The sequence below is a fragment of the Aphelocoma coerulescens genome, chromosome 24, assembly GCF_041296385.1.
Source record: "Aphelocoma coerulescens isolate FSJ_1873_10779 chromosome 24, UR_Acoe_1.0, whole genome shotgun sequence".
NCBI classification, from domain to species: Eukaryota; Metazoa; Chordata; class Aves; order Passeriformes; family Corvidae; genus Aphelocoma; species Aphelocoma coerulescens.
Genome location: NC_091037.1, coordinates 6,400,669 through 6,962,342, shown reverse-complemented (window position 1 = coordinate 6,962,342; position 561,674 = coordinate 6,400,669). Strand labels below are relative to the sequence as shown.

Here is a 561,674-nt window from a genome sequence, read left to right as displayed (position 1 = left end):
CCAAATACTAATAATTTCTAGTTTATCAACTAGATCCTAGGTTTAGGCCCTTCTAACCATAGACCAGGAACTTTGCAGTTCCCCGTTGTGATCTGTAGTTTCCATCTCGTGCAGTTCCATCCTTTGCTGGGATAAGGTTTATGAAAACTGGTGTATGTGTCTGTGCTAGTGCCTGTGTGCATAGAAGTGATTCTTTTGAAGGGTTATGTAAAGATATATTTTCCAGAAGACAGAACAAATACAAGGAATCTGGTTGAGTTACTTAAGGCCTGATCATGCAAGGAGTGGAGCACTCTGAATTTTAAATGCAGATTAGAGCACTTGCATCCCCAGCTCTGTGGAAGGTTGCAGGGGTGTATCTGTGTGTATATGTGTTTAAGCATCAATTGATCTATGGACATCATAATATATGCTTATTCCCCCGCCGAAGTAAAATGGTAGTTATGAAAAAGAAAGGGAGATGGAAGACAGTCCTTTTGCAATTGGTAAGTGAATATTGATTTAACACCTTTGCTAAGCAGCTACGTTTTTTAGGTGCTTTTTAGCCTTCCCAGTCAACAAGGAGCTGGCAAATGGGTCTGTCATCCAGCTGTATTTTCAGGAAGTATGGAAAAGGTCTCGTTAGACTTTTTAACAGAAATGAGGGTGTTATTTATCATAACCAGTAGAATATTGATGTTTAAATATGCTGATCCATGAGATTTTAAAAAATAGAAAACCTGGTCAAATTTTGCCCTTGTTGTTGTCCACTGAGAGTGTACCAGGTAGTATGTTGAGGAAAAACTTAGCCAAAAGCAGTTTTGAGGGAAACTATTAAAATGCAGATAAATGAAGATGTCTTCTGACCCCAAGAATCTGCATTCATGTAGCGAAGGATTCATTACTCACAATGCAATGCTTTCTGAAGTATATTTTTGTATCATCATTTCCCTTTTTAAATTCAGCTCTTAAATCCCAAAAGGGAATTAACTACCAGCCATTTGCATTTAAAAGGGAAAACTCAAGCCTCAATAGAGTGCTCTACTTAAGACTCCTTTTCTATAACTTAGCCAATGAGCTACATCTTGGTGGAGACCTTGGGGAGTCAACCAAGTGACTGGGACAAGGCAGGAAAGCCTAGAGCTGGAGGAAGCCTTGTAATTTGCTTCCAAAAACGTTGAATACTCTGATATCAGTGTGAAGCTCTCCTGCAAAATGGTGTTTTTCATTATTGTGGGGCAAAATGTCCTTAATGTTGGGGGAGAAAAGAGATCTTCAAGCCTTGGCAAGCTGCAATGGCAAAAGACACAGGCTCTTCTCTCTTCCCATGAGGGAATATGGTAAAATAAAAGGAGCAACTTCAAATTCAGCCCTTTGCAAGACATGGGTAAAAACTATTGGAAAGTTACAGGACAGGGGTTTTGTTAAAGATCTCTCTGGAGCTGACTCATCTTCTGAGGAAATGTGATTCAGAGAGAGGCTGTTCTCCCCCTCAGGCCACAGGTTTGGTGTGGAAGTTGTAGGTGGTCCCCTCCTTCCCTTGGAGACACTGGGATTCAGCTTCTACTCCCATGTCCTAGTTCCTTTCAGCTGTGTCCTGCTCTTTGCCTTTATTCAACTGACACTGACTTCAAATACATGTTTTACTTTATTTCTTATTGCCAAGAGAACCTGTACCCAACCTTCTTGCTGCCTTAGGAGTTTAAAAGCTGCCAAAGCACTGCTACATCTCACTTCCTTGTGGCCCTTCAAAGAACTCTGTGTCAAAGGTTATAAAAACCCTGGAACACAAAATGAAGCCTCTCTCTTGAATGAGTTAGTAAGTCAATAGTGCTGTAGAGCCCTGGGTGTATTTGGGGCACTGAAATAAAAAACTTGTAGAGCAAGGTCTGCAAATATGAATGTCTATGCCTGGGAATTCCAGTATCCCACTGATTTCCCCACGACTCTCAGTTGAAGACCAGGCTGCTACTCAGACAAGACCCTAGAGAGCCTTCCTGAGGTTGGGTCTGGTGATAGTGCCAGAGGGCAAAGCTGCAGGTCCTGTGCCTCCAGGTGTGCATTTCCAGCACCTAAAGTCTCTATTCTTGTGTTGAAATAAGAAGGATGACTGGGTGTTTGGGAGCTGTGAGGCCCCAGTGATGATTGTAACAGGAAATGTCTTAATATTTGTTTAAATAGAATGATGCAAACTGCAGCCTTCTGTGCTGATACCAAATTAGAGCAAGGAGGGGATTTCTGGAGTTACTCTGCTTTTAAGTACAACAGAGAAAAAGGCACTTAAAGGTACCGTGCAGCTGGTGGAAAACTACAGTTCCCAGTAACTCATCAGACAGGATGTGTCTCCTGGACATTTTAAATTCCTTATTGCCTGTTCCCGTGTCATAAGTTCCTTCCTCACACACCCTGTTCTTGCAAACTGAGTAACTGCTCAAACAAGTGATTGGGGGTGAAATAAAAGGTGACTTAGGTGTGCCATGAAACAGCTTGTTAGCACAGGCAATTCCATGATGCCTGATGGAAGAGGTGCTGAATCAGACCTGATTGTGGAGGGAGGGATCAATTTTTTGCTGTTGAATTACACTTATCTTCAAAGCTGCAAATGATTCCACATTTATTCAGCAGGACAAGTCCTGAAGTTTTTATATTCCATGTTGTTCACTGCTGTGCCATTTGTTAAGATGATTTGGCTTTTAATCTACCAATGAATACTGAATGAAGAATTAAATAGTGAATCAGATCTCTTCTTTTGCTTGCCAGTAACACAAGCCATTTTTATTTTCAATTCCAGGTTTCTTTTACAGTAGAGGCAAAAATAAATTATGAGTGAAAAGAAGTTAAAATTGTTCCTGTCAAGCAAGTCTCCTGCATCAATGCTTAATCCTTCCATTATGTCTGATGTCGTTAATCATTCTACTGTAATATTTGACACACACATTTGTGGGACAAATTAGGATCTAATGTAAAAGCTGCAATAATACTGACTTATGTGGAACTGCAGCTAATTATAACATATTTGAATTTTCATCTTTTATAAAAGACCTCTATAAAATGAACCTTTCACACTGCTGAAAAGAGAATGAGACAGGCAAGCAGAGGAGGGGCAAGAGAAGAAACATCCAAGGACAACAGGAGAAATCTCAGCACCATAATGAGACAATGTCAGTTGTTGGTGGATTCTTTTCAATTGTGGGCTTCTTCTCTTTAAGCTTTCAGATGGCTTCTCTATCACAGCTGTGGGGCTCAGCTTATTTAAGTTGGAATGGTTTGATTGCCTTGATACACAAACAACTGATTCTGCCATCTTCAGAGATTAAATGTCACTTCAGTCTTCACAGGTGGACTAGAAGAGATAAAGAAGACAGGATGCCATTGCAGGAAGATATGTCTCACAGAGCAAATGGATGAGAGTTCACTAAATATTTTCTGCAAAGCAGCCTCTCTTTCCCCTCTCCCCACCGTGTCTTCACTATGTCTTTACCTGTAGACCTCTAGACCCTCAGTCTTTTGAGTTCCCTGTGTCAGGTTCAATACTTGTGTTTACTTCCTTGGAGAAGCATCAGGCTCTGCCTTGAGATCCTGCCAGTGCTCAAAGCCTCAGATCCATCTGGAGAGAGAAAATGAACAGCAAAATTCCCAGTTTGTGTATTAGCTAAAAAGGTGGTTAGGCTGTTATATTTGCATTTGGGATCCTCAGTCTGAGTGTGGGCTCATTACTCATTACTGAATTATATATCAGATGTAATTTATTTTCCTGGGAAGTGAATCCTACATATGTGCAACTCTATTCCAAAATGGATTCCTTGTGTCTCTCAGATGTTGCTTTTGCCTTGGATAGTCTTCAGAAAAACAAATTTTCCAGTTAAGTTCACCATTGGTTTTGCCCCCCATCTAGAAATAAAAGGAGATCATAGATATAGCACATTTTCTGGATGCTGAGATTCATATGCCGAGTGTTGAAGGAGAAGCAGCTTTCTTTAGCAGCCACTCTCTTGTGCTACCCTTAAATATTCTGGATTGATGCATTTTCCATTTTCCAGTGCAATTGCACCTTTCTCTGCTGGTGCTTCATCGAAGCTGTAATATCTCCAAACCTGACAGAAGGGTTATTTTGAAGTTTTCAGTTACAGGAGTTTTAATGCCAGGCTTGTTTCCTTAACAGTCTGTTACATGCTGTAGGCAAGGATTGTGCTGTTTGAGATGAACATGGCACAAGCTGCTGTGCAGGTCTGCCCACTTCAAACACCTCAGTGGAAGCTAGAGGAGTGGCACTGTCTCAGGCATGCACCAGAGCAGTGGGAAAACAGCCATCAAGAGTTAAGGGCTTATTGGTATAATGAAGGGTAGATTTTCTCCCTTCCCTACCAATCCCTTTTAAAGATGTCTCTGAGCAGAAACAGAAAGGCTTGCTGTCCACCACTATCACTTCCTTTTCACAGATTCCTGGGCTGCTTTTCCTCACATCTGCAGTTGTTCCTTTTACCCCGTTTTTATGGTGTGGCCCCACTTGCAATGCATCTGTTCTTAGTTTTGCTCCATCCTTTCAGTCTTCTAAACTTCACTGTATTCTGCTAGAAATCACCTTTTTGTTTTTAAGCTCCTGTCTGCCTCTCAAGGCTTCTGCATTTTTTGTCACCCTCTTTCTGTGGAGCATTTTAGTTCTCACTGTATATCTTAAGCCCAGTTTCTTCAGCAGTTTCCTTCATCTCACTGCTGCTGGATTTCTTATGTCTTGTCCCCAGTGTGTTGTCATTTTGAGTCACAGACAGAAGGCTAAGCTGCAAGGCTGCAGGAACCCTGGACTTCCACACAGAAGTGCTGCAGCCAAATACAGATGTCCATTTCCAGACCAGGTTGGCAACCTTCTGATGTTATTTATGGGTCTGGAGAAATATTATTTCCCACAGGCACTTAAGTAGCTCGATGTTGGATCAAGTTTGAGTTGGCTAATAACAGTTTTGCATTGCTTTCTGCCCCTTACAGAGCCTTGGTGACAGGTAGAGGTCTTGTCCAAAGGGCAGGATGTCTCCAGATGAGTTGGGGCAGTTAGTTGGACATCATTTGTGCAAGTTGTGCACTATATTTTTCCTAGAAGCACTGCTTAGTATTTCTTATATTGCTGAATTGTGTTCAGCAGTAATAATATTGGAGTATGACTATGATACTCCAATAATAAGCAATAGGGAATTCATTACTTAATCCCACAACATTCTGTAGCTGTTTCTAATTTCAGTTTGCATTCTACCTCCTAAAACCCAGCCTGACTCAACTCTACCTATGCAAGCTCTAGCTGTCCCACAGAACTAGTATGAATGATGTGGTCCCCTATTTAAACTTCAGTCAAGTTTAGCTGTATAGGATTACAATTCACTGGCTAGACTAATTTTAGGCTCTAATTTCAGGAGTTTAAGAGAGTGGTGGGAATAGTCAAAGATTTCCTCACTTCTCTGAACTCATTCTCCAGGTAAGGGCAGGATCTCAATGCATCAGTTTGCTGAAGTTGCTGCTCCCGGAGATTTTGATGGTACCACATGCATACCTTGATGACTTCTGTTTGCTGCTTTTATCTATCTATTATTACTATTTAATAGTAATAATAGATAATATTATCTATCTAATATTACTCTTTCAGAGCACATTTTTGCAATCATAAATATGTGCTTTCTGTTTACACAATCACGGTCTTGCAAGTGATAAGGGCAGAGATGTTCACTTGAAACATTTCTTACAGCATAAACAGTGGCAGCTGAAGGTGAGGATGAGATTCTCAGTGCTTCAGTAGCACAGATGTCCTGGAAAAGGGCACTAAAAGCTCCAGAAGTTGGGTAAAATGGGATCCTTGGAAGTAAATGTAAGCTGTCACCTCCCTAACAGGGTTAACAGCAGGAGAGGTGTCCTAGGAAATGCTGCAGCCTTGCAGCATTGATTCAAACTGGTGCTGTTGTCACAGGCAACAGACAAGTACTAGTGCTCACCTAAAACTGAGCTGTACACTGAATTAACCACGGCCATCGTGAGTGTCACCATGCCTGCAGTGACCTGCTGCTCCTGTGTAGGCAGTAGGCACCTGACAACAGCCATCCCCAAAGCCTTTCCATGCTGAAAGCCTTTGGTTTTTTTCCAACTGATGGAATTCTATTTGCATCTTGCTGGAGACTCTGATCTCAAACTCTCTCCCTGCCACCCTGCAGTCATATGAACTTAGTTGCATGTAGAGCCCCTGATAATCACCAAGGAATGACCAAGATCTGGGAGATTAAACCTTTTTTTCTGGGGACTTTTTGTCCTGGGAGGACTGATCTCTGTATGAAGGGAAATGTGTTATTCTTCAAAGTTTGATTTCTCACTTGCTTTTTAGGTAGTGAGCTGAGCACTGATGGCCTTGCTCTTGAAGAGGAATATCCTGTGTTGCAGTGTTGCTGCAGAACTTCAGCCCTTACACCCTGGTGTATCTGCAGTGCAGGACTGGTAGCAGGAGAGAACGCAGCTGAGCTGTACCTCGTGCTTATCTGAGAGACTTCCCCAAGAGTCACCTGATTGCAAGTTTTCAGAAAAACAAGGATAACACTGTTGGAGTCAGTGCTGTGAACATAAATTAATACTTACCATGCACTACGTAAATATAAAAGTAAATTAATTTATGTAGCACTTTAAATACTATATAAATTCAACCTCCAATGAAAGCCCATCCCCAAAGATTTATAAAGAACTTGCACATTTTGGACTGGGGAGGAAGAAAAATCCCTCCTTTTTAAGTAAAGGGAAGAGCCTAACTCAGAATGTCTTGTTATTTACTCATGCATTCATGTTGCACAATAAAATACTTACATTAAAATGTGTCAGTTTTCAAAAGCAACTTGTTACTCCATTTTTCAACTGAACTTGGCCAGGCTAAAAAGAAAATTATATATGTCAGAGGACTGCAGTAAAAGAGATTTAAGGTTTTCAAATAGTGTAAGAAAGAGACTATAATAAGTGACCAGTGGACCAGTCAGCAATTTTAATTAAAGCTGGGCTGCTTATTGATCTATCATACAGCTTTACCCCATCTGCAACATTTCAGCAATGTTCCTATTTCAGAAAATAGCACTTGTAAGAGCCAGTAAAGAATATGGAAGTTTAGAATGGAAATGTTTTATAACTGTGACATTTTGTACTAAGATCTTTTCCCATCCCATTTAAGCACCTCACATATCTTGACACAAATATGAAAGCAAATACATGGTATCTATAGGATATTCTATCCTTGCCTGGTGGAAGGTGTCCCTGCCTAGGGCAGTGGCATGGAATGATGTGAGCTTTTCCAACCCAAACCATTCTGTGATTCCATGATACTGCTTTTCTAACTTAATGCCAATGGGTTCACTGCATGTCAGTGCTTAAAAAAAAATCCAAGAAGTCTAAAATATATTGGTATTTTAAAAGATCTCATGTTCTTGAAACCAGTGGCATCTTTAGTGGTTGCATCTTCAAGGTGGGCATTTCTCATCCCTGAACTGATGCAAGTACTTTTCCATTGGAAAAACCAAGGAAAGTACTAAAAAGGGGCTAATAAATGCTCTGCACAGATGTGGAAGGTCTGTGGTATCAGCAACTGCACGTGGTAAATCTGCTTTCTTCCTGAAGGGTTTGCTTATTTTAAAATTCTAATTATTTAAAATTTTTAAGTAACATGGTGAAATTTAAACACCCTCAATGCAAATTTGACGCAAAAACCTGGTTTTAAAGCCAGAAATGTGTCCTGAAATAGCAGCACCAAGAGTGGCAGAACATCTGCCCTCGAAGGAACTGCTGCTGTGCTCTGGTTGACAAGAAACACAAACTGGAGGTGGTGATGGTGATGTGTCTGTTGTTTAATTAAATATTTAATTAAATACATGCATGTTGTTTAAAGTTTATGGAGAGCTGTGCTGTGTTTACAGAGCAGCATGTGTGGCAGCACATGTGATGTCTTCTCTTCCAGGTAGTGCCTGGCGAGCACCCGGTGTTGGCAGCAGGATGAAGTCATCAATGATTATCATTCTTTTCATTCAATAGCTGTATTTTAAGAAAAAAGAAAATAAAAAAGGACACGTGTTGAGTAATATTGCGAAACCCGCACAGCCGGGAACTTGCTGCTTGCACATGGGTCAAGGGCTTTGAGAAACCAGGGATAGATGTAGAGATGTTTTCTTTGAGTGGGAAACATTTTAGACGAGGAAAACGTCTCATTTGGCTTTTATTACCCCAGAGCGTTCCTGCTCACCGCAGTGGTGTGGTGAAGCGTTTAGCCCACAGACGGCCATACAGCCCATGGTCGTTTCAGGTCCCCGCTATGCGGAGTTTCACCGGGGGGCGATTCTGTAGCAGCCGGGGGTGACAGAGGTGACAAAGAGCGCCCACACCCCGGCCCGGCCTTTGCCCCCTCACGGCTCCCGTCAGCCCCGGCAGCCATTTCCCGCCGGGGGGCGGCCCCACCCACCGTGCGCCTCGTCCCATTGGCTGAGAGCGGCGCGGGGGCGCGGCTACACGCCGCCCTCCGATTGGCGCGCGGGGCTGTCAGTCTCGGCGGGGGGCGTGGCCTGGCGAGGCGGGTCCCCGCGGGGGCGTTGCGGCCGCAGTTGCGCTCGGGCGGCGGCGGCTGATGGCGGTGGCCATGGGCTCTGCGCTTCTGCTGCTCCTGGCGCTCCTCGGGCCCGCGGCCGCGCTCGCCGGATACATCGAGGTGTGTGGGGGGTGCGGGGGCGGGCGGCGGGGGCTTCCCCGGGGGTACCCGATGCGCAGGTGGGAGGTAAGCGGGGTTCGGGTTGTCTCGGCTGGTGTGGAACCACCTGGAGCTTGTCCAGCCTCGCCGAGACCTTCCCGGGGTGGTGAGTTCGTGTTTTAAACGTGTTTTCGGGAAAGCCGCAACCCTCAGGCCGCGCACCTGGACGGGAGCTCCGTCTCACCGGGATGCTTGGGGCTGTGTTTTTGGGGACGTGACCTCGGCATTCTTGGCACGGGAGCAGGAGCGGCCAGCTTCAGAGGGGTCCAGAAGCTTAGAAGACTGTTAGAGGGCAATTCCCTAGATAAAAATCTCGGTTAAACGAATCTACTTGGTTGCTGATGGATCCAAAATAAATCTTGGGTTGGAACTGGTACCTTGGCTTTCGGGGAGGATGCTTCAGCCGAATGTAAAGGCTGTGCATTTCATCTAGAAATGGCTTAAATGCCCATAGGGGTCTGTGTGTGTATATATATATATATGTATATGCGCACATATGCGAGTATATATTACTTTTGTATACACGAAATATGTACTGTGTTTGCATATATGAAAGTAACTGGACAGAGGAAATTCCAGCTTTATCCTAAATCCAAAAGGTCAGTGTAATCTAGCTCTCCAAACAACAAGATGGGTAGGAGAAAATCTTGCGGGTCTAAAGACTCGACACTATAACCTGTCTTATTAGAGGGAAGCAGCAAAACAAGGAGCAAAGTACGTGCTGAGCTTCAGACATGGCATGTAAATAGAGTTTAATAATCTACGCCTGAATGTTGTTTCGAAATGCAAAACAGCTGCATCTCTCTTGTGAAGGTTCTGGGTTATTTAGGGCTGGATAAAGAACAGGCTTGTGGCTGCTTATGAATGGTTTGATTTGAGAGTTTACAGTAAATTTTAATAAGCTTGGTTAAGCAGAACATCTACCTCAGTGTGATGCATAAAGCTCTAAGCTGGTGGTAATTCCTAACTGGCAGTAAATGTAGTTCTTGGATATTTTTAATGTGTTATATGGAATTGGTTAGTCCATGATTTTTGCTTGTTTGGTTGCTGTTGAGGAATAGTATTCCACATACTTTGTACCAATCCTTCTGTTAAATTTCTGTAAATCAATGGAACATGGTTGATAACCATTTGTGGAACAACTTATGCATCGGTTACCTTGCAGGAAGGATGGTGGAGCTGCTCTGAGGGCATGGAGCTAATGCCCAGATCAGATTCCTTGGCATTGCCTTGGTGGCAGGGGACTGTCCTGGCTGCTGGTGCTACATCCAATCTCTTGCACCTGTTTGGCAACTCCTCCAGCTGTAGGTCACTTCCTCTCTTACATCCGAGACAAATTTGGCTGCTATGCACATCCCTTCTGGAATCTACTGCTTAGGGACATGGGCCATGAAAAATCAGCTTGGAAAACAAATCTAGCTGTCATTTTTTTCCAAAGCCTGGTGTCTGTGTGATGAAGCAGATCCCAGGTTTTGCCCATCCCAGGACTGGCACAGAGGGAGAGCAGCCGTGTCACACCTTGACGCTCCAGGAGGGGCCAGCAGCCCAGCAGCAGGAGAAGGGGGCACTGACCTTTTAGAAAAGGATTAAATTGAAAACATTCCTGCAATTCAATTTGCATCCTCTAAAGGCACGATAGCCACCTTCATCTCCTGGCATAAAATATCAACTGTGGCATTTTAATCATTCTTTTTGCTGCATCCTCTCCCATTGTCTTGTCGGTGGGGGGACTGCAGCTCTCAAGTCTTTATTGCTGCCAGATTTGCTCAAGAATAGCTCTCAATGTAGAGCTTAGGAAGTAAATGGTTACTGTGCAGGGATTTATACTGTGGTCGTTACTGGATTTTATCAGATAATGTGATGAAAAATATGCAAGCAATTGATTTTTTTTTCAATAATCAAGATGATATTTGAAAGTTACAGAAAATGCGTAAAAATGTCTGCAGTTATTAGTTCAGTTGGATTGGCACGTTTGCATTGGGTAGATTTTCTGTCTCTTGATTATCTTCGCTCCCATTCCCTGTCCCTGGAACACCCGATAATCTTCTTATCAACTACAATCTGTTTTTCTTTCTGTCCTGCACAGAGCAAGGGGAGTGGCAGTTTATTTTTTTCTCTTAAATTGGTGGTATCTGAACTCTTGACTAGGGCATTCCCAAGGGCTGGTGCTGGTGACAGTTGGTCTCCCTTTCACATCATAGTGTGGGGATGGCTGATAACCTCTGAGTTTCTCTTCCAAATGAATATGAATGGAAGAGTTTAGAGAAATCATGGATCCCAGCAGTTAATGTGTTTCTTTCCATAGCAGTATGTGTCTGAATTTTGCTTATTTTGCTTGTGAAGTCCCCAGGAACCTCAAACAGGTCACTGATGCCAACTGGAAAAAGAAAATAAATCTATGCTAATTTGATCTGTATTCCAGTGATAAACTACTTCTGCTGCGCCCTCAAGGCCTTTAAAGGTGCAAAGTTTTTTTATCACTTGACCTTTTTGTGTAATCAAATCTGAGGCAATGGAGACTTGATACTGCTTTTTTTTAAATCATGTTTGGTATTTTTCCAAAGCTCTCTTGAATGCTTACATCTGTTACCTGCCTGCTTGAAACCACCAGGATTTGGGGGAGGGGAAAAAAAGCGTGCATTTTGCAGCAGAATTTCATGTTATTATTTTTGTCTTGTATTGCTTAAATTCTCCCTAACAAAAATATCAGTCTTGTGCCATTTCTGCAGACCTTGGGGACTTCTAATTGCCTGCTGCATCGAACAAAGAACTCCACCTAGGGAAATTTCCACTTCGGTGTTTGAGTGCTGAGCAGAAACAGCTCAGGAAAATTCCAGTCTTGAGCCTGTGGCCTTTAGTTTCCTCTCAGTTCCTAAAACTTTGCTTCCCAGTGTTATGAAACACACCTTCCTATGAAGGTGATTATATGCAGTGCCTCTTCTAAGCTTCAATAAAAGCTTCTCTGAAGCAAAGATATGGAAATAAAGCAAATCTGATACTGCGGAGAGGCTCTGGAATTTGTGCTGTGTTGTAGGATGGCACATGAAGGTAAGTGCTCCTTTTTGGAGGAGGCCTTCAGCTCTCCTTGTTTCACCTGTGGAATAAATATCACCTCCTTAAATGTTATTTAGGCATTAATAGCTCTCCCAGGGATTGAATGACTTTTTTGTTAATGTGATTGTTGCATCACCTGCAAGTTATTCAAAAGCTGTTCCGTAGGTGGCTTTAGCTGTATTGTAATTATACACTGCTGTTCCTCCAGCACCTGGGAGTGCAGGGAAGGATTACTGCAGTTCCCTGTGCTCTGTACCAGTTGTGCTTCTCTCTAGATGTGCCTTGTAAAACTTCTGCCTTTGCTTTTCCCTGCATGTGTGTCTTTTGGAGGCGTATGGACTCAATCTTGGAAGTATAAGTCACTTTGACTGCAGCATCTGCTTCTACACATGTACTTAAACCAAAGCCTTGTTCCTCAGCTGAAAATAGAAAGAAATACACCATCTCAAACTATTTCTTGTTAGAAGGCAAAGCCTTTCCCTTTCTTTCTACACTTGGGCATTTCACTCTCTGCTCATTAACTCCTCAGGCTTTCTAAATTGCTGCAATCCCTCAGACTCTTGCTCTCTTGCTTCTTCTGTGCAGTAAAACTTGGTGTCATTGATTTTAAGTTCAGGCAGTCAGCACCTCTGAAACATGGTGTTAATTTAAGATGATGCTTGCTCTTGATTGGAAGGCTTTGAATACTCTCAATGGCCTGGAAACCCTTCTGGTGAGGCTCCTAATTCAGAACTGTACTTGAACTTGCAAGATTGCCCCTTTTTTTTCCCCTGAAGTGTTGTCTGCACCCACAATGGACATGTTCTGCTCTCTCTACTTGCAGTGAGTTTGTCACAGGGAAATGGCATCTCCTACCACAGGTTTTGCTTGCTGCATATCTTAAATGGAGTACTTAGGGCTTGGTGACTATGCATTAACTATATTAATTTTGTAGTTTGCTTTTGGATATTTTCCTTTTCAGCTTTTTGCTGTAGGTGCCAGTAAGTCTCAGGTTTGTGGGGAGAAATGGGCTGACAACATTGTGCAAACTAACAACTTTTCCATATGTAGATATATACTTATTGTATGCTTACTAGTGTGAGTTATAAAGCAGTACGAAGGAAGATGTGAAATTGTCAGGTTTCTCTTTATTGTGAATTAACCAAAATTACTTATTTTTTCTGGTTTGGGAGGACTGATGACTCCTCCTCAGATACAATAGGATAAAAGTAGCCTGTTAATACTGTTACTTATATAGGGCAGGTGGTCATTCATATACACACACACATTTCATGTGGAGATCTAGCTTGTGAATGACACTTTTTTTTTTAACTTGTTCAGCACTAGATTTACTACTTTCACCTCCATCTGCCTTCTCAGTTGGAGTTAAATATATATTTGTGACTAAGTGTTCTTTAAGCTATACTACCTTACGTGAGAACATGGAAAACCCAGGAAAACCCATGTACCAAAGAATACAGAAGTGAAACCCACCTTTTAGCCTGACTTTCAAATGTCTGTAAGTTCTAGTGCTTGCTCTAAAGGATTGGTGTTTAAAATGTAAAATTTTGTCTTTATGTGCATTTTTAGGAGTTTTAAGTTCCAACCTGAGATGAATGATCAAAACACCAATGTTCTGCAAGTGATGTTAAACTAATCTCTCTAGCAGCCAAACACGGCCTGCTTGGCTTTATGTAATCAGGTGTCCACCTGATCAGGAGCATATTTGGCTAAGCTGCTTACCAGCTCTTCATTTGGAGGTATTGCAGGGATGTTTTGTATACAGCCAGTGGGGAAAAGGAGGTACTCCTTATTCTTGAAAGATAAACCTGTATATGGAGTAGATTGAGTTCTAACTCCTTGTTGTCATGTTTGCCTGCCGTGATGATGCTCTCGTACAAATGAATGTATTGCAGACCTTCATTTTGGTTTATATCTTCAGTAGCCTCCTAGTCACTCTTAACTAGTGTGCACAGTCAAACGTTGCTGCTCTCCGTGGCATTTGGTGATTTATTTCACTTTCCATTTCGCTGGTGACAATGGGAAGTCAAATCACATGTTGGTTCTCTGTTTCCTGAGGTAGAACTGCTGGGTGAGGCATGGTCCAGAAAGCCTTTTGTTCTCTACAGGCAGACCTGGTTCATGTATGTATGTATGTATTCATCTGATTTAGAGATCTTTTCTGGCAAGACTGGCCCAGTAGTTTGTGAGGACTGGTGCAGCTGGGCTATGCTGATGTTGGTGTGTTTACTGCAAGGACAGTGGCTTCACTTGAGCTGGTTTTTTCCTGATGATTTGTTTCTCAAGATGACTGTGTTGGGCTGTGCAGTAACATCTGTTAGCCGTGGTTTGAAGGAATTCTTAGTGCTCAACCTGCAGATCAGTGGCTGCTTACAGAGTTTAGTCTAATCCTCTTTGCCAGTGCTTTCCTGGGGGATTCCTCCTCTGGACCTTCAAAAGTCTCACCAGTTATTTCTAGTGCCAGGACTTCCTGCACAGGTGAGCTGTGGGGTAGGATGCTGTGGCTGGACAAGGCCTTCAGCTGATGAAGCAGGGTCTGAAGTTGTTATTCTATGCAGTGTGTGACCTTCAGAGAAACTTTATGGAAGAGACAAGTCATTAATTGCTTGGCTTAGATGGCTTCACTGCTTCAAGACGAACGGAAAATCATTAGCAAACGATGACTTGGAGCTCAAGTTTTTCAAGTTACCAAGTATGAAGGGCATCAAAATTGCCAGCCTAACTTAGATGCAGCCTGAAAAAAACCCAGTGAAACCCACAGAAGGTGGGAGCTGAGCCTTGGTTCAGCTCCCTTCCTGTTGTGCTGGAGAAGCTTTGGGGTGAGGCACTGAGTCATTGGTGTGTTGCAGCTGTTGGCAGTGTCGCTGACCCACGGTATCATGCTGAGGTGCAGCAGATGATAAACATGCCTCAGCACTCAGATCCCAGGCTCTGGCTCTGTGACAGGGATGCATTTAGGTAATTTCATACAGTAAGCTTCTCTCTAACAAAATTACAGCAGTGCAAAGTGTATTTTGATCCAGGTCAAGGACAGGGACAGGCAGACACGCACGGGCACACTGAGCTGGCTGGGGCTGTACTTCACTTGACTCTAACAGCAGGTTGATACTCGGTGAAGTTTCCATTTAAGAGTAGCTAATTATCATCTCCTTACAGATGACTTCGTGTTTAAATAAAAGCAGTGTTTAACCTTGAAAGTTCCTGTTCTCATTTAGGTCTCTTTTCCTCCAACAAACATTTTCTTGGTTATGTTACATTTTCAAATGTGAGATGTTCTGAGGTGTGGGTCAGGGGGGTGGGTTGGTTTCTTTCAATTCTTGCATTAGTGAGAATTTTATTATTCTGTTAACTCTCTACTATAGCAGGGCTTGCATTTTCTTATGAAGATGTTGTGCTTCTTTAACCCATCACCACAAAGCTCTAAATGCAGTCAGTGAGGACAACTCAAAAATCTTGCCAAGATGAAACAGAGGTTTAGCAAACTATTTGGTATTTTCTAGGAGTTGCCTTATGCTAACTTCAGTACTGAGATGCTTAAATCAAAAGCCGAACATTTGCATTTTTAATCTTTGGGCTTTTCTTTAAAGGCTCTTATGTTATTTTTAGCTCCAGCTCCCTGCCAAAAGCTTTGTTCCTTTTCTTTTGGATTTTGGGTTGATGAATCCCACTAGTTATGATGTCATTGCATAGTGTGAAATGACAGCAACAAAAAGAAAAATCTTACCCATACCATCTGTTACAATAAATATTATGCACTCCTGTTAGATTCCAAGTGGATTTGGATAGCATGTTCACAACAGAAGCTGGTCTCTGCTTAGACGTGTGGTATCCTCTAGCATAAAGCTTTTAATCACCAAATTCTCTATATGGTTTTGGATTTGACGTGACACATTGCCAGGTCTAAGTGTAGTTGGGTTTTATATTGGTGTTTGATCTTCTCTCATTCATATCAGGCCTAGTAACTTGCCAAAAATGGAGGAATTTGCAAAAATTAGGCTAATTCACTAATACCAAGCATTGGTTGACTTCTTACACTGGTCATCTTACAGTAATTGTGGCCTGAAACAGAGAGGGGCAGATTTGCTTTAATCTCCTAAGTATTTCTCTCAAAAGATTAAATGCAGAACGTTGATTCCAACCTCTGATTGGTGTTCCCAGAGAGTGTATTGGCATTTGAATGTGAGTCTTTCCCTGCATAATTTATCAAAGCCCTCACTGAAGAAATTGAATTTGATAGCTGTTTCGTTTTACGCCGCAAGATCACAAACACGTTTAGAAACCCTGAAGAATGAAATGGTGTCAGGATCCAAGCAGAGCACGGAGCCTGCCTTAGCAGCCTCGGTCAAAGATGAATTCTGAAATGTAGGGTACAGCAGTGCTCGTGCATGGACTGAAATGTGCTGCCTGCCAGGAAAAAAGGAGACTGAGAAATTGTTGAGGGTGCATGTTATTGTGGAAACCGGTTATTACTCTTGAATGGAGCAGGATGCTTGCAGCTCCCATTTGGACTTGGGGTAAGATTTAAGTGCCTCTAAGTAGTTTGAGTTGTAGGGTTTCAATAACCACTTCATTTCCAGAGGCTTTAAGTAGAGCCTCAGCCTCAGTGCTGGAAATGTCAGGCAGTGGAGAAGGTTTTCCCTTGGCAACCAGGCAAAAAAATTGATATTTTGCATTTGCAGTATATTGATGTATTAGAGCTCAGCCTTTGGGCATGGATGGACATGGTGCTGTGGCTTACCTGGGCAAGAGCCAGATCCCAGGAAAGGCTGAGGGAATTCTTGAAGGGGTCACAGAATGAAGTTGTGGTGCTCCTGTGGGTGTGTGAAGCTTGGGCTTGGGACAGAGCATCGTGTCACAGCAAGAGACACTCACTGGGGAAACAAGGGAAAAAAACCCACGTTCCTGCCCCCGTCACTCCTGATAAATGCTGTCTTGTTCAAATTGCATCAATACTTGCCCTGCAACAAAGCCAGCCAGTATGTGGATGTCCTGTTTAGGGCACAGCTGCTTTCTCGGAAACAATTTCCCAATAACAGAGGCAGAGATGAATGGCCTGCCAGAGCAAAGGCTGGATGCAGTGGAAGGTTTGCACTGCTGTATCCCTGCCTTGTCCACAGCTGGCTTTGTGGGCTTGATCACAGCTTGTCACCTGTTCCGTCCCTCTCCTTCTGCCTACGTGCTCATGCACTTTTTGTCTTTTTTTTCACGGTATGCACATTTGAGTTTGTGAATAAATACTTGTACTAATCACAAGAGCTGAAATCTATTACCTGTGTTTGAATCCATAGTGCTGTGTTTTATGCATAGTGTTTTTAATCAATCCTTCATTTTAAATCCTTGCATCTTGCTTCAGAATATATCTTTGTTTCTCAGGTTAAGAGATAAAGAAATAAACCAGCTGATCACCTTGACATCCTTTTGCCTTCTCTCCCTGCACAACAGGTCCTTCCCTTTGCATCCTGGCTGCCAGGAGGAGGAACTAGAAGAGCTGGATTCCTCCTGTAGTAGGGCTTTTAAATGACAGGAAATCTTCTTTCAAATTTGCTTAAATGTAAAATCCACAGTACAGACAAAAGCTATTTTGAAGTTGAGGCTGAAATTCCTGGGTTTGGATGGATTTGTTGCGCTCAATTATACTGAGCAAGCTTTTGCAACTTGCTTCACATGGGAATTAGCGTGATGAGGAGAATACTTTTCAAAGTATGACTGTATGGAGGCTTTCCACAGAGCATCTACAGCATGTTAATTCCCTCTTTCACTGCAGGGCCCTGAGCAGAATGCAGCATTGTAGTCCTTTTGTAATAGATGCTGATGGATTTCAGGAGCAGTGCTGTTCTGACATGGCCACTGTCATACTTGTACTAGTGTGTGTGCAAACTGGTAAGCTGGGTGCTCAAAGGAAGAATACTATGGAGACACCAAGGAAAATTTTGGGCTGCAAGCTTCATGTGTGCTGTAGCAGAGACATGAGGAGCACTGCTTTCCAAGACCCTAAATGGCCTTTTGCTCCAGGCAAAAGCAAAGATGACTTTACTTCAACTGCTTTGCTGTCCTTGGTTTCAATTTGGCTTTTTGAGCTTTATGTCACTGTCTTTAAGATTTTTGCAAAAATTTGAATAATTGTTCCTCATTATGCAAGTGGCTGATAGCTTTCCTCATAATTTTCTGTTCTTTTATTTATTAGGCTGTGATTCTTACATTTTTTTTGATCTTATAACTGGGGGCATGACAAACATTTAGCCACAGCTGGCAGCAGCATTAGCTAAGATGGGCTTAATGTGCTAAACTTTCAGCAGCTCTTCCCCTCACGTGGACTTGGAGATGCATTGCGACTAGCAGTCCTTTGTCTTTTTTTTAAGAGGATGCTGCTGACCTACTCTAAGCTGTTTCTCAGGCCATAAAAGAGGGCTGATCTTTACTGTTTATAACAGCATGCTTTAAATACACCAGATCAAGCAAAGCAGAGATTTCTTTTTGTTTTGTAGTATTTGCTTTGGAATGACTTCTGTGCTTTGGAGTGGCTCTTCAGATAGATCTCTGAGCAGCATCCATCTCACAGTCTGTATCTACAGCATGTCCAGGATGACGCTCTTCACTAATGAAGAGGATTAAAATAGTCATTAAGCTGCAAAACACACAATATGTCCTGTAAAATACAAAATAAAGATACACATAGATAAAAGATAAAAATACAGACGAACTGAACATGCTGGAGTGGTACAGTCTGTTGGAATGCATCAGTGTGGGAACATCTTTAACTTGAGCCAGATTTGAAATGCTCATATCACAGAAAGATGAAACCAGGGCTTAGTTTGCATATGGAGACACTTGGCCTGCTGCTGTCTGTAGACACTTTCTTGCTTTCATTTTTCTCCACTGTGTTTGAGTGGATAGTTGGTCCCTTCTGCCCCACCTCAGATGAGGTCAGTGTCACCTGAGTGACACTTAAAATGGTGTCACTACTTGTTAGGATGCTTCTTGCAGTGACTTAACTTTGGGAACAGCCCAAAGCAGAGGACTGTTCTTATTTATTCCCACCTCTCTGGGTTAACACTCACATCCTTTAACTGACAGGTATAACTGTAGAAATACAGACAGCCTCTAAAGCAGTTGTGTGACTCTGACTGAATAGTTGCTCCATTTGCCTTTGCTGTCCAGGCTGTAGAGTTGCCACACGGCCTTGACACCCACAAATCCATTCATTTTGTGCTGGTTACCAAACCTGTTCTCCTCCTCCAGCAGGTACTGCTATGAGATACACAGGTTCTCAGTGCAATATTCTCAGAATGTTCCCAGCCTCATAACACAAATCCATGTAGTACTGGTCCCACTGCTGTCCAGGCTGGCTGGGAATTGTGCCGGGAGGGGCAGCCTCCAAGATCATTCAAATGTGGTCTGGTAAGGAACTCATTTGGGCTCTCAAAGGTTTTCTTTTTTTTTTTTTTTTGGTAAGATGTCCAAAGTAGGGATATGAGAATGAGGTGTGTTTCTGGCTGTCTTATGCTGTTGCATCATCAGGCTATAATTTCAGCATAGCTTTTTGGGGTGCTGCTCTCTTATGATTTGAGACATCTGAATAGATTGTATAGAGCTAATCCACATCACCGATTTGCCAGATTCTGGCAGAGTTAATATTTGCAGCTGATAGCTGGGTTTCGGAATTAAAATCACCATAGTGGGCCATGTCTGAAGTCAACCAGTGAAACGTAAAACCACCATTCCCCAGGGTTAGAACTTTATGCAACATTTTCATCCTTTGACTTTGAGAAAGAGCTATTGAAATGACTCAGCCCATGGCTAGGAAAATGGTGAGTGGCCAATTGCATCAATAGGCAGATCAATCTACCCTCCAACCACTGTCCCAGTGATGGGATTTGCATGTTAAGTCAGCATTTCCATTGCCATCCTTGTCTGCTTGTAGGGTTAAGGAAAGCAAAACTTGTTTGCAAGGCAGACCGTTTATTTCTTTTTCATTCAAGCGTGTCTCCCAAGAGCATCTGAGCAGGCAAGAAAAAGCATCTCTAAGTAAAAGTCAATAGTCACTTCTTTCCCTGCCTGATAGCCTTTTCCAAGCAGGTAAATAAAGAATTGTTTGGAATGCTTGTGTTCAAAATAACATATCTTGACGGTTTTCTTTACAGTTCCTCCAGCTGGTCTCTTTATAAACAAACAAACAAAAAAAAAGCTGCTATGATGGACAGCCAGGGCAAAGGGTTTAAAAAAAAATTTAAAAATACTAGTACATTTCAGAGACCTTCAAGGGGAATTTCATTTGAGGTGATGGAAGTTCTCAGTGTATAGTGCCTCTTTAAGGCCTGACTGGATTGTTGAAAACTGTTCTGCCTGCTCTTTTTCAAAGAACGATTTCCCTTGCTGTTGCAGAACGTGCAGTTTTTGCTTCCACCTTTGTAATAAAGCTTTCAGCACCTGATGGCTTTGTACTTCGAAGCCCTCAGTGAAGTGTCAGATTACTTAAAGCTCATCAAGGACCCGACCATCAGGTGGGTGCAGCTGCAGTGTGTAAATTCTTCCACTAACCCTATGGTCAGTTGTATTTCAGCTAAAGCAGACGGAAAAGATCCATGTTCTCTCCCCTACCTTGAAATTTTTCAGAAAATGCATAAGGAAACATCAAGGAAATTATTATCAGTGTGCACAGGATCATTCTTCCCACTGAAACCTGGGAAAGACTATTAACAAGTTTAAATCTCATTTTATCAAAGATAAAAATCACCTCTCCCATTTTGTTTTATTTCCATGCAGTGCTATGCAATCTGATACACCTCAATAGAGCGAAGAGCTATAAAATTCAGCATAAGAAATTCAGGTTTTCAACATGCAAAGCCAGGTAAATGTTCTGCAGTGATAGCCCTGAAATACTTCCTTCTGTGGAGGTAGTTTTACTTTCAGGATCAGCAAAATCAGTGAAGGGCATCTCAGCACAGCCAGCTTGAGTCTGTTCTATAAATTACCACTTAATTTTCTAATAGCATTAAGCTGCTGTTCTAAGTAGAGCTCTGCTGCTTCCCGTGAAGGAACTGGTTAATGCATCCATTAGGGCTTGTGTGCAGGCCTGGCTGTGGGGTGGTGCTGTAACTGTTAAACCCCAGCTGATGAATTAATGCTTTGGAAATAAAATGCTGCTAAATTACTAAGGACTGCTTTTAAAGAGTGGAAAAAAGGGAAATACATTAGGCCATTGCTGATGTCCTTTACTTTCTGTGACTCTGCTGCTGACAAATTTTGGAGGGTGCTTCAAAAGGCTTTTTGTCATTTGACTTCTCTTGTATCAGACTGCTCAATCCAGGTGTTTTGAGTTCCAGGGAATGTATGGAAGTCCACTTTTCATCCTTTGCTTTGGAAGAAGGTAAATTGTGAGATTTGAGCCTGAATTCTGCTGATAGCCCCAGGATCTTTTGAGGACTGGTTGGCTATGTATGATAAGCTTAAAAATAAACAAATAAAGCTTTTGCCCTCAGACTCTTGGAAGTAAGAAATGTTGCTCCAAGCCTTCTTCCTGCACTCCAGCCTCTTCCCTACTTAACCAGAGTAGTGCTTGGCATTTTTTATCCTGCCCTTGTTTGTGGGCTTGCACTCTCACCTTCAGTTTGCCAGCTGTAGTGGAAGCCTTTCACCACTTTTATTGCTGTTTAGTGGGATCAGAAATAGCTAAAGTCAGGAAAATTAAAGACTGTTTTGGTGAAAATTTGAGATGGTTTTGCTCAGTTAATTCTCTTGCATTTATTTTTTTGCCATGAGTGGTAGGAACTTTTCCTGATGGGCAGCTAATGGTAAACTAAACTTTCTTGGGGCAGTGTTCACATTGAAGTTTTCTTTAAGGAGAATGATGTTGTTTACTGTAGCTGAAGAAACTTACAGTGTCAGTATAGGAATCTCATTAAAGCACTGATTTTTGCACACCTAGACATTAAAGGTTCTCAAAAGATTTTGTTTTGAGCAGCCATGTAAGCTGCTGCCTGAAAGATGCTCCTTAACAACTCTGAATAAATAACAGGGGGAGGGGTATGGGAAGATGGTTTTGGTTTAAAATCCCAATTTCCATTATTTTCCTTATAGATTTAGTAAGAGCCAGAGTTGCTACCTGTTCTCAATAACAGGTACTAACTGCTGACTGTTTTAATAGACTTGAAATTTGTAGAAGTAACCTGGGCTTTTGGGTGGACTTAAAAAGTTTAAAGTATAAAAGTATTCTCAGTTTTTATGCTGGAAAAAAGAAGGCTATTTCATAATTTTTTTGGTAACTTGTTAGTTTTGGTCTGGATCAGCATAAGCTTGGCAGAGCTCAGAGAGCAGCAGCAAGGACAAAAGCAGCCCTGTATTTTAGCTGTGGTTTCCAGGTTTCAAAAGGTAGTCATTAGGATGGTTTGGAAACCCAAGACTTAAAAACCTCATGGTTTCCTCTGCAGATTTGAAGTTTCATCTGAATTGTTTGGAGGGGACAGAATTACCAATTAATTGGGTTGGGTTTTGGGGTTTTTGTATAGAAGATTGTGAATTTAGGGGTGGAAAGCAATAAGCATGACCCACAGACCTCCAGTGTGGTCAGAGCATTCCTGTGTGCTGTCAGGAAGTTGCCATGTAGCCTAATTGCAGGACTTGAAAATCCCAAGTGTTTTATCGTGTTCCAAAACACGTGCAGTCTGTGCACATAAATAACCAATCTGTGATACTGAACAACATCTGTAAGGGGATGGATACTTGAACCAAACTCAGGCTGCATTGCTAACTGCATTCCTACTTGTTATCCTTCTTTTATCTTGCTTTTTCCCCCCCTAGGTATTTGTCCTTGCCACTTCATATTCTCTGTGAAAATGTGCCCTTCAGTTTCCTGCTTGCCTTTTGGATCATGGTGTTTTAGAGAAAAACACAATCTCTGCAGCCTTTTTATCTGGAGTCAGCTGGGTGGTCAGACACGTGGATGGAGTGAGGAACCACAGGTTCCTTCCTGCAGTGGCTCTTTTGTGCAGCTCCCAGTGAGCTTTGCAAGATCAGTGAAACAAATGTTCATGCTGTTTTGAGGAAGGAATTTTGGTTTGTTCCCTCCTGGAATGCTAAATCACTTTGACTCAGTAGTAAGGGGTTTATTTTTCTGTCTACCTGGTGTTAACAGATTATTCTGTCTCCTTTCTGCCAGTTTTGGCCAGTAGGAAGGCTAGTGGAGAGAACTTGTGTGGGTGTGTGACTTGTGATGAGTTTTAGTCCAGGAGTTATTTTTGCCTTGAACAAATTGCTTTGAAGTGATGAAAGATTTTCTAAAAGTACTTTGCTGTGTATTATGGAATCTGTATCCTGGTAACTACAGTGATCTTATTCCCTAATTCTTGTATAGCTAAAGTGCCTTAAGATGGCACAAACTCTCCTATCAAACTATGGAGAAGTCACTTTACAAAATAGCATCTCTCAGTATTCCTCCACGTGTGCTGCTCTCAGTGATGCCTTTGTGCTATCAGCAGTGATGGTTCATATTAACAATCAGCTCAGAAGTGAAAGATCTGAGAGTTAAACTTTTCAAACACTATTAAGCCATAGCTGCTGTCCTTAGGTTTTGTTTGGATTGCCCTTCTGGTTGTCCAGGAAGGCAAAATTGCTGCATGGCCATTTTTTTCAGCAGAATATTAGTGAATGTGAAAACATTAACTTGCTCTCAAGTTTTCACTTGCTGACTGGCTAACAGGACATCTTGGGTCTCTGTGCCTCAGATGCCCAAATAATTAATGTGGGAAAGCAGTAATTAGTTGGGCCTTGCAAGACAGTGATGACACAGATTGGAGCGAGGAGATGAGGATTAAAGCGAGCTGAGCCCACTGCTGGGTGACCTTAGGCAAGTCACTTGACTTTGTGCCTCAGTTTAGCCCAGTGATAAATAGGTCTGGCTCCCTGTGCTGGGATAGGACTTCGGATGGTGCCATAAAAAGGGAACTTTATATAGCACCATGGCAGTGTTCTGCTGCGAGGGGAAGGAAGTGGCTGTGAGTGTGTCTGTCTGACACAGCTTGGAAATTGTCCCTGATGTCCTTGGGACATGTGGAAGGCGACCTGGATGATTAAACCTATTTGGACCTACCTGTGCATTGTGTGAGGATTATCAGTGTTTGTACTTTCTTCTTCTCTTGCCCTTATTTTTAGGGCGGCTTTGTCTTAAACTGTTCCAGTCCCAGCCATTACATCCAAGCTGTACTTTTGAAAGCTTGAGGCCCTGCAATTAATCTTTTTCAAAGGGCATAGCTCTGGGTACAGTAACATTTGTTCAGGGAATGTTCCACTGGAGTTATTATGAACTTTGTCTCTCCAGGGATAGAAAAGAGGATGCCAAAGGCAACCACGTTACACAAGCAACTTCAGGAAGCTGAGGCAGTGCTGAGTCGTGGCTTTACCGGATTTGATCACCTCTCCCCCAGCTCAGCTGTGCACCAGCACTGCCTGCAGTGTGGCACTCCCTATGGAAATGTGGCAGTTTCCAGTGCAAATGTCTCACAGGCAGGCTGTGTGCCCATTGACTCATGTATGCCCAGTTTATGGAGCATGGATAAACTAGAGGAGGAGGGGGAAATAATCTGGTACCTCCAAAGTACAAATTCCAAGGGCAAAAAGGCTGCCCATGAGTCACAGGTACTTGGAAATCTCCCTTTTTCCTTGTAGAAAGGCAGTGGAATGTGCAAGGCAGTAAGGAATGCTTCAGGCTGCAGCAGGTCTTTGTAATCCTGCGGTTGCTGTCGGCAGTATGGGAGTTCGTGGATTGTTGTCCCTGAACTTCCGAGCATTCAAGGCTTCATGTCAGCCATAAACACAGGCATCTAAATATAAACTGCACCCCAGCTACCACTGCAGCTTCTGCCTTGGCTCCCAGTTCTCTGCTGGTGCAGACTCCTCCACCACAAAAGTCAATAAAGGACAAGCAGATGAGAACTCCACCCCTTCCAGCAAGTTAAAGCAAGCCAAAGACTGCTTTAGTGAGATTTCTGCCATTTAAATTCAAAAGCAAACACAGGCTGGTATTATCAGCTCACACCAGATCTGCCTGCAGACAATAATTCTTCCTGTCTTGGACCCCTGCCCATGTGCATTATTGTAATTATCAGCAATTTAAAAAAAAATAAAGCAATAAAGCTAGGATGAGCTGCTAGTCTGTAGATTTACTGCCTGCTGTGTCAGGCATTCATTAGCCTTCCTGGGTTCAAGCCACCTATCTGCTGAATAAAACCAGGAAAAGAAGCTAAGTAAAACAAAGCATGAAACACCATTTGAAGCATGAATTGAGAGCTCTGCTCATGTTTACAAGTTATAAATCCAAAACCAGGGGAGTTCTAAGTATTCTATCCAGAAGTTCTTGTGTGTAAAGAACTCTGCCAACATCCCTTACTTTTTAGTTGAAGTGTTGGCCTCCTGCATACTGACTTATCATTAATTCCCAGGTGAGATTCATGGCAATGAATGTGTGGCACGTTGTGCCCCAGGAAGGCTGGGCTTTGCAATGCCAGCCCAGCTGTTCTCATTCCAACAGCTTCAGTTTGTGACTGCAGCTCTTCTTAATTTTTGTTTTGCCACGGCCTGGCCTCTCCATGTGGAAGGAAGAAGGCCCATGGATGTCAGCTGGAGGCAGTGATAATATGGAGTGTGCAGTTGAAGCAGTTGAATCCCTGCACAAGCATTCATATCAATGTTTCAGTGCAGAAAGGGCAAAACATTAGAATCCTCACGCATTCAAAAGCAGCAGCCATGGAGGGTTGTGTTCTTCAGAAGGCTGGTAAGGTAACAGGGCTCATTTTTGTATCAAAGGAACTGTTAGAATTCCTCAGTGGTCTTGACAGCGTTCAGTTTATATCCTCCATATTTGTGGGTATTGCACTGACACAGGGAGATTTGCAGAGTTGCTCCAGATAGAGTAGGAAATGTAATTTAAAAAAACAAACCCAGAAAAAGCTCTTCCTTTCCTTTAATTAAGGTGGGCAGTGTGATTTATCTGGATAAGGACAGTGCTGAGCAGCCTGTTCTGAAGTCCCTCAGGTTGTGGTTCATGTCCACCCTGATTTAAAACCAGTATTGGTTCTGAGGGGCTTCGCTTAATTAAGAACAAACAGTGCAATAATCTTTTCAAGTGCTTCGTGGCTTTTTTTTGTCAGTGTAGCAGCATCTGGTTGTGGAGTACATGTAACTCAGGAACAGGTAATCTGATCTGATCTGATCTGACCTGTAGAGGATCCTGCAAAAGGCCCTGCCTTGTCACCTAAGGCAGGGTATGCCCTCAGCAGCCCGTAAACTCTTCTCTGGTCACCAAGTCAATGCAGTTCTCCATTGGAGCTTTCTTCAGCACCTTAAAATTCTAGAGGCTGGAGTTTCACTCTTAAAACAGCTTAATCTTCCATGGTTTTATGTGGAGAGCTACTCGTGTTGCTGCAGGGGAAGCCTGATGAAAAGCATGGGCAGTGTGGGTTCTCCTCACAGGCTCTCCAAGCTTCTCAAGCTCCCTTCCACTCTGGTTTTGCTGGAATAAAGGCTCATTCTGGCTAATCTGATCAGATGGACAAGGCTACGGTCGTGTTTGACCCCACCAAAAATGCAGAATTCAGTTAAATATGACATTTTGCAGATACCTTTGTGCTATTAAGGAAAGCTCTCAGGAACTAATTTGTGTGAATTATAATGATCAGCTTTTCTTTACAAGAGATAAGCTCCAGTCACCCTTCAATCCTCAAGTCCCCAGCAGCATGCCAGATGGTTTTCCAGAATAGCATTCCATAGGGAGCTGAATGGACAGCGTGTGAAATAAGTTATGTTGTGATGAGGTTTAACATATCATGGCAATAGAAGGCAAAGGATATGGATGTGGTTTTCATGTTTAGATCTTTATAAACCAGAACTGCAATGTACTGCTTGTGTTTCAAGGGTAGATGTAAAATACTCTTTATTTTACTAAAGTCTCTAGCCTTGTGTCCCTCCTTTGGGATCAGGGATACTTGCAGGAGGAACAGATATGACCCTTTTTAGCACCTGGAGCCCAGGCCTCCAGGTGGGTAATGCTCACACATTAAACCCTGTGTCACAAGCTGAAGAGGCCAGTAGTAAATAAAAGCCAGGATACTTGGGCAGACACTTCCATCAGAGAAAAGGAATATTTAGAGTCTTGAATTCCAGTGTTTCAAGACCATAAATCAGGCACCGCATGGCAGGGTGAGGAATTTAACTGACATTAACTGGCCAGAGATTTATGTGTTTATGGAATCAAAAACTTCTTTGGTCTTGGAAAGCAAACTGGATTACAGAACTATACCAAAAGGCAGAGCCCAGTTTCTCCTGAAACATCTTGTAAATGCAAGTGCCAGTGAGGAAAAAAGTAATGGTTTACGGAACAGTCTTTTCCTAAATAACATTTGTCTTGCTCTCATGTTATGGATATGTATTAATAGGATAATAGCTACTTTTTAATGTTCAACAAGGATGTATACAACTGGATGAACTCTATTCCATCATGTGTGTGTTGCCCCTCCTGATCTGTCAGGCTGCTTATTTAAAGGATTGAATAGTTGCTCCCCAGCACTAAAAGAAGCCGCTGCTTCCATTTATGGCTGGGAAATTCCCAGAGAAAAATGTGCTGTCAGTTTGTTCATCCCTTTGCAATGTGGAATGGGTGAATTCTCTGAGGTACTAAAGAGCTTAACTAAGGACATGGCTTTATCCCAAGCTTTGTGCTGGTTTACATGTTCTGAAGCTTTCCTTTTGCAGAGTGGTGTTTGAGTGTAGCCTGAGGGATCTGCTTCCAGTTCTGATACACCGAAGGCAATTTTGGGAAGCATCAGAAAGTTTCTTGGTCCCAAAAGGCTCTTGTAGGTGACCTTTTTCCCTGTTTAAGTATCAGTGTTAAAGATGTAGCCTCCATGAAGTTTGGAGGTGCTGTATTCTCTCATTACAGCTAAAATGAGATCAAAGTACTAGATTAAATAACTGATATGATTGAGGGCTGGAGTGGATTGCCAGTGAAGGAAAATTGAAGCCCATTGCTCAAAAATCTTGCCTCGCAGGTCCTGGGGTTAAAAAATCAACTTGTGTATCTCAAAGTTCATTAACTCACCCAACAGCACAATTCAAGAGAAGATTTCTGCTGGTTGATTAAAAGTGATGAAATCAAGCAAGTAATTAGTCTCGTTTGTTCAGCTGTGAATTGGGGCTTAGCATGTTCTGGTAGCTACGGCAACAGCACTCGACTGATATGCAAACTATGTGAGCAATCCAAGGAGGAGGAATGATACCTTTGCAGGGATCGAGCCAGAGAGGCAGCAAAAACAAACACTGGCTCGAATCAGTATGTAAATAGGGGGTGGTCATGATTTCAGGAGGTTGGTATGTGTTTGAACAGGAGTTTTGCTCATGCAAGGGCTGTGATGAATGGATTACTTAGGGATGTTTCTGCCTCTCGATGGAGCCTGCACCTCTCCTGCCTCACGAAGCTCCCTTATTGTGCTGCAGACTTGTTAAGTTTGCTTTGAAGGAGCCAGATTCCAGGCATCAGCAGAGCCATCATAGCACATGCATTTATTCTCTTTTGGTGTCCTGTATTTTTAAAAGGGTTTAAAATGCTTCCTGGGTTCTTGATCTTGTGTTTCTTTACGTTTTTTTCTGGGCGTGGAACTTGGATGTGGTTGTGGTGTTGTCATCAAACAAAATTGTTTTAGGGATTGTTTCCTTTAGCATGTCAGGTCCTGTGCTCTCTGGAAAGTGGTTGTTGGTACCAAAGTGGTGTTTGTTTGGAGAGATAAAAAGAGCCTCTTAAAAAGTTTGTGTGTGTTTAGTGTTGTGAAGGATCATTCTATGTTTGCCTCTTTCTTCTGAAAAGACAGCAGGGAGCAGGGTTGTGCAAGGCCTACCTATCACAGGTTCTGCTGTGTGCACTTGTAAGATGTTTATTAAAGGCTTGATTTCTGAAAGAACCGAGTTACTGCACCATATTCCCAGCCTCAGTCTATTCCTCAGAGTTCCTCCTCTACCTGCACTATGTGACTCTTTTTTCCTTAGGACAGAGTGCAACAAACATACCTGCACTAAACTTGAAAATATATGTGAACTTGGCAGCATTTTGATACTGGGACATTGATGCTGCTATCTGTTACACATAGTTTGGTATTTCCTTGCTTTGTGGTCTGTGTTAAAACATGCTGTCATAAGCATCTGTTGATTAGAAGGGTCAGAGTAAATAGAAACCACTTGTATAAGACTATTTCTCTTAAGTGATGCACGGGTGAATAGTACTTAAAACTCAAGGGGTCATTTTTCTGCAGTTAATACTTGAATTTATGCTTTTGTGCCTCAGGTTGGTTTTCTCCCCCAAGCACTAATCTTGTGTTCAGCACTAAACAATCCTTGACTTTCTGAGTGTTGAAATGTCTTATCTCCAGGCAGTGAGATAAGGGGAGGGGGAGAAATGAGCTAATTATAATGGAGTTATTCTTTTTCCTAATATCCAGTAACTAGGAGCTGCACAAAGAAGTTGTCCAGTTGAATTCTACTCTTTATTCCTTTATTTGCTTTAGGCATACAAATATTGGTATGAATTGATGGGGGTCTGCAGGCAGTAGGGAATGAACAGTGACCACAGTAATTTATGCATTTTTCAATGCACAAAAAGTTAAATATGAAGGCAGGACTGGTAGCCTGGGGTTGTGTTGCCTGCCAGTGAAAAGCAGCTTAGGGCCAGCAGACTCTGCATTGCTGTTTCCATCTGGAGTAGCTGAAATGGATTTAATTCTCCTGAACACCTTAAAGAGCATTTGATTTAGTAATTTATCTGCTTTTTTGCCTTATGCCTCTTTCTCTTGTACAACAGGTAGTAGTTATTTAAGGAGAGCATGTTCAGCTCCCACCATCCACTTGGTCTTCTCAGGGAAAAAAAAAAAAAAAGTCTGCAATTTAATGTACTCCTCTTTTTCCTCTTTCGGTCAGCCAGCAAGATTTCAGAAAGGGGCCCTGACCTTATTTTCATTGATCAGTCTGCAATTTGACCCAAATGTGGGCCTGGGCTGTCAGGTTTTTATCTGCTGGTGCAGTCTTGGAAGTGTGCAGAATACACATCTGAAACAGCTCCCCATAGGAGTGCACTGAATGGGACACAACAGGCTTTGAGGAGCTGGTTGCCACAGCTATTTTTTCTGATTCAGCAGAAATCATCTTTATTTGTATGTTTGAGCAAAAATCTTGGGTATTTCTATCCCAATTATTCAGTGATATTGGGATAAACACACAGCTTTAAACTCTGAGCAGGATTCTTGCAGTGGGAGGCAGTTATTTTATTAGTAGTAGTGATACCTGCTTGTGTGTAACCTCACAGAGGTCCTTCTGCCAAAAGTTATTAGTACTATTTAGTAAGTTTTTCAGACATCTGTTTTGCCCCCATGTAGGTGCAGCCTTTTAGTGGGAAGTATTCTTGGTTTTGGTAAGCTGTTGTTTCAGTTATAAAAACAGAGTTGGGGAAAACAAATGCCTTGCTGCTGAAAACTTGGGGTTGGCTCAGCATCTCAAGGAATGTTGTTACAAAATAGTTTGCAAGACTCCATTGATATTCTGGATCAAGCAGGAGCTGTCTGAGAAGATGCCAGAGGGTTTCTGGTTCTGTGAGCTGTTGAGCCTTTGATCAGATAATGAATCAAGGTGTTTTGGTTTGGTTTGTCTTCACAGGCCCTTGCAGCCAATGCTGGGACGGGGTTTGCGGTGGCAGAGCCTCAAATTGCCATGTTCTGTGGGAAGCTAAATATGCATGTGAACATCCAGACTGGGAAATGGGAACCTGACACTTCTGGGACCAAGAGCTGCTTTGGAAGAAAGGAGGAGATTCTGCAATATTGCCAGGAGGTGAGATTTTCTGTGTAATCCTGACTCTTCACTGCTGTGAAGGAATTGGATTCCAATTTAGCTGCTCAGTAGCAAATTAACCCTGCAGGAGATGAGCTTGCTTTTGCCCATGTCCAATTCCCTGTACTGTCCTGCTGAGTTATTGCCCAGGAAGAGCAGGGAGGACACTGCAGTGGGATTTAGGAGCTACCTCAGATCACCTCACACTGCCACAGAAGGTCCTTGGTCTGTATGTCAGAGGTATCTATCTTCATGTATGTTTGCAGGGCTTTACCCAAATGTTCTGCCCCTGAGCTGGTTAACCAGCATCTGCTCCCTGTTGTGTAAAATGGAACCTGACACCTATTCTAGGTAGAATGTGGCTGTGCTATTCTCAGTGATGTGTTCAGATCAGCCAGAATATTAGAAAAATATTTTAATCAAATTTTGACGGTATTTTTAAGCTCTTTATACTTTATTACAAAAGATGTAATCGTCTTCTACTGTGTTTCAGATACTCTATAACATATTGGCCTTGTCCAGTGTCTTTAATTGCTCCTATGAGGTGACAGGCACATAAAATACCACAAGGAATGTATTTTTTTTTAATGGGAAAGCAACAGAATGTACCATGTCTGGACTGGAAAACTTTTTAAACTGTTTTACAAGACTGATATAACTGGGGCTGCATTTTTTTCACGTAGTAGAAGCCTAAATATAAGCCAGTGTCTGGACTTGAGAGCTTGAGCAGGGCATAAGGATCAAATTAATACATCATAAATGGACCAGGCACGAGGAAACCTGAGGAGGTGGGTGCATAACCTGACAAGTGTTGAGAGAGTCTGAAGACATTACTAAACCCTGTTTGTTGGTGATTGCTGTTCCAGGGGGTATTGTGTTGCTCCAGAAAGAATTAAACAGCTACATCTCCTCCAAACCTGAATACCCAGATGCTCCTCCTCCACTGCTGTGCAAATCCAGACCCCTTAGCTTAGTGCCAGTGAGGACTCTTGCCCTGACCTGGCTTTCTCCTGCCTCAAAGCAGTGGCATATCCGTTTCTGAAGCCCTGTGTGACAGACAGCTGGAGCTTTCTTTATGTCTCCAGCTGTCCTGAGTTTGATCCAGAGGAGAGCGTGTGTCCATGTGCAAACTTCAACTTGTTCCTGTGTAGAGAATCAGCCTCACTACTCTACTACACTACTAAGGTAGGGGCTGCTCTGCACATTCTCTGTCCTTTCTGGAGAGAAACCTCTCTGTCTGTGCTGTTCCCCAGATGTACCCAGACCTTCAGATCACCAACGTGGTGGAAGCCAACCAGCCTGTCAGCATTGACAGCTGGTGCAAGCGTGGGAAGAAGCAATGCAAGGACCACACTCACATCGTCGTGCCCTACAAGTGCCTGGGTGAGTGTGTGCTGGGTGTGCTGTGCATTCCTGTGGGAGAAGCAAGGAATTGCCTCCTGGGTTCATACAGAGAGAACAACTTAGTTTGTAAGACTTCTCTTGTATCAGGTTGTCATTTCCACATTCAACTTGCACTGAAACATTTTTCTTTCCACAAGATGGAACTCTGCCTTTCTGGAGCAGATCAACAGCTTGGTAACAGCTGTGGTGGAATAATGGTGCCTGGCATGAAAAACAAATCCCCATTCTCTCTGCAACTGCCATAAAAACCTGAAGGCTATTGTATCTGAATATCACAAAGACATTGGGGTTTAATATTTTGATCCTATTTTTGTGAAGCTTTAATATTTTGTTGCCTTGGAGACTTAAATGCTCAGTGTGCTCAGGCTTCCTGCTTGGTCTTGGCAAGAGATCTCTATTCTATTTCAATGACTATATTTAAACGTTGCTGTTTCAAAGAGGCCCTGCTTCTTGCAGCTGTATCCCTTGTCCCCATTTTGAACTGTGAAAGAATATGAGATAAACTGTGATGGATTTCATGGTGCTTTCCAGAATCTCCCCACCCACTGGAATCAGGCAGCATGTTTTAACTGGTTAACTTGGGACTTCTGACTTGTGGGTTGTGGCTGACACTGCGCTGCCCCATGCTGCCCCAGCTTAGTTTCAGCTGGCTGACTTTCTTTTCAGTTATCCACTGGAAAAGACTTGTAGGAAGTCTTGGAAGAGTCTGATTGCTGGGAGCATTCAGTAGGAACCAGTTTTCATAATTTCTGTCCGTATCCCAAGTTACCATGCGATTTGACAAGGAGAACTCCAGCAAAGAAGCAGAACCATGTGGGTGTTTTGTCCTTTATGTAATACCTTCCACTAGACAATCATAAAGCACTTCATTAAACATAAAAGTTACTGTGGACACATCCTGGGAGAAAGGTGCTTGTCTTTATAGATGTGGAAATTCAGGTTTGGGAAGCAACCAAGCCCAACTGATCATAAGAACTTCTGATGGAAATAAGGATGAAAGCAAGATCCCTGGATTTATAAGGAGTTGTCTTTTTTACAAATCCTTCCCCAGGCCTAATCTCCAGCTGAAAAATAAACTGATTTTACTGACACTGCCCTAAAATTGGATACTCATTAAACCATTTATTCAGGTTTTTTGTCAGTGTATTTCTCACTGTTCATGACTTGCAGGCCCCCAGCCTGTGAGGCTGCTTTGGTTTTCAGATCTGAGTTGCAAGTCTGGAGTCCAGATATCTATACAATCTCTTTGTCTTTAGCACTACACAAATTGCTTGTTGTAAATGATGTTTCTCTGGGATTGTAGTCAAACTGTGGGATTTTGTTCCCATTCTTGGTTGTGTTTTCCTTGTGTCTTGGTTCTAAAGATGGGTGTCTGCTAAGGAAGGCAGGAGCCTCCCCTGGAATGGAAAATACGGCCCCCTCCCCTCCGAATTATTATAATTTTGAAATTAGTGGGCTTTCAGGCAAAGATATGAGAAAAGAAATAGCAGTTCTTTACTAGAGTGTGTATGTATAGCGAGGCAAACGACAACAGTGGTGACACCAACAAACGAGAGCAGCACACCCAGTGAGCGGTCGGTCTCTTCGTGCTATTGAAGCGCTTTCCCCTCGGGTGCAGTTCCGCTCCCGGCCAGCAGGGGCGCCGCTGGCTCCCGGCCGGGCAGGGCGGGTGCGATGGTTCCCCCGCGGCTGCAGGGGGCGCTGTGGCGCGGCGCCGCCCGCCTCGCTCTGTCTCTGTGGTAGAGGTAGCGCAGCCCGCGGGGGATGGAGAAGGCGCTGCTGTTACAAACTCCCGCGGGAGCCGCGCCCAGTGCCCCGTCTGACAGCAAAAGCAGCTGTAGCAGGAGCCTCAGGAGAAGGAAGCTGGAACGGCAGGGTGGACTCACCCAGAGGTAGCAAGCAAGAGGCAGCAGAAACTCCGCAGCTGGGAGGGGCAGGCCCTGCTGGCAAGCAGGGGTGAAGGGTGCAGTGTAGCACAAACCTGGGAACAGCAGAGGTACGGTGGGTGTTGGGCAGCAGCCCCCGGTGGGAAACTGAGGGCGCCGCAGGGTCCTGGCAGGGCACGCACCAGCTCTGAGCTTCCCGACAGTAGAGCAGTAAAAGAAGCCAAGCCAGGAGGCTCAGTCACAGTGCTGAAGCAAAAAAAAACCAAAAACCCAAAAAACGAAAAAGAAGCAGGCAAAACCCACAGGAACAACAGGATCCTTGGTCAGAGATACTGGCCGTGTGTGTCCAGTCGAACAGCATGCCCGAAAAAAGAAGGAGCTGTCCCCAGAAATCCCAGCCTGGCTCCCACCATTGCAACACTCCCAGAGCCAGGGAGGATGGGGGGGAGCAGCCCCCAGAAACAAGACAAAAGAAAACAGAACAAAATCCCCCAAAATTATATGGGATAATAAAGTATCCCCAAGACACCTTGATACATTAATGCACAGCATACCTTGTGGTAGGATCCTGTCACCATACCCTTTTTAATCTTCTCTGCCTCTCCCCCACAAAGGAAAGCACCTTTGTATTTTAAAGGTGAAGAGAAGAACCCATGAATCTTCTGACTTCAGCCCCCAGAACCACAGTCTCTTGGTTTTAAAAGTTTGCTCAGTTTTACTTTTCTTATCAGAAGCATTGAAACCTTTCCTGATAGAGTAGGATGAAAGATTATTCACTCAAAATTCTAACTGGCCAGTTTTGAGATAAGAAAATGGGGAAAATACCATCTCTGTTAGTTTAAAATGTAAGTAATTACAAAGGGATGGTTAAGGTCATTTGATTTCATTATCTTCAATTATCAGGTAATCTAACTCTAAACTATTTAACTTCTCTATACTGTATAGAAGTGTCCATAAACTTTTAGTATCAACACTAAGGAGTTGCAAAAAAATTGGTCATGCAAACAATATTTAAAATATGTTTTGAAAAATAGTGTGAAGGATTGGTTGGACAAAGAATTCTGCTTCGTGGAGACTGTGAGAAAAAGTCTTGACTTAAAAGCTTTTCTCCAGTTTTAACAAATGATGCCTAAAGCTGCTGGTCATGTGTGCAGGGAATGCTGCTTTGAAATGCTTGTGCTGAAGATCTTTTCCTGGTCTTCTTAGAGTATCTAGCTCTCTCCTTATTTTAAAATCACTGGGTGCAGCATTTGAATCTGCAAGAAAGAAAGGAAAAACCTCAGCTTGGAATCTCCTGTTTGGATTCCAGTGGCAGTGTTTGCTGGGACTTCTGGGGTAAGAGCAGGCAGTGATGCTGATTTAGTTCTGATCCTTATTTCACATGTGTTGGTACCAAACTGAATGATGGTGGAAATTTATGGTAAATAGCTTTTAACTCCAACTAGAGTCTGTACAGTAGAGTGATTCTCTCTCTCCCATCTTCCTCAAAAGCAAAAGTCTGGGTTTGGCACAAAGATTGGGCCAAAGCTTCCTTGTGCTGGTGAGCTTGTGGTTATCTAGATATTGGAATGCAGTGTATTTGCTGACTCTGGTTGTACTCTGATATTTAGGCTGTATAGTTTTTATTTTCCAGCCCTCTGTGTTTTGGTTAGGGCAGTGAATGTGCTGCAGCTGATCTTGAATTAAACCATCTGGAAACAAAACAAAACCAAACAAGACTTGCTCAGATACTGAAAACATAGATAACACCCTCAGCATATAAAAATTTCCAGGCTGTTACAGCAGCAGACAGCATGAAGGAACTTTGGTATGATGCAGCTCATTTGGAAGTAGGTGATTAAGTGGTTTGAAACTTCCGAGTGCAAACACAATCTTCTCAAAGATTTGAGTGAAATCTCTTCAGTCAATCCTTTCATGGAAGAACAATTGTTTATTAACTTGCACTGTAAACTCTGCCTTCAGTTCAGCTTTAGGGGTCAGCAGGATCACCCTGTGCTCCTGGTTTTACCTTGGAATCTCCGAGGCTCTGTTTTTCTTTAGATTCTCAGAGATAATTTTCACAGCTGGTGTGACTTGTCTCCTTTAAGAATATACCAAACCCTCAAGGCACATGCACAGAGTGCTCTTTGGGGGAGTTCTGATGGAGGCTTCATTTGCTGTTGGAAGCTGGGCGAGTGTGAACTGTGGCCATTGTGTTTTGCAGTGGGTGAGTTTGTGAGTGATGTCCTGCTGGTTCCCGAGAAATGCCGGTTCTTCCACAAGGAGCGCATGGATGTGTGTGAGAGCCACCAGCACTGGCACACCGTGGCAAAGGAGGTAATGGAGCCACTGGCACAGGAGCTTCTTTATTCTGGATCTGTCCACTTGGATGCTTGTAGTGTTGGAGCATAGCAGTGTTTCACTCTGGGTTGCTATTCCCATGTTCCAGTCAATGAACTGAGGCAGACAGCGAGGAAATAAAAATTTAAAAGTACTCAAGTGACTTAAAAACCTGTGTAGCAGTTGAATTATTCTTTGTGAAAAGCTGTCCTGAATAGCTTATCCATATCATAGAGCTAGGAATTGAAATCAGGGCTCTGGGATGCTGCTTTAACCGGTGGTTCATCCCTCTTTCTTTCCTCTTTCCAGGGAGATACTGAGGGCAGAGGATAGTCCCTATTTTTCTTGCACATTTTGTTTTTATGTACCTGCTGCTGCTGAGGATTTGGCTGGGAGGGCTTGCCTGGGAGCAATCTGGGTTTCATTGGGACTGATTAGTGGAGGTTTTACATAAGAGATGGATTATATTCTCAAAATAAATCTAGCCCGTGGTTTTGGGGGGGTTTTGTGTTTTTTTATCTGACTAGCTAAACTGTTGCGAAAGCTTTGCACTCCCATTTGAAGCAGGGGTAATAAAAACAAGATCCTGACAGAATGTTCATGTTTTCCATTTTGTAGAAGCAACAATTGTAGAAACAGCAACACAAGAACCAGTTGTTAACCAGATGAGGTTAAGGATGCTCCACTTAAAATTCCTACTTTAAAATCCTGTGAGCAGAAATCTGTCTAAATAAAGCTGTACTAGAGGAATTGTTTTTTAATTGAGGGTAAACTTGTTAATGTCTAGAAAATTGAAAAATCATTTGCTTTAAATGTAGTTGGAGAACTTTTCCAGCAATATTTGGCTCATTTAAAATCCGTGCTGTAACAAAGCAAAGCACAAAAGCGTTCTGATGGGCATAATAAAGCTTTTCTTCATTCTTTTCTGGGCACCTCAAAGCCAAGTATTTCCTTAGCTTAAGAGAAGTCAATAGACATAATGTCCAAGCATAGTTTACGTTTGGCTTTTTGTTGAATTATCTGCTTGATTTTCATCTACAGAATGGTAAAATAATCCTGACACAAAGTCCATCTGAGCAATTGTTCACTTGCTCTAATGTAAAGTTTAATAGATGAAGTTTAATGAAATGGCCAGCCCAGAAAAGCAAACACCCTTTCTGGTTCTTTCAAGTGTTCTCTGTTGAGTTGGCACAAAATGTTTAGGTTTTTTTTCCTGGACTTTGCCAGGCTGACAAACCAGCAGTTGTTGGGGCCGGGGTGTGAAACGTTAACACCAGGAAGAACTGGGTGGTTCTGAATCTGGGACTTCTGTGAGGATTTTTTTACACTGCAAGTTTCAAATCCACTTTCCTTCGATGTTCAGATTTAGGTCATATGTTGCTGTTGTTTTTGCTGTAAAATTTAAACCGTTCTTGGGATCTCTGATAGGCAAACTTGAGCTTTATCCAAAGGCAGAGCATGATGCTGAGCTGACATGAATGGGCTCCCCTTTCAGGCCTGTCTGACAGAAGGGATGATCCTGCACAGCTACGGGATGCTGCTGCCCTGCGGAGTGGATCAGTTCCACGGAACAGAATATGTGTGCTGTCCTCAGACTAAGGTTGTGGATGAAGCTCTGTCCAAAGAGGAAGAGGATGAAGACGAGGATGAAGACTATGATCTTTACAAGAGGTAGAGTTCTTACTGGTGTAGATGTTGACACCTTTGTACATGAAGCTGCTGCTTGGGAATGTTTCACAAGGCAACTCCCTTGTGGTGGAGGATTGAGCGAACTTCTGTGCTTTTGGGTTTCCTAAAGGAGTGTCCTGAGCCTGAAGAGGACAAATGGCTTTGCAGTGCCCCTTTTACTGGAGGGGCTAAACACCCACTCTCCCTTCATCCCTGCAGAGAGTTGGGGTCATTCAGCCTGGAGAAGAGAAGGCTTTAGGGAGACCTTAGAGCCCCTTCCAATTCCTAAACAGGCTCTGAGAGAGCTAGAGAGGGTCTTTGGACAAGGGCCTGTAGGGACAGGACAGGGGGGAATGGCAGGGATAGATGGATATTGGGAAAAAAAATCTTCCCTGTGAGGGTGGTGAGGCCCTGGCACAGGTTGCCCAGAGAAGCTGTGGCTGCCCCATTCCTTGAAGAGTCCAACGCCAGGCTGGACAGGACTTGGAGCAGCCTGGGACAGTGGAAGGTATCCTTGTCCAGGGGAGGGGGGTCAAACAAGATGGGCTTTAAGGTCTCTTCTAACCCAAACCATTCTGGGATTCTACATTAGGAACCTGCCCCGAGGTTAGATTTTCGCTTACTGAAAAATGAAAAGGGGCTGCATGAAGCCAGGGCCGTGGAGAAGCTCTGCCTGCAGCAGCAGGAGTGTCTGTAATGAGGGATGTCCCATTGCTGGGGGTGATGGGCTAATCAAGAGTTGGTACACTTATTTTTCCCATTTCTGGTGTTTCTAGAACAGAGGGAAAGAGAATCTTTATTCTGGTACGTCCAAATGATTAGCCTTAACTTTACCCCCTAATTTATCTGTGTCCCTCCAGTGAGTTCCCTACAGAGGCAGGTGTAGAAGACTTCACAGGAACAGCTGTGGAGGAAGATGAAGATGAGGATGATGAAGGGGAAGAGGAGGAGGATGTGGTTGAAGACCGTGATTACTACTATGACAGCTACAAGGTTGATGACTACATTGAGGAGACCCCCACAGAGCCCAGCAGTGACAAAGCTATGGCTGAAAAAGAAGTGAGCAGCGACATGAAATGTAAGACACATCCCAGTCCACAGGCCTCCTGCTCCCTTGGAATCATTCCTGTTGGCTGTCAGTTAGCGATGGGGTTTTGATCGAGTCAATAAATGCCACTTGGAAGTTTTATTTGCCAGATAAGTTAGCAAACAGAGGAAAGCTGATGATGCTTATGTTTCAAGTGTTGAAATTAACTCTCTAGAGCACGGGCCATATGTTTCCAGATAAGCAGCAGTTCTGCTGGTGGGAAGCCCAGTGTTTGGCATGTTGAACAAGCACCTCCATGAAGGTGCAGTGATGAGTCACAAAAGCCGTATCTACAAATTTTGGAAATTGTTAAAGGGACATTTGGGGTACACTGTAAATTTAAAATTTGGTGGTATATTCCAGCTTAAAATGAGGAAGCTAAAAGTGTTGGGCCATACTCTGCAGAGGTGCCATGTGGTCATTTAAGGATGAGGAACATCCTTGGTGCTGCCTTTGCATAAATATTTCTCGCCCACAAAAGAAAGTCAGCCAGCACAACTGACCTAACTTTATTATATGTTAAGATACACTTTCTGCAGTAGTAGAATCTACTGTGCTGGTGGCAGCTTTTGTTGAGTGGTAGGTGCCCTTGCAGAGGGCTCATGGTGTGGTGCCTCAGCATTATGTGATGTCCTACACTTTGAATGTAGACGTGTCTGCAGAAAAGGGAGGAGCGGAGAGGGAATGAAATTCAATTAGCTACAGATCACTGAATCATTGCCAGCAGTTCTTGCATCTTTTTGGTAAAATGCCAGCATGCTGCAGATAATTTTCCTTGCTGAAACGAGGCTTAGCTGATATGTGTACCCGGCTCTTACAGATCTGCAGGTGTTGTAAGAGGCTTGGAGGAATATGATTGGGGTGTCTGTTTTGGGGGTATACAGTCTTTTTTCCCTGGAGTACCACGAACAGTTGCTAATATATACACTATATCTGCTCTCTTGCCTCAAAACAGCCCAGCTGCTATTGCTGGCTCACCATGAAGCATTCCCTGTGCCATAGCTGCATGGAGTTTTAATATTTGGTGCACAGATGTTTCAAACCTTAAAACCTCAGTGTCTGAGGCTGGCATGGAGGTCACTGCCTTGGTTTAGCCTGCTTTTTCACTTACTCCTACACCTCCCCTGTAAGATGTGGAGTGTCTGTCCAGGCAGAGTGCAGTGAACAGGACATCCTTGGATGCTTTAAGCAGCCCTAATGGACTGGCTTTCCGTGCTATTGGTTTTATAGAGTGGAGGCTCTCCCACTGGGGCACCCAGGGCATAATGCTGTGGCATCAGCAGAACAGATTCCTGCTTTCCCAGCCTCTGGCTCTGGAGAAATCTCTTGCAGATGAGAGCTCCATGTAGAGACAGAGTGAGCTGCTTGGCTAGCTCCAAAGCACCACGTGCAGGCATCTCCCTGACCAGCTTGTGATGGATGCTTTGGAGTGTTAAACCCCCCAAAACTGACAGAAGCCCTTGGGTCAGTGCAGCAGCGATGCTGAGGCTGGTGCCTCAGAGGAAGGGGTGAAGTAGAGCCACCTCTGCATCATGTAAATCACTCGGCAAGGCCTGTGCTCCTCACCAGCTCATGTTCTAACCCATCTCCACACAGCTGTCTGCTCCCAGGAGGCCATGACAGGGCCCTGCCGGGCTGTGATGCCTCGTTGGTACTTCGATGCTAACAAGAGAAAATGCATTCGCTTTATATATGGAGGCTGCGGAGGCAACAGGAACAATTTTGAGTCAGAGGAGTATTGTATGGCTGTGTGTAAAAAGATGAGTAAGTCCTGCCTCCCACTGGCCTTTTGCAGCTGGCCACTGTCTGTCTGGCGTGTGGTGTCTCCTCCTCCTTGCCTTGGGCAATAGAGGACCTGTCTGTAGCTTATCCCTTTGGTTCTGGTGTCTGTCCCTTTGCAGCAGTCTCCTCCTGTCTCCACTTCCCTAGGTCTGTAGGGTGGTTGTTCCTGGGGAAAGTGGCTCTCATGATACGCTGTCTGTGCTCCCTGGTGACTTGCAGTTCTTGCTGAGGGCTCAGCTGTCCTCTTCCAGATCTACAGCAAGGACCAGGGGCTGTCTCTGACCTCTTGCCTAACTGGCCTTTTAATCAGAATATATGTAAGGAAGCCCTTGCTTTCCCCAATCGTGTTACCATGCATATGTTGGACAGTAGGTTCTGAAAAGCAGACTGCTGTTCTCCTCATAGTAGACATTTTCTTGCTATTTTAATTTTAGAAAATATCAAACAAGTAGTATAGAATTCAGATTCCCATTTCCAGCTTGGTATGAAATACGAATCACAACTCAATCCCTGTGTTTTTGAGTGCTTAAGGTTTTTGGCACCAATTTCAACTGGCTTTTATGTCAGATGATAAAACTACCAAAACCATTTTAGCCTCCTTATTAATCTTATTGTTGAACTCCAGCACTTCCACTTCAGCTACCATTAAAGCCTTTTGAAAGGCTTTTTGTGTTATCTGGGGCTTGGCAGCCTGACTATACAGCCATAATCCTGTTTACAAAATGTGCTTCATGCAAGTGCTTTAGATTGGGCTATTCTAACTGAGGCAGTGAAAGAAAAGATGTGGATGTCAGGAGCTTTTTGTACAAAAGTTTGTCCTGTTACAGAAGGATTTGGGGCTGGGAAGAGAGTTCTCTGTGTCCAAGCCTGGTTCAGAAATGCCAGGAGCAGACCAAGAATATGGGACTGATATGACATTGTCCCTTGCAACAATAGTGCCTGTGTTGTATGTTGTCATTATTTTCCCCTACTTAGAGGGAAGGTTGGTGGATGCAATGCATGCTAAACTCTTACCCAGTGTTCATGCTGAAGTGCCAGGTAATTTTTTTATGAAGCATGCTGTCTTTAATGATGTGTTGGAGGTTTTTTCCACCCAAATAACTAATATGGATGAGAGGTTGCCTTAACTGTCCCTTTGGGCCCTCCCTCAGGCAAAGGGCAACAACAGAGAGCATCATGTTTGCCACAGATCTTTCAGAAAGGCTCTGGGATGTGTAGTTTCTAAAACTGTAGCAAAGGAACGTGTTCAGCACTTCCTGAACTGCAGTGTATAGAATACAGAGCCCCTGATGTGGATTCTGCAGATGCTTGAAGTTTATCAGTTCTGAAATTTTGTTTTTCCCCGTGTCGAATTTGGATGTCTTGAAGTTCCAAACCGTCCAGTGTATTGGACGAGTCACTTTGTCACACTCAGCCTCCTTCTGTCACTGTCTCGTCTAATATCATTGCCTGCAAGTCCTGCATGGTGCATCTGGTAGGAAAGGTAGGTTTGAAGTGTAAAATGCTGGTTTTGTGCAGATTTATTGTCAGGCTCCCTAATCATATTAATGATGTCTGGAGCCAGCTTGTCAGCGAACAGCTAATGCACAGAATGTCACTTAAACCATCCAAAGCCAATGTGGAAGGGAAGGGAAAAGGAGTTCTTTATCCTGCCATGCCAGGCACTGTGTTTCTGGAGCTGAGTGCTACAGTGCTGGGAGGTGTGGTCATTGCTGCCATTTGGGCTGATGGAGCTGATGTTGGACAGAAAATTGGCACCGTAAAGATTCCAAAACGGACTCTGGAAGGTGGCGGTTCAGTAGGCTCAGCTCGCCAGGCTATTAATGAGGCAGGCATGGAGATTCCTCTCCCTGCCCTCTGCAATCCAGGATCGTGGGTTTCTGATGCTCTGCTTACCTTTCTCTCTTCATGCAGTGCCAACTGATGATGTGGATGTCTACTTTGAAACCCCAGCTGATGACAACGAGCATGCCCGCTTCCAGAAGGCCAAGGAGCAGCTGGAGGTCAGGCACCACAACCGCATGGACCGGGTGAGTCTTCAGGCTTTGTGCTGGGTGGTTGTTCACGTGTGGCTTGCTGCCCCTGTTTTACTGGAAAAATTGGTGGTGAAGTGACTTGCTTTCCAATTTCCAGCCTTCTCTGTGTTTGTTTCAGTATGACCACACCATGGCAGTCAGTTTTTTATTTCTCCAGTGTTGGGAGAGAGGAATTAGATTAGATGCTGGTAAGAAATTCTTTACTCAGAGGGTCCTGAAGTCCTGGCACAAGTTGCCCAGAGAGGCTGTGGATTCCCCATACCTGAAAGTGTCTAAGGCCAGGTTGGACAGGGCTTGGAGCCATCGGGTCTAGTAGAAGGCATCCCCTGCCCATGGCAGGGAGTGGAACAAGATGAGCTTTAAGGTCCCTTCCAGCCCAAACCCTTCTGGGATTCTGCGAAGCTTGGCTTGTTGCTCAGAGGGATTAAGTGCTAGGTTTAAACCCCACAACAGCTCTTTTGTGCCTTAAAAAAGCCAGGCTGTGCTAGGATCTGCCTGTGAAGGCAAATCAGCTCATAAAGATGAGATACAAATTTGTGTCTTGTTCGTGTGTTCTGTCCTTTTTCTGTCCAGGTGAAAAAAGAATGGGAGGAGGCAGAGCACCAGGCTGTAAATCTCCCCAAGGCAGAAAGGCAGACTCTGATCCAGGTAAGAATGGAAGGACCTAAAGAGGAAAGTTACTGAGAGAAATTGCAATATTCAGAGCCAAAAGACAGCTGAGATGCAAGAACAGCCTTCCTGCTCTGTCAACAGCTGCTTTTTAGAGGGGGTTTGATTCAACTGCTTGCTTTGTTGTTAAAACTGGAGATGATCTGATACTATGCCAGGTCCTTTCCTAGACACACCAGTAGAAAGTGATCTCGCCCCTCAAGCGTAGCGACAGCAGAGCCATATTGTAATTCCAGACCTTTGGCCTGTTTTGCACTGACCGCTGGCCTCAGAGCCTGGTTCAGAGTCAGCCCTGGCTCTCTGGATGCACATTTCCTGCTCGGGCAGACTTAGTGAGAACTGCTTAGACAGCAGATAAAGCTGGTGTGCTGCCAAAATGCCAATCTTGTGCCTTACGAGGAGAGTTCAGTTGGACTGTGAAGTTAATCAGGGATATTCACAGTGTGGGATCATTAGGGGAAGGCTCTTCTGGCATTGACAACTCTGTGAATTTCTCTCAAACCAATATCCAAATAAGTGACTGACTCCAGCTTTTAAGCCCACTTTGGATTTTATCCTGGAACACAGTTTTCTCTCTGCATTTTTTTAATATAAATCACTGTTTGGAACTATGTGCAAATCCAAGAATTTGTCATTATCTCTGTTGAAACACAACACTTACTGGACTATTCTGGTTTGTTTGGAGATGAGGGTTATGACCTTTCTAAAAGAATAGAGATTTGATCTGAAGGCATGCGGATGGAAAATTCCCTGTGCAATACCTTTGTAAACTTCTGCAAATTCAAATTAATGGCTCCAGGCTGAAGGGATCAATCCTGTTTTCATATTGCAGGGTCGAGGGCAAGAGTTAATATTGTGTCAGTTGTTCAGCACAGCCTGGATCTCCCAACCCCAACACGGGCTTTATGTGCAAGGTCATTTTTCCCTCTTCAGACCTTTGAAATGGCTTCTGAGGGAAGTTTAGAAGGCAAATTGTCACCACTGAATTTGCAGAGATGAAATCTGCATCAGCATTTCTCCATGCCGTTCTCTCCTAACTATAAATGGGCTGCATATGGAGTTTGACAGTCTTTGTTAGTTCTAAAGGGTTACAGGAGTTGTTGGTCACATGGTGCATTTCACACAGATTACTTTCTTTGCTCTAGCACTTCCAGGCCATGGTGAAATCTCTGGAGAAAGAAGCAGCGAGTGAGAAGCAGCAGCTGGTGGAGACTCACCTGGCTCGTGTGGAAGCCATGCTGAACGATCGCCGTCGCATCGCCCTGGAGAACTACCTGGCTGCCTTGCAGGCTGACCCACCACGTGTGAGTTTCTTCCCAACACTTTTGTCCAGTAGGATAGCACTGGGTAAGATGGCAGGTGGGAATGTCTTGGTGAGAAGGTTGCCTGTGACTGGGAGTTGGTTCCTAGGAAAGCTTCTGCATTGTGGAAGTTGGTGCTGCAGACTTAGCAGTGGGTCTGTAATTGACTCTGTCTCCTTCCTGCCTGGGGAAAAAAAATCTGCTTTGTTTGGTGTCCATAAGGCACAGTTCATAAGGTGTGGTGTTCTGAGTCATACAGACTTAAAATTAAGTGTTCTGAGTCAAACAGGCTTAATTAAAAGAAAAAAAATATCTGGGGGTGAGTGCAGGTGACAGATCTGTCCAGCACCAAAGTAGGCTCCTGAAGTGCTGTTTTCTGCTGCGGGTTTGGGTTGACTCCAGTGGTTTGACCTGTTCCTGCTGCCCCCCTGCAGCCCCACCGCATCCTGCAGGCCCTGAAGCGCTATGTCCGTGCCGAGAACAAGGACCGCCTGCACACCATCCGCCACTACCAGCACGTCCTGGCTGTGGATCCGGAGAAGGCCGCGCAGATGAAATCCCAGGTATGAGGGGCTTTCTGTCAAGGGAGCCATTGTTTCCCAGCCCTGGCTGTTGGAGGCTCTGGAAGCTGTGTGCTGCTGGGTACTACAGCACCTTCATCCTTGTGGAGCTCTCTGTCTCTCCTGTGCTTGCTTCCTGCCACCAGATACACTCCATGCAGGGTTTCCCTTGGTGCCTGACTCAATGTATTAAGAATTGAAACTCTGATTTATACATTGTTAGTCACACTAAGAAGTTGAGAGGTTTAGAACTAGGTCAGTATCAGTTCTGTGTTTCCTTTTATCAAGCACTCCTGAGATTATTTGCTGGGGACTTGGTTATCTTGAACAGACTTCACTGCACTGCTTCCAAGCGTCTATGTGTTTCTTTCTGTAGGCTTGTTCTTCATAGTGCCTGTGTTTGGGGTTTGTGGGAATTCTCTTGTGCCTCTGCAGGGTTACTGCCTTGTTTCCAAAGTATAATTTGTAACCCTTTCCAAGCACTTGATCATTGTCATTTGCTTTATTAGAAGGTCTGTTTTTGATGAGTTTATGTTGTGCCATTTCACTGTATTTTACTTCTGAACAGCCAGAAAATCCTTTTCTTTCTGCTGGGTAGTGCATGTGAATGTGCTACTTCAGACCTGGCCATTGTACTTGTAAGAGGACTTGCACATACTCCACAAATTTTTGGAATTATGTCCTGATACTTGTTTTCACTGGTTTTAAAATGGGGAAAGATGTGCTGAAAGGCCCAACTGATGGAAAATTCAAATCAAGAATGGCATGTGAACATTGTTTGGAAGGGTGTGCCCTTTCTCAGGTTCAGAGAGAACTCACTGTCCAGTTGCAGCTTTAGGAATGTTTTCCTCGTTCCAGTTTGTGGTTGCTGTGCTGCTTTGGGGTGTCTTTGAATTCTGCAATGCAGGAAAGATAAGCAAGAAGAAGAAAGAATGGAGAGCTGTAGGGAGACAGTGCAGTGGAGTGCATCCAGTGCTGCCAAGAGGAAGAAATAGGCACTGAGAAAAAAAATGCATAAAAAACTATATACCAGGAGGTGGAAATGTCCTGGGTTAAGGGTAGGACAGGTATTAAAAAATGCCCTAGGGTATATCACCGTGTCCTGCAGCCGTAGGGAGGAGGAGGAGAGAAGATCCAGCAGGCAGGAATTGTGCAGCAAGATTGATTGATTTAATTATTTTACAAACTCTTTTATAGACTTTTTTCTTCATAGTCTAATTGAACAAAGGATCAGCCCCCCCTTGGGGTGATTGGCTAAAATCCTAAAACATCCATTGTCAAAATATTTTTCTACTGTACCATAAACAAGACTTCAAGGTTGCAGGTGGCTTGGTTGTTTACATAACTCTGCTGCCTCTTCGGTGAGAGAGAAAAGTCTCTCATGGACTTAGAAAATAGCAAGAAAATCCTTGCTAGCAGCATTTTTGTATCCACAGACAGGGACTGGAGCCTGTTGCTGTCACCTCTGGTGAGGGGCAGAGTGGTGGCGCAGTGATTTTCCAGAAGCAAACATCACACTGGGAGGTGGCAGATTCCATGGGTTCCACCTTGTTTCTGGGTGCTGGCAGTGAACCTTCACCTCATGTCTCCTGGTCTCCCACTGCCTGTAGGATTCTTGTTAAGTTGCACGTCCCCAGGAGGAGTGGTGGCAGGTGTGGTGGTTATGATGGTGCTTGGCTCTCCATGTGGAATTCATGTTTTCAGACACATCTAGCACAGCCTGGCCCAGTGCTTTGTTCTGCTGCTGCCACAGCCCAGGAGGGAGTGTGTGAACTGTGTTCTTAAGTTAAACCTGAAACAGTCCTTAATTCATTCTGTAGGCTGCAGTGTCAAGAAATCAACATGTGAGGGATGTGGGTGGTACTGTTCAATTTCCATTCCCTTTACTTTTCAGATGTACTTTAGGCTCCTCAGTTGATTCCCTTGATTGACAAGCTGCCACATGCAAAATTAAATTGTTTTCATCCTTGCTCTTAGAGGTCAGGCACACATCAGACTGTGAAACAGGTCCATCTGACTCTTTAGCTTTTTGCAATGTTTGGCCATCCATATAAATATTTTCCTCGCTCTCCATGATCCCTGATTGTTCAGCACCCTCTTCAGGTCAGGCCTGACTTCACCACTGGATTTAATGTGCTTGGGAGGAGTGATTTGAGCTTGCCCAGAGCCTGAATGTATTTCTCAAAGGAAGGGAGAACACTATTACTGCAGCAAATATTACCACAGGCCTGGGTCCTAGGGTGTATCACTGTGTCCTGCAGCTGTAGGGAGGAGAAGGAGAGAAGATCCAGCAGGCAGGAATTGTGCAGCAAGATTGATTGATTTAATTATTTTACAAACTCTTTCATAGACTTTTTTCTTCATAGTCTAATTGGACAAAGGATCAGCCCCCCCTTGGGGTGATTGGCTAAAATCCTAAAACATCCGTTGTCAAAATATTTTTCTACTGTACCATAAACCAGACTTTTCAAGGTTGCAGGTGGCTTGGTTGTTTACATAACTCTGCTACTTCTTCTGTGAGAGAGAAAAGTCTCTCAAGGACTTAGAAAATAGCAAGAAAATCCTTGCTAGCAGCATTTTTGTATCTACAGAACACTGCTGCCAGTGAGTGGGTGTAGGACAAATGTAATGCCACAGTTGGTTTGAAAGGCACCTTTGTTCTGAAACCAGAGCTGATAAAATACCCTGTCTGCTCCTTTTGCCTGTATCTTTTCTAGCAGTCAGGAATGATAATCCATTTAATAAAGCACTCACTTGTAGCTGCTGCAGGAGATGAATTATGACTATGTATGGGAAATACCAGCTTTGGTGGCATTTTAGTGTTTCCAGTGGAGAGCTGGTTACAGTGAAAGTCAGCTGAATCCTCTCTCACTCCCAACGTTTCCCAAACTCCTGATACACTGTGTACAGACAGCCAGTTCCAGTGAAGCATCAGTCAGTCCATTGGACTGGATGGATCTGTGTCCCCTATTGCTCTATTGCCATGGCAGATCCCCCAGTAATAGACATTTTATTGAGCAAGGAAAGAACTGGTACTGTGAAGTGACTGACAGTCTGTGCTCACTCCAACACACTCTTGTACATCTGCAGGTGATGACACATCTTCATGTGATTGAGGAGCGGATGAATCAAAGCTTGTCTCTGCTCTACAAGGTGCCATATGTGGCTGAAGAAATCCAGGATGAGATTGGTGAGTGTGTGTGCCAGCCCCTATGCTGCTGTGTTAAGACTCCAAGTTTTTATATCCACTGAGCTCCCAAAAGATTGCTGTCTCCTTTGAGGGGGTGCCCTCGACAACAAGTGCTTGGGCTCAGGGAAGGTACTCTCTGGATGTTACAAAACAACCAGTCAGAATAGCTTGTTCCCAAGAATTTTAACTGTCCATTTAAAAAAAATCAACAGTGTTCAGAATAGCAAAGCTGTCTCTCTAAGGGAGATTAAAAAGATCTGTAAAAAACCCCAGATGCTTTCTCCCTTTATAGTTTAATCCCGTCTTGCCAAAACCTCTTGCCACATCAAACCTCTTGGCCCTTATTTGAATGTATTTCTAACCAATGCCTTTACTGAGAATTCCAGATGAGATATGCAAAATAAAATAACCTGGCATCCCTGAGCAGTGCTCCCCTGCAGTCCTGCCTCAGCCTGGTTCAAACCATCTGCCCCTCTCTGTCCCTGCCAGGTTTCATGTGGTTTGTGTAATAATTCCTCTTATTCCTTTCAGATGAGCTGCTTCAGGAGCAGCGTGCAGACATGGATCAGTTCACATCCTCCATTTCTGAGTCCCAGGTGGATGTCAGAGTGAGCTCTGAGGAGAGTGAAGAAATTCCCTTGGATGGCAAACCTTTCCGCCCGTTCCAGGTGAAAACCTTCCCAGCCTTGCCTGAAAGTGAAGGTATGTGGAACTGAACATGGGGTTCACTGGTGGTTTTCCTTAGACAGTAGGCTGAGCTGGAGCAGAGAAAGCTCCATCCCTTTGGGTGATGTAGAGTAAAGCAGTTGCCCTGACAGGACCCCTCACTCACTGGAGAAGCAGTGCTGCGAGTAATGTCTGCTGTGCTGCTCTCTTGATTTTCTAATTCTTCTCTTTGCAAAATTGTCCTCTTTTTTCATTTTGCAGCGAGTGTTAAGTTTTTACAGCGTGTCTTGACTCTGGAATTAATTTTCAGTCTTTAACAAAAACATTCTTGTGTAATGTTAAATCTTTGTGTTGTGACCTCCTGAAGGGCTGCAGGAATTCCCTTTTTTTTTTTTAATACATATATCTATTTTTTTTGTATCATTGGGTGTTGACAGCTGGTGTGTGCGTGTGTATTTATTTTAAAAATGCTTGAACAGAGTCCTGAGCTTAAAGCTGTAGTCTAAAAGCTTTTCCCAGGGTCTGAGTCAGAAATCATGCACAAGGCTTTTTTCCTTTCTCTCTTAATCTCCTTTCTCTGCTATTTTTGTTTTTGTTTTCCCTCCTGCTAGATCCTCAGCCGGATTTGTACCATCCAATGAAAAAAGGTTGGTTCTAAGCTGCTCCCTCACAGTGCTTTCAATCACTCTCCTACCTCCTCAGTGTGTTTGATAGCTTCATTTTAGTTCCATACTCACCTTGATTTTCATTTCTGTGCTTTCGCTTAGGTCAGTAATGTTCACTTTTGCTTGTTTAGGCCTAGTGTCAAAGAAGCCGACTAGTCTGAGCATCTAATTGTGTGTGTGTTCCTCCCTGGTGGGCTCACTAGGGTCTTGGAGTGCCTGGAGTGGCTCTTAGCCCTTGGGAAGGGTGGCCTTGGCCAGTGTCTGCAGTGGTGCTCTGCATCTCTCCATGTGTGACACTTCTCAGATTAAACCCTGCAGTGCTCGTGGGGAATAGTCCAGAGGCTCTTCTGCCTCTTGTGGAACCTGTCCTTGATGCCCCATGATGCCACTGAACTAGGAATGAGTGTTCTTCAGGACACAGGCTGTTTCCCATCTAAATGTCCTTACGGAGTGCAGCTAGTACGGGACAGATAAATCAGGAGATTCCTCCTCCGTGTTTGTGCTTTCCTTGGCATCACCTTCCCACATGTAGCATCTCTCCATAGCAGCAAAGTGTGTGTGGTTTTCCTTTTCTCCCTTAGCTCAGGATTAATTCTGCAGTAGCTCAGTGCCTGGCTAAAAAGGGGCTTTAAGAGAAGCACAGAAATATTAGCATTAAGTAATGTCTCTGTTATTGATAGGGAATCAAGGAAAGATGAGTAGAAATGGGAGGCTCTTGCAGAGTAGTGCTACGTGAGCTGTGTGTGGAGTAAACCCAGTGCTTTAATCTGCCTTTGGTTCCAAATATACTGTGTAGATCTCAAAGGAGAGCAAAAGATTTTGCTAATAACCATTTCATGTGAGCACACGTAGTTTTGTAACACGGTGAAGGCTAAATAGCTTGAAACTATACTCATTATCTGTGTTTCTCTACAAATGTAAGTCACCTTCATCCCTCTTGTGGAACAGTATAGCCAATTCAGTGTGCTGACTGCTCTGGCAAGAATTGGGACAGACTTTAGTTTGATTTTTATTTATTAAATTTTTGAACAACTGCTTTGTTGACTTGAAGATGATAAATTTGTGCTAGTTCTTCCTGTCTGGGTAAATGAAAGAGTCTCTGATGACCTGGGGACGACGATTGTCCTACATGTGTTCCTTCTCTCCCTTCCCTTTACATTGAATTGCTCGAGGGCTTCAAAGGAGTTTTGGATTGGGGGGGGTGGATTTTGTGCAGGTGTGTGCTTTTGTTTTTGTTTTTTTCCCCTGGGAGGTATATAATTTAAACTGTGCCTTTGAGCTACATAGAACTGGGTCTGTTACTTAGTACAGCACCCTGAGACAAATAGCAGAGCTCAGTGCAGCAGCTGAACTCTCAGCCCTGGAGACTGCTGGGCTGGCTCCTAAGGCTGGAGTAGAGCAACCACAGGCCAAAAGCTGACCCAGTAGTTCTGTACAAACTATTTGTGGCTGGTCTCTCCCGAAAATCCCAATCATTGACTTCCATAATAACATGACCTGCTTCGACAGTTGTGAGAAGTCAGACTGGCAGTCTTGGCTGTGCTTGGAATCTGATTACTGCCTCCAAAGAAAAACGTGATGCACTAAAACCTGAGATGCTTCATAGTGAAATGTTACTTCTGTGGCATTTTCAGGCAATAAAAGCTTGTCACTGTAAAAACTTGCCTTGGAGCCAAGTAGCCTTTCCTTGCATCTCATCAAAGACCATGCTGCCAATTCCAGCAGTTGACATGTCTTGGGAGCCTTGCAAGCTCAGCAGTTTGTGCAGAGGGGGTGGTTTGCAGTCACCAGCAAAGCCTGAAGTGCTATAGTAGAACTTGCCCCACATCATTGGAAAGATCCCACTGCAGGTTTGAGGCTTCACTGTCCTGCTTTTGTACTGGTGCATCACAGGTTGTTACATTGTCCCTGCCACCAGTGGAACACTGGTGTTCTAACATGCCGGTCAGGGCAGTTTGCATCAGACTCTCTTACTGATCTGATCTATTTATAAACACTTTGGATCAAAACAGTTTATGCAGAGCCTTCTGTTAATTGATATTCTTCTCCTGAGCCAGTGCTGGCTCCAGCCTGGAAATGGTGTAGTAATGTTCTGGTACAAAGACTGGTGTAGTTCTCTGCTTCTCCCTTGCCCTGGGATTTATTGTTTCTGGGCTTGTGCCAGATACAGGACAGCAGCTCATTACAGAGCCACGCTGGGTGACCTTGGAATTCTCATTCCTGAGGCACTTGCTGATGTGCCTGATTCCACCAAAATGGGTGATGCTGACAGCATTCCCTGTGTGCTGGCTTTTGGCAGATGGATGTGTGTCCACTTCATGCAGGGTCACAGAGGGGTGTTGGTGACCCAGGGTGACACCTGCAGACGTCACTGCACTCAGTGTGTGTTATGCCTTGTCTGGGGCCATCTAACAGAAGCACTTAACAGTGCAGTTTGTCTGGATTGACACCTCAGCCTGATTTTGGTGATGAGTCCTGTCTGGTCCTCTCATTGCCACCTCATTTCCCCTCATTAACAGCCCTCCTAATCATTTGTCACTGTAGCTTGTGAGCTGCCTTCTGACACAGCAGCATGAGGACAGGTCAATACTCAGCAGTCTGTGCAGTTAAACACACAAGCCATGGCAGCTCTACACAGAGTAGGTGACCCTTCCAAAATGTTCTTAAGGACTGATGGGCTCTCCTTGCTCTTCTGGTGCAGGTTCTGGCATGACTGAGCTGGATGGGCTGATCGGCGCTGAAGAAAAAGTGATTAACAGCAAGAACAAGGTGGATGAAAATGTGGTGAGCTCTCCACATTTATTTTGTGAAGCTAAACCTGCTCTGGACACTAATTAATAGCAGTGGCTTGTTTCCATGTCTTGTTCCTGCTCACAAAATGTCAGTGTGTTCATTATCCATATGGTGTGGGGGAGTCGGTTTGGTGACTATTGTAGGCTCTTAATACTGATTAGCATCAGAAGGGTGGGAGGGGGAGGGAAGGAGAGAGCTTCAGATCTTTGGCAGTCTGAGTCTGAGAATTCTCTGATTTAGGAATGTTTTTCCCAAGCAGAGACCCTTTGATGTCCTTTTACTTTCACTAGGTAGCTCACTGTCTGAACACACCGAGTGCTGGTGTGTTCCATCTGTGTTCCCACTTTCTTTTCATGGCAGGAGAGGCTTCACCTTCCTCTGAAAGTGAGCAACCCAGCAGGAATTGTCTCTACCCACAGTGTTAACAATTCTCTAGGTTCTAGTGACAGCCACTTGGCCTCAGTTCCATGGGTTTAAAAAAATTAAAAAGTGAGGTTTTGAGTTTCCTTTCAATACTGTTTTAAAGCCACAGGTTAGATCTTATGTGACAGAAATGCTGGGTCCAAAGTTAGGACCTATTTTTTAGTTGTTTTTTTCTTTGGGGCTTTAGTTTGAGGTAGTCTGGAGGTTATTAGTTGTAATACTATTTCTGGTGGCTGTATAAGAGCTGAGAACATTCCATGCTGTTGAGAGCAGGGGAGAGATGGTAAGTGGTCATGAGCGTTTGCTAGTGTTCATTAAAGGTCTCTTGTCTGTCTTTCTCTTCCTTCTCCTCCCTGTTTTGTGTGGATCCCTCCATAAAATGCTTTTGTGGCCATTTTTAGGTAATTGATGAAACCCTTGATGTGAAGGAGATGATTTTCAACGCAGAGCGTGTCGGAGGGCTGGTGGATGAGCCGGTACGTTTGTGGCTGCTGAATCCAGGGACTGGCAAATTCCTAAAGCTGGATTTTGATTCCCATTTTTACTGAATTCAGGGTTTGGTGCCTGGATGCTGCTCTTGGGGCTCATGCAGAGTGAAACACAGTACAGCCCTTCTGCATAAAGATGTAAACAGTGAACAAATGTTAGATACTAACCTGACTCCTACTGCAAAAGTGTTTTGTGGGATAGGGATGTGGGCCAGTGCCTGTCCAGAGGTACTAAGTGGGGAAAGAATTTTGTGTTCGTTATCCTTTCAATGGAATATTTAGAGGTGAAATATTTAGGGGTGGAATACTTAGGGGTGAAATATATACACTGTCTAGTGTATAATCAGTCATAGCTCGATACCACAAGATGGTCAAAGACCTTACTAGTGGCCATGGTTTAGGTTTGTTGTTCAGCAGTGCATCTCCCTCGTTGCTCTTCCTCAGCTTGCTCTGTTTTCTTCCCTCCAGGATAACGACAATTCCCTCCGTGATGACTTCAGCTTCAGCAGCAGTGCCCTTATTGGGCTCTTGGTGATTGCAGTTGCCATAGCTACTGTTATAGTCATCAGCTTGGTGATGCTGAGGAAGAGGCAGTATGGGACCATCAGCCATGGAATTGTGGAGGTGAGAAAAAGCTCCACAACCAAGGATGAAAATAGTCAGTGTTGAATCACATGTTGTGTGTGGGGGTAGAGGATGGCAGGAGCTTCCAGGCCATGGACAGTTCTGCTCCTGGCTCGGTAGGAATTAACCCTGTCCCTGCTGACACCATCACCACTCGTTCCCGGTGTGCCGTGCTGGCACCTGCCACTCCATAGCTGCATTTGCTTATCACTAGGATTCAATTAGGCTTCCCTGGCTGGCTCAGGGTAGGATTTAGCAGTAAATGAGCTTTTCAGGCGATATCTTTAGCAGGGCAGTCAGTCAGTCAATCCATAGCAATTCGTCCCCCTGGCTAATTGAAGATTAAGATGTTGTCATTGGCCAAATGCTAAAGAGCAGCTCCTTCTTCCTTGCACATTTCTAATGACAACTGAATGGAGCCCAGAGAAAGCTGCTTTTCCCTTTGCCCCACCCATGCAGGGGATCGTAACAACCTCTTTAATGAGAGCAGTGGGTCCCTGATTTGCAGTGCTGGCTGAGCAATGACAGATTTGTGAGAACATCCCCACAGGGGATTGGGTGGGCAGGAGGCATCAGCTCCTGAACAAGCAACTTCAGTAAACAAATTACCTTTTGCAGTTTACCTTTTTTCCCTGTTTACTGCTCACCATGGTATTCACTCAGTGCTTGTCTGTTGCCTCTTGTTCTGTGGAATCAATCCTGGAAGTTTCTCCTTGACCAGTTCTGTGTGTTTTTTCCAAAGGTTGACCCGATGCTCACCCCCGAGGAGCGGCATCTGAGCAAGATGCAAAACCATGGCTATGAGAATCCCACTTACAAATACCTGGAGCAGATGCAGATATAAAAGAGATGAAGATAGAGTAGCCCTGATAGGAAAAGGTGCGGGGTGAAGGGCCAAAGTGGTCCAGTGTTTTGGATCAACTACTGACCAACAGTTGCTTCAAGAGGACTTCATCTTACATTCAGAACTCCTGGATCATTAAGACTATAATTACTACTGTAGAGTTGCAATTTCCATTCTTTTAAATGGGTGAAGAAATGATAATATAACAATATGATATATAAATCTCCTTAAATGGGAAAAATGGATCTATTGCAGATATTTGACTGAGATGTAGTTTTCTTTTTTTTTTTAATAATCTGAAAAATACCAGTTCTGTTGTACTGTTGTCTGATACAAGCTCTATATATATAAAAATGGAAAATGTTGATTTTTTTTTTTCTGATAGACCACCTGTATATTGAGGGTCGTTTGTACCAACCCACCTTGAAAAAAGGAGACAGTTGTGGCTCTTCAGTCATTTTGGCTTTTATATATAAAACAGTATTCTTTTTTTCCTTTTTTTTTTTAAAGTGAATTTCACTGGGAGTTGCAAAGAGATTAATTTAGGGATAGGAGCTGTTACAGCATAAGCAAGGAAGCAATTTGGAATGGTAACTAACAAAATTCCTTATAATGAGAAAAAAAAAGAGAAAAAGAGAAAAAAAAAAAAAAAGAAAAAACCCATCCTCATATGCCAGTGGTGTGCACCCTGCTGCTTAGCAGCTCGGACTCTAGGAATCAAGACTCCCTGGAGGCAAGGAGTTAAAAGGCTTCTAGCATCTCTGTTTATAGTTATTCTAGTGGAATGTTAGAACATGGTTTGTGCATACTGGGGTCTGCACATTCCCCTTCCAGATTCAGTTCTGCTCTAGAGTTGGAAGTTCTGGTATTGAATTGAAATCCTCTGTTCTCAGCCAGTTTCCTTCAGTACTCACCTGGCATTAACAGCCCCCTCTTGCTACTACTTTCTAATTTCCCCAGCTCTCCTGCCTCACCAACATGGTAAGTAATTAAGAGCCGCAGGTTTTTGAGCCTCTGCATCTCTCTGGGTGATGTTGGGCCAGAAATGACAAACCACTGCAATAACTGGGACCTTGGGAGCTGACAAACACAGAGCTCTCTTAGCTGGGGAGGGAAGAGAGTGACACGTTGGGAAAGGGATGCTGCCTGCTTTAAGGGAAATGGGATGCATAGGCCCCAAGAAGACCAAAAGGGGCATTGTTCCACTCACCATCATGTCTTTGTAATGCTTGTATAGTTGGTGTTAATGCTCACGGCTTTTTTAAATCTGGAGGTTCTGGTAACCTGTGGTGTATTTTTTCTATTTTTCCTGTGACTTTATTTTTTCTTCCCCTTTCCGTGTTTCTTCCCACTATGCACAGATTTACCTGCAAACTCCTTAGTGTGGTCTGTGGGGAATGTACAAAGTTTAAACACATCAATAAACACTTTAACTTCCAGATAGTTTCTTCTCTTTGTTCATGGGCTCGCTTTAATTCCCCCTCTTCCCATCATATCCTGCCAAACCCACAAGACCTTTCCCTGGCAGTGAGAAGGACTGTACAGGTATTGATGTATAACCATGCCTGGAGTCTTTTGTGGTATTTCCAGATCCTGATGACCTTTGTGGAGAGGAGGAGGCAGGCTGCTAAACCAAGGGCCTGGATCCTGAATAGCATTAAAGCAGCTGCTGGAACGCAGGTCGGGGAGAGCTGGGGCTGCTGCTCTCTCTGGCTGCTCGTGGAAGATCCTGTGCATGGTTCTCCCCAGGATGCAGGTGGCTGCTGGCACAGCCTGAGGGAGCGAGCAGAGCCAAGGCTCTCTGCAGTGACAAGCTGTTCCTGTCCCTGGCCATCCTCCTGCACTTCCTTGGGAGCCACAGGGGCGGGCCTGGTTTGCAGCCTGTGCTGGCTGCGTGCTCAGAGCCTGTGACATCCACAGGCCTCAGGCCTGGGGCTGGGCAGGAGGACAGCAGGAAATCTTAAAATTCCTAGATACGAGGATGTGGAAAAAGACCTCACAGTGACACAGTTTCTGTGGGTGCTTCTTGTGGATGGCCAGATCTGAAATGAATAAAGTCATAGAGCCCAGGGCAGGAATCAGCTAATTATGGCTAGCATTCACTGTATTGCTGCTGCTGTTTTATGAGGGGAAATAACTTTGGTTTAAGTCTCTCTTCCAGAACACCTAAAACTAACAGCCTGTAAAGCTCAAAGCTGTTTCTGCTCCTGTGTGTCATTCCTCTCTATTCTTCTTTGAGGTGTGACCTCAAGCACAGATTCCTCCTCTCTCATGACCAGAGTCATTGCCACTTGAATGCCATTTTAGAGGTCAATAGACAGAATTAATTTTCCTCCATATTGATTTGTGCAGTTCCCAATAGGTCTGGAGGAAGAGAGGGAGAGGAGGAAACAAGAAGGTTTAGCAATTTTGAACAGGAAGCACTTGCATGTCCTGTTTCTCCTTAAACATGGGCTCCTTGGTCCCACTGGAATTTCCATATTCTGGTTAAATTATTCAGACACTGAGGAAAGACCAGATGCTGTCCTAGAAAATGCCGTCTGTTGGCTTGTCACAACTACTTGGGAAAGAGTTTGGATTTTAAACTAAATTTATTTTAAATTATGCCAAAGCATATCTGCAGCCCAAAGCAATTCTTGGACTGCAGCCTCAGGTAGGGTGACCTGCAAGAGAAACAAATTACAGAGGCTGCAGATTGAATTCAAGAATTGAATTTGGGTACTAGATTTTTCCTTTGATAAATTCTATTAGTCCTGCAAAATAAATACATCAGGCTGGAATCAAAGTCTATTAATTCCATGCTTTGGCACAGACTGCCAAGCACTCGGGATCGATTCTTTAGGATGGATTTTGACCACAGCTGTTGGAGTGAAAGCTCCTCTGGACTCAGGCCCAGAGGGAAGCCAAAGCACAGGGGCTGAATTAAAACCTTTGGACAAGCTGAGATACATGAAGCCACACCAAAGTGAAATAGAAATATAGATTTTTAACCTTTAGTAGAAATATATGCTAAGTGCCTTAAACATTAAAAAACTGTAGCAGAGGCCTTGGACACAGTTCTTTGCTGCAGCAGTGTTACCTTTTCACAGAATTCTTTACTTTAGACAAAATATAGATAGAACTGTACTGTTCAGCTTTTTTAGATAGAGTGTTCACATAAACAATAAGAGCTGATAGAAACTGCATCTGCAAATCTGTGTAATACCTGTGTAGCACTGGTGTAAGGCTTATGACTGTTAGAATTAGACCAGGATAGGTTAAGAAAAGGAAAACTAGAATCGTGTGTTAATCTTATTGGTCAATTAGCAAATATAATCCACACTTCTGCAAGAAAAAATATAGAGTATAGAGCATATATAGAGCATATAAAAAAAAGAAGAAGCTGTTTTTGCCTGTTGTTGCTGCTTGCCTTTATCATATAACCCCCTTTGAACTCTGCCTTCAAGAAAGCTGTGAGACTGAAATAAAGAACTCAGCAGAACAGCAGCCTCCTCTGCTCTCTCACCCTGGTTCAAGAAAGAAGGGTACCCCATCAAAAGCTCAACACACAGCTTCTGAAAAGTCATGTTGAAACGTAGCTGCTTGAAGATGGATGCTAAGGCAGGTCCCAGGTGTTCCTGGTATCAGCTGTGCAAGCAAAGGGGCTGATCCCAGAAGGGTGTGGGGTAGTTTAGGGAAATATCAGCAGTTTCATGGCAATACGGCACTTAAACGATTCAGAGCACAGTGGAGAAGTTGGTTGGGGGAAGACTTGCAGGGTGTTGTAGAGACTTGCATTCCAAAACAAAAACTGATTTTAAAGAAAAAGTTCTTTAAGTGGAGCAGTGTAGCTCTCTGGTGAGGAAACAGGATGTTTGAGAAGGGTCTTTGGGAGTGCTGAGCAGAGGAAATGCTGTGTCGGTTTGTCTCCCTTCTGAAGCTGTTTGTAGCCCTTCTGCAAGGGCACAGTGATGGATGTCAAGCCCCTTCTGTGCACAGGAGCAAGTGGATGGAACGTGGGTGGATTGATTTTACCAGCCCTACTTGTCTCTGATGTGCAGAGCAACATTTGTGTCAAGTGTGGTTTTGATCATTCAGCCCCAGCCAACAGAAGAGATGAAAGGTGCTCATGAGGACCTCAAGGAGGTGGTGATGCACTGCCCAGAGCCTTTCCCTCTGTTACCCCATCAAAAGGTGACATTCACCTGATGGAGCACATAAACCCTCCTAATCCTTTGACCTGGGGTGTTTCAGGTAGGTGTTTGAGAGCTGCAGGTGTCCTTTGGTCCAGCCTGAGTGTGGTGCTTAAAGTTGGTGTTACCACACGAATTTGGGTGGTGTCCAGAGCAGGTGCTACTCAGTCAGTGGCATCAGTGGCTCTGTTGTGGTGACAAAGGCTGCCAGAGGTGCACAGTGAGGGGCAAGAGTGACGAGCCAGAAAAAGACAGTTTTTTATAGGGCAGAGTAAGGTAGGGAAAGCGAGGGTGAGTGGAGCCATTCCTGCTTTCAGGTCTCTGTGGGACCACATGCAGATCACCTGGCTGTGATCCTCAGCAGCAGCATGGGATGGAAGCTTCAGGGAGCTGTAAGGCAGCAGGCTCACAAGCTGTTTCTCCAGTGCAGGAGTCAGAGCATCCTTAATCTTCTGGGTGCCTCTCTGTAAATTCACATTTTTATCCCAGCAGGCACTGGTAGCTTTGCTGCAGAGGTGGGGAGAAGATTCTGCTGAGCACAGCACCTGAGAGAAACAAGGGTTTAATTCATGTATATGTGGTTCTGCAGGAGTGAATGGGTTAAAAATGTGAGCATTTTGCTGTATTTACCAGTGACCTGTGTGGAGACTGTGCTTTGTAGCAGGAGCACTTAACCCCTGGCCTGGAGGCTCTCTGTGTGTCCTGCCAGGATGGGTTAATGTAGAATTTTATTTCCAGCAGCACTGTGCTCCTGAGAGCAATTTGAGAACAGGCTGTGGGCTGAACAAGCTGGTTGTTAAATACAATCAGTCTCTGGATGGCATCAGGGAGGTTCCCTGGGCCCTCTGTGGTGCTTGGAGCGTGGAGCTGAAGGTGGTGGGAGGGGCTGGACCTGAGGGAAGTGTTCCCATCTCCCCAGAATCTTGCCACGATGTGTGTCAGTGGGAGGGGGTAAAGACCCTTAAGGGGAGGAGATGATGGGACAGAGTCTGTGGAACTTAATAATCTTCCAGAATTTCTGGGTCTGACTGGAACACCTTGGGGATATCCCAGTTTTCTGAAGGCTTCCTCATCCTCCCATGTTAGAGCTTCATGGAGCTCTGGGTCCCACAGCCTGGCTGTGCTGTGGGAAGGTAGGAACCTTAGCCAGTGTTCCATTTCCATGCCTTAGACTTCCCCAGATGATCCCTGGATGTGAGAGCAGAAGGAGCAAGGGGAGTCAGTTTAGCTGTGAATGATCCTCCTGGCATCCTCAACATCCTTACAGTCTCCACAGCAACACAGGCTGGTCCAAATCCATCCTCTGGGCCTGGGCTGGAGGCCACTCTGGAGGCAGGAACTTCTCAGGAGCGTCTCACCTGCTTTCATGTGAGAGCAGGGATTTTCTTCCTCCTCCTCACCTGCTCCCTGGGAACATTCCCTGGCAGGGAGCACATCTATTCCCTCCTCTGAGTCCCTGCCTGTGCACCAGGGGCTTTTCTCTGCCCGACTGTGCAGCAGCAAGTGAAACACCTGAGACTTTGAGTGTGTTTACTCTTGGCTTTGACCTTTCTGCTCATCCCATGTGTGTGTGGCTGTGAAAAATCTCTCCCTGTAAAACATACTGCTCTGACAGCAAAGAAGCTGAGGGTGCTTCCAGTTCTGGTGCTCCAGACAGCATCAGTGAGGGGTGAGGGAGATGCAGATGCCTGACTTGGATTTAATATCCCTTATGGATGATATTGTAGCAGCTGTGTGGTGTACCTGCAAGGTCTCTGAGAGGAAGGGCCCTGCCTATGGCAAGCTCAAAAAAGAGGGAAACTCTGGTCTCTTGGATGGTGCCAGGGTGGATTTATTCTTTTTAGCTGAAAGCACAGGCACTTCAGAGAAAAAACCTGCAGGGAGAAAGTGCTGTAAAGGCTTCTGAGCAGAGGGATTGGCTCTCTCACCTGCTCTCTGGGTGGCTGCTGGGATGGGGACTTGGCACAGACCTTCCACTCTGGAGCTGGGCTTGGTGCTTCCAGGGTGTGTTTGTGAACATCTGGGAAAGAGGGCCAGTTCTTAGAGCATCTTGGTTGAAAAGAGGCCTTTCAGATTGGGCTTTTAGTGTTGCTGCCTGGGTTTGCAGGGGGTGTGTGTGAAGGGGAGGGCAGGGGCTATTCTATGTGCTGACCAGGGCCTCAGCTTCCTGCAGTGGAGAACAGAGCAGGGCCTCTCCAAATGCAAGGTGAGGAATAATTGTTTTCTCCAGTGTGGTGGTTCAGCAGGGCATAATCCTACAGCTGGTGCAGGCTCATGGAGAAATGAAGGCCAGAAGGGACTTCTGGAAGGCATCACACTGACCTCCCAGCTTGGGTCAGAGCAGGTCCCTGGGTGGGCGATGTAATGCTGCCTTTTTCAGCAGCAGCTCTTCTGCTTGTATCCATGGGTTTGGGGGCAGGAAAAACTATGTGAATTGTTATCTGAGGTCAAGAATGTCTAAAGGTGGATCCCTACTCCACCTTAACAGCAGGCCACAGGAAAATACGCTTTTCTCCTCCTCTGGGCAAACTTATTTGTGTGTAGCCCTTTTTCTGGGGCTCAGCCCTTGCTGGGCCATCTTCTGGTGTCACTTTTTCGGCTGTAACAGGATTATCTGCTTTGGATTTTGTGTTGTCTGTGAAGATGCAGTTAACGGACATGAGTTTTCAGCAGGGATGAGGAAAGAAACACTCCTTGACTGGTTATACACATATATGTGAGTATTTGGATGCTGGAAAAGAAATAAAGTGCAGGCAAAGTAATGATCCAGCCGTTCTCTGCTGGGATGGATTCCCCATAGTCTGAGGTTTTTTGAGGGCTGAATTTTGGGTTTATCCCTTGCTGGTGACACAAGTAAGTTACTAAAGCTCACTTCAGGTACTGAGAAGCAAGTAGACTGGGACTATCCCAAGGCTTGGTCACAGATCCAGCCTTCAGCTATTCCAGTTGCTTAATTAATAATCCTTTCTCTGCTCATAATTCTGGGAATGTTGTTTGTTTTGCCTTTTCCTAATTGCTTTCTCCTTGCTTTGAAGAGTGAACACCAAAACCGTCTTTTTGGGTTGAACTTGAAGCGTCCATTGTTTTTCAATGTGATGCATCAAGAACTACAAGCCCCAGCTGAGAAAAGTCCTTGTAATTTAATTTCAGGCCTAAAAACTCAGAGAATACTTGAATTTCCAATGGCCCAAAATGAACTGTGGAACTGAATGTTGAATCATTTTTTGCTCTGAATCACACTCTGAGTTTAGATGGTGCATTTATTCCTGTGCTGTCAGTTCATATTTTTCCAAGGGTAGTTGAGGATGTTCAAGTGTTCTTTACTTTTACAGACTATACATATATGTAAATATATATTTATTTATATATATATTAACTATATATAACTTGGGATGTGTCCATCCACCACAACACTTTACTGGTATATTTGGAATATCTTGCTGAAAAAAGGAGCTTCAGCATGGAAATTGGTGATTTTTTCTTATGAAGGGCTTAGAATTTGGCTCACTTGAAAGAATTTTTGATGTTCCGTGTTTTTGGATGCCTAATTGTTGGGGTTTTAGTTCTCCTCCTGTTTTCTTTTTCTCTTAAAGGAATTCTCCTCATACATGTTGCCAGGGGGAAAAATTGCTGGGTGCTTAAAAAAAACAAAAGACCTGGCCATTGTAGAGGGGTGCATCTCTTTCACCTGGGTGTGTGGGCAGTCAGTCCTCAGGGTTTGGACAGAGGGGGAGGCTGCTTTCTTCAGCTGCCTTCCTTCTACCAGAGAGACCCTGGGATCCCAAGCCCGCCTTCCCTGCCCCAGTGGCAGCCAGGCTGCAGCCACCCCGCCCCTGTGGTTGCTTCGAGCCTTCGCTGCTCTGTAGCCCGGCTCTCCCTGCCTGCCCAGACCTCCGGGGGTTCCCACCGCAGCTCCGGAGTTCGATACAGCTCGTCTGCCACCTGGGATTTGTGCTCATCCCTGCTGTTCCCGAGGGTCCGGCCGGACACCGGGATCGGCTGCCCAGGGGGTTTGTGAAGCCTTTGTCCCATCCCTTCCCGGGATCCCAGGCCGCCAGTGCAGCTGCTCCCCGAGCTCGCTCCGGAGCGCCCCCTGCAGCCCAGGGGGAACCATCGCACCTGCCCTGCTCACCGGGAGCCGCCAGCGCCCCTGCTGGCTGCGAGCGGAACTGCACCCGAGGGGAAAGGGCCCGACAGCCGAGAAGGCTGGGACTGGGTTTGTGATTGTTTGCTGTTACTGCCAGAGTTATTGCTGTTTGTTTGGCTGGTTATACACATAGAGATATATATTAGTAAAGAACTGTTATTCCTGTTCCTCACATCTTTGCCTGAAAGCCCCTTGATTTCAAAATTATAATAACTTGGAGGGAAGGGGGTTGCAATTGTTTTTTTCTTCCCTTCCAAGGGAGACTCCTGCCTTCCTTGGCAGACACCTGTCTTTCAAACCAAGACACTAATAAACCAGAGGATCACAGTTCCAGGTAGTTGGTGTGTTACATCTTTTACTGGGGGGGAATTTAAAAAAAAATGTATAAACTCTAGGGGAGGGGGGGGGCTGCAATTTTCATTTTTACAGTAGTAAACAACAGTGGTTTGGAGTTTGGCTGGGGTGGGACAAGTCTGGGGCAGCTGATGGTTTGGACTTTTTATTTTTGTCTTAAAAGTATATTTAAAAAATAAAAAGTAGAAGTGAAAATGAAAATAAAAATAAGTGCAAATGAAAGCAAAACTAAAAAGGTGAAAATTAAAGCAAATAACAGTAAGTGAAAATAAAAGTAAGCAAAGCTTAAAGCAAAACTTTAAGCAAAATTAACTTTTGCTTTACTTTTAATTTTAAAAAATAAATGTAAAAATAAAGTATTTTAAGGCTGTTGTGTTTTGCTTGTACAAAGATCCCAAGCACTTGGTCTAAATCATCTTCAATTGTGAAGCTTCTCGCCTTCCAATTAAACACAAAACATAGAATAAATGTTCTCTGCCCAAACAAGAACAGGTATTTCTTTGACCACAAACCAGCTTTATGGTCATGTTTACACATCCAGTGCTGCCTGAGAGGCTCCAGCTCTGCTGTTAAAGCTGGTCTAAAATATAAAACTGGTTTCTACAGAAGTTCAATCAAGTAATCCATGTGCTCAAGTGATAATTAATCAATTGATTAAATCAATTAATTAAACTGTACGGCTGTGCCTCCAGGAGTTAAGATGGGAAGTGCATCTCCAGTCCTTATTTTGCCATTTAAATCTAAATTTTACCTGGAATTTGCTACAGAGCACCAGGAAACTTAAACTGTACACAGACATCTACACGGTAACTTCGTTTTCCTTCAGTCAATAATTAAAACCAGCAGCTGAGTGTTTTCCATGCTTCATTGAATCCCTAGGAAAGACAAGGATTTTGGGCCAACTCCTCTGTTCTGCTCCCACCTTCCAAAGGCTTCCGTAACAAAAATGTTTTGACACAACATTAAGTTAAAGAAGACCTACAGCACAACACAAAAACTTCTTAAACCTAAAAAACTCTCTCTCTTTTAAACCCTGAGAGTTTTTTCTTTTAAATCAATCTAAAACTCTCTTTAAAACCCAGCAAACTCACACTTATGGCCCTGTGTAGAACATTACACATTCTAAGACAAATACTTTGAATATCAAGATAAACTAAATCAATTTCACATTTATTTAAGAATAAAACCTTCTCTTTCTGTGACACTGCTGAGGCCCAAGGTGTAGTTAAGACTCAGCCCCCACCTGAGCTGTGACACAGCTTGGCCAGGTAGAATTTTTTTCTGATAAATTGCAGAATTTAGGTGGGTTTTGTCCATTGTGTTGCAGATAGAGTCTCCCAGTGAGGAAGAAACAAAGGAAGAAACAAGAGCTGCACCATGTCCATCAGATGCCAGCAGCCCACAGAGGGAAAAGAGAACCACCTACACCCAGCACAAAAGGACATTTTTCCCACCCCTTCATGGCAGTGGCAGCACTCACCAGGTGATGGAGCAGCTGGTGGAGCACTGGTAGCACATTGTAAGACAGCACATCAGGTCAGCAGAACAGATGTATCACAAATATGCTGCAAATCAAGTAAAAATTATGTTCTTTGATAGGCTCAACACCTCTCTCCTACACTCACATGAATGCAGGAACTACATACTTTACTTTCCAACAGTATAACCCTGAGAAATTAGGGGCAATTACAGTCACCAGTAGAGAAAGATGAACAAGAGGCAACTGCTGTTCTTTCAGCATCCCAGCACCAGCTCTGGAGAGCAGCTTTTCCAGGTTTTGCTGCACTGTTGATGGCTTAAGTTGGGTTTCCAAGTAGTGCTGGCAGCTCATTGTTCAAATCCAGGTAACTCATCTTTTAATCCAGGTAACTCAGGCCCCCACCACAATATCACCATAACTGGTGATCCCAATATAATTATAATAATATTCCCATCACACACAAGCCAACCAGAGGAAAGTATTGGATAATGATATTAAGCATTAGAAAAACCTTTCTTTATCTTTATCTTTATACCCAACTTTCAACTGAGGCAAGAGGGCAGAGAGAAGCCTGGCTGCTGTTGCAGTTGGAGACTCCAAAGATGAGCTCAGGTTTGCTGAGGTGTCCTGAGGAAAAAAAGGTTCACCAGATTTTAGCAGCTGCACCAAAGATGTTTCCAAGTTGCTTTCTGGAAATCAGTAAGATGTGTAATCACCATCTCATCAGACTCCACTGTGCTGAGAAGGATGCTCTTTGTGAACTCAAAACACCTCACAGAACCAGCAGAAACTGGGCATGATGAGGCATCCTAACGCCAGCCTTAGCACTCACACAGTGCATGAACCACCTCATGGCCTGCAGGGAAAAGAAATATTATTAAGGTTAATAAACAGGGAAATTTGTTTGGTGGAACACATTGGCACACCTGGATTTTTAAATTTTATTTCCCCCCACAAAATACAGTCACTGGTATCTATTTTCAAAGCAGTGCTGGGAAAAGAAACACCTACCTGACATTCATGGACACGTCAGGAAAGAGATGAGTGATGTGAGCACTACGAGACTCCACAGATGATACCTCTAGGGGTAAATTGTATCTTTTTCAATACTGCCATTCTAAGATTCATCATATCTGAGCATCTCATTATACACAGGCATTCAGCAAACTGTTTGCTGGTCTGAAGTCTCACAAAGTACATGGAAATGAATTAACAATTAACAATGAATTTATCACCCCTGTTACACTGTTAAACTCTTGCTGGAACCCAGAGCATCCTGCAAGCAGGAGCAGCCTCCTCTCCACAAAACACTTCATGATCACCACCCAGGCACATCCAAGAACCTCCAGCCTCCCAAAAAAACGACTCCAGCCAGAGTTGGAAAACTTCCCCCTCCTTGGTAGCACTTCTCCAGTTCTGTTCCCTTCTCTGGACAACCTCCAGCACCACCATGCCTTTGTAGTGAGGGACCCAAACTTGAACACACTATTCAAGATGCAGCCTCACCACAACCTTGAATGAGATCCAAGTTGTGCATCCTCACAGAGGAAAAAACCATGTACTGCTGACTGTTGTTTCTTAAATCACTTGAGTTAATAGGCAAGAAATGCATTAAAAAAAAAAGGTATGAAAAATTATAAGTTCTGGAAGAGATGAGTGACCTAGAAAATCCAATTGTCCTCTGAACAGCAATTGCATTAAGTTTGGAAGTTAAGTCTAATAATTAAGCTGAAAGAGTAGATTTTAGTGGTGCTTAAAGTGCTAATTTCAACTCCTCTTCAAACCATGAATCTCCAGCAAGTGTCTCAGCAGTAACAAAGGTTTTGCATACGGATGCGAGTACAGAGGGTCTGTAAAGCACCTCAGCTCATCCAGCAGCAATTTTCCAGATGGTCTCAAGCATTTCTCTTCCCTCCAGTTGAGACAAGAGGGTTCCCAAATCACACCCAGCCATCCTCCAAAGGCTTCCATGGCCAGTTCCTTCAGGGTAAAAGCCAGTTCCTGACATTTACCAGCAGCAGAGGATTTGTGGAAATGGGAAAACTTTTACATCCCCCTTTTCATGACATTCTCCCAGCCCTTACTATGAGACAACTTGTGAATTCAACCTGGAAGCACTAGGGTCCCTACTCCTTCCAAACACTTCAGCACGTGTGTTCTGGATACCTCAATCAATTCTCCAAGTTAAGTTGTGCAGCAGAGAATATTTCTCATCAAAACCACCGGTCTTAGTGTTTCTGTGTGCCAATAGACAAGAAAAAAGGTAAAATGCAGGGAAGAATTACCTTAGATCCTGGCTTGTGCAGCATCATTTGAAGCTTAACAACGTGTGGAACAACAAAGAGACACAGCATCACTTTCTGGCCAAGGTATTTTCAGGGAATCACAGCCCACAGTCCATGGAAAAAGAAAATCATCCACATCTCTGCATCTCCCTGGGGATCAACAGCGCAGACATGCCACAGGAGCTACACAAGGAATCGAATGTTCTGTCAGAAAATAAAAGGAACAGCATCTCTCAGGTCTGTGTATGATAAATAATGAGGTCTCCAGTAATTAAACTCACCCAGGCACAGATCCTAACCCACCTTGGAGAGGCAGGGACTCCAATGGAACAAGGTGTCCAGCTCTCACCTATTTCAGGGCCCCCTGTGTCCACAGCACAGGACCAGCAACAGTTTTGGGTGGACACTGGGGACTTTACCAATCACTTGCACCTTGCCTAGTCATGGAATCCCAGAATGGTTTGGGTTGAAAGGGATTTTAAAGATCATCTCATTTCAACCCCCTGCCATGGGCTGACTCTCTACTCAATGAGCTTTATTCCTTTCCAGCTTCACTGGGAGAGAAGATGTTCCAGGAAATATCAATCCCACACCCAGACTAGCTGGGAACTGTTCAACAAACACAGCCACAGCCTCAGCAACCTCATGTCTCCTTTCTACTCTGTTGACACAACGAACATTAGTCATATCTCAAATATGGGGCAGCTCTATCACCCAATGTGGTAACAGCTAATTTTGGGTGCCCAGGTCAAAGAAACCCTCTTGGTCTTGGAGTGTGATCCCACTGAACCTGTCGAAACACTCAGCAGGATGATTACTATTTGCTTTCCCATTTATTCAAAGAAAGAAGAAACATCACCAGCAAAACCGACATTTTATGCAGCAAAATCCTCAGTAAGAGATTCAGCACTGCAAAGATAACGTTAGAGCAGAAAAAAAAAACCAGGGAAAAAAGTTACATTAGTTGATCAAAGGGGAAAGAGATTGTTTTCCCCCCTCTTTTCAATCTGAGCTCAGTACACCAGGTTGTAACCTCTACACTGAGCTTCCCATTAGTGGCAGCCAGTCTGTAACAACTTGACACAATGACCCCACTTCTAGTCCCAGGAGGATTATTAACAATGGGAGCACATCACCCCAATGGAGCACAATACAAGCTCTCACTCCAGTACTGGAGATCCACATCAGCCCGACTTAAAGGCAACCAGATCCTGGAGAAATCATTGCTCAGGAGGGCAGCCTGCTTTAGAATCCCAATTAACCATCCTCTGTGTGTGGGTGCCAAATGAGGGAGCCCAAAACACTGCACTTGGTTTTTTCTGCTCCTCAAGGTTTTTTCTGGACAGCTGCCAGCAACACAAAGCATTGGTCTTCTTCCAGCCCTGCTCCAAAAGGAGAAAATATAAAAATAAAATACAAAAATAAAATTTAAAAATGCCAAATAAAAAATTAAATAGGTAATACTCACTGTTCCAGGGAGCTCACAGCGGGCTGGGAATTGCAACTGGTTTGAGCCAGGGGGGATTTTTCTTTCCTCCCAGCCTGTGCAGCCCAGTAGGCATGCCTTCAGACTAAACTGGCTCTTGCATTTCTTAGGGGAATACAGCAAAGGTGTTGGAAGATAAAATCAATGCTGTTTGTGCTCCCCTATTCACCCAGCCCAGCCCTCAACCAAAGACATGGCACAAACATTTTATATGTTGATGATGAACTTTTGGATGATGATTAGTGATGTTCTTTCACTAATCCTCCTAATGCTATCTTTTAAATTTGGTCTTGTTCTCAATGGCAGGAAGGATCTCCCCACACTGTTCAGCTGCAAACAAAAGGAGACACCAACAGCAAGGCAGACTCCCCTAATGGGAAGGTTTTGTTTGGAAGTGACCAGCTCCAAGGGGAAAATAGAGGTGCTGGAGAAAAGCTGAGACCACTGCAGGGCTCTCAGAGACTTACCAAGGCCATCCATACACCCACCCCCAGCCAGCTGAAACCATAATTTTGCTTCAAGGGTCTTTCTCCGAGCTGAGCCCCCTGCCCAGCAAATATCCCACCTCCTAGGACCACCACACCCCTGGCTCACATGCCTAACTCAGCTTCTGATGAAAAACAAGGAGAGCAGCTACCCTCCATCATTTCTGTCCACTGGACACCCACCCTTCCCTGGGCAGATTTGTCTGCGTTAAATCACACACAGTCCCACCCCTCAGATATTTCATCTGCAACCCAAACCATTTTGAAGCCAACGTTGCCTTAGCCTGCAGCATTGAGTTCAAGAGATCCACAGAGGAGGTGTGTTAAAGCACTTTATTGGTGATCACAGATACCCTGTACATTCAGCTGTGTACAAAACCCTCTCCATTAACACCAGAGTGAGCGACAGCCACCAGGAGCTTTGAACGCTGGCTTGGCTCCCTTCTGAGGAAGCAGAAGGGAAAATAATTTTTAAAAAATAGTCAGATTTGCCACACCAGTTGGACCCCACCAGCAAACCAGTCCTGCAGTCTGCAGCCTGGGCTGCAGCTCAGAGCATTAAAAACGTGTGGCTACCAAAGGGATGCACAAAGAAAGGCTTTGCATCCCCTGCCACGCTCTGCTCAGGGTCCTGCCTCCTACTTCTGAAGCTCCACTGTCAAGTGCTGCTGGAGTTTATCAAGACTAATTAAAAACCTCATCTCAAGTGCTCTAAAACAGCAGGGAAGAGATTTCCATGCCCGCCATAGCCTCATTTGTCATCTGAGCTGCCCTCCGGCAGCAAGGCACCACTGGAGCTCTTCTTCCCTCTGCGAAGGCACAAGCCACAGTCCAGCTCCACGTCGATGTCCCCAAATTTCAGCTGGCAGGACTCATTGCAGCTGCAGGAGAGACAATGACACTGGTCAGGGATTTGTGGGTAGTGAGAGCCACTGGCTCACCCCACCCTGCTTGGAAAGGCTGCTCTGTGGTGGCATGGAGCCCACCCTCTCCAACCAAGCCATGCTTGGATATGCAGGGACACCCACACTCCTTGTCCCATGACACACTGCTGCATGGATTTCCCACCCCACTGCTGGCTCTAAGCATTGCTCTTGGCCACCCCAGCCCACGCCCTGTACCAGGACCCCTCATACCAGCGGGTCATGGCAGCGTTGGTGGCCATCACCACGAGAGCACCCACGTAGTGCCAGCAGAAGCACATGGTGAGGAACAAGAGGTTGCTGGGGTCGCTCTGATCCCAGCCTGGTCCTCCCCACGGAGGGGACAGCACAAACCCAATCTGGTCACAGATGAAAAAGAAGTCAGGCTTTAGCACATCCCTCCTGTTTTCAGCCCACCTCCTGCAGCTGACTGTGGACTAGAGGCACTATAACCCCAAGTAACACCTGGGGCGCTGCCCTTGGCTTCCCCAAGGAACCTTTGCCCCCTCAGACTGACACAAGGGTGTCAGGAGGAGGTGGATTCTCTTCAGACAATCCTTAGGGCTTGCAGTGCAGCATCCTGAAGAAAGACGACGTCCCAAAGGTGACATTGCCAGTCTGTACATTTCCCCCTAGACCAAAAGCTGGGTGATTATGTGAGAGATTTCCAGATGTTTCCAGTTACTTGGAACAAACAGAGGAAGAAAACGGACCTAATGAAATTTAAAAAAATTCATGATTGTGGTTTCCTTCCCTTGGGAGCTCCGATTTCCACTTTCCATTCATTTCCAGATCTGTCCATGCTGCTACACTACACATGCACTTCTTCACAATGGCAGTTCTGGCACTGAGCCTCATTTCCTCTTCTTATTTACAAAGATATTTGAACAGCCTACAAGTTTAACCCCAACAGATGTGCCTAAAAGGGCAGAGCAGCCCCACTCCACTCGCCTTCCTGGGTGCAAAGCTCTGAGGAGAACGCTGGATGCACACTGACCTGCCAAAGCCAAGAGCCCTGGAGAAGGAAGGAGCTGGTCCTGAAGGTCTCCAGGATGATATGGTCTCGGAGGAACACCTCTAGGAGGGCACAGAAGACTCCAGCAAAGATAGCCATGGCCAGCAGGGAGTGGAGGTGGTGGTCCAGCACAGCATCACCGTAGTCACGGAAACAGAAGAGCAAACCTGCCAAGATCCACCCTGCATTAGCAAAGGACACTCTGGGATTTTTCTCTTAAAAAATCATCTGAAAACTCAGACTATGCTCCAGGCCTTGCCACGATCTACCTTGGGGGAAGAACCAGAGAGCCACCAGCTGCAGTCACCACCTTCCCTCAGCAATGACCAGGCAGCCCCAGCACTGGCTCTGCTCTGCCCCGAGGAACCCCTGTGCCTGTGGGGATCCCTATGCCCCTGTACCTGTGGGGATCCCTGTGCCCCAGCCAGGGCTGCAGGAGGAGCACAGGGATGTGCACCTTGAGCTCAAAAGATGGTGGGGAGCTTTGTATCAGGGTCTGTCCCTCTACATCCAACCAAGGTGGGGAGATGACACCTTTTTGTAACTCCAGAGTGAGTGAGTTGCTGGTCACCAGGAGAAGCACAGATCCCTCAAGCATCCCCTGTGGCAGCCAGCTGTGGCTGGATCCATATTTAGGAGCAGCAAGGAGGGGGTGACAGCGTCACACAGCCAGTGCCATGGTGCATCCACACCCCCTCCAGCTCTGCCTTTGTGGCCCCTAGACTGCCCAGGAGCTGTCACACCCATGAGCACGGCAGCAATTCCTTACTCCATGTCCCCTCCTCCCCCAGTGCCAGGTGCAATTCACCTTCCACGAGCAGAGCCAGGGACAGCGAGAGCCGGTCCAAGCCCGGCGGCAGCTTGAGTGAGGAGTGTGAGATCAGGTCTGTGATGCCAGAGAGGAGGAAGAAGAGGTAGATGGTGGAGTAGTGCCAGGGGGTGAGGTCAGTCCAGCTGTGCGTCTTGGGGCTGTACAGCTGCAGGTGGGGACCCGTGGGGACAAACTGCTCCACCAGTATCCCTGGGCAAAGAGAGAAAAAGTCACTTTTCCGTATACACGGGGAAATGACAAACCTGAGGGAGTGCTCCTTTGCAGGGGTGAAGCCATAGTGGTGTTTGCCCAGGAGAACGACAGCAAGGTCCCATCCCAGGGCGTGCCACAAGCATGTCCCCAAGCCCTGCTGTGCCAGAGGTTTCCCACTACAAACAGCCCCAGCGTTGTGGGGACAGAGGCTGCTGTGCTCGTAGATATTGGGGCAGGGGCTCATCATCGTAATCTCTTACCTACTAGAGCAAAGAAAGCTTTGACTGCCCCTTCGAAGAGCTCTGCGCGCCCACGGCCCCGCTGGCCCTCGGTGTCACCTCTCCTCCTGAGGTACTTCAGGGGGTACCGCACGGACCACCACAGGCCAAAGGCGAAGAAGAAAGTGCCCCGGAGGGCACTGCCCAGAAAACTTGTTGGCATCGGGCTCGTTCTCCGGACCTGCAAGGACAAACAGCGCCTGATGGCCAACCTAAAGCATCCCCAAGGGAGTTGTTGGGCTGCTCAGCATCCCCAGGGATCCACATCCTGACAGAGCAGGTGCACATGGCTCAGCTCAAACAGGGAGTACCAGAGATGGACATCAGCACGGGGAAGCTGCCACTGTGCACCACAGTGTGTGTGTATTTGTATTCCTGTGGCTGCACATAAAATCGTCAGGGCTTCGTGCCACACAACAGTACACTGGTGCCCAAGAATGAGTAACAGCTATTAGGAGAAGAAACACAACAAAGTTTTTACCAATAAAAGCAACATGACAGTTATTTCCTTAGACCATGAACTTGCTCCAAAGGAGGCAATTACCAGGGTGTGAATTCAGTGCTGGATTAGGACCTCCAGCCAGTGAAGGCTTTTCTGGGCTGTGCAGGAGGAGGCAACCCAGGAACCATTAACATTTGGAAAAAGAGCCTCATGCATATTCCACACAACCTTTGTGTGGCACACAAGTGGTGATTTGACACAAGAGATTTCCTCTCCATATGAAGAACTCGAAGACTAAAGGCATAAAAAAAGCCTAGACTAAGTCAGATCAATGCCAGAGTACCAACCAAGAAGGATGGAGATGAGCAAAGGTACACCAGATTTATATCCTGTGAAGTATTTCAGCCCATACCAAAATTCCTGAGAAAAATCCCAGTGTAGCAAGCACAGAAAGGAATAAATAATGATCTAAGAGTTTCTAGCATTGTTTTACCTTGGGATGGTCTTGTTCCCTCCAGAAAGACCTCTTTCCTTGCTCTCTGTAAGCTTCTACCAGCTAAGGAGGACCCACTTTTCTCCTCCTCATGGGCTTTCCAGTCCTTTTCTGCAGCTCAGATGTGCACAGAGGAAGGCATTACTCATCCCAAAGCTTCCACACCGACCTGCCCTTGCATCACAAATCACATCCTCGCTGTGTTTATAAATACCAAAGCAAATTACAGAGGCTGGATGAACAACTCCAGCACGTTCTCCGAGTCCTCCCACACTAGAAAGTAATTAGGCACTGCAAAACAAGGGTAGGATGTGGTGTGGCAAGTGCCTGAGGTGAGGGAGAGATCTGCAAGACGTTCCAGGTCGGGTTTTGGCTGCAGAGCCGGCCTGGGTCAGACTGGCTCAGCTCCGTGTGGTAAACACAGGACTGGAATGTAGAAACCATTGTCATCCTTTGCATCTCTGGGACACAGGCAATCTGGGAAAGGCTCAAATCTGTGCTAAGGCTTCCTTTCAGGATGCAAGTTACTAAACAGCCTTTCAGGTAGGTGAGAAATGCCCCACCCAGGAGCTGGGGATCAGGGATGGCTCTCTGCTCTATTTTGGGTGCCTACATTAGGGTGAGATGGCTGATTCCCCAGGAGAACCTATGTCTTTCCTGATTATAGCCTGGACATCCCAGCCAGGACGCTTATTTTCCCTGCACAGACATCTACATCCGAAGTGACTAACAACAAAGCCCATTTAAGCACAGCACAACTGCGTGATAGATAACCAAATTTTACCATTGTCCTACTTGTGACTGCAAGGGCAACAGCCTGAAGCTGGAGTGCACCCTGATCGAGAGACATGTCAGGAACATTAATTTGACATGATTAACTGGTGGAGAGAAGGAGATCAGAGACATCCCAGAGCCCAGAAACAACAAACGTGTCCCACCTGCAGCTCCAGAGGCTGCTCCAAGCCATGCCAGCATCCGGGATTAACCCGGGGATCTGTCACCCCACACCCACCTGCCATCTCCCCCTTCACCTGAGTTACCAGCAGACCCAACCTGCTGTTTCAGAGCTGGAATCTCCTACCCTGACCATCCCCCTCCCCAGCAGAGCAGCCTTGCTTTTCCTTGCAGTGCCAGGGACCCTTTTGCTTTGCAACCCCTCAGCAGCCCAATCCAGCAAGGCTTTGGGGAGTTGTCACAAGTCTCCTTTGCTTCCCAGCAACTGGAAACAGCCCTTCAGCAGCCACCATGGATCCCAGAATGGTTTGGGCTGGAAGGGACCTTAAAGCTCATCTCATTCCGACTCCTTGCTGTGGGCAGGGACACGTTCCACTGGATCAGGTTGCTCCAAGCCCCATCCAACATGGCTTTGAACAATTCCAGGAATCCTGCCATGTCCTGGGGCATCTTTCTTGTAGCAGAGATGTCCCAAACCACCATCAGACAAGCAGAAGCTTGCATGTAACTCACTAACTAAAAAAAACCCCAAAAAACAAAACAACCCTCCTTCTTTTATGAAACAGCCACTATTCTGCAGCAAAACCAGACGTTTCCAAGCAACAGTCCACTTGCACAGCTCACGTATTGGAGGCACAGGAAAACAACCCCCCACATTCACAGAGCCCCTCGACCAGCCCAATGAGCCCAGCCCTGACACCCTGACCCCACTGGCTTCCCCCACTCCAGCTTTGGAGCCCACGCTCCCATGAAAGCTCATTTAGCTCCAAGTTAGTGGCGGCCAGGAAAGAGCAGAGACACCAGGTTATTTATTCCTCCTGGGAGCTGGTCTGTCTGTCAGAGCACTTGAAATATGGCTGCAGTCAGAAGTTATTACCTGAGCTGCCTTTCTCCTTCCACAGCTTCCAGGCTGTGAAGCTCCTGCTTAATCGCCATAGGGGAGCTGCCTGCTGTCCTGACAGAGCCTTGCCTGACTGCCTGCAGCCTCCTCAGGCTTGGCTTGGGAAGGACAGCACTCCTGCCCAGCTCCCAGGCTCTCCCCTGGAGCCATTGCAGCTCCAGACCCATCACCATCCATGATTTTGACCTCACTTGGTCTCATGGGGGGATTGCTGCTGTCCCTCTGGACACACCAGCATTCCCTACAAGCACCCATGGGTGCAACCATCAGCATTCCAGGACAGCCAACTTGTGTGCAGAGGGCAAGCTCAGCACCTGGCCACAGGCATTTGGAGGGTCTTTGTGAATCCTCCTTCACCCTTGGACACTGCCAGGGATGGGGCAGCCACAGCTGCTCTGGGCACCCTGTGCCAGGGCCTCACCACACTCACAGGGAGGAATTTCCTCCTAATATCCCATGTAACCCTTCCCTCTGGCAGTGGGAAGCCATTCCCCCTTGTCCTGACACTCCAGGAGTCCCTCTCCAGCTCCCTTGGGGCTCCTCTAGGCACTGCAAGGGGCTCTGAGGGCTCCCCAGAGCCTTCTCCTCTCCAGGCTGAACAACTCCCATCCTCTGCTATGATGCGGCTCCAAATCACAATAACCCCCCTAAAAAAGGGCTAAAGCCAGAGATTTCTGGCACCATCAGCACCACTTCCACCAGCCTCACCCACAGCTGTCATCATGCTGAACCTTTGTCTCTCAGAGAGGTTCTCCCCACGTGCCTTCTTCCCAAGTTCCAGCAGCCGTGTCCATTCCATGGCACAGCTGCTCACCAGTGTGTGGATGGAAAAATTTACCTGTGACTCCTGCCGGTCCTTCTCCCTCTCCAGATGTGTCAGCAAGGAGGTTATTACTCAGAAGAGGCAGATAAAGGGAGAAGCCACCATGGGGAGGTGCCCCTCAGACAGGATGTTTGGAGCTGAACATCCTGAGGGCCAGTTCGAAGCACCCTGAGTCAACCACCTTTCACAACCTGGGCCACCTCCTGTCTGCTATTAAAAAAACAGCAACAGCTCTCCTGGAGTTTGCCACAAAAATCAGCACAAGCAGCCAATTTCTGTTCCCATGGCAACCACGTTTATTCAGTTGTTACATGGGGCTGGGGGTGACTGGGGAAAGAGCCAAGGAGAGATAAGGCCGCAGCGAGGCCTGACAGGGCTCTGCTGGAAGTCTCTGAGCTGGGTTGCCAGGGACATGATAACCCTTTTAGGGGGTCCAATCTTATAAAAGTTGCCTGAGGGCAGGAGATTTTGGGCCAGAAGCTCACAAATCAGAGCAGAGTCTTTGTGAGCTCCACCTCCCAGCCCACAGCAGCTGAGAAGTGGGGGGCCATGGCCCTCTCTCCCCCAAAAGATGGGCAGGCAAGACACAGCAGCCTATTTCCACTCATTTCTTCCTCTCTAAAACACAACGCTGCCCTTCACCAAGCAACCACAGACAGAAGCCACCTCGAAGCTGCTGCCCATCCCACCGATGGCTGCAAAGATGAACAATGCAAGTGCTTCAGGCAAATAAATACCTCAGGCCACCGGAGTGTCCCCATGTCCTTCCACAGCACTGAGCTGATGGTGCAGAAACACCCAGCATCACCCCAGAGCACTGCCCAGGCCCCTGACCCCAGGGCAGCCACATTCCCAATCCAGCAGTTCTCCTAGGAAGTTGTGTATTTATCTCACTCGTGCTGCCAAACCCACCCCGAGCAAGGCTGCAGGACCAGCTCTGCCTGGAGCCACACGTGTGAGCCAAGGCTGGAGCAGCACTGGAAGCAAAGCAGCCTCCCCAGGGTGATGGGCTGTGGTCCAGCACAGCCAGAAAAGCCACCAAGCCATAGCCAGGAGCCTTTTATTCCTATTATCTTCATATCAAGTGGGAGGAAGGAAGGAAAACAAGAGGCTGTGCTGTACATCCAGCACTGCTCACTTCCAACGGTGCCTGAGAAGCAGGATGAGTGGAACAGGGGTGAGCACACCTGCAAAAGGGTCCTGAGGAGCCCACAGTAGCAAAGGGGCTTCCACTAATGCAGTTTCACCCAAGCTTAAGCTTAGGAACTTGGTACAACATTAGATCCAAGCATAGGGAGAAATACAACCCTCACAGGAGTTCTTCCTTACAGACCCAACCCTGAAAATAATGAGGACAAAACCCTTACCTTTCTTGCTGGAAAAAAAACAGCAGCACCATCCACCAAAGGGGACCTCTTCCAGCTCAGTTTTCCTTTCTGCAACCACCCGTCCCTACAAACCACTACCCCAAAGGGCAAGAAGCTGCTTCCCAAACAAGAGGAGCCAAGTCCTTGGAGAAAGTGGGGAAAAAATGAGGTGGGAGTGCAGCAGCTGGAGAGTGATGGGAGGAAACGAGGCCCAGCTGGAAAGTATCCACTCAGAGGATCAATGTACTTTTTTCCATAAAGGGCCAGCAAAGAGTAAAGGCCAGAGACAAAGCTTCTATGAAAAGGGCAACTTAAGTTACAGACAGTGAAAGAAGTTTTCAGTGCCTTAAATAATTTAGAAAAAGAGGTTTCTTTTGAACCATCCCCATGGGAAAAACGAGGAGTTAACTCTGATGAGTGGTTGGGAACAGCCCAGTGAGGGGGACCCAGGAAAAGATGGCAAATGCCCCCAAATCTCCTAGCAGGTCACCGACACTCCGTGCATGGTAAAATCACTGTGGGCACAAATGGATGCAATTCCATTCACATTCCTTAGGGAATATACCTATTCTTACTCCCAGGAAAAGCCTGGGGGTGGCAGAGCTGTGTCCGACCCTCTCCAGCTCCTCTAATGTCCTCAAGCTAAACCCTGAACTGAACTGGATTTCTTTTTTCTTTTTCTTTTTTCTTTTTCTTTTTTCTTTTTCTTTTTTCTTTTTACTTTTTTCTTTTTTCTTTTTCTTTTTTCTTTTTCTTTTCTTTTTTCTTTTTCTTTTTCTTCTCTCAGCTGTAACTGCAACATCTTTGCCCTGAAGGTTCATCATCAGCCTCAGTGCTAATGAAAAAATGTGGTAATGTTTGTCTCCTTCCTGGGGGTGGTGGGAGGCACAATCTAATTAAAGGTTTGCCAGCAGCTCGAGTGCTGCAGATGGATGGTTGTTTGGGAAGTGCAAAGTATTATTACTATTATTATGATGAATGCTAACACCAGCTTTCATAAACAGGCAACAGGAGGTAAAGCAGGTGGTAAAAGCAGAGGCAGGGCTTGTTCTGCTGCTGCACCTTCATTTCAGCCTCACGCAGAAGTGGCTGGGAGGGGTGGCAGCGGGAGATCCTATCCCTGCCCCAGGAATGAGTGGCTTGTGGACGGGCTGTGCTGGCTCCTGATGAAGGGTTTGTCTTTCCAGCTGCAGGAAGTGCAGCTGCCAGGACCTTTGGCTGCTCTGGGGGTGTTGTCTGGGCTCCTTTGTAAGAAAAGGGGAGGATCAGCAGCTCCTTCTGGCCGTGGATGAGCAGGACGCCTGAGTGACAAAATCGAACATCAGGCTACAATTACACACGGAAAAACATCCCTGAGACACCACCCAGGGCATCCTGGTCTTTTTAAAATCAGTGTGGATGTGGATACAAACACAGCCCCAGCCCACCCCGGCTGCATGGCCAATGGGTCCAGTGCAGAGACACTTGAACTCAATTTATAGAATCATAGAATAGTTTAGGTTGGAAAAAACCTTCAAGATCATCAAGTCCAAACATTATATGCTGAAAAAACATGATCCAGAGCATCTTTGATGCTAATGTTGTGTTAAAAGCAAGTCTTCATCTAGGCCTGTCCTAAAATATCCATCACTCAAGAAATAAATGTGAGGATGGCTTATGGTTGCACCTCTGTATAATAAACCATCTCTGTACCACTGGTCCAGACACCTTCATACCTTCTTTTGGTACCTAAACTATTTACAAACTGGTTTTAGTTAAAATGAAAATGATGAATTCTCACGCAGAAATGAACCCCAACTGTATTTCCTTCCTTAATCACAGGCTGGATCTCTCCTCCTTTGCTGACCTTCATACCTTGGAAAAGAACGTGCTCCAGAGCTGGAAAACAAATTAGTGAGTGCTCTGCTGACAGGCCTAGAATGTTTGTAGGAGCAGGGAGTTAATGAGGCAAACAGAAACTATTCCAGACTCTGGGTGCTGTGGAGGGAAAAGGTGTTTTGTGGCCATACAGTGACAGGGGCCAAAGAAAGGAGGGGGGAAAGGAGACAACAACTTGATTAAGAGCTGTGAAGAGTTAAATAAACACGATCCCACTTCCAAAAGCAAGGAGTGCTTTTAAAAACCAAAGTCAGCTCTCATTTGTGTGCCCTGGAATGGAAAAAACCTCCGGCTTTTGGGGGTGGGAAGGAGGAAGATGACGGCATCCAGCTTGGATCCGTTCCTGGTCCAGCTGCAGCTGCTGCCCTCCCCTGGCTGTTCGGTGAAAATAGGGATGCTTGGGCTGCTTCCTAAAAGCAAATAATTCAGAGAAGACCAGAAATAATCCAGACCATCACAAAAGGCCTTTTTGCTCTTCAACGAGCCCATCCCTGTCCTGCAGCATTCCCGTTCGCCCGGTTTGTGCCCTTCCTCCCGGGGGGCTCTCTGCCATTAGCATGTGGCATCTGCAGGATGGGTTGTGTCTCCCCACAGCAGCCAGAGGAATTTGTGGTGTTTGGAAAAACTGTTCTGCCTCGGCAGAAAAAAAAATACCTACAAAATACTCCTCATGTTCAGTGGTTACGACTCATGAGACCTAATCGTGAGTTTATGGGATGGATGTACGGAGATGCAGCTCTGCTGCTTCATTCTCATCACGCCCAGTCTCTTTGCACCTCCCAGTATCCAGCCCTGCAAAATAAACCGGCTTAGCAGTGGAGGTACAGGAAAGCTGGCATCAAGGGAAGCTAGTTAGTCTTCGCAGCACTGTTAATAAGCAATACAATCCAGGCTATAGTCTCTGCAGTCTGTGACAGGCTCTTTGCACAAGGGAAAAGGGGTTAAAACACAAACTTTGATTTCCCTTGGACCTGCCAGGAGCTGCTTTTCTGTGCAGTCATGAACATGAGCACAAAAATCTCCTGCCATACATCCCCCACTACACAGGAGGGAGAAGATCTCAGTGCAGAGCGTCTTTCCAGCCCTGGGGTTTGAGACATGAACAATTGTAATTTACTTCGTGCTGGTGGTTATTTTATTTATTTTTATATATATATATATAAAAATATAATTTTTTTTAATCCCCTTACTCACCACTAGCATATTTTCCTCCTGTCTAGGAGGTGACATTTCCAGTCACTTTTTGCAAGAAATTAGCTAGCAAAGGCAGCCTAAAAACAAACCATGTGCTTGTTTCATCTTGCTTTCCAAGCTGAGGGGGTTTATTTTCAATGGAAAACTGGGACATTTCATGAATCCCTGCTGCTTAGCTATGTATCTTACAGTCCTTCAGGCTTTGCAGGTCTGAGGGATGGATTTTTCTAAGCTATTATTACACACTCTATAATTTATCAGTCTTAAATTTAAGGATATCAGCTCAGCAAAGATTTTTATTTCACATTTATTCACTCAGCCTTTAAGTGAACATGAAAACGATTAACAAAACCCCTCTTTAGTTCAAAACTTCAGTAATAATATTGTATTGTGTGCAACCAAGCCCTGGCACTGCAAAAATTGCCATAATCTCACATTCAACACTCTCTTACTCCTTCTCCTTGGGGTGATGCCTTGCTCCAGAGATGCATGACCTCAGCCTGGAGATGTCCCTGACTTCAGTCACAGCAGGTCAAAGCCTTGAGGCTCTTGGAAAAGTCAGCTGGCCAAAGGATGCCCTCCATCCCTGTGGGATCACACAGGGGAGCCCATAGGATGAAGCAATCTTGTCATGTTGAATTTCCATGCTTCCTTTTGCTGCTAAAAATCACTTCAAGCTGTGCCCGCGTCCAAGCCAGAGATACTCAGGTATGGATGGAGGGCAGCCACCCCTGCGTGCTCAGCCTTCCTCCCAGCAGCACCGAGGGGCACTTCTCACTCTTCCAAAACATAAATATTTCATTAGATTTCTTTCTTCTGGAAAAAGGACTGTTCGTGTGTTTGGAGCAGGAGTTTGCACCCTCTTCACTCTTCATCAGATCCATTCAAGAAGGCAGCCTGGGAGCTGCTGTCACAGTTCTGCTGCCGGACCCCCAGGCTGATGTAGGGCTCTCCACTGCCTCTTCTGAACCTATGGAGACAGCTGTAACACAGGAGCAATAAATCATTATTAGAAAAATCCCCAGCCTAATGCCACTCACCAGAACCCTCATTCTAGAGGTCCTAAAATGCTGTTGATGGGGGATTGAGTGGTCTTTGTTCTGCATAAAATCTATTTGATGCCATGGACTGAACTCTCCATTCTGTAGCTCACACAGCATCCCTCAGAGCATCCCTAAAAGTGGGATAATCCTCCCACCCCCTTGGAAAAGCCAAACTGGGGGCTGGTAATGTTTTGGGTTCTGTACCTCTAATAATTCAGTGACCCTCAACTGCTCTTAAGTCCTTGTGAGGCAGGGGACAAAGTGTCAGGGGGTCCTGGTAACACTTTGATGTCTCTATCAAACTGAAGTTTGACTTCAGCACTCAGTGCAGAGGAAAACAAGCAGTGTGACTTCCAGGAGCACCTCTAGGGACTCAGCTGTTTGACTTCTCCCCATTAAATGCCCGTGTCTCTCACTGACACTGTTTTGCATTCTGTGCACTCAACAAATACTGTGCCCTGAAACCTGCAGCAGCTCGGGACTGCTTATTCAGCTGTGACTTTGTACTGCAGCAAGGGCTGGGCTACATCTGTGTCACTGCAGGGCACCCCGCCCTGCCTGCCCACCCCAGCCCTGCCCCAGTTCCTGTCCCAGCCCCGTCCCAGCCGTACCAGTAAGTGAGGGTGTAGTTCACAGCCAGGATGGCCACAGCGGCTGCCCAGTGCCAGAAGAAGCACATTGTGAGGAACATGATGTTGCTGTGGTTGTTCTCATCCCACATTGGACCTCCCCATGGCTGGAACAGCACAACACCAATCTGGGTGGAACAAGAAGTTTATAATGTTGGGAAAAAAGTTATAGAATCCCAGAATGGTTTAAACCACCTGTGCCAGAGAGTCACCACCCTCACAGTGAATTACCTTTATTCATGTTGTAACCAAGGAACTTGAGCCCTGACCAGGACAGAGGTTTTTGCTGAGAGAGTGAAGTCCATCCTTGCAATGAGAGGCCACACAAAGCCAATCTGTGCCCAAGATATTTCTTTTTCTGTTCAATATCCAGACACAATTGTCCCTCAGCATTCCAAACTCCAAGCATTCTTTAAAAACTCCAGATTTAGTATTTTACAAGCTCAGCCCAGTTTTTAACCTCTGAATAAAGGCTGGTTTGAGCTAGTGCAGCCTTGAAAAAGAGAAGGGAAAGAGGTTTGCTTTGGGGGTGGTTTTTTTGTTTGGTTTTTTGTTTGGTTTTGGTTGGTTGGTTTTTGTTTCTTTTTTTTGTTAGTTTGGGGTTTTCTTTGAAAGCTTAGTTTTAAGAGCAATTATCTCCAACTGATTTCTTTGCTTCTCCAACTCCTACCAAAGCAAGCAGCTGGCTGTATTTTAACTCAGCTGTTTTATTGCTGGTGAGGTTTGTATCTTTCCACTAAACCAGAGGGAGGGCTGCAGGGTGCATTAGACACATTAAGCAATTAGTACTTGGTCGTTACATACTGCAAAATGTTGCTCACTTGCTTTCACTCTTCCCCCTGGAGGAGCAATAAGCCAAGACAAACGGCTCTTGCAGCAGGAGCAGCCATCAGAGATGACCTGTGATAAGTAAATTTTCATTCTGGGTTATGAGCTATTTATGAAGTGAGCCTGGCAAAATAATCCTTGGGAGATGTGTGATTGATACATGACGCATGACTCCTTCTCCTCTTCTCCCTTTGCTTTGTTGCTCTGGGGAGGCAGAACTGACCTGCCAGAACCACGTTCCCTGGACGATGGTGATGCTGGCTCGGAACATCTCCAGGACAATGTTGTCACGCAGGAAAACCTCCAGCAGGATGCTGCCAGCCCCAGCAAAGATGGTGATGAGCAGCAGGGAGTGGATGTGCTGGTCCAACATGGGGCGGTGAAGGACGTGGTAATAGAAGAGACAACCTGCCAAAGCACAAGCCCTGCTCAGAGCAGCATTCACAACGACAGCCATGGCCACTGAGTCGAGCAATCACCTGCCTGGATGGCAAACTGAGACAGGCCACCACAAAAAGAAGGGACTCCACACAGAAACATCCCCTAGGCCTCCTGGCATCCCAGCATCCTGGAAGGATGAGATACCCAGCCTTGGGGCAGAAGGATCTGAGCAATGCAGGGACCAAGGACAGGGTAGTTTTCTTCCCATGTCTGTGCCATCACCTCTTCAGACAACCCCTCCCTTCTAGCCAGGCTTCTGCCGTGTCCTTCTTTCTTATTGCTGAACTTCACCCCATTTTGGGAGCTGTAAATGATAGATTTCCTTACATGCCAAACTGTGCATGTGGAGCTGCCCCTGCTGCTGCCTCAAAAACTGCTGTGATCGGGAAAGGGAAAGTAACAGGAGCTGTGCCTTCATTAAGGAGGTTGCCATATAAACATGACCTTCTTTTCCCATGGCAGGGGGTTGGAACTAGATGATCTTTAAGCTTCCTTCCAAGCCATGTCTTTCTATGAGTCTATGATCCAAGAGGGGTCTGGAATCCCGGCTGGCGACTTGCAAGGCAGCCTGAGGACAGAATGATATTCGTGATGTGCTGAAGCCAGAATAAATCACTTCAAATTGCCACGTGCCACACAAGCAGATGAGGCTGATGCTGCCTGCAGTGCAATTAATGGCTCTCGGGGGAAACGTGGGGCAGAACAGCCTGTGGATGGCAGAGGAATGCAGAGTCCACTGGCTGTTTATCATTACAAGGAACCTCATTCTGCTGCTTTGCCCCAGAGATCCCAAACCTGAATCTATCCGTGACTGTATTTCCCATCTCATTCCATCCCAGCCTGCCGTAATACATCCCCTACAATGTGTCTTATCCCCAGAGGCATCTGGAGCAATATCTCAGTCAGGCAAATTTTAGTCCTTCTCTGACTTGGTCCCCAATATCCCTCCCCAAATTAAGCCCCACCTTCGACCAACCTTCAACGAACACGGCCACGGCCAACATGAGGCGATCCAGACCCCGCGGCACCGCCTGGGAGATGTAGGTGAGGACATCCACCACCCCGGAGAGGCCGTAGAAGAGGTACATGGTGGTGTGCTGCCAGTTCATCAGCTTCACCCAGTCACGCCTCTCCCCGCTGTACAGGTGCAAGTGGGGGCCATCTGGGACAAACTGCTCCGCCAGCATCCCTGCAGGACACCCAAGAGCAGGGAGTTTCTGGGAGTTTATTTGCAATGGCTGAGACCACTCCTTGCTGCTGGGGGTTCTGAAGCAGGAGCTGGTCAGTTTGCATTTGGGAGAAAAGACTGGATGGAAAAATCAGGCCTGTGTTTAATGGCAGCTCAGCTTTGGGAAGGGGTATGAGACTTGCTTTTCCACATCAAACTATACCAGGGATCAAGGCAAGATGGACATCAAGGATGCATCCAGGCTGCCCAGGCGAGTGCTGGGATCACTATACTTGGAAGTGTTCAAAAACATGTAGATGTGGTGTCAGGTTCATGGTTTAGTGGGGGACCTGGCAGTGGTTAATGGTTGGATTTAATGATCTCAGAGGTCTTTTCCAGCCTTAAAGATTCTCTGGTCCTTCCACATCTAGACCAGTTTCTCTGGAGTCAGGGCTCCTGTACAGTCATCACTGCAGGCTAGGTGAATACTGGCATAGCAAGTGAAATATAACCCTTACCTACTAGAGAAAAGAAGATTTTGATTCCCCCTTCAATGGCATCCACACGCTGGAAACAAGAAGTCCTGTAGGATTTCTTATTTACTTTCTGGCTGAGATATTGCAGTGGGTATTTCACAGACCACCAGAGCCCAAAGAGCAGGAAGAAGCTGCCTGGAAGTGCGTGACCCTTAAAATTCGCCATCCTGTCAACCTTCTCTGACTACAAGGCAAAGAAAAACAATGTCATTATTTAATTTACACAAGTTATTTGGCATAACACTGGAAAAAAAATAGGATTTCCCTTTCAGGGAGAACTGGAGAAGGCTTGACCAAGGACATGGGAATAGGAAGGAGCATTGGGAACACCTGGGACCTCTCTGAGGTCCTTGCCCCAAGATTAGGAAATGTCAAAAAAAGCTACAGTTGTTTCAAAAAGGCCCCAAATCTGCTGCAATTTCTGACACATCCTAGCCTGAACCTTTAATTCCAAGGATCCCTCCCAGCAGTGGGTTCTGCTTTTCTTGCTTTCCTGCAAGTATGAGCATAAGGACCTGCAGCAGACCAGGGCAGGGTGGGCTTTTGGGGACCAGGTAGGAGAGATAATACATAGGGAAAACAGGAATGTCTAGGGGTAAACACCAGTGTGTTTCTTTAGCTCCTTGAACAGCCATGGAAGTGGTGTGCAAAGTCCAAAATTTTTTAAAATCTCTGGAATTATTTCAGGCCATGGAAGAGGTGAAAAATACCCTGCATCTATTCCACAAAGCAAAGCATTTTGTTAAAAATATACCTTCAAAAATACCCCAAAAGCTGCCAGAAACAAAACATTGTGGGTTCGGGCAAACAAACCAAGTCGTTCCCTGCATCCTGATCTGCTCACACTCCTTCTTCCCTCTCCTGAGCATCCCTAAACCAGGATTTGCACCAAGCTGCTGGAGCCTCTGTGCTGGAGTGCACACATGCACGGTTTGCAGGATGCTGGGGGACCCATTTCCTGGGAGAATTACAGCAATTAAACCCAGCCAGCTCCTGTGTGCTGTTTGCTTAATTAGGTTGAGAACTGATCAGCTCTTTCATGTGGGCTCGACCATATGTTTGAGGGCTGCCTTGATGTGAAGGGGTGGCAGGCTGGGCAATTAGGAATGTTTTAATTGATAACAAAGGCTGTGCTGCTGGTGCCCAGGACTTCCTTCTCTGTTTAGTAACTTCTCTGTGCCAACTGAACGCTGTGCCCACACTTAATGCTGGGCAGAAACCATCTCCCTTGTGGAGTGGATGCTGTCCCTCCACATAGCAGGAGTTGCATGGTTTGGAGCTGGATCTGACCTCCCCATCCCAGATGCCCTGATTATCCTGAAACCACCTTCCCCAGCAGCATTTTGGGCTTCAGTCCCCACTTGCTGAAAATATAAACCAAAAATGTTCTTATTCTGCTGTTGCACAAGGGATGATTTGCATGTGGGGTTAAACATGAGTTGTTGCTGTCAGCCTTGGAGAGAGGGAGTTGTTTCTTTGGCTTTATTAATATCTGATTTCAGGTTGGTTTGTCCCAGGGACACTTTGTTTCATCCCTTGAAGTCCACGGCTGGTGCAGATACCATCTCCCAGAGGAATCTGTCCCCGAGCAGGAAAATCCACTGGGTTAGAACTAATCTCCTAAATCCCTGCAACCAACCTGCCTGATCTGAGCTGGTTTAACCAAACAGCTAATCCAGCAGCTCGAGCTGAGCAAACATTGGCTCCATGTGCAAACATCACCCCGGTGCCTGCAGCCACACATGGCAGCACATGGGGCCGATGTCCCTGCAGTGCCACCAGGCTGGTCTCCATTCCTGCCTTCACCAAGCATCTCTGAGCTACTCCAGTGGGGTCATGAAGATGAGTTTGGGGGGGTTTAATCCAAGAGTGGAAAAGCTGTGCATGGCAAGGGTATGGTAGGGGCTGGCAGCTTTGCAGGTCGCTGTTAGCACTGCAAGGTTCTGCCTTATTTCATGACTTAAAAGGAAAGATTTATTGACAGTGGGTGCATTGGGTAATTAAACAGAAAATCAAAGCAAGATGCTGTTTACCAGCAGGGCTGGCACAGTCCAGTGGGTTAATACAATCATCTCTGTAGTCCTTTGAAAGGGGCAATTGGGGAATGGGAGCATCCACCTGTTTCCCTGTGATTCAGGGAGCAGCATTCCCAAGCCATGGAGAGGGCTGAAAAATCTCTATTTTCTGGGTGAGTAGAGAATCTCATCATAGACATGAAATGGGGATAATGGCTTTAAATGGAAAGAGGGGAAATTTGGATTACGTACAAGGAAGAATGGGATAACATCAGGGTAATAACTGGAAGCAGAACCAAACCCATGCAAGAATACCACAGCAAGAAGGATTGCAGCCATATCATGCCATATTGATGCTATAATTATAACACAACCACAGCAATATACAGTCAAATATGTAACTGATGGCTGATATCAAGTGGGGCCTGCTGGTTTCCCACCTGAGATCGATGCAGTCACACTGGGAGGACCTGAAGATTATACTGATCAATCCCAATAGAAAGATCAGCTAAAGGGGGTATGCACAGCCACTTTACAGTGCTTATGTGATCTGGCCTGAGCTCAGGGGGTGATGGGGACTCTTTTGGGGTTCCTGGTCTCCATTCCTGCCTGATAGCAAGGAGCATATGGCACATGACTGTCGCTGTTGTACCAAGACAGCGCAAAGAATGACACGGATTCAGGATCGAGTTCAAAGTCCAGAGAAGGGCTCTATTTAATGTTATAATTCAGCTTTTATAGCTATATTTGCAAGGGTGGCATAACACCATTGGGTGCTTGACCCTCTGCCTCCCAGAGGGATTGGCTGAACGGCATAACATCCATTTTCAAAATATTTTTCCCGGTGTGGAAACAAAGTCACAAACAGCTTGTGCACCTGTGAGATAGTTTACAAAAACACAGAGTGCTTTCCCAGCTGGTTAGAGTGAGAAAGGAGACTTTCACAGGCGGCTGTGAAAATAGGAAAATTTCTCTGCCACCTTCTCTTAGCATCTACACGTGACCAGCAAAACTATTTCTCCTGCTTCTCTTCCTCCTCTGAAAACATGCAATGGGTAAGCACAGGGGAAAAAACCAACCACAGTTATGTTTGTGCCCTGGGGCATACAGCTCTTGTTTATCCCTATAGCTCCAAAGGAAGTGAGACATGCTCACAGCCAGCAGGGAAGAGAACAAGCTGAACGTCCAGTGGGTGCTGGTGGCCACAGCCGCCATCCCAGGACATCCCTGCTGAGCCTGACTTTGTCCCTTCCCCCACCACCCAGCCTGCACGTTTGGCAACACCTCCGTGTCTCTGCTGGCTTGTCATTAGTGCTCTTTGCCCCCTGTTTATTATGGTGCTCTACGCTGTGTCTGCTTAATGATTTACTGTTTCATCTGCTCTTATCACCTCCCAGAGGAGCTGGTTTTTCTTGGTTTATAGCTAATGCACCCACCACCTGGGGAGGCATCTGGAGGATGGTAAGGAGCCAAATTAGGCTTTCACCTCCTCCTCTCACACTACCCTGGCAGCCACAAATTCTATTTTCAGCTAAAACCTGGGACATTTTACTATTCCAAATGTCTCATTTGCTTTCCTGAGGTTTTTTGTTTTGTTGTTTTTTTTTTTCAAGTCCGCTGATAATGTATCAGTCAGGGCATCACTTCCGTTTTCCCCAGCTTGGAAATTACAGTCTAAAGTTCACCAGTGGGAAGAGGCCACAGCCATCACCCCTACAATTAACTTTGCCCTTCAACCTCTGTGGATCAGGCAGTTCAGACACACCAGAGCTGGTTTGCTCACCGTGGGACCTGTGCTCGACTCTCAGAGCATCTGTGGGTGACAGGGATGGTCCCCAGGGAATGGCTGACTCAGGGAAGAGGAGAAATGTCTTGGCTTGCAAAAAAACCACCCAGGCTAAGCTCAGGCTGAGCTGAGGAATGCCACTGAGATGTGTATCTGGGAATGAAGCTATTTCCAGCCTTCCAGAGGGGCTCTCATATTGAATCTTCAACTGCAGGAGCACATCAAACCCAGACCTACAGACCAGCAGCAGCTGAGGTGCTGTGCTCAAAAAACCATCCTCAGTCAGCCCCTTCCCCATCCTGCACATCCTCTGTGCCTATCCCTGAATACAACACAACCACACAGCCCAAATCTGGCACCTGATGGGGATGGCAGTGGTCTAGACACAGGGGTGAGATATCTCTGCCTCTGAGCACAGAGAGATGGCAGGACACACCCAAAAGGTATCAGGAGAGGCATCACTGACAGTGATAAGCTCTCCTGCAGCCTGCGTTGCCTCACTCATTACCAGCATTGTCTTATTTGTCTGCAGAGGCACTTCTAATCATAGCAGCACTTCCATTAGCTCCCGCAGGAGCTGGATCCCTAATGCATTAATGTCAGGCTAAAACCCCACTCTGAACCCTTTCATCCCATTATTGTCAGGTTCTCTTTTCCCTCTGTCTCTGTCTGCACCAGGGAGTGTTAACAGTGACACTGAGCAATCATCTTCCTCATACTGGTGAGCTCAGCTGTGTCTGCAAAAGCAGGAAGGCAACTTTTCTGCCTCTAAAGGATCCTCAAGGGGTTTGGACTTAAGTTAAAAAATTATCATCATCATTGGAAACTAGGCTCAGTTGCCAGGAAGTATCTGAAGGACCATCAGGTACTGCAGGAGCTCGTACAGCAGCTACAGACAGAGAACACAAACCGAGATAATCCATCCTCCTGGAATGGGAAAGTTCAACTTGAAAGTTCAAACAGGGATGAAAGCTTTAAATTCAGGATACTGGACTAGAGGTCTATTTAATAGACACAATGGATCCACCTGGAAAGAGACGCTGAGGGAGAGAGAGATGTAGAAGCTAGTGATGGAATTATACTGCTCTCTGCTTCCTCTTCCTTATGCTGCCTCCTTTTGCCTCCTGTTTTATAAGCCCCTGGTTTGAATCCTCCGTCCCTGTCCTTGCTCTGAGCCCTACCATCAGGGAAGCAGCAAGAAACTACATCCCAGCAAAGAGAGCTGAGAAATAAAATAAATTAGCCAAAGCCTAATTACAGGGGCTCAGAACGGGCACTAGACCAGGTTGCTCCAAGCCCCGTCCAACCTGGCCTTGAACTCTTCCAGGGGTGGGAAAGCCACAACTTTGCTGGATTCCACAACTTCCCTGGGCATTTTCCAAAAAGGAGAAGAATGTTTGTCCTCAATTTGTCCCAATAGCCCCAGATTGTGGTACAGGTTAAGCACTGTGTGTCTTCAACACCCCTCAAGGAAAGCTATCCAAGACAAAGAATTAAAACCAATTTCATTGCAATATATACCCAAAAAACCACATAACCCTCAGCCTGCTGAGTATCACAGCTTGTTCCTGGGTACCACAGAGCTGTGGTCCCCAGCATCCCCCTCCTGGAGCACCTGGAGCCTTGGCCATTGCACCCTGCACTTCCAAGGTGAGGGGTCAGTAGTTTTCAGTGACGAGCTGGTAGGAAGAATGGAAGAAAGAAGGAAAAAACCCTTCCCCTGAAGGAAAGGTGGCAGCAAGGGATGTGGCACGAGATGAGCTTTAAGGTCCCTTCCAACCCAAACCGTTCTGGGGTTCTATGATTCCAGTCTCTGCAGCTTTAGGCACTAGAAGGGACTTTTCCAGGCATTTCTGTGGGCAGAGGAAGGTGGGGAGGGAGTTTTTGGTTCAGTGCACGCAGCAGTAATTTCGGTTTAGCTGTGAGGTAGAGGGTTTGCATTTAATTTGGCTGGGAGTGGAGCAGGGAGCCAGCAAGGGCCCTTGCAGAGTGGCCAGGGGGTTTTGGGGCCCTGCTGCCCCCAGGCTGCCCTGCTCTCACCTCTGCCTGCTTTTGGGCCCCCCATATCTTGTTTATTTTTCAACTTCCTCCTTGGAAAAAAGTTGCTGTGGGTTTGCTGGGCTGTCCCATCGCCTCCCAGCCCAGCAGGGACAGCATCCAACCCCCCCTGAGCCCCTCCACGGGGACCCCAGAGCAGGGGGACACCCCGGTGGGCTGAGGACACCTAAATCTCTCCCAGATTTGCTTTCCTAAGGGGAGCTTCCCTCCCTATGGAGTTTGGATGCCAAACTGAGGGGTCCCTAAAGGGCAGGCAGGGGGTTCCTTCCCATCCCATGGTGTGGGGTGACCTCCTCCCTCCCCTTCCCAGCAGAACCCCCTTCCCGTGCCAGCCCTGGCAGCAGAGCCTTACCTGTGCTGGTGATCCCGGTGCTGCTCCCAGGTGATCTGTGCTCCTCCCCTGCCTGTGGCACCTGCCTCACCGGCCTCCTCCCTGCCTCCCGAACCGCAGCTGGGAGGGAAAGGTGACCCCGGACACAGAAACCCCCACTCCTGGGCACACCAGGTGCTTTAATTTGCAGTTTTCTTCCACAAAAGTCATCTGTGATTTGCTGAATTCTGGCTGTCTCAAGGCTTTTCCCCCCTAAATCTTAATTTTCTCGGATTTTGTGCAATGATTAAATTTCCTTCTATCAGAGCTCCCCATTACCCTCCTCATGCAGGGTGGGACACAAGGGAGCTGTGGGATACAGGGGAGCTGTGTGGGCATTACCCCAGCACCCCTCATCCCCGAAACACTGCATTAATTATTAACTGGATTAATTCCTCCAAAGCACTTCATTTTCCATGCTTCCCAGGTTTGATGGATGCCCCTCCTAGCATCCCCACTCATAACCCATATTTCAACTCCAAATGCAATTTTCTGGCCAGGCCTCCTATAAAACTGAGTTTATCCTTAATAGTACTTTCCACTTTCATCTCCAGTCCTGCAAGTGCTTCACAAATGTTAAATAATTAACCCTCATGACACCCTCGGGAGGGAGGGAAGCATTATTATGGCTATTTGTAAAGGAAGCTCTGACAGGGCCTTCTGTGCTCCAGCCCTGGGTTTTACTCACTTTTAGGGAGCAGTGCAGCTACTTACAGCACTGAGAGCAACTACACCTGCCACAGGGAATTTGTAGTAAGAAAGCCAGATTTTAATGTTTTAAATATATCCACCCTGATTTATAAATGACTTGAGGGTTAGAAAAGCTGTCTGGCAATCCCCTTTTTCTTTTATTATTATATTATCATATTGATTTATTGACATAAAATCTATTCCCTCTCCTGGTCCCACAATGTTGTTTAAACAGATGGGTTCTTAAATAATAAATATTTATCAATTAATCCATCCTTTCTCACCTCCCAGAGAGGTAAGTGCTGCTGGAAGGGAGGAAGCATCTCACAGTCATCCTCTCCTTTATCAGTGGTGGTGCTGGATGCCTAAATCCTCCGGGTTTTTCAGGTGGGATGATTCACATTTTCCAGAGGCAAAAGCCAAGCTGCAGGTATTTCTTCTCTCTTCATGAAATTGTTTCACAAATGTCCCAGAAGCCTGATGACATTTGTGTCCCACAAGCCCTGGAATAAATCACCCTGCTCCAGGCACATAGAAAGATTTACCCCCAGAAAAATACCCCCAAAACTGAGGCTGAGGAATAAATGGAAGGAAAACAACTGGTGAGATGGAGGGCCTGGGAAAAATGAAGAATTATTTAAGCTGGGGAGTTGCTACAAGTTTATGAAGAAAACCCCAAGGGATGTCCAAAAATGCAAATGAGACCCCAAAAAATGCCATGGAAAAGTCTTGGTCATGGGTCATGAAACTGCTGTATCTGTTACATAAGAAAGGCTGAGTTCAGCTAAAAACCAAACCTTCAGTTAAACCTGACTCTGAACTGGGAATTTGTTCCCACCCAAAGCTCTGCCGAGTCATGTTGGTGTTTCTTGGCTACCAGGAAATTTGCACCTTCAAATATTTGCAGAACTCACGGGGTGTGTAAGGGGGGTGGATCTTACTCTAAGGAAACAAATAACCTCTCTGGGTGTATTTATTGTAGTAAAGACCATCCCTGAGCTGGGGCTATGCAGAGCCCTAGCAGAATGTCTCATTTCCACATGGTCCTGAACAATCATTTCCTGATAGGACACACCAAAACCTGACATCATCTCCAACTTATATCCATAGCTTCCTAGAGCTCAGCCACCCTTAAAACCCTCACAATTCCTTAGACAGCCTTGAAACAATATGTAAAGGCTGTAAATTCATCAAAGCTGTGTCCAGTTCAGGCTCTCACCATCCACAGGCACTGGGCTGCCACTGGAGGTGGGAATTCTGCTCAGCACAGCACATCCAGCCTAAAAAACCAGTCCTGGTCAGCAACTTTTCTAAATCTTACTGCCTTCCCATGAAATCAGTCCTGAAAAAAATTTCAGAATTCCTATTCTAGGAATTTTTGAGGCCTCAAGAAAGCTCTTTTTTGTCCTGCCCATCTCTAATTTTCCACCTCCTGATGTCTATTTTCTCCCTGCTTATCTCACGCAGAGCTGCAGCTCCTAAACATATCCACAGGAGATCTGGCAGCACTAACACCCTGGCAGTCTGTTCACATCAACATGCAAAGCTGGGAATGACCAAGAAAACAGGAGTTTGCTGCTCTGGGAGTCATCTCAGTATGCTCTGTAGTTAGAGAGTACCTGCAGTCTCCATGGATGCTTTGGGCTCCAGGCTGGAGCGTGCTGTGGGAGTGATGCTCAGAGAGAGCTCAGAACGAACGGCTCAGAGAAATGGGGGAAGCAATGGAGTGTCAGAGCCAGGAAATGATTTCCCTCATTTTCCTGTGCTGGCAGAGGGGACGGGTGAAGGAGTCATTTGCCACGTGGTCACACATCCGGAAAGAGAAGCTGCACAGGCTGCCTGCAATTTTAAGAGGCAGGAAAATGGGAAAGCAAGCTGGCACGATGGCCAGACACAGATATTTGTCTGGCCCATCGCTGGAATATCGATGTCTTTTCCAACCAAAGTGATGATGTCTCGTTTCCCTCCTCCTTCCCCTGCACCCACAAAACCTGCCTGTGTAATGCAGGCGATGGATCTGCAGGAAAAAGATGCTCCTGTTTCTAAGTGAGCCACCTCCTGGTACCCAGGGAATGATCCCTCGCAGCATCCTCCCAGCTCAGTGCTGTTTGTCACTTGAGTGCTCGCCCATCGCGTGCAACCCAGATCTCCAGTGATGCTGAAGTACCTTGGAACAGGGGAAGGGGCAGAGACCTGCAGCTGCTCCCCAAAGCACCATCACCTAAATTTATTCCTCTCCGTGGGCCACTTCAGTCCCCACATACAGTGAGATGGGGAGTTCAAAGTGCCCTGGGGAGGCACAAACTGGGAAATAACAAAGCACATGGCAAGGGACCCACCAGACTCTGCCCAAAACGTGACCTGATTCTTGCAAATGCCCTGTTCCCATGCAAAGAGGTCTAGGAAGGAGTTTGCCAGATGGCAAAAGGAGAAGATGAATAAATTCAATATGGCACATCTGCAGCTGCAGAGAGCAAACAGCATCCGTGCACAGCCAGGAGGAAAAGGGACTGCTTTGGTGCAGAGCTGGGCAAGGAAAGGTGACATAAGCAAAGAAAACCCCCAAAGGTTTCTGTTACAGCCCCTGTGAACAGATCTGGGACCCCAGCTGGGTAAGAACAGGCGAGAATTAAATAAAAGCAGGGAGGGCTCAGCCCTGACGTGATTCCAACTGCATCAGTCCCAGCTGGAGGCCAGCACTGTAGCATGGACATGGCAAAAGCATTAATAAGGGACAGAAGATCATTAAAAGGAAATTTGTGTAGCCAGACAGTAGAAAGAAAAGAAAATAAGTGGAAGAGAAAGAGAGAGAGAAGGCAGAGTGTGAGAAAACATTGACAGGCAACAGAGAGGTGGTGAAGGTTAAAGATGAAAACAGCAGCACCTGAAAGGAAACACAAAGTGGCCAGACTCCGTGGGAAATTTTGACAGGATAAAACAAGAACTCCCAGTTGACAAGGAGTTAAAAAATGTAAGTGGGAAGGCAAGGAAATGCTCCCCTAAAACACCTCACAGGGAGAGCGACCTCTCCGGGAGAGGTGCAGGGGAGCTGCGCAGCCCTCAAGGCTTCGCCATCAACATTGTCCCTGGCAGCCAGGAAAGATCAAAGCTTCACATCCTGGAGGTTTGATTTGGGGATTCCCCCCCTCCATCCAGCTGCCATTCAGCAGTGATGGAGCAAGGGCACATCTCGGTGGCAGAGGGAGGAATGTCACCTCCCCAGCCGGGCTCACCCTTGGTACCCATACCCAGATCACCCAATAAAGCAAGAGGAATTTGGGGGGAGGAATTCATTAATCTTCGACACCTGGAGCTGGAAGAAATGTCTCTGAGTGATGGTGGGATTACTGGAGACATGAAGCTGTGAGGGACCAGAAGATTCAAATGTGGTGGGTAGTTTCATCTGAAAAGAGAGAAAATCAATTAATCACCTTGACATGTTAACACTGAGCCCTTTGCTTTTGAAATTAGAATTGAGAAGTGTCATTCATACTGATATTTAATTTTTTTCTTCCTTGTATTCATCATCTTTACAATCTTCCCCACTCTTATACTCCTCTCTGGCACTCCTGCTCCAACTACCTTTCCCAAGCAAACATTTATAATTTCTGCTACCTTTCATTTAATTTTCAATCCTGAAAGTTGAATTACCATAAAAAGTTACCATGAAAAACCATACCTAGGGTCAGGGAAGAAGAGCGAGTTCAAATCCTGGCATTTATTGACCTTTAAGCAATGGAAATACAGCTCTGATATGCTGCAAACCAGCATCTCCCACACTCTGCAGAAGCAACTTTGGATGCCAAAGCATTCCAGCGTTCCCTGTAAATCCATCCCCACAGAGGAGGATGCTTTGTGAAGCAGGTGCTGAAGCTTTTTGGGAGCAGCCTTCACACCTGAGAGCTTGCACTGGGGATTTGTGTGGTTAAACGGCGGAAGAGGGGGGGCAGCTGAGGGCTGGAGGGGTTCCTTGTGGATGTAGAGATGTGGGATGCGGGATGCGGGATGTGGGATGTGGGATGCTGCCCCCGCCTCGGGGACCAGCTCAGACATGTCCCGGATGTGCAGAACGGAAACCCAGGAATATTTGGGAACACTAGGTGGTGCTGAGGGCTCACGGAAAGGATCCCACGCTGTCACAAAGGGATGCTCCGGGGTGCGAGGGAGAAGGCCTGGGGGGCCAGGGGCTGACAACCCCATTTTGGGGTTGGTTGGGAGCCCAGCTCCAGGGGTGAGAAGCTCCTTGTGTCACTTTGTCATATTCCTCCCTCTCCAAAGGCACTTGGCAGCAGCTGGACTGCCGCACAGGTTTCAGGAAGACCAGCTCTATCCCAGCCCCTTCCCCTGCTTTCCCGGGGTTATTCCAGCCCGCACATCCCTGTTTTGCCAATGGTAAAACGGAGGCCCAAGGAGGTGCATTACCCAAGGCAATTCCCAACCCACCTGGCAGCATCTCTTTTCCAGAAAGGAGGTAGAATTGCCTTTTGGGGAGCCCTGAAACAAATGTAAAGGGTTCAAACCGTCCTTTAAAAAATAAGAATTGTGACAAAATGCCAGCTCTCACCACGGATCTCTTTGCTGCTGCAGATTGTACTGCACGGATGAGTTTTCTAGCACCCGGTGAGAAACAAGGGGGCTGCTAATTAGGGTGAAACCCACTTAGGGCTGCCGCCTTCTCCCCCTTCACCCCCATTCCTCCTCCTCCGCGGGCTCCGGTTACGCCGCGGGTCCATAAACAGCGTCTGAAATAATTGTGCAGTTGTCACCGCCGGGCAGGGGAGGGGGGACTATTTTAAAACGCCCGGCTTAGCCCAAAGGGCCGAGGGGATTGTGGCACGCCCCAGCTGTCCCCGCCGAGCGCGGGCGGGGACTTCAAAGTGCCAGGCAGGATGTGTCAGCGCCAGCCTGTCCTGGCCCACTCGGCCGGGGAAAGGAGCCAGGCTGGCCCGGGACGGGCTAATGGTGTTTTGACATGTTTCAAGAGCAATTGCTGGGGCTCGGGAGATGTGGGGAGCAGCTGGAAGAGACCTGGAGGTGATGGAGGGAGAATGGGTGGGAGGTGGGAGGAGGGGGGTTGGGAGGGGGATGCAGACGTGGTGGGATTGTTCATCTCCTTTGACTTTAGAAACTGGGGGGGAGGAAGCAAAGCAGGGAATGCTGCAGTGCCTCTGTTCTGGTGCTGCAAGTCCCAAACGGGGCAAACAGGGACATACGGGCTTCAAACTGAAAGAGAGAAGGTTAGATTGGCTATTAGAAAGAAATCCTTCCCTGGGAGGGTGGGCAGGCCCTGGCACAGGGTGCCCAGAGCAGCTGTGGCTGCCCCTGAATCCCTGGCAGTGCCCAAGGCCAGGCTGGATGGGGCTTGGAGCAGCCTGGGACAGTGGGAGGTGTCCCTGCCCGTGGCAGGGGGTGGCACTGGATGGGCTTTAAGGTCCCTTCCGACCCAAACCATTCATTTTAGGATTCTATGAACCCAAAGGGAAGCACATCTCATCAAAACATTTCTCCTTGTCCTGTACCACTTCTGACAGTGACACAGATGACATTTCTGCTCACTGGGGCAGAGCTCAGAGTCTGGAAGAAGAGAGAAACACTAACAACTCATAATTCCATGGGATAATCAAGCTTTGGCCATACCTTGGCCATCCAGGCAGGGCTTCCCCATAGCTCCAGGAGAAGAGAGAAAACTTTGATGCTGCCTCTAATGTAAGAGCCGATGATTAAAATATTATCAGTGCCCAACATGCCATTCCCTCTGGTTAGCAAAGGGCTGGATGGCTGAGAAGACAAGGATGGTGTTGTCTTTTTGGCCTCTTCTTGTTCTACTGCTCTGCCTTCATGTGAGCGGGACTGTCCTCCCAGGGTCAGCATGGTCACTGAGAGCTGAATCACAGAACCATAGAATGGTTTGGGTTGGAAGGGGCCTGAATGATCATCTAATTCCCCTCCCCTGCCCTGGACAGAGACACCTCCCACTAGACCAGGTTGCTCAAGGCCACATCCAAACTTGGGCACTTCCAGGGATGGGGCATCAGCCTGCTGAAAAGGGGATGCTCAGCTGGGACAACTCTTCCAGATCTATCACCCAGCTCCCTGTTTGCCATCACTTCTCTGCAAGCCACCAAAGCCCATTGCCTGCACACTTCCCACATCCAGCTTTCCAGAGATGGTCAGCAGCAGATCCACTCCAGTGATCTTCCTCTTTACTGTGTGGCACCACTGCCTTGGCCATCACGGGGAATTTACCCTCCCAGTCAATCTCCCCAAGAGCTGAACAGCCTCATGTAGAACAGTTCCTCTTGTCCGTGTGCCTCTTGTGCCTGCAAGTGCTCCATGCACGGGCAGATGTGCGGGGTGCCTTCAGCCTTGCACCCATCAGGAACAGCTTCCCAAAGCCATCTCTCATCCGTCCATAAATAATCAACTATTTCAGATCTCATCTAAAGACCATCAAGGGTTCTCCTGCATGTCTTGTACACCCAGAATTTCTGGATTAATGCTATGTCCTATCCTAACCATTTGGTTACATAGGCGGAAGTTTAGCAAACTGAAATGGGGCTTTGCCTGAAGCCAGGACAAACCCCTTAGGAACTTCATGACATCTCAGAGAGGCTGAAGACTCAGATCTCCTGCAATGTGGACTCTGAGGATTCCCAGAGCCAGGCAAGAGCCGTCTTTCAGCAGCTGTGATCCATTTATTAGGCGGGTTTGAACACCTCTGACGAGGGGATGGAGGCAGAGGGGGCAGACAAAGGTGGGAAAAAAATTGTGTTAATTACCAGTCCATTTGTATGACGTGAAGCTGCCCCGGTCCGTCATCTCATCCCCCTGAGCTGTGGTTTGCCAGGTTTAAGCTTTCATTCCGGGATCCCAGCGGGACCCGCGTTTCTCCGCATCGCCACAGGGACGGCAGCTGCAGCCGATGGCTCCCGTTAGAAGGGACCGCCGGCGCTCCAGAAACCACTTCGGCAGCATTTGCCGCAACAGCCTCTGCTAATCTCTCTTTCATTTGTAATTATTTTCTCACTCCGGCGCTCCGACACCGGAGCCGCCCTCCCAACCCGCCCCTGCAGCCGCGGGAGCATCGCCGGCCGCGCTCGGGGATGTCAGGGCGAGATAAAAAGGGATGCGGGGGCGGCAGTGGAGACGCTCCTGCGAGCAGGACGGAGGGCTTCAAACGGGCTGGGGCTCCTCCGGAGGCGATTGAAGTGGGCCGAGGGATGGAGCCGACAGCTTTGAGGCAGCCTGGGCCAGCACGGCCAAGAATAATTGAACAAATAGTTCATCTGGTGACCCAACAGCTGTAGGTAACAGGCGATTTCCAAAGGATTAGGGGGGAGCTGTGAAAGGGAGGTCCCACGGGAAGCCTAAAACCCTCATCTTGAATTCAACCAGCCAAGAACACATGCTGGAGCCTTTGACTTACTTTTTAAGCAACTTTTCTTCCTTCACCCCACCTCCTTTTTATCCAAACTATTCCACAAACCAGGACGTTTAAGTTGTTGAAGCACAAGGCAGGAAAAATGGGGTCCATGGCAATGAGATGAATTAATAAGTGGTAGTTGATTCCTAAATGGGGTTTTCCTATTTTATTTTGATCTAATCCTGGCAGTACATTATAATTTTGCCCAGAATTTCCACTTTGAGTGTTCACAGCAGCCACCAGCAAAGCGAGGAAAGATTAGAGATGACTTGTCAAGCAAAGCTGAGCCCTGACATGAAGCTGGGTTGTGCTTTACCTCACAGCCACTTCACATTGCAGCCTCCTCTTCCTCTGCGATGGCACCAGCACCCAAAACAAACACTCTACACCCAGCTGTTGCTTCCCCCAGGGTAAGTCAGAGCAGGTTTAATCCCTAACCCTTCTGCTTTTGATTGCATGTGAATAGATACAGTGAGAGATGAAGATAAGGCACGTTGGGAGTGGGCTGCAGCTCAGCTATGGAAACTGCTTCTGTGTCCTGTCCCACGGAGTGCTCCAACCTCAACCTGAAGGATCATGTCTGGGAGAGATCATTCCAACTGTACCTCAAGTTACCCTCTCTGAAGACAGAGGCTGCATTGGCTCTGAACCAGGCCCTCCTAAACCTGTCTGAAAGACTGCTGGTTCTGACTTGGACCAAGATTATGGATTTTTCAGGCACAGTTTGCAAGGTCAGGAGCCTTCAGTAGCCAGGTCTCACATTGTTCAGAGGTCAAGTGACACAGAGATGTCACTGTAGAATCGGGGATTGCCCAGGGAAAGCCTCCAGCACACCTTGTGCCCATTCTCAATCCACCTGCAGACCACCTCAGAACATCTGAATCCACTACAAACCCATCTCAATCCACCAGCAGACACCCAGAGGAGTGAAATCCACTGAGCATCACCATGGCCAGACAGACCCAGGATGTGCTGCTGGCTTAACCTCCCTCTCTCTCCCTTTGCTGCAGAGTCAGCAGCAAAACCAACCAGTTTTGATTAAACAACTCATTTTCAAACAGCAATGAGACGAAACCCCATTTCCCAGCCAGAGGCAGGCTCTAGTCACCCACATGGCACAGCAGACCCTCCAAACCCAATGCCAAAATCATATACAGGTATTCACCCCAAAACAAACCAAAGCTGAGGTTCTCCCCATTTCCCTGCTTTGCCTAAACCACACCATATTTGTAACAGTGAGGTCACTGCAGGCTCCCTCCGAGCCCTGATCTGCAGGAGATGAGGACAGAGCTGTGGGAAGTGCTCAGTGGCATCTCCTCATCCTTTCCCACCACTCCAGATCCCTCCTCAGACTTCATTTGGACCAAGAGAGGGGGACAAGAGTTAATGACCTAATCACTATTTTTAGAAAACTAGTCCTCTGTTGGGTATGTGCTTGGCAATCCACAGAGCTGCATCACCAGCAAGGAAACCTTTGGGGATTGGCTTTGCCTAACTCCAGTCACTCGGCAAGAAAATAAAACTTTCAAGCCCTCGCCTTGCTGGTATAAAACTATTTTTTACTGCCTTTTCACCAGAGCATTATTCAGGCTAGTTTTAAATTCATAGGCAGTGAGAGCTCCCCATAAAATTACAGCAATTTCAAATTTATTTTTATTGTACAGGGAAAAAATATGACAAATTCTGGAGGAGAGATTTGCTGGGGGTTATTAAACCCAGAGCTCTGCAGGCAAAGTTTGGTTCAGGGAGGTTATAAAACACTGACTGCTGAAAACTGCACAATTTACCAGAAAAAAAATTGTTCTGTGCCATATTTTACAAGGATGCACAGCCCAAAATTGTCCATTTTCTCGGTGTTCAGTGAATCTGCAGTTTCTGCTGGCTCTCAGCTTGTAAGTAGAAGGGGTGAGTGTGGAGGGGCTAAAGATCCTCAGAGCCTTGGATGAGTCACCCAGCATTAAACCCATTCTTGTCAACTTCTACGTTTGGTGGATAGGGGTGATTTCTAGAGAAAGCCAAGTTCAAGGCAGTTCTAGCAGACTTCAGTACATAAACCACAGTTCAAGTGGAAAAAGGGGGTAAAAAACCCCACTTTTAAATTATAGGCTGACAAGAGCTTAATGATAAGTCTCATTTGTTGGATTTTTTTTTTTTTTTAAGTACCATTCAGTCATTCCACTCACTGGAGAGACCTTAAATTGAATCTCAGCCCTAGAAAATGCATTACTTACTGCTGAGTTGATGTCACTGCCAAAGAATTTTCTCTTGGCTTAAGCTGTCTGCAGCAACACGCCAGTGGCACGTTCAAGATCTTTCCCTGTTTATGGAGTGAAATTCCTTGTGTTGGTTCCTCACTTTTTCCCCTTTCCCCACATTTTTATTGAATTCCTTTTTGAGGGTGGGATGTGCTGCTAGAGCTGAGGGGATTGAAGGAAGCAGTGGTTCCTTGCAAATTTCTGTGGTTGATACAAATGGGAAGTGTTCATGTGCCATGGAATGGTTTGGGTTGGAAGGGACCATGGGCAGGGACACCTTCCACTATCCCAGGCTGCTCCAAGCCCCGTCTAACCCGGCCTTGGGCACTTCCAGGGATCCAGGGGCAGCCACAGCTGCTCTGGGCACCCTGTGCTAGGGCCTCCCCACCCTCCCAGGGAAGGATTTCTTTCTAATAGCCAACCTAAACTTAGGTTTTTTGGTTTAAAACCATTCCCTCTTGTCCTGTCAATCCAGGCCCTTGTCAAAAGGCCAGGCAGATTGAAATAATTTGAAGGCTTCACTTTGAAGCACCCTCATCTTTGCTTGTGCTTCAGTAGAAATGAAGCATCCTCATTACTTCATAAGCCCAAATCTTAATTTCTTTGTTTCTCACTGTGGATTTTTCCTGTCTCCCCATTCTGGTACCCAAACCCCAGCAGTGTCCCTTCTTACCATCCCCCTTCATCTTCTGCCAAAAGGCAGCCAGGACACTACTCACTACTAGTTTTCCCTTGACCCTTGAGACTCATTATCCACTTCTCTTCTTGACAGTGCTTTCAGATCAGGACTTTTCCACATTTCCACCCCAGTTATTCCTTTCTGCAGCTGTAATTGCTTTGCTTTTTTCCCCCTTTTGCACCAAGTGAGCAAAGAATGGCTTTTTACCATTTGAATGCAGAACCATTTCAATCTTTTGAGCATTGGCTTCATCCGAACATCAGTTTTGTTTAAAAAAAAAAGGGGATGAAAAAAAATTCAGCAGGTGTTTGTCAGGAACTTTGTGCCACCAAAATTGACAGAGAGGAAAACTTACTACAATCCCACAGTTTGCCTCCAGGGGATGACAGAAGTACATGAACCCAGTGTGGGGACCAGAACCTTTCTGATTAATAAAGTTAATTAACTTCAATAAAAGGAGAAAAGGAGGTCAAGAAACTTTTGCCCCAGGATATCCAACAAAGCCACCGAATTACCTTTAAAGGTATTTTCAGCTTACTGAGGTCTGCAAAACACAAATTCCAGCCAAGCACAAGCAAGGAAGGAGCAGACAGAGGTTCCCCTTCCAGTCCCAGAGGTGCCCTGTCTGGGGAGTTTTCAGCCTGGGCAGGGATGAAACTGGCTGCCTACCAGGTTTCTTTCAGCTCTTGCAGGAAAGGCAGCCTGTAGCTGACTCATATTTTAGTAGCTGCTACCACAGAAGGGTTTCACCTGGAGATACTTGGAAACACCAAGGCCATCGACCCTGCTCATCTCCCATCCCCTCAAAGCCGTGCTTCCCTGGCTCAGAGAAACCCCTGGAAATCAGCTAAAACCGCTGATATTCTGGGATTATTGCTTATTTTCAGCCTAGTAGGAGACAGGGGGTTTAGTCACAATACTACCTAGTGTTTTTATAACACCCCTCTCACCCACCCCTGCTTAACTTTTAAAAGGACTCATAAAATCTGCCTTGACTTGGATATTTTCCCTGTCTCCCAAGCCCTAAAGCCTTGTACCTCATAGCCATTCAACAGGGCCAGCATGGAGGTAACCCCACAGGTGCCAAGGGAGAAGCTCTGAAGAGCAGTCATGCAAAGCCCAGGAAGGTTTCACATCCTAGTGGAATTAGTCAGATCTACCATCACAGCAGTGTGTGAGCACCTGGTGTCTGGCCCTAAATACATATTTGAAGTATCACATGGAATAGAGGAAATGTGCTGAACCATTTCTGTAGTGCCCTGGGCTCTTTTTGTGCTCATTTCCTGAAGCCAGATCAATAAAAGTGCACAATAAGAGGGTGTCAATCTACTTTTGGTAATGCAGCTCGAAGCCAGGGCTTTGCAAACCCTTTCTTCCCATCTCCAAGGAGGACAAATGCAGCAAGCCAGCATTTTTGCCAACCCTTTCACTCCCATCTTATTTCACAATCCCTCTGTCTCCCTCCTATCATCCTCTCTCCCTGCACGTACAACTGCTGGTGTATTCCCAAACAGATGCACACCTGCAGGAAAAGTTGGCATCTTCTCTTTCCAAGCTGTCATAAAGTCAAATAGTTTATGAGTCTATTGATGACAGATAAATTAATTGCAGAAAGTATGAATGACTTAATATTTTGTGTGCTGATATCTTTTTTTTTCCCCTTCTCTTAAATCCACATCATGTATAAGATATATCTCAGGCTATTTGGGTCGTGTTCAGATTCCCATGTCTCACCAACTACTTAAGGTAACAGAAGATACCCCGTGGCTTTTGAGCTCCTGGATTTGATATTTTAAGCATGCAACACAACTTTTTTGGAAAGGTTCTTAATGAACTTTGATAAGCCTAGACCAAGGATGAAAGGAGCAGGGACTTTTGGGGAAGATTTTTGCTGGGTGTGAAAGCACTCCCAAATCCCACAGTTCTCACCAGGTTCATGCTACCCTGCTTAACCTCAAGGCTTGGGCTCTCTTTGTAGCCAGCAGATGGACAGGAGGTAATTCAAACTGCCCTGATCATCTTTGATATCAGCAGCCGTTTTTTGGTGGCTATCAGGTTTTGGTTTATCCCCATCCCTGGGCAAATCCTTGTGGACTCAGAGAGAACCCAAATCATTGATGTGGATGACCTGGATAAGATGGTGTAAGCCCAGGCTGGATCTGGCCACAGGTGCCCTGTCATTCCTGCATGCATCGATGACTAACCCATTACTATGCAGATAGAGATCTCTAGTCAATATATTAGATCATTGCCTGATATTGATCCAACAAGCCTCAATTATCTACTTAGATTTAAATGAATTTCAGTGTGTGGATTGAGGACAGTCATCTGTGTGTTTTGTGCAACAGAGTATTGATGAGCAGTCAGAAAACATGACATCTGAAGAATGAGTAAGATGGTGTTGCTCAGCTGAGGAAAGAGTGGCTGCAGAGGGAGGGCTAACTAAAGCCATGCAAAAATATTTAAGTGAGGTAGTGAAATGACCTCTATTGACTCTCAATAAGTTGAGTAAGGAATAAATTGAAAATGGAACAAAGGGATTGAGACTGAACTTTGAGAAACATCTAAGTTCAATGAAGAAACAGAAGAGATTCATCACAGAAACATGGAATTTGAACCATTGATGGGTTTTAAGGATAGGAGAGACACAAGTGTCAAACACAGGGCAGGTAGGTTAGGTTGTGTTTCAAGGCTGCTCTCCATCTCTGCTTTATAAAGTGGCTAGAAATCCTTTGGCCACAACACTGACAATATTGGGACTGAAGTGGGTATTTATAGCTAGACATGCTCTTAACTGGTCTGCAGATCTTGCACTGCTAATATCAATGGCAGATAATATAGGAGCAGCCCTCCTCTTTCCTTTGATCTGTCATTAACGTAGGAAAACACAGCAGGAATGTTGCTGAGAAATAAGAACTAGGGTGGTTATGTTGCCTCTGACCCCAAATCTTCACTGGACTTCAGAAGAAGTTCTGAAACTGAGCACCCAGTGATGTATTTGGTCTGCAAATGTGATTCTTTACTGGAACTGAATGATGTCACCCTGCCATTAGGGACAGAACAAGTTCTGAGCAGTCACAAATGAGAATGTTGTTCCTACACACCAGCACAAGATTGTTGGCTCTGCAGCGCTACCCAAAGTGGACTCTGAGATCATCGCCAACTCTATTACTGGTGGATTTCCACTGAATTCTGCCACTGATTCCCACAGTCCTTGTCAAACCACTTCACTTCTCCCACTTTCCAGACTGGAGGTGCATTATAAAGCTCAGCACAGCTCCTGGTTCAGGCAGCACTTTACCAACACCATTTGGGCTGAAAGGAATCTCATTGCTCTGCATTTGCAACAGATTTTGCTCAGTGTGGTAATGCACCATGGGTGAATTCCACAGTTTTGTTGCAATAACTGTTAATTGGGTCTGGGCTTTTCCAAGGGAATAATTATTTAAGAGAAGCAGGAAGTTCCTCCCCACTTGCTATTTAGCCTTTGGGATGTCAACAGAAAACAAGTCCCAAGTGGCAGAGGCCAAAGCACGAGCCAAGCAAGCACAGCAAGGTGTCTGCCCCACTTCCAGGAAGGACAATTTGTTCTGGTAGAAATGTACTGGCCTTAGGGATGTTCATTTGGGCTTAGGCTGGGGCGGTCTGGAGGGAAATAGGTGTCCCTGCCTCTAAAGCCATTCCACCTTAAAGGAAAATAAATAAAGAAAAGCTTTGTAATTGGATGAGAACTAAGCCAGTAGAAGAGAATCTGGAGGACCTGTGCTGTAGAAGACACCCTTGCTATAAAAAGTGACTTTTGATAATTGCTGGAAAAGTGCCCGAGTGTATTTTGGGAGAGCGGGGAAGAAAAAAAAAAATCTATGACCTAATGTTTCTGGAACCCATCCACCAACCTGGGTGCCCTGTGGCTGTTTAAATTTTTTATCTGCCTTTCCAACAGGCGTTTCACAATGGGGATTGTTTTGTGTGTGCAAGGCAGAGAGTGCGAGGCTGCACCTTGTCAAGGGCCCACTCTGGTCTCTGGCTTGGATGGCTCTTGCTCAGGTGAAGAGTAGACAACACCTCTCCAGCCACTTCATCAACAACTGTCACAACCTGAAGACCTCATTAGGATGGAGACACGAAGAAGGGTGATAATTAAATCGAGATGTAATTAGAAAGATGCACTGTAGATTTACTGCTACTACTCTGCTACTATTGTAAAACAGCAATAAAAGGAGAAAAATTCCGAAGGCAAAGTATGAGTAATGAGAGAATGCGGTTATTTATGCAAGCATATGTCATTTCTGCTATGTTTTAATATATAAATATATCTGGGATGATCCTATGAAGTCTGTGTCTGGATGAAGTTTCCTAGATGTGTTTTCCCATGGGGAATGATGCTGTGATCTCAGCTCCTACTAGCAAATGCTGCTGTCTTTGTGCTTCGTGCCATGCAGGATCATGATCCGAGTTTCTTGAGGACAAAAAACTGAAGCAGGAGTAGCAATAAGATGTAAGTGGTAAAAGACAAAGTAATTCAGTAATCAAGAGTTCTTGTAGCACAAGGTGCTTCTGCCAGTTTCCAGAAAAATCTTCTCTTCAAATGTGCTACTATAGATTAATTCAAAGCTTTTGGCTTAATGTAGGAACTAATATTTTTCCTTGCTGGTTGGAGCCTAGCAAGAAGCTGGTCTTGATGCCAGTTACTTTTGCTTCTGGCTGTAAAACCAGTGTGACCATATTAACCACCTCCTGCTCCCTGGATTGCAAAGTCATCCGTGATCTGGGGAGGTTCAGTGCACTTAGGGAATCTGTGCACTTTAGAGTTAAAAACTTTCATCTTGTCTGACTTGTCCTGGCAAAGAAATATCTATAAACTGGTGGTCCAAGTAACTCCATTGGTTATAACCTGCTGGCCCAAACGTGCTTCTCTGTTACCTGATACCCTGTTTGTAGGAGGGGAGTGGCCCAACCCAGGTGCCCGGTACTGTTACTGCTCTTGCCCTCTTTGCTCTGGAAAATGGCATTCATCTCCTGTACACTCCTGCTCCAGGATGAGGGCTGTTCTGGAATTCTTCCTGTGGGACAGAGGCTCTCCCCTACTCTGCCCTTAAGAGACTCCACCTGCAGAGCTGCCTCCACCACTGGGGTCCCAGCATGGAAAGGACATCAACCTGCTGGAGAGAGTCCAGAGAGGCCACGGAGGTGCTCCAAGGGCTGGAGCCCCTCTGCTCTGGAGCCAGGCTGGGAGAGCTGGGGGTGCTCAACTGGAGAGGAGAAGGCTCCAGGGAGAGCTCAGAGCCCCTTGCAGGGCCTAAAGGGGCTCCAGGAGAGCTGGAGAGGGACTGGGGACAAGGCATGGAGGGACAGGACACAGGGAATGGCTTCCACTGCCAGAGGGCAGGGATGGATGGGATATTGGGAAGGAATTGTTCCCTGGGAGGATGGGCAGGCCCTGGCACAGGGTGCCCAGAGCAGCTGTGGCTGCCCCTGGATCCCTGGTAGTGCCCAAGGCCAGGTTGGACATTGGGGCTGGGAGCAGCCTGGGACAGTGGAAGGTGTCCCTGTCCATGGCCAGAGATGGAACATGATGAGCTTTAAGGTCCCTTCCAACCCAAACCAAAAGTCTGTGTTTCTGCCACCAGATGTGTGCTCTGAACCAGCCTCAGCCCCTCCTGATTCAGCTTTACAGAGATGTCTCAGGCTGAAGCTCTGCTTTAGGGATGATGAGGGTTTTCTGTGTGGGGTGACACAAAGCATCTTCAATGCCTAGTGCCTGCACTGGGCCACTCTGTGATTCCCGTGGGGCTGGGGGACACTGGCACCATCCGGATGAATTTGTGGGTCTCAGGGGTGCTGGGCCTTGGACCTGATCTCCAGACATCTGTGACGGTTCAGCCTGGACATGAGCAGAGACAACTTGGAGCACAAATCTTTACCTTGTAACCTCCCTGCCCTCCATGTCTTGCCCTTTCAGCTCAGACTTGAGCTGTGTGACCCCACATTTTCCATTTGATTTTACAGCCTGTGGGGCTGTTTGTACAAGATTGGCTGGTAGGGATGGGAGCAGATTACAAATCAAAGGGAAGGAATTTGCTCCAGAAAACTCAATGGCAGTGGTAGCCCCCACTGAAATCTTCATCAGATGTAATTAAACAAAGCTTCATATTAGGAAAATGCTTGTACTTGCTGGCTCCCCTAGGCTGAACTGGCTCTTGTTTCCCCATCAATTAACTCTTTTGGGCTCAATCCATGCACAGACAACCAGTGAATCCCTCTGGCAAAGCACAGCGAGCTGCTTTCCTCAGCCCAGGCACCGCAGCAAGCTCAGTCCTCTGGTCTCCCATATGAAATGGGAGTGACAGCACCAGCTAATGCAAGACCACAGGAGCCTGAAATAGCACCTTTCATCCCATTTTTAAGTTCCATGACACTGGTAAAGCAACAGCAGTGATGGCAGTTTCAGCCACCACTGAAAGACACAGGAGATGGAGATGGCTATGACACCGGAGACACTGGACCCCACGCCTAACTCTGTGCAGCTGATGGAAAGCAGCCAGGACATGAATTATTAGGTGCAAATGTCACATTTTCCAGCTTTCCAGCACTTAGTTTCTCCCTGCAGTTCCACGGTTTTCCCTGTTAAATGGGGGCAGTAGCTCATTGCTACAGCAAGCTGTCCTCCTCCTCCTCCTCCTTCTCGGGACCTGCATCCAGGGGATGCTCCAGGGGAAGGCAAAGGCTTCAGGCAAATCATCGCTGTTGGGAGAGGGGCAGGAGCGCTCGGGGATGATTCATGAATGCCACCCGGTGAAGGGGATGCTCAGCATCTGCCCACGGCCGAGAGGAAAAGTATGCTGGGAGAAAACGACATCTCAAAGTCACCCTGCAGCAAACAAATGAGGGCTGTCACTGAGAGACTTTAAGGGCTTCCCATTTCCCTCACCAACCTGCAAAATTGGGTCAAAAAGGGTTGAAAGTTGAAGGATACAGAAGATCAAAAGGATGACAGCATTCACAAAGGAAGAGTAGGGACCAGAGATGCTTGGGGAGCAGGCTGGGACCAAAGCAGCCCTGAAACATTGAAAAAAAGTTGTCAGGCAGTGAGAACAAGTCCTTTTTCCTCCCAAAATACCTTTTTCTCTAAAAAATTAAATTGATAAGTAAATGTCACCTTCCTGCCAGAGCTCCTTGCTGCTGCTGGGTCTGGCATGAGTTGCTGTGGTGCAGGACTGGGGCTAAGAGTAGGAGAATTAAGCAGCAATGGGCTCCAAATGTGAAGCCCAAATAGGCCCCAGGTTCAAGCAAGTGCTTGTGAGGGGGATTAGTTGTGTGACATGAGCACACTGACCCTGATAACCCCTGGGAGAGGGGTCAGGGCCTGCGCTCCCACGGAGCCCACGTGTCCCTGGTTGTGTCCCCACTGAAGGAAAGGAGGCTGTGGGTCAGGTCATGGGTGCATGACCAGCCAAGAGAGCAGAAGCTGGTCCTTAATTCATTGCAGGCTTTTCTGGGACCTCTCAATCATTTCACCTCATCCCCCCTCCATATTTCAGTTACCTTTTGTAAACTGGTGGTGCAAAAGCATTTTCTATCTCAGAACCATTTTGCCTTTCTGTGTGGTCTGGGGCAAACCATGTAACCTCTCTGTGACTCTGTTTACCAGCCACCACAGCAGTGAGCACAGCATTTACCTCATCAGGGGTTGAGAGGCTTAATTATTCCCAGACGGATGGATGCTGCATAAGCGCAAAGTGTTACAATGACTAAATCTTCCTGGAGGTGCCTCGAATATCTCTGATTAGTTTGTTTATTCCCCAGATTCTGTACCATGGGCATGACAAAGATTACAAGGAGCATGTTTAAGCAGGGGCACTGCTGCCGTGCCAGATACCTTCAGGTCAGAGGGAAACAGATGATGGAAAACCAATTAATTTTTTACAGCAAGAAAAATAGCTACAGGATTGAGAAACATTAATTATTTATTGAACTGCTGCCTTTGCAGAAAAAAAAAAAAAGAGTTTATACATACCTATGTCTCTCTACATATAAAATAATCACTCATTGCACATAACAGGGTAATAACTTCAGTAATCTGAGCTCCTGTTTTGATACCACTCTTTTTTCAGAGGTCAATTAAAATAATGACAGCAAAAATACTTAGGAGCCTCAGGAAGAAAAAACTAGCACAATAATGGCAGGGGGTTGACTTACGGAATATTTAGCCCACAGTGCTTGGTTCTAGGCTCCCTGGTATGAAGTGCTGAACTTCTGTGTGTGTCTAAGTCAGTTCCTGGTAGCTGTGGATCTGCCCCAAGATACAGGTGAGATCCAAGTATCAGAGATGGAGAAGAGCCATGGCAACTTAGCAGGTCAGGCTGCAAGGTGGACACTGGCCATGAGTACCTCCTTGTCCCAGAGATGGGATGCAAACACTGGATGTAATGGATTTGCTGCAGCCACCTTCCTGCTGGTAATCCTGGAATCCCAGAATGGTTTGGGTTGGAAGAAACCTTAAAGATTGTCCTGTTTCAACTCACTGCCATGAGCAGGGACACCTTCCACTATCCCAAGTTGCTCCAAGTCCTGTCCAACCTGGCCTTGGGCACTGCCAGGGATCCAGGGGCAGCCCCAGCTGCTCTGGGCACCCTGTGCCAGGGCCTGCCCACCCTCCCAGGGAACAATTCCTTCCCAATATCCCATCCAGCCCTGCCCTCTGGCAGTGGGAAGCCATTCCCTGTGTCCTGGCCCTCCAGCCCTTGTCCAAAGTCCGTCTCCATCTCTCTTGGATCCCCTTTAGGCCCTGCAAGGGGCTCTGATGATACCGTCCCTGCCCGGCTCCGTGGGCCCCTGTGTGCCCCCACAGAAGCTGCTCAGTGTCACAGTCAGTAGTGAACAGTCGAGAAGGGTGTTTGTGTGTGTTCCACCAGGAGCATTTATTGCTGCTGCACTGTCAGAGGGCGCAGGGGCAAACACGAACGTGATCCCAAAACTCACAGTTTTATCCGGGGGCGAGGAAAAGGCAGGACCAGGGAACAGGGACCAATGCAGAAGCTCTGGGGGAGTGATGAGGGATAGAGGGGTAGAGGCCAACAGCCAACCGGGGAACCAAACTGGGATAGATTAACAGAACAGAACAACCATCCCGGGAGAAGCCTTTTTGGTCACCCTCACATGAAGTGGTTCTTGTGGTACTGGGGACTTGTCTTACTGAAAACTCTCTGTCCCTTGTAATGTATGTTCACTGGCCACCACACTCTAAGATCTCCTTGGAGTTTTCCGCAGGCTGAACCTTGGTAACTCAGCATTGCTAACGCTTAATCACCTGATTTCCTGCCTGGATGTACCTTGAGATGCCACTGGTGTCTTCTACAGACCTGTGCTGAGCACCTCATGCTGTGGTTCACAGGGTGCCCAGAGAAGCTGTGGCTGCCCCTGGATCCCTGGCAGTGCCCAAGGCCAGGCTGGACAGTGGGGCTTGGAGCAGCCCGGGACAGTGGGAGGTGTCCCTGCCCATGGCAGGGGTGGAACTGGATGGGCTTTAAGGTCCTTTCCAACCCAAACCATTCTGGGATTCCGAATCCTGCCCACATATCTGGGATAGGATTAGCTGTGCAAGGCAGATCCCCTGGGGATCCTGTTGGTGTCCTTGCCTACTTTATCTAGGTGCAATTCACAAAATGCAAACTTAGAGGGACATGAGAAGCAGAATATGTTTTAATCCAGGTCCAAACTGGAATTTTCCACATGCACACATGCCTGGGGAGAGGGGCACCTCCAAGCATTTTCCAGGAATGGCCCTGTCCAGAGGAAACCGAGCAGCAGAGCCAAGCCAGGGCCATCACGACAGTGACTGGGCACAAGACTGAGGTGAGCAGCAATCCCCTACAGATCCCCAGCGAGCACACCCAAGCACCATTCATCTCAGAGGACCCCTCACCCATTAGGACTTCTCAGGCTATGTAGTAATAACCCTTTTATCCAGGTGCCTGGTGGATTTGGAGGCTCTTCCCCACTGGAGCTCTTGTCTGAGCTTCAAAGAGTTGCACTAAGGTCACCTCTTGGTCCAACCAGTGAGTCAACAGGTGGGACTTTGTATGACCCCACCCCACAGGACAAGAGTACATCAACTAGGTTCCACCGCCAGGGCTGACCTGTTCATAGATAAAGAATTTATTTGCAGAAAACCTTTTTTTCCCCTAATGCAAGAGAGTTAAAAATTCAGATTTCCTTCTCTGGGCACCCAATGGAGCCACTTCAGCAAGTTCAGTGCTTCAAAGAGCTCAGGTGTCTGCAGAGGCCTGTTGCTATGTTTTCAACCCAAAACTCCACGCTGCATCCTCTCTCATGTGCCAAGCTCACCATCCTCAGCCCTGCCCATACACATGAGCAGGAGGCTTCTCTTACTCTCTTTCACTGCCTAAAAGGGCTTAAACCAATCCTCCCAGTGACCCTGATTATTTTTGGACTAAAGTAACACAATAATTTGTGCAGTAACATCACTAATTATCGATACAGAACTGCAGTAATTAACAACCAGGGACAATAATTGGGCACTTTCCTCCCTATGATGTGAAATGGCAAAGAACAACTGGGTTTGCTCAGTCAAGTTGAAGACCATGAGGATGAAGGTTTGATGACTGGAGCAGAGCTAAACACTTTGGCTAACTTGGGAACAAACCTGACTTCTGAATTTTTGGAAACCAGATCCACATTTTGGCACGGTGTCTCTGACCACAGGAACTTCAAGTTTCCTTCCTCTCCAAATAGGATGTGCAAAAGCCAAGGAAATGCCCTGAAACTCTTAATCTGTTTTTGGCTTTTTTTTTGCAGACACACTGAGATGGTCTGATTTGAGCCTGGTTCAACTTTGGGCAAAGGTGCCGGGAGGTGAAGAAGATAAAACAGGAGGAATTTCTGATGGCTCTTCTCCATGAGTCTTTCCAGCTGTCTTCACTTCCCTTGCAGTTATGCAGCAACAGAGGTTTTCCTCTGTGGTTTTTTAATGCACTGCCAGGACCAGGGCTGTGCTGAGCATGGAAGTCCCTGTGACCACCTGCCTGTCACCCTCTGTTACATACAGATTTTTCATTCTGTAGTGCCAGGTTTTCCTACATGTGACCAATCTGTTTTCCAATGTGCAGGCAGGGAACCCACCCACCCCCAAACCTGCCAATCACACCAAGCTCCCAACAGCTTCTGCCAACAGTGTCTGGGCAAAGTCCACCCTGTGCTGTTGGCCAGGGTCAACAAAAAAGCCAACAAGGAGTTTTTTTATCATCATGAGGCTCTGAGTTATCTCAACAACCAGGGGGGCACTCAAAAGACTCCCACCAGACTTTTTGGGGGGGGGGAAAGGTAGAGACTGGGAGGAGGCTGTGTCCCATTAGGAAAAAGGAATTAAATGTCAGACTATTTCTTCTCCCTATCAAGAAGGATTAATTTCCTAGGATTCCCCTGCAGGGAGAAGCAAGTCAGTCAGAGCAGTCCCAGTCTTGATACAGAGGCATAATCCTGGGGTTTCCAAGGAAACAACAAAAGACAAAAGTTTGATTCATAAAAGCTTTGGGAAGAAGAGGGGGGAGAGGAGATGATGATTATGGTGATGATAATAATAATAATAATAATAATAATAAATGCCTCAGGGTGATTTCATAACATTAATAGGTAATGTAGTCAATTATGTAGGCTTATTTTATTTCAGCAAAGTGCAGGTGGTGAGCTGCATCTCCTCACAGGTGCTTTTCCAATTAGCTGTACGTCTTCTAGGTGAATAAATGGCTGAGTGCCAAAGCTCCATGCCACTGGCAACAGACTAATCCAAACTAATCCTGAGGACTCATCTTGCTTCATGTTAAAGCAACGAGAGTCTATTTTATTTATTATCTCTTGAAAGATCTCTCCTCTTCTTGGAAAAACAAGGAGGACTATTTCACAGCGGAGGCCATAAATGCACTTCACTCGGCATTTGGTAAGGGCTGGAAGACTATCTCTGCCTGGATTCAGTTGCTTATTACCATTATGTAATAGCAGATGAATATCCTGTTCTGCATTTGCTAAATGTTTTCTTTTAATAATCAACTCATATCCACATAATGGGGCAGCTTATGCAATCGGCCGCCTCATGAGCTCTTTGGGGAGACATCTGTTTTTCAGCATTGTTAATTACCACCACTGGATCATTAACATGTATTTATTTACTTTTGTTATTACAACTGGGCGAGCCCTACTGCTTAGCAAAGGGGCTGGCTGGCAAAACCGCCTGGTGTAGGCAAGGTGTGGGCAGGAATTATCCCAGGTAGCCACACACACACACACACCAACATCCACCAGGCACTTGGGGCTCGATGTGACGCCTCGCTCCTCCCAAAGCATGGATGGTGACGTGGGTACAGAGCAGATGGGCAGGAGAAACAGGGGACAGCCATCCCTGCTGACATGGTTGTTCATTTTACATTCAAACCCAGTAGAAACAACCATGTTCATCCTGTAGGATGGATTTTGTGGCACATCACCACCAACCTTTTGACTTCTGGAGGTCAGACACTGGTAATTCTCACAATGACAGTTCAGTGCTGAGGGCTCAGCAGCTCCCTGACATTTGACCTGAGGAAAGGGCTGAAAATGCTCAGTTTTGACCTGATACAGGGAATTTTACCACCCACCCACATCTTTGGATATTCTTTGCCAGACCTCTGCTGTTTCTTAGCAGCATCTTTGGGGAAAGGAAAGTTTTCTTCCCAGTTTTCCAAAGGAGTGAATTTATCCTATGACTAAGCAAGTTGCTGCCAGAGGCTCTCAGGGGACCTTCAGTCCCTAATTCCCATTAATTTCCCTCAACTATCAGCCCCTTACACGGTGGACCACTTGCTCAATGTTGAAACCCTCATGCTGGAACCACAGTGCTGGGGGTTGGAATGAGATTCTCTTTGAGGTCCCTTCCCACTCAATGCAATCTAGGATTCTGTGTTGGTCACTAAATCCTCCTTCTCTCAGGGTTTACCCAGGCACCAGCTCTGGGTCACCTGCAAATCCCCAGGGACTCTACCCAACTTTGGACACTCCTGGCAGTTCCATCAGTTCTTGGAGAATCCTTTAAAAAATCCAGCCACCTCCCCAGGCTTTTGAAATGATGACTCCATGTTGGTGGGGAAGAGGAGGCTGCCAGGATAAGGCTGCCTGACATCATCTGGATGTGGTCCAGGACCATCAGACACCTGTTGAGCCTCCCAGTGTAATTCCATGGCAGCTGCTGCCCTAACCCACAAGTGCACAAGCGGGAACATGAGTTGTTTGGATCACCTGCCTCCAACATTGTTCTCTGAAGTGTTTGAAAAAGGCCTAATGAAAAGTGACTCAGAAATAACTGCCAAGTGCCAGCCTCACCTTTTTATTGTTTCTTCAAAATGGGAAAGACAGTGAAGGAGAAGAGTCAACCTTCTCTATAAGAACCACTGTCCCAACTTGCCTGCAACTTGCAGACTGAGTGAAGTGTTGACACAGGGTTGACAGGGCTGCTTGATTTATGAACAGCTCAAAGGAGGGGGAAAGAAAGGGAGAAGAATTAAACATTATAAATCAATGAGTAACATCCATAACCCTGAAGTACTTGTTGTAAACAATACAAAACACCGGCCTAATTTTTATAAGTGTAATTTATGACAAGCAATTCCTTCCAAATGAGAGAATTTAAAAGGAAAAAAACGTCACTTGTTAGAATATCATTAATTCAATCAGATGAGAACTAAGCCAGCCATTGTTCCTAATGGTGGAAAATTTCATGGGAGCTAATTGCTCCTCTGTGGTGCCTCTCAGGGTGTCTGCATTGACGCCTGTTGGTGCTGGAGGAGAACCAGGCTGGAGGTGAGAGCGATGAGGGCACAGCCAGACCCTCAGCTCTGCCCAGCCCTTGGGACAGCCCTGGGTACCACCCTGCCTGGCTGGAAACCTGCTCCCAGGTGTGCAGCTGGCTTTATCCCAGCATCTCCCAGCTTGCTTTCCCTCCAGGGACTTCTTCAGAGCCTGGAGAAATATGCCCATGTGATGATCCAACCTCTTGGGCAGTGAGGGGATCAGGGTAATACCAGGTCAGCTAACTTCCAGCACAACCTGAGTACTGTGGGAAAGCCAAGGGTGCTTAACCTGTTTCCACATTCAGGAGTGATGCCCATTCTGACAGTCGAGGGGTACTTTGCAGCTGCAGCTGCGCTGTGCAGCTCAAGAAATCCTGCTGACATGGGAATTAAAACTCCTGTGGCAAGGAGATGACATAAAGTCAACCCAGATAATCCTGCTGTTACCCCTGCCTGCCTCACTGCTCACCATCAACCAAATCTTCTCCAACTGGTATTTGCCACCTTCAGTGCTCAAAGCTGGAAGATTAAAGCAGCAAATGGTACCATGAAGAAAAAAAACCTGTTTTCCATGTTGTGCAAGCACTGAATAAGGAATCGCCTCTTCCCATCCCAAAGACCTTTCAGTGCAAACAGCAAAGCGAGAGATGGAGAGAAAAAGGATGTTTTCACACAGACTATCATGCCAGGGATGAACCAGTGGTCTGGGAAGTTACTGTCCCAGCTGTAGTTTAAATTAATCTGTTTGAATTTGTGCCACAGCACATTAGGAGAGCACATCACAGCACTTTGGACAGGGGATGGTGCAGAGCACCATCATCCTCTCCAAAAAAACATGTCCATTTACACCATGGCAGGATTCATGGTTTGCAGAAGCAGGAATCAAACCCCAACTGAATTCCTAACCCAGAGCCTTGCTCACAAGAACGTCTTTGTGTTTATCCCCAGCATTTTCATGGCAAAGCTCATCTCTCCAGGCCTGCTGTTTGCCTTCAGGTGATTAACAGATGCCAGAGTGCTTGGGGATGGAAAGTTCTTCATATATGAATACATGGATCTAACAGAGATGTAATGAGACTGTAATTAATTAACGTTTGCAGAACACCGTGAGAGGCACAATGAAATGTGCTCACAAAATGCAAGGTATTGAGGCAGAAAATGTATTATTGTTGGCACTCTGGGGAGCATTAGTGCAGCTCTTTGAGCTCTATCTTCTCACCTTCCCTGCTGTTTCACAATTGTTATTCCTCCCAAAGGGAAGTGGGGTGCGAAACCTGATAATTTGCTTGCCAGCAAACTGCTCCTTCATTACGGGAGGTAATGACAGAGCTGTGCGAGGACACGGAGCAGGGAGGGTGGTGCTGGGGCATGGAGTGCTGGGTGTGCAGAGCTCAGGTGCGTGGCAGGACCTGGTCTTGACTGTGGGAAAACACACAGCCAGACCAGGGCTATTCCACTTTAAAATTAATCCTCAAGAGAGCAAGAAATGTCTTACCAGGGACATTGCTGATCTTTACCAGAGACATCTTCACTTCCAAATCAGCAAATCATCTTCAAGCAGCAAATTCAGTACCAAATTTTAGGGGTTCGGCCCTTCTGGCTCTGATCCCCTGTTTAATACTCACAAGCTTCAGGCACTGCCAGTGATTTACATAGGTCCCTAAAGGCTGGACAGCCTCAGTACACAGAATTCCAGAGTGGTATGGGTTGGAAGAGATCTTAACGCTCATCCAGTCCCACCCTCTGCCAGGGGCAGGGACACTTTCCACTAGACCAGGTTTCTCCAAGCCCCATCCAGCCTGGCCTGACACTTCCAGGGATGGGACAGCCACAGCTTCTCTGTGCCTCCCCCACCCCCCCCCGCTCCAGGGAAGAATTTCTTCCCAATATCCAACTTAGACCCACCCTCTTTTAGAATCTCTTACCCTTTTTTTACAGTCAGACATGACAATGGTTTAATACAGGGCAGAAAGCTCTAGAAATTGGGGATTATCTAAGCTGCTCCCACACATTCAAGTGCAAATATCAGGACTGAGCCAATCATGACTGAGTATCAAGATGGGGGGAAAAAACCTCTACAGACTGTTCAGCTGCACTGAGCCAGAGTCTGTCCTTGTGCAAATCATAGAGGCACATATATAGCAAAGTTAAGATTAAAGATTTCCTACAAACAGCTAAGACTAAATATTTGTTTCACCAGGAATATTTAGAGAGTGGATGAAAGCACTCTTAGTAGGTGCATGGACACATGCACCTTACACACATACACAAATACACACATAGATGCATTAACACTGAAGGGGGGGACAACTGTGACCTCTGGAGGGTCTTGGAAAGCAAAATAAATCTGTTTCCACTGTATCTTGGAGGGAAGGAACTGACAGAGCAAGTTGCATTATAGACACTTCACGGATTGAGCAATGACATTTGTTTTTCTGGTAAGCTCATAAATGCTTTGAAAGAGGTGAAACATGATCCATCTAAAACACGAGCTTAGAGTCATCAACTCTAAAGCCACCCTCTCAATTACACTTACAAACAGCATTTTCCTCCACAGAATTAGAAGCAGTCTCCATAATCCCTTGGTCATTGCAGCACAGCAATCCCACGCCTGCATGCAAGGTGGGGGATTACTTGGATGAGGGAACTGCACAGACATAACTCGAGATGACACCAGAAATGCTGCTGGCAAAAGAGGGAAGACTTTGCCAAAAGAGATGCACTGACCACGGAGCCTGGTCACATCCTCTTGCTGGGTATCAGGGAGCTCCTCTGCCAGCCTGATCACACTCTGCTGCCCCTCATCCCTGCCCTGCTATATTTGGGAGGGATAAAGTAGGAAGGCAAGGAGGAACCCACCCAGACAAACTAAAGCATTCTGTGCTGTCAAAGCCTTTACCAAGCTGCAAAGCCTTCAGTTCATCTTCCCAGCACTGGTAACACGGGGCTTGGAGCAACCTGGTCTAGAGGAAGGAGTCCCTGCCTGTGGCAAGGGGGTTGGAACTGGGTGGTCTTTAAGGTCCCTTCCAACACAAATTTTTCTAGGATCCTATACACTGGGAGGTAGCAGAGGAGCCCAACAGACATGGTCAGAGGACCAGGGAACATGAACTACGCAAAGAAACGAAAGAAGCTAATTTCCACTGATCCTCAATTTCAGACCATGAAGCTGCAAAAAAGCCAACTGGCTGCCAGAAGAAATCTCTCCCATGCAAATGTTGCATGGGAAATCACAAAACCTAAGAGCTGCAAGAGCTTAGTGGCCGCCACAACTTAAGCGATGGATTAGGATGAGTAACACATCTGATGGCTGCACCTGGCCAGGCTGGGACAGCAAATCAACCCCCAAATCCATGTCTGAACAAGCCTCATGCAGCCCTGCATGGTCAGCTACATCATTCACCCATGAACTGCACCTTTTACCCATAAATTTCTCCTTCTCACATGGGTCTTGTGTCTCACCTACCCAAACAAGCCTGTCTTTAGCAGGCCAGCCCCAGGAAGGAGAGTAGAAGACAGCTTGATTGCCAATATCTAATCATAATTTGTGATCCAGAAAGCTACTTATCTTAGGAATTGCTTAATAATGCACTTAGTGTGTGAAGTATTATCACTGCATATAATTAAATGCAGAGAGTTACAAGCGGGGAGATAAGGATCCTGTGCAAACGGACAAGGAGGAAGGTAATTGAGATTTGGGCTTCTGTTCTGCCAACTCCTCACCTAGATCACTGTGAATTGCCCCAACATGTGTGCCTGGAGAGAGAAGGACTTGGAAAGTGGGAAGGAAGAGGGGGAAGTCACTCCCTCTTGCCCTATCTGTCCCCACTCTTCCGTTTCCATGACCAGTGCCCCCAGAATCCACAGTGCAGGGGTTTGGCACGGCCTGCTTTTAGGTAGCAGGAGGGGCACAAAGATGCCTCCTGTGAGAAGCTGCTGGAAGCTTCCACCATGTCCGGCAGAGCTGATCCCCGATGGCTCTGAAGATGGATGTGCTGCTGGCCAAAACTGGGGCAATGAGAAAGGCTGGTAATGCCTCTGTGATGACACAAAGTCACAAGATTTTGGGATTCTAGTCAGAGAAGAGGAGGAGGAGAGAATATGTGAGGGAAACAACAGGGAGACAGCAAGGGCAGTGGAGAAGGAGGGGGAGGAGATGCTCCAGGAGCCAGAGCCGAGATTCCTCTGCAGGCCGTGGTGAGACCATGGTGGAGCAGCTGTGCCCCTGCAGCCCCTGGGGATCCACGGGGATGCAGAGATCCACCCGCAGCCCCTGGGGATCCACGGGGATGCAGAGATCCACCCACAGCCTCTGGGGGATCCATGGGATGCAGAGATCCACCCGCAGCCCCTGGGAATCCCCGTGGGATGCAGAGATCCACCCGCAGCCCCTGGGGATCCACGGGGATGCAGAGATCCACCCGCAGCCCCTGGGGAGGTGCCCACGCTGGAGCGGGTGGATGCCTGCAGGAGGCTGTGATCCAGGGGCAGAGCCGGTGCAGAGGGGCCCTGCTCCCAGGCTGGAGCAGCCTGGCCTTGAAGAACTGACCCCATGGAAGAGTGACCCACGCCGCAGCAGTTTTGGGGGGCTGTGTGCCCGTGGGAGGGGCTCAGGCTGCAGCAGCGGCGGTGTGGCTGCTGCTCCTGAGGGTGGGCCCACGCCGGGGAAGTTCAGGAGAAGTGTGTCCCGTGGCAGGGAGCCCACGGCCTCACAGGGGAAGATTCCTCTCCCGGAGCAGCGGCATGAAGTGTCGGTGATGAACTGACCAAACCCCCGTGCCGTCTCCCTGCGCTGTCGGGGGGAAGGAGGGAGGGGCTGGGGGGTGGAAGGTGTTCTGAGGGCTTATCTTACTTCTCATTATCCTCCTCCGATTCTGTTAGTAATAAATTCACTTAGCAACTTAAATTGAGCCTGTTTCGCCCTTGAAATGTTTCTCACGGTCCGTATCTCACTCATGAAGCGATTGCTAATTGCTTTTTTTCCCTTTTCTCTCCTCTGCCCAGCTGTGGCAGGGAGGTGAGCGAGCGGCTCTCGTGGTGCCTGGCTCTGGGCCACTGTCAAACCACGACACGCAGGAAGCCCTGGAGTGCAACGGGGAAATTGGTGCACAGGAACAATGAAGCCCTGGGGTGTGAATTATTTAGTGCTGTGGAAGAACAATTAAGCTCTGTGAGCTATTTAGTCCAGCCCTATGGCAGATGGAAGTTGGAAAGCTCAGGCAAGGTGTGACACACAGAGGGGATGAGGTGTGACACACACAGGAGATGAGTCTTACCCAACCTCCAGCAGCCCCAAATTGCTGCTTTGACTCAAGGGACAAAAAAGTATCTGTTGTGATACTGAAAACAACCCGAGGGTTTGCACAGGGGGTTAATGCCAACCTGTAGTTGAGCCTTTCACCCCCTTTAAGAAGGGGTGACGTAGAATCATAGAATGGTTTGGGTTGGAAGAGACCTTAAAGCCCATCCAGTTCCACCCCCTCCCCTGGGCAGGGACACTTCCACTGTCCCAGGATGCTCCAAGCCCCAGTGTCCAGCCTGGCCTTGGGCACTGCCAGGGATCCAGGGGCAGCCCCAGCTGCTCTGGGCACCCTGTGCCAGGGCCTGCCCACCCTCCCAGGGAACAATTCCTTCCCAATATCCCATCCATCCCTGCCCTCTGGCAGTGTAAATGCAACACCTCAAGTCCTGCTGCATTTGAGCTGAGCTGTCAGGTTGCAGGAGGTTTAACATCCATTCTTGAGGAGAGAGGAAATGCCACCAGTGCTGATTTACTTTGTTGCTGGCAGGGGATGTGGAGAAAACAAGAAAAAAAGAAGGGAAAAGAGCAGGAAAATGGAGGAGAATACAAATGAGAGTAGAGGTCCTAGCATGACATTTCTGCCACAGAATCACCTACATTTCTGCAGTGGTGCTGCCAGAGCTTGTGGTAACATTGCTCAGCTCGTGGCAGAAAGGGACTCTCCTCATACCCCAGTTCTTGGTTACCTGAGCATTCGCAGCACTATGAGTTATGATATTTCTTGTGGAACCCATAAACCTTTAGAGACCCTAAAAGTTTATGGGTTTGTGAGACAACACAAACCCAAACAAGCAAACCCCTCTTCAGAGGGACAGTGCAGAGGGAGCAGACAGCCTTCGCATGTGCAAGGAGGAGAGAGAATGAAAGGAGAAAAGCAGCTATTGCTCACAATTATTTTCCAGTCTTTTGTGCTCATGGAAAAAAAAAATTAGAAAACATGCCTGGAATAGCACAAGGAACAGTGGAAATGCAGGAAACAACCTGAAACTTATGTCTCCAAGCCCTATATTGTCTCTTCCTCAATATTAGGATGTCTCTCAATCGACACCTCCTAATTGCAGCATCCAGCTGCAGCATCATAATCAAGGTGAGCAGTGAACCTGAGAGAAAAGCTCTTCAAACATAGAGGCTCTTGGCCAGCCTCCCCAAACATCCCCAAGAGTGGTTTGGGTTGGAAAAGACCTTAAAGCCCATCCAGTCCCACCCCCTGCCATGGGCAGGGACACCTTCCACTGTCCCAGGCTGCTCCAAGACTTGTCCAACCTGGCCTGCAGAAGCAATTTGAAACCCACAGGATTGTTCACCTTTTCCTCACCCAAGGACAATGAAAGAATAAGCAAACAAAAAAGTCAAGGGAGGAGGAAAATGGTTCAAGACCCCTTGACAAGACAAGCAGTAAGTGAGCACCAGGCTTGTACAACACATGCATCAAGGAACAAAACAAAGGTGTAAGACAGGAAGGAGAAAATACTTATTTGCCTTTTTTTCTAGAGCCCTTTTCCCTTTCAGGCAAATAATATTCATGCCGTGGGACAGTCCTCTGGAAAACACACAAAGCCTTTGTGTTCCCACTTGCCTCCCAGGTGGGAGGACCGGTGGAGCAGCTCTGAGGAATGAGGGTGAAAACCAATGACCCAGAGCCACTATTTGAAGGGAGAAGAGGAAAAGGAGTGAGGAGCAGGGCAGGAGGGCCAAAGCTCTGCAAGGGAGGGAAGAGGAGAGTTTCAGAGCTAGGATTCCTGGACATGTCCTTTCCAAACCACTCTAATTTGGAACAGCATTCCATCCCTCCTGACTCCAAAGGACCTGCATTGCCTCAAAACCCACTCCTGAGCCACCAACTAAAATTTACCTACAAACATCATTGGGTCAGCATTTCACTTGCACAACAAATTCCTGGGAATTTTTAATGGTAAACTTTAAGGATCTGCAGGAAATCTTTAGTGACGAAGTTGGTTCCTTCCAACCAGGCATTTGGGACACGATAAATTTGGTCTGAACTTAAACTTCCTCCCACGGGGAGCTCAGCAAGCCAAAAAGCACTTTTAAGACAAATTTAGATATGTAATGGATATATGAGTAAAGTACTGGGGTTTAGGTAAACCTTAATCCTTAATAAATTACAGATAATCCATATGTAAGGGGTTATAAAGACTATGTAGATACTTCTATTAACTAAATGGCCGAGTGAGAAGAGGAAAGAAGAGATGAGGAAACCAATTAGATGTAAATTTAAATAGGAGACCAGCTTAACAGCCCCTAGAAATGCTCATTATTTTGGGAAACGCTGGCCTGATGGAATTAAAATGCTCCGTGGGAAGAGGACAGGTTTTTAAAGCATGGAAGAGTTTTGAGGCGGACAGAAGGAAACGAGGAACTGGCTTGAGATGAAGTTTTTTCCTTTTGTGGGGAAAATAAAAAGATCATTATATGAAAGTTAAGCATTTTGAAGGGTTCAGATCGATCCTTTTTCAACGTTTTGAGGCTTTTTCTACAGCAGTGGCTTTTAAGAAAGTTATAGCTAATGGCTTTATCAGTAAAGCACTCACTTATCAACAAGGATTTCTGCTTAAAAAAGGAAGCTTTTGGTGAAAAACCAGGGCTGTTAATATTGAGCTTTCATTTTTTTAAAAAGGATGTTTCAATCTATTTTTTTTTCAGCTTGATTGCTCAATAACTCTCAAATGCAACATAATTCAATTATCCCAGACTCCTGGCATTCCTTTACGAAGTGGGATGTCTAGAGCATAAATGGTCATGGGCTGTTTGCCCCAGCAAACACCCACTAAGGAAAGGTTTTCCACTCATTAATCCACCCTAAAGTCCCTATGCACAGCGGGGGATTTACTGTAACCTGGGCAGGACATCACAAAGGGGTTTGCAGGATTTGGGATGTGCCACTCAACATTTGACTTTCACCCTTGGCATGCTGGGCACCCATCCGGCCCCACACGGGCTTTGCCTCACTCGTGGCATCCGGAGCCTGGAATCTCTCCAGTGCCACTGAACCAGGTTGGTCACCCCATCATTCTGCAGGAAAGTTGCTCTGAGGCACTGACCCATCTGAGACTGGCAGGAAAATAAGCACAGGATTTTCAAAAGCACCAGACTTTGCTTTCTGAACACGGTATCGCACCCAAAATCCTGAAATAGTTTGTGCTGGAAGGGATCTTAAATCTCATCCAGTTCCACCCCCCTGCCATGGGCAGGGACACCTTCCACTAGCCCAGGGTGCCCCATGCCCCATCCATCCTGGCCTTGGGCACTGCCAGGGATCCAGGGGCAGCCACAGCTGCTCTGGGCACCCTGTGCCAGGGCCTGCCCACCCCCACAGGGAGCAATTCCTTCCCAATATCCCATCCATCCCTGCCCTCTGGCACTGGGAAGCCATTCCCTGTGTCCTGTCCCTCCAGGCACTTGTCCAAAGTCCATCTCTGTCTCTTGGAAGCCCTTCAGGCACTGGAAGGGGCTCTAAGTTCTCTCTGGAGCTTTCTCTTCTCCAGGCTGGACAATCCCAACACGTCTCTGGACTCGCTCCAGCAGCTCCATGTCCCCCTGCTGTTTGGGGTCACAGAGCTGAATTCAGCTTTGCAGAATCCCCCCTCATGTGCTGCCCATGCTGTGGGATGAGTTCAAGTCATGGTCAGATTTCTGGGGTCACATGAAGTCTCTCACCCACCCAACATCCCACTCCTTCATGTTGCTTTCAAAATCCGCCCCTTTCCTTGTTATAAATCACCTTCTTTCTTCCAGGCTGCCCCTCCTGCCACTGCCAGGGCTGGGGAACCCACCACCAACACAGACCTTGACACTGCAAGGAAGGACAGTCAGAGCCCCTTCCTTCCCTCCTTCCCTCCCTCCCTCTCTCCCTCTCTCTCCCCCTCCCTCCCTCCCTCTCAAAACTAATCTTTCATGACCCGCCAGTACATTTTAGCAGGTGATGGATCTGGGGGCAGATAATTCTGCTTTCTGGTTAATTAATCGAGCGTTAAAGAGCAATGAGAGTCTAATGCCCAGTCCTAATCCCCCTGCAATAACATTGCATTCCGCCTTCCGAGGCAGGGCCACTCGTTGGGCTGCAACTGGGTATTTTGGATCACAGAGGCTGCTGGTTCCTAGTGCCATTCCTGCTGCTCATGCTTTCTTAGCCATAATTTGATATGTTACCCACCCCGTACACTTGATCTAAGCCCAAAATATTGTTTTACAACATTAATTTAAAAGCATTGACACTGAATGCTTGGTTCACATGCTCCAATGTGATTTACGGGTTGTGTTTAATTACCTGACAACTGTGATTTACCACATCTACCTGGTAGGTACCATGTGGGATTTAAATCAATTAATGTTTGGTGGCTTTAGCATACCTCACTGGAGAAGGAGGGAAGGTATCTCATGAACACTAAACTCCAGACACATGAAAAAAAAAGATATTTCAGGCATTTAAACTGCAAACAAGATAATGTGACCTGGGCAGAGTCCCACAGCAGCTGTTTGTGGAGTATTGCTTTATTAAGGATCTTGGTGACTTTTCATGGAAGGTTTAACTAATTAGTTGAGTAGGCCTTCAATAAACGAGACACCAAGTTATGTTTAGCTTTAATTACACAGTAGCCCTGTTCAGTTGCTCCAAGTCAAACGTGTGCTTAACTGTTTTGCTGAATTAGGGTCAATGTGAATACACAACTCCTGTAAGCATCAAGGAAGGTGTGCTGACATTCATTAATGAATGGAGTTTTGCAGCTGGGGAAAAAAATATCCAGAAAAATAATAAAGAAAGCAAGCAGCTGGAGCCTTGGCTCAGAAGGGGCACCGTGAGAGGCACCTCCTGTTGTTGATCCCAGTCACTTTAGCAGGACAACATTCAGATTTGGGGAGAGGGGCAGCTTGCTCTGGCATATGCCCCGGTGCAGTAAGATTTCCTGTTCAGGAAGAGAGGGTTATTGCAGAGGGCCTGGAAAGATGGAGAATTTTGCCAGATGTCCTCCTACCAGCTTCATCTCATCACAGTCCTCCTCTTTGTCCCTCTCCTTCCCCTTTCCCACCTTGTCCCCACCACAGGCTCTATGTTCTCCCACTCACATTCTCTCCTGCTTCTATTTCCACCTCCAGTCCAGCCCTCTCCTTCCAGCACAGCAATTTTAAGTGCAGAGCTCTCTCACCCCAAATGCCAACTACTCCTTCCAGTGTAGCCTCCTCCATCTCACATTGCAAATAGCAATTTGCGCCTTCTGATTTTCACCCTCCACTTTCCTTCCCTGGGGGCTTTTCAGAGCAAGTGGGTCACAACCAGTGTCATAACTCTGTCCTTTCTACACCCAGCTGCAGGGATACCCTTTATCCTTCTTTTACACAGGTGTTGGGTCCTAAATCCATCCAGGACAGAGGGAATGGGTTCCCCTCACCACTGCAGATAAATCTCTTCTCTGTCACTCCTCCACCCACTGTCTCCAAAGGACCCCTGTGTTGAACTAATCCATTCCCCCCTCCAGCACAAAGTCCCAGAACCCATTCCCAGTCCCCCTTATATTTATTCTCATGTTCCATTCTTTAGACCCAAATCTGTCCTGGATTTTCCTTCCCAGGTGATCTTTCCAGCCCCTCACCTTCCCTTTACTTTCAGTGGCTCTCACTTACCTTCTCTGCTAGATTTTTCCCAGTTATTTTCCCCCAGTCCAAGCACACCCTAATTTATATCCCTTGTCCTTCCCAGCTCCCACCCATCCCCAGTTCCTTCTCATTAAAAACCTCCTTGAACACACTTTTGGCAATTGCTGCCCCAGCTCCTCTCTTCCCTCCTCTGCCATTTGCCCTCCTCTTCCTGACTCAAAGTATTTCAATCCCATTAAATCAACATTTCCCAAAACAAAGAGGGTCAATATTCAGGTGGAAAATTCCTTTAAAAAACATCTTTGCTCTCCAGATGAATACGTGTTACCAAATTGTTCCCCAGCTACTCTGTTTATGTAACCTTGAAGATGTTTTGTACAATCCTTTAGTTCTGACAGCTCAAGATTTGTTATGAACTAATATTTTAAAATCAAAATAACACAGAGGTACAAGAAATTGTTACAGATTGCTCAGACAATCTGTTCAGGGAGAAGCAACATTTATAATTTATATTTTTTCAAGAGGAAAGGCTTTTCCTGGGTTACCTTGTCTTCAACTCTTGAGTAAAGCAAACCCACTCCCTTTCCAACTTGATGGCCTTTAGGAAGTTGAAAATATACACATGGATACACACGTATTGTCTTTCTACCTGGTGTTTCTATGTGAATAAAGGGCTTTGAGCCAAAACAAATCCGATAAAATCTTTCAGGAACTTTTACGATGTCACATACTTGTGCAAATCGCCAGCGTGTTTATAGCAACAGGCACCACAACAGAGCTGTGGGCTCAGTCAGAGCGGGCAACCTCCTGCATCTGTTTTGTGCCTGTATTTACATGTGGCACTGGGCAAGCCATCACCTGGCACAGCACAGAGGAGCTCAGAGGCGTGGGGAAATCACTGCTCTTCACTCACCTCCCACCTTGAGACCCCGAATGGGCCATGAACACATCTGCAGGAACGGATGGACTGGCATGGCTGTCACACAAGCCAAACGTGATGCTTTAGGACAACAGGAGATTGCCTCAGGTTGTGCCAGGAGATGTTTAGGTAACGTATTAGGAAACGTTTCTTCCCCAGAAGGGCTGTCCAGCCCTGGTACAGCTGCCCAGGGCAGTAGTGGAGTCACCATCCTTGGAGTGATTTAAAGCTGTGTGGACATGGCACTTGGGGATATCATTTAGTGGTGGGATTGGCAGTGCTGGGGAATGGTTGAGCTTGATGATCCCAGAGATTTTTCCAATTAAAGAGTTCCATGATTCTATGCTTTTGGGTCCTTTTGTAGCAAACTGCTGAGCTGCTGCACCAGTTCTTCCCTCTCTGTGTGCAGGAGAGTAAACAAGACTTAATCATGTCACTAAAGGTGCTGTGAACTGTCAAAGACCTGGAGCGGAAGATCCAGCCCAAGAAGGAAATATTACTATGCATGATGGTGTGTAACCACCTTGGTGAGGAGATGCCCAAGGCTGGTATGGAGAAATCATCTTTCAGGTTGTGTTAAGATAAAGGAGAAAAAGACACTTTTTTTAGAATGCAAATGTTCCTACCAAAATAATTATTCCAGAATAGCTAATCTGATAAATAACCAAAACCAGACAACTTCTGTGTCATGCAAGGATAGAGTTTCATGATTTTTGGGGATTCCTAGGCATGTTGCTGTCTGTTTTGCCAGACAGCACCTAAAATGGTGGTTTTCCACCAAGCTGGGCCAGACAGAAACATAAATAACATCTATGAGGATGAGATGGAAGTGATTAATTTGAATTCTCTTTCATGGAAAGTGGGCTGGAATGATAAAGCCAAAACATTATAACCACAGACACCTTCCTACCAACAGTGGGAATTTTACCCAATACATTGATTTCTTCAAGGAATAAATGACCTGCTCTAATGTTTCTATTTGTCAATGGAAATTACTTTCCAAGAAGCTGAGTAGAGTCTATTTTCTTCTCTAAGGACAAGTCCTTTCCCTTTTGCACATTTCAGCGAGGCAGGAGGTGGAACCTTCACCAGGGGTAAGTGCTGCCAATGCAGATGTCTATCAACAGGTAAAATGAGTCCCCAGGCAGTGCAGGCTGATGGAAGCTCAGCTCCAGGCTTTAAAATGGGATGGAAAAGTGTCCGGATTGCATGGGGGAGCCTGGGAAAGACAAGTGTGATTTATTGTGCTAAATCACACAAATAAAGGTGAGTGACTCAAGCATGTGCTTGCCTTCGCAGGGGTCAGCACAGCAGAGAGGCACATCCTTCTTTCCACCTGGTGGAAAACTGCCCTGGGGGATCCTCCCAGGATCCAGTTGCTGATCTGGGGAACATCACTTTAAGCCAATTTCTTTCATTTCCAGTCCCTTGAGATTCCAGATGAACAATCAAAGGGGTGAAAAGGGAAGCTCCACCCAAGTTTGTATTTCACAGGATGAGGCACATTATGAACTGACAGTGGAAGGAGCCCGAGGTGCCGATACAGAGCCCACATGAGCTCTGAGTTTTGATTAATTACCCCAGCAGAATTTTCTTTCTCTCGCCATTGAATTAACTGCCTGCACTGGGTGGAGGAGATTCTCCTGGGCAAGAGGAAAGGTGAGAAAGAATCCTCCCCCCCAGCCTGCAAACTCCTCTCCTACTGAAAAACCCTTCGCAAAAATCATTTTTGAAGGGCTCTGCCAAGTGGGTTTTAAACAATAATTAGCTGGGGACGGGCTATGAAGATGCAGAAGTGCCATTAAAAGGAGAAATGATTCACTCCGCCACCTTTGGGAGCAGTGCTCCCAGTGTGGGAGGAGAGGAGAAAGCACCAAGAGCCCACTCGCCAAACCCCACTCTCCTTACTCAGAGGAAATTTTTAAATTGCCACCCACACAAATTCAGCCCCCTGTGACTCATTGCCACAGAGAATGAGATCAGCTTTAAAGAGACCGGAACTTGAACACAATAAACGTTGTCTCCTAAGTTCTTCACTCATAGACAGCACCTTGTCCAGATTTTCCCACCTACTGCAAGAGGTAGAAATGTTCTGACTTATTTACTTCTTCACTTCTCCCAGGAAACAAGGCTCTCAGGAGATCCCATGACTCTCAGAGCCAAGGATTTCTGGGTAAACACCTATTCTCAACACACAGCAAAAAGAATCCCAGAGCTGGCAGAGGCCGTGTGTCGTGGGACCACTGCCCAACGAGAGCTCTGGCCTATGGTCAGCTTCAACTCGGGATGCTTCACTCATTCCTGGCTCTCCTCCCACTGCTCCATTCCCAGCTCAAACCTGATGATGGAGGAGAGAGAGAGGATTTAACACCTGAACCAACCTCCTACCAGCTGCTGTTGTAGAGCAGGATCAGGCTATGCATCATGGAACCGTCTGGATTTTGGACAAGAAAATAATTCCCAGAGGGATTCTGAAGCTCAGCTTCAAGCTTAGGGTCTCTCAACCCCTGTGTTGTTGGTTTGGGGTTTTTTTTTTTACATTATCCCTTTGGGCTCAGGGCTCTAATTACTTTTCATTCATTTTTTCTTTAATGATTTGGAAATATTTGAGTGACAGATCTTTTATTAAAACATTGTTATCAGAAAGCATCCAGGAGAGGGCAGGGCTAGAGCTCCACTCAGGGTTTCCATGCCTCAGGGAAGCTCTTCCTGGCTCTCACCTGGCCTCTGAAGAGCAGAGGTTTGGTGTGCAGGCTTGGGGAAAGAGACAGAAAAACTTGGTTGTCCCAAAAGTTTCGTAGGAAAATGAAAGGGAGGGAAGAGAGGGAAGTGGTGAGGGAAAGGAGAGATCCTTCAAGAGCTTCTTCCCATCCCTTCTCCCTGGCAGGAGAGCTGTGATCAAGAAGGACGTGGTGTGCTGATGCCATATTCACCTTATTCCTTGTCCTTGTGGTGACCACCTACACAGCAAAGAGCTGTGTCCTCTCCTCCTGATCCCACGCTCCAGGCACCCGACCAAACCTGGGGGTGGTCATGTCTTGGAACCTTCTTTTGGAGCATGGCTTTGCAGGGGTCATTTTTCCATGCTTCCTTCTCTCCCCCTGCTTTGTCCATTGAGACCATGAGTTCTGTGGGACAAGAAACCTGCAATGGTCCTTCACTCCTGGTACCAAGTTAGTGCCATCATGGCATCTTCTGACATAGTCACTGCACAGAAAAGTCTGTGGAATATTCTGTGGGAGGTCAAATCAATGGCTCATGGATCTGATGCAAAATGAGGTTTTACCCATCCATCCTTTTTTTCTTCCTCGCCAACTGCATATTTCTTCCATTGTTCTTTAAAGATCATTCTAGCATGAGACTTGAAGCACTGGGGCCAGAACCTGAAATAATTCTGCTTAAAAAGGTCTCACCTGAGGTTGTTATTGGGTTGCTGCTTGTCTTCTCCAACCTCTCCCATCTTCCATGGCATATTCTGGCTGCAATTTCCAAGAAACCGGGCAAGAAAAATCAATCCACTGTTTCCAGCTGACCTCGCACAGGGGCTTTGGGATGGTGGGATCAAGTGCCCAACACCGACTGCTCTGTGCCAGAGCACACACTTTACATGGCCTGACTTGCCAGCCCTCCCGCTCTGAGGTGGTTTCTGCCCAGCTAAGCCAATATACACCCATTGCCTGTGGGAAAAGGTTAAAAAAACCCTAATTTGCTCCCTCTCTTGCCTATTCATGAAGCAACTCCAATTATTTAATGGATTAAATGAGCTTGAAAGCCATAAGGAGCCTCTACAAAAAGAGAGGAGACAGCACTTCAGCCAGCACTTCAGATACTGGAGGTATTTTGTGGGTCAGGTTTTGGCAGAGGGGCATCACCAGCACCAAGGGCTGGCTGTGCCATCCTCCTGCTGCTCTTCTGCCGGAGCGGAAGAAGATTGAAAAGGGGGGAACTTCTGACGTTTTTGATTCTGCTGCTGTGAGTCTCACTTTTCCTGAAACTGGAAAGGGTCTGGTTGAGGCATAGGGCTCAGCCCCTTTCCTAGAGGCCTCCTATCTTTCAGGAGATCAGTTTTTTGGGAAGCCAGTGTGCATCCTCAGTGCTGAAAGATAGGAGCAGAAAGAAAATTTCCTCCTGACATGCAGGGACCTCGCCGAAGTCCAGGGGCTGCCAAGCAGCAGCTCCATCTCACTTTCTTGCTCTTCAGTGCATGTTCTCAAATTGTTTTTTCCAAAACAAAAATGATTATTGGGGCTTTTTCCTCCTTTATTTTGCTTGGCTGCGTCACCTCTGTTTATTGCTCATTCCCATGTTTATCTCTGCTCCCAAGCATTTGGAGACAGGCTCTGTGAGTGGGGAGCCCTGGACAGGCAGGATGTGGCACTGCCTGCCGAGGCTCCACCTGAGATCCCAGATGGTGGGAAAAATTCAGCCAAAACAGCCAATTTCCTGTGAAGTTCATTTATTATCATTATTATCATTACTACTAGTATAAATATTACTTTTATTAATACTGTTGTTATCTTGTACTGAAATACCCACTGTAGGATTTTTTTCCCAACAGAAATAATATGTCTATTTTTGAGGGGAACTTGTGGACTAAGCAAGCAATGGGGCAAAAACCACCTAAAAATTTCAGAGTGGGGCAAAGCAGTTGGATGGGAAGGAGCCTGGGAAGGAGTTGGGAGCAAGGTGGTACAAAGGTGCTTAGGCTGGAGGCTTTGAACTTGAGTGAGAGATGTCAGAGGAGAAATACAAATAGAGAGGGGGAGAAAATGAATGAGAAGTACTTTTCCTGCACCTTTGTTCACCCATAAAACCAGAGAAGCAGAGTCATGTACACCACATGTGCCAAGGGAAAGGGGAGGAGAGGAAAACTGACAGCATTGCTGGCTCGACGAGATTCAGTAAAAAAACAAATGACCTTTTGTGCCGTCTGGGAGAAACTCTTCCATCATCTTTATGAATTTCCACCTTTGGCAACAGCTAAATAGCCTTGCATATCTACCATCAAGACACTAACAACCATGCCATAAATCTTAACCCCAAACTATCATTATTTGCTGGAGAAAATGAATGGTTTGCCCTGCACATGAAAAGAAGAGCAAAGCTCCTGAAAGAGGAGACCCTTTCAGGCTGAGCATCCTCCCTGGGCTCGCTCCTACTTGTCGGTGGGATGAACACTTCTTGCATGCTCAGCTCTTAGAAATATCCATGGAAATGTGCTGTTTTCTATCTCCTGAAACTGTTATTATCTCGATATTATCTGTCACTTGAAACAGTGAGTCAGGTTGTGAAACACTGGGGGGTCAAGTTGCAGCTACTCATCTGCAAAATGGAGTTAAGGAATAAACTCTGGAGACCCTTGGGGTCCCATAGATTACAATAACTGGGGATAAACACATGGATCCAGTGAGAAAAAGTGCCCAAAGCTTTTGCCTTCCCCCTCTGCCCCACGGAGGACACAGCCCAGGTAGATGTGGGAGCCAGTCCCCATTGCTGGCACTGGGACAGCTGGAATGTGATTTAATTCCTCCCCTCTCATTACCACTTCCTGAGTCCGGGTGCCTATGAGCCCTGAGGGACAGCAGGGGATGAGGGGAAACATTAGTTTCTTAACAAATTCTTGTGTCATCTTCTTGACAGCACCTATAAGCACTGGATGACACTCAGGAATGATGTGGCTTAACCTCAAGGGTTCAAGAGAGGGAGCATTTCCCTTTGCCAAGGAGCAGCAGTAATTGCTGGAGAAGAAATCCATTCCAGCTCTCCCTGCCAGCAGCCATCGGGTGCTTTGCTCATGTGGCAGGGACACATCTGGGGCTCCCTGCAGGAGCTGTGCCACCTCTGGAGTACCACTGATTTTGGAAGAGTGTCAGGATGGTTGGGCTCGATGAGCTTTTCCAGCCTTAATGATTCCCTGATTCTCTGTGTGTGGCTGCAGGGGATATCATACATTCCCCAAAATTAGTACCTTTCCATGGAGGTGACGTGACAGACTGTGGACACTCCCGTAACCTGCTGCAAACAGGAAAGGAAAGGGGTTAAAGCACAGGGAAGGTGAGCTCCAGTGGAGGGGCCTTCCAGTGGGGTGCAGGCTGCGCACGCTGGAGGAGTTGGATGCAAAGGCCTTCCCCAGCACTCCCTTTCCACACTTGCTGTCTGGACATGAATAAAAAGCCACAGTATTATTAAATCCCAGGGATTAAAGGTTTAACATGACCAAGAAGAAGAAACCTAGAGAGCATTAATTAATGTTTATATGTGGTTTCTACCTTCTCTTCGCTTTTTTTTCCACCCTTTGTCTGCCTCAAAAGATAATAGATGGGAACAGCTTCTTCTGCCAAGGCCAGGCTTCACCAGTAAGACTCTTTCTCCTCTCCAAAACGTTTGTAACAATTCAATTCCCAGGCTCGTGATTCGTGTGGCTTTCCCAGTGTTTATCTGCAATTACAGCTCCTGTTGTTCCCCAGCACTGGCCTTTCTTGTAGGTTATATTCTCCATGTGATGATTCCCAGCCCTGTCCCTCAGCCTGGGAAACCCACGGCATCACTGCCTCCACTGCTGGAGTACTCACTTCTGCCCCTCCCTCTCCAAAACAGAGAGACAAAAACTTCCCATGGATGTGGCATCAAGAGCTGGAAATTCCCACCCTCAGTGGCTCTTCAGGAGCTGCTCTGTGTGACCCTGACCTTTCTTGGGAACATTTTCAGGTTAAGGCTATTCCTTGTTCATGGGATGAGCCTCTCGCAGGGAGGACAGAAGGTGACACACGTAATCCTCAGCCAGATGCTCAGAAGGTATAAATGGCTCCCCCTTGATTTATGTCAGCTGAAAATATAACTTGACCACATCTCTTGCTTCCTGTACAGCCCTGCGCTGTGCTACTCTTGAACTCAGGAATTTTAGCTAAGCAAAAATTTCAAGTTACTGCAACAGGTGAAAAGAATGAGGGGCTGTTCCCTTCTCCTGCCCCAATGGAATGCGTATTACCAACTTAATTAAAAAAAAACCCAAACAAACCAGAAAACAACAACTCCCCCCAGGTATACATTCCCTATCAGACTTGGATAAACATTCCTGGTTCCTGAAGAAATTTGAACCACAGAATATTCTGAGTTGGAAGGGGGCCCACAAGGAACATCAAATCCAACTCTTAGGCAAATAGCCCATACTGGGATTGAACCTGCAGCCTTGGCATTATTAGCCCTGTGCTCTGACCAACTGGGCTAATGAACTTCATGACCCTGTCAGTGTTTCAGTTGTAAACTCCAGGCCTTGGGTGCTGGGAATGCTGGAAACTGGGTGTTGCAAGATAATGAAATGATAAATTAATCTGTTTTTTTCTGGAAACATCGATAGAAATGGGGCGAGATACAAACCCCAATAATAACAGATGCTGCCTTCTCTGCATTTTCCATCATTCCAGCTGGCCCCACCTACAGATGTCTGTCCATTCCCTCTTTTCCTCCTGCTGTTGATCCCAAAAACCTGATAGAGATGTGCCGTGCTGGGGGCTGAAGATGAGAGGAGTTCTGTGCCACCCGTTCCTCATCCTCAGCACAGTCACATATGGTGACACCATGCCATGGGCCCGAAACGCTCCTTGCCTGTGATTTTGGCAATCCTGCTGCCTCTGTTTATAAAGCAAGATTGCCAGGGAGGCGCGCCGGGAGCAAGCGCGGTGCCAAGGCAGCATTGAGCCTCTGTCATTGCAGCAATTCCAGGCGATTCTGCAGGAAAGAGGAAATGTGGATCCCCTACCATATGCAGCCAGGGGCTTGGGACTGGCCACAGACCCAGCTGAGAGCATCCATCAGCTCCTGGGAGTTATCCCATCCTTTTCCTAAAGAGTCATTGTGATCCCAGCAGCGCCAGGCTGGGAGGCAACATAACTCAATGAGGGGGAACCAGCGTGATCCCCTCTTTTCATCTTCCTTAGAGTACAAGCACAGAATTAATTTTAACTAAAGGAAGTCTCTTAAGAAGAGAAATTTACCCTGGATATCAACATTTCCAGTAATGGAAACTCCACCATATCCTGGGCACGCTCTCCATGCTCAATTAGCTGCGCTGTTAAAACGTCTCCATCATCCCTCTTCTCCATTAGGGAAAATCCAGTAGATTTAAAAATGAGATGCATGCCATTTCAGGTTTGAATGCAAAAAAAAGAATAAAAGTATAATGTTCATTAGGAAAAAAACCCTTCCTCAAAGACATGATTCTCCAGAGGCTGCAACTGCAGCTCTTTGTGACTGGAGCCCAAGAGCTGATGGACTCCCTGACAGTAAGTGCCCTGCTTGGAGGGGACTTGGCACAGCCCAGCCCTGTGACAAAAGGTTCTGTACAGCCTCAGCCATGTTAACTCTGCCTCCATTCAAAACCCCTGAGCCTGAGCATGGGGGAATATTTCCAAATGGAATGGCTCTAACAGCAGGTGATTATTACCCCAGTAAGCAACTGTGGTGATTTCTCTGCTCCTTCCCCAAGTTAAAAACAAAGGCTGAGCACAACATCCCCATTCACAGCCTGCTCAGTGAGATCACCTATTCTTACTGGGGCATCTGTCAATACAATAAAGTAGCAAGAGCTCCTGAAAAAAGAACTCTGGATAAAAATTGATTTTTATTAATTATAAACCCCAAGAGATACAGAGATGATGGGTTCAATTCTCCTCTCACCCACTGCCAGCACAAGGACACAGTGCCCGGTGAGGGAAGGAGGGCAGGACTGTGACCTGAAGGCACATGATGGGTTGCCCAGGGCACGTCCTTGTCCCCATCCTCAGTGAGCAAGAAGCAGATCAGGAGGGAGGAGGGAGGGTGCACTGAGAGCCTAATGAGGCTGCAGGACTCCCTGCCACACGATGCTTCTGAAACCCAAGAGCCAAAGTGTAATTTCTGTGGATAACGATAGCTGGGGTCATTACAGCCAGGAGTAAGGAGCATTTGGAAGGCAGATACAGTGTCATGTACCAGGGTTGAGCCAGCTGCTGGAGGTCAGGAGAAGGAGGAAAGATTGCTCTGCATCTGTCTGAAGTGCTCCTCGTATTCCCCTTGGCACCCAGTGAGACACAGGCTGGACACACTGCAGTCTGCTGTTGGGACAGCCACTTTTCTAAACTACTCTCCATTACTCCATATTCTCCTTTCCCACAGAATGGTTTGGGTTGGAAGGGACCTTAAAACTCTCTCATTGAATCCCCTGCCATGGGCAGGGACGCCTTCCCCTAGACCACTCTGTGCTAGTCTTCAGCTAAAAACAAACCCTAAGACATCTGCTTTTGCTAAAAATGCCCAGTGAGCATCAATTTCCATGCAAGTCAAGGTCTGGTGGCTTCAGCTGTTAACTAGAAACATAAAGGAGATTAAGGAAAGGATCTTAACTCTGTGTACAGGTAGTGGTGTCTCCAGAGAATGATTCCCCTCTGCAGGAGACACGATGAGCTGTGTCATTCTCCATGCTGGCCACAGGTGGAAGGAGATGGTCAGCTCAAACTTAACAGCAAACTTTAAGATGGTCAAAGTCAGGTGTGTTGAATTCCATGCAAAGGAAGAAATGTTTCAATCTACTGTTGTGTAGTGTTGCCTATCAAAATGAGAATAAAAACATCTGCTTTAATTTAAAAAAATAGAAGTGGACAAAAAGTTGATTTCCTCACCTTTGATTTGTCAGTCCTGAAAGGGCTCATTTTTTGCACACCATAAAAGCAACAAAAATTTGACAAAGTGAACCACTACCAACCAAAACTGGAGGAGAAGCAAAATTGTGTAAATCATTGGCAACTTCCATCAAGAAATGATGACATTAAATCCATTAAATCCTGGTGAAATCCACTGGTGTTGGCTCATTAGGCTCCAGAACATGACTGACGAGGTGATTTGGAGGTGAGTTACAGCAACACAGCAGTGGGACCTGAGGGACCTGACATGGCTCAGAGCCCAACTGGACAGCAAAGCCAACCCAGGCTTCGCTGGGGGTGGAGATCCAATCTCAGACATTAAGAGCTGGTGGCTTCAACCTGAACGTCTCCAACGCTGAAGAACGGTCCCACAGGAGCACTTGGGGGATTTTATTGACACCCAGCTTTGGGTGCCTTCCCCAGCTCACCCCTATCAGCAAACTCCACTCGACTGTGGGGTGTCATGATCCAGCTCTAGACCTGGATTCTCCAGCCTGCTCCCATCCTGCACCTGCTGAATTGCAGGTGGTAAAAAGACAGGCTGCTATGATATTTCCCAGTGCACCAAAAGCACATAAATTTGGGAGAATTTATGAGAAACTCCAGTCAAAGCCTCTCAAAGGAATTAAAATACATTTCTTATGAGCAGCTGAGCTCATGTCCATACTCTTACTGCTCTCACAGAGGACCTCCAGGGCTTGCACTCCTGCCACTTTTGTCTTTGTTATTTTGAGAACTTTGTTTCATCTCTTTGTGCCTTTAGTTTCCATATCTATAAAATGGGCACTTCCCCTAACTTAGAAGATCTGCATTAACTAAAGTTGCTAAAGCATTAAAATCATAGCCATGGAGTCCTTCTTTTCTTGATTTCACCCTGTAAAGAGAGTAAAATCAAAGCAGATCGCTACAAAAAAGAAGCCTTTGTGTCTCATCTTCCTCCACAGATTGAGTTTCTAAGGTATGTTAAGAAACGAGACCCCACAGGGGTTAGTGGTGTCCGTTTAAATCTCTCAAATACCTACACACAAATATTCCAAGTGCAGGAGGATTAACTCCAAATCTGAGTGGATTAGTCAAAAAGCTTCCACGGCAATGTGGAACTGCTGGAGAAAAACATAAAATTGTCACTTTTGTCAGCTTTACAATACAGCTTGATCCCCCCATGTATAATGAGCTGTAAGCCTGGCAATATCCCGGGATCAGGTGAAGAGGAAAATTTCACTTGGGAAAAAAACAGTGGAATTCAAAGGGTCAGAGCATCAGAGACTTGAGAGCCAGGAAAGCTGAGGCCACCTTGGTCCCTCACTCAGCACCCCACAGTCCCCACTGGCTGCACTCCTGGAGCCCGTCCAGCCCTGCTGCAAACCTACAGTCACCCACACACACACAAAAATGTATTTACACACTCCCAAGGAATTAAATACAACTCTGAAAGTTTAGGATGTGAAGGACATGATTAAACACATGAAATCACATGTGCAAACAGACAACCTTGCACCATTATTTGAAGGTTATATACATTACAAGGCTAAAAAAAACAAGGGAGAAAATTCCCTTGCAAGAGGAGCATGGAAAATACAGCAAGTGCAGTCCTGCAGGACTTCCCTGGGCTAGGAGCTTGAAGGAGGGCAGAGATAACCACTTGTAAGAACCATGCACTGACCCATAGAATTAATACCAGGCTCCATGGGTGGAACAGGTGACCAAGGGACAAGTCCAGCTCTGATATAGAATCCAAGAATCCCAGAACAGTTTGGCTTGGAAGGGAATTAAAGCTCATTTCACCTCCCTGCCACGGGCAGGGACACTAGACCAGGTGGCTCCAAGCCCCATCCAGCCTGGCCTTGGACACTTCCAGGGATGGGGCAGCCACAGCTTCTCCAGGCACCCTGTGCCAGGGCCTCACCCCCCTCACAGGGAGGAATTCCTGTGAATCTACTGGCAGAAGAAAGAACACACCACTCTGCACTTGTGGCAGCTCTGGGTCAGAAATATTAAAGGACAGTAAGGTTGTTTTTTCAAGATTATGAAGGGACACCTGCTCCCAGGCTCCCATATCCAGGAGTGCATTAGATCTGCAAAACTCTCCTGGCTTTCTATCTAAAAACCTTCCCTGCCTGGAACTGGTTGTCAGTGCCTGCATGACTGGTCACAGCTTATTCATAGCCTTAATTAGCAGGTGTGTGACTGCCTGTTTAGCCACATTTTTAGATCTCTGGGCTCTTGCAAGCTGTCAGGAAAAAAAAAGGCATTATTTTAGGAAAAGTAGCACTGCAAAACAGAGTGACATTTGGTTTGACGTGTGAGGATAAATTAAGGATGAGAATACATTAAAGAAAACTCTGAGCACCTTCATCACATTCCTGTATTCAAGGAGAAACACAGCTGAGTTTCAGTTGATCTTGGCTTCTTCAGTGACCTGGAGCAGTAAATTTCCCCCCCTTTTAGTGTTTAAATAGTTTGTCAGTGAATGATCCCATTCATAAACTGCTGGCGATGACAGTTCTGCAAAGCTAAATGGCACTTAACTGTGCACCTAATAAATCTGCAATAAAAATAAACAGAGAGGACGAGAGGTAAAAAAAAGATTAACAATGGCAGAGAGCTAAAAAGAAAAAAAAAATTAAAAACCCCACTGGCAGGTATGAAAGGACATTGTCATTAAAACTGTTTGAGCACCATTGCTCCCATTTCCCTCCCTATTTGCCTGACCTTTGAATTCTCAGAAGAAACAGGGCTGGGCTGATGTCTGGGAACTCTGTATTTGGTAAGACAAACTTGCTGTGAACGGTGCAGATCCATCTCTCCGTGCAAGTATCCCCATCCACTGGCACCTCCTGGGTTAGACAAAGAGCATCACCACACTCGTGGAAAGCAAAATTTGCATTTATGAAATGGTAACCCTGATTCCATGTGGGAAAAATGAATGCAAATCCCCAAATTGTTGAAAGCAGGACTCAGGGAGGGAAATTCAGGCAGAAAATTCAGAGCTACGACAATCCCGTAAGAAACAACTCTCATGTCTTAAACAAGATGATTTATCACAGAGCCTCCCAGAGCAAAGGTTTTAATAAACCAGCTTTGCATGAAAAATTGTCACCTATATTTAAGAACTGGGAAGAAAATTTGATATAACAGACTTTTAACAGCTTAGGAAAATAAAGCAGAAGAGATTCAGGGAAATGGGATAATGTGAAAAGATGTTTGCTGTGGCTAATCTCTTTTCAATAAGGATTTTCTAGATGAGGGAAATGTCACCCACCAGAAATTTGTATGGATTCTCCAACTCTGCAAAGGGAATTAGTATCTTCACTGACAAAAGCAGGGTTTGTATGAGAGGGTCCAGAGGTGGTTGGAGATAAAAGGAAAACGTGTCCAGAGAGAAGCAAGTGGGCTCAAGGAAGTTTATTAACAGAGTTGTTCAGGATTCCAGCTGAGATTAATTTTATATAAGTCTTTAATTAAAACCCTGGGCAGTAAAAGCAGAGTTGAGCCGTCAAAGTTTGCTGATGACAAAAAGCTGAGTCAGATTGCCATTACCCAAGGAATTGTACAACCTGCAGGAAAACAGGAGATTCAGGGATGAGATATGGCAGAAGCAAACCATGTGGAAGCAAACCACTGAATTACTAAATGAGGTCTCTGGCTACCAAAATCAGGTGGCCCACCTTAAAAAACCCCACAATTTAAACTCCAAAATGAGCCAGATGAGGTATCTGGGACGGAGGTGGTGCTGCTGTAAGACCTTCACTACAGCAACGTGTATGGTTTTCATCACCTGTGTTCAAGAGAGATAAATTCAGCCTGGAACAGAAACAGCAAAAGGATATGGGAGTGATCCTGGGAAGGAGATTATCTCATGGGACAAGCCTCCAAGGGCCTGACAGGATGAAGATTGCATGGAGATCTGATCCCCAGCTTTAAATACCTGAGGAGAGAAGCAGCAGAGAGGGAAAACTGCTTGTGGCAGTGGACAATGCCAGGAAAAAAAAAAAAGGCCATGAAATGGGACACACAGAGACCTCAACAGATAATTTAATGAAGGGCTGCCACAGGAATTGGCCTCTGCCACAGCTTTCCAAGAGGAGTAGAAACCTAAAACCCCCTCCATTTGTTTTTATCAGAAACAGAAATATTTATGAAAGAGAAAGTATGAACAAGCATGGAATTGCAACAACCTGGTCTTGCAACCCAAACAACCCTGCTAATCCTGACTTTTATCTCCTGCCATGATCCCAGCTTGAGAAGGCACCCCCAGCACTACCTGCACAGAACCTGCACAGGGAAAAGGGGAACATTTGTGTTCTGTTTCACAAGCATGCATTTCCTGCTCTGCTGTTGCTGTAACTACACCGAGCTGAATCAATGTTCGCTGCAAGGAGGAACAAGCAGGAAATGAAACTGATCCAAATACGATCCAAGGAGGAGGACACCCGGCTCTGGGAAGCACTCAGGGAGCATCAATGGTTTGGCAACCCTCCCCTGTTCCCCTGCTCCAGATTTATTGTGCACAACTAGAGCTCAGTTTCTTTGCTAAGAGCAGATCTTGAAAAAGAGCTAAAATGTAGAAAGCTTTGGGTTTCTGAAAGGAAGGAAACCATCCTGCCTCTGCAGGCAAGGGGCTGGATCTGCAGTAATTCCTGATTTTGGGGGACCAGGGCTAAGGGAGAGGTGTGTGACGCTCCAAGGAGCTCAGCACCTTCAGAGGGAGCATTGTCTGCTGCTTCAAAATCAGCTTTCCTTCCAAAATGTCTCAATTTCAGACTTTGAAACCTTATCTTGGCTCTTGTCCTGGGCCCATGTCCCACACGAGGTGTGTAGAATGCTGAATAAATCACAAAAATCTCACTCTGCTGCCTCGGGCTCCCAAATTGCTGCTGGAGCAGATGGGCTCCATGCTGTGCCCGAAAGGTCAGCACGCTTGGCTTGATCCAGCCCAGGGCTGGGAGCCAGGGAGCTGAGCATTCCTTGGGAAAGGGTGTAGGGACTGTTCTACAGCTTCTAATCAGTTCCTATCAGGGGGAGGATAAAGTTCAGGGGCTTTCCCTTATCCCAGGGTGGTAACATGGCACAAGGAGAGGGGCAGGGCCTGGGGAAGGGGAACAATGAACCTCAGATTTAATAGGTAAAGGACTGGCTGATGCTTCAAAAATGAGCTGTTCCCTCTCTCCTGACAAGAGGTTGGAACAAACACCAAGCCATCCTCTGCTCTCTGACACCTTCATCTCACTGCGCAAGACGGTGACTTTTCACTGCAGGAACGGATCTAATTATTACCTCAGGGGTAAATATTTGCTGAGGCACATGGAGAATAAGGCAGGTAACTCCCAGTCTGGGCTTCTAATCCCATTATCAGGGATTATTATCAGCATCATTATCCTAAATAACACAAAATGAAACACAGGGGGGAAAATGCCATTGTCTTTTCAGTAATGAAAATCATGGACAGGGGAGGAAATAGTTTCTCTGAGTCATGCTCCCCACCCAAATAATAGAAATATCTCCATGTGGAGGAGCAGGTGAGGTTATGGGTTAGCTGCTGTTAATTTTCACCATGAAGCAGCTTCTGTGTGCAAATCCCAGCACAGAAAGCTGCTGTCCCTCCTGAGGTGGCCCAGACTCCAGAGCTTTGTTCTCGTTGAGGTTTGCAGAGAGCTGATGCTCTGCATCCCTTGTTTGGCAGGGATCAACCCTCTGAGACCGAAGGCATGCTTCCTGATCCTCCCACACCAACCCAGGGATGGGCACAGCACAGGAAGAAGAGAGCAATTGCCCCAGATGTGGAGAGCAGCCCTGGTGTGGCAGCCTGTGGTTTGGGAGCACACTCGGGTGTCTGCTGCTCTAAACCCGGCAGCACTGGTGGGTCACAGCTCTGGGAATCCCTGGAGGTGCAATTCCCCAGCTGCCAAAGGACCTCCTGTGGGAACAACATTGATCAGGAAGTGTCCAAGGTAGGAAGGGTGGGAAGAGAGACAGAATTAAGGGCTATCCAAAGGTCCATAAGAAGAGGGAAGTTCCCATCCCTCCTGGCAGGACCTTGGACCCAGGGCACCAAGGCTTGTGCATGCACTGACATACCAAGGACAGGGATGGATGATGGAGAAGTGTCTCCTCACTGATCTGGTGCCACCATCTCTCAGCAGAATCACGGTGAGCAAGAACTCGCAGCCTGTGACCTACTTGTGCATTTATCACTTTCAATCCACCACTTTCAGCTTGTTTGCTCCTCATTGAGCTGCCAGATCTATAGGAGAATCTGAATTTTCCAGAGGCACCAGGAAAGCACCACAGGGAGCTGTGTGATCTGGCTTTACAAATAACCCCCCTCCCCTAATGTTGGCTTGCTAAGAAGTTCTTGAAAGCCACAACAATCTGCAGCAGCCTCAAGGATGGGGCCCTGCTGTTTTCATGACAGTTTACTCCTCTTTTTTCTCGTTACTTTTATAAGAGTAAGTGTAACTAAGAGTACTACTATGACATTGTAATGACAAGGTGACACTGCTGGAACAGCCACCCAAGATGGGACAGGAAGGAATGCTGCTGAAAGCTTTCTCACAGTGAGTTCCTTCCAGCATAAATAGCAGGACCTGACTGATTTCAGACAGTTCTCAGACCTGCTTTCACTTAATTCCTTTTCTGCAGCAGCCTCCGTGACACCTTGCTGGGCTTCAGGGTCCCTTGTACTCTTTGTCCTCACCAAACCTGCCTGAACTCATCGTGGTCTGCAAGGATCAGCATCAGAACTGGGTACTGCAGCTGATGAAGGTTTTGCTTTGGCCTAAGTGAGAGCTGGCTTTGGGTGTGGTGAGAAGGGTCCAGGAAATTGGAACCTTCTCCACCTGACAAGGCTGACTCCTGCTTGGGAAGAACATTAATGGTCCATTGGGAAGCATAGAAGGCCTGAAATATTTCGCTGTTGTTTTCTCTAGGAGGGTTTGGTTCCTTTGGTTTATGCAAATATTAGAAGCATTTGTCCAAGGGGTACCATCACTTCCTCTGCTTTTGTTAGCACTCAGCAGCCTCTGCCACCTTCTTCCCCAGGAAATTTTGGCTCCTGAAATTTCTCCTTGATAAATTTGTTCTTTGGTAATCTCTGGAGGGAAAGTCCCCACTCCACCTGCGTGCAGGAGGCAGGCTGCCTATGGTTTAAGAACTTCTCCTAGTGAGTAACACTTTCTATTACTCTCAATTGTTTGACCAAACAGGAGCTCCAGTGTTTCCAGCAGTGAAGGGACCTGGCAGAGCAGCCTGCAGAGGGTTCCCTGTGCATTGGCAGCTGTCCACAACTCTCCTTGTGGGACAGGATCGTTTTACCCATGGATCCCAGCAGATCCAGAGGCCTCCTTTTAGCAGTGACTATAATTCCACTGCATTGGGACACTATGAGGTTTATAATACAGGAAGGGACTGGAATTAGTGGGGAAAGCCTAGAAACCAGCGGGTGTCTGGTTTAAACAAAAACAACAATCAGATTTGATCTATTTCTGCCAGGGAAAAATATATTTAGATTTTAGGGTTCAAATCCCTGCATTGAAAATCACCCTCATGAAGTTTAACTCCAGGACTTCAAGGTCGATGGCTTGTACCCAGTTGTGGATTCCTAGACACAAGACAAGGGACAAGTTGGGGGGTTTTTTAGCCTGTTTATAGACTGTAATTTAAACCAAATATCACGAATTTAAGAGATTTAAATTGCAGCTACAATACAATAATGGAAAGCTACTGTGCTCCAAAGATTGATGCCCCCAAACCACCTATTCTTCAGTTTACAATAAAGCCTGATAAATCCTACCTGGCAGTACCAGACCTGGGAAGAAAGAGGAGTGAGGTTCTTACAGGATATTCATGCCCAGCATCTAAGATTCCACAGAATCTAGACTTCGCCAAACCTCTGCCTTTGTCAAGATTTGGGCCCAAATCCTGTATCGTAGCTCAAGTCTAATCCAAGAACGGTTCTTTACCCAGCTATATTTTAATTTGTACTGCATAAAAGGAAACTTATGAAAAAACAGTCATTCATCATCCTTGCACATACAGCTAAACCACTGAAAAATACCTCTTTGCAGAACTAGAGCTTCACCTGTCCAAAAAAAAAAAAAAAAAGAGGTTGACTTTTCACCATGATTATTTTTCTTTCTGGTTTTTATTTTCCATGTAGGTTGATGCAGTTAAGCTCTTCCCCTTTGTTTTTTCTTTCAGCTCCTTCTCTCCTCTTCTTTTCAGTCCATTCTTTTGTACTGTCTTTTTCCATTTTGCTGCTGAGAAAAGATGATTGAGAGGGGGAAAACTGAAAACCCACCCAAACACCAAATTTCTTTGTACTGGCCTGAAGTTAAATGAATAAAGACTATTTTTTTTTTCCTTATTCATCCTTGCTGGGACCTGGGGGAACCATCCTGCAGGATGAGCTCAGTGCTTTGCAAAATTATCTCAGCAGTGGGTACAATAAAAGGTGGGTCCCAGCCAGAACTCCGGATATGAGCACTTCCCCTCCCTGTAGGGGAGTTGGGATTTCGACATCGGGGCTTGTTCCCTTCTGCCAGGACTGGGAGCCAAATACCCCTGAACATCATCAGGGCTCAACCCCAAAGGTTCTTGTCTCTGGCCAGATTTCTGGGATGAGCAACCAGCAGTCCTGGGACAGCAGATCCTGGGAGGCACAACAGTCAAGAGGCTTTTAAAGGAATGAAACCATCTCCAGGGCCAGCCCAAAGGCCCCAGGCAGCCCTTGGCTGTCACTGGGGGTGAGGATGGGACTGTTTGTGCAGATTTCCTCAGGGAGCAGCGCCCTGTGGTTCACCTCAGGTGCCAGGAGTCAGGCTTGTGCTCTTCTTCTGGGTCTTAGGAGCACAAGGCAAGCACAACTTTCAGCCCACAGCTCCTGTTAAGGGCTAAACCCCAACCCAGCCTTCAAACCCAACTCAGCTCAGCCCAAGGGCACTGGAAGAGTCACTCAGTTCTTGGCATTTCAGTGACCAGACCAAAAATAAGCCCAAAGCAGGAAAAACCTTAAAGCAAGAGGAAAAGGAGCCCTTGCCTCCAAGAGTAGCTGGGATCCCTATGTTTAGTCCCACTAGAATTTGTAATTTTACTCCATTTGCAGACGTAGCATGCAACAGGCAAAAGAATGAAAGGATTTGGCCAACAAGTAATTCCATTATTTCCCCATTTCTTCCCTGCTGCTTTCCCTCCATCCAAACACACGTTCTGAATGTGCTTTCCATGATCACTCAGGAGATTACCAGTGAAAGTCATTCAGTAAAGCAGCAGCAGAGAGCATCTTGAGAGCTGATTCTGCACTTAAATAATCACGTTGAAAAATAAGACGTTAAGATTGCTCCTCAGCCAAAAGAGGAACAAAAACATCTTCAGTGTCTTATGGACTCATTAAAAACTAGCCCAGACAGTAAGAGAATTGCATTTTTACCCAGATTGACTCATAAGTGATTAGAATGGGATTAACAAGGGGAAAAAAAAATTAAAAATCACTGGAACTGTTCCCACTCTAAAGTGGGGCTGAGTCAGAAACAATTATTTGCATCTGGGAAGTGGGAAATGTCATTTCGTAAAACTTACTTTACCCTTTGTTGGAAAATGGCCAGCTTTGCTTTCCTTGGGACTTTGAAACCTCTCATTAAAATTTTTGGAAATTTTGTATTCTGATATTTATCTGTTTCATAGGACAGCAAAGAAACACCACACACCACTTCCTATCTCAGGGCAAGAAAGGGATATTTTTTCCTGTTTCTACTTTTCTTTCCCCACTCTGTTATGTAAATCTATCAGAATTCCTCAAGTTGGACAAATCCTCTGGGTACCAAATGCAAAAAAAACCAGAAAATGCATTTCCATTGTCCATTTTATGAAAAACCTTTTGGTTGAAGAAAATACTGAAGTTTCCAAATGCTGTGCTCACAGTACATCTCTGATTGCTTGGGGTTTTTTTTCAATTAAAAAAGTCCCAGGATGGTTTGGGTTGGAAGGGACCCAAGAGCTCATCCAGTGCCACCCCTGCCATGGGCAGGGACACCTTCCCCTGTCCCAGGGTGCTCCAAGCCCTGTCCAGCCTGGTCTGGAAGAGAACAGATTCATTACAAAATATTTCACTTTGACTCAGAGAAGTTGAAAAATCTTTGATGCCTTCCCTGACAGTCAGCTTTTTGTTTCTAGAATGATCTGCACACAGAATTTGATTTAATCAGCTGTTCAGGCTTACAAATCAACTAAGTAGAAACTCTTGCAGAGTTTTTTTGCAACCTGATGGTGAAACTCATTATTGGACAAATGATTTCCAGTCAATTGCTCTCTTCACTCTCCCTGAGTACTGCAGCACTTAAGACTTGTGGAAACATTTTCTGTGCAGATAAGAGTGCTGATGCCACTATCCAAGAACAATAGAGGCTGATTACAGATTTCATAGACCATCTAATCTAATTCCTGTATAAACAGGCCATAGGCTTTTTTAAATTAAATGTCATTTCTAGTCCAATAGATATGGTTGAACTACAGCACAATTCTGGAAAGAAGAGGAAAAAAAAAGACATCCACAGATAAAGAATGTGCAACAACTCAGACATTGTTTCATAGCTCCAGACAAGCAGCAAAATCCTGCCTCAGCACCTTTGCCTCTCACTGGGGCTGTGTCACGAGCATGTCAGGGCTCTGTGGAAAGAAAAATGTTCAAAGACAACTAAGTTTTGATGAATTTAATGGCAGAGAAAACACTTTGCAGCTCACAACCTGTGTTTCTTACACAACAGGCAAGAGGGAAATGTTTCATCCCATTACTAGCTCACTGTGACACAGAAAAAAGGAGCTAAAAGGTAGCAGATACCTGCTATTTTCCAAGTTCATTGCAAATGAGTGTTGCCCAGGTCTGGCAGATTTGGTTTGGGTTTAGGTGCAATCCTGTGGATGCACTTAAACCAGTGGCTGCCTTTTCCAAGTTGATTCTTGTGTATTGGACACACAGGGAGTGGAGCATGTCCCACCCTGGCTTGGCTAAAGCTAGAGTTTCCCCACATGAAGCTGTAATCTTTGTCTCTCACACTGTAAATACACATGGAGAGTAGCACAGAGAGGATTACCTGGAGAGCATTTCTCTGTTAAGCCATTTCAAAAATTAGTCCCCAGGCAGGACTATACAGATCCATTTCTTCGAGGAGTCACCCACATTTTATAACATTAGCACTGTTCTAGGAGAGGATGTCCCACAAACATCACTGTGGCTTATATGACTTGTTTATTTTTGCCTTTCTGAAAGCCATTTTCAAGTTTTAAAGCACATCTTCAGTCACTGACAGGATGGAGAACAAACAACAGGAAGGGTTTGATACATGGCAGCCGTGGAAAAGAGTCTTGCCAGGCTGGGACACTCATCCATGAAAATAAACTGCACAAATCCTTTACCAAATGCCTATTTTAAGTTACCTGATGCAACACAGAGCTAATGCAGAGCTGGAATCAGACACTTCCAAACACCACTGAGCAAGAAACTGGGGGAAAAAGAATCCCTTTTTCCCCACTCAACACTGCTTGGATAAGCAGTTTGAGATCTGCATGTGAATCCTTGCCACCCCAAAAAGGGGATATTCAGAAATCATCCTCACAGGCCCACAAAGAGCCAATAAATGTGTGTCCAAAACTGGTGGAGGTGACAGAAAATAGTGCCCTCCTTCTGACACATTCACCCAGTGACAAGGTGGCATTCACAGCACCCTCACCTCCCTTAGCAAGTGCTACAAATAGTTTACACAGAGCCTGTTGTGCAGTGATGTTAAGGAAAATCTGATGACTTCCATTTTCTCCAGATTTTGTTGGAATAGAAAAACCCATTCCAGAAAAGCCCCTGCCTGACGTTCTGAAATGAGAATCTCTGGAAGAGAAACAACAGCAACAACTGTTTGATTTATACATTTTATTTTTAATTAAAAAATAAAGGTTATCTTAATACATCTCTTGCAGCCTTTGGGCAAAATGCACCCTTAACAAGACTCTATGAAACATGATGCCCATCTTTTCTTGGCACACATCTTAAACAAATGCCAACTTCCTGCAGCAACTTTGGAAATCCATCATTTCCCCCAAACCCTGAAAACATTTAATGGTTCATTTAAAAAATCCCTACAAAAATTAGAAGTGGGCCCAAAGAAAAAGTCCCAGATCCAAGCATCCCAAAGCTTTTGGAGCAGACTTATATCCAAATGCTCATCTTATTCCAAGTTTCATCCCAGACCACTGCAAATTCAGACACGGCACCCAAACAACCCAAGGAGAGGCAATTGGAGCTGACCCAGGTATGGATCTCCCTTCAGAAGCTTTGATCTTACCTGGCCCAAAGCAAACCTGGGGGTCTGAACCGTTTCCTAAAATGGTTTAAGTCGGGCCCATCCCTAAGAGAATGAAGTGCTGGTTACAAGAGGAAATGGTGCTGTCAGAGCTCCCATTCCTGTCCCTGATCTGAGCCCAGGCCAAGCTCTTTGTCCACTGGCACCACACAGGCCAAGGATAAAGCCAAGGGAACACACTGATCCTCCAACACAGCCACACACCTGCCTCCCACTGCCTGGGAGAGCCCTGGGCTTCTCAAGGAGCTGTCTTGGAGTTCTGGGTGTGGTTTTCCCTGGAAACACATCCCAACCCTGGCCCTCTCTGCAGGAAGGCTCAGGCACCCACCAGAGGAACAGGCTGGCACCACTCCCACAGGATGCCTTTGTTCCACCTGGCCCGTGATGGCTGAGTCCCAAAGGCACAAAGTGACCAATCTTTAGACTTATACAAAAGGTCTACATATATATATATATAGATAAATATATATATATATATACGTACACACACACCATTACATACATATTTAAATATATATATACATATATATATTTGGTTTTGGTTTTTCTCTTTTATCTTTATTTTGCTTTTCTTTTCCTCTCCTTTCTCTCCCTTTTAACTTAACGGTGTAGTCTCCTCTGAGGAAGGCTCTGGTAGATGTTCTGGAGACTTCTCTGTCTCCAGCAGGACTTCCTCTGGCTTCTCCTCTGTCAGTTTTGGCTCCTCAGAGGCTTGAGATCCCTCCAGCTCCTGACTCTGAGCCTGGCTGTTCATTTTCTCCTCTGCTTCGATCTCCTCTGAGGTGGGAATGGAGTTTTTCTTTGGACGGCCTTTGGGCTTCGTTGGAGCTTCCTGTCCACCCTTCAACACCTGGAGCAAAGAGACGACCCATCAGGATCCTGAACTCTGCTGGTCTCAGGCATCCTGTTCCTGTGTCTAATTCCCTCTCTCTTCATACCATCCCTGCAGCAACAAGACACTCCAGCCAAGGATCTGTATCCAAGCTAATACCAAATTTGTTTGAAGTGACAGTAACTTCTGAAGGTGCCACATAAATCCAAAGGAACAGCCTGGAACTGCATCTCCTCTCCCAGATCAGAAAACATGGGCACCTCCACTAGATAATGTCACATCATCATGTTCCCACCAGCATTTACTGGGTGGTTGTCCTTTATAAAAAGCATTTTAATGGGAAAAGGACCATGAAGATGAGAATTAGTGAAAGGTGAAAGGAAGATATGAAAAGCAAAAATTAATGGTATCAGCACTCAAAACTGCTCTGTTTCCATAAAGCAACACAGTCTTTTTTGTCTATGCATCAAACCAATCCCAGAAGCACTGAGATCACACAAATGCCAAAAATGCAGAAGGAGATATTTTGGCTCTTCCCTCAGTTCTATTCTCATTTCTTTCACCCCTTTGCTTTGTTCTCCTCCTACTGCCTTTGATCCCCTCTAGCCCACCACATATGCTACAGTATGAACACTTTAAAAAAAGAGACCATCTCTGTGAGAAGTGATCAGGAATAAAACAAATTTTGGTATAAATAGACACAAGTCACTCCACTATGTTCAGCTTCCAAATCTGTTCTTTGCAATCAGTTTTTAAGAGCCATGGAGAAATGACAAGGACCCCCTCACCATTTTCTTCCACTTCATCCTGCGGTTCTGATACCACGTCTTCACCTGGAGCTGAGTCAGCCCCAAGGACTGGGCTAAGTCGAGCCTGGGAGACAAACCAGATAACAAAATAGGTTTACAGAAGCCAAGAGGAGCTCAGGTGCCAGGTCCAGGCAGTCCAACACTTTAAGAGCATTCAGCAGTGTCTCTGTGATCAGTTGTTTTGAGAACAGTCACACAAAAGTGGTAAAACCCATGAATTTAGGATGCAAAGACAGATGCTCCTCTGGAAGATGCAGGTGTTTGCAAGCTCTCTATTATCTTTTCTCCTCCTAGAAGTGGCAGGGTTTCTCTGCCCTCTTGGAAACATGAACCTGCTGCACTCCCACTGCTGATACTCCATGTTTGTGCATGAGTTAGGTGCTACTAGTACAACATGTATGTGGAAAACAGGTCTCTGGTATCTGAAGCAAACATGTAGGAACAGACACCCAGCATCAGCCTGCCTTTGAAAGTGCCACTCTTTGTATCATATTTCTTCCTCACTACCTTCAGAATGGGGATCGTGGTACTTGCTCATTTTTCATGGAGTAGTAGTATGTCTAAATCTATTAATTTCATATACATTCTGCTATTTAGGCAATTTAGGCTTCTAAGTGAATTTACTTTTTGCATATTTAGCTGCAGGGTATATGTAGCAGACAGCCCTGATTCATCCTCTACAAACCTCCAACCCATGCAAGTTCATATGAACCCATTCATTATTTCTGTATTAAAGCCCAGGATATTAAGCAAATGTGGTTCAGAGTAGCTCTGATCCTTCCCCCCAGGTGACAGCACCGTGCATCTGGCAGTTTTGCAATGGAGTTGCACAAGGGATGGAGTTGGAAATCCTCAGCCATGCTGGGAAAGTGCCCCTCAGAGTCATGCAAGTCCTGCAGGTAGGACAGCTCCAACTCAGAGCCCCATTCCAGTGTTCTGGATTCTCTGTCTTTTTGGCAAGTATCTCCTTGCCTTTGGATGGGGGAACACATTTGTCGGCCAAGGTTTTCATAATAAAACCTTGGTTACAGCTGGGCTCCTTGGGCAACCAGATTTACATTTGTAAACACCCACATACCCCACAACAGCTCTCAGGGCTCCACCTCACACTCAAGGATTCATGCTTCTCTCCACTTCTGGATTCACTCTGGACCTGTAGGCTTGTTATGCCACTACCTCACATCTGAAGCCATTGATTTAAGACACCATTACTGTTAAGAGGAGAACATGTCAGAGTCATTACCCCGATGTCCTGCACTCCCTCACCATGGATAAACCAGGGCCTTCAGGTGCCCTCCCAGGGGCACAATCTCCTATCCAGGCCAAAAGCTGCAGGAGTGAACACAGACCACAGTCCACTGCTTTGCCACCACGTTTCCAGCCACGAGCTAGCAGAGAGAAGCACGGCTTAGCCAACCCTTCATGCCTCAGTGCACATGTCTGGTAACACCTGGATTACCTGCACCCAGCTGCCATCTCTTGCCACACACTTCAGTGCAACCAGCACTGCCTGGAAACCCAAGGAAACAAACACAGGGGAAGTGGTACATGGGCAGGAACTGCTCATCGGCCTCAATGAAGCCGAGGAACAGTCATATGAGATTATTAATTACCAGCCTCGAGTGCTTCAGCAAAGTGTCAACCATCTGGTGATATGAAGCTGTGAGGAGTCAGTGCAGGCACAGCAGGAGCTCCGAAACTCATGAGACAGGCTGGCCATGGCCAGGAAATTTGGTCTTGCTGCAATTTGGTGGCAGGCAGTAGGAGCAGAAAATGCCGTCTTCAAAATCAATTTAAATATTGGGACCCTGCCCTCTGTGGAGTGCAGGGACTGATACCTTTCAAACCTTCTCCAGGTTTACAAACCTCCTAGGAATTGGATGGATCATTTTTCTACAATTTAAATTTGCAGAGTAGGATTCAAAGCCCTTAAAAAAGCTAAAACCTCCCCTAGTCTGGTTTGCCCATGGAGTACCAAGTAGTGCCTAAGAACTTGCCTGTGCCTTGGTAAGGCAGCTTTCAACCCCAGGCTCTGCTTTCCAAGCTTATGGACAGGCCACCACCTTCCCACTGCATTGCTGCCCAAGGTGCTGGACAAAACCCAGCTCAGGAGCCAGCTGAAGATACCATGGACACACAGCAGCCATGGACACACAGCCATCCACCAGCAGATCCCAGGGGAGACAGGCTCTGTCTTTTTTCAGAGTGTGCAGCAGGAATGGGAAAGGCAGAGATCCTTCTGCTCTGAGAAGATCTCTGAGCCTGGAGACCTGCTCCCAGGCACGTGTATCATCATCTGGCATTTCCATTGATATGACCTATTTGTGTCACCTTTGATCCCAGGTAAAGAAGCCTTGAAACTGCATCTGGTTACCTGCCCATGGCCATGGCCAATGGCAGAGGCACCTCGGTGGAGCCATAGGCAGCACCCCCCATCCAGGGAATGTTCAGTGTGGAACAGCTGAGCAGGGCTGGAGCAGCCCTTTTGCTCATCCCTACTCCTGGTGTGAGCAACCCACCTACCTGTCAGGGGTAGAAAGGTACTTCTGCTTCTGGAACTTCTTCTCCAGGCCCATGAGCTGGATCTCGGTGAAGATGGTCCTACTCCGGCGCGGCTTCTTCGAGCGTGGCGGGGGCTGCTCTGCCTCCGACTCGCTGCTGCCCTGGGGCTCGCTGGGGGAAACTTCTGTGCCTGTGACCCTCCCGCAGGGCTGGGCTGGCAGCACCCGGGAGCTGCTGGCAGCTGGGAGCAGCTGGGGCACCACGGGCGGCTGCCGGGTGATGACGGAGATGAGAGGATACGCCCGAAGAGACGGCGACCCTGGCAGGGAGGAAGCAGAGGGGGATGAAGGTCAGTTCAGTGCTGATGTGTTCCAGCTGGGGAGAGCAGGGAGACAGGAATACCTTTCCTGGGTCTGCCATTTGCTTGTTAAAAGACCACAAGGCAGAATATTCCACGCTTTGGACCTGCTACCTTCTCCCACATTGCACAGCTTCCCTTGGGCTGGGGAACCCTAACCCTAACCCTAACCCTAACCCTAACCCTAACCCTAACCCTGACCCTGACCCTAACCCTAGGACAGGAAAAGGAAGGACTGCCTTTCCACTCCTTTTTTAGGAGCTATTATAGCACACACCATTGAAATCATCTGTCTAATTACTGCAGGAGCTTAGGCTCCAAGCAGAAGATGAAATCTATCCCCATTCTGTTCCCAACTTTGTTTCCCTGGGGAAACTAGGACAGGGCTCACTTGAGACAGTCACCTCCCCTCTCCTTGCAGGTAGCAGACAACAGAGTCCAGTTCAGTCCAATTCATCCCATCCCCTAACAGGCCACTGCATCAGAACCACTTTCATCCTCCATTGCCCACACTGATCCTGCTGACCATGCAGGAAGATGAGGATGCATAGATCCCAAGAGTTCTTCACTGACTGAACTTTGCATCTTACACAACCAGTTGATACCAGCCCTAAAAACAAACCAGTTCTGCTCCAATCCTTTCAGGTCAGGGCTGTTCTGGCATGACAAATCCAAATATTCCCAAACACTAGAGGAAGTTCTGATTCACATCAGGCCTTCTGATTTACAGCTATAGCAAATTCCTGCTCAGCCTTAGCCCCAGGAAATCGAATGTTCCTTTAAAGTTTGGGCAGGGAAATTGAGCTACATACGAGAAACGTAAACTCACTGTAAGATACACAACCTGCAGAGTCTTGGGCAAGTCACTTGCTTGCTCCGTACCTCAGTTTACCTCATTTGCAATATGGAAACAATCCTCCTTGCCTACATCACTGGTGGTAAAACATGGATTAAAATTTAATGTACACAAAGTATTCGGAGATCTTTAGATAAACGGTACCGTAGAAAGGAACATATTACACCAGCAGGCCCGATTGTGAAACCCTTCACATGAATCACCACTAATGAAAATAATGATCTCTAGACCTCAATGAGTGTGTCAGGGTGAGTAACTGCACAGTGGAAGAAAGGAGTTGCCAGGCTGGCCTGCTGGTGACCTGTATTCCTCAGCCCTCTCCCCAAGTGCAGGGTTGTGATCACAGGAACCAGGCCCTAGGTGAGCTGTGGTGCCCAAGGTACATCAAAGAACTACAAAGGTTGTTGGTCGTCGCTTCTCTCCTCAGCCACAGCAAGTCGTACAAAATCCAGGCACTTGCAAAGCAAGCTTGGAACACTATTGTCAAAACCCCAAATCCCAACAGACTGGGATGTAAGGACAGCTGTGACTACAGACTGGGGTTTAGGCAGACTGGGGCTTCAGTCTTGCTTTCTTCTCCACAACTCTGCAACACTAAAAATCAAAATACTGCCATTAAATGTAAAGCTTTCCACTTAAACCACCAGAAAGCACTTGAGAGATGAGATCAGAATTGCCAAGCCAACCTTTAGCTTGTGTCCAGCTTTAGCTACCTTTCCTTTCTGTGGATTTTTTCCAGCTGAAGACTTTGCTGATCAGCACCACCGAGTAACCTGGTGGAAATTCTGCCTTGATTTACAGCTTCAGTGGCTGTTCAAAGATCATAAATTAGGACAGAGTGTGCTGTCCTTTGCTTTACACACTAAATCTGTGCTGGTATTTATGCACCCTCTGACACCACCCAGCTACACAGAAGGTAAAGCAGATGCTGCTCCCACAGCCTATGTCCTCCTTGTCAACCCACCACTGTTAATTTCTGACACTGTGGGATAACAAAAACTTGCTGACCCACCCGTAGAACAGATGATTTCTTCTCTTTCAGCCAAGTTTGTCCAAAAATCATCCCCTCTTGCCTCCTCGAAGGGTCCCTCCATTTCTAGAGTCCTATGCAGGAACATTGAGGCCACCTCCACCATCAGAGGTGTTCCTGGGTGAGCCATGAGTTCATGTGCTGATGTCTTCATTTGCAGCAGTCCTGGGACTCAGCCCCTGTACACAACTGCTCTTGGTCACTCAGGCTCCGAGAGGTTTCTTGGGTCCCAGTTCCACCCTGTTCTGGATGAGGAGACTGAAAACTGATACCCGTTCTTAGTCCATAAGCTTACTCCAGAAAGGAGTGGGTCTTATTCCCTCCCCTTATCCCACTGCTATGGGGTCCTGGTTCAAACCTGCCCATCACAGAGCTCCTGCTCCTCTACAGGTTCATCCTCCAGGCCTTATCCCACAGCCCATTCCTGCCCTCGCTCATGGGTAGCTTTTGGCACCAGAGCACTGGTTAATCAGTACTTTTGTACCTCCAGATATTTCCAGCAGGGCTCTCCATAAAGCACAAAATTACTCATGAATAATAAATCACCAGAGCTCAGAAGCCCCTGCAAGACTCCAAGTGACTGAAACCTCTGGATGAAAGGATTTTTACAGGGAACTCTCTTCAAGGGAGGTCAGCAAAGTTCTTTGAGATCAGAGCAACCAGGGATATTTGCTTTCCTGTATGGCATGGCAGCAGCACATGGGACTGTTTCAAGGCAGGGGAGGATGGTTACAATCGTCCCAGAGCTTAAGATCTGCCTTCATCAAACAGAGAAAAGTCTCTTCAGGCTATTTTTCTAATAGTCAAGTATTACTGCAGGCCTAGGCCCTAGGGTATATCACCATGTCCCACAGCCATAGGGAGGAGGAGAGAAGATCCAGCAGGCAGGAATTGTGCAGCAAGATTGATCGATTTAATTATTTTACAAATTCTTTTATAGACTTTTTTCTTCATAATCTAATTGGACAAAGGATCAGTCACCCCCTGGGGTGACTGGCTAAAATCCTAAAACATCCATTGTCAAAATATTTTTCTACTGTACCATAAACAAGACTTTTCAAGGTTGCAGGTGGCTTGGTTGTTTACAGAACTCTGCTACTTCTTCTGTGAGGGAGAAAAGTCTCTCAAGGACTTAGAAAATAGCAAGAAAATCCTCACTAGCAGCATTTTTGTATCTACAGTCAAGTAAGATCAGGATTAAAGGAACTGCTGTCCCAGGTCAGCAGCAAGGCCTTAGCTATTTTTGCAGGGTACAACAGTGGTTATTAGAGAAGCAGATGACACCGGAGTTGTTTGGGTCTGTGTTTTCAAGTGCTGAGCACCTGAATGAGGGGATACATTTTCCAAAATGTTCAGCAGCCAGCAGCTGTGCCCTGGCCAAACAGTCAGAAAAGCTCAGCACATGCTTATTTTTGGTGCTCACGTCAGGACACAAATTTATTTACAGCCCTTCTGAAACCACGGTGCTGCTTCTGCACAAGTTGTGGTTCACAACTGCCAAGCTGATTCGAGTTCCAGGTGCTGAACAGATTTGTGAGGCTGCTGACACTAAGTGTCATGTATTTGGTTATCATTTGTGCTTGTAAGAGTAACCTTTGCTTATGGTTTGACACCAACAGTTGTGACAGTGCTTTTAGAAACCATCGTAAGTAATGAAAGCATCATGATCAGCCCAGCTTATACAAGACTGCTCAGCTTTGTGCCCTCGGCTTGGTGAGGACACAGGATGGTTGTGCCATGGAGTAAGGAATAAGGATGGCATCTAGAAAAGGCATGGGGTTCAAGGCTGCAGATATTTTGGGGGGAAGGCTACAGGTCAGAAAGGGGGCAGTGCTTTAGCAGCCCCTTGCATGCAGAGCAAACCAGAAATAACTGACCTCTGCACTGCACAGGTCAGCTTTCAGATCCCAGAGAAAGAAGCCCAAGTTCAGTGTCCTGCTCTAGATCTAGTTATCCCAAAGTTCAAAGCAGCTGAAGCTGAACCAGTCCATTGTCTCTAGGTACACTGCTAAGGACTCCCCTTAAACCATCAGTACAGTTCTCACCCTGATAAAGCCTTGCCTTCCAAACACCACGAAATCTGAGGCAAGATCTAAACTTCACATCCCCCAGAGCTCAAAGGTACTGCTAGACTGACATGGTATTGTAAGAATGGAATAATTTCCTGATCTTCAACAAATTAAATGTTGGCAAGCAGCTCTTGTCTGCTGAGCACTGTTGTGAACATGCACTGTCTCCCAGATTGGGATGGATGGAATGAAGAGCTCTTTCTTTTCCATTCCTGCCTTTCACAGTGCTTCCACTGAATGCGTTCTCACCTGTGCTGATGTGTGAGCACCTTTTCTGACCCACTGCTCTTTTGCACATGAAAACCCAAAAGCTGCCCACATAAGCCAGGAAATGAGGAATTTTCTACCCCAGAAACACAGCTAAAGCACTTTAGTATTTCCATCTAAAACTGTCAAGAGGACCCACACTCCAATGGTGAAATCACCAGTGGTTTAGGACTCAGGAGATCTCACTGATCTTCACAGGGACAGTGGTCCCCTCCTATGTGGCTTTCTACAGAAAAGTCCCAGTTTTATCTACTAGAATAATCTTAATCACCTCAAAGCCTAGGGTAGTCTTGGCCTCACTCTGCTGCTGAATACTTCTCAAATACTTGAGAAGCATAATTCCATATTCATACCATGCACAGCTGAAGGAGTGTTGCCTAAACAACAGAATTTTTCCTGTAGTTCTTTTCTAAGGATTTGAATAATCTCAAGCAGCAAGAAAGCTCTTATTTCTGTCCCCCCCAAAAAGCAAACATCTGGCCACTCTTGCTAGAACTAACCAAGGGCTAAAAATAAAAAAGATACTGGATCTGCAGAGCATTTTGTACTATCTGAAAACATTTTGCTTTGCTATTTAAATCTGCGTTGGCAGCCAGTGTACAGTGAATAACAGATCTGCAGTAAGCACTGCCCACTCCACCTTGGCATGAATTGGCTTACTCAAGCCACACAGGTCTGGGAGAAGTCTGGACTCCTGTTTCCTAATTATATGTCAAATTTTTCTGCTACAAATGTATCATGATTTGATGCATCCAAAGATTTTTCTTCTTATTTGTTTTCATCAGCAAGACCAAGATGTTACATCAAGAAGACCAAACTGAAGCCATCTCTACTCATCTGCTGGGACGTTTCTAAGAAACTTATTTTAAACTTCTTCTGACCACAACGTAAGACACAGTGGATACACCACCACTGCACCAGATCACCTTGCAGAAGTTGTAATTAAAAATAAATACTTCAAACAAATCTTTTCCCCTTATTTACCCCCTCCTTCCCTCCTCCCTGGCTTAATTTCAAGCCCAGCAGACACAGAATAGAAGGAAGAGAAAAGGGAAAGCACTAATTAATTGCGCGGTTTGACTGCCGGCAATGGAAGAACAGTTTTCCTCCCAGGGAAACTCAGTTTCCAAATGTTGTTTTGGAAGGCAAGAAAGAAAGAGGAAGGAAAGATTTATGGATCAGCTCCTCTTGGCAGGACAGCCCTGCTCAGAGGCAGAATGAAATCTCACTCAGAATGGGCTGCAGTGAAAGGTAAATAATGAAAGAAAATGAATTTATGACTCAGGAAGGTCTATAAATCTCTCATCTCCCGAGTGTCAAAACAAAAGGAACCAAGAAGGAGTTGAGTTCATTTAGGAAAGAACTGTATTTTGCTGAAGGAGGAGGCAGCCTACTGAAAGGAATAAGCAAACCCTGAGTGGAGCAAGGAAAATAAAAGCATGGAAACATTGAGAATTAGTTCAACCACACACAGTTTGTTTAGTGGGGAGGGCATTATGTTGACTTTTTCCACCACAGATCCCAAAAAGCAGAGCTTTTCCAACCATACCAATTCCATGGATCTCAGCTGGACTTTACCACCTCATCCAGAGCTGAGCAGGGACCTGGTACAATCCAGGAACTCATTGTGGCCCAGGAGCCAAGTGCTTTAAGCAAGTGCTTAAAGTGCCAAGTGCTTAAAGACAACATCCAGGTACTCACAGTGTGCTGCAGGACACAGGACATCCCCTCAGTCAGAATGGGCTACTTTGCCTTATGGTTGCCAGAGCAGCCAAAAGCTGACCAGAGACAAAACCTGACCCTTGTGCAAGGGCTGTGTTCCTCTGCTGAGCTTCCTCAGGCAGCACATGGACCTGCAGCACCCCTCTTGTCCATTAGAAACCCCACTGAGTGCAGGAAAGCAATTCCTGCACTCAGGTTAGACCTTACCTCATCTATTTTTGGTGACATCAGATTTAAACCTTCTCTGCTCCATTTATACCAGGCTTAGGCACTGAGAAGTTCCCCAGACATGGGAGACTCTTCCTTATTAACTATTAGAAATTATTAGAAGGCATTGGATTCTTCCCAAGACCAGTGCTGTGCTCCACCAAGCACCCTGAGACAGACATAAATAAAGGCAAGAGGAAAGGGAAGAACAGCAACAGGCTGTGCATGTATCAGAAAAATTCATATCCTCTCAGGAACAAGTGCTGAGGAAAGGGTTGAGGGGAATTTCCACGTGTCCCAGACATCCTTGATCCAGCCCTTTCCAAGATGCTTGGCCCACAGGAGCACTGTCATGAGCACTTGAATCCCAAGTCTAAAAAATGACCTGGGTGATGTTTCTGCCATGCAGCATGGTGGGAACAGACCCCTCCACTATCACCAGAATGGGAAGCAGCAGAGCCATGCCAGGGCTGCTCCTGAGCCAATTATGGCCTGGGAAGAGGTGGGCTAATGAGGTTGTGATCACTGTGCTGGCAGCTTGGCACTTCCCAGCTGTGAGTCCGTGTATGGGCATGGAGCAGCCCTTGGGACACACTGGCACAGATGGTCCTTCAGAGCTGCAAGTCCAGCCACAGCAACAAAGGCTCCCTAAGCTGTCCCTGAGCAAGGCAATGGAGCCTAGAGGTGGTACCTAAGTATGGAATTGGATGTTTCTAGCACCCCTAGAAACAAAGCTTGGCCAGAGAGGTGGAGACAGGTAATTTGTCAGGAACCCTTTGTATCAACTAGTTCAGGCATTGATTCTCTTCTCATCCTTTCCAGTCTTTCTGTAAGATGACCCTCAGATACTCTTTTACATTTCCTATACCTCTTTTAGTATTGGAAGAGCTGGAAAACCTGCAGATAATCCTCTGAGCCTTTACAAGTGCCATAGCTCAGCTCTATAAGCAGATTTTTCTGTGACTATTGCATATTAAATGGAAATCCTGGAACTGGGAGTGCTTGAAAATGCTCTTTGTTGCCATTCTTCTCCTCCAGCACCTCAAAGCCCTGTTTTGGGAGAGCAGAATTATCTTTGGTTTGGTTTCTTTTTCTACTTGCTCTCTTTCTTTGGATACGTGTGGAAATCAGTTGTGTCCAAAGTTGTTAAGTCTCTGCATAAGAGCAAAGGTGAAGGGCACTTCTGGGACATTTTGAAAGCTTCCAGAAATAGTTTCAAGACTCAGCCTAAATGCACACAGACAAAATTTCCATAGGAATCGTGTCACGGAAGCTACAGGAAAGCAGAGCAATCAACCCTGAAATCTTAAGTGCAGAGCTGGAATACAGACACTGCTGGTACTCCAAAATAGCACCAGTGAGGCTCCTTGGAGCAAAGTTTAACTGCTCTTCAACCAAAGACTGCAGGTACATTCACACCAGACTCTTTTGCCACTTCAGTAACTCTATTAATCTGACAAGGACCATGAGTCTTGCAAACATTAAATGCAACTCAGCAACACAGCAAAAAGTGTAGCAAATGGCTTCTGTTCATTGTGAAAAAATCCAGAGCTAACTGATGTCCATGGCAAAATGCCCATCAGCTGCAGTGGAGCCAGGATTTCACCCGCATGTGCCCACAGAAAGAAAACAGAAAACAAAACAAAAAAAAGGAAATTAGTGCAGCTAATTTTAGCACAGCTAAAATGAACCTTTTTTTAGGCATTCTGACTGAAGGCCAGTTCTTCAGGAGTCTGTACCTCTGTATGAGCCAAGTGGGAGTGGGCAAAAAAATTGGCATCTGATCAAATGGCAATTTTTGACCTCAGATTTTCAGATGGGAGAAAATTTAGGCTCATCCAAGAGTCGTGTTTAAACTTCCCTAAGAGAACAGCTCCTTTTCTCTTCAATCAGTTTTTTGGGGGGAGCAGGTTTTTAGCTAAATCTGTTGCAAACAAACACACTGATGTTGATGGAGGTTGACTTAAAAGATGCTCCCCCTCAAAGCATCTCCCACTCTGCAAATCCCAGTACAACTCCCCAGGGATGACTGGCACTGGACACAGCTCCAGGTTCTGTTCCCTGTGGTCTGGGACACTTGGAGCTGTGGCTGAGTTCAGCCCAATTTCAAAGCCACAGGGGAAATTTCCTCAGCTCTTGGAGCTGTAGGATCCAGGTTTTCCTCTTCAAGTCTGTCCCCATTAGCAGTTGCTGTATAACTTCTCCATAGTAACAGCAATTAATAAGTTTGAATGATGCAAGGCGTGCATGCTGCAGGTCTCCACAAAAACCAACAGAAAAATAATTAATCCTTACTTATTAATGATAGCTGATATTCCTATCGTGCTTTTTTGTATGTTTAAGTAAGTAATTGGTCTTAAACAGCTGAGAAGTCTGGGAGCCTCCCTGAACAAGACTTGTCTCACTCCCTGTTGCCACAGGAACACTCTGCCTTGGACAGGGCTGGATGTGGGGCAATTATCCATCTTAAAAACACAATCCAAAACTCACCTAGAGCATCAGTGTCTCCAGGAATGCCAGATCCCTGAAGGATGGCACCAGGGATCTTCTGGCAGGGCTGGTGATCACCATTCTGACAAACTGGCTTTGTTCAGGGGCGTTCAGTGGGGGAGGAGGTAGTAAAGCACCTTGAACCCGGAGTGGGAAGGCCTGGCTGTGCTGTCCTGGGGCGATCACTGGGATATCCTGGGATAACAATGCCCAGCTGCCAAGTTTATTCTGAGTTGCTGGAAAGACACGAGCCAGCACCACCTGGTGTGATAGGCTGCTGTCCCTGCACACAGCAGCCTTTCTTCCAGGCTGTCAGTGAAGCAGAGGAGTGTGCCAGGACCTTGTCAGATCCTCAGTGAAGAGGAAAATTTATATATAAAGAAGATTTATTTTGTTTTAAAGAAGCATTTAGAGAATCTATTTGGCCAGCACTCAAGAAATTCGTGTGGCAAATGTAATGGCACTGTGGCTTCATCAGCAGAGAATGAATCAGAACAGACACCACTTCTGTACTTTGAATTATTCTGCTTCACGTACTCAAATGACAACCTGCCTTTTTGATGGGAGCCCCCGTTGACTCAAACCCACCCCCTCCAGCCAAACTGAGCATGACTCAGAGAGGTCCTGCTCATTGTCAATGGCTAAGCAAAAGGAACTCTGTCTGAGACTCCTCATCTTTAGCAAATGATTCCTTTAAATTCTACTCAGTGGGAAAGGAGGTGCTCTGAACACAAGCAGATCTGCCCTAATATTTATTGGATACATGGGCCCAAGGCCATCGTGACTGCAAACAGCTCCCCAGGGAAGGCAGATTTGGAAGGGAACCTCCATTCCAGACCTTTATTGCTTGGACTCAGAGGGAATTCTAAGCCCAGACCATCATCAATCCCAGAGAAAGAAACACCAGCACATCTCCATAAACAACAGCACTCCGGCAGTGCAGGGAAGTTCCTGGGATACAATCCACCAGCTCCCTGCCCAGATCTGCACCAAGGGACACTTTGGCTCCACTAAGCCAACTTCAGCTTGTAACTCTTTCTTTTGAATGGAGTCATGTTAAATACCTCAGCCAAGAGTTCCCTCCATCACTGAGGAGAAGGGTCAGCACTCATCACCCACTGCACCCAGACTTCACAAGTGGAGCAGCCAAAGGATGAGAGAATGGAACAGCTCTAAGGAGTGGATTTACAGGAAGTTTCTGGTCTTGGCTATTGGGGATGGAGGAGGAAATTGGCACCTGAGATGCCAAAACTCTCAGGATGTCTCAGCTTAAGTTGCAACAATTTACCAGTGACAGACATGACCAGACATTGTGGGACACTGGGAGAGGCCAGACCGACTCCTCTGTCCAGATGGTGTCACTGGCCAAGGAGCAAGATTTGGACTTTGATGGAGAAACAGCTCATCCTAGCTGAGAGGGTGGAGTTTGATAAAAGGGTAAGTCCTGTCCTGTGCTCTGTTCTGCTCCCTGTGCATCTCTCCCTGGCCACTGCCAAAGCTTTGAGTCTATATGGACCTTGGGCCAACACATTATGGCTATTCTTATATCCTCACACATCTGACAAATGATTGTGCCTTCTCTCAGGATTTCACAGTTTCTGTCCAAGTTCAAACACATAATGCCACGGGTGCATAAATCAATCAGTCCCTCACTTCCTGCTCTGTTAATTATTGTCACTGCATCCATAAGCAAACACCAGCCTTGGCCAGCTGACTGGCCATGCACACAAAAGCACTTTTCAGGTTTCTCAAGCCCACCCTTGTGTGAGCTCCAGCAGAAAGCTGGCCATAAATATCACTACCTCTTCCTGCCCCGAGCCTCTAAAACACGTTGCTGAGTGACACATGGGAAGAAAGAGAGTGCAATTGTTTCTCAACACCAGACTGTGTAAATTTTGCCTGATGGATCTTTTGGAAAACGCTTTTTCCTTCTCAGGAGAATAGTGGATCAGTGTTTAAAATACACAGACATCCCCCTCTTTTCTTCCCCACTGAAATGAAAGGGGGACTTCAGCAAGTACCAGTGTTAACCTGAAACAGATCTGTCATAGAGGCAAAGCCTCTGCCTCTTAGAGCTGTGGCTTATAATCTCAAGGGTTGCTTTATTATTAATTTTTCCTCCATCAGGACACATTCAGCAGAGAGCTTGGTCTCTCTGAGCTGCATATATGATTCTTTGATCTTGCATCTGCCCTAACACAGAGAAAACCCATCTCTGTTTCCTCTATGGACAAAAATAAACTCTGTGGATGATTTGGCTGAGCAGCTGCACAAACAATGCAATTTAGAAGGATGCAACTGATACACGAGCAGGTTTTGTTCACAGCCTGCCTGTCCTTTGTGGTTGCCAATTAGATCAGTGGTCTTAACCCTGCTCTGGTGGCTGGGGTAAGGAGGAGAGACACGTACAGGGAACAAAGCCGAGCGAAATGCACATCCCAGTATTATTCCAGGAAGCTGAAACCCTGTTAACAGAATCTAGAGCACCCTGGAAGAGGATTTCCTCCAAACCTGATCTTTTTGTTTGAATAAGCTGATTATGTCACAGCTTCCATGAGCACAGGGCATGGCTATTTTTATCCTCTTCACATCGAGTAACAGCACACCCATGTCACCTCACAGATCCAATCTTAACCGAAAGAGAATGAATTGAGGACAGCTAAGCTTTCACTTTTTGCATGGGGGAAAATACACAGCTGGATTTCCAGGTTACAGAAGCTTTTCACTGCCAACCATTCTGCAACATAAAAACCAGTGCTGGCAACTTCATTCCCGAAGCAGCTTCCTTGACTTCAGGACTCTCTGTATCATATAAAGTCAGTCATGAGCTGAAGATGTTGTAAGAACCCTCAGTGGCTCCATCTCCACCTCTTCCTGCAGCTGTGAGTGTCCCATATGGACACAGGGAGGTGGATGTTCCCATCAGTTACACCCCAGTCTCCCAGCAAACTGATTGATGGGAGCCAGGACCCAGTGTCTTCATTCCAGGGTCGGTGGTGTATTGGGGTTTTTCAGCTGAAACACAAAGTGAGTTCCACTCTTACAGGAATTCATCTAATATCAAAAACAAGATGAAAAATAGGGATGGGCAGTCCCCAAATGGACACATCCAGAAAAGGCAGTTCCATGAGCAAAATGTCAGCCTCAGAGTTGCAAAGCATGTTGGAGGCTTGAAACCAGCTATGTTACAGAAAAGTGATAACAACATTTTCCCAGATACCAGGCTGTCCATAGCAAAGCCCTGACAGGATGAGCCAGAAATTCCAGCTGGTGAGCTCTGGCTGTCCTGTCCTCTTTGTGTTCAGAGGAGCTGTGGCTGCCCCATCCCTGGAAGTGTCCAAAGCCAGGTTGGATCGGGCTTGGAGCAACCTGGGGCAGTGAAAGGTGTCCCTGCCTGTGGATACAAATATGCTGCTAGCAAGAATTTCTCTTGCTTCTCTCCAGTCCCGTGGGATACTTTTCTCCCTCACGGAAGATATCAGCAGAGTTCTATAAACCATGAACACCTGTGACCTTGCAGAGCTTTGTTTATGGTACAGTAGGAAAATATTTTGACAATGGATGTTTTAGGATTTTAGCCAGTCACCCCAGGGGGTGGCTGATCCTTTGACCAACTGGACTATGAAGAAAAAATTCTATAAAAGAGTTGTGAAGTAATTAAATCAATCAATCTTGCTGCACAATTCCTGTCTGCTGGATCTCTCTTCTCCTCCCTACCACTGCAGGATACTGTGATACCTGCCCATGGCTGGAACTGGATGAGATTCCAACCCAAACCATTCTGGAGTTCCATGATTCAGTGATCTCCAAACGCAAACCCTCACTCATGTCCAACATTAATCTGTGTGATTTTTTCCGTTCTGATAGGAAGTCAGCCAAGGAGACACTGTTTTCACATCTCCAGACAAATTTAGATTGGACTTTGGGTGGAGATATGGCCCTAATTAATCATAGTGGATGGAATTAAGTTTCTACAGTGCTCAAATTCAGCACTAATTGTGAATTAATGCCCTTATGGGCAGAAATGTTACAACTGTTCCAAACAGGACAACTGTTCCAAACAGCTCCAATCCAGAACTACAAACATGCCCCTGGAAACGCTCTGATTTAGGGATCCAGGTGGGAAATTTAGGGATCCAAGTGGGAAGTTTAGGGATCAAAGTGGGAAGTTTAGGGATCCAGATGGAGAACCCTCCCTCAATCTAAAATTTGGAGTCAAAGCTTTGGTTATCACCCACCTCTGGTTTCATCTCCCATGGATTCTTCTCTGAGTTCCCTACAGCCCCTGTCACTGGGGAATGTGGTGTTGTTGTGTTCCACAGGGATGTTGGGGCTTCCTAATCTCATTCCAATGCCAGTTATAAAAGTCAATAGGCAAAAAGCAACACAGCCCTTTCTTCCCTTCACACATGGGCAGGTGTATCAGTCCCACCAGCATAAGAAACAGCTCCAGGCTGATGGGAATATTGTCACATTCTCACCAACTTTACTCTGTCCCATAAAGCACCAAAAGAACAAAGTTCTGTTCACTTAGGTGTAGATTTTGGGGAAAGAGGACCTCAGGCCCAGTATTTCCATCCCTGGCACTGCCTTAATGTTCAATCTCAGCCAACTGCCTGAACCCCACTGGACTTCTGTTTTCCCCACATGCAAAACAAGGGAGATAACACCAACCCCAGCAGCTGTATGGCCTGGAAAGGACTCAGCAGCAGCCATGTGGGGAGGCAGAGGTGTTGTTAGCTCCCAGCTCACTGCAGACATTGCCCATTAATAGATTGCATGAGCGCTGTGCTGAGAACTCTCTTTGTGTCATACGATTATGAAATTCCTTAATGTGCCATTAATATATATGTTAATTTTGAAGCAATGCATGTGTCCTGCTCTTGTGCAAGCAGCAGTGTTTCCATGGGACCTCCTTCAATAACAGCACCGTGTGGCTTTTCCAACAAAAACAGCCTTTTCCAGCTCAACTTTTTTTAAAGTTCTCCTCACCCAAGAAAGACATTCTGCCCAGGATCAGCTGTGGCTGCCAATTTTAACATGATGCTGATCTAAATAACTCTGCAGGGAATATTTGATGTATCTCCCAAATCTCACCACTACTAGACTCTGATTTGGCACCGCTGGGATGAAGCTCATCTTAGATTTGGCATTTCCACATGCAAAGAGACAAAATCTTTACATTGGCAGTGTTTGCATTAAGCTCTGAAATAGGGGCTGCATCCCACCTGGAATGTTATTAAGCTGTCTAGAGAATTTAGGCAATTATTGGCATTTACTGCTCTGTGATGAAAACACCCAACACTGCTGACCCATCACATGAATTGGTTTGCTCTGCTCAGCAATGGTGTGATAGTTCTGAGGGAGCTTTTATACTCTTAGAGCCACAAGAGCCTTAATATGAACCACAAATGAAAAACGGTTTCAATTTTAAATTTTTTTTTAAACATCCTGCTCATTTTTTCCTCTCTGTTGAAGTATTGATGCCATGCCCACAGCTGTCCCTGTTTCCATCCCAGGAGCTCTGCTGGGAAGGAGACCCAAGGACTTTCAGTTTATATAGAGCTTTTGAAAGATTTGCTTGGATGCTGCAACCCATTTTGCTGCCTTGAAATAGATCTTCTCCCATTAATTAAAAAGTGCTTTTTAGAGTCTTTTTCCTCCTTTCTTAAAGCCATTCCACAGAAGTTAAAGCCTTGATGTCAGACGGATGCAATGTTGAATCCATATGGATATAAAGATATAGTTGGTTAATAAAAAGATGAGTTCTGTGTCTACTCTGTGTATTCCAACCACCACAAACACTCTACCATCACATCCTTCACACGTACAAAATGACAAAGTGGAGGGAAGAGTGCAATTGAAACTGCAGCAAAATAAGAAACTTATAATCTGATACAAAAATTGGCTCAAATACCTAAAGATTTCAAATTATTTTGGTCCTTTATTAAAAATAAATTAAGAAAACAAAGTTTAAGGCATTTGAATAGCTTTCCCCTTCCAAATGCATAAAGTTTCAGAATGACAACACATTCCTACTTGTTTCCAATTCAGAGGGAACAAAGTAACAATCTTGAATGGAAAACAAAAATCCCATATGAAAAAATAGTCTTGTAAGTTGCCTTCTCACACATTAAAAAGAGGCAAGGAAAAGGCACCATTTAAATTATTTTCTCCTCTCAGTGGGTCACGTTTCATTAACTTGTTGAGAATGAAACACACTCCCACCAGGACGTTAACATCTCATTTCCAGTGCTGCTGGGGTGAGGAGCCTGAATAAAAATAAATGGCTTCTCCAATGAGACACATCATCCATCGCCAGCATGTAAAACACAGTCATTAATCACAGCACAACCTGCTTATTATGGGCATTCAAGCACTGGCAATACAAATGCTTATAAAACAGGGGCTCCTTTCATAATTCCCTGCCCTTGTCTCTCAATAGTTTAGAGGATTAACCCTTTTACAGCGAGGGATGGGCAAACTGGTTTTGCCTAATTCCAAACCAACCTGACATCATGGGTTCAAAAGTTCGACTTGAACTTGAACGTTCTCAGGTGCAGTTTGTGCTGAGGGAGCAAAGAGCTCATGGGGAGATAAGGGAAGGAAGACAGTGAAAGAGCAAATTGAAGAACCCTACAGGGCATGGACAGGGTGCAAAACCCCAGTAAGAACCAAAGGATGGATAAAAATTGGTGATGAAAGAGTTGAAACTCTTGCAAAGTAATAAATACCTATCTTAAAGTGATTTGTGGAGAAGTCTGTTCCTTCCTACAGAATTCTCTCTGCTGGGAGAAAACAACAGGATTTTATTTGTACTTAATTAACACTCATGAAGAGCACAGTTACACACACACAATTACACATACACAGTCCCACTGGCCATATGACTTCGGGCTTCTCTTGCATTTCTTAGCAAAGAATTTTAAAATACTTGGCACAAATGTGTAATGAAGCACCACTTTTCTCTAAAAAAATGGGAAGGATGAGGAATTCAGCTGGCTCCATGTCATACATGAAGTCAAGGACAAAGCCAAGTAGGGATGGCCCAAGCACCAAGCGCTGCCTGCAAAGCTCTCAGCTCTTCTCTGGGCTCTGCAAAACCCAACTGCACTCAGATATCCCTGCTCCCAACACGGTGTGTCCCAAGCTGCCAGATAAATGAATGCTCAGCAGAAAATGGTAATTTATTTGCAGTCTGATGCAATTCCTTTTCTTTTTCTACACACCCAAAACTTCTATTGACTTCAAGGAGAAAATAAGTGGAGACAGGAGGGAAATCAAGAGGTACTGAGAAAAGCAGTGTTTGGACATCATATGCAGCAGGCAAAAATACCTAAGCCTCACTATTTACTGATAGCTGTAACAAGTGAGACACCTGAATGAAGAAAATTCTTATGGAGAAAATCTAGATGAGGTGTGTACTTGAATTTTCTCCCGAGGTGTAAACTGGCCCCAGGTTAACCAGAGCTGGTAATTTGTCAAGCATTTCAGTTTGTCATCAACTGGACAAGTATTTCCAATGTTGGTATCAATTACTGGAGGCAAATGACCCATGATTGACTTTGGGGAAAACAAACAATTTGAGAAGACAAATTAATAGTCCATCATATTGCAAATTACACCAAAGCTACACACCAGGTACTGGAAATGAACACTTAACTTTCTTCTGGGTGGATTTTTCAGTTAATTAACATTACAGCAATGGGTGGTGGCAGCAATTCCATTATAATTTACTCCATATGTAAGATATACTCAGTAAATACTTCATAGGCATGAGTGGTTCAGAGTAAAGTGGGATATGTCCCAGCAAATCATCAGCAAGGAGTTAAAACCAAAAAATATCCTGAATTAAAAGGGACTCAAAAGGATCGTCAAGTTCAACTCCTGGCCCTGCACAGGGCAACCCTCAAAATCACACCTGAAATACTCAGAAATTCAGCATTGGCTCTACTTCCTAGAAGTAGAAGAAATATCAGGAGTTTTCCCAAGGGATTTCTTCTAAAGGAAGGATTTTCTTCAACCAAAATCACCAACGAGACACTGCGATGAATGAAAGGGTTCTCAGTATCCTTCATTGCCAGAAGGATTTTCTATCCTGTAATTTACTACAGGAAAGCACCAGTTTTATTTTGTGGGTGGAAGCTCAGAGATAAAAACCACCAGCAGGTAAGAACTTTCTTGCTGGGTTTGCTTTCTCAAAGGCACCCCCAAAGCTGAGCTCAGTCGTGAGTTAATGAGTCAAACCCCCACGCCAAGGCTGTGCTGAGCAGTGTCTGTGAGGAGGGAACAGCAATGCTCAGGTTTTGAAAAGCTGCCAACTGATTTTAATGCATTTTTACAAGTTTTATCATGACTAATTGTGCTAATATTGAAAAGGGAGAAGTAAGGCCTGGATCACAGAAATCAGCCTTTTCAAACATTAAAGCCACAGAGTCACCAATTGCTATGAAAGTGTCTTGTTGCTCTCATGGTAGTGGTTTTGCTCAGTGACAGGGAAGAAAAGGGACAATATTTTTCCTTGGGTGAGTATGTGCCACAGAAGTCCTGTACTAACATTTTTCATGGTTCTGTCCCTTTTTCTGATTAAAGCTGTTGGGTATAATTTTTCCCCTTCTCCGAAGGCCAGATTTCTCTTCCATAGTTGCCAGCTCTGCAGAATGTGACAGCAGAAGCTATTAATTGATCCTGCTATTAAGAGAAAACATGGAAAACAGAAAGGCAAAAACAATTACAAAAACTGTGACAGCACAAAAGAAATGATTTGCCAAACTGTTTTCCAGACCCAAACCCAGTCCATGGAGCCAGGTAAACAGCAATAAGACACTCCCGCACTCCTGTGCCAGCTGGGCATGCAGTCAAATCCATCTTTTCCATTTCCACACATGTCCAGCACCTCCATCCTCCACAAAGAACCTCACAGAGCCAAAAGGATGTCATGCCATTCAAAGCAGGATCAGGCCCTATCTTTCATTTTAGCACAACTGCTACAAAGACAGAAACCAAGCCAGACCAATCCCACACCTGCAGAAGCTCTCTCAGCACTTGGCATGGACTGGGAGATCATCTGTGCAGAGATGGATTTAGTTCACCCAGAGCTGGGAATGATCCCAGCGAGCAGACATTCCCTGCTGTCTGCACAGCTTGCCATAACCCAAGGTTTTGATGGGATGGCACTTGGGATGTGCAGCTCTGACCTCCCAAGACAGTCAGACAAATGCAAGCCAGGAAAACCCTACATCTGCGACTTGGAGCTGCTCCCTGGCTCTGCTGGAGAGTGGACAGGAAGGAAAAATTTTGAGGACAGAATGAAAAGAATCAATCCAGAATGTATTAAAAATACATAAATTGTCTTAAAGGAAGCCTGTGAATCACAATTTAAAAGATAATAATGATTTAAAAGATAACCTGCCCAATTTTGTGAAAATACCACCATACTTGAATGTATTTATAAATCCACCTTTTTATCATGTAGATTATTTCTTTTTAAATAATATGTTGGATGCTGTACTTTGTTCAGCTGAGAAACAGATGAATACCCATAAGCATTCCAGCTCTGGGATTAGCTCATGTAAAAGTTTCATTAATTTATGAGCTGATACTTACACAAGTAAGCTCTCTAAATCTTGACAATTAGATGAAACAGCAGTGGGATTTCTACAATCTCCTTTCAGTCATCTTTGCTGCCTCTTCTGATGCAATCACTTCAGCAGCGAGTCTGTGATGGGCAAATTCATCTACAATATCAATGGCTGTGACATCTCTTCACAACAGACCAGTGCTCTGGGGATTAGGCACCAGCCAAAGAGGTCTCTGTTGCAGCCACAAGAAAAAGGGCTTTCAATAGGGCTGTACAAATAAAATAAAATCAGTCGGGATTTCATAAATGCTTTTGTTTTAATGCAATTTAAGTGCTGAACTACCTTACAGTAATAAGCTTTAAAATGTTTACAGTTAAGGCATAATTGAATTTGACTCATTTTGGCCCTGATCCAGCTACAATTTAATTGACTTCAGTGGGAGTTGGACTGGGCTCTAAGTAATTTTAACTAAAATAATCCATCAATTGTTCCTCACCCACTTCATCAAACTCCTTCCTATCATTTATGATTGCTTTGTAATTTATTGCAACAAGGTGAAACCAACCCTTTTAACTTCTGGCACAGCTTCCTAACCCTCAGTGGAGAATTTCACTGTATGCAGCCACCTAAACCAGTCCTGCTTGAGGAAAGTCAAGAGCACAACACAGCTGAGCCCCAAACCGCCTGGTACTATGCACAGAAACCTCCAAATATCAGCTCCTCCACAGCTTAGTCACCACAGGAACAAAATGAACTGTTAGCAAAGCTGTCAAGAGGAGGCTTGGAACAAAACAGGCAGAAGGTGAAGGGAAATGTGTTCACAAACACTCGCTAATTTTTTTTGGCTGAACCCCCCCCCCCCCCCCCCCCTTTTGCTTCAGACTTCTCACCATTTTATTGTATCAATGATTATGTTACTGGTTTCTATTTCAGGGGGCCTTTTCATATTTTTCCTCGTTGAGCCACAGGAATAAACACCACCCAGAGCACTAGGCCTTCCATAAGGCATATCATGTTATGTGCAACATGCAAGGAGATGTTTTCCATAATAAAGTACCACCACTGCTAATTTTATTTCAAAGATGACAGGTTAATCTGTCATAGAATACCCTGTTTAAGTAACCACAAACATATCACGCACATTTCTCTGTCTTCTAAAAGAAAAGGACATGTTTTTATTAAAGCTTCAATCCTTCTGTGCTTACACAACAGAGCTCTGGTTTTTAATGAATCAACGTAGGCAGCTCTACACTGGATGTGGCAATAGGCACCTGCACACTCAAAGGTACAGGAACTTGTTGCTCCAACATTAGTTCTCAAGATGTCTATTAAAATTTAATTCAAATGAAATTCAACCCCTGTAAGCTGAAATCCCAGTTTGAAAAAAACCCAAAATTTGCACTGGCAGGAAAAGTAGCCTTTAACTGCTCTGTGACTTGCAAAATAATCATTAAAAGAAATATTCAAAGGCAAATGGTGGCCAAGTGTTTAAAGCTGACTTAGCGACTGCATGGAAAACTCTCTTATTCTGATGAAAATCCAAAAACTGAGGAGTCAGGTTATCCAAAATACAGGGCAAATATAAATACTTCCAATTCAATCCCTTCTCTGCATGAGTAATCCTGCTGGAGTCAGACAACGAACTACATGAATAGAAACCACTGGCATGTCAAAGAATTTACAAGATAAGACCTGAACATACACATCCAAACACATTTTAAGGTTGCTGAAAGGTTGTTACTTGGAGAAAAAGACCATATATTTGTAAATTTTCTGTCAACACATCTGCAAAGGGAATTGTAATTTTGTTGTATAGGAAGTTCTGGAAAACTGTTTTTTTCCTCTCATTAAAAAAAAAAAAAAAAAAAAAAGGTGTGATTTTTTTTAAACAGAAAATAAAAAACAAAGCAGATTTGTCTGTTAAGGTTCTTTCAGGCTCTGTGTTTTAGACAGAGCTTAAATATTCTGGATGTGCTGCCTGCAGTCCAAAGATTTTGAATATCAGTGCAGGGGTCCATGTTTGGGAAGATGGGAATCTTTTTTTGAAAGACTGTTCTTCACCCTTCTCTGTAGTTACTTAAATGGATCTCAGCTGTTCCCAAACACCTGAAATACCTGCAGCTGGTAACTGGGTGTTGTTCTGAGCTGTGTTCTGGCCAAGAATGGGTCAAAATGTAAAGGTGCATTAGAGGAAAAGGGAAAATACTGGAAAATTGAAAATATTAAGTATTACTGTGTCAGCCAAGTCCTAATACCAAATCTCTGTATTTTTAAAGATGTCATTCAAATGTAGCTTTGGGAATTCTGGGATAAAAACCTCTCAGCTAAATTCTCCCACAATTCTGGGAACCCAAGAAATAATGGATAACATCAGACTTCCACTGCTCAGCTGCCATTAGCTTGTCACTGTGATCCTATTCTATTACAGACTTAACACAAATACAACTGAGATCACAAAATACATCCCGAATTTTCCAAGGAACTGTTATTTCCTAGCAAGTGAAGCTCTTGTTTACATGTCCTGGGTTCTGCAATCCAGCTGGAGCAATTCTTACATAGAAATGACTGAAAATGTTTGGTTGTAACTTTCTCTCCTTGAAAAAGAAAAATAAATAAAATTTTGCAATACTGAAAGCAACTTCATTGCTTTGCCAAATGTCCTATTAAAAGGAAAGTGCTATAAAGTTTTGTTTCAGCCTTTAGAAGATAAGTTTTCAGTATTTTATTCCTGATTGAGTATTTTCTCTGATCTTACACATACACACACTTCTCCCTTGTCAAGCTTAATTTATAACATTTTGCTTTGCTCTGAACTGAAAAGGACACATACTGATTATTTTTTCAATCTACCAACAATCCAAAACATCAATTTTTCTGACTTCCCCTATTTTCACTTGGATGTGATGAGATTTTGTCCATGGCCTGCAAATGCAAACCCAGGTTTCCAGTGGCTCCAAGCAGGGCCGCAGTCACGTCTAACATTGGACAAGTTATCAAGGGCTGAGCAGAAGAAACAGATCAGCAGAATCAAGCAATTAAATCATCTGAGCAACGAGAGCAGAGCCTTTCTCAAACCCAGCAGTGGATTTAGATACAACTCAAGGCACTGTATGAGCAAGAGCCTCCAGAGCTCAGTTCCTGATGTGAAGATCAGTTCCAGCTCTGCCATCCATTGTGTGCATTCCACGCAAATCTTCCTTCCCCAGAGGCCTCCACCGAGGGCATGGAAGTGGCTTTGAGCTGGAAAGGCACAGATTTGGTTCCATCATCCAAACCTGCTCCACTCCTGTCAGCAGAAAATCCTTCCTGAAGGTGGATCAACGCTCCCATCCACACACTACAGGGCTGTGATGGAGGGAGCTGTCTGTCCCTGTGCTCAGATGGGAAATAAATGGACTGCTCAGCACAAGGAAACAGCAGAAAAACCACAGAGTCTCCTTAGTTACTGCCCTGCTCTGTTCCCTGAGCCTGGTGGGATGATAGGAGTCTACACAACACATCAGCTCCAAACACTCTCGATTCCTTTTCCTCACCTTCCCCAGCGAGGATTTTTGCCCTTGTTCGTGCCCAGCTTGTCCTGAAGGCAGCAGTGCCGGGGGTCATTGAGTCTACAGGGTGAGATGGTCTTTTCCAGCATTTTAGGGCAGCAAGTTAAAGAAAAGTCCTCAAAATAATAATGGCACTAGGTCTGCAGTGCACAGTCTCCATGAGCAGTGGCCAAATGGAGGACAATTTTTACAAAAGTGCTGCATTTAAACCTAAATCACTGAGCAGATGGATTTAAACTGTGCTTCCAGTGCCAGCTTTGAAGCTTTAGAAAATGAGGCGTAGGTGTCAATTTTCCCAGTGGAATCCCACATTCATTAATGCCTCCCATTATAGCATTCCTCCACAATGCTTATTCATGCCCAACCACAACCACAATGCTGATTACTTGCCACAGTAGGTTTTATTGCAATCACTGGGGTGTGATCTTCTGGTTTGTTCACTGTAGTTTTGCCTTTCATTAATTCCTTTTATTCACTATTAACAGTACTGAGATAAGACAGCAAAAGTAAATCTTTATTACAGATATTTTAATATCTAGCACTGAATTTCTTTAGAGCCAGATTTGTCTGCTAAATCCAAGTGAGATCTGCTTTCAAATCCAGATTTGAATCTGAGTTTCCTTCTGAAATGCCATGTCTAGTAGTGGATATAATCCAACAAAGAAAATTAACAGGCACTTCTCCAAGTATCTATTTATCATCACCCAGCCCGTTATTATCCCCCATATGCCACTTTTGGGCATTTCTGAACTAGGTTTTCTGCTGAAGACATCAAAACACTTAAAACCCAAGGTGGCCACCCTGAAAAACACTAAGCTCTTTAAAATGAACTGTTGTGCCCAATCTACAGCAGTTACAGAGGAATCCACTTTCAGTCCATAGGTTTGTTTCATTTACCTCGGTTGATAAAGTGCTCCTCGTCCACAGACAGGCTTTTCCTTATAGGGCTAAAAGGGACAGAGAGTTATGGAGAATTTGAGAAAACTCAGATTTTCCCAATGTTGCAGCTGAGTAAATCCCACTACAGGAGCAGGGACACAGTCCTGACAGCAAATCCTGACTTTTCTGGATTTTCAGAGGAACGCTCAGAGACAGCAGTGTAACTGTGACTGCACCTTCTGCCATCTCTAGGCAGAAATGTCTCTGAACTATCCTATATCTATTAAAAATACTCAGTAGCTTCACTAATACTGGATCAAAGGCATCTACAGAGGAAGCACTTTGTATTTCTTGGGATTAATAAAATTCCGTTCTAGTTTTGCCTTTACTTCTTGCTACTCACCTATAGAATTCTATTGATCTTTGGAAGCTAAACCAAATAAATACAGGCAGTTTTCAAAGCATCTTTTCTTTTTCTTCATATGTTTGCACAAATAATCAGCAAAAATCCCAAACAGCCTTGCAGCAATGCAGATTTCTACATGGAGACAGTTTCAGCTTTGCAATTTAGGTTGGCACCTATTGTATAAACACACAGATTCATTTTGGCCTGCTTTTCTCAACATTTTGGGATACAGGTGTTTCACGGACTTGGGAGCTATTTAAGACATGTAGACCTCCTGAGCAATCACTTCACACAGCACAAGAGCAAAACCCTTTCCAAGACCCTGTCCCATTGCCTGGGATGCTGCTGCACTCCCGGCAGCGTCCTGGGGATGACGATCCAAACGCAGCGTCAGGCGCCCGGCACAGGGAATGTGGGACACGCTCAGCTCCAAGTGACTCTGGCAGAAGGTGCACCCACCACTCCACATCAGCTTTATTCAATGGGATTTATCCAGCTGTCATGTTTCAGACTGGAAACATGATGAATGGATGGCATCTCATTTTTCCCTGTGCTGGAACACACGCACTATGTGGATTCCCTTTTCCTTTCCCAAGCGTGCTGCCTTCCCCCAGGAATTCCCCCAGGAGTTGTAACAATATCTGTTCAATTTAAAGGAAAAGGTTCAGCAAGTATTTGAGCAAAAGAAATGGCTTCTACCCCAATATTCAGTAATGTCCCACAGCAAAATCAAGCCTTGCCATCAAGCCATATCAAGACCTTTTGGAAGAGAATCAGAAGGAATCTTGTTGTGAGGTCTCGCATAAAAACTGAGCTATTTTAAGTCACAAAAAATCTACTTTCTCACCATGGTTTCCTAAAAAGGCTGAGGACCAGAAGGACCAAAGCTCACACTTTATCTCCCAAGTAATGATTCTCCAAAGGCCCCAGTGGCTGCAAGTACCACTGAGTTTAATCCAGAAAATATCATTTATATGAGGAAAATGACAGCTCAAAATACCCTTTTGGAATAACCAGCTCCCAATTTCATCCTAAGATAAAACAACAGAAGACAGACATGGAACTGATGGAACTGGAAGAGAAGAATTCAAGATCTGAACAATTCTATACTAGACACTTGCCTACATTAAAATCCCAATCACACAAATCTTGAATGTCTCAAACTCAAAAAACCCCCCAACAAACGCAAACAAACCAAAAAATCCAATCACCAAACCAAAAATCCCAATAATAATTTCAAGGGAGCAAATAATAATAATTATTGGTGTTCATTAAAGGAAACTTTTTGCACAGACCAGCAAGCACAGCAGTAATTTTTCAAAAAAAACAAAAAAACCAAGTGGACAAACTTGAGATTGCATTCACTTCCCGAAGTTGCAGCGCTTTTAAATGTACATAAAGCAGTAGAATCCTCTTCAGCACAACTCCCCTAAAACATAGGTAAATATTTTATGTCTCAGCAGATAATTGTCTCAGCAAACAAGCAAGGCCATACTGATCCCACGTATATATTTGCCTTGCAAGGTGTTCTGGTATAGCAATTAAAGAGAAATCAGCCCTACCTGAGATATGGACTAGTAAAAAACCTTGGCGTAGAATAGACATAAATTACTCTGCTGCTCATTAGGATTTAAATTATAAACCACTAAGACACATTCAAATTTGAGGTTTTTTTACAAGTTCTGGAATAGGGCCTGGTACAAATGAATATATGGCACAGACAATTAACAATTTGTACTCCCGACTTTGCTGAAATAACTGAACTCTGCAACCGAAGGCGATGTGATTCTTTTTAATCCAACCATCTCAGTTCATTTGGAGAGTTTAAAAAGGCCATCCCAGACCAGTATTATTGATTATTAATACACAGTGTCACAAATTCCACTAAGACCAGGGATGGCACACAACTCCCCTCCACAACCCAGCCTGGTTTTCATTTTCAAACTATTTTAGTTCCTGTGATAAATAAGAAACTTTTCTAATTTGACCTTGTAACATCGCACACTGACAGTGTCCTTTGATTCTTTACCATGCCCAACACTACCAATAAGGCAACAGGATTTTAAATCTATCGCTAAAGCAAGATAATGAAAAATACAGGAAACAAACTAGAATTGGAATAGGCTCGCCTACAAATATTTTTAATTGAAAAATGATATAAAGGCAACTTGAAAAATGATTCCTATAGGACTCTGCTAGGTCAAAAAGCAGCTGTCAGCAATCACTGTAACAAACCAAGCATATGAACACTGTATCGTTACTTCTACAAATTAATTAACTGTGACATAATATGAAAAGCCAATAAAAATATAAATATCATGAAACAAGGTAAATAGTATTTTCACTCAGCCATCACAGCCCAAAAAGTCATAAATCAAAGTGACATTAATCACCATCTGAAAATATTTCTAGGTTTTTTTAATTTTAATCATAATGGCTCTGAACCCAGACTAGCATTTCGTTATAGATTTGGTATTCAAGGTTCAGCCTTGTATTTTTGGCTCAAGAAACACCACAATACATGTTCATATACCAAACTTTAAAATAATGATGGAACCTTTTCACAGGCGATTGCAGTTTTCTTTCAAAAAACCAAAACTGGGTTGGGGCTTATTCCAAGCTCTCTTCAATGGGAATCTCCCCGGCGACGTTGGTGAGCTTTGCACGAAACCTCACAAACGCTACTCACAACTAAAACATCAACCTTCGACCCCAAGATGCACCAGAAAAGTCTCAAATGCTTCTTCCACCTCCTTCTGCCTCTACTTGACAAATCTGTTTTGTTCCAATTCAGCTGCACTCAGTTAAATATTCAGCAATTCATCACAGCCAAAAGAAAAACTCTTTTCTATCGGGTTACCAAAGTTTTCTGATCTCTCTTCACTTAACCAGGGATGTTGTTGAACACACATGCTGCACACGTACAATGTCTTATGTCTTTCAGCTCCAAATAAATTATAAAGGCATATCAGTCTTCTCTGACTTCACCCAAGATGAAAGAAATATTAACTCTTTAGCCCATGAAAACGCCTACAAATCCTGACTCCTGCCTTGAGAAAAAGCCACGGAGATGTTCAGCTGGAGTAACTCATTACTCATAGCTGTTTCAAATGCGCCCAAGTCCCAGCTGCGACGGTACAGTAACAAATCTCTGTGGTTTAGGTTCAGATTCATTTTCTTAGATCATGAAGAGACTGAGTGCTCACTCCCTTCCTGATTAACTCTGGAGGCAAAGGAAATTCAGGCAGTAAGTTAAGTGCAATACAGTATTTCTATAGTGCTATATTTCTGCAGCCTTTAGTCCCCAAGTAGTTTGGGAGGGTTTTTTTTGTTTATTTTCACTTTTGTTTATTTTCCACTCTTTGTGGGTTTGGTTTTTTATTTTATTTTTAGTTACTGATTTATATTTTGTATTTTTCAAATTCTTTCACATTTAGATATCTTTTTGTGATATTATCCATTTCTTAGCCAACAGTTTCCTTTCATAAAAAAAAAACATTCCCATTGCCTAATACTTGTAAGACTTTAATTGTGCCTATACACCTTAAAATCTGACAGTTTGGAAGTGTGGACTTTGGTAGCAGTTTCCTCTATGAATGATTTTAATCCCACAAGCAAATCTCTCTCTGTACTTCACTTCACAAGCACTGCAATTCCATAGAGCTTAGTCCATTAGAAGCAGATATTCACAACCCAGCCTGACACAGGGACAGGCCAGAGCTTGGGCTAGAAACACAACCTTGAGAGTGAATTCATTAAAGATCCCAGGCACAAGGGAAAAATAAGGCTTTAACTGAAGAGTAACCACAAGAGACTCACTGGCCTCACTCTGACTCCACTGCTGAATCATACAAGGATTATTAATGATTATTTACTGAATATAAATTAATCTTGCAAAGACAATGCTTGCTATATTTGATGAAGAACTATGTATCTAAAAAATTTCTCTCTTTTTTTCCCATGGTGGGTGGTGAGTGTCAAACCAGCTGCTGGGTAGCCCCTCGCCCATCCAAAATCCCAAGGATCTATTAGGTGACATTCAGACTGTATTTTTTTATGCTGAGGTAGTTGTACATGCTTCTGGACATTGATAATATCCAGGTTAATATTCCTTTTGGGTGCTAAAAGGACTTTCTTTTCTAATTCTTCCTCTTTCTTTACAGAAGGAGAGAAAAGCATCTTTCCTTGTCCCCATGGACTGAGGTCTGCAGGCAGAATCGGGCGCTCTGTGCGTCACTGCCACACACCAAACCCCTTTGGCACATTTTGGCCAAGCACTGAATTTCACCGTGCAGTAGTGAGAGATCAGCTCTCAAAAATTCCCTTGTCAGCAATATCTTGATTAACAATTGGTTCTTTTATAAAATATGTCAGCAATTAGTTAGGGAAGGCAAGGGACGTCACGCAGAGATCGGCTGGAAGAAATACACGTTGGTGGAGGATCACACTGCTCATACAATTTCTTTCCAAAAGCTGGTCATCATCGGTCTTAATTCTGATCCAGCCTCCTAATCCCTTCTGGATCTTTAATAACTGGTATTTACAATACAAATATTGAGATTGAAGGAAGATTTATGCTTGGACCAAGGATTTACTCAACTTCTCAAACTCTTAGGGTACCCTAACAGCAAGTTTTCTATCAGCACAGCTCTGCTAAGAGCTGAAAAGATCCTTCTTATGTATATTCAGCAATAAAAAACCACAAACGAAACCAACAAACCTGAGCCAAAGTACAGGCCTTGAGTTTTTAAACACAGCCTAATACAAAGGCAAAATGAACTTTTTCCAGCAAAGAGAAAGAGGAAAAATAGAATTCTGTGACCTTGAAATAGATATTATTTTTATTGGTAATTAGTCCTTTACAAGTATTTTTCAATATATAAGATTTTTTGAATAATGTATTTTTAAGTTGCAGTTTCATCGTCTCATTTCTCTTGACACACTGTGTGTCACCATTGGAAGGGTAGCCTTATGGGAAGAACAGAAATCTGGAAAACTGCCTGCTTCAGCAGAAAGAGGGATTTTTAAAAATGTTTTTTAAAATCTGGAATGCATTCTAAGAATACTATTTTTATTTTTAATGTGGATTTTTAAACACACACACTAGACCAGTCTGCTTGTGAAATTTTATAATGCCTGTGGTCAAGATGCAATCGCTCATCGTGTTGCCTGTGCAGGGCAGAGCCACTTGTGTGTATTTATTTGTGGTGTTTGCAAAATCTTTACAAGTATTTTCCCATCTTTGCTGTTAGAAATAACCTACGTTCTTTCAAAGGAAATGAGAATTTAGGGTAGCAAAACTGTGCCTCTATAGATTTTTTTCTTCCTTTCACAATATTTCTATTAATTTCTTTGCACTTACTCAGACGTAATGAAAAAACTACCAGAGGTTTCAATGAGCATAAGATGAAGGACGATTTCTACAAGACCTAGACTCCTGTAGAGCTCCTTAACTCATGATCATTAGCTCCAGTGAACCAGTGAACACCCCGACGACGATAAGGCTGAACCCCACCACTACACACTGATAGTAACTAAAAACTGATAGTAACTAACTGATAGCTGTTACCGATAGTAACTAACAACGATCCCTGCGCTGGCAAACCCAGGGAGTGGGAGCAATCCCTCCTGTGGGGATGGGGTGTGAAGCCGGGCTTCGTTCAGGCAGGGTTCGGGGGAATGCAGTGGGGTGCAGCAGCAGCTCGCCCGAGCCCCCCGATTCCGCGCCCGCCGCATCCTCGCTGCGGCATCGCCGGGGTCGCGCTTACCGGCGCAGGAGTGCAGCGGCTTGGGCCGGACCAGGAGCGACGGGCAGACGGAGTACAGGGAAAGTTTCTCGAAGTAGTCGCAGGTCTCCTTGGAGAGGATCTCGTCGATCATGAAGGTCTTGTAGCGCCTCCTGCCTGCCTTGGGCCGGCCGGGCGCGGGCAGCCGCGCCGGGGGCTGCGGGCCGGGCTGGGGCTGGGGCTGGCCGTGCATGGCGGGACCCCTGCGGGGCGGCCAGAGCCGCGCCCGGCTCGCATGGGCGCCCGGCGCCCCGAGCGCGTCCCGCTGTGCCCGCTGTGCCCGCGTGTGCCCGAGTGTGCCCGCGCTCTGCCCGCGCTCTGCCCGCGCTCTGCCCGCCGGTTCCGCCGCCCTGCGCGCCGCCGGCTCCCCGCTATATAAAGCCGCCGATAAGCATCTCTCCCATCGCTCCGCGGCCTTTTTAGGAGGCTCAGGCTGTCAATCAGGGCGCCCGCTGCTCCCCGCCAGCACCATTGTTACCCTGCGCCGGGCTGGGAGGATCCGCCGCTCCTCTCCCCTCCCTGCTCGCTATTTTAAGATACTGGGGTGTGTGGCTGGCTTTTTTTTTTCTCTTGGTGAAAGGTTCCAGATTGGGGCTGGCTTCTTTCTTTTTTTTCTTTTTTTTTTTTTTCTTTATTTCTTTTGCTTCTCTCCTTTCTTCTCCTCCTCCTCCTGTTCTCTAGACTGTAATTACCTAAAAAAAAATTAAAATGCGGGCTGCCGGAGGAGAATGCCTCATCCCTGGCCCTGACAGCTTTCCCCGACCAGCACCAAACCTATTCCCGAGCCGCGAAGTGCTGGAGAGTGGCAGAGGAGAAAAAATCCTATTTACCTATTTATAGGTGCCTTGCAGGAGCACTGTATAGAAGATCTTTTTCTGCGGAGCAGCGTTACTGGGACCCCGAGTCTGAGATGATTCTCTGCTGGATCCCTGCTTAGTCCAGCTGGATATTTGCAAAGCTGAGCTTTCCGCCCCTTCTAATGAGGAGTGCTGAGGCTTCCCCCTCTGGAAGAAGTTTTCCTTCCAGGCTGAGGTCTGAGTTTTATTTCTCCACTCCTTGGCCTCCGACAGGAATCACCAGGACACCCTGCTCAGGGAAAGGTGTATCGGGAGGAATCCTTGGATTAACTGGTTGCTACAGTTTTTCCAGAACCCACGGCCAGCTCACAAACTTTAAATGGGTAAAGAGAGGCTCGTTATGGAGATTTACCACCCCACCCCCCCCCCCCCCCCCCAAAAAAAAAATATTATTTGCAGGTTTCACACAAGGATTTAAATATAATCTGCAAAAAGTTATCAGCCGTCCTTCAGTTCTCGTGCTTTGGCAATCCAAATGGCAGCAAACTCTTATTTTAGTGACAGAAAACTCAATCTGTTTTTGCAAAAGGCAACAATCATCTCAAACTTTCATCAATGATTTGAACAACTTTTATTTTTTCAACTGTATTTTTTAAAAGGCTTCAAAACACTATAAGCTATCTTTAACCTCTTTTGTAAAAACACTATTTCTTTTTTCAATTCACAGTTTCATTTGGCTTTAACTTCAGCAATAAAGCTTCTCATTTATAGAGACTCAAAATAAGACACTTGAATTGTCCACACACTGTCCCAACTGGAAGGCAGATGCAAGGATATATCAGACTTTCGATATATCCATTAAACTTTTTTTCTTAAAACCTCATTACGTTTTTTAAAAAAAATACGGCACAGCAAATTATATTAAAAGAAATGTAAAGCAAAATGTTTTGCTCATTTTAAACCGTTGGGACAACATTCTCATTTAAAATAAATTGGTTGGAAATGGTTTAATTTCTTTTTATTTTGAGAAACTAAAGTGATCTTACAATGAGGAATTTAACTAGAATGATAACAACTAAGGTTTTCAAGGATGTCTCTCGTCCACGATGATATAACTTTTAAAATTATTTAAACTGCTGCATTAATTCCTAAACAAACTACGGATATTTAAGCAGATGAACTGACGTTGTTATTAATGTAGTTTTATGAGTACTCACCTCTTCATTCAGACATAAACCATTTCAGGAGCACATTTTCTTCGCCTTTTTCAGACACATTTTTTTTCTTTTTTTAGGAAACAAAGTAATTACCAGCAACATTAACTACAGCAATTAGTACTTGCTGATAAGTATTGCAAAGAATATTTCAGAAGCAACAGCCTGAGCAAGCCACGGATTTAAGCCCCAAAGCAGCACCGAATGGCATTTTACTGCTCTGTGTTTCCTCGGGGTCCGGGCAGGAGCTGCAGCCCCCCTACCCCCACTTCACATTTATCCTGCTTTTCCTGCCTTTGCAAAACCTGCCACGATGCAGCAGAGGAATGTTTCCTAAAGAGTATTCCAGGAGCTTGACTAGATCCAGCCCAGAAATCAAGAGGGAAAGCAAACCATGGGCTCACCGAGCCCGCACACAAGTGACGGCGGGACAAGAGACTCTGCTTGTCTTTAAATGTTTCTTTCTCACAACCAAAAGGCTGAATATCCAGAGGTGTGTGGCTGGCACCTCTGCCCATACTCTAGAAATGTGATGCCCTCACCTGAGCCCAAGCAGATGAACTGGCAGGTGGCATTAGCCCACACTGATACATCTCGAGACACTTTATTTCTTTTTATTAAATGTTTTTTTAAGAAGTAAGTGGCCAGAGCAATACGGTGGGTTATGTTGTATGAAACACACACTGGCTGTCAATCAAAAAGGGGTGCTTTGGTCAGGAATAATCAGGGGTTTTGTTTCCAAAATTAATGAAGTGGCTGGAATAGCGAACATCTGCCAAGGGGACTCAAACCCGGAGCAGCTGTTGGAGTCCCAGGACTATTCCCATGTAGGACAGCCTTGCTGGTAAGTTCTTCTCCCTGAGGTTTCTCTTGTGGCTGAGAGCTGGGGCTGGACGGGAGGCTGGGAAGGGAAAGGCACATTCAGGAAGGTTTGGAGGGCAGCAGACTTGACGCAGGCTGTGCACGCCAGGCCGGCACCTGCACAGCACAAACGGCAGCCGGACAGCCAGCGACCAGGATTTCTGCCCTTTTCCAAGAGGGAATTATCCAAGAGACACAATCCTGCATTTCACTGACTAAAGCACGTTTTCAATCAGGATTGGGGAGGAAAATAGCACTGCTGTGAGCCTGTCAGTCAGTAACAAGTCATTTCCAAGGAAAAACGGGGACGTCAGCCCGGCACCAGAGAGCTGGAAATAGATTGTCCAGGAGGGCAGTTGTGTTCAGTCAGGAGAGATACGGCAGCAGACTCTCTAAACTGGGGTTTCTGGGGACAACTAGTTTTAATTTGGAGTCAATTTGTGCTACCAGGCCCTTTGTGAGCAGTGCCAGAGACCCACAGGTGTGGCGCATCTTGGGAAAATGATTAAGCACCTTCGAGTTGACTTGTTCAGTCCCAGCACAACCATTACCATAAGAGACAGTGATTAAGGCAAGAGGAATTAAGCTGCTGCTGTATTACTAAATTTGTGGTTTAGGTAGCACCCAAGTACATGGCTCTGCTTAGGGCAGAGTCGGCTGGTTGTGATCACTTGCTGCTGTATTTGTACATTGCGGAGCACACTGGGATTGTTTGCCTAAAGAGAAGAATTCTGTCTGTTGGGTTTTCAGCTCACCAGTTTCCACAAGAATTCAAGATGCAAACCCATTTTGACAGAATGGACAGAACAAACTGAAGTGCCAAACCTGAAAGTGCATTGGCTCTCAGTCTGAATTCCTGTTTCCGTATCGAAAGGGCAAAGATACCTTTCACAAGCCCCTGACATTACCATGTTTAATCACTAGAAAAGTCCCCTTTCCAGTGAAATCCAACCACCTTTGAAAACAGATCTGTACAGACATAATCAATCCTGCTAAACACTGACACTCTGATCTCAAGTGTATGCCTTTTTCAGCAAGATATTTGGCTTGATACTTGATCCAGTATAGAAAAATCAAATGTGTGGCTAGAAAGAGGAAGGCACAATTTGGGCCAGTGCTTCGCTCCAGGGAATCCAGAGGCTTTGTCCTCTCAGCGTGAAAGGTCTCAGTGCATCAAAATCCCTTTGAGGAAAAGATCTCAGCATCTGCTTCACATAAATAAAGTGAGTTTCGAGTATCTGCCCCATGCCAGAGAAAAGGGCATTGCCCAGGAAGATGTTTTCTTTAAGCCAGGGAGGGTGTAAAACATCCCACACATGCAAATAGAAGGCAAAGCCACCTGATGGTGGCTAAGTGAACCCTTAGTCCTCTACATTCCCCTGACAGAAATGCTTGTTGAGAGAAAGACACCTCTGAGCAGGGTCTCCTCCCCATCTCCTCCCCTTGTAAAGGCAGAGGATGGAAAAGAAACTGAAGTGTTTGTTGGCCCTGAACTTTACCTTGGCCCCTTTGCAGATGAGAAGATGATACCTCTGGGCAGCCGAGGAAACAGAAATTGCAGAGCAGCAACTGCACAAGCTCACACACCCCATTGCCTTCAGGGGGGCTCTTTGCTCCCAGCTTATCTTTACAACCAAATTTCCCTCCTGGCCTAAGTGACTATGGAATAAGACTGCTCCAAGTCCATCAGTTTCATTTGAATTTCTTTTTCAGCCCCCAAAGCTATGGAGCCTGTCTCAAATCCTCAATTATATTATTTCCCCTGTAAAGTCCAACTGATTCTCCTCCTACTCCCTATCCCCCCATTGTGATGCTGCAGCATTTGTGTGGTTCCAAACCATTCCTGGCACCACCAGCAGGTTTTGTCCCTTAATGGACAGCTGCGGGCTTAGGGCAGCAACACTACAAAGGTGTCCTTGATGTGCTCAGAATAAACCAAAGCTTGAGTTACTTTCTTCAATAAAATTATACTGAAAGCTGAACTATTAGCTTTGGGACACCTTTGTTTTATTTCTTGCTCTGCCTCAAGTCCTAAACCTAATCTCTCTTGCCTAGAGCCAACTTTGAATCATCTAGAAATAGAGTATAAAGGTATTCATCATGTGACTGGAGCCACTGGCCAGTCCCCAAATTAGTGAAAAGATGCTCTGATTTAAAGTAATAGTACAGCTAATAACCATTTTTATCAGTGCTGATGGCAGGCTCAGAACACACAAGCAATAAAGCTCATGACACAGTTGCAAAATCCCTTAAAAAGGAGACCTCAATATGGCCTCAGATCTACATGCAGAGAAACTGAGGCGAAGTTTCCCTCTGTTAATGCTTGGGACAGAAGCCAGACCTCACTCACCATCACGTCCTCTCCAGGCAGAGCAGAATCTAAATCCCAGAATTCTCCTCTGTGACCTCATTTTTTCCCCCACAGCACACTGGGGGCTGTGAGACTGTGTTAACTTTTTCCAGTTACCTCTTTACAGGGCACACAGCACCTGAGCAGTTTCTCCTTCCCGAGGCACTATTGCTACCAAAACCCAAGCAGGCTCTGGCACTGGAGTTGGAGTATTTCCATGAGCTCCCAGGGCGTTGCTGGGCCACTACAGAGGACACCAAGGAACCAAACCAGAAGTAATAAATCACTATGGATCCTGAGACAGACCCACTGGCAGAACTGAGGGCATTTAAAGAGATATTTATGGGGTGTCTCTGATTTTCTGGGAGCTGTGCAGACACCACGTACACCAGAGGCTATGCCAAGGAACAGAGCCCATCTTTCAGCAAGTGGGATTTGTTTTTCCAGGCTATGGCTAAGAGGCTACATTCTGGACGTATAAACTAGGGCTAAGGAGTTTGGGAGTGGCAACCAGGAATGCAAAGGAGCATTCTGTGCCACCTGAGGGTCCTGTTTGGGCAAGACAGAAGCACCTGGTCCCCTACTAGTCATCCCAAATATTCATGGGACAATAAACAGTGTTTACCCCTTTCTCCAGTGAATTCCACACTGCTGTGACAACCCACCCTTAAGGGGAAGGAAGCACCCAACCATAATCCTCCTCCTACCCACATTGCTGTCCTCTCCAGAATGCCAGTGAAAACAGAGACAACTATTTTAATATGGCCAAGGTAACAAAAATCTCATTTAACTTACTCTTCTAGAGGGACTGAAGCCAATGGTGAGGGGAAGTATCTAATCTCATGAGAATAAGAGTGTTTGGAATTGGAACATCTTTCAAAAAGCATCCCCAACTTTTGGCAGGGAAGGCTTCCCAAATCTAACACTGCTTCACTCTTTAATCCATGCTCCAGCCTCATTTGGATGAGGATCCACATGTGAATGCTCACTGCTTCATCCAGCTTTGCCTAAGGCCAATTATTTTTTGCACAAGTATTGCTAAATCTCTGCCAAACTGGTAGCGTGTTAAAAAGGAAAAATCAAAATATTTGCAACTCTTTCTATAAAACAGCCAGGATGTTTTGGTGTTCTGTGACTGATGCTTTATTCATTATTCAGAGGATTATCTCTGCGCTTTTTTTTCTACAAGACAATTTACCTGAAAGCAGCAAAGAAAAGATCCTCAACCAATAGACCAGAAGAATGTCTCCAGTCTCCATAGAGACACCAGGAAAACACCAGGATCATGTGAGTTGTACACAAGAAACCTATTCATACTGGAATGGGTGGTGTTCCAGGATGTTAAGTAATTTTGACAATCTGCCACTATCTCAGCCTGCAAGAAGCCCAAAGGGAGTTATTGATGCCATCAAGTTCTGATCTTTATTAATGGTTTCTAGACAGCCTTTGTCATTCTGGGCTCTGCAGGACTCCAGTCCAAACCTGCAGATGGATCTTTGCACGGTCGCCCAGGAGAAACCAGGACCACCATTCCCAGAGAGCCCAGGGGCTGAGTGTCCTACAGGAACTGCTCAGGCTTCCCTTCCCAACAGGCTGCAGAGAGGCAGGAGCTGCCAGCCAGAAGCCCAGTTATCCCAGTATGCTGGAACAGCCCAGGACTTGCTCTTCACTGCCCAGGTGCTGTGCTGCTGCAATTCACTGCTGTTGATAAACTTGTACTTAATTAATAGAAGGACAAACAAGGAGGCACAGGGACTCTGGGACTCAATAAATAACAGAACATACCAAAATTAACTGTAGCATTCCTGCATCCACAGGTAAGGCCAGGACTTTCATTGCCCAGTGCTAAGGGAAGGACAGAGATGCAGAGCCTGATCATGCCTATAAATAGATTAATTCCTTCTAAACAAGGAAAGAGGAAAACCTCAGCTACAGTGAGAAGTGTTTTCCAGAGGTCCTGGCCAAATCTACCCTCCTGAGGAGCAGGCAGAGGACTGGCTGCGTGCATGGAAGCCAGCCAAGGCAGGGTTTGGGTCTTGAAACACAGAGGAGAGTCTCTCCCCTATTAAAAGTACCTAATTTAGCCCCCTATGATGCTCTGTGTCATTCCTCGACCTTCCACAAAGTCACAGAATCCTTACCTGTGGAACAGCTTGGGAATCAATTTCATTGCCAGATCTGGAGAACTGTGCCATTCCCAGAAGGATTTGTTGCCTGGGTTGCAGCAGTTGGGTATTTCAATATCAGCTGGGAGCCAGCACCCAGCTCCAGGGGCTTGGGAATGCTGCAGAGGACACTCGGCATGAGAACGGCTCTGCCTGCAGAGCACTCAGCTTCTTCAGCCCCAGCTCAGTCAGAACTGCTCAGAACACTGAAACCCTCAGAGCAACCCTGGACTAAAAGGTTTGACTCTGAAGAACAACCTGACTGTACCAGTGCTGCTCTGGAAACAAATCTGTCACAGTCTAGATTGCTTAACAGCACCGAGGCACCCAGAGGAATCTGCAATCCATCAGGTTGTGCCACTGCTCAGCTCCAGGCTCTGCCTCACTTCCCTTCCCTGCAACACAGACAGATTTTTGGGTAATCTCAGCTCCACGCAGAGACAGGCCCTGACCCCAGCCTCGGGATCAGACAAACCAGCCAGGGAGGAACAGGGAGGAATCAGCTCTAATTCCATTGCCATTCCCAGTAATTAGGACGTTCAAATACATGTAGCTGTTAAGACCCTGGTGCCAATAGTTAAGCCCCAGAGCTTTCACTGTGTTATCAGTGCAAGGGGGGAGCAGAACATCAAACAACTGGTACATGTGTCCAGGGTGTCCAATCCTCTTATTTAAGGAGCACCCCCAGGTCCCTTAACTCAGTTGTCCCGTTTCTCTGCTCGTAGTCTCAGCCTTATGCTTGACCCTGAGTTGTTTTTCTTCTCACCAGTACCTATTTCCTTGCCCACTCTCCCCAGTCCTTTTCCCATGGCATTCTGAAAGACTTTAATCCCTACTGCCAGGGATCTTACTGCTCCTGGGAGCATCAGGGCTGTCTCAGCTGGTACCTGAGCAGTGTCTTTCACTCAGGGCTTAACCCAGACTGCACAGATCCTCATCGTGTCTGTTTGCAAGGCAGAATTGTTCTCATTTGCCTTCCACCCATTCAAAGACTTCCTGGGGCAGACAAAGTTCCACTTTCTTGCTGGAGGAAACAACAGCAGCAATTGAAGAGTATCTTTAACACAGGGAAGAAAGGTCTCTAGACCCAGCCTGAAAGCCTGTCCCTGCTCCCTGTCTGCCACCAATCTGCCATTAACATTTCTTCATATTCCAGATGTGCTCCTACTTAACTACACTAATATTTTACATTTAAATTCTTCATGGCTTAGCTCCATTTTATGCTCTCATTTTGGGGCAACACCTTTCTTCCCCAGTGACGATTTCATGTTTTGCTGTGAAAGTCTTCCTGCTATATGGAGGAGAAGAAAAAAAGAGAAATAAACTGAAGGAAAGCTCATCTTCCCCTTTTTATAAGATGTCCAAGTCCCTGCACTTCCACCTGCAAGCACTAACTAGGGGTCATTGTGCTAAGTACCCTCTGCACTGTAAGAAGGGCACAGGACCATTTAAGAGAGCTGGAATAGTTCTGGTTGCTGGTTATATTGTGTTAGTAGCTCAATATGAACCTCAGCAACTGAAAATAAAGTGTTTTAACTGTTAAAATAGGCAAGCTTAATATAAAATGAGCTTATATAGGTTATAATTGCACAATGTTTGCCTAGAAGGATGCCATGAAGAAAAAAAAGGTCTAAGCTCTTATAGTAAGGGCATATTATTATAGCTCATCCTTTGTTATATAGAGCTCTTTTTTCTCAATTCTAAGTTTCCCGTTAATGTATTTTTTAGCACAGAAAGAAGAATGTTCTAAGACTTTGTTTCTGAAGTCTTTCTAGCTCACACGAAATTTTATTTTCATCAGCTATGGATCCCTGTTGTAGGCAGGAAATCTCCTTATGAGCTACGGGGGTCAGGGAGCACTTGGAGACTCCCTAGTCTTAATTCTTCTCTGTGTCCTATTCTGTGCTTTGTGTATTAGAGAAAATTATGGTTTCCACAGTTGTAGCTCTAAGTCCAGAAGAATAGCAATACAGAAGCATTAAAGTAGGTTTGTACATTAACACATGGAAGAAGAGTCAAGGCTTATGGAAAGTCTCCTATTAAGAGAGCAGAAAGAGATGATTCCGCTGCAGCTAGAGAATAAATAAAAAATACACAATTTTTCATAGTAAACCAAGTCTCTTTTCAACTTACTACTACTCCTTCATAGCCTGGTAGTGATTAATAGTAATAAAGTAATTGCAGTGAGATGTTTCTGCAGACCTGCATGTGAAAACCCCCATTCTTCCAGAATACTGGGATTGTGAACAGGATCCAGTTTAACAGATTATTCCTGTTCCATTGCCTGCAATGGGATTTTACTGATAGAGGATAAAGATCTGTCTTGTGATCCAGATAAGGCAAAGCTAGAGAATAATTACCAGCTAATTAGGTCTCCATGGTCCAACTCTTTTCTTGGTTGAATAAGTAACTGGTTAACCATAAAGACCTGCATCCTTGAGAAAAGTTGCTCCTTTCCACTTAGTGTGATTTATTTATTTATTTATTTAATATCTATACTAAAGGCAGGACAACATCTTCATTCAGGCAAAGGATGGTGACTGGAGTTGTACTGGTAAGCCACAGCTGGTTGCTGGGAAGGCAAAGAGCAGGTTAAAGGGTTTTCTGTCCCTAATTGTTCTCAGCAGAACTGGTATGGCCACATTTCTCCAAGATGCTCCTTGTGTGCAGGAGAACAAACACCTCTGCCATGTCCCAAAGGGCTCTCTGTGTCTGAGGCACCACTTCAGGCAGAGAGCCTTTGTTCCCCTCTTGCCCAGTTGTCACTTTGCATGCACAAGAACAGGAGATGTGCTGCCTGGCCCATGGGCTGGGATGAACGAGGCTGGTTCTGTTTGGTTCCACAGGGCTTGGCCAGCTGATATTGGGAGGTTCAGCTCTCCTGGGCAAAGGTTCATGTGGGCAGCTGCTGCTTTCTGTCCCCTCTGAAGGGATTTCTGAGAGTGATGTGCATCCAAGCAGGAGCAGAGTGGCTAAAGGTGAGTGTTTCTGGGCTGGTGGTGGTTGTGAATGTTACCCCTTTGTTTGTCACAAACAAACACTTCCAGGTCTAAAATGAGGTGCAAATGGACGAGGATGACAATCACAGACTCACAGAATGGTTTGGGTTGGAAGGGACCTTAAAAGCCCATCTCGTTCCACCCCTGCCATTGGCATGGAACCTTCCAGTATTATCAAAGGCCAGACTGATCAGGAGTTCTGGACTCTCTGTGACCTTTTCACATCATACTGCAAAGGTGGAGAACCCCTTGCAGGTCAGAGTGACAGTAATCCATCTTCCCTAACAGCCTGCAGTGGGATCTCCAGAGCCCTGCTCCCCACTGGGTATGGAGTCACTGTACGAGTAGAGGAAGGTCAGCAGAGCTTCATTAGTTTATCAATACAGTTATCAAGTCCCTGTTTTGGGAGCCTGCTGCCACTGGGCAGGTGGGTGCTGACAGCCTGTCTGAGGCACTAATGACCCGGTCATTAACTGCTGAGGTGAGATGCCTGTTTGTCCTGCTCAGGGCCCTGTGTGCAGTAGGACAGACAGCAGCACCGGAACCCAGATGCTGGCTGGAGAGGCAAGAAAACAAATGTGCCTTTGGTGTGCTTCAGATGCCATCCAAGCCATGTTCAAACAGCCAGACGGAGCTGCTGTGTTCTCAGAACCAACTGACCCTCCCTTTGCAAGTGCTGGGTCACAGACATGCGGGTTATTCATGTTAAAAGACAGGCAACACAACTCTTCCATAAAAGTCCACCAGGCAGACACTTTAACCCCTGTAATCCCTTCCTGTGGTGTATGTGACGCCACATAGATTTATTAATTAAACCCTGTTATCTGGTGGCCACTGTCAATTAAGTGTTTCCTTGTAACATGCATAACGAGGGCTCATTCATTAGCAAATGTTTCCATTACATTTAAGGCTGTGAGTCTCTCTGAGCACTTCTCTTCCCCAAAAAGAGGTACAGAATTGGCTGTGGTTTGAGATTCTGGGTGAAGGGAGGGGAGAGAGAAGTAAAAAACAGGAGGGACAGATAATGGATCTGTTGCTAAACTGAACAATTAGTAAATTATAATTGCCCTGGGAAGGCACAGTGCTGTCTGAAAACAACTCTGTTTCAGGAGATGGATGCAATTCTTGCCACTTGCCAGCACTGTGACCTCGGGAAAGTTGCAACACACCTTTTTTTGTTGCTGTTCTTTGCTTTAACAGCTCTCTGGAGAATTCTGTGTACAGCTGAAAAGGAACAACCTCACATGCGGGGCCTGCATCTTGATCAGTGCCTCTGGAATGGGCTCTCACGGAATAATACGACCCAATAATTCATTGCAAAATGTGCTGACACTCTGCTAAAAGTACCAGCTCCCTGAGTTGTGTTACTAGAAATAGTCACATCTCTGCCTGATAAACTCTGACTGCTGAGAAGTTAAAGCACCAAAAGACTGAACAAAAAAAGGGTTCTTTCAGGAAGTATCTGTAGTAATAAAATCTTCATGATTTTAAACAAGTACTAAAAGTCCTTCAGACCTGATATGATGTTCAGAACATTAGATTTTGGTTAAACAGATCTAATAGAATAATTAATCCACTCGCAATGTTAGACAGAGTTCTTTCCAGCAGCTGCCCCTAGAGAAAGAAAGAAAGGACTAACTGAATCCAAGGCTTTTAAGTACATGCCTGTCAGTTGTGCTGGAGCAGCTGCTGGGAGATGGAGCTTTAGTTCCACCTTCTGGTAAAATTTGCAGTTGCAAGTCTTTTCTAAAAACAGGATTTAAATTAAAAATTGAGATATTCAATTAATCCAAGGCTCGTTCTAAATGAAGCTCAAAGCATGTCAGACAAATCACAAAGTCTGCATGTCAAGGAAAAAAGTAATCAAAGCATATTTAGAGATAATGACAAACAGTCAAAGAAATGATACTCAGCCAGTAACTTGTTGGCTGGCTTAGCCCTCAGAACGACATTATTAGTGCTGCAGTGTTGTTAGGTCTTTGTACAGTGATCTCAAGGCTTTAAATGTATTACACCGACAAAAGGAAGGAAAACCTCTTGTAGAGATTTATTAGCTGCCAGAGAGCCTGGAAAAAGATGGGAATGGAAATTTGGCTGTCAGGCTGTGCAGGTCCTGCGCGGTGCCCCGCTGCTGTTGGAGTGCTGCAGTAGGTTACTGGATGCCAGCACTGGGGAGTGGGGTCGGCAGCAAACCCTGAGAGAATCCCACAGCAAAGATTCAAGTCAGATGTTCCCCCCTCTCCCAGGTCCTTTGCAGCCAGACTGAGGGAGCACATGGAAAAGGCAACCTTATCGAATCAAAATCACTGGGAAAACGAGACAATGCCATCTGGCTCCTCCGGAGAGAGCTGAAGACCATGCTGGCACTATCTCAGGCAGGCTGTGCACTCATCCTTCCCCACACATTCCTGGGACATTTCTAATCATAACTGTGAATGGCATCCCGCAGGGCCTTTCTGGGATCAGGTTCCACTCTACAAGTGCCCAATCCTGTGTTTGGAGGCAGCAGAGCTCCCACTAACATCCATTGAAACACAGCCTGCCTCGCTGCCATCAGAGCTGCTATTTCATGGAGGGCCCATTTATAAAGTTTTTAATAGAACATAATTTAGACTTTCAGAGTATCATCATGTCTATTCAAACGTGCAATATTTTAGGAAGCCAGCAAAAGACAGGCAAGCATAAAATGACATATTCCTTGTCCTGTCTTCTGGATTGTTCTAGAGTAATGTGTATATAATCAATTATGGAGAGCAAAAAATAACATTATTTTTAAGAAGCCCACTTTACTTTTCTGCCTTTTTAGTGTCGGCATGTTCACACAATTCAGCCTGGATTGAAGTGATAATGAGTAACTCAGCACATGGCCCTGTCTGCTCAGTTTATTATCCTGCATTCCTATCTGACTATCTAATCTAAGATGCTTTTAAAGGACCCATCACCAAAATATTTAAGTGCTGCCACAGGATCTAATTACTAATCTTCAGGAAGAAACACTGGCTTTGCTGCAGATTTGGAGTAAACCCCCCTTAAATCTTTCTGAAGGTTGAAAAGCAAACATGTATAAAACATAAAACTGCCTTTCCTCGTGCGTGTCTGGGAGCACTGGATGCAGGATGCAACACAAAACTATTGTTCTATCAGAAACCGAGGTGTTGTTTTACACTGCACGAGACCATGAGTCATTAAAACGGAGCTGTACCACGGCCAAGGAATGGTTTACATTGGCCTGTGTTCTTCATCACTCTCTTTATTGGTTGGCTTTTCTTTGAGCTTGTTTCCACAGCATTTGAGTGCCCTGCAAGTACTTGTGGATTCATTTTCCCAACATCCACAGATCAGGCAATATTATCCTTTTTTTTTACATGTGGGGAATTGGAGGGAAAGATGAAGGATGAGATTTGTCTAGGGAAATAAGTGTGATTTTCACGGCAGCATTCCAAGTGTAACCAGATGTCTTATGTCATAGTCCTTCCCTGAAGGATCTCTACTGATCTAAATAGAGCATTTTCCCTTGTCTCCTGACAAGCCAAGGACAGGTTCACCAGCTGGACCAAATAAAATCACAGCCAAAGTCTGCATCCTTCTGCTCAAAGAAGTTATGAAAACACTTAAGGTACAATAGGCTCACAGTTACAGTGTTGAATACAGACCTACCGTAGAAAATTGGGGAATAGAAGACTAGGGAATGAGCCTGGGATGAGTATTTTATACTTGTTATAGAAACCATCTTGCCTAAATCTAGGTCATTCCTTCCTTCTGTTCCTAAGTCACTACCAGCCTTATCCTCAGTTCCTGCCCATCAGCACTATCAGGACTGTCCTGCATATCCATGTTTCTGCATAGTTCTTCATCACAGAGAGGAACAGCCTCATGAATCACATTCTTGTGTCCCAGAAGAGGGGAAGACACTAATGGTCTTCAGTCCACACAGGTTTCCTCAGCTCTGTTTGCTTTCCATCAGTCAAAGTATGATTTTCCTAAAAGCACTGGAAAGCACTGTGTGGGCACAGCCTGATTTGGGGTTTGGGAGGACAGGTCAGTTTGTAGCAGTACATTTGAGCTGAAAAGGAAACCATTGGAGCCAATTCCATTGTAACTCACCTGGCACTGTGGTGTTACTGGTGTAACTGTGTTTTTAAACAAACATCCACAGACAGGGCTCCCCAGGCTCATGCAACAACCACCAGCCACTTCCTGCCATGGACAGAAGCATAAACCACATGATCTGAACTCCCGCCCAGCCTTCTCATCCCATTTTCCAGTCACCCTCCTACCAAGCGATGGCAGCACATTCACAGAGTCCAGGCACGTACCATAAAGTTACCCACTGGCTCAATGCAGATGTCCTTGGACTGCTCTGGTTGGTGATTCTGGGGTGAAACAGCATCTTTAGAAAACCATCCACAAAGCCTTCCTGTGATGGAACCTGTAACAGGGAATTCACACGTCTGCTGAGACTGCAATATCAAAGCTTTGTATCTAATTTGAATGCATTCAGCTCTAGCATCTAAGTGCTGATTTAATAAGATTGTTTGGTGTTTTATTTGTAATGTGTTGACTTCTACTTATTATTTTGCTTCGTAGTGCATTTAGTTGTTTCTTTTTAAAAATGCTTTTACTAGGCTGGCACCCAGTTGGGATGAACATCCTTTGTGTGGGATGTTGAATCCCTGTGCAATAAAAATGGTCCCTTTCACCAAGATTTTACACTCTAATGTTATTCCTTTTCTCTGGGGCATCGTCATAGATGATGAAGCCCCTTTCCTCCCCTGTCACCTCCTGGGCAGAGGTCAGAGGGAATACTGTTACCCTGCACACTCCTTGGGAAAGCTGCCTGTCTGCTTCATACTGGGTGGTTTGCATGGTGTAGTGAAGGGGCTGGAATGAGCACCAATAACACTCCTCTTCCTCCCTATATTCTCCCATAATTATATAATTCATTATATTTGTTACTTGAAAGCCACTAAAATATAAACCAGCCTCAGCCTTGAAGTGTTCATGCCGGGAAGGACAAAAGAAGAATTTTAATGACACTGGGACTGAGCACATAAACTATCATTAAAAAAAAATCAACCATGCAAAGCTTGGGAAATCTCTTAAAGCCAGCATTAGGAGGGAGATGGGGAGGTGGTGTTGTCCTAAAGGTGGGGAAACAGAGAAGTGCCTGCAGCCAGTACCAGAGTGGCCTTCAGCTGCTGAGTTTGGGGTTTCCAGAGCTGAGCCCCTCTGACTTCTGAGTCCTTCCCCACTCAGAGCTCGTTCAGAATGCCATGCCCACGATCTCCGGTTAAAGAAAAACACTCTCCCGCTCCGTGAGCCTCACCCACTGTCCCCCTCTGCTCTTCTGCCACGCCAGAGCCCGAGCTCAGCTCCGCAGTTACCAGAGGTACCAGCAGGAGTGAAGGAGAGCTGGGACGGAGCTGGATACAGAGCGCCAGAAAAGACAGGAACAGCAGGGGGAGGTATCAGGCCAGGAAAGCCAAGGATATGCGTGTAACCAGGAGAAATTCCTGCCTTGTGCTGCTAGAAGAGAGAATCACTAAGGTCGCTTTGGGTCTGCATGTCTCCACGGTGGGACACAGTGGGCCCTAAAGTAACTGTGCATAAGGTAAAGGGTTTACAGGTGACAGGCAGAGACAACCCTTTGTGCCCTGCTCAACTGCACAGCAGTGCACATCTGTGAGCCCTTGGAAGGACAGAGGCACTGGAGGGACAGGGAAATGTTTTGCCCTGTGGGGGTATTTCTAAGTGCTGCCGGCCTCTCATGTCTAAGGGAGAAAGGCAGGGATGCCACGTGCATCTCGGAAAGAGGATGTGCTCTCACCCTGCCAACACATGGGTGCTCTCAACAACCAGAGGTTCCCAAGAACACATCTGGAATCACTTTCAGCAGCATCTGGAAGCTGTCATGAGCTGCAATGAGACACAGTTGTTTAATTATTCTGGGTCCATATCCTTTGCCACTGTGAAGTTGCCAGTGGCCATTCAACCTCCTCAGCACAGATCCCAGCAGACCAGCCCTGTGTGCTCCTCATCACATGGAACACGTGTGACGGCACAGGAGCATCAGCTTCACCTTCAGCCCTGCCCTGATGGTGTCCAGCACAAGGAAACAACCATGGCAAGTTCACTGTTACAGCAAGAGGAACGAAATGAAAAGGAAAACGTCTTACGTACTGAAAGAGCCTAGAACAACACTCTAACAGAATCATAGAATACGGGATGGAAAGAACCCACAAGGATAATCAAATCCAACTCTTAGCCCTGCACAGGACATCCCTAAGAATCAGAGAATTAATCTGTGAGAGGAGAGAAAGGTTCAGTCATAATTTATCTCACCACCAGACACAAATGAAGATTTAATTCCCAACATCAATCCATTCTTTCATGAGAAATCCATCAAGAAATCAATTTCCAGCAGCTGTAGGGCTAACATTCTCTTGTGAGATATGCTGGAAGAGGAGAGGAGTATGAAAGTACCCAGGACAGACTTCTATTTCATCATTATACTCTCAGTATCTCGTGCTTTTTTACCAATACAGAACAGATGGATTTTCCACAGAAGATGCTCCTTTTTGTTTCCCTATCTCTTTACCAACATCTTTGCTGCTGGCAGTGAAGGAGTTAAGCAGACTGTACTGTGCATTTTACTCATAGCACAAAGGGAGAGGGCTAAGGAGTCTTGCTGATTATCCCAGTGGTGAACTTTAAAAGCTTCTTAAGCTGAACTTCCTTTGGAATCGTTTGCATCTTCCCTTTCCACCTCCAGCTATGCCTCTGAGGTCAGTGTCTTGACCCAGGGTGGATGGGATTAGAGAAGGAGGGAGGCTGATGCCTACACTCAGTTGACTGTTTCAGAGTGGGATGGTGCTCCCTGTGCTAACAGGAAGCAGAGAAACATGAGAAAAAAATCAAATAAAAATAATAGAAACCAAACAAGTGTTGAGAAGTCTGGGGGAAAGAGGAAACATGAAAGTACGTGGGATACAAAAGGACAGAGTGCACTCACACAGCAGTGGCTGCGGGGGCGTGAACAAGATGTATGGAAAATGCAAAGGAATGACAGAGAAATCACTAAACCAGGACCAAATTCCAAAGGATACATCTAAGAGTTCAGCTCGTGCTGCAATAAACAGCCAGATGGCTGTGTATCCCAGAGAGACGCTGCTGGGAAAGGAAATGGAGAGGGAAAGAGGGGGCGAGCAGGGTCACCTACACATGACTCTTCCATTCCCAGTGAAAGAGGAAAAGGAAATGTAGATTAAGAGGGGTCTTCACGGCCCCAGCAGTGGCTGAGCCAGCACAGGAGGCAGAAGAAGCCAAAGAATGTCTTTGACCCCTTGTGCTCACATATTTTTCTTACCCTCTTCCTTCTCATTGTCCCCCACCATTCCAGCTCCCTCTTCCCTGCACACCAGCCATTCCTCCATTCCTGACAGTCCCTCTGCAATTTTCAGAGGCCCAGAGCAAGGACTGGTTTCTGGCACCCTGAGCTGTATGTCCAGGGCTCATATCCTGCCTTCTTTTGGAGCTCTTGAGCAGAGTCTGTCTCAGGTCACCCAGAGGAAGCAGTGAGACAAGGCTTTATTCTTAGAAAAAGCGCTCTCTGGCATCCCCCAAAGATCCACAGGATCTTCCAGACTCATCTTCACCATGAAAACAGGAAAAAACAGCTCCTCTACTAATACAGCAATCCAGGCTGGCGTTCCCACACATAGGACAGCTATGGAAAATAATGTGGATTTCAGATTGCATCAATTAGCTCAAAAGCAGGACATCTTCTTGTTGTCCCAGAACTCCCTGTGTGATCTTGCATAAGTCATCCACTCAGCCTGTGTCTCAGTTTCCTCAGCTCTGAAACAGGGAAGAATGCTGACCTTGCTTTGTACAGGACCCCAAGATTTTGTATTGAAAACAAGAAAACAGTTTAAAGAAGCATTATGGGATGAATCAGGTGCTATTAGTGTCTTCTCTAAACAAGATTTTAAAAGCTTTGGCCCTTCAAGCAGTTGTGAAGGTAAGAAACATCAGGGAATTTCAAAGAAGGGTTTTGTTGTTGTTTGGGTTTTTACTGGGGTCCTTTTCTGGCTTGAGCTGTAGTGTTCCACAGTGAATATGGATTATTTTATCCCATTCAGCTAGGATCCATCAAAGACAAGCTCGCACTGAAGGCAGAGAGATGAGAGAGTGTTCTTGATACATCATTTAGAGGTTCATAGACCCTGACCCACAGCGTGAAGGGCAGCAGCAAGAAAGGCAAAGCCTGGAGCCTCAGTCAACTGGCAAAACAAAAGCAAATAAAACAGAAAAACCCCACAATATTGTTCTGTTCTGCTTTGATAAAGCTCCTTTTCATTGACTAGTACTGTATTACCTGTACTCAACTGTACCTGTACAAATGTACAATTGAATCTTCAATTAAAATTAAATTACTCTGGGAAATGAGGGAGCTGAGTTACACAGAAAGAGCCTTCCTAAAAGGCAGAAAAAGCTTGGACATTAAATCAAGATTAACCAGGTTTTTTTACTTCTGTCTGCAGCTGGAAAGAGTCTCATGTGGAATAAATCCAGAAAGCTGAGTGTCCCATGTACAAGTACAGATTCCAAGCACTTCTGGAATGCCAGTTCAGGATGTGCAGCCTTAGATCTCCTCTCTGCTCCACCACGGAGCTGCCAGGCTGCCCGAGCCCAGCCCAAGGGGACTGGAGCAGCTCATGGAATGGAAAATAGTAGGAGCAGTATGGTGTTATCACTGGCAATGCCAGTGGGATTCCTGGAGAAAACAGTACCAGAAGCCATTCCTCAAGACCTATTCCCATTCCAGCTGTAAAGGGCTGACAGTTTGTTCTGCCCAGGAATACAAAACTGTGAGAGATGGGACCTGTGAGCAAAGGCTCTCAAGTGGAGGGAGACATAAAAACCAGGCTGCAAGTTGCACTCCCTCCACCACTCTGGAAGGTTAATACACCAGGCTGATTTACCCAAGCTTTAAAAAAGTAATATATTCAGAGAAGGGAAAACTAGACTGGTTTTGCTTTTCCCCTCTTTCCTCTGTATGCCACCTACTTCAGGTTGAATAAGGAATTATTTCTTCTAAGCTTTTAATTTTAGCATCACTGTTTGTAAATTATTTTCCTTTTTACATGTCTGCCTTTAGAAGGAGATGAAAGCCTGCTGTGAGGAAGATGTTAGTAGTACTTCTGTTCCTGGGTGCCTGACTGGCAGGGTGCAGCACTTTGAGAAGTCAGCATTTTTAGGGCTGTTTGCTTTCACCTGGTTTAGAACCTGCTGACTAAGCAGGGAAATAAAGAGACTGGGATGGAGGGGCTGGCTCAAGCAGGAGGGAGACAACAGACTGCCACAACACCTTGCTAAAGGATCCCTTTTACACTGAGACTGCTAATAATGCTGCAGATGCTTTTCACACCCCTTCCACCCCATGAGCAAGAGCTGAATATTAAAAGAATGGTTTCATGGATAAAATAGTAAACCAAGTCCTGCAAATTTTATAGATCATCTTTAGTAAGTCCCTGTGTGGTAACCCAACTGTAGAAAACCAGTTTGCTTTTCTGCCTTGTCTTTTGAGGCTGTGTTTCTTTGGTGACTCACGTGACCCACCCAGCATCTCCCCACGGGGATTTCTGTGTCTCTGAACACCCCACACTGGGAAAATCACTGGCTGAATCCTGGGACACAAGCCTTGGCCACCAGTCTCATTTCCCCTCAGATCACTCCTGGCACTTGGAGGAGCAGAAGCCTGTTTCACTGAGTGGCTCAGATTCCAGAGCCCTGGAGCAATAGAAATTGAAACACACTGTCCAGAAAGATTTAATAAAATAGTCTTTCAGCCACAAAGATGGGCACTAAGCCATTCCCCTTTGCTGAGCAACATTCCTTGGCTGACAGGCAATCAGAGCCCAGAAGAGCCAGAACACAGGAAAGAGAACAATTCTCCAGAGTTAAAACAATTACAGCATGGAAAGCATTTGTATTTCTGGGCTGTTGCAGTAACTGAGACAAATGCACATCTCTACCTGCCACAGCATTTGCAATATCTCCTTCTACAGAACAGCCCAAGGTAAACAGGAATTCAGTGGAATTTGCCCTAACTTCCCCCACACTCCTGCTTTTGGAGCCAAAAATCCCTACCTGCACCATCAGATCAGATAAAGATTTAACTGTATCTTTGGTGGAGTTTTCCTTGACTCACTTAATGACGTGTGGGGGCATTTTTATTATCATCATCTGCATTGCAGGAGTATCTCAGATCCCAGTCATAACCCAGCAGAACCAGTTGTTGTACAGAAAAACAGCAACAGGCTTCACCCCAGGAAATTCCTCTGATCAGACTTGCTGAATCCTCCTTGTGTCCCATACACATATACACAGCTAGTTCCTACAAGTGGAAGGGGATTTACACTCACAGACAACTTCACTCTCTGGAATTAAAGCCAGTTCATACAAATAAATAATAAAATAATAAAATAATAAAATAATAAAATAATAAAATAATAAAATAAAAACAAAATAATAAAGCCAGTTCATACAAAATTAGGCTCCCTGAAACCATCAAGCTGGAAAACAGGCCCATATATTTGCTTACTGAGAACAGGAAGAGGTCTAGGTCCATTAAAACTGGTGAAAACTTCCTAGAGGATAATGCCAGTAAATGGAGAGGAACCTTTTAGACAGTCTTGCACACTTCTTAAAAATTGTCTTACTTGGATGACACAATTCAGGCCTAAACTAGACACTGCACAGCACAGTGATGAAAAAACAAAAAAACCTGACAAAAAACCCCAAATAAATCCCCCAAAGCTGTGCTTTCATCTAGGACTCTCAGACTCAAGTGATTTTTTTGTTGTTGTTGCTGTTGTTTTTCCTTCCAAGAGATTTTATCCAAGCAGAACTGAAGACCACATACACTTCTCTGAGTTTCTGGGGATTCTGCAGCAGCTCTGATCAGGCAGTTCTGCGTCAAGGACTCCTGAACATATCCACTGGGTATGTAAAGCTCATCCCTGCAGCACCTGCAGAGCAAGACGAGGGCTTGCAGCAACTTAGGAGGCATTAAGCATGCAGCTCACAGCCCGTGCATGCAGAGTGACTCACGGTGCTCAGAATGTGCTGCACGGAATACCTGAGCAGAAACGTGGCACTTCTGCGCCTCTCTGGCAAGACAAACACTGTCCTTGTGACAGGGACTTGGGGAAAGATTGTAAATGCACAAACCTAAAGCACCTAAGATGTGCAGCAGCTGGAGATACTCTATTGTAAGGCTCCAGCTCTATCTAGAGGCTGGTTTAGAGCCAGTTCACGAATTTAGAAATAAGCTGCAGGGGTCCATTCCACCCTCTGGCAACTCCTTTGGTTCTCTCCTACCTAGATCCACATTTGAGCAGCCCCTCCAGTGCCATTCAGCAGGAGCTGTGGGCACTGACCCCCAACAGATCACACCCTGGCCAGCCCCGCTGCCTGGATTCCCCAGCTCAGGGGATGTTTTAAGGCACCTGTATTCACACCTTGCCCAATCCTCCCCTTTGTGAAGGGTCAGCACCCTGAAGAGCTGCTACTTATCCATGCCAGTGATAATTTCCTAGAGACAGACTTTAATTTTAATGATGTCAGTCGCTTTTGCTTGGCACAGGATTCACAGAGCTCATTTTGTGTTTTCCTCCTTCCTCTCTGAGGCACTGCAGAACCTTCACAAAAACGCCCCCGGTCAGTGGGCTCATCTCTGGGATGGAGACAAGTACTGAACCTCCAGGTATGGAAACAAGCCTTAAAAGGCACTTTGTGCTCCTTCATGGGAAGCAACATGAGGACAAAGGTCTGTCTCGTCCTCCTCTCTCACCAGTAAATAAGTTTATTCCTCAATATAAGAAAGAATAAGTGTGGCTAGAAGGAGCAAAGGGAAGAGAGAGCTCTCTGAAATGAGTAAAGGAATTCTAGTAATTGAACAGCTCATATTTTGACACCCTGAGTTATTAAATTTTGAGAACCGATGAAATATCTCTCTAGACATAGCACTGCAGCCTGAGTGCCAGGATAAATACCAGAGCTTAGGCAGCCTGATTTTCCACACAGATACACTGTCCATGGGCTCAGGCAAGCCTATAGTTGCTTCTGGTGGAGAAAATCTTTAGGAAAAAGCCTCAAAAGGAGAAGGTGGCTCTGAAGGCAATGGATTCCATTCAATAACCTTGGCTAAATTATTACATTAGAGCCTGTACCTCAATATTCCTGCAAACTCTTCAGTTTCCTATGGATTTTACTGAAAGCTCGGGAACCTCCTCCCACACCATCCCCTCCTCCAGTTTCTCCAACCTGCTGCATTTCCAGCTCTTTTCTGTTCCAACAGCAACTGATGGGAACTACTCCCACAAGCCAAATTTGGCACAGTGCATCACTACCTAAGTATATACTTGGCTTTTCACTTGCAACCTGAAATGCGCCATGGATGCGACTAGACTGCAAATTTAATATTTCACAATGAAACTAAATTATTTTTACCCTCCAAATAGCTGGGAGCATTGCTGTTAATAACTAATAATCATCCCTTGCACATACGTAGCATCTTTCATTCAAAGGTCTCAAAGCACTTAATAAGCAACAATTAATTAACCCTGTAACATCTCCCTGCTGTAATAAAATCATCTATATAAGGAAAAATTGTACCATGGGTGATTCTGGTTCCAGTAATTTCATCAAAATGCAGCAGACATGTCACAGCTGTTGTAGTGCAATGCAACAAATGGTGGCAGCCTGAGAAAGAGCCTAAAAAGTTCTGTATGAGGCCCCGGAGAGGGATTAAGGAAAGGAGAATGTATATAGGTAACTCATAATATTACAGGGCAGCATGGTTTAATACTTCTCTTTTATAGATCCATTAATCACCAGTATAATTCTGTTCATCATGTTCACATTAGGTTAAAAGTACCCTGCAGAATCCTCCCAGGAACCTTGATCTCCAGCTCCCACAGAAACAACTGAGTCAAGGCTTCCAGCCTCTGAAACAAAGTTTATGGATCAGTTGGACAGGATTGCCTGAAGAAGGCAAATAAGTTTGTGTGTCCAGCTGATGCTTAGAACACTTTTGAGACTTTCAGGCTAAAACAAGAAGAGCAGTAAGTGCTAATATCTCAGACCCCAGGGTACTACATTTGCACTCAGGGAATAACAGCCATTGTCTCACAGCCCCTTAATATCTAAATGTTTATGGCATACTCTCAAAAGGCCAGTTTGGGAATAATTTGTGTTTCACTATCAGTTTGGATGAAGCTGTCTCTCATCTCTTCTTTTTCAGTGCTGCATTAGCTTATTTCCTACCCTTTTGTACCTCCCTTTCAGTAATAGCTGTCCTATCTTCACGTACAATTATGATATTTTAGTCCAAGGCAAAGGAAAATGGAATTTGTTCCTTTAGAGAGCTTTCCTCTGCACACAATGCCTTAAGGCATCTGCCTAGATTTATGTAATCTGACAGCTTAAAGACAGAACAATAATAATAATAATGATGATGGCAAGACTTGCCCTTTTTTTCCAGCAGCTCTCAAAGCAATGCAGTGCTCTTCATCAATAATTAAGTCTTACACCATTGCCAGTGTTTTTGTAAATGCGAAATCTTAAGCACACAGTGTTTAAAAGGACTTAGGGGGGTCACAGGAGTTAGTAATGCATTTAGAGAGAGTCCAAATACCCAGACAATTGTGGCAAGGCCTAATTTCTCCTTATTCCTCTCCACAAGGTAATTAAATGTGTTTCTAGTGTGCTGATTTATAAGAAGCAGCTGTACTTCATACCCCGCTGCTCTCCTTTTCCTTCCAGACCATCAGACTGGGTCAATCCCCAACACTGAACTCCAAGGCAGTGTTTGAAATGCTAAACCTTGCAATGTCATACCTGAGGTTTCACAGGGTGCTGGACCACAGACTGCTGAGACTGAGTTACCTGCTATTGTCAGGCAAAAATCACACAGCAATAAGGGACTAAAATCTTACCAGGTGTAGCATTTTATTGAAGGCAGAAACTCCAGACCAACTTAAATCAGTCAAAGCTGTGGTAGCAAGACTTGAAGGAAACTGTTAGCATGCATAAAACCATCAAGATCTGGAGTTTCATCATGATAAAAAGAGAAATATTTTGCTTCAATGTTTATGGCAAACTTCAGAAGAGACCCAAAACAAGACTGGGGTGAGATTTCCCCCACACATTCACTTTATTGCCTAAACAAAGGAGAATCAGGTTATTTCCATCAAAGCTCCATCTTGTGCTGTACAAAGAGCAGAGTTTTGGCAGAGCTTGGAAATTAAAGGCAGCACTGCCAGAGTGACAGTGTGGCAGCCAGTCAGCAATGAAAGTGTTAACCTAAGTCTGGGCTTGTATTGCCCCAAATCGCTGCAAAAGCAGCAGGAAATAATCAACTTCTCAGCTCAGAAGGCTGAGGATGCCCCAGCTGTAACTTCAGCTGTGGAGGCAACCACCCCTTGAAACTTTCAGCTTGTTTCATACCCCAATTCCTCCTGAATAGGAAGCTAATGAGTGGCATAAAAGGCACTGCTAATTAAAAGCTTCTAAGATGCCAAACCTTCTCCATGCTCAGGCTCAAGTCAGCAGTTCTGCAGGGCTTGGTTCAGGCTGCACACCAGCCCACAGCCCCTGGCAGCAGCAGTCAGATATTTGGGAAGACGTTCAGCCAGTATTTAACCCACTGCTAAGAGAAGTCCACATCTTGTTTAAATTTCTCAGTTTGCTCCTGCTAGGAAACATTTGACATGACAGAGCTCTGTCAAATGGCTCAGAGGTTGTGGTTTCTGTCTAGAGGACCCAAGCCAGTGTTCTAAACATGCAAGGAGCACTCCAGCTTGGTGAAATCAAAGAAAATGTAGTTATTCTACCTCAACAAAAGTAGTGCTGTGCAGAAACAGGCCCCAAATTCTCAGGCCCCAGCAGAATTCCTACCACACAGGGCCTGTCTTACAAAAGGCTGTGTGTTTCTTGCAAATTAAGAGGCACTGCCTATGTTTGCCATTAAGGCCTGTTTGGTACATCAAAAAAAAAAAAAAAAAAAACCAAACAAAAACCCAAAAAAACCAAACAAACCCAACCAAAAATCATGCTGGAGGAGGAGAATGTTCTGTTTTACAGAGCTTTCAGTATTCATTTCTGCCTTGATACAAATGAGGCAAGCAAATCTCACCCAAATGGAAATCCATTTCCTTGCTGTTATGGTACACAGGACAGAGCAGCTCATCAAAACGAGGGAAAAAAAGGGAGAAAAGGAGATCAATTCACAGCACGTCAGTCACATCTCCCAGGCTCCTAGCTGCCGAAAAATTAAGCAACAGAATCTACTTGTAATTGCCAAGTTCCTAATGTCCTCAGATGAAATAACTTCACCCTTACAAACTGCCCTTACATGAAACCTTTGAGATGAGAATCTCTGTATTTCATGTAAAGCACCTGATGCTGCAGCAGTGGCTGAGAGCTGTCAGCAAGCAGTGCCATTGCCCCAGCTGCACCCTTCACCTACACACCTAACTGGGAATCCCAGCTTCACAAATGAAAAATCTAAAAGAACTCAAGCAAGGAAGGTGGGTGACTGTTCTGAAGTGTGTTCTCATGACAATTAAAAAAGGTTTCTTCAGTCCTCCATGGCTGGCTGTAGAGAAGACCAGATATCAAATTAAACACAAAGCATGGGACATCCTCCTCTCATTTTGCTCCAAATCTGTGCACAGGATGAAGAACTTGCTTTGCAAGGAATGCTCTTGTTTAAATGGCTTGATAAATTGGATTCCTTTGATGCTGTTTGCTCTTGCCTTCCCTAATCTCTCCTAATCATAATGATTTTTTTTTTTGTCTGCAATGCATCTGACCTACTTCCACATTCCCCCCATCCTGCTGTTCTTTTCTATCTATATTCTCTGTGAAGTATCTGTATTTTTCTGCCTTTTCCATTAAATTTATTCCAAAAAAATTAGGATCCTCAGGCAAATGAGGAGAGGTTTTGATTCTCACCAGCCAATGAACCCTGGAAACCACATGCTCAGATTTTTCCCTTTTAACCAGTCCAGGCATCAACCTTTGTCAGTCCCAAGACACCGTGAGTCTACAAGGAATTTGTTGAACTATTTGAACCACAGGACTCTGACAGAGAGCTACAAAATGCAAACAGATGCAATTTTTAATCGCTCCAGCAAAAAATGAATTTGGCAATTAAAGAAGTAACTTTGACACAGGAACAGAAGGAAAATAACTGGCTTTAAACAGTGGCAGGTGCATCACTTCAGATAAATTATACACCATCCATCCCGAATGCTGCCTGAAGCAGAAGGATAGCCCAGGGATTAGGGTTTTAATAGAGAATTTAGAATTAGGGATTACAGTCCCTGCTCCACTCCAGCCGGCCTCTGCAGCTTTGGCCATTTACAAAATAGTGTTAACGATTTTCCTCCTCTCTCAGCAATACTAAAAGAGCAGAAATGCCAAATATTTTCAGGCTGTTAAGACCAAATACAACCTAAAGTAAATAATTTTTGGATGGGATCTGCTGTAATTTTGCACAGACCTAAAGAGGCCCTGACCTGAGCAGGGAAACACTTCAACTCATGTGTGAATTCTGGTATAATCCAGGAGAGAAGAGCAAAGCCCATTTACACCCCCATCTCAGCAGTCAGATTAGTTTGGGTTGCAAAGGACCTTAAAGCTCACCCAGTTCCACCCCCTGCCATGGGCAGGGACACCTTCCACTAGACCACTAGACAAGGTTGTTCCAAGCCCTGTGCAACCTGGCCTTGAGAGTTACCTCTCTTTGTGTGTGTGTGTGTTTGTCTTTTTGTACTTGTTTGTAGTTTGGGCTTTTTGGGCTTTTTTTTTGTCTGAGACCGAGACAGTGGTGCAACATCTGCCATAAAGCCAAGGAAAGAGCAGCTGGTTGAATGCAAACCACTTCCAGGACAGGTAGGTGCTGATGAGGACCTAAGTGCCACAGTGCAACTGAAAACAGCATTTTAGCCCAAATATCAGTATGTGAGGTTATCCCTTTTTGACACAGAATGTAGCAATAAAATAGAAGAAGGACTCAGTCTGAAGAAATCTGTGACAAAATCACACTGAAGACCTTGGGACAGTTATTATTTCTGTTCAGACCTTAATTATTTTCCATTTTTTGCCACCTCCACTCTTCCCTGGAGATCAGGAGAGGTAATAGAAAAGCAGCTTTTACATCAAGAAAGTAATTTCTTTCCTTCTTTCTGGCAAACTCCACTAGGAAACCATTCGCAGAGGCCTCGCCTCCAGATTCAAATTTGAGAGCCAGCCCTGCTGCAGACCCTGCACCCTTCTGTGCCAGTGAGGCCCCAGTTTTCACTCCACGTTTTGAGTGTCTTGTGACCAAATAAGTAAGTTTTCTGTCTGCCCTGGGAACATGGCTATCTGGACATACTTGTCTTTTGGGTTAGCCATCCAGCTGAGTTCAGCAGGAGCCAGGCAGCTCCACTGGTGGTGTGGCTTGTGCTGTGACTACAAGGCAGTGAAGGATAACTGATCAAGTAACTGGAAATACAATGTGTGTTATCACCAGGCAAAGTGTAGTCACTCAGTCCTGGAACTAATACTGGAAGATTTGGGAAAAGCCGTACAGAATCCTTGACAAAACTTGGGAAAAAATTAATAATCAAGAGTCCTAATTCCCCTTGTGTGTGTCAATGCTTCCTAACTAATTGCTTCAGAAGCAGTGTTTGGTTTGCTGCAGCATGGGAGAGTGGAGAACCTGGGCCCGTGTTCAGGGAACAAAATGTTTAGAGCCAAGTGAGCAAAGACAAAAGGACAACAGGAATCAAAGGGGGTTGTATCTGATCCAAGAACACAAGGCAGTTGGAAAACAGCCTCTGAAGTAAATTGCAAGAAATGGCAGGTACCATTGTAGCCAGAGAGCTGAGAAACAAAGATATTTCCTGAGCAATAAACCAAGTAGCATTACACAGAAGAAGAACTTAATTGAAAAGGACAACCATCCCCACTCCAGCTTCCACCACCTTTAACATTTTGTGACAAACCAACAAGACACCCTAACACTGCAGCATCCAAGGGGCTCTCATTTTACCACAGAACCTGTGGAGCTCTTTTCATGGATGCCAAGACAGAGCACAGTGATGATACGTGACCACATGCATTCAGTTTGTCTCTGGCAACCCCCAGCTCAATCTGGACCTCCCACAGTTCAGGCTCTCACTGCTGGACTCCCTTTTAACACATCACCCCCTCAACACACGCACACCTACAGAAAGGGGCGGGACACTGGGCTCAATTTATTTTTGTTACTAGAAAGCCAGTGAATCAATCAGCTCTCGCTGAGAAAGTGCAGAGTCATACACATGTGACTGCTCAAAATTCAGGGGAATAGGGAAAGACATGATTTTCCCTCCTGTCCTCAATATCTTACACGCAATGAATTTGCAGGGTGTAAGCCCCCCCATATCACACACTCCACCATTCTGACTGTGTTTGCCCTCTTGTCAGACACCTGACAGAGCCAGAAGAGCTTCTTCATCCAAGAGCCTTCTGCTTGCACTGAGCATTCAATGCATTAATTACGGGTCTCATTCCCACTGGCTATCTTGCACTTGTCAGAAGAAATGTGCAAAACTCCCCTATAAATGAGGAAAAAAAGTTTCCTAGACTAAGCAGGCTTAAAAAAAATTAAAAAGCAGCTCTTAAATGGAGTATATGTGTCTAATAGCTAATTATGCTGCTAAGTCGTGGAATCTTATGATAAAAAAAATTAGCTATCCCCAGAAGACACACAATCTAATAAGCATTCATTGCAAATCTAGCTCCTAAATCTGCTGCCCACTGAGCTAATGAGGAATGATTCAGTCAGTCCCAGACGTTTGTAATTTCACTCAGTGTTGTGTGAGGCTGCTACAGAGAGCACAACTGGGGAGGACAGTCAGCACAAACCAGCCAGCCAGGAAGAGCTCCCTGGCCAATTCCTTCAGGGCTAGAAGATGAGGAAGAAAATAGGGCCATAATGAAGGCTTGGGGGCAACAATTGCCAGTAGGATCTCAGGCTTATTTTTTGCTTTGATATCACTGTGGAGAAGCACTTTGGTTTATGTTCAGCCGATTTATAGAACAGAGAGAGATTGTGAAGACTTTGCTGCTTGTTAGCAAATCTTCTCTCAGGGTAATCCTCATCCTTATCCCCTGGTAGGTATTTTTATTTATTTCTGCCACTGAATCATAGAATCTCAGACTGGTTTGGGTTGGAAAGGACCTTAAAGCCTGTCCCATTCCTGCCATGGGCAGGGACACCTCCCACTGTCCCAGGCTGCTCCAAGCCCCAATGTCCAACCTGGCCTTGGGCACTGCCAGGGATCCAGGGGCAGCCCCAGCTGCTCTGGGCACCCTGTGCCAGGGCCTCAGCACCCACATAGGGAAGAATTTCTTCCTAATTCCTTATCTAACCCTGCCTTCCTCCATCTTAGGCCATTCCCCTGAGTTCTATCCCTATATAACCTACACCTGCCCTTTGGGAAGCAATACCTGGTGACCTTCCTTAATCTCTGAGCTGAGAACAAAGCTATTACCATATTACTTTCAAAAACTGATCAGCAGCTCCAATGATAGAGCACTAGGCAACAAAACTCCCATCTACTAAATAAATTGGGACGTGCTTTCTGTTTTCTGACCTACATATTTAATCAACACGTATTTTCAAGGGGCTGGTAGCACATGGCTCTGCTCCAAGGACAGCCAAAGAGTTTCCATATCACAAATGAGCTCCAAAAAAGTGCCACAACCGATGATGCAGCCTTTTTAAACAAAATTGCAGATACAAGGAGGTGGGTGAAATTCCTATTCACCTCGTAACAGGGGAGCCTGGGGGGTAAAAAAGACTCACAACTCCTGAACGGGCATGTAGAGGATATATAGGGGAACTGTCCTTGGAAGGGACATTTCTCATGCCTTTCTTGTTTGCTGCCCACAGGCCAAAGTGCCTGGCCCAGCTGTCATTCCAGGATGCTCAGAGAGACAGCAATCACATAAAAGCACTGCAGACTTGACCTAAGGTCAGTTTCTCTCCAGTGTAAGTTCAATCAATCAGCCAAGGAACCTTTTAGCAAAATTCCCTGCTTATTTCTCCTACTTCCTCTGTCCTACCCATTGCCCAAAGCGACCCTCAAATTCTCCCTTCCTTCCAGTGTTTTTTCCCCCCAGGTTGTCCCTTCTGGCTCCAGAAGCTCTCTGGCTCTCTGTGATGTTTCCTCCCCTCATCTGGGATTCTTGACCAGTGCCCAAGGGACAGAGGAGCCTCTGTTGGCTGCACACAAGTCTGGAACACTCAATCTGAAACTTCCAGCTCAATTCCTGCAGAAGTCTTCTCCAGGGGAACTTTACTCACCCTGGAATGGCAATGCCCTGTAGGGACACAAAGCTGGATCATCTCACCTCTGCTATTGCACTTGCCACATCTCTTGTGCTCAGTTCTTATTACCTTTTCTACTAACTCACAATTTAGTCCAGGCTGGCGTTCAGGACTTCTCCCTCTCCCATTCCAGACTTTCAGGCTTGCTAATACCAATATCCAGAAGTCTGACACACACCAGCAATAATAATCTGTTTTCCCAACATTGTAGTCCTGGTATCTGCCAAGCTCTCCAGCTCAGTATCAACTGGAAAGTGCAGAGCTGTTAAATTCAGTGTTCACATCCTGAGCTTTCTATCTACTCTCTTCTAGCCCATTCATTCAGGTTAAACTTTGCAGCCTTAACCTTTTTTTAATCTATGGATTAAGGTTTTTATACAGTATTATAAGTGAAATAATGTCTATACAAGTCTAAAAGAATTATGTGTTGAGGTCCAGCCTGACCTTAAAAATACGTGTGATTTCTGGTTTTACTGCAGCAATATTACAAATTGACTCTCAGCAAAAGGCAGGGTGAAGTTTTAGATCATTACTAAGTAATTCAGTAGGTTTTTGCTATAAATTCTGTGAAGGTAAGCACTGAGTTTTTAGCTGTTCTAAGGCTTCAGCTCTATAGTTCTGTGTTAACCTTTGTGAGGCCCAAAGCCAGGTACAAGGAGCCTGTGAGGGCTAAGTGATACTCACTTTAAAAGACTCTTACATTTAGTTGTAAGCTTATTAAATTCCTACAGTATCATTTATTTGCTTAAACAAATCACTACCCAGTATCTTGGGTTAACAAATGTAGTTTTCCTAAAAAAAAAAAATTAAATATGTAAATAACCATTGGTTGAGTGCTAGATTAATTAGTTTTGTTAAAGAATGTGCCCTAAAACATCAACAGCCTTCCAGAGCTTTTCTGTCATTGTGTAAAGGTCACACAACACAGGCAAATTGCCACAAATATTTACACTTGTGAAATAGTTTTGTGAAAGGTGAGATGAATAGCTGAGCTGAAAAGAGTGCCCTGCCCATGAAAACTGCCCTGAAGCAGCAAAACTTGTGAAAAATTACCCAGCAACTCATTTGCAAGAGGAGGTTTCCCTTCCATCAGCTGATATCTGGGACACCCAAGCACTAGAAGATTTAAATACTTCTTCTAATAATAACTGAGTATATTTATAGATATTTGTAGTTATTTTCATCCTCTGGATAAATATGCAACACTAACTCCTGTTTAGCACCAGTATCTTATGGCAGCAACTGCTGCTGATTGTAATTATATAGTTGTCAGAAGTCAGGATCAACTTGGGCTTCCCCCAGCTCTGAGCTGAGTGTAGGAAAATGAAAATCTTGCTCTTAGTTGTAAGTCTATAAAGACAGGAATTCTCAGTTTGTGCATTTGATGTAAGTAAGCATCCTGAGCTTTTGGAGAGTTCACAGCCAAATAAAAGAACTTGGTTCAGTTGTGGCTTTTCTTACTGTCACTTTTGGGAAGTTTAACACACCCCTGAACTCCACAGTGGATTTGTTAACAAGAAAAAAAAATTAACAAAAGCTTGAAAAATAATCACCCCTCTTTCCTTCGATGGGGGATCAGTTCCCCCAAACAACAACAGAACAGCAAAAGAGCTGCCTCAGCACTCGAGTTCTAAGGTAGAGGAAGATTTCACTGAAGATTTCACCAAAAGTTTCACTGCTTTCCCCATGCTGATTAACCAACCCAAACATCACAGGGCAGGGGTGAGCTCGTCACATCAGGATTACACGATGATCAGATGACATTCCAGTTCAGGAAAGGAATAAATGGAAGATAAATATGGGACACAGCAAAATAATGAGGTCTGGCTCTGTCCTGCTTGCTCGTGAGCCCTCATGGCAGTACAGCCTTTTCCTTTGTTATGCATTTCACTAGTTCCTCCCCAAAACCCAACTCTCTTGGATCTGGCTATGTCTAAAGTGCATGTGAGGGGAAAAAGCATCCACAAGTTTCCATAAGCCAGAGCCTGCCAAGCATCTGCATCGTGTGTGACATGTTCCCCCTTGACAGCCCTGTCAGGCTCTCCTAGAGGCTCCTCAAATGCCATACGTCCATCCCAGCTCCAGAGAGCAGCTCTGCTTCTGCCAGCAGGAACCAGAGGCCATTTCTGGCACCTGCTTCGTGCAGCCCCTCACTTCCCCTCCTTTCACTTGCCCTTCTTGCAGGAATGTAATTCAGTGGGTGTGACTGGGAAGGCAGAGTTCAGATCTCATCCCAGTTCCAACCCTGACAGCCGTCACTTTGTTTTAAGCTCTCCCCATCTCAGCAGTTCACCTCCAGATTCCTTCCCATGATGTTTTCAGGCCCCCATCTAAGTCATCCTTGCAACTTCTTATAATTTTTCCAACCTAAAGAGCCTCTAGACTTCATCCCACTTGCTCAGGGTTACAGCAGTCCAACTCGAAGTCAAGCCATGTCCAACATTTGGTTATAACGAAATGCCACAATTATCATCATTACAACAACTGGGTGTTACAGCTCCTGCATCAGGGGTTAAGCCACTCTCTATTAGAGATGGAGAAAATCTAAGGTTAAAAATGCAAGATTCAGTGCTCTTCTCCCAGGATACTTGTCCAGCTTGTGTAGCTAAACCTCCGGCCTGCTCCAGTCTCCCACATTCACTCACTCCAGGCAATGGAGAGACAGGAATAGGAAGAGGCAGCTCTGGCCACACACTGTCATAAATATACAAATTATTACACAACAGAATTTGCATGAAATATGGTGGGGAGCAGCACTCTGATTCAGTCTCTGCGAAAACAAGGCAGGGGCTGATCTACCCTGCACTTCTGCTCTCCATCCCACAGTGCCTTGGACATCCTTTTCCAGCTGCATTCCAGGGCCTTGCTGGGTTTCCCTTAGCCCAGTATCTTTAGTCACTCAGGGGTGTACACGATGTTTTACGTTCGTGTTCTTTCTCAGTGCTTTCCTCACTGGCTGCTGTGTAACACCAGTGTGTCCTAATTCACACCTACTTCCCAAACCCAGGGTCAGCTCTCCGCAGAAAAAATACCCAAGCGTCAAGTTAGTCACTAAGCAGAGGTTTTGAGCACTCGTTTAGCATGTCACAGTGCTAAACCTTGCAGGGCCCTGCTTCCCGAGCTCCTCTCAATCCCTGCTCTCATTACCCGAGCAAGCTGTGCCAGTTCTCCACACATGCCTGCAACTGCCTGGAAAACTGGTGGTGCAAACACATCCTGCAGCAAGGGGCTCAGTCCCACGTTATGCTGAGGGAGCTGCAAGTCTGCAACCCCCAAGCAAATTCGGCACAAGCGGCTCAAAGAGAGAAATTGTGTGAACAAGTTGTAACACGTTCCCACTTCCCCGTGCACCAAGGTCACCAGCTGGAATGCACTCGCCCCAAGTTTGCTCTGGGAGAAAGAGCCTGTGATTGACCCAGTGAGTCACTTGATTTCACAGATGCTGCATGGCAGGGTAGCTCCAGGAGCATTTGTGAGACTATGAAGGATGGATTAAAGAGGAAGCAGTCAAAAGAGCAGTTTTACTCTGTCCCAAGCACAGCATCACATTTGCATGCAAGGAGAAGCCAAATAACCAGAAGAATTCCATTCAGCAGCCTGGGCACTCGTCTGGGTGGATTTGACCATCAAAAAGACAGGCTGAAAGAGAAAATATAAGAGAAATAATATTCTGCTCTGCTTGTATTTATACACAGCTGAACTTTACATATGCCCAGGCCCAGAGACTGAGTGTACACTAAGAGTATTTTGTAAACATTGAAGTTCAAGGCTTTAAAAATCAATTTATTCAGTTCCATTTCTAATCTTTCTCATTGCCTCATGTGACCAAGCACAATGTTCTCCACAGGGATGACAGAATAGTAATAATTTTTAAAGGGTGGAAAAATGTCCAATTCTTGGGGTAAACACTACAGAATATTGCAAATTTAGACTGTTGTTTGCAAGCATTTTGACTATTCAGTGACTATTTCAGCCAAACCAATTCAGAGGATGGTAATTTTGTTGCTAAATAGTCTAAATGAATGGTTCATTAAAAATCTGATCTCAGTTTTTCTGAATGCTTATCTTTGTGAGTCCAGAAGTCACTTGCATTCACTGTGTGTGTACAGAAATGTGCCCAGCTAAAGGGTCTGTACCACTGACACTTTCGAATTTGGCGGCTGTTTTACTGTGGGGAGTCTTCCCCACCAGTTTTTAATCCTAAACACCACCTCCAAGTTACTGAACGCTTGTTTCTAACCATGCACAAGGCACACACCAGCATCACACCTGACATGCCCACTGTTTAGCTACCTTCCTGTTTATGGCTGCTTTTAGAAAACCTCATGCAACAGCACCAAACTGTGGCATCATCAGTGACAAGTCCCTGGGTGTAGGAGGTGCAAAAACCAGTCACAGACTGATATCTCTCATTTGGTGAACACCACACCCTTTCCTTTTCCGTGGATGAGCAGCTTTAATGATATACACATGCTGTTGGATTTGTCCTACATGAGTCAGGGGGATTCTCATATCTAAAAACAAATATTCTAGCCATAAAATACTGCAGGGAAAAAGAATCTACTGTATCTGATGACTATGAGTTGAGATGTCTGAAAACAAAGCACTGGGGAATGGAGCAGCGCCTGTCACAGAGTGACCAGCTGAGCAACGAGCCAGACAGAGTCAATACACCCATTGCCAGGAAAAGATATATTTATTCTCTGAAAACATGAGTTGGAATATTGGTAGTGACAGAGCCTTTATCTCTCCTCCTGCAGAGTCTTCTCAAACATGCCAAATTTGCTGCTGAAGTTACTTGGATGAAATCTCTTGCTCTTATCATTAATAAGATCTTTTGGGAAAGAGTCTGGCTTCAATTGTCAACAGCAATGTGCCTGGTGGCTCCAAGAGAGGCAAGATTTCACACTCAATATCCCAATCCTAACAGAGTGACTTGCTTTTCCAGCAGGAATGAAGAAGAGCTCAAAACTGAAGTTAATCAAAGTAGTCATATTTTTATGCTCACGCTTTTTTCTTGATGGGAAACCACTGTAAGGATTCTGTTCATATCTCTGCAGTGATTATCTCGGAGCCCCAGCCCAAATTCACCATCCCTAGCACAAGCTGCCACAACCCCACTCCAGAAAGGACTTGCCTTTTCCGCTGGGTTATTCATATCCCCAAGACTCATCCTCTGAAGGGTGACAGGAACTGCCTCACTCGTCTCCCAAATCTGGCATGAGCCATGACTAATGGCCCTGAAACACTGGGAGGAAAGGTGCTACAGAAATGCAAAGTGGCTTTCAGGAACAGAAATATATCATCTCTCATTCCCCTCTTCCCCACCCTTTATCCATTCCCATGTCTTCGTTGTGGTCCCAGTTTATTTTGTAAACAGAGTCTAGTACTGTTTGACATCAGCATCTTCTCAGAACAAACATACAAAGCTCAGAAGTCTCCAAATGCAACTGATTTCTTAAATATTTATCATTTCACTCCAAGAAAAATATTTAGGAGAAGAAGAACATGAACTAAAGGAAGGGAAGATACAGTTATCTCACATCAACATCTTCTCGAAGCACAGCCAGGCCAGCTGTAAACCAGAACCAAATTCTGTACCAGCTAGCACAGAACTGTTCTCTAGACCTTCTCTCAGCAGAGGCATCTTGCCATTGACATTTCCAGGCAAAAAAACACTCCCAAAACCGCAACAATTCCAAGCAAGGCAAAATCCCCTTCCATTTCCCTTACCTTCTTCCTCAGTGGAAAAAAAATATAGTGGAGAAAGAAATCCACGTGGATCAAAAATCATCACTCATGATAAAAAAAAATTGGTACCCTTGCCAACAAAAAGATGCACCAGTTTTTAAAAGGTGAAACCAAGAAATCAGACCTGGAGGAACTGCCACCTGGTCATATCCCTTCCTCTCATCCTCTGGGGAAGTTTTTCTCTTGGATGCCCTGGCTAACTTGCTGATGAGGTGATGAAGGCCAAGTGACCTTCAGATCCAAGGAATTGGCAGACAGGCCCTGTGGACACACAGCAGCCACCTATAACTGGCAAGGGCTGAAGCAGTTCAGATCAGTCCTTTCCTGTTTGGGAGAGGTGGATATCAGGGCTCTGTGCTGGTGAAGCATTTCCTGGCATCCCCAAGAGCCATTAAAGTTTTCCAGAAAATTAGCAAGACCGAGAACTGACAAGAAACAGTTTGAGAAGGGAGAGGGGTAAATATTCTCCCCTTATTTATTTATCTTTTTAAGTAAAGATGTTGAGACACATAAGTGAAGGCAGTGAGACTCAAATCACAAGGCACAGCTTGATGGGAGGCAGTTAAAGGGAAATTCAGGCAGGATCCTCAGCACTGAGTCAAGACCTTTCTTTGATCTCCAGTTTTCCCAAGCTGCATTCCCACATGCAGCCCACCATTTGTTTTTAGTTAGACAGGCATAATGAAAAAAGCTCTGCTAGGGAAGAGCAACAAACAGGCCTTGCAAAAAGCATGCAGCAACAGCCAGTCAAAATGAGGAAGAGGCAAAACCACAAAAGTGAGATGATGGCATCTATTACAGAGAGAAAGGCTCAGCTGCTTGGGGATGCTCCGGGTATCTTTCCTCCAGGAATTTCAAAGTCACCCAAATCAGCAATGGATAGATAGGGATCACCTCCTTGCACATTACTGAATCTTCTCTCTCCTAAACACGGAGCCAACAAACTGCTTCTGGCACCCTGAGGTTTATCAGCAGTGAGCCATGCCTCATCCTAATTCACTTGTCAGGTTTGACAGGACCAGAGTTGTAGACAGCACAATACATCACATCATTTTGTCTTGTCATCACTGTCATTTGTATATTTTCTGCCACCTTTTTTGTTTATTAGCCCACATAATTATGCTTTTGCCTGTTTGAGGGACTACTGTGCAACATCTTCATGATTTGCTGTCTCCTTACCTGTGGAGCCCCAGTCCCACCCATGTTCTTAACTCCAGTTTTGTTTGTTGGCATCTGGCACAGCATATGCTGACGTGGAGCAGTTCACATGTCTCAGAGCTATTGTCCCAGACTCTGCACATTTACAGTTACCATCAGTTATTCACAACAGGCTCTGAAAATTTTCATCACAACTAGAAATTCTTCAAATCCTTTAAATTAAAGCTCACAGCTTGGAATTTCTGCATGCCTAGGCTTGCCTTTCTTAGTTACCCAATACATTAGCAGACAGTGGTATCATTTATCCAAACAATGGGTAGCTGGTATCACCACAGCCCTAATGTAGACTATATACTTCATTTACAGTGTTTCACAGATGGAATGAAAACCAGAATGCAACAAATCCAGCTTGTGGAACAGTTTCAACTATGCCTTTCATTTAGAACATTTCTGAAAACGTACCAAGTGGGCCATTTCATATTTGACTTTGCAATGCAAATGTGGCTAACCCAGGCACACCCCACACACAGCTCTCTGTGAATGCCAGGTGCACGATCCACACCCCCACTTTGTGCTCCTCACTCCATGGCCCTGGGCCCTGGCCAAAGGCAGGGAGTGCTCCCAGGATAACTGCCTGGCAGTGCCACTGCTGGAGGAGTAAATAACACCAGCAATCAGACTTGTAACCTCTGCAGTCACCAAATGCCATAATTATCAGGGAGGGGTTTCCACATGTCCTACTGACAGCAAGATCGAGCCGTGTGTTCCTGGCAGTGCTAATGAAACAGTAAAGCACACAAAGCACCTTATGAAGTCGTTTAGGGTCAGCCATCGAAATGCAACACGCCGGTAATGGCTCTATCCAAAAAGATCCTCTACTAAAGCACAGCAGGTCCTTGCAGTCACAGAGGCACTTATCTGGAGGAAGGAGTTTGTGGTTAACACTTAAACCTCACTTAAAAGTGTGAATTAACTCTTACTGATAAAGCAACACTGTCTCATACAGGTTTAATAAATTCGAAGCTCAACTAGAGGGGAAGGTTTTGCATTGTGAACAGGGTGTGCAAGTGACCTGTCGACAGACAAACGTGGGTGTGACTGCAATAAAACACCTTTCTTGGTCTTGCACTACCACAGTGAGGTGGGACGGCTGTGGTGCAGGCAGGTACCTGGTACAGCCCTCCTGGCTGGGACCCCCCCCTCGGAGGGGGGTGCGTGCCTTAGACACAGCAAAAAACACCCAAACAAACTTCAGGACATCTTTGGTGAGTTTTTTCATATTCAGAAGTTCAAAACCCATCCTGGATACGTTCCTGTGTCACCTGCTCTAGGTGACCCTGTCTTGGTGGGGGGGTTGGACCAGCTGATCTCCAGAGGTGCCTTCCAACCCCACCATCCTGTGACAGGAGCAGCCCTGGCCTCACTACAGCACACACAGAGCCACTGCAGGCCCTCCCAGCTCCATCCCTTCTGCTGCCTCTGGACCAGCCCCAGCACCTCTCACAGCCCTCAAATGCACCTCATCAATGTGTATAAATATATGAAGAGGCGGTGCTAAAAAGATGGACCAGGCTCTGCTCCGTGGTACCCAACAATAGGACAAGAGGAACAGGCAGGAACTGATGCACGGGAAGTCCCAGCTGAACGTGAGGAATAACAACTTTCCTGTGCAGTGACCAAGCACTGAACAGATTGTCCAGAGAGGGTGTGGAGTGTCCCTCACTGAAGATATCCCAGAACCCTCTGGACCCAATCCTGTGCCCTGTGCTCTGGAATGGCCCTGCTGGAGCGGGGAGCTGGGACCTGGTGACCCTCTGTGGTCCCCTCCAGCCTGACCCATCCTGGGATTCTGTGAAATAACCCCACTACCTCCCCACACCACCAGCTCAGCCCTCACACCCTCCCTGCCCCCCCATTCTGGCCCCAAACCAGGCACACCTGGCAGTGCTTTCCCACACGGAGGGGAAACATTTCCCTGTGCCCAGACCCACATCTTCCCCGTCACCTGCAGCCAGGCGTGGTGGCTTTGGCCCCGGAATCCCAGAGTTATTTCGGTTGGAGAAGACCTCGGAGTCCACCCTGAGACCAATCCCTCCCCCTTGTCACCCAGCCCAGATGAGTGCCACTTCCAGTCATTCCTTGGACACCTCCAGGCTTGGGGACTCCACCACCTCCCTGGGCAACTCCTTCCAACATCTAACCACCCTTTCTGTGAAGAAATTCCTCCTGATGCCGAACCTAAGCCTTCTCTAGTGCAGGTTAAACGTATGTCCTCTCATCCTGTCGCTGTTCCCTGGGGGCAGAGCCCAACCCTCAGCAGGCTACAGCCTCCTACCAGGGAGTTGTAGAAAGGGATACGCTTCCCTGCCAGCTCGAGCCGGCACCCTGAGCTCCCTCCTCCTCACGGCCGGCCCAGCCGACCACCCATCTAGCCCTCCCTTCATCCACCTCTTCCTCCCTCCCTTTTATCCACCTCTCCATCCCTCCCTTCCCGGGCCACCGCCTCCCGCCCGCCCTTCCCGGCGTCGGGGCGGAGCCGGCGGCAGCAGCACCGCGCATGGGCTCCGCTGCCTGTCCCTGAGCCGAGCGGGAGCGGGGGGCGTGTGCCGGACGCGGATCCCCCTGGCCGGGCCCTCGCGGCCCCTTCCCGGCGGCTCCTCCTCACCTGCGGCAGCCGCGGCCATGGCGCTGCGGGCGGCGGGACGGGGCTGCTGAGCGGCGGTCGGGGCGCGGCCCCGCGGCGGCGGAGCGAGGTGAGCGCGGCCAGCAGAGGGGAGGGCTCGAGGGGACAGGTCGGCACGGCACCGACGGTCGCGATAGTATCGCGATAGTGTCGCGACGGCGCCCTGCAGGTTGTGAGGGCGGCGCTGGGGTGGGTGATGGGGCGCGCGCCGCGGCCGCTGCCGCCATGGGCGGGAGAGAAAAAAGGAAAAAAAAAAAAACCGAATAAAGCACTCGTGGGGCTGTCGTGGCCGGGTTTTGTTCGTCCCGGGGCTCCCCCCGCTCCCTCCTCCTTTCCCGCCCCTGGAGCTCCACGCGTGCCGCCGGGCTCTCCCAGGTGGATGAAATGGCGTGTGGCCGGGGAACAATCGGTGGCAAGGAGGGATAATGGGCACTGCAGCCCGTGCGGGCCATCCCCGCGTGGGGCTCGGCGTGGGGACGCGGCTTTGTGCCGGCTCCATTGTCCTGCTGCCCTTTGTGGGGCTGCTGGGGGCACGCAGGGCTCGTGTCTGGGGACAGCCCTGTCCAGGGACAGCCCTGTCCAGGGACGGTGTGACACGGAGCAGCGCCCAACAGGTGCTCCATGTGCTCACGGAGGTGCTTTATCCGAATTACCTCGGTGAGCTTCCCGCCCAGTTGCAGAGGGAGGTGAGCGGTGGATGCCGGAGTGAGGTTGGTAGGGAAGGATCCATAACACTTCTGGACTCTGAGTGAGCAGTGGCAGCTTGGGCAAAAGGTAAATGAACCTTTGAAACTCGCACGTGTGTACCCACCTACGGTGCCGTTTTCCTTCTGGAAACCGTCCGTCGCATCTTATTCTCCCTTGGGAATCTGTCTCTTATGGCAAATGGCTGCTCCCGGCCTGCCCAAGGGCTGCTGGATTGTACGAAGGTGATGGGAGCGAGCCAATTTTTGTTCCTTCTCTGTCCTTTCCACATGAGATGGTGCAGAAAACAGCACTTTGGACAGAGGCTCGGACAGCCTCCAGGGGTGTTGGGCGCCCAGTTTGTTGTGTTGGTCCTGGTACTGGGAAGAATGCAATCGAGAGGAATAGGTGGAAGGGCAGCAAGGTAGAAGCTTAAAATGTGCCATTTAATTACAAGTAACAGCTGTAAGTGTGTAATCCAAAGGTGAAAAGACACTCTTCTTTGAAATGAACCGAATGAGTTGGTTTCCAAGACTCTTAAAACCTATTTCAAACCTATTTCAAGTGTTTGAGGTTGGAGCTTCTGCAGAATAGGGACAAATATCCTGTATGTGCTTATTGAGAACCATGCAGTTTCTTTCCCACTGCACAGAGGTCTTCTCGTTGTAAAATCAGGTTAGCCTTGAGTGAGCAACTTATTTTGACTGGTAAGTAAAATATTACATATTCTTCATGATAAAAGAGCAGTAAATAGTTCTTGTGCTTGGACTGGTTTGTTTTCATGAAACTTATCAGAGCCTTACCAGGGTGTGTGCATGTGGAGCTGATGGGTCTGTAGTGTTTGAACGCATTGGAGCCAGCTGCAAGAATCAAAATTTTAGTCATTTGAGAGCATATGGTGATAGAGATAATAAAGTGGGGGAAAATGGGGTCAGTCTGGCAAAATGCAAAACCTGTTACTTAGGGAAACGGAACTGAAAGTGTTACTATGGTATTAATGCTCTGTATAATGTACAGAAGAAATATTAGTCCATTGTCAGAAGCAAATTATTGGCCAGTCTTTCAGCTTGTGCTCCTAATCTGAGATTTGTTTTTTTAAAGCGCTCTTTGTTTCTTCAAAAACTCGACAAATACATCTGAGGCAAGTCAGCAGACATATCACCAGGGAATTGTTTTAGTATTTGGGTTTTATGTCCAGTTTGTAGCTGGATGTTGCAGTGGTTTTGTACCACTTGCTGCTGGTGGGATGTGAAATATGAGGATCACAGACCTTAATAATCTCTTTTCTATAATGCAAAGTGAGGGAAATGATGATGATCATGTTGAATTTAAGGGGGATGACTGCAGTGGTGATTTACTGGCTGGGGAGAAGATCCCAGAGGGAGTGGAGGAAATCCAAGAAAAAAGGGGAATAGTGCTACTTTGGCCATTTTCCCGATGGCTTCTGGTTCTTTTGTGAAGTTCTGAAAAGGAAATGTCATTTTGCTGTTTGTGTGCATTGTTTTGCATGAAGTGTCAGACCACATTATGGGGATGATTCCAGCCAACTTCTCCCATTTCAAAATGAACACGTCAAATACCGTAATATGTTTATACAAAAGCTCAGTGTGTTTTGCAGGAGCCCAATATCCATATTTCCAAAAATAAATGATGTTTTTCATACTTTATTATGGCTAGAGTAGTTTGTGTAGGAGAGAAGAATTGGCCTTTGTGAACTGCTCTCCACCAGTAAGAGGAAGATGTTGGCTTTTTCATGAACTGGGGGATTATTTTCATTTGCACTTCCTCAAAATATTCTTTGCAGTAGTTCTGATTCCAGTGGCTGTGACCAAAGCAAGAGCTATTGTCTCACAGCTGCTGGCTGGTGCCAAGGTAAGGACAGAAAGGGAAGATAGAAGAAGACGTCGGTAAATTTGTAAATTTTGGCTGCAGAACCGAATTGGTGCCGTGGGACTGTGAGCACGGGTGGCCTCTGCCAGGTGTGGTGTCCACAGGGCCAGGTCCTCTCGCAGGTGTGCTCCTCACCTGCAGCCCCTGGCTGTGGTTTCAGCCTCCCCCTGTGCAGCAGCAGCAGCAGCACTGTGTACCGGCAGGGCTGATGAGCTTGCTGCTCCCGTGGGTCTGATGGTGAACTCGGTAGGTCCGAGCTGAGAAGGAGACCGACAGAGCCATTCTTCACCACCAGACTTGTGCAGTAATTTGAACTTGAGCGCGTTGGGAGTCTGTGTTCCCAACAGTGGAAGTTGTTCTGCGTCTCTGTTCGGCTCTGGTAGCTGCTCTTGGGATAGCTGATACTGCAATAAAAGAGAAACAAATTGCAGTGTTTATCAACTTTTAGAGTCCGTAACTGCTTTCCTTGGAAAAAGAAGTCATTTTGGTATCTGGGGTGAAGCAGGTCAGCAAGTCTGGGCCGTCGGAGCCTGTGGATTTTCTCAGTGATTTCTATTCTTATGCTAATCCTTTGAGCAGGCTGGCTGAGCGCTGTTGGAGAGGAGGGGGTATGCACACCGAGGACACTAAAGAGAAGCCATTTTTTGTACTTATTGTTATGCAGAGTAGGTTTTCCAGCCAACCAGAATTTGGAGAATCGCATACCCCGAGGATGTGATGCTTCGGGTCAGGAGTCATTGAGCAAATCTCACCCGGTTTGGCTGAAACCGTTTCTTTTCAGTAATAATTTTGCGGAGTTTTGTTTGTTTTGCTTAGGTTTTATTTTTGTAAATCCGTGTTGCAACTGAAAACTTATTGTTATCTTTGCTGCTGAACAATTAAAGTTGGAAAACTTCAGTTTTCAATTTTTAATTATTATGTCGGGTAGGAAGTGTAGGAAGGCAGCAAGACTGTGAGCTGCTCATTTGAATACTTGTTCTGTTTCTGTGTGCGCCTTGCTGTGTTTCTCCCACACTGTCTGCGAGCCCTCAATTCCTGCTGTGTAAAAGGTTTTAGATATATAGATTATTGAGTAGTCTGTGCATCTTCCTAGGGAGGTGTGTGTGCCACTAGAAACCAGGTAAAAAATGTAAATCCCACTCACGAGATTTACTTATTATATATTTGTTTTCTAAGATTGTTTTAGAAATATGAAGCAGTGGAGAAATCTGAGGGAGATGCTCCAAGTTAGGATTTTGTGGCACAGAACAGGACACTATAGCTGTTTGTGGTCTCTTTCCTGTATAATATCCCCAGTAATATATGGGGTTTCTGCAGTACAAAGTGCTGGGGCTGTTAAGCACGTTAAGAAGTCTCTGGGTGTTTATTTCAGTGGTGTTTTGTGGTTCTGGGGTCTGTGCTCCTGCAGTAGATCCGCTTATCCATATTTGTGTGTAGTGCTGGATTCTTTGGAAGTGTGCGAAATAATTAAAAACCGCCCTTTAAACTATTTAGTAAATTGGATTTGCTTTGCCAGCAGTGGGACAGGAAGTTAATCGTGTTTAAGCTGATGTTGACTTTTCCAATCTGATTTTCCCTGGGAAGAAACTTTACTACCTAGTTGTTAAATGCACAGTTAATTACCGGCTGATTGGTTAAGCTGATAAACCAATGCTACCAGGTTTACTGTAATCAGGTTGGTAAATGTGCCACGTATGTGCTTCCTCATGCTATTGTCTTGCTTTATGACTAAACCCAGTGGTAACTCTCATCATGCTCACAATTTGAATGTGTTTAGTATTGTCAGGTGATGATTGACACTGAAGTTATCATTCACTGGATGTTCTTGCTCTGTGCTTAGTTACACGTGTGTAGTTCTGGAGTTCATAGTGTCATCTCTTATTCTATAATTCTATAATCTCTTATTCTTATATTCTATAAGAATATGGCTCAGCAGCTTTTAACCTGTAGTTTAGAAGATAAAATACATCTCCACTGTTACAGGCTCCCTTATTTTCTTTCAATCTTGTTTCTGTAGCTGTGTTGCAACATTTTGAGTGTGTCCTGACATGGTATGAGGTCAGTGGTTGAAGCAATAGTTGTGCATGAGTTACTGATCAAGGAATCATTCACTCTCTTGTCATCTCAGTTGCTTTTGCTGATGAAGAAGCTGCAGTTGCTGCCCCTCCATCCCATCCCTGGTGTGCCCACGGCTTTTGCCTGGCCACATCTCAGTACTGATGTTTGTGGGGAGAAAGCATTGATTTTTAGTGTATCCATTATAACTCATTAAGAATCAGAGGAACTGGAGTTCTCCAATTTCCACCATTAATTCATTAAATCAGGACTGCAAGCACTTTGGAGCCTGGCTTCCTATGGATTTCAGGGTAAAATTAAATGCTTAAATATCCTTGAGGTTTTTTGTTGGCTGGAGGGACACTTGGTCAGCCACAGTTGCAGCCTTAGGTCTTCTGGTGGCAGCTCTTCCAATGGGTGAGTTGTTTTTAAGAGACGTGGATGAAAGGTGGTTTTCTAAAAGCTTTGTCATCACTTACTGGCAGACTGAGAAAATCAGTTTTCCCAAAAATAGCTTTGATGGCAAGGTGTTAGGTTGTTATGTGTGGTTTGAAAATTCTTGCTTCTTACAGAAAGACATATTTAATTCTTTGTGTATTTTGCTTATTCATTACTGACTAAAAGCATTTCTATTAAAATATTGAAGTTAAGTTGTTGCTTTTTTTTTCTTTAATTTCAGTAACAGTGTTTCCTGGCATTTGGGAGTTGAACTTTTTGGCCTCAGTACTCAGAATGCTCAAAGTGCCTGTGAGTTCTCTAGGGAAAAAGAGAAGATACAGTGCTTGGTGTTTTGAAAACAGTTTGGTTTTTTGGTGCCAGTGTAAAACCAAGAACTTTTCCAAATCTAAATATTATAATTTGGCCATATTCTTACAGACTTCACTAAGGCATAAGCATGGCTATTATGAAGAATATAGCTGGACAACCCTGTTTGTGCACAATTTTAATTGTTGCAAGAGCCCTTGAGTGCTGATATTTACCCTTTTCCTCCTTGTTATGATTCATGAATGTCTTCATTAGATTTCATAATACCAGTCTTGTGCCAGGCCTTTTGTGTTTGTGTTTTACCAGAAGCATCTCTAGAGAGTCAGCTCCCACCTGCTGGGAGCAATCAGTCTTTTAACAGGGTGATTTCAGTAGTTTTTAAAATTTATTTTGTCTTCAGAAAGACTGTTAGCTTGCTCGATAGTGCACCTTGCTTGCCCTTCCCCCCAAATTTACATAGCAGCTGATACAATCTGATGGAATCTTTACAAATTTTATCAACAATTTCCATATCAGCTTTTCATGGACCATGAATACATTTCAGTAACTGCTTTCCATAACTTGCCCTTATGATTATCATCTTATCCCTTATACTCTGTCTGGGATAAAAATGAAAATTGCTGTTTGAGTATCATGATTTATTTCTAATGCTTATATATATATATATATATATATATATATATATATATATATATATATATATGTATTTATAGGTATTGATGATGGTACCACTTTTGCACTAAAATATAAAATGTAGGTTTTTTGTAAAATTCACAAATGAACGAGCAATAGCTATAAATATTCAGATAAACCAAAAAGAATTCTTTGGCACAATCTGTAAACCAAAATGTGTCGCTTCTTCCTCTCTTCTAGGAATATGCAGAGGTGTAATATGTTCCCTGGAGGTTGAATCAGTAAGGAGTAGTTGGTTTTTATTTCAGCAAAAGTTCTGATAATTTATTTTTGGAAGTGTAAATGACATTCCATAGTCCTCCTGTTGCACGATGCACAAGGCAAGCTTCAGATGTAAAGTTCAGTCATTGGGAACTGCTGCAGCTTATTTCATTGGAGAAACAGGAACAAAAGTTTGTTTGTAACTACTCTGGAACTGAGAACAAAGGCTGCGGGGACCTTTGAACCTTTGTGGCTGTGCATCTGAAGGAGGAATTGTTCAGGAATGGGGAAAAACTGCCAGAAGACCAGGGATCTGCTTTTCCCCGACATCTTTCTCCAGCAGTGTTCAATGACCGCATTTAAAGCAAAAAAACAAGAAGTTGGTTAATTGGAAGACTCCCTGACTTGTTCTTCCCACCAAGCTCTGATTTGATAATCAAGCATGCAGGGATGGTTATTCTTACTTTTTTTTCACCAAGGCAAGCTTTGAACAAATGAGTGTGTGTGCTCTCTTTCAGGAGAAAACTTAATGATTGATTGCATCCTTAAACATTTTGTTCTCTCTCAAATGTTCTGTGCTAGGGATTCTGGCATGTGAAGCAATTTGTTTCTCCTGCTTCCTGGTGTTGTTCTGACTTCACAATTATTTTTCCTTCACTGGTAGCTGTCTGCTCAAGACGGGAGGGATTTCTCAGTGTTCCGAAGAAATTGTTACTTCTTTGCAAAATGTGTTGACGGGCACGTTGGGTCTCCAGTGGATCGTCCAGAGTGAAGGTTCTGCTGCAGGCAGCGATTTGTGCCTTATCATTCACCTTCATGCATTTTACAAGGCTTAAGCAGAGGATGGGCTGCACTGGATGAACAGATTCTCCAAATTGCTTCATGCACAGGGAAAGAAACCACAGTATTGAGGGTTAATTATTTTTCCTTGAGTAGTGAACATAACACACCAGCTGGAAAAAACACGGTTGTTCATTTATATTTCTCAGCCTGGACATGCAGCTCGTAAGTGTGCTCAGGCACGCGTGTAATGTGTGTGTCTGCCCCTTTCTCCTGCTGGAGAAACACTCTGTGCTGCTCTGCAGCTCTTTGGACAGAAGGGACAAGCTGGGTTTGCCCCTTAGGAATTGAATTAGGTACAAAACAAGTGGAGGCATGGAATGAGGCCTGGAATCTGGTTGTCTTGGTGTAGCCACCCTTGGAGAGGATGCTCCACACCAGTTTGCAGGCAGGTGATGTTCGTGGCTGCAGCCACCTGAGTGAGAGCTTTTCTTGGGGTGTTCCTTGCATCTCTGGTGCCCAGAAAAGCACAGAAGGAATTGTGAAAGCTCCAGATACCAGAAAGAAGAGTTAGCCATCGGGGTTGATTTAGCTGACAGATAAGTATTTTAAGCAGTGATTGTTCTTGCTGCTAAAGAGGAAAAAAATCAATTTCTCTCACATTATTAGGGGCTTCCAGTCCCTCCCCCCCTTTTTACTTTTCCCTGAGGGATGCACACATGGGGTGGCACTCAGGGTAAGGCTGGTGTAGATCCTTGTTGTATGTTCAGCCTGCCTTTTCAGCTGTCCTGATGACAGCAGCTCTCAAATGTCTTGTCTTGCTTCTTAAGACTGTCGGTCTCTTTCTAACCTTTGGCTGCAGTTTCTGTGAAATTAGGCTGGGCTGTAGGGAAGTTCAGCTCTGCCAGCCTGGCTCCCAGGAGCATGGGAAAACTGTGGTGGTTGCCCGTGTCTTTGAAGTTCTTTATGGGATATGAGTTGTCACTGTGCTCTTGACTTTCTCCCCCTGTTAAGATGTGCAGCAGCTTGAGCTGCTCAAGTAACCTACATTCAATCATCCATACACAGAACAATTGCCAGTTGCAGAAGGAAGCCAATACACCCGTGGCTATTTAGTTACGTAGCCATCCTGTGTTCATTTAAGAAGAATGTAGCTGTCTGGAGTACAGCTTAGGGGCTTTCTTAACAGTTTCACCTAGATTGCAAGAAAACTTAGTTCTGTGGTTGCATGCTTTGTTATAGGTACCCTTTGCATTTCCTGTTTGGCAAATGCCAGGGTTAACAATTAAACCACAGTTAACATCTATGATTAAAACTGGAAATGAAAACATATAGATCGGTGTTTTAGAAAACTTAATTTGTCAGTTCTTATCTCTAGCAAACGTGTGGAGGAGGGATGCCATATGGCTGCTAAATATAACTCAACTTGCTCCTGAAAGCAGTTGAAAAAGTACAGAAGTTCACAATCTGGTATCTGTGTTGTTAATAAGAATGTGCTGCAGACTTGGAGTGCAGACTAAGGTAATGGGAGGAGAGCCAAAAAGTAATCCAATAAAATGTAAGTATTTCCTGTGGTAGGTGATGGGGGCTGACACACTGGGGAGGTGCTCTGCATCCTGCAGGCACTGGACCCTTTCTCAGCAGTGTCTGTGCAGTGGAAAAGTGGCAGGAGCTGCCCAGTCACACAAGTTTTCACTGCTTGCCACCCTCGAGGTCCAACAGCTCCTATCCTTGTTTGCTTTAAATATTTGCACTGCTGCAGCCTGGTGCTGGGATGGTGGAGAACTCAATCTGCTGCAACTGTGTGAATAAGATCAGGAAGACAGGGCTGTGGTGGCAAGGCTTGAGAGTAGTTATTCACAACTTTCAACTCTGTTTTTTAAATTTTTGTTAATACTAACCATTTGTGGCTTTTTGTGCAGACATGCTGCCAAAATACATGTGATTCCATGTTTTAAGAATACAACTATAATTGAACTACAGGAGCATTTCTAGTAAATGTTTTCAAATTGTATTTGTGCATGTGTTTCCAGGAAGTGTAAGTGTATGTCATACGCTGTGAAATGTGGTATTTCTTTGTATTTTTCAGCAGTGGATATTTTTGTGAAATACTTTGATTGTGAAATACTAATCTATATAGGAGATTGGTCATTTTCTGACCTGTGAACCTGTGAAGAAAGCAGAACTCCAAAATACTTGTGATTTCCTACCCCTCCAAAAAAAAAAAAAAAAAAAAAATTACCCACTGTGCCGTACTGTTACTCTCACTCCTCTTTTTGAATGCAAACATCCAGAATAGGTGTTGAACTGATTCAGCAAAGCACTTTAATATATGTGTAATGTTATCCTGTGAATAATCCGAGGGCTCCTGATAGGATAAAAGGCATGCTGAACTGATGCAGAAATATCTGATAGGAAAAGCTTATCATGGAAAAGAATCGGAAGAGAAACTCTATTGGTTATATTCCTTCAGGCCTTTAAAATATTTCAAAGGGTTGAGTATAGACTTTCTGATGGGGTTTTGATGGCTGAAAATGCAGTTATGCAAATCACAGCTTGTTGGGGCAGGGAGAATTAATTTATGCACTTGAACATGTGCTCGTCCACTGTTTTCTCTGTGAAGTTGAATTATAGGCAACAAGAATGCGCTTTGTTGTTCTTTAATAATAAATAACAGCATAGCAGTTTTGATCTTCAAAGCACTGCTCAGACCTTAATTAATCTTCATAATAGTCCTGTGAGAGACTTAAAAATACTCCCTACCCTTTTGGACAAGGAGCTCTTTAGCATGGGGATGTTGGAGGGTTTGCTCTGGGCCACATTGTCAGGGCCAGCTGGGACAGTTGCTCAGAGATTCCTGGCACTGGGAGCTTTGGCTGCTTCTGGAGGCTGTATTGCTTTTCTCATTTATGTGTTAAAACTTCAGAAAAATTTGAATACATGAAGAACTGCAGTTCTAAATTATTTTGGATTTCCAACTGAGTGTTAACTTATGCATATGCATGTTGGAATTTCCCTGTTGAATATTTCTGTAGGCAGAAAGTGCCGAAGGTCTGTGTGTGTGCTGTTGTGTGGGAGCAGGTGTGGAAAACTGCACTTCAGAAAGCCTGGGTTGCAACTTCGGTGTGACAAGGTGGAAAATAAAAGTAGTAAGGCTTTAGAGTCTGTAGGACACAGCATAAATACATAGAAAGTGTCTCTCAGTCTGCCTTCCCAAATCTTCCTAATTATTTGTGCTCAAAGTAAGGAGAAGAATAGGTAAAACAGAACAGAAGAGTAGATGTTGATTTTCAAGGTTTTTCCAAGGTAATTGCTGATTGGAGCTTTAAAACAGATTTAGTACATTGCCTACATTTGGAGAATAAAATAAGAATGGCAAAATTAACTGAGACTGTTCAACTCACCTGGAGAAACAGTTCAGAAGGAATTATAATGTAAAGTCTTGAAATAATCCTGGGTGACCCGTGGGATCCAGGTTTGTTACACATGCGTTTTTCTCACAAACAGTGGGAGGGAGTTCATTGAGAACTGGTTACTGCTGCAGATAAGAAACCCAAAACATGAGCTGTCAGGAGAAATGCGGAGAGGTATCACAGTATTCACATCTGTGTTTGCTTCTGACATAACAGACCCAAGGGCAGAATGTTTAATGTTTTGTTTAATACTATGTAAACTCAAAACAGCTTTTCAGAAACTGGGATGCTTCAAAATCATGAGTAGCCCCTGACTGGTGTTTTTGTACTGAGCTCTGTGAATGCTTTGACGTTGTAATTTCTGCTGGAGGTTGCACCAATTTGCATGAGGAATGAACGTGGGACTGGCTGTCAAAGCAGAAAGCTGACAACCCGTTAAACAGGTCTGAAGGATTCCTCAGCATGGAGAGCAAAGTCAGCAGAATCCTGGAGCCAAACGCCAGAAAAGCCTGGTGCACTTAACCTGGTGACCTTGTCATCTTGGAGAAACCTGGCAGGATGATGCTCCCCGCGCTCTTCTTTGGGTGAAGGTCTTTTCAGCATCCCCTGCTGGGCCAATTATTTGGCCCATGGGTTCCCAGGAGGAATCTGTGAAGTGTTTAGATGTCTTTTTAAAATTCATTAGAAATGCAGTGACGTAGGCTGACTCAAGGGTCCATATGGATACTGCAGTTTGTTTCGAATGTAAGGTGCAAATAAAATGTCCAGATGGAAAAGTTGTGAGAAGTTTCAAGAGTTCTGAACTATCAAGTCTAATTTATATTCTAAATTCTGTTGAGATTTTTATTAGCAAAATTTTGCAAATAACATGTTTAACTATGTTGGGTTTATGTGTTCTGTTCTCCCACATTTTTGATAGATTAGAGCAGCAAATCTTGATTTAACAGAGGGCAGAATATATCCTCGTTAGGGAACTGCAGCCCCATAACCCATACAACGCATGAGGTGTAAAATCTTCCCTAAGTCTTCCTTCTCTGACTTTGTTACTTCATTTCTGGAGGCTTCTCAGGTGTTCAGAGTGATACATTAAACATCAACAAGCAAGTTGGAAAATAATTTGTGTATTTTAGTTTCCTAGGTACTGTGACAATAAGGAAAGATTTTGATTGCTGAATAAGCACCAGCTGTGTCTGATAACTGATAAGAGAAATCCCATGGGATAAGCTTTGGGATAGGCAGAGATCTGCTGCCTTTCTGAAGCACACACTGCAGAAATGCTTCTGGTTAAAAATTACTGCAATTACTGAACTTGCCTACCTTTCACAAGTTTTTAAAGCTATTTATGCAAATAGCAGCTTCAGAAAGATGACAGTAATACCCAGGAGTTGTTTCTTGGGGGGGTTTCATGCCTCCTTGAACTAATTTCTGGCCCTTACTGTGTGCATACACGTGTAGTGCTCCTGCATCTTCTGAGAAAGGTCTTTTCTTCCCTCCCTGCAAGGCATTCATCATGCTGCACGAGAGCCAGCTTCTGGGAGTGTGGTGACACTCACATGGTCTTAAAATGAAGAAAAATCTCATTCCTCATTAGCATTACTGATAGTTTATCTACCAATAAGGACTTCCAGAAATGAAGTTGGAGGTATTTGACGTGTTAATTCATGGGCATGTATAGATTAGTTAAAGTATTCACTTCTGAATGACAAATCTTGTCTGAAATTTTATTAGCACATCACTAGACAAAGTGCTGTGTGAGGGGCTAGACAGTGTATGGGTGAGATTTGAAAGACCTCACTGTTATATTTAATGTTCCTAAATAACTTCATAGGCAACTTGTTCTCTCACCCAATGGCTGCATGTTCTAAATCGGACTAATCTGTGTGGTGTTCAAATCCATACAACAGAACTCAGGGAAGCAGTGCATGGATTTTCTCCAGTTGGTTCAGCAGCTCTTGAGCTCAGCAAGTCCAACAAATCAGTAATTCCAAAGAACTCAGGTTGTTCTTTTCGCTTAAGATGGTGGCAAAAACATAATCTTTGTTTCAAGTGGGAGTAGTGTGTGGGTTCAGTGAGTGTGGTCTTAACTCTGCTCATATCAGGCACTGCTTTTTTGTGGAGTAGATTGACACCTTCTGAGCACTGAACTCCTGCCCTGTATTTGCCTGATGTTTGAAAGGATTAATGCACGGACAGCGTGTGGATTTTTGTGTTGCTGCTTGTTCCTGCTCGTGTGGGGAAATACGATGTGCAGCTTCAGAGAATGGTTTTTGAGAGATGATTTGTGAAGGTTGTTTGCTGACTGACATATGGCGTGGCATACGGTGCTATTTACCACCTCGGAGCCTGAACTTACAGGGAAATGATTTTCTTTTTTAAACATTTAACTCTATTAAGTACTTGTAGACATCTTCCAGCATTGCCCCGGCCAAGTCAATTTACACTTTCCTTTTATTCTGCTTGTCCCATCTGTGACTGTTTGTTTTCTTCCCTTCTTTATTCTATAAATAGGTTTTACAGTTTCAAGGACTGAGGGTCTCAGTAGCATCAAGCAGTTGCAGATCTCTCTTAGCTTTTTACCTGCAGCCTCCAAGGTGTCTTGTCTCAGATCTTGCTATGATGTGGAAATGGAAGCTAGGCCAACTGCTGGACTGGAAAAATGCTCTCTAATACAGCCTGGTGTAATGTCATCTTTCCAAGTCATCCTAGGTCTCCCCTGGAATAGCAAACTTTGGAAACAGTGTTAGTGATGAAGAAAGGATGGCAAGAGGTGCCATTTTTTTGTTAAAACATCTGGTTTGTAGTGAAAGAGGAAAAAAATAACACGGGACAAATTGTTATCTTAAAACTTAGGCAAATGGAGCTTTGAGATGATGGAGTTTCTGGAAGAGTACATCAATCCTTTTTGCCCTGGTGGGAGATGTTGAAATGAAAAGGCTTCAAAGGGAGAAAAATGCTCTGGGCTTTTCCAGGCACAAATCCTGATTACCATAGAAGTTGCTGTTGGGTTTGCTGTCTTCCAGCTGGGCCTGTGTAGGTATTGCAATGAAGATACTATTTATTTGCTTTTATATTATTGCTTTTTAAACAGATGCATTAAGGTTTTCCCTTTTATATGCAGAGCTGCAAATCTTAAGAACATGAACAGAAGTGAAACAAATGCTCAAGTGTAGATTTACATAAAAGAGACATGAAAGAAGGATCTGAAATATACAGGGGGAATGGCTTGTGTTTTCTGAGCTTGGTTCTGTCTCTCTGGCTTATATTAGTGTCATTTCCCTAGCAATTTTTCAGAAAGAGAAATTAAGAATGTATACAAACTCTTTGGGAATGTTTCTTCTGCTCTGATTTTACTTCTGCCTCCTCCAGTCTCGCTGGGAACATTCTGATTGAAGTGTGAGTCTACATCCCCATAAAACAGTGTCAGGATCTGTCCCACTCCCTCTGAGCAATCAGTCACCTTGTGAACATTCCTGTAGAGAGAAAGCAATAAATGTTTCTCCTCCCCCATTCCTTGCCTACTCTGTCTTTTTATTTTCTTTTTTTCCCTGAGTCATAAGGAAATTGTGGTAAAAGCTCTAAGCAATAAACCTGTATAGACTGCTACAGCTGCTGCTTAAATGTTAAGGTGGCAGAAAATTTTGAAGTGAAGGTCCAGCCTCCACCACTTTCCTGTATTTCCACTCTATCCCAGCTATATGGATAGAGAATCTCATTCCAGGAGGCTAAATGTTGGTACTTGTAATATTTTTAATACAAATGGTAAGCAGCATGTAAAGGAAAGGGGTTTTTACTTAGGTTATTAAGTTCTTTGTGGTGTGAGGCTCTTTCACACAGCAGAGAAAAGTATTCTCTACTTATTTGAAGCTTTGCGAAGATTAAAAGATTCTAAACAGAAAAATCTGTGTGGATTTGTCATTTACAAATTTGTTTCTTCAAACCAGTGTTTATAACATGCAGAAGAGATTAAGAATGTCAGAACTGCACAATAAGGAGGAGGCAATGTAGGTGTCTAGTCTGATGCTTAAAATACAGAAGACAACTTTTGGAGGCTTTCTTAACTAGGTAAAACATCCTTGTGAAAGTGTTTAAGTGAGGGCTGGTTTTGCTTACAGAGGCCATACATTTAAATTTAAATAAGCTTAAAATGTAAACACAACTGCATGCCTTCATGAAGACATAAACCAACATGCCTTACATGTTCCACTCCTCTCCCACTGCGACTTGGTGCCGTCCTAAGTTTGCCATATGACATCTTTTTGTTGGTAATCAGGAGAATTGTCAATGTTTTGAGGTAAGTGTGACTGTGTGTTACCCTGCATGCTGAATGTTATGTGATTAAAAACCTGGTGCCATAGTAAAATCAGCTGATTGCAGTATCAGAGGGTTCCCTGCCTGAAGGAATATTGCAATGTCATCAATCTGGTAGTCTCCTCCTTTTCCTATCTGTGGATGTTCTTTCCAGGATCTTGGAATTCAGTGGAGGTGGAAGATGACACACCAAGTCGGAGAGACCTTGTGCTCACAGCTCAGCCGTTCCCAAAAAAGGGATAGCACAGGAACAGCCACCTGCCAGTGGCCAAAAGGGCCACTGCCTCAGTGCTGCTGGTGTTGGAGGGACTTCTTTGTGGTGTCAATGTCACTGGAACCCTGCTGACCCTCAGCTGGAGATGATTAAAACACACGGTCCAGGTGTGCCAGTGCCTAAACCCCCTCCCCCTGGCTTTCTGTAGGGCATGTATGTCCATGAGGAGGGGATTCCACCAAGGCTCCAGCTGCCTCCAAACCAATGGACAAGCCAATTTAAGATATCAGCAGAAAGGAAATGTGTTTGAAGTTCACCAGACCCAGTTCCAGTTGGTACTTTCTTGCAAAGCCAAACTTCCATGGAGTTTCAGTTCATGGCATTGGTCACCGGAGCACCAACTGCCTGCCAGCTGTAACCCAGCTGGATGTTGCAGCCTTGAGCCTCTGTCCCTGTCTTTCATTCACTGCTGTTCAATTTTTCAGGATTTATCAGATCTGTGTGTTTTACTAAAGCGTGGCAGAGATATCTCATTCACTTCCCTCGAGATATTTTTGTCAAACTGCAGAATGTGCTGCTTTGCTTCAGTAGAACCTGAAAGCTGAATTTGAACATTTTCCTAAGGTTCTGAAAATAAACCTTTCTGAAGGTTAAAAAAAAAGGACTGTCAAATTAATTTCGTATTCTTTTAATTTAAAATTATTTATTTATTTAGCCATGTTATTAGAAGCTTTTTAGGTTGCTTTTTTTTCCTCTTCCTAGTGTAGAAAGCAGAGATTAAATGGCCATGTTTTGGAAGTGGGGATAAATCTCTCTGAAGTGGCCTTTCCTCAGCCTTGATGTCCATCCTTTGGAGGAAATGTTGACAGAGCAGTAATGTTTGTGCATCCTTTGATGTATGAGGGTTTGACACCTCAAACTCATGGTTGCTTTAAATAGTCCCAAATATTACTTTGAAGCAAGAGGAGCAGGAAAGGCGAATAACTGACGAGACAAATTTCCTTAATAACTTCCCATTTAGCCAAAAAATAAACTGGTTTTCATCTAACATTCCTCATTTATAGCAAGGCTGAGACCCATGTTAAGTGTTTCTACAACATGCTCCAAAATCAGCTTCTGAACAAATAAATCACTTGCCTGTGGCTGGTTTGTTTTTTCATCAAGTTATAAATGCAGATTCCTGAAGTGCTTTTGTTGAAGCAATTTTATTTTATGTTAATTAAAAATATAGGGCTGCTACTTTATATTGCTGGCTTTTGAGGGGCAGGTCTGCAGTGTAGAACTGAAGCAACTGTTTGGGTTTTGCATTTTTTTAAATTTCTTGTGGAAATCTCTGAAGCTCTTCTGGTTAACTTTGGGTGGATTTGTGCTGCTGTCCTTTGAAGAACCGAGCAGTGTTTTCATAGGTGATGAAATCGGAGTGTGTATTTTGGGTGCAGCAATCCTGCACGTCCCCTGCACAGCTCAAGCCTGGTCTGTACCATGACAACTCTGTGGTGTAAAATCCACTATTTTAAAATACAAAATACGTTAAAGAATTGCTGTTGCTGAGCAGACACCTATCAAGGTGAGTGGCCTTTAAATATGATTTAGTGTTGAGAGTATCCGTCATCTGAATGTTATAAAAAATATTTCTGAATCACAGAATTGTAGGGACAGTGGAGAGGGTTGAATCTTTGAGTAAGTAATTTTTAACTGTGCTGTTTCTGACAGTTGAAATGTTATTGACCAAAAACATATTTATGTTTGTTCAGCACGAGTGTTCTTCTCTGTAAGAGTCACCATCTGTCTCATTTCTTCTGCATCTGTGGGTATTTTTTGTTTTTTCTTTAACTCTGGGTAGACTTATTTTTAGAATCTGTATTAGGTGATTAGTAGTTGTGGTTTGTTGCTATTTTTTTTCTTTCTAAAAAGAAAACAAAATTTCAATTTATTACTTAATACAGTTTTTAACTCTTTCCCCCAGTGGTTTGATACTCCCCCAGTGTTTGGTTATGGTATTAAGCCATGAGCCATCAAGTTATTTCAGCTGCAGTGAGAGATTATCATCTTCTCACTGCCTCTTGCTGTCCCCCCAGGCTGGCACATGTTGTCACTCCTTAACCCAATTCTGCCAGAGCTCTCTGGGTTAGAAATACCCCAGACCATGTTGAGAAGTCCAGGGAGTAAATCCCAGCTACTCCTGTCATGTTGGGCCAGCAGCAGCAGCATTGAGTTCAGTATTAGCTTTAATTTCTGTGTGTCTTTCCCGCAGCTGTGCTCCTGCTGACTTCAAATGGGTTTGAAATTGTTCAGCATTTAGGAAGAAGCAGCAGCATCTGGTAAAACCAACACTCAACAGTGTAGTGGTTCCAGGGTCTCCCAAGTACCTGAACAGAGGTCAGCGTGGGAAAACTTTTAGAGGGAATTCCAGTCCCTAAAGTGTTGGAAAAAAGCACTTCCAGTGTCAATGGAGATTTGCTAGGAGCAAAAAAACTTTGGTATGTCAAGTCAGACGCTGCAAATAGCATTGTTTATCAATTTATTTATCTATTTAATCTCCCCCCAGGGGATTTCATAGTTACCTACTTTTTGGAGATAATTTTGAAAAGGATATCTTCACTTTTCATGGGTGTTGATGATTGTTGGTTGTTTCTTTTTAGAATTGTTAGAGCACCACTTTTCAAAGAATCAGAGAATATTCTGAGTTAGAAGGGACCCCACAAGGATCGTGAAATCCAACTTTTAAGCGAATGGTCCATACAGGGGTCGAAGCCACAACCTTGGCATTATTAATTTTCCACACTGCTTTTAAATGTCTTTTTCTGTTTTGAGAACAAAGCATTCATTATATGGCTCGTGATGTGAGGTTTGCAGAACTTAGTGGAATGAACATGATACGGCTTGAAATGATACAGTGGAAAAAAATCCCTGGCTCAAGGTAGTTTCAAAACCAAATTAATTTTCTGTGCCTCTGACTGATGTTAATGTAGTGCTTTGGTGGTTTTTCCCCTTTGTGTTACTCCCTTAAAAGCTTCAAGGAGCTACCAGGTAACTTGTGGCCTTAGAGAGCACAGTGCCTTCATGTGAAGCTGAAATTTCCTAAGGAAGATCTTGTCAGCTTTAAACAAAGAGCGAGAGAAAGCTCAGGCAGGTGTCAGTAGTGACAGTTTCAGTCACCGTTTTCATGGCTCCTGTGTAAGTACCAGCAGGACACGTTGTAGAATATTATTTAGGATGATGGACCCGAGTCAAAGAAGGACATTTTAAATTCACTGTCTGAAGGAGTCATTTTGTGGCTGTGTGGGTATTTGAGCCAACGTGAACCACACCTGAAATGGATTTGTTTTCCTATTGTGGAGCTGTTGGTGATTCATTTGCATTTTGTGGCAGGTTAGTTGCAGCCTTCATTAATGAGTGTTCTGAATCCTTTAATCGAGCTCTTTCACATAATTTGTACATTCAGTAACTTTAAAATGCATGGAGGGGATGGGGAACAATGTTTTTCACAGCATTTCAGAAAAAATGTAATTACTGTAATTGAAATTTTGCATTCAAGACCAACAGGACTTTAGGGCTGTATCTTCCTCACGTGCTTTTAGTTAAAGACTTTTTAATGTTTGCTCCAGTTTCTTTTCTTTGCTAATAAATTGGTTGGTGTCCAAGTTAAATAAGTCAACCATCTTGTTTTTAAAAATGCGTTTTTAAAAATCCTCTGCCTGGTTTATCTGTAGTAGAAGCGAATCTGGCCAGCCCAGCCTGTGCTCCAGGCTCAGCCCTTTCCAGCTCTGGGAATGAGCTGTGCTGACTTCATGGGAAAGGGAAAGCTTTCAAGTGAGTGGGTTTTGCTCAGCTCCCTTTGCAAGCCTTCACACTTCTGGAGGTGCAGAAAGCCAAACATTTCAGCAACAATTTGCTTCGTTCCCACTGCTCACCGAAGCTGCAGATGCACTTGATTTAGGACAGTGCTCCAGCACTGCTGAGCCACCAGCACAGCCCCGCGGGTTCAAGGCAGTGCATGGATTTAACTTGAAGCATATGCTGAGCTGAAATGGAATGTAAACCAGGATATTAGTGGATTTTGTCAATTCTACCCCATTGCTCTGTACTTTTAGGAGTAAAAGGGCATATTCTTCTTTGTTACCTTTTAAGATTTAGAGGGGTTTTTTTTCTGAATAGGAAATAGTCAAACTACATAGAAATGAATTCACCAAGATAGCATATGGGGGAAAAAATGGTTTGGGTTCAGTCTGAGCAGGAAGACATCCCAGCACTTTCATAGCTCAAGTGATAAGGGAGAATTTAGGTCACAAACCTGCCAGGTTTGAGTGACTCCACTGTGCTGACCTTCCTCTACTCATCAGGAGATGTTGAAAATCTGTTTGAGCTCAGGCCACAACACTAGTTCCATTTTTTCCCCTTCTTTTTCCTTTTATATGAACCAGAATTTGAAGCTTATATTGTCTGGTCTTGCCTCTTTAAATATAGATTATTTTATCTGACAAACGCTGGATTTTGGCTGCACCTTCTCTTCAGCGACTTGTGTATTTAAGAGGAGGTCACCACTTGAGCGTGAGAAAAAGTGGGTTATTGAATTGTAAAAGAGCATACTTGTCTCTTTGAATTCCTTTGAGAGCAGCCTACTTTATGTGTATTGCTGTTTGGAATTGGCCCTGTGCATTTGGCAAGCACAAATGGAAGTGGGTAATAGAGCCAGAATATTGTACTCACTCTTCCTTAGTGCTGCATCTTGGAGTGTGTCTTTGGGTTTTACTGTGGTTATTAGATTATTAAATTAGTGAAATGTGTGTTTGTGTGTATTGGAAGGAGCTTTTAATAGTCCACTTTGTTTCAGTGTTTTTGGTGACTCAGAATTTTTCACCCTGTAGTCACATTGAATAAATCATGGCATTAAAATTCTTCTGTTAAAGTAGAATAATTTATGCCTTGCAGCAAATACTTTAGAAAGATGAACTTTTTAAATTAAAAACTTTGGAGACCTGTCTCTTTTTAGCATGTTGTAGTTGTGATTTGTTTTCCATTGATGTTAGAGCAAAACAGTGGTGGCAGTTTATGATGCAAAGAGATGTCCTCAATTACAGAAAAAAAAGGACAAGGATATATATTGAAGGGAGAATTCTCATTATTGTAATGAAGTTTAGCATTGCTTTCTGCTTCCACTGAAAGTTTTAGGGGTGCTTATATTCAAAGCCCACAAAGAAGCACTGGGCACACAGAACTCATGGAAAAGAATTTTGAATTATTACTTGGAAAAAGAAAGTCTGTCCATTTCCTTTTTTTCCTGGCTTTCCTCTAGCTGCTGTTGGTGACATCAAAATAAACTCTGATATTTGGGCAAAGGTGGGATTGTGGATTGGATCAGATGCTTATTCCAGCTGTGAACACTGGTTTATTCTGGGGCTTGCAATCATTTTTGTTCATTGCATGAAGTTCCTCCTCTGTCCCTGATCTCCAGCTGTAAATGAGGCTTCCCACATGCCCTTCCCTCCCTTTCTGGGTGTGTGGAATCCGTTCCTGTGGCCGATGGAGGCAGAATCGCTCGGAAGGGCGCAGAGTCCGAGCTGCTCATAAAACCAAGTGTGTCCTGCAGAGTGGGGCCTGGAGGCCTTGGAATGAAACATTTGTCTGCATCACTTCAAATATAAACCTCCAGCAGCTCATCTTTTATGATTCTGCACAGCACACTTCAGGTTTTAAAAGCTCCAGCAGATATGAAAGCATTGATTATTGGCAAACTAATCATCCCAAATTCATCTGGTGTTTCAAAGGCTTTCTCTAATTGAGCTGTTTAGGAAATTGGTTAGTCAAAAGATATGCAACTATAAAACCCATTTTCTTTGGGGAGTATTTTGATTTCATATGTTGTATATTTGATACTTAGAATCAAATAATGGGGAGACTAATAACTGCAGAATGTTCCAAAGGGAACTATAAGCAAAGTATAGGAATTTTCCTGCTTAAAAATTGAATTTCTGGGCTGGCAAATGAGTATTCTCTTTATTCCCAGACTGATATTTAAAATGTATTAAACTTTGCAGCATCATCCTTGTTTCGAGGCATTGTCTGCCAAGGGCTGTCCAGGTGTTATTTCATCATGGCATTATTTTTTATGTAAAAGGCAGATATTTAACTGAAGTCAAGCACTCAGTTACCTAGACCTGGCTCAGTGACCTTTGGTTTAAATACTACTCTTTCATATCTATATAAGGTACATATATCCTCTCTATAAAGGAGCTCAAGGAAGAACTACTTATAAAGCAGTTATAAAACTGCTTTAAATTGTTTGAATGCTGCTTAACAGGCTGCTGCAGCTTCCAGTTTTAAGATGATTTTACAACAACAATCTGTGGTGGTTAAGCTGCAGAAGTCACATATAACTGATCTTCTTTCCAAAGTCTTTCTGTTATGCTTATTTTAAAATTGTTTATTTCCTAGTATTTTAAATTCTGACTGTTCAGCTACATTTTATCTTGTTCTTCTGTGGAGTATGTACACAAAATACATAAAACTTTGCAGTTATGACTTGAGTGTGGAGCAGGAAGTGGAATATTCCTCTCTCTCATAGAGGTTCTCTGTAGTGAGGTTTCAATCCATTGCCCTCCCTGGAATCAGATTTCTGTAAATGACCACCCTGTATGTGATGGCTGGAAAAATAAATAGGATAATGAGAAATTTGGGGCGGAGTTTGGGGTACAGAGGTTGGTAGCCAATATTGCTGACTTCCCCCTTACATTTAAATTGTAAGGTCTGTGATGGGAGAGTAGGGACAGGGGATGAGATGGAATTTAGCTGAGCATGGTGCTGTCTCATTTTCCTTGATTTACTTTGGATATCTGCAGAGCAGAAGGACACCCGAAGGAAACAGATGCTTTCCAGTGATACCCTCGTGAGTTGGTGCCTCCCGGCAGTGCCCTGGAGGCACCAGGCACATCTGAGTTGTTATTTAATGCAGACTGACGGTGTCTGAAGGGTGGTTCCTACTCCTGCTCTAAAAGACCAAACCAATGAGTTTCACGAGCCAGTTGGCTTAAACTGACGCGTTCTTATGGATTTTTAGTGGCGCTAAAACCAGTTGTGGATCTAGTCCTTGCTGTCTTTAGAAAAACTGCATCACAATAGTGGGGGACTGTGTGTCTGTGTTTATAGTAATCCATTAAGAACCACAAACCACACGCTGTGAATACATTTACCTAAAGTATTATTTAGTGTTCTGCTCTGATTTCTCTTAATGTTCCACTCTTACAGTGTTGATTAATTTACAATTTGTTTAATATATCAAGTTCTAAACCCACTTAAATGAAAGGCAGCATAAGATCTTTCTGCTGAGGTGGCCATTATGCCTTGAAAACACTGGAATTTCTCATTTTGGCATTAAATTCCAAGCTTTGGCATAGGCTGCAGATGTTGTAGAGATGTGCGTGAGATCTTCTAGACCTGGGAGGCAACGAATTGGAGGTTACCTGGAAGGTAACGAATTGGAGGTTACCTGGAAGGTTTTGACCAGAACTCTGTTCCAGGTTCTTTATTTAGCTCAGGATTTTGCCATGAATGTGTCCAGACAAAGAGCTTTGCTCCGGAACGGTGGATCCTGCCATCCAGTTTTCTGAGAGACCCGAGGCCAGGCTATAATTCACTTTAACTGTTGGTCTCTCACAATCTGTGAACAGCTCCTTTCACCCGAGCAGTTCTTACAGGAATTAATAACTGAACAGCTGAATTCAGCTTGTGCAGGTATCCAGCGTATCAGGAGTGGGTACCTTTCAAAAGGCTTTCAGTCTTTCTCTAGTTAGCTTGCTTTCCTTTCCCACAGGTTTTTAGTTAAATATAAATACTTGTAATTAGGTTTTTTCTACAGTTCAGCCTCTCACTGGTTCTAATGGTGCTGTTGAAAGTAGTGAAAAGCTTTCTGGAGAGGGATATTCAAGCAGTGTATGTGTTAAGCCCCTTGCTTCCAAGCTCTAATACCAAATCAGCATCCTATAGAGATCTGCTACTGCAGTTCCTTAATCCTAAGCAGTTCAGGATTTTTTTTTTCCCCCTTCAGAGGAATCTTAATTATTTTTGGTAGCACATGTGTGGAAAAAAAAAAAGTAAAAAAAACCCCTTTGCTGTAGTGTGAATGCAAAGTCGTTGCTATTGTCAGCTCTCAGTGGGTTACTTGCATATAAATAAATTACGGGGTGGGGGGGAATAATCTTTTGTTAACGTTGCATTCTGTTTCTCGTGGCTGCTATGGCAACAGATGAGCCAGTGCTGGCGTGGAAAAGCTTAATGGCACAGCAGAATGGAGTGATGAATTTAGCAGGAGGAAGAAGGGAAGAGCACAAATCCTTCAGCAGTGCTGTGAAATGAGTCACCAATTAAACCGCAGATGGGTAAGGGCTTCCACATGTATTTACAAATTATTGAAATCAGATTTTGATGATTATATTTGGAGCAGGAAGAGCGACAGAACTTTCGGGAGCAGTAAATTAGGTTGTGTCGTTTGCAGATGATTTGGGTTTTCTTTTTCCCCCCACCTCGAATCAGCTCCTTCGTGTGGCTGTAAAGGTGGAGTTTGTTGTCCTGAGTGTTTCTTAAGTGGAGTCCTCAATGACATTCCTGCCTCTGGACATTGCCAAGAAAAGGCAGTGAACGATTTCTGTCCCCTGCCCTCTTAAGATTTTGGGCTGTAAGAGGTGCCTTTTCCAGTTTTGTCCTGCTAGGATGCAAATAAAGGGGGTTAACTCTCCTTTAGAGGATAAATAGTGAATGTTTTAACTCTGCGTTTTTCTTTTAATCTTCAGTTGTAGAAAGCACCTCTCACACACTTCAAAGCTTGGCTGGAGTAGCAGTCTGGGTCATAAATCAGGATTTCTTCGGGAAGGGAAGGTTTTATTGGAATGACTGCAGAATGTCATCTTGTGCCACCTTTAGGTGACACTTTGATAAATGTGATGAGCCGGATTCTGCACTTGGCTGGTTCATGGCCCCTACTTTTTAAACTCACAAACTTTGGTTGGATGGTGGGCTGTTTTCCTCCACATCTATTTTGGCATGACTTCTATTACCCTGAGACAGAGAATGATTACTTAGAGCTCTTGAGGAGAGTACTTGGCATCTCAAGTTCCTGGTGAAACATCAAGTGGGTATTATAATTGCTGCTCCAGTGGAAGTGTTTGTGCTAAGGAGAAGGTTCCAGAGCATGGGATCTTCTCTGTGGAAACTCCACCCAGAGCTTCAGCATTGTGGATGGCATATAATGGAAATGGTTCCAGAATCTTGTATCCAGATCATTTACTGTCAGTAAATAGTGCCAGACAGTGCAAATTGCACAGCTGTGAGGTTTTTAGCAATATGAGGTTTTCAAAAGCCTGGAGGGGAGGAATATTGGGCATGAGAGGAGAAGCAGAGGGAGGGCTTTGCCCAGAGCAAGGGAAAGCTGAAGGGGGAAGATCAGTGGAGAATGTTTAAAAGGCTGTCAGAGAAGGGGATAGAGGAGTGACAAGAAGCTTATTTTTTATTTTAGTGGAGAGACAAGAACAGTTATGGCGGATTTTTAGCAAGAAAAGTTAGAGATCGATAAAGGATCTTATGTGAAGAGTGTTTTGGCCAGACTAAAGGATAAAAAAAAGTCCTGTAGGGGAATCACTGATGCTATGGGTGATGCTTGCCTCTTGAAAACTGAAAGTGCTGGGGGAGAAGGTAACAAGCTACAGGAGGCACAAAAATGCCTTGTTCACTGCAGACACAGATTGTAGGAAATAAAGTATCTTTGTGTACCCTAAAAGGTCCTTTTGGAGATGCTGTTGCCACTTTAAAAGCTTCAGTCTGTATTGTCTCTTTCCAGATTTTGACTTCGTTATTTAAGGGAGTTGAACAACTCGGCCTGACTATTGTCAGAGCTGGGTGGGGGCTTTTCTGGGTTTCTTTGAATTTTGGTATTTCTGATGCTCCCAATTGCAGGCAGAAAAATATCTGAGGTTGCTTTGTGAGGGTTGAAGTAGATGGTGATTGGAACGGAGTGGGAGAAAAATTAAATGCAGTGCAAAACGAATTTTTATGTATTCTCCAAAACAGAGCAGAGTTGTAAATATTGGGAAATGAAATTTGTGCCTCTGCTATGTGCTGTGAGCTTGTTAAACTGAGTCCTCTGTCCCTCCTGGGCAGGAAATGTGTCCTTGCCATCCTTTGGGAAAGAAATTTGCTTTGACAAAGTGAGAGGCTTTGTGGGACCTTACCTGCCCTGCTTTATTATCAGCCCCTCTGGGGAGAGATGGAGCAAGTCTATAAAGGACTGTTGATTTCCATTTCAGGACAGGCCTTGCAATAGGATGTGGGCAGGAAATACTCCTGGGTCCTTTGCAGCCTAATTCTGCTCGTGGAATAGCCTTATTTTGCAAGATTCCATGGTTTGAGATGTGCCCTGAAGGATATGGCTGAAAGGCTTCACTCTAGGATTGGAAGGAGACCTGTCATCTTGCCTGCATCAGAGTTGTTAGTCTTGGAAATAATTTTTATCATTGTTTGAAGGAAAGCCCCATTAAATAACGTATTTCAAACAGTGCTGCTGTGCAAATGATTAATAGTAACACCTCAGATTATTCCTGGCTCACCATTTCCTTTCTTAACTCCACTTGTAAGAAGTGTATTTCAACCCTAGACACTTTTTAAAAATTATTTTCTGCTCCATAAACCAGCATAGTGCTGAATCTCTGATTTGAGCAAGAAGCACCTTGTTAGAGGTGATGGTAAAGTGAATGTAAATTTTTTTGCCTCTGACAAAGTTGTCCCTTCTCTTGACATCATTATACCACTCCTGCTAAGGCTGGCTTTCTTCCCAGATAACTGAAAAGCAAAATTATTTCTGAAGGGTTGGGACTTTGGCTTTGGAAATAATTTAAACCGAACCAAATTGCAGATTGGGATTTAAAAATGAAATATTTTTGCAGCACCCACTTCTATTACAGCTTTTGACTGCTCAGCCCCTGTGTGTGTGGATGTGGGATGTGCTGAATTTGTGCTGCTCTCTTGGTGGGGGACAGCTTTGGCTGCCAGGAGAGGGATAAAATCACGTATTGAGAGAGTTTAAGTGCTACAGGAAGTTCACATAGTTACTTACAGCATGTTTTATTTGGTGAAGTCAGGAGTTTGTAATTACTGAGCTGCTAACAGTGCTGTGAGATAATAAGGGAGCTGTCTCCAGTCTGGACATGGAAAAGCAAAAGCATAGAGGAGAGAAACTGTAATCATTTGAAGTCACTGGGAAATAAAGCTGCTCAGGGAAGTCTTTCCTGTGTCAAACAAAAAATGAGTTTAGAGCTTGAAATACTGAACAGGGATGCCTGACTTGCAGAATGCTCTCTGTGAAGTTACTCTCATTTTCTAACAAGAATCCTGCTGGTGTCATTATAGTGTTGGTAATGAATTGAACCAGAAGATGTTCATTTCCTGCTTTACAGCCATTTGCACAGAATTTTCTCAGTTTGAGTAACTACTCCAAAAAAAATCCCCCAAAACAAAAGACTCTTTGGTGTTTTTTTTTTTTTTTGGTTGGTTTTATATTTTTCTTTTTAATCTGGCTATTTGGAAGTTCAGATTCTGACCCTTTATACAGCACTTTAGCATTTGGGTGTTTGCCTGAGTTTGTTGGTTTTGGGTTGTGTTTTTTCCTGATTGGAGTGAAGGGACTGCACTGAAGTAGTTGTTCTGAATTTTGTTCATTTTAATAGCCAACTTAGAGCTCTTCTGACTGAGAGGAAGCTTCAGCCTTAGCTCTTCTGGTGCCTGGATCTGCTGTAGTACTCGTGTTTGGCTGTTGCAGGATTACCCTCTCCAGCCTGTATTTCCATACTCTAAATCTTCCCCAACTGCCTGAAATGTGGGTGGACAGCTCAGTACATTTGTTTTCTGTGGAAGGAGAACAGCTATTTTTGGTTCCTTGCCATCCTTGACCTTTAATACTCTATGAGGGGCAAATACAGAAAACCCATTTTGAGCAGTGTACTGTCAGCATTGCTCATAAATGCAAAAAATGTTCCTTTTTACCTGGCAATTCCTTAATATACAGGTGTAGCAGCACACCTGGAATGCCTTAAAAAGCCAGGCAGGATGAGACATGGCAAAACCCATTTGTCTGAACATGTTTCAAATTCCGTGCTAAAGAGAAAGTGTTTATATGTTGCTCTCCAGAAACTCTTTAACTCTCCCTGCTCTTTCCAGTGCTCCACCAGGCTTTGTAAACTCTCAGGAATATTTTGTTACCAGTTAAAATGCTTTTTATCTTTATTCCATATGTTTTTCAGTGTCTGCAGGTTGGGACACTCAAGTGGATGTGGTTTCTGTGTTTTTCTTAAACCTTGTGTTCACTCATCAAACATATTTGTGTGGTTAAAGTGGGCTTAGAGGTGTGATGCCCTCAAGATTTGACATCCCTTTTGGCAACTAAATACAGGATTCTACAGTTATTAGATATCTCCAAGTGCCATAAAATACAAAGACACAGGAGACAAAACTTTCTTCCTGAATGCTTAGAGCATATCATTAAAAGAAAAGAAAAAAAAAGATACAAAGATCAAATATGCAGAATTCCACCCCAGCCCTGCAAATCCCAAAAGGTTGGACCAGCCAACCAGTGTATTCCTAGATCTTGCTAGTCATAAGACATGAAGTGACAAGCTTATGATGGTAACTGCTTTGCCCTTTCCCCCCATGTAATTTTAGCTGGGAGAATCGTTGCTGAAATTGTAAAAGAGCATATATTGAATTATATAAAGCACTAATCTTTAAATCTAGCAGATATACTGAAATTGTTGGGATTATTAGGCTTTTCTGGTAGCACATGTACTCATGTGAATCTGGCGCTCTCAGTTACCAGGCCTTAAGGCCTGTCTCTGATGTTATCAACTCTTTATTTTTGATAGGAGAGACTTTCTAGCCAAAGCAGTTTTCAGGCTCTGAGGCTTTAAAAGAAAAAAGAGCTTAAAAGAAGAAAAGAATGAGACCAGTGCTAATTGTTGGTTTCTTACAAGCAGGGCTTTCCTGCAGAGCAGTGGCTTGGGGGTGTTCAGGTGAAATTCGGCACTCCAGAATGCTAGAGGAAGCTTTTTTATGGTTTTGGGCAGGTTTTTGGAGTGACTGAATGACCTACCTCTTTTTGAAAGGGCAATTTCATTATTTAGTGTGAGTTTTATGCATTTTTTAGTGAGAACACATTCAGCAGTACCTTATTATGCTTCTAATGAGGGCCAGATGTGCTTCTGCTGCAAAACTGAGGCCATAATGCAAAAAGGGACTTGCAACAGAAGAAGTGCCTTTCCCAGGGAGAAGAGCAGATCATTTGAGGTGAAGATATTAACTTCTATTAATAATTAGAGGGGGGGAATCCATGGGGATTGGTGTGAAACCATGGATGATACTGATTTGTACAGAGACAACTGCAGGGCCCTTTATAATGAGGAGGAATGACACTGCAACTCTCTGAAGACAATTACATTGCAAATAAACAACTTATGTCAGCTAAGTGGTGTTTATTGCCATAATGGAAATTAATTTCAAGGGCTTGAGGCAAAGTGAATATAGCCCAGCCGAGTGGAGCATTCCACAGCGAGGTGCTCCTGCTCCTGCCATTCCCAGGCTCCTGAGTTCCCGTGGAGGGCAGTGAGTGCAATGCTTGCCTCTCAGCTGACACGCTACCAGGTAATTTGGGTCCATTTGCTCAGTGGGGTGTTAAAAACACGCTGGAGGACACTCAAATATTTTTAATTGCCATGCTCTGTGCTGCCATCGAGGGACTCGGATTGGCCCCTGCGCTCCAGATGAGAGGCCTGTCATGGGTTAGCTACCACTACAAGACCTTAATTTCCAACCTGCTTTATGCACTTACCCCAGTCCTCTCTGTTACCCAGACAAACTGCGCTTCTCTGGCTGTTTCTGTACAGCAGGGATGATAGCACAGAGTTGCCTGACTGGGATAAGTGCATTTAAAAGGCTGTAGTGCTCCCATGCAGTGTAGAGATAGGGCCTGTAATGGGAATTGTCAGCTTTACTTCATTTTTATTGTTCCCATTGACTGTTTCCCCAGGCCTGTGTGTGGGCTGTGTGCCTGTCACCACGCTGTACTCCCAGCAGATACGGTTTTCCTTCTGCCACTGTGGGTTTTGAGATGCTGCTTCTGCTGTTGTTGTGGAAAACTTGCCCAGGTTGCCTGGATGGGACTGAAGACTTGTGATCGAAGAGAGCATCTCTGCATTAGGGCATGATCAGCATAACTTCAGAACTGAGTGGGAATCCTCCAGGATGTAGCTCCTTTTGAGAGTGCTGCTGACTTCCTCAGGTCCTCACCAGTTGGAAGAAGTGAAAGTTGTATTTTGAAGGAGATTCATCTGGAGTAACTCTGTGTTTGATTTAACATTGCTGCACTTTGCAGAAGCCTCTCATTGAACTGATGAGCTCTTTGACAGCAGGTGAAATTCTCCCTGAAAAGACAGAATTTTGTGTTTCCTCATGGGAATGGTTTGATACATCACGCCTGAGGCTTGAAACATCACCCTGATCTTTCTGCAGAGGGCCATACCATGACTGTATATTTCAGCTGTGCATTAAGCTTGTTTTGTTCTTGTAAAATCCAGGAAGAAACAGTCAGAAGACCAGAATAGGCATGTTGTTTTATTAAACCTTTCATCTGAGTGAGTAGGAGTTGCTCCTGTTTCTTCCTGTAATGCCAGGGATTTCACATTGGGAACAGTTTAAACTGAAGATTAGTAGCTGGGTCAGGATGCGTGTGGATAACAGTGTATCCTTCCAGAGAGAAGCAAGCAGATGTCCAAGCAAAAATAATAATAAAAAAGATTAAAAATGACCTTTGCTCTTCATTAGCTGCCATGAGAAGAGGGGAAGCCTACACAGGGAAAGTTTTGATCCAGAGAGAGGTACTCAGGAAGTTCAGCCATGTCCTGTTGTAGAAATAGCTCCTGTGATGGATTGGCTGTTTCCTAAGTGTGTTTTCAGCAAGTTTTGAATCTTGTATGAGCATTTTAAAGCATTTTCTTGAATCATCACTTGGCTCACATTCCCCCTTGTTTATTTTTGAATGAATACCTTGATCCGTAAGGCTCTGGAGCAGGGAGGCATCGGGATTGTCATGGAAACAGGATCTGCAGCACTGGCTCGCAGCCAGGAGATGTGGTGATTCATGGCTTCAGTGTGGGCGTCTGGAAATGAAATAAGTTCCAATTCTCAGGTGAATCAATGAAATAGTATTTGTGTTTGTGTTTTTATTTTCCCCTAGGAGGTGTTCTGAACATCTTCCCCACATACCCTGTTTTATTTCTACCATTTTAAAAGGTAGGAAGGGTGTTCCCTAAGTATATACTCAGCATCTGAGCAGTAAGTACAGCTCTGTGTGGGGAATACTCACCTGCCTCTTGTTTTCATTTTAGCTTAGCCCTAAATTCAGAAAATACAAAACCTGTAAGCTGGAATTTTGTAATGTAGCAATTTGATTTAATTCTGGATGAGTTTGGGAACAGGTTTGTGCACTGTACGTGTGAATGTGGTCTCAGTGTGGGACATGAGAATGAGGTAATTGCAGATTCAGGGTTTCTAAACGTTACCTCAATTTCTATAAATGGCGTTTGTGCCCACACTGAATCCCACGTTTTGTTTGTATTCATATAAATATAAAGTAAGTAATTGCAGGGCACATACACAGGTGTAGATGTGAACAGCAGGGCTCTGCTGTGGGCACACGTAGTTTGAAGCACTGCTGGTGCTGAGGATGAATGAGTGGCTCATCTCTCAGAAGTGCCAGGAGGTGGAATCCTCCTCTTTAACTGCTGGATCCCTTCAGTGCTATATATGATGTATTTCCAGAGCCTCATTGAATCCCTCAGTTGTATTTAATAGTACCAAAATTGGGTGGAATTTGTGCCTCACAGTGCACATCCAAGATGCATCTTCAAGGTTCTCTTTTAAAAAGAAAGCACTTTATGAATGAAGATATTTTATAATGTGTTCATCAGGAAGAGAATCTCTTGCTTATCTACTTTTATTGTTTGTTTTTAAGTTGCTGCTGCAGTGGCCAAAGAACTGTGTTGCTGTTTTCTGACCTTTGTGGATGTGTAGGAGTGGATGGTTATGAGATAAATTTACTTAAGCTTTGGGAAAAACCTTGTGTATCAAAATTTTTCACTGCTGTCTTTGAGTTAAGGTGCCCTATCAATTAATAAGGAATCACTCCTGTCAGTAATTAAGACTACAGTGAGGTGATTTAATAGGTTTTATGAATTTGAGTGCCATATATTGTTACTGATTGCTTTTCTGTTTAAATTTTCAAGTCACAGATAGGGTGACCTTTTCCTCCATTTCTTCCCACTTGTGCTTTTGCCATCAACTCTGTGGTTTAGGTGATCAGTTTTTCTTTTAATCATTTTTGTTTCAGGGGGCTGTGTTGTTCCCTGGGTATCTTTTTCCTATGATCAAAGAATTCATTTTGTTGCTGGAGCTGTGGTTTTACCTTCTGTCAGGACTGCTACAAATCCACATCTCTGAGCTCTTGGAGTAGTTCTTTCACCAACTGTTTGTCAGTGCACAGGCTTTGATGTCTGGCGTTTTGGGTTAGCTGCTGCTGAGATCATTTATCCTGGGGAGGTTTAGCAGGTTTGTGGGTGCTGCTGTGAGTTCCACACCCGTGGTGGATCACTGCTCTTGAGGTTTGAAGTGTCTTCTCCAGCTGTGCACAAATAAGAATATTCCTGTTGCCATTCCAGGTGCAGCGGGGCAGAGGTGCAGCCTGGGTGTCTCTGCTGGGGAGGAACAAGGAGCTGGTTTGCATTGCAGCAAAAATGTGATCAGGAGGGTTTGCTGGGACCAAATTCTCGTTTGCTTTCCCATCTCGGAATCTGCTTCCAGCCCTCCCCCTCTGCCTTTTAGTTTTAATAAAGCAAAAAGAACAAATTTGTTCTTTCACACAATTGTTTTGTTGTATTCTGAGCCTCATCAGTTTACAGCATGTGCCACTGAGAGAGATTAGGTGTGGGGGAGAGGGGAAAAGAAACCTCTGAGGCCCTTATGGGCTTTAAAAACCATCTCTGTATTTCTGAGGTGACCTAAAATGCCTCTTCTCTAATATGAGCTGCTCTGGTTTTGTTTTTTTTTAACCTTGTGTTAAATTAGTGGGGCTCTTTTTGTTTGGCTTGTTTTGATTGTGGCTTTTTCCATATTTTGCTCTACTGTAGATACTCTTCATCAGGAGGCAAACCTGTGGAAAAACAGGGAGATGTCCCTCTGCCTCCCTGTTTTTCCTGTGCTGTGTGTTGACACTTCATTTGGCTGTTGTCTTTTATGAATAGTGGGACTTTTACATCATTATTCCAACGGGGAATGAACGTGGAGGAGAGGAATGAAGTAATCCTTCCTCAAAGGCATCTCTTGCTGCTGAATTAGTCAGTGCTGTGCTTCTGCCTCACCTGGTGAAACTGCTGCCTCATACCTGCCAGGGTGAATGTCACCTGGCACCCATAGGAAGGGTTGAATTTGAGATATTTTAGAGTCAAGGCTGAATATTCTGTGCCTTTCTCATTTTACTCAGACTCACCAGGATGCCTGAAGAAGCCCACGTAGAAATAGGTCCTGTAGAATATCTGACAGCAGTGATCTATTCTGACTGCTGAGAAAACAGAATAGCAGCACTTATATTCCTGTCCCTGTAGTCAGATGGGAGCAAAACGAATCAATGTTTTTAGTATAAAAGTAAATTTAGGATGCAAAGTAAACAAGACACACAAATTATGGCAATTTTTGATTCTTTCTTGAAAACTTTGGTGATATTTGATTAACATCTCTTGTTAAATGCAGACAGACAACAGAGCACATCATTGTTTTGGAGAAGAGAGCACTTGGCTTTTGAAGTTAGGACAAAGGGCAGGGTTTGGAAGAACAGAACGAGCTGTGTGTCCCTTGATGACCACATTTGACAGCATAGCAGCTGTGCTGGAAGAAACTTCATGCAGACAACTTCTTCTGCAGAGCTTTCTTTTTCTTTATCTCTAAGGCCACTGAATCCACCCAGTTCAGCTGTTCATACCCTACGTGTGAAGCTTTTCATACTTAACTTCTATAAAACCAAATCAACAACAAAAGCCCCCTGAAATGTAGGCTAGGAATGGATGTGACCTAACGGAATATTTAAAATTAGGACTGTTGGGTTGGTTTTGTGTAGGTTTTTTATCGCTTTAGCCAAGTCTGTACCAGGACTTTGAGTGACCTTTTATGTTGTATTGAGTCCTGAAATTCTTCCCAAAAATGTTCCAGTCACTGGACCAGATTAATGAGGTTAGAAAACCACCTCCTCTGGAAGGATACATCTGCCCCAACATCCAGTTTAAATATTGTGTGAATGTTGTCTCTGGGCTTCCTCAGTAGCTGATGCTGACAAACAAGCACCTCCCCAGGGTGATGAAGCTGACTTGTCTTTAATTCTTGCCTGAGGATAAGATTAATTCCCCATGAGCAGTGTGTCAGGGCTTTTCCACTGACTCTAAATGTAATCTAGGGCTGAGTAGTTTGCACCTGGATTTCTCACACAAATAGTAAAAAATGGCTAGCATCCCTTTATCTCTGAACAAGGTTTGCAGGTAAAATAGAATTTTTTAAACACTATGTTAAAAAAACCAAAAAGTTCTGGAAAGGCTACAGGATTTCAATGCTAATCAATGCCTAATTTTCTCATGTGTCTCAGAGGAGATCTTTTACCTCATCTTGACCTCTGAAAGTTCCTTTTGCTCCTCTTGAGAAGAACTGGGGAGGCTGCAGAGACTAGGATGTGATTGGCATCGGTGGTGGAACTGTTCTCCTGTGCGTTGAGGTTATGTTTATCATCCAATTTTACAACAGGTGAAGCATAGCAACAAAATGCAAACTAGCAGAGACACCGTTCCCCCTTTACCTTCTATTTTCCCCCTTTCTCTCCCCTTTTTTCTCCCTTCCCCCCTTTTTCTTCCCCCTCTTCTCTCCCCTTTTTCTTCCCCCTCTTCTCTCCCCTTTTTCTTCCCCCTCTTCTCTCCCCTTTTTCTTCCCCCTCTTCTCTCCCCTTTTTCTTCCCCTTTTCCCCTCCCGCCCTTTTCCCTCACTTTTTTCCCCATCTCCCCCTCTTTTCCTCTTTTTCCCTTCTTTTCCCCCCCTTTTCTCCCTCTTCCTTTTCCCCTCCTTTCCCCTTCCTTGCCCCCTTTTCTTCCTCCCTTTCTGCCCCGTAATCCTGTAATCCTCATTCCTGAGCATCCTTGCCCGCCGTGTCCCGGGGAGCAGAGCAGGAGGAGAGGTGTTTGGGTGCTTTGCCCAGGAGCAGCTCCTCAGGAAGGCACAGAATATTCATTCAGTTCCCTGCTGGAGACTGGCGGGATCGGCCACCCTCCTCCCTGGCATTAAATGCTTTGAAAATGACCGTGCTTGGTGCTTTTTGCTTCTCCGAGGCCCAAATACTCCCGAGGAAGCCAGCACAGAGGAATACAGAGGAGGAGTCTCTGGATGAGCCGGGCCTGTTGGGGCAAGAACTTGTTTTGCCTTGAAACTTAATGCAAAGCTTAGGCAGGACTGAAGATTAAAGGCAGCTGGTGTGCTGGGTCTGTGGGTTACTGTATCTGAGGGGCCAAAGTTCAGCAAAGATGACTTTATAACTGCCTTGCCCTGTACTGGGCAGGTGAAACAAAGATTAATCACAGGTTAAACTTTCCTTAGTATTTATTTCCCATGCTGGGGTGAGATGTGTTTGTAGTATCAGTGGTTGGTTGGTTGGTTGGTTGGGGTTTTCCCCTTCAAAATTCAAGATAAAGTTGGACTTTTGGGAGAAAGGGCTGATCTTGTTAGCATTTTAAGTTGAAATAGAATTCTGCAGGAGGACTGAAGCAATACTTTACTGCTGTTGTGGTTGACTCCATTCATTTTGCAATGTCTATTCTAGGACTGGGAAGCTGCACATTTTCCTTTGCCCTTCCCTCTTAACAGCTTCTTTTCTTCAAAGGATTGAGGACATCAGAGAGCCTCAGGCTCGTGAGTTACCAGACAGCTCCAGGCACTAAAAATGTGTGTGGAGCCACATGTAGTTCAGCTGATACACTTCATTTAGAAAGAAACTCTAAACTGAGACAAGTCAAACCAGCTCTGAACAGGGCAATGCCATTGTTTGTGTTTCTGTGTTTAATGAGTGATTATTTATTTCCTGGGAGTACATTTGTGAAGGGGAATGTTTTCCATTTTTCAGCCACGTTTCAGTGATGTGGTCAGCGTGGCTTATGTTTTGGCTGGGCAAAATATGAAGCTTGTTGAGAGCCACATGATCAGTTTGGAAGAGCATGCTGTTTTTCTGGGATGTTCAAAAAGGGAAGCCCCTTTGCCTTTCTTAAACATGGCTATAGCATGTTGAAGAATTAATGGCACTGCTCTTCTGCCTGTCTGTTGTCCCAGTTCTGCAATGCCATCACTGTTACATGGTTTGTAAATCTCTACAGCCCAGAAAAACAGCTGAAAACTCATTTGACTTGGATGAAAATGCGTTTATGTGGGTATCAGTCTAAAGGCTGGCAAGATAAAAATCTTGTCTTGGTTGAGATAAGGGGGTAGCTGGAATTCAGAACAGGCAGCACTAGTTTGGTCAACTGTCAGAAAGGCAAAACTCTGGTGATTCAAGCTCTGAAGGCCAGGGATATTTTTTAATAGCTACTATCTTTAAAGAAGCTTTTTTCTTTGGTGGCTGCTTCTAGAAGGCCAAAATCCCCACACTGTCCTCAGTGGGGGTCCTTTTCAAGTGTCACTGTTCTTCACTAAACACCCTTATGACAAGCCCTGTGTTTGGGAGTGGTGGGTTGAGTGCATAAATAAGAAACAGTCAGGAATAGGAGTATTCCTTGTTTAGGGTAAGGAGTAGCTGCCACCACAGCAGGAAAAATTGGAAACCAAAGAGGAGTAATAGAAAATGGTGATGGCAGCAATTGCTGCTGGTGTAAGCAATTAACACTATTCATTTTGGATAAAGCCCAATCATAGCATTTTCAAGAAAAGGATGATTCTGCCCTACCACCCCTCTACAAGCAACCACACCAAGTATGTTGTGATGCACAGTCCTTGGTTCTGATCTCTGGATCCCTTTTTGCTTTCCTTGGGGTTTCTTTTCTTGTTCCAGTGCTGTATTTCTTTCCTGATGTTTTTGTGTTACTGCTCTCTGTTCCCTCTGATTTGTTTGGGGTGACACTTTTGCTGTGAGTGGATGTTTGGGGGACACTTCAGCCCTTCGTGGTTACTCCCTGTCTAAGAGGGCTGCTGTGGAAGCAGGAGCAGAAGCAGAAGGTGAAACTGCTGCGCAGCTCTGGGGCTTTGGGGAAGATCCTCTCTCATGGTCTGAAGTTGCTGCAAGGGGCAAGGAAGGACTGGGAATTTGGGCACATCTGGGGTCATCCAGCTGTTCCTGCCCTGGCTCTCACTGAATCGTTCCTTTCAGCTACTCTGCACTTGCAGTGTGCTGGAAGTTCACTTATTCTGTGGAGTACCAGAGCTGGGTGCCTTTTTGTGCACATCCTCTGGCACTTTCAGGCACATCCCAGTGGTGTTTTCCCACTTAGTGGTTCTGTGTTGCTGGTAGGAAGCCCAGCTCAGAGCCACAGGGGTGTGGATGCTTTGGAGCCCAACTGTCTTAGACTTCTGCAATGCTCTTCAGCTCAGAGTTTATGCTCCACTGGTGAGTTTGGGCTGTGCTTGTGTTTCTCCTTGGCTTCATGATGATTTTGGCTGGACATTGCCTTTCTTGTGTTTGAATGAATTCAAAGCTTTCTGAACACCCTTGCAAGGTGGAAGTTGCATCTGCCTTTGCTGCATTTATTCATTCACTGTGGTGCTGGGAACTCACTCTGCTCTGCAAGGGACTGTTCTGAATTAGAACAAAGTTTTCTTGGAAGCCAAAGGCAAAATGGCCCCATTTAACTTGTAGAGAGGCAAAAAAGTTCTGTCTGGGCTGTAGGAATGACAGTTGCCCAGGCAAAGTTAATACTTCCAAGTACTCCTAACTGCATCTTTACATCATCAGCGACTATTTATGCTCTGTCAGATTGCAGTTCCATTATCTGAAGTGTGTCAAGTCAGAATCGTGGCATTGCTTTTATTGTCTCTCTCTTCTTGAATGTCACCTCATCTACTACTTCTTAATTCCATTTCCGTCACTCTTTCCATCCCTCACGTCTTTCCTGGCTTGCCAGACAGCACTGCAAAACCATCAGGCTTGCTTTCCAGCTGAAGTCACTGCAGCTCAGCTCACAGCCAGGCTTTGCAGCATTAGTCAGGAAAACTTTGGCACCAGCCTGACGCTGAATTCCGAGGCAGACGTGGCTGCCTCCATCGGAGGGATGTGCTGGAGAGAAATCCAGGGCTGTTTTTATGCAGGTGCTGACACAGATAAGGGCACTGGGAGTTTTTCTTGTTTTTCTCCCTTACAAAAAAATTCACAGGTTTTTTTTTCTTTGCTCCACAAACTGCTGTCTGTTTCAGAAGTTACCAGAGAAATAAAAGTTTTCAACAAAGAAGGGATGCAAAGCACAGAAGTGCAATTTAGGTAGCAAAAGGGAGGTGCAGGGCAGACAAATTTACCCCTTTTGAACTGTACAGTGTGTCAAGTTCTGATTCAAAACCTTGTGAGGGTTCTTCTGGTTTTGCCATGTTTTTTATAAAAGAGATTTTGTGATAACTCACCTACAGCAGAGAAAATTCTGTAGCATAGATAAGAGTGCCTGGGAGGGAGAGAAAATGAGAGGCTTGGATATAAATGTGTAAGAATTTATTCTTGTGGGTTTTTTCCCTTGGGGAATGTCCACATGAGGTTCTGAAACAGAGCTTTCTTCTCTTTATCTTCCCTGCTGGGATTTTGTGTGACACTGGGGGTGGCAGTGAAAGGGGAGGCTGGAAATGGTGGTGTTTTCTTGAGTAATGAAATAGGAGAAGAGAATAGGAGATGGGAAATAAGGACAGGTCTCACCAGAGTTGGAGATCTCATTTGAGCATAAACATAACTGTGCTTTATGTCACAGCAAAAAAACCCAAACCCAGCCAAATTCTGAAATATAAGCCTCCACTGCTGCTAAGAAAGCAAATATTAACTGCATTTTTATTAAAGGGAAGTTGAGTTTTTCAGTCTATGAAATCACATTCTGTCCTTGTGCTAAGTTTGAGACACCATAAAAGCCTCTAAAATATTTACCTTGGAACTGTGTTGGAAAGATTATTATATGTAGCCAATATACAATGTGTTTTTGTCTGACACTTTAACTTAAAAAATTAGTTTATTTTAACTTTTTAACTTTAGAAATTGCCCTGCTTTTTTTTTTTTTTTTTTTTTTTTTTTTTTTAGCAAGACAGTTCCTGTATTAAATTGAAATCTGTACAAATTACAGTTAATTATAGTCAGCTCAGAGTGAGGCCTAAAATAGGTCACGTGCTGTTTGGAATAAAATGTGCTGAAAATGATTAGATCTGTTTGGTTGGGCCTGAAGTCCATTCCAAAGTGTTTGATCCTCTCCTGGCTGTTGCTCTCCCATCTTCCTCCTGTGTGCCATGGCAGGTCTGCTGGCTGGGCAATAAAGTGAGAAGATTCCTTGGAGGGAAAGGAGGAAGGTGTGAGACTGTTGAGCCTTCTGTCTTTGCCAGGAGAGGCTGCAATGGTTTCTCACTCCTGTTCATTTGAGACCAACCAAAATTCTTCCTCAGTGTTGTCACATTATCCAAATACCAAGGGGAAAGACATGCTATTTACTAAAATCAGCTGGCACCAAACTTACTGAATTCCTTTCTTTTTCCCCCTTGGAATTGCATTTTGGGTGCTGACTTTCAGGGGACATTTGCTGTCCCCTCTGTTTGGAAGGGATGGTGGCAGAGCTGCGTGGTGAGTCAGCAGGGGCTGGTTAACCCTGTCCCAGCCCAGCACTGCCAGCTCTGTCATGGTTTTGTTTGTGGAGGATACACAGTCCTTGGCTGCTTGTTGTCCTTCAGCTGAATTAGTGCTTCACACCAGTTTTTATTATTCTGAATGCTACTGAATTAATTACATTAAAACAACTTCACCAGTGACCTTGAGGAAAAGTTATTTCCAGCAGCGCATCTTCCTGCATTTATGCAGTGACTTAATGAATGCCTGCACACTTTCACTGTTCAGCTATTGTTTCACATTCCTGCATGCGTGTCCTTGATGGGAACTAATTATTAGTTTAATTGTATGCAGGAATATTTATGCATTACATTTTTTGGAGCATTATTGCACTAGGTACTTGTAAAATCATCTGCCAATAAAAACATGAGATCTAAAAGGGTACGTGCAGTAGGGACTGACCTGCAGGTACACCTGGGAAGCTGTTTGGAAAGCAAATTACTTTGAAAATAACTGTGGACCTGAGCTTAGTCATTCTGCTTCCTGACCAGGTGTGGCTGCAGTGTAAGTAGAAGAGGTTTTATTCTTTTCCTTGCACAAACCTGGGAGCTCTGTAAACCCAGCTGTCTTTTTCCTCCTGTTCTCTCTTCTATCACTGATCCAAATTTCTGTGTAATTGGTAACGGAATATTCAGCCAACTTCTGCACTCAGGTAAGGCTGAGACTAAAAACCTGCCCTTGGTGAGTGGTGCAGCCCTGGCCCGTGCTGGGGGATCCGCTGTGGGTAAGGAGGTGAAGCTGCAGTTGTTCTGGACCTGGTTTTGTCACTAAAGGAAGGAACACGTTTGACCTTGGACAGCTTTCAGGAGCTGTGTTGTTGGGCAGAAGGATGTTTGTTTGGAGTTATTTTGAACTGTTGTTCAAGCTCTTTTCTTTCCTAAGAAAGATTTACTAAGTTTTCTGAGAGAGGTTGTGATGCACATGGAGGAACCTGAGGAACCTACTCTACACCCCAGCCTTTCACTTGCAGCTGATAGGAGGCTGATATGGTGTGGGGGCCTTGAGCTCCTGACTGGAGAGGGTAGAATTTCTCCCAGTCACCAGCACCAGAAGTGCATTATGAATGTTCTTCAGACTTGTCCATCCAAGGCAGTGGGGGCTGCTTTTGATGTACCCTTGAATGATTTTGGGAAATCTGCATCGCAGAAAATAAAACATTGGAGCACTGAGGCTGTTACACTTTGAGTTTTATTGAAAACTCACCAACAAAGTGCATTTGTTTTCCTTTGCTGACATCACGTTCTGCTCTGAACTGCCAGAGCTCCAGGAGCGACTGGACAATGCTCTCAGGGACAGGGTGGGATTGTTGGGATGTCTGGGCAGGGCCAGGAGTTGAACTCAGTGGTCCTTGTGGGTCCATTCCAGCTAGGATATTCTGTGATTCTGTGAAAATGGGGAATGTTTTCCATGCTCCCCATGGCTGTAGAGCACTGTTAGTTCCTAAGCAGAGCTGTCCTACACCCTGGCTGACTGAGCTGCAGTTTTTTACCCTATCTTTTCAGTAGCACTGCTGTTTTTCCTATGGATCATCACTTACCAAGCTAAGCTTGGAGAAAAAAAGAAGGGTTGAGCAGTTGAATTCTCCTGACCATAGGAACCAGCTCAGGTAATGAGGTAGCTGATGATGTCATCCTGTTAAAGCTTCAAAAAAATTAATTATAAAAGATTTCCTATCCTTGAATATTTCAGTCTGTGCCCTTTCTTTTCACCTTGTGTCTTTTGCAGCTGTGGTTTAGCAGGATCTCTGAGGAAACAAAGGCAGTCTGAACATTTTAGGTTTAAATTTCTGGCAGTGGTAAGTCTGTTGAGGTTCTCTCAGCCCAACAGGACTCTACAAGTGTGGGGTTGAGCTTTGCAAGGGGTGCTTGTGCATGTCCCACTCTAAACCCACGAGCTGCTCTCTGTGAACTTGCTCAGGGGCTGCATTATGGGTACATCAGCCACAGAGCTACAGTTCTGCAAGAGGAGAACATTTATAGCCCCTCTTTACTTAGTGGTAAGTCAAGAGGCCAGTCCTGCAAATCACTTCTCGTTGTAGTTGCTTCAAGATGGAAAATGTTTCAGGGGAATGCATCCATCTTTTTTCTCTTCATCTTTCTGTTTCCATCTGCTGTTTGAACTTGCAACACTGGAGGCCACAGAGACATTTTGTGGGGAATATAATCTCAGAAAGGAACACTTGATGGAAGCAACTTGTACAAGTGAATTGCTCTCTGTAAAAGGAAATAATTCATGGCTTTTAGCTCTTTCAAACCCATCCTAATGCTCCTGCTGGGTTCCTTTCACTGTGAAGTAATGCAGAGGATTAGTCAGCATCATCTAATTAGGCAGCAGCAAAGCAAAAACGGTGTTCAACAGCCTCTGCCCTGGTTCTGTTTCCATTCATAGGACTTGCCCATGGAAGCCAAGGACATCTGAGTGATGGCACTGGGAATGTCGGAGCAGCTGGGAGGTGAGGCATGCTCAAATGGGATTTCACCTCAGGAGGAAATCCAAGGTCATCTTCTGCAGTTTCTATACCAGAACAGTCATCCTGTGTTCTGAGTGAGTCTGCAGGTCACTGCAGCACCTCCTGGTTCCTTAATAGCTCTGGTGATGTCAGAGCTTTAATTCCACTCCATCCTGCTGGAAAAGACAGGAGTGAGAGTTGCTGGACAGCATTTCCTTCCTGTTCCTATAGGTCTGGGCTCCTTTGGTTTCCACATTGAACTGTCTAGTGATGTATCTGTGGCTGAATTCCTTTAGAATGTGCTTAGCAACAGTGGCAGGGCTGAAATGGGAGAGCTCACATTGAATTCTTCCAGGGTGGGCCGATGGTGGAGTCTCAGCGTCCAAGAAAACTGTATTTTACACTGTAACACACAGGGAGCAGGAGAAATGGTTTGTTTAGGGGGAGTTGTCTTGGCCTTTCACTTCACAGCAGCACTGCAGCACATGGCTGGTTACCTGCACTGAAGGGTCCCAGTGGCTCCCAGTGACCCCAGCCCTCACTGAGGAATGCTGACACTTCAGCTCACTTGGGGCACAAGCTGGATTTCACTTCTTTCTCAGTGGTTGACATAGGATTACTTACAGCTGGAGAACTGGGGAAGAACAGCTCAGCCTCTTCCCAGTGAAGGTGATTACTATCAAGCTTTGCCCACTGGGGCATTAGATCAGCATAAAGGAAGAAATTGATCTTTTTGTATTGGGCTTTTAAAACAAATAAGCAAGACACTTTTCTTATTAGAACATGGGAGTTCTACCAGCAATGCAGTTGGCACTAAATAATTTTAAGCAAAAGACATTGCTGTAGATGAGGATCATCTGCAATTAACTGACAGAGCTGGGGCATGAGAGAGGACAGGATGGGAAAGTTTTCTGCTTATTTCTGTCTAAACTGCATTTTTGGTGTGAAGTTGTTGATCAAATCAGCCTTTTTGCTGACAGTTGATGCTGATAATGAACCTGTGAATTGTTTCATTGTGACTTTTTGTGGCTCCCAGTTTCAGTTAAGCTGAACTCATGAGCTCAGCTCCCAGTCCTTTGTGGGAGGAAGGACGTGTATCCAAGAGTCCCTGATACACTGGAACGTCCATTTTGGTGCCTGGGAGTCAGTCTGGTTCTTCTGACCATGTTACACAGATGACAAAAGAGGCAACATTCCCTCCTGGTACAGCTGCTGAGGAGCTCTTGGGAGGAAAGAGCTGTTGGGAAGCGGGGTCTGTGAGACTTGGGTGATGAGGTGCTGCAGCCCTGGGATGGTGTTGCCTTGATGTGGGGGATGAGGTGCAGTGGAGAGGGAGCATGTGGATGGGAATCCAGGGAACTGGGAGAAGGAAGCAACCAGGGGTGAATAAAAACACCCCCAAAATGTAGAATTTGAAGAAGAGAGAGAAATCCGATTCCCTTTACCTTTACACACTGTAGGAAGGCTGTCTGGAGAAGTTATTTTTCCCTGCCTCCCACACCCCCTCAGGAACACCATCTGCAAGTGTTTCTCTTTTCCAGTCTAAGAAGTACCAGAGGAGATTAGAGCTGTTTTTTCTCAGACTTTAGATGGGAGGTCTCTAGGGACATGTCTGCCCAACTTTCCAGCCAAGCTTCACTGTTTTCTTCCTTATTTTTCTGATTTTAAAGGAATGTCCTCAAAATAATAATAATAAAAGCAACATAACAATTCACTTCAGGGAATGCAGTAAAAAAATGACTTTGTGACATGTCTGCCCTTTGAAATGATGTTCTGAATGCAGATGAGGTTTGGATCTTCCCATTCCTGCTGCTGTTGTGGGGCTGGGCATATGGCAGTGTCAGGTGGGATCAGGGTGACAGTTTCTGGTCCAGCAGTTCCCCTCTGTGCTCACCCCAGATCCCCATGGCAGTTCTGAGCATTCCAAACCTCATGTATCACCCTTTACAGCCCTGTCTTTACAGGCCTGTCACCAGCTCGGGCTGAACTCTAGGAAGAGATCTTCCTTTCACAGTGTTTTCCTGCTGTTGTTTCTTGAAGGGAAGGTGGAAGAGGAGCCTTGTGTGAGGCAGTTGTAAGGTGAGTCACGTCTGTATAAATAGAAGTGCTGAGCACATCGGATAAGCTGCAGCAGAGATGCTTCAGAGGCAGGAGAGCTGCCTGGGTGAAATGATCACAGAATTGGAAAGCCTGTCCTTTCAGGCTGCTGCCATGGGGATCTGCACATGAGTTTTTCCTCCCCAATCCCCCTTCAAGTGCAGGTTCATTGTAATTAATGCATTTTAGACCCCTGAAGTTTAAGCAGAGAGCACAAGGGGTGGGGATGGCTGCAGCAGAGCTGGGGTGCTGCACAGGGGCTGTGCTGTGCCAGGAGGGAGAGGGTGTCCTGGCCTCTCAGAGCTGATGCAGGGATTGTCACCTTCACTCAGGATGGGTTTGGAAGTCCGTGGTGTTATTTCTCCAGTTTCCAATGATTTGCAGAGTTGAGTAGGACAGTCCTTGACTTCCTTGGCTGCGCTGTCTGCAGAAGAGACACCTGGCAGTGTTTGGGCCCCTTCACTCGGGGTTACTTGAGCACACACAGCCTCTCCTCTGCAGATCAGGATACCAGGAACAGCTCAGCAAATCCATCTTCAGAAGCCTCACTTTGGTCTCTCCCAGAACACTGAAAGCCTCAAGTTGTCACTGTGAAACCGAGTTTGCCCAAGAAATCGGATGCAGACTGTTTTACATGCAGAGTGTCTGATCTCTGTGCCTGATCCCACTGTGCTGTTGAGCAGCTGAAATCCCATGGTGATGGAATCTATTCTTGATGTAATTCCCAAGCTTTTGTGTTCTCGTTTAATTTGTCACTCAGTCTTTATTTCAGTCATCTTGGATGTACACTGGCATAAAGCAGGCTGGTTCTTATGGAAAAGGAACATTCAGGACAGTGCAAATTCAAGCAGAGTTGAGTCTTCAGTTATTTCCATGGGGAGGACCTGGTGGTACCTGTGCAGTTCCTTTTCTCCAAAGCTTCTCTTGCTCCAGGCCAGCTGCCTCCCTGTGACCTGTCAGGGTTTGTTATCAGCCGTTCATCCTCGATCACTGGCAAAACTGATTGGGGTGCTGTGAGCAACTGAGGGTTCCAAAAAAAATCCCCCTTCTGCACAGAACTGCACTTCATGGACTTCAATAATAAACTGGGACAGTCGGACAGGTACCTGCTTGCTCAGGAAGTCACACACAGAGAATTTAACTCAATCCACCCAAAGTGAATTGGGCAGGAGTCCAGAAGTTCAGTCCCAGCCAAGGTGTTCTACCAGCACTTCCCAGGAATGCCATGGCCAGGTGTGTGCACTGAATGCATTTCAGCTCCAGGATGGCCTTCTTCCCCATCTCCTCTCCCTCCACACTTCACACCAGGCTGGGTGCACTGCTAACAGCTCTTGAAGAGCCTGTTTGCCTCAAGAGTCTGATCAAGGAGGAACAGAGAGATTCTTTTTCTTTACTCTTTCAACAAAAAAAGAGGAGCCTGTCTCACTATTTATTGCTGGGTTCCCTTTGTTTTTTTAACTAGGCCAGCACTAAAAATGGAAGTGAAGATCCCAGAAATTTCTTTTGATTAGCTGCAAGTTTGAAGAACGATGTGCAAGGGAGAAGGTGGAGGAACACAGGCTACTGAGGATGCTGGAAAACACTGAAATAATCTGTTTGGGTCCTCAGGTGCCATAAAGCAGGAGCTTACAACTCCAAATATGAAAACAAAATTAGTCTCTTAGTAATATGGGCTTTTTTTGTTACTTTATTGGATTTTTCTTTTTTTCTGGCATTTCAAGCCTCTGTTGGAATATATTGCTTAATTTCATCAGCCTTTCTGTAAAGAAGCACTGGGAGAGAAGAGCAATGTTTTCTCCTTTTTTGCAAGCTCTAGTTTATTTTTTTTTCTCTTCCTTCTTCCTCTGTTTTCTTTTTCCTGTAGGAGTGCTATGATATTCAACAATGATAAAAACATACGGAATCTTACAGAAACTTACTTTGACAATTTGGATCATTTTTTAAAGATTCCTAATTACATGCATTGTGAGACATCCAGGAGAAATTTTTAAGGAGATGGTTGCTGGCTTAAATATTCAATAGGATTATTTATCTAATTATTAATTATTATTATTTTATTGTTATTATTACTATTATTTCTAAACCCCTTGCATCTAGATCAAGTCTCAAGAAAGAGCAGAGCCAGTCCAGCACTAAATATGGGTTTTGCTTTCATTGTGGACAACAGTGAGTTTGGCATGAAAACAGAGAGGCTGAGTTTATATGGTAGCAATAATTCTGGAGGAGCAGAGCAGGAATTCTATCTATTTGATTGTGACCAGGAATGTGATCCAAAATAATTCTCCAGAATGTGATTACTTGTAGTACTCTCATATATAGCCCACCTTAAAGGGCTAAATTAAGTACTGCATCACTTGACAGGAAATCCGTGAAGGTTTTCGTTTGAGATCTGTGGCTAAATCAGTGCTTATTGTGTCCCATGCCCAGGAATGCAGTCACAGCGAGGATAACATTTGCATTAGTCTGCTTTAAAAGCTTTAGTTTAGATAAAAGGGAAATCCTGTGCCCGTAGATGGACTGTGTGACAGGACTGAAGGCAGACAAGGCTGATGCACCACGTTGGCTCGTGTACACAGCACTTTGTGCTCTTCTTTGTGCATCATCCCGAGGGAAAACACTGCCTGGCACAACTCGGGTGATCCAGGACGCTGTGCCAGCCCCGAGGCTGCGGCTCCTTCCCCGGAGCTGGGCTGGGCTCCTGGGCTTTGTCCTGGCAGGCAGAGAGTCCTCAGCTGCCCCAGAGTCTGAGCTCAGCTCTGCTACTGCCTTCCCGCTGAGAAAACCTCCTTGCAATCTCCAAGGGGGCTCAAACATTGCTTTTGCTGTCCCAGGAATGTTTTTGGAGTAGATTTTGTTAGAGACAGGTTATATTGCTGAATGCATCAAATCCATCAGTTTGTCTGCTGTGTAGGAACTTAAATCAGGAATATTTGTAGCCATTTTGCTTCTTCACTTGTCTTTCTCCTGGCTGTAATAGTAAAATTATGCCAAGTTGATCTTCTTTGTAATAAATATTTCTGTGCTTTTTCTGCTTTGGAAGCAATGTTGGGAAATCATTTGGGAATCAGGCACTGGGATTGAGATTGCTGAGGAACATGACTTGCTGGTTTCAAACTTTTGCCTAAAAATGTATATGGAAACATTATTTTAGTTAGTGGTTTGCCCAATGGGTCACTTTTAGCCCATCTGACCCTTTCAAAATCCTATTCTAGGCATGAAATGTAAGTTCTGTTCCTGTGTGGAACTTTAGATTGTGGCACATTGTTTGTTTAGAATTAACAGGGTAACAGGGAGCTGTGGATCTCCATCCCTAGAACTGTTCAGGAATGGTTTGGGTTGGGAGGGCCCTTAAAGCCCATCTCATTCCACCCCCTGCCATGAGCAGGGACACCTTCCACTATCCCAGGTTGCTCCGAGCCCCATCCAACCTGGCCTTGGGCACTGCCAGGGATCCAGGGGCAGCCACAGCTGCTCTGGGAATAGAAACACAAAAGGCAGCAGTTCTGTAGCTGTAACCTAAGGCTGATGTGTTGGTCACTGTGTACTCTGGGAGAAGGAACTTGCTCCAGAAGTGTCAAGGAAGGAAAAGGCATCTGGATGTGCTGGTTCACAAGGGTGTGGGGTTGCACTCAGGGAACCTGCCTAGTTGCATTTTTCCATAAATTACAGTGTTTCAGCATGCCCAAACTTTTCTTTCTGCAGTGTCTGCTCCCCATTTAGAGGCAAGCTTTTTCTAATGCTTCTAACTTCCACTGTTGTTGTTTCTTTTTATCTCTTTATTTTTTCTTAAATTTATCCTCCTTTTTTCTTTTCTCCCCCTTAATACATCTTCCACCCCACCCCCACTCATTCACACACAAAGCCACTCTTACTGAAAATCTTTGTTTCTTGGCCTTTTTTGTGTCTTGTAGGTAACTGTCATGGGGTGGGAGTGAGGGACAGCAAGAAAATCCTTGGCAATCTTTAGATCTTTATTAAAACCACACTTGGTTAAGACTTAACATTTTTAGAAGTGCTTTCCCTGAGCAACTATCACTTTCAGTGCTCACTTCTCTAGTCAGAATGGCATTTTGAGTCCCTTTCATTTTCATAATCTTCATTTAAATACAGCCTCTTGAACTCTCTATGAGTGATAATTGGACACACAATTTACTAGTTCTGGAATGCTGGGTGTTTGGCACTAACAGAATTGGAATGAAATCAGCTGTGAGTCCTCCTATTTGATCTGGAAAAGATGTGTCTGTGAGCCTTTCTGTAGTGACTGAAAATGACGGGGATAGTCTTGTTTTTAATTTGCAAATACTGGGCCTTCTTGCAGGTAAGCCCTGTACATAACCTGTGTATGAGGTTATATATTGAAAGCAAATCCACAAGCAAAAGCTGATCAGTTGGAGAGCCTGCACTGAGCATCAGAAGCCTGAGAAATAAATGTGTTCTATATGTAATTGTGGTGCAATGAGTAGAGTTTAAATTTTCTTTCTTTTACAAGATCTTGATTTTCTTAAGTTTCTTGCGTGTGTTTAGGGGTTTTTTTTCTAATTTGATTTGTAAAATTCTTGTGTGTTTTCCATATAATAGGACACAGAAAAAAGACAATTACTGCCACTGCAGATCTGAGGCCCTTAGCAGAGGCACCAGCTCTGGCACCAGTTCTGGTTCACAATCGCAGCCCTTAGGCACGAAGTTGTCAGAAACATCCAAGTAATCACCTCGTGTGCTTGAAATCTATCTGGTGCTTCCCAAGATTCATTCCTGAGGAGTTGTTGGCAGTGTTTGTTTTCATGCTGGAAATATGAATGTATTTAACGGTTGCATAATAGCACTGATCCTTATAAACAAGTTTCATAATTCCCCCACGGAGGGGTCACAGAATCCCAGGATCAGGTTGGATCCAGGTTGGAAAAGCCTTCCCAGGCCATCGAGTCCAGCCTGTGCCTGATCCCCACCTTGTCCCCAGCCCAGAGCACTCAGTGCCATGTCCAGGCCCTCCTTGGACACCTCCAGGGATGGGGACTCCAAACCTCCCTGGGCAGCCCCTTCCAGTGTTTACCAACCCTTCCTGTGAAGAAATTCTCTCACCCCGTGCTTTTGGGTGTTGGTGCCAGTGGGGATGTCCCAGTGATGCTTTTGACCCGGGGTAAATGTCCACCTGCATGGTCAGGTTTGAAGATGTATTTATGTTTGAAGACATATTTATTTTTGAGGGGGGTGCAGGATTTTTCATCTGATGCTTTTATTTATATTCAAAGAGCAGTCTCTAAATCTATTGTGGCAAATGTACACTCTTTTTTATAAAAATACCCACCTGTAAATATTGATTTTGATGACTTCACACCAAATTACAGTGTGCCTGTGCCAGGGCATGAGTCACCTGCCCACCCCACAGTTGTCACCCAGGAGTCTGACACTCGTATTTCTTTTTATAGGTTTGACTTAAACATGGTGACTTACTCATTTCCCTCCATCCCCCTTACAGAAATTGAGTCCCAAGACATCTTAGAAGCCACGTGTGGATTGTTGAGACTTTAAAAAGGGACAGCCTATTCCTTCTGGAGAGAAATCAGAGGTGTTGAGTTTGAGGGTTCTCTGGTGGGAGTGGACAAGTGATTCCACACGATCCCTGTGTGTTCCCCTGGAAACAAGGCCCTTACCTTGCCATGTCACCCTGGGCAGGTACTGGGGAGTCGTGTCCTGCTCACAGTAGTAAGTGCTGGTGGTTGGTGTAGGAGCTCTGATCTTCAGCTGCCCATGATTCTCTGAGGGCTTCTCTGCTGGTGTGTAACGTGCTGCTCTGCTACACTATTTACAGTCGTGTTATACTGGGTTCAATGAAACACTCATTTCCTTTCACAGGCTAGGAAAAAGATTGTTACTTGTTTGGTTTCTGTGAGTGCTCAGGGGTGAGCTTGAAGGGCTTATTTTGGTTCAACAAAATGTGCAGGACATTGTCTGCCTTCCTTGCTGACCCCACATGATGATTTTTCTTCCTCCTGCTTTATTGAGGAAGAGGAATTGGTGAGCCAGCATGGCCTGTGAGGGATGGGGAGCCAGACCTGGGACTTTGGAAACCTGACTGATATCCCACAGTAATTAACTGTGTGCTCAGACAAGCCATTTAATGCCCCATCCCTTCGTTTCTTCTCCTTCTTTTCTGTGCAGACTCCTCTGTTTGGTGAATGTTTCTGCTGGAACCGTGGAGTTCAGTCAATGCTGGGACTCCCAGACCTGACTGGAATTAACTTTGATTGAATGGAAAAGTGGGTTTATTGCTTTCTTTAATGATAGTAAGCACTCAGGTGCTGGACTCTTCTCCTGTATTCTTTTCTGATTTACTGACATCATTTGTCCTGAAGTTTTGAAGCTGTTGAGCCCTCACGTCCATGGAATAGGTGCTGGAGATCTGTTTAAAATAATTGACAATGGATGTCTAAGGAATCCTGTCCCCCTGAAAGACTGGGGGGTAAGCCTTAAGCCAAGGTTCAGGTAGTGCTTTTCAGGAAAAACTTGTAGTTAGCAGCTAATGTTGGGTTCCTTCTCTTTAATCTGTGAAGAACTTGATTTATGCCAGCAGCAGTTCTTTGTGAAATAAAGTGAGTTTGTGAACTAAAAGAGAGGGTGGCCTGACCAGCGAGGTGGCTTCAGGGGAATGTTACTTTCCCATCTTTAGGATGTTACAAAGGATACAAGGAAGTGTCCTCTTTTGCTCCTCGGGCTGGGTTTGTCTGCAGTCTCTTTTTTCCCCCTAGAGCAGCATCCTCTCAAGCACTGCTCACAAGCCTGTAACTCCCATCAGTCACCGAGATGTGTTTTTAAAAGGCTGTGCAAGACCAGCTGCAGCAAGGCAGGCAACAGTGGGGCATCCTTATAGATCCTTCATCTTGTACCTGTAGGAGGGTCTTGAATCATCAATTGGGAGCTTCAGGTTGTTAACCTGAGCTCTGGTGATTTAAGCTGTTACCATTAAATCTGTGATAACCCCTTGAGGGGGAAGGAGTGGTGATAATGGTAAACATAGCACCTTTCTGCTGAGTGAAATATGTCCAATATATATTAAAAAGAGCATTGCATGTGTGTAAAATACTGGGTTTTACTCAGAGCTAAATGATCAACTGCTACATTGTGTGAATATGGAGTGTTAAGGGCTGTGCTTAAAGTAAAACCCAGCCCTGCTACAGAACTGTGAGCATGAGGACAAAAAGCACATTAAATCCTCAGTTCATTCCAATTACTGAGAAAATGCTTTAAATCTATTTTCCAGTTTGTGTTTAATTTCAGTTACCTGTGGGTGTGGGGATGTCTAGAAGTGTTATATTGTGGAGACAGGAGAGACTGGGTTTTAAACTGCTGTTTTTACACCTTGTGTGCTCATTACATTCTGGAAACTTAATGAGGAAGCAACTTTTTAGCCTGGTGGGGATAATTCCCAGCTTTCCTGCTGTGTGTTCAGCAGGGCTGGTTTGGAGGCCGTGGCCAGGGGTGCCCCAGCCTTGCAGTGCAAACCAGCTTGGCTGAGCTCTCCTGACTCTGGGGTAAATTACACTGGACACACCTTGGTTTTTATTTCCCAGAGATATTTTTGGTACATCTTACAGCTCGTTTTTCTAGTACATGTGTTAAACAGCTTCTGTCACTCCCTTTCACACCAAACCAATCCCAGACTGGTTTGGGTTGGGAGGGACCTTAAAGCCCACCCAGTCCCACCCCCTGCCATGGGCAGGGACACCTTCCACTACACCAGGTTGCTCCAAGCCCCATCCAGTCTGGCCTTGGACACTTCCAGGAATGGGAGTGTTAGGAATTCTGGATGATGGGACTGGGGAGCTGGGCTGGAATATCCTTTTCTGTGTGTCCATTTTCCCAGGCCATAACACACACCCAGGCTTCTCACATGGTGTTCTCCATGCAAAACGAATGAAAAATTTGCTAAAAGATTCCCCAAGCTCTTTCTCTACTATTTTCCTATGGTGCTTGGTAGGTTTATTATAGCTTAAAATGTTTAGATTATACCCATAAGGAAAGCAATTAACAAAAATCTGTGCGTCAGTGGATTATAATGAGAGAAAATTAGATTTGTCTTTCATCTTCTTTTCTTTCTGTTTCAGAAAAAGTATAATCTCCTTCATGTTCAAAACAGCCATTTTATTGTCATTTAACTGTGTGCTGTGTTAAAAAGCTTTCAGTGGTGTTGAAAGGAATCCCAGAAGCTGTACTTTGAGAAAATACAGAACTTATCTTTTAACAAAAAGCCCTTATGTCCAGTTTTTAACAAAATCAGTGATTTTTCGTGAAAAGATTTGGATAAAAATGCATTCATTCTGTGCTTGGTTTGTATATTTTTCTGAGTGTTAGCCAGAATTGCTCCTTACCTTGGAACATAAGAGGATGAGCTAAAGCTTGGGGGTGCAGTGGTTTCCCTTGGGGGTAGGAGCAGGAGCAGCATTTCTTGCTTTGCAACATTTGTGTTGTGTAACATAAGATCTACATTTCCATGCATTATCCCCTTCTCCAGTGTTTAAATACAAAAATAACGCCCCCAGTACCAGCAGAACGATCCTGTCCCGGGCATCTCAGTGATCTTGTCCTTCTCGATGCCGAGTGACAGCTTCCATGATTATTACTCGAGCCTCATGAAACAGAATATTCATGTGTTTCTAGCACTGGGGTGGGGGAGGAGTTGCAGATACAGAGCTGGGACTGACCAAATCAATGCCCTGCAGGCAAAGATAAGACTATCCCTGACCAAGGAGAGGTTTCAGCTGTATTTTGGAACTTTCTGCATGTTGGGTTTCTGTCCTGTTGGCTGTTTTCTCTGTGTTGAGGCAGCACCTTCTGTGAAGGACAAACTCCACACCTCATTTATCTGGGGTGTTCCAGCTACTTGCATTTGGAAGTAATTGGTGCTCCAGTACTGGGAGCAGAGCACAGGCTCTTCCAGAGGGCTCTGAACTCTCCTATCTGTGCTGCTGAGTTTTCCCTGGGCTTTTCTGAGCTCCCTGACTTTCTGTGTAGCTCCAGTCCTTCTCAAAGCTGTGGAAGTCACATCCAGGTATCAGCAGACTGTTCCGAGTCACTCCTGAGCTTCCAGTGTAGCTCTGTCATGGCTTTCATTTATTTACCTCCCAAAAACCCCATTATCTTTGCACAGCTGGAAAAAGCCTTGTATAAAAGTGAGTTCCCAATTTGAGTTTCCCTGTGTGGTGCTGCTTGACGCACAAGCTTTAAATCCAGTTTTATACCAACAATACTTGAGAATTTCCTAATTTCCTCTCCCAGTCCTACCCTGTGGTGCAGAACTGTCTGGATTTTGTGTGAGACGTTGAGCTGATCCTTCCTGCTGCTTCTCCTGTGTCTCCCACCTTGACAGTACCATGTGTTGTCTCCCTTCAGCAGTCTCAGCTGATTTAACTGGATTTCTTTCCCTTCTTCAGCTTCCAAACTTGCTGCAGAGCAGGGATGAGACTGTCACCTCTCTTGTGCTTGGAGAGGGAATGCTTTGCATAGCCATTTTTCCAGAGACAAGAAAATAAATCCCTATCAGCATAACAATGTGTCCCATGTCTGGATAAATGACCTGGGAGACAAAATCCTGTACTTTATCAAGTGTTCTTGGTGTCAAGGTGTCAATGCTTGTGTCAAGACCTCTGGATAATTGATTTAACTTTGGCTGGATTTTGTCAGCATTTCATTTGCCCATCAAAGCTGTGGGCATAAAATGTTGATTTAGGGGCACCAGAAGGACAGTGTTAAAAACTAAAACCAAGCAGTGTTCCTCAGCTTTTTCCAACCTCTCTCCAAGGGTTTAACAGTTGCAAGACTTGATTGAAAAGACTTGAATTTTAATTGTAGCAGGGTACAGTGGTTTGTTAGAAAGCAATGCGTGGGAAAGGAGAATACAGGACATTTTGTGATAATGAAGGAGTGAAAGAATGGAAAGAAGAATATGGATAAGAGGTTGTGGAAGGGCTGAAGTAACAGCAGGACAATGAAAGATTCGAGTGGGAAAGCAGGGTGATAAAGTGGAGAGCAGGAAACAAAGGATGAGAACTTGAAAAAGAGAAAGCAGTTGAGCAGGAACCTGATGAAGTAAAGCAGTGAAGAGAGATGTGAGGAGCAGGGCAAAGTGGAAGTTGGGTGTCAGGTTTTTGGGCATTTGATATGGCTTAAAACACACTTAAGTAGAGGAGGAACGATTCTGAAAATGCCTTCTAATAATGAGAGCAAGGCAGAGGTCATGAGGGGTCATTTAAAGATACCTTCCTGCTGCAGTAGTGTCTGTGCAGAACCCAGCTTCAGTCAAGTGAAGCTTGCTGCAGGATTCACAGGCTCACCTCCTGGGATGTGTGCCCTGACTTCCTCATCAGTCCCAAGTCACTGATCTCTGAGGAAATAGTGCACATTCTTTTATGGGTTAATGTGGAGAACTTGGCATGACACTGAGTCTGAGCTCTGAGAGGTTACACAGGCAGGTTTGGGAATGTTTGAGTAATCATTCCTCTTCTGACTTTCAGTTCCCTGCTTTTCCCATCAGCAATATCCTTTCCTAGATGAAGTACTTGGATGTTGAGTGTAGAGAAGGAAGGTTTAACTGCCTGCACATGATTAGAAAGAGTAGAACTGAGCAATTGTACAGATGGAGGTACTTAAACCACAGTATCTGCAAACTTTAATGTCTGAACAGGCAAAACCATAGCCCTGTTTCAGAGAGAGTCAGTCAGAGTGAAAGGAGAATGATGGCTGTGATAAGAGCAGGCAATGACACAGAAGACAGAAATTCACTTTTCTTTCTGTCCTTGCAACTGTTTTGGGGGATATTTTAAATAAAAGCTTTCATCCAGGCAGGGACTGAGGTGAGATAGAGGCAGAATTATTGCCAGAGCTATTACAGTATATTCCTGTGAGTCAAATCGTGGTTGCCTAATATAAAACCAGAGCAGCTCATTGCCAGCTTTACACCTGGGGAAGAAGCAAACTGGAGCCCTTTGTAGGACTGTGTATTTAGGCACCGAGTGCCTGACCTACACCAGAGATGCTTAATGCAGTTCCCAGCTCTCCCAGATGGGAAGCTCCCTGCTATGCAGGTGTGGAGTCAGATCACTCCTGCTGCAGGGGATGGACTGTGCAATCCCATGGGATACCTTCCTGCAGCCTAAAGGTGCACTGCTCTGGTGGTCTGGACTGCCCACAGCGCTCACAATTGACACACATTTTTCAGTTCATATGACAAAAGAGAGGATCAGCTTGTACTCTGAGAGCAGCTGGGCTGAAAAGTGGAAATGGGGAAATGTGGAATGATGCTCAGAAAGGAGAGGGATGGACAGATGGGGGAAGCATTTGAATTTTTCAACTCTTCTGCAGTCTCCTCTGGTTATAGATACGTGGATGCTCAAACCACTTGAAGATGTTCTTTCTGTGTCCTTGATAGTGCAAGGCTCTTGCTCTGGAGAAGAAGCTGCTCCATGAGTTGCCATCTTTTGGGGGCCAGATGCTGTTACCTGGGGGAGCTGTGCCCTGGGGGCAGTGAAATGTGTCTGTGCTGCTGCCATTTAATCTGTTCCCCCACTGCTCGGATTTGGCTGCTTTCCACCATGTTCAGGCTCAAACTGTGCCTCTCCCTCATGGGCCCCTTCCATCATCCAGCTTTAATGAACAGAGTTTCTCTCTTGGCCATGAGTTTTAAGGGTGGCAAGAACTCTTCACAGCAGTGTCAGGAGCTCAAACACCTCTTTCCCCTGAGCTGCCTCTGCTTCTCCCTGCTGCTAAACCTGCTCCTGTTTTCTTCAAGGCTGGAGAAACTCAGACCTTGTGTGTGGTAATTACTGTGCTTGCTTCCCTCTCTCACGTCTCTGCTCTCCATGCCTCAGGAGTTTTTCTTGTCCTTGCAGCTTATCTTGCACTTTCTCTAGGCTCAGTGAGACAGATTTTCAAGTCTTGAGCCAGGTGGAAACAAGTCCAAGGAATGAGCTACTCCTGAGCAGCTGTGACACTGATGATCTCTGTCTCCATAGTGAACTTGTGAAAATGTAAATTTTTAACCAAGGTTGCTGTTTCCTTTGCACTGCAGAGTTCTCTTTTGTCATGTCTAAGACACTTTTGAGGGGAATACCTCTGAGTGCCTGCTCATTCCCTGAGGGCAGGTGCTGAGGGGTTATGGACAGTGCTGAACAGAGCAGGTGGATCACACACAGAGACACACCTTGGGCACAGTACCACAGGACAAGCTCAAACCTGTCCTGAGCAGCAGCTTGCTCAGACTGTTCCGGGGGAGGAAGAAAGGCAGTGTGGGAGTGCTGGAATTACTCATCTAGCTGAGTGTCTGCTCCACGAGGCTGGTTCCCCTTTACCCTGGAATAAGGTTTCGCTAACAGTAAGTTGCAGGCAGTTCCTATTTCTTCTTCTGGCAGGGATTCCACCAGTGAAGATTGTGGTTCATGACTTAAAAACACATGCTGTGTGTCCCATGAGGGACTTGGAGCCAGGTAGGGGCTCCTTAGCTTCCTCTTCTGGTGCTGTGTCTGAAGTCTGAGTGTCCTGTTGGAGCTTTTGGCACACATTTTACAATGCAAACTCGTAAGAAAGGATCTGAGTTCTCAGTGTGGGTTTGACTGTGGAGTGTCAGGCTTTGCAGCATGGCTGTTGTGCAGGAGTGCCACAGAGTGTGCCAATGTCTTTGCACAGGTACAGCACCTGATGGCTCAGCCTGGCTCGGCTTTAGGAAGGGGAGGTGGGACACTCAGCTCCATGTGTTTGCGTGGCATCTCTAGCGATGACTGTGCTGCTGAGTGTTCCTTTTACAGCCTGTCTTGTAGCAAAAACTGAATTTGATTCCTTGTAACACAAGGCTTGGTTAGGAGCTGAAGAGGTCCACGTTATGTACCCCGTGTGAGTGGAGCTTGGTCTCCACATCCCAGTCATCCTCTTGCTATGAGGTGTTTGCAGGGCTGGGTTTTCACTGAGATCCTAAATTGTTTCTTCTCTCCTTCCCTTGATAAACACATTCACTCTGCAGTTTATGAAATCAGTAACACGCCTGCAGCAGATTGGTTGGGCATCACAAATCCAAGGTCTGTCCAAGGAATTCAGCAGGACAGAGGGCTGGAGGTGCAGTAACTGTCCCAGAGGTGCAGTAACGCATGGCTGGGTAAATGGCCCTTAAGATGATGACCTGGGAGCTGTGCAGCAGTGGCAGTACACTTGGATTTAAAGTGGAGCCTTGGGCGTAGCTCTTGCACAGGAGAATGTGCAGGAATGTCCCTCTGGACAGGGGCTGGGAGGTGCCTGCTCAGCACTTTTGCCTTCGTGTGGGAGCAGGGCTGCAGCCAGCCCTGCAGAGCCTCATCCAGCCTAACCCTGCCTGAGGAGCCTCTGATGTGGGCACAGCTTGAAAGGCTTTTACGTATGTTTTGTCAGTCACAAAGTGCAACCTGGTTTTCTCTTTCTTGTGCTGTGATTCACCGAGTCCTTCTGGTATAAAACCACCATTTTTCATATAAAATTATATTAAACAGGCCCTGAACAACTGTGCTCCGTGGCTGGGGGAGGCAAATGTCCTGTCATAATCCTCAGGAGAGAGCAGTTTGTGACCTATATCGTTAATTAGCAATGAAATAGTTCTCATCTTGGGCTAGCAGTAAGATTTTCTTTTAAATATTTTAGTTTCTTGGTTCCAGCTGTCCAGTTTGTCTTTGTTTCCTGAACTTGCTTCACTGCATATTAAGCAGCACCTCACCTAAAATTGTAGTTGTAAAATACCCTACAAAAATGGTGTTGCTTCAAATAATTTACTCAAAAAATTGTATATCTTAACATTGAACTATTTTCCCATTAAATTAGTTTACTTTTGGAAACAAAAGCAATCCTACAGTATCTTATCATACATACATTATTAGTGGCAATCCATTTTTAATTTAATGAAAAATTATGCAAAGAGCAAGGGAGGAAGGCTTGCAGCATACTTGGTCTTTCTCTGCCTAGATAACCTCAAGCAATCGAAGAGGTTATATTTAAAATCCTCTCTTGCTTGGCACTTTTATCTTCTTAAATGGAATAGTGTTTAAACTCAGAGAAACTATCAAAGGTGGAAAGAAAGTACTGGCAGAGGTGAGAAGTGGTAAAGAATTGCCTAATCCTGTTCTTTAATTGGTTGACAGAAGTTTCTGTTAGGAGAGAATTGTCTGAAACAGGAGTTGCTGTTGCAGCTTCCCAAAGTTTATTTAGGTGGTAGAAAGCTGAATCATTATGTAAATCAAATTATCCGTGTGAGCTCTATCAACCTGAAGTTAAATAAATCGGTCATGGGTGCAACTGTGTCATAGAGCAGCTGTCCAGGTTGGAGATTTGTTTTGAATTTGGTTCTGAGCCACCCCCTGTTACCCCAAGGATTAAGAGAGAAAATGTTCCCAGGCCAATTGCTAATTTAACAGCGAATTAGGCCAGTTAGTTACCTCTCTGGTCTGTTCTCCTAGTTGAAAAAACAGCAACAAAACCCCAATTTGAGTCACACTTTTAATTTTGTTTTGTTATTGTGATAATTCAAGCCCTAAATAAGGGGAAAGCATAGGGAGGGAGACTTGTCTGTGTTAGAAAAATGATCCATTGCTGTCAAAACTTACCTGCAGCAGAAAGAACCCAGCTCACGTGCAGGAAGCCTGTGAGGTTACATCAAACCATAGCAATTTTGAGCCCGGTTGTCTAAGAGACATCTTAAAGACCTTTTATAATGTGACACTTGGATGTGCACAGTGGTGTTCCTAGTAACTGGTGAATTCTAGTTAGCTGGGAAACCAAATCCTTGTTATTGTTTAGCTGTACAGTCCCGAGTCCTGGCCTTGGAAAAAAGCTGTGCTGCACTGAAAAATGTACAGATACAGAGCAAGAAAGGCTCTGGCCTTGGCGGGTTTGCAGCCAAAGTGCAGAAGAACAGGTAGCCCTGGGTGAGGAGAGAGGAGCTGGAGGTGGGATCTCAGCCTGGGAACACGGGAAGCAGCAGCAGGGCACAATCCTCTGCCGGGCCCCCAGCACCTGCCTGTGCAGGGAGTGCCTGTGCTCAGTCTCTGGGCACTGAAATGCACCTTCTCTGTGCTTCTCTGTCACAGGCTCCAGGTCCTTGGAAGAGTCTTCTGGAGCTGTAGTGAATACATTTCCCTAATTTTTCCCCACAGCTGTTTCTACTCCTCTAAAGCAGGGTAGTAGACCTTAAGCTGTTACAGATGCTTTGTGGACAGTGTCTGTTGTGTTTTTATGCTTTATCACTTTCTGATGTGACAGCTCTGGGTTTGCTTTGTTTGGTTCTGTTTCATTCAGTTTGGATTGAACACTGTTCACCAGGAGCTACGGAACTGGGTTTTAGCCTCACTCCTTTAAGCAGAGGTTTATTTTCTATCTGTGGTCACCTTAGGGTGCAGTGTTTTATTGTAGTACACCTGGGTGGAGAACACCTTGTGTTCTCATTCCATTTTGGGGTCCTGGACCACTGGGGACCTCTGCCCTGGCTCTGTCCTCATCACACTGTGCAAACCCTTCACTTCTCAGTGTGCTTCACTTTTCTCAGAGAGGTCAAGACCACCAGCTGAGGTTTATAATCCCTGGGATGAATCCACCCAGTATCCCTTGGTCTCTGTCACTGGGAGCTGCAGGTGAGGGGCGTTCAAACAGCTCCTGCAGCCCAGCAGCCACTGATGCAAAAAGAGAACAGCTTTTTTTCCTAAATGGGCATGTTTTTTCCTATTAAGTTGTTCTATCTTTAGCTTGTCCCATTCTTGAATGTCTGTTTTGGTGAAACAAAGAAAAATTAGCATTGGGAAAGAGGGATTTGGAAAGAATCATTAGGCTTTCTAGGCACAGAACGGGTATAACCTGTTTGACTTTGCTCAGCTTTGCCAAGCTTGAATCTTCCCTGTCTCCTGTAAGTGCTGAGCTCATGCTTGGCCTGGCTGTGTCCTTAGGCATCAGGGCTGATGAACGGGGTTATTGTCACTTGGTTATACAGCATTTAGCAAGCAGCGCTGATCCAACCATTACAGACTCAAAAAGAACAGTTATACTGACTGTTCTGTGTAATTTGGGGTTGTGCAGCCTCTTCTGTTGAATTTTAAACAAAAAGGTGTTGTTTTGGAAATCTTCTTGTCTTTCTGAACTTGGTGTCTTGCTGAGTCCAAAGAGCATACAGAATTTCACCCCCTCCCCAAAATCTTCACTTACACTGATAACCCTCAGCATCCTGCTGAGTTGAAAGGAACTGTATGCAAAACTTTTAGATTCCACATGGAGTTTCCATGGGCTGCAGCTGGACAATATCCAGTATTGCTACAAATTCTAGCTTGTACCTTTGAGCTTCAGGCAGGAGGAGCAGTGATAACAATACAGAAAACCTTGGGCCACTCCACAGAAATGAGAACAGCTCTGCATTCTGTACCGATACAGAAAGATTAAAATTACTTGAGGAATGTCACACAACAAGCTGATGGCCAAGCCAGGACTGAGAGTCATCCATCATCCAGGCTTTCCTATTATTTGCTAGACCTCAGTGCTTCGGATGGAGAGCTTATCATCCTCACTGCTGCACTGGTGGTCTGGTGAAGGATTTTAGTCTTTTAATGGGATCTGAAAGCTGGGTTGTAATAATTATTTCTCCTTTCTGGTTTGGTGTATGAACTAGAAATTGTAATAGCAGTTTTTACACAGCTCCTTTTCAAACTGGCTGCATAAACAGAGAAATAAATGAAGACTTACAAGTCTCCTCTGGGAACACAGTAAATATTACCCTGTTTTCCAAAAGGAGGAAGCAGAACAGTGAACACAATAATGTGATATATCCAAGGTTAACCAGTTGGCACAACTGGGAATAACTCCTGCTCTTATGGTCCTTAGTGGTCACTTGTTTAAGTGTTATTTAGGGGTCAGATCATGCAGGGCAGGTGAAAACATCCCTGCGTGGATCTGAGGGACCGGGATGGAGGTGCTCAGGACAAAGAGATGCCTTTTCCTCCTGCAGCCAGGAAAGGGTTACAGCTGAAATGCCTGTAGCAGCCTCGGGAAAACATGAATCGATGCTGCTGAGGGGAGGGCAGGATGGGAACCCAGACCCGCGAGCTGCCTTGTGCTTTTCCTTTATGAACACACCTTTGTGGGGGGGTTGCACCCGGGGCTCCGGAGCATCGCGGCGGGGCTGGCGCGGGAGCAGCCGCTGTCCCTTCCCCTTCCTTACCCCGGCACCTCCATCCCGCGGCTCCGTGTGCTCTGCTCGGTGCTCTGTGCTCTGCTCTGTGCTCTGCTCGGTGCTCTGGGCCGTACACGCAACATGGAGGGAGGGACCGGCGCCGCCGCCGCCTTCCCCCGCAGCCGCTCGGGCGCGCTCGCCGCGGGCTCCGCCGGAGCCGCAGCCGGAGCCGCAGCCGGGACCGGCCTCCATGGATCGCACAGGTCAGTGCCAGCCACAGCCCTCAGGACGCTCCTCCGGGACGAGCCTCCCTTCCCCTCCTTTATTTTAACCCTCGTCGATGGAGTGCTGAGACCGTGTCTCCGAGGGATGTAATTGTTTCACACTTGGTCAGAGCCGGCGATGCCTAATAAATATGTAGAGCGGGATTAAGGAAGGCGAACGTGGCGTTTCCACCCAGCAAATGCAAGTTCATTTTAATATTTGCTGTATTTTTAAACCCATGTAAATGACTGTGTGTCTTTTAAGTGGTTGAGCGTTTGAATGGAGAAAGGTTAATTGCCTGCTTCAGCCACATTACGCTGTGTAGCTCCCACCAGCATGGAGAAGGCAAAGTCTGATTTTGCATCCCGTCCTTTTTGTGAGAACAGTCCTTGAGGCATTTTCAGGTGAAGTGTGTGGAATGTGGTTATCAACATGACAGAAAATGCATTTTTTCTATTAAAAAATGCAGCAAACCCTGCGCATAGCAGAGCAGAGCACACAGTGTCTGCTTCGTGTGAAGGCAGCAATAGTCACAAGGGCTCTGTGCTGAGTATTTTTTTCCTTTCTAATGGATAACTAAGAGCTGTTGATAGGATATGGGTTTAGGAGTGATAGTTCTGGAGGGCCAGGTTATCATGTGTGTGTCGTTAAAATTCTTGTGGAATGAGGCAGTGCTGATTATCTTCATGGCAAATCATCTCCTTCACCCTGGGCTCGGGTTTGTGCTGTGGCTGATAGGAAATGTGCCTGGTGCTATTGCAGTTCAACTGGGATTTTCTACTTCAGGGCTGAGAGTGAACAAATATTTACTAGTGAGGAAAAAAAGGAGGGAGCTGTAGACCCAGTATCATTTAAAATTTGCTGTTACCACCTACCTGGGTTACAGATCAAGGCAGTTTTACCACACCAGAAGTTATTTATGAACCAAGGTGCCTGGAGCTGGAGACGCAGGTTCTTCTTTCACTGTTTAACACATTATCAACAAAGTCTTGGTAATTTATGCTGACTCCTCCTACTTCACTTACCCTGCCAGAAACTGAAGGAGAGTAGCTCCTACCAGCACTGCAACATTTCTTTGAATTTGTCTGTGTTTTCTTTCTTCCTTGAAGTATTTATCCTTAGGAAAGCTGCTGCTGGATATCTCTCATTGTTTGACTTGGGTACTGTGAGAAAGGTAGTTGGAAAATTTTGGTTCCTCGTACTTAGAAACAAAACTGTATTTAAAAATTAACTGTGCCTTGTGTGCTAATGCTGAAGGCTTTACACTCCCCAGCTTCATCATGGAAAAAGCACAAAATGTAATAAATTGGCAGTGTGTTGTCACCCAAGGATAGAGCCACATGCTTGCCAGAGCAGATTTTGTAAATAGGAGCTACAGGATTTGTGTTTGGTGTGAATTCCCTTGGGAACAGGAGCTCTGGTATTTGTGAGAAGCTGGCAATGTCAGTATGTGCAGTATGAGGTTTCTGGCTGAAGACAGACAAAGTTTAGCAGTGGTTTGATAAAATCTATGCAGTTTTCCTCCAAATGGCTCTTGTCATCCACAAAGTCTGCAGATTAAATAGGTTTTGGTTCCGGCAGTGACATCCCCTCTTTTTGTCACTTGTGCAGAGAGTCCAGAGTATGACAGAACTCTGGATGAGCTTATTATGGTTGCCTCTCTGAAGGCAGATCTCTTGCTCATGTCCTGCCTTTCAGAACAGAGATAAAATTGGTATTGTTTTTTAGAAGCAAAGCTTGCATTTAACAGGATTATAGGAGTATTTTTAACTTTCTGCTTTTACTCCAGTGCTCCTGATGGATGCTTGGAGTGCGGGGAGATTGCTGGTTATTGATGTCAGAGTGAATGTGCTGTGCTGATTCAGATTTTCTCCAGGAAAAATGTCCTTTTCTGAGTGGCACATCCAAGGGTTGCAGAGTCCCTGCCCTACCCATAACAGTGGCTTTGGGGCTGGGGGGAAGAGGGACAGAAAGCAGCAGTGTTGCAGGGCAGTGGCTGGGAGGACAGGGACAGAGCCGAGGGCATTCCCGGGATGGGGAACATCTTCCAAGCCAGGCTGGGGATTGGTGTTTGGGGTTGGTGCTCGGCACAGGCAGCTTGGGGTGACCTGGGTGTCACGGCGTGTCCTCTGCTCTGGCTGAGCTGCCTCTCCTCCTGACCTCTGAGCGCCCTCCAGCTCCAGCACACAGCTTTCCCAGGCTCCGGCCCCCCGGGATGCTTTCCGTGGAAAAAACCCCTCGTTTTGTCTTATTCAGGGAGGGGACAGTTTTATCAGAGCATTGGTGAGCACGTCCTTGGCTCCCTCGGGTCTTTTTGTAACAACCAGTGTAACAATGTCCTGTGTGACATATCCTCGGTATTTATATCAAAAATACAGAAATAATCATTTAATCCCCCTTTGTCGAGCTTTTTGGTTTAATCTTTCTTTGTGTTAAACCATGTTTCTCATTATTTGATATTTTGTGAAAACTTCATGCCCTGGTGTCAGGGACCACAGTTTCATCTTGTGATGTTCTGCTCCTGATAGTCGTCATTAAAGGGAATTAAATCCCTTAGTTTTCACCTGTGTTGAAAAAAGGAATGTTATTCCCAGCTTCCATTCAGTTGTCAGCCTGAAGAAAAGAGAAAAAAAAAAAAACCCACAGAATCCCTGGTGAAAAGGAGAAATAAGGTGACTTTGAAAGGGTGGATGTGATGGTCAGAAGGCAGGAGAACTGGGATGGGATCTGAGCTTCCCAGTCCTGAGGATAATGGCCAAAGCGGGCAGCTCGTTAGCTGTTGAGTCAGAGCAGGGCAGGCTCCGGTGTGTTTTCATGTAAAAAGCAAAACCAGGCAGATATACACCTTTTGTGTGTGTTTTTGAATATTGGGAATAGTGACAGGATGCAGTGGCAGGGGCTGAGGAGGAGTGGGCATTTCTAGAATTCCATCCAGCTCCTGGGGATGGAGTGGTGCAGCTGCTCAGCTGCTCGCTCTTGAGCATTTGTTGAAGGAGGCTGTGTGTGTACTGTTTCTGGAGCTTGCAAACATGCCTGAATTGGGGATCCAGAAAGAAGCTGAAGTATAACCCTCAGCACCTGGGTGCATTTCACACTCCCAGCTGCACCTTTGGCTGGTGGGAAGATCCAGTGTGATTTAGAGTGGGGATGACAGGAGAAGGAGGGCAGGAATTTGAACTTGGTGCCTTGCTTTAAAGTGCCGTTTATATTCCAGCTTCTCTTAGATCCCGTGTTCGCTCCTTCTGAAAGTGTGACTTTGGAATTAGTTATCTCAGCACCTCTGGAGACACCTTGGAGGTGATGTGACACCTGCTTTTCCATCAGTTGCCTTTCCTTATGCAATCCACATCTAATCTAGTTTGCTTCCTCCTCTGGGTAAAACAGCAGTAAAAGTGCAGTACTTGCTCAAAGATCTGTTCCAGTTTCCCTTCAGTCTGCTCCGAGGAGCTCTGTAGTGGCAGAGGCCACCCTTGGTTGCGAGGGGCACTGGCTGTATTGGGCAGAGCCAGGTGTGCCCAGGAGCAGGCTGGATGTGCTGGATCATCCGTGTCAGATTATTGTGTTTATAAAGGGTTGGGCCTTGCCTCTCCCGTCAGCAGCTCCCACAGCTGACTGAACTGAAGCACCCAGAGGTGACAGAGCATTGCTGCTCCTTGGGTTACAGATTTACTTCAGGGTCACTGCGAGGCTCCTCCAAGGTCTAAATTCTCCAGTTAATCCAGATTGGGGAAGGACTTCTAACCTGACACTTCCCATAATGTTAAAGACCAGAAAGCCCTTGTCCAAGAGCATTGATGAGAGTTTAACTCAGCTCTTCTTTTCTTGCTTCAGACAGTTCAAGCTGGGGACAGTTTTAGCAGGGGGATCCTGTGGCTTTTCTGGAGTAAGAGATGATGTTTTCCTGGACATGGGCAGTGCTGGTGGTTGCTTTCTCCTGGCAGATGGATTTAGGGCAGTGTGCAGCCCTGGTGGGGTTTAACCACCCTTGGAAGGGGCAGTTCTGTGGCTGTGACTCCTCACTGGATCCGGATCACCGGGTGCGTGTCCCTGTTTGAGTGTGACACTAATGAACACCGGCGGGCTGGGCTTTCTCCCTTTCCTTGTGCATTATACAGAGATTTTCCTATTCACAGGGCTACTGAATAGTCAAGGATTTCTTAGCATTTCCCCCCCCCCAGGGTTTATAAATTAGTGCTCCAGATCTTGTTCAGGACTGGAATGTGGCAGATGAGATTTCAGCTCTTAAGGAGTATTTTAACCGTGCAAACAGGCTTGATTTTCTGGCCACTTGTTTTCATTTGTGTATTTCAGAAGGTTTTGTCCTTTTAAAAGTGAAACATAACAAGATATCACACAAACCCTTTTCAGAAATAATAAATACAGTATTTCCAAGCCTTTTCAGTCTGCTGTTCTCTGTGCATTTGCTCTTACTGATACTTCAGTGGAACAGCTTTGCTTGCTGTATGAGATAAATGTCATTTGTAAATGTGCAGTGTATCTCTTTGCAGTGTTCAATGTCACTGTGCTGGCTTCTGTTTTGGGAGCGTAAATGTGCTGGGCCAGTGCATGCCATGCTTTAAAAAAAATTATTTACATAAAATATCCACCTATTTAAGTTGGAAATATCCAACTATTTTAAGTGCATATGCCTACAGAGGCTGTGTGAAAATCTGTTTGTGTTCTAATAAAGAGTGCTAGGAGAAAGCTTTTGACAACCCAAAGTCCATGCAATTGAGAGTCAAAAGGTAAATAAAAAGAGCAGTTAACTACTTGGTACATTTTTTGTCACAGTTTCTGAGCAAATCTCATAATTTGGAGTGATGGGAAGAAGGACCATGACCATATTTTCATGTTTTCCTTTAGCAGGACTTGGAATGGCATCAAACACCCAGCAAACCCCTTGCTACAGGTGAAATTAGAGTGGGTTTTGACCTTGGGCATCTGTCCTAACAAATTTGATACTACGTGTTTGATACTCAGGCACTCTCCTGTGAGGGTAAAGGCAGTGACACCTCTTAACATCCCTTTGCATCAGCAAAATCTACTGCGAAACCAACTCTTGGTGGTGTCAGCCCAGGGAACAGCCAGAGTGTAGGAGCAGATCTGAGCCTCTTCTGTGGTTAAAGTGGTCTCATTTGGAGCACTGAGAGAGGAGCAGGCTGGCTGGAGGGCTTGCCTCGCCAGAAACAAGGCATGGCTTGTGAAAAATAGAGCAAGAAAGGAAACTGCACCAGTGTCTTCATCTTGCAGGGTCTCATCCAATGCTCAGTGTTGACAGCTTCCCTTAAAGGGACTTTCCCAGCTCCCTGTGCTACCAGGAGAGCTGCTTCTGGGCACACATGAGAACACTTAGATTTTCAGGGGCTGGGAATCTCCATCCCCTATTAATGGTGGGGGGGAAATAAGGCCAGCACACACCAGATACCAATTTCAGAGGATGGTTGTTCTTAAATCCTGGTATTTGTGGTTGCAGAGAGCCTTTAAATTCGTGCCCTGAAAGTTAACCAAAGCTGTGTTGACTTTTTTCATGTACAAACGAATTTGTTTAATACTGCCATGGTTGCTCATAGCTTTTTGCAGGAGCAATATAATGAGATTAACAAGCCTCTGATCACTTCCATATCTGATCCTCAAATCCCCCAGGGAAGCTGTGGAAGTGTCAGAGCTCTGCTGCTCATGTGTGGGGGCTGCTCTGGCAAAGCCCAGTTATCCTTTATGGGACACGTTGGGATGTGGTTGCTGGGATGGTGGAGGAGCTGAGCTTCCATCTGCAGCCTTGGAGCCAGCGTGAGTTTGGGAAACAGAGCAGAGCTGCTGAGGCTGCCAGCCAGGGGTTCATTACTGGAAAGAAAAGACAAACACCCCCTCCTTCCCCCCGCCGGACTCGGAGAGGGAAGCAAGTTTCATAGGGAGATAATTGCGCTACTGGAAAAACTGCTGTGACAGCTCCCAGCACCACAAGTGGAGTTCTTGTGGGGAAAAAGCCTTGTTAGACATACCAATTCCTTCCCTTTTCTCCCAGTTAATGGGCTGTGCAGGCACAGTGTTGTCCTGGAGCACTGGGAACTTCCTTACCTCCTCGCCTTGGCTTTCCTTGCCAGCTTCACCCTAATGAAGTTTGTTGTTTCTAATGAAGTTTGTTGTTTTAAAATGACACACTGCATGGTCTGGTTTGGGAATGCAGATGGACACCTGAATTATATTTTCCCCTGCTTATAAAAGCATCCATGGTTGATTGCTTCTGAGTGCAAAATGGGAAGCTTTTTCTTTAAAACAGAACCTAAATGAAGAAGAACTCTCACAGTTTCTGTGTGCATATATATATACATATATAAAAGCAGCAAAAAATGAACCAAAACTCCAACTCAGTATTAATTGTGAAGCTGTGTTGTGCTCCTGGGTTTTGTTTATGCAGTGTTTTTAGCCTTGTTGAGGTGATAATAGTTTCGTCACACACTTCATGGAAACCCTGCCCGAATCTCTGTGTTAGATCTCCCTGGACATCTCCCCAGCTTACAGCCCATTCTGTGCAAAGTCCATGCCTCATTTTAATTAATTTCCCCCAGTTTCCCAGTGGTGTCTCTGCTGTTGACAAAATCGGTTTTTCCCCAGTTCTGGAGCAGCAGAACCTTGGTGGAGATGTTGCTTTTTCCCTTGTGTGCAGGACTGATGACTTGCAGGAATAATACAGCTTTTCTCCACACTTCAGTGTTAACAAATATTGCAGACACACAAATCACACAAAAACCTTTTCTCCAGCAAATGTCCCTGGGTTTGAGCACATTCTCCCTTTTCAGTGCTTGACCACACATGGAACTTCTCAGGAGCAGCTGCTCACAAATAATTCCAGATGCCGACAGACCCTGAATACAATGTTCTGTTTTGTATTGGGCCTGTTTGTGCTGACCTTTTCCAATCCCTTTTCTTGCTTTTTAGGCTCAGGATCACCTCTTTGCGCATTTAAAATTCATATTCAAGACACTTTAAAATCTCAAAACTCACAGACAAAAGGCAAAATTCCTTTTATTTGTTGTTCTGTTCTCTCCATTTGGGGCTGGCAGACAGAAGGTGCTGGCTGCTGCTGTCACTGTTCCTTTAGCAAGAATTGTGGGATTTGCAGGGTCTGCAGAGCTGTTGGGTGTGCAAACAACATCAATCCTGGTCTTGGCTTTGCTGCATATGAATTTCAGGAGAGAATTTTATTCCTCTGAGAATTTGTTACTCAGTTAAAATGCTGAGATTGGAAACATTGGCAGGGGGAAATCCGAGCCACGTGGCCACAGGACTCTGTGAAGATAAAGATTTCCCTCCAAGGAATATTGAATTCAGCTCCTTGATTCTGATTTTCCTCATTTCTCATGTCTTGTTCGGTGGGGGAATGCCAGAGCAGGAGTGGTTACAAACGTGGTGAATTAGTTTCAGGTGAGTCCACGTGCAGTCAGTGAGCAGTGGAGTTTGTGCCTGACTGCGCTGCCACAGGAGCAGCCAGGAAAGCCCCACAAGGGCAGGGCTGGAACCTCGGGCCCTGTGTGAGGAGCAGCAGGAGCAGGGCTGCCAGCTGGAATGCAGCTGTGCTGGATCTGGGCCTGGTGCTGAGCCCTGCCAGCAGCAGAGCCCTGAGTTCTCACCCTCGGCTGAGGCAGAAGGGGCTCAGCCCCTGGGCTGGCGGGGCTGCAGGGAAGGGCTTTCAACCTGCTGCTGTGAAGATGAGTTTTGTGTGGGTCCAGAAAGCCAGCACGGGTTAACTTGCAGCCAGAGGACCCAAAAAGGAGTGTATTTATGCAGAATGAATGGTTCCACGGGTTCTCAGTGGCTCTGCTCCCTGTGCTCTAGCAGCAATGTGCTTCGGAACAACTCTGGAACAACTCCTGCCTCCTGGAGCACCCCCGGAGAGAGCAGGGTACCACTCAGGGGTTTTACCACGCACTTTTCCTCTGGATTCTGTGGAGACAGCTTTAATGACACATGAGGAATGTTCTGTAAATGCAGATTTCAGTGGCTTGAGAACAATGGTGGAAGCACACCCTGCTGGTTCATGGGGTGGGAACCTCCTCCTGGGCCTTTGCAGCACTTTCTGCTCCTTTGAGCAGTAGGAAGGATGTTAAAAATTATGTATTTGGGTGCTAATGGCACCTAGCTGTGATGGCAAATTGCTGGAAAACGTTACTAAAAGGCGAAAAGTTCAAGCTGAGTTAGTAAACTATTTTTCTGGTTTTTATTTGACTCTCTTCATGCCTTATAAACTCACCTCTTCACACCCTGTGAACTCTGCTCTTCACACTTAATAAACCATCGTGGCAGAAATTAACAACAGAAAATTCCAGTGTATTTTCAGTTCTGAGTTTTCTTTGTGTTCAGTCCTCAGATCTGTGTACAGTGGGGTTAATTCTCCTGGCAAATAGCACAACCAGGCATTGGAAGGGAAAAAGTATTTGGAGTAATATGAGGTAATCATGTATTTTCTATTCTTCCTTCACAAGTGCTGCATTGGCAGATCTGACTGGCTTTTGGAGCAGCTGTTAGATCAAGAATGAGATAAAGCTGGGTGAAGGAGAGGGCCTGTCTCAGAGCTGCCATGCAGTGCTGTGAGGAGAATGCAGTACCTTTGGGACAGACTAAAAATTACTGAAATTACGTGTATACACAAGGGTAGAGTGGAAAAGATAAATGCAGTTGCATATGCTGCATCTCCTCCCCTCCCTTTCCCTTTCCCTTTCCCTTCCCCTTCCCCTTCCCCTTCCCCTTCCCCTTCCCCTTCCCCTTCCCTCCTTCCCCTTCCCCCCTTCCCCTTCCCCTTCCCCTTCCCCTTCCCCTTCCCCTTCCCCCCTTCCCCTTCCCCCCTTCCCCTTCCCCCCTTCCCCCTTTCCCCCTTCCCCCTTTCCCCCTTCCCCCTTTCCCCCTTCCCCTTTCCCCCTTCCCCTTTCCCCCTTCCCCTTTCCCCCTTCCCCTTTCCCCCTTCCCCCTTCCCCCTTCCCCTTTCCCCTTTCCCCCTTTCCCCCTTTCCCCCTTTCCCCCTTTCCCCCTTTCCCCCTTTCCCCCTTTCCCCCTTTCCCCCTTCCCCCTTCCCCTTTCCCCTTTCCTCCTTCCCCCTTCCCCTTTCCCCCTTCCCCTTTCCCCCTTCCCCTTTCCCCCTTCCCCTTTCCCCCTTCCCCTTTCCCCCTTCCCCTTCCCCCCTTCCCCCTTCCCCCTTCCCCCTTTCCCCCTTCCCCTTTCCCCCTTCCCCTTTCCCCCTTCCCCTTTCCCCCTTCCCCTTTCCCCCTTCCCCTTTCCCCTTTCCCCTTTCCCCCTTCCCCCTTCCCCTTTCCCCTTTCCTCCTTCCCCTTTTCCACTTCCCCCTTCCCCTTTCCCCCTTCCCCTTTCCCCTTTCCCCTTTCCCCTTTCCCCTTTCCCCCTTCCCCTTCCCCCTTTCCCCTTCCCCCTTTCCCCCTTTCCCCTTTCTCCTTTTCCCCTTTCCCCTTTCCCCTTTCCCCTTTCCCCCTTTCCCCTTTCCCCTTTCCCCTTTCCCCTTTCCCCTTTCCCCTTTCCCCCTTTCCCCTTTCCCCTTTCCCCTTTCCCCTTTCCCCCTTTCCCCCTTTCCCCCTTTCCCCCTTCCCCTTTCCCCCTTTCCCCCTTCCCCCTTTCCCCCTTTCCCCTTTCCCCCTTCCCCTTTCCCCCTTCCCCCTTCCCCTTTCCCTTTGGGAATGGAAAACAAGTCCATGAGTGGAAGCAGTATGGATTTCTCCTTTATGTACTTCTTTCATTTTTCTACTGCAGTGAACTGACCTTTTATAAGGTTGCACTTGGGCCTAAAATTCGTTTGGTTAAAACATGTTCCTGTCATCTCCCAGGCAGGGTTTTGGCTTTTCCTCTGCCTGTTGATGTTGAATTTCCTCTGCCCAGGGCCCGTTGATGTTGAAATTCCTCTGCCTGTGGCTACCTCAGGGGAGAGGAGCCAAGGGTCCCTGTGGTCCAGCACTGACTCCTGGCCCTGAGCATGAGCAGAGGGAGCAAACTTCATTTCTGCTCCCAAAGACTCATTTTAAAGAAATGATGACCTTTTATGGTGATTTTTCATCTGTGGTAGGACTGACCCCTCCAGCATTCAAAAAACAGCAATCAAGTTACTGAAAATCACAAGTCTGTTTTTAAAACTGATGCTTTGCAAGGTGTGCTTTGATTATAATTTTATTTGCCCTCCAGTTGAGTTTTGAAGTTCAAGATGGGTCATGTTGTTCACCTTTCCTCCACAAGATAATTTAATAATTATACTGAAAACTGAGAATATTTCATTACTATTTGACTCCATCATTGGAGCTTTGAAAATATGAAATGCTGAGAGATCTGCAGTGAAATGGTGAGAAATTCTAACATTGTTTTAATGTGCTTATATCAAGGTCATGGCCAGTCCTAGGGACATTTGTACGGGTCTTGTAAGTCCTGGGAGTTGGTCTGGCAGTAAAAAATATTTCCCCATTTCTCCTCAGCTCCTTGAAAACCAGCAGCAGGGCATTTTTTCTGCATGTATGTATATAAATGTGCACACCTTTCCTGTTCTCTTTGGAGAGGATTTTAAGTACAACTTCACACAGAATTGTGAGGTTCTGTGGCAGCATCTCCTGCTCTGTGTAGGGCTTTATAAATATTTGCAGAGGACCAGCAGGTAACCTCATCTTCCCTTCTGCCTGGGTCAAGGGGGAGTTCCAGGTACTGGAAGAGGCACTGGGATAATGTTCCCTGCCTTGTAGAGTTACTCTGTGCCTCCCACAGGGAAATGACAGCAACATGGATCTGTAATTTTTGATTATTTTTGTGTATCCTGTTGAAATAACTGAAATACCACCTTGACTTTGGGGTGTGTAACGTTTCATGAACTCCTCAGCATCACAGGGAGAAAAGGTGCTGCTCTGCCTGATGCAGACTTTGTAAATGAGATTTTGGATCTGATTACAGCTAACAAGGAATGGACACTGGATATGGCATTGGAAACAGACACCCACAGATGTAAAGCCCTTGCTGCTGCCCACACAGGATGTTTAATTAGTACCTGGCTCCTTTTGAATCAGGATGTGCCTCTGCTTAGGGAACATTTTTGACAAATCCCCAGTGGCTCATAAAAGAACAGAAGGGAAAGTTTTTGGCCCATTCTCTCTTGTGCAGACACAGAATTTCCTTGGTGCCTGCTAAGGACAAAGCAAAGTCTGGGTGCACAGAAACAGGAAGGCTCATAGGAAATAACCTCAGACTGCTGCTTCCTGGCAAAAAGGAGTTGTGCAATTGTGGTTGAAATGCGTGCTGTGGTGTTGGATGGAGTTTGGAGGTGTCACCTGCTGAGCTCTCTGTGCTCCAGCCCCTTTGGCTGCCAAGTCATGTGTGGGGAGCTCTGGCCAGAGTGTTGATATTCCTGCAGTAGCTGGGGCTTTAGAGGTGTTTTATCATCATCCATCAGGTTCTGGAAGTGCTGATCAAGAGGGAGCTCAGTCACCTGTGCAGCACAGGGAGCAAGGAGGAAATACTGGTTTGGGAAGAAGCTCTCATGGTGTTCAGCACTGTTAGAGAGAGGGAATATTGAAACAGAAACTGCAGCTCCTTCTGGGTACTTGTTTGCCCACTCTTGATTTTACCTGTGCATGTGTTTCATAAAGGTTGGGATATGACTCTCTTTGGAGAAATAAGGAATTCAAAGGAAGCCAACAGCCAATGAGTGCATTAGAATATGTCCAGGTGTGTACTTTGATGGGTGAAATATTCTTGCTTTTGCTGGTGCTATAAATAAAGTATTTATAAGGCTAGTGATGCCTTGTCACTCAAACATCCTTTCCCAAACATCCCCCCTTTCCCAGCTATCCTAAAACACTCCCTAAGTCAGTAAATCAGAGAAACAGCACCCACTGATGTTTGACACTTTCTGTGCCGACAGAACAGGAAGAACAAGCACACCAAGGGATACCTTTTGCCACTGTCATGAACCTCAGAACTTCATAAAAATCATGCTTTTTGCTACTTGAGTGTGCTAACAGAAGTGAATTGACCCTGGCTGGCTCTCTGCAGAAATGAGTGTGTGGCAGCATGTCAGGGGAAAACAAATCATCAGACCTGAGAAGGGGGCTGGTTCCCTGTTTGCTGTCACCATTCCTGGCTGTGGTGCTTTGTGTGCAGAGGATTGGTGCTGGCTGTTTGTGGGAGCTGGGAAAGGGGGAAGTGTTGGCATGGTGTGAGTGTGGCCTAGCAGGAAGCTTCACGTGCAGACACATTTTGTGTGGTAGGAAGTCTTCTGTTCTAGGTGTGCACTGGATCCGTTTGCAATGGAAAATAAAATCGTGTTGTTTTTAGAGAACATATTTAATTACTGCTGCACTTACAATAAAACCAGTGTGTTGAAAGCTTTAATTATATAATGGCAATACAAAAAGATATCAATCTCCATTCAGGAGCAGAAATGTTTGTCTTTTTTACTAACTGTGCTCTCTCCTGTGAGTTTTCCATGACATAATGGGAGGCATCAGGTCTGGATGGTGTTGCCTGCTCAGTTACTGCATAAAATATAAAGCAGAGCAGGCTTGAAGAGGTCACTTACATAATTTAGAGATCACTTAGGTTTTGCTTGAAGGACTTACATGGTTAAATTGAAGATCCTGGAGTGCTGGGAGAAGGGAGAATGGCTTCTGCTGCCAGTGGGCAGGGTTGGATGGGATATTGGGGAAAAATTCTTCCCTGTCAGGGTGGAAGGCCGTGGCACAGGGTGCCCAGAGAAGCTGTTGCTGTCCCATCCCTGGAAGTGTCCAAGGCCAGGGGCTTGGAGCACCCTGTTCTGGTGGAAGGTGTCCCTGTCTGTGGCAGAGGGTGACACTGAGTGGTCTTTAAGCTCCCTCCCAACCCAACCCATTTTGTGTTTCCATGGTTTATGAAATGTTTTTCCAAATAAGGAAAAAATATTTTAAGAAACCCGCCCCAATTTCTGCATAAAGTTTGCAGAGAACATTTCAGTGAGCTCGTTTGTCTCTGGGAATGAAAAACCTCAGAGGAGGGAAGGAGCTGTGGCTTGGGCTGTCACATGGAATGGAGTCTCATTCTGTGAACTGCCCAGAAGCTGAGAGGGAAACACAGATCAGCGAGTCACATCCCTGTGGGAAGCCACCAGCCCCGTTCTGGGGAGAGCAGGGAGAGGAGCCTGGCACGGGAATGAACCTTCCCATGAACTGAGAGGGACTCAGCTCCTGGACTGGGCAGATTTCTAATGCCCGAGCCATGGCCATAGAAAATCCCAGTCCTCTTTGGCAAGGAGATGGAGGGATGGTTACAAGGCTCATTTTTGTTGCACTGGGCTTTTCCCTGCCCTGATGACAAGAAGAACTGTCTTTTCCAAGTGCTCCGACAGGGTGGGAGTGATGTGGGAGCAAGGAGCAGGTGCTTTTCCAGGACAGTTCATTGCCTGTTCCGGGGCTCAGTAAGCCACATCCTCACCAGGAGTCTTTGGAAGTGCTGCTGTCAGGCTGCTCTGTTCCCTGAGGCTGCATTAGATCTTGGAATTTTGTACTCCTTTGTTCATTATATTTTTATTTTTACCCATTCTCTCACAGCCTTGTCTTTTTGCCGAGTTATTCATTATGCACTAAAAAGTCTCCGTTTCAGGTGTCAGTTCTGAAATCATCCTGGTTACTGGGAGAGGGGGGAAGAGGCTGGCAGAGCACTGTTTAGTGCCCTTTTCCTGGGCACTGAAATTAATGTGTGCTGCTTTCAGCAGGATCTCATTGCTTTGGGAAGGGCAATAGCCCAGTCACTTCATTATCCTGCTGCTCTGCACAAGTGCCAGTGGAATAGAAATGCTGTCGTTTTCCAGACGACCCTTTGGGTGCTTCAGACAAATGCTTTCAAAAGCTGCCCCACACTTTCTTTTTTGTTTTTTTTCCCCTGTCAAAGTGACAAAGCTGTAAATCCCTTCATCACCTGCTCTAGCACATCACACCTGCAACCTTTTTTAATGCCTTCAAAATAATGGACAGTGTGCTTTCACCGGTAGGTACTTTACCAAATCATTAAGGCTTTATTTGTCTATTTATTTGTTTTCCCAAGAGGGTATTTTGTTACTGACAGCATGAGTCAGGACAATTAAAGGTTGCAGTGAAGTATTGCAGCCTCTACTGTGATGCAACTAAAACGAAGTGTTACCTTAGTCATACTGAGAATAAACAATTCATGTGCTGTGTGCTGCCTTAGCCCTTCCCAGCAAGTCCTTCCCCCAAAGCTCAGCGTTTTGGGAGCTCCTGGGAGGGGGAGTGTTGTTCCTCAGCGTTTGTGTGCAAACAGGTTGTCAGCTTGGGTTAACACTGTGTCTGTGGTCATGTTTTATGGAGAGAAGGCTTTTATGGAGGACAGGCAGCAGCTGGCACTCTTGGGTTTTACTCCAGGCTTCACTGACTCAGGCAATGCTGAGTCTTCTTGTGCATTATTTACATCATTTTAAAAGAAGGAGTAACAAAAAGAGGTGTTTTACAGGAACATTTTGACTTAATTGTGAAGGGCTGCATGGCTCAAGTAGAAAAATTACTTCAGGGCAAAATTTTATTTTATTCCTGTTGGCCTTTTGAAACAGGGTTGAAAGGTGGGGTTGTATTTTCAGCAGGATTGTCCTTGTTCATCCCAACCCCTTGAGTTCCCTGAGCTGTGCCCGGGGTGCTGGGGGGGCTGGATGTTGGCACAGATGTCAGGAGGATGTTGCAGATATTGTGATTGCCTTCACCCTGGTTTCCTGTTTTTAACTGAAACTGGTTGTGATACACCAGGCCAGGGTCCCCCCTGATCCCTCACTGCCAGCTCTTCTAACACACCTGATTCTGTGTGCCAATCATGAAGCCCCGGCTTTCCTTGCCTTGCAGGGGTTAATTCTCTCAGCAGTTAATTTTCTCAGCTTGTGTTGGCCATCAGGGGTGGTGTGATGGCAAAGGAGAACGTTCAGAGTGTCATTCCTAATGCTGTTATCTTTCAGCTGCCCTTTTCTCCCCTGCCCTCTGGTTTTATGGTTCCCTGCTGCAGCCAGCAGAGTTATACAGAGTTATTCTGCTGCACAGAGGAGCTGTTGGCATCCTCTCCTCTTTTATTGCGCTGGTGCAGAAGCAGAATGGTAGCAGAGATGCAGAACTGACACCAGTGGAACCAGGCCAGGCAAGATTTGAAAGGCAGAGATAAGACACAGTGCTTTTCAAGGGATTGGGTTTGCCAGGGAGGAATGGTGGAAAGGAATTGAAGTTACCTGATCCATCTCCTTTCTCTCCCTGCCTTGCAGAGCATGTGAGCATCTGCTCAAATGTCACTGAATGCCACCTGGCTTGGGCCAGGCAGGTGCCCAGTGCCTTGGGGTCTCTCTGGGATCCAGACTGAAGGGACAGCAATGCTGCTGTGGGAATTTGGGAGGGTGGAGGATTAAATGTTCTTGAAAAGCTATTTGCATAAAGGTTTGCAAAGGAGAGTGTGAGTGAGAATATGTTCAAACTGAGCAGTGAAATCTGCACAGCTTGGCTTCCTCATCCATCTGCTTGGAGCACGTTATCTCTGTTTAACAGATTACATTTAATCTTACCATTGCAGGAGGAGCTGTTGAGCCTCAACAGACATGGCAGAGCCCTCCTGGAAAGTTATGGAGGAGAAACAGGAGCTGGAATTTCACGCTCAGGAGGACAACAGAGGAGGGGCAGAGATGCTCTGTCACCTTCCTGTCCTGACCACGTTCTTGGGCCTGGCAGGGCAGCAGGCTGACTCTCCTGCTCCTTTCCCTGGGTTCCCCAGGCTGCCATTCTGTCTGCCCTGTGCTTTCCTGACTTCTGGCCGGGCTGTAGCTTCCCCTCACATTGCTCACCAAGAAAAGCACCTTTGCAGTGAGCCTGGCAGGTACTGGGGAGGCAGGGGTTAAAGCCAGGCATTCCTGCTCCTCTGCCTGCTCAGGTGTGCTGGGAGGGGATGGGGAATAGCAGAGACAGCTCTGTGCACACAGGCAGAATTCCAGCCTGGGAGCTCTGCTTCTGTCTCTTTATTTCTTTACTTACTTTTTTATGGTACTTGTCCTTACTGAAAAAACTTTCCTATCAGCTGCTGTATTTTTTTCCTTTTTTTTTTTTTTTCTTCCTGCTGAGTCATTGCACAACTCACCAGTCATTTGTGAGCTTTGCTTTCTGGAGTCCTGACTCGGATGTCACGTCCCTTTCTGCTTTCCTCCTGCCTTCAGTGTACCTGCACTCTATGCAAGCACTCCTGCAGAGCTGCTCCCATGGTGTCCCTCTGTGATCAGGGTGAGTGAGGCACGGTCTAGTGGCAGGATTTGTCCTGTGCTCAGGGCCCTGTTATTCCTGTGATGTTCACATTCTGAAATTGTTCATTTTCTGTGCGCAGAGGCAGCTGGTGGATGCAGACACGTTCTCCTGGAGCCGAGGGGACAGGAAACCTTGTTTGCTTTTGATTTTCCATGCATTGCACCGCTGGCATCTGCTTAGGCAATTCAAAATATTTCATCTTTTTCATCCCCTATAATGTATGAGAGGGGGCCTCTGTTCTTTGAGTATCTTTCCAATCTCGACTTGACTATGATTATATAGTTCACTGTGTTTGTCTTTCTTTATCCCTCCTTCCTTCTGCTTTTAAAATTAGGTTGGTATTTCAGAGACTTTCTTGTCTGGCTTGATATAAAATTAAAGAGGTTTCATAAGCCCACAAAATTTTGAAGCAGTGCAGTTAAAATGTTTTGTTTTAAAAGGTTGCATTTTTTTTTCAGTTTCAGAATGTCATTGTCCTCAGTCACAGGTTGTTTCTGTAATTCTTATATTTTGTTTTTCATAGTTTGCTTTTAAAATTAAAACACAAATATGACCTCAAATTTTTTCCCCAAAGTGTTTGTTTCAGATGCTTCCCCCTTAGTTAATTAGAAATAACAACAACCAACAAAACTATTCTTTTTTTCCTGCTCTCTGGCATTGCCAGGGGATTAGGATGATGTTGCATGATGAGGCGTTGCAGCACCCTTACATGCCCAGGGACTCAGCTCCAGTATTTGCAAAGCACAGATAAATGTCCACATTCTCAGTTAGTAAAGAGACACAGGCTGGCAGCAGGGCAGGATCCTGAGTCTGGTTTAGCAACCAGATCCAGTGAGTGGCATCCTGCCTGCAGCAGGGGGCTGGAATTCCATCAGTCTCAAGGTTCCTTCCAACCCCAAACCTTCCGGCGTTCTTTGATCTCCAAAAGCCCCCTGAGGTTCAGAGGGCAGGAGGTGGCCCAGGTCAGAAGGAGGTCTCTGAGATGGTGATGTCCCTCATCACGTCTCTGATGAGGGACAGGTGACCCGAGGTGCTGCTGTGGCTGCACGAGGTGTCCCCAGCCCGGAGCTCTGATCTGCCCGACAGCAGCTCCCAGGCCTGGCAGCTCTCCTGGCCCAGCCCTGTTTGGAGTGGGATTACTTCTCCTCCAGGGCAGTGTCTGTAGAGATGGGCAAGCCCCTCTGCTGGGCACCAGGTGGAGGTGGGAGCTGCTCCCTTGGCCCTGGCAGGGCTCTGTCCCTGGAGCCTCCTGGCTGGTGGAGGTGCTGTCTCTGAGCTCTGTGGTGATGCTGCTCTCTGCAGCCCAGAGTTTCCCCCCTCAGTGGTCCTGGTCAGTCTTTCTGTTGTAGCTTGCTGCTTTCTCTTCTCATTTTCTCTTCTTTGAAAGGAGTTCATAGAGTAATGGGTGAGGAGGAGGTGTTGCATAAACCCTCCATGCTCAGAGGCACACTTTGGGAAAGGGCATAGCTCAGCTCCTGAGCCTTCTCAGAGAGGCTCTCGTATTCCTCGGGAGAGTGCCCTGATTGCCTGCTGGGAGCTGGGCTGGCTCTTGTCTCTGCTCCACCAGGATACAACATTTCATGGCAAGGGTTGAGTGAGAGCAGGGTGTGATCCCCTGCACAGGAGGGTGGTGTTCTCCCTGGGCCTCGATTCCTGTTCCTGCAGGCCCTGATAAGGTGTTTGATATTTCCTTGTGTGATGGACTGGGAAACTGAAGTTATTTCCTACTTTAGGGCCAGTCTTCCTCTGAAACACTGGACAACTTAGGTGAGCTGTCAGTTACTTTGGTTTTTGGAAAATGGATGGAGATATTCTCTTTGCTCACCTCTTGTCTGCTTTGATGTAGACAGTCCTTGCATTAATGTTTTATGGTTTCTTGGCATATCCAAGTACAGCTTTTAGCATAACTGGGGTCAGTGTTTATTATCAGAAGCCTGTACAATATGGGTTACACCTGGTGTTCCAGTATCGTGCTCTTCTGAGCAGCTTTAGAGTTAAGGTTTGGGTTTATGATGTACCACGTCTCAATCTCCCCTCCAAAAAGAAAAATACATCTAAATTAGACTGAAGGCTTGGCTAATTGTTCTTTCTGTATTCACCTGTGAGGCAGCAGGAAACCAAGCAGCAGGGTTTGCACTGAGAGCAGCCGTGTGTACCAGCTCGGTACTGCCTGTGGGTGCCCAGGGGAAGAGGGACAGTAGTGGCTGCAGCTGGACCCTTGAGAGCCAGGCAAGGGGGAGTGGGGAGCTCTTTCCTGGTTATTGGGGGTTTTATCATTCACTGGAAATGCTAATTAACAATTGTGAATTATTCCAAAAGCCAAAGTAAATGTGTTTCTGATTGTTAAAGACTTCATCAGTGCTGGGTGTGTTGGCGGTGAAGGGAGGTGTGCTGTGGCACCCTGCGGGAGGGTTTGACCCCTGTGCCCCTTCATCTGCAGCTCTCAGGCACTGCTCCTCCTTGTCCCCCCTGTATCTGCTGCACCCCTCCCACTTCCATCTTCCTGTTCCCTGCATCACAAACGCCCCTGCAGAGGGGTGGCAGGGCAGGTCTGTCCCTGGGCTGGGTGAGCCCAGGGAATCATGAATTGTTTGGATTCATGGCTCTGCTGTCGAGAGTTAATTACAGTGTGGCTTTGCACATTCCCTGCCCATGTGACCCCCACCTGCCTAAATCTGTCCCTGATGATGACTTGCTGCAGTTGGAGGCCTCCATTTAATTCCATTTAGCTGGTCAGGAGTTGTCCAGTAGGAATAATAATACTGAAATATATAAGTAGTGATTTCTAGATGGAGAAAGGACTGAGCAGCCTCCTGTTTGCTTTTGGTACCACTGAAATGCAGGGATAATGGGAGGGTAGGAGGAGGGCTGTTGTAAATATGATGCAAGGACCAGCCATCATTTAAGACTATTTATTTAAGTCAGAGTAACTGGAGCTACTCTTTATTTCTTTGCTTATGCTTATCTTTTATTATTTGTTCAGCTATTCAGGTTCTGGTGTCCCAGAGTTCATTTCCATTCATTTCCTTGTAAGAATTCACTATCAAGTCTACTTGGGGTGGGTTTTTTCCCCTGGTTTCAACCACACAGTGCCCCATAACCACACAGATGGCAGTTTGGGTGTATTGGATGGATGGAAGGTGTGGGATGGATAGAAAGTGTAGCTCTGGGTGGGTGACTGGCTCCATATAAATGTTTTAGTTGGAGAAAGGTTTCCCTGCTCAGCAGCTGTCTGACTGGGCAAGTTCTGAATGTTGTTTCATGTTATGAGCAGTTGTCATTCAGCAGCAGGTGAGGCTGATTGTAACTGATGAGGTAAAAAATCCTGATGATTGCTCTTGATCATTCCATGTGCTGAAAGCATCGTTTCTCCAGGATGTGCTTCCATGAGGGAAGACTAAATTTGCCATGGCTTTGCATTGGCACTGAACTACAAAGAAACCCCAGATCAGCCCAGATGCATGTCACTGGTTTAGGTTTAGGTCATTCTTCACAATTTGGGGTCTCATTTGGCGAGTGCCTCATTTGGATCAACTGGGAGCAGGTGGGGTTTGTTCCTGCTTTGTGTGATGGTGAAGTTTGAAGGGTCCAGCAAGGGGCAGAACAGCACTCGCTGGGCATTGAGAAGGGCTGGCTGGGAGAAAGCTTGGTCTTACCAAGACAAACAAAAAGAGGAGAGTGCAGAGGAAGTGCAGGGAACAGGTTCTGACTGAGAGCTTGGTGAGAGGGTCCCTGTCAGTGTCACTTGGGTGAGCCCTGCTGTGGGGTGTGGATCATTCCCACCACAGCCAGTGGCTGTGGGAAAGGCCCCAAGGCAGGACATCCCACTGCCCCATGAAGAACCTTTGCTGATGTGCCCGAGTTCAGACTCCTCAGCAGAGCAGGAAGGTGGCAGCAGCATGTTTTCCCATCTCAACTTCAGAGCTGCTTGTGGCAGTTTATTAATGCTAAGTTAGAGGTTCGTGCCCTTTTCCCTAGAGGTATTTTTTTAAATACTTTTATACATGTTCCTGAGTCAAACTAAAGAAATCCAAGCCAGGGCTCAGTGATTCTGATTGTTCAGTGATTTCCTAATTCCTTTTCTTATCCTGGGCAAAGTGATGAGAGAAACCTATTCCAGAGGAATTTTTTTTATTGACTGTCACTGTGTTCTTCTGAAAGAAAATGCCGAGCACCTACTAAAATAACATCTTTTATGTGTTGCCAAATAAAAGAGCAGGTTTGTTCAGTAATACATATGCAAAAGCATGAGGGTTCTGTGATTATTTTTATAAGGCTTTTTAATAACTAAGAACATGTCTCAGAGCTTGTAAAAGCTGAATACTCTAAGAACTTATTCTTTTCATAAAGTGCTTAAAGAAATGCCAGTTAACTTGAATGCATATTCTTACAGCCCAGTTGCACAAAGCTCTTAGTTCCATGTTCCAGTCCCTTCCAGAGCATGGAGTGCATTTCTCTGTACCCACTTACTGTACTTGGAGATGGATGTTACTGAGCTGAGACATAAAACACACCCAGGTGAGACAAGAGGCTGCCAAAACTCTGGTGGAAGGGCAGGATAAAAAGAAGGCGAGTCTGTTGACCCCCCAGTTGCTTTTTGCTGCTTTCAGGTTTAGAGGTTTCCTGAAGGTGGCTTGGGGTTGATTTTACTGCGTACCTACAGAACTGTGCATGGTGGAAAGGAAGCAATCAGAGGGTTTGTTTTATAGTACAGTGTTGGCTTCCCCTCTTCCATCCTCCCTCCTTCCCTCAATGGGTGGGAGAAATGTTCAGTTGTTTGGTACCTTGGAACCTGCTTGGTGGTGCCAGGGTCCTGCTGGGACAACCCTGTGGCTGTGTGAGAACGTAGGCAGTGCCCTCAAGCTCTGGAATCACAAAATTCCAGACTGGTTTGGGTGGGAAGGGACCTCAAAGCTCATCCAGTGCCACCCCTGCCATGGCAGGGACACCTCCCACTGTCCCAGGCTGCTCCAAGCCCCAATGTCCAGCCTGGCCTTGGGCACTGCCAGGGATCCAGGGGCAGCCACAGCTGCTCTGGGCACCCTGTGCCAGTGTAAACCTCAAAGAAAAGAACTCCTTCCAAATATCTAATCTAATTTTATCCTTTTTCAGTTTAAAGCCACATTCTCCCCTGGGCTTGGGGGCTTTGCTTGTGCAGTGAGGGTTAGGAGGGCTTGGGAGATTCTCAGAGTGTTTGGGACACCAAGAAGTCAATTGGGAATAAAAAGCTGATTCCCAAGGTGAGAGAGGCTGCCTGTGGTACCTGGAGATGCCTTTTTCTGCTGAAATGGGAACTGTCCTGCCCAGACTTGCCTTTTGTCCACAGGTTTTAAATTCCAGGTAATCTGGTCTTGTTTGTGCAACTTTTCTTTGAGAGCTCAGAAAATGTGGTTTAAATGTTCTTGCAAATTAATAATCAAGATGTGTATTTGGAAGTCTGAAACCACAGTAAAGCCCCTGAGCAGAGATAATTGTCTGACTGTATTGGAGCTTATATTAAAGCATGTCCAGAGAGCAGGAGCAGGGCAGGAAACCAATATATTAATTAATCTCTGCAGTGCCATTGGCCTTGTGTGCCTCCCTCTGCAGAGGAACATTTATAGTGGAGGGGTTGTCATGTCCACTGTGGCATTTAAAAAATTAATCAGGTGATCGTGCTGATTGCTAAAAGATCTTTATTTAAAACTTCCTATATTTAATTTTTAAAAAGTTTTTCTAACGTCATATATTCTTCATTTAAGAAGAGAAGTTAATGCAAAGAAAAAAAAGGTTTTTTCCTTCCTTAGAGAAAGAGATTTCAGGCAGCTGAGAATCTCATTTAGCAGGTGGAGATGCCCATCAAATGGGAAGTGATTCTTTCCCTAAAAAAAATACTTTGTAGGAATAGAAAGCCCAGAACTAAAAGTTTGTGTTGAAGGGGTTTGTGGTGGCCAATTGCCTTCTGTAGCTGAAGGACAGTAATTGGTACTGGGGATCCCACAGCCCTTCCACGCCATCCTAGTGCCTTGGTGATCTTGGGCTCCCTGGGCATAGGTGTGCCATGAATTTGGAATCTGAACACTGGGAAAACCAGAAAATTTGGTGCTTAAAGTATTTTAAAAGTATCTTTGTGGCTGTGTTGGAACTGTAAAGAGGAGAAAGGGCCCGGCTCCGGCGGGGGGAGCAAGTGCAGACCAGCCAATGTGGTTGGTAAGAGCAAAACTCTGTTTATTAGCAATCCAAAGGCACTTATACAGTATACCAGCTTGTTAACTCTTAAGTGGCTTAAAGCTTATCAAAGCACATTTCTACTTCTACATAATTGGACTTACATTGGCAAGTTTCTATTAGTTATGTTATGATTAAAAGAATTCAATGTTTACCTCCCTTCTCTGGGTCTTATCTGAACAGCTGCAAGTCTTCCACCTCCCTCTTTGTTCCCCAGGTCTTTTCTCACACAAGAATCTTCTCATGGAGAGTTTTTTCTCTCACACAGGCCTTTTGCTTGCAGGCTCTTGCTACGGTTCTTTTATTGATCCCAATAATTCTATTTCCCAACATGGCTGTACCTAACGTGGTTAATTTTTGAAAGCCATCGCAGCCAGTAGGATGGGATCAATGTTTCATTGTAGCAGTGCAGATCCTGCTCAGACCTCTATTCCCACAGTTCAGAGATTCCCAGCCTCCTTTATGGATAGATCTGCCAGGGAAGCCTGCATTCCGTGAGAAGGGCACCTGAACTAAAGAGCTGCACAGCACAGTGAGCTTGTGTTAATTTTTTGATTTCTGCTGCCCACAGTTGCAGTTCTGAGACCCTCACACATCCACACCCCCCAGGCTGAAACCCACTGAGCTCAGCTCAGAACCAGGCAATAAATGCATCCTGAGTAGCCTGGAGTGCACAGAAATGCAGTTTGCTGATATTTGAATGACATTTCGTTCCAGTGATTTTTAGATATTCTCCTATTGTAGTATACTGTTACTCTCCTGATTTTCCTTGTGCAGTGCCTTCCCACATAATTGAATTTGGGCTCTCTGATGATGAACTTCCATCAAAAGTAGCAATTACAGCTTTCAACAGTGTCCAATCAATCACAGCAGCCCTTTAGTTGTGCCAGGTTCTCGCTCTGTGGCCAAGGATTAAACACAATCCATTTAGCATTTGTTTATTTATGAGGTGGGCTTGGAGCTGACCTTGCCAGGCTTTTCCAGCTTCATGTTGTGTGATCCTGGAGTCAGACTTCAGAAATCTTGTTTTATGTAATACAGATGGACATAATGTAATCAGGGAGGTGTTGACAAAGCTGATTTGGAACACGCTAAATTAAATCCTCATCAGGTCAGCACTGTCAGCCTGCAATTCCTGTCTCTTCTTTCATTTTTCCTGAGGCTCGTGAGCTATCTCTCCTTTCCATATTGTGTGATTATTTTCTTCCTTTGCACTGTATTAGCTTTAATTTCATGGACACAGAGTTTACTCAGAAAATTGGGCTGAGAGGGGTATGTGCATTTTGGTGTTTTCCCCATCTCCCTAATGTAATTTCCTAGTTTTTGTGTGTGTTTGTGGTATAAGTCTGAGGTCAGAAATGAAGATGTATCAGTGTTTGTCACATGATTCCAACTTCTTGCCCAAGTGTTTATAAACTTTGGGTCAAATCTCAGTTCTTGTTTAATAATTTTTCTTCCTTTCCTGGTGGCAATGGGTGGCTCATGAGATGTGAAAGGTTGACTTAATTCTGCTGTCATATATTGTAGGGTGACACCCACAGCACTTCACATCTTGATTGATTTATTTTAAACCCTCTGAAGCAGAGTTTTCAAGGTATTTTTCTGTTGATTCACTGCTGGATTACGTTTCCAAGCTGTGATTGAGAGTTATGGGATTAAAACTCTACTCATCACATTTGGAAGGACAGGGATGCTCCACCCAGGCTAGGATGGGTTATTTTTGCCTTTTGTGCAAATTATTTGAGCAAAACAAACATGAGATTTTATCAGGTAGTGTTTGAAGCTCATTGGTTTTCAGTCTAGATTGGTGTCAGCACAGGCCTTAATTAAATTGTAGCCTTTGGGGTAAAATTTATGTCTTGGAAAACATAATTTTCTGTGGAGCTCTAAATCCTCTTGAATTGTTGGTTCTGTAGGGCAGACCTGTGCTTTTCCATCAGGGGAGCAATCTCCAGGCACAACAGCAGTGTGATAGAAATAATAAAGAAACCAATAAATCAGTTCTCGTCGGCTCTCACCTCTCAGGTGGAGGTCAGGAAGAAAAGTCACAGGTGGGGGGAGCAGCCAGGAGAGGCTGCAGTGCCCGATGTCCCCACGGAGGAGAACAGCTCCAGATCATATTTGGCATTTCATCTAAGGAACACATTGCCTGCCCAGGTGGGATGTGCCAGGCAGACAATTAACTCTCTGCCAGGAGCCTGGCAGGGCTCTCACACCCTTGGCACCTCGGGAAGGAATTTGTCACCACCCTCATGTCCTGCCATTCACCGGGGTGTCACAGGGCACCAGAGCCATGGCAGTTGTGTCACTCCTCTGCTGTGGCACGGGGGCTGTGCCAAAGAACCTGAATTATGGGAACAGACACTCTTGTAGGGGTCCCACAATGTTTTGAGAGTTCTGTCCTTGTTTAACTTGAGGAGCTCTTTCCACAAACCCCTTTTTGTTTTGATTCTTTCACTCTTGTGCAAACAGAAATGTGAAAATACATTGGATTTGTGGATGTGGAACTCCTTCAAAACCATAGGGGAGGTTCTTGTCTAGTGAAAGGTGTATTTAAAATTTACAATTTTATAAACAAGCAGGAGCTGTAAAGTTTAGGGACATCAAGCTGCATATTCATCTATTTAATATAAAGTTTACTTGAGATAAAGTTACTTAATACAAATCACCCTGCAGATCTCCTGTGGGTGTTTCCTGCCCTGTGACACAACTGAGTGTGAGCAGGCAGGACTCGATGCTTGATAAGGCACCAGAGGGTTTTAATTCCTGATAGGGCACAGAAATACCATAAACGATGGGAGCAGCTAATGGGGTTTGAGAAGGTGGAAAAGGACATGAGATGTTTTCTCGATACAGTTGGGTCATGTACAAATGTACAAGTTCTGACTAAATTAATCAACTTGACCTACCAGAGAACTTCAAAGGGTGGGTGTGAAAGAGGGCTGGGCCTTCTGCGAAATGTCCTGTAAACATTTGTTCCAGTACATTTGGTTCTCAATTTACAATGAAGAAGGGTTCATTCATCTGCAGAGGAATTGCTTAAGGGCCTCTGTACACCAGAACTTTTATTAATATAACGGTGTCACATTTCATTGCAAGGGCAGAGCTGCTGAGAGGTTGAGGAAGTGGCATTTTAAGTAAAATTATATTTCTATTCTAATGGCCAGGATTAAATTTTGTAGTGGCTTCTCACTCATTTACATCTCTCCTGAAATACCCAAATGGAGCCATTATGGAGCAGCTCCTTTAGTTTGTTTGGCCTTTAATGTTCACAAGGTCCATGTGTCAGTGTTCTGTGTAAGCACTCCTGGGATTTGAGGTATTTTCCTCTCCTGTGGAAAAGAATCCATGGCAGAAACAAGACAATTTGTCTTGTTACAGCTTGACATGTGTGGTGAATCAGACATATGTATGTTGTGCTATTTATTTGCTCTATAAATTAAAATAATGTCAAATATCCATAATACAGATGCATATAAAAATGTGGGAATGTGATTATACCTATAGATAGTATTCCAAGCTTGTCTTGGGGTGAGGCCAGGGTTTTCCCTGTGCCTGGCTGGTAGGAAAGCTCCTTCCCCAGCTGTTGCTCTGAGGTTTTACATGCCCACAGGAAACCTTGTAAAAAGGACAGTGTGTTGAGAAGCTGCTTTTCTTCCAACTCTCCCCCCTTTCTGGCCCTGCTCCTCTCCCTGCTTCATTGCTGCAAGTTCACAAAGTTATTTTCCTTCATCCAGGCCACTGATGGGCAGGAAAAAGCCACCAGACTTAATCCATAAAGGACTAATATTACCTGCAGCATCTCCAGCCTTCCTTGCTCTCCGTCTCAGATGGCAGGGAATTAAGTAGGGGCTATTAAAGATTAATAAGGGTGCACAGATGGTTATCAAGTGCTGATAATTGTGTCAGAGAGAAAATATTTGGTATAATTTCCAATATTTCTGTGGTGCTGTGACTAAGTTTGAATTTCCCTCAGCAGTAGAATATTCCAAGTCTGGCAAAAGCTCAAAGAACTGACTGTTTTAAAGGCTCAATTTTGCATGCAGAGCTTTTCTAATTTGCAGTAAAAGTCCAGAACACCTTCACAGGAAGAATAATGGGACTGCATTTTGGGATCTCAGTGGGAAGGGTTTGGGAAGAGTTTATCGTGGAATTTTATAGACATAGATGAAAGAAATGGAGTGTGGTAAAAAGGGCAGGGTGCTGTGACATCCGTGTTGATCCAGTGTGAGGGTGCAGACCCTGAGCATGCTCCTGATTCCCAGGATTATGTTCAATTAGGACATATTCTGCACTCACTCTCACCACTGCAGCCAACACATTTCAGAGGAGAAATCTGGCAGGAATTGCTGGAAGCCTGAGAAGCTGTTTAGTGAATCCATTTGTACTCCCAAGTGCTGATGAAGATGTAAATGCAGTCCCATTATTTTCAAATCTTCAAACCCAGCAAGCACTTTGATAAGCTGATTGTTTTAGCTGCTCTAGAAGGTGGGTCTTGATCACATCACCCTTCCTTCCATTCCATCACCTCATGGAATTAGACTGAAGCTGCTGTGGGATAATTTGTTTAGAACCTTTTTATTCAGCTGCAATATGGTCAAACCCAGTCTAGAAATCCTCAGGATGAGCCTTTTTCAAAATCATGGCACTGATTTAAAAAGTTGAGGGTTTTTTTTCTTTTTTTTTCTTTTTTTGGTTTATCTCTTGTTTCTGAGTCGCACATCTTGGTTTCCTCTGCTTTAAATTAAGTGGGAAACCTCTCCTGTGGTGGAGCTGGGGCTGTGAGAGCCAGGCCAGGTCTCCTCCTCTCGATGCGCAAAGGAGAATTGAAGCAGCAAATTTTTAGTCTTTCAACCCCCATATTTTTTTAAACATCTATTACAGAGGTGAGGGTCTCCTTTCTGAGCTGACATTGCACCTCTGTATTCTAAATCACGGCACTTTCATCCAGGTTTTTTTCAGCTCTCTGCAGCTTTCCCCAGGTAGAAGCATTTTTTCCCTCCTGAGGACAGTGGGTGATGTTTAGGGTGGGAAGGACACACAAGCCCAGTGAGCAGCATTTCCCTGGGGCATTGTGACTTTCGGTTTTGAGGCTCATTTTCTCTGGGATGTGTTTTTTATTGGAGCAGAAATATGATCACAAAGCTGGGGAGATGAAATTGTACGGGCTGAAATTCCTAACCCAGCCGTGCCATTACTGCAGTGTTAATTACTTCATCCTTAACCCTCTTGGAGAGAACAAAGCAGAGTTAAATGCTTTGGCCCAGTGTCAAGCAGCATGTTGGGGTTTCAGAACTTCAAATCTTGGATCTGAAGCAAAGGAGTTTCATTAACTGGCTTTCACCAGAGGTGTTTCAGTCAAGTGGTGCATAAATCAGCAGGGTTAGAAACCAGCCCTTGCTGCCCATGCCTTTGCACTGCTGGTTATCAAAATGCTTATCCTAAATAAGTAAGTGGTGATCTATTAAGGGGATAAAAGCCTGCCTGAATATCACATTTAATGAAACTGGAATGGGTGATACCAGACTATGAACAGGCCTTTGGTACTTCAAGTCTACGCCATGATCTCTGCAAAGGCACATTTATACAGAGTGAGAAAAGAATACATATCTGCAGAGTGCTGTCATGTGGAGGGGCTGAGGAGCTTTTATGAATTCCTTCTCAGTTGTCATTTTGAGCCTCTGATCTCTGTGCAGCCTTGGAATAACCTTCACAGGGTATTTGGAAGATGGCTCCTTATCTGAAGAAAAGCTTCATTTGGTCACATCAGGCTGATTTGAGGTGCTCACTCTTCAGATAGGATCAGGAAGGGATGAGATGAGAGCTGATGGATCAGGCTTTGGGATGCGGAGTCAGACTAAGATTTGGAAACTGTTATCCCTATTTCAGGCAAAACCTCCAGGAGGAGGAATCAAATGTGTGTATTTGTCCTTACAAGTGTGTGTTTCTCTTGCTGTTTGCCTGGGCAATAGGAACCATTTTTCTGAAGTGGACTGAAAATCAGTCCTCTGCATTTTTCTGTGTTGTGAGACTTGCAAATTGTGCAGTGATTAAACAAAATTATCCACTGATTGGTTAGGAAGTGCAGACTTCTCTCCATCAGATTTACACTCTTGTCCTGCTTGTATAATGAGGAAGTGGGGGAAACTCAAGAGTCCTGGCTGTGTAAAATCATTTTATGCCGTCACATAACTGAGCACTGTAACAGACTGGGTGTGAAATTACCAAGGAATTGTCACTGAATGTCCAACTTCTGTCCTCCTTTCCAGAATGATGAAGTCCTCTGTCCACGCAGAAGAAGATGACTTTGTTCCAGAGCTGCAGAGGAGCATCCACCCCAGGGAGAGGCCGGACTGGGAGGAGACGCTCAGCGCCATGGTAAAACACCTGGCTCACACCTCCTCCTCCCATTATTCACCATTCTGAACACTCTGCTCCTCTATTCCATTTCTACTCCCTGAGTTTCAGCTTTTTTAATGGATTGCACAGTACTTTGAACAAGGCCAAAATGCTTCCCTTCCTCTGGCAGTTTGTCAAGGAGAGGGAAGGAGCTTTCACAACGCTTCTGCTCTATTAATGTGTGCCCCAAAGCAGGTCTTGTAACCAATTAAAAGGTCCATAATGTCACAACGATTTTCAGTCTGCATTAACCTCTTTTTCAGCAAGACTTCTGAGCATGAAGGGAACTTCTTGTAAAAACATGCTCTTTGAAGCATGTAGCATTGTGGAGGAATGAGATTTTAGCAAAATGCTGGCTAAGTCTACACAAATAAAACCTCAGCTTGAGAGCAAACCTGCCATCAGAGGAACCAGAGCTGCAGAAAAGCACACACAAAGGTGCTGTTCTCATCTCACAGAAGGCACTCAGGTGGGCAGTGGGCCTCAGACACCTGGATTACCTTAATATACATGGGGGTTTTTGCAGCCACAGCTTCTCTGGGCACCCTGTGCCAGGGCCTCCCCACCCTCACAGGGAGGAATTTCTTCCCAATATCTCATCTAACCCTGCCCTTGGCAGTGGGAAGCCATCCCCCCCCATCACCCTCTGCCTGTATAAAGTCTCTCACCCTCCTATTTACGAGCCCCCTTTAGGCACTGACAGGGGCTCTTGAGCTCTCCCTGGATCCTTCCCATCTCCAGGTGAACACCCCCAGCTCTCCCAGCCTGCCAATTTTTGCAGTTTTCACTTTGTAATTTTTTTTCCTCCTCATGTGAGGCTGTTTCTGCCTTCTCCCACCTTGGCCCCGGTTGGGAGCACTGTCTGTTCCCATCAGCACTGCTCAGGCAGCAGCACCTGCTCCCAGCTCGGAGCTTCCCACACCCTGGAGTCTGGTGGGAGTCGCTGTGTGACACCTCTCTGCTGTCTGTGACCCCCAGCTGTGTCTCAGAGCTGTCAGGCTGTAATTCAGTGTCCTCACCTGTGACACAGGTTTCCTGGCATATCTCATTTGTTTTCTCCTGGTTGATTTGCAGTGAAGGGAATGTTCACCTGCTTGAGGCTGTTGTGCTCATGGACACTGTTCAGTGTTTATTTTATCCTGCATCATGTTCCTCTCATTAATTCAGGTTTTAGAGCACATTTGCTGGCACACAGCTCTGTGCCAGCAATGCCAAAACTGACTGGTCCAGTGGAGAAGAGATTGAGAGGATGATAAACAGGGAAATTCCCAGCTGGGGTTACTGCACAGTGACTTGGTGTGATGAAGGACAGTAAAGCTACTGAACCTGTATTTAGAGTGGCTGGATTTGTGCTCACAGTGTTGGTTTGACCTCAGGGTCCTCTGAACACAGTTTAAAGAGGGGGGGAAAAAAATCTCACTTGCTTGTGTTTACTCTGTTGAGCGAATCAAATTTCCACTTTCAACCTCTGCCTTACCTCCAGTCAGGGGCAGTATTTAGATGTAAATATTTGCAGGACCTTGTTCAGCACTGTCACTGTTCTCTGTTTAACCAGCATATCTTCAATATTCTGCCTTTTTCCTGATCATTTTAAGCCTGAGATTTCTCCCCTCACTCTATTCCTTCACTTTGCATTTTTAGCAGCCTCTGGTTCAGCCTTGTCCCAGAGATTGCTCCTTCCATGCTGTGTGACTGTCTCAGAGTGCCACAGTACATCTCAGTTTTGCTTAGTGGCCATTGCAGATGCAGTTTTTAGGTTTATTGCTGCTTGAAGCCCCAGCCCCCAGGGAATGGAGGCTGCAGGGCTGGAGAAGTTTTCTCTCCATTGGTTCCCCTGGCTGCTGCTGGAGCCCTGACAGGCACCGGGCGTTGTCACCTCGCATGAATTTCACCTTCTGCCAGGTGAGCAAAGGCTGAGCCGAGGGACACTGTGGGCAGCTGGGCACTCACCTGGCACTTGTCTCCTGAACTCTGCCTTGGTACATGCTTTTATTGGGAAAAGTCAATTTATGCATTCACAGTTACATGAACGAGTCGTCCCTACTCTTCCTCCCCGCTTTTATCCACAATATTTTTCAAAGTGCTTATTATTAATTTATGTAAGTGCTTTGTTTCCAGAGCTTTTTCTTAACAAGAAATAAACTGAAGGTCTTTCTAAATGTGTGGAGGTTGAATGTCCTCCTATACTGTAAATGTAAGGTGACAGAAACTCTTAATTTTAATGTTTCTGTCATTGCCAGTTCATTCTGGGCACCTGAGTAGCTTCAGTCCTTTGTTTGATGCAACTTCTGTCTTCTTTAGCTTATAATTTATACTTCCACCTGCTTTTTAACACTGCTTGTTTTGTGTTTGTGGTTTAGCAGGAGGACAAGTGATTTTGTGTTGGAGACCTGATTTGTTTAGGGGAAATCCCAGAAATGTGGAATGGTTTGGGTTGGAAGAGGCTTTAAAGCTCATCCACTCTCACCCCCCTGCCATGGGCAGGGACACCTTCCACTATCCCAGGCTGCTCCAAGCCCCACTCAGCCTGGCTTTGGACACTGCCAGGAATCCAGGGGCATCTCGTCCTCGGTGTTTCTGGTGCAGTTCTGGGTTGGAGGTGAGGTCCAGGCAGAAAGGGAGGCAGCCCTGGCTGGACAGGGCTCCCAGGAGCTGGGTGATGAGGCAGCTGCCTGTGTGCTCCTCAAGCATGGCTATATTTTGTATTCCCCCCCGGGCTCATGCTCTGTATTTTTAGAATTTGGGTGTATTAGGCACATTTTTTTCTGGCTGTTTCAGCCCCAATTCCCACTGTGCTGCACCTGCTGGGTAACCTTCACACATCCCGGGATTTCTGCCTCTGCTCCACTTAAGAAAATGCAGTTGATGATACTGACGTTCTTCATAGAACACTTCTGAGTTCTGGGGCTGAAAAGCCCTGTGTGAGCCAAGGAAAATTGCAGTTTATGGATTTTCTGACATTTCTCTGAGACAGTAATGTTATTTTAAAGGAAAGGGGTATCTTTTCCTTGTCAGGCCCTGCTGAGTGCTCTAAGTTACAAGAAATGAAGTTGTGAAAGAGCCTTTATATAATATTTCTCAGATGAGCCTACAAAACAGCTGTCCTCAGCCTGCATTAACTTTGGCATAAATTGATATTTGTGCTTAATATTACATTTACCACACGTTACTGACCTCCTGAGTTACTCCCATCCCCTCTCTGAGTCCAGGAAGTTGCAGTGTTTAAAAGCACTGAGCCAACAGCTCTTCCCCTGTCAGGCTGCTGTGCTTACAGACCCTCTGTGCCTGCTGCCTTTGTCTTCTACCTGGCTGAATTTTGTGGGGAAGCAGGATAAAAATGCTGAGATAAATACAAAAATCTTCATTTATGCACCCATTGCAACTGTGCTGACACAAAAAGGTGCCACGTGAAGCTGCCTTCACCTGACACTGGAGCTCAGGGGAATACACTCCAACAAGGACGGGGAGCTGCTGGAATGAATCTGGAGAGGCCACAGAGCTGCTCCCAGGGCTGGAGCCCCTCTGCTCTGGAGCCAGGCTGGGAGAGCTGGGGGTGCTCACCTGGAGAAGAGAAGGCTCCAGGGAGAGCTCAGAGCCCCTTGCAGGGCCTAAAGGGGCTCCAGGAGAGCTGCAGAGGGACTGGGGACAAGGCATGGAGGGACAGGACACAGGGAATGGCTTCCCAGTGCCAGAGGGCAGGGCTGGATGGGATCTTGGGAAGGAATTGTTCCCTGGGAGGGTGGGCAGGCCCTGGCACAGGGTGCCCAGAGCAGCTGTGGCTGCCCCTGGATCTCTGGCAGTGCCCAAGGCCAGGCTGGACACTGGGGCTTGGAGCAGCCTGGGGCAGTGGAAGGTGTCCCTGCCCGTGGCAGGGGGTGGCACTGGATGGGCTTTGAGGTCCCTTCAACTCAAGCCTTTCAATAATTCTCTATGTGCATCTGAAAGAGTCACTTCTCCTGCACTTTTCCAATTCTTTCAGCTCTGGAAGCCTTCAGAACATCAGTCTCTAAGGCCATGGAAGGTTTATTCCCCCCTGGGGCACCTCTGGCTGGGATCTCACGGGATCTGGGAGTTCTGTTGTCCATGAGAGGGTCATGAGGTGGCAGCTGGAGTCAGCTGTTACTGGTGTAGAACCAGTTTGCCTGGAAAAGGGGAACCCCTAAATTACAGATGGAAAAGTCTCCTGAATCTGTGAATTTGACAGGTGCACATGAAGGCAGCAGCTGCAGCTGGTACCCATCACCATTTTAGGCTTATGCTGATGGAATTTTCTTAGGAAAAATGCAAGTTTTAGAAAGGCACAGGGGTTGGAGCCTGTCCTATGAGGTCCTGGAAGAATCTTAGTTCTTAGGTCAGAGGGATTCTGAGATCTGTAGTATTTTCAGCATTTGGTACCAGGCAGGGAAGGTACCGTGGCTTGTGAAGGTAATAAAGGCTTTTTAATGAGGCCCCAATATATCACTGTTAAATCTGGGACATGAGTGAGGAGAAAACTATTTTTAAATGCAATTATGAATGTGTGCAGAGATTAGGGCATTGTAGGGGTTTAAAGAAAGATTTTTATGTCCTTAGTGTTTATTTCTCATTCTTTGTGCAGCACTCGGCCAGTTCTGCCCCAGGTCTTGAGTGGGGATTCTGCAAGAATAGATGCCAAAAATAGAATACAAGGGGCTTCTTTTTAAATTAGTGTTGGTTCATTGGTTGGTTTTTAATTCACAAAACATCAAGCCTGTTTCTGATGCAGGCTAACGTGAATACTTCCAGGAGTTGTGGCAAAATCTGAATAAAAAGGGAACGTGGAGAACCCATTTGCTTGGCCCTGTCAGCTGTAGTGATTTCCAAATAGTGTTTTACTGAAATGATCTAATTTTATCTTCTGAGCTATGTAGACATAATACCCTTAAACATGTTAAAATTGACATTTTGGATTTTTTTTCCCATGTCTTTTCGTGCTTTGTACGTGTATGAACCAACGCTGCAGTTTTACAGCTGAGGATGTGGTTGGCAGCTCTGAAGTCACTGTCAGAGTTTTGTCAGACTCCTCCTGTTCTCAGATGGCTTCCCCAGCACGGAGGAAGTTTCTTTGGGGAAAAAAGTGCTTTTGAACTCTGACTGCCCAGATGCAAGTTCTTTTTAAAAGTGTAAAGTTTTAACCTCTCAGGTGCAAGGGGAAGTTTTGGGAGATAGGAAGCTGAAATGTTGGGTTTTTTTCTGCTATTTTTGAAGGGCTTGGACAGTTCAGTAGAAATGGACTTTAGAGTCATGGAATCTCCTGAGCTGGAAGGGACCCACAAGTCATTGAGTCCAACTCCTGGCCCTGCACAGGAGGGCCAAGAATCCCACCAATCCCACCCTGTTCTGCGAGCATTGTCCAAATTCTCCATGAGCCCTGGCAGGCTCAGAGCCTGGCTTAGGTGGTTCTCCACCTAAATGCTCCTAAATGCTCTGGCTCTAAGTCTGAGGGGTCACTGCCTTTCTTAAATGCTACGGAAAATGTTCCCTATGGTACCTGTAAGTCTGGAGGTTGGTTTTGTGCTGTGAAGGTCCTCAGGCTCTTGACTTGCCTGGATTAGTGAGTCAGGACTTGCTGATCTTGCAGAAACTGCAGCGTGTCTTCTGTGTCCAGCACAGCATTTCCAAGTGAATTGCTGCAGCTCAGGCTGGGGAATGGGTGTAGCAGAGGTAAGGATGGGATAGAAACCCAGGAGTGTGAACAACACAGGCACTAATCTGACACAAATGTTTTGGGACAGGCCAGCACACCAGGCAGGCTTCAGGTGCAATAATATTTTGATCAAAGCAGTTCTGCTCTGGTGTTGCACCAGTAACCTGTGTTTCCTTTTCAATCCACATAACTTGCTTTTCCTTGTTATTGCTGCATGAATCGAGCATTTTTTCCCTTGTTAAGCTTTTGGCAAGGGCTTCTGTTGCTGTGTGAGGTTCTTTCTCTGCCTCTTGGTTAGAGGGGCCTTTTCATTTCACAGGCTGACTCCCAGCACGGAGCTTGTCCCTGAGAATCTTCAGAAATTGGGGCAATCACTTAATTGGCACATTGGCTTCCATTTGGGTTTGCCAATTAAATAAGTTCAATTAATCCAGAATGGTTACTGTATTTTTGGCAGGAAGTATTAATTCATAGCAATCATTTAGTTTTCATAGGCAAGAGCAGCAATAGTTTCTGGTTACATTTACAGCCTGTACAGTGTGTGCACTCTGGCACTGCTGTGTTGAGCCAGGAGATCCAAATTTTATTTTGTAAATACCTGTTTGAAAGTCTGTTTCTGTACAACAAAATGAAGGAATGATTTAGGATTTGCTAAGGCTGGATCAATGCAGTTTGTTGTGCACCATGATCACCAATTTTAATGCATCCTGTCTGGCATTTCTTTCCTAATTCTGCCTCAGCCAGGCTGCTCTTGCTGGTGCTGCTGTTCCCATGGTGCTGGGGATGCTGTTGTAGCTGCTCCAGGTTCTTTCCTCCCCTGAGCTCTGGAGTCAGGATTACACTGTCATGACCCTCCACCTCTTTCCCTCCCAGGCTGTTCCAAAGCCAGTCTCTTTCTGTGCCTGCTTTGTTGTCAGATTACAGGAAATGCCACAGTTGTTTGAAATGTACTTATTTTATTTGGGGGATAAAACTTACAATTTATTTACTGTCAATCACTTTTCCCTACTCACAGCTGCTTAAAAATAAGGTGGAACATCTAGGAAGGGAAGGAAGTCTCTTATTTATAAGTGGTTATTTTTACTGGCTTTTTTTTTTTAATAAGTGTCTATGTCTTCTTAGTTACCATAGTGCAGGGAAAAGATGGAACAGTTTTTGAAGGATTATCGACAGTTTGGTCATCCATCCCCTTCCATTCCCCACCCCAGTTTAAGCCCAAGGGACAAACAAATCATGTCAGAGTTTGTCTTTCTGAAGGTTGTAGGCATTAATTTTTTTTTGCCATGATTCAGCCTTCTTAATTATAAGGTGATGAATTATTCCCTGAAGATGTTGGTAATGTTTAGCCTGACTTTTTTATTTAAAGCATTCCTTACGTTTTTGCCTTGCTGCACAGTATTGGTCAGTGCTGTGTTGGTGTAAGGCTGCATGATGTTTTTTGGGATTTCATCAAATACCGTGGTTGCCAGGGCACAGATTATTCATGGAATCATGGAATGTTTGGGTTGGAAGGCACCTTAGAGATCAACCAGTCCCACCCCTGCCATGGACAGGGACACCTTCCACTATCCCAGGTTGTTCCGAGCCCCAGTGTCCAGCCTGGCCTTGGGCACTTCCAGGGAGGAAGAGTTGGGAAGTGAATCACTGAATTAATCTCATTCAGGAGTAACCCCCCAGAGGAAGTTCAGCTTTGCTCTTTTAATCTGGGTTGTTTCAGGGACTGGTACTGCACCACTGAACCAGTTACAGCTGCAATGAGGGGAGGGAGGAGAGAGTGCCCTGGGGCTGAAGGATTGGGGTGGGAGTTCAAAATACCGGCTGTGCCTCTTCAAACCAGGCTATCACAGACCCGGCCTCAGGCCAGCAGTGCTCCTGGTGAGCCTCTTGTTTCACTAACTGCTAAAGAAATTTTAGGGTCTGGTTGTTCTTGATTTGCTCTGTGACTTGTACTGCAACCAAATATTTGCAGCCTGAAAGCACCTGAAGCTGCTCTGTGGTGTGGATGCAGAATTCAGAGTTTAACTGTTGATTCTTGCTGCGGCACAGCATTTCCCTGGGTTTGTATGTGGTGCCCTGGCTGCTCCTGGGCTGGTCTGCACAGATCATCTGGTGTGTCTCAGGTGCACCCCATGTAGCAATGGCTTCTTAATTTGTTTGGGTTTAATTTCTCAGTGCATGTGTTTTTATGTCTCAGTCTCTGGGTTGGTTTTTTTCTCCATAAATATTGACCTATAGGGGGGAAAAAATTCCTAATTCTTAGCTAACAACTTTATGAATGCAAGAAAACATCCTTGGTGGATGAAGGTCCTCACGGTCGGTTTCTGCAGAGTTCATGTGCTTGGGGATGTGGGGAAGAGGTCATTGTAGAATTCCAGAGTGGATTTGGTTGGGATGGGCCTTAAAGCCCATCCAGTGCCACCCCCTGCCCTGGGCAGGGACACCTCCCACTGTCCCAGGCTGCTCCAAGCCCCAATGTCCAACCTGGCCTTGGGCACTGCCAGGGATCCAGGGGCAGCCACAGCTGCTCTGGGCACCCTGTTCCAGGGCCTGCCCACCCTCCCAGGAAACAATTCCTGCCCAATCTCCCATCCATCCCTGCCCTCTGTCAGTGGGAAGCCATTCCCTGTGTCCTGTCCCTCCATGCCTTGTCCCCAGTCCCTCTCCAGCTCTCCTGGAGCCCCTTTAGGCCCTGCAAGGGGCTCTGAGCTCTCCCTGGAGCCTTCTCCTCTCCAGTTGAGCACCCCCAGCTCTCCCAGCCTGGCTCCAGAGCAGAGGGGCTCCAGCCCTGGGAGCATCTCCATGGTCATTATTCACTTTCCCAGCTCTTGTAGCATCAAATGTCCTGTCCTGACCTCACCTGAGTGTCACCAGGTCATTTCTGGAGAGCAGTGTCACCTCACATGTCCAGCATGTGTCACCTTTCCTGGTGGGAAGGCAGGACTGAGGAGTCCTGCCCAGTTTGTGGAGCCTGGTGTGTGATCCCAGGCTGGGCTTTCCCCACACCCTTGGACAGAGTTAATGAAGCGACTCTTTGTTGTGCTGGTCAGAAGTTTATGGACAGTGTATGGTGTAAATTGCATGCTGCAGGCAGACACATTCCTCACATTGCTGTGTTGTTCCAGGGCTTTGGGCAGGGAGTGCAGGGGATCCCAGTTTTGTGCTCATGCCATTGGAAACAGCTCTTTTCTGTAAACAAAAGCTGAGCCCACGTTGGCTTAACACACAGAAATATAAATTCCTGTTAATTGTACTGACTCAGATGCTGGGGTTGAACGTCAGGCTGCGTTTTTTCCACCTTCCCCATCTTGCTGCTGCTGCACTGGGACAACTCCTGAGTTGCTAATCCGATTTATACCTATAACATATAATATCACTCTGTTATTTGCATAATCACTGGCTGTGGTCAGGGGACTTACCAGAGTGGGATTTACTTGTTTGAGCCTGAATCCATCTCTGTTGGGTTTTGTGTGATGAGAAACTGCTTTCCACCATAACAACCCAAAGGTCCAAATTGTCCTTTTATATCCAAGCCATAATTAGGATCCCCTCCTCCCTCTGTGCATCAAGCAGTAGCTGGGATCTTTGGGGTCTTTTTTTTACCAACAAGAAAGTGGAATCAAAAGTATTGTTCTCGTTGGATGTTCTATTTTCTGTGGCTTTTCTCTGTAGTTTATTTTGTAGGCTGTAAGGAAGCAGGACTCTAACCCTGGCTGCCTTTCCCACGCATATAGTATGTGGGATTTTTGTTCTTAAAGAAAGTAAATTCCTGAGGCACTCTGCCATTGTGTGAGGCTGTGTACTGTACCCTGCAGCTCCTGGGCCCGGGGCTTTGGGAATGGAAATCAGGCTTCACTATGGGAATGTCAGATCCAGACTCGGGGCTGTCGGGGAGTTATCATGCTAATGCTGCCCTCAGTAGCTGACCATTCGCTTGTGCTTGGTTGCATCTGTTTTAGCCCCTAAAACTGTGGATTCTGTGAAGGAAAACACAACTTTGGGACTGTTTGGCTGGGAATCACCAGCACCCCTTGGATGCATTGGATTCACGTGCAGAGAATCAGCGAAAATCCAAAATCTGTGTATGTCTTTGGGGCTCACTGGGGAATTGTTGCCATGGCACAAAATCAAGCTGCTGTGCAGAGGTGAATTTTGGTCACACTGACAGTGGCAATGCCAAAGGAGGTGCTCAGAGCTGCCAAGCTGCTTGTTTGATGTCTTGGATTCCACTTCAGTGGTTTCATATGGGAGCTGGAGGTTTTACTGCATACCCATGAGCTGCAGATCTTTATTTGAAAACACAGTAGACAAATAGTTAAGAGTTTGTTCTTTGCTCATTCCAGGCTGATCCTTTAAACTATGGTAAATGGATGCCCTGGGCTAACTCCTGTGTGATGCAAAGTCTTAGGAATGAGAGGTTTCCCTGAATTTGCCAGCTCATGGCAATGCTTTAAAGTGTTGGGGTTTTTTTGTTTAGCTTTTTCTTATCCCCCCCCTCCCCTTTTAGTGCAGATGCTGGGAGTAGAAAAAGCACATTCTGTGTGGTCCTTTAAAAAAAAGAGAATTCCCTTTTATACATGCCGTGCAGTTGGAGCAATTCAGAATTGGGAACGTGGAAAATGGAATTAAAAGTTCTAAACTCACAAAATGATAGAGATTGAAATGTTTTTATTGAATGCAGATTTCTTAGACATGGGATTAAGAACGTGCATTGCCAATGTTCAAAGTTTCCCTACTGTAAGCACTTGTCATTTTTTCACTCCTGTCCTCTATCCCATTATCTCAGTTGCCATGAGATTTTAAAGGCATCTCTGGCTGGGTGAGTGTTTCTCCACATTCCACAATCCCCAGACTGAGATCTAAATTAAAAAGTTAGTACTGTCCCTAATTACTTGAGCCATCCTGGCCTTGAGCTCTGCACCTAAAGCACCCCTCCAGCCAGAAGGGATGTTTGCACTAAGGAAGGAGCTAAGTGGTGACTTTAAGTGAAAAAAAAATTACAAAATTTAAAAGGTTCCAGTGTTTCTCACTCTGAAAAACATCCTTGTGCTGGGTGTTATTGAATGTGCCTGTGCTGCGCTCTGCTGATGAGAACATGAACAGCACAGGATTAATCATTAAAATCACAGAATCACAGGATGGTTTGTGTTGGAAGGGATCTTAAAGCCCATCACGTTCTACCCCCTGCCATGGGCAGGGACACCTTCCACTGTGCCAGGCTGCTCCAAGTCCCATCCAGCCTGGCCTTGGGCACTGCCAGGGATGGGGAGACCACAGCCTTCCTGGTCAATTAAGAAGTGCAGGATTGGAGTGGGATATTTAATGTTATTTTTAACTTCTCTGGTAAAGCTGCTGTAGTATAATAAGCACATATTTTTGTTTAAGATGTCATTGTCAGACCTGGGTGCCTGAACCAGGCGTTGCTTCTTTATTTTAAATGTGTCCAAATATCCTAAGCAGCTCTGAAAAATGTAGCTGCAATGTGCTAACGTGACAGAGCCATGCTGTATGAAAATACTTAGGAAATTAATTTGGTTCCACTAAATGAATCCATGGAAAGTGGTAACATGAAGAACTTGGCACATGTTTGCATTTCTATCATATTGCCCCTGTACCTCTGACATTTTGGGGTGAATGTTGTCTCTTCATCCATTCCCACATATTTCTGCCATTCAAAACAATGTTGTAGCCTTGATGTGCTCAGTACATCTCAATCCTTTTAGGGATAAATGCTGCAGAATTGGGACCTTCCCTTTGGAGTTATTTGGAGCAGCTTGGACATGGTGACTTGCAGTTTAGTGAAGCATTTTCCCTTTCCTTTGTTGACTTATTTATTGTGGAGAGCAGGGTAGTTGTTGCAACATCAGAAGGAAGAGCAGACAGAAACATCTCTCCCCGGCGTGTGTTAAAGGCTGTGTGGTGGAAGCTGAGATGGACCAAATTTCTTCCTTCATTGTGCTCCAGGCGAATTCCTGGGCAGTGATTCCTGAGAGCAGCACGGTGCTGGTGGAGCCGTCACCTTCCACCTCTGGGAGCAGGGATTTTTGTGGGACACTTCCTTTTTAGTGCTGCAGAGCAAACTCTCTGAAGGAGTGGATGCTGAGCCAGCTGTGTAGTGAGTTGGTACCCAGAATCTGGGGTAGCTGTTGATGTCCTTGGATGTGAGCTCCCACTTCAGACCTCTTCATTCCTCCTCGTGCCAAGGGAAGAAATTACTGCTTCCAACAGAGCAATGACTTCTCCTGAAACAACATTTCTGTTCCCTGCTGTTCTCCAGCAAAGAAGTAAAACTGAAACAAAGCTTTGGGGTTTTTGAGAGCTCTGATGGGTGTTTGGGTTTTTTTCCTCTCTTTGTATTTTTTTCCCTCCAAGAAAATTGAGGGGAAATGAAGATGATGTAAAGGAAAGACTGTCATGGAAACCAGGCAGCACTTAGAATCAGCTCTGCTGTTTTTAGAAACACGGCCATGTGCTGACAGAATCCAGAGCAATCTGGTCCCTCCAAACTGGTTTTGGTGAGAGACTGACAGTGGAAAGATGAATAAATGTTAGTGCCTGTTTAATAGTTATTCCTGATAACCTTGGATTAAATTTCTGCCTTCAGAAATCCCACCTGGATTCAGCCACCTGCCCAGGTGTATCTGTGCTGCCTCCTCAGGGGTCTTTCTGTAGTCCTGTGGAAAACCAGCCGTGGGATTACGGTGGGATTCCAGGGTTTCTTGTGCATCCCAGAGTAAGTCAGAGGCAGCAGGAGGAGGGCTGTGGGTTCTGCACTGGTTCAATATCCTCCCCTGAGGAGGATACCAAGGTGGAAACTTCATCACGTTGTGTTCAGTGGACTGTTGTGTTGGGTTTTACCTGGATTTTCAGATTGTGTTACGTCTCTGCATGTGAGTGAGACAGGTTGACATGTTTTCTGATAAATGCAAGGAGACTTTTCAGGAGAAAATCCTTTCATATTATGCAGTGGAATCGTTAGATATAAATTATTTATGACGAAGGTTTTGTGTGCTAGAGAGCACAAAGCTGAAGTTTTCTAAATCATGTCTATAAATAAAAAGACTAGAAATTTCAGATGCTTAAAGCCAAACAGCCTGATTTGTGAGAGCTCTTGGATTCCCGGGGAGTTTAGGAGCAACACTTGAATGTGTCCAGGGAAGGGAACGGAGCTGGGAAGGAGCTGGAGCCCCAGGAGCAGCTGAGGGAGCTGGGAAAGGGGCTCAGGCTGGAGCAAAGGAGGCTCAGGGGGGACCTTGTGGCTCTGCACAAGTCCCTGACAGGAGGGGGCAGCCGGGGGGGTCGGGCTCTGCTGCCAGGGAACAGGGACAGGAGGAGAGGGAACGGCCTCAGGCTGGGCCAGGGGAGGCTCAGGGTGGATATTGGGGAAAATTTCTTCCTGGAAAGGGCTGTCCAGCCCTGGCACAGCTGCCCAGGGCAGGGCTGGAGTCACTGTCCATGGAAGTGTTAAAAAATGTGTGGATATGGAACCTTAGGACATGGTTTAGTGGTGAACACAGTGGTGGCAGCGAGTAATGATCTTGATCTTAAAGGCCCTTCCCACCCTGAAGGATTCTGTGATCCACGGGAGGGCTGGACAGGCAGACAGGCGTTCTTCCTCCTCCCTGGAGGAAGGGTTTAGTGGGATCTCCCTGCCTGGCAATCCCTGCTGGTGTCTGTGACAAAATACTGAGTTTCTGCAGTATTGTCTCAACTGCTACTGATACAAGTGCAGCTTTAGGAAGGAGAATTCCTTGGTTCAGGGCAAGCTGGTGAAGTGGTGTCGCTCCAAAGCCTTCCCTGCAAAGGTAAGAGACTGAGGTTCCTGATAAATCAATTCACTGAGTTCTGGTTTGAGCTCTAATTTGTTTACCAAGTTTTGGACCGGAGCAGATTGATACAGCAGTGACACTCAGCTGTGAAAATGGGACTAAACAATTTGCATAAACAGATTTGCTCTGCAATTACCAGGTTTCCTCAGCACAGCGATGCGTAGAGAATAGGGAAGTGAGAAGCCACTGATGATGCCAGGTAGCTAATTTTCAGATGTAAATAATCCAACTGTTTCAAAATGATTCTTAAAATTAAATTACTGTGACACAAAGCACAAAAGATGACAAATCTCATTTGGAGGGTTTTGTTTGTGTTTCGAGGGGAGAGTAACCTGCATGCTGCATGCCAAGTTTTGCATCAAAACAGGTGCAAAATAGTGAATAAAGTCTATTTTATGTAGCTGTGTATCTCTGGTTTGAATGGAAAGGAGTTGTGGTTATTTAGAAGTAATACAGTTTCTAAAATTGCAGTAAGTTTCTTTTTTGGTATCTGTCTCTTCACCAAGTTTCTTTCTGGTGTTGGTACCTCTTAATAAGGATTTGAGCTTGCACAGGTTCTGTGCCCTTACTCACCTTTCTGTGCTTTTGCCTCTCCTGTGAGCCTTGGAGAGATCGTTGTTCTGCAGCACAGTCCATGGAGCTCAGGTCTAATTGGAAAAGCCCCTGGAGTTAATTACTGCTTTGCATCTCACTGTTGTCCAGTTAACTGGATGCAGGAAATGGGAGAGGCAGAAATCCAGCTCGATTTGGACATAGCTCCACTGGGAAGGAGAGGATAATACAACTTTTCCAAGAGAGGTGCTGGCATTTCAGGCTCCTGGAGGTGTGAGTTTTGCCTACGCTGCTTTGAGTCAGATCCAGGGAGCTCTCTGCCCACTGCTGCAAACTGGCTTGAAGCCCACGTTTTCTGTCAGATTGTTTATCCATTTTTGTATCCCACCAGCTCTTACTGCTGATGGAGAAGAAAAATTACTTTTCTTCCTACAGAAATTCTGTTCCTTAGAAAGTTAAGCAAGCACATCCAGCTTGGCCTAAAAGCAGCTTATTGGAATGACACATTTATTCCTGTAATTAGTTATTTTCTTACGTAAAAGACCTGTAAGGTTTATTAAATTGATGATCCTCTTAATTCACAGTGAGACTCTCAAGTGTCTTATTACATCCTGAAGTGATTGTGTGCTCAGTAAGCCATTCAGCCCAGGGTAGGTTTATTGAAGTGTACAAATACTGTTGCTGTTTTCCTCTGCTGAGCCGCTGTGCCTGTTGTGCAGAGCTGTGGGACAGTGGGGTCAGAGCTGCTTATGGTCAGGGCTGTGGGAGGTGCAGCTGGACTCAGGTTTATTCAGTGCTCAAAGGGTGGAGCTCTCTCAGAGCAGATTTTCCAAGGGCAGTGCTGGAAACACCAGGAGCTGGATGGGTGCAGCTGCTGGTGGGCGGCTGCAGGTGTCGGGGTGTTCATCTCCTCAGAGCCAGGCTCATCCTGGAGCCCTGTGTCCAGGGGAATGGGGGCTCCTGCTTGGCTCTGTCCAGAGGAGGCACCAGGATGATCAATCAGGGGGGGATGGAGCCAGCTCTGCTGTGAGAAGAGGCTGAGAGAATTGGGATTGTTCAGCCTGGAGAAGAGAAATTTCAGGGTGACCTAATTGTGGCCTTCTAGAGCTTGAAGGGTCTGAGAAGGAGGATGGAGAGAGACTGTGGACAAGGACCTGGAGTGACAGGGCAAGGGGGAATGGATTCAAACTGACATAGTTGGATGGGATATTGGGAAGGAATTGTTCCCTGGGAGGGTGGTGAGGCCCTGGCACAGGGTGCCCAGAGCAGCTGTGGCTGCCCCTGGATCCCTGGCAGTGCCCAAGGCCAGGCTGGACATTGGGGCTTGGAGCAGCCTGGGATGGTGGGAGGTGTCCCTGTCCATGTGACTGGATGGGCCTTTATGTCCCTTCCCAGCTGAACCGCTCCAGGATTCTCCTCCCATGTCTGAAGCAGGGGAATGGACCCAAAGTACCAGAGTGTCCCTGGTGACTGTAGCAGGACCCTCACATGGGTACCGTAGTTGCAGCCTCACCCCTGTGCCTGTCTGGGGTTCAGTGGGATGAATCCCTTTCTCTCCAGCATTGCTCTGGTTGATGAAAACAAGCAGGAGAATGCCATGGACTCACTGCACTGCTTGGTGATGTGAAGCTCAGGTACAGGTGACCCATGTCAGGGTGAAATGGGAGCTTCAGGGAGGGGTGACAAAAATTGTCCTGGTGTTCATCCCACACATGGGCTGCTAGCTTGGGTTGTGCTGGTCCAACTGTAAAGCTTTGGGGGTGGAGACCAATTTCTCCATATTTCACACTGCAGAGTGCAGCTGTGTTCTGTTGTCAGTCACAGCTTTGGGATGGATCCAACTGTTCAGATCTGCTGCTGGACCAGCTCAGAACCACCGGGACTGATGGAGCGTCAGGACAATCATCTGTTTGCTCCTGTCGTTGGGAAAGGGATTTGATGGAATACCTTTTGGTTCCAGGCCTGTAAGGGAAGTAACACTGAAGTGCCCTTCTTCCTCTTGGTTCAGCATTCACTCTTTGGGACATTATTCATGTTTTTAGAGCATTGTATAAAGCAGAAGAAGCTCATGCAGCTGGTGTCACCCACATTGCTGATGGGCAGTGTCTGGCCAGGATTAGGGTTTGTTTTTCTCCTCCTGCTCCGTGAAGTCTGTGCTGGTCTTGCTGTTTGATCACTGCTCTCTCCATAAAAGCCTCACTGAACCTCCTCATTCCTCTGGATCACAGTGGGAGAAACCCATGGAGCCGAGTGTTTGTGTCCCTTGTGATGGAGAATTCAACCCCAGCAGAGCTCATGAGTTAGAAAAGGCAGCTGGAGGAAGGAGGGGATGGGAAGGTATGACAGAACAGAAAGGAGGGAGTTTGGAGTTCTGGCCTCACTGAAGTAAATGAATTTTAGTGATTAAGGAATTTTAATATCCTCAAGCACTTAAACCAATAGCTTCAAACATCTATTTTGGAAGTTCACCTCCCACATATGAGCAGCTCTGTCATTAACTTGTTTTCCACTGTGTGAGCAATCCAGCTTTTTGCAGTGCCTCTGCCTGAGTCTAAATGCACAGATGTCTGGAAATCAGGTACTTAATGAGGAGTCCAAGTGTGGAGTTTGTGAATATCTATTTCACTCCCACCTCTGAAAATCTCTCCTTTAGAAAGCCAAAGTAGCAATGAATTAAACATTGGATTTCACAGTCATACCAAGGGTTAGCAAGGCTTGGGGCAGGAAGGGATCGTCACCTCCCTGATGCCCATCCCAAGGGTCAGTTTTCCCTGGTTAAAAGGCAGAATTCAACTTGAGCACACTGAGGTTTGTACTCCCGTGCAGAACAGAGGGGCTCCTGCTCAGCAGGCAGAGTGCAGAGCTTGCAGCCCTGTTTTAACTGCTGTGCTTTTCCTGTCTCCTTCCCTGCAGGCCAGAGGAGCCGACATTCCGGACATCCCGGGGGAGCTGCCGCTCCGGTCCTGCGGCAGCACGGCCAGCATGAAAGTGAAGAATGTGAAAAAGTAAGAGCAGAGTTTGGTACTTTCCGTGTCTTTCCTGGGCTTCTGGTTGCTGTGCTGAGTTTTAGCTGTTGTGTTGCAGTGCAGGGCATTCAGCAACAATTTGTGGTGGTGGATCTTCGGCAGAGCAACCAAAATCCGTGTGGAACAAAGGCAGTTTGAGCTAAAGGAACCTAAAACTGGGCATGAGAGCTTTTGCTGGCTCTCTCTCCTCTTTCTGGCCATAGAAACAAATCTAGGTGGAGTTTTGAACCTCACTGTTGCAGTGTTTTTAATTTTCTTTTGTGATTCTTCCTGAAAGTGATTACTTAAAAAAGCCCACAATAGAACATATATAGAGAAAAATCTCGAAAGAAGCCCAGGCAATGTGTAAATGAGATAATTTTCCCTGTCTCCTTATGCTCTGGAAAGCTAAACCAGGACAAGTGGGTGGCCTAGATGTATCTTTTATCTGATATTTTTTCTCTTTTCTTTTTGCATTCTGCCCTCTGTAACTTCATTTGAATGGATTTTGCACAGTTTTCCCTTCTGAGGGATATTTTTTCTTCCCTGATCTCACAGTTTGTTTTTTTTTTCCTGTGGGCTCATGCTATATTTCTGTCTCTGCTTGTCTCCCAGAGACTATAAACCAAGTCATTATGCTTGCAGCAATGGGGATCAGAAATAATCAATATTGCTTGGCTAAAAATGCTGACTTGAGGAGCAGAACTCCCCGAGATTGATGGATCTGAGCCTTCAGCTCACTCCTCTAGTGCTCCGCTGAGAGGGAAATGGCTCTTTGTTCCAGTGCTGAGCAGCCAGATGCTGCATCTCACTTCCCACTTGTATTCCCGTGGGAAGAGGGAGCTAGATAATGACAATCTCATTGGCTCACCACCAGGAATATCTATAGGAGTCTATAATAGCTTCAGTAGAAGCAGGAGCATGTTGCAGAGCCAGAGGAGCTCCCCGGCAGCCACCAGTGTGACTGGAGACACTTGGGAATAATTATGCCTGACTTTTGAATTTTCAAAAGGCAAAGGATAAATAGAGTTTGTTCTGCACCCTCAGATACATCCCCCCGGGACTGATGGGCTGTGATGCCTTTCACAGGTAAAGTTCTGCTTTCCTCGTGTCTCGTGTAAGGCTGTGGATGTGCATTTGTGAGGTGCAGCTGCTTGTCCCTGCTCCGTGTCCGGAATCCTGCGGGATGTGGTGCTGCTGGAATGTCACACACGGCTCTGTAGGGCTGCAGTGGGATGTGGTGCTGCTGGAATGTCACACACGGCTCTGTAGGGCTGCAGTGGGATGTGGTGCTGCTGGAATGTCACACACGGCTCTGTAGGGCTGCAGTGGGATGTGGTGCTGCTGGAATGTCACACACGGCTCTGTAGGGCTGCAGTGGGATGTGGTGCTGCTGGAATGTCTCACACGGCTCTGTAGGGCTGCAGTGGAAAAGCCACTTGGCATTTCAGCTTTCCTTTCGCACTCGGTTCCTTTCCCCCCTGTTTTGGTGCATCACATCAACAAATCCCTGTGTTCCCTTGGCTTTAGGATGAGAAAGTTGTTGTTGTTTTGTATCAGTACCTGTGGTTTATCTCTGCTGAGTGGTCTGCATCCATCTGATGGTGTGCTCTTGGTGTGCTCCAGGTTATCCTTTACAAAGGGGCACTTCCCGAAGATGGCTGAGTGTGCACATTTCCACTACGAAAACGTGGACTTTGGCAACATTCAGGTGAGTCTTGGATTTCTTTTATACACAAAACACCTTGTGCTTCCTGCTGGCTGACCCAGTGGGGAGGCGTAGAAGGACCTCACCGAGGCTTATTTGGTTTGTTGCCAAATGTTTAGTGATAAGAAGTTAAAGCTGTAGAGACTTTATTTGGAATTGCTTCCATGTGCTGGGGCAGAAGCTGCACTCAGTCATATGGAGCTCTCCTTTGAGCTTGGAGATGTTTTATTTCCACTGGATTTGGCTGATGTCACTGTTTTAAGACTGTATCAAACACTCATTCTTGAGTCATCTGTAATCACCGCATGCGTATTTTTGGTTTGCGTGTGTGTGTGATTAAACAATTGTGTGAATGTATTTATGTAAATATAAATAAATCAAATTTACCCCTTCCCTTAGCTCTGCATTGTGCATTGCAGCAGCTGTGTCATCAAAATAGCAGAAACTGCTCGTCAGCCTGAGCTGCATTTCTGCAAGTGTGCAGGCTTTGCTCCTCTGTGATCCCTCCCTCAGGAATACAGGCAGAAGCATTTTCCAGGGAGGGCTGACACCCAGGAGTTTCTCACAAACAGGATGCATTTTGTTCTGCACTTAGAGGAGCAGGAATGCCTCCAGCATCTGCCAGCCTTGTAGCCAAAAGGAGGTTACAACCTTTTCATTTGTAAAACATTTCCTGTAATACTGAGTGAATTATTTACAGCCTTTCATGCTGCTGTACTTGACACTTTTGCAAGCAGAATTATGCAGCTGGGTTTTTTCTCTGTCTCTCTAAAATTCCGGCTGGGAAGGAGCTTGGGTCCTCCTGTTCATGGCTGGGATCTGCTGTTGCTCACACGTGGTGGCTCTGGGTGGATTGGTTCTGGTGGTGTGGGCTCTGCAGAGCCAGTGACACAAAATACTGGGCACGAAATAGATTGCAGAGAGCTCAGTTCCCATGGGGGTCCCTGGGAAATGGGCAAACAGGAGCGGTCCTCACTCTGCTGAAAACTCTTTATTTTCATTTTCTGCATGTAGGAACAGCAGGATCCATGTCCCTGCTTTCTGTCTCCTGGTAATTTGCTGATTCGACAGAACTAATTTTTCAGTCATTCTGGAGAGGAGTTTTATGTTGGAGCAGGTCTGTGTCCACACAGGTGTGGTTTTTACATCCTGTGCTCCTCTGAGCTCTCCATGCCGTCATCCAGGGATGTTCAGCACAATGTGCAGCTGGAGAGGGAGCACAAGCTGTGCATGGCACATCCTTTTGATGACCAGCAATTAGTTCTTCTGCGGGTTTTAAGCATTTCCTGGGATGTTTTTGGGAAGGCAGGGCAGACCTGCAGGGTTCATTTTTACGTTTGTGAGAGGCAGAAGCAAAATCAGGTAATGCATCCTTTCCAGGTTTTCCTGGAGCATGTTCTAGTGGGAAGTTCCCACATGCAGGAGTGGTTTAGCACTGCTTTTTGTGGTGTCACTGCTGCTCCTGCAGCTTTCCCTGCTCCTGCTCTGTGGTCCCCTGGCACAACCAGACCAGAGGCTGTAACCAGAGGAGGTTTGCTCAAAAAACAGAAATTGTGGAAGGATGTAGCACAGGAAATAAAAATGGTATTGGTTATTGAGCTGTTATTGGTTATCTCAGCCCTGAGCTGTTATCTATGTCTGTGCTATGAAACCAGGAAGAAAACAGAGGCTGGTGGCAGCATGAGAAGAACTGCCATAAAATTGAGACTCTGTGTGTGTTGTAGGGTCAGTGCTCTGTTTCCACCACATCAGCCTCTGAAAAACCCTACCTATTTAGCTATTTGTGTACCTACAGCAAGATTTGTGCCTAAATAAGGTGACTCAGGCCCTCTGTGTCTCTCACTGCTTCCTTTGCCTAAGCAAGGTTTCTGATAAATCCCCACAGTGTCAGGACTTCTTTATATGGTGAAAAATCTCTTTGAGAGCAAGAGCTTTGCTGCTGAAATGCGAAAAGATAAAGCATTGCAGCACTTCCGTAGAACACCAGTATTAATGGTAAAATAAGTGAAAGCTGTTAATACAACAGCAGTATTAGTTGGGAGATTTAAAAATAGGTTCACACAGGGCTCATGCATTTTAATCAAGTTGGAGGCTCCTTTGTGCTCCCAAGGTAGAACAGAGAATAGCAGTGGGCTGGAGTGATGGGAAGTGACAGCTTGGCACCTAATAGAGAATTACTGAGTTGCATCTGAGGGGTGGTGGGTGTAAACTGCTTTCAAAATCTATTCACTGTTAGAAATTTGCATAGGAGAAATACAGTATTATCTGTCCGTGTCAGGAATTGTGTAATGCTGTCTATTAACAGCCTGGCCGAATTTCAGGTTGTTTTGTAACGTTTATGCCACTTATAATATGGTCTCATGGTGCAGGAGGTATTAATAGCCTGGCATTTCACCTCATGAGATCATTTTAAATTAAATTGCTGAGAGGTATAAAAAGGGATTTGTTCTCTTCTTATCCTTGCACCAGGCTAGTGAGGCTGGGTGCATTTTGGGGGGCTTTTTCTCTTCAGAAATCTCCTGCCACGCTGCTTCCAACAGCAAGATCTTACCCATACCTGTGGCTGCCTGGCCAGGCACGTGTGGCATCCCAGGAAATTGCTGGTTACCAGGCAAAGGCAGTGATGTCAAAGCTGTACCGACAGGTTCAGCCTCACAGATTGCATCAGTGCCCAAAATTCACTGGCATTTTGCTAAAATACCTTATGTTCATTACTGTGTTTACTTTAAGGGCTGCATCACTGATTTTTAGTTTATAATGAAAGCCTGGTTCTGCCTCATAGATGTGTTTTAGCCTGACATGGGATCAATGTTCACAACTGTGGTTCAACCTCTTCATGGTCTGTCTCTGGAGGAGATGCAATGTTTCTTCTCAGTTTACCTTTTTCTTAATTTAGCTTTTTCTCAGTAAATAATACAAGGTATCTGCCCTTTAACTTTTTTGACCTGGTTCTCACACTGGTGGTAAGTCTACGTAAAAATGTCTGTACAAACAGAGGGTCATTTCCAAGTGGTTAAATTGCATTTGTGCAGAAGAGTCTGTAATTACACCTGGGAAATGGTAGAAATGCACACTGTCCAACAGCAGCACTTTGCATGTAGCAAGTGCAAACTTTGTTTTATATCTGTTGGTTTTCTATCAGATTTATGAGTAAATAACTGAAAAAAACTCACAAAACTCTGTAGGATCTATTGATGCAGCTTCAAATTCACCAAGTTTAAACATGAGATAGAGTCCCATATCCTTTGTTTGCATTAAGAACTCACTCTAGACTGAGACAGGGTTAAATTTCTTCTATAATTTAAGAAGATATTCATGTAATTCAATAACTTTATGCTAAAAAACGATATGCTCCAGGTCTCCAGGAGTGTTTGGACAACACACTCAGGGGTGCACAGGGTGGGATTGTTGGGGTGTCTGTGCAGGGCCAGGGGCTGGGCTGGATGATCCCTGTGGTCTCTCCCAACCCAGGATATTCTGTGATTCTATGAAATATGGTTTTACTTTACTTAATGCTATATTCCATTAATATAAACAGGAGAAAAAGGGGTTAGGAATTCCTTAAATATCTACTTCCTGCCAGGAATAAATACTCTGTTCTTCACTTGAAAGAATTAAGACATTATCTTCAGCTGAGTAGGTTTTGATAATGGAATATGGAGAGCTGATCAGCTCCACACTTCTCAGGTAATATTTTTTGCTCCCTCAAAAGCCATTTGCTCAAGGAAAGTGCTGTAATGCACATTCATATCACTTCAGCATCTTGCATTTGACACAGAATTACTCCTTCAAACAGCACAATCTCTGTTTGCCTTGCTGTATCTGCCTTCTAAAAATAAATCCTTGTGGGAGCAGGACTGGGTTGCAGATCCTCTCCTTATCAGCACAGCCTTGGCAGGGCAGTGGCAGGAATTGTGTTATCAGTGGTAAAGGAAGTATTTGAGGCAGAATCACTTCCGCCTGCGCAGGCATCAGCTGCCAGGAATTCCTGTTAGGAATTGTGTGCTGTGGGAATGCCTCTGCAACACTCCAGCCAAGATGGGCTCCCTCCAGCAGCAGCTGGGCTCTGCCCCTGGAATTGGATGTTCCTGTCGTGCCTTGGGATGCAGAAACATTGCAAAGAGCAGCTCAGTCCTTCTGTGCCTGTTGTCAGCAAAGCCTGCTGAGAAGATCCTTTTCGAGGTCATCTTCTTTTGGTTTGCCTTTTTTTCTTGTATTTAATGATATTCCAAGGAAGGGGGAACATGGGGGGAATGTGCTTATGAAGGAGTCTCTGTGATTTTTTTTCCCAAGATGGATTGCAAAGGAAGCAAAACTGGTAAAGCCTGACCAGATGCCCTTGGCTGGGGTTAGCTGGGGTAGTTTCAGGTGCCACAGCTAAAAGGAGTCTTGTGGATGAGCTGGAAACAACAGGGATGGGGATGCTCCCTGCTCTGTGTCTGCCTGAGGTGGAACAGCCCAGCTTGGATCTCTCCATCAGGGGTTTGATCCCAAGCCTGCTCAGTGCCTGTGGTCCAGGAGGGTTTGTTTGTCCCCAGCTCTTCTGTGGGTATGAGGCTTTCAGTGCATGGCAGTCAGGAGCAGCATGAATAGCTCCAGGCTGCAATATCATTTATCCCACTCACTTTGTGAAGTGTTTAAGAAGGAACAAATACTGATTTTTAAAGGCAAAACATAAACCAGCAGTTCCCCACCTCAGTCCCTCTAAAAGATGCTAGTTCTTAGTAAAAAACATTGGCCTGAATTTTGGTGTGTATTGGGGCTTTGAAAGACAATTTTACTGCGTTTTGCTTTGTGAATATTTGAGTGAGATGCAGACCCAGATTATGTGTGAAGAGGGGCCCCTTTTCAGTCCTTCATCTTTGGATGCTGTTAATCTCCTCCCACAATTACCTGGCTGGATTCTGGTATGTTCCCCTTCTTTGAACTGAGGACTTCCCTTCTCATTCCCTGTCTTTTCCATGTGATTTCTTTCCTGTTGCCTTCCACAGTGCTGCTGGGGATGTTGCAAGGGCTGTTTTAAGGACGTGGGTATATAAAAACAACTGTTCAGAGTGTAGGTGGAAACTGCCTCTATTAGCTTAATAATTCCAGCCACAACTCCCTGAAAATTGGCACAGCCTCCTGCCAAGATCAACAAATTTTAAAAATTTGGAGTCTCTGGGCCAAGATGTTTGCTGCCAAAGGAGTTAGGAAAATATTCAAGTAAGTTCATCTCAGTTTTTGGATTCTGCTGTTTCCTGGTCTGGCTTCCAGCTTGCCACAAGCTCCTCAGAAAAATTCTTCCCTGGAATGAGATCACACCTGTGAAATTCCAGGTTGCCTGTTTTGTTCCCCTGGTAAAATGGGAAGAAATCCAGCATGGGTTCTGTCATGGAAGGATAACTTCAACTGATCCACAGGGCAGGAGGGAGATCCAGGCTGGTGTTCCCATGTGGATTTACTGCTAAATCATTCTGAAGGTGTTTTACACACTTTGCTCCCTTTGACTGACTGTTCTGAAATCAATACTTGATCTTTTTTTATAAAGGGAAAGGCAGTTTGGCTGGCACTGCTCAGCTGGCTGCTCATGGAATGGCCTCTCACTCCGTATTTCCCTGGATTTATTTCTCTTGATCAGCTCTGTCTGATTCCATCTGTGTTCTTTATTTTAAAAAGATACTTGTGAAGCTGCACCCATGGAAGGGTGGGGTAGAACCCACAAAGAGGTATTACAAGCAAATGAGATTTTTAACCTGTTGATTGAGTACAACAGGTATTTTTGGGGCTTTTTTACCTTCTCCTTTTTCGGTTGAATATTTTTATGAGTTTATAGTGAATAATCCGTATCTCCACAGGAGAACAGACCCATTTGGGACAGAAAACAGAGACCTCCTGCAGGAATCCAGCTTATTTTCCCTTCCCCAGCATTTACCACTGGAAATACAGCAAGCTTGTCTGTGGAATTGTAGGGCTTTTGGTTCATTGTGGCTATTTGATGGCATAAGTAAATCTTCAAGTGGCTGTAAGAAGCCCAGCTGTTATTTTGACATTGACCTCCTGCTGTTTTCCAGCCCCATAAATCATCTTTACCAACATGTTGCAGAAAAGTGTTAAAATTGGTTTAATTAGTAACTGGAACAGAGTTGTGTTGGAAAATTTTTCTTCCCTGCAGTTTAACGACCTGAAAAGAATGGAAAGCTGTATTATCCATATAATTAAAATATGTTATAAACTTGAAAAGATTCTGTGGGCTCCAGAAAAATAATCCCTGCTTCGGTAGTGTTTGAAGGGAGATGAAATCCCTTCTGTTTCTGTGTGCAGCCAGCCATGCTGTTCCCAGGAATGGTGTTAAAATGCAGCGTAATGCTGGGCTCATGGATCTGCCAGCATGCCAGGCTGCAGTGATTTAATAACTGCCTTGTAGGTCTGATCCCTGAGATTTACAGGAGCAGGGCTCTGTGTTTCCCCTCCCGTGGAGGTTTGGCAAGCTGGAGGACTTGGAGGAAACCAAACTTCTGTGGGAACATTCCCATCCTGTTTAAACTGTACCTGCCTACAGAAAGGGCAGTTTGTTCAGACCCTGCTCGGGTGCCAGTTTGGAGGGTTGGTGACAGCGTTGGCAGCTCGGGGGCAGCAAGGCAGGCTGGGGGTGTTAAATGTTCATTCATCAGCTCAGCTTTCCCTGGGGTGTGTGCCCTGCCCTAGGAAAGTGTTCATTCATTCCCTGCCGAAGGAGCAGGGCTGGGATAACTGACAGAGGGAGGGAGGGATGGGATGTTGAGAGAAATTCCTCCCTGGGAGGGTGCTGAGGCTCTGGCATGGGGTGCCCAGAGAAGCTGGGGCTGCCCCTGGATCCCTGGCAGTGTTGAAAGCCAGGCTGGACAGGGCTTGGAGCACCCTGGGATAGTGGAAGGTGTCCCTGCCCAGGGGAGGGGGTGGAACTGGATGAACTTTTGGGTTGGATGTCCCTTTCAAGCCGAACCTTTCTGGGGTTCTGTAGTTCTGTGTCTATAATAACAGCATATAACCTGATCCTGCAGCATTTGTTGACTGTCTTGGCTTTGACGTCTTTCTGCTGAGGGTTTGAGCACACCAGACCTGCTCCACCTCTGTCTCCAGGTGTGCTCTGTGTCCTGAGCCTCGTGACCGGTTCCTTGTGGTGGTTCCATGAGCTGGTTTCTAGGTTATTTCCAGTCTTGGGACATCAGCACTGCTTCAGTCAGAACCACAGTGTCTCACTGTGGTGTGGTGAGCTCAAGGTTGTTGTCTCAGTATAAAATCAGGGAAGAGCTGTTGAAGTGCCCAGGATGAGCCTGTCCTTGCCTGTTCTGTGCCCAGCTGTCCTGTGGGGAGGGGGAAGCCCTTGGGCTCCTGGTGTTGGGATGCTCCATGAGGAGGTGCTCGCTGTCCCGTGCCAGGGCTCTGCACAGGGATCACAGAGGGTGTTTCTGGATCTGCTGAGCTGAGACTACACTTATGTTTGTTTTACTTGCAGCAGAGAGATTTGGGCAGAGGATTTCCTGTGAACATAAACATTCCCAAGGGTCTGGATTCAGGCAGATTTCTCTTTTTCAGAGGAGGAACAGGCACACAGGCACACACTCCCCCCACAAGCACTGCTGGATGTCTGGAAGGCATTTGGAGAAGGTTGTGGGCTTTGATGGGTTTGTTATTTTATCCCTTGCTGTGGGGTGTGAGCAGAAGCTGGAGGCTCCTGCTTCCCTGTCCTGCAGGCGAGGCACTGACCCTCAGCTTTCCTGAGCATCCAGAGCAGAGTCTTTGGTCTTGACTCAGAATTCCAAAGGTATCAATTACTTCCTCTGGCTTGTCATTTCTGGCCATTTTCTCAGCAGAACCTGCAAACTCAGGCTGCTGTTTTCCTGGCAAAGAAGCATCAAAGGGAAAGGGAATGCTTCCATTACTTGTGGATGTGTGACTGTGGGCTTTGAAAATCAAATCCTTACCTGGAGAAGCACGAGATTCTCTCACTGCCTCTTCCAGACTCCCTCCCCTAAAGTTAAACTTCTTTTATTTCTTGAAACTAAGTGAACAAACTTTGATTCTACTCAGCAATTCCTCTTTCCACCCTACCAGATGAGTAAAAGAAATATTAATAATAACTTGCTCTGGGACATATTTCTAAGGTGCAAGACATTCCCTACCACCGTCCTGAATTTCTTCCTTTCAAATAGTTTGTTTCCCAGAAGGAGTTTGATGCTGGGAGGGGAGAGTGTCCCACCTTTGGAGTGTCCGGTGTTGCTTCCTCCAGCCTTCCTCGCCCAGCACCAAGCCCTGCTTGTGGGAAGGTCTGGTGGGGCTGTGCTCCAGCAGAACTGCTTCCAGGAGAGCCAGGAGTGCCCTTCCTCATGGGAATTCAGCTCTGTTCACATCCTGCACCTCCACACGTGGTACAACCAATCTCCTGCACCAAGGCTCTCCAGGGCACGTTTGTTTTTCCCTTGTGTGCTTTGTGAGTTGTGTTTCTGGCCTTTGCTTCAGGAGTTCAGTTCTCGGTCCTGCTTCTCTGCGCATGAAAAATCCCAAATCTTACTCAGCACAGCACAGTTTGGATACAAATACCTCTCTGTGGATGACAGGAGGCTGAGAAATCACAGCATAAATGTAGCTGCACTTGGAGTAGAAAAGGTGCTTAGAATCTGTGACAGTGAGACAGGATCAATGGCTCCCTTAAGCCAGTTAAGCTGCTCATGCCACAGCACTCTTCCCTCCATCAAAATTACTGTTGCTGGGAGTTCTGTGTTGTTTTTTCTTCTCCCTTGGCACGCCTGCTGATATGTTGGGTATATAAGGCATTTTTTCCAGTGACTTTGATTCTTATCAGTGTGGAAAAAAAGAAGTTAATATTGATTTATTGGGGGAGAAAACAGAAGAAGTGAGTAGGAGACTAATAGCTTGGAATGACAGGGCTGTATCAATTTTCAGTTCCCTCAGAGGAATAATGTGCTTGTTTCCAGCAAATGGAAAAGTAGACTATGAGTAAAACTGTCACTGGCCTCCCACAGAATGTAATGGATTTTGGAGCTCAGAGAAAAAAAGGCTTTGTGATTTTAATGCACTTTCCTTGAAAGTCAGCAGTTTTATGACATTCTATATACAGGAAGATAAAAACTGTATACATCTTATAGAGCAGTATAAAAAATCATATTCACTGCCTTAGTCTTATTTTTTTGACTGTGGATGAATACACTTCTCAGTAAGCTTAAACCACGTGTTGTGGATTCGAGTGGTTTATATCCTTATCTGTGTCACCAGCACATAAACTCAACCTGTGAAAAAATGATGGACAAACACTGTAGAAAACCTCATTCCTGGTGTGTTCACGTGGCTTTTCTGTGTAAGTGGTTCTTGAATGAGCCAAATAAATATAAATAATGGTCCCCTCGCAGGCTGACAGGGGCTGTGTCTGTGCACATTGATTGGCAACAGCCAAGGGGAGAATCCTGCTTGGTCCAGGGGAAGACAGTGAAAGGAAAGATGCTTTGTTTTGTGGCAAGGCCACTTCTCTTTTACATAAATTAATAAATCAGGCAGGTCCTTGAAGTTAATTGCCTCTTTGTTTTAGCCCGAAGCCACCAAGTGCTGGTTCCTCTTCCAGAGCCATCTCCATTGTCTTGACCCTGTAAATATTCACCCAGTTCGGCTGGGCTGTGCTCCCAGGAAAACCCGGGGCTCCGGGAGCAGGAGGACGATTGTGCTGCTGTTCAGGAGCCAGGATCCTGGCCCTGCCATAGTTTGTAGTGCAATGCCATCTAGTGTGCACAGGGCTCTCAGGATTGCCCTGCTCTGCAAATTCAGCACAGCAGCGGTCTCCTGCCTGCATCGAATTCCAAACAGATGCATTTCTGCCCAGAGAAACTGTGGCTGCCCCATCCCTGGAAGTGTCCAAGTGGTTGGACAGTGCTTGGAGCAAACTGGGATAGTGGCAGGTGTCCCTGCCCCTGGGATGAGATGGGATTCCATGTCCCTTCCAGCCCAAACCACTCTGGGATTTGATGAGTTTATGATTTGGTGGAGATGGTTTTGATAAAATTTTAGCATCATGAACTTCCAGTCTTCAGAATTCTCATCTTGGTGCTTCCTTGGGGTTTCTTGGGCACAGGGATGGGCTGGGGTGTAGAAAAGGGCAGGAGAAACTGTGAGGCAGTCCAAGGAGGAGATTTCTGTGGTCATGGGCTGACTTTGTACAATTTCTCCATGTGTCATAAATGAGTTTTTGGGGTTCAGAGCATGTCCAGAGGTTGTCAGGTGTTTATATCCAGTTGTTACTGCTGTGCTTTTGTGGCTCATGAGCTACAGTTCTGACTCCACACTGAGGCAAATCCCTCCTGCAGCAAGCTGGAGGCATTTGAACATGGCTGGGCTGTTCTTGGGCCCTGTTTTTGGATAGTTTGGGTGCAGGAGAAGCATTTCTTCATTCTGTCTTCATTGGTACTTTGGTCTCTTAAATTCTGCACATGAACAAATACAGTTTTCCTGCCAGGAGGACAGAAGAATCCTCCTCTCTCCTGTGCTGAGGAATGTGCAACGTGAGGGGTTTGATTTCCTTTTCCCGCACTGTTTTGGTGTCGTTGTGTGGTATCCAAGATGTTGGATTCTGGATGCTGCCAGGAGGGGGGCTGGGTCTCCCCAGGTTTTGACTAGACCTGCCAGAGAGGATTCATTTCTGAATAATCTCCTTTGCTTTCAATTAATTGTGAAACCAGGCTTTAATAGAGTGTGAAATGGAAAAAGAGAGAGGTAACACCAGCTGCCTTTATTTACATGTGTTAATCAACACAGACCCAAACAACAACAAATTAAACTGGAGCCATTCAGAGGGTTTGAAACACTCCAGATTTGGCTCAGGACTTTGAAAAACGAGTATTTTGTGGAGAGCTGGAAGGTCAGGGGCATTTATATTCTTTTTTAAATTACCCGCCGTGCCAGAGCCCTGAAGTTCCTGTGTTGCAGCCATGCCAAGTGTGGCTGTAACCCATCATTAGCTGAGTGAGCTTTGCTTTGAGCAGGGATGTGGAAGGCATTTGCTCTGCCCTGTGGGGACACGGCTGTGCTGGAAGGACTGACACAGGAGAGTGGCCACATGTGCCAGGAGTATCCAGGGGCCTTTTCCACGTCTGGCATTGCAGCCACCAGGGTCCAGCAGCCAGTGACTGAAGGTGGTTTCCTCTGGAGACAGCCTGGGTTTGCTGGTTCTGCAGGGCTGGATTGGCAGTTTGATGGGAATTTCTGTCGGAAACAGAGGTTGGTTTGCAGCCAGAAGGAATTTTTAGTTACCTGCTCAATTCAGCCCTGTGGGGCAAGGGGACAGCGAGTGCCTGGTGCTGGGGTGTTGTGGGTGCTGGTAAGGGTTTGTCACAGGATACACAGTGTGAGTCCTGCATGATCCTCTGGCCTTGGGTTCCTGGGAAGCTTCTGGATTTGGTGGTGATTTCTCTGGAAAAGAGTTGAGGCAAATTCAAGGAAAATTTTGTTTGTTCCTCTAGAGAACTTCACACTGGAGACATCAACCTGGTGGGGTGTAAAGCACATTGTGTGCACTCCCAAACTGCCTCAGCTCATCCCTGAGTCTATAAACACCCACAGCACCAAGGAGATCAAAGGGAAATTATTTCAGAATTGGAAATTCAACCAGGCTTCTGATCTGCATGTGCCAGTGAGAGCTGGATGTTGTTTGTGAGGATGAGAGCAATGATTTCATTTAATGAACTCAAATTAATTTAGAGAGTAGTCCATATCGTGGCTGGTTAAAATGTGATTTGTCAGTAGAGGGAATGCGAATATTTTGATTATTTGCTGGTGGGTTTTTTCCCACTTAGAAGGAAATCAGCTCTCTGGTAGGAATGATGTGATCAAGTACCAGAACTTGTTTATCAGAAGGAGCAAAATTTGTGATGAGGCTGGTGTTACACAGGTAAGGTCCTTTCCAGCTCCATGTGTTTATAAACCGTAAATGCTGATTCTTCACTCAAACGTTGGACTTGATGTCTTGGAGGTCTTTTCTAACCTTAATGATTCTGTGATAGTGTGTGGTAGGGACCACACTCAAGACATCCCTCTCTTGCCTCTTACAGGTCATTTCAGGGGGCTTCTGGCCTCCGTAAATATGTTTCCATCCTCAGAAAAGATTTTCTTCCTTGTCACTTTCTCTAATCCCTTTGTCCATGACGGGCCAGGCTGCACACAGCGATGTGTAGTGGCACCAACTCTGTGTCAGGAATTGCTTTCTGATTTTATCAGAAACAACCAGGTGCAGGAGGGGATTGGGAATCAGATGGGCTGAGGGACCCTGAGGGGAGAGCAGCACATGGAAGGCTCATTCTTGCTGATTATACCCTGTTTGCACTAAATAAGGCTGCTCCAGGGGTGGCCCAGGCTGTGTAATTTATAGGCACTGATTTCCTTCATAAACATTCCCTAAATGTTTATTTCTTTGTGCTGCAGCACCCCACAGTCTCACTTATTTGGGGATATGAGAAGCCATCTCATAAATTTTCCCAGCTTGTCATACCTGAAAAGCCAGCAACCAGTGGCACATTTTCCAGTGTAACAGTTAAAGGCCTTCTTGGCAGTTTAGTGGACAGGAAATTTCCAAGGTTTGGGAGAAATAGGGCATTGGGTAGGAAAGAAATAGAGTTTCTTTCTAACAATGCTAGTTTTCAATTCTGTAGACAGCTTGCATTGAGCATTAAAAATTCTCGGGGGTATTTTCAGAGCTGAAAGAACAAAGAGAAACTTTGAAGAGGAGGAAATTGCTATCAGCTGATGAAGAAGGCTTGAAAAGTTTATGTTCCTGTTGTAAAAATCCATTTTACTGCCTTAAAAATGTATATTCCTGCACTGTGCTGTGCTACACTCGACATTTGTGAGGAAGAAAAGCTGATTGATTGTCTTCACAGCCATGTGAAGATGCTTTTTAGGCCTCAAGGGTGTTTATCATGTAGGATATAGACAAGGGACACATAAAATAGATTGAAGTTGTTGTCAGTGTAGGCAACAAATGGGGAAAATTTGGAGAACTGCCCATGGGCAGGAGCAGAGGTATCAGGGCTGGAATGGGCAGAACTCTCTGTCCCCATCTGCCAAGTGGGCAAGAGACTTGGAAAATCTGTTCTCTGCAGACTTAAAACATGAACTTTGAGGTGATCATTCCCTGGCATTTTTGGGCTGCCCAGCCCATCTCTGACACTGACAGTCTCAAACAGAGCATCATCTACAGTAAAATAGTAAGTGAAATACAGGTCTGACTTCTGACATACTCAGGGTAAAAGCTCTTCTTGGCTTGTGGAAGATGAAGGCTCTGACTGGGACCTGCAGCTCCTGAGAACTGACTTTGTTCTACAACTTCCCTGACTTGGACTGCAAAATTACATCTGAATTTGACAAGGGACCTCTGCGACCAAATGTAGTGAAAGCACAAGGTTGTGCTGGGAAAGTGTCAGATCTTAGTATTTCCATATTACCTTGGAGTTCACAGAGAAAAGGGAGCTAATGGCATTCCCTCCCTTTGGTGGTCAATCATCACCAGGCAGGGGTGGGCTGGCCGGGATAGAACCACTTCCATGGCCAGTGATTCCCAAAATGCCTCTTTCTGCATAGAAAGGACTGAGCTTGGATATTCTGGACTGGCAGAAGTGTTGTGGAATTACAGTAGCACATTGGTGTGGTGTTCATTAGAATAATCGCTCAGTTAAATTACCACTCAAATTTAAAAATTGAAACCCACATTGAACCCAAGTTTTTGGGTCTGTGGGGAAGGTGACCTCCCTCTTAGTGTTGATCGGGTCTCAGGTGCTGAATGATAAAACCCAGCCAGTGAATAATGATCTGCAATATTGGATGTTGCAGATGAGTCTCATTCACTCTGTGTCACACACGGGCCCCTCGGACACACAGACGTGTCCAGGCTGTTCACCGGCCAGGGAAGGCTTTGACAGCAAACTTTTCATCATTAAGCGCTTGTTTTGTGTGGGGACTGTGCAGTGAGCAGAGCCCGCTGTGCCCCGGCGCGGGGCGCGCATCCTGCGCTGATCCAGCCTGCGGGCTGCAGGGGAATTTCATGGAGCTGTAGCCCGGAGCCGGCTGGCAGCAGTGGGAAAGCAGGGACATGAGGAATCCTTCCCTGGACTGTGCTGGCTCTCAGACGTGTGCTGGCAGCTGCTGTCATTGCTTTGCTCTGCTCTGGGGCTGTGCAGCCTCTCGTGTGCCGCGCTGAGCACAATCCCTGCATGCATTCCCTGCTTCCCTGTTTCTCTTGGCTCCCGCTGAACTCCACGGCTCATCCCGCGGGACCTTTCCAATGAGAGAGCGAGCGGCAGCGGGAGGCACAGCACGGCTTTCTCGGCGGTGCCAGCTGAGCATGAAACGGGCAGCGTGGACGCGGCGCTCGGGGCAGCCGTGGGGGCAGAGCTCGGCTGGCGCTAGGAACGCTCGGCTGAGGGGGCAGAGCCCGGTGCTGGCCCTAGGAACGCTCGGCTGAGGGAGCAGAGCCCGGTGCTGGCGCTAGGAACGCTCGGCTGAGGGAGCAGAGCCCGGTGCTGGCCCTAGGAACGCTCGGCTGAGGGGGCAGAGCCCGGTGCTGGCACTAGGAACAGAGCCCGGTGCTGGCCCTAGGAACGCTCGGCTGAGGGGGCAGAGCCCCGCTGGCCCTAGGAACGCTCGGCTGAGGGAGCAGAGCTCGGCTGGCACTAGGAACGCTCGGCTGAGGGGGCAGAGCCCGGTGCTGGCCCTAGGAACGCTCGGCTGAGGGGGCAGAGCCCGGTGCTGGCCCTAGGAACGCTCGGCTGAGGGAGCAGAGCCCGGTGCTGGCCCTAGGAACGCTCGGCTGAGGGGGCAGAGCCCGGTGCTGGCCCTAGGAACGCTCGGCTGAGGGAGCAGAGCCCGGTGCTGGCCCTAGGAACGCTCGGCTGAGGGAGCAGAGCTCGGCTGGCCCTAGGAACACTCGGCTGAGGGAGCAGAGCCCGGTGCTGGCCCTAGGAACGCTCGGCTGAGGGAGCAGAGCCCGGTGCTGGCCCTAGGAACGCTCGGCTGAGGGGGCAGAGCCCGGTGCTGGCCCTAGGAACGCTCGGCTGAGGGAGCAGAGCCCGGTGCTGGCCCTAGGAACGCTCGGCTGAGGAGCGAGAGACCCCGCCGTGGGCAGCTGGCTTTGATTCCCAGCCTGGAGCGCTGCACTCCGGAGCTGATGCGGGGAAGGTTTTCTCAGTCGGCTGCTGGGAAGCTACGGAGAGACCTGGAGCTGTTAGGCCTTGGCTAGGGAGCCTGTCCATGGAAAGAACGGAGCGTTGTAGCAGGGGTAAGTAGTGCACAGCCTCAGAGACCCTCTGGGCTTGCTCTGAGATCCTTTTTGTTTGCGATGGTCATCAGGCTAAAATAAAACCGGCTGGAAGGGTGCCTGCAGGGTGGCACCAAGTGCTGCTGTGGCAATAAAGAGTGATTCAGATTCCAGTTTAACAAGGGTTCTTTGCAGAATCTTCAGAGGTAGTTCAGAGGGGGGGAGGTGGTTGTGTTGTTGTGCACACTGTCTTCCATGACAGATTTTAAAGCTGAGGATAATGCAAACTGTGATTCTCCTCCCAGAGATTAACCTGTGACCTTTGGCAAGATCTTTTTGCAGTGAGGAAGTCAGTCTAAAAGCCATATTAATGAGGTATAGGGAATTAGCTGGGAGTGGGGTGGGGAACATCCCAGCAGAGCTTTCCTGCCTCAGGAGAAGGGAATGGCTTTTGAGATAAATGTTCTTAAACCTCTAGTGCATCTCCTACTAAGTAGAGAAAGGAGGGGTCAGTAATAAAAGGAGTGTCTTGCATTTTCTGGTGCTAGATGTGTTCCAAACTATTGCTAATAATTCCTAGGCCATGCCCTTTGTTACATGGGTAGGGTTAGCAAAGGAGATTTTATAATTTATTTCCTCTTTTTTGATCTTCCATGTACCTTTAAAAAGAATCTTTTGAATATAAAGGAATATCTGTTGTCAAAGTGAGTGCATGTTGACTCTGAACTGTATAATTTTAGACCTTTATTCCATGTTTCTGAGGGAGATCTGTGGTTATGTGAAGCAGCCTGGGATAAATCTTCCATCAGGTTCAGGGACATGTAATGCTCACTTGGATGTTGTGCTGACAGGAGCCACAGAGCAATCCTAGGAGGTTGCATGCATTTCTTCAGTCATAGCCAGTAAATTATTAACCAGACAAAATCAGCATCTGGACTTTCTAGGAATGCCATTGTCCCCGTGCCACCTCTGGAACCCGTGCCCTGGGAGCTCAGTGCCACTCCAGGTTCTCAGTGAGCAGCACAAGGGGGTGCTCAGCATCTCCAACACTCCTGCTAAACCCCTGTGAGAATTCCCCTGCTCCTTGCCCTGGCAGGCTGAGTCTCTGTAGCTGTCAGGATGTGTCCTTTGTGCTGGCTCAGCTCCTTGGCTTTTGTGTGGGAGAGTTGGACTTAAACCACTTCCTATTTCCTGCCTATCTTTGCGCCTTGCTTTTCCTAAGGGCCACTGAGCCTTTCATCCCTCTACCCAGATTTGCATATGTGAAGAGAGGGAATCTCTTCCCAGACTTCTCCCCCCCCCATAAATTGGTCAGGCTGAGTGACACCTTTTATTTGGTTGGTGGTGCTGCGGATACAGCACCCATGTCACTCAGAACTCCAAGCTTAATGTCTGCCAGGAGTTAAAGAAACTGAGGGGGGTTTGTGTTTTATTTCTGTGTGTGTGTTTGGCAGAGCAGACTGAGCAGAGTAACCAGGATTTTTTGGACTGGCAGCTTTGAAATTCCTGCACAGTGTGCATGGCACTACTTCTCACACACAACATTCAGCCACTCTGCAATTTAAATTAATTATTTGGGATCTGTTTGACTTGTGGCTTTTTCCTTACACTGATTCCTTGCAGCACACTTCTGTGAATAACCAGGCTTTCTCTTTCTTTTCTTTCTTTTCTTTCTTTTCTTTCTTTTCTTTCTTTTCTTTCTTTTCTTTCTTTTCTTTCTTTTCTTTCTTTTCTTTCTTTTCTTTCTTTTCTTTCTTTTCTTTCTTTTCTTTCTTTTCTTTCTTTTCTTTCTTTTCTTTCTTTTCTTTCTTTTCTTTCTTTTCTTTCTTTTCTTTCTTTTCTTTCTTTTCCCTTCCTTCCTTCCTTCCTTCCTTCCTTCCTTCCTTCCTTCCTTCCTTCCTTCCTTCCTTCCTTCCGAATTCCTTCCTTCCGAATTCCTTCCTTCCTTCCTTCCTTCCGAATTCCTTCCTTCCTTCCGAATTCCTTCCTTCCTTCCGAATTCCTTCCGAATTCCTTCCTTCCTTCCTTCCTTCCTTCCTTCCTTCCTTCCTTCCTTCCTTCCTTCCTTCCTTCCTTCCTTCCTTCCTTCCTTCCTTCCTTCCTTCCGAATTCCTTCCGAATTCCTTCCGAATTCCTTCCTTCCGAATTCCTTCCTTCCGAATTCCTTCCTTCCGAATTCCTTCCTTCCTTCCGAATTCCTTCCTTCCGAATTCCTTCCGAATTCCTTCTGAATTCCTTCCGAATTCCTTCCTTCCTTCCTTCTCCAAGTACTGTGCAGCTTAATGAGAGTCAAGTCTCAGAAGTGTGAAACAAATCAAGAAGCTCAAAATCTTCTGCTTGGTCCTGAAATGCCCCAAAAGTTCCTTTTTGTAAAGTCACTCAAATATGTCTTCAAACTCTTTACATCAAACCTCTCTGCTTGGGACCTGGTTTCTGGTACCTGGAGTTGTCTGTGCCAGGGATTGCTGTTGTTTGTAATTAGATTTTGCTAGCAGTGTAGTGTTAACAGGAACCTGTGCCCGCAGTCATTTAACCCAGCCTTGCAATTGCTTTTATTAAGGAAATGTTTCATTTATGCCATATTTTTTTATGGAAATTGAATTTAGAAGGGATAAGTTGTGCACCCCAAGATTGTTTGCATTTCCTTGTGGCTGCACCACAGTTATTTCCTTTCCTTGGGAAAAGCAAAGCCCCAGGGGATGCAGAGCTCAAGGTGAGGTTGGCCAGGGATGCGGGGATGGAGCTTTGGGAACAAGAGCAGGACATCACACGTCCTCCTGGAATGGGCTGTTTTCCCCAAACAACAACACAATCGTTGCATCCACAGCGTGCCATAATGGAGGCTCTGTGTGCTGAGCCAGATGCACCCGGGCTGGGCTGACCCTGCCAGCTCTCCTTGGAGCAGCTGTGGGTTGGATTCCCACCAGAGGTGTGCTGGCAGAGCTCTGTGCTTTGTGTTTGATCCCATGGGATGTCTCTTGGTGGCCAGAAGCCATAGATGGGAGTGAGTAACAGATTCTGCTCATTTATTTTCTAGTTCTCAGTCCCTGGAGAACGTGTCCATGCAGGGGAGCACAGAAAGTTCACTCCTGTGCCCCTGTGGTGGTGGGAATGGCCCGATAACCTCCCTGGGGGCAAGGCTGCAGGAGGAATGTGATTGCCTGAACCACTCCACACTCCCAGCCAGGCTCTGGCAGTGATGCCCCAGCTGTGGTCAGTTACTGAGTGCAGGGACTTTCCAAGTTGTCGCTGTTTGTAGCTTCCTACCCGTTGTAAGTCTGGTGAGAGAACAGCCTCCCGTGCCCCTGGCTGTTGGTCTGAGAGCCTGTGCTTAGTGTTGTGTTCCATGTTGTCTCCTGAACCCCAGAGACTGGAAGTTGTGTCCCCCCAGAGGAGAAGGAAATGAGGTCATCATGGAAGCAAAAAAACACAGGAAAGAAATCCATGAAGCAAATCTGTCAGTAGTTCTGTGTTTCTCCCATGTCTTCCCAAATGCCATTCCAAGTGACATAGATTCTGTGTCATAAAAAACAATAAAATCCAGGCTTCACCCAGCTAAGGTGAGAAGCAGTTCTCAGCCCAGTGGCTTCAGTCTATGAAGTTCAGCACTGTTTATCTGAAGGCTGTGATTTCTGTAGCCTGGAATCCAAGGAGCGCCGAAGTTTCTCAGCATAGAGAGCTTTAGAGACAGAAGACAAACCCAGGAAATTCCAACCAGAAACCCCACAGGTGGCAGATGGAACCCATGGAGCAATCCAGGATGTTTTGTGCTCTCTGCCAATCCCCAGTGCCCGAGGCCCTGCTCTGCCTGCAGCCACATGCAGGGGTGTTCCTGCTTTGTTTTTAATAACCTCCGATATTTTAATTCCATGCAAACATTCTGTTTGGAGACGCTCAGAAGTTGTTTTTGCCTAATGGGGTCTCCAGTGGCTGCATCTAAGAAGTTTTTATAAATATTTCATTGCTTATGAAGATTGACCTTCTTATACATTTAGCGGAAATAGAAGGGTGAGACCACTTGAGAAAACATTTGCAGCTTAATATGGGAAAATCTGAGGAAAGTGTCTGATATAACTCTGAGATTTTGTGTCTCAACAAGCTTAGGCATCAAATAGACTAGGCTTAGGAGTTAAAACAAACAGACTCCAGCAGTTATACACCAGTGGCCTGCGTTGGCAGCTCCGCCTGGGATCGGGGATTGAAAGGGGGATCGTTCCAAGTTGTGCATTTCTGATTGCACTTAGGTCAAGGTTACTCCTGATTTCCTCTCCAGAGAGGCACCCACTGGATCCCCTGTGATTTGTGTCTCAGAGCAGCTCTACAGCAGCAGCATGGGGAGGACCCTCCTGTCCAAAACAGCATGTGAGATTGGAAAGGGTAAAATTCATGAGGAATTGCCTTCCCTTTCCTCTTGCTGTGTGCCAGAGAAGTGTGGCACTGGCCAAGTGTTTTTAGATTTTTCTCTTAGCTGATTGATATCCCTTAACCTGCCTTATCTTTTACCCTATGTCTGATGGACCAGAGTGGACCTGTCCAGTCCCTGGAAAACTGAAAACCCAGCAGGTCAGATCTCAGAGCTGCTGTGGTTGCAGTGGAGTCTTTGCTGCCACCTCGAAGTGATGCCATTTCCCATCCTTCTGGGCAGAGCTCAGGGGATGTGTATTTTAAAAGTTGCAGCAGTTTGTCCCATGCCAGGAGCTCCATTTTTCCATGGGAGCCCAGCAGGCTCTTCTCAGTGTCCATACATCTCCACCTGTGTCTGCCACATCCCTGGAAGTGTCCAAGGCCAGGTTGGATAGGACTCTGAGCAACCTGGGCTAGTGGAAGGTGTCCCTGCCTTAGAACAGAATTCTGCGATTCTATGATTTTAAAGTTATTCTCTGCAGGAGTTTTGATTTTGGAGGACTTCAAGGAGTGTCCCAGCTGTTCTCACCTCTCTCAGAAGCACCAAGATGTGCAGCTCTTGTGCATGACCTCACTGGAAGCTGATATTAGAAACAAAATAGCCAAATAGCCCAAAGGAGACCCGTTCTTGCACTTGTAAGGCACATGTGGAGCCAGTGCTGCATCCAGTACCAGTAAAGCACCCCAAGGGTACCACTGGGCTTGGGGTCTGCCCTTTTCTTGAGCTGTTCATATTTATAAACCATGCTAGGATTTGTCAGTCTTGAAGGTGAAGCTCAGATGAAGGGATGCTGACTGCTGAATAATCATCCTGCCATAGGAAGAAATTGTCTTGTGTGATTTGCAAGCTTAAAATAGTTCTGGAAGTAACTGCAGGCAAAACACACATCCCACAACCTCTTACATTTACTCAGTGTGAGTTCTTGCATAAAAGCCAACCTCTGAGTACACCTCTGATTGGATGGGAGCTCCTGTCTGCTGGGAAAGAGATTTACTGTGTCCAGCTCTGGGGCTCCCCATGAAAGAAGGATGTAGAACTGCTGGAGCGAGTCCAGGGAGGATGCGAAGCTGCTCCCAGGGCTGGAGCCCCTCAGCTCTGGAGCCAGGCTGGGAGAGCTGGGGGTGCTCACCTGGAGAGGAGAAGGCTCCAGGGAGAGCTCAGAGCCCCTTGCAGGGCCTAAAGGGGCTCCAGGAGAGCTGGAGAGGGACTGGGGACAAGGGCTGGAGGGACAGGGCAGAGGGAATGGCTTCCCAGTGCCAGAGGGCAGGGATGGATGGGATCTTGGGAAGGAATTGTTCCCTGGGAGGGTGCCCAGAGCAGCTGTGGCTGCCCCTGGATCCCTGGCAGTGCCCAAGGCCAGGCTGGACAGGACTTGGAGCAGCCTGGGGCAGTGGGAGGTGTCCCTGCCCATGGCAGGGGGTGGAATGTGATGAGCTTTAATGTCCCTTCCAAGCCAGACCATTCTGGGATTCCGTGAGTCAGCTTCCCATCTATCCCTCATATCCTTGCACATTCCAGTGATGTTTTCTGTTGTTCTGTGCTCAATCCATGGGGAGAAGACAGGATGTCAGAGATCACAGAATATCCTGAGCTGGAACGGACTCGCCAGGATCATCCAGTCGCACCCCTGGCCCTGCACAGACACTCCAACAGCCCCACCCTGGGCATCCCTGGCAGCGCTGTCCCAACGCTCCTGCAGCTCTGGCAGCCTCGGGGCTGTGCCCATTCCCTGGGGAGCCTGGGCAGTGCCCAGCACCCTCTGGGGGAAGAACCTTTTCCCAAAATCCATCCTAGCCCTCCCCTGGCACAGCTCCAGCCGTTCCCTTGTGTGGTGTCACTGGGCACCAGAGAAGATCTCTCCATGGAGATGTTTTCCCTCTTTACTGCAGAGGTGCTGTGGAGTTTAATTCCAGCATCCAAACCCTTCCACACAAAGGTATCTCACACTCCATACAAAACAGGTGTGGAAACCCAAGTAACACAGAATGCTTGGGTTTGGAAGAGTCCTTAGAGATCAAAATCCAGCTGATTTTGGTCAGGGGGAGCTGTGCTTGGAACTCTGCTCAGCTTGCTGCTGGTGGTGGCTGAGTGTGGCTGGGCAGGCCCCTGGTGCTCCATGGATTGTCCAGGGATAAGGCCCAGCATTCCACATGGTTCAGACGACGTGCAGCAAAGGATTTACTCACACCCTGGGGAGCCTGGAGTAGTGATTGTGTGGCATTACAGGAGGTGCATTTTCCTTTTTACTCTTATCAAGCCCTATTTGATTTTCTGTGTGTTTTTTGCTGCTTTGAGTTTTGCTGTGTTGGAGTTGTCAGAGAGGTGATTTAGAATAGCAGGGGAAAAAAGGAGAGTCAGATAGAAAAATACTCTTTAAACGGGGCTTTCTTGTCTTTACTTTGATCATTACTTCAGGATATTTACGCTTGGGTAAAGAAACCACTCTGTGGAAAATGTTCTTTTCCTGCTCTGAAGCCACAATTGAGGATGAGAAGGGAAAACGGGAGAAGATAGGAAGTGTGTGGGAGGATAACTAGTACATTTAGCAAGATAAAGCTGGAGTGAGTCAAAATAGGCCAGATAAATACATTTATGCTGTCAGAATAATTAGGTAGAAAATGTTTCCCTGTTTGAGAAGATTTGCCAACCTAAAATTTCAAATATAATAAAATAAAATCTTTACATGTATCAAAAGGCAGGTCTGGAAGATGCCCCATTACCAGACAAGCTGCTCTGAGTAATGGCCTGGGTAATGAGGGTGAAGTGGGGCTTGGGTCAGCAGGATAATTTAGGAACTAGTGCAGGAACTGGCTGTTGGTGACTGGAGCTGAGATATGTGGTCACAGCTTTTCCTTATAATGAGGCAGCATCTCAGAGTTTAATTAGCTTTTAATTTCTTCAGGATTCGTCCCAAGGATATTTGGGTCTTAGAATTACTGTTTTTTAATCAAACATAGCGATGTTTCACAGGGAAATGAGCCTCCTGCTCCTTGCCCTTGGCCACCAGACAGGCTTGCACCCAGTGCACACATTGCGTGAAGGTGCCGCTGGTCCTGGGACTTTGACCTCGTTTGATTTGCTAAAGTGCACAAACAACATAAATTAACAGACATTAAAGTGTGGTGGTTTAGGAAGGGGAAAGAAAAGTTATTCCTAATACTGTCAGAAAGAAGTTATCAGGTGTAACAGTGCTCTGGAGGCTTGATGAGCTTTTGCCATGGCTGAGTGTGAGCGGCAGTAATTCCCATCGCCTGTGTCTGGCTGCCTTCCCCAGGGATTTAACCTGGAATTCCATCCTGGGAAAACATGCAAGATCACCAGCTTTCCTTGGAACAATGACACAACCTCTGCCAGGAAAAGCAGCAGCCTTTCCACTGACTTAAAACTCCTGGCTAAAGCTGTGGTCAGAGTTCCTGCCATCCCTTGTCTCCTGGAGATTCCTACAGATGTGAGCTCCTCATCCCACCTGGATCACTGGGCCAGATTCTGCCAGTTGGTTGTGTTAGATCACAGGGGAGAGGGACTGCTAATGAGGCTCAACTTGCTTGGACTTTACCTTATAATAACTAATTTATATTAAGGATATAAATATATGTTTATTATCTTAGAGATGTAATTTATTATATGAATATAATAATATTTATTATACAAATAATGTACTCACATTTATATGCATATATTTAGATATATACTACAACATCATTATATATATTAGGTGAATAATATTGTTTTAAATAGCGGTAATTAATATTAAATAATTAATATTTTGAAGCATAGAGAAAGAGCTGTAGAGAGCAGTTGTGTTCATTTTATGTCCAGGGAGCTGGGAAAGGGGCTCAGGCTGGAGCAAAGGAGGCTCAGGGGGGCCCTTGTGGCTCTGCACAAGTCCCTGACAGGAGGGGGCAGCCGGGGGGGTCGGGCTCTGCTGCCAGGGAACAGGGACAGGAGGAGAGGGAACGGCCTCAGGCTGGGCCAGGGGAGGCTCAGGGTGGATATTGGGGAAAATTTCTTCCTGGAAAGGGCTGTCCAGCCCTGGCACAGCTGCCCAGGGCCAGTGGTGGAGTTCCCACCCCCAGAGGGATTTCAAATCCATGTGGATGTGACACTTGTGGACGTGGGTCAGTGGTGGCATTGGCAGTGCTGGAGAAGCAGTTGGACTCCATGATCTCAGAGGCTTTTCCAGCCTCAACAATTCTGGGATTCCCCGTAATTCCTTTGACTGGCCATGAAATGTGTGTTTTCCACAAGAAACTCTCAGGTCAGGGCCAAGGACAGGTTTCTGTCACCGTCTGTGAGAGATGCCAGAAGTGCCTCTGTCAGCTCAGATTGCTGATGGATATTTGTGATTGTCCCAGTATTTCCCAGGAATAGCTCCTGTTTGCACCAACAGTGTCCCTAAAGCCTCTTGAAGGAGCAGTCCTGGTGTGCAAACACAGCATCACCTGCCCAGGTCTTGGCTCTCTGCTGGCTCCCACTCAGGGCATCGTTACCCAAGAAATTGAGATGAAACTTGGCAGGTGCTGTGTGGGAGACTGAAATCAACTCCAGGAATTGTAGGAGTTATTTTACAGGGTTTTGCTGCTCTCTGGAGTGTTATTCCCTGGCTGTGTCCCAGGTCAGTGTAGCTCCACACCTCTGACAGGAGATGAGGTGTCAGTGAATTAGATTAATTAAAGTTTACTAAAAGTTTACACTGTTTGGGAAGGATGATCTGCTCCTTCTATTTGGAATCAAGATTATTTTTCTAGCTTACAGTTCTCATTAATTAATTATCATCTAATTACTGAATGCCTCCCCCATTAAATTCTAACCTTAACTCTAATTCTGTTGGGGAGGGGGGTTTCTTCGGGCTTTTTCTTTTCTTTTATGTTCCTTTTCTCTTTTTTACATATTTCAGTTTTATTGTGAGCTCTCTGCTGCAGCTCTGTGTTACTCACTGGCTGTGATGTGCATGAGTGAGATCAGTGTGTTCATGGCTTTATGAAGCAGAAGTTGAATTAAGTCCCACAGACAAATCAAATCTATGCTTCCCAGGCTTCTCACAAATTATGCTTTCACTGGGAGAGCTGGATGATGGAATTGACATCACTCAGGAAACAAGGAGATGAAAGTTAAAGCTGAGCTTCCTTTGATGTCTGGGGCTCAGGGGCACCAGGTCTTACCTGGCCAGGATTTGGCACTTTGTTAGTAGCCAACAATCCCAGTCCTGTCAACAGATTTATGTAGTGCTTTCCCTGAGATGATTTTTCACAGCTTTTGCGGTTTGTAAGAGGAGCACACAAGACTGCAATGGCTGGAAGTAAAAAATGATTGCACAGATCTCAAGGGTCATTTTTAATTATTTTTAATTCTGAATGTGCCATATCGTAACTCAGCCTCCTTCTTTGCCACTGTTCTTCCCTACAAGAGGAATGACCAATAAATTTTGCTCTGCAGGAGACCCCTGTTATCAGTGCCCTTATCACCCAGCTTGCCAGAGATGAGCCTCTGTCTCAGACATGAACTAGAAGCATTTTTACCTCCCTATATATGTGATCAGCAAAGTCTTGGCCAGCAAGCACTGCTCTTTTGGGCAAAAAGAGCCAAAAGTTTGTGGTACCAGTTTGCTGGTAGAGGAAAAATGATCTGTGTTGAATTCATCATCAGTTCTCAGTGGGTGTGTGCAGGAAGCAGGGGGGAGACTCCCAAACTTGTCCCCAGCTGTGTAAAAGCAAATCTGAGCAATGCCTTGGCACTGTTGCCCAGAGAAGCTGTGGCTGCCCCATCCCTGGAAGTGCCCAAGGCCAGCTTGGAGCAACCTGGGACAGTGGGAGGTGTCCCTGCCCAAGGAACTGGATGAGCTTTAAGGTCCCTTCCAGCCCAAACCATTCTGGGATTCCCTGATTCTGTGGTGTTTGCAATTACCCATAAAGTGTAGCGTGACCATTTTTAAGGCTTTCTTTGCATATCATGAAATGCTGCCAGTGAAAAGTTGAGGATACTCTAAATGTAATTTATGAAATCGGTCATATCCACTCATCCTAGCTAAGTATATGTATTCCAACAATAAATGAACCTAATGGGACCTAATGCATCATAATTGTTCGTCAGGCTCAGAAGCTTTGACAGCCAATTTCAATGTGAAGAAGGAACACTGCAGATTATCTATTATAAAGTATATGCTGTTTAACTCTGATCAGTTGCCATAAATGCTATTTACATAAATGCTATTTAGATTATTTACATCAGGAAAACACATTGGCACAGTTACAGGGATATCCACCAGGCCCCGCTGTTCTTTAAGAACACAAAAATCAATGTCCCACTTTGAAGCCAACCAAATTCTGCCTGTGAGTCATGTCCAGAGTCCAGTAAGGTCAGGAGAGGCCTTTGCTTTGTGCTTGGATTTCAAATCAAGCCTGGGGGCCACTGTGCTTTCCAGGATATTCTGTTTATAAGGGATGCTGCAGCAGGAAAGGCTTTTAAATGACAGGACATCCACGATTTTTGGGAGAGCTTTGGTGCATGTCTGTTGACAAAACAAAATACAAACTGAACCACATGGGGACTGGGAACATGAGCGAATATTCATCTTTGGGGGCATTTTGATGTGAGGACAGCTGGATGGCAGGATAAAGCCAATAGACTTTCCTGTGTAAACAGTTTCTGTCTCTGTCTCAGTCAGCACGAGGCTGCCTGTGGGAGGGGAGCAGTGTTCAGCTGGTTTTTACAACTCCCCTCTCAAACGAGACAGCTGCAGGGATGTAGGGCCCATCAGTGGGCTGAGATGTCACCTCTCCCCACGGTGAGTTTGTCTGAACAGTGACTGAAGCGGGGCTGCCTGGGAGGGTGCAAACTCCCTGAGTGTGCATCAGCAGGATGGTCCTCAGGCGGGTGTGCCCTGGGAATGGGGTTTGCTGTTCCTCAGTGTCCTACACACATGGACCCCACACCTGCAGCTGACACACTGCTGCTCTCCTGAGGAGTCTGTGCAGAGCCCTGGCGAGGCTGGAGCCCGGCCTGGTGGCCGTGTGTGAGAGGGAAGGGGATGAACTCAACCCATCCTAACTCACCCTGTGCCTTTCTCTACCCCACGTTCTGCTGCACAGAATCAGGCCCTGAATTCCTTCCAGGGAGCTCTGGTGATTTTGTTGCCTGGCTGTTGTTTTTTCAGGGGCCTGCGGTGATGAGCTTTGGCATTGATACACTCAGTGAAGGGACACCTGAAATTCCCTTGGGGCTGGGAGGTTTGTGTGCCCTCGGTGAGCACAGGGGAGAGTAAGGATGGAAACCTTTCTCCAGGAGTAGGAAACCCACATTTAATTCATAGAATCCCAGAATGGGTTGGGTTGGAAGAGCCCTTAAAGCCCATCCAGTTCCACCCCCTGCCACGGGCAGGGACACCTCCCACCAGCCCAGGCTGCTCCAAGCCCCAATGTCCAGCCTGGCCTTGGGCACTGCCAGGGATCCAGGGGCAGCCACAGCTGCTCTGGGCACCCTGTGCCAGGGCCTGCCCACCCTCTCAGGGAACAATATCCCATCCATCCCTGCCCTCTGGCACTGGGAAGCCATTCCCTGTGTCCTGTCCCTCCATGCCTTGTCCCCAGTCCCTCTCCAGCTCTCCTGGAGCCCCTTTAGGCCCTGCAAGGGGCTCTAAGCTCTCCCTGGAGCCTTCTCTTTTCCAGGCTGAACACTTCCAATTCTCTCAGCCTTTCTTTACAGAAGGGCTGCTCCAGCCTTTGGATCATCTTTGTGGCCTCTTTGAACTGGAGCTCCTCATGCCTGGCAAACATGGAAAATATCTCCAGCATGTGTAAGCCTTCCTCTACTGCTTGCTTTGGGTTTCCTTTGGCTGTAGTTTCAAAACTCAGTAGCACTTCAAATGTGACATTTGATAGCAAAGAATGATGACAGAGATGGGGGGAAGGTGCAATACAGAAGCAGTGGTTGTGTTTAATCACATTAATGGCAGCAGCCTAGGCTGATAATAAATTGTACAAGTCCAAAGACCTTATTTGGTCCAGGAATGTTGTTAATTACCTGTCTACAGCCATCAGAAAAGAAATTAGTATTGCAGGAGTTGGGTTGGTGGAGGGAGAGGGCTGAATCCATGTGCTGTGGGACTTCCTTGCAGAGAGAAGGGAGATTGTGGCAGAACAAAGTTAAATTAATTCCAGGTGTCATGGTCATTTGTGTGGAGAGAACTTTGCCTTCTTTGTCTCTCTTTCATGAGGTGTCTCTCACTCCCCACTTCTGATTTTCCTTGCTTACATTCATTGAATACATCAACTTGGGATTCTTCTCCTCAGCCTTTCTTTCATTTCTGCTTTTATTTGTTTCAGGATTTTTTTGCTCTTGGCTAATTAGGATTTTTTTACAGCCTTTTAAGTTTTATGTACACATTTCCTTTATTTATTTGCTTTGCAAACAGTCTTAATTTGCTTACGATGATTTGTAATTTCTGTTCTCAGAGAAAATCATTAAACATAAGCCATTTTCAGTGCAGGATATCAAGACTAAGGGGATAACAGGGCCAGGAGTGGCATGCTCCGGGCTTGGTCCCTGTGCAGGAATGAGACAGTGAAATCTCTCCTCTCTGCTCTCACTCGCACACATCCTGATGATGCAGTTAATGACTCTGGGTGTGATGAATGGTGCCATAAAGCTCTGCTGGGGTGAATTGCTTGACAACACTGAAATTAGGAGATACGTTTTATTATCTAATGTCTGCCTGAATGTATAAAATAAAAAAATAAATAAAATGTAGGAAGGGGGTAGGGAGAAGCACTGTTCTATATTCACTAGCCATGAATATTTATAGAGATATTTTCAGTGAACAATTAATTTTGCAGACTTCTAAGCTGGAGGTTTAATCCTGCCTTGAACAGTTTGCCTCCCCATAATTGTTTTATTTTTGAACCGTGTTTTTATTTTTAACCTGTCAGGTGAGGTGCCAGAATCCAGGAGAGTCTCCCCTGGGGCAGCTCCAGCCAGACAAGCCCTTGCCTGATGATTCCCCGATTCCCTGAGCCCAGACACGTCTTGGAGCTGGCTGGTGTGGATGTTGTGCTCCATGTGCCATGGTGTGCCTGGTTTATCCCCCTCACTGACCTGCTCTTCTCTCTCTCCCCTCCCTGTCTCTGCAGCTTTCGCTCCCGGAGGAACAGAACGAAGTAACGAGGAATGGCTGTGAGTCCAAGGAACTCGTGTACCTGGTGCAGATCTCATGTCAGGTAAATGCCCTGTTTCCTCTCCCCAGCCTGGGTTTCATTCTCTTTCCAACAGAGCCCCAGAATACTGTGGTGTGACACTTCCCTGTGGTGTGGTTGGGGTTCTCCATCTCTTCCCTGGCTCAGTCCCCCAGGGATACTGCCTGTGGTGCTGCCACCGGCACGTTGTAGGAGAGGAGAAGCATTGAGGGGAGAAAATGGAGAATGTGAAGCAAAGACTCCTCGCTGATGCCCAGGGATGAGCCCAGAGACAGCAGTGGGTGTGCCCAGGCTGAGGGCACTTTGGGGGGACACAGACACCTGGACAGGGAGAATCCCAGCCAGGGGTTTGTTACCACAGTGTGCTGCACCCAGACACCTGGTGTGGAATTCTCATCTCAGGATGCTTTGGGCAGAGGGATCTGCTGCTCTGTCCCACAAATTCTCCACCTGCTGATCTGTGTGACTTCGTAAAACGCTACATAATGGGTGTGTTTTAATATGCTCAGTGAGTCCCCCTCTGTGGGAGATGCAGGGCAGGGGCAGGTTCAGTGCAGTTACTGCCTGGGTTTGGGTGTTTTCCTGGGTTTAGGATAGCAGCTCTTTCCATGATTCACCTCAGCACCTGAGCGTCCCTCTTATCAACGAGTGCACACAGACGGGGTGAATCTGCAGTGTCCCTGCTCTGCTGCCTCAGCTCTGTGCTCAGAGTGGGCTGTTGTGAGGGCTGAGGAACACAAACACAGCATCCTTCATCCCGAGGAACAGAGCATCCTGCATCCTATGGAGCAGAGCATCCCACATCCCAGAGAGCAGAGCCTCTCGCTCTGTTCTGGAGATGGAGCCTGGCCAAGCTGAGCTCCAGCAGGGTTAATTCCAGCAGGGAATTCCCCTCTGTGGGCAGCTTTCATGTGTTCCTGTACGTGTTTATAAATGTGCTCTTGGGAGAGGGAAGGGAGGTTCCAAGTGGACATCTCTCAAATTTGCCAGTGTTTGGGAATTTTCCAGGACTGTTGTAACCCCCTGGAGCCAGTCTGGCACAAAAGTGGCACTTCCCAGGCCAGCAGCCCAGGCTGGCAAGCAGCACAGCAAACCCTGAGGGCGGGCACATACACGTCTGTGTCCAGCCACGGGCAGGGCAGTGCCTGGGAAAGGGAGTTCCAGGGGACTGTAGGAAACTGGAATTTCAGTGTTTCGAGCACTCACATTTGGGACACATTTGCAGTGCTTATTTGGAGGGATGAGCCCGGGGTTATTCCCTGGCTGTTGCAGGTGAGCCTGGAGAATGTGGCAGTTTTCCTCTAGCTCCAGAGTACATCACTTCTGGTCCTTCCCCCACCCTACTACACCTGCAGAAGTTCACTGGGTGCCTCAGGTATAAGTGTGTCCCAAAGCCTGCAGAATGTCCCTGTGCAGGAGGGAGCCTCAGGAGCAGCAGAGAGCTGGGATGGGGCAGGATGGAGGTGAGGCCTGTCCCCACTCCTCTGGCACCTCACTCCCACTCTCCAGTGCTTTGCAGGGATGTGTCTGAGGGTACAGATGGATTTCATCTGTGTGGGACAGTGGTTGAAATTCTGAGCCTGGCAAAGGGAATTGCTCCTCTGCAGGCCCAGCTCCTGAGAAATTTCCTTCCCTTTCCCCTTTCCCCTTTCCCCTTTCCCCTTTCCCCTTTCCCCTTTCCCCTTTCCCCTTTCCCCTTTCCCCTTCCCACCCCCCCCTTCCCCCTCTCCCTTCCCACCCCCCCCCTTCCCCCTTCCCTTCCCTCTCAGTGTTTGACTGAACTCAAATGGAAACACTGGGAATTGGCTTCATCCCTTTAAAGGATGGGCATAGAACCAGCCACCTTTGTCTTCCTTTCTTCCTTTTTTTTTTCCTTTTATTTTTACCTTCTTTTCTTTCCCTTTTCCTCTTTCCCTTTCCCTTTTTCCTCATTCCCTTTTTTCTTTCTCCTTTTTCTCTTTCCCCTTTTCCCCCTTTCTGTCTTCCCCTTTTCTTCTTTCCCCCTTTCCCTTTTCTCTTTTTCCTTTTCTCCTTACTTTTCCTGTATTTTTTCTTCTTTTTTCTCTTTTTTTTCTCTTTTTCTTCTGTTTTAAAGTACTCTACCTGGCTAGCTCGAGCTTCTCCCTCCCCCAAGTGATCACCCTCTCCCATATTACTCCATGTCCCTGTCTCTCAGATCCATAGAAAGCTGAGAAGCTTGTGACATCTGGATCCAATGACCAGGAAGGCATGGAAGGAACTGCACAGCTGAGCACCATTTCTGCCATGGAGATACCTCACCCCTGACATCCCATGGCCTCTCCCAGTGCCCAGGGGAAGATTCCATTCCATCACATGTTGGACACCAGCAGTGTCTGTGTGGATTTGGCTCCACATGAGAATGGAATGGGAGGTGTGAAATAGCTCATGGAATGATGGTGCAGCGGGGACAGATTTTGGCAGGACGCAGCTGGATCAGGCCAAAAATATTGAAGGAGGGAGGAAAAAAACCTGAAAACCAAATTTGGCTTTCCTCACCCTTTGGATGTGCTTCCAGCATTGGTGTTCAGCCACTGCAGCAGCCTGAGCAATATCCTGGATTGCTCAGATGGACACAGGGAATTCTGTCAGTGAGGCTGGATCCACAGAAATGTGAAAGCTTTCAAACAGCTGTGCTTTGTTGCAGAAGCAGATAGCAGAGAGTGAGGGTGTTGCCGTCCTGGCAACTTTGGATTCCAGACTTAGAGAAATAAGTTAAACCCGTGGGTTTGGGGTTCAGTGCTGGGCCTTGCCCAGTTTGGGCTGTGCAGTCCCACCCTGTGTGCTGGGGCCCATCAGTGGCATTTACTGTGTCATTTCCCTCTGGAGCAGGCAGCAAAGCAAAGCTTTTGAGCAGCAGATATTTCAAACATCCATCTCAGCCTTGGCTGGGTTTGGCAGGACACAGCTACTTACACTGAGGGAATTCTACCCCACTCTTTCCCATCTGTAAGTATCATTTTAGTGGTGTAAAGAGAATTACACCACTTATATAAGCTTGATGCTTATTTTGCAAAACCTTCCCAGATAAGGTTTGAAAAAGCATTCTCTGGGAGGTGTATTTGTGCTGCAAGTCAGCTTGTGAAATCCAGGCTTTGTGCAAGGTTTGGAGGGGGGGTTAAGTCTCTGCTCAGCTTCTCTTCTACTTAAAAACCTCAAAAACTTAATCCAGTTTATTAGCTCTTATGGAGCAGTGGGAATATATAGAGAGCTGTTTCAGAAAAGAGGAGAGATAGGATTCTTCTTTTGATTCCTGTGGAAAAATTTAAACATGAAAACTAGGAAATGACAAAGGGAGGGAATTAAATCCTATTGGGAAGAGCCAATGATAGGAGGGTTTGGTTTGGTTTTTTTTCAGCAATGCAGGTGGATTTTCCTTTCTTTTCCAAGTAAGATTGCACTGAACTTACATTTCTAGAAGATGGCTATTTCAGGACTGCTGTGAAAATAGTGATGTTGTTAAAATAAAAGGGTCAAATCCTGAAACAGTGATGTGAGGACTGAACCCTCTGAACCTGGAGACAGTAACTGATAATCCCTGTGGTCCCTGAAGGAGCACAGGGGACAGCTGAGACCTGTAGGAATTCATATTGTACCTGGTGCTGTGAGGGTCCTTGGACAATGTTTGCAATCCTTGTGAGTTTCCACTGGGATAAGCAAAGAATTGACATGGTCTGAACCACATTTAAAAGGGGTTACCTGGTGTGTGGAGAATAAATTAGCACAAGTCAGAGCCTGCAGAAAGGCTGGGATGGGCTAATCCAGGCAGCTTGTAAGGAAGGCTGGAAATGTGCCTTTTGGATGTTTTGGGGTTTGTCTGTGTGACATTACAGCACCTCCCTGTGTACTTAGTTCAATATTACGACAGAAGAATTCCCAGTCTCAGCTTTTGTTCTGAAAAATAAAAGAAACTTGTAAATACTGTTTACAGTGTGAAATTTGTGGTGTTTGAACACCTCAAGCATCATTTTTGGTGACATTTTGAGTGGCAGGGAGAGAACGAGGACTGGCTGTGGAGATGTTCACGTAACCTCCAGCCATTCCCAAGGCTTCTGCTGCTCATGTCCATGCTCACAGGTGGATTGTTGGGGCAGGGCTGACAGGCACTGCTAAGCAGGGATGTCAGACTGCACAGGCATGAGCTGGGGCTGGCACAATCTTGGGGATTAAACACAGGCTGACTGCTGTGATGCCAGCCCAGCCCCAGCACCTTTCCTGCTCCCGCTTTCCAGGGGATAGTGCCAACAAAGGAAGCCTTTTTCTGCTCCAGCACTGGCACGTTTCTAAGGCAGTTCCCAGAGCAGGTATTCTCATGGTCCAATGGTTTTCTCCATTTTCCTGCTCCCATTTTCAGGCTGGCAGGAGCTGAGCCATTCCCATAGCCCGGGATGCCCAGTGCTGTGCCCTGTCCTGTTCCTGGTTCCAGCAGTGCTGCTGTCTGGGCTGTGTTTGCTCTGATGGATGGAATCAGGTCTCTGATGCACAGAGGAAGACACTGCCCCAAACCTCAGCTGCTTGTCCCAGCTCTGCCCTGCAGGAGATTCGAGCTGGGCACCTTCTGTTTGAAGAGCAGGATTTGCCCAGCTCTGAAGGCATCCCCATCCCACATTCCCTGTACAATAATGAGTGTCTGAAGGGCACAGGAGGGAATGCCAGGAAAAACAGGCTCCAAGGAGGAAGAGCAGGCAGGACTCCCCACCCCGGGTGATTTGTGGGGAGGGGAGAGTGGAAGATACTTCCCACAGGGGCGATGTCTTAGTCAGAGGAGCAATGTCTCAAGTGTGGTTTGCTGCTTCTGGCTGCCTGGAATGGTCCAGGCTGGAACCACAAATTGCTTGCAGGAGGATTTTTGAGTCAAACATTCAAAGTATGGCTGGGTTTTTTGTCTTGAAGGCTTGTTCTTTACTAATAGTTTCTGATTGAAGCTCAAGCACCTGGAGAACAGGAACTGAGTAAGTGCTACTTTGCTCCTGTGAAAAGCTCTTTAAACAGATGACTAAAGGACAGATTCTAACACACAGATCTTCTTCTGTGTGCTTTATATACTTACAGAAAGACAGAGAGGGGAAAGCTCTCACATGTTTGTTAAAGGGATGTATCTGTGTGGAGCATCCAGGTGGATCCTACCCAGTGCAAAATCTGTCTTCAGAATGTGTGTTAACCTCCTTCTCCATGCTTGTATACGATTTTCTGCCTTGATTTAGGATTTTGCTAAACAAAACAAAAGCAATTAGTGGGTGCTTTTATTAAACAGTAAATTTTCACATGATGCAGCCCCTGTGTGTCCTCACCCCGTGGTCAGGGCCAGCCTGTGTGTGCTCAGCAGGACTCACAAAATCTGCTCTGCTTTCAGATGCATTAAAATGCTGGTCACCATCACGACCTTTCCCCTGCCTTGTTTTCTGTTCTTCTTTTCTGCCTCTTGGCACCACTTGCCTGAAGATGACTGGAGAAATGAAACTTCCACTGACAGTTGCCCACGAATTCGGTGCCTCATGTGTGCAGGTGTTTGGAAATGGAATCATGGAGAGTTTGAGTTGGAAACGAACTTAAAGCCCACCCAGTTTTACCCCCTGCCATGGGCAGGGACACCTTCCACTATTCCAGGTTGCTCCAAGCCCCTTCCAGTCTGGTTCATCCAGGGATGGGGCAGCCACAGCTTCTGGGGGTAACAAATCCTGGGTATTTTATAAATCCATTAGCCTTTCTGGCTTGGATATTTCTACCCCATCCTTCCAGATGTGCACATGTGTTGAAACCTCTGTCCTAAACTTTTCTCAGGCATTGGGGGCTGTTTCACATTAGGCAAAAGAAAGCAGCAGAATTCCTTGTTTCCACCCTGCTAATCCATCATTCCACGTGCTGTGCTCCGGTGGATCTGAGGTCACACACTCCGTGCCTCCTGCTCCCAGCAGCAGTAAATAAAAACGAAGTGACAGTGGGAATGAGAATTAATCAAGAATGCCTGAAGCTGGCAGGCAGCCTGCAGGGTGCTGCTGGGCTGTGCTCAGACCTCAGGAGATCCCAAAGCCAGGGTGGAGGGGCTTTGAAACACCTGGCTCTGTTCCAGGGTTTGGGAAAGTGAATTGGCATCTGTAGGGGTTGAATAGCATCTGAACTGCATAATTAATGTGTATTACTCTGTAGCTGGCATGGTAACACTGGAGGATAAATTCACACAGTAATTGGGGTAATAGGTATTAAGGACAAGGCTTTGAGTGGCCGGTGTTTGGAGTTTTCCAGCAGAACTGGGTAGGGCAGCACTCACATCCAGCAGGATTAACACTGGGGTGTGCTGTGCCCTGTTTCAAAAGCAGATTCACCATACCCTTAGCTCAGCCTGGGGTTTTGCCCTGTGATCCTTAATTCACACACAGAATCATGGAGTCACTGAGGTTGGAAAAGCCCTCCCAGACCATCGAGTCAGCTCTGTGACTGATCCCCACCTTGTCACCAGCCCAGAGCACTGAATGCCATGTCCACGTGTTCCTTGGGCACTCCAGGAACCTCCCTGGGCAGCCCCTTTGTAGCGGGTTGGGTTTGTAACCGGGCAGAAACACCAATTTAGTGTAGGGGTTTGGTCCAAGATACTCATTACTGTTTATCTTCTGTGAGATAAGAATTAGGAGAAATACAAAGCAGGTACCAAACTTGAAAGAATATAAAGAAGTTTATTAACAGACCTAAAAGAAGAAAAAAAATTATGCCACACCTTCAGAACTCTTCTCCTCCCCCCACCTTCCTCCCTTCTCCCACTGACAGTGTAAAGACAACCCTTAAGATGTTCAGTCTGTTACCACTTCCATAATAACCTTGTTCAGTCCATTTAGAAAGAGAAGTCTCTTTTTGCTCATGCTATGAAAACATTATCACAACGAGACAGCCACTTCCAAATATTGTTCAGTCCATTTAGGAAGAGGAGTCTCTCTGCTTGCAATGTGAGTCCCTTCCCCCGACTTGCAGCTTTTCCCACAACTGCTTTCGAGGGTCCACTCTTGAAGTTTTTGGGGTACAATTTTAAGGTTGAGCCATTCAGAAACAAAAGTTCTCTTCACCCATCTCTGGGAGCATTTCATCTCTAAGAACAGAGGCCCTCCTCCTTCCCTGGGAGCAAAGGGTCTTCCTCATCTTCATCTCTAGGACTATCTCTGGGAGCATCTCTAGGAACTGAGGTTTTCTCCTTTCCCATTTGGAGCCAAAGTCCTCATCGCTTCCATCTCTCCCTGTCCAAACTTCTCATGAAATTACAGCTGTGGCAGCATCTGCCTATTGCTCACGAGTTGAACACTCCACCCCCCAGATCTTCATGAAATTGCAACGGGATACTCTGATATATCATAGCTTCACAACAGAATTTCAGCTTTAAGCATCTCCTCTCTTTTCCCTCAGGTTTTCAGCTCTTCACAGCAATAAAAGGATTAATCTCACCTCGGCCTTGCAGCTGGAATGTTGAATTTTTCTTATTGCAGTGGAGAGGGGGGAGAGCCAAGCCGCTCCGGCTGCCCACGGCAAGGCAGTGGGGGGGGGGGGGTTCCACGGCTGGAACAGGCCCATGGCTACCACGATGGCTGTGGCCCGGCCCGGCCTGGCCCAAGCAGGGCCTGGCCTTGCCCACTGGCCCCCACACGGGGCCCGCAGCCACCTGTGCCAGCACCAGAAACGAGAGAGAGCTTGGGGGGTTTGTCTGTTCTTAAGTGTGTATCACAGAGGCGGTCACAACTTTAAGTGGCTTAAAGAATTGTCCATATTCAAACTGGCCAGCTGATAGGTTCTATCGGGTCCCAGAGGAAGCTGTAAGCACCCCTTAGCAAGGACATCCCTTCTGGGACTATGCTTGCTAACCCATGACACCCTTCCAATGCCTGACCACCCTTTCCAGGAAGAAATCCCTCCTGGTGTCCAACCTGACCCTCCCCTGGCATAGCTGGAGGTCGTTTCCTCTTGTCCTGTTGTGACATGTCACCATGGCAGTTTTGAGGCAAAAGGGATTTTTGTCCCATCCAGGAGCAGCACTGCACTGTCCCAGCTGCATCCATGTGTCCTAGGGCTCTGGGATTCCCTGGTCCTGCTGGTGGGACTGGTCCTTCAGCCCCAGCCAAGGGGCAGTTTCACTGCTCTGCTGTGTCCATCCATCCACTGGTAACGAGACATGAAAAATTACTGTCGCCCTTAAACTTTGGTCTTTAACTGCTCCATTCATGGCTCTCTTTGGATTTTTTTTCCTCTATTTAATTATTTAAATGTGTATTGTGACAGAAATGGGGTCAGCTCTTTCTCTTCTTAACTCTGGATGCATGAGATGCAGTGTTGTAGCTATGTGTGGATTTTGAATGGAATAATTCTTTATATAAAAACTGTCGTGGAGCTGTTGGTGCTAAAGCACATTTTTTCAGCAGGTGCAAATGTAGGTGCACTTCAAGGTGCCCCCTCAACGTGCCAGGGACAGAGGCTTTCTGTGCTGAAACTCCAGTGGGGAAATACTCTGGGGAATTTATTTGAGGGTGGGTTTTTCTGGGGAAAGAGGGTATCTGGAAATAACCTCCTGAAGGCAAGAGCCTCCCAGCTCCTCAGACCTGCCTGAGGCTGAGCTGCTGGGTGGTTCTTGGTCAGAGGGAATGTGACTGATACAATTTCAGATGGTTTTCCCTGGTGGAAACCCCCAGCTGAAGGGAAGGGCCAGTCCCTGCTCTAGAGAGGAATGATGAGCGAGAGGGAAAGTTGTTTGTCAGGATAAAGTGCAGAATCACATGAAAGTGCTGTCCTGAAAGGGTGTTTGTGAGCAGCAGAGGCTCTCACAGCTCCATGATAGTCTGTTAATGTTGTGGCCTTTGGGCGTTTTGCCTTCAGACAGAAAACAAGCAAGAATTAGAGATCTCTGCTTGTCCCCAGACTGTGCTCTGGGCTCTGGCACTGAGGATCACTGCAGAAATCCATGGGGACAGGACTGTGGTTTCTCCCTGTGAGTGATGGATCTTGGCAGGGCTCCTGATCCTCATGTGGTGCTTTGGAGACAAGGCTGGGCCCAGCCACAAATGGAAGGGGACACTTGGGTTGTTCTGACGAGACACCGAGTCCTCCCCACAACTGAGCAAGTGCAGATGCTTTGCAGAGGAGCCCTTTGCCTTCAATTTACTTGTTTTACAACTTTTCCAAGAGCAGGGCTTGGTTCAAATCCAGAATGAGAGGAGGACTGTGGTGGATATTCTGTTTTTCTTTCCTGCCTTGATGTTTGTTCCTTATGGGGAGGTTTGCCATGCACACATTTTTAACACCTGTTGACGTGGGGAAGGTGACAGACTGTTAGGACAAGTCACCTAAAACAGTTTCATCCAGTCCCACCCTCTGCAAGGCTGCAAAGCTGCTCTGCTCAGCAGGTGATGCTGGGTGTCAGGTGGCTGAGGAAGCAGCAGGACACAGCCCAGGTGTGCAGTTGGGATGCTCAGCCTCAGGGTAGGTGACAGTCACGGACCTTGGAACAACATCTGCACTTCCAAATAGCAGATTCACTGAACAAAAAACGCAGGGCAGGCAGGTCAGGAAAGGATGGTTTCAAAAAGGCTCTGTCAAGGCACAGAAACCACATCAAAATAAACAGTGTGTGTGTAAAGGCAGGATCATCGAGTCATGGAGTCATTTAGGGTGGAAAAGACCTCCAAAATCACAGAGTTTAACCTTTGCCACAGCACTGCCAACCCACCACCAATCCATGTCCCCAAGTGCCACATCAACACGGCTTTTTTAACTCTTCCAGGGAATGTGACTCCACCCACCACTGCTCTGGGCAGCCTCTGCCAGGGTTTGACAACCTTTTCCATTAAAAAAAAATTAAACTTAATACCCAACCTAACCCTCCTTAGGGCATCTTGTCTTAAAGGTACTTCAGTGGTAAATCAAATATGCATCATTTTCACTGTTTGTAGCAAATATTTACTGGCACAGAGCCAAGTGGCAAAATACACAATCCCAGCAGTTTCCCAAAGTTCTCTCCTACCAGTTATTCTGAGTGCATGTGGATTATTAAACTGATACTCTGAAGATAATTTGTAATTGAGTTGTTTGGGTATAAGAAGGCTGAGAGTGCCACTGTTGCACTCAGTAGCTAGAGGTGCTTTGCCCAACTGGATGTTACATTAAAAACAGATTTTGTTTAGAGGAGTCAGTCACAGAATTCTCAGGGGGAACCTGATTTGAGCTTGTTCCTTAAATTCCTTGGGCTTTCCCAGAGTTACAGAGCAGGTTTGGGCCCCAAGTTTGTTAAAATCCACAGAGCAGGTGTTGTCACTCTGAGTTGTGTCACACTGAGGATGTGCCACAGGCTGGGGGACAGAGGCAACAGAAATAAACACAGACTGTATTTCCCAAGACTGTAGAGCAGTTGTGCCACCAAGGCCTCAGGTTTTGACAGATTAGGAAGGACCTTCTGTTTCCAAATAGTGCATTTGTAACTCATCCGTGGGTTTAAAACCGTGCCTTTATTTCAAACATTGTGGTTTATGCTTTTCAAAGTCCCTGAAAGGGATATAAGATAGTGAAGATGGTCTGTTAAATATTTCATCTCCTGGGTCTTGGCACCACTTTTCACTCTTTCTTAAAACTGATGGCTGCAGCTGCCAGAAAAGCAGCTGATTTCTCCATTTTGGTTCCATCTTTGTTCACAAAACCTCCCCAAAGCTGCTTCTGTTTCTTGGGCTTTCTAAATAATGTTTCACCCTTCCAACCTCTGTCCTTGAGGCTTGATCAGGTACATCTCTAACACCCCTGCTTGCCAGTGTTTTCCCTGGAAATACTCATGGTTTTTACCTATAACCTTGCCCAGAGGCATTTCTTACCCTGTTAGTGATGTTTTCCAAACACTGGGAGTGTTGCTTCGTTCCAGAGTTTCGGGATGAGCGGGGCTGGAAGGGAGCAGAGTCAGACACAGCAGGGTTTCATTATTGCCATGCTCCTGAGTGACTCTTGTTTGTAAATGAGGCGATGGATGTCTGGTCTGTGGCACAGCAGCCCTGACAGGATCATGGGGGGTTTTCAAATAAAGTTTTTTGGGTTTGGACCTACAAAAAATCTCTTTTCTCCTTTGTAGTTTGTTTTTACAAAAATGTGCTTCTGTGCTCTGGCCAACTGTATATATATATATATATATATATATATATATTATATACACACAAGTCAGCTGTTTGCTTCCGTAATCTGCCTGAGAAATGAGACTTAAGAAAATGGAGATCTCTATCTGCCAAAGCTGCTGATGCTAAAGGTGACCTCAGGCAAGGAATTTGGAAAGTTCTTGTAAATAGGAAGAAAGGGGGATATGGCTTCCCACTGCCAGAATGAAGAGTTAGATGGGATATTGGGAAGGAATTGTTCCCTATGGGGGTGGGCAGGCCCTGGCACAGGGTGCCCAGAGCAGCTGTGGCTGCCCCTGGATCCCTGGCAGTGCCCAAGGCCAGGCTGGACATTGGGGCTGGGAGCAGCCTGGGACAGTGGAAGCGTCCCAGCCCATGGCAGGGGGGGACTGGATGGGCTTTAAGGTTCCTCCCAACCCAAGCCATCCTGGGATTCTGTGATTTTCTTTTGTTTTGTTTTAATAACCTCAGGCAAGAAATTTTCAAAGGTTTTTTGGTTTGTTTTGCTCTAAAGGCCGTTGGTGGCTACTGGCTCTGACAGAACTGTGTTTCTCTCTGTGGTGAGGTGCAGAGCAGTTTATGGCACGTTTGGGCTGTGGGGTAAGGAGGGAGCTGTATTTAATGCCTGCAGTGTCCATGCATCCATTTTTAGCTGTACATACACCCCCTCACTGCCCTGCTACCTGGAGGGTGGTGGAATTTCAGCTCCCTGGGCTATGCTCTGTGGCTCTGAAGGGTTTCATTTGTGGCTCCAAGCTCTTGTTGTGTCACGACTGTGATTTTCTGAAGTGCAGAAAAGCAGCCCCCTGCGCTGTGCCCACCCTCCCCTCACCCCTGACCTGCTGCTCCATGGTGGAATTTTGCTAAAGAGATGATGGATATGGAAGTGTTTAAATTGCAGCCTGTCAGGAGAGCAGAGATGTCACTCACATGGTGATGGCTGTCAGTCCTGGGTTGAGTTCAAGGTCTGCCAGGCTGCCATTCAGAAATGGGCTGGTTCTGGGAGGAAAACTGGCTCTTAGGGTTTCAGGCACTCTGCTTGTGTTGGGTTGTCTTGCTGGGCTCTTACTCCTGTGTACCTGAACAAAAGCACTCACCCCCAAAGCCTGAGCCAAGTGTTTAACTCTTGGCAAAGCTCCTCTGAGAGACACAGGAACCACTGGAGCTCATGGCCTGTGTCACCTTCTCCCCCAGAGAGCCACACACACCTGAGGGGGTGATTTCCCAAATAGGGCAGACAGGGATGACGCTGCTGTCACTCAGACCCAGCCCTGTGTCCCCACGTGTGCTTTGGGGGCTCCTATGTGCAATTGGAATCCAGCAGCACAAGGAAGTCTAATTTTTAGGGGAGAAAATCTGCAGTGGTTTCCATTAAAACCTCTTTTTTCCTAGTGACTGCAATTAATTGATAATAAACTGATAATTAATGCTGAGAGATTAATTTCTGCTGGGGAATAAGGCTAATAAGGGTTCACCACATAAATGTACCAAATTTTCTCCTCTGCCTTGTGCTCTGTACATTTGTATATTGCCTCCATCTTGTGCTCGTTCCTCCCTTGTCTCCATGTCCTGTGATTCCAGGTGGAGTGCTGAAGTTTTAGCATTTCATTCAGAAATAAAGTACTTTTATGTTGCCTTAGTGCAAACTCCCTTTATGTTTTAAAGATTTATAATTTTCTTCAAGTTAGAATAACACACCAGAAGTCATGGAATCACTTTGGTAAACAGATCTGAGTGTAGATAAAGCGACCTAAGGCACCAGCTAAAAACACTTCCTGGGTGAAGTCCCTGGGATGGATTTTATCCATCTTGCTTTCTGTTTTGACTAAATCTCTAAACCATTTTCCACTGTGACTTGGAGCAGGAAAGGGCTGAAGGGTCAGGCTGGAATAACATACAGAGCCTGAGCCCCAGACAGCTGTAAGAGTCACCCATGGCAGAGTTAACCTCTCCTGCTGGATGCTGCTGCTTTTCCAGCTATTTAATCCGTGGTGTTTTCTTACTGAGGGGTCAAACTGAAGTGACTTTTGCCTCATACCTTCCTCTCATTTTCTGCTGTCACTCTCCATGTGGGCTGCAAGGTTCAGGAGAGCATCCATGTGTTCTCTCTGAGGAAATAAGCATTTGAACCAGAAGAGAAAGGTCTATCCCTGACTTAAAATAAATAAATCCTAAGTGCTGTAGAGCAAACCTAGTCGGACTGTGGGACAGGAAGGTTGTGTGTGCCGGAACTCAGTGGCAGCCTGGCTGGCTTGGAGAGGGATGGGTGGACAGGATGGGGTCCTGTCTGCTGACACGGAGACAGATCCAGCTGCAAACAGAAGTTTTTCTTACATAGCAAGAAGATCTGTAAATCTTTAATAAAAAAATTCAGCATGTCAGTTTTGTGAATGGATGGTACCACAAATCCTGGCAGCAGCTGGACCTCTCTTGCAGGCTGGGTGCTCTGAGTGCTGCCCAGGGCACAGCAGGAGGAGTTACTGCTGCCAGATGCCGAGTGGAAACAGTTAAACCCACAGACAAATACTTGTGTATGGAACTGGCCTGGATTTAGAGGAGCCCCACTTAGAAATGAGCACGGGTTTTGTACTGATAATTGAAGCATTTGAGAGATGGTGGAGCAAAGTGAGGTTCTGACTCTGGGAAGGAAATGCAGGGAATGGTTTAAAGTTGCTTCCTCTCAGCTTTGCAGTGGGTAATGTCTGTCTGTTGGTAATGAAGCCGCCCCTGAGCTGCAGGAATCGGGATGGGTTGGGAAGAGTGAGAATGGGAAGGGACACTGCTGCTCTTCCCAAGTGCCACAGGATTGAACTGAGCTTAAGGGAGTAGGAAACCACTCCAGGCTGTGGCTGCTCATCGTCCTCCTCAGGCCATTTGATCAGCAGAGCTAAAAATACTCCTTGTGGAGCTGGCTCTGGATCCCTGTCCCTCCCAATCTCCTCCCGTGCCAAGTGAAGCCCGGGAGCGTCTCTGATCCGTGATCTCTCAGTGATGGTGACACTGATGGAGGGTTCAAATCTCTGGCTCACTGGAAATTAAATCATCAGTTCAGTGATCTCCAGTCATTTCTTTAGCATGACATTTCTCCTTGCTTTGATAATCGGGAAAAAATCAGCAGCTCTGTGCAGAGGCTGAAATCTCACCAGGCTCTCGTCGTACATTCAATCTGACCCAGCAGAGTAAGGGAGAACAGATCAGGCTGGAAAAAGAGTAGGGATGAGACCAGATTTTCCATTCTGTGAGAAATTCCAGATTTGTCATGATGCTTTTCATTGTGAACATTTCTGTAAAAAGAAATTTCAAAAAATACTGTGATTTTTTTTTCAAGGGAACTTATTTTTAAGTCGGTGGTCAATTTTTCCTTTTAAATATCCTGAAACTATTTAATGGCATTTTTGAAATCTTCACTTGATACTTGATTTTTTATTTTAAAGAACTTTGTCACAGCCAGGTTTGTAATTGAAGGTCTGAATCTGGAAAATCACTTTGTGCTTAACTTCACCTCTTTCTTATGTCCCACTGAAGAGAATGTGATTTAAGCTCATGCTTCTGTGAATCAGGACCATTAATAATTAAGGAAAAGTAATTATTGAATTAGAAAATTAGAGGCTGATCAAAAATTTATTTGAGCAGCAGTTTATGGGAATCATTGAAAACGTGAAGAAGACATTTTTGCCATATGGATGGTGAGTGCCTGAAGCACCAGGAATGTTGAGCTTTGCTATAAAACACAACTGACAACATGAGACCAACTTAACAGGCACTTACTTGTGTCTAATATTTTATTAACTCTCTAAACTAAAAAAGAATCCTTTTGCCAAACCTTTCTGGCACTTGAGAATTTGCAGGAAATGGGGGCAGGATGTACAATTTTTGTATTGGTGTAGGGAAACCTTGGTAGTACTTTGGGTCTGGGATGAGGCCACTGTTGCTGCTGCTGCTTTGGCTGTGCCTCTCTGGGAGTCTGGCTGGGAGAATCCAGGCTTTGCTTTCCTGTGATTTGTGCTGGGGATCTGAGGGGAAGCACTAAATATTGTCCAGTTCCTTCCTCAATTGCTGCAGCGATTCCTTCCTGTGAAGTTAATTGCATCCCATGTAAATGTGGCTTAAAAATTTGTCACTCATGCTCCAAATCTGCAAAATACTTTGCTTACTACAACTTCAGGTCCAACCTAAAGCATGGGTGCTTTCTGAAATGAGTTATGGCAGGCTTAAAATGGTAGAATATTGGTAAATACTCCCCTTTAGGGTGTTGGAATAACATTCTGCTGGGTGGAAATGTGGTTATGGAATGTGCTGCTCTGTGCCAGCACAGCCTGCACACGGTCACTCTGAGACAGGAATTGGCAGCCCTGTTCCAGAAGGTGGAGGGGCAGGTGCTGAGCTCTTCTGAGAGAAGTGACAGGACCTGGGGAACAGCTGAAGCTGTGCCAGGGCAGGGTCAGGCTGGGTATCAGGGAAAGGTTCTTCCCCCAGAGGGTGCTGGGCACTGCCCAGGCTCCCCAGGGAATGGGCACGGCCCCGAGGCTGCCAGAGCTCCAGGAGCGTTTGGACAGCGCTGCCAGGGGTGCACAGGGTGGGGCTGTTGGGGTGTCTGTGCAGGGCCAGGGGTTGGACTGATGATCCTTGTGGGTCTGACTCAGGATATTCCATGATTCCATGAAATATCCTGTGATCCTTTCACACAAGAGCCTGACGTCCACGATCCCAGGCTGAGTGACCTGGGAATGGTGATGAGGTTCTGGCCTCCAGGCGCCTGCACCATCCCTCTCCTGGAGCCTGGGCTGCTCTGGGATAGCTCAGGGATAGCTCAGGGAGAGCTCAGGGGGAACTCAGGGATAGCTCTGGGATAGCTCAGGGATAGCTCAGGGATAGCTCAGGGAGAGCTCAGGGGGAGCTCAGGGATAGCTCTGCTGGTTGCTTAGCAGCTGCGAGCTGCAGTTCGGAGGTGCAGGAGCCGAGGATCCCAGTTCCCTTCCCGCGCTCCGGCTCTGCTGCCTGCCCTTGCTCCAGGAGCCTCCCGTGGGGCCAGAGACACTGCTGCTGGTGTGGGGTAAGCTGTTCCTGCTCATCCATCACCTTTTCCTGCTGTTGTCAGCCCCGTGACCGGGATGGTGTGGGACTGGCTCACCCGGCTGATCCTGCACACCCTGGCACAGCAGGGGCTGGCCCAGCTCTGCTTCCCGGGTGCATTTAACTCTTACTGCCCTCGTTCGTGGCAGCCAGACTGCACAGCTGCAGGCCAGCCTTTGGAACTGAAATACAATGGAATTAGTGACAGGTTTAGGATCATTTTGTTGTTTGGGTGGTCACGCAGGAATGAAATGCCTGGTTCGGTGGTGTGGTGACAGAGGCAGGTCCACGATCACAGGGATTTCTCAGGCTGCTCTTCCCTATGATGGTGACTAAACCTTGAAGGTCACACTGGCAGCTCAGTGACAGAGCAAGAATCCCTTAACGGCAAAAGATGGAGAAATGGGGAAGGCTGACAGCTCCCTGAACAGAATTAGCCTTGCACTCCTGGTTTTATTTTTCTCCTTTAGACAAAAACTGAAATGACATAATGTGGAAATTCCAAAGCATTTACCCTGTGTAGGTGCCTCTTTGTAGGATTGTGAAATATGGTGATTTCTCATGAGCTGAAAGCAGAGTTTATGGGCACAGTCACAGTGTGGAGTTGTCTTAAATCATTGGGACAGAATGTAGCTGGATTGGAGGGTTTATATCTGCAACTGCCTCACAGGCTTTGGATATTAACATAAAACTGATGCTTAGAACTTTGCTGATAAAGAAGTCAGTGTAGAGGAATTATGACTGAGAATTCAGAGTAGGTCATGCCTTTTGTATCCCAGGGGAGAGGGCACCTGGCAGAGCCCCACCAGCCACGCACAGCAGGTCACCATTTACAGCTCTGTTCCTGCTGTGTCTCCTCCTACACCCCATCCCCTGCTTTCTGCTCCACTTCCAGGCATCCCCATGTCACTTCTAATCCTTGGCCCTGCCTCTGAGTGCCCATGTAACCTGGAGCAATCGAATTCCTTGATTCCTTCCACATCCCTGGAAGTGTCCAAGGCCAGGTTGGACAGGGCTTGGAGCAACCTGGGACAGTGGAAGGTGTCCCTGCCCATGGCAGGGGTGGCACTGGATGGGCTTTAAGTTCCCTTCCATCCCAAAGCACTCAGGGATCCTGTGATTAATGACTCTTCATAAACTGCTTTGACCTGTAAACTGCTGCATTATTGCAATGTTTTTTATTGATCATAATAGGCCATGGAGCATTTAAAAGTCATCATTAGATATTAAAAGCTTCACAAAGTAAATTATTCCGTGCTGCCACGGTCCCTTCCTTGTCCCCTGGAGCCGTCTGTATCTTATCTATATTTTAATTGGGGAAATGATATGCACTCAAGAATAAATCTGCAGCTAGAGTTGTTCATCATGGATTGTTTTCTTCATTCAGCTGAAGGTTTGCCTGGGGCACCTGGCAGAAATTTTGCAAGCTTCAGTCCTGCCTTCAGATCCCTGGGTTTATATGCTTCAATCTGTTTGGAATCTAATTTCACACTGTTTATACAACCACTTGGTGATTTACATTTGTGCAGGGACACCTTGTGTAGGAAAACGCCACAAAATCCTTGTAAGACAGGTGGAAGTTAAAGCTCTGGATGGGTCTCGTGATGCTGGGCCACATCCAAACCCATGGTTAAATAATTAAACCAGGACCACTAACAGCTGGTTTGAGCATGAATGGCTGCTGCAAATTAAAATACAAAAATGTTACCTGCAAATTAAACCATGAAGATCTTACTCAGGCACTTTGATCGCTTTCAGATGTTTCAAGGAGGAAGTGCTGTATGTGCTCAGATTTCCCTTTGCTAACCTGTGCTGTGAGGAGCTGCTGACAGTGTGGCTGTGTCTGTGTGTGCAGGGCAGGAGCTGGATCGTGAAGAGGAGCTATGAGGATTTCCGGGTGCTGGACAAACACCTCCACCTGTGCATCTACGACCGCCGCTTCTCCCAGCTGGCAGAGCTGCCCCGCTCCGATGCCCTGAAGGACAGCCCCGAGGTAACCCAGAGCCCAGGCACCATGCAGGGAGTGGGGTTTGTCCAAGGAATGACCTCCAGGGGAGGTTCAGTTGGGTATCAGGGACCATTTCTTCACGGAAAGGGCTGCTGAGCGTTGGAAGGGGCTGCCCAGGGCAGTGGCGGAGTCACCATTCCTGAAGTGTTCAAAAGTGTGTGGGTGTGGCAAGTGGGCACAGAGTTTAATGGTGGACTTAAAGATCTTTTCCAGCCTCAGCAATTCCATGTAGTTCTAGCACAGAGTGGTGTTAATGCAGCCTGGGTTACATTTGAAAATTGGCTACCACGAATGAAGTCAGTGTTTTCCACGCCTAATGTCAGTGATTGAGGGGAAAATGTCCTGCAGGTTCAGACCAATTAATTATGCTCCTGAATCTGGATCAAGAAAGCAGCTGTCCTTTGGTACCTTAGATGTGAATTTGGTTTTGTCTTTGGAAACTTTGTCCATGCTGTGGGTATTTCCTGGCTTAGTGTTACCAGCTCATCATTCCCAGGAAATCATGCTGTCTAAGGCTGCAGCACTACAAGAGCAATCCCATTTGGAGAGCTAAACTTCCATTTTAAACTGAATGTTCCTGAAGTGTTTTTGAAGAGCATTTGCATTAGTGTGTTATTTAAATGGTCTTTAAAAAGCTCTTTTTCCTCAATGAGGTATTTTTTTTCCCAAAGAGATCCTTTTCGTTTCTTGGCTTACTGTCTTCACCCGGAGCACGATGAGCTGGAATTACCTCAGCTTCTCACTGCTGATAATTGAAATATCTATTCATGTCCAGAAGAATCTCCTGGAAGGCAGCAGGTGCATCTTGGCTGCATCGTTTTGGAGGACTTGGACACTGGAATTAGTACCCCTGGAATTTTACAGGGTGTTTGCCATGGAATATTAGGAGCTGATCATGCAGCCCCATCACTCAGCAGAGAGACTGATTTATCACTTGCTTTGGCTTCACACAGGGTATTTCTGAGGAGGATTTAGAGTTTAAATTCAGCAGAAGCAGCAATACTCAGGACAATTAATTCCTGGTTTATTTTTCATTATATTTTAGGCATTCCTATCTCTTGCATCATAATTTGTACCACTGATTTAGCTGGGCTTTAGAGCTTGAGCCTGAAAATCTGCATTCTGTCCACAAGCACAGAGGAGGTGAAGATGCTGAACAACTCTGCTGCTCTGTGAAATGCAACTCTGCAGCTGTGGGGTGTCTCATCATATATTTTTTATTTTGAATTGGCCACATCGGAACAGATGGTTGAGGAGAACAATGTTTTAAACAGTCCTGCAGATTCTGGGCTACAATGCTGCTTTATACCAGTGTCACTGTGAGGCTTTGGAAAGACCTCAGTGGCTTCTCTGTAATAAAAACCAGTTTACTGCTACAGAAGGGACATTGCAAAGTGTATTTTTAAACCCCTCTTCTACTGCTTGAAATGTTACTCTTTGGCCAGGGTGTCAGTCTGAGTTGCCACATTCTTAAGGCTTTGCAAGAGCGTGGAAGTGGCAGGCAGGGGTTTGTTCACTGAGTGGTTCTCAGATGTGTTTGGTGGCCCTAAGACACACGAGTTGTTTGTATGTGAGGTCCATGATGAAGGGAAGGCTTTAGATTTAAGGTATCTTGACAAGGGAAGTTATGAAAATATGCATGAATCTTACAAAATCATAATAATAACTATTACTTTCACAGAGAGCTGCTTCTTTACCCTTTTTTTTTGGTGTAACCATTATAACCCTGTATGTAGCTTGCTGTTCTTTGAATGACAGAAATATATTCATTTGCAGAAGGGAATGTATTTCTATGACTCTGGCCCGTGGCAGTGGGTAATTCCTGGTCTCCCTAAGCCTGCAGAAGGCTCTTCAGGGGAAGGTGCACTAACAGAACCACTGTGTGTGTGTTTGTGTCCCAGCTGGTCACCCAGATGCTGATGGCTTACCTGGCTCGGCTCTCCAACATCGCAGGCAACAAGATCAACTGTGGCCCTGCCCTCACATGGATGGAGGTACAGCACAAACCTGGGGTGTTCCTTGTCTCCTGACCTTGGGAAGGCAGCAGGCACACACCTGCTCCTTCCAGGCCTGTTGATGTTCCTGAATTCTATCCTGGATGCTTTATTCCCCCGTTACCAGCACGTGGAAGGTGTAGGACACACAGAATCAGATCCAGCATTAAGAGTGTGGGAGATTTTCCCTTGTTACCTGGGTTTTGTCTCTCAGAAGCATATTGTCCTGCTGATATCCACAAATAGAGGAGGTGGCAGTCCCAGTGGGCTGCCTGGGAACGCCCAGTTCAGGGCTGAATCTCCCAGTAACGGGTTGCAGAAGGCTCACTTATTTCAAAGCTCACGTATTCCTAGCAGGAATTCCTTTTTGTCAAGGCAATGCTGCAAGTGTGGCACATCTCTAAATCTCAGCTGTCTCTGTTATGGTGTTTCCCTACTCTCTTGGGGTTTTTTATCATTTTTCCCTGTGGTAGCTCCAAGCCCAGCAAATATTCCATGCCCCTGTTGGCTCCCCTGCAGACAGAGGCGGCCTTGTGCTTGCAGTGACACAGTTTGTGTGTTGTGAACTGCAGCTGCAGCTCTGCTTTCAGGTTTGATGGTCTTGTAGCCTTTAAACAATAGCCCTCACTGGGGAGGAGGGCAGGGAGGGCTGGGTGAGTGTCCAGCTGTCCCTGCTCAGGCTGGCTGCAGACGTGTGCCTTTCCATCACTGCACACCAGGAATAGAAACAGCTATTAATAGACTGTTGCAGCTCCTTTTTAAATGGTTCTGATAAGGATTGAGAGTGTTTTCCTGCAGTTTTCCCCACTGATATCCTTCTCACCCTGAAATCCTTTGGGATGAGAAAAATCTTGGAAAGCTGCAAAGGGAGGGAGGAAGTTGTAGAGAGAAATAAAATGTAGGATTTACAGCAACATGGTGGGCCTGGAGATCACAGCAAACCCACTGCACATGCAGTATAGAATAACCTTTGTGACTCACAGAGATTCCTACAGAATTTTTCAGAGAAATCTGGGAGGTTTGAAAGTAGGCTGATGATTGCAGAGGGGGGTCCATGTTTTCTTAAAAAGAAAATAAGTCGAAGGGTGGGAGAAAATGGAAAGCTGCACTAGTTTTTGGTTTGACAGCATTTCCTCCTTCCCTCAGTACCTCGAGCATTAATTCCACCTTGTAGAGGATTTTGGTAGCACATCTGTGTTGCCATGGAAAACCACCATGATCTGGTGTTACAGGGAGGTGCAGACCCTCCCTGTGTGTCACTGTTTGTGCACAAAGCTGCACCAACCCAGCATTTCTCTTCTCAGTGGATGGGGACACCCGACCTTCTGGAACCCCCCCAGTGAGTTGTTCTGTCTGTGCTGTGCCCTCTCTCCTGGGGCCCTGGGCTGAGCTGTCTCTCTCAATCAAATTGAAGTCTCTGCACCACTAAAATGCCTCCTCACTTGTCCTCAGCTGCCTCACAGTCTCCTGTGCTCTTTGTTGCAGATTGATAACAAGGGGAATCACCTGCTGGTCCATGAGGAATCATCCATTAACGTCCCTGCTATTGCTGCTGCCCATGTCATTAAGAGATACATTGCTCAAGCAGCAGATGAACTGTCCTTTGAGGTAAATAAAGCACTTCCATTCCTTGTTATCAGCTACAAGTTGAGTGTAATTTGTGTGTCTGGGCCCGTGTCCCCATCAGGAATATGTCCAGACACTTCCACAATGTTTTGTGAGGTGAAGCTTGGAAGATTGAGTTAAATATTTGATCTGCAATGAGTTGGATATGGGCAGATGCTCAGTCATCTTTAAAATACAGCTTTGCTTGGCATTAGTATCTCCTGATTAACCAGCTCCTGCCAGGTCCTCTGGGCTGTCCCTGAGCTGAGTCCACATGTTTTCTGTTCAGGATGACCGTCCCTGTGTGTGTGGACACAAGTTCATTTCTCCTTGCCCAGGTTACACCACCCGTGTTCCTCTGAGCAAGTCCTTGTCTGTAACCATTTGTAAGAGCTTCTGCTCCCATGAGAAGTGAAGAACCAGACTGGCAAAGGATTGCTACTTAAAGGGCAGGTGATGAGCTAAAACTGCTCTGAAAATCCAGTGCAGGAGCTGCTATGGAGCAAATCCCTGAATCTCAGGATGGTTTGGCTTGGGAAGGACCTTAAAACCCATCCCATTCCACCTCCTGCCATGGGCAGGGACACCTTCCAGTAGCCCAGGTTGCTCCACGTCCCATACAAGATCTGGAAGATCAGACCCTGGAAGTTTTTGGCTGTCTGGAAGTTGTTTGTTTTACCCAAAAAGCAGCAGTCTGGGCTCTGGTTGCCCTGTGCAATGGTACTGTTTCTATAAAACATGTGAAGGAAAACAGTGCCCTGAGGAGCTTTGTGATCCTGGGTGTGCAGCACAGGAAGGAAAAATAACTGTGATAGTCTGGTGCTGCCAGGGGTTTGTTCATGTTCCAATCAAGACAGTTATTAGTATACCCCAAAGAACTGTGTGACCAGAGGGATGTGTGGGCACGGCAGCTCTGAGCTGGAATCCAAGCAGCACAGGATCCAGGCTGGTTGTCAGCTCATGAGAGCACTAAAGGGACACTCCCTGCTTGTAAATCTTGCTCTGTGCAGAGGGGAAACAGAGGCACGTGTGGTTTTCAAGGGTGTGCAGTGAGACACCTTAACAGAACTGACATGGAACAGGATCAGGGGTTTTACAATGCTGGGTCCTGTTCCCTAATCCAAATGATCTCTTTATGTTTACTGTTCTTAATTTCTGAAAAGCAGTTGCACAAACAGCTGACTGGGGTTTGCTCCCCAGTTCTGAGGAACATCCTCAGTGTCTCTGCTCCAGTGGTGGCAGCAGTTTCCTTCATGGACATTTGCTTTGCTCTTGGTTCACTGTTTCCTGGAGCAAATCACTTCCCCATGTCTCAGTCATCCCTGTCTGCAAACTGGGGATTGTCTTTTCTGTAAAACACTTTGGGATCCATCAGTGTAAAATGTCTGGTGAAAGTTGGGCATTACTGGCGCAAATTTTTGCCTTATCTGCCTGCAGTATTTATTTAGGTTCTGCCCCTTCTCATTTTCTGTAATAGAGGCCACACAGAGCTTGATTCAAACCAAGCCAAATTAAGTATTGATTATACTGATTTCCTTTTGAACTATTGCAGTATTACATTTTGATGGGAATGAGCAAAGCTTTAGAAAACCTGTCTTTCTAACCCTGGGCAGCTCATCTGGGCAGGTTGTGAGCTACAGAGGCAGCTCTTCACTCTTGGCTGTGAGAGGGAACAAGGAGACACCTCTGTGCTGCAGACACATGGACAGGGCAGGCAGTAAAAATCAGTTCAGCTACTTGAGAAGGTTTTCCCAAGTGTTTGGCACCATCGCTGCAGTTTGACCAGAACCCTTCTATACCCCTTGCCAGGGAGCCTGCCACTCTTTGGGCCCTTTTCCTTAGGAACAGCTGTATCCTGTGTGCTGGATAATCCAGGAACTCTTCCACCTCCCAGCTTGGCTTTGCAAAGGCAGATGTGCAGCTGCTCCGGAGCTTTGCAGTTTTTTGCAGTGCTGAGACTGTGGTTATTGGAACTGTGCTCTCCTCCTGGCTGTGACTGATGCTGTCAAACTTTTGCAGGTGGGGGACATCGTGTCTGTCATCGACATGCCACCAAAGGAGCTGACCTCATGGTGGAGAGGAAAACACGGCTTCCAGGTAGGCAGCAGCACAGCCACGGCAGCGGGACTGGAGTGAAGGCAGGAACCTCAGTGCTGTGTTCCTGGAGCTGCTGTGCCTGCTCAGGGTGGCTCAGGGGACGAGCAGGGTGTCCCTGCCTTGGTGTCAGGGGACTCCCCTGCTCTCTGGGCTGGGGCTGGAGCAGACACAGGGGCTCCACTGGAAGTTTCCTTCCTCCCTCACCATGGGAAGGAAGGAGGGCTGGCTGGGCCGGTGATGGACAGCTCGCCTGATGGCAGTGGAAGCTTGTGCTGCACCCCCTCCAAGGCAGCTGGCACTGTTACTCACATCATCCCCTTCCTTCCAGTGGCTAAAACCAGATCAGGCAGAACATAGAGAATTCAGAGAATTCCAGTGCTGCTGACTTGGACAAGCCACCCATCCGTGTCTGTGTTTATTGTGTGGTGTTTTTGTTGCTGGTCCCTGTAAATGTCACAGCACAGAGATGGAGACTGAGTTTTCAGAAGGTCCTAAGCATACCTGGGGATCAGGTACCAAACCTTGGGTGTTGAAATGGCACTGTCCTTCCAAGGAATTTTTAATCTGTAGTTTGCTTTTGCCATTAGGAAATGTAAAAGCTTTAAAAGTCTCTATTAACCAAGCAAACTCCAGAGCCACTGGAGGCTGGGGGGACTGACTTGTGCCCTGTCTCACATTTCAGCTGCTTTCAGCCACAGGGATTTCCATCTGCAGCTGCTGTCTGTGAGTGGGTGGGATGAGGAGTTTGCTCTGCAGAGGCTCAGGATTGCCCAGACACTTGTGTAATTTGGCATGGCAAGTCTTCTCAAGCCTCCTCAGGTTCTCCCTGACAGACTTTTCCGTGCCAGACCCAGCCTGTGTCTGTTGTCAATGCCCAGCAGTTGGATCTCCCAGTCCCAGGTGGATGCAGTGCAGTTACACCATCCCAGTGCTGGCTGCTCAGCCAGGGCACGTGAGACACAGCTTTTTGTTGGTTTTGTGTCGGGTGTGGAAGTTCAGATGACATCTCATTTGTAAAATCAGAGCAGCATGGACATAGAATACCTGCTCTGAAATTTCATTTGTTTCTAGGGTCAGCACACCGGCAGTGCTTGAACAGACCTGTGATTCTGAGCTGTGTTGTGGCTTTGCTGGACGTGTGTTCTAATCTTAGAAGCCCTAAAGCTGTATTTGCTGTACTGTCACAGAATCACAGAATGGCTTGGGGTGGAAGGGACCTTAGACATCAGTTCCAACCCTCAGTCAGTTAAATGCTGTAATGCTGCTTGGAGTGATCAGCCTGTGCCATGTTTAACTTCCAAGTGAATCAGTAAAGCAAAACAAAGCTGCTCTGTGGTCTGTGCCTGAGTGTGGACACTTTGCACAGGGTTTGGAGTCCCTGTGTGGGATGCAGATCCCCTTATTCAGTGTGGGCTCCCTGCTTGCCTTCGGGCTGGCTGACACTGGGGCCAGGTCTGAAGAACAGCACTGGTGATTAAAGGCACCAGGAGCAAGGCAGCCCGTGTGCAGTTTGTCACAGCCTTGTGCCTCTCAGATCACAGTGATCCTGTTTCCCAGCATAAAACTATGGTGATGAGCAAACTGCCTGAAAAGGGGCTTTTCTGTGTACAGTCAGGCGTCTGAGCAGCTGCAGAAATATAGCACTATATTCTGGTTTGACAGAAGATTAGGGGTGGAATAATCTTGTGTCATTAATTAACAAGCAGGAGTGGTCACAGTGTGAGCAGGTGACAGCCACACACACCACAGAGATGCAGTTCCCACAGCAAAGTTTTAACCTGTGTGCTGAGTTTAAGGCTCGTGAGCTCTGAATGTGCAGAAAATGTACATTTCCTGATGGAATGAAGTCTTTTGATGATATGAGCAGTGGGAATTCAGAGAAAGGGAAATTATCTCTGGTGTAGCTGCACCAGACGTAGAGAGGAGTTACAGGCAGAAGTGTCCTTGATGGCTGCTCAGAAGGAGTGTGGAGGTGAAGAATGCTGTTACAGCAGTAGGTGTAGGGATGGATGAAGCTGTGCAGCCTCTAAAGCATTTGTTAGAGGCAAACAGTTCTGTTCCTGTTTAGGAACATTGCAGTGATAGCAATCTGTTGATCCAGTCATTTGAGTTAATAAAATAAATCAACAGAGCCCCTCTTGGCAGATAGTTGTGATTCTGAGAGAAGATAGAAGGAGGAGGTCCTGCCACCAAACGTTTGGACAGTTTGTCCTGTTATTTCTCAGGTTTTTGCTTCATGTTAGGGAAGGAGCAGGGTTTTATCAACCAACCACAGCTTCCATTATAAATCATGAGCAAGAACAGGGAAAGAAATTCCTTGTTTCACTGAAAAGGGAAAAAATTACTTCTTGACTTAAAGGAACTCCCCTCTTTTTGTGCCTTCACTCCTGCCTGTGCTGCATCCCTTGAAATCACGGGAGGGCTGTGGTGAGGAACTGGCGGCAGCTCTGCAGATGTCAGCCAAAATTCAGCTCTGACAGGCTGCAAGCACCTGCAGCTTGGACTCAGCATGGGAGTCAGAGTGCTCCTGCCAGCAAGAGCTGTCCTTCAGGAGTGACTCGCTGGGTTTGTGTCTGTCACACCTCCCTGGCACGGTCCTGTGCTCTCTGCACACCTGAGCTCCCGACTGCACTGCACCACACCCAATTCTGGGTGAACAAAACAGCCCATGAGGCTTCTCAGCATTTGCTCTGCTTAAAGTAAAATGATTTTTAAGACATTTTTCTTCAAGCCTTTTTCTCTTCCAGTGCCCTCTGTGTGAGTCAGTGCTTTCTCTGTAAGATTGTTACCTAAATTACAGCCACCTCCACATTAACAGCCTTCAACCCTCTTTGTTCTACTCTGCTTTTGCTTCATGCTTTGTCTTTTCAATCAGTAGCTCTGTGTCAGGGAGCTGAGTCATTGGGGACAGGCCCTTGTTTGATGCACCACTATCTCTGGATGTCCTGACTTATTCTGGTTTTTGGGAATGGTTTCCTGAGGTGCAGAGCTGCCCCACAACCTGCCCTGCTGGAGAAAAACCAGCATGTGCAGCCAGGGGGGACTGGGCTGATTTTAACTGACTGTGATACTGCAGCAGCTTGAACTGATTGTGGTACTGCAGGTCCCAGCTCCACAGAATCCCAGGATGGGTTGGGAGGAACCTTAGGGATCATCCAGTTCCACCCCCTCCCCTGGGCAGGGACACCTCCCACTGTCCCAGGCTGCTCCCAGCCCCAATGTCCAACCTGGCCTTGGGCACTGCCAGGGATCCAGGGGCAGCCCCAGCTGCTCTGGGCACCCTGTGCCAGGGCCTGCCCACCCTCCCAGGGAAGAAGTTATTCCCAATATCCCACCTAAATCCCCTCTAACCCTGCCCTCTGTCAGTGGGAAGCCATTCCCTGTGTCCTGTTGTTCCATCCCTTGTCCAGAGTCCCTCTCCAGCTCTCTGGTTTTCCAAAGTGCCTCTGGCACACCAGCCAGGAATGGATAATCAACAAGTACCATCCCACACAGACATTTTTTTTGTGAATAAAAGGAATCAAAATAGTTCTGATGTCCAGGTGTTCAGCTCTCTTTAACAAGAGCTCAGGATGTGAGCTCAAATCCCGTTCCTCCTGTAAGTGGTGCCCTGAAGTGGGAGAGCTTTTCAGCAGGGGCTCCTTTGGGAACGAGGTGAGGGTGTCCTGCTCTCTGTCTGGTCACTTGGCAAAGACTCAGTGAAAATTCTCCCAAACAGGCCATAAAAAGTTGCAGTTTCCCTGTCAGGTTTTGCTAGACTGTCATCAGATTTAAAAAGAAAAGAGAAAACTTTTTGTCTAAAATTGAACCCACACTTTGGATTATGTCAAACCCAAAGATCCAACCCGAATGTCTCAACCAATGTTTCATTTGCCATTTATGTTGCTGGTACTTCCTCATTTGTTTGAATTCCCTCCCTATACACTGAAAATTATCATTGTTACTCTGACTTTTTCCCTTAAAGCCTCTTGTGTCCTCCAGTTTTAGCAGCCACTGGCATAGAAGTGAAAAGATAAAGCTGTAGTAGGTGTTGCAGAACAGTTGTCATGCACCAGCAGCCTGTGCCTTCCTCCTCTGCTGAAGGTGTGTAGTGTGTATTTAACCTTTAGATGACCTTGTATTTATCTAAATATGTACTGCCCTGGCTATTCATTTTCCTACATTGCCAAATCCTTTAATCCTGGCTCAAAGCTCTAATAGTGCCTTGCTACGTCTGTTGAGATTAACTCTTGGACTAAACTCATTTATTTATACAAAAACATGGAAAACTTCCCATGCAGCATCTCTTAAGTGGGTGGGAATGAGGCACAAGATGTGGGTTATAACCCTGATGGGGATCTCCTGGGGATCTTGCAAGAAAAGTTGGAATAAGTAAGTCAGAAAATGTAATTAATTTCTAGCAGTGAGTTAACACCAGGGAGCCAGCACAGTTCTTTGCCTCTAGAAAGTCCATGGTGATTATTGGTGTGAACATGGCAAAAGTGATACATGGACAGCAGGTAGAATGTTTGATTTGGGAAAGTTCTGGGATATCTGGAAGCAGTGACATAACCATCCAGGGTCCTTCATTTCTGAATTCCTGGTTAGTGTGTTGTACAGTGCATGCAGGAGCAGGAGCAGTATTGTGTTAACAGTCACAGGCAAATGAGTTTTGATTCCATGTGCAGCATTTGACTGAATGTCCAACAGTGTGGGATCTGGGGCTGGATTTAGATCCAGATTTAGATGATTAATGGAAGGTTGAGGTCCCAGGACTTCAGGTTTCTTTACACATCTCAGGCACAGACAATGTGGGCAATTACTGAGAATGAAAGAAACTTCATCACTCCAGCTGTGCATTTCCCAGATGATGTTTGTGTGGTGGGCTGAGACTTTCCCTGGATCTGTGCATTTTTCCTAATTTAAAAACTGCCTCCTGTATCTCTCACGTGGGAAGGGTCCAGCAGAGACTCTCAGCTACAGTGAAGTGTTAAAGCTGGAGCTGTTCAGCCTGGGGAAGAGAAGAGAGGGTTGTGTGGAGACCTCAGAGCAACTTGCAGTGTCTGGAGGGGCTGTGAGGAGGGTGGAGAGGGACTTTGCATCAGGAACTGGAGTGACTGGACAAGGGGGAATGGTTCAAAATGAAAAAAAGGGAAAATCAGGTTGGATATGAGGAAGAAATTCTTCCCTGTGAGGGTGGGGAGGCCCTGGCACAGGGTGCCCAGAGCAGCTGTGGCTGCCCCTGGATCCCTGGCAGTGTCCAAGGCCAGGTTGGACACTGGGGCTTGGAACACCCTGGGACAGTGGAAGGTGTCCCTAAGGTCCCTTCCAACCCAAACCATTCTGGGATTCCGTGATTTAAATCCATGAAGTGTATTTTGTTCAAATCCCAGCACTTCTGTGTTGGTGTCACTCAGCCTGTTCCCAGCAGAGCAGATCCCTGAGCCATGAGCTGCCAGAGGAAGGGCCTCTGGATGTGATGCTGCTGTTCATGCTCCTTTTCTTGTGTTAATTGGCTCATTTCTGTCTGCAAACTGCACATAAATCCCCACTGTGTTCCATAACTCCAGGATACCATGTCCTTGCAGACCTCCCAGCTGAGGGAGTGACTGGTGCAGCCGTACCTTGTGTTGGGTTTGGGGTGGGTTCTGTGGGTCACTTGTGATGCCCAGGCCAGTCCCAGTTCCAGGGAACCCCAGCTCAGAGCCCGAGTTCTGCTGGCCCAGAGTGCTGCTCCTGCAGGTTCTGCCCTGAGCTCTCAGAGTCTTAAAACAATTGTATTTCAAGTGTGTGGCATTCAGCTTGTCCTTGTGCTTGGGCAGAACACTGCCCTGCTGGATGGTGGGGCTGTGGAAGAGGAAGGTGTCTGCTCTGATGACTGTTGCTTCCTTTGGGGAATTTGGAATAACTTTAGTCTGGAGTGTTTGCCAGGACACCCCACACATGGCACTGCCACTGAACTGCTGGGAGGTTGGTGGGTGAAAATCAGCTTGGAGTAGGAAGGAGATCAATCTTTTTCCATGGAGACAAAAGGGAATTGTGGAAGATGAATTAATAGAGGAGAGACTGTCTGCCAGGTTTGGTGCTGACTGCCCTGTGCCTCCAGAGAATTTCATGGATGTGCCAACATGACTGGCACAGTCCTGGCTGAGCTCGGGGCCCATCCTCTGTCTCTTTGCCTCGTGTTCCTGTGGTGTTTGAGCAGCCTGGGGCTGCCTGTGGTGACTTGGTGCTTCCAGCTGTCCCAGTCACAGGCCTGGCACGGGACAGGGAATCCTGCCCTGCCTTAGGTGAGGAGTCTGGGAAGGGTGGTGGTGCCTGAGTTACATCTCACAGTACAGGAGCTGTGCTGGGTGAGGAAGAAAAGGTGGGGAAAGATGGACCAAGGATTAAAGTTACCAAAGCTCTGCTCTGGTTTGACTTTCACCTGGGATAAGAGTGAGAAGGAAGATGCTGGGAAATAAGAGAGAAGTTAGGGATGCAGAGAGGTGCCATACTCCTCTCTGGTCACAGCTTAGCCTGAGTCCTCGAACAGGGAAAGGGAAGGAATTTCACTTCTCCCCAGATAGAGTGGCCCTTGAGTGGCATGGCAATGTCTGCAGGCACATGCTACTCCAAGAAAACATTAGGATCCTTCCCATAGCCCTTAACCCTTATTCTGGTTTAGAGAGACTCTCCAGCATTTCTGCCTTTGAGGGGCTGCAGGGAGAAATGCTGAATTAAAGGTCACTGCAGGGACACTGCAAATCAACATTTAAAGTTATTCACTGCAGGACCTTGCAGTGCCTTGGGCTCTCAGATTGTTCTCTCTCGGGGTGCTGGCAGCAGAGCAGAACCTGCAGTTGTCAGTGTTTTGACTGCTGGTCATTTGATGCTGGATAATGTCGGGGAGCATCAGGCGAGTGGAGTTGAGGGGAGATGTTGCTTGAGCAGTTCAGATCATAACACTCAGTTTCATCTTTCTGTTTTACTCCAGGTTGGATTCTTTCCCAGTGAATGTGTTGAACTCATCAACGACAAAGTCCCTCAGTCCGTGACCAATTCGGTGCCAAAACCAGGTGTGTAAATCAGCTTTTTTTGATGCAGTGAACTGGACTGGAGTTCTCTTTGTGTGTTCCATGTCTAATACCTCCTTCACATGTGTCATGAGTGTTGATCATCCCCTGCACATCCTCATTACCCTCTCTGTGTGTCGATCACCCACACCTTGCTGCTCTCTGGGGAGTTCCCACTGTTGAATGTCTTTCACTTGCTGTACACACTTGGATCCATCTCCTGCCTGACTTGAAGGATTTTAAGCTTTGTAAGAATTTACCATACTTTGAGCAGTCTGTCATGAGAGATTCCATGAAACATCCCAGTTCTGGGTGGTCAGGGAGTGTTGCATGTCAGGGTTTTCTATACAGAACATAGATGAGCAGGAATGTTGGTGCTGATCCGATGGAATAGATCACCTTGGTACTGGAAGGTTCTCTCTGTTTGAGGATGGATGGAGGAAGTTGGATGTAAGAGAATTGGAATGCTGGTGTGCTCTGGGTACATGGCTCCATCTGCTTCCTCCTGCCTTCTGGACAGTTCTGTATTGTAGGAAAAACAAGCAAATTCATCCAAACTTCTGCTGAGGGAAGGAAAAACAGATAGAGAATGGGATTTTGGATCTGAGTCTACTGTCAACCTTCCCATCCCTTCAGTGTGCTCTGGAAATGATTGGCATTAGGTGTTCTGCCATAACTGAAATCTCTGCAAAATTTACTGGTGGGGAAGCTGAAATTTAAAAAAAATACCTCTATATTCATATAGATAAAGATATTTCTGTGTATCTTTAGTATTGAGAACTTTGAATGTGCTGTTCTTCCTTAAAATGTTAAGCATCTGGGAAGTGGAGTTGGTGTTGAACTGGTATTCTTTTCATCCCTCTTCTCTATTTTAGTGATGTTCCTTATCTCGGCAGATTGCTGACTTGATACTTTAAAACAAATAGATGTGATTCAAAAGCTTGGCTTTTACCAAAGGAAACAACAGCATTTATCAGCTCAGAGCTTGGGAGTTTGGTGGAAAGTCATGGATAGCCCAAGCTGTGAGTGCTCTGCAGGGATCTGTGTGCTTTGGAGAGCTGGCAGGGCAGGGCAGGGCAGGGCAGGGGTGTCCTCAGCCACTGGTGTCCCCAGCCTGGGACATTCCTGGCAATATGCATTTGGTGGAATCAAAGGCACCGAGATGAGCATTCCCTGCATCCAGGACTTGCCTGTGCCCGGTCACTGCTCCATCAGCTAAAGCAGGAAAGGCAACTTCCAGCCTAAACACAAGCAAATGTTAAACATGACTCAGGCAGTTCAGTGTTCTGAGCTGCTGGGGAGCAGTGCCTTGCTCTGCTTTAGGGGAGATAATGGAGCAGAAGGGATGAATAGATTCCTTTTGGCTTTAACAACACGCTGGGGGGTGCATTTCCCCTCAGCCCTGGGAAGTGTTTGGTATAAAGTTGACACCACAAGCCCACGTCCCATGAAAAGTGATAAGTTGGAAGATACTGCCAAGTCACAAGGGTGTCCCCTGACCTTCCCTGATGGTTGTTCTGTGGGTACATTAAATGTGGGTACATTAAAAGGCTCCTCGAGGAGAGCACTAATGAGCTTCGAGGTGTAAGGAGTGGTGCAGCTGATTCTGCCATCCTGCCCCTCCTCTGCACGCAGCGTTCCTGATGCCACTCCTTTGGTGCCCTGTTTGTGCACCTTGGGAAGTGACAGCACTTGATGTTGACAGGAGTCTGGGAGTCCTTCCTTGGACACTACAAAAGCTGGTGGGAGCAGGCAGGAGTCAGGGAGGAGGCTCCTGTGGTTAAGGAATGTTGGATGGGTGCTGGAGGACTCCGGGAACTCTCTGTCTGTGTGAGCTGGGTGAGAGGAGGAAGGGAGGAAGGAGTTCCAGGTCCAGGGTGTGCCAGCACAGTCCAGGGGGGTGGCACGGGGCAGGACTGAGGTGCTGGAGCACCCCGGGTGCTGCCAAATGGGAAAGTGGATGTCCCCAAGGGCATCCTGCAGGGCTCACTGGGAATGGCATTGCTGGGATAATGCACTTTCCTCACCCATATTCCTGCATTTTGTGTTTCCCAGTCCATGCCTTACGCACACAGGGTATTTCTCATGCACGTAAATACCCACATTAATTACTTTTCTCCCTCTACCTGTGTTTAAAACACTAGTTTGGCTTTCCCCAGGGAATGGAGACTTTCCTAAAAAGCTCATTTGGAGCTGTTGTCCTCACTTGACATCAGCAGGGTATTTCATCCTGAATTAATGTGAAGTTTTAGATTTGGCCTTGATGAGCTGCACTTATCAACAGGCCAACTTTAATTTCTTTAATCAAAATAGAATATGTGGAGCATCCAGGATATTGTGTATGTGCAGAGTAAAGCTCTTTGCCACGAAGGAATTTCCAAACACAGAACTCCTCGTGCTGCTTAGTTGTCCCTGGATTTGGCTGGGCTGAGGAACCTGATGAAAAGCAGATGGAAAGCAGGGAACTTCCTGCCCTGGGTTTCTATTATGATTTATAATTAGAGGGTTTGATGTGCACAAGGGATGGGGACAGCATTTTAATGGAGCCATAAAATATTGCAGTGGTCTCTAATGCAGAGCAGTGAGTGCAGTTCCACGGAGATGAAACACAGGGAGGGGCAGAGCAGGGTTGGGATTGAGGGCAAACTCTGCTTTTGGAAACAATATTTTCATGGACTGTGGCAGGACGTGCTTTGTACCAGCAGTGATGGAGCCAGGGCCTGGGATAAGGGATGGAAAATGGGCCATACAGAAAAACTGACCTTTATATTCAGTTCTGAACAGGCAGAGTGATATGAAAGAACGTCAGTTTTGCCCCAAGTCACCTCTCAAATGTATTTGACAATGAAGTTTGGAGTCAGGAGGTTTTGGAAAGGTACCTGTTGAGAGGTATTTTCCCTCCTATGTTGGACTAAGCCTGTGCCCTCTTTTTTTTCATGTTCAGTCCTGTAAGAAAATGCTTTTTTTTTTTTCCAGCTGGAATGTATATGCTTTCCTGACTGTTTCTGTTTATGTAAAAAACCTTGTGAAGATCTAGGAAGGTTCTTTGGGCTCGTCAAATCTCACATTTCTTGAGCACTTTCCTTTTCTCTAAATTCTCCCAGTATTCTTAGTGGGATACAATAATGATAATTTTTTAGCCTAAAATATTATATTGAATTGATATCTAATATTCATAGTTAATATTATCAATTTAGCTGAATTTCAGTGCCAGAATAGATGGAATCAGCTCATATTCATGAGGATTTTTAGAGCTCCAGGAAAAAGGCTGCATTTGAATTTCAGATATTGAGAGAGGAGTGAACCTTTTCAATATTCAGTGCTGCTCAGAAGCAAAGGTGTGAATAGCTGCTCTGGATTTTCCTTCTAAGTGAACATTTGGGATTTGCCTGTACATCGTGGCTGTGCTGACTCTTCTCATTCTCCTCTGTCCATCTCTTTTTTTGGGAACAGTGTGTTTATGTCCATGTGTTCATGTTGTCCCCACTCATCAGTCACAGGTGGTGTCTCAGCTCTCTCTTTCAGTCCCTTCTTCCTCATAATTCTGGATATTCGTAGTTTAGCAATATTTTAACCCACATCTCACACCTTACCTCATACCTGCAGTTTGTTTTTGTCTTTTCCTAACAAGCAGCATCTTCCTGTGACCCAACTTCACTGCAGTGGCCTTGGCAGGGTCATTTTGGGGAAGGTTTTAGGCTTGGTCTTTGCTGGGGAGCAGCTGCTTTCAGTGGGGAAACACAGAATTAAGCTGCAGTTTGCAGGGGGACAATTTGAGCTGAAGAGAAGAAATGGGGGATAAGAAGGTGATGTTTTATTTTTTTTTCCTGCCCCCAAAATAAGCATTTTTAAAGCCTCAGGGGTCATTCTCACCAGTTCCTCATTTAGGACAAAGAATGAATAACCCAGCTCTGCCCAACTTTATGGAGGAGTTTTCAAATTCTTAATCTCATCCATTTAATTTAGATTTGCCAGGTGAAGGTGCTCTTATGATACACAACATTAAAAGGAGCCCTGTCAGTATGACAAGCTGCTGTGAATGACTAATTTTCTTTTTAAAACATCAATAACAGATTGATCTGGGTCAGCACACCCGATAGAAATAATCCACTGAAATTTAGCTCTGGATCAGGCAATGGGCTCTGCCCTGACCTCCTGCAGGCTCTGCTCAGTGCTGGAGGAATTTGTTTTAACTGCAAAAATGCAAATTGAGACACATTCACTGAGTTAGAGCTGTTGCAATCACAAGGCCATGCCCAGTTTGAAACAGGCTCATTTCTAATCCCTGGATAAAAAAGATTGTGGTCAGTTTTTCATTTTAGTAAAAATCAAGAAGAAGAAAGTGCAAACAGAGCTTAAATTCTGCAGATGCCTGGGCTGAGCAGCCATTTGACACTGATTAGAGCATCATGTCTTAATTAGTGCTTTTATAAAGAAAACAGGGGAAGTGAGAGTGTACATAATTAGTACCAGTCTTGTTAATCTGAAGTAAACAAAGCAGTTGTTTAGTGTTCCATGCCACTGTCTCATTAAAGCTGAATGAAATGGAAATGTGCTGAGCCAAGGTAGGGATCCATTTCCAGGGGGGAAGCAGAGAGGGGATGAGCACCCAGAGCTGCCCAGGCTGCCAGCTCGAGCTCCTGAGGGGACAGGAACTGCTCACAGCCCTGCCAGGCCTCGGGACCAAATCCTGCAGGGAATCCTGATCCCTTGGCTCCTGCTGGGCTTGGGCAGAGCTGGGCATGGACACGGGGGTTGCAGGAGGAAAGGCCAACAGTGGGAGTGTGGAAACTCACTTCAGCAGAGTCTGTGTCCATGTCTGTGAGGGGAATGTCCCCAGGCACTGGGATTCAGGCAGCAGAGACCCCAGCAGGTCCATGGCAGCCTGCTCATGGAATCGTTGGGCTGGGAAGGTCCCACTGTTCCCCAGCACTGCCACGTTCACCTGCAGACCGTGTCCCCACGTCCACACCCTGCCCTGGACCCTTCCCTGCAGAGCACGAGCATGGGGCTGAGGCAGAGCTGGGCCTGCGTCCTCTGCACTTCACGGTTTTCAGGAAGGACACAGCAGCAAAACACAGCTCTGAGACTGAGACAGTTACTCTGCCTTTTGCCTCAGAGCAGCTTCTGCTTTAGCACCAGTGGAAATGCAGGGAAATTCAAAATGTAACAAAATTCAATATGTAACAAGCCCCGTGCTGTTGGGCAGGACAGGGATGGCGCCTTGTGGTGAAAGGTCAAACATGCAAAACGCTGGGGGTTTTTTTGAGCTGGGACACAGGGTGGGAATTCCTGGATCCTACTGAATTCCCAAGTGTTTAGCACCAAAAACCTGAAGGATTGGGTGTGTTGTATTGTGCTGTTCATAGCCCAGCCGAGCTTTGTGTGAAATGAGCCCATTTTCAGTGGGAGCATGTTTTAACCAGCTGCTTTTTGTTTTGCTTTTTCCCATTTTTTTTATTTCTCCCTTCCCAGTCTCCCCTGCCCATGGAGCCCGTCCAGCGTCCTGGAGCTACTTCCCCCCTTGTACGTTTTCACTTACTCCTTTGTCCTCCTTTCATTCTTGCCTCGTTTCTCTGTTTCCTTTTTCTTTCCTTCTTCTTCTGTACATGCAGATCAGGAGCAGTGATGCCCCGAAGCATATTTAGGGAAACCAAAACAAACCTGTGTTCTAAGGTGCTTTTTTAAAAGATATTTGGACTTAAAATAATACAGCAGGGAAAGAACAAAGCTGGTTATAGCTCTTTTCTGGGGGTGATAGAATAATTTTGAACCCATAAAAAGATTGAAAAGATTAAAAAGAAAGAAATTAGGTGCCAGATGGCCAAGTATGAATGTCAGTGTGAAGGAAAGAGAAGGTAAAAATGGCTGATGGGGAGGAATTAAACATAGTTCTCCAAGTTTGTTAGAACATGACAACCTTCAGAAGCCAAAATTCCCTTTTTTTTTTTTTTTTAATGAGGGAATGGTGTTTGTGCTTAACATCTGACAATGCCCAAAGTGAACTTGTGGCTTGTTTATTCAGAGTCCTGCTTCATGTTGCCATGGTCTTTTTTCGATCCTGCTGGTGCTGGTCTAAACCTCCCAGCAATAACCTGGTGTCAGTAAAACCTGGGACTGGTCATGTAGATCTATCATTTTTTACAGCAAATGTCTCACTTGCACAAATTGGCTCCCCCTGGGATGTTGTTTGGATCCCCATAGTCAGTCTGAAAGCTGGATATGCAAATACTGTAGAGAGATAATTACAAAATCTACAATATTCATGTATATATAGACAGATAAATCCTTTATGCACACACCCACTGCCAGCTGCTGGCACAGACACTGTGCTGGTGTCCCTGCAATGTGGGGAAGTGCTTCCCATTCCCAGGGCTTCTTCCAGAAGGACAGAAAACCTGTTCCTGGTGTGAAGATTTGATTTCCTGAGCACCTTCCTGAGCACGTGCCAATGTGATCAGATCCCTCCAGGCAGAAGGAGACTCCAGAGGGGGAGAACAGGGTTTGTATTTGGGATATATCATGGAGAGTGAGGTGAGGCTTCTTCCACTGCACATATCCAAACCCACAGGAGCCAGGGAATATTGAAACTGGGAGGAAGGTTTTAAGAATGAGGGCAGAATTTATTGCTATGACTGGCCATGTCCACTGATGAATAATGTGACAGAAAATTTGGGAGGAATCAGAATAGTGAATCTTGTAAGATCCAGGGAGTTCCCTTTGGGCACACAAATATGGGGAAAAGATTTTTCTTAATGTTTTTCCATTTGTAGAGTCAAGTTCCTTGGATCCCTGAGCCCTTCAGAAATGCAATTCCTGCCAAGGATCAGCAGCAGTTAAATTCAGATAACACAGGCAGGCTTTAGCCTGTCTATTTTTTCAGGCAGGCTTTTTTATTAGGTTTCTAACACAAAAACAAGGGATGGTCACATTTCTGGTTATTTAATGTGAGTGGTCAGTGTTGAGTCCCCTTCCTCTCTCAGCTGTGAGAAGGAAGATTCTGACAACAGAACAGCTCCAATATTTTTGCTCAGAGCTGTGAGGCTTATTAGTGGTTCTGCTTGTTTTTCCTGTGAAATTAATTCCTTGTGACAGCTCTGTCCTTTGTGAGTCATGGAATTGCCACAGAGATGGGAAACTTGGCTGTGGCTGCTCTGAGAGCACCACTGGAGAGCTGGGGAACCACATCCTCCCATGGCTGAGCACTCCTAGGCTCTGGGGCTGGGTTATGATATTCCTGTGTCCCACAGATCATGGCTGCATGACTTCTGCTGCCAGGAATTTAGCAATAGTTGTGCTTTTTAAGTGTGGCGGATTTGAGGTCCTGTTCAGGTTTTGCTGGTGCAAAAGGGAAGTTCCTTTCTGGGCTCATTGAGGGACAGAAGTTCTTTTTTGGACTGAGATAAACGAGCTGAGCTCTGGACAGGGAGGCAGGGGCTGGAAGAGGGTTTTGGAACTGGGAAAAAGTGCCCCTGATCACAAGCCCAAAATCTTTGGCCTCCCAGCCACAGCAAAAGCTGTTCCTGTGCAAGCTGCACTGTGTTAAACATCACTCATTTCTCCTCTCCATGTGCCAACCCAAACTCACATCTATTTTATAGAATTTTAAATACTCTTTTTACAGTGAAAACTCTGCTTAGGGTGGTCTGTGCACAGCATCCCAGAATCCCAGACTGGTTTGGGTTGGAAGGGAGCCTAAAGATCATCTGGTTCCACCCCTGCCGTGTGCAGGGACTGGAATTGGGAACTGGCCTGCACACACTGTGCTCTCTCCTGAGCCAGCTCCAAGCCCAGTTGTTCAGGCACCAGCAGCATCCACTCCATCCCCAGCAGCTCAGTTTTCCAGGGATTCGGGTGTTCACTCAGCTTAGTCCAGCTCACCTCATGGTTTTTGCTGTTCCTGCTGTGAGCTCAGTGGATCCCCTCCCTCCCACTCCTTTTTGCACACAGACATTGCTGGGGGAGAACAATTCAGGCCTAGAACAGCCCAGAGAAGCCCCAGCTCTGCATGCTCAGCACTGAGCTCTGGATTTCTCCAGCTCTGTCTCTCTAATTGCTGTCTCTCCACGTTGAATTGTTGCTCTCCTGCAGTCCCTCCAGGAGATATTTTAACTTTGTCCTCTCTCTTGCCTTCTGTCTGTCCCTCTGCCCCCTGCCCTGACCCTGATTATCAGACTTGGAGATGGACAGTGTAAAACCAGGCTCTGCATTTGTTACCGAGGCTCTGAACCAGTCCCACCTGAGCTCAGGTAGAGCCTGTTCTGTGCCATCCTAACCACATCTAACCCTGTCTGTGGTAGCAATAACCACTCACTAACCCTGCTTGCTGGCAGAACCTAGCTGTAGTGTAATAAATAGTGAAATAGAGAATTAGTAATTTTTTTTAGTATTAAAACCTGTTGGGTAGAAAAGCCAGTGCTTGGTTCTGAGAACTCACCTTCTCAGGGGCAGATTTTCTTCAAGTGATTTCCAGAACCAGTGAGTGAATCCAAATCTTCAGGTGATGCTCAGCACACCTGGGCCTTGCCTTGTGCACACCCTGCAGTATCAGCAGCCATGTGGGTGGTAATCTGTGTATCAGAAATCAGCTTCTTTTCCCCCCCAGCTGCTGCATCTCTAAATATAAAGTGTTCTTCTTTTCCCAGCCTTTCAGTTTGAGCCTCACTATCCAAAAGGTTTGCCAAACCCTCTGTGACCATGCTCTGGAGGGAAGAGCTTGCTTGAATAAGAGAGGGAAGAAATGTGGTTAAATATATAGTTTTATGGCAATGGAAACAGCCCTCCTGTGTGCCCAGTGCACAGTGAGAGCAGAAAACAACTGTGTTGTGTTGTCATTGCCATGACAACGTGGCTGTCACTATCAGAACTGACATTAGGTGAAATTAGAGTGTTCCAATGGAACTGAGGAGCTGAGATGTGTCCCTGGTACATTTTATGTAATTAAACATTTAATCCTCAGTTATTGAGAGGTATTTGACAACAGACATTTCAATTGATTTGCTTGTTGCGTTAAATCATACCTGGACTTTGTTTCCCTGGATCTCCTGTGTGCTTGGAAAGAGAATGTCAGTGGGATCTTAGGAGAGGCAGAGCAGCAATGTGTGGGAGCTTTATTTCTAGGCAGGGCTTGGCACCAAGGCACATGGCAGAGTTCTTGCACAGGCTTCAGACAGTGTTGTCCCCCATGTCCCTCTGTTTCACCCAGTCCCTTGGGATTGGGGTTGAACTGTACCTTCCTAGAGGTCATCCCAAGCTGTTCCTTGGGTTAAACGAACAGGTTATTATTGGATATTTGATATCAAAGCAATGCTGATAAATGCAGCCAGTCAGAGCTCATTTGAGTCCTGCTGTCCACAAAACCATGGAATCATGGAATACCCTGAGCTGGACCCACAAGGATCAGCCAGTTCTACCCCTGGCCCTGCACAGACACCCCAAACTCCCACCCTGTGCCTGAAAGCATTGTCCAAATGCTCCTGGAGCTCTGGCAGCCCTAGGGCTGTACCCATTCCAGGGGGAGGAAGAATCTTTTCCTGACGCCCAACAGCACTGGTAGAACATTTCAGTTCATGAAGGAGCCACTGCTTGTGCAGTTCAGTGACTGAAGTGCTTGGTAGGTGCCAGGCATCTCTTCTAATTGTATTTGAACTGATTGAAAAGCTTCTTGTGGTTTAGGTGTAAAGCTCTGCCTCTGCTGCAGGCCTTGTCTGAATTCCCATTGTACCTTCTCCGGTCACCAAAGGAGGATTTATTTTTAAACTAGGCTTTAGGGCTTTATTTCACTGCCATCAGAAGTGCTGGATGCTTGCTTTGAAAAAAATAGTATTATTTTGCTGGTAGTTTGGCTCTTGGATACATTAGGAATGTCAAACTTCACCTTCTGTAAATGTGTTGCTTTGCTGGATTTCAGTGCAGTGCGCTCTGGAAAGTGCTTATTTACCCTGAATTGCTCCAGTAATTACCTGGTTTTAGGAGAAGGGGATTTATTGCAGGGACTGCCCAGGACTGTAAGACTGTTTAGTCTTTTTAGGTCTTGAAATCTGTAGTGCAGACCAGAACTGCAGCAGCATTTTGCTGAGTTTTTCATTTCCTTGGAGTCTTTTTCTCTTTGCTATCCCTCCCTTGTTTTAAGCGATTTGTCTTTTGTTCCTTCCCATTTTTTGGCAGAAATAGAAAGGGATGAGAGCTGTGGGCTGATCTGTGGAAGTGCTGCTAAATAGAGGATTCATCTGGTCCTCTCTGAAATTTGCACCATAAAATCTGTGATTCTGCTGGAAAAGTAGGAGTTGGAGAGAACAGCTCCCCGAGCCTGTGTGCTGGGGACAGACATGGCAAAAATTCTGTGTTCCCTGGGCAAGCAGGGATGGGATGTAGGAGCATCCCAAAAGCAGCAGCAGCATCTGTCCTGTTTGGGATGAAGAGTCACTTGCAGCCCTCTCTGGGGGACTGGATTTGGAGAAAGTCCCGCTGTGCTTCAGCCAGCCAGGCAGCACCAAGTGTGTTGTTCTGCTTTTCCAGCAGTAGTTTGGGAGAAGAAACCAGCAGGGCTCTGGATCTGGGTCTGCTGCTCCATTCCCCGTTCCCCTACAGGGCACAGGATGCCCTTGGCATTCCATGGAAGTGCAGCATTCCCAGGACCAGCTGTGCAGCTGAAGCTGTGAATGATCTTCTCAATGTCCCATTTCCCTTTTGCAAGGGGGCAGGGTTTGGATGTTCCTCTAGACCTGCATGAAAATCCACCTGAGGAGTGTCCATAATGTACCATGGTAAGAGTTGCAGGTACACAGGATGGCAGGGAATTGTGGTTTTGGGAGTTCTTCACCAAACTGGAATGAGCAGTGGATTTAAAAGGAGCAGTTTTAGAGTTAAAAAGTGTCAGATATTCTTTCTGCACCCTCTGCCTATGGGGACATGTTTTTATTTGTAACTTGTTTTTGCCTTTTGCCTTCAGTGGCAAATCTGAAACACTTTTCCTGTCTACCTAGACAAAATCTCTAAACCTTGGCTAACTCCAAGGTGAGAGACGAGCAGAAATTGTACTTCACGAAGTTCCTGAGGATGCAGAGCATTAGGGAGTCAATGTATTTTTTCTTCCTCTGTAATCCTTTAATCCTTGAACAGTGCAGGTGCTTCTGACAGTGGCACTGAGACCCAGGAGTGCACTTTGCAGTGCTTTATGAACACCCCTGGCTGTTCCTTACCCCCACACTGAGGAGTTTTAGGTGATGGTGATGCAGTATTTGCAGTGAGAACAAATCCATGTTTCTGTGACATTTCCTGGGTGCTATGGAAACTGTCTGGGTGGTTCTCAGGAAGTTGTGAGTAAGATGGTTGACATTTTCTTCAAGAGGCCTGGATTTGAAAGCCTGGAGTGGAAGAGCAGGATTTGGGGATTAGTGCTGTGTCTGGAGGGCCCAGGGGAAGCTGGGGCAGGGGCGGAGCAGCAGGAGCAGGGCAGGAGATCCATCCTTTGGAGAGAAGCTGGACTGAAACAAAAGGGACCTGCAGGCTCAGGGACCCAGGGGCAAGAGGAAGGTGCCCTTTGGTTCTGCTGTTTCATTCACATCTTTTTTTTATTTTGTAGCTGAACTCAAATAGAGCTTTCTGATCTATGAAAGCCCTGCTTGAGCCCTCCCAGCCCGGAGGGGAGGGATCCTGTGTCCCCTCAGAATGTGCCATGAGTGCAAAGCCAGTGGTCCCAGAACAGCTGGTGGACACCAGTGTTGTCCTGTGGGACCATCAGGTGCAGGCTGAGCCTGGGGATGCTCTGGGGACCTTCTGCCTTCTCTGAACAATCCCAGTAAGGCACAGGTGGAGGTGTCAGTGAATGAGCCCCCAAGCATTCAGGTTTTCCCATGGAATAGCTGAGTCTCCTGGAAGTATGGAAAAGATCCCACACAGAGCTGGCATAAAAAAACCCCATCCCTGCCCACCACAACCCCCTGTCAGGGTCCAGGCTCCTGGCCTAGGAGCCCTTCAGTAGCTTTGGGGAGCAAGGGGAGCAGCAGAGCTCTGCCAGTTGAGGAGCATCCTCTGCTCCATCCCAGCATATGCTGCATCCCCACGGGGAGGCACTGCTGGTGTAATTACAGCGCTGGAAATCAGCCTCCAGGCACAGGGAAATGCCTGAACACCGGTAGAGGGAAGAGCCAGATTAATTCCTGTGTTCCCTACAGTGCAGTTTCTCCTTGTGTGTGGTCACCAAGGTTTTGGGAAGAAGCTGAGCCCATAAACAGCAGCTTCAGGCATCTCACATTCTGACAGGTAATTTTGTGGTGAGCCGTGGCCATGTTTCCTGGGGAATTTTAATTGGAAAATAAAAGGAAGAAGCGTGGTGTGTGGATCTGTGCACAGTCTGTACACATCAGTTCATGAATAATTACAGAGCTCTGTGTTCTGTGCAGGTAAGAAAGAGCTGTGTTAAAGTTTGTTATGGGAACATTCCCGGTGTTGGAGAGGCTGGATCCCTCCGAATAGGCAGAGCAGTGTGAAGCACAGCAGTGAAACTTGGCTGAGTGCAGGGTGTTGGAAGCACCAGTGTGCTTTAATGAGGCCACTTTCCTTTTCACTTGTTCTGTGCTGCTTTCTCACTCTGCCTGCTCTCCACTTACTCAGGTTGGGGGGGGTGTTATTTTTAAACAGGATGTTTTTTCCTTTCTCACAAGCTCTGTCAAAATGGGACTTAACTCTAATAATAGTTGGCTTGAGCAAAACTCTGCAGTTATGCTAAAAGCTCTGAAATCATGGCAAGAGGGAGTTTGTTCTGCTCTGCTTTTCCTCCTCTTTTCTCCTGAATAATTTTGTATATTAGTGTGGGAGCCAGATTGCAACTTCAAAATACTTCAGGGCAGCTTTAACCATAGATGATGGCACAAAGCTCTGATCTGTTCCTGGCCTATGGATTTATCAAGGATTGTGCCAGTGCACAGCTCAACTCTCCCATTAAAGCATGATCCTGGGAAGTTCACAAAGGCTGAGCAGCTACACCACCACCTCTCTGTGCATAAAGACTTCATAAATGGAATAGTTGGAATATTTTTCTTGCAGGCCATGGCAGACCATGGCTCCATCAACCAAAAGCTCAGTCACCACATGGTACCACTGTGCCCAGAGCAGCTGTGGCTGCCCCAGGATCCCTGCAAGTGTCCAAGGCCAGTTTGGATGGGGCTTGGAGCAGCCTGGGACAGTGGAAGGTGTCCCTTTCCATGGCAGGGGTGGCACTGGATGAGCCTTAGGGTCTTTTCCAACCCATTCTGGGATTTGATGATTCCATACTCTGTGACATGAGATACCTGGATGTCAAACCTGGTTGCTGTCAGCTTTGAATCAAATCCAGTCATTTTAAGGCATTCCATGCCATGATGTGCTGCTCTGTTGTTTTTTTTTTTTTAATGCCCCAGTCTGCTTTCATCTATAGTTTCTCAGCAATACCCCTTATTTTTAAAGGGGGTTTTGTTTGTTTGTGTTGTGTGTGTGTGTGTGTTTTGGGAGCAGCTGACTGCAGGATAAATCCAGCTTAGTAAGAAGCAGCATTGGAAAATCCTGCCTGTCCAACTCCTAATGATGGCTTGAACCTCCTTCAGTGGTCACATTTGCAAAACCAGAAAGTGGAAGAAGCTACAGGCTGCACTAATAACATTCTTTGGGTTGCTTTGCTTTCCCAATTCTTCTGCCTGAAATAAGTTTTGGAGGATAGGGTGGACTTCAGGATTGAATTTGTAACAGGCACATGGATGGCCCTTTTTTCTGTGGTTTCAAATGCTTGGGCTTCTTTGCTGGGTTTAAAAGATACTCATTATCTGCCTCCACCGCTCCATGGCAAGCTGACCAACTCCTTAGCAGTGAGGAATGCATCTCTTTCACTTGAATTATAATAATAATAATAGCTTAAAATTGTCTGGCAAAAGAAATTAGAACAGAAAATGAGACTCATGTGATTATTATTTCCAACCAAATATTCAGAAGCAGCAAGAAGACATCGCAGTGCTGTTCAGTGCAGTGGAGAGCAGAGACCTCTGTGCAGGTGCAGAAGGTCCCAGGTGCAGAAGAACCACATCTTGGTTGCTCAGGTTTCATTCCTAAAAGAAAGGCAGCTTCTAAGAAGGATTAAGGATTTTCCTTTACAGGAAAAAAAACGCAGAAGATGTGTCATTGTACACCAGGTAGTAAAATACCTCCTGAGAGCACTAATTGGAAAGGTAAAACCCAAGCCTGAAGCTGAGGCAGCTCTGTGTTATTGAGGATGCAGCTGTTACATTCCTGCCCTGATTAGCAAAAACAGGACTGGGCAACCCCTGGCCTTAGTTTGGGCACCAGCAAAGGGTGTGAATGGAGCAGTTGGTCACAGTGGGGTCACCAGCCTTGAAGGAGTCTTCCTAGCCAAGCCTGGCCTACAGTAAAAAGAAAAAAAATTATATAGGGAGCATACAACACCACATCCTGGCAGCTTTGGGCAGCTCAGTGTTATTGCTCTGAAGCCCTGGATGCTGCTTGGAATTGTATGTGCATTTTGCATGTTAAGTAGGAATAGCATTGCTTCTGCTGTATGCGTCTGTGCTGGGATTTCCCCAGCTTTGATCAATGGGTTTGATGGGAGGAACGTTCCCAGAATGGTGAGCTGGTACCAGGGAGAAGGGTTTGTACTTGGAATTATTCAGAGAGAAATGGATTTAGGAGTCGTGCTTGGCTGCTGAGGTAAACCCTGGTGTAATAGTGTGCTCACTGTCCAGGCCAAACAAGTCCAGCAGTAAATACCAAGTGTAAGGAGTAGCTGAGAACAGGATTATCGGGGGATGTGAGTCAGCAAATGATTTTGAAAATCGCGTGGAGGAGAAAGAAATGAGTTTTCCCCTCCTGCTCATCAAGATGTCTGCAGATAGAGAGGCAAATTCCTCCTTAATCCTTCTGACCCTGAGGTTGCCCACCTTTAGCTGGCAAGCCCACATTTTAAAGTGGGTGAGAGCAATTACTGGGATTGATGAACTGGTGTTAATGGGAGAGCTCGGGGTCAAACAGCACAACGGCAGAACTTATCCCTCAAACCTGCAATAAATGCAGGTAAGGTCACAGCTTCACTGACACTAGGAAAGCCTTGGCAGAGGCTTCCTGCCCTCCTGGCTCTTGTTCCTGCTCCGGTGCTGGCCGAGGCTGGGCAGGGATGGCAGTGCTGGGATCAGGTCGAGTCCCGGGGTCTCTATGCTGTGCCCTGGGCTGGAGCCCGGCTGGAAATGGGTCACTGGGAAATGATGCTGTCATTTGGCTTTGCTTTCAAACAGCAGCACTCCCGGAGAGTTTTTAATTGGGTTTGTTTTCAGTGATCTGATCAATGCGAACTAGCCCCTCGGACTGGGAGGGGGCATTGTTCCTGTGATTACATTAACGGGGACGCCGTGGGTGCGGTCCCCAGGGTGTGGGGTGCGGTCCCCTGGGCTGTGGGGCCCAGCCTGTGTCCCATCTGGAAGGTGGGACGTGCTTCCATCCGAGCACTCGGGCATGCCCAGTGTCTCTCCCTTCCTTCTGGACATGCTGAGACAGATCTTTAGTGTGGACTCGGGGATTTGCTGCGGGCGCAGTGACTGAGGGACAGGGATGATGGCACAGATGTGCCCCTGAGCTCCGCAGACCCTGCGGGATTGGGCTGTGGCCCTCACCACAGTGTCCTCTGTAGTTTTTGTAGCATGAAGGAGCAAGGAAGGAGAAAGTGGATACAGGTGAGTGCAGCTTTCCCGGCCCGCGTGTTTTCCTGGAGGTGCTCACAGGCTGAGGGGATGGGCACGGGCCCATCCCGATGGTGGAGGTTACAGAGCAGCCATGGGTTATATGGGGCAAAACCAGTGGTCAGACCTTCACAGAATCCCAGGATGGGTCAGGCTGGAAGGGACCTCAGAAGGTCACCAGGTCCCAGCTCCCCGCCCCAGCAGGGTCATCCCAGAGCACAGGGCACAGGATTGTGTCCGTGGGGGACACTCCACACCCTCTCTGTGGACAATCTGTTCAGTCCTTGGTCACTGCACACGAAGTTTCTCCTCGTGTTCAGGTGGAGCTTTCCGGGCATCTCTTTCTATTGCTGGGCACCACCGAGCACAGCCTGATTCATCTTCTCAGCACCCCCTTTTTAGATTTTTATACCTGGGGTTTTTTTATATTTCCGTTTTAGCCCTCCCCCAGACGAGCAGCCGTGTGTTGCTCCCCATCGCTCCCTGCCCACCCTGCGCCCTTTGCGCGGCCCCGGGAGGGGGACGGGGGGACAGGGGGGTCCCGCGGCGCAGGGGCAGCGCCGGAGCGGCTGCGGGAGCCGGGGAAGGAGGGAGGGAGGGACGGACGGACGGACGGAGGGGGAAGGAAGGAAGGAGCCACCTGCGGAGGAGGAGCCGGGGAGGGGCTTGGCAGAGCCGCAGAGGCTTCGAGCAGCCGGCGCATCCCGCGGATCCCGGCGGAGCCGAGCGCAGTCCGGCGCGGAGCGGGACCCGGCCGGGAGCAGCGCCAGGTGAGGCAGCGATACCCCGGGTTACCCGGCCGGGGCTCGGAGAGGGGCTGGAGGTGTCTGCGCCACTTGTTGCTTAGTAACTTGCCAGGTATTTCATGTGCGTGCGGGGAATGAGTGGCTTTGGATGAGGATTCTTCTTTCCCGGTGGTGCATCAGGAAAGAGGCACTTGGCACATACTTCGCATTAGATATTGGAAAGAAATTCCTCCCTGTGAGGGTGGTGAGGCCCTGGCACAGGTTGTCCGGGGCAGCTGTGGCTGCCCCATCCCTGGCAGTGTCCAAGGCCGGGTGGACAAGGCTTGGAGCACCCTGGGATAGTGGGAGGTGTCCCTGCCCATGGCAGAGGGTGGAACGAGATGGGCTTTTAAGTCCCTGCCAAGCCAAACTATTCCGTTATTTGATGGTACTGACCACCCCCTGGCTGGGCCCAGCGGTGCCGGGCTGTGCTGGGGTGTCCTGCCCAGGACGCTGCCTGGAGCAGAGCTGATCCTACACGGGGGTGATGCTGTCGGGGTGCTCAGATACCTCCCTGCCTGGGGTCATGTTTTCAGACAGGTAGAACATACCTGGTGTCAGTAATTCCTCTCTCATCCCTGGCTGCTGGTTACAGACCTGTGCTTCTGCAGTGGCAGACGATCCTTGGGGATCTGTGCCCGTGGGCAGGTGCCCTGGCTTGGTGACCAAATACCGAGTAAATTTACGTACTTACCCCTCTCCCCCTCCTTGTTAATTGTTTTATTTCTGTTTCCCTCTAACTAATCTCTACCTTGTGGTTTGTATTCCCCCTTGCTCTACACTGGACCCATAGTTGTAAACTGTTTTATTGGATTTGTTCTCGGGTCATGGGTGTGTAGCTGTTAAAGGGAGATTCTTTCATGTCTTGGATGATTTGTGTGAGGATTCCCACCCGGATCCCAGCAGAAGAGGAATTCCAGCCTGCAGGCCCCCTTCACCCCAGCCCTGATCCTGGGGCTGCAGGGCTGGAGTTCAGTGCCTCCCTCTCAGATTTATACCTCCCTCCCAAAGAGGCAGCTGACAGAGGGGAACGTCTGCAATTTAAATTTCAATAGATTTTTGCATATCACTTTATCTTTTTGTCTTCCCTCCCTCCCCAGACTGGCACATTCCTAAGCATTAATATTATTGATGCTGTTGTTAGGAGAAAAGGGGCTTCCTATTTAAAACTGCCAGCCCTTTGTTTGCTGAAGCCCTGGGGCAGGGAATGCACACTCTGGAAAATAAAATTCCCAGGGAGAGACGTTACTGTGATCACAGTAGACACTTTGCAAGTAGCCATGGCTCGTCTGTTCATATTTGTTCAGAAAACCTCCTAAAAGCCATAGCCCATTTTAAGGACTAAATGCCCTGCAGGATCTGATTATTTGTGACACAGAAGACAGAGGAGGCCTTCCCTTCCCTTTCCACTCTTCCCCGACCTCCTTTGTTCTGGGCACCACACAGGCGTGATAAAAGAGGCTCATTTGAAATCAAAGCCCTGCATTGGGAAGTGAAAGGAAAAGAATATAAAGCAGGCAAAACAATACATTATCTGCATTCCTAAGTCTTAAAAAGCAGATTTAATTCACCTCAAATCTCTAAACTATTATGTCCGATTTTCACTTTCAGTGAAGTTTTTTACACTTCTTTAGCTGTGTAAGGAGGATGTATGTGAAAATACAGTTTTTATCCTCTTCTAGCTATTGTATCCTTGTGCTGTGTAAAGTGACTGTAATGTGAATGAAAATCATGGCCGTGGTCTTCAGTATCGTTTATGTTTCCACTCCAGGTGAGTGGAAACTTTACTTCCAAAGGCAGAATCATCTCAGGGCTTAATGCAGGGGTTAATAGCTAAAGTATGAACAGTTCAGGAAGTCGGGGCTGTAAGTGGAAGAACCAGAGCAGTATCAGTCTGAGAAGGATAGGTCACTGCAGTTAGGCAGTAACTGGCCTGGGCTGCAAACACTTGCCCTCAGGCCAGTGAAAATGAGAGAGGCAGTCTTTGGGAAGGGACTGGGAGAGCAGCAGGGATGTTACCTGTCATACTGGAAGTACCACGTACCTCAGGAGAGTCTGTAGCCAAGGACTGGGGCAAAGGCTGTGCCATGGGCATTGGGAACAGCGAGGCAGTGTGCCCGGGCCTCCTCCTGCTTCCAGAGGAATGGCTCATGCCCCTTCCCCATGGAATCAAAAGGGTTTATTCCTTCTCGGTGCCTTCCCAAGGCCTTCGTAAGAGCAAACTCGCTGTGGGATGGGGCTCCATCTGCCAAACTCCTCATTCCTCCACTTGTATTGTTTGTTGATTCCTGTCAGATCCTTTTCCATCGCTCGCCTCCTCCCGCCGGCCCGGGCTGGAGGAGCACGGTGCTGCCGTCGCTCCGGCCATCCCGGCCTGGCTGATGCCACGCTCCTGTTGGAATGGTTGGGGAAGGCTCCGGGCTGCCTGCCTGTGTCCAGGGCGCTTGGTGTGATGCAGGGTTGGCTTGCGTTGCTGTCAAGTTTTTGGAAGCTCTCCTGCAGTGCTGCTGCCACTCGCAGGAATCGCGTGGGCGAGGCTCAGCCGAGCTGCAGCTCCGCGGGGCTGTTGGGAAGCGTTTTAATCAGGGAAGGAGCTGCACAGAGCACGGCTGGGCTGGGAACGAGGCACAGCAAAGGCACTTCGCCTTCAAGAGGCTGTAAGTTTGAGAACAGTCAGTTCTTAACTTCCCTGAGGCTGTGGCCGCTGGAGCCAGGAAAAAAAGTGTTTGGTTTAGATTGTCTTAAAGGGAGGTTGAGGTTCCATATGTATGGATAGCTAGCGGCTCCAGTCAGCTCCAGCAGGGAATGTGTGGCATTGCCATCACCATCTCCCTGTGGATCACATTCCTGATGGTGATGACTGGTGAGTTGGAGAAGCTTCTGGCAGAGATGACCCTGCTCTGGTGTCAAGGTGACATCTTGCCTCTTGAGTGCTCTTCCATTTCTCCCTGATTTGCAGGTGTCTGGGGAGTTATCCAGCACAGGGCCCTGGTTATTGATGTTGATGCTTACCCTGGTCGTCCTGAACGCTACTGCCCCAACTGAGGTTCCAGAAATTCCTTTAACCAATAGCACCCTTCATGGACCACATCAGAACAACCTTTGGGGTTGTCCTGAAATTGGATTTCTTCTCAAACCATGCAAATTGTGTATCAGAGATACCCTCAGGTTACAGCATCACATTCTCTTCAGTGGGACTGTAGGGTTGCACAGAGGCTCATTTTGGTGTCAGATCTCCCATCTTTGGGTGTGGTGTGAGCATTCAAGGTCAAACAACCCTGAGATGCCAAAGTGAATGTGGGTGGGAGGCTGACACCATGTCCCTGATGGGCAGATCTGGTGTTCAGTTCTGCCTGTGACAGTTACCTGAGTCAGAACAGCCTTTCTAAAGGATCCTCAGTCTCCAGGGTAGGCGAGATAAGCAAAAGGACTGCATTAAGCTCTGCTGGAACACAGAGATTTAGCTAGAATGAAAGAGAAAAAAGACATTTAAAGTGTCTCTCTGGATATTTTTTTCCTAGCTCTATGTCTCCCAATTTGCTCCTCTTGTCTCCCAATTTGCTCCTCTTGTCTCCTCTTGCTGGCCCTGTGACCTCCTTGTGTCACCTGAGCTGCTGACCACGCTGCCACGTGTGCTAAATCTCTATCGGTGTGTTTTCAGCTCCCACTCCTTTACCAGTTTGGGCCTCTAATAATTGGTTTCCTTTGCACTACAGCCCCATCCATCATTATTTCCTCCCCCAGTTACCTGTCCCAGCCTGTCCCTGCTGCATCATCACTGGCACTCTGTTAGTCAGCTCTGCTGGTTTTTTTCCCCAATACAATTCAAACTTGGTAACAGAATTAATAGATTGACCTTGCCAGCCCTTGAACCTTTGGAACCTCTCTCATGTCTCCGTTAGCCTTCAGCTACACAGATAACTGATTTGTATCTCCTGGCTGTGTCCCACTGCCCTGGGGCAGGTGTGCTGTCCTTCAGGGATTAATTCGAAGATGTCCCGGGGTCTGTTTGTTCAGGAGGTCAGGTTGTATCGTCTTAGGGCTCCTTTATGGTCTTAGATTCTGGTCAAAGATCAGTCATGTCTTAAAGCTGGAAAATAGCACAGATTTCTTGGTGTAAGACATAGGTGGATAGACTTTTGCATCTGACTAACTTGGTGCTTGTCATTCTTAACAAACACTTATTACAAACACTCAAAAAATTTGGCAGAAGAACAAGGAAAGAGGTTTTGCTGTTGTACATTAGCTCCTGGTTCATGTCTGTGTATTCTCGTGGCCAGAAAGAAACTTCTCCAGGCAGTTCACACTGTGGATGATCCTCGTGCCTGTCATTACAGACAGGTGATTTTAGTTAAATGAAAGTAGCCTCCATGCTGGTAGCTTCTGGATTTGCAGTGTCCTGTCTCTGGCAGAGGAATGACCACGCCCAGATGCTGCAGAAGGTGAAGGAATTGTGTAATTGTGAGTTGCCAGGCTGGTGGATCTCTGGTGCCAGATGTTCCCGTGCTGTCCAAGAGGAGCCAACCTGAGCCAAGGGCTGCTGTTGGCAGGGCTGGGGAATAGTTGGAGTTGTGCTGAGGTCACTGCCCAGACACTGCCCAAAGGATGGCTGCAGGAGCCTGGGCAGATGCAAGAGAGGCAGCTTCCTTATTACCAGGCCTTGTAAATTAACAGCACCAGCTCTTATCAATGACCTACTTTACTCTCCATGTGTGTGGGGCTCTCATGGTAGCTGGAAATCTGTCCTTATCTTCGGCTGATTCTCGTCTTCACAGTTAATTTGAATGGTTTTTTTCAAGTGACACTGAAATGAATCACCTTTAACATATTTCTTCACTTCAGAGCCCAGCCTTAACTGATGGCAGCCTGGCACAAGGGAGATGCTGCAGCATCAGAAAACACACATTTATTTTGCTCTTGTTTATGGCAAATCAGTCAGTACACATTTATGAAAGTTATTGGAGATATTTTTAGACTCTGATATCTGTGGAATTTTAAATTATCTCTTGAAAATCTTTATGCCTGCTGAAGGAGCCCAGTGTAGAGATTAGTGAGGTTATTGCAGTGTTGGTTGGTCCTTCTTCAAACCCAGCATCCTGTTCAAGGACTAAGGGATGGTGCTTGGTGGTGCGTGGTTCCACATTCTGCTTGGGGTTTTTAGGGCTGTGTAAATGAGCTTCCAAAATAGAATGTGCTGTGGCAGGAGGGAAGGAGGAAAATGTCTTGTTGCTAAGGAACATGACAGAGACTGGGAGATGTGACTCAGTTCTTGGCTTGGCATCGCTTCTCCTCGGTGAGATGTGGGTCTGCAGAGCGGGTTTTTCCAAGTGTGAGGGGATGGATATCGGGTATATTGGCTGATGTTTTCAGGAGGGATTGGGATAACTGATGCTGTGTGGGGACCCATCTGACCTCGCTCCACTCCCACCCTTCAGTGTGATCCTGAGTGTGCAGAATCAGGATTGCAGGAAATGTGTGGCAAAACCCCACTTTCTCATCTCCTGATTCCTGGTGCTGCTCTTTCTTCAGAAGAGTCTGTTGCTTCTCCTTCTCTCCCCGCAGCAGTTTAATTTTAGAAGAGAATGGCTCTGGAGGGACTAATAGCCTGGAAAAATTTTTGCCTGGTTTGCTGTAAATCTCCCTTCAGAGAGGATGGATTTCACTTTTGTTTTGTAATGCCTTTCTTTATTACATTCCCACACCTTTTTCCATCTTTGATTTTGTGCCTGCCAGTGCAGTTTGTTTATGGCTGTGGAGCTCTGCAGCCACATGTGTTGTTGTTGCTTTGGTCTGAGAACCAGGCTCCCTTCACAGCGGGGGCCAGCTGGGTGCTGTGACCTGTAAAGTCCCTGGGAAAAACAGAAACAAACAGGCTGCCCGTGTGCTGGGAATGTGGGTCAGCAAACACCCTCCAAGATTTTTCTCTTGGAGTCCGAGTTTGCTAACCCTGCGTCGGGAAATGTGTTGCTGTGACCCTGGGATGGGGATTTTGTCAAACACCAAATACTCATGCTACCAGCAGGGAATGGGACAGGTGCTCTTTGTTTGGAGCAGGGGCTGGTTTTCCCTTGGCAGAGGCTGATGAGGCTGCAGGGAACCGGCAGAGGGCTTGGGAAACGGGCAGGGAGTTTGGGATGGTGTCCTGGAGGAAGCTGCCATTGCTCTGGATGGGGCTTGGAGCAGCCTGGTCTAGTGGAAGGTGTCCCTGCCCATGGCAGGAGTGTGGAACAAGACGAGGTTAAAGGTCCCTTCCAACCCAAACCCCTCTGGGATTCTGTGGTTAGAATCTGCTGCCAGGTCACCATTTGCCTGGATGTCCCCTGACCTTTGGGAAGAGGCAGGATGAGTCAGCTGGGAGATGCTGTCCTGCTGCAGGGTTGGCTGGATTGTGTTTTGTTTTCAAGCCTTTGTCTCACGGGGTTTTTCTTGTTGAGCAGAACAAATCTGGGGACACAGTAAGGCTGTGCTTGTTAAAAGGTTCCTTCCTGTTTGGTCTCCATGATCCAAAGCCAAGGAATCTGAAGGAGCCAGTGCTCTTTGCCATCCTACGTTTCCTTCTGTTGACAGCACCTTGGGCAATTGTAATTAAATGTTGCAGTGGTCTTGGGAAGGATTTTATGGCCAGACATCACCCCTGGAGTTTGGGCTGAGCCACGTGGTGGTGTTGGACCGTGCTGTGAATCCCAAGTAACTTGAATCCCGAACGAATCCATGGAGCACAGGATGGGTCAGGACCAGGGGGAGCAGGTCCGTTCTGAGTTGTCTCACCTGGGCTGGCTCAGCTCTGCCCTAAGAGCATCAGGGGCAGCAGATTATTCCTAATCCAGGTCACAGTGGTGGCTCAGCTCAGCCTCAGGGAACGGTGTGGGGACGCTCAGCAGTGCCACCATGGGCTGAGCTCAGAGGAAGGCTCAGGAGTCCTCAGCGTATCCCAGGGGATCCTTGTGGGCTTCCAGCAGTTCCTGAAGTAACCCAGGAGGGCAAGTTGTGCTGACCAAGAGCATGGAGCTGATGAAGAGCTGAGGGCTGGCACAGCTCTCCAGTAAAGCTGCAGAAAGCATGTCATGAAGGGCCTGAGGCTGAACGAGCCCTGCTTTTAATGAAGTGATGGTTATTTAATAGCTTTTGCCAGTGTCAGGGGGATTTGGGGCCTCACTTGCACTTCCAAAGCTGGTGGTGTAACAACAACAGCACTGCCTGATCCATAAATGTTCCTGGGGGAGGGACTGGGCAGCTTCCCAAAGCCACAATGAACTACCTGGCACAAGGATTCCTTCTCCTTCCCCCCCTTTCACCGTGTAAAGGCTTTGGCCAGCACAGTTATGACAGCAAATTTCTTGCTCCTAATTGACACATTTGTGCCAGCAAAACTTCAGAAGTGGTCCAGACTCAGGTGGGGTTTTTCAGTTGGGTTTCATTTGGGGACTTTCACAGCCAGGCTCTCTCCACTGGATGGAGAATTTCTCTTTACTTCTTCAGGCCAGGATGTTAAGCAAAATCTGCCTTTCTGAGGAAAAGCAGCCCTTGCTCCTTCTAGGAAAGTCTCTGTTTCTTGGTAAACAATGTGTTTTATAGTGGTTAAGTCTGAGGTGGAAAGTAATATGGATAAGTGTTGGAATTTTTGTTTAGTTTGGTTTGGCTTTCAGTTGGTAACTCAGAGCACAGCAACCATTTTAAATTGTCTGTTAGTAATTCTGGTTCCCGAATTTATTTCTATGCACACCTCGTGTGGAGACCCAAGCTGTGAGTGGGTCAGCTCTATTATGTCCCTGCTTTATTAGTGGGGCAGTAATGGTAGGAAAGGGTTAATTCTTTTATCCACGTCTGCTTAGTTTGTAACACTTGTAGATTTGTTTCAGGTCTAAACCCTGTGCCTTGATTCCCTGGTTCTCCTGCAGTCATCAATTCTGGGTGCAGAACAGCTGTTGGTGCTGCTGCTGTCACTGTCACCTGTGGGGCAGAAAAGCTTTGGGATGGGTGTTTTGGAGCAGGAAACATGGATTCTGCAGCATTCCTGGCAGCTTTTGGCATTGGTTATCCAGAGCCTGGATCTGCTGTGCTGCATTCATCTAAACCAGGATGCAGCAGGAAAGAGTCCCTCGGGATGCACTGCTGGTTCGAGGGTTGGTGATGCCAGAGGATGGGGGATCTCACCTTTGCTGCTGCTGCTGCAGGAGGTGGCTCCCACAGCTCAGGAGCAGAGCTCAACCCTCTCAGACACCTACCTGCTTTTGTTCTCCATAATAACCTGTCAGCAGGGAGATGACTGCTTGGATTTTCTTGCTGTTCTCTCCCCCACCCAGCAGAAGCCCGAGTGAATCATTCCTGCATGTGTACAGCCTTCGGAGCTGGGTTCAGCCTCGAAGAGGCTCTGCAGAGCAGGCGGGGATCCGGGGTGAGCAGAGCAGGCTCTGGGTGACCAAGGAGCCGTGCAAATGCTTCCACAGGCTGGGGATGAGGGAATTTCCGGTGGCTGAACCTGCCCTCGCAGAGTCCTTGGCTGCTGCACCACTTCTCTGTGGCAGGGAGTTTGTGGGAGTCTGCTTAATGGTGCAGAAAGCAGGACAATTATTTTAACCTGCACTGAGTGGCTTAAAGGCAGAGCAGATTTATTGTGTTTTAAAAACTCAGGTCATTTTTGTGGTCGGTGATGCCAATACCAAGCCAAGTACATCTTTGGACCATGGAAGTGCATCCATTGCAGGTTTTTTTTCTGGTTTTAGTGCTGAGGTGACACCCAAAAGTCACTTGTTGAACTGCATTAGTAGTAGAATTTCTTCAGGACTAGAATTGGATGCATTTTTCTCCATTTAAAATCCATTCTCTGATGGGCTTGTTTTTCATTGTCAAGCAAGGTACATAGGATACAGAGTGTGAAGTGATTCAGATGAATACACACATATTAATGATTGCTTTTTTTGGATTAGTAGGTGCTCTGTTTGCCTGTTGTAAAAGCATCTGTCTCAGGTCTCTCACCTCCAGTGGTGTCACCACAGCAGCCCAAGGGTGCTAACCTTGGAAATTCCACACTAGTCAGGATGAGACTGTCTCCATTTATCCTTGGGCTGGGCTGATAGGAGGTGATAAATGAGCCCATATTTTCCTGTGATAATGGATACAACCAAACCCCATCCTAACTTTGTTTGGCAGGTCAGCACAATCTGTTCCTTTATTGCGTGCAATTAAAAACCCCATCAAACTGCAAACACTCCTTTAATTAAAGCCCCCACAGCCACAGTTTGTCATGCTCAAGGCTCCTGTGGTTGTTAAATGATTTGGATTTGACTGCCAAGGATGCAGATGTGGGGGTTTGGTGGGGATTTTAGTATTTCGGGTATTCAGGTGGTGCTGAGGATCAGTTTGGTGTTGTGCTGCTAAAGGGACTTTGTGCAGAAGGAGAAATTTGCTTTCCTCACATCAGCACACATTTGTTAAGGTCACTGGAATCAGGTTTATTATATATATAAATACATCAAGTTTATTATATATATATATCAATAGAGGAACCGTGTCAGTGTCTGGTGAAATGGAAGGAGAAATACTCAGCTGTGTGAAGGGATTAAATCCTGAAGCACTGTGTGGTGGAACCACGATCGTGGGACAAGGTTTTCCATGTTCCCTGCTTGAAGAACTCCCCTGAGTGAAGCAGTGCTCATCCATCTCTGCTTTGCTGAGTCCCAGTTTCAGGGCTGCTCTCTGGATTTCACATTTCTTTTGGCAGCAGAGGTGACACTGAAGGGATGGACCTTTGTCCCCAGGGGTCTTCTCTGCTTTGGAAGGTGTTACTCTGCTGCTATTTGATTGCAGCATTTGTGGGATTAATGCAGGTGGAATACACTGTTGTCTTTCCTGCCTGGCATGAGAGGGAGGAGCAGGGGAGGGAGATTGCTGCTGCAGGAGCCTTTTCAACTTCTCGAGCTTCAAAGGCCTCCTCACAAAGCACGGCCCTTTGTACCCAGTGGTTTGTTCCCTTCAGCAGAGCTCCTCTGTTGAATTAAACTGCTTTTAAATCGTGTACACAATGGCACTTTTGTTGGGAAGGCTCCGAGGGCCTCTGGAGGAACACTGACATTCCAGGGCATTGTTCAGCTCCCATTCAACCTGGGCCCGGCCTCTCCTCCCAGGGCCAGGTCGCTGCTGTCATCGACTGCTCTCCTTTGCCTTCCTCTCCACTCCTGAGCAGGTGGTTTTAGCAGAGGGACCAGAGTTTCTCCAGCACAGCCCAGAGAGACGGAGCAGGAGGTTGGAGGGTGGCTCCTGAGCCACATCCTCCTCTCTTTGGAGGCTGCTTGTGTTAATTCTGGAGGGGATAAACTGCATCTCTTCAATCAGCTGCCTTAGTTATCTGTTCAGTGGGCTGGTGGCTGGAGTCCCCATCCCTGGAGGTGTCCAAGGGACACTTGGATGTGGCGCTCAGTGCTCTGGGCAGGGTGACAAGGTGGGGGGATTGGGCACAGCTTGGATTCGATGGTCTTGGAGGGCTTTTCCAACCTCAGTGACTCTGTGGTTCTGTGTTTTTATTTTGTGATGGCTTGAGAAGATCAGGGAATTGCTGAGGCCCTGGAGTGGTGCCTGTGCAGGGGCAGTGAGGCCCTGGTGTGCTGGGAGGGCAGGTGGGGCTCTCAGGGAGCTACACCTGCTCAGCCTCAGGGATTATAGTTAGCCCTTTGTTCTGGAGGAGTCTCAGAGCAGGACGAGGGCCAGTCACAAAGCTTTATTTCTGTGTGTAGGTTACCCACTGATTTACACAGGAGATTACCAGATTTCTCAGCTGAGCCTCATTCCCTTTGCCAGAGATGAAATTGCCCTCCCAGGTGCTGCCCACCATCAGCCCTTCAGGTCACTCCCCCCTGAAGCTGCTCTGCAGAGAAATGTGTCTCTGTGTTAGTCCTTCCATTCCAGCTGGCTCCTGGTGACTCTGCACTAGCCAAGGGTTGGGACAAAAGCCAAGTCTCTGCTTAGTGTTGAACCTTGGAAAATCTGTTCCTGTAAATAATTGATACTAACGTTACTACAGTTCTTACGTGCTCTGTAGAACGAGTTCTGCTCAGTGGCTGCCAGATCTGGAATGAATTGGTTGTTTTGCTGTCTCGTGCAGTGTCAAAGAAGCACGGGAAGCTCATCACCTTCCTCCGGACATTCATGAAGTCGCGCCCAACGAAACAGAAACTGAAACAGCGGGGGATCCTCAAGGAAAGGGTGTTTGGCTGTGACCTGGGGGAGCACCTGCTCAACTCTGGCCATGACGGTAAGAAACAGCCTGCTCTTGGGTTCTTCCTCTGTTGGCAATTTGTCAGGGTGATCGTAGCTGTTCGGGGTTCATGCTGGGGGACAAATGTGTCATAGAGATCCGTGGCTGACAGGGAAACTGAGCCTATTAAGACACAAACATCGTGCTTTGACGTGGGAAGCGTTGTGGTTCCATGTGGGAGCACTGAAGGTGGCTGCAACTCCTGCAGATGGGTTTTCAACCTCTTCACATCTTCAAATAAATATTTTTTTTTGCAGGTGTATAAGCTCTATGTGTATGTCAGCATCAGTGACTGATGAACAGGCATGTTAAACCCCCACATTCTCTAACTCGGTACCTTTGTATGATTCTAGCACAATTTGCAGTGTAAATCCTTCATCTGCCTTTTCCTTGGATTTCACAGAATTTACAGGAATTAACCGGATATTGTGTTTCCTCACAGCTTACTTTCCCTCTCTGTTCATTCTGTCTCCCTTTGAGTCCCTTTTCTCTCCCCATCAGCAGCTCAGGGAGGCAGAGGAGAAAACCTCTCCATTCCAAGAAAAAAAATCACACAATTGTTACCAACACGAACTCTGATTTCACGGGCTCTTTCCTGCCCTTTCCCTGTGCCACCTCCAGCCCAGGTTCCTGCAGTGCTGAGGAGCAGCCAGAGCACTCGGATGCTGTCCCAGGGCTCCAGCCAGGGCTGTTCCCATTGGGAGCCCACACCGAGGGATGCTTGGGAACGCAGCCTGGAATGGAGCCTGGTGGTTTGCCCAGGAGTTGAGGCCATCAGGAAAGCAGTGATGGGATCTGTTGGGTGGCTTTGCAGCAGATCCTTTGTGCCAGAGTTGTCCATCTGATGTCTCCCAGATTTTGTGTGCAGGTAGAGGGAGAAGTGACAGGATGTGTGGGGCAGGAAGGGAGTTTCTCTGTTAAAGTTGTTTTCAGTGAGTCTTCAGACTCCTTGTTCATCCTTTTGAAAAAGGGCTGGCAAAGGGCAGGGAGCCATTTCTTGCTCTTTTTCCAGCTGATTTGGTTGGTAACCGCTATGTGCACTCCCTCACCTGACAGAAAAGTGTTCACTACCAGCTGGTGCAGAATGTGTGCTTGTCCTTATGAAATCAGGCTGGTGGCAAGGCTCATTGGCCTAGTTGGAACCAGTAGAGATCTTTACTGGGGCTTGAAAAGCACCAGAGACGGTTTGGAGTCAGGAACAGACAGTGACCCATGTGGAACTGCATCAGGGGTAGGTAATTCACACACCGGGTGGCTCTGGAGCTGGTTTTATGTGCATGCTGTGGGAGCACCCTTGGAGGGCAGGAGCTGTGCCAGCAGAGTGAGCTCGTTAATGGGAAGGAGAGAATTCCCTTTCATCCCCAGCCCTCCTCCTGGCTGTTTTCGTTAGGCACAAGTCAGCGATGGCCAGAGCTTTTCCCTGCCCTCTGCGCTGACTTCTTCCCCTGGCTTCAAGGGGTGGTTTATTTAGCATTCAGAGGCACATCCTGAGCTGAACTAAACTGCTTTAACTCCACTGGAGGTTCTTGTTTGACAGTCTCTGGGAGCTCTGTCCTTGTCCTGGTCACTCCCCACAACCCCACACAATGGGGTGACACTGACTGGGCTGTGCTAACAAGGTCCCTCAGCTCAGGAGTCACTAGCTGCTTTCACCCTTGATTTAATAACCCTTTCCTAACTCCCTGGAGTGAAGCAGATCCAATTTGAGTGTTGCCCATAAGGGGCACGGCTCCATTTCCCACAGCAGGATTGCTGTTTTCCATGTGATTCAGCTCCCTGACCTGTATTCCAAGTGATGTAATCCCCAGAATGGGGCTTGTGGAGACGTTTCTGGGTCCCTGCGAGTAGAGCTCTGTGCATGCACAGCATTTTAAGATTCCCTCCTCCTGTAGCATTACTGTGGCTCAGTCGTGGAGCCTCTTGCAGTGCTGGCCTGCTGAAAGGGGCCTGAGGTGAATTAAAGAAGCTCCTTCTCACAGTCAGAACATCAAGTGCTTTTTCCAGGAGCTCAGAGCACGCTCTGGCTGAAGTGTGTGTGTGGCACCTGCTGATGACACTTTGGGATCACAGCCTGGAACATCTGAGTTCAGAAGAACAAAAGGAATGCAATACATTCATTGATTTGTTTAAGCTCATGTTAGTTTTGTTGGGTCAATGTCCAACCCCCAAAAATATTTATCAGGGCTGAAGGAGCAAATGCCACTGTCCCCAGTGACTGCAGTGAGTGACAAGGCATCATGTGCACCTCAAAAATGCAATATTGAACCAAACTGGAGTGATGCTAAGAAGCTTTGTGAAGCTGACAAATTCTCAAGAATTTGCTGAGAAACAACACGAGCAGCCCCAGTTCTGTAGTCCTGAGTCTCTGAAACTGGGCTCAGTTTTAGTGAGTGGGAAGTGGAACGAGAGAATAAAAGGGCTAAGGACAAAAACTGCAGTAAGTGTAACATTTTTGTAATAAACCCTGCGCTGAGGCAGCTGGCTCAGATTGCTTAGCCAGGAGAAGAGTGTGTTTGCTGTGCACCCAGAGGGGGTTTACAAACACAGAGGATGTTTCACTGACTGCAGTACCTTGTCTTTCTGTGGGCTCAGCAAGTAATCCCTCACTCTGCGTCCGCTGAGCCGCTGTCGGAAGGAGGATAGATCTGCCATGGGATGCACAGGAGGAAAGGGATGCAGGAATGTGCCCTGGTTTGCTGTTAGGGAGCAGGAGCCCTGGGATGCCATCCTGCAAAGCTCCATGTGCAGCACTTGCCAAGTCCTGATCTAGCAGAGCATTTGTCGTGGTTATCTGAGTTTTTGGGATGGGCCTGTGCCGAGGCCGTGCTCTCCCTGCTGGAAGGAGCCTCCCAGGCTGGCGGGACAGAACCTGCAGCTCTGAAGATCAGGATATGATACGTCTGTGCCCGGGTTTCTCCCTAGGGAACGGTGTCTGGGGAAGGCAGAGGAGTGCAGGAACAGGCTGGTGGTGCTGCTGCCCTGGGGAGGAGGTGGCTTGTCATTTCCCTGAGTGTCCTGTGTGGGTCTGAGCAGAAACACTGAGCAGCTGCAGGGAGGGAGGCGAGGATTTAACAAGTGTTTACAGTAACAGTGTGAGGGATGAGCACCCTGAAACCCTCCTGTGTTCCTGGTGATTCATGGGGGGGGGTGTGGTGAGTGCTGGGCAGTGTCCCGGGGGTTGGGTTTGGTGTGTTTGCTTTTCAGTTGCGCTTTGGTTTGTGCTGACACTCTGAGCTGGCCAAACAGTGCTGGAGCCCTTCCAGGGTAGGAGTTACACCTCCACGAGGTGCCAGGCAGTCCTTCCCCAAAGGCCCTGGGAGGTGAGGGGAAGGAAGCATTGCTGTCCGGTCTCTTTGGTGAGGTTCTGAGTCATGGGCAGATCACAGGATTATTTTTCCAAGTCATCTGTGCTCCAAGCTGCTTGGAAAAGAGGGAATTGGGAGCCACGTGACTCCTGGGCATGGGGCTGGGTATGCATGGGTGTGTTGCTTCCAGTGAAAGTCTCAGCAGGGTGTCCTTTTCTTCTCTCATCACATGACAGCACTGAACGATGGGCTGGGACCTGCAGGAGTAAAACCAGTTTTGATACGAGGGATTTTGGATTTCTCTGTTGGCAGAGCCTGTGGTAATGCTCCCTTCAAGTATGTTGGTTTGCACAATATTTCTCCAGTCAGCTCCAGACACCCCGTGGAGCCTGCCTGAAGAGTCCTGTCTGCATCCCATCCAGTGCCTTACTCATCTCTTGGCTCCTGCTGAGCTTGGGATACTTCCCTGCCAGGGAAGCGTCCCTTGGCAGCAGACCAGGCTCAGCAGGGAGTTGCTGTTTCTCCATCACCCTCAGAAATGCTCCCAGTTGGCTTGGTGCAGTTGCCACCTGCCTTGCTGGTTTCTTTTACAAATTCACAAGGTTATTCTGAGTAGGGAGAGACCCCCAGGATCGTCTGGTCCAGCTGCTGGCCCTGCACAGACACCCCCAAATCCCACCCTGGGCATCCCTGGCAGCGCTGTCCAAACGCTCCTGGAGCTCTGGCAGCCTTGGGTCCGTGCCCATTCCCTGGGGAGCCTGGGCAGTGCCCAGCACCCTCTGGGGGAAGAACCTTTCCCTGATAGCAGTGTAACCCTCCCCTGACACAGCTCCAGCCATTCCCTGTGTCCTGTCACAATTTCATGGAGCTGAGAGATACAGCAAATCCACCCCAGTCCCTGACTCCTGAAGAGACCTTGTTCTTATTCCCTTTGTAGGCAGAGATTCTTTTTTTTTCCCCTAAGTTTTTCTCTCTTGAAAGAAACGAAATAGAACTTAAATTTAGCCCGACCCCAATTAGCAGGATTGTGCTGGCAGAGGACGTTTGTGGAGTGTGGGAGCTGGTGGAGTGCTGCATTGCAGCAGCTGCACTGTGCCCTGGATCCTGCCTCGGAATGTTTGGCCAGGGAGCTCCCCACAGCTCCTGGGGTGGGAGTGAGGGGGAACGTGGTGCTGGGCTGCAGGAGAGGCAGGGCTCGGGGAGCTGGGCATGGTCCTGAGGAGCTGATGCATCGACGAGGGCTCGGATGGAGCCACAATGCCCACGGGGAGCCCAGGCAGGGCTGGGGCCCATCCATGTGGTGGGATGGGTCAGCACAGGCCAGGGTGGGTCAGCACCCAGCAGGAAGGGTCAGCACCCACCAGGAAAAAGCTCGCTTTGCCGTTCTGGGAGTGAGGGACTCCTGAGCTTCAGCACTGAGGGGTTACTTTGCAATATACTTTTTATTCAGACACTGCTGGGCATCGTGTGCTGGGCTTGCTTGGGCTGCAGAGCATGGGGGCACCATTCATTCTGCCAAGCCAGCAGTGTTCCTGTCACCTGTCACTTGTTGAGAGGGACCCTTTCTCCCTTAGCAGTTGGACTGAAGCACAGGCCAGCCCTGGGGTACCCCAGTGAGGTGGTGTCAAGCTCCAGAGACAATCCATCATACAACCAGCTGGATCCACAGAGGATTTTGTAGGCTAAAGACAAAAGGCATTTTTTGTACCTCTTTATGCCTTTGTCACATTCATATATCATCAGCTTCCACCACTGGAAAAGATATATTCACAAATGGAATTTTTAATTGACAAGTTTCCCATAGTGAAGGATCTACACATAATTTTTATATTTTTATAAAATACCCATGCTGTGTGGTCAGCAGGAAGAGGCACTGGCTTGCTGCTGAAGATATAAATGCCTACAAAAGACAGAGTTCACTAACACGCCTGATCTTGCTCTGTGTCCTTCCTGTTCTTCCAGTTCTCCACATTTATTCAGAATTAATTTGGATAGGTGAGTAGAATTAAATAAAAAATAAAATGGAAGAGAATAGCAGAAAATAGCAGATAGGGCATCTGCATCCCTTTATGTACGGGGCAGGAGCAGCAAGGGTTTGCCAGGGGTGCTTTTATTCTCCTGTGCTGGTTCTGATGCTCTTCAGAAAGGTCCGTAGCAGCACCCTGGGGTTTCTGGTGACATCACGGCTTGTTTGGGGTCCTCTGTAGTTATCCATCCCTTGGAGCCATCCCCTACCTGCAGCTGGATGATGTACTTGCCTCTGATGGTAATTTATGGCAGATTTGAGTATAGAGAGAGGTGTTGCCAGAACAGAAACACAAGGAATGGGGTCTTGGCAGCCTCTTGGCTGGGATCTCAGAAAGCCTGGTTGCCCTTAGCTTGAGCACAGGTTTGGCAGTCTGTGTCACCCCTTTGGCTCCTGGTAATGATGTGAGGAGCCCCTTCAACCAGCTCAGAATTGTTGTTATAATAAAAGTCTGCCTGCCTGGCTTGGAATCTCTGTCACTCTGAAGGAAGCTTTGATTGGGAGTTCAGGACAGCTGAGTCTTACAGATTAAGTAATTCCAGTTTTCTTGCTGTTTTAACTCCAAGAGGGTAAATGTAACCAGTTCCCACTCCCTGTTATTGCTCTGTCCCTGTCCGTGGCAGGGATGGGACTGAGGGAGCTTTAAGGTCCCTTCCAACCTGAACCTTTCTGGGATTCAGTGTTCTGATGACCATGGGGAAATCCCTGCTCATGATGGCCTGGCTTTGCTCTAAGATTTTCTCTTCAGAGAGACTTTGGAACATTTGCAGAGCTTCCACGTGAAATAGATGCTCAGTTTTTACCTGCAGCTCCCATGGAGTTCTGTGGCAGCTCAGCAGCCTGGCCTGTGATTCCCAGGTATGTTTGGAATTGTTATTGAATGCTGGCAGCCACATCAATGGGTTTGTTCAGGCAATAACAACTTGTTCCTGTACAAAGGTTTATTGAAGTGTTGGTTGTGTGTGACGTGCGTGTGACATTTCCCTCAGAGCAGTGACGTGGGCCACGGCCGTTCCAGCAGGGTGAGGGAATGTTGGCTCTGGATGAGGCTGGAGGTTGTGTTAGATGTGCTCACTCTGGGAATGAACCCTTGGGGCTTTTTTGTGCTTTCAGGAGGTATTTTCAAAGTATCCAAGCTGACAAGTTTGGATGTGAGCTGAAAAGTTTCAAACTTCCAAGCAGGTTCAGTTCAAGTTTTCCTTCTGGCTCTATTTTTAAGCATTTATATGCCTAAAGCAGTTCGTGATTAGGACACAAATCTGAGTTCTGAAGTTTTTGTTTGCAGTTCTCTTTTCTACTGAGACATTTCTTGCGTGACTTTGGCAAGTCCCTTAAAGTAGGGCCTGTCTCCTTTACACTTGGTATCCATCAGGTGGGGATGTCTGGAGGTGATTCACCTTGTCTTACCCAATTACAGGTGTTTTTTTAAAAAAGGGATCCTAACTTCTCCATTGGCACAGCAGGAAAAATAATGCATCCTTACTCATCCAGTAATTTCTGTAATGCTCTCCTGGATATCTGGGCTTGGTTGTTTATATACAGAGCTGCAGCTCACAAATCAGGGGTGGATCTTTTGTTTCCTGACAAGGCCACCTAACTGGGGCCACTGGAAATCTTCCTGCTCTGCCTGCCTCGGTGGTGTTTGTGTATCTGTAAACAGTTTCCTGTCATGCACTGAAGGAATGCTGGCCTGTCTCAACACTGTCACTTGCACCTGAGTCCCTGTTGTGCACAGCCCTGTGCACACACGGTGTAAATGGGGGGAAAGAGGTTTTAAAGTGGCGTTCTGGGGCAGGAATTCTGCGGAGCTGTTGTGGCTTCACAACCTCTGAGCTCCCAGGTGATCTTAGCCATCCCCTTCCCTCCATCCTGCTGTCCCTTTTTTAATTGAATTGGCAATATATTGAAACCAGGCAGCCTCAAACATGCCAAAAACAGTTTCCTTTCAGTATTTCCTGATTTATAGTAATCAATATAGTAATTCAAAATCCATCTCCAGAGGACTGGGGCAATCAATGGCCATGGCTGCACTCAGAGTTCTGGCCCTGAGCTGTCTCTACCAGAAATTTTTGGCTTTGGGGAACTTGTTTGTTATCTCCCATTCCATCTCCAGGCTTGTACAAACTAATAACCTGTACCTGCCCCCAAGGTGCCACAAGGTAAATTCCTAATACCCAGGAGGTACTTGGGAGATTAGGAGTGGGATATAAATATCAAATAGTATTTATCCAAGTGCCAGCACAGGTTGGCATGTGACATCCAGTTGTGAATGTGTATGGGAATTAAGTAAATTTCCCTGTGTGTTCCCCCTGTATATTTATTGTGGTCCTTGGTTGGGTTTCCCAAATCCGAACATTTCTGATGTTGAACTGTGGCAAGCCAGAGTGTTCTAGGTGCCTGAAGTCCTCCTGGATGTGGCAGTGAGTGTCTCTGCACACCCAGCCTCGTGTGGCATCAAAGGCGGATCCAGCAGCCTGGAAAAAAAGGGAATAGTTGACCCAAATTGGAGATGAGTAGAGAACTCCCATTGCTGCAGATGTGTTCCCTGCTGCACAAACTAACTGGACACAACTTGATACTTTCAAAGGCCGAGAGTTTTGAGCTATTTTGGGCACATTTCCAACCACAATAGGCACTGTTATTGCTTCACCATCTGCCCTCCAAGTTGCTGGAACTCGAGATTATTGGGTATGGGGTCAGCATTACAAAGGGGTACATGGGATCCCTGTGGAGAATGCCTTGTTTGGGGGGACATCCCTGGGGTTGCTGAGCAGGGAACACAAGCCTTTGCTGTTAAAAAAGACCCAGTTTGTCTCTCCCCTTCTCTCTCACCCTGCCTGCAGCTGCGAGGGGAGAATTCTTTGTGCCTGAGTGACCCTGAGGACAGCCAGGAGTTGAAAATTAATTTGCATTTCGAAACACTACAGCTGTGGGGGGAACAAACATGAGGAAAAATGTCACAGTCAAGTACAGGAATTGCTTGTGCTCTTACTCTGCTGCTCTTAGCATGGGGAGAACTTTTCCCCCCTCTCAATTTATTGTAGCGAGTGTAATTGATCGAAACAAAAAAGATTCAGCACACTGGCCAAATCTGAGGTATTAGTAGTGTTTTGTTGGATATTAGGAAAAATTCCTTCACTGAAGGGGTTGTCAAGCATTGGAGCTGCTCAGGCTGCCCAGGGATTTAAAAGCTGTGGGGTTGTGGCACTTGGGGATATGGTTCAGCCGTGGCAGTGCTGGGAGAGCAGCTGGACTCAGTCTTAGAGGCTTTTCCAACCTGAATGGTTCTGTGACATTTTGTATTAAAACCAACTAAACCCAAACCCTGGGAACTGGGTGTGTGCAGCCTGGGCTAGGGATTGGCTATACAACATCTCCATCGTGGATAATGGGCAGTGAGGGTCTCCTGGCAGCCCTCAGATTCCAGGCTGTGCTGGCACAGCCACGGGACCATTGCTGATCTGCCAGGACCTGACAGACGTGGCTATCGACCTGCCCTGCCTGATGCGGCCCAGGGGGATTTATGTTCCCCAGGCCTGAGCTTTGCACTTTGCTTTTCCACAGGCCTGGCTGAGCTGCCATAAAAGCCAATTGCAGGCTGAGGAAGCAGAGTCCGGTGCCGATCCCTCTGCGAGCGCTGCGTGGATCAGGGACCCAGCTCAGGGGTTACGGGGCACTCTGCCGTGGTTGCCCCTTCCCAAGTGCAAAAGTCACACTCCAGATAAGAACTGTGTGTGTGTGACCAGGAACTGGGGCAGCCCGGACTTTGTACCGCTCATCACCGGTGTGGATAATTGAATGTGGTTCATGGCTTGGAAATGAGGGACAGGGAATTGAAGAATTACAGAATCCCAGGCTGGTTTGGGTTGGAAGGGAGCTCACATCCCACCCAGTCCCACCCCCTTCCTTCCCCACACCTTCCACTAGACCAGGGTGCTCCAATCCCCATCCAGCCTGGCCTTGAGCATCTTGAAGGAGGGAAGGTGTCTGTCTGGTTGCTCTTGTATTTCTCTTGGTGATTCAAACATGAGGACAGGGATTTAGGAATGAGACAAAAGTCCAGAGAAAAGAGTCTTTTAGAGTTTGATGTTCTTCTGAATGTGCAGGGGGCTGGTGCCTGTGGAATGACACGTGCAGGTACAATATTGTATGACAGGGAACAATAAAGAGAAAATCCTTAATCTCTCCGCTGCTTTACACCTTTTTGGAATCTTCACTCTAAGGTGGAGGGAAGAGCTTCAGAAATGAGAAGTTTGAAAGTCACAGGCTGAAATATTACAGGGTTTTTACTGTTTCGGTTTTTTTTAAGGAAATACTTGGACAGTTTTTTGGAAAATGGCCTTGATGATCTTAGAGGTCTTTTCCAACCTGAATGGTTCTAAAATTGAGTTAAAGTAGGAAATGACTGGAGTAAAAACAACTGTATTTCTTCAAGAGAGGATATTCCTTGTTAGGTTTTTACATAATCCTGCATTAATGGCAAGGGATTTGGGATTTATTGGCTAATTCCAGATGCCTGGAAGTTGTCAGCCTGGGCCAGGCACAGAATTCCAAGAAAGGGGCTCATGCTGCTGCAGTGGCACCGTTTGTGCTGTGCTGGGTGTCCTTGGGGTGCTTTTCCCCTGCCCCTGCCTGTCCTTCCCAGCTGTTCCCAAAGGAGCCTGGACAGCCAGGGGTGAGCTCCTCCACCTGCATTTTATCTGGTGGCTGATTGCTGCAGTTTCTACCCTGGTGGCTCAAAACAGCCTTTAACCTTCTGGTACCCAGAAGGACCCCATACCCAGCGTGCTCCCCAAGGCTGCTGGCACTGGGTGCTGGTTGTCACCTCTGCTGAGGTGGAGCTGGGGGCAGTCGGTGTTCCTGGAGGCTGAGCTCCCTTGTGGGTTTGCTACGTGTGGAATTCAGTGAGGAGCAGCATTTCGGGTGCTCTGGGCCACTGTCCATCCCCAAGGCCTGGCCCGTGGGACCTGCACCCCACTGCTGTGCTTTGGGAAAACGCCAGTGCCAGAGGGGGGCTTGGTCGGAGGCCTCGTGCCCCAGGCTGAGCAAACACTTCTGGTTCCAGTAATGTGCTAAGAAAATAAAATAAAATAAAACACAACACAAGCAAGCCTCCCAAAGCCCAGGGAGGGAACATTACAAAAGATTTTAAAAAAACCCCACCCAACAAGATGATAGGAAGGGAAATGTGCCTGATGTGAGGATGAATCAAAATGTTTTTCAGAATGAAAACCATAAAACTTCTGCTTCCTCTTGATGGCAGAGAATTAAGCAGTTAACGAGCCCTTGGAGATGCAATAAACCTTTCAAACCAGCTGAGAGATGCTCAGGACGGAGTTGAATGAATTCCTTTGGCTGCTGTGATGATGAAATGTGCTGGGGTCCCCTTTGGTGAGGCATCCACATTTCCAGCCCTTTGCACTTTATCTCCTGGAACCACCTGGTACTGGAGATAGCGGAGGGAAGGAGGAGAGGTGATTGTTTCTGGAATGGGAGGAGTGTCCACTGCAGAGCTGGCTCTTCCCAGGCAGCACCTGGCAGTGGGTTTGAGCTGCTTGCAGCTGAGGCAGTGACTTCCTGCAGGGAAGGTTTCTGGACTCACTGGCTGAAGACCCCACAGCTCAGAAAAGGACTAAAATCCAGCTTAGGATCAGTGATTTTTGTTACTTGCCTGGGAATGTGGCCCTGGAAAGGGCTGTGTGCTCAGCTGGAGAACCCAGCACCAGTTCTGGGCTCAGAGGTTCTCTGACCCAGTTCCCTGTATGGGGCTGCAGGAGTGCACTGAGTGTCACCCTGTGCTCGTTCACTCACTCATCCACCCACCCACCCCTCCTGCCCTTCCCAAAGCCCCTGGGCATTGCCAGGAACCACATGCTGGCCCAGGTGGGCCTTTATGGCTCTTCATGCAAACCACGTGTGCCATAGAGTCTGGTGTAATTGCAGGAACCCACAGTAATTAACTGCCATTAGCAGAACTTTAGTGTTGCTGCTGTTACACATCCTTCGAGGGGAAATCTGTGTCTGTTCCCTGCTGGGATGAGGCTGAGGTACCTGTGATGCCTTGAGGCCACCTAAAAACAGAGACTCGACAGGAGTAAGGGAGTAAAGCAGGTTTTTGTTTGAAAGGCCTTCAAAGATACCCCTGGGGAGCCAGAGGCCACTGCCCAGATGGACCCCAAGGTGGACCCCAGGTCACGAGTTCTTCACACTTTTATAGGTTTGGTTCATTTGCATAGCAGGGTTAATTCTCCAATTAAAGCTTCAGTTAATGATGTCGTTTCCCCAAGCTTGCTCCCCCTTTAGAGGCTTTGGTTTACACTTTTTGGGCCTAGGACAGTCTGGGTGTCCCTGGAGAGCAGGCCCAGAGAGGCTTTGTTATGTCTGCTCAGCACAGAGAGCAGAAGTGAACAGGCTCCAAGAAACTCCAGAGTCACACACTGGGCAGTGCAGGATCTGAAAAGTAAGACAATTAAAACCTAAGGCATCACCTGTCTGGTTCAAACCTGGGTTGTGGTTTGGCATCTAGAAGCCAAAACCAGTTCCTGAACCGAGAAATTTACCTGCAGGGGAGGGATTTCTGCAGCAGATGGACACAGGTACCTGACAGAGTCACAGTGTGGTGTCAGGAGCTGCTCTAGGTGATGGTCAGGGCACACCTGACATTTGCAGAATTAAGTCTTGGGTTGTCATCCTGTCATCCTGCCTTTTCCTTCTGAGGGAACAGTCACTGTTCCCTCCATGTGTGGATGTACATCCCTAAAATGGGTATTCAGCCAAAGGCTGGGGATTCAAAGGGCAGAGGGAGGTTAAACACACACCCGATGGCCAGGTGTCATCTTTGTTCAGAAATCTGAAAAATGAAGTCACCACTCCAGCAAAGGGCCCTCAGGTACGATTTTAACCCTCCTTCAATTTCGGTTCCTTCTCCAACCGTGCAGAATTCCCCCAAAATATCCATGGTGCTGGTATGGTATATTTAGCTTAAAGAACAGATCATCCTGGTAACCAGATGAGGAAATGCTTGGAACGAGCCTGGGGGGATCTTTTCAGGGTGTATTAATTATTCTCACTGTACCCAGGCTCTTCCATGACAAAAGAGATCTTGAGGCAGAGCGTTTGTGCTGCAGCCCTCGGCTCCCCTGCCCTGCTCCCCACTGCCACTCCAGGTTTCCTGGTGGGAATGGGGCAGACAGGGAGGGTGCTGTTTATTTATCTGCCTCTTGATGTGTTTGCTTCTTGATTTATTTGCATCTTGATTTATTTATTTCAGTGGGCTCTACTGATTCCAGGGGCCCCCTCCTGTGGCTGCAGGATGGACCATTTAGGTCTTTGGGATTTGCAGCATTAGCAGATGTTGCCACAACACTTTAAAACTTGGTAAAACTCCTTTGCCCGATCCTCTGGGACTCCTGCATGCAGGAAATGCTGCTGCTGGGGGCTCAGCCCTGTGCAGGTCACTGGTGAGATCTGTGACCACTGTAGGGGTGGTGGTGGGGCAGGCGCACGTGGACATCCACAGGGTCTGGTTCAGGTGTGTCTGGCAGCCTGGGGTGCTCTTCTCCCACAGGGGACAAGCACCACCGGCTGTGTCAGCACACAGAGCCTTGTCCTTGTCCTTTGCTGCACAGGAGCTGTTGCACCTCTGCTGCCCTGCACAGTTCACATCTGGGCCCCACTCATCTCCCAGTGCTGTAGTGCAGTACAATGCACACTTCAGCCCTTTCTGGCCACTGCTTGAGTAGGATAGAACTCCTTCCCTGTCCACTTCCAGCCTTAAAAACTTTCTTTTTCAAGAGGTGTTGAATCTTTTTGCATAAAGGCTTAAGTGTTGTCCTCCAGAAATGTTTTTGAGACACTAGGAGAATTCTGGACCTTGTGTTCTACCTGCTCTGCTCAAATCTGTCCTTGTGGGTGACTGATGGATGTGTCCCCAGCATGCTCTGGGTGTGTGTTCAGTGAGAACCTGTTGCCTGTCCCAGCTCAGACAGCTCAGAGTGTCTGGTTGGTTCCTGAAGCCATCAGCTGTGGTCCTCCTCAGAGCTCACCGGTGCTGAGGTAGCAGGAGGCTTCACCTCCACTGGTTTTCATTCCCCAGAAAAGCAGCACTGGGTTTCCAAGGCTCTTTGCTTAATGTACAACAGCTCTGCTTGTCTCAAAGCCTGCCCCTGACTGGAAAATGGTGAGAGCTGCTGTACATCCCTGGGAGTGTAACTCTGGAGCCTGGCTGGCTCGGTTCTGGCTGTCTCTTGGTGCCTTGGGGCATTCCAGGTGCGGGGTTTAATCTGCTCCAGCTGAGCCTGCGATTGACGTGCTGCAGGATTTACAGCTTTCACCCCGTCCTGTGCTCCAGTGCAGAGCAGACGTGCCTTTATCCTGGGATACACCTGCTGATTTCCAGGGAGCTGTCTGAAACGAGCCTTTCCTCCAGCTGTGAGGGTTTGCTGCAGGCTGGGAAAGCAGCCTTGTGGAGGCTGGGGGGGAGCATGGAGCACCCAAGTGCAGCAGCCCTTGGGAGCAGTGCCTGGCAGATGGCGTTTGCTGCGTGGGGTAAGGGGATTTGCCACATGAGCTGCTTGGAATCTGTGTCACATGGCACATTGGCCAGACCTGGCATCTACAGAACAAACCGAGATCAGCAGAGGAGCTGCTGCAAAAGGGCGGCTGGCAGAGGGATCCACAGGGATCCACAGGGACCCCAGCTTTTTCTGTGAAGATTTGCTGATGCTCACAGGAGCTCTCTCTGTGTTGGGGGCAGTTTTATGGCCTTTTGTAAATCCAGGGATTCGCTCCTCTTCGAGCTTCCAGGGATGGACGTGCAGCCCCGGCACTGGATGTGCGTGAGCCTGGGAAGCCAGCTGGAAGGAATGGGGTGGCGAAGCGGCTGCAATATTAACTTGACACCTGATTATATCCCCTGGGCTGATTTTTCCATTCTGTCATGTCCCACTCTGTCTGCACTTTCTGTGAGCGTGGGATGCTGTGGAGCTCTCCACATCCAGCTGAAATTATTGGGGATGAAATTATCAGTTATAAAAGCTCTCCTGGCCATGCTGCCTAAAGTAGTATCTCCCTGATGGTTGTATTTCCTTAAACCAAGCAGGATAGGTTAATCCTATCTAGATTTGAAAGATAGCATTTATTCCATTTTAAGGCTCTTCTGGGATGGGATTTCACACCACAGTGCCCGTGGGAGTTGTCATGGGACCTGTACTGTCTCTGTTTGGCCAGAATTGGCCTTTTTTGACCTGATCCATATCCTGGCATTCTCTTGTTAAAGCAGGAGCACCTCTGACCAGTTTCCACACCAACTCCTGAAGTTAAATTTCCTAGAGGCTTTCTCCCCGAGGAGGAACTGAAGCCGTGGCCCAGCTGGGAGTAGTTTATGGCACCTGCCAAGAGCACAGCCTGAACTAGGACTTGACTAACCCCAGCTGTTGTTGTTCAGTGCCCCAGGTCCTCAAGAGCTGCACTGAGTTCATCGAGAAGCACGGCATTGTGGATGGGATATACCGGCTGTCCGGGATCGCCTCCAACATCCAGAAACTCCGGTAAGGGTCTGCCTTGGAGCCCCTGGCACGGGCAGGGGCACAGCCTGGGCTTCCACAGGCAGAGTCATCCTGCAGGAAGCTTTCCTTCAGGATAAAGGATCAGACTCGTGGTGTCACTGTGCTGTCGTGTTTCATTTCTGTTCCTCCTCGCTCCGGGAGCCCTTTGGAGCAGCTGATGTTTCTCCCTTCTGCCTTGGGCTCCTGGCTTTTACCTGCAGTTAATTGGTGATGTGCAAAGGATACGTGCCTGAGTCTGGGGGGTGGCACTGCTGTGCTGCACAGGGAAGGGCCAGGAGTGTGGACTGGTTAGGAGCTGTTCCCATCACAGCAAACCCTTTATTGTTTTGTGAGGCTGTTTTCCTCCTGCTGTTTGGTGAGGGTGCCGAGTCAACGTGACTCATTCCAGCACTGGTCCTGGGCCCGCGGCCTGCAGAGGCAGCACAGGGGGATTTTCCATAGGCAGAGGATTTTTTTGGTACCAGCTGTCCCCCAGTTCAGTGGGCAGGTTTGAGCTGGGACAGTGACTGTTCAAATCCTTGGATGGATGGATTTGTTCTGCTTCAGATTAATCCTGTTTCTCATCCGAGCAAGTCCCATTTTAAAAATCTGGTCCCAAGGCTTTGATATCCAGAATCCAAAGGCTCCAACTGGAGCTGTGACTGAATAAAACATTTGCTGTTGCTTCAGTTACATCCCTTTATTCCCCATTTTGACTTGTGCTGGACCATCCTTCTAATCTCTGCCCTAGTCCATTTTTTCCCTTTAGTGTTGCCAGGACCATTTTATCCTTCACTGTGTATCGAAGGTGCTTTAGAAATGGTTTTCTAAAATTGTAATGGCATCATTCCCTGTTCCAGTGCAGAGAATGCAGTAACAGCCTGTTTTCCAGGTTTCTGAGATGTTCCAAGGACAAAAGGAAGGGAGTACATCTGTCCCTGTTCATGTAAATCACTACAGATTTTGAGTGTTTGATGAACGTAAGACACGTCTTGCTGCAGTTCCCAGCTGTATAAACAGGGCATTTCAAAGCTAGGGCTGCAGTATCCTTACAAGTGAGTCACTGTGCCTAGGTTTCCCACAGAAGAACTGGATCTCCTGGATTTAAAGGGCTTTTTGGGTGGAGAGAAGGTTAGAGAATTTATTCCACAGTGGGGGATTTCTATGGGACAGAGGTTGGCTCTTCAGTAGGGCAGTAGTTGCCTTTTGTTGGCAGGTGGGCCAGCAGAGCCATTGTTGGTTTGGGGTGTTGATCCCTGTATCCTGGCTCTTTGTGAGAGCTGTGGAGTTGTGTTCTTTGCCTAACAAAATCTTCTTTGGGTCAGAAGGAATAACATGTAGCACTGGGAACAGCCAGTGCAGAGGGATGGAGGGTTGAGTGTAGTAGGGCATCCCTCTCTTCCCTCCACATTCAGTTCTGCAGGGGAACATCTGACCCAGTGTGAGCTTTATTCCCAGGAAAAGCCAGCAGAGTGGGGCAGGATATGGGCAGGGAGTTGGAGCCAGGGCTGAGTGTGTTTGTGTGGGACGGGCTCGTGCCTTGCTGAGCTTCTCTGTGGAGCCAAGTGCAGGAACTGAGTTTCTGTCCCAGATGTGAGTGAGGAGGGAGTCAGAAGGTGCCTATGGCAGTGGTGTGTGCTTGACACTGAGGGCTCGGAAAACTGAATCCTTCCCTTCCTCCAGTGCTGTCCTTGGGGTGAGGAAGGGATGGGCTGTTCACCCTGAGGTTGTGGGGACCTGTCCTGCCCCTGGTGTGGGGTGTGAAAGGCTTCCCACAAGCAGTGTCCATGTCTAGGGATGGAAGGAGCTCGGCCTGGTCCCGGGAGGGCCCAGTTACAAACACACCTGGTGCCCTGGGCACGTCCTGCTCCTTGGGCTGAGTGGGCTCAGGGGTTGTGGGACCCTCTGGGCACAACCTGCCAGCTTTGGGTGGGGGACAGGACAGGGACAGGGACGTGGCCACCACAGCCAGCCCCAGCTGTGGTTGCAGAGCTGACAGGATGAGTCCCCATGGCTATGAGCAGCCTAAAGACCCTGGCAGGGACCCCGAGGTTCTCCAGCTCCCAGGGCCTGGCTCACCACGCTCATCCCCCTGGAGTGTCCTGCTAATTGGAAACAGCACTTCCCAGCACATACTCCAGCAGTGAGCCAGCTCAGCCTTCTGAGCTCAGCTTTTATTTCATAAACATTGGTGATTTGGGGTTTTTTCTCTCTCTGAAAACCAAGGGAGTGCTATGGGATTTTCTTCATGTGGTTCCTGGCTGTCTTCTCCCTGTAGCAGAGGCAGGCTCAGCTCACCAGCTCATCCCCCAGGAATTCCTGCACTCCCTGGTTTCCATATGCTGCCGATGGCAGTGCTGCTGGCATGGCTTTGTCATTGCCATTTCCAGGCCTTTGAAATGCAGAGGGACAGCAGCTTTCATCATTCCTATGGGCAATCCCAGGCACAGCCCTTGGGAGTTAAACTTGTTCTTGTGGTCTTGGAAGATGTTCTCTGGAGACTTTGTGAAAAGCCCTGATGCAGCAAAAAGGATTGCAGCCAGTTGGTTGTAAAACTAGCTGAAAATGCCTTATTAGAAAAAAGAAAAGTCTCTTTTTTGGAAAAAATCCCCACTGGCTGCCCCACAGCCGTGGGTCATGTGGCTTTGGTGACTAAGTGTTTATTTTTTCCTGTAAATCAGGAAAGCCTTGCTGTAATTTGTGCTGGGTTTGATGTCATTCCTCCTCCTCAAACCCCTTTACCCATTTCTCTGTTCTCACTGCCAGCCACGAGTTTGACTCTGAGCAGATTCCCGACCTGACCAAGGACATTTACATCCAGGACATCCACTGTGTGGGCTCCCTGTGCAAGCTGTACTTCCGTGAGCTCCCCAACCCCCTGCTCACCTACCAGCTCTATGAGAAGTTCTCTGTAAGTATGAGGCAAATGTGGGGCACTTCCCCTTTCAGTGGGGCTTCAGCTGGTAGAGCAGAGAAAACCTGGAAGCTGGACCTGCCTTCCACACTCTTCCCTCTCTGCTCTGTGTCAGCTGGGGTTTGGAGCCATCAGAAGGGTGTATCACCAGAATGCCCAGCCTGACACTGTGCTGCCCACACTCCCGATTCCATCCTGCCATTCCAGAAGGGGCTGGCAGTGGCTCGGGGTCTGAGGGGCCTTTTCTGTGTCCCCTTTAGGTTACTCACAGGTGCCTTTGTCCCCTGTGCCACACTGTGTTGGTTCCACTTGGGGGGTCCCAGCAGAAGGTACCTGGCACACTTCCCACGCTTTGCAGGAATTCCTGTCTTGTTTGCCATTTCCCAGGAACGGGATGAGAAGCAAATGATTGTCTGAGCTGAATGCCTTCTGCAGGAATTCTCTGTGCCATTAACATGTCCCAGGTCATGAGTTACTTGGCCTTCCTTATGTGATCCATGTGCTGCTCTGTCCCCAAGACAGACCCCTCGCCCAAGGGGGAGAAGAGCAACAAAATCCACCTCACTGCCAAGATTGGTGTGTTGGGGGTTTATTTGCAGCTAAATCCTTTCCTGCCTCATTCCAGGATGCTGTTTCTGCTGCTACAGATGAGGAAAGGCTGGTTAAGATCCATGATGTGATCCAGCAGCTGCCACCTCCCCACTACAGGTGAGTGCAGCCTTTGGGGTGTTGTGGGCATTTTGTGAGAGGAATTCTGTAATTCCAGTTTCCCTCTCCAGACAGCCACACTGGGCCTCTGCATACTGAAATGGTTATGGCTATAGAAGGTTGATTTATATTTTAATTAGCTCCTTCCCAAACACTGTACACTAAACATGGTCTTAGTTGACTTCCCTTGGAAACTCCATGTGGGAGGGAAAGAGGAGCTCGCTATGTCAGACTAAGGAAACAGTTTCATTGTGGGGGGGCACAATACAGTGCTAAGAGCACTTTAAAAAAAGTGAAATATAGCCAAAAAATTGCTCAGGCCTTCAGTCAAACTTGGTCAACTGTATTTTGTCTCCAGTTTGCCCCTCCCTGCAATAATAGTAACGAGCAAATACAACAATGCTCTGTGAGAATAACTGATGTAATTAGTTATATTAGTGTTATATATTAGAGAGTTGTTTATGTTTATGTATATGATGTTTAAAAATCACCAGTTAAAATACTGTATTCAAGTTGATTAGTGGTAGTAAGAACTCATGCTGTATGGTAATGAGTCTTGACTAAGATCAACAACATTTTAACGGTCTTTAGTATCAAAAATTATGGCAGGGTATGGTGAGAAGGCATCAGACAAATTGGTGTTGGTGATTGGCTTTAATAACTACGTAGAATACATGTTAATGAGACTTTAATATTAATAACTAGTGATGCATGGTAAGTAGCATTCACTAATTGTGAATTGTACTTGGTAGAAACAGCTAATGACAGTGTATGGTGGAAGTTATTTACAGATTGGGGACTATTTTAATTGGCTGGGCCAGTTGCCCTGATGTGTCCTCGTGGTTTAGGTGCCCATTTGGGGTGAATGCAGGTGGTATTTGGCTGTTGATACCTAAATTATGATACTTCATCACAATCATTAATTGATTATTGTAGTGTATGTTAATCTGCAGGATGAGTTAGAGTTCTGGTCCAAGTGGTCTGGTGTAACACATGAGGACAGCTATCTATAACTATTTATAGTAATTTCTGCTAATAAATGCTTAAATTTCAATTACTGTGATCTATGGTGATTAGCTGGACAACTGCAATGCTGCAGTGAGTGGTATAAATAACTAATTATAAAAGTTAACTGGGATTTAACTGATGTGTTACAAACTGCAACTGTGCTACTTGCTCTTTAAATAAGGCTGGCTAGTTGGTGCAACAGCTGCTGCTTGTAGTAACTAATTGCAACACTGATGTTAATTGAGGGGGGTGTGGCCCTTTCAAAAATAGACTGATCTCCTCCTTTTCCATTCACCTCTTCCCTGAAATGATTTTTGCTTTATGGGGCTGGTTAAACTGGGCACTGGTACCAGCAGCTCATCAGTCTCTGAGAGGGGGCACAACCAACACCTGGATGTAGAATCTGTAGGTCACAGGGGGCTGCTCTCCTTTCCTGGGGTTTACTTGGAAAAAGGAAAAAACACTTTATTTTTCTTCCACTCAGTGATGAGAAGTTGCAGGCAGGAGGTGTCTGTTTGGTTTCCAGCCATAGCCATTTTCTTCACTTCCAGTCTTGTCTATTTGTGGAATGTTGAACCCCAAAACACCCTCCCTGCTCCATCTCACTTCTCCCCCAAAAAAGGACAGGCTGTGAGACAGACACAAGCCAGGGGCACCAGGAGGGTAGAGCAGCATTTTCACTGCCACCTCCTGCTCCCTCCTCCCCAGCCCGTATTAAACACAAGAGTGCTTAATATATAAAACCCACCATTTTTTAATGTGAACAGAAGCCTCTGAAGTTTAACCTTCTATCTGCCTTACCCACCCACAGGAAACCTGCAGCCAGGAATTTCCAAAGTAGGGCTCAGATACAGCTGGCTGGTTTTCAGTGTCCTGGGGTGTCTGAATCAATACTCCCCCCTTCCCAGGGTTAGCATTCCACATCCTTCCCCGCACATCCCTGAGCAGCCCCTCAGGGATGCCACACACCTGCAGAGGGGTTTTTTCTGGAATTGTCCTTTCCTTGAGCCTGGACAAGTCAGAAGTGACTCCCCTCACCCCAGCATGTGTCTTTATTGCCAAAGCCACGTCCACTGTGGGGCTGAGGGGAAGGAGTTCAACATTCCTTTCTGGGAGCTGTCAAACCAAAAGGAAATAATGAGCTGGGTTTGTGCTGTGGATCACGGCCTGGCTTTGCTCAGTGGTGCTGAACATTTGCCTCTCTCCTGTTTTCCAGGACACTGGAGTTCCTAATGAGACACTTGGCTCGTCTGGCTGATTATTGCTCCATCACAAATATGCACACCAAGAACTTGGCCATCGTCTGGGCTCCAAACCTCCTCAGGTACTGTGGGATTTTCCCATTTCAATAGAAGATAAATGTTCACGTTTATAAACAACAGATACTCCAGAAAATCCCAGCTTTCAGCAGCTGGAAAGAGCTCGCTCTTTCTTCACCCAGTGTGCTCTTCTCCTCCTGTAAAATATGGGAAATTATTCTAAGCAGGATTTAAGATCAACTGGCAAGTTCCTGACCTAGTGATGTAAACCAGCCCCTGTATTATCCTGTCTCACACAACACAGTTCCACTGCCTGCAGTTCTGTCAGTAGTGACAAAGAAGAGTTCCCTCAACCCTCTTTTAGAGGATAATTTCTCCTCTCCTGGTTAGATGAGACTGGTGTGTCTTTGATCATCCAGGAAAATTTCTACAGTGGCATCACCGATTTCCCACTGCATAAGTCTCTAGAGTCTAATTTGACAGCTTTTGGCTGCAAGAATTGAAACTTACAGAAGTGATCTTGGATAAATCTGTCCCCTAAAATCTGTTTTGAATCTGCATGATAGGGCACTTTAATGGTGTAACTTAAAAAATTTTGCTTTAAAAGCAAAAAAGGAGTATCACCCTGCCCTCTATTGTACTGACTCCCGAACTGCTGTTGTTAGCAACCTGAGAAATCCGAGTGTGCAGTTCATCGTGGAATCCCAGAAGGGTTTTGGGTTGGGAGGGACCTTAAAGCCCCTGCCATGGGCAAGGACACCTTCACCTATCCCAGATTGCTCCAAGCCCTGTCCAGCCTGGCCTTGGACACTCCCAGTTTATGCAGGTGGGCTCTTCTTTCTGGCAGTTCTTCCACAAGCAGTGGAGTGACCTTGTGTTTGAGATTGCTTTGGCGGGTCCTGGGCTACTCACTCAGCAGGATCAGTTGGAGACACTCCCTGCTCAAGGGAAAATCCCCTTAGAGGCCACAGTAGGTTTGTACAACAGCACTGCCTTAAACTGTTCCAGCCATGGAAATGAGTTAACAAAGAGCTCTTCATTGTGGGTGTTCAGTGTATTTACCTCAATTCAGACCTGTCCCACACTCCCTTTTCCTCCCAGCCCAGTGTTCCTCTTGCCCTGTGAGTAAGACTGGAACCTGGATCTGCAGTTTGGCCATAAATCCCCACAGTCAGTGATCATTTGTGAGCGTTGCTGAGATTGAACCCCAGAACTGTCCTGAAGCCTTTTCTGCCTGAGCCCCAGGCCCTGCAGCCCCACAGGTGCCCTGGCCTCAGCCAGCAGGAGCCTCTGCCCTCACCCAGTGTCCCTCTGTGCAGGTCCAAGCAGATCGAGTCCGCCTGCTTCAGCGGCACGGCCGCCTTCATGGAGGTGCGGATCCAGTCGGTGGTGGTGGAGTTCATCCTGAACCACGTGGATGTGCTCTTCAGCTCCAAGCTCAGCTCTGTCATCCGGGATGGGGCAGGTGTGTGCTCTCTGCTGCTTCACTTGGGCAGGAATGGCAGCACTTTGTGGGTCTCTGAGCCTCCTCTGGGACGCTGAAATGTTTTTATTTTAACCTAGAGGACACATTTCTGGGTTGGGATGTCAGAACCCAGACAGAAATGGCTTGGTTTTAGAAATTGCTGTCAGTACCTTCTTAGAAGCCACAGGAGTGCAGAGATGAATGTTTGGCTTCTACTTCTATGTCCTGCCACTGTGAAATTGCAAGGAATCACTTAAATCTTTGTCCCCCCTGCTCCCTCTCCTTTTTAAAACCATCTTTACTGATGCTCCTGCTTCAGTATTACTTACCAATGTCTGTCTACCCTCATCCATACCTTAGAGCACAAAGAGGAATGAACTGGTGTGTAAAGCAGTCTCTCTGCATTCAGTAATGTTGAGGCTAAGAAACTTAAATCTTGCTCTTAAAAGGCTATTTTGACATCTGGTGTGCCAGTTATTCCTTCTGCAGAGCCTGTGTGGGCTCATGAGAAGGGCTGAGCAGCCACACGGCTCAGGCTGGTGTTGCTTTAGGATGAGGAATGAACCTGGAGCACCTGGAACATCATCCAGCCTTGCAACCTACAAATTCCCTGGAGTAACTGAGACCATGTACCTGTTCCATCGAGAAGGAGCAGACTTGCACCAGGAGAAAAGTTTACTCTGTGTCAGTGTGGCTGCTACAAGCTGTTCCTGCTCCTAAGCAGCATTAAGGCTGCACCATCTGCCTTGATAACCTGCCCTTGCCTGGAACATGCACAGCCACTGCAGCTGCCCCCACCTGGGGACTGCACAGAGCTGGGTTTCCACTGTGTTTGCTGCTCCCTTCTTCTAAGCAAACCCTACCTCTGCTTAGGCTGGCAGAGTTGATCCAAGTCCAACTTCTTCTCCTGACATAAGGCAGTTCTAAGTCCATGTGTCGCATTCCGCTGTGGGGAAACTGCGAGGAGTTGTTTTAAAAATGGATGGTCGGGAAGGAAATGAAGCCAAACGAGGCAAACGTTGTATCTGAGAACCATTTATTGGTAACAAAAAAGAGAAGGAAAAGGAGATGCCCGAATGAAAGAGGGCTGGAAGAGACAGAAAAGAAGAAAGGAGAATGGAAAAGGACTGGGGGAGAGGAGAGAGAGGGGACAGAGAGAAAAAGAGGGCGTTACCCCCAGCGGGTCAGGGCAGTGCTGTCGGTGCCCAGGTGGGGGCCGTGCTCGCTGCCTGCCTGGGGCCGGGCCGGGCCCGACCGAGCCCACGCAGCTCCTGGAGGGGCGACGGCCCCGGACACGCGGCGAGTGGGCGCTCGGATGGGGGACCAGGAGCACCAGGAGCCTGGACGGGGTCACGGCGAGCGCCTGGATCGGCGTGGCAGGGAAGGGTGCAGGCAGCCCGGGCAAGGATGTGGGGTGAAGTGGCACAGGAAGGCAGGCCAGGTGCGAGGGTGAGCCAGCGAGGGCAGCAGAGCCAGAAGGCAGGCTGGGGCCAGGGCAAAGGAGCGAGCAAGCCGGCAAACACCAGCAGACAGCAGCGAGCCCCACGAGCAGCAATGCAGTTGGTTTTTCTACCCCCCTGGCCCCTCCCAAAGTCCGCCTGCTGACAGGGAGCCACTGGTCTGGTCCAGCCTTCCTGTGCCATCCATGGGTGGAGACCTTTCTCGACCTGACTGGAGAAGCCCCTCCACAGTGTCCTACTGCCTGCCCCATGGGAGGTGTTGCCAGGCAGAGTCCCCCCAGAGCCGAGGCTTCTTCTGGTTGCCTCCTGCATGTGGCACATGTGCACCCCTCCTCCACATGCCACTGACAGCCATAGCAAAACTGAATTGGCTCCTCACACCATGGAAGCCAGAGGTTAGCTTGGCTGAGCAGTGCCAGCCCCAGCAGGCTGACTCTGCCAGGGGAAGGAAGATAAGCATGCCCCGAATCCCAGCCAGATGATTATCCAGGCTTAGAATGGCCCGTGTAAATTCGGCTAATTGTTTAATGACTTGATCATTTGCATTCAGTGGCTTTGACACAGACCTGGCAGGGAGGAGGGTCAGGCTGTTGGGCAGCATGTTGACCAAGTGCAGGAATTCTGCATCCCAGAATGGCTTCCTGGGAGCCTCTGGGTGTGAGCACAGCTCCTGCACCCACCTGTGAGAGGGGTGCTGCCAGACCCGTTTTGACCCAAACTTCACCCAGGACAGCATTTACAGCTCCCACACTCCCCAGACTGTGCATCCTTCCCACAGAGCTCTGCTGCTCCAGGGCCAGCCGTGGGACTGGACCAACCAGGATGTTCTGCACTGGCACATCTCCCCCACAGCCCTGAACTCACCTGGGAATAACCCTAGAAACACCTGTACAAGAGGCAGTGGCAGACACAGGAGAGCTGCTCCTGCAACAGGCTCCCTGTAATCTCCTCTCCACTGAAGCTGTCAGCAGCAGGAGGCATCAGCAGCTACTTTGAAATTTTACACATTCGTCTCCAAAACCAGGCACAAGCTGTAAAAGGCCACGGGCAGGGCACACAGCAGATTCTGTTTGCTGTGCCCAGGTGCACTTTGGTTTTTAGCAGCTTCAGTCACACATGGCATTTCCTGCTGCAGTAAGAAGTGGAATCTGGGAATGGCCCAGGTTTTATACAAAGGAAAACATAATATTCTTTACAGGCCCTTGAACAGAGATGAAGGAAAGTATGTCACAAAGGTTTCCATCCTACCTGCTTCCCTCTGCTTTTTTTTTTTTAATACACTAAGCCATTATTCTTTTAGTCATCAACGTATCTGTGACATTGTGACCACATTTTGTCCACGTCTTGGTGATTGGGATAACAAAGGTTCAGAAAAACACAGCACCTCCCTAGACACACAGAGCTGAGCTTTGATCTCTGCACTGCTGTTTGCTGACTCTCCCTGTTGCCTGTGGTTTTCCTTGCAGGGCACAGCTCTTTGTCCCGGCCCAAGTCTCTGCTGGTGTCCTCCCCCTCCACGAAGCTGCTCACGCTGGAGGAGGCTCAGGCACGGACACAGGCCCAGATCAACTCTCCCATCGTGGCAGACAGCAAGTACATCGAAGTGGGAGAAGGCCCAGCAGCTTTGCAGGGGAAGTTCCACACAGTCATAGACTTCCCATCTGAAAGGTAGAGACAGGTTTCCTTTCCAGCATGTGTCATAACTGTGTTATTTTGAATATGGCAAGAATTTGCTTATATTGACTTGAGACTCGTTAAATATGTAAAGCATTGGAGCCAGTTTTCCACTTGCTTTGGACTCTGGGAGGATTTAGCTCACATCAGTGGTGTGGTGGACTTGGTTTAGCCAAATAATTTGTGCTCCACTCCCTTGTTTTCAGCAGGGGTATCATTAAATGTATAAATCCCTGTTGTCTGTGATGCAGAGATGCCTGGACCAGTCACACACACACAAATGTAAACAGGGTGAACACCTGCAGATGCTGGGGTTTTCCAGATCTCAGGACTAAGTGCCTGTCACAGATCCAGGTTCGCTTGAAGTGGAGCAGTTGGACAGGCCTGAGGACACTAGAAATTAAATATGGCAGTGGAGGAGACAAAGGTGGTTTTATAGCAGGAGTGAGAGATGCTTTTGAACACCTTCATGGCTATCCAGCTTCCCAGAGAGCTGGGGCTTCTTCCATAAAATCCATCCCTTGGCTGCTGGACTGGACAAGGAGGAGCCTTTCCTCACCTGCACTGCAGCTGCTTTGCAGAGGCTGGGGGAATTCACCTAGCAAGACTTCAGGGCTGAGCTGAAAGAATGAAAACATCCTCGGCTATGGAAAAGAGGGAGTTTCCAAGCAGAAAGCAGAGAGTGCTGATGACAAGCAGCCAGGATTGAGCTGCAGCTCCCCCTCCATCCATGTGTTCCATTTTCTCTCCCCAGGAAAAGGCCTCCCAGCAAGATGAAGAAGTCTCCAGTGGGGAGCTGGCGTTCCTTCTTCAACCTGGGAAAATCCTCCTCCGTGTCCAAGCGCAAACTGCAGCGCAACCCCAGCGAGCCCTCGGAAATGAAAGCCATAGCCCTGGCAGGTGAGGCCCCCTTCCAAAACCCGGGGATTTCAGCAGTGCAGAGGGATGTTTGCAGCGGGCTTTTATCTCCTTCTAGCGTCCAAGTCGTGCACGACACCTTCAGCAGCTGCTCTTTCCCGATGGATCTCGGGCAGCTCTGGAGCCTGCCAGGGCTTGCACCTCCGTGCTTTGCTTGGAGCAGCTTTGGAAAGACAAGATGTGGGTGCTGCTGTAATAAATCACAGGATAATTCCTTCTGACACTCTCATTATGAAATGAGAATGCAGTTCTGGTTCCCCTTGCTGCTCTCAGAAGATGAAACAAGGGAAAGGCACCTTCCCACAAACATTCCCTCCGAAAGCTGGACCAGAGTACCCAGAGAAGGCAGCCAACAAGCCTTTGTAGCCACAGCCAGGATATGGAGGTGGAATTCTCAGCCTTTTCCATATATAATTTTCTGTCTCTTTCCAAACTAAAAAATAGCAACAACGTGTTTTTGCAGTAGAACACACCACAAATCCCAAAACGTGGGCCTGTGAGAACTTTTATCCCCTCATCTCCCAGGTCCCTCTTTAAATTCTTACCCTCACAGTCCTCGCACACTCTATGATGCCCTTTGGGACTGTCTCCTCAGAGACTGAAATTGTACTTGTTTGGTGCCCATAAACCAGGGTGTGTAAATGTTCCTTCCTTCCCCCTTTTTGAGGGGTTTTGCTTGTGGGGATTTGTTTCCCAGCCTGTCACCTGCAGCAGTCACCATTTGGGTCAGTTACGGTTTCCAGATAAAATGAGAATCAGAAACCCACCCTCAAAACAAAATTACTCTCAGGACAGTGATGTTGGTGCTAGAAACGCATTTGTGTTTTTCCTGCCACCGTTACCCAGCTAAATGTAAACCCCTTTCCTAACTGATCCTTTCCCTGTGTGGTTCCTTCCCTCAGGAGGACGAGGAGACAGCGGGACGCTGCGCTCGGCCAAGAGCGAGGAGTCCCTCACCTCCCTGCATGCCGTGGATGGTAAGGCAGAATCCTACCTGCACCTCCAGGAAATGGGCATTAAGGGAGGCACTTGGTCATCTCTGGCTGCAAATATTAAACAGGGCAGGTTTTCCACCCCTTCAGGGAAGCTGAACTTGCTAACTGATGAAGCAGCTTTCTGCACCCAGCACAGATGGGTCTCACAGAAATGCTCTTCATGGCTTCTCCTGCTTTGAAGATTAAAAAAAGCAAACCTTTTGCTCTGGTGTAGCTGGCACTGCTTATGTTCATTCCTTGGCACCTCCTCTTGCTATTTAAAGGTTGACAGGACAGCACTGTGAAGGAAAGTCATCTCTGAGAAAGGGCTTCAGCACATTTAAACTGTCTTTGCCTATGCACACAGCTTAGTTTCAGATTAAGTCACGCAAAAGAGTTTAAGCAAATGTAATAAGCAGTTACTGCCAGCAATGTTACTTTGTGTGCAGAGATCACCAGGGAACCTCTTGCTCCCTTAGGACTGTTCTGACCCCCACCCACAGGGCCTGGCCTCCTGGACAGGAGGTGTTGTCACTAACCCATGTGTGTCTCCTCGTTCCAGGTGAATCCAAACTGTTCCGGCCCCGAAGGCCCAGGTCCAGCAGCGATGCCCTGTCTGCCTCCTTCAATGGGGAGCTCCTGGGGAACATGAACCGCTGCAACTCCTATGACAACCTCCCCCACGACGACAGCGACGGGGACGAGGGGCTCATCCACGTCCCTGCCCTCATCTCTCCCCGCTCCTCGGAGGATGTGGACCTGAGCCCGCCGGACATTGGTGTTGCCAGCCTGGACTTTGACCCCATGTCCTTCCAGTGCAGCCCCCCCCAGGCGGAGTCTGAGTGCCTGGACAGCAGCACCTCCCTGCTGGAGTCTGTTGACATCAATAAGGAGAAGCCGAGCCTGCTCAAGAAGGATTTAGAATCAGGCAGCCAGTCCCAGACCCCGGGCAGTGCCACGAGCTCTGAGCCAGTGTCCCCTTTCCAGGAGAAGATGAGTCCCTTCTTTACACTGGACCTGAGCCCCACGGAAGAGCAGGCCTGCAAACCCCTCAGCTTCTCACCCAAGACAGCCCGAAAGCCCATCAAATCTCCACCACTGACCACAGAACCCACCTCCTTTGTGCTGCCCAGCCGTGTGCCAGAGGCCCTGGGAGGAGTGCCCACCACAGCCAGGAACTCCTCTGCTTCCAGCTGGAGCAAAGGGATTGGCATCACTGAGATCACAAACAGGTCCCCAACCCAGATGTCCTTGCCCCTGAAAAACAGTGAAACAGGAGCAGGGGAAGGAGCCCACCAAGAGCTGCAGCATCCCCAGCTAGTGGCTGCTTGCAAAGCAGAGTTGCCAGAAGAAGGGGAGAGAGCCATGCCAAGCAGTCAGAATAAGACTGTACCCGGTGGACACACACAGCCAGGTACAGTGCATTTTCCTCCATTCTTTCTTTAAGTTCCAAAGGGGAGCTGCTCTCAGAACCGTCCTCCTCTGCGTGCCTTTAGGAGAGGGGATTGCCCATCAGTTCTGGTCACGAGTGTCTTGCAGGGCTGTGCAGATCAGTAAGGTCTTAACCTCTGCCTTCTCCCTACATCACACAAATCTTGGATAATTTCCATAATGCTTTATATTCCGCTTTTTTTTTCCCCATCCTGTCATGCGTGAAAATCTCTAGCATGTCCTTCTCAATCATTTCAGCCAGTAGACCATCTAAGACTTTCCTTTTTAAATTAAAAATCTGCCAACACTCGAAGAAGGGACCTTTCCGCCTAAAACCTTATGATCAAAATTGTGTAAGGGTATCTCATTCTCTGCTACCTCCTTCCTACCTCTCTAGAAATGCAAGAGGATTTAGACAATCTCTTGGGTTTTTTCCTCTTTGTGATGAACTGCTGTGCTGTCGAGCAGCGTTTGCCTGTGAGACACAAGTGTTTCACATCAGAAGGAACTTCCACTGTGAAAGTGTGGAGAGCATCTATTTTTTTATAATAGTCTTAAGGTCACTCTCCTTATTGGGTAACATAAAATCACTCTCTCTCTCAATTTTCCCCCCATTAGGAGCAGTTGCCCTCGACTCCCCCCAGGATCCTGTTCCCGTCAGTTCTGTGTCTCTTATCCCTCCTCCTCCTCCGAAAAACGCAGCGCGCATGCTGGCCCTAGCGTTAGCCGAGTCCGCACAGCAAGCATCCGCCCAGTCCCACAAAAGGCCAGGAGATGCTCATGCTGAAAGCACAAATTATGGAGAGGCTGAAGCTGGCACAGCTCTAGAAAAGCTCCATCTTTCTGCGGGTGCTCCCGACAAGCTCCACCTGTTCACTGCTCTGCCCGAGAACCGCCTGCACTTCCAGCCCGGGGCACCTTTAGAGCAGGACTGCCAAGGCACGGCCGGGGAGCAGAACCACCCGCCCGGCGCACCTGGAGGCCAGGAGCCCCCGCCTCTCCACGCGGGCGTGCCCGGGGACACGCCTGGCAGCAGGGATGCGGAGCAGGAGCAGTGCAGCTTCCACCCCGGCAGAGCGGGGGACAAGGAGCCTTTCCCGGCCCACGGCGGGGACTGGGAGCCCGCGGCCCCGCAGGGCCCAGGGGCGCTGCCCGAGCGGGAGCCGCCTGCCGCGGAGCTGGCTGTGGAGCAGCCCCATCTGCGCACGGGCCTGCCTGGGGACAAGCTGCACGCTCCCTGCACGGCCGAGGACAAGCTGCAGTCTCCATCCGTGGCTCCCGCCGGGGACAAGGGCGCCCCGTACCTGAGCACCCTCCCCAGCACGGCCGCTGAGCCCCACGCCCCGCCCGGGGCTGCTCCCCCGGCCGATGTCACCGTCCCGCCCGCGCCGCGTGCGGCCACGGCCCCGGCACAGAGACAGGAGCACCAGGCAGCCGTGGGACAGGTGCCAGCGGCCAAAGCACCCAGCGGCTCCGGGCAGGTACGTGCTGCTCCCTGCACAGCTCCTCTGGAGTGCTGAGCACTGGGAAAGTGGGTCCAAATCCAAATGGCAACGGGGGGATTCGCAGGACAGCAGGAGTGATGTGGGTGTAACACAGCCTTGCGGGAAATCCTGGGCTGCTTTCTCAAGGGAACATCCCAGTATACCCACTCGCCTTGGTTTTAAGGAAAAGAGTATCTGCAGGGGCAGCTGACAGAGGGAATGATAGTTCAGAGTGCTCAGAAACAAGAAATCTTGCATCCTCTGAGAAGGTCCTCTTCCAGCATCCTGATTAGGGTCTTGTCCAGTCAGTGACAGGATGAGAACAGTCTTAACCTGCGCCAAGGGGGGTTTGGGTTGGACAATAGGAAGAATTTCTTCACAGAAGGGGTGATTAGGTGCTGGAAGGGGCTGCCCAGGGAACTGGTGGAGTCCCCGTCCCTGGAAGTGTCCAAGGAGCAACTGGACATGGCACTCAGTGCTCTGGGCTGGTGACAAGGTGGGGATCAGTCTCAGGTTGGACTCGACGGTCTCAGAGGTCTTTTCCAACCTAAATGATTCTGTGATTGTGTTAAACAAAGCAGGTCAGATTCCTTGTGCAGGATTGAAACATGGAAGTGTTCCGTCAGAAATGCAAACCCCCCAGCCCATGCCTGGCTGCAGCCCATCCTAAGCCCCACAGCCACATTTAAGGCAGGAATTTCTGCTCTATTGCACTCCCTGATCTGCTCACCAGGGTCCTGAGCAGGTTAAATCCAGGAATGTTTTCATTAACATCATACATTTAAAAGCAGACCACCTAACAAAACACTGAGGGCACTGTGTGAAGAGACAGCTACCTCCTCCCCTTCCTCTGGTTTGGCATTTGCAGAACACACCACTTGTGATGGATCCCCAAATCTGCCAGTGGCACCATGCTGAGAGAGGGAACCTACACGTGTGTCCTTGCCCGGCAAACAAACCAGGCACAGACAGGCTGTAATGGAGCTGATCCACATGAGTGTCTGGGATGTTCTAACGACACAACAGCAGGGGAAAAGCCGCTTGTCCCTAACTTTGGCTGCTTTCTTCCCTGCAGGTGTGGAGCACCGCTGCACCTGAGAAGCCTCCAGAGCCCGTGCCTGGCTTTGTCTCCGAGAGCAGTTCCAGCACCCGTGGCTCCTCTTCCGTGCCCGCAGGCCACCAGAGCCAGTTGGAAAAGCCTCGGGAGAGCACGAGGGCTCCCCCGCTGCACCTGCGCTCTGAGTCCGTCCCTGCGCCCTCCTCCTACAGCTTCACCCCGCCTGTGCCGCCCGTGAGGACACTGGAGAGCAAGATCGCCGCAGCCATGCACTCCAACAACACGGACACCATCAACAACTCCAACTACCACTCCTTCCTGGCCTCCTCCATGCTGGCATCCTCCGTGGAGGAGGCGCTGCTGCCACCGCCGCCGCCACCCAAGCACGCATCCCTGCAGCCGGTGTACGTGCCGCACCCCAAGCCAGAGAGCCTCCCTGAGCCCGTGGGGCCCGACGGCTACCTGCACGCCAAGCACCAGTACCGGCCTGAGAGCGTCCCTGCCCACAGCTACCACGGCAAGGCCGAGCAGCACCAGCCCTACCCGCCCCGCCCGGAGCCGCCCGTTGCTGCGGGTGCGCGCTACGGCTCCTACGGCACGCAGGGCAAGGGCTCTGCCGCGGGCCTGCACCCCAAGCCCCGCGGCCGCACCGACTTCGTGTCCTCCGTGAGCCCCACGGGGCTGCGGGGCGCTGGCTACGCCGAGGAGGCCCCCCCGTACCCCACCATCCGCAGGGTGCAGTCGCTGCACGTGCCCAGCCCGGCCGCCGCCATCCGCTCTGTGCCCATCTCCCGCACGGAGGTGCCTCCGGATGACGAGCCCGTGTACTGCCCGCGGCCCCTCTACCAGTACAAGCCATATCAGCCCCACTCCGACTACCACGTCACGCAGCTCCAGCCTTACTTTGAGAACGGGCGGGTCCATTATCGCTACAGTCCCTACTCCAGCTCCTCCAGCTCCCCCTACTACGCCGCGGCCGACGGGAGCTTCTATGACCTGGATCCCTACAGCACCGTGCGGGTGCGGCCCTTCCACGGCCTGCCCGGCCGCGAGTTCGGCCCCTACGCGTCCCGGCTGCAGGGCAAGGGGCTGTACCGCTACCCCAGCCTGGCCGCCTACCCCCGGGCAGGGCTCATCAACCACCTGGGCAAGGAGCACAGCTTCGTGAGCAGGGATGTGCCCCCCGCCCCGGACATCAAGCACATGTACATGTCCTGGGACCTGGAGGACATGGAGAAGTACCGCATGCAGTCCATCCGCCGCGAGAGCCGCACGCGCCAGAAGGTCAAAGGGCCCCTCATGTCCCAGTACGACAACGTGGCCCCGCTGCTGCCGGACGAGCTGGGGGGCCTGGACGCCGTCCACCTGCGCAGCAAATCGGATCCCGGCAAGAGCGGGCTGCTCACGGTGGCCGAAGGGAAGGAGGGCAGGTACCCGGCCAAGGCGGCCACGCCCGAGGGGGATGAGCGTTACTACGGGCAGCACGCAGAGCCCGAGCTGGACAGAGCCCACTACCACGGCGGGGGCTACGGGAACGGGCAGCCCGAGAAGCCATCCCTGCCCCAGAAGCAGAGCAGCATCCGGAACAGGAAGATGCACGAGCCGGGCGGCAGCAGCAGCGAGCACAGGACGCATTTGCAGCAGGAAGCGAGCCATAGGCAGCCTTCCGAACCCAAAAACGGGCCCCCCTACTCCGAGTACAGGCCCAAGGGTGGCCCGGAGCCGTCCGAGCCCATGGGCTACCAGCACTCGGGCAGCAAGTACATCCCGGCCGGCCAGGAGACCCTGAGGCTGAACCACAAGGAGGGGAGGCTGGCAGAGGACAGGCCAGACCTGGAGAGGCCCCGAGGCAGAGCATCCATGGAGAAGCACTCCAGAGACTGCTACAAGGAGGAGGAACACGCTGCCCCTTCCGTGGCACCGCCGCCCAAGCCCGAGCGGAGCCACAGCCTGCGGATGCAGCACCCCGAGCCCATGGAGAGGGACTCTGCCCTGCTGTACCCCTACCAAACCCTGGGCAAGCGCCAAAGCACGATGACTGTGGTGTCCCAGTACGATAATCTGGAGGATTACCATACCCTGCCTCAGCACCAAAGAGGGGGCTATGCTGGAGCAGGGGGCTTCGTGCCCCCCGGCTTCCCCCACGTGCACAGCAGAACTTACGCCACGGCTCTGGGGCAGGGAGCCTTCCTGCCCACAGAGCTGTGTCTGCAGAGGCCCGAGACAGAGGTGCACGTCGAGTGAGCTGGGGAGGACGAGGGATAGAGTCTAAGCAGCCTCTGCTGGACAGTGGACTGTTTTATTTTTTCAGTGATGGAAAAAAACCCCCTGACCCTGCCCCGGTGAGCAAAGCAAACCCCCCTCAGCCCCCCCAGCCCCCACTCACTGTTTTTACGTAGTAGAGCTATAGATTTTCATGTAGTTTTGAGCCACCTGGGAGGACAGGGCAGGCTGTTGGCACGCAGGTGTTGCCAGAGGCCGGGCAGGGCTGACACAGAAGCTGTTGGGGCAGGGAGGGAAGGAGTTTTCCCTTCCCAGGCGTGACACTGGCTGCTCCTCCCCACGCCCACGGTCCCATGCACGATGGGCTGTGCACGATGGACTGTGCCTGCAGCTCTCTCCTGCTGCAAACTGCCTGTCCCAGGCTGGCTCCCAGGAAAGGGGCTCCCTGCCACGCTGTGGAGGAACCACTGCTCAGCTGCTCGGAGTTACACAGCGAGAGTGGGGCTGGGGGAAAGGCTCCCCAGGGATCCTCTCCTGGGTTAATGCTGAGGCCCTGCCTCTCCCGTGGGCATGGTGCACCCACTGCAGCTGCTCCGGCATGGGTGGGGGCCTGTTTTGACTTCAAGCCCATGGAATAGGCTCTGAAGCCAGCTCACAACACGACTCACTTGTTACATTTCTTGCTTAACAAGCTGCTTCTGCCTACAAGGAGTCCAGTTCCTTCACATTTCTCTATTGTAAGCAGAGGCCAGCTGTGGGAGCCACGTAGGGCAGGTTTGCATTTCTCAGACCAAAACAAATAAAATACAAAACTACACCAAACCCTACCCCCAGAACAGCACACCCATTCCATGCCAGTTCTTCCTCTTTGCTGCAAGGCTATCCGTGGCCCAGATGAGCTCATTCCATCCTGTGGTTGGCCAGAGTGTGTCATCTCATTGCAAACAATACTAGAAAAATAGATTTTAAAAAAGTCTATAGCATTATGTAAATCAGAGCCCACCTTGCCAGCTGTGTGTGACAAGTTGTCTACATGAGCAGCTGCCCTGGGCCAGGTCCTGCAGCAATTCCATCAGGGAATGCTCCTGCTGAGCTTAAGCTGGAGCTCTCCAGGCTCTCTGCAGCCTCTGCATTCCATGTTGGGCAGAGATCCCTGTGGAGTTGTGGCACACAGGGAGCAGTGCTGTGCCCAGGTGCAGCTCCCCCAGTACTCAGTGAGTAGGGACAGAAGGCCAGTGCACTCTAAAATACACCAAATACGGTGTCCAAGCTGTTGAAAAGCTCTGATATTGTAAAAACAGCCTGGCAGCCCCTCATGCTGCCTCTCAGATTCCCCAGGACTCACACCCCCTGTACAAAAAAAGCACATCCATCCCATTAGGCAGGGCTTGCAAGCAATACTTGAGATTTAGGAGTTTTTAAATGTTTGCTGATAAATTCCAGGGCCATTCCTGTTCTGTGTGGTTGAAGAATTTCTCTACCTGTTTCGAATCTCTAATGTTTTATGAAAAAACCTGGAAGTCCTGCACTTAGCACACAGCTGCTTAGGTGGGGTTTTTTTGAACAAAAAAGTTTCATGGTTATTTTGGGACTTTAAATCCTAAGGAAAACCTGCTTCTAGTTGCTGACTAGTCTGTAGCTGTTTGCTTCTTTTAACCTTGGAGCCTTGTCTGGGGCTGTTTCAGTAACTACCTTCTGGTTCTGTTTTATTGTGCAATGCTGGTGTTTTAAGCATTTTGTTTAGAAGAGTTCTCACATGTTACAGAACGAAATCTGGCAGTAGGAAAGAAGGAAGAAAAAAAAAAAAAAAAGAGAAAAAAGCAGCACTGTGATCCAGGTTACCACAATCTCCTCACGAGGAATTCCCAGGTAGAGGGGTTGGGGTTTTTGGTGAGGGAATGCTTTTTGTAATGTTTTCTTTTAAGGAAAATGGACAGAACTACACACAGAGGGGCCACTGGGTGAGCCAGGCTGTCTCCACTGGCAGTAGCTCCCAGGAAAGGCTGAGCTGCCCTGGTTCCTCGGGAGCCGGGCTGGATTATCTGTGCTCTCAGCAGAGCTGTGTTGTGCCAGAACCAGGACCAGCCTCAGCCCCTGGTTACCTGCCAGGTCTCCAGTTGAAGCAGGAACAAGTGTTTGGTTCAGGCTATTTGGGATTCAGGCTATTTGGGATTCAGGTAATGAGAGCTGCAGGTCCCACCTCTCTCTCTGTGAAAGCCTTAACTCCCCCCGTGCCCCGCAGCCTCTCCCTCCCTCTGCCTGGGCCTTACATCAGCTAGGACTATCCTGCCACTACAAGGGGCTGCTCCCAGCTCCCACTCTTTGTAAATGCCTCTGGATTTTCCTGCTCGAAGCCACTGTCTCCCTGTAGAGCCCAAGTGCCACCCCTGGACAGCCCCTGCTCCTCAGTGCCGTGCTGCTCCCGCCCGAGCCGGGCTCTCCCTGCGTTGTGTGAAGTGCCAGGTGCGAAGCACCCGCTCATCCCATCGGGAACAAACCTTTCCCAAAGGGCTCCTGGAAGTGCTCACCTGTACCCTAACCCAGAGGGCTGCTGCAAACAGCCTTTTGGGAACGAGAGGAAGAAGACAGCAGTGACTCCCAGCCATCTCCCCCTAGGCACGCAGCCCCAGCCAGGTGTGCTCCAAGGGTGGAAGCTCTCCAAGAACCCAAACTCGTGTCCAGCACTGCTGAGCCACAGTACAGAATTCAGAAAGGTGAAGGCACCAGCTTTTCCCAGATAACACAGACCAACACCTTTTGTTGTTGCTTCTGCCCACGGCTTCAGCATCCCGCACGATCCCACCCTGCCAAGCCATACAGTGAACTATGCAGTCCTGCTCCTGCTCTGGGCTCAGTCTGCTGGTCCTACAGAGAGTTCTACATCCTCATTAATCCCAAAATTCATAGGTGAGGTTGGAAAGGGTGTCGTGCATCAGAGCGAGGCGGGGAGGTGACACCAGGAGTCTGGGGTGGGTGAGGTGGAGGAAGGTGACAGCCCAGTCCTGTGTCCCAGCAGAGGAGTGGAGAGCAGGGGGACAGCAGCGCAGGTAATCTAATCCAAGTGTAGTTGTGCTCGGGCTCAGTAATTCCTTGCCTAACCACGTCCCCGCGAGGTGACAGCAGCTCTGCTCCTCAGCAGTGCCCTCGCATGGGCGCTGTCTGCATCTTCAGCTGCCACTCCCTCCGTTTCCAGACGAGGGTCTCCCAGTGCACGCAGGAATGGGGGTCCAGGAGTGTGCTCCAGCTCTGGATTTTCACCTCTGCTTTGGAGTAGGACGTGAGCCCCAGGAGACCTTCCTTGGGAAGGGGAGTGCAGTTAGTGGGTGAGTAATGAGGACTTGGCCCCTATGAAGTCTTACGTAAAGCATTAATTTCTGACTTTTGCAGAGTCTTATCAGGTGATATCTATATGCATCTCTGAAAACACCCCCACAACTTTGTGCCTCTGTCTTTGCAGTGATCCCCCTGCCCTGCTCATCACTGGGGATCAGTAAGGATTGCACAGTGGTAGTAAGTTGCTACACAAAACCAAAACCGACTTGAAAACGTCCTGTTCCTCTTCGAACCCAGAAGGGACAGAACCTCAAGTGTGCTCTGCCATCCCCCAGGCTGGTGACAGGGCATTGACTCGAGTGATGTGTTAAGTGTCAGGAAATCTGGGTGAGAAGTTGTTTTCCTTCCTTTCGTTGCGGCGGCTTAGGCATGTTCCTGTTTTCCCAGCGCCCCGGGTCCCGGTGTGAAAGGCGTGGTGTGGTGTGAGCAAACAGCACCATTCCTCCTGTGTGCAGAGTCCTGCCTCGTCCAGCTGGGGGGAGGGAGGGGGGGAGAAAAGGGTTGTTGTTTTGCCGTTCATTTTCCTGCTGTAGAAGACTTGATTTTTCTTTCCCTGAGCCGCATGAAAGAAACATCCCAGAAAGTCTTGGGTTACCTTTGGAGTTCCCTTCACTTTAATTTATAGAGTGTCTTTTTTTGTGAACTGGTGTAAAATGTATATGCCGACAAGCTCATGTATTTTTATGTAAATATTTTTTGTGGTTTCCCCACTTGCCCTTCTCTGTAAATATTTAGAATTCTCATATTCTTCTCACCTTGTATGATGCAGATGTGGTTTTGTTTCTGTTTTTTATTTGTACTGTAATGCAACAATCCAGACTGAGGTGTCTTGTGGTATTAAACAAAAGCAACAGTCCCACTGAGCTCACACTCAGATGTGCAACTTGACAGCATTAATCAAGCCAGGTTAAAAACTACTCTGCTGTGCCTGTGTGTATTTTTTCCTCTGCCTTGTTAATTAACAGTGTACTTAAAAAAACAAAACAGGGAGAGCCAGCCTGGGGCCGTGCTTTGGAGGGAGGGATGCTGGCAGGCAGCTAAGGATGAAGGAGGTGACTTTGAATTCTGTGCCAAGGCTTGGGCTTATCTGTGCCACTCCACTTGTGCCCATTGCTGCTTCCTAACAATAAATAAACCTGCCTGGGCTCTGTGAGTGTCCCTTTCCTCTCACCCAGCAGGACAGCACAAGCAGAAACAGCCTGGCCCTGGCACAGAAGGCACAGGGCAGATGAAGTCAGGACAAACAGATGGCACAGGCCACCTCCGAGCTGGCCGGGAGGGATTCTGGGCACCACAGTAATACTGCTCATAGTTAATAGCAAAAAGATTATTAAAGGAAGCGAATTTCAAACATAAAATTTTAACACTCTGAGAAGGAATTCTCAGAGTCTTTTCATCCAGTAAATGTTATGGGGTGTAGAACTGCTGCCAGGAATCAAACCAGCCTAATCCTCTCCTTGGAGGACAGGTGACCCCACTGCCCGTGGCCCTGTGGGGCGGGGGTGGCTCCTGCTGTGCAGTCCAGCTCTGCCCCAAGGCTTTGTGTGAACACAGCGGGGCTGCGTTAGGGCTTCGGAAATCTTGGTCTCATCTGCTCCCAAATCCTCCCTTTCCAGTCCAGATCTGCTCATTAATGCACACCCAAACTCGGCACTGCTGCCCTTGTAGGGTTCCACCAGCAAACCCAGCAGCCCAACCCTCCTGTGTGAGCCAGGAATTCCTGCTCTGCCAGAGCCAGGACCAGGGGGTCTTGCAGAGCACCCTCCGTGCTCAGTGTCCCCCCTCTCGTGGGAGGACACCAGAGCTGCCCTCGGAGGGCAGGACATGACCAGGCTGACTTGGCAAATAAAAATCTTGACTTTTAAGTCCAGTAGACAAATTCACATGTTAACTGCAGTGTTGGTGGCTGCTCAGCCCCTTTTCTGCACAGTACTCTGCTGAGAAGGGTGGGTAAATCTATGCCAGGACACTCGGGTTGGGTGGGTAAGGGAAGAGCAGGAGGATGAACCCCAGGGGTGTTTCCTCAGGGAGCAGCCCCAGAAGTGACATCCACCTCCCTCGCTTGGCTTGGCCTGAAATGCTCCAAAAGCAGCACCACGGGCATTTCCTTTAATGCCATCGAGATCCCAGTGAGCCTGAATTCCAGGCCTGGGGTTCCACACGCTGGGAGAGCGCCCGGGGTGCACCCAGTTCTCCAACCTCTGCTGTGAGGGTAAGCAGGATGGAAACTCCATCCTCTCTGACAGCCTGTCCCGAGCAGCTGAGGTCTGTGGGCAGAGCAGGCTGAGGAAAAGGGAGAAGGACGGATTTAAACTGCCGAAGGGCTGGTGAAACCCGGGCCGCAAAATCTCTTTTCCTCCCAAGGAGTTTCCAGCAGGCAGCGCTGTTAGACCGCCTCCGCCTCTCAAACCCGACCTGGCCGGCCGCTGAAAAGGATGACGATGAGGTTCCGTTCTAGCAGTTTCCGCTCGAGCTTCCACCTCCTTGCGTCTAGGGGTGGGTTTCCTTTAAATTTTTTCGTATCAGAGGAGATCTGCAGAGTGGTCAATGCCGGCAGCATCCTGAGGAGCAGCCCCGTGTGAGCGCCCGGCCGAGCAGCCCCGCTCACCCCAGATCCTGAGCATCCCCACTGGGAAGGGACCTGCAGACCTTGGCAGGGCTCTGCTGCTCCCCGAGCAGCCACCGGCTGTTCAGGGCCCCGTCCCTAAGGAACACAACAATATGTTCACTTCCACACTAAAAGTCATCCAAAACCAGCAACTGATGCTGGAAAAGCCGGAGAGATGCTCCGTCCTTCCTCTCTCGCTCCAGCTGGTGCACGGATGCCCGGCTAATATTCATGATGAGCCCACAGAGCCAGAAGAGCCCCCAGCACCTGCCAGAGCAAGGCTTGGGCAAACACATCCCCAGCCATGCCGCGGCTGAGCCTCCCTCCCCCTTCCCTTCCTCCCTCCCCAAACCCAAGCCTGCATTTGTGTTCTCATCTTCCCATCCCCCAGGGGCTGAGGGGCCAGGCAGGGCAGGGGGACAGAGGTGACTCTGCCCCGGATCCCTCCAAGCTGGGAGCTGCTGGTGCCCCTCTCCAGCAGGGCTCGACAGAAGTTTGGCAGCGTCACAGGAGCGGGGGAGGGATGCGGCACGTCACACAAATCCCCTGGATTGGCATTCCTGGTGCAGGAGCTGCCTGCCAGCCCCTCCGGAGAGCTGTCACGGAGGGCAAGGATCCTGCCCAGGCACGGCCCAGGAGCGCCAGACCGGCCTCTTCTAAGGGAGAATTCGTGATATGGGACCAACACCAACAACCAAAATGGATGGGAAAAACAACCCTTTGTGCTCCTCTCATCCTTCCCGGGGACAGCTGCAGCAAGTTCCCTGCTCCAGGGCTGTCCAGCCTCCTCCCACTCCTCCCTCGGGAAGAGCAGAGAGGGCAAGGTCCTACCCTTTGCTTTTCCTCTACAAAAGCTTCGAGGCAGCTCTGCATCAGGAACTGTCACAGCAGCACTCCACTGCCCCTCTGCCATCACTTCATCAACCTTTCCTGAAGGGTTTCTGTTAATCCTGTGCCATCTGGGTGCTCAGACGCAGTGAGAGAAGTCAGGGGTGTTGGGAAGGGCTGAGGTGTCCTGAGGAAGGGATCCCCCCCTCCTGATTAAACCTGGGGGCTGCTGAGCACACACAGAGTCACTGCAGTGTCCTGTGGGGTGGCCAAACCACACCCCCACACCTAAGGTCATTAATTCAAGAGGCAGCAGAGCCCAAACCAAAGGTGTGACCTGCAGAAAGCATCTCTGGAATAGGGAATGGGCTGTCCTGGAAAAAGGGTGGGCTTGGTGCATTTCACAGGAAAATTAAATCTGCCTCAACTCATCCCGTGCACCTTAATCCTTCCAGTTCCAGATCATTCCCAGTGGGCCAAGGAAAGTCACCAGCCTCAGACAGACACCTTGAGTCCAGACTGTGTCTGTGTTTTATGGTCAAACTGCAGGACAGGCTCCTCCAGGATCTGCCTGGGAAGGTCTCCCTGCCCCATGAAGCCTCCTCCAGGCTCTGCCCAGAGCTGCTGTCCCACCTGTCGTGACAGTCCCTGTCGTGCCACCCAGGGCCTGCCCAGCAGCACAGGGGGAGCTTCACTGCTCTGATTCCCTCACAAGGGGAAGAGGAAGATGGATCCCCCCAGAAACCTCCTGGTATAGAGTGACTGAATCCATTAATTACAGGCAGATGCAGTCAGGAGGCTCCCACCTCCTGAACAAGGAAATTTGCCTTTCCAAATATCAAAGGCAGCGGGGAAGAACGAGATCCTCGAACAGATCTGCCCCTGATGGGGGCTGTGCATTTAGAAGGAGGCAAGGATTGTAGGTGTGTCAGGTGAGAAAGGAGAAGCAGGTTACACAGAGGGGGAGGTTTTCAAGTAAAAATGTGTTCATCCATTTTTTAAAGATGCTGGAGAAGAATATTTGACTCCAGCAAGTGCTGGAGCTTTATGCATTATTCAAACTGTGTGAACGTTTGAAGCCTGGAGACCTGAAAACCTTCACTGAGAACAAGTCTCCTGGCACGCTCCCAGGGAGGAAGTGTGGGTGATCCGTGTCATCCCGGCGGAGGAGGTGGCTGCAGCGGTTTTCATGGATTCTGGCTCTGCTCTGCACCTCAGCACTTCACAGCAGCCCTGCTTCCCCTCCGCCCCCAGACTACACCGAAAATCCCAGTGGGATGCACTCAGGATACACCCAGGGAGAAGCTGCTCCTGAGCCACCCGTGTCACACAGATCTGATGCAAACACACACGGAAAGGCAGCAGGGAGGCAGAGGGAGGGAGGAGAACACAGCAGCCCACATTAAACTTGCAGGGGAAACCCAAGTCCCCCCTCCTCCAAATCCACCCTCGCCCTCCCGGGCAGCCAATCCCATCTACAGCAATATTCCAGAGAACCTCATTCTGCTGCACTTCAAGCTATAAATTCAAACATCAGAATAAAAAAAGAGGTGCCAGACGGGGCCAGGTTTTCAGACAGGCAGGCAGGCAGCCAGCAGCACAAACACACTGAGCACGGGCAGACAGCTTCCTTGCCCCCTCCTCCTCCCCATCCCTGCTCTTTATTTATTCCCTTCTTTTCTTATTTCTTTTCTTTGCATTCCCTCTGGTTGCTTTCTGAGGGGGACCTGCATCACCTCGCCCCTGGGGTTTTTGTTTCAAGCCTTTGGTTTCTTTGAATCCAGCTCAAGCTTTGCCAGCCTTTCTCCGTTGATCCAGCCCCACAAGGGTGGGAACTGGAGCAGGATCTGCCTCACCTTCTGTGGCCAAAGACAGCTGGGGAGGGATGGCTGCACAGGAAGGGCAGGTGGATGGATCCCACCACAAACCCCACTGTGCTGGCCAGAAACCCCTCTTTATTCTCCCTGATATGGAGAAAGTGGAATTTCACCGAGAATGCAGCAACTTCCCAACTAATCTCCAATACAAAAGGCACCAACTGCTGCAGGAGAGCAGGAGAGGCTGCCTTAAACTTCCTCACATTTCCCTTGTCTGAAAAGACTCTTGGGAAAGGAGCCAAAGTGCCACCACTTTATAAAATACTTTCCTCTATCAACAAAATAAGTCCAAAAGCAAAACAACCCCCCTGTAACAATACCCCCAAATCACAACCTTTTCCCTTGCACCTCAGGGATGGTTTTAAGGTGAAGGATGAGGGCAGGCTCAGTGTCCCCACTCACAGTGAGCTCTTCTCATGGATGGAGGTTTCCCTCAGGGCTGTCAGAGTCTGGAATCTGCAGGGCAGTTGGGAATCATGGAATGGTTTAGGTGGGAGGGAACCCTTCCAGCCCATCTGGTCCAACTGAACTGAGTGATTTTCACATTAGGTTTTGAGGGACAGGCAGGCCATCAGGAAAATAGGGGAAAGCCCCTTCCCAAGAGCCAGAGGGGTTATTTGCTGTTGGTGAAGCAGCAACTGATGGCATTAAAGCCCATGAGGCTGGAAGTTAACCACTCCCTTCTCCAGAGCAGGATTTGAGTAATAGAGGCACAGACATGAGACCATGGGAAAAAAAGAATATTTAATGGGGGCTAAGCAGGTGAACGTGATCCATCCTGCACCCCACAAGAGGTGAGTTGGGAGCCTTGGAAAAGGACAGTGGGGCTGCACAGATAAAAACCATCATAATGCTGAGACACAAAGGTGCAGACTGAGACTCCCCAGCCATCCCTCTGCTGGCAATTCCTCTTTGCAACCTCAGGAATTCTCTTTGTAGGTTTGTGTTGTAGATGCCACCTCTGCTCCCTGCTCCTGCACACTTGTCACCATCCACTAATGCAAGCGGGGGTCGTGATGGTTCGTTTATAGATCTCAGAGTGCAAAAGGACACAAGGGATTTCAGTTTTAATCAGAACAGTGCACCTTTATTAAGTGCCCACAAGGCGGTAATGTGATAGAGGAGAGAGAGAGAGAAAGAGAAAGAAAGAAAAACAAAGTGAAAGAGTAGAGAGGAAGAAAAAGGGGGGCAATGGCTACCAACGGATGAGACGAAGTCCTTGTGGTCTCCTGCCAATAGATTCATCTTCTTTCCATGGGGATATCTCGGGCTCAGTTATTTCAGAAAGTCCCTTTATAGTCCTTTTCAGAAGCGAGGGGCAACTGGCCAAGAGGTTGGGAAATCTGCAGCTGTTGGTATGGGGTCCTTTGTTTTGGGAAAACAGGTACAGGACAGGTGGACAGGACAGGTGGACAGGACAGGTGTGCAGGACAGGTCGTTCCTTTCCGCTTCAGCGCCGTCCTTCCCTCCTGGGCAGCAAGAACGGCGCAGTCCATTGTTACCTGCACTAATTTTCCTCAGGAATGCGTCCCAGTTCCCAGCGGGCACACCCGCAGGCAGCACTTGGCAGACATCCCACCTCAGCCAGGCCAGGACTCCTCTGTTCAGTCTCTGTCCTCGGCGATGATCGTGAGGCAGATGAGGGATCTTCGGACCGTCTCTTACACCACTCCCATCACAGCCTGCCCCCACCTCAGCTCCAGCAGCTGTGTCCCTGTTCCTGCTCCCTTTCAGCTCAGCTCGGGGAGGATGGACCATGGAGCAGTGAGGACAAGGAGGGAGCAGAGATGCCTTGTGGAGAGTCAGAGCAGGCAGAGAGGAGCTCAGCACCTGAATTAGCAGGGAGCTCTGATGGTTTGTGTCTCCTCACAAAAGCACCAGTGGGAAGGAGGCTCCGGCAAAGCCCCTCATCATGAAAGGGAAGAAAGAGAACAGGGGGTTAGGTTTACATTCTTTTTTCCCGCTACAGATGCTGTGGCTTTCTGGGTGTAGCACAGACAAACTCAGACCGAGAGCATCCATGTCCTGCCAGGTGCCATGGACTGGAGCACCCCTGAGCTGTGCAGTGCCTTAGGGATGATCCGTCCTCACCTCCGGGAGGCCTTTGCCCTGTCAGGACCTCATTACCACAGGCTGACTACCACTCACTAACAATAAAACCCTGCTCACAGAATCCATCATTTATGAGGAGAAGGCTCCTGCAATGGGAAGCTGGGCCAGCAGCACCTTCACAGAAATCCCCAGCTCATGACAGGGTGGCTTGGGGTGCTGTGTGTGTGTGTGCACGTACAGATACGTGTGTGGGTGTGGGTGTGGGTGTGTGTGTGTGGGTGTGTGAGTTGGAATGTGTTCGTTTGGGCATTGAGCCGACAATCTGGGATGAGGGGTGGACTGCCTTGGGGTGATTTTATGATGTGTATCCCCTCTTGCTGCTCTATGCCCAGACATGAGTTCTGTGCCTCTCTGCACCTTTAAGATGGGTCCGAGAGAAAGGGGAGGGAAAGCTGAGTGAATTCTTCAGCGAGGTTTGTGCTCAAGGACTCACAGACTGCCTCTTACCCGCTTGTTGGGGTTTCAAGAGTTCTCCTTCTGTTTTCTTTTTCTCTTTAAAGAATTTCCCCCATATGTTGCCAGGGGACAAATTACTGGGTGCTTGAGTGAAACAAAAGACCCGGCCATAGTGGGAGGGGTGCATCTGGCTACTCTCTTCCACCTGGGGTTTTCTCCTGTAGGGCGGGGGATGCCGTGAGATTTGAACTGGGAAAAGGGGGTGGGTACAGCCCCTGGCTGGCTGCTGTTCCCGGCATTCGGAGGGAGGGGAGGGCTCTCATCATTGTGGAGGGAGTTTCGTTGCTGCTGCAGGCTTCTGCTTTCGGATGCCTCTCTTCTACCGTGAGCGGAGCTTGCTCGCTGGAGCGGCTGTTGCACCGGGACCCCAACACCCCACCTTTTCACCGTCTGCTTGGGTGCCTCAGGGAGAAACCCCAGGATCCCAAGCCCGCCTTCCCTGCCCCAGTGGCAGCCAGGCTGCAGCCACCCCGCCCCTGTGGTTGCTTCGAGCCTTCGCTGCTCTGTAGCCCGGCTCTCCCTGCCTGCCCAGACCTCCGGGGGTTCCCACCGCAGCTCCGGAGTTCGATACAGCTCGTCTGCCACCTGGGATTTGTGCTCATCCCTGCTGTTCCAGCCTGCTGTTCCCGAGGGTCCGGCTGGACACCGGGATCGGCTGCCCAGGGGTTTGTGAAGCCTTTGTTCCATCCCTTCCCAGGTGCCCAGTGGAACTGGATGAGCTTTAAGGTCCCTTTCCAACCCAAACCACTCTGGGACTCCATGAAGATGGATTTCAAAACACTCCAGTTTCTCATTCCCAGGCCTTGGGAAGCAGCTTTCATCCCCATTTTATTGAAGGAAAACCAGAGTTCTTCAGCTCAGTGAATTTACGGAGTCAAACAGCGCCTGGGAGGTGACAATGGGACCCCACAGACACCAGTGTCCCCAGGAGACCCCGCCACAAGTGACTGAGCTAATTTTTCTGGCTTCAGACTCCAGGTTTATTCTCTCCTGGTTTATCCTTGCACAGTGATGGGGAACAGGTCACACTGCAGACCCTCCCCAGGCTCCTCAGCTCCCAAAGCCCAATTCCCAGGCTCAGATGGCACCAGCAACCAAGCCAGAACCTTCAGAGGTAATTAAGCACCTGACCAGTTTGGGGCCTCTGTCACTAGCTAGGCATACAAATCAGATTTATCCCCTTTGTTTCAGCAGGCAGAAGAGCAGGATGGAGAGCTGCCAGCAGCTGGGACACAGCCCTGTCCAGTCTTTCCCATCCTGCAGGTTTGCTTTTGGACACTCCCAGGACTCCCACTGAAGCATCCTGAGCTCAGGAGGGCACTCTGCACTTGAGGAATAGAAATGCCAAAGCAATTAAGGCTGAAGAGGTTCCTTTTCTCTCTATCCACTCAAATCCTGTGAATTCCCTCCAGTGTGCACAAAATGTCTCCCATTTTAACACTCATCCAAGTGTTTTCCCTGAACCATAGTCAGGGGATGAGGCAACATCCCCCTTTCTGCAGAGGAACTGCTGGGATGTGCCTGGAAACCATCCTGTGCCACTGGACACACCTCAGACAGTGGGGAAAAGCCAAACTACTGAGCCCCAAAGCTCTGAACAGGAGTCACGGGGCCCAGGGTCACCAACCAGGCACCAACCAGCCCTTACCATGCTGGAACCCCCCCAGAGTCCCAACTCCTGAGTGTTTCTGCTCTACCTGTGAGAAAAAGCTGTCACTGCCCTGCTGGTCCCACGCCTCCTCCTGCCCTGCTCTGTCAAGGACAAGGTCAGTGGTGGATGTTTCCTGCAGAGGAAAACCCCCTGTGGGCATTTCCCAGGATCCAAGTCCTGGAAGGCAGCTCTGTGTCCCTGTGGGAAGAGGCAGGAGCTGGACAAGGGCACAGCTGACCTCATCTTCCCGTGGCCTTTCCAGCTTCCTTTGACCCAGCTGCTGTGGTCACAGCAAATCCCTCCAGCCCCTCAGCCATCCCTTCTCTGGGCTCCTCTTGTCCTGAGCAGCGTCCTGAGCCTGAGTCCCGGGGAAATAAATGCAATCCCTTCCTTTCAAAGATCAATCCAAGACTGAAACCTCAAGGAAAACATGCAAGATAAGGACATTTCTCCCAAGGCCTCTGCAAGCAGCAATAAACCCTTCAGCTGCCTCCCAAACTGATTCTCCACAGCCTCTGAGGCCACAGAGTGGGTCCAAGAGCTCTGCCTTGTTTCTAGGACAAGGCATTTCCACTCCCCTTTCCCCCCAGGAGGCTGCTGGTGGCACAAATACTCCAGGCTGGGCTGTCCGGTGCCACCAGGATCATCAGCTCCCTGACTGCCATGTTTATAAAAACAAAACAGCCTCGTTTCTTGAAACAGGAAAGGCAGAGGGAGCAGGGGAGCTGCTGGATGCAGCCCCAACCCACCCCAATCCACCCCACCCCACCCACCCCAGTCCAGCTCAGCACCACAACAGCCAGCTCTGCTGCCCCAGCTAAGGGACAACAGGGACAGGAAACAGCCCCTGACACCCATCTCTGCAGGGCTTGGGGCTGGCACCACTGGGAACCCATCCTTCCCCTGCCCTGGCTCCTCTCCCAGTGCCAGGAGCTGCCTCAGGAATCAGTGCTGGCTCCAGCCTGGGCTGGGAATGCAGCAGGCACCTTCTGCAGGGAGCAGACAGGGGCTGGGAGAGCAAAAGCCCAGAGCTGAGGGGACAGGCTGGGTGCCACCACTGACCCCTCTGCAGGTCCCTGCATCCCACAGAGCATCTGCCTCGTCCCCTCCTTTGTCCCTTGGCACAAAAACCACAGGGGGGTTCCTAAAACTCATGTACCTGAGGATGGCTCAATACTCAAAGCTTAGAGTCCTCTTCAGCACCACAGGACGTGACTCTGGTCCGGTCTGGCCCAGGGGTATAAAGGTTCTGTCCCCATAGAGAACCCGAAACACAGAGTGTGAGGGAGGGAACAACACCTGAGTGCAGAGCAGAGTCCTGTTCCCACCAGCTGAAGCTCCCAGCAAGGAGCTCTCTCCCAGCAGGAGCGCACCCCAAACCCACCCAGCCACTGCAGGCGCTCAGAGCTACACCCCAAAAATCCTGTGCAGGTCCAGGACTTGCCATAAGCCAGCAGAAAGATGATCTCCAGCATCTGGGCAGGCACTCAGCTACCTTGTGCTGCAGCTTCTGCTTGAATGTCCTTTCAGAGTGAAAGCCATCATGACATACAGGTGCAGCACCAATGACAACAGTTAAACAGCGACAGTGACAACAGGGTCCTCTCCCAGCCACAGGCACTACCAAGCCACACATTCATCACCTGAACACGTGCACACTCCCTTTGACTCCACAAGTACTTCTAGCAGGGAGTTCCACAGTCTTTGAGATTAAAAAAAACCTTTAAAAAATCTATATTTAACCTCAATCAGTTCAAAATGAGCTGTTTCTTTTTAAATTTTGTAGCATTCTTGGTTTGGTTTTGTACTCCACCTCTCTCCCTGGCTCAGGGACGTGACATTTCCACAATACACTGGGTTCCACTGAAATTGAGATAATTCCCGGGCTGTGGCCTTTTGGAAGGCAGGAGTCGGGACCAGCTTTCCTTCATCTCAGTTTCTGTGTGCCTTCTCTTCCCTCAGACAACCCCAGAGCTGTGCCAGCCCAGGAGGAAAGGGCAGGAGCTGTGGCAGGCACATGCTGCTGCACTTTCATTATCACAGTCACAACACACTGCCAAGCTGGGCGAGTATTTTTAGACTGGGAAAGAAAAAACCCGGGCATTTATCAGAGAATTTTTAATACAAAAGCAACACTAATATTAGCAGTGTTCGCTTTTCCCTATACTTATACAAATTGGGGTTGGTTTTTTCCCTTCTCCAGCTTTTCTAGACAAGGAAATTGGTGCTTATCCACCACTGAGAGGTCTTGGATAAAGAGATGAAGACAGGGGAGCAGGGATGGGGGGCTCCAGGACTTAAGGGGGTACAGGGATGTCTTGAAAAGGACCACTTGGACTCTTGCCATGGATGGCAAAAGCTGTCACACCCCACGGGCTCCCACAGGGACCTTGGCACGAGCACAGTGTGACACACACACATTGAGGATCCGTGGGCCAAGTTCTCCCATCCTCTGGAATATCCTTGCTTTGAGGAGTCCATCTGAGTAAGACTGGCACATAGAAAAACTGGATTAAACCCCGTGTGGACACAGCTAGAAGCAGGTTTTGTTTGTTTGAGCTCTGAAGTAAATAACTAAAGGCCAGCTTTGTTCTGACCTAGAGCAGCCATGCCAGTGCAGTTTAAGTGATCCACCTTCAATCCATGCTCTTTGTTAATCTGGACTAATTTTCACCCAAGTATCCCTGATCAAACAAACCTGAAGCAAGACCGAGAGTCCTCCTGAGCTGGCTCCAGCCAAAACAGAGCCAGCACCAACCAGCAACGGGACTGGGCAAGCTGGGAACAATTTCAGCTCCTTCTGCAATGACACTGAACTGCCTCGATCCTTGGGGGTGAGCTGAGGCCACAGCAGAGCCCAGCCCGGGATCACAGAGCGGAGCCTCTGGAGGTCACCTCCAGTCCTCTGCTGGAGCAGGGTCACCCCATGGCACAGAAGGGAGCCCATGGGGCTGGACACCTCCAGACAAGGAGACTCCACAGCCTCCTGGGCAGCTCTTCCAGGGCTCTGCCACCCTCCAAGCCTTTCCTCGCAGGACACATGGTCTGGTTCCCTCATCACCCTCACAGCTCTGGATTCCTGCTGGATTTGCTCCTGGATTTAGTGCCCAGGCCACACTGGGGCTTTCAGCCTGGTTTTCTCCCAGAGCCATTTCTGGCTTGGCTGTGCACGAGGTTATTTAACAGGAGCCCAGGGCAGAAAGGGGAGGGAAGGAGGGATTTTTCTTCTCCAGAGAAGGCTGCTGCTATCAATGACAAAATGAAATATTCTGGAGAGAAGGTGCCTGACAAGAGCCTGAGCCCCAGGAAGTGTTACTGGGACAGAGTCTGACACTGACAGTCTGACACTGGAGAAATGAAAGGGCTGAACAGACACTGAAAGCAGTGAATGAAGAGCAGAGGTGCCCAGGAAAGGCTCTGCACATGAGGCAGGAACAGCAGCTCCTTGTCAGCCTCGGGCTGCTCAGAGCAGCTCCAGACCAGGCGGGTGATGTTTATCCCACTCACGCTCCCACATCTCCATTTTCCACAGACAAGCTGATTTCCACAGGCCTGTTCCCAGTCCAGCAGCAACAGCAAATACTGGAGATCTTACACAGCAATTCATTGAGCTGGAAAGAGACGCCCTGGAGGGCTTTTATCAAGATAAGATAAGCAGCAGCTCGGCTGCAGAGACAGAGACCCATCAGAATGTATGATCTGCTTGGCCCCTTTGAGCTGATTTATATTTGGGGAAAGAACAAATACAAACACATATAAATACCTGAGACAGGCTCTGTCCTCTGCAAGGGAAAACACACCCACAAACACAAGCTTTCAGCTTCAGTGCATTCCCCTGTACCAAGGCCACACCTTGGCATCACCTTGACCAGACCCAGGAGCTCATGGGGGGGCATCACTTTGGAGGAGAGAAGCCCCAAAGACGATGAAGTTCTGGCAAGTTTTACGGAAAGAGCAGCCAGGCAGAGGGAAAGAGCCCATGGCAGCAGCCCTGTGGCAGGAAAGGCTTTCACAGCAGGCAGATGTCAGCAAGCTGCAGAGCCCCTGCTTGGAGCAGAGCCCCTGAGACCCCGGGCCTGATGGCAGCTCCTTCGTCCATCACATCCAAATCCTCACCCAGCTGCACTCGGGCTCTAAACACCAAGGAAGTTTGAACCCACACTGGAAACCTGCAGCAGAGGAACTGGTTCAGCTCCTGAAGTGATGTGTTTGCAGTTAAAGGATCTGGTTTTCCCAGCAAAAACAAGGCCATGGGTTAAGTGCAGCTGTTCCATCAAATACAAGCAGAGCAAAAACCAAGGATAAATCAGTTTGTGAGCTAAGAGAATAATTACTTTTTACTGTTCACAAATGGATTGGAGCAACTGAGAGTTTTCCTGGATCTGTTTATGATGGGAAATTCACAAGGCTATTCCTGCAAATAATTAGTTATTGATTCCTAAGTTTGCTTAGGGAAAAGTTCTCCTAAGCAAGTCAATCTATTATTCAAGCCACATTTGTTTAGGGATTTGTGGCACCAGAGCCACATTTTTGGTTTCCTACTGATGAAGCACAACTTCAGGTTTCTCCATGAGTGAGGGAGGTGTTTGAAATCCCATTTTTCAGAATCAATCCTTTTTTCCCCCTTCTTCTTCTAATAAATGCTTTTCTCCAGTATTTGCTTAAAAGGTTTTGAATATTTCTTGGCAAAAAATTATAGTTATTTTATTGATACTCTAGGAGCATTTTCCAGCATATAGATGTTCTAACTAATAACAACAACAACATTAAGTGAGTCCTTGAATTTCTCCTGGCCCTGTAGGGCACACAGCTGGGGACAGAGTTTTCATTTCTGCTCAGCTTCCTGCTTCTTCTCATGGCAGAAAAGCTCTGATCATCAAAGCACCACCCAACACACTTTTTGTTACAAAAACACACAGATTTCACCCAAACATGCCACACAATCTTTTCCCAGTGTCAGGACCTGGCACGTGGCTGGGATTCCTCAACCCAGTGTAACAAAAACCCATCTGATCCTCTCAAGGGCTGGGGTTTCACTCAGGGAGTGCTGAGCCCTCACCATAAATTTTCCTTAGGTCCCTTTTCCCAGAGCTGGGGGAATCAGTGCTTTTCTCCTACCCCCATTTGCAAGAAGCATTTATTGCCCTTGGATTTGAGTTCTGGTTGGATTCAACCACCCCAAGAAAAGCAGAGCAGACTTTCACTCTGCAAATAGAGTAAAACCTGAGCAAATGAACTCTCCACCTTCAACTCCCCTGTTCCATGCTTCCCTGGGCTCTGGCAGAACAGGCTGCCTGTGCCTGAAATTGGAGTTTTACAAGGAAAACCCAAGTGTAGGGGGGTGAGGCTGCTTGGTGGAGTGTTCCCCAGACCTGTGGGACATCTGGGAGTCCCACAGGGCTCTCCCAGGCCAGGCACACAAAGGTTGGAGCCAAAGAAAGCAGCTGGGACTGACATAATCCCAAATGCCAGGAGGGTTTGGAAAGATCACATCACATGGAATATCCTGAGCTGGACCCACAGGATCATCCAGTCCCGCTCCTGGCCCTGCACAGACACCCCAAAATCCCACCCTGGGCATCCCTGGCAGCGCTGTCCAAACGCTCCTGGAGCTCTGGCAGCCTCGGGGCCGTGCCCATTCCCTGGGGAGCCTGGGCAGTGCCCAGCACCCTCTGGGCGAGGAGCCTTTCCTGGTACCCAACCTGACCCAAGAGTCCTTCCACACCTTTAGGTGAACACTGATTTTAGAGGTCTCCCTAATGCAGCTCTCTGCTCTCTGTCTGGACCATCATGATTTCAAGTGCTCCTGGAGCTCCTTCACATCCCATTTCCCTGCTCCTCCGCCATCCATTCTGCAGCAATTCATCCAATTGTGTGCCACAAAGCCCTGTGGAAGTGTTCCTCCGTCCTGCTGCACTCACATGAGATGCTGGTGTGAAATGTACTTTTTCAAAGCCTCAACCCCAGCCCCAGCAGTGTTTGTTAATGCAAATACCCTGAACTGTCCCTGAGCCTCCTCCTCCCCTCCTCCCACAGCTCAGTGCCATTCCCAGCAGCTTTGGAGCTCATTCCTTTCAACAGGCCATGCAAATCTCTATTACCACACCGTGATGGGCTCAACAAAACCCAGCATTTCCAGAGCAAAGGGAGAACATTTCTGTTTGGTTTTGGTCGGGCTTTCATTTTTTCAAGGCATGTTGTGAAAAAATAAGAGCTACTCTTAGAGGTAAATCTGCCTCTGCAAGCTAAACAGGAAAAGTGCATTTCCATGCCTTTCCATGCCTCAGAGCCCTCTTTGATGGCTCAGGAGTGTGTAGGAAAATCTGGCCCTAGGCACAGACTTTGGGTTGGAAGGGACCTCACAGACCATCTCGTTGAAGGCAAAATGTGTTTTTCATTAACTCAAACTGCGTTTCACAAGTGATTTATCCTTGCAATAGGATGAGCAGAGGAACTGAACCTCAGAGAATGAAAACCACAGAACTTTAGGGTACTAATGGGACCATATGAAGTTTTATTTAATTAGTAACATCCTGTAAGGTGTCTTTACACTGTGTGTCACTAGTGCCATTACAGTGGCCACAGAAAGGCCAGAGGACAGTGACACTCAGGGCTCAAGATTCCCAGGGCAATGCCCAAACTTGCCAGTTACATCTGCTCTTACAAGAGCAAGGATTTATTTCAGTACCATTGAACGAGAAAGAACAACCCCAAGACTTGGCACAGAGCTGCCCCCTGATTCTCACAGCAGCTTTCAAAGAGCCCAGCAACTTTAAAAAGTCCCTATGAGCTTAAGGACTGCCACAGCTCCACATTAATCTGAGCAGGATAATCAACTTGGCTGTCACCAGCATCTAAAGAAGCCTAGATTTAAAGGCCAGAACTCCCTGGCTGGTCAGTCAGTGGGAACTGGCTGCCACAGCCCTTTAACACCATGGTTTGCACTTTCCATAATCAAGGACTACCCAGCAGCAACCAAGTGATCAGGTTTTGAACACTCATATTAAGAAACTCTTTAAAAATGAAAAATCAGCAGGCAAAGCACAACTGTGCTGCAAATGTGATGTCAAAGACGGGACCAAATGAGTAAAGAATCCCAGCCCTTGGTTCAGCACCTCCTGGATGCTGTTTGGAGAGGTGACACTTCATAATCTTTAATGCACTTTGAAACCGTGCCCTGCTGAAAACCCTGTGAAATTAAATGGGCTCCTTGCCTTGCAATGAGGAGGCAGCTGAAGCAGCCACAGGATTACACTGCTCCCTGCCCCAGATGAGCCTGTCACCAGTGAATTCCTCCTCCCCCTTTTCTTCTTCCCATATTAATGCCCTTCATCATAATAAGGATTCCTTCCCACTGCCAAAACTCAATTTACACTATTTACTTTAATGACCTCATTTGTCATCCTGGCCTGTGCTGCTGCCTCTGGGACCACAGCCCGTCCTGCTGCCAGAAGGTCTCATTTACAGTTTGCTCTTTCATTATTTTTTTTAAAGATTAAATTGCTTCCATTTCAAGGGAAACAGTCTGGGACAGCGAGATACATTCATGCATTTGATCAATGCATTTTAGGGGTATGGACATCCCAGTCCCAGCTGACTCTCATCCACTGCATCATCCAGTTATTTCCATCACCTTTGGCTTTGTTATTCCTTTCAATCCTTGCAAAATATACTGGTTGGGACATTTGAATATTGCCACAACATAAAGTTGTGGGAGGAATTTTAACTCGTTTTTGGGGGAAGAATAAGAGTCTGATCATTTCCTTCCCCAGTGCCTCAGTTCATTTGTCTGTCTAAACCCCATTTTTTATCTCACAGCCTCACTGCTCCAGAGAGGTACATTCCTTCCTATTAGATCAGATTTCCCTCTCCAATCCTGACATGCCCAGTAAAAATTCAATGGTAATGAAGTCATGTAAATAGGTTAGGGAAGAGCACAATACTTCAAGTTCCATTATGGCCCGTGCTCTGTGCAAACAGCATCACACAGAGTGCTGGGCTGGGGCTGCGGGAGCCTCCAAAATCACACACCAAACCCAGCCAAGGCAGCAATGCCCCTCAGGGCAGGGCTGTCCGGGAGGCCACTCCTGCCTGGCTGCAGTAAAACACTCCCCAGCCTGTTTGCAGCAGCTTTAAAAGGAGATATTAGAGCCCATTTTCCTGTTTAGGAGTAGCTGCTCCATCCCTTTGCCTCCTCCCAGTCAGTCCCAGCCGACTGACTGGGACAAGAGGTGTCCTCCCAGGGCAACCTGCAGTGGCCACTGCTCTGCTTTTCCAGTTTGTCTGGGAGCATTGGCCAGGCATGCTGGACATTTGCTGGGCATCACCTGTAAATCTCAACCTAAAGCTTAACCAGAACAAACAGATCCATTGCCAAGTGCCAAACTTCGAATCACAATGTCACTCATGTCACTCGTTCCTTCACTGTTTAAAAATCTTTTTCCCAGATAGACAGAAACCTGTTTTTGAACCAAAACAAACAGCAGCGAAACTTCCCTCATAAAAAAACTTTAAGAACTCACAGTTATTTCAAAGTTAACAAGCACCTGCCTCATTTTGTTCAGCTCCTGTAACTACAGGACTTCTTCTTTCTTGTTTCCTTCCATCCCAGACATTTGTCTTCAGCCTCAATGAACCTCACCCAAACCCTTTCCAGTGATTTCCAATATGCTGATGCATTTCTTCAGAAGCCTTTTCAGGGACTAAATTGGTCCCAAACTAATAGTCCTTGTCATTTATACAGACACAGCCTTGCTCAGGCTGTCTCCTGAGTAGACTTCAGCAGAAACCTAAGGAATAACATCTTTTCCAGATAAATTTGAGTCTGATATAAATGTAAGTATTTTCTGCAGAAAAACATGCTTCAGATTTCTCATCAATATTTATACATGAAGCTAAACCAAGCTTTTTAAGTTGCTTCTAGATAATATATGATGGTAACTTGACAATAACACGATTTTACAAGTTATGTATGATGCATAAAAGCACATAAATATTACTGACTGTCAGAGGATCAGGTTTCTGGTGTGTGGGGAGAAGATGGAAGTTATTCCAGCACAGTCTTCCCTGGATTCCCTCAAGTCTTGCCCTGGATCATCACATGCAGATGAGAGCAGCAGCAAGGCTGAGGGAAAACAAACCAGAATTGACAACATCACACCAGCAAAAGCATCACCAGTGTGGTCTGAAATAACCTGCCAATACAGGAGAAATAAAACAGCATCAAAGCTCTTGGAAACATCAGGTAGTGCCACAAAGATGCAAACATTTTAGAGACTGTGCATTGGAACTCTGGAAAACAGCTCTTAGACTCAATAATATTTTTTTCTTATTTTCTTTTGTACTGTACATTTATCTGTGCAGGACTTTTGTCATTACCCTGCTCTCTTCACTGCAGCACAGAATGGTGATGCCTGAGGCTGGAAAGGACTCTTCACTACTTCTGTGGGAGCTGCTTTCCAAGGAAACATGGGGGGAATTTAAATAAAAAGAATACATTGGAAACCACATGGAATTTGCATGCAAAGCAGGGAAGAATTCCAATTCTTCCTGGTTTATTGGTAGGGACAACCACTGGAATAATTCCAGAAGAGCTATAAACAAAGAGAGAGAGAGCTTGGAAAGGAGGCAGAGCTGTAATCACTGGATCACTGAGGTTGGAAAAGCCCTCCAGGGCCATCGAGTCCAGCCTGTGCCTGATCCCCACCTTGTCCCCAGCCCAGAGCACTCAGTGCCATGTCCAGGCCCTCCTTGGACACCTCCAGGGATGGGGACTCCAAACCTCCCTGGGCAGCCCCTTTCCATGAAGAAATTCCTCCTGATCCCCAGGATGGATGTGCCAGGGAAGCCCATCTCCCACAGCCTGGACCTTGCCATCATCTCCAAACCCAAGGTGAGATCTCCACCCTGTCATCTTCACAAACCAGACTTCCCTGGCCCTCCCTGTCCCAGGAGCTTCTGATCCATTTAGCCAGGGGAGAGCCTCTTCCTGACAGACACGGACCTGTCACGCCTGGCAGCTCCCAACACCTTCTCCAACGTGCAGAGCAGTATTTGTAGTCACAGCAGGTAAACGAGCTGTGGACAGGGAACACAATGAATTTAATGGCATGAATTATTTACACACACATTCAGCAAAGCCATCTTGCTACACAGCAGTGGCAGCAGCTGGGATTATTAATTTATAGCCCAACTACAGTTACATTAAACCAAACGAGGCTTCCATAAAAACTTAACTGTGGAGCCACAGGAAATATTGCCCAGCACATCCCGGCAGTACAACAGGGAGCAAAGCCTCAGCTGAAAATCCAACGCATCTCTTGGGATATGGAGAAACATCCACTGGGTTCCAGTTTGCATCCAGGCACCTCCTTGCCTGCAGTGCCCACCCAAACAATGCACCTGAAGTAGGATTTGCCTTTAAGGTTCTAAAATAGCCCCAAATTCCTCCCTTTTCAACAGCAGTGCCAACACCCCGCCTTCCCTAGGGAGCAAAACCCTTGGAGAGGTAACAGAGCATCCCCCACTCCTGCAGTGTCCCCTCTGGGCCCCACTCACCTCATGGGAGCAGGGGAAAAAGGGACACCCCAAAGGGAGAGCAGGAGGAGCCTTTGGGGATGGGACAACACAGGATTTGATGAGAAGCTGCAGAGCACAAGAAAGAAAGGGAGGGAACTGGAAACACCTGAGCAGAGAGTCCAGGAGAAGGAAATGAGGCATGGAGCACAACCATAGCAGAGTCAGAGTGGGGATTGGGGAATTCAGGGAAACCAGGGAAACAGAGTGGTCCAGTTCCCCACGGAACAAGAAATGCAGATAACAAGTCTGTAAGGAGAAACCTGGCCAGCAATGGGAAGCCTGCAGGCTGGGAATGGATGAGGAAGTGGGAAGGCTGAGCATGGAAGAACATGAGGAGCTCCATGGAATCATGGGGCAGCTTTAACCACAGCCTTTAACGCTGGGTGTTTATGTGACAGACACCCCCATCGTGTCCTGCAGTCAAACACGGCTTTATAGAAACACGGGCTTGTCCCTGGCTGTAACCAGGAGCTCCACATTCCTAAATCCTGCTGGTGTGTTCTGTGCCTTCTGCAAAGAAACAGAAGCCACCACTCCAGGCATGTTCCCAGCACACTCTTCATCCCAGTAAACACATTAACAGCTGCACTGCTGCATCCTCAGATGCTTTTTCACCCACTTGGTGGCTGAGGCAGCAAATTAATCTCCATGCAGTAGGAATTCAGTTCCCCCTCATGACTGGAAACCCTCCCTACTGCACTGTGAGCAGCCTGAAAGGATTTCTGACAGCACAACCTCGTGGCACAGCAACCCTGCTGCCAACTCTGCCCAAGATCCCAGGGCAGGGTGGATTGCCTGTTCCTGCTGACTCTGAGCGTTCCTGCTGTCAGGAGAGGGGTTTGGTGGCTCCTGAGCACACAGATGATCTCACTTTGGGGCTGGAGAAAAGGCCCCCAGAGGCACTTCAGCCCTGGTGAGTGCTGGGGAGGGAGCACGTGCTCAGCCCAGCACTGCAGCTCTTTCTGTGCCTCCACAGGTACATTCCTGGCACTTCCAGGATGCCTGTGCTTGACCTGCTTAGGGATTGCTCTGTGGCACTGCACAGGTCAATCCTAAACCCCACAGCTCCCTGTTCCTGGGCAGGAGAAGCATCCTGCTGTGCCAGCACCGAGCTGCCCCCCTGTGCCCCTCCCTTTAGTGATGGTGTGGGGTTGCTCTTTGCTCCCTGCCCTGAAATGGGATGAGGTGAGGTTTAACTGCTGCAAGTCCTTTGCAAGGAGCACCTGGTGTCACTGCTGTGATTTCCCTGCTGGCCCGACCTGATGCTCTCAGAGCCCTGCTGAGGTGCAGGGAAGGCTCTGCCCACGGACCACGACAGGTAGGTGGCAGTCCCAGAACTTCCCTAAATGAATAATAGTTGAAAAAACAAAACAATCACCGAAACAACAAGGAAATTATCCATTAGCTGCAAATACTGGAAAGGCAGGAAGGTTAATGATCCCAGCAGGGTGGAAATCCTCCTGTGTCAGGGATTTCAGGCAGCATAAGAAGCAGCTTTATACTGAATTTGGGAGGGAGAGAAGAGACAGAAGCTTCCAGGTGTCCAGAGAATCCAGTGGGACAAGCAGGAGGCAAAGCTTTGGAAAGGTGCTGCCCTTGTGGTGCCAAAGGGGAGGAGAAACCCCCAAAGCCACCTCAATGCCAGTTCTGCCAAACAGGAGAAGGACCCACTCTGCCACCAGCACCTCTCTTCAGAAGTGCTGCAGTTTCCAGCAGGGTTTTCCTGCCTGCACAAGCAGGGGATTTGCAAGCCCTGGGAGCTGTGTGCCTCAGTTTCCCTCTCACAGATGGGTCACAGAGGGCCAGTGGGCCCTAAGCAGGTCTAAGTGCAAGGTGGGCAGCACCTCACTGGAATTATTGCTTTTTGTGCTATCACAGCCCTGTCAGCAGCTGAGGAGGAGGCCAGAGAGCTTAACAGAGGCCTCATAAAAACTTCTCAGACGCCTCAAGTTTCCACACAAATCTGTTTCTAACATTTATCCCATTACCTGCCTGCTCTGTGCTTCAGTTCCTCCCGCGGCACAAGTGGAAAGTGGCAGCAGGCGCCCATGGAATGCTTTGGAACACAAACCCCTGCAACGCCAGCTACAGGCTGTGTGACTGCTGTGACCAAGGAATGCAGCCTTTAGGGGGGCAGGGGCTAAAGGGGCTTTGGTGAGAACCCCAGGCACAGAGCAGGCTGGAGCTGGGTTACTGTCCATATCTCAGTGCTCAGCAAAGCAAAAAGCACCTCCTGACAAAGACACAACTTGGTCACTGCCTGGTGCACTCGTCCTTCACACCAACACTGGCAGCACAGCCAGACCCTGAAGCACAGCAAAACCACCCAAACAGCCACTCCAAGTGCACAAGTCCCACCTCAAGAAAGGAACCAGCATGGGGCACCCTAAGGAGAGTAATTACCCACAGGCTGAGCCCCTCAGAAAGAAACCAGTTTGGTTTTTCCACATACACAATAAGGGCAGCATGCAAACCCCTTCCAGTTTTCCTCCCCTCCCGCTCCTCCGTGGCTGCTCCTTTTCCTCAGGGAAGCAGGGCAGAAGGGGGTATGGGGCCTGAACCTGTCCCTGCCAAGCTCAAAACAGCAAAGAAATCAAGGAGAAGCCCCCCATGTCCATCAGGAGATTTCAGCCCCTCCAGCCAAACCAAAGCTATTTTCTTCCAGAGCAAAACCAAGTTCAACCCTCACTTTTCATCACAGGAAAACACAAAAGAGGGACCCCAGTAACCTCTGCTCTCTCAGCAGCTGGAGGGAGTCCTCCTGAGGGCCTGGGGAGGTACCTGGGAGCAAAGCCACATTGCTCCCACTTGGTTTTGGGGGGTTAGAGCTGAAACCCACCCAAAATAATCCAGTAGGGTTTATGAAGACTTTGGAAAATGTCAACTCAATTCATAGCATCTCAAAACCAAGCAAGTTTTTACATGTTTCCACTCTGTCCACAAAAATGTGTGTTGAGAATTCCCATTTGCTCTGTTTTTCTTCTATTTTTCCCTTTTGCAGAGTGCCAGGGGAAGAAACTAGCAGATTTTATTTTCAAGTTCTTGTTCGAGACTGTAATGAAAACTCAGGGATTATTTTTTCATGAAAACATCCACTTAGGAACAAGGCAATTCTCTTCCCTTTCGGGAAGAAATGGTTTCATTAAAAAACAATAAAAAGGTGAAATGGTACTTTCTAATGAGAAGTTGGAGTCTCTTCTCAAGTTATTAAGCAGCAGCCCAAGCCACACAAACACACTTTGTTGTCCTCCCCAGTGTCCACACTTGCAGCAGGGAAAATTCCTGCCAGTGCTTTGGAGTTACTAACAGTACTTTAGTTAGGAAAAGATAAAAACCTGTCTGGCACACAATCTGCATTTGTGATTTACAGTCAGGCTTTGGAGGCTTAGACCAGGTCAAAGCTCAGCTCTGCCTTACTCAGCAGGGGACGTGAGCTGTGGTCCTGCCTTTGTGATTCCAGCAGGGCTGTGGAAGGGGGAATCTGGATGGGGAATTATCTCGGTTTTGGAGGCAAATTTCAGGAAAATACACCCTGGAATAAGCGCTCAGAGTGTTTCTGTCTCACAGCAGCTCTCAGAAGGCAAAGGCTTTGTCCAGGTGGATGCTGGAGGTAAAGCACTCACCATCCCATAACTCAGAATTCCCAGGAAGGCTCAGCTGTCCCAGCCAGGTCACAGCGTCCCCGGAGCACAGGGCTGGCAGCAGCAGGACACAAAGCCACACCCCATGGCCTGGGAACAGAGAGCAGCAGGAGCATTTCTGGGGAAAGCCAGGGTGGGAAGGGGCAGGGTAAATGTCACGAGGTGGTGCTGCCTCAGCTGTGCTGCTGCACGGGTCACACATCCCGGGGACAGTGCTGGCTGTCCCTGCGTGTCCCCAGCTGGGAAACAGTTTGGCCCAGGTCCCTAATCCAGCACTGCCACGTGTGTCCCTGCAGCAGTGGCCTCAGAGGTGCCCGTGATGGCAGCACGAGGGAGGTGACCCTGATGCCACTGAGCAGGACTGTCTGCAGCCCACAGGTCTGTTCTTTGCTGCTGTAGCTTCAGTCAGGCCCTCACTGGCTGGGGCTGGCACGAAGCCCCTCAGCAGAGAGCAGTGCCACCACCACTGTATTTATAACCTGGTATCAGGGCACTCCACCCAGGCCTGAAATCCCTTTCTATTCTGAGCTGTGCAAGAGGAGAAGGGCAGAGGTCCTGCCCCAGAGAATTCTCCATTTAAGCAGCCTGCGGGCAGGGATGAAGACTTTGGAGTGAAATATGATCTGATAACTGAATACCTGTTTGCTCCCTCTGTTGCTGACCCAAAAAAGTGTTTCCATAAATTTGCAAGTCCAGAAGTTCTGTTCAGAGCCACAGAATGAGTCTGTCCCTAAAGCACTCAGGGCCTGTAAGCTTTAATCAGCCATCCCCTCACCCTGTGGTCTGTCAGCACAGGGGCCCTGCTGCTCAGGCAGCTTCAGAACTGCTGGGCTCCCTCCCTGGTGACTGAAGTTCTCCCAGCACCTCATTACCACCTCTCCCAGCTGCCTGCCCCACATCAAAGGGGTTTCCTGAGGCTTCGACAACCATCCCCCTGCTTCCAGCAGAGAGCTGTTGTAAGCTTTTTTGGGGAAGAACTGATTTAAGGGAGCTGAAATAAGGATTTACCCACAGAGGAAGAAGCTTCAGCTTTGCATCCCACCATGCACAGTGGAGGATGATCCCTGCAATCAGTGGGGAAGAGAATCATGGAATCCCAGAGCTGTTTGGGTTGGAAAGGCCCTTAAAGCCCATCTCATTCCACTCCCTGCCATGGGCAGGGACACCTTCCACTGTCCCAGGGTGCTCCAAGCCCCATCCAACCTGGCCTTGGACACTTGCAGGGATCCAGGGACAGCCACAGCTGCTCTGGGTCCCCCATCCTGTGTGAGCACTGGGAGCTCCAGTGCTGCTGCTAGGAAACCCTGGAGGCTCAGGCTTTGCTGTGCACTGATAACACAATTATTTATCTGGAGTGGATGGAAGTGCAATCAAGACAGAGCCATTCAAAGCATCTTGAGACAGGGAAATTGAGCTCCCAGACCCAAACAGGTCTTGCTGAGCAGTACAAGGGTGACCATGCAGACCTGCCTGCTCTGTGGCAGATTATCATCACTGCTATTCATCCTGGAGCAGAAATTTTAAGGGAATAAATGACCCCTTATTTCCCAGTACTGAAAATAGCTTTAGGCATCACATCCAGGGTGATTTGCCTCGCTGGAATCTTCTGTGTCTGTCGTGGGCCTTGTCCCTGTGTGCCCTGTGGAGCAGGGGGGTGAGGTGGACAAGCACACAAAGTGCTGGAGCCTGTGAGCTCGCCCAGCATATCCAAACACATCCACAGCCCAAGGGCAGGAGCCAGGGAGCTGTGCCCCTCACATACACGCGGGAATGGTCATTCCCATGGAACGCTGCTGTGCAAAGCCAGGAGGGCTGAGCTGCCTCTGTCTGACTGCTGCTGAGCCCTGCTTCAGGCAGCTTTTCAGGGCAAATAATTAAAGATGGACTCCAAATCCATAAATCAAAGAGAGAAAGACCTTGGATATGGGAGCAAAAAGAAGAAAAAAGGACTTAAAAGTCTGCCTTGTGCTGTACAGTGCTCAGAGAGGTTCTTTGCAGGCACAATTGTGTTCAGGAACATCCTGCTGAGACTCTGTGAGCTTCCTGGGAACACAGGTAGGGGAGGCTTTGAATCTCCGGTGCTTTTGTGGCTCTGAGTGCTTTGCTCTGCTCTTAAATCGCAGCCGTTCTTTCCTGCACAGCCTGCCAGGGAAAAGCAAAGGCTGGGAGTTCCCCAGGGAGAAGCTGCTGAGCGGAGGGGATGTGACAAGCTCTGACAAAATACCACGGGAGAGCAATGAGGAAATTTTCCTCCACAATTCACAGCCATAAGGAGAAAATGAACCAAGAGCAGAGCTCCAGCAATGACCCCTCTCGAGCATTTCATCAGCACCAGTGAAGTCACAGAAGAGCTGAGACCCAAAGGAGAAACTGAGGCACCGGGGGGGAAGTTCCATATGGATGGAAATCCTTCCCAACAAACACCTCCAGTGGACACTCCCTGCCAGGAAGCCAAGCTGGGTTCATTTATGAGTGGCATCTTTCTGCTGCTTTCCAGCCCCATGCCCCAGCTGCCTGCTGGGTTGGGCTCCAAAGGTGATGCCCAAAGGCAGCAAAGCCCCTGGCTCTGCAGGAAACCTCCAATTAAATGGGGGTGGCCAGGGCTCCAAACAGCCCTGGAATTCATCACTTCTCAACCAGGGAGGTTTCTTGCTTTGAGGAGGCCAGACAGGTGCTTTTGCAAGCTTTAGACCAAATTATCTCCCCAAGTTTGTCAGAGCTCCTCGGTGAGGATTTTCAGGCTGAAGAGGAGGGGGAGGAAGGTCTGTGGAGCCCTCAAACCACACGAGGCTCTGGAGAAGAGTGAGCCTGACTGCCCCAGGAACAGGCTCTGGCAGGAGATTGGAGAGCTCTGCCCTTGGCTGCTGCTGAGAGTGATGCTCTTGTTTTCTGTTTTTTTTTCCCCCAAACCTCTTAACCTGCTCTCACACACTGCAGAGCTGGGAGCCTTTTGTTAACTATTTCCTGCTCCGGTTTCCATGGAAAACAGAAAGTCACATGCACCATCTCCCAAGAGATGACAGAAATGCCTCTGGCCTAACAATCCCTTTAACAAATGAGGCCAAAGAGAAAAACCATCAAGATGCCAACCAGGGATTTCAAGTCCACTTGCTCAAGTGCCACAAACCCTCAGTATTTTAGAATAATCAAGTGCTAAAAAATTCCCAAGCTGTTAGGGTAAGTCCACACTGAGGCATTCTTTTCCCCAAAAAGGGCAAAAAGGAGGCATTAAGCTTGTATATTGCTAAAATGCTAGAGGGAGGTGTAATATATTGTGATTTAAAGCACTTGATCTCGCTTTTCCCTGGTGACACACTTCTAATTCTCACTATTCCTAAGCTTTGGGCCAAGGTCCCATCTGTCACACCAGTACCTGTCTTTCCTGAAGTTTCAGCTCATTTCCCCAGGTCTCCCACTGGCTCCTGGATAACACTATCCACCAGCAGGACACCTGGCAGCATCCAAAGTCGTCTGAGTGAGAGGCCCAGTGCCCAAGGCTGGGGTGTCCAGAGGGGGGTGCCTGATTTGGGCTCTTTGCAGTGCTGTTTGAAGCCTGATTTCATCACCTTTGAGACTCAGCTTCTATGGGATCTATAAGAAACCCCTGAATTTCTCTATCTGCTCACCCCAAGATGGCACAGAAGGGAAATTCAAGCACTAGTGATGTTTGCAAACCTGCATGTGTTTCTTTTCTCTGCAGGCACTCACACGAGGTCACCTCACTCAGTTTTAGGCTAAAATGAGCTCTTGTTCCAGTGGCTTCAGCTGAGCAGCATTTGCCCCATGACACCTAAAGAACAGGGGTCAGCTGAGGTTCAAGGTCCCAGAATGTGAAGAAGACCCCAAGCTGTGAGCAGCTGAGGGTGAGAGGAGGCCCTGTGAGGAGCGAGAGTTAATCCATGCAGCAGCAGAGTGGCTGCTCCGGGGGCAGATTCCATGGAGTCTGTCTGCCGCTAAAGTGGAACTCTTAATGAAACAAAAGTGCAGTGCTCTAAATTTAGATGCTCTATTAATGCCTTTAAAAGCCACAGAGTGGCTGAAATCTCACTCAGAGTGGTTGCTCCCATCAGGCCAAACCTGAAATCCTGGTGGCAGTGGGGAAAACCTCACGGGTTTGAGTGCTGAGCACCCTTTTGCTGTCCCTCCCCATCCTTGGTGGCCCTTCCAGTGGTTGCTGTGTGCTCCTAGGTGACACAACCCACAGCTGTTAATACCTGTAATTCCATTTTATGCTTTAGCCTTTGTGGCAGCAGAACAGCGAGGCTGGAGCTGGAGTTGAGTGAGACAGCAAATAAACAGCAGGCCAGAGAGCTGCAATGCAAAGAGATACCCATCTTTCAATATCAGATCTGTTAGTCTAATCCCTTTGCTTGTGTTGCAAAACAGCTTCTTTCTTGCACTCCAGCTACAGCCACATCAGATGGGCCATAAATCATGGAATAATACAGGCAGGAACTGGGACTTGTCTGGTAAATCACTTTCTGCTCGTAATATGCTGATCTCTGTGGGATGGGGATGGATGAGATCCCTGGATTGAAGGCAGTGCTGTGCTATGACAGTTATACCTGAGGGATGTTCATAGCAAACCCACGCTGCCATTTATTGTTTAGTCAGAAAAACTCCCCTTGATTTATAAATATTTCACCTGAGAAGAACATCCATGCTAAATCCAAGCACACAGACAAGCTTCCCAGTGCCCAGGGATAATCAGAGGATGAGCTGGATGGATACTGGGGGCTCCAGAGGGACTCCAGAGCTGCAGTTCCTCCACAATGAAGCCCATTAAAACAAAGGAGAGTGCGGCTCACGCTTTTCCATGGGATCACTGCTCGGTGTTAATCTACCCTGTGTTCCCCATTCCAGCTGAGAGGTGAGGTGACGATCCGGAGTTAAAAACTGCTCTCGCTGTTGTGTACAGAATCAGGAGAGGTGCAATCCGTGCACCGATAAGGAACAAATTACCAGCTCACCTGTCCTGCCCAACTCCCTCCTCTCTCATGAGGTCAGGAAGCTCAGACTGCGTCAGTCAAACAAGCCCAGCTCCCATCACTCACCCCCGGCCGGGTTTATCTGTTCCAGACACCTCTTGCTGCCAACAGCCCCGTTCTATTTTTACGGAGCAAATCCTTTCACGGCTCCGCTTCCCTGTGCTGCCCACTTGATGTGTTGTTCACACCTCGTTTACTCTTCACACCCCTCAAGGACCCGGCGGATCGGCGTGAAAGGATCCCTCCCCTGGACAGCCCTGTGCCCCGATAGGAACGGGAAAACAAATCGGAACCAGAGTTGCTGTCAGCACTTGTGGCTCTGGGGGGGACAGCAGGCAAAAGGGCGAGGGAGGGGATCTTCACTCCTTCAGCTGCTGTCCTGATTATCCCTTCTCTCCTTGTAGCCAGTTTGGCGTGGAGCCGTCAAGAAGAGCATCCTCTCAGCCAGGGCCTGAATTACTGCACCCAGGCTTTCCTGCAATTTTCCACGTGGGAGCACAACCTTCCAACATATTCACTGACAAATGCCCAACAACTGAGGAAGTTTGACTCACAGTCCCAAACGAGTCATTTAATTATTGAACAAACTTTCCAGATGTGCTAAAGATTCCCTGTGTAATGCCTGGGATGACGGGGCCCAGCCTGGGTCAGCTCATCCCAGAGTCTTTAGGGTTGCCATGCAGGAAGCACATCCCTGTCCTTCACCACTTCCTAAGGCTTCAGCAAGATGTGCTCAAAGCGTGGCTACTAAACCAAGTGTAGTCTTGGAAATATTCCCAAAACATCCATCTCAGTGGCAATTACGTAAGAAATATGAATCCCTTTTTATCAGTTCAGAGTTTTTCCAGTAATTTTCTACTTAATCTTTGGAACGTGCACTATTCAAAGAGGGAGGACCACAAATTTAATTGGGATGGGAACAAATGCATAAGCCCAGTATAATTTGACTTTAAGGAATGACCTCAGTGTTTAAAACCTATCAGTTCTGCCCTCCCACCTCAGTTATTAATAGCATAGGTGCAAAAGCAATCAGCCACTTCTCTTGGGATGACCCAAAGCTTCTGGGGTTGTGTGGGGCTCTGGAAGGGTATCTGGGCACCTGCAGGTCAGAACATTGTGTGCAGCTTGGCTGTGAGTTCCCACTCTAAGAATAAACACTTCCTAAAAATAAACCTTTGCTTTCCTGGCTTTCTTCCTTCCTTTGTTTTCTTTCTCTGTTTGTTTTTTTTTTTTTTCTCTCTTCTGCCCACCTAGCCAGCAATCTTCTCATCTGCACTTTGTGCAGATCAAATATTCCAAAAATCCTCTCTCCAGCCTCCCAGTGCACAAGGAAAACTACAGCACTTTTAAGTTCACTTTCTAAATCACTGATATGAAAATAAACCACTCTGGAGCTGGGCCTGTGTTTTACAATCATTTACAAAGCCTGTATTCTATCCTCATAACCATCAGCAGACTGTGTAAGGAGTGAATCACTAAATTGATTTGGATGAGGAAAAGGCAGCTTTTCCACGTCACAATTACAGCAGGAAGAACTTAGAACTTATTTTCAACTGAAAAACAAATGAAATGGTTCAGAGACTACAGGATACTCACAGGCAGATGATGGACAACTACCACAGTAACACAAAGTTCAACATCATAAAGCCCTTTCCTTGTTGTCACTTCCAGTCAGGTGTCCCTCCACCCCTCATCCTCCGTAAAAGAACAGCAATATTGGCACAAAAGGCATGAGAAAAGTGTAAGACTTTTACTTCTTGTACCCCCGCTTCCCATTCTTCCTAAGGGAAAGTTCCAGGTCCAAGGGAAGGTTACCAATCCCCCACATGACACGTGTAAGGGGGTTTGGTCCTTTCCTCTGTCATGGTAAGCAGGGCCAAAATCTTCACCTGTGGCTGAGGGGTCGTTTTGGAAATCCAGCTTGATCTGCCTCAAGGGCACCTGCTCTTCCCAAGGCATCCATGCTGGATCTCACTCGCAATTACTGAGCCCGTTTTGTACTCAGCCTCTCCTCTCCCTCACGCAGAGCAATGTCAGTTTAAGTGTTGTCATCCCAGCTTTTCTCTTCCCGCAATCCAGCTCCTTCACATCAGCAGGGATGGGGGGAGCCCTCCCCAAATGTATTATTTCATTGAATGTTTCCAACCAGGCTACATTTTTCATGGTCTTTATTTGGATCAATCATGTTAAAAGCTGATGTAGCATTATTTAATCTTTGACAGGGGGAGAATTAAGATACAGGTTTATTCGCTTACAGAAAATGTCAGACTAGAATTAGATGATCACTTAAGGGATTGAACTTAACTACTAAGAGAGCTGCTTTTTCAAGCAGAAAATGTTAACATTCTTGCCTTGTTTTTTCCCTGAGTTCTGGTGGCATGAAAATGGGATTTATTAGAACCTGGAGTAAGTTTGGGGTAAATTATCCTGTTCTTTTCTTCAGTTCAAACAGCTGACAGCTGAATATTCAACACCAAACTGAACTAGGACTAGGCCAGGTCTGGGAGCACCCTGGGCAGTGCACACTCACACCGAGGAATTTTGAGGACTTGTGCCTGAGGGCAAGTGAGATTGGCTGTGCAGTCTGGGTCTGGTCTGGCTTCTGACAGCGCTGGGAGCTGATTTACAGAGCCAGGACAGCTCCTCTGCAGCTGAGGCTTTCCACACACAGAGCATGGTGCTCTGAGCTGCCAAAAGGATGGAATTCAGCACCAGGTACTCCAAGGGGTCATTTCATGGGACAGCCCAGGATGGAATGGAGTTGACCACGAGCCAGCACGTTGCCCTGGGGGCCAAGGAGGCCAATGGTATATCCAGGGCAGCATTGGGAAGAGCACTGCCAGCAGGTGAGTGATCCTGCCCCTGGGCCCAGTCCTGTGAGGCACATCTGGAATGTTGAGTCCAGCTCTGGGCTCCTCCTGGAGCGGGGCCGGCGGAGGCTGCGCAGCTGAGGAAGGGCCTGGAGCAGCTCCGTGCCCAGCACAGGCTGAGGGAGCCGGGGCTGCTCAGCCTCGAGAGGAGCCCCAGCTGAGAGGGGCCCTCAGCCCTGGGTGTCCCTGGCTGCAGGGAGGGCTCAGGGCAGGGCCCGGGCTCTGCTCCGGGGCCCGGCAGCGGCACCAGAGCCACGGGCAGGGCCTGAGCCCGGCAATTGCCCTGCACAGGAGGCAGAACTGCTGCCCTGGGCAGGGCCCGGCCCTGAGCAGAGCCCAGAGAGGCTGTGGAGTGTCCCTCACTGGGGATATCCCAGACCCCTCTGGACCCAATCCTGTGCCCTGTGCTCTGGAATGGCCCTGCTGGAGCGCGGAGCTGGGACCTGGTGACCCTCTGTGGTCCCCTCCAGCCTGACCCATCCTGGGATTCTGTGATAGACTTGCCCGGGTCAGGGGGGCCACTGCGATCATCACCAAATTAATACCAATTAAGTATCTCAGTAATGAAAATGCAGCTCTGTAGCCCTTGGTCCTGTGCTGTGCTGAGTTCCCACGTGCCTGATGAAACACCTGGGCACTGATACTTTCACTGCACCATTCGGGTGCCCAAGCAGCACAAGCACCCCTGGGAGCTGGGTTGGGGAACACCAGCAGCTCTCCAGGCTTCCACCCCTTCATTTCTAACCAGGCCTGAGCCTCTGCTGCCCCAATGTCCTGAAGATGCTCCCTGTAAGGAGCTCTGGTGAGGAGGGGGTTAACAAGCAGCCACACACATTTTCCTCCTCCTTAGCTGGGTTTCCCCAGTCAGAGCAACAGCCTGTTTTCCAGCATGGATCTCCTCTTCCCACTCAAGGGGTCACAGATTGCCAGCCTTGTTTTAATGAGCTGTGTCCTGCAAATTTCACAGTCACTTCCAGTCTAATAAGGGAACCCACAGGGGTGGTGTTTTCAATTTGCTCCTCTTTCCTGGAGAGTTTGTGCCATACATCACACGGAGCAGCTCGCAGCTGGTGCAAAGAGAAAAGAATTAGCTTGTATTCCCCACGCAGGGGTTTTATAATTCAATATTTATTAAGATTGGGGTCCTCTCATTGGAAAGGCCAAACAGTTTGTTTTACTGTGTGTGGGATAGATTACGTTAATATAGTGAACAAGGGCTTCCAAGAACTAATTTAGTGAGGGTGTTGAAAAGCCTTGCACACGACAGAAATATTATGAACAAGTAAGAACACTTAATACTTTGTCTAACCAAGCCCTGTGCATACAAATTAAACATAATTGGAACCACTGTTCCAACCATCAGACTAAGGGCTACTTTACAACTGAAATGACACCTAAATGTCTAATTTTAATTTTAAATTCACTCTATAAAAGCACAGCCTGATTGTTTTCCTCCCTTCGAAAGAAGATTTATGAAATATGAGAAATCCAAGCTTTACTTAAATGTATATGAATGAACACAGCTCTCAGCTGAAGCTCATTGCAAAGCAGAACTTCTTGAATATTCATTAATTCTTCCAGACATCTGATATTCCCCTGTACACACAGTAGCACAATACTATTGCTCAGTACATAATACAAGAGTCCCATGAGAAATCTGGAGATCTAGTTTCAACTTTTAATCTAAAAGCAATGTGAAATATTCCATCATTTTGGAATATAGACTATATCAGTATTCACATAGAAAACTTTGTATTTAGAGCCACAGAACAGGAAAAACCCTCTAAGACCATCAAGTCCAACAGCAGCCACCTGGCAACAACAGCCCAGCACATCCAAGGCCACCACTAAATCATGTCCCCAGGTGCCACATCCACACAGCTTTTTAATCTCTCCAGGGATGGGAACTCCACCCCTGCCCTGGGCAGCTCTGGAAGGGCTGGACAATTCTTTCAGTGACGAAATTTTCCCCAATATCCGATCTAAAGCTCCCCTGGCCCAGCCTGAGGCCATTCCCTCTCCTCCTGTCCCTGTTCCCTGGCAGCAGAGCCCGACCCCCCCGGCTGCCCCCTCCTGTCAGGGACTTGTGCAGAGCCACAAGGTCCCCCCTGAGCCTCCTTTGCTCCAGCCTGAGCCCCTTTCCCAGCTCCCTCAGCCGCTCCTGGGGCTCCAGCCCCTTCCCAGCTCCGTTCCCTTCCCTGGATACGCTCCAGCCCCTCAATGTCCTTCTTGTCCTGAGGCCCCCCCCCCCCACAAAGAGCTCTGCTTCAGAGCCACTCATCCCAGTGCCTGCACTTGAGATTCTCCCTCCTGGCATTTGGGAATTTAGCTGCTCTATTGAACAGAATTAAAGGATTTAATTTAGTGAGATTTGGCTTTAGCTCGTGCTTCTCTACTGTCCATTGGTGTCAGAACGGAGCCATGGATCCATTCCAAGAAATGTTTGTTTGCATAAATATGTTTGTATACAGATTCATGCAGGCTGTAAATTCAGCGTGAGGCACTTCTCACTGAAACACGCATAGTGACTCACCAAAAAGATGGGGAGGATTTCATCTTTTTGAGGGAAGGATTTTTTAATTAGCCGGTAAAGTTCAGGAGACAACACATCATCCAAGAGTGAGCAACGGCTGCTGTTAATTGGCAGGAACCTCCCAAATGAAGAGCAGCTAATGGAAGGATTTTTTCATCTGTCTCTCACAAATATTCCTGGTTTGGATGTTTTCTGCTTAAACTGTTTGAGTTCATATGATTATTCAGTTAAATGAGTAACAACAAGAGATTCCTCAGCAGAGGGTGTGGCAAACACATTAAGCATGGCTGGAAAACTACAGCATGTCTCCATTATACCCAAATTCCCACCATATGCTCCTGCTTTTTGCACAAACTGGAATGAGAGCCAGCCACTCAAGAACCAGGAGGTGCAGAGGGGCTTTCCAGTGACCAGTGGTCACTTTCTGGTGTGTACAAGATATTGACCCACACTTAGACCCTTGAAGATCTGAGGCTCATGTTCATGTACCCACCTTACAGTCCTCATGGGCTCAGGGAGACATTATTAACCTTAAATCCAGGTTTAATCTTCCATGTCCTGCTGGAAAATCTCAGAATGTCAAGGAAAAAAAATTCTCCCAAGTGATTCTGGAATGACTTTCTATGGCCTGGAGAGCAGGAGAAGAACACAGTGTGGAAAACAAAGAAAACCAGCTTTACCTCACACCACAGTTAATAAAAATTAAATGTCAGACGGGACAAGAAAAAGTGATGTGGTAACATACAGAGGACAGGATCCATGAGAGACTCTGAGTAATGAAAAGGTCAGGGGAGCCTATAAATAAAGCCTGAGGCAGGCGAGGTCTGGGGAGGCAGGGAGCTCGTCAGGGAGTACAGAAACTCAGGCAATTAATGGATATGTTTTATGTATATGGAGCAATTACTGTTCCAGGTACAGAACCTGCTCTTGCTCAGAACACTGCAGACCCCCCTGTCTACCCCCAAAACACAGCAGGGGCTGATCACGTTCCCTGCACGGACCGGGCTGTGCAGGCACAGCTCAGCCCTGGGGATGAGGAGCCATTCCCACCTCTGCCAGGCTGCCTCGTGCAGGTATCTCCCAAATCCCTCTGGGGATTTAGTTTGTAGACCCCACCTTCTGAACGGAAAATCCTGAGGGCCTGCAGGCTTTGCAGGTGGGAGATGTTCCAAGTTTGCATGGTCTGATATTCCCAGGGCTTCCCTCCCTGCTGCTTGAGTCCCCAGTCAGTCCGCCCTATTGGGACACAGCTTTTCCTGGTTCTTATGCCCAACATCCATGCCCAACATCCATGCCCAACATCCATGCCCATGCTGATGAAGCACAGTCACGGGGAGATGTCCCACCCTGCACTCAAGGGCTGCACGATGTCCTGTGCCAGTGCCCCACTCCACTGTTGTACAAACCTGGATTAAGAAACAGCTCCAGCCTCAATTAAATTGCAGCCATAAAGCCCCAGCTCTAAAAACCAACCCGTTTAAAATTCAGGGCATGCTTGTGGGCCTTCCTGAGCCAGAGCCTAAACAGATCCCACAAAGCTGCACGTGTGAGCACTTAATTGTGCGGGGTCAGCGGGAGCCAGGGGCAAACCCAGGGCTCAGAGTCAGCCCCTGGTTACGGTGCCTTCCCCTCATTGTGTGGAGCCAGGGGCAGCTCTTTGGGCTGGGCTGGCTGCTCAGGGACACCAGCCAGGACCAGTTCCTCACTGGGCTCACGGGGCTGATGGCTGGGGTGTAATGCAGGAGGAGCTGCAGAGGGGCTGAGTTTTGGATGTGGAATGCAGGAGGAGCTGCCCAGCTCGGGCTCTGCAGACACAACCCCGGGAGCTGAGCTCTCCCGGCAGCAGATGGGGAGAGGAACCGGGCGTGTGAAGCACAGGGCAGCAAACACCCCTGATCCAATAGAACCTGACATCCTGAAATTCAGGGTGGAAAAACGCCTCCTCTCCACTACTGGAAGCCCTGTCCCAGCTGCCCCACGAGATCAAGGTCCCAGCCCTGCTCCCTCTCCTTTCCCAAGTGCTGTTTCTGTCCCTTTATCCGCCTTGGCAGCGTGGAGAGGCTCTGCCAGGGAAGGACAAACCCCTCCTGGGCTCCCTGGAAGGGTGCAGCAGGCCAAGGCTGTCTCTGCCTCCACCTGGCACTGCCTCTCCTCCTTCTATTCTGGGAGCAGGGAAGCAGCTGAGCCCTGCTCAGAATGGGAGGCAGATGGAGCACGGGTTCAGTGTGCTTGTGCTGCTCATTTGTTCGGCACGAAAATGACGGACACGCGATGGAACAACCCGAACACACCAGGGGTGAGCACCCAGGAGCTTTCACCATCATTAATTTTCCTGTTAGTGTGAGTTTTCCTCCTCATTCAGTGATAAATCTGCAGAAACATGGAGGGTTGGAGTTGTCAGCCTGGTTCTGCTCAGGTGCTTTTAGCTCTGTTGCTCTGGTTTCCTACAGGGCATTTCTTGCACTTTTGGGCAGTGAGATCTGCTGTGTCCCTGCTCAGTGAGCTGCACACCAGGACATGAGGCACTTCTGAGTACTGGGGTAAAAAAAGTGGAATTGTGGAAGCATTTGCTCCTCTTTGGGATGGAAATATGTTTTTTATTAACCTTGGGCTTTATCTGCATTTAGTTTTCATCTCTAAAGCCACACAGGATATGAGGACCTGAGTAAAATTAAGAAAGAACAGATTTTAAGATTAGTATTTTCTGACATCCATCCCCAAAACATTCGTCAACCAGGACAGTGAATTCAGTGGTTCCCAGCCTAACCCAGAGCTGCTGTTTGCACGCCCAATAAAACCACAATTTATTTCAATCTGATGAAAATCCCATAAAGGAAAATATAATGAAAGAAAGATGGGTCAAAAACATGATGCATTTGCACTCCTAAAATGCAGGCTAGTCTTGCTGAATTTGCACATTGTAACTGCAAAAGGCATGAAATCCTTAAAATATTCCTGCAACGGTCTTATGCTGAATGAAGAGCTTTATGAATATTTCAATTACAAGATGAGGCTTGAAAGGATAAAGTTGTTTCAATTTTGAATCACCCTTCCTTAAATAACTTGCCCTATTTGGTAGGAAACGAGAGGGTTAAATCCAACACAAACTGGGTGAGGATGGAGCTCCCTGAGCTGGAACCCCCTTGCTGTCCCCCTTTGCTGCTTGGAACAGACCAGCTCTGGCTTCACTGAGGGGACACGGAGCTCTTGTCACCCCTGGGGCAAACGAGCCCTGTGTGATGGCCCAAGGCCTCCCCTCCTCCTCGCCCGCTGTTATTCACAGTATTTGCTAAATGGAAGGCTCAGCTCTTTGCTGTGCAGTGCTGCACCTGCCCCTCTTTGAACCAGGTCATCCTGTTCTGGGATTTGAGAGACAGTCAGAGAGCAGCAAATCCCACTGTGCTGCATTGATCAGCTTGTTTCTACTCCCAGCTACAGAAAGGTCCTTGATTTCCTCCTCTGTCCTACTCAGAGATGGACCAGGATGCAAATAATTGTGAGTTAAAGCAGAGCTTTACAACCACTTCATGTCCTGGTTCTGATGTCACTAACCCAACCAAAATACAGCTCTGGTTCCAAGGAGTTACTCCTGCTTTTACTGGAGTTAATGAAACCAGGCTGTTGGTTTTTCATTCATTCTTTCAGATCACCCCACTGAACCAGAGTCTGTATTTGCCCACACCTTCAGTGCTTGCTGAACTACCTCTAGAATTGCATTCACCCCAACACGCAAAGCACAGATTTTAGTGGAACTTTGGATTGCAGCTTCTCGGGAAAGCAGTTGCATGTTTGTGCTGCCTGGTTTCAGCTAAGCAGGACAGCTCAGTCCTGCAAGGAGAATAACAAACTTCCTTCAGCAAAGCTGCAGAATTAGGCTTTACTTTTCAGCAGAAATTATCCCCCAGCACCAGTTGTTCAGCACAGACACCCCTGTGTGCATTTTCTTATGCACAACAGTGTCTGAAAGTGCAACTTTCCCCTCCATTCCCTACAGCAGGACTTAAGAACCAAGTTCTGGTCTGACAGTTGTTGGCAAAGCTGAAGGACCCACTGGGCTCCCCTGGAACGTTTCCCCATTTCCCTGAGAGAGAATGATCACCCAGAATGAAATCAGAATTCGGCCCTGACTTCCTCATGGAATAAAATGCCAGCATCTGGATTCTGCTGCTCCTCACAGCCACCACAGTGACCAGGCACCCCTGGAAATGATGCCCTGACTGGTGTCACGCCAAGCAGACTCTCAGTAGCTCATCACTGCTTCACTGGCCTTGGAATGGAACCACTTTTCTGAAAACCTGCCTGCTTTCCCTGTACCTTAATTAAGCATCTTCTCCATCATCCCCCAAACTGCTGCTTAACACATCCTGGCAACCTGCCCCTCATATATTGCAGGAGATATGGCTGGCAGCAAACAGAGCTTATCACTGGGTATTAATTACTTGAGCATAAATAACATTCCCTCTTCTCTCAGCTCCATGATCCACCCTTTCTGATGGAAATATATTCACAGTAACAAGAGAGAGAAAACAATGAGGCGGCAAATTTAAGCCTAAAATGAGTGATGAGTCTTGCAATGAGTGAAAATTAAAGCCAGGATAATTAAAATGAAAAATAAAGGTACCTTTCTAAGAGGGATATTGATTAGCCCCTGCCCAGAACCATCTGCCAAGGCAAGGGCTGGGTTTTTCCACGATATCTTCAGATCAGTCCAAGAAATTAACTAAAATGAAAAGTCTTTATAAGCATAAATATGGGAATTCATACAGGAGAAAGAAGCGCCCGAGGCACACAGGTCAGCCTGGCCCTCCCTGAGCACCAGTGGCACTGCCCAGGGACAGAACAGCTCAAAGGCTGGGTCTAGGAAAGCAAGCGATTAAATAAAACCACGGGGTGTGCAGGGCTCCTCCCAGTGCGCTCCCAAAGCCTCCCTCAAAACGCAGCTGAGCACCCCCTCAGGAAAACCCCCACAAATTTCTCTTTTACCTACATTATAAGATTGTATCTCTAAGTAAATGCTACCTCTGACCCCTCCAGATTGTATTCTCCTCCTTGTTTCCTCTGCTGTGCACCCCCTGCCTGCTCCGCTGCCCCCTCAGCTCTCCTCTTCGAGAGGTGCTCCCCAGCCATCCTGCACAGGGAGCAAAACGAAGCCCAGGGAAGGCGGCTTTTGGCTGCTCCAAAGCTCTGCTGGATGAGTGCGGGGCAGGAGCACACCCTGGATTCCAGCCCCTTCCCTGCTCTGTGCCGCTGAGGCTGTTTGTGCTGTGCCATGCGGGGTCTGCCTCTCTTGGGAAACCCTCTGAAGGTGCAGCTTTGCCTGCTGGGGACACGATGTGCACGTTTGTGTGTGGGGAGGCACCTGGGCTCGTGTTTAATAACCCAGCCCTCAGGTGCTGTGTTAAAATGCAGGATTCAGGTGGAAATGTTTGTGCACGCAACGCTGGCAGCTTCTGAGAGCCGCTGTTATGCTGAAGTGGTTCCCACATGAGTTGTGGATGGATCCTGCTGTGAATTTGGCTTATCAGTGATACATTCATAAAGCAGATGTTTTCCATGTTTTGAATATGTATTTTCAGCTTGTTTACTGGGTCCATTCTAGAACTGTGAATGGTTATTCGTGGGTGAACAGCGTGCTTACAGGTTACAAATGTTTCTTGTGGACTATTAGTTAACATTTTTAAAAGTACACCGATGAGTGTGGAGTTTATATGGGATATTTACGTGGGTGGATGTATCCGTGTGAGCTATTTCAACTCCCATAGGAGATGCAGCTTTGTATTAAATGTTCATTACAGCAAAGAGTGGGTCTGTTATGCTTTTATTCCCATGGTTTATTGTCCTGCACACGCTGGTGAACAGCAAGGAAACGGATCCAATTGTCAGACATGACAATTCTGGAAGAGGTGCTCTCCCTCACTTCCAGAAAAGTTCAATACACTCAATAAATTAAATCTCTTTCAGGAAAAGGACAACCCTGGGGCCTGTCTGCCAGTCTTTGGAAAGGGTCTCTGAACTCCCAGAAGTGGTGGCCAGGCTGCACAACTTGAAAATATGGTTTGGAAATACAAGAAACATAGGGTGTCCCCAGCCCTGGGGGATCCCTGCCCTGGATCTGCTCAGCTCAGTGAGGAATGCAGGAGGGTGTTTCTCCCATCCTCCAGAACCTGGGAAGTTCCTGGGCTCGGCTCATGCAGACACTATTTGAAGCCTCAGTTCAGGAAGTCACTGGGGCATCTCTGCAGATTCCAAACACAGAACAAGCCTTGTCCTACCCCCCATGCCCTGGGATGGATTTGCACAACCCAGCCTTCAGCAACAACCCAAATTCCTTACATGAGGATATATGAATTCCCAGACTTGACACGCTTAGGAAGGAGCAGTTTTGTGGGATGAAATCTTGAGCGCAGTGAGCAGACAAAAGAGCTTTTGGGATATTTGCAGGTGGCCACCTTCTCTCTGGAGGGCAAGAGCCAGGAAGGAGGAAGGTGCAGAGGGAGTCCAGTGCCATTTTCCAGGCTCTCTGTCTCTGGCCTCACAGCAGGGACCCATCAAACCTCTCTCATGGTCAGCTGAGCTGGACGAGGCAGTTCGTTGGGCAGAGCTTACGTAACATCCCTCTGAGGGCTCAAACTGCCTCGGACTTGCACAGACCCACTGCAGTTTTACTCTCCATTTCCATCTCCTGCATTAGGAGATCACTTCAGCTCCAGAGGAAAAAATCTGAAACCCAGTCTTGATTTCTGACACATAATTATCTTGCAGAGGTTGGGTGAGGACAGAAGGTCTCAGAAAAAGAAAAGCCATTCTGAGGATCTCATTTTTCTCTCTGTTTTCTTCTCTCTTTTCCGTCTGAGACTCAGGATAGAAAAAGAAGAACCTGAGCAGAAAAACAAAAGGGAGAACTCTGGAGAAGTTCTTCCCACTCCAAGGCTGCAGGATGCTTTCTAGAACTGCTGAGCATTTCCAGTGAAGTTATTTCCCTTGGAAATGTGCTGCATAACTGAGAGGTAATTCCTGTACCCTGGCAGCTGAGCTGCCTGCTGGCTCCTAACATGGTTTAAGTACAACAGAGCCATGTCGTGGGCATTCTTCCACCCCCTCAGGAAAACCCCCACAAATTTCTCTTTTACCTACATTATAAGATTGTATCTCTAAGTAAATGCTACCTCTGACCCCTCCAGATTGTATTCTCCTCCTTGTTTCCATGTCAGTAAGACCACTGCTTTCTATTTCCAGTTTATCTTGTCTTTGTGGTAAAATCAAGAGATAAAACTGTATTTCAGCTCAGTCCAGACAGTGCACATTTATTCCCCAGATAAAGATACAGTCCTTTCTCTGTGGAAAATAACTCTTGCATATTATGTATTCTTCATTTTATTTTATGAAAGTAATTCTGCAGGTATCCTTTTTTTCTCACTGAAGTCTGAGGAGCAAGGGAAGAGATTTCCTCCAACAAGGCCATTTTTTTTCCTGTGTTGTTAAAATTTGTGGAAATCTTTCATCTCACAGACTGCTTTTCTTCATTCCTTTTCTGGATGAGACAATCCTCTTTGGGAAATCTGGTTCTGTGCCTCTTTCTAAAGATCAAAATTGCTGGCTTCAGTTATGTCAGTGTGTGTTCCCATTAGCTGCAGGACCATGAGCACCTCAACCTTTATTGTAAATACATGCCTTGCAGAAGAGCAGCGAATTTTGCAAACTGCCACTTACCCAGCCTCCCTACTCCCGAGCCTCTGAAATTCCAGAACATTCCGATCCCCAAGGGGCTACTTCCTTTGTTTTAAACCATCAAATGGAACTGCAGCTGGGACATTGAGGCCAGAAAAAAGCCTTCATGGGGGCAAAATCTAAACTTTCTCTGACCATGTGTAGCCTATGAAATGTGTCAGAGATTCCATTAAAAGAGTACACGAAACACTTCAGCTGGAGAAGACAAAACACCGGATAAATATGTTAAAGGTCTGCAGGGAAAGGTGCCCTGCTCATATCAGACATTTTGCAGGAAATAAATCCCAATGGCTGCGATCCTGGAAGAAAACACTAAAATCTGTTTGTAAAATTCATGAGGGCAAAAACACTTCACTACATAGCAGAGAGGTTTTTTCCTTTTCTTTTAATTTAGCTGTAACAATGTCTACAATACATTGACTCACAAATTAAGTGAAGGTATGAAATCACATTCTTCATACTGAGATGGGACATTCCGGACTGGTTAGACACCCTCTCAGGAGGGGCAGAGTTCTGCACGCCCAATGCACACCGTTTGAAACAGCCAGTGGAGGGGATTTGGGTTTTAACAGCGACGAGAAGAGTGAGCGAGCCTTGTCCATGGAGACCCAGATGCTTTGCAGAGGAGGGCAAAGCTCAGCGCCTCGGGAAGGAGGAGGGAAGCCGAGGCACGGTGCAGGGCAGTGACTGCCAGGATGAGCAGCAGGCAGCAGAGCCCCAGCTCTGGCTCCCCGGCGGTGCCCGGCGGGCCGGTGCCGTGTCCCGGGGTTATACCGGCACCTCCTCCTTCCCCCCTCCCGCTGTCCCGTTGGCTCCGCTCAGTCCCGTCGGCTCCCTGCCTTCCTCCTCCTGCTCCTCGTCCTCGTCCTCCTCGTCCTCCCTGGCTGTCCCTGCGTCCCGGCCCAGGCTGGGCAGGGCTCCGAGGAGCTGCCCTTCCCGGCGGGACTGGGCCAGCTCCTTGGCACAGCACACGGGCGTGTGGGTCTCGTAGGTGCTGTGGAAGCTGTTATAGTCCACCTCGTAAAAATCCTTCTCCAGGGTGAGCACGGGGGTGAAGCGGTGTCCCCACAGCACCTCGGTGTCCATGTAGGAGCTGCGAGCCTGGCAAGTCATCCCTGGGTAGAAAGAGAGGGATGTTAGAGGCAAAGCTCCCTTACCTGCTCACCCAACCACACCTGGCACTTAAAAGCACTTTCGTGTCGTTTCCATACCTGATTGCTCTGGGACACAGAAAAGTCTTCGCTTGATAAGCCTCACAAAAGCCTCTATCATGAACAAGCTGAGCACCCAAAGGGAAAGGGATGCATTCATCTTGGCATCTTCCTTCTCCTGAACCTCGTGCTTAAGGCTTTGCAGGCTGGGGCCTCTAAGCAGCTTCTCTCTGCCTCACCCTGCTCTGCTGAGATGTTGTTTGTGTGGCTGACACCAACAGCTCCCGGTGGATCCTGCTGGAATAACCCCCAGCCCTGACCCACACAGCCCTGAGCACAGGCAGCCACTGCCCTGCCCTCCTCCGGAGCTGGGCCCATCCCTCCTCCTCTGCAGCAGTGCCACAATTCCCTCAACAGCAGCGCCACAATTCCCTGTGCAGCAGTGCCACAATTCCCCTGCAGCAGTGCCCCAATTCCTGTGCAGCAGTGCCACAATTCCCTGTGCAGCAGTGCCACAATTCCCTGTGCAGCAGTGCCACAATTCCCCTGCAGCAGTGCCACAATTCCCTGTGCAGCAGTGCCACAATTCCCCTGCAGCAGTGCCCCAATTCCTGTGCAGCAGTGCCACAATTCCCTCTCCATCAGTGCCACAATTCCCTGTGCAGCAGTGCCACAATTCCCTCTCCATCAATGCCACAATTCCCTCTCCATCAGTGCCACAATTCCCTGTGCAGCAGTGCCACAATTCCCTCTCCATCAATGCCACAATTCCCTGAGCAGCAGTGCCACAATTCCCTCTCCATCAATGCCACAATTCCCTCTGCAGCAGTGCCACAATTCCCCTGCAGCAGTGCCCCAATTCCTGTGCAGCAGTGCCACAATTCCCCTGCAGCAGTGCCACAATTCCCTCTCCATCAATGCCACAATTCCCCTGCAGCAGTGCCACAATTCCCTCTCCATCAGTGCCACAATTCCCTGTGCAGCAGTGCCCCAATTCCTGTGCAGCAGTGCCACAATTCCCCTGCAGCAGTGCCACAATTCCCTGTGCAGCAGTGCCACAATTCCCTCTCCATCAGTGCCACAATTCCCTCTCCATCAGTGCCACAATTCCTGTGCAGCAGTGCCACAATTCCCTGAGCAGCAGTGCCACAATTCCCCTGCAGCAGTGCCCCAATTCCTGTGCAGCAGTGCCACAATTCCCCTGCAGCAGTGCCCCAATTCCTGTGCAGCAGTGCCACAATTCCCCTGCAGCAGTGCCACAATTCCCTGTGCAGCAGTGCCACAATTCCTGTGCAGCAGGGCCACAATTCCTGTGCAGCAGGGCCACAATTCCTGTGCAGCAGTGCCACAATTCCCCTGCAGCAGTGCCACAATTCCCCTGCAGCAGTGCCACAATTCCTGTGCAGCAGTGCCACAATTCCCTCTCCATCAGTGCCACAATTCCCTGTGCAGCAGTGCCACAATTCCTGTGCAGCAGGGCCACAATTCCCTCTCCATCAATGCCACAATTCCCTCGCCATCAGTGCCACAATTCCCTCTGCAGCAGGGCCACAATTCCCCTGCAGCAGTGCCACAATTCCCCTGCAGCAGTGCCCCAATTCCTGTGCAGCAGTGCCACAATTCCCTGTGCAGCAGTGCCACAATTCCCTCTCTATCAGTGCCACAATTCCCTCGCCATCAGTTCCACAATTCCCTCTCCATCAGTTCCACAATTCCCTCTGGATCAGTGCCCCAATTCCTGTGCACGCAGCCGCACACACCTGGATGTACAGCCCGGAAGGTGAGAGGTTCCCAACCAAGCTGGCTTTGAAATCCCCTTGGAGGGTTCAATCCCTTGTCCCAATGGGTTGTGGATTGGATGAATTGTGGCTAACAGGGCACTGATATTTGTCGAGCTGCTTCTCAGCCCCACGGATCAGAGTTAATTTACTTTGGAAAAGTTTAAAGAGAGCTTTGCAGAGCAAGGATAAGCACACCTGTGTGCAAATGCCCTTGGAATCACCTCGCAATGTCAAGGCTCACTTCTCTTCCAAACATTTGTCTTCTCTTTGTTCTAAATATGTTTTGGTTTTGGAATTAATTTCCAGTGAAAACCTAACCTCACAAAGTCCTCCCACTGTTCTCTCATGGAGGGTGAGAGGTTGGCCAGACTGGAATACATTCAGAACATGCACTCGATCCAGTTTCTGGCCAATACTCTCAAGTCTAATTCCTGCAGCCCAGAGCACACGGACAGAAATCTGAAGAAATGCATAGGGGGAAAAGTCTCAGTGTCAGATCATTCAGGGAAGAGCATATCACGTATTCTCACTCTCTGAGCTCATAAGTGACCAAAATCTCAGAGCAATCAGAAAACCCCTTTCCTTTAAAAAAAAACCCCGCCTTTGTGAAAAGAGGAATATTTTGTTCTCAGAATTGCTACAGACCATTAAAAGACACCCACACATGCAAGTGCTCTGCAAAGCAGAAAGTCTCTCACTGCTTTCCTTTGTTTAAAGCTACCAGGCCAGGAGTATTTTGTTCCTTGAAAGGGGAAGAGACGGTGACACACGCAATGCTGAGACATCTGCAGTTCTGTAGCACAGACTGAAAACCCAATTTTTCCCCTCAAGATCTGCAGGAGTGTTTGCTTCTGGGCAGGAACAACAAGTACAGCGTTAGTCACAGTGTTCCAGCGTGCCTGCTTCCTGGGCTGGAAGGAACTGGGAAGTGCAGAGGCTGCCATGAAAAACACAGCCAGGGAATTAAAAATCACCCCAAGTGTTGCCGCCTTAAGGAGAAGCTCTGTGGAAGTTCAGTGTCTTTTCAGGAAACTCTCAGCTTTTGCTTTAGAGCTAAAGAACAGGGTGAGGCCACTCCTGACTCCGGTGGCTCTGCCATGTGCAGCATCACCCACCCTCGCCGTGAAGAGGGCCAGCCCTCCTGCCCTGGGCCAGCTCCACTCACCCTGGAAGCCCGGAGTCCTGCTGATTTGCCAGTCCTGGGACAGGTTTTCCCAGGGAAGCTGTGTCACTGGCACTGCTCACACACTGACCTCCCTGGGCAAGGGCTTTTATTCCTGGGGTATGGGGGTCAGGGCTGCGGGGCTAATCCCATTTCGTGGTGCTGCCTCGTGCCAGGAGGTTGGAAACCAGCAGCTGGCTAAAATAAACCAGCCCTTTTCCCTTTGCACAGAGCTGGTTTGGCACCAGAAATCCCAAAGGCCTCCAAGTTCCTCCTCCAGAGCAAGCAAGGAGAGCAGGAGAGGAGACCCCACAGGCTCCAGGATCAGCCCTGTGAATGAACCAGCTGATTCTTACCCTGGTTTTCCAAGTGCTGCATCAAGGTACCACGAAGGAGTCCCCAGGGCAAAGATGGGGTGTCCTTGTGAAATGTGGGGGCCTGGAGCTCCCTGAGGGAACTCTTGCCTTATAATCCGGGCCTGAAATAGCTCCTTCCCTGGAGAAGCACCTGAGTGAACCTAAGCTCCTGGGACACCGTCCCAGTCCTGCTCCAAGGATTCAATTAGGGCAGGAACAATGGAAAGCTTTCAGCAACCAAACACTGCTGCTGCCAGCTTCCTGCAGGAGCTGCTTTCTGTAACCCCAGGGGGACACTGAGCCAGCACAATAAGACAACTTGTAATTGCTCCATAATCCCATTCAAATATTCCTTTTTAGCACATGTGCAGTGGTGTTTAATTGCGTGGGGACACACTGCTTGGCAACTCCCACATTGCCCAGTAAACAACACCATTGTCTCTGCCTCAAATTCCATTAAGTGCCTGCTTTGCAGGCTGCCCTGTGCTCTCCAGCCTGGTTAATTAATGCATCTGTAATGTCCCTAGCTAATTATTGCCTCTGTGACTGCGAAAAGATGACAGAAGAGGTGTGGAAACAATAAACCTAATTTTTATTAAGAGCACATGGATGCAGCCACTTCCACTGGAACACAACGTGTGCTCTCCATGCTCGGAATATGCCAGTTTCCCCTTGCAGTGGGGCACAGCAATCCCCTGGACTCAGACCTCTGTGTATCCCTGAAAAAATCACCTGTTTAATTGCAGAGTTCTCGTTTATCTGAGTCTGTGGGATGTCACGGGTAGAGGGAATCATTTGTGATATGCTCCTATACATCGAGTAGAATCAGAATTCAGAATATCTTGAATTGGAAGGAAGCCACAAGGATCACCCAGTGCAGCTCCTGGCTGCAAACAGACCCAGATCTGGGTGCCTCACCAGCTGTGACATCGCTGCTCTTCCGTATCACTCATGCAGCCCTGAAGCCCTGACACTTCGAGGAGCACAAGAACTCAAGACAGATTCCAAACTCTCCAAATTTCTTGCCATGTTATTAACCATAGTACGTATGGCCCTGATAAAGGCTGTTAATCCTTTCCTTAAAGAAGATATGACTACACATTTTGGGTTTAAATGGTGCAGATACAGAGAAGTGGCATTTGGAGGTTTCATTTAAACAAACTTCATGCCAAAAGAATACAGAATCCCAGAATGGTTTGGGTTGGAAGGGACATTAAACATTGACACCTCCCACTGTCCCAGGCTGCTCCAAGCCCCAATGTCCAACCTGGCCTTGGGCACTGCCAGGGATGCAGGGGCAGCCACAGCTGCTCTGGGCACCCTGTGCCAGGGCCTGCCCACCCTCCCAGGGAACAATTCCTTCCCAATCTCCCATCCAGCCCTGCCCTCTGGCAGTGGAAGCCATTCCCTGGGTCCTGTCCCTCCATGCCTTGTCCCCAGTCCCTCTCCAGCTCTCCTGGAGCCCCTTTAGGCCCTGCAAGGGGCTCTCAGCTCTCCCTGGAGCCTTCTCTTCCGAACAATCCCAGTTGTCTCAGCCTTGCCTCAGAGGAGAGCTGCTCCATCCCATCATCTTCATGGCCCTGTATCCTCATTTTCCTTTTTGCAGTCCAAGTAGATGTACTTGAAGTCACAGACACAGAGTTTTCAACTCTATCCTATTTTCCAGGTTGTAAGACCATTAGAAGTTTAATCTAACAAGCAATTTGGTTTAAACGTAAAAAAGTTTATGTTTAATATAAATGTGTGCAATCTGTCCGTTATGGAAAACATGGAATGATACGAGAAATCTTCAGGTGTCAACTTTTAGTTGCAGCTTTCTCATCTCTGACTGAGCAGCTCAGCTTCGTGTTGCAAACAAAACTCAGTTTTAATAGAAACCAGAGATAAAACCTGTTTGAAGTTAGAAGCAGATGTATCAAGTTTTCAATAAAGCTGGAACCAGTCGCAGGATTTATAGCAGCTGGAGACCAGGGCACTGTGTCCTGGATTCAAGTTGTGCAATAAACGTTTCCCAGAGTTTTAATGATAATTTCATTATAGCAGAGTCCTAAGAAGTGGATGTTTTGTCTGTGGGTTGGAACCACAGATCAATAACTGAGCTGTGCCTGTTCCTGCTGAAGGCAGCCAGGGATCCTCCCTATCCAGCTCCGTTCTGCTTCCCAGCAGCTGAGAAGGTGCAGAGGAGACTGTGATGTGCATTAAAGCAGGTGTCTCACCCCATCTGAGAACAGAGGAAACGCTGGTGTAAAACAAGCGCCAGGGAACTCTCCAGTAAGGCTCCTTGCTGTCGTCACAATCAGCGGGATCAAGCGGCTCCTGCGTTATCAAAGAGCTGGGAATGTCTGAACGTGCTGACAAAGGGCAGGAGGAGCTGGCTCAGCACGGGGCTGGGGCTGCTCCGAGCTGATCCCTCTGATCCTGCACCTGCAGCAGAGCTCTGGGCTGCCCCATGCCGGCACAGGGGACGCTGATCCTGGTTCCCAGGTAAAACCAGCCCTCGTCACCCCAAATCTGCAGCTGCAGCTGTCTGTACCACCGAAGGCTCTCCCCACCCAGCTGTTGGGGGATGCTGATTTTCGGCAAACATCCCATCTGAGCCAGGTGGCCTCACTGGAGGGGTAATGGGAGAGCACGGGGGACACAGAGGGTGCTCTGCAAGCCCGAGGGTGCTCTGCAATCCCCAGGCTTCGATGGGATCCCACCTCGAGCAGAGGCGAATCTTCCAGTGCTGCTCCATGGCCTGAACCTCCTCAGTGGGCAGAGATATCCCAGCCCCTGGGGGTGTCAAGACCACATTTTTCATCAGGCTAAAATTAACTGTGCTCATTGAAATTCCAGGGAGCACAGTGATTATCTGCTGGGAAATGTCATGTGCCTGGGCTGGGCTGGGCTGGGCTGGGCTGGGCCAGATCTGCTCGGCTCCCTCCAGCTTGGGCACTGCTGGGAGTGATCTCCCTCCTCTGCCCGTGTTTGCACATTCTCTTGTGTCCAGGGTGACTTTTCCCCTTCTCCCAGATGCTCTGAAGCTGTGGAACACCCACACCCCAGGAGCTGATGGCCTCGGAGGTGCAGTGGCAGTGATGGAAGTTTAGGGGTGGCAAGGAGAAGCTACAAAAAATTTAAGTTCTATTGCTGTAATTAAGCAATACACATCTTTCAATTTGCATTAGCATATGGTAAGTTATAAAAGTTATTAGTCCCTCTGTGTTAATTAGACCAAAGAACACTATAACCTCCAAAAAGTCAATATTCCTCCAACTTGAAAAGGAATATTAGAAGGTAGGAGCATGGTCCTCCAATTATTTGTGCTTGTCTCCTTTAGAGGACATGGCTGGGCTTGATTCACTTTGATATTTATGCCAGAGGAGAGTAATAGGATTTTAATTTATCTGAATGCTCTCCAGGCATGCAAAAGCTCCTAGGCACTGGGGAAAAAAATATAATAAAAGGACTTTATGATGTAAAGACCTTGGATTCAATTGCCATGTCTCTACCAGGCCCAGCCCGAGCCAAGCTCACACCAGGTAACTTCGGGTCCCTCCCAAAGGGGTTTGCAGTGACTGCAGGGCACCTCAGGCACAATGACCTGAGACAGCTCTTCCCTATAATGGTTTAGGCACTTTCTGTAACACTTCTGCAAGGTCCTCCTCGCAGAAAAGTTATTTATATGCAAAATGCAAAACAACACAAGACAACCCAAACCAGATGATGAATGCCCAGAAACTCAATTTAGTAATTTTACCCTTCCGCTGTTCTCCCATGAAAATAATGATTAATTTCAGCATATCTTTTGTTGTCACTACTCCATTTGGCCCTACATTTACAGCCAGGAAACTGCACTCTGTCCTCTGGAAAGGTGGATAAATTGAGGCGTGAAAACTCTGCTGTTTACCTACTCTCCCACAGGGACAGGATGGGTTAATTACTTCTAATCACTAAATCCCTTTTTATCACAGACTCTAAGCCAGAAGAATATATACCTGTACTTACATAAGAGTTCATTAAAACTTCATTTAGTGACTGGACTAATGAGGCATCTGGAGTGTCTCTTGTACCTTATTTAATTGTGCTGGGGAAAAGAGGCAATGAAAACCAGGGAGGACCAGGAGTGGAGTAACAAGCTCTGCCCCCTCCGTGCCCAGAGAGCAGCGGCACTGGAGGCTGAGCCCAGGGAATGAGGGCAGCAGGAAGCTACGGAAAAAGCAGGATTTGGGTAACTGTCAGCAAAGAGCAGAGGAAGGGTAAAGCTGGAAGAGAAGAGAGTCCCTTCAAATCACCTGCCAGGAAGTCTGGTAGGATATGCAGAGTGTGTCAGCACACGGAGTGATGGCTTACAGGGAAAAACAGTATTTAAAAAAATTGGACTTGCTAATGTTCCCTAATTGGATCAGGCAAATCCTTCATCACAGCCCAGCTGACTCTGCACCACGTGGGAGGGGGGCTGGACCTGCCCTGCTCTGCCCTGTCCCTGCCCTGCTCTGCCCTGTCCCAGCAGCTTCCAAACCGTGTTCAGTTTGGGATCAGGAGGGGAAGGGCAGGAGCTTTGGCCAGCAGCAACCAGGAGCTGCCCTGTCACCAGGGTGGCCCTGAGATTTTGGGAAGCAGAGAAGCAGGGAAAGCAAAAATGTATTCACTGTGCAAACAGATTTTCCACCTTTGCTTTTTTCCCTTTTCTTGCAGGTCAGATTTGGGGCAGCTGATCTTGACAAGAGTCAAGTTCTGATAAGGCAGAGATAATGAATTCCCTGCAGTAATCCCTGTGCCCAGTTCATCAGGAGCACTGGGAGCAAGGCTGCTGCCCCCGAGACACCCACAAAGCATCCCTGGAGTCAGAACACTTGTCAGCAATATTGATTTTGTCTTCACAGTGCTTGTCTCACCCAGCAATGACCACAACAGATCTGCCCAGAAACTCACTCTGCCTTTGGCCTTTCCCATCCGCTGAGGAGCCACAGTGCCTCGCCCATCCCAAATATCGATGGGAAAAGCCACATCTGGCTTTGTGCCATGGCTGGCTCTGAGGGTCAGGCAGTGGGGCAGCCCTGGGTGCCCCCAGGGCTCTCGCTGGAATAACACCACATTCATTGTCCTTTTCAGCAAAATAAACCCGCTGTGCTTTAGGCTGGCCGGTGAGCTGCTGTTCTTCACGTGCTGTAACTCAGGCCTTTGAAAAGTCAAGGCAACCTGAACACAAAATCATTGTTTTAAGCCCCAATGTTTCACTTTGTAAAAATGTAAAAACTCCAATGTCTTGAAGGATGTGAACTCCTCAGAATTTACTCTACACTTTTCATTTGAAGCTATTTACCATCTCTGCCTTGCACTGGGTCAGAATTAAACTTAAATGTCAGTAAATAGAGCTGCTTGTTTGAGAGGAGACAATACATTACATTTTTAATACGTGTGTGCCTGGTTAAATCTACTGAAAATAGCTATAAAATCGCTGTCCCAAATTATCAGTGAAAAACATCCCCACTTTTAGTCATGCTAAAATTTCTGTAGTCCTTGATAGCCAGTCACCATTCTGACCTGCTTTCCAAACACCTGGTGGGAAGCAGAGCTGTATGTTCTGACCAGTGGTACCTCTGAACTCTGGGGAGTGGATTCCTAATTTTTCGTAGGGGTTGCTAAGGGAACAAATTCTCTGTTGTATTTTATGCTGCCCTGAACCCGACCAGGCTGTGACAGTGTCAGGATTTAACAGAAGTCCTGCTGGGTGTAAATATCACACCACTCCTGAGAGCAGATGGGGCTTGAACAGTGCCATGGGCTGGGAACAGCCTAAAGAATTTGCTTGGAGCACATTTTAAGGTGTGGAGGGAGGGATTAATAACCCCAAACTGCTTTATCAGTGTTCCCAAGTGTGAGGACGAAGCAGGAAAGCACAAACACTGTCTCTGCAGGCCACTCTTCTTGTGACAAAATATCCCTCCCCCCTGGCTGCCATAAGTCCTTCAAGACACATCCCAGCCTCCAAATCGGATCCTGGAATCATCCAAGATCCACCCAGCTCCGAGTTCAGTGCAAAGTGCCTCCCCCAGCTGCAGTGTGGGATTTCCCAGGCTGCCTTCTGAGCCCAGGGTAATTCATTTCCACAGATGTGTGCTCCTTAACACCATTACACCCCGGCCTGTGCCATCCCTCTGGGAGAGGAGCCCATTTGTAAGGCAGTATTATTCCCATGCCATGCTTTTAATTCCGAGGTTGTTATTGGTAATGACTTCCTCTCACACGTCCCCAGCAGAGGCTGAGCCTTCCTGCGAGGAAGGCAGAGCAGCAGGAGTTCAAAGCGTTTCTAGTGTCACTGTGTGACAGGGAAAGAGGCTTTGGACAAACAAGGAGCTGCATTCCATGCTCAGATTAGGAGGCTCCAGCCTCTAATAAATGTTTAGGCTGCGGAATAAGTCACTGTTACAAATCCTTGCCTTTGATAGTCTTTTCCACCCACCCCTTCCTTTGCCACGTCTCTACAATGCTCTGCTGGGGAAGAACATTTCCCTGGAAGTGCCAGGTGAATTCCACGTCCACAGCACATATTCCAGCCTCAGTGGAATATAATTTATCCATCCTCTCCCATCAGCTCTGCTTGGGAAAGCCAGCTACTGCTGATCACCTAAAGGGAGACTCTGGGACACTGAATTACCTCTCTAGACAGCTGCCTCTAGGAGCAAAGGTTTGGGATGCAGGAATTTGAGAGATTTTCCTCCTCTGGCTGTTGGGAGACTAATGAGCAAATCTGCAGGAGGGGATAACATTAACAGTCAGCAAGGGGCAGAATCTGTGAGACAGGGTGCTGACACCACTGAGCACTTGTAACAAGCTGAAAACCCCTGCTAATGATTCAGAGAGAATGGGAAAAAAAATCCAACCACCACCCACAGGAAAACCCTGAGCTCATAACTAAAATCCTGAAACACCAAAGGGGAAACCTGCTCATAAAAGCTTTTTTTGCACCTCTGACTTCATTTGCTCATCTTTAGCCAGCAGTTCTCTCCTCAGAGCTGCCTGCAGCCCTTTCCCCCGGCAGACCCTGATTCCACCAACGCATTCTGCCCACCCCAGGCTGGAAAATCCTGCCTGGAAGGGACCTGAGCATCTCAGGGGCTTGGACACACTTGCTGTGCCACAAGTGCAGCAGGAAGAGCTGCCAGCTCCTCCTGAAACCTGGAACAAAGGAATTCATGCAAGTGGAAATGACCCACGGTGCCACCACTGCCAGGTGCAGCCTCCTCCCCAGGCAGAGAGAGAGCGAGATAGGGAGATGTGGGAGACACCTGTGGGAAGGAGCTGGGAAGCCTCTGTGCCCATCCCTCCCCTCAGCTGCCTTTCCCACACCTCGGACAGCTGGAGCTCACCACTTTTCCACATTCACTCTACACGGACACAGAGTTCTTTCATCGCCTGCCACAAGCACACCCCTAGGAGGAAACTGGGAATAGGCTGAGGATATCTCCTAATTTCCCATTACCCAGCTTTGTCTGAGCTGTTAAGCAGCTGCAGGGCTGCAAGAGTCACAAAAGCAGTTTCTGTATTTTTCCTCTTTGAGCTCCTTCTGGGGATGTGTGTCCTGCACCACGTGCAAGTCATTCAGCCTCAGCACGTGCTGCTTTATGGGATACAGTGAGACTTGGGCATTTCATAGCCCCCATTAAAATCAACACTACAGCAGTACCTAAAATAGCACAGTTACAGCCAGTCTTTAACACAGAGGAGAAATGGGAAAAGATTTGCACCAGGAATTTTGATCACAGGAAACAGGTCCACCAGAGACTTCATGAATTCCTTTAATCCATTGCTTTTTTTCTCCCCTGGATCAGTTCTGAGTGATTATGGGCAGCTCCTGGACTAACCCCTTCACCTCAATCCCAGACTTATAAAAGAGAGTGAAACACTACAAAAAAGAGGGTGAAGCCCTACAACAGGAGCTAAAGGCCCCACCTTTCACTACTGGTTATGTCAGACACCCTGCCTGGGGCAGGCACTACCCGAGGACAAACTCCACTGTGTTTCCAGTCCAGGTGATATGGGCAGTGAAATCCTAACGCCAAACTGCCCTTCACTGTGCCCCTTTCCTCCTCAAAACTGTGACTGATTGTCAGCAGATCCTTACCTGTGGCTTCCACCATTCCTTCCAGGATGACCACAATCTCAAACTCCTCCTTCTCCAGCTGGGTGCGGGACATCTCCCAGAAGGGGCTTTTCTCATTGATCTCGTGTGAGATGATGAGAGGGGACACCAGGAACAACCTGTCATCTCCGGTGTCAAATCCCACGTTGATGTCCGTTTGATTCAGGGGAATAAACTCCCCTTCTTTGGTCTGTTTGGACTTAATCAGTTTGGCTCGAATGGAAGCCTCGACAATGTGGGAATTGCGGAGGTCCCCGACCCGGAACATGAGGCAGAGCTTCTCATCCCTCATGGAAATGACGGCGTTGTTGGAGAACATGAGGGTCTCCGCCCTCTTCTTTGGTTGGCTAATCTTGACAAACATGCATCCCACCATGAAGGCGTTGACGATGGAGCCCAGGATGGCCTGGACCAGGAGCAGCACGATGCCCTCGGGGCACTTCTCTGTGATGACCCTGTGGCCGTACCCAATGGTGGTCTCGGTCTCGATGGAGAACAGGAATGCCGACACAAACCCGCTGAGGTTTTCAACGCAGGGGATCCAGTTCTCGTCTTCCAGGTGGTCCAGGTCTCCCCGGATGTAGGCGATGAGCCACCAGATGAACCCAAAGAACAGCCAGGTGATGGTGTAGACCATGGTGAAGACCAGCAGGTTGAAGCGCCACTTGAGGTCCACCAGGGTGGTGAAGAGGTCGCTGAGGTACCGATAGGTCTCCTGGACGTTCCCGTGGTGCACGTTGCACTTCCCGCTCTTCTCCATGTAGCGCTGCCGTGGCTTCTTGCCCTCGGCGGAAATGAGCCGGGTCCTGTCCGTGGCGATGGGGACGTCATCCCGAGCCTGCTTGGGGATCTTCTTGGGCTCCCGGGATGTGACCCCGATGTCCATGTCCTGGTTCATGAAGATCCGGGAATCTCCAGCCATGGCTGGGCTGTACAACAAAGAAAGACAGTTTCAGGCAGAAGAAAAAGAGACAAAAGCCATTTTGTTTCACCGTCTGGACCATCAGGACGTTGTTTCTGGAGGGTTCACACTTCTCCCACAACAGCCACTTGTTGAACGCAACCCTGCAGTGACCTGGAAGTAAAGACTGGCTTATAACACACAGGCCCTTCAAGCATCAGCCGCTGCCAGGGTGATGGGCACGCTCTGGGAGTGTGGAAAAGCTAAACCTTGGAACATTTTGGGGCTTTCTTTTTGTCCTTAGATTTTTACACCCTAAATTTGCTCGAGATCACAACTTGGAACAAAGTAAAGATGCGTCAACATCTTTTCAGGAGGAGCTTTTTGATGCCTCAGGTTTTGGGTGCATATCAAGAGAAACCTTAGAAATTAAGAGAAAGCGCTGAGCATCGCTGTCTACCTAAATCTCACATGAGTCTAAATTATGCATGAAGGCTTCCCTTGCAGTCAGCAGAGAAAGGCATCTCCAGGGATAATTCAGATTTCAGGAGTGCTGAATCACCTTCTGGAAGTTTATTCGTGAGCCTGGGCTTCAAACGTGAAATAAACATCTAATTGAGCATCTTGAATCCCACATTGGAAGGTGTGATGAACCCAGGCCTGCTGTTAATGAGATCTGTCAGAGCTCACCCCTTTGCTCCACCTGACATTAGACAAAATCACCAGGCACTCTTAGGAAGGCATCAGAGAGCTGTTAACAATCCCACTGTCGACGTTCAGAGTTACGCTTACCAGGATACAAATAAATAACACGAGATGAAGGCTGCAATGCTTTCTGCCAGTTATAATGTAACATCCTGTTTACTGAGATGATTAGATACTCCTTTAAAAAATGAGAGTCTTGACTCTGGATGCAGGGCACAGACAAAATCTCTGTCAAAGACTACCTAAGGAACCTTAGGGATATCAAAGATAGAGCAGCAATATTTTGTATGGTGTTCACTCCCTGCATTGTCCTCTACAAATCCTATTAAAACCTAACTAAATCTATCACTGCTCCCTCTATCTTTAATCTTCTTATGCTCCTGTGAATGAGAAAAGGTGTAGAGATACAATTAAGAGTATCTTGGGAGAGACAATTTTTAAGACTGAGCAAAGTAGCTTCATCTTTTTGGTATTAAAAAGCACAAAGGGTGGGCGGGAAGGAAGCAGAGGCAGGATGAATAAATGAAGCAACAAATTTTCACTTCCATTCGGCCGCAGCCAAGTCTGGTTAATGGCAGAGAATTCCTCGTGGCCCTTGTCTAAGTCACCATCAATCACTGCTCCAACGAAGCAGCCAGAGCCTGTTGCTGGAACCAGCCCCGCTGGCTCTGCTCCGCAGGGAGCCCAACCATCTGTGCCCAGCAGAGCTTCCTGCTGCCACAGAGCCTGCCTGGGCCAGGGCTGAGCGCCTGCAGCCACGGCGAGGGGCAGAGAATGGGGATTCGAGGGGCTGGGAGGGGAAATCAGGAGGGATCAGGTGTGCCACCCGCTCTGGACATGGGGGGAGAGTCCCAGTGCTGTGTGTTCCCTTCCTCCAGCGGGAGCATCCAGGGCTTTGACAGAATAGTCCCCCCCTGCTCTGTTCCTGTCCCTCCCGAGGGCTGGCTCGGGGTGTGTTCACGCTCGTCCTCTGCCCTTTTCACTGCCTGGTGCAATTGAAACCTCCCGACCCCCTGGCCTGGCTGTCTCTGCACTCTGAAGTTTGTCTCTTTACACGTGAGCAAAGTGCTGCAAGGTGTTGAAAAATGACAAGGGCACAGCTTGACTCTGATTTCCCAGCATGTGAAAGCACATGGCAGAACAATCACACACCTGTTCCCCCTCTTTAATAGAGAAAGAAGCCTCCTATCCACTGGGAATCAGGTGGTGAAGAACCTCCTCGCTTCCTTCTTACAAACAATATTCTTGATGCATGTTTGCATTGATTGATTAATCCAAAATTACTCCATTTGGACTAAAAAGCTTGTCATCAATCTAAATGTAAAACCAGGCAAGGGTTGCATGTTTTCAATTTTAAAATACTTGTTTTAAAGATAATTTTATTATAAAAGTAAATTTAAAGCTTTCACTGGCACCATGGGAGAGAGAACAATCCCGTTCCAGACATCAATCTAGAGTGAAAGGTTTCATGTTCTAGATTTACACCAAAGAGACCAAAAAGATCTTAGAACTTACTACAAAGAACAGAATAGAGTAAAAGCAACCAAAAATCCTAAATCACTGGAAATATCACTCTGGTGGAGCAGGTTTGAGGGGCTGCCCAGTAATGAATGTATAGGGGAACCTTTTTAATTAAACACTCACAGGACTGGCAACATCTCTGGTGGTGCTACTGATCTCCAACAACAGCTCAGCTGAAGCATCTCTGCAAACCTTCAGGAACACCTTCCAAGTGATCCAGTAACGCAGAAAAATTCCTGCTGGATAAGAACTTCACTGACAGCTTCAGTGGCATTACAATTCCTACGGATATTTCATCTGTAACTCTCCCGTTGTAGTGTGAGCATAACCTCAGTCTGTGCTTATTGAAAATAATTAAGCACATGAATTTTTTCTTCAGAGTCTTTAAACAGAATGCTCCTGGTTAGCAGTTTGAGCACAGCTCTGGATGGCTGCACACTATCCAGCTTTCTGCTCCAAATGATTCCAGGGTTTTCTAATTCTGAGCAAATCACTGCTTTTGCTTCTGCCTTAATTCCCCAGCAGTAAAATTTGTGATATGGATGTGAATGGTCTGTGAGATCCCAGGCATGAGAATCTTCTAGGAAATCTGCTGTCATTCCTTTATGATTTTGAGGGCCCTGGGAAACTTTAGCCCAAATGAGAAGATGCTCTGAAAGGAGCAGTGCAACTGTGTAAGGACCTGGTTAACTCCTCACTGTGTCATGCACAGCCACTGCTGCTGGGCATAAACATCTCTGCCACATCGTGGTAAATGTGTTCATGCACCTCCCAGAGATTTTGGCTCCAGTCTGTAAATCCCTGCTCCCTCCAGCACAGAGAGCCAGGAGGTGAAATTGCCTCTTACAGTCACAGGCACTCTTCTGTTTCTTTGGCATTTACCATCTTTGGTTAAACGAGGCCAGGATAATAAAAATGTCACTTCTGTACAAAGCTGCCTTCCTTCAGGACAGGCTACTGCATGAGGAGCTGTGAGTCAGTGCATTATCAGCCTTGCAGAGAGGTTTTTATCAGCGCTGCTGATGTTCAGCTCTGCCCAGATGACACACTCGGGGCAGGCGGTGACATTTAGGGGCTGGGATTTGCTGCACAAGAGTCAGGCTGGGGTTAGGGGAGAATCTCCAGGAGGCAGCGCTTGGCAGAGCAGCTCCCAGCCCCTCCTGACAGAGCTGAGGTGCTCCTGGCAGCTCCAGCAATTTGCCAGAGACATGACAGAAGGTAAAAGTACAAAACACTTGAAGAAACTTCTTTCCCTGCTGACCAGGGGGCTTTTCCCATTTAAACAATTGCTGATCTGGCTGCAGTAAACACACAGATTTCCATGGGGATGGGATTTGATGCTGGAAAGGACTAAAGGCAGGCAGGTGGAGTCTGAAGATGTGAATCTGTCATCAAATTTGTGTAAAAGCAGACCTCTTTTTGTTTCTTTTAAACCTGATGCCTGTGTTTTCTCACATTAGGAGAATAATTGAGCAACTGTTCTTTAGCAAACCTCCCACACCTCCCAAAAGAGTGTTTTTTACTTAACCCTGTCATCGTTTTTTTGCAGACAATGAGTCCTGTACTACTCAACAAGCAACCAATAATACTGAACAGAGATCACTGAAAAACCTGACCTGGTTCTTTTGCTGCCTGTTAGCCCACACCACATAAACCAGGTTACTGTGCCCAGGTTCCTCTGGGCCACATAATTCTGCTTTAGGTTACAGTGCTGCAAGGGAATGAAATTCTTAATTGTCAGACAAGAGCAACGTGGGGAAGTTGGTGCAGGAATAAAGGAAATGAAAGCAGCAGCACCCGAAGAGAATAAAAGCATTGGCTGCTGAACACTGAGTGCTCATGGAAAGATGGAGGAAGGAGAAATCTTAGGAGAAGATGGCCTTTGACAACCCAAAGAAAAATGACTTTAGATAGGCTCTGGCTTAGGTGGGGCTTTGATTTCCCTGAGAAAGGCACCTTTCCTCCACCCTTGTCTTCATTGCCTGTGTGTGAGTGGGACTGAACAGCCAACACCACCAGACTGCCCTTCCACACAGAGCTGTGCATGCAAGGTGAGGAAAGGCAGGTGGATTTGGGGTGAACCATGGAATGTTCCATCTTTCTGACTCTGTATAAATAGAGCTTTGGGGTTTTGGTGGCTGTCTCTTTGGAAAGTGCTTGGGAGTCCACAGGTGGAGGGAAGGCTGCAGAAGAGCTGTGCTACTGAAAGGCAGGGAAAAAGATTCAAAGACACTGCACAAGAAGGGAGACCTGTGGCACAAAAGCTCCCTGATCCCAGTAATTGCCTCTCCCAGTGTCACCTCGCTCAGTTCTGAGGTGGGAAGGTGCCTCTCATCTCCTCTGTGAGTTTTTGATAAGTCTCAGCACCACTTTCCTGGCACTCAGGATGTGACAGCAGATTCCTCTGGGGCTGGAGGAGACCTCACCTCCACCACCAGGTCACAAAGACGGGTGGCTGCTGGTCCACCTGAAGGGGCAGGGTGGCTTTGTGCTTGTCACAGAGCTGAGCCGGGCTGTGACAGCTCCTGTGTGCCCAGAGTGCCCCTGGCTCAGAAATACCCCAGCAGAAGGTGCTCAGTCTTTCCAAAGAAAATCTCTCTGACTGTGGAGCCAACCTGACCCCAAGGAAGGGTTTATGGACATTTGCACTTTCCTTTTACCTGCGAGTTACCTCCCAATCCATCCTTCTCCTCCGATATCCTGGGGCCCTTCCATTGTCAGTTGTGAGGGAGGAATGTGACCCTCCCACTCCCAGAGCATCCGAGTGTTTCACAGCTCTCAGTGCAGCTATCACACGCTGGAAAGTTTTATTTATGTATTTCCCAAGATGCTTGGACCAAGGAAGGGCTCTATTTCCCATATTTCAGGATGTCACTCACAAAGACACTTAGTTCTTCTACACCCAGTTGGGAGTCTGTGGCAGGGTAGGAATTAAATTTAGCAGTTCCAAAATCCTAAATCAGCACCTGGAATCACTGCAGAACTCTTTCCTCCTTGCCCCACTCCAGCAGCAGGGAATGCAGTCCCTGCCTGCCTCAGGTGTGTCTGAAGGTCGCTCTGCAAAGCCCCCACAGCCAGATCCCTCGGATCAATAACCCAGCAGGATTATTTCCAAAGCCAACAAAGGCAGTTTCTGTTCTGTCAAATAGCCACAGGTTTCAAATACGTTTTTTCCCTCAACTATGGATTGAAGTATAAACCCCCCCACATAACACAATTTCACAGCTGCATTAAATATAATGACTCCAGACCTATAGAGAAAAGAGTGGAGACACAAAACTGTGATGAGGAGAGAGACTGGGAGGAGGTTTTTTACAGAAAAAGAAGAAGATGAAAACTAGAAAATGCCTTTTGAGGCATCATGCAGGCTTTTACAACTTGTTAGAGCACAAGGACTGGAGAGTATGGAGTTTCTATAAGATTGGGAGTATCTCCTATGGCACAGTTCCACCAATCCTTCAATTCTTGGAGGAATTAATCCATGGAACTCCCAAGCAATTCTGTTGTACTTCATTGTATTCAAGACCTTGAGCAGGACAAGTGCCTGTGCAAAGGATGCAACCACAGTATTGTGCTCTTAGGTGTTTTCCTTGATTTGGAACAGTCAAATGATATTTTCTCTATCAACAACAAATAGAGCCTGGAAATAAATCAATTTGATTCCACCTCCAAGGAAGTGACTGTGCCTGAGGCACTCTGCAGCCTCTCAGTCCCTGGCCTCTCACCTCATCTCTATTTTTAGGGACACCTTATGGTGTCATTGGAAATCTGATCATTGTCTCTCAACCTGAACAAAGACTGGGACACCTCTGTCCTCATCAGACACTCCTGTTTCTCCTGTTTCTCTGTTTCTCCTGCTCCTGGCTGTTTACACTGAACAGAGAACACTGAATGCTGGGAAAGCAGAATCTCAGTTCTAGGAGAAAATCCTGCCCCAGGAGCACCAACGTTCCCATTCTCCATTGGTTAGGAATTCACCATCGAAGCAACAGAGAATCACTCTGTAATCTGCTTCAAAGAAATACAATAAAACTGTTGAACCACTTCATGCTTCTGCAGTACCTTGCAACAAAGAGTTCGCAGATAGACTGCCCAAACACAGACTCTTTTTGCCCCAAGGCCTTCAGCAGTGCTCGAACCGGCTGCAGAAAGGGCACAGGAGTCACAGAGGGACAAACCCACCTCAGACCAAGCTGCTGGCCGAGGGCCCGTGCTCACCCCGAGTGTCCAGGTGCCTCTCCTGACCTCAAACCCAATAGAAAGTGGGTGACTTAAATAGTGCAGTCTGGAGATTTGCCTTGGAATATAACTCCAAAGCTCTGTTTGCCCTTTTTTTGCAAATAAATGGGCTGGAACTTTCCAGGGATGGAGAATATTCTGCCACGGGAATCAGAAATGATCCTGATCCTTTATCTCCAGCTGGGTAGGAATGGTGAGGCAAAGAACTGAACCCCAGAAGTGAAATAACCCCCCAGCACACACACTGCCCCACACACTCCCCACCTTCTCGGGGAGATCCTGGCTGCTCGGCCTGGTCAGAGAACCAGTGAGAAAAGCCAGCTTGGATTCCCCTGAGCCCCTCTTTCACAAATCCAAGGTCTACTTTAAAGTGAAAGGGCGCAGGAGGAAGCAGCTGCTTGATGACAGAATCTCCAAAAGCCAGAGGTAAGGTTTTGGGACAGCTTCTGCCAGTTCTCAGCTGGTTCCTGAAACTCCCTGCTCAAGCCCAAGGAAGAGATGCTGTGTAAAAGTTAACCTGATGCTCCCAAGCACCATGTGCTGGCACAGTGAGAACCCCAGGCGCCTTTCTGAGTGATGCAACAGGACACTGGTAAAAAAATCAGTCATGCTTTTACCTCCCAGAGCCATAACCCCCGAGGGATTCCCAGTGCTCTGCATTCCCTGTCCCCTCCAAGGGCTGAACATGCCACTTCCTCATCTGGAGACTGCCCTGCCAGGGCTCTGTAACTCCAAGCTGACTGGCAAGTATCCTAATTATGAAAGAATTTAATCTTGGACTCCAGATAAGGATTGTGGAGTCACTCCACACAATTCGGGGCTGCTCACTGATCAGTCTCCTGGCGCCCTTTGCATTCCAGTGATCTCCACTAATCCTGTATCTGAGCAGTTCCTGTTTTTTAACGTCTTTTCCTGCATCCCACCTTTAGATCTGACAGTGCTTTTGCCCAAGATCAGCATCCAATCCCTGCCTTCCCAAAGAGTTCCCCGGCAGCTGCGAGTTAGGCAGCAGCATGCCCACAGCTCACACCCCGGCAGCTTTGGGCACAGGAGCCTGGCATCCCGCTGGCCCAACAGCTCCGCGTTTGTCTTGCTGCCCGCTGGGCTCCCGATCCTTTGCAGCCGGAGAAGACCGGGAGTGACCTGGAATAACAAAGGAATCGGTAACTTACTTGCTACGAGCGGCTCCGCATCAGAGTCGCGCCTGGGCTCCGGAGGGCAGCTGGCCGGGGGCAGGAGCGGGGCCGGGAGCTGCTGCGGGAGCAGCGGCCGGTCCATGCCATCACCAGGGAGCCGGGATCGTCCTCGGAGCCCCGGGCTGCCTCCCGCCTCCTTGCCGCTGCCCGTTGGCAGCAAACATCGATGTGGCACTGAGGATGCCCACGCCCCTGTCCGTGGGTATCCCTGAATTCCCCGCTCCGCTCCAAGCCCTCACCCTCCCCCGCTGCGCTGCCACTTTTGCCTCTCCTTCGCCTGCGCTTCCCTGCTCCTCTCCCGTTCCGAGGGATCCGTGGTGGTCCCGAGCTTTTGAAGGGCTGGGGCAGAGGGAGGGCGCGGAGGCTGCGTGTGACGGCGCCTTATCTGTTCTCAATGAGCGCAGGGGCGGGGGGCGAGGGAGGGGTTTGGGCGCTGCCGGGAGGGGAGGGAGGCGAATCCCTGCCTTGGGAGCTCGGGATCGCAGGAGCTCCGTGCTCGGGAAAGACCTCTGGGCTCACGGGGCGCGACCAGCGAGGGGCTCCCGGGCGGCTCCCGGGCGGCTCCCGCAGCGCTGAGCGCTCCCTTCTCCTCCTGGGATCGCCTTTCCCGGGCCGCGGGGTGGGCCGGCGCTCGTCAGGGGGTGGGGGCTGCGCTTGTGGTTCAAAATCGCACAAACAGAAAGCAGTTCCTAAAAACCAGGAGGGAGGGAGGGAGGGTGGGCGCGGGAGCCGCGCGGTTCGCACGTGTGAAAATCGTCACCGGCACCGGGGAAACTCTGCCGGGCTGGACCGGGGAATGTGGGGAAAGCGGGGAAACGGGGAGAGCATCACTCCCCTGGCACGTTTCCCTCGCCTGGCACCCGTCAGGCTGTGCCGTGGTGTTTGCTTACGGAGTTGGGGGGTTTGCCTGGGACTGCTCTCAAAGCACTTCAGGGCTTTGCCGTTATTTTTTTGTCTTTTTTTCTTCTTCTTTTATTTATTTTTTTCCCCTTTGTCGCTGCTAATACCACACTGTCTCCCCAGCTTAGTGAAACATTTCCTTTTCTGAAAAGCAAATGTCAGGGCAGCCGCATATCTGAGACACATCTGCCTGGTGACTGCGGGTTACCCCCGGGCTGTGTTGCCCTGTTCCCGCAGTCCTGTCCCCTGTCCTCCCTGATTCCCTGTTCCAGGAGCACACGCATTACAGCCCGTCAGAAAAGCTTTCACAGAAGATTTGTCTGGTCAGGAAAAGAGAACTTACCCAAACCAAAGCACTGTGCAGGAATGTGCAGGTATTGCTGGAATCTGCAAGCTTTGAATGATTTTCAGTTTTTTCTTTTTTAAAAAGTTACATTATCACTAATGAGATACATCAGCATTGCAACGATACTTTTATTTTCCTATATAGACATTTTGCAATGTATTATTTGCATTCTCTTTTTTTTTAGGAATGGGGAAAAGGGAAACTAATGGAACTTCGTGTAGATCAGAAAACTTGATTCTTAACCAGCTCAAATCTAGGCTACATAACACCTTATTATGGAGACTAGACTGGAAAAATCAAAGACAGACATGCTGAAGAAAGGGAAATAACCACAGGTTTGAAGATTATTAATAGTCATATTGCCCAGGGACTGGGAGAAGGGAGCCCATCTCTACACACACACTCCTTTTATCAGTGCTTTTGTTCCCTGCTCTGGATGTGGATGTCGGATCTGTCCAGATGGGACAGGAATCTGGAGCCAGACCAAGGATTTCAGCCATCAAAAATCAGTTTTGCAGATGTAATTTTGCTTTTCCACATGTTAGTTCGCATTTGGCACTCCAGTGCAGCGTGGGCAGTGAGCTCGGCCCAGCCAGGCCGGCTCCTGTTTCCCCAGCAGCAGCGCAGGGGGGCCCAGCAAGGCTGCAACAGCTCAGGACTGAATTCCAGTCAGCAGCAAACCCACCTGCAATGAAAGCAAAGGAATGGTAAGGAACTGTTGATCAAATCCTGGGAAATTCCATCAGATCTTCTGCCTGCTCATAACTGCCAGGAATGTCTTTTTTAGGAGAATTACTTTTACCTTTTAGGGGTATGTCTGTGATGGCCTTACAAAAGTGCTGCTTGGGGAGGACAGTCGGAGTTTGGGTATCTTTAATGAGCATTCAAACTTACTTCAAAAGCACTAAAGGGTAAATTCATCCAGTGGGAGAGTCACCCCCCTAAATCACAGCGCTGGCTTTCCGAGCCGGTCCCTGGATGCTGCTTGCCCAGCACTAAGGACAGTGCCACCTTCAGAAGGGCACCAGCTCTGCTTCCTCCTTCATCTCATCTCTGATAACAAGATTTGGAATGAATTTTTGTGCTAGGAAATGTAGAAGGAACCTTTGTGCTGCCCAAGCGGCAGCCCCGGAGGAGCAGAGTCACTGCAAGGCTGGTGTGCCACGGCCAAGGCTGGGGGAGCCTCCCTTCCCTCATCCCACACGCTCATCCCACGTGTCTGCCCTGGGGACGCGTGGATGGGGTCCCGGGGAGCAGGGGGGCCGTGGGAGGGGTCCCTGCTGCGCTGGGGTGGTGTCTGCCCAGCCCCGCACGGCTCCCATGGCAGGAGTGGCTCTTGCCTCGTGCCGTGGCACTGACACCTTTCCCGGCCTGGGCACGTTCCCGGGGCTCCCGACAGTGGAATTCTGATCTCCCGACTGTGGAATTCTGACAGGCACTGCCATCTGCCGGCACCGCGCCCGTCCCTCCAAACCAGCCCCAAAACCACGACACAAGCGGGGTTACGCCAGGGCTTAAACGGGAGCCTGGATTTTCACAGCGCCCCCAGCCCCAGGGGCGGCAGAAATCCCAGCTCCCCCGGCATCCCGCATGTGTTCTCCAGCTGGGAAAAGAGGCTTCTCCGCCAAGGACGTTCGTTCATGAGCAGGTGGATGACTCTGACCCTTCCCCACCTTGTGGGATCGCACGGCACTGTGCCCACCCCTCTGCCCAGGTGTCAGCTCCGAGCGAAGCGGAGCTCCTGACCCACCCAGCACCCGCTGGCAGTGCCTTCCTGTGCCTTTCTGTGCCTTTCTGTGCCTTTCTGTCCCTTTCTGTGCCTTTCTGTGCCTGTCACCGGTACCAAACACGTCACTCAGCACAGCAGAGGCCACACCAAACAGGGCTCTCGAGAGGCACTGCTTCAATCAGCACTAAAGGAACATTTCTTTAATCCCCAGGCAGGAAGCACCTTCTCCCTGGTCCCTCTGAGTCCCGGCTTCCTTTCCTCATCCCTCCACTGCGAACTCTGCTTTGTTTCATGTATTATTTCAGCAGACATCTCCCAATTTGTGCTGATTAAAGACCAGCCAGACCCAAGAGCAGTTTTTCATCTGCAAACCAACTCCAGTGACATCACTGTGCCCCCGCTGAGGTGGTGAAAAAGTTGTCAATGGCCTCACAGGTTTGAAATATGTTCCAGACCTGCAGGGATCAGCGGGCTGCAGAAGGGCTGATTTAACACCAAATGACAGCACAGTTTGGGTGTTTTTGGGCTGGGATGGAAACACGGAAATGCAGAGGGATTGATTTTCTGTTCAGGATGGGATTCACCTCAGGCAGTGGCATTCAGGGTGCGCTGGTCTGAGTCTGAACAGCCCCGCTCCTTCCTTCCCAGCTGATGCAGAGAGACAGGTAGGAGCAGGAGGCAGCCAAATTGGACCTTGTGCTGGAATGGGATGAATGATCCAATTCCAGGAGCACGGAGGTGCAGATTTCACATCACTGCAGCATCTTGATTTTCCTGGGGGTGCTCATAAGCTCTAACAGCTGTACTGCTCAAAGGACATCCCGGGCTATTTACAGGGGGGATTTATGGCAACCGTGGAATGCTCAGCTCCTGGAACTGCGAGCAGAACAACAAGATGTGGAAGAACAAGCTCTAATCTCATTTTTGGTATAACTAAATTGCTCTCTGAGGATGTTACTTATATCAAAACTTGCCTAAAATGAAGAGTTTGGATTTTTGCAGGTTCCTGTAGAACACAGCAGGGCAGCCCCATTTTTGAGCTGTCAGGGACCAAATGAGGAGTTACCGACATTTCCCTGAGGTTTCACGGGATAGAAACGAGCCACGGTCCTTTCTGAGCCCAGACTGGCCCTGACACTCGTCACCCAAAGGGACAGTGAGCCCTGGTGACAGGGGGTACCTGCTCTGCAGTCAGGGCAGGCTTTGGCTTTGAGAGGAGAGGGAGCAGCGGTGCCTCCAGGGAGCGTTTTAATTCGTTGTGCAATTTGATCTCTGGAATGAGAGATGTCTCTTCCCGTTTGTCAGCCGTGACCCGACCACCCCACCAGAAGAAAACAGAGTTTTAAGAGCCAGTGCTGGAAACAGCTCCTGGGATTGCTCATCCACCTCCAGCCTTCCCTGAACGGGAGCTGAGGCTCTGAGAATCCTGACGTGACTGTCACCCACTCTGTCTCGGCTTCCCTTTGTGTTTGGGGCGTATCCAGCCCCCAAAATCAAAATGAAACTTGGGAAGCAGGCGAGGGGAAGTTTTCTCGGCGAACTCCCCCGCTCGGCGAGGCGCTGTGGAGGAGTCAGCCCGGGTGTGCTTTGATGTGATAATGAGGATCCCATCCAGAGCCCGGGAACGATCGCTCCTCTGCGGGCTGCACCGGGCCGGGGCCGGGCACGGATTCCCCCTTGGATCTTCGAACTTCGGGATTGCCCGCGAGTGGTTAGTCGCGTTCTGAGCGAGCTGCTGTGGTAATTACCACTAATTAAGCTCTCGTTTTGCAGGTGCGGCAGCAGCACCTAAGGCTGAAGGGTGCCCAGAGACGGAACTTGCCCGGTGGCTGCAGGGCGAGGAATCGCTGGGAGGGGCACGCTGTGAACCGGGGCACGTGTGACACCTCCCCTGTGACACCTCCCCTGTGACACCTTCTCTGGGAATAAACCACGGCTCCCGAGCCTGGCTTCTCCCTGCCTGCGAGCCCAGGAACTGCAGAACGCAGCAGCCAGAGCACATCTGCTGATGGCAAATTTAGGAAGACAATATCCTTGTTAGGCTGTCAGAATTCCAAAAGGTTTCTGACAAAAGTAAACGCCCCGGTTCTTTCAGGTGGGAATCTTGTTGCTTTAACTCCCCCCTAACACACGCAGCCCCCCCTCTGAAGCGCGGGATGGGATGGATGGATACGGGCTGTAACCAGGAGGGTGCAGCCCGGTTCTCAAATCAGCCAGTAATTAACCCCTTAATTGAAAACGGGTCTCACCTCCAGCTTGTGGCTTTCCCAGCGGCGGCAGGAAAGAGGCAGGAGGCAGAGCCAGCAGTTCCTGCGTTTGCCCGTGAGGAACCTCCCAGGGGATTTAGGTGATTCAGGGAGATCCCATTAATGTCTCACCCTGAACGTCGCCTTTGGGCACTGGAAGCAGCTCAGCCAAAGCCCTGTGTGCTCCTTCCAGGCCTGGATTGTGTTCCCTGTGAACCAAGGATCGCCCGGACACAGATCAGGGCACCACTACCAGCCCCTTCCAGCACATGCTGTGGTCGCTGAGCAGAAAGCACAATCCATGGAGCAAAAGCAGCAGTGAGAGGCCCCTGCAGCACCAGTCTGTGTAAGTGACAGGTTTTGATGCTCTTTGCAATCCGTTCTCAGGAATTAAAAGCAGCTCAGCCCACCCTTGCTGCCCACTCAGCCTTTTCCTGGGATCCTTTAGGTGGGAGAAGGGTCCACACAAGAACCCAAATGTGAATTCCTGCTGCCACACCTGGCCCAGCATCCCTGGCTGCACTCTCTTTCCCCTGCACAGGCTGGAAATGCTCTGCAGGGGGATTTTCTGCTTCGTCACAATTCCAGCCCTTGGGCTGGGCACTGGATCACCTCTGCAATTAAGTTTGATTCTTTTACACATCATCGACCTTCAAGCCGATTTCTGAGATGTAGTTGCACCTCCAAGGGAGTCCTACAGAGCAAAACCAATCATTCCATTGGGCACTGCGTCCCCAAAGTGTCTGTGTCCAGTGAGGAATCTGCATGCACTGCTTCAATTCAAAACCTATCGCTGTTCATCAGAAAATCCCAGAAACAGTTACGCAACTTGGATTTCCACACAGTTTACTAAAATTAGCAAGATTTTCAGCAGTTTTTCAGTCATTTGGGAGCTGGAGAGAACCATTTCTAGAATTTTATTTGCAGACCTTGCAGCAGCATTCAATATTTATAAGGAATTCCCTGTCTTAGTAGCAACGACTGACAGTTACAAAAAATAAGTACATTATAAAATGCATTAATATTTTAAGTCTGCCTGAGACTGCTGGAGGAAGATATTGCCAGCTCTTGCCTGACTGGCTGATATTTAGTTCACACAAGTAACTGACAAAAGGAGACATATCTAGGAGGGAAAAGAGAAGGTGTATAAGAAACTGCAACAGCTACAGTGAAAGATTTGTCTGTGTTTACACAATAAATCAGCAGCAGAATCAGGAAAAGAACCTTTTTTTCCCTGTTTTTGTTCCAGCCACTCATTCACTGCTGTTATGCACTTAGATACTGCTTTTGGGTTGTGAATGAAACCCTTCCTCATCCTCCAAATAAAATGTTGAGGTTGTGCTGAATCCAGGTTTTCCCACAAAAATACAAATAACTCACATTTAATGATGCAGCTGAGAGAAAAGATAAATCTTGAGCTGGCTGTAATAAAGTGCTTTTTCCTGAACCCTCCTGCCTGCTGGGTGCTGGCAGCGCTGGCCACGAGCCAGGGCTGTTTACGGTGCCAGCGTGGCTGTCCCACACTCCTGAGCATCTGCACATTTTGTTCCTGGCATATTTGTGTCTGTGGAGCCAGCTGACCTTGAAACTCTCATCAGAGGGAGGAAAAAAAAAAAAAATCAGCAGCCAGGAGCTACCACCCTCCATATATTCCAGTTATTATCAGAATATTTTTCCTCTGTTCAGTTTGCGCAGAAATGACATTCAATAACACCGAAAATGTTCCCTCTGTCCCGAGAGAGGCATGTTCAGAGCGAAACCAGAGGAAATTAAAGACCTCTCCAGCAATCCCCCGGCACGGGTTCATAAATATAAAACTGCAGCAGTGACTGGCTCAGGCACTGAGGACAGGCTGTGCCAAAGCTCTGGGGTGGCCCTGCTCCTGCCTCCCCCGAATTCCCGGCTCTGCACGGGCTGGGAGGCTCCGTGTCCCTCGTTTCTCCCACAGGGCAGAGAGGATGGAGCCTTTGCTGTGGGACTCAGGTGCCTCAGAGCCCGTGGCTGTGACAGCAGGGCCTGGCAGCCCTCTCCAAACACACCCTGCTGCCCTCCAGAGCGGGCGGCAGTGCGGGACACCCTCTGGAGCACTCTGGTGTGCCCAGGAGAAAGGCGCTGCGCTGTGGGATCTGAATTGGCCGGAACAAGGAGGGATGAAGGCACCTGCTGCTCAGGCCTGCCAAACCCTGCCCCTCGAGGTGGGACAGCTGCCTGCTCCTCCTGGAGCTGAGCTGCACAACAGCTTTTCATGGAATCATGGAGTATCCCAAATTGGAAGGGACCCACCAGGATCATCCAGTCCCACTCCTGGCCTGGCCCAGACACCCCAACAGCCCCACCCTGGGCATCCCTGGGAGTGGTGTCCAAACGCTCCTGGAGCTCTGGCAGCCTCAGGGCCGTGCCCATTCCCTGGGGGCTGTTCCAGTGCCCCACCACTTTTGGGGAACCCTTACTTGGCAGACCTCCCTCACAGTGTTCCCAGTCCTCCTGAGGAGTGAACAGATGAGTTCTGCTGTGACCTATGTGGAACCTGCTGCAGGTCAGAGCCAGGGACCTTTCAGGGAGTGCTGGGAATGGGGCTGTGCTGCTGGGAGACAAACTGGGTCCTCTGCAACCTCCACCCCTCCCTGGAATTCAGCAGGATTCAGTGACACTGGAGGGCTCCCTCCCCTGCTGTCACTGTGCAGCAACACCTCTCTGAAACTGCAGCAAAACTGTTGGATTCACCCCGCAGCCCCTCGGTGGAACTTTCCTTTCTGCCTGGATCTGCCAGGGGCTTCTTCCTGTGCCACTCCACACACCAACTCCAAATTTTACTGCTGCTCAGTGCTAAAATTGAACAAGAAAAGATGCTTCACCCAGATGGATGAAATTTACTTTACTTTCTGGTTAGTCATGAATTTCATCCTCTGTTTGATGTATCTGAGCCCAAGATGAAGGAGATCAGTGTAATCTCAGCTTTATAAAACCTTCTCAGCATGGAACACAACCACAGCCATAACTCAGCCAGCTCCAGGGTCCCTCTGCTCCGTGCAGGAACAGACACAAGGAATTATTGACTGGATTTCCCAGGACGTACCAGTGCAAATGAGGCATAACACCAGAATTGTAGACATGTCAAAAAGCATAAAAATAAGCTTTCCCAGGAAATATGATGCCATATGGACATGGTCTTTGTTCTGGTGAGGCTTCTCGCAGCTCCCCAGGCGTTTCCATGTCAGAACGTTTCCGAGCAAGAGCACTGGGTTATGTCAGCTCAGCATGGAAATTGCCTTGGGCTGTGGTGTTTCCACACTGACAAAACCACTGGAACTTGTGGATTCTGCACTGTCCCGTTTGTGGAGAATTGATTCATTTGTGCTGACAGCCTGCACACACCTTGTCACCCAATAAAGTCCCTGAGTTGCCAGAAGGGCTCTGGTTGTTGCTTTGGGTGATTTATCCAAGACTTATGCAGCACTCTGAGCCAAGGCCAAGAAAATTCCCTGCTGTGCCTGGACCAGATGCTGCTCTCGTCTGAGCTGTGTTAAATCTGAGATGAAACTGCTCAAGCCAACAGACAGGGAGTGCTACCACCACCCTTGCTTCAGCTCCCAAGTGTGGCCACCCCATCCCCAAGACATCAGCAGGACAACCACAGCTTCATGCAGAGTTCATCCTCTCTGATTCCACCATTTGCTGTGCAAGAGGGTTTTGCCATCTGAGAAAGGGTTGAGTGGTTTTTTTCATTGACAGCACTGGCCCTGTTTTAAGGAGCCCGATGGATCTTTGTAGGGTTCAGGCACGTATGGCAGGAAAATGCTAAAACCTTTCCTGCCCAAGGCTTCGCCTTCCCCCCGCTCCCCTCCACCTTTATTTCATGTTTTCCAGAGGTTTTCCCACCACAAGCAGCCGGCGTTGCCTCCAGCAGTGCCTGCACAGCCCAGCAGAGGGGAGTGGGCCACCACACTGGTTTTTCCTCTCCTGCCCAGTCTCAGGGTAAAGCCACACATCTCTAGGACATTATTTAACCACACACCCTGTTTGCAAGGAAAGATTATGCATTTTTATTTTGGTCAAGCATAAGTTTTCTAGTGGAAGGTGCTCCTGCCCATGGCAGGGGTTGGAACCAGATGATCCTTAAGGTCCCTTCCAACCCAAACCATTCCATGGTTCTAAGCATGAAGCAGAAGCTTTACTGAAGTAATCTTTGTCCATAGTTTGATGGCAAAGACACGCTGATTTTAAGTTCTTTACCCATATATGAGGTCTAGATAAGAGTTCACTGTTGTAGAAAGTCCTGTGCAGGACAAACATGTTTTGGCACATCTACCACTGACAGAAGAGGTTGTGCAGAGTCAAGTTTCACCTCAGTGTGAGTGATGGAGACCTCCCAAAAATCTTGCCACAAGAGCTGGAGGTGCCTGCCTGGGCATAAATCAAGTTCCTCTTCAGAAAGAGTCTCTGTGGAATAAAAACTTTGTAAAGGGGAAACTTTGGCACAAAGAGGCCTTAGGGTATAGACACACTGTAAGAGGAAGGGCAGAGGAGTGTCTCATCTACCCAGCCTGGTAGCCTTTTATAGGGTCAAGAGAGATAAGGAGCCAACCTGGCTCAGAGCTGGCTGAATTCCTGCTCCCTATCCCAGCAGGAAGGCAGAGGCTCTGGAGCTGCCTCCTGAGGAAAGCTCTGTGGCACCTTGAGCGGCTTGGCCAAAACTGAACCAGGAAGAGCCACTCTGTCACTGTCCCCGTGGTTTTTCCAGCCTTCTCTTCCAGTCCCCTGCCAGTGCTGATGCAAATGGAGCAGGGTCCAGCTGGTCCCTGAGGCTGCTTCCTCTTACCTTGGGTGGCAACAGCTCCCTGCTCATTCCCAGTGCCCTCCAGGGTCAGTGCCTGGATGGGCTCACTCCTCTGGAAAACAGCCATCCCTCTTCCTCAAGTGCTGGCCTTCCAAAGCAAGGCCTGGGAAATGTGCTCCTGGGAAATGTGCTCCTGCAAAGGGAGCCCTGGACTGAGGCACTGCAGGTCTCAGCTGAGGGGAAAAACCTGCTGGATGCTCCATGCTTTTTTCTTCTGATAACAGCAGCCACACACAAAAGGAATGGCAATTTTCCTGGGAGCAGTGTGGGACTGCCAGCCCACCCTGCTGCCCTGAGGAGCAAGGACAAAGCTGCCACCCAGCTCTGCTGCTCCCAGGGTAAAGGGCTGGGGAGTTCCTGAGGGAGGCAGGGATCCAGGGGCTCCAGTTCCCCTTGGCACTGCCTTCATGGAGCACAGACTCCTGCAGCTGCTCAGAAATGCAGGCTTGGCTCCTGGATGGATCCAGCTCTTCCTACGGAGGCTGTGCCTCAATCTCCCAGTGCCAGGCTCTACAGGCCTGTGAACTACACTCAGACACCAATCAAAACTAACCCCTTTCCCAGGGAAAGAGCAGAACAAAGAGCATAAAACATGTGAAGGGGATGTGCTGATTTCCTCACTAGTCTGTCGTGTGTCTTTGCAGCTTCTGGGACCTCACTCCTCCTCTTGGGAGATGGCTAAATAAACAATAATTCCACACAACTTGCTCACTTCCTCTCTCTGCCTATCACCGTGGGCTCCATCCCAGCCATTATCTGCAGAGGGAATTCAGCAGGGCTGTAATTCCTTCACACAATGTGTTCTCACTTTCTTCATGGCTCCCAGGAGAGATCAGTGCCTGACTTCAGTGGGGCAGGATATCAAACCTTGCTTTGCCTCTCTCTGCCTTGGTTATCCTCTGTGAGAAATGGGATGGTGACTGCTTCCTGCCTCGTTCTCTGCCTCACCTGCATTCCCAAAGACAGGGGGAGTTTCATTTGTTAATTCTGATGGAGCCCTTGGGGACACAACTGAATGTTCCACCTCGCAGAAGGATTGTGCTGCACTGTTTCTTCTCAAAGCACCCACTGACACTGTCCAAAGTAAAACCAGCACTAACAATCAAGCCCAAGTAAAACCTGAGTCTAACAGTCTGTGAAATGCAGCTGAGGCCTGTTTGGGGAACAGGTGGAACAAACTCCTGAAGGTGGAAGGAAGGGAAGGCTAAAATGGTCAGTTGGACATTGACCCAAAAAGTGACCTCAGAGGGGGACAACGACCACCATCAGCAGGTCCTGCTGCAGAGGAAACCAGAGGCAGGACAATATCTGGGAACTCCTGAGGAGCAGCAAGATCAACTCATTGGATTGCCCAGGGCCTTGGGGAACAGCAGCAGGAGGAGTGGCCGCTGCTGAGCAGAGTGAGGCCGGGTTGTAGCTGCACAGAACTCTTCCTTTCCTCATCTGGGAAGTACAAGGGGTGGAGAAATTGAGGCACAGACAGCAGATTTACCAGGAATCCATATCTGCTTCTTCAGAACCCTTTCTCCAGGGTTCTCTATTCCCAACTGAATTTTGCTGGCGATGTTGAACCTGTGTGAACCCCAGGAAGACAACTGAAGTAAGCCAAATATACCCTAATCTGCTCATTTCCTGCTTGGATATTCTCCTTCTGGCAGACAGGAGACAGTCCCCATGCCTGGCTGTGCCACCCTGCTCCTTATCCAGCTCTCAGGCTGGCTCAGGAAAGCAGGATAGCCCATGCTCCAGAGGAAAACCTCATGGAGACTCCTCTGTGCTCCTAGCAAAGCTGGATCTGACAGCCCGGGGGCTCTCAGGGGTTGGTGTAGGGACAACACCTCACAAATGGCATTTTGGAAACATCTCAGGCCCTTGGGAACAACTTAAACTTCCCTAAATGCCCTTTCAAGAGCTTCCAGAAGTGTGTTTATTTGGAAACCAATGGGAGAGGAAACATGCAGAGGATGAAATGAAGCATGAGCTCATTGTAAGGCTTCATAGTATTTGATCAATTGCTGCTCAGAAAGACCTTGGTAGGTTGTGTGTACCTGGGACATCTGTGCTCCTTCTTCTACCCAATTAATTAACTTTGTCACTGAGTTGCAGCTGCTAATTAACACTCTTAATACCATCATGGACACCAGAAGGGTGAGGGCTCCAATGTCCCACAGAAACCTGATGGTACCAGACAAACCCAGCTGAAAATTTGGAAATGAAGCTTTAGCAGGTGTTAGCTGCTGACCAGCTCTTCAAGGGCTTCAAACACTTTCCTACACAGAAGGTTTCAAACTTCTGTTTTTCGAGCTTCAAGCAGAAAAAGAGATTTCAGGTACCTCTGAAAATGTGGGAACCCAGAAAGGCAGAGACCAGTGGGAGTTGACTCCTCGAGGTCAGAAACAGCAGCAGGGCCCTTGTGGTCTCTGCCCTGTTCTTTACAGAGTGGCCAGTGCCACTGTTCAGAGCACTCACTCATTTTTTCCATCACGGATTCCTTTGCTTAGGAGTGCAGGGCAGGTGACAAGGACACGGCTGCCAATGCAGGAACATGGCTCTTTATCAGTACAAGCCTTATCTTTTCTTCTGTAGGCTCGGCTTAACTCTCTGAAAGGAGGATTCAGTGACTAGGAAAGGGAAGTGACCCTGCCGTTCGTTTGTGCAGGAGGGATTGCACACCTTCCACCCGGGGTGCCACAAGCCCTTGATCCCACTCCCTGCTCCGATCCCTCTCCCTGCTCGGATCCCACTCCCTGCTCCAATCCCACTCCCTGCTCTGATCCCACTCCCTGCTCCGATCCCACTCCCTGCTCCGATCCCTCTCCCTGCTCCCATCCCACTCCCTGCTCCCATCCCGCTCCCTGCTCCCATCCCTCTCCCTGCTCCGATCCCTCTCCCTGCTCCGATCCCACTCCCTGCTCCCATCCCGCTCCCTGCTCTGATCCCTCTCCCTGCTCCAATCCTACTCCCTGCTCCGATCCCTCTCCCTACTCTGATCCCTCTCCCTGCTCCCATCCCACTCCCTGCTCCCATCCCTCTCCCTGCTCCCATCCCACTCCCTGCTCTGATCCCACTCCCTGCTCCGATCCCACTCCCTGCTCCGTGCCCCATCCATCCCACGCTGATGGATTTGCCGAGCTCCCCGTGCTGAACTCCAGCTGAGTCCAGCCAGGATGGAGAGAGGTGCCTTTGTGCAGTGCACCCGTGCCCTACATTTTCAGGGGAAGTAAGGACTTCCCTGGCACCCCCTGCTCTGCCAAGCAGCTGAGTTACAAGTAAATACAGGTAAGGAGCTTTGCTCCTTCCAGCAGAAGTCGGGATAATTCCCTCCATCAGCAGAGTTGCATAAGCCCCAGTTTCCCCACGTGGCACTGCCAGCAGAGGTGTTGCCCCTGAGGCCTTGCCAGGGACCCCGGGGCATTCCAGATCCCACAGTTTTAGGAATTCTTTACAGCAGCTGTGCTTCTCCAGCGTAACAACTTAAAGATAGTGCTAAATTCTCGTCATCAGTTCTCTGAAAAGTCACAGAACAATGAAGTGTGTGAACGCGTCAGAAAGACACAAAACAACTTGGTTTGTTCAGCCTGGAGAGGAGGAGGCTGAGGGGAGACCTCAGGGAGGTCTTCAGCATCCCCACAAGGGGCCGTGGGGGGACAGATGCGGACAACATTCCGAGGCACAGGGAGGGATTGTTGGGGTGTCGGTGCAGGGCCAGGAGCTGGGCTGAATGATCCTGGTGGGTCCCTCCCAGCTCAGGATATTCCATGGCTCTGTGATTCCGTGATAACTCACCAGGGCATCTCTCATGCTGTCGAGCCCGAGGAGGGATTTCCCCTCTCCGACCCGCCCTCAGTGCTCTGTGGAGAACAGGGAAAAGAACACAAGGGCCCTGCTGCTGTTTCTGACCTCGAGGAGTCAACTCCCACTGGTCTCTGCCTTTCTGGGTTCCCACATGCACAGCCAGCGCTACAAACCAGCATTTAAACAGCCTATGCATTTAAATTTTGTCATTAGACTCAGCAGACGAGGACAAGGCTTCACCAGCCTGCTGCCTGAGAACACGCGAGGCTGAAGCGATCACAAACCCTTTCCCTTCATTACTAGCAAGGCTTGAAGGTGCTGGGACGGATGAGGGGTGTAATTTACTCCCTCTCTAAGACTCTTCTTCCACTGCAGGCACCCAGAGATTTACACTCCCTGCCTGCGTGCTCGCTTTATTTAGGGCAGGCTGGCGGGGAAGCCAAGAGGAGCCAAAGCCCCGGTCGCACATTTCCCTGGGCTGTGACGGCGCTCATTCCCAGAGAAGGAAGTTCGGGAGTGACTCAGAGGCGCTCAGGCAGCAGAGCGAGCGCTCACCCCCCGTCACTGCTGCTCTCCCTGCTGCTCTCCCTGCTCCTCCACGGGCTGGAACTCGCTCAGCGCGTGGCTCATCCCCGGAAGGATGGAATCATCCCTCCCGGGACTGCGCTGGAGCTCCCATCCCTCCCGTGCTCAGCTCGCAGTAAATAAGGACTGGGAGGCTGCCAGGATTCCTGCACCGAGGTTAATGAATAAACAACCGCCTGCAGGACTCACTCGCCTCCTATTTTTAACATCTATATCTTTGATTGCATCTTCGAGAGACCTCTCCGTAAATAACCATTCCAAGAGATAAAAGCATTGGATGTTTCCTTTGACAGAACAGAGATTATCAGCATTTAGACAGAAAAACTGCTGGTAGGCAAGCAGGCTCTTGCTTTTTATAGAAAATGTTGCCTTTATCGTGGCAAACAGAACACTGAGAGACAAGAAAATGCAAATATAGCAAGGGACATTCTGGAAATGGGAGCTCAGTCACGCCTTGTTTTCCCCATTTCTTCCTGGTGGGAGATGCTCTCATGGCACACATTTCCAGGAAAACAATGGAGGACGCTCAGAAAAGTGGGCAATGTTGGGAATTAGGAGAGCTGCCAGCACACCAAGGTCGCTGCTGAAGATGGGATTTAATTGCTTGGTTATGGATGCAGTTTTGGGAATATTACCCAAGGTGAATAAATAAAGAGTTTCACAAACACAGCGCCTTGGATTCCCAAGAGTGCCTTAGGTGGTTTGGAATGTCCAACATGCGAGACAAGGAGGAGAAATCCTTCTGGACTTTGTGGGAATCCCTGCCATCCGAGGGGGCTCCGAGCACCTTGGAGTCATTTGTCACTTGTGAAAATCTAGGTCATGTACTCCCCTCCTCCCGCTCTGCTTTTTTCCATGCTAAATATAGAATGTATTTTCTGGCTCCAGACTGAATAAAGTTGTTAATTACACTCTTTCCTAAAAACCTGCAATTGAAATTCACTTGGGGACTCTCTGAAAGCTGGGGAAGGCTATTCTTTCTTATAATATTCTTTTGACATGTCTTAGAGGAAAAAGGAAGAAAGCCCATTTGCTTTTAATTTCTCAGTTTTGAGGATAATATTTAACAGAAGTAAATCCCTTTAAGGGCTCAGCTATGCTCTTTGAAGCTAGAGGGGAAAATCCTGTTGAGTTTCAGTGCAGGAGAACCAGCCAGATGCTTTGGAAAATTATGTTAAACAATCTTCAGTGTGTTAAGTGATGCAAGAAAATTAATTTGTGCCATTGTGAACTGCCAAGAGGTGAAAAAGATGTAAATCCTGAGTGTAGTAGGTCGGATATAAAAATAATCAGGTTTTTTCAGGGTGTACCTCATCAATCAGCTCCTGGTAAAGGGTCTGGAGCAATTCTGTGCTCAGTTGCTGGTGCTGGAAAAGCCCAAAGGAGTTGGTGTGACACACCTGCCTGCCAGGAGTGTCAGGAGGTGGAACAGATGGATTGACATGCTCTGCAGATGAAAAGGGCTGCCTGGGTGGGATCAAATTTGTTATTAATGATGGAGCTATTAAAACAAAGGGGTGTCTAATAACAGAGTTAATTCCTTGTTCCGGGGCTTTTGTCCTCGGGGTGCTGCGGGGCAAACGCCGCCTCCCTGAGCCTCAAAGCTCCTCTGCTTCAACTCTGAGCACACCTGGCTCTGCCCAAGGGCTAAAGAGCTGCTTTTGAACATACAAATCCTGTTCCCAACTTCCTCAAGCCTTGGAGGATCTCATCTCCAGCTGTCCCTGGTGGTGGCCAGAGGCACCGGGCACTTGTTGCTCTCTCCCCAGGGAGGAGCAGCTTCCAGGCTGGGGGCTGGTGAGGGAAGAACTCATTTAGTTACAGCAGGGCATCCAGAACTCAGGGATACAACCTGCCCCAGCCATCCACACCCTCTCTCTGCTGATGGAGAGGGACGGGCACCTCCACAAAGCCGTGCAGCCTTGGACACCCGTCTGAGAGCGAGGAGATGCCTCCTGAGCACGAGGGGAACCAGAGCTGCTTTATCAGACACCTCATTTCTGTGTGCCTCGGCCACTTGGTCCCTCAGCATGCAGAGGACTGAGAAATACAAGAGATGGACATTTCTTTAAGCTCCAAGGTGACAGCAGTGGAGAGAGAGAGACAGCAGGCTCGGTGGGGGTCACTCCTGCAGCCCCACAGCACTGAGATCACTCCTGCAGCCTCAGTGGGGTCACTCCTGCAGCCCCACAGCACTGAGGTCACTCCTGCAGCCTCAGTGGGGTCACTCCTGCAGTCCCCCCTCTGCAAAGGGCTCAGATGGGCTCAGGGGTTCAGCTCAGATCTGGGGGGGAAGTCAGAGCAGGAGTTTGGGCACACCCAGCTCCCAGAGCACAGCCCCATTAAATCAGGCTGCAGAGAGCTCTGCAGCACAGGAGGGCATCAAGAGGCACCTGGTTCCTGCCCAAACCATCTCCCCACGCCGAGGACAGGCCTGATGCTCACAGGTGGCCGAGGCACTGGTGCTTTGCCGGTGCTGGTGGGATGGGACAGGGCACTCAGGTGTTGGTGGCAGCAGGAGTAACACCAGCTCCTCCAGGTAATGCTGCATTACTTTTTACCTCTGATAGCCCAACTCTCCCACTGACTTTCCCCCCATCCTGCAGCCCCTTCCCCTGCCTTGCACATGCACGGCACAAACGAGGCCCAGCATTAATGAGCCATTGCATACAGATGAGCTGGCAGCCAGTCCGAGCTGCCACAGCCACACATAAAAGCCAAGCAGGGCCTTGGGCTCTCTTCTTTTGATGCAGGAGCTGCTGGACCCAAGTTCTGTGGAAGTTCCCTGGTCTGGGGGACACGGGCAGCTCCTTTCCCACCTCCCCTCTGCAGGCACCTGCACTGGGTAAGGCACAAGGTAAGGGACTCTGTTCTACTCTTTTCCCACCATATTTCCCTGTAGACTGGCTCTTGTCTCCTTGCACAAATTTGCCATGTCAGGACTACAGCAAGGGAACCAAAAAATCCTTTTCTTTGTGGAACAGCACGAGTGGGTTCCAGTCTGCCTTGTCACTGGCTCACCTCTCCTTGGGCAGCCCTTTGCCAGTTCTCTGCCTCCACTTCTGCTCCCACTAAACAGCTACTGAGGAGAACACTGCCAAAGAAAATCTCTGCACCTGCTGGAGTCACCTCCGACACCAAGCACAGACGATGGCAGTTCAGGCTTTGCTCCCCCCTGGAATGCTGAGTGGATTTCTGGCAGTGACATGGGGCTGGAAGGGCCTTAAACCTCAGCTCTGTGTAAAACTGGGGTGGGATAAGCTGGTTCCAGCTCAGAGCACTTTGGATTTGTGGGGGAACTGCCTGCACCGCTGTTTAACCCTGCGCTAGCAGCAGCCACCTGGGCTTCAGAGTGACTTAAGTAACTTCAGAGTAACTGAAGGGCTAATTAAATGTGTATAAGAGGACAGTTAACGAGCATCAGCTCAGGGCTTTCACAGTCCTACCTGAACTGGGAGGTGTTTCAGTTACCCAGAATCAACAGCTCAGAGCAGAAGTTGCCCCAGCTCAGCTGCAGGAGATGCTCAGAGCTCCAGGAACAAGATTCTCAGAACTTCTGAAGTTAAAAAAAGTAACCGCCCTTAAATTCTCTTCCATTTTGGGCATGACAACGTGTAGTGCATGGTTCACTTCCTTAATCTTACAGTCAATTGCTTTTCTCAACCCCTATAAACATCAGCAGGGAAAGAGAAAAATCTGCATATGTGTTAGTAATAAATTTAAAAATCAGGGCATACCACTTAAGGGTTGACTTGTCAGAAAATGGTAATTAAAAGTGTTCCAGCTGACAGTGCTGCTTTAATGAATTATTAGTAATGTTCTTGGAGAACATTTGGTGAAAGACACCATAAGAGCTCTTACTTAAACAAACCAATTTTCTGCATCATGCAACTTCAGTGCGCAAGAGGGGGAAAAATCTCCATTATAGAATTACAAAAATAACCAGGTGATGGTTTGAATGATCACGAAGGAGCAAGGGGCCATTCGTACTTGGCCTGTATTTCCTGCACCACAGCCTTTTTCCGTAGGTGCTGATCTCAGAGCTGCCACTCTTGTGTTAAACTCTGTCCCATAAGCCCCGTAAGGTGCAGTGTAAGAGCTTCTCACAGCTCCCAGGTGTTCTCCATGCACAGGGCAGTGTTGCTGAGACAGGGACAGAGCCTTTGGCTCTGGATCCCTGACCACAGCTGGGGCTGCTGGATCCCACCAGGCTTTGCCTGGCAGAGTGCAGGGGAGCTGGGCAGGGCAGCACAGAGCACATGAGTGAGGAGCTGGATGCTGGAGGTAGATGCAGAGGGCATGGAACTCTAGGGATGAGCTCTTTGAGTACTTAAATTAATTGTCCAACTCTTTGTGCCTTTTACTGCTCAGCATCTCCTGCAGCTCCTGCAGGAGCTCCTTAATTCCAGACAGAACCAAGGTTGGCAAGGAGACAGCGAGGGGAGAGTGTGTGGAGACCTGGAAACACAGCCCTGCTTAGTGGGAGAGATGTGTGGAGTGGGGAAGGATGAGGGCAAAGGGCACTAAGCCTTAATCATGGATTTGTGTTTGGGTGTGAAGGAGACGGCGGTGGGAGGTGGGGAGACAGCTGGGGGAAAGAGGCCCTCATGCCTCATTTCCTGCCATGGGATCCTTGCTGGGTTCCAGCTCCATCCAGATCTGTTGTTTGTCCTTGACTGTTCCAGGAGAAATGTAAGAGTGCAGCTCTGGGAATTCACCTCTCTGGCAGAAGTCCCGTGGACCTACCCCAGCACTGGTGAGCAGCACATCCCAGGGAGCTGGGGGGTTCTGGCAGGGGTGTTGGTGGGAAAGGCACTTCCCAGGAGGAGTTCAGAGCTCCAGAGGGCTGTTCTGGGTTCAGCTCTTAGCAGCAGCTCACCTCAGCCCCCTGTGACCAAGGCACATCCCTAAATCTCTGGATTACAGTGGGAATGAGGGCAGTTTGACACGGGAATGGAACTTCACCTTCCCAGCCAGGCTGCCCCAGGAGTGCCCGCTGTGTGTTCCCTGGGCACGCAATCCCAAAGCTGCTCCAGCACCACACGCCCTGCCTGGGCTGCAGCTCAGCCTGCCCACAGAGAAAAGGAGCTTTAGAGCTCAGTTCCAGTGCTCTGGGTGCCCCCAGAGATCTTCAGGAGCCCTGTCCCAGAGCAGGAGCTGGGAGCAGCGCGGGGCCGATGAGGGCACAGCCTCCCTGCTGAGCCTCACTCAGGTAAGGGTTTGTTCCCTTCTTGCTTTCACCACGCAGGGCTGGGATGTGGGAATCTGCTGCCTCTGCAGCATTCCATGAGAAAGGCAAGGGAATTTAGCTTGGTTCAGACTTTCATAAACTCTCCCAACCACCTCCTGTGCTGTGGGCAGAAATGTGCCAGAGGAGCCCAGAACGGGTAACAAGCAGCCAGATACTGCTGGAAGCCCTTGGAATGCCCATCCCAAAGGGAAAACAAGCAGTTACACAGTGACATGTGCATCACAGGGCAGAGCTGCTGTGACCTGAATGGCCACCCTGTGTGTGGATGTTTGTTAATATCGAGAGGAGTCCATCTCACTTCCCTTTTTGTTTAAATTTGGGGGTTGTGTCTAATCTTGTCACCTGGGGTGAGAGGAGACGCCTTGAAGAACTGCTCCTTCAGCCCTCAAATATAAACTGCAGCTCTGGTGCCTCTCTTAAATGAGCTGCCTGGGCTCTTCAAACATTTGAAGAGGTAAAGTGAGGTGAGAGTAAATCCTTCATGGGTTTTACACCACTTTAGTAGGACTCTGGAAAGCTCAAATAACATCCTGAGGTTTGCTGCATAATTGAATCCTACATGAAGTAGCACAACTGATACAAGATTTTTAAAAGCTCATTAATGGCTGAGGTCAGAGCTTCACTTCTGGAAGTAATTTAGTCCTAGTTTCAACTTAGGCACTTAACAGAAGCAGGAACTTAAAATAGGAATCTTGGTACCTAGAACTGCTTGTGTAGCTGGTGATCCAGGGAAGTTTGAAGCAATTCACTTTGAGATGCCATTTTCTGAGAACTGGGAGGAAGTGAGCCACTTGAGTAAATTTCCTCAGGTTGCTGGAACAAATCACCACCATAGAAAATTCCATCAAGATTTAAGCTCCTAAATGAATGGGGAGGATGTGAGGTACCTGGGAAGGTTAAGCTGTTTTCCCCTGGGAATGAAACAGTGGGATATATAAAGGGCATCCAAGAAGTCAACATCACTCTCACTTTTCATCTGGTTCTGTCTGGAACAAGGAGCTCCTGCAGGAACTGGGGTAGGTGCTGAACAACAAGAGGCAGAAAGAGCCCCCGGGCACTTGGTGAGGGTGTAATTTAAACACAAAGCCTTGTGCAGTGTGGGAGCTCATCATCAACCTCAACTTAAGACTTTTCATTTGCAAAAGGATCTGCAAATCAGCTTTATATTTGTCCCCCTCCAAAAGCCATTGCATGTTCCCTCTGTTTCACTCCTTGCTGAGAATATTGAGATATTATACACGCAGAACTCTTCTGCTAATGAACAGGTGCCTGCCGATATAGCAACTCTTATTGAGACTCTCCTAAAATCCGAGCTCTGTTCCAACTCTGACTACAGCAAGCTGATGCTGTTGCCAGTCCACAGCTCCGCACTCAAGAGGTCTCAAAACTTTGCAGTCATTGAATTTATCCAGCCAGCCCCTGAGCTCCTCTTCCATCTTATGAGCAGATGGGGAAACAGGTACAAAGAGGAGAATATTTGTCCCATAGTACACAAAAAAAATGTGGAAAATTGGGAATTCAGCTCAGGTTTTTGGACTCTGGGGTTTGCTTTATCACTTGACTGTACTTCCTAGGTCCTGCAGCCAAAAGCCATTTGATTAGGACAGATTCGTTTGGTTCTGGGTTGAGACAGAATCTGCTCCCTAAGTTTACTCCTTGCTGTGAAATAGCAAGGAATGAATGTACTGAATGCTGGTCTCTGACCTTGGTAATAAGTTGATTTAATTGGATTTGATTTTTCAAATGTAACATCTCAAGTCAGCCATAAACTCTGGAATTAGCATAGCACATCTCGGCGCAGGAGAGATTTTCAAGCAGCAGAAGGAGATGAAGTCCGTGCCCAATGAATTTCAAATTACACTGAGGATGAACTCAGCCATGTGCATGTCAAACCCGAATTGTGCAGGCTCTGAGTGCAGCAGGCAGCACAGTTATTAATGGCTTACATCTACTATTAGGAATGCAAAGTAGCTGCTTTGCACCCAGTTTGTTCTGACGTCTCCTCACATCAATGACCCATGTGACGGGTCAATAATTCACTCCCTGCACTCTGCAAGCCAAGAATGTCTTGCAAGTCAATTACACTCATAGAAATAATTAGGAGCACAAAAGTAACTGGAGGATTGGGATAGAAAAAGCCCTGCTGGTGAAATATTGCATATCCCAGGCAAAGCAGAGCCTTCCTGCCTTTAGAGCTGCAGCTCGCGCTCCCCCGCGCCTTCCGAGGGTGCTGAGCATGCCTTGACAGCAGGAAATGGCCTGAAAAGGGGCAATTTTCAGTGCCAGCATTTCAGGGAATAATCAGGTTCCCGTGTAGCTAAAAGCTATTTGCTTCCTGCAGGAGATGTGTAAAAAAGTAGGACATTAGGCAAATAGCTGCCTGCTGAGATCTGATCCTCAAAATTGTTCCTGAAATTTGTTTAGCTTTCATGGCATTAAATTGTAATAAATCCAGGAACATTTTAACCAATCTGCTGGGCACAAGCAGACTCTAATTCAGATGGACAAAATCTGCTTCATCAGACCTTGTAGGAAAGAGCACAAAATGTCTTTAGCAGCTCTGAGTTCAGCTGGGAATGTCTGAAGTCGGGCTTTTCACAGCCCAAGTCTTGGGTTGCCAAGCTGAGTCTAAAGGCCATGGCAAGGGCTGCAGGCTGTGCCGTGCACCCCTGGAATTAGGGCTGTTATCCACACCTTGGGGCAGCAGCCAGGGAGAGCTGAGGGATGGAAATCATCGAGATGAGACTGGAATGGGACAAGAGGTTGTTGAAAATCATGGGAATCAGGCCTCAGGAACCAGGGGCAGGACAAAACCTGCCAGCCCCAGTCTGGAGCACTTGTGATGGACAGGAATCTTGCCAGCCACTGGTCTGATCTGTGACTGTGCAGCCTGGGCTGATTCAAGGTGCAGCAGCAGGTGCCAGCCTGCCAGGGAGCTGCTGCACCTCAGGAGAGTGGGAGCAAAAGGAGAGCAGGGAAAATCAACAGGTGGGGGCTGATGTGCTTCAGTGTCAGCTCAGCTCGACACGCAGGCAGACACTGAAAGGAATTCATAGGGTAGAAAACCTGTATTATCCAAAGGAAAAGTGCATCTGCTCAGGAATGCCACAAATCCTTTCCCTTTTGAGCAGTTCTGTGGGGTCACCAGAGGTTTCTTTGCTCTCTGGACGTACAGTGAGAATGAAGAGGTTGCATTCTCCCATTCCCTGTGGTGCTGCTGTAGCCCACCTGACTTTGGCCAGAGATAAAGGGAGGGCCTTTACACTTCTGAGGTAAAAAACGAGTTCAAAAGCTGAAGTCCAAAACGTCTGTTAATGGAGAGCGAGTCTGGAATGATGTTCCTTTCAACACATCTGCTGGGAACTCCTGGATGAGAGGCAGGACACATCCAGAGGAACTCAGCACATGATCATGAGGCAAAGGGTCTGTTAATGTTCCTGTCCAAGAGAAACTGTGATCCCACGTAAAGAAATTCGGGAAACAAGGACAACTTGATTACAAAACAAAGCCAAATCCAAGCAACAGCAGAGCCAGGAACAGACAGAACTGTAGCAGAAGAACTAAGGGTAGAAAAGCCCTCTGTAAACTACGTATTTGTGGGATTTACTATGAGAGTACTGTTATTAAAGGAAGGGGATGGGAGGTGCTAAGCGATGAGCTGCACAGAACTCAGGCTGCGGTGCAGCCTTTAATCCCTGGCAGGTGAGACAGGAAAATGCCTCATGCACAGTTCAGTGATGTAAATGATCCAAGGGAAGAGCTCTACACACACTTTGATCTTGAGAGAAAGCCTTCCTCACTTTGTTCTGTGTTTACCTGAAGAAAGGGATAAAGTGTGAAAGCACTGCCTTCTTCGTGAAACAAGGAGCAATAAATTCTATTTATAGCACACCAGTGCTCCTGAAAGGCCTCAAAATCCCTGACAGCTGTGCCCAGGGATGGCTGCAGTTACTACTGAAGCAACTGTAGTACTCCAACAGGGCAGGGCAGAGCGTGCTGTGCAGTAAAAAACACCTGGTGAAACCCCAGCCTCAGCCTTAAAATAGCCTACAGTTGCATGTAAAGTAGAGAAATGATTCTTATTTCCTTTGCAGACAGGGACCAGGAGTTAGAGAGCAATGGAAACACCTGAGCCCACAGAGTCAGGGCCCCAGCTCAACAGCTGCTGTTTCCAGGCCAGTGAATCCTCACATGAACCACCTCGGGGGGGCTGGGGAGTGCAGCTACCACCTATCACATCATCCTGTACATCCCCAAGTCTTTCCTCTGCCAATCCTGCTGCCTGGGAAGTGCTTGGGGGCTGGCATTCCCAATGGAAACCTGGCAAAGCAGGGTTTGAGTCTGGCTTATCCAGAGCAGTGTGACAGAGCTCTCTGCTCTGGTTGGGTTATTGGCACCAAACCAGCACAGCACAGGGGGAGTTTGGCCAGTTTAGAAACCAAAGTCACCTTGATAAGCACCAAAGGCTGGGCTGCTGGAATTACAGCTTAAGGTGAGGACAGTGCTCTTCACATTCCATGGAAATATTCCCGAGCTGCTGACTGGGGTTTTCCCTGGTGCTGTGTGCAGGGGAGAGATGGCAGCAGGGCTTGATCCCCAGGGTGGGGTTCCCACCGGGGCTACCAACATCCTTTTGGGGTCTGTATCCTAAAAACACAGAGCAGCTCTTCCTGCTGCAGTCCCATGCAGGCAGGGGTTTATTTGCTTTTCCCTCATGCTCCTCAGGCTCACACACAGGGAGTATCCCAAGAGCACATCATATCCTGCCCCTAAGGATGCAGTTTGGCCGTGGCAGGGCCAGCCAGGCTCTTGGGTGTGTTCTGAGTGCCCCTTTACCGTGTCTCTGCCCCAGAGCTGGAATTGGCTGCTCTCTGAATGACTGTGGGGAGCCTGTATGACACAGCAACATTTGCTGTCGTGTTTTTGTCCTTGTGCAGAGCCCGGATGGAGCAGCTGCAACGCTCCTCCTGTGCACTGAGTGAGGAGAACCCTTTCCCAACCCACTGAGTTCACCAGGGCTGAGTTCTCTGCCCCCAGCCCAGAGCTGGGGCCTGTCTGGGGCAGTGCCACAGAAATATCAGCTTAAATTCACCGGCACTTTGGAGAGAAAGGAGCAGAGGCTTTTATCTGGCAGGGCAGTGCTGGGTGCTGAGGTACCCTGACAGCAAAGCAGGGTTAGACCTGCCAGTGCCCACAGGTGGCTTTGCCTTGGCAAAGTCTGTCCCCTGCTGTGTCCCCAAGCCCAGAAGAAGCTGCCTTTGGGCTCCTGCAGCAACTGGTGACTGACACTTGACATTGCCAGCCTGGAGAAACCAAATGGGAGTTAATGATTCAACCCCTTAAATGCTCAGCAAAGAACACCAGAACGGGGAATGTGCAGAATTGGCTCACATGACTCTGCCCATTTCCCCTGTGGCTTTTCGGGGGTGTTTATGCAGCATTTGCCTTCCAGCTCTCACTGCTGAGGGTTCATTGCATTCAGATCAATCCCACACGTCCAGGTGAGAACCCATTTCCATCTGCCCTTCTCACCCTCGCAGGGCAGTGCCTTTCTCTGGCAGCACAGAGCAGAAGTAACCACACAAACCCCGCCTTTCTCCATGCAAAATTTCAGCTAAAAGCAAAAAGCTTTATGTTCAAGGCTTCTGAGTCCATCAATATCAATTCTCTTAAAGCAGAACACAAATCCAGTACAACACTGGTGGGGAGTTAAATCCCGATGTTTTTTTCCTTATGCAGCCACAACATGTCACACACAACTCTACTGCAGTGAGGATTATTTGGGGAGGGTTTTTTTGGCCAAATTAAAAATCCCAAAAGATATAATTTGCTTGACAAGTCATTCCTCCCAGACAGCCATTTCCTACTAAAAACTGAATATTTTCAGTGGAAACCTATTTGTCTGAAAATAGAAATTAATTCTGCTGAGAAATCCTGCTGGAAAGCCAGCTCAGCTCCCGGTTCTCTGTCTCCAGAGGCAACGCCCCAGTGCAGCTGCACCCTGAGCTGGTGCCTGGGAATTCTCTGTCCCAGCAGAAGGTGCAGTGGCAGCTTCATTCCAGCTGTGGAATTAACCTGGCACTGTAAAAATATCCAATAATGATGTTTTCTTTGGTGCCTGTGAAGTGACTGTTGGGTTTTGTGCAGTCAGAGGTGTTTCCAAGTGCCACATTCCCGGAGGGACCATGGGCCAGGACAGGAGGAAATGCTGCTTCTGTTCCTCTACCAAACCCTTCCTGGTGTTTGTGTTGGAGATGTGTCCTTTGCTCTCAGTCAGCTGAAGCCTTTAAACCCTCCCCCAGCAAATTCAGCCCTGGATTAATTTCTGTGCAGCACTAATTACAGTATTATTAATTGCTAACAATGACAGTAATGTCTTTATTGCTGTAAATCCTTTATTTATACATCTGAGGTAAGTATTTTAACCTTTGAGGACCCCAAATGCTCCTAAGCTTTCGGAAAACAGGATTTGCTTCCATCCCCAGTGCTGCAGTGCCTGTTCTTTCATTTTTTCCCAGGAGGGAATTATTTCTTCCCCTCAGCTTTGTGGGGGGAACTGCAGCCCCTCTTTTCAAACCATGTGTACAGGGCACAGCATTCCTGGGTGGGATTAGTGACTGTCTGTTATCACAGAAATATGATTGAAAGGAGGCTCCGAGGGGCACTCGAGTCACACTGGGGCTGCTCAGGTGCCAAACTCCAAAAACGGGGACAAAGCACAAGGAGAAGATCTAATTTAAGGCAGAGGGGCAGAACCCCCTGGCAGGGCAGGGCAGGGCAGGGCAGGGCAGGGCAGGGCAGGGCAGGGCAGGGCAGCACTGCTGAGGTGACTGGGTCCCTCGAGCAAACAATTGCTCCTGTAGAGTCCCTACATCCCATAAATGTCAGAGCTGACATGGTTCTGTTCCTAAATGTCAGGACATGAGGAAGGGAAGGGAGGGGACAGTGCATGTCGTGGTGATGTCCCTGCTGGGCTGGGCTGGGCTGGGCTGGGCCAGTCCTGCTTCATCCAGGTCCAAGACAGGTGGATCAATCCTCCCTCCTTCCCTCCATCTGAGGAGGCATTTCAGGGATTTCTTCATTCGGTGCTCACACCTGGGGTGGGAGCCACCTGTTCCAAGGATATTCCATTTTCCCAGTGCATATTATGGACTGCTGCCCAGCCCCCAGGCAGGCAGGCAGGGATCCCTCTGCCCCTCCTGCGTGCAAAAGGGCAGCTCGGGCACCTCACAGTAATTCTGTTCAGCAGGAGAGAGCGCAAGGCAGGGGATCAGATCCTTTGGGGTATCCACTTGAAATTCCACTTGGACTTTAGGCAAATGCAGTCACTTGGGCTGGAGCTGTGACAAGACTCCAGCTTAGCACTGAGCCGGATGGAAGGATCACATTTCCCACATGGAACTGGCATTTCAGGCGGCACTCTGGAGGCACAGCCACAGTGCTCAGCACTCCAAGCTGCTGCCAGGGATAAATATTCCATGGTGGCATTGCCAGGGCCAAGAAGGAACCTTGCCAGGCCCAGCAGGTCTGGTCCCTTGGCAGATGTGTCCCTCAGGAGGATGCTCAGAGGATGGTTCAAATCAGGTTCTTTCCAGACAGACCCCAAGGCCAACTGGCTGCTTTAGGGACTTTGTTTTTTCCTCCACTCCCAATTGATTGAGCTCTCTGTGACAGTCCTTGATTCTGATTTTGACATAAGCAACAAGACAGAATGGTGTAACTGCTATCCCATCGCAGCAGGCCATTCCTGCTGCATCCCATCCCAACGGGCCCATTCCTGCTCTCCATCCCATCCCATCCCATCCCATCCCATCCCATCCCATCCCATCCCATCCCATCCCATCCCATCCCATCCCATCCCATCCCATCCCATCCCATCCCATCCCATCCCAACAGACCCATTCCTGCTCTCCATCCCGTCCCTACGGGCTCACTCCTGCTCTGCCCAGGGCAGTTGGCAGAGGGTAAATGAGCTCCACTCCCCACAGGGCTCGGTAGTAAAGCAGCCAGCAGATAATTCACTATGAGACTGAGTGTTAGAGTTTGCTTTTCTAATAAAGAAGGATTTGATAAGGTATTAGGAATTGGATATTTCACATACTTTGTTCAGAGAAAGTTCAACAGAAAGAAAAACACAGAAAGGACTGAAAGAAGATCTGAGTTTTGCAGAGAACTGAACAGGACTGGAAAAAAAAAATCCTTTAACTCTGTATCCCCTTTCTTCTACCTAAGCTGCTTAGAACTTCCTCTGACTCCCTAACAAAGATGTATTTCTGGCGCAGGCTGCGGGCTCCGGGAGCTGCTCTGTCTCCCCCTAATGATCCCGTTCTGCCAGCTTGGCTCCCACTCCCACTGCTGCCAGCGAGGCAGCCACAGACACCAGAGCTCCAGGGAAAGAGCAGGAGATGGAGCCTTGTTCTTGTCAGGCCCCTATCAAATATTCAGCACCTTCCCCTTCCTTCCCCCTCTGGTCTCCTCAAGGGCTGCACGTGGCTGGGATTAAAGCCATTTCCCTGGATAAAACTTACCCAAGGAATGAATAAATGTCGTTATCCCCCACATCCAAATTTTTCAAACCAAACCAGTTGTGGGGAAGTAAGAGCAAGGAGAAGCACTCAGTAACGTTCCTGAGGGAGCAGAGAACTGCAGCTGCTCAGGAACTGCAAGGATTGGTGTCACCCACCTGCAGGGCTGCAGAGAACAGGCAGAAGCACAGCTAACAGCTCTCAGATATTTGGGATGGAGGCACTGCTGGAGTACTTGGGAAGCTGAGAATGGAAATCTGAAAGTTTCTGCTTACTCTGATGATCACTGGGAAATACGAGACTGGGCCAGGGAAGTGGGAACTCCTTGTTTTCACAGCTAACCTCGCCAGGTCATGTTTATTGATGGAGGTTGTGTTGGTGAATGTCCCCCTGTGTAGGAACAGGAGCAGGGCACCCTCTATAAACACTGCCTGGGACAGCAGCACCGTCCCCAAGTCTCACAGCACAGAATTCCCTGCTCCAGACAGACAGCAGTGCCCTGTTTATGTGGGCCCAACAGGAAACACATCCTGGTAAACATTAGCTAGGATGTAGTCGGGCACCTCTGCTGATTTGAATTAAAAGGGCTTTAATTGCTGTATTATATAACTTGCTTTATATAATCTCCTCCAGACAGTCTCTGATATACTCACAGCACGCTTATCCAGGAGGGAATTTTTCTGCTGAAGCAAATCAACACATTTCAGCTGTGTGTGGGGGCAAGGGATTTGTTGAAAGGAGAATTCCTTTGTCATCCTGCCTGAAGAGGGGTGTAATTCTTCTGCCTCTTTGATCTGCTCAGGGGTAGCTTAAGCAGGGCTTGTAAGGGAGCCTTGGAAGGGGCTGTGGATGATTTAAAGAGGCAGGAGAAGAATGGTGGAGCTGGGGACCTGTTTTGAAGGATCCAGGCTGATCATCTTGTTCTCAGCTATTCTGTGGTTGTTATCTGTTCAATTGTGTGTCCAGATCCTCACTCAAATTCTGGAAAGTTTCCCGTGGAGGCTGGATCAGAACTGTGAGGGTGATTTATCATGACCCCTGATGTGAGGACACAGGCAGATCAGAAACCAGAGATCCTGCAGGTTTCTCCCCTTCACGCCTGTTCCCTGAGGTTAGGAGCCCCTCTCTGCCTGAAGGAGTGCATGTGCAGCTCACGATGGACAAGGTGAGGCATCCCAGAATTTCACCCTGCCATTCTGGTAAAGCCAAATTCTAGCAGAAAAGGACAGAAGGAACACAGGGGCCAGCTGAAGTTGGGTGGTTTTGCACAGTAAGTCGAAACCCTGGAAAACTTCTTGGAATAGTGCTTTATTTCTGCTCAAACTATGCATTAACACGGACATATTAAAAGTGCATCAGGAAAATAAAACTTGAGAATTGTTCAGGAAAGTGTGACCTCATTCCCCTGTCCTCAAATGTGGGCTTAAAGTTTAACCTCTGCCAGCTCCATTTGCAACCAATAAACTCAGCAGCAGAAGGGTGAAAAGGTACAGTACAAAGTGACCTTCATTTCTTTCACGTTAATTTTATTGAGCAGGGGAGGAAGGTGATCCAGTCCAAGTGCAGAAAGAAGGCAGCTGTGTGAGACACAGAAATGAGTTTACTCTTAGGGCTGCTGATAGTACAAGGACATTAAATAATAGAATTACTTCTGGCTTTGCAAAATGCTATTAATTTGCACTTAGACTCCATCCTTGATAATTTTCTCTTCATTCTCTCCACAATGTTTTCTCTTTGCTGCTGATTAACACATGTGAAGGTGTTTTCTGCAGCTGGGTCTGATGGGAGGATTTCTGGTTTAGCCAGCTGAGACGTCAGGCAGCTTCTCTAAGTTAAAATCACAGGGTAAAGGGACGTTGCCAAACAGCAGTTCTTGACTTCATAAAACTGCTGTGGTGGCAAGGGGACCCTCAGAGGGGGCACTTGGTCCTTTCCTGTGTCGGCTGTACAGCCAGCACTGACACTCCTCCAGTGTTTAAATGGCTGCAGTTAAATGGGACACATTTCCCACTGAACTCCCACCAGTGTCTGACAGATCACTTGGGATATCCCCATTTTGGATATATGAAAGTGGAGCTTAGGGGAGGGGAACAGCTCTTGCCACAGATACTTAAGCACATGAAATCAAGCAAAATTTGGCCAGTCCACTTGCCACCAATTTGAGCCCAAGCCTTTTGCTGCTGACCAAAAGGAAGCCCGGGTGGGCTGGTGATAGGAGGCAGGGTTTGAGATAAGGGGTGTAGCATCTTTAGCTTGCTCTAAAAATGTCACTCCTAAGGCTTGTTTTACTGTCCCTTCCTATTGGGAAGGTAAAGAAACAACAGAAGCACAAAGCCCTCAGCATCTCCTGATTCAAGGTGCCCTCGGGGTTTTCCCAAAGGAAACATCCACCACGGCAGCTGCAGGAATCCCAAACCCTTGCCCTGTGTGGCTGGGGATTCTCCTCCTCGGAGACCCAGCAGGCTCAGAACACCCCTGTGTGAGTCAGCACTGGGAATATTTTCCCCTCAAGTTCTCACTTTGGAAGCTGCAGCATTTTGCCCCAGGACATGTGACCAGAGCACACAGCTCATTCAGCCACTCAGAAGGATTTTGTTCAACAGAAGCTAAATAAAGAGGCACACATGGGTCCAGGGGGGCTCAGTGTGCACTGATCCAACATCCTTCCTGGCAACCAAACACATTTTATGCTTGGTGATAAACTCAAATAAATTATTTTTAAGAACACTCCTAAGTTTTGGGCCAAAATCAGACCCTGGGATGGTCCATGAACATCCCAGGCAGTTTCTGACTCTGCAGAGCATCATCCTCTCCCCACACCTGTGTGTCTGAGTAACTCCAAAGCTGGGAATTTTTCAAATGTAGGTTGATCCAAATTCCAGTCTGAACACATCTGTAGCATTTTCTCCATCAATGACTCTTTTTCCCTGGGTCTCTTGTTAACATGGCCAGTCATAAAGGACAAAACAAGAGGGACACAGAGCTACAATTTCCTTTAAAGGATCAGGTTCAGAAATCCATTCTTAGTCTTAGCATCACCTTTGTGGTGAGCTAACACCCAAATCCTCCTGCTGGAGTTTAATCTTTTCTTTGTTCTCACCTAATAATCCTATTCGAGATGCTTGTGTGATTCCAGGGTCTGAATTTCACACCTCCAAACCCCATCTCTAACCATGCTAAAAATAACTGTGTATCTGGCTTAATTATGCCTTCTGCATCTGCTCCCCTTTGTCCCTAAATTTCCTATCCACGTCTCATCCAGGGTCTCCCAATGCTGAGATACACAGAAAACTGCATCAACAGGGCCAGGTTTCATCTCCTAAAAGGCAGAAACGCCTCCAAACTCAGCATTTTCCCCACACATGCCCACGATGGAGTTACTGCTGCTCCAGGCTTCACTTACACAACTGAGCACAGGACAATATTAACACTTGACTGACTCGGAGTTTATTGAGCAAGCCAAAATGATTGTTTTTTGCTGGAATGCTCCTTAGGCAAGGAACTCTGGGTTTCCTCATCAGCTTACTGGAACTCTTCCCCAGCAGCTGTGGGAAAATATGCAAATTGTATAACTTTGTCCTGAACAAGTGTCTTGAGCTGTGTCAGAGTTTCCTCCTGGCCTGCAGGTCCAGGTTAAACCCCAGTGCTCATTGTTTCTCGCTCTGCAGAGCCCTGTCAGCAGCGGGGATGTTCAGCTACCTCCGGGAACGCTTCACCAGCCACCTCCGGGAGCGCAGCCGGCGCCGGGCCAGGCTCGTCTCCAAGGATGGGAGGTGCAACATCGAGTTTGGCAACGTGGAACAGTCCAGATTTGTCTTCTTGATCGACATATGGACAACCATCCTGGACCTCAGGTGGAGGTACAAGATGACCATCTTCATCTCGGCCTTCCTGGGCAGCTGGTTCCTGTTCGGGCTGCTCTGGTACGTCGTGGCCTACATCCACAAAGACCTGCCTGAGTTCAACCCCTCCATCAACCACACCCCCTGTGTGGAGAACATCAACGGCCTCACCTCAGCCTTCCTCTTCTCCCTGGAGACCCAGGTGACCATCGGCTACGGCTTCAGGTGTGTCACAGAGCAGTGTGCCACTGCCATCTTCCTGCTCATCTTCCAGTCCATCCTGGGAGTCATCATCAATTCCTTCATGTGTGGGGCCATTCTGGCCAAGATCTCCAGGTCCAAAAACCGGGCCAAGACCATCACGTTCAGCAAGAACGCCGTCATCAGCAAGCGTGGGGGGAAGCTGTGCCTCCTGATCCGCGTGGCCAACCTCCGGAAGAGCCTGCTGATCGGGAGCCACATCTACGGGAAGCTGTTGAAGACCACCATCACCCCCGAAGGGGAGACCATCATCCTGGACCAGGTCAACATCGAATTCGTGGTGGATGCTGGCAACGAGAATCTCTTCTTCATCTCGCCACTCACCATTTACCACATCATAGACAAGAACAGCCCCTTCTTCCACATGGCAGCAGAAACCCTCCTGCAGCAGGACTTTGAGCTGGTGGTGTTTTTGGATGGCACCGTGGAGGCCACCAGTGCCACCTGCCAGGTGAGGACATCCTACATCCCTGAGGAGGTGCTCTGGGGGTACCGCTTCGCTCCCATGGTGTCCAAGACCAAAGAAGGGAAATACAGAGTGGACTTCCAGAACTTCAGCAAGACAGTGGCCGTGGACACTCCCCACTGTGCATTCTGTCTCTACAACGAGAAGGAAGCCAAAGCCAAAGAGAAGAAAGGTTATGACAATCCTGGCTTTGTCTTGTCTGAAGTCAGTGAAACCAGCGACACAAAAATGTAGTGCCGGGTATTTGTGGGACTGAGTTTTCAGAGAGAATTCAGTCTTGAGAGCATTAATAAATAACTCAGTAAAACAAAACAGGAACACAGGTCTGGGTTTGCTCTAACCCAGCATTTGTTTTCTCAAAAGCCTCCAATCAAAGAGGAGCAGCATACCAGTGATCATTATTTAACTACACTACATATATTTCATAGAATTTATATTTTTATATCTATGGGACATTTAATGAAGCTGCTATGTTGGAATGTCCAACTCACTGAAGTTTCCAGGGGCATGCAAAGGTGTTAAAAAGTCTGAAAAGGTGGAAAGAAATTTTAGGACGTAAAGATACACAGCTGCTGGAATGAGAATGTGAAAAGGAGAGACAGAAGGCAAAGCTAAAGAAACCTAAGGGACTTAGGAGCCAAAACCTCAAACAAATGTCTATTTCTGGCTGCCGAAGTCCTCTATGAAAATGACTCTGGCTCTGGATCTTGAGCACTTTTGAATGTTCTGAAACAATTCCTTCCCTCTTTCTTTGGGGCTGGTACAGCTGCAGGACAGAGCAGTAGGGGATGGGACAAGTTTAGGAAATAGAGAAGACAGAGCTTGGACCAAGCTGCTGCATCTCCAACTCCAAAATGTGACTTCTCCCCTCTGAAAGCCTTTGACTCCTTTCAGGGAAAAAGATCCAAATGGAAAGGAAAACTGAAAAACCAAGGAGAAGCAGAGCCACTCTGGGCCAAGAGGAATTTGGCAGCTTATTCCCAACTGTCCCAGCCCTCAGCTGCTCTTCACTGCCCCAGGAGCTGCCTGGCTGGGGAATAGGGAAACATTTGAAGACAACTCTCCAGAAAGGTGGGGAGATGGAGAACACGTTGATTCCTTCACACCTGGCAGAAAGCACTCCACGGGGAGGAGAGAGGAAATTCCCAGCTCTGGATGTATCCTTCCAAAAAATCCCCAATGCAAACAGAGATTATCTTCCCCTTTGTAGCACAAAGGTCTTGTTCAAACAAAAACACAGCCCAGGAGCCTCCTACCAACCTTTTGGCTTCAGATTTCATTCCAAACTGTTCATCTGCCCACAGCCAAACATGCATCCCTACAGGAAACAATCCTGCTCGGTGGGAGCTGAGTAGTGCTGAACATTTTCTGGGGATGATTTTTGACATTGAAGCTTCAAATGCAACAAGAAGCTTCAATACTTTTTTAGTGAATTTCTACTTCCTCGCAGGCAATTTTTTCCCCTCAGTTCATTCTGTTACTGAGAGTTCTAGTGGCAGACCAAGGAATTTTTGGGAGCTCTTCCCAGTGATGTAACTTGGCTCATCAATTTTCAATGCTGTGGTAAAATGGAAATAGTGTTAAAAGCTGCTGGATTAAGTGGTTCTAAAAGAAGGGGAGAACTCAGCAGGTCAGATGATGACTAGAGAAAGTTGTGCTCCAAATGAGCATGGTGTGAGTATGGAAATCCAACTCTGGGAACCAGGAGTGTTCAGGTCTCAGTCCCAGTGTGGTGTGAACTCCTCTCTTGGGTCAGAACAAATCACTTTACTCTGCATCTCCAATTTGCCATCTGTAACACGGGACATAACCACTGACATTGTACAGAGAACAACGTTATGAACAATTATGTCACTAAAGCACTTTAAAAGCCAATGCTCAGCTGTGTCAATCTTTCCTCAGTGCACCGCTGCCACACCCTTCTCCACCTCTGGGTGGAAAGGTCAGCACACCAAGTTCTGCTCTCATCACACATCAGAGCTACCAAAAGTGGCTGCACCAGGGCCAGAACTGTGAATAGAGAAGCAGGAGTGAGACCTTTGAGGTAACTCACAGATACTGCCGGATATTTTAATTGTGCTGCTTTTGCAACCTTGCAAACCAAGTGTGAAAAATACTTTACAGTCCCGGTCACCACAGCACCTGAACCTTCAGCCTTAGTGCCCCTCAGATTATCAGCTTGGAAGGACAGTTTTGATCTCCCAAAACAAACATCAAAAGATCAGTGGCCATGCACAGAAATCTCGGAGGCAGCAGGGAAGGGAAATGATGTGTCCAGAGTCCCAGACTGGTCTGAACCAAAAGGCTGCTCCATCCTTCCAGAGCTGCTGCTGCATTTCCTCCCAAGGCTTCCTGTACAGTTCCCTGGGGGTAATGTCCCCAGAAAGTGGCACTGTCAGTGCTCAAGGCTTGCAAGCTACACCTCTTAGCCCTGGGAGAAGAGACACATCAAAATGCCTTTAATAGAAGCAGAAAAAGTGTCCCCACTGGACAAGGGAAACCCACTCGGAAGGTCAAACCCAGCTGTGCAGTGAGGAGCCAGGGAAGAGTCCTGCTTTAAGTGCTGGTTTGGGATGTTAGTGCTGGTGGGGAAAATAAATCAAATGCTCTGCAGTGCCTGTCCAAGGGGTGGTGCACACCCTCCAAAGCCTAGGGCGTCCCGAAACAATGCACTTTTGAGGAAAGCCGTCTCAAAATCCTAAACTTCAACATTCTTCCCGACCCAGCGGTGGAACCTTTTGCCCTGTTTGCAGCATGAGCATGAGGATGTGTTGTTCCATTCCTAGAGGTACGAGGTGCTACCACAGCTCCTGATCCCCCTGCAGGGATGGCTGCCTGGTGTTCCCTCTCTTGACAGCCACACCTGCCTCAGAAGCTGCACCAGGGGAAGGGCGACTGTGTTCTTTTGCACATTTTGGTGTTACTGGAGGGGATCCAGGACCAGAGGAAATTCAAGGGGTTGGATCCAAAGCTGACAGGGCCATGGCTGAGCTATCAGGCTCCCTTAGAGCCAGGGATCATACTGGGAGCTGAGTGGGAATCCTGGAGTGAGCCTCCCGCTGGTTGTCACCCCAGGAAGCCCTGGCAGCCCCGAAGCAGCAGCAGATAGAGCCGAGGCAGAGCCCAGCAGCAGCACAACAATGAGTGGAATTTCCTCTGGCTGTCCAGGGAGAGCTGTTTGTCACCCGGCAGATAAAGGCCGGGCCGGGAAGGAGGTTATCGGGGACAGGCCACTCAGGACAGACTCCAGAGGAAAGCTATTCTGGGGGCTGTCACCCCTGCTGCCATTAAAAGAAAGTTCAGTTAAGAGGATGAAAATAAATTTAATCTTGCTGAGCAGAAGTGGCTGGAGGGAACCACAGAGCCGATACTGGAAGACAAAGGCCGGGTTCTTCACCCCGGCAGGGCTTTGCTTGTACAGCTCTGCCCGAGCCTCCAGGCCCCTCTCCCTCCTGTCCTGCCTTAGGCCTTTCCACAGGCTGGGCACACCGTGGAGGCCACAGCCTGGGCCAAACCCTGCGAAGGTCTGAGGAGAAAGTCCTGCCCCTTCAGGAGAGCAATCAGACCCTTCCTGCTGGATTAAGGCCTAAAGGATTTCGCTGGGAAAGCCAAGCAGCCAGGCTGGGGAATAATGTGTCTGCACTAAACTTAATTTATCTTCTCATTTCACAAACAACATGTTTCTTCTACTGTATTTATTTTAAACATTCATTCAAGCTGTGCATAATATTTCAATCATTTTGAAATAGATTTACCCTCCTGCTGGCAAATGAATAAGGCATCCTGCTGACTGCTGGAGAAAGGGCCATGAATTAAAATAACTGCTTTTGGTAAACTGACATGTGCTGGTTTGCTGTCTGTCTGCACACATGCTCTGGGAGGAACTGGTGAAAAGACACCCCTAAATAATAATAATAACAATAATAATAATTAAAACAACCCCTGGCACACTGCTCAGATGCTCCCACTGGCTTGCATTGCTGGATTGTGGCAGACACTGCTCACAGGCTCCCAGTGAATGCCTGGGTAGTCCCTGCTGTACACAATTCCCTGGAAACTCTGCTGCTCACCCACAAACCAGTCAGCAGTGAGCAAACCCTGACAAAAGCCAAGGTGTCCCATCCCCTTCCTGCTCCCCAGGCAAACGGAATTCACACCCTTGGGAATTCCACTGGGAACAGCTGGGATTTCCCCCTCATTTTTTCCCCCTAAAAACACCCCTGCCCTGATCCACAGTCATGGTGCTGGCCCAGCTCCTGCTCCCCACAGGAGCAGGGAGAAACCACAACACCAGGCCAGGAATGTGAGCAGAGAAAGGGAAACTGTGCAAGTTCCTGAACCTTCTGGTGAATCCTCTTGCTGCAGCCTGGGGAACCTCTGAGGCCACCAGCACTGGCCCTAAATCCCATTTGAGCCCGTGACAGCATCACTGGAACAAGAGTGAGGAAGGGTGAAGCTCTCTCAGTGGCTGCTTGAATACACACAAAAGACACTTCCTGAGGCCAAGCTGACATTCCTGTGGTGGAAGCATCTGCCTGGGGACACCTGCACTGGAACAAACTCACTGCTGCATGAGGCAGACATCAATTCTGCCTGCTCAGGGGGGGCGGACGAGCGAGGGGAGGCTGGGATGAGACAGGCTCACTTTGTGTCTCCTTTTTCACACTGCTGGCCAAATTTAAGCACAGAAAGCATTGAGCCCTTGCTCTCCTGGGCAGCCACGTACCAACTCAGCTGTGCAAAGTCACCACGTGAATCTGTGGTGACAGCCCAGCATGGAGGCAGGTCGAGATGCTGGGGATCACAGGGATGCTGGGGAGCACGGGGATACTGGGGAGCACAGGGATACTGGGGAGCAGGGGGATGCTGGGGAGCATTGAGGATACTGGGGAGCATTGGGGATACTGGGGAGCAGGGGGATGCTGGGGAGCACGGGGATACTGGGGAGCAGGGGGATACTGGGGAGCAGGGGGATGCTGGGGATCAGAGGGATGATGGCGATCAGAGGGATGATGGGGAGCACAGGGATACTGGGGAGCAGAGGGATTCTAGGGAGCATTGAGGATACTGGGGAGCATCGGGGATGCTGGGGAGCATTGGGGATGCTGGGGAGCATTGGGGATGCTGGGATCAGAGGGATGCTGGCGATCAGAGGGATGCTGGGGAGCACAGGGATACTGGGGAGCATTGAGGATGCTGGGCAGCACAGGGATACTGGGGATCACAGGGATACTGGGGAGCAGAGGGATGCTGGGGAGCATCGGGGATGCTGGGCAGCACAGGGATGTTGGGAAGTACAGGGATGCTGGGGTCAAAGGGATGCTGGGGACCATGGGGATGCTGGGGATCACAGGGATGCTGGGGATCACAGGGATGCTGGGGATCACCGGGATGCTGGGGAGCAGAGGGATGCTGGGGATCACAGGGATGCTGGGGAACACAGGGATGCTGGGGATCACCGGGATGCTGGGGAGCAGAGGGATGCTGGGGAGCAGGGGGATGCTGGGGATCACAGGGATGCTGGGGAGCAGAGGGATGCTGGGGAGCAGGGGGATGCTGGGGATCACAGGGATGCTGGGGAGCAGGGGGATGCTGGGGATCACAGGGATGCTGGGGAGCAGGGGGATGCTGGAGATCACAGGGATGCTGGGGATCACCGGGATGCGAGGGATCCAGCGGTGTTTTCTGTGCTGCTGCCACAGGATGGCACCGCTCACCTGCGGATCAGCCGCTCCGCAGCCCCAAACTCGGCGGCGCGGCCACGGCAGCCTCGAAAAGCAAAGCAGGAATTTATTGGGACTGTTCCGCGTTTTATGACACAAAATTCAGTGCATTTAGTGGCTCGGTTTTGGCACGGGCCGTGCTAGCTGGATGTATTTAGCCCCTTCACAGAAGTGTTGGGAATTCTCGGCAGTGAATTCGGAGGTGGTGTGTGAGTGGTGCGCTGGGGCTGTAAACATCGGCTGATGCTGCATCTACAGTGGAGCGGAGGGGTCGGGAACGGCGAGGTTGGGTCAGGAGAGACCCATATTCCACAGGGAACTCTGCTCTGTGACGCCACACCAGACACTGCTCCCTGCTTTGGGCCTCAGTTTCCCCAGCTGTTAAAACCCAACAGCGCAGCAGGGCTGGATTAATGCTTGGATTCCACGACCTCAGAGGGCTTTTCCAATCTCACTGATTCCATGATTCTACCACAGATCACCTCGGGAAGGCCCCGAGTCCTCGCTCTGGGTTAGTTTGGCAGCAGTGCCCAAGGTTCCTGTTCAGATGAAGCCCCCCCGTGCTCTGGAAGTGCTGCTGGTGCCGCAGGGAGCCAACCCCCCCAAGGAGTCACTGTCACGGTGGCAGAGCCTGCAGAGCCATCACATCCCTTGGGATGGTTCTGGAAGCCCAGATCCCGTGGTGCTGCTGTGCCTGGAGCTCCACACACACCGCTATGGAACCGGCCCAGAATCCCAGGGTGGCTTGGGTTGGAAGGGACCTTAAAGCTCATCTCCTTCCACCCCCGTGCCAGGCCCCCCTGCTCCCCTCTATCCCTCACGGAGAAGGATGCTGCTCCCCAAATTCCCACAGGTTGGGATGCTGGTACCCCTTGGTCTGCAGAGCTTGGAGTGTGCTGGCTGAGGATTTTGGGGAACTGCTCAGCTCCTGCTCAGCCTTGGGGATCCAGAAATGGGGCATTAAGGGAAGTTTTAAATCCCCCCCCCTCTTAATCTGTTTTACCTTAACACTACAGCACACTATTATATCAAATATGTGTATACATATATATATATACACAATTATATCAAATACATATGTATGTATATACTGTTCTGTGAAATATACATAAACCTATATGGAATCACTGAGTGCTTTAGGTTGGAAGGGACCTTCAAGCTCATCCCATTCCACCCCCTGCCATGAGCAGGGACACCTTCCACTGTCCCAGGGTGCTCCAAGGCCCATCCAGCCTGGCTGTGGACACTTCCAGGGGTGTGGCAAGTGTATATATGTAACATATTATATATATATATATATATATATATATATATATATATATATATATATATATATATATATATATATATATATATATACCGACACCGACCCTGTGCTCCCAAGGGCTGGAGATGTCCATGCCCAGCCCGAGCTGCCAGCAGGGCTGCAGGAGGAGACTCTGCTGGCCTGAGCATGGCACTTGCAGCAGCAGGGAGGGGAGGTGCATCCAGCACTGGACTTTACAGCTCCAGGAGACAGAAACTTCAGGAAAAGCCAAAGCAAATAACAAGTTTGCAGCAGTTCCTGGAAAGGAAGGAGCCAGCTCTGGGGGTGAAATCGCACCAAACTGCCAGAGCCCCTGGCTCCTCATCCTCCTTCACCACTGCAACTTCAAATCAGAAGTCCAGGACTGAATCCTCTTGTGCCTGCCCCTGGTTAGGAGCAGCAAGGTCCCCTCCCCTTGGGAACCTGTGCTGCCCAAAGCCCCTCCTGCTGCAGTTATTTATCCAGGTCGGGGTGGCTGCTCAGCTGCAAACCCAGCTGTGCCATCCCCTGTGGGCACAGGGCAGATCCTTGGGGCAGCTACCGCGCTGCAGGGTGCAGGGCTGACGGGGTTACTGCTGTCATGGCCTCAAAACTGCTCTGCCTTTGGTCTTCACACTCAGTGGCTTTGGTATCAGGCTCTGTTTGCTGCTCTTGGAGCCTGAAGAGCTGATTTTTGCCAAGGATCTCTAATTCTATTCTGATATAACAGAAGAATCTGAAATAATAGAAGAATCCCTTCATGTGCAGGGATTTCTACCTATGTAGTGGGAAAAATCATAACACACAAGCTAAACTTCGTGTTGTCCTTCTCCACATGACCTTAGTCAGAGGTCTCTCAATTCTTTTCTGATACGACAGAAAGGTCTGAGCTTTATTTGCAGCGAGTTCTGATTTCACAGATGAAAATTCTCGTGTGTATGTTATGCTGGGTATTGTGCAAAAATATACAAATAAGGTCTTTGAAGTGGATTTATAAACGCCAGCCCCTGACGTGCCTCTGGACTGCAGCTCTAATTAACACCAAATGCAGCCACGCTCGGTTGGATGTGGAGAACAGACTTTGGTAGGCAGTAGGCTGAAGTCTCACCAACTAATTTCACAGAAGTTATTAAAAATACTGGATCAGCACAGCAAAGTGGCCTGTAAAAACTCTATTATTGTAATAGGATAATGAAGTGAAGCTGGCTGCTTTCATCCAGCATTTACAGACTGATGGCTCTTTCCTTGTGACACAGAGGTGGGAAACAGCAGCTGGGTTCATCCTCCTTTGAGCACAAAGCTTCAGGCCCAGGCATCTACTGCCATTAATGGGCATGAAATATTGCTGGGCAAGGCCAGCCTCACGTTAAATATTTACCTCAGCAGAAGTTATGGCACATTTCCCCCATAATTAATGTCTCATTTGGGCTGGAGTGTACTTGTTGGGCACGAATATGAGAAATCTGGCTTTGTCTTTACTCAGGAAAGGTCTTGGCACAGGGAAATCCCTCTCCTTTGCCACAGTACTCTGTTAGAAACCTACACTTGTTTGGAAGTCCATCCTCAGGGCTAAAATACAGTTTTTAGGTATATAAAGCAGGAAGGCACAGTGTGTGCAGGGGGTGGGTTCTGGCATCCAGGGGTTCTGGACAGGAGTGCTCTCAGGTGCCTGGCTCTGGAAGGATTTGTCATCCCTCACTTTAGAGCATCTAACAAGTGCTTATGCTGGGAGCTCCATCCTCCAGACTCCCAGCAGTGGGGATACAAAGGCTGCTTCAAAATCCAGCCCAAAGCAGGTTCTAAACCTCCTGGCTGTAACTGAGCAGGAGGAATTCACACACACACACAGAGGCAGGACCAGCTCAAAC

The 561,674-nt window shown here is 47.2% G+C and overlaps 7 protein-coding genes and 3 long non-coding RNA genes across 42 annotated transcripts; 3 read left to right on the top strand and 7 right to left on the bottom strand.

Moving 5' to 3' along the window:
* The first annotated feature begins 8,571 nt into the window (after positions 1 to 8,571).
* On the top strand, positions 8,572 to 56,478 carry APLP2 (amyloid beta precursor like protein 2). 6 transcript variants are annotated; one of them, XM_068994809.1, is made up of 18 exons: positions 8,572 to 8,683; positions 30,461 to 30,634; positions 31,888 to 32,017; positions 36,128 to 36,240; positions 37,739 to 37,914; positions 38,772 to 38,989; positions 40,595 to 40,762; positions 42,695 to 42,810; positions 43,390 to 43,464; positions 44,631 to 44,789; positions 45,221 to 45,349; positions 48,437 to 48,536; positions 49,068 to 49,238; positions 49,814 to 49,849; positions 52,569 to 52,636; positions 53,485 to 53,559; positions 54,040 to 54,195; positions 54,938 to 56,478. In XM_068994809.1, the coding sequence occupies exons 1-18, from the start codon at positions 8,603 to 8,605 to the stop codon at positions 55,037 to 55,039; spliced, it is 2,247 nt and encodes a 748-aa protein (XP_068850910.1). In that variant the 5' UTR covers positions 8,572 to 8,602; the 3' UTR covers positions 55,040 to 56,478. The 6 variants fall into 6 exon arrangements, with proteins under 6 accessions (XP_068850910.1, XP_068850909.1, XP_068850908.1 ...); XM_068994808.1 differs by having other exon boundaries at positions 52,569 to 52,648; XM_068994807.1 differs by having other exon boundaries at positions 52,569 to 52,651.
* A 13,288-nt stretch (positions 56,479 to 69,766) lies between these two features.
* LOC138098380 (transmembrane protein 45B-like) lies at positions 69,767 to 77,760 on the bottom strand. Of its 8 annotated transcripts, none has more exons than XM_068994892.1 (8): positions 77,669 to 77,760; positions 76,317 to 76,511; positions 73,624 to 73,740; positions 72,671 to 72,869; positions 72,195 to 72,407; positions 71,369 to 71,553; positions 70,585 to 70,730; positions 69,767 to 70,329 (listed from the first exon to the last, which is right to left on the bottom strand). In XM_068994892.1, exons 4-8 carry the CDS (start codon positions 72,849 to 72,851, stop codon positions 70,200 to 70,202), a joined length of 855 nt encoding a protein of 284 aa, XP_068850993.1. In that variant the 5' UTR covers positions 72,852 to 72,869; positions 73,624 to 73,740; positions 76,317 to 76,511; positions 77,669 to 77,760; the 3' UTR covers positions 69,767 to 70,199. The 8 variants fall into 8 exon arrangements, with proteins under 8 accessions (XP_068850993.1, XP_068850992.1, XP_068850996.1 ...); XM_068994891.1 differs by having other exon boundaries at positions 73,624 to 73,734; XM_068994895.1 differs by having other exon boundaries at positions 73,624 to 73,734; positions 76,317 to 76,508; positions 77,669 to 77,753.
* Positions 77,761 to 80,710: 2,950 nt separating this feature from the next.
* Positions 80,711 to 91,995, bottom strand: LOC138098345 (transmembrane protein 45B-like). Its single transcript, XM_068994838.1, has 6 exons — positions 91,597 to 91,995; positions 85,368 to 85,569; positions 84,658 to 84,870; positions 83,464 to 83,648; positions 82,395 to 82,540; positions 80,711 to 81,722 (listed from the first exon to the last, which is right to left on the bottom strand). Exons 2-6 carry the CDS (start codon positions 85,549 to 85,551, stop codon positions 81,605 to 81,607), a joined length of 846 nt encoding a protein of 281 aa, XP_068850939.1. The 5' UTR covers positions 85,552 to 85,569; positions 91,597 to 91,995; the 3' UTR covers positions 80,711 to 81,604.
* Positions 91,996 to 108,797: 16,802 nt separating this feature from the next.
* On the bottom strand, positions 108,798 to 109,879 carry LOC138098372 (uncharacterized). Its single transcript, XR_011146605.1, has 3 exons — positions 109,821 to 109,879; positions 109,597 to 109,720; positions 108,798 to 109,503 (listed from the first exon to the last, which is right to left on the bottom strand). It is a non-coding gene; the product is annotated as an uncharacterized lncRNA (long non-coding RNA).
* A 40,073-nt stretch (positions 109,880 to 149,952) lies between these two features.
* BARX2 (BARX homeobox 2) lies at positions 149,953 to 184,186 on the bottom strand. The gene is made up of 4 exons (XM_068994732.1): positions 183,679 to 184,186; positions 154,519 to 154,816; positions 151,975 to 152,059; positions 149,953 to 151,204 (listed from the first exon to the last, which is right to left on the bottom strand). The coding sequence occupies exons 1-4, from the start codon at positions 183,887 to 183,889 to the stop codon at positions 150,950 to 150,952; spliced, it is 849 nt and encodes a 282-aa protein (XP_068850833.1). The 5' UTR covers positions 183,890 to 184,186; the 3' UTR covers positions 149,953 to 150,949.
* A 2,172-nt stretch (positions 184,187 to 186,358) lies between these two features.
* LOC138098281 (uncharacterized) lies at positions 186,359 to 223,845 on the bottom strand. Its single transcript, XR_011146577.1, has 5 exons — positions 223,431 to 223,845; positions 222,231 to 222,343; positions 198,399 to 198,511; positions 198,187 to 198,279; positions 186,359 to 186,608 (listed from the first exon to the last, which is right to left on the bottom strand). It is a non-coding gene; the product is annotated as an uncharacterized lncRNA (long non-coding RNA).
* Positions 223,846 to 223,945: 100 nt separating this feature from the next.
* On the top strand, positions 223,946 to 457,922 carry ARHGAP32 (Rho GTPase activating protein 32). 21 transcript variants are annotated; one of them, XM_068994499.1, is made up of 26 exons: positions 223,946 to 224,178; positions 247,354 to 247,486; positions 253,174 to 254,331; positions 265,438 to 265,501; positions 313,771 to 313,879; positions 330,857 to 330,948; positions 331,996 to 332,037; positions 332,575 to 332,659; positions 361,458 to 361,544; positions 379,587 to 379,724; positions 381,641 to 381,733; positions 383,219 to 383,341; positions 385,358 to 385,435; positions 392,391 to 392,472; positions 420,069 to 420,218; positions 434,998 to 435,100; positions 437,864 to 438,008; positions 438,637 to 438,719; positions 440,944 to 441,051; positions 442,306 to 442,451; positions 445,378 to 445,579; positions 446,340 to 446,485; positions 447,406 to 447,480; positions 448,040 to 448,891; positions 449,527 to 450,389; positions 451,468 to 457,922. In XM_068994499.1, the coding sequence occupies exons 5-26, from the start codon at positions 313,772 to 313,774 to the stop codon at positions 453,691 to 453,693; spliced, it is 6,027 nt and encodes a 2,008-aa protein (XP_068850600.1). In that variant the 5' UTR covers positions 223,946 to 224,178; positions 247,354 to 247,486; positions 253,174 to 254,331; positions 265,438 to 265,501; position 313,771; the 3' UTR covers positions 453,694 to 457,922. The 21 variants fall into 21 exon arrangements, with proteins under 21 accessions (XP_068850600.1, XP_068850604.1, XP_068850599.1 ...); XM_068994503.1 differs by lacking the exon at positions 265,438 to 265,501 and adding an exon at positions 252,295 to 252,434; XM_068994498.1 differs by lacking the exon at positions 265,438 to 265,501.
* Positions 457,923 to 487,956: 30,034 nt separating this feature from the next.
* Positions 487,957 to 492,621, bottom strand: LOC138098347 (uncharacterized). The gene is made up of 3 exons (XR_011146594.1): positions 492,554 to 492,621; positions 491,641 to 491,775; positions 487,957 to 489,681 (listed from the first exon to the last, which is right to left on the bottom strand). It is a non-coding gene; the product is annotated as an uncharacterized lncRNA (long non-coding RNA).
* A 6,630-nt stretch (positions 492,622 to 499,251) lies between these two features.
* KCNJ5 (potassium inwardly rectifying channel subfamily J member 5) lies at positions 499,252 to 520,431 on the bottom strand. The gene is made up of 3 exons (XM_068994829.1): positions 519,992 to 520,431; positions 511,436 to 512,382; positions 499,252 to 499,990 (listed from the first exon to the last, which is right to left on the bottom strand). The coding sequence occupies exons 2-3, from the start codon at positions 512,373 to 512,375 to the stop codon at positions 499,644 to 499,646; spliced, it is 1,287 nt and encodes a 428-aa protein (XP_068850930.1). The 5' UTR covers positions 512,376 to 512,382; positions 519,992 to 520,431; the 3' UTR covers positions 499,252 to 499,643.
* A 16,465-nt stretch (positions 520,432 to 536,896) lies between these two features.
* On the top strand, positions 536,897 to 556,637 carry KCNJ1 (potassium inwardly rectifying channel subfamily J member 1). Its single transcript, XM_068994751.1, has 4 exons — positions 536,897 to 536,992; positions 537,207 to 537,310; positions 539,139 to 539,209; positions 551,898 to 556,637. The coding sequence occupies exon 4, from the start codon at positions 551,917 to 551,919 to the stop codon at positions 553,030 to 553,032; it is 1,116 nt and encodes a 371-aa protein (XP_068850852.1). The 5' UTR covers positions 536,897 to 536,992; positions 537,207 to 537,310; positions 539,139 to 539,209; positions 551,898 to 551,916; the 3' UTR covers positions 553,033 to 556,637.
* The last annotated feature ends 5,037 nt before the right edge of the window (positions 556,638 to 561,674 follow it).

Bases quoted from the DNA above. Each gene is read 5' to 3' on its own strand.
- APLP2 (XM_068994807.1), top strand. From the start codon at position 8,603: ATGGCGGTGGCCATGGGCTCTGCGCTTCTGCTGCTCCTGGCGCTCCTC. The intron at 38,990-40,594 runs GTAAGACACATC...ATCTCCACACAG, and splicing joins AGTGAGCAGCGACATGAAAT to CTGTCTGCTCCCAGGAGGCC. The intron at 52,652-53,484 runs GTGAGCTCTCCA...GGCCATTTTTAG, and splicing joins ACAAGGTGGATGAAAATGTG to GTAATTGATGAAACCCTTGA.
- LOC138098380 (XM_068994892.1), bottom strand. From the start codon at position 72,851: ATGCCAACAAGTTTTCTGGGCAGTGCCCTCCGGGGCACTTTCTTCTTC. The intron at 72,408-72,670 runs GTAAGAGATTAC...CTCTTTGCCCAG, and splicing joins AGCTTTCTTTGCTCTAGTAG to GGATACTGGTGGAGCAGTTT. The intron at 70,731-71,368 runs GTCAGTGTGCAT...ATCTGTGACCAG, and splicing joins AGGGCTCTTGGCTTTGGCAG to ATTGGGTTTGTGCTGTCCCC.
- LOC138098345 (XM_068994838.1), bottom strand. From the start codon at position 85,551: ATGGCGAATTTTAAGGGTCACGCACTTCCAGGCAGCTTCTTCCTGCTC. The intron at 84,871-85,367 runs GTAAGGGTTATA...GGTGTCCTGCAG, and splicing joins AATCTTCTTTTCTCTAGTAG to GGATGCTGGCGGAGCAGTTT. The intron at 83,649-84,657 runs GTTGGTCGAAGG...GTGCTTTGGCAG, and splicing joins CGTGGCCGTGTTCGTTGAAG to GTTGTCTCTTCTATTACCAC.
- BARX2 (XM_068994732.1), bottom strand. From the start codon at position 183,889: ATGCACGGCCAGCCCCAGCCCCAGCCCGGCCCGCAGCCCCCGGCGCGG. The intron at 154,817-183,678 runs GTAAGCGCGACC...CCTCCCTGCCAG, and splicing joins GCCGCTGCACTCCTGCGCCG to GGTCGCCGTCTCTTCGGGCG. The intron at 152,060-154,518 runs GTAGGTGGGTTG...TTTGTCTCCCAG, and splicing joins TACCTTTCTACCCCTGACAG to GCTCGACTTAGCCCAGTCCT.
- ARHGAP32 (XM_068994497.1), top strand. From the start codon at position 284,892: ATGGAGGGAGGGACCGGCGCCGCCGCCGCCTTCCCCCGCAGCCGCTCG. The intron at 435,101-437,863 runs GTAAGGGTCTGC...TCTCACTGCCAG, and splicing joins TCCAACATCCAGAAACTCCG to CCACGAGTTTGACTCTGAGC. The intron at 438,009-438,636 runs GTAAGTATGAGG...GCCTCATTCCAG, and splicing joins AGCTCTATGAGAAGTTCTCT to GATGCTGTTTCTGCTGCTAC.
- KCNJ5 (XM_068994829.1), bottom strand. From the start codon at position 512,375: ATGGCTGGAGATTCCCGGATCTTCATGAACCAGGACATGGACATCGGG. The intron at 499,991-511,435 runs GTAAGGATCTGC...CTTTCTACCCAG, and splicing joins AGGAATGGTGGAAGCCACAG to GGATGACTTGCCAGGCTCGC.
- KCNJ1 (XM_068994751.1), top strand. From the start codon at position 551,917: ATGTTCAGCTACCTCCGGGAACGCTTCACCAGCCACCTCCGGGAGCGC.